At 53.5% G+C, this 522,388-nt stretch overlaps 22 protein-coding genes, 1 pseudogene and 1 gene segment (V, D, J or C); 12 read left to right on the top strand and 12 right to left on the bottom strand.

The window, feature by feature from the left end:
• Nucleotides 1-10,006: 10,006 nt before the first annotated feature.
• PPM1F (protein phosphatase, Mg2+/Mn2+ dependent 1F) lies at nucleotides 10,007-35,844 on the bottom strand. Of its 2 annotated transcripts, none has more exons than XM_070399369.1 (8): nucleotides 35,813-35,844; nucleotides 29,863-30,110; nucleotides 25,546-25,691; nucleotides 20,664-20,866; nucleotides 20,016-20,204; nucleotides 17,754-17,897; nucleotides 15,394-15,487; nucleotides 10,007-14,118 (listed from the first exon to the last, which is right to left on the bottom strand). In XM_070399369.1, exons 2-8 carry the CDS (start codon nucleotides 30,057-30,059, stop codon nucleotides 13,739-13,741), a joined length of 1,353 nt encoding a protein of 450 aa, XP_070255470.1. In that variant the 5' UTR covers nucleotides 30,060-30,110; nucleotides 35,813-35,844; the 3' UTR covers nucleotides 10,007-13,738. The 2 variants fall into 2 exon arrangements, with proteins under 2 accessions (XP_070255470.1, XP_070255469.1); XM_070399368.1 differs by lacking the exon at nucleotides 35,813-35,844 and adding an exon at nucleotides 31,402-31,674.
• Nucleotides 35,845-61,051: 25,207 nt separating this feature from the next.
• TOP3B (DNA topoisomerase III beta) lies at nucleotides 61,052-82,338 on the bottom strand. 4 transcript variants are annotated; one of them, XM_070400214.1, is made up of 19 exons: nucleotides 82,277-82,328; nucleotides 81,379-81,548; nucleotides 78,058-78,209; nucleotides 76,769-76,900; nucleotides 75,428-75,534; nucleotides 73,028-73,102; nucleotides 71,567-71,763; nucleotides 70,965-71,121; nucleotides 69,434-69,547; nucleotides 67,872-67,962; nucleotides 66,643-66,797; nucleotides 66,364-66,469; nucleotides 65,532-65,678; nucleotides 65,250-65,423; nucleotides 64,896-65,024; nucleotides 64,321-64,470; nucleotides 63,423-63,523; nucleotides 62,607-62,808; nucleotides 61,052-61,613 (listed from the first exon to the last, which is right to left on the bottom strand). In XM_070400214.1, exons 3-19 carry the CDS (start codon nucleotides 78,125-78,127, stop codon nucleotides 61,132-61,134), a joined length of 2,589 nt encoding a protein of 862 aa, XP_070256315.1. In that variant the 5' UTR covers nucleotides 78,128-78,209; nucleotides 81,379-81,548; nucleotides 82,277-82,328; the 3' UTR covers nucleotides 61,052-61,131. The 4 variants fall into 4 exon arrangements, with proteins under 4 accessions (XP_070256315.1, XP_070256316.1, XP_070256317.1 ...); XM_070400215.1 differs by lacking the exon at nucleotides 81,379-81,548 and having other exon boundaries at nucleotides 82,277-82,338; XM_070400216.1 differs by lacking the exons at nucleotides 81,379-81,548; nucleotides 82,277-82,328 and having other exon boundaries at nucleotides 78,020-78,093.
• Nucleotides 82,339-84,136: 1,798 nt separating this feature from the next.
• On the top strand, nucleotides 84,137-84,872 carry LOC138997830 (immunoglobulin iota chain-like). The gene is made up of 2 exons (XM_070399727.1): nucleotides 84,137-84,237; nucleotides 84,328-84,872. The coding sequence occupies exons 1-2, from the start codon at nucleotides 84,192-84,194 to the stop codon at nucleotides 84,732-84,734; spliced, it is 453 nt and encodes a 150-aa protein (XP_070255828.1). The 5' UTR covers nucleotides 84,137-84,191; the 3' UTR covers nucleotides 84,735-84,872.
• A 5,614-nt stretch (nucleotides 84,873-90,486) lies between these two features.
• LOC138997831 (immunoglobulin lambda constant 6-like) lies at nucleotides 90,487-98,191 on the top strand. The segment is given in 2 exon segments: nucleotides 90,487-90,577; nucleotides 97,872-98,191. Coding segments are annotated over 2 exon segments (411 nt in total).
• Nucleotides 98,192-99,517: 1,326 nt separating this feature from the next.
• On the bottom strand, nucleotides 99,518-109,781 carry ZNF70 (zinc finger protein 70). Its single transcript, XM_070399630.1, has 2 exons — nucleotides 109,690-109,781; nucleotides 99,518-105,676 (listed from the first exon to the last, which is right to left on the bottom strand). Exon 2 carries the CDS (start codon nucleotides 105,595-105,597, stop codon nucleotides 104,251-104,253), a length of 1,347 nt encoding a protein of 448 aa, XP_070255731.1. The 5' UTR covers nucleotides 105,598-105,676; nucleotides 109,690-109,781; the 3' UTR covers nucleotides 99,518-104,250.
• Nucleotides 109,782-110,981: 1,200 nt separating this feature from the next.
• VPREB3 (V-set pre-B cell surrogate light chain 3) lies at nucleotides 110,982-112,526 on the bottom strand. The gene is made up of 2 exons (XM_070399808.1): nucleotides 112,444-112,526; nucleotides 110,982-111,516 (listed from the first exon to the last, which is right to left on the bottom strand). The coding sequence occupies exons 1-2, from the start codon at nucleotides 112,490-112,492 to the stop codon at nucleotides 111,200-111,202; spliced, it is 366 nt and encodes a 121-aa protein (XP_070255909.1). The 5' UTR covers nucleotides 112,493-112,526; the 3' UTR covers nucleotides 110,982-111,199.
• A 2,938-nt stretch (nucleotides 112,527-115,464) lies between these two features.
• On the top strand, nucleotides 115,465-117,758 carry CUNH22orf15 (chromosome unknown C22orf15 homolog). The gene is made up of 5 exons (XM_070399978.1): nucleotides 115,465-115,594; nucleotides 116,910-116,996; nucleotides 117,086-117,223; nucleotides 117,438-117,512; nucleotides 117,595-117,758. The coding sequence occupies exons 1-5, from the start codon at nucleotides 115,570-115,572 to the stop codon at nucleotides 117,756-117,758; spliced, it is 489 nt and encodes a 162-aa protein (XP_070256079.1). The 5' UTR covers nucleotides 115,465-115,569.
• Nucleotides 117,759-118,597: 839 nt separating this feature from the next.
• Nucleotides 118,598-120,499, bottom strand: CHCHD10 (coiled-coil-helix-coiled-coil-helix domain containing 10). The gene is made up of 4 exons (XM_070400270.1): nucleotides 120,353-120,499; nucleotides 119,856-120,075; nucleotides 118,906-119,053; nucleotides 118,598-118,804 (listed from the first exon to the last, which is right to left on the bottom strand). The coding sequence occupies exons 1-4, from the start codon at nucleotides 120,391-120,393 to the stop codon at nucleotides 118,785-118,787; spliced, it is 429 nt and encodes a 142-aa protein (XP_070256371.1). The 5' UTR covers nucleotides 120,394-120,499; the 3' UTR covers nucleotides 118,598-118,784.
• Nucleotides 120,500-123,745: 3,246 nt separating this feature from the next.
• MMP11 (matrix metallopeptidase 11) lies at nucleotides 123,746-133,856 on the top strand. Its single transcript, XM_070399723.1, has 8 exons — nucleotides 123,746-123,853; nucleotides 129,096-129,325; nucleotides 130,219-130,362; nucleotides 130,451-130,584; nucleotides 130,698-130,939; nucleotides 131,056-131,272; nucleotides 131,955-132,212; nucleotides 133,036-133,856. The coding sequence occupies exons 1-8, from the start codon at nucleotides 123,746-123,748 to the stop codon at nucleotides 133,167-133,169; spliced, it is 1,467 nt and encodes a 488-aa protein (XP_070255824.1). The 3' UTR covers nucleotides 133,170-133,856.
• Nucleotides 133,857-134,779: 923 nt separating this feature from the next.
• SMARCB1 (SWI/SNF related BAF chromatin remodeling complex subunit B1) lies at nucleotides 134,780-162,146 on the top strand. 2 transcript variants are annotated; one of them, XM_070399151.1, is made up of 9 exons: nucleotides 134,780-135,033; nucleotides 138,753-138,864; nucleotides 140,556-140,685; nucleotides 145,556-145,693; nucleotides 146,860-146,987; nucleotides 148,605-148,771; nucleotides 154,290-154,480; nucleotides 161,251-161,382; nucleotides 161,815-162,146. In XM_070399151.1, the coding sequence occupies exons 1-9, from the start codon at nucleotides 134,941-134,943 to the stop codon at nucleotides 161,852-161,854; spliced, it is 1,131 nt and encodes a 376-aa protein (XP_070255252.1). In that variant the 5' UTR covers nucleotides 134,780-134,940; the 3' UTR covers nucleotides 161,855-162,146. The 2 variants fall into 2 exon arrangements, with proteins under 2 accessions (XP_070255252.1, XP_070255251.1); XM_070399150.1 differs by having other exon boundaries at nucleotides 138,753-138,891.
• Nucleotides 162,147-164,335: 2,189 nt separating this feature from the next.
• On the bottom strand, nucleotides 164,336-166,807 carry DERL3 (derlin 3). The gene is made up of 7 exons (XM_070399152.1): nucleotides 166,691-166,807; nucleotides 166,516-166,581; nucleotides 166,369-166,442; nucleotides 166,157-166,250; nucleotides 165,468-165,663; nucleotides 164,672-164,762; nucleotides 164,336-164,566 (listed from the first exon to the last, which is right to left on the bottom strand). Exons 1-7 carry the CDS (start codon nucleotides 166,781-166,783, stop codon nucleotides 164,485-164,487), a joined length of 696 nt encoding a protein of 231 aa, XP_070255253.1. The 5' UTR covers nucleotides 166,784-166,807; the 3' UTR covers nucleotides 164,336-164,484.
• Nucleotides 166,808-178,788: 11,981 nt separating this feature from the next.
• On the top strand, nucleotides 178,789-194,345 carry SLC2A11 (solute carrier family 2 member 11). 3 transcript variants are annotated; one of them, XM_070400103.1, is made up of 13 exons: nucleotides 178,789-179,063; nucleotides 179,376-179,490; nucleotides 182,273-182,371; nucleotides 185,430-185,590; nucleotides 186,355-186,479; nucleotides 189,453-189,582; nucleotides 190,459-190,607; nucleotides 192,467-192,654; nucleotides 192,770-192,880; nucleotides 193,254-193,355; nucleotides 193,427-193,502; nucleotides 193,712-193,839; nucleotides 194,045-194,345. In XM_070400103.1, exons 2-13 carry the CDS (start codon nucleotides 179,449-179,451, stop codon nucleotides 194,243-194,245), a joined length of 1,512 nt encoding a protein of 503 aa, XP_070256204.1. In that variant the 5' UTR covers nucleotides 178,789-179,063; nucleotides 179,376-179,448; the 3' UTR covers nucleotides 194,246-194,345. The 3 variants fall into 3 exon arrangements, with proteins under 3 accessions (XP_070256204.1, XP_070256205.1, XP_070256203.1); XM_070400104.1 differs by lacking the exon at nucleotides 178,789-179,063 and having other exon boundaries at nucleotides 179,228-179,490; XM_070400102.1 differs by lacking the exons at nucleotides 178,789-179,063; nucleotides 179,376-179,490 and adding an exon at nucleotides 179,765-180,070.
• A 454-nt stretch (nucleotides 194,346-194,799) lies between these two features.
• On the bottom strand, nucleotides 194,800-202,155 carry SNRNP35 (small nuclear ribonucleoprotein U11/U12 subunit 35). Its single transcript, XM_070400105.1, has 2 exons — nucleotides 202,050-202,155; nucleotides 194,800-199,043 (listed from the first exon to the last, which is right to left on the bottom strand). Exon 2 carries the CDS (start codon nucleotides 199,038-199,040, stop codon nucleotides 198,300-198,302), a length of 741 nt encoding a protein of 246 aa, XP_070256206.1. The 5' UTR covers nucleotides 199,041-199,043; nucleotides 202,050-202,155; the 3' UTR covers nucleotides 194,800-198,299.
• Nucleotides 202,156-210,052: 7,897 nt separating this feature from the next.
• Nucleotides 210,053-227,384, top strand: RILPL2 (Rab interacting lysosomal protein like 2). Its single transcript, XM_070400126.1, has 4 exons — nucleotides 210,053-210,675; nucleotides 214,012-214,163; nucleotides 221,041-221,154; nucleotides 223,527-227,384. Exons 1-4 carry the CDS (start codon nucleotides 210,349-210,351, stop codon nucleotides 223,555-223,557), a joined length of 624 nt encoding a protein of 207 aa, XP_070256227.1. The 5' UTR covers nucleotides 210,053-210,348; the 3' UTR covers nucleotides 223,558-227,384.
• KMT5A (lysine methyltransferase 5A) lies at nucleotides 225,716-239,575 on the bottom strand. 2 transcript variants are annotated; one of them, XM_070400125.1, is made up of 8 exons: nucleotides 239,488-239,575; nucleotides 239,105-239,232; nucleotides 237,854-238,010; nucleotides 234,559-234,778; nucleotides 234,023-234,110; nucleotides 229,916-229,975; nucleotides 228,628-228,818; nucleotides 225,716-227,639 (listed from the first exon to the last, which is right to left on the bottom strand). In XM_070400125.1, exons 2-8 carry the CDS (start codon nucleotides 239,222-239,224, stop codon nucleotides 227,429-227,431), a joined length of 1,047 nt encoding a protein of 348 aa, XP_070256226.1. In that variant the 5' UTR covers nucleotides 239,225-239,232; nucleotides 239,488-239,575; the 3' UTR covers nucleotides 225,716-227,428. The 2 variants fall into 2 exon arrangements, with proteins under 2 accessions (XP_070256226.1, XP_070256225.1); XM_070400124.1 differs by lacking the exon at nucleotides 239,105-239,232 and having other exon boundaries at nucleotides 239,488-239,574.
• Nucleotides 239,576-250,178: 10,603 nt separating this feature from the next.
• On the top strand, nucleotides 250,179-303,272 carry SBNO1 (strawberry notch homolog 1). Of its 5 annotated transcripts, none has more exons than XM_070399929.1 (32): nucleotides 250,179-250,322; nucleotides 259,976-260,107; nucleotides 260,624-260,728; nucleotides 261,906-262,215; nucleotides 265,688-265,788; nucleotides 268,404-268,500; nucleotides 270,906-271,066; nucleotides 271,656-271,789; nucleotides 271,974-272,064; nucleotides 273,108-273,269; nucleotides 274,122-274,257; nucleotides 274,331-274,436; nucleotides 274,570-274,723; nucleotides 276,644-276,826; nucleotides 277,628-277,725; nucleotides 279,038-279,189; nucleotides 281,172-281,369; nucleotides 281,732-281,899; nucleotides 281,999-282,174; nucleotides 282,630-282,761; nucleotides 283,861-283,996; nucleotides 284,645-284,757; nucleotides 284,837-284,908; nucleotides 285,354-285,453; nucleotides 288,094-288,168; nucleotides 289,417-289,563; nucleotides 289,858-289,952; nucleotides 290,049-290,141; nucleotides 292,719-292,856; nucleotides 294,412-294,488; nucleotides 295,781-295,974; nucleotides 297,097-303,272. In XM_070399929.1, the coding sequence occupies exons 2-32, from the start codon at nucleotides 259,976-259,978 to the stop codon at nucleotides 297,237-297,239; spliced, it is 4,179 nt and encodes a 1,392-aa protein (XP_070256030.1). In that variant the 5' UTR covers nucleotides 250,179-250,322; the 3' UTR covers nucleotides 297,240-303,272. The 5 variants fall into 5 exon arrangements, with proteins under 5 accessions (XP_070256030.1, XP_070256031.1, XP_070256029.1 ...); XM_070399930.1 differs by having other exon boundaries at nucleotides 261,903-262,215; nucleotides 268,407-268,500; XM_070399928.1 differs by having other exon boundaries at nucleotides 261,903-262,215.
• Nucleotides 303,273-310,565: 7,293 nt separating this feature from the next.
• Nucleotides 310,566-322,872, top strand: CDK2AP1 (cyclin dependent kinase 2 associated protein 1). 3 transcript variants are annotated; one of them, XM_070399419.1, is made up of 4 exons: nucleotides 310,566-310,583; nucleotides 315,658-315,755; nucleotides 318,024-318,150; nucleotides 322,076-322,872. In XM_070399419.1, the coding sequence occupies exons 2-4, from the start codon at nucleotides 315,687-315,689 to the stop codon at nucleotides 322,141-322,143; spliced, it is 264 nt and encodes an 87-aa protein (XP_070255520.1). In that variant the 5' UTR covers nucleotides 310,566-310,583; nucleotides 315,658-315,686; the 3' UTR covers nucleotides 322,144-322,872. The 3 variants fall into 3 exon arrangements, with proteins under 3 accessions (XP_070255520.1, XP_070255518.1, XP_070255519.1); XM_070399417.1 differs by lacking the exon at nucleotides 310,566-310,583 and adding an exon at nucleotides 310,874-311,180; XM_070399418.1 differs by lacking the exon at nucleotides 310,566-310,583 and adding an exon at nucleotides 312,337-312,415.
• Nucleotides 321,102-334,706, bottom strand: MTRFR (mitochondrial translation release factor in rescue). Of its 3 annotated transcripts, XM_070399415.1 has the most exons (4): nucleotides 334,602-334,706; nucleotides 332,344-332,526; nucleotides 326,716-327,020; nucleotides 321,102-325,448 (listed from the first exon to the last, which is right to left on the bottom strand). In XM_070399415.1, exons 3-4 carry the CDS (start codon nucleotides 326,992-326,994, stop codon nucleotides 325,209-325,211), a joined length of 519 nt encoding a protein of 172 aa, XP_070255516.1. In that variant the 5' UTR covers nucleotides 326,995-327,020; nucleotides 332,344-332,526; nucleotides 334,602-334,706; the 3' UTR covers nucleotides 321,102-325,208. The 3 variants fall into 3 exon arrangements, with proteins under 3 accessions (XP_070255516.1, XP_070255515.1, XP_070255514.1); XM_070399414.1 differs by lacking the exons at nucleotides 332,344-332,526; nucleotides 334,602-334,706 and adding an exon at nucleotides 328,858-329,029; XM_070399413.1 differs by lacking the exon at nucleotides 332,344-332,526 and having other exon boundaries at nucleotides 321,103-325,448.
• A 269-nt stretch (nucleotides 334,707-334,975) lies between these two features.
• On the top strand, nucleotides 334,976-376,582 carry MPHOSPH9 (M-phase phosphoprotein 9). 6 transcript variants are annotated; one of them, XM_070399408.1, is made up of 24 exons: nucleotides 334,976-335,029; nucleotides 337,222-337,484; nucleotides 339,531-339,684; nucleotides 340,650-340,739; nucleotides 340,936-341,459; nucleotides 342,691-342,814; nucleotides 343,636-343,726; nucleotides 345,176-345,282; nucleotides 348,286-348,408; nucleotides 348,552-349,012; nucleotides 349,341-349,496; nucleotides 351,487-351,574; nucleotides 353,674-353,889; nucleotides 358,250-358,297; nucleotides 359,186-359,250; nucleotides 361,784-361,885; nucleotides 365,038-365,172; nucleotides 365,552-365,727; nucleotides 367,109-367,252; nucleotides 368,014-368,134; nucleotides 368,855-368,958; nucleotides 369,590-369,813; nucleotides 370,096-370,164; nucleotides 373,786-376,582. In XM_070399408.1, exons 2-24 carry the CDS (start codon nucleotides 337,378-337,380, stop codon nucleotides 373,894-373,896), a joined length of 3,540 nt encoding a protein of 1,179 aa, XP_070255509.1. In that variant the 5' UTR covers nucleotides 334,976-335,029; nucleotides 337,222-337,377; the 3' UTR covers nucleotides 373,897-376,582. The 6 variants fall into 6 exon arrangements, with proteins under 6 accessions (XP_070255509.1, XP_070255508.1, XP_070255511.1 ...); XM_070399407.1 differs by having other exon boundaries at nucleotides 342,688-342,814; XM_070399410.1 differs by lacking the exon at nucleotides 337,222-337,484 and having other exon boundaries at nucleotides 342,688-342,814.
• Nucleotides 350,467-351,102, bottom strand: LOC138997966 (mediator of RNA polymerase II transcription subunit 20-like; annotated as a pseudogene).
• Nucleotides 376,583-423,433: 46,851 nt separating the features above from the next.
• Nucleotides 423,434-477,383, top strand: PITPNM2 (phosphatidylinositol transfer protein membrane associated 2). The gene is given in 28 exon segments (XM_070399405.1): nucleotides 423,434-423,626; nucleotides 445,380-445,555; nucleotides 450,485-450,699; nucleotides 451,942-452,063; nucleotides 454,701-454,928; nucleotides 455,721-456,026; nucleotides 457,018-457,113; nucleotides 459,854-459,958; nucleotides 460,194-460,264; nucleotides 462,380-462,627; nucleotides 463,053-463,242; nucleotides 463,377-463,496; nucleotides 463,684-463,922; nucleotides 464,395-464,573; nucleotides 467,382-467,552; nucleotides 468,037-468,080; nucleotides 468,082-468,190; nucleotides 469,254-469,418; nucleotides 470,135-470,242; nucleotides 470,245-470,280; nucleotides 471,119-471,267; nucleotides 472,476-472,592; nucleotides 472,933-473,049; nucleotides 473,163-473,311; nucleotides 473,409-473,558; nucleotides 474,153-474,336; nucleotides 474,419-474,547; nucleotides 474,640-477,383. Coding segments are annotated over 27 exon segments (4,149 nt in total). The 5' UTR covers nucleotides 423,434-423,626; nucleotides 445,380-445,477; the 3' UTR covers nucleotides 474,964-477,383.
• Nucleotides 477,384-477,793: 410 nt separating this feature from the next.
• On the bottom strand, nucleotides 477,794-479,972 carry ARL6IP4 (ARF like GTPase 6 interacting protein 4). Of its 4 annotated transcripts, none has more exons than XM_070399466.1 (6): nucleotides 479,811-479,972; nucleotides 479,381-479,551; nucleotides 478,734-479,021; nucleotides 478,533-478,650; nucleotides 478,133-478,202; nucleotides 477,794-478,053 (listed from the first exon to the last, which is right to left on the bottom strand). In XM_070399466.1, the coding sequence occupies exons 2-6, from the start codon at nucleotides 479,538-479,540 to the stop codon at nucleotides 477,997-477,999; spliced, it is 693 nt and encodes a 230-aa protein (XP_070255567.1). In that variant the 5' UTR covers nucleotides 479,541-479,551; nucleotides 479,811-479,972; the 3' UTR covers nucleotides 477,794-477,996. The 4 variants fall into 4 exon arrangements, with proteins under 4 accessions (XP_070255567.1, XP_070255568.1, XP_070255569.1 ...); XM_070399467.1 differs by having other exon boundaries at nucleotides 479,857-479,970; XM_070399468.1 differs by lacking the exon at nucleotides 479,811-479,972 and adding an exon at nucleotides 479,672-479,721.
• A 625-nt stretch (nucleotides 479,973-480,597) lies between these two features.
• OGFOD2 (2-oxoglutarate and iron dependent oxygenase domain containing 2) lies at nucleotides 480,598-485,331 on the bottom strand. Its single transcript, XM_070399465.1, has 7 exons — nucleotides 485,162-485,331; nucleotides 484,714-484,770; nucleotides 483,881-483,994; nucleotides 483,693-483,792; nucleotides 482,138-482,265; nucleotides 481,643-481,900; nucleotides 480,598-481,568 (listed from the first exon to the last, which is right to left on the bottom strand). The coding sequence occupies exons 1-7, from the start codon at nucleotides 485,291-485,293 to the stop codon at nucleotides 481,305-481,307; spliced, it is 1,053 nt and encodes a 350-aa protein (XP_070255566.1). The 5' UTR covers nucleotides 485,294-485,331; the 3' UTR covers nucleotides 480,598-481,304.
• Nucleotides 485,332-491,816: 6,485 nt separating this feature from the next.
• On the top strand, nucleotides 491,817-518,870 carry ABCB9 (ATP binding cassette subfamily B member 9). Of its 3 annotated transcripts, none has more exons than XM_070399519.1 (12): nucleotides 491,817-491,954; nucleotides 496,626-497,334; nucleotides 501,993-502,107; nucleotides 502,551-502,681; nucleotides 503,574-503,779; nucleotides 506,400-506,597; nucleotides 507,846-507,974; nucleotides 508,578-508,766; nucleotides 509,215-509,388; nucleotides 512,677-512,836; nucleotides 515,292-515,428; nucleotides 517,770-518,870. In XM_070399519.1, the coding sequence occupies exons 2-12, from the start codon at nucleotides 496,725-496,727 to the stop codon at nucleotides 518,025-518,027; spliced, it is 2,307 nt and encodes a 768-aa protein (XP_070255620.1). In that variant the 5' UTR covers nucleotides 491,817-491,954; nucleotides 496,626-496,724; the 3' UTR covers nucleotides 518,028-518,870. The 3 variants fall into 3 exon arrangements, with proteins under 3 accessions (XP_070255620.1, XP_070255621.1, XP_070255619.1); XM_070399520.1 differs by having other exon boundaries at nucleotides 496,529-497,334; nucleotides 502,602-502,681; XM_070399518.1 differs by having other exon boundaries at nucleotides 496,529-497,334.
• Nucleotides 518,871-522,388: the final 3,518 nt, after the last annotated feature.

The following is a 522,388-nucleotide window of genomic DNA, read 5'->3' as shown; positions in this document are numbered from 1 at the left end:
AAGAGGACACTGCACCTTTTAAAAACAGGCCAAGATAAATGAAGAGTACTGTGAAATTAACACCACAATAATCAAAGTAAAATTCATTGGTCAAAGCAGTAAAAAACAGATTTGACAATGTGGAAGAGCAAATCAGCAATATGGAAGATAAACAATTAAGTGATGGAATTCTTTTTTTAAAAAAAATATTTTATTGATTTTTTACAGAGAGGAAGGGAGAGGGATAGAGAGTTAGAAACATCGATGAGAGAGAAACATCGATCAGCCGCCTCCTGCACACCCCCTAACTGGGGATGTGCCCACAACCAAGGTACATGCCCTTGACCGGAATCGAACCTGCAACCCTTAAGTCCGCAGGCCGACGCTCCATCCACTGAGCCAAACCCGTCAGGGCGATGGAATTCTTTAAGAGAGAAGAAAATAGATAGAACATCATGGAGATTTAAACTATAGGCATCTCCCAAAAGGAGACAACAAATCAATTAGAGGCGATAATTAAAATTATAATAAAAGAAAACTATAATAATAGGTCTACAAATATCTGAGGTGGAGGTGGAAAATGGAGTGAGTTAATTGGGATCGAGAAACATTAATAAGCACAAACCAACTTTAAGACATAAGCGGGGAAAATTCTTAAAGTTCAGGGATAAAGAACTAACAGTATCCAATCAGAAAAAAATTATTTACAAAAAAAGCTAAAAACTTTTTTCCAGATTCCTCCTCTGTAATAATTAAATGCCCAAAGGAATATGGGACAAGATAGACAGAACTCTGAGGGGTCAAGTTGTAATCCATAGATGGCTTCATTCCCTCCAGTGCCTTAATTTCTCCCTCATCTGAGAGCATGCTTAGAGAGATGGAGAGAGAGAGAGAGAGAGAGAGAGAGAGGGGAGAAACATCGACGTGAGAAACATCAATCCATTGCCTTCTGTATGTGCCCAGCTCGACATATCCAGACTGTACATATTCTGCAGTCACACTGCCAGAGGGTTTGAATCTTGACTGCTCCTGTATGATCTTGTTCCTCAGTTTCCTCCTCTTCAAATCATAAGTTTCTTGTACAGAAAAATAAGAGAACTTATGTAAAGAGCCTGGCACATAGTAAGTACCCAATACATGTTATCTGCTGTTATTATCTACCCCACCCAGACCTGTTCTTCATCTTGTATCTGTGGATAGCATCACCTTCACTCAGATACTCAAAATGGAAGTTTGGGGATGATCCTCAACAACTTATTTTACCTCCCTACCAACCCCTTCCCTGCCCAACCAATCACAAACTCTTGTAAATTCTATTTCTTTACTTTCTGAAATCATTGCTACTGAAAACATGGTCTCCAGACCAGCAGCAGCAGCAGCATTATGTGGGAGTTTGTTAGGAATACAGCACCTCAGGCCCCACCTCAGACCTACCGAATCAAGATCTGCATTGTAACAAAATCTAAATGGTTCTTATTAAACTTTGAAAGCACTATTTTAAGTGTATTCACTTGATTTCCACTACCATTCTGTTGCTTCAAGTCTGCTGCATCAACTCTTTTACCTAGACTGTCACAGTAGCCTTAACTGTTCCATCTTCATGTTGCCCATCTCCATTGGCTTCTCTTTATTTATACCCAGTCTTTCCATAATAAAATTTACCGCATCATTCCCCTTCTTAAAACAAGTCAGTGGCTCCCAATGCTCTCAGAGTGAGGCCATGACTGATCATCCCTCCACTCTAATTCCTTTTACTCTGCCTTTCCGTGGTCCAGCCAGACTAACCTACTCTCAGTTTCCTCTTGTCTTTCAGTCGTAGCGCATACCAGTATTTGTGGCCATTTTAGAGCTACCACACTATAGTGCACCTGACAGCTGATTTTTTCCAGAGAACTTCTCTTGCCTGGTTCCATCGGCAGTCAGCAACCTTATACTTAGAGATTGGCTTCACTTGTGGTTTCCTGACAGAGAAAGTACACTTACCAGAAGACAACCTTCTTCAGGTCCTGTGGCAATTATTATTCATTCAAACATAGGTTTTAGTTATACATCAGTCTCTACTGAGTCAGGTTAGCATGAGCCAGTCCAGAGGGAAAAATTATCTAGCCACAGTGACAACAACACATTTCTGGAAGCACAAAGGTGAGAACTAGGCTCTGGACCACTGAAACCAAACTAAGCACCATCAAAGCATAAGACCCTACTTGGATGACTAGCTGGCCACCTGAATGTCTTCCTTATTGTCTTTCTAGGGTGGTGACAATTCACAGATCTATAGAAACTTGGAAAACAATGGACATCTGTGATTTTTACCTGCACAGCATCGACTCTTGCTCTCCCTAGTAGCACAACCCAATTTCCCATTGGTGAATGGGTTCTTCTGCACTCTCAAGAATAAGCATACATGCCCTAACTGGTTTGGCTCAGTGGATAGAGCGTCGGCCTGCGGACTCAAGGGTCCCAGGTTCGATTCCGGTCAAGGGCATGTACCTTGGTTGCGGGCACATCCCCAGTGGGGAGTGTGCAGGAGGCAGCTGATCGATGTTTCTCTCTCATCGATGTTTCTAACTCTCTATCCCTCTCCTTTCCCTCTCCCTTCATAAAAAAATAAAAAATAAAAAAGAATAAGCATATGATCAGGGCTCCCCAATCAGAGTCACAGACATTCCTTCAAAGGATGGGCATGTGACCTGATCCAGGACAATGACACTCAGCCCAGACTTTGAAAGAAACAATTAGGGGAGCAAGTGTTCTCTTTCTGCTGGGGTGCTAAGGCAGTGAGTATGAGACTGGGGCCAAATATGCCATGTTGTGAGATATGCTCTCTTAGAATGACAGTGATACAGGAAAAGCAGAGTCCATTTTCTGATGACATAGTTTGATACCATATTCAGCTGAGCCTGGACTTTACAGGCTCAGCTGAATAAATTCTCTTTTTTTACTGAAGTCACCTTGACTTAGATTTCTGACCAATTAACACCCTTTTCTGCAAAAACTGTTCAGAATTGTACAATAAATCACCAAGACATGAATCAGAACCTCATGAATGATGAAATGAGAGAAAAGAACTGGCTATGAGCCGTGAAACGAGCTAAAGATAGAGAGATAATTGAATAAAAACACCACTCGGTATACACTGTTTGATGCTGGTAGGTTGAAATGATTGTTGCTATGGTAACAAACAAAACACAAAAGAAAAAAAGAGGATTTTTTAAAATAGCAGGGTTTTTAACCTCGGATTAATGCAATGAAAACCAGAGAGGGAGAAAGGTGGTAGAAAAGCAAGGCACACTAGGTCTTGTTTTACATAAAATAAAGATAAAATTTATTTTTAAAGTACAATTTTATATGTTTTTTTTTTCAGTGTAAAAAGCTTTTTTTGTGGCATAGTTTTATGTCTACCTTATAAATTATGACAAAAGATAAAGGGGGAAATGTAATTCATATAGCAAATCAAGATATGTACTGGTCACTTTCCTCACATTATAAGTGGAAAAGAAATGGTGCCCTGGACAGTTGCTCAGTGGTTAGAGTGTCAGACCTTGGACTGAAGGGTTGCAGGTGTGATTCCGGACAGGGGCAAGTACCTCGGTTGCAGGCTCGATCCCTGGCCCTAATCAGGGCGCATGCGAGAGGTAACCAATCAATGTGTCTCTCTCACATTGATGTTTCTCTCTTTCTGTCTCTCCCCCTCCCTTCCACTCTCTCTGAAAATCAATGGAAAAAAAATAACGTTGGGTGAGGATTAACAAAGAAAAAAGAAAAGGAAAAAAGGAAATGACAAAGAATCATTAAAACAGTATCAAAACACCAGAAAATTAGATGGTGGAAAGTTAGACTAGGTGTAACAAACAAGTGTAAATAACTAAAATTCCTATATAAAAATATGAAAATCTCAGATCGGACCAACGGGCAAACTCTGAAGATGTACTGTTGTTTAAAAAAAAAAAAAAAAGGTGAGCCCAAAACACATATAATAAAAAGGCATTGTGAAATCAAATGCATCAAATGACATAACAACATAAAACAGAAAACAAAAATCTTTAGAAATAAAATAAAACTAATAAAAACACAGTTATAGTAAATTATTTTACCACTATCAGACTGTGATATATAAAGTAAGCAAAAATATAAGTTAAGCAACAGGATTAATAAGAGAAAAATACATGCTGAGTTTTACACCTATACAAAATACAAAAAGTCTCCACAAGTTTTAACAAAATAAGCAAGTATTATTCAAGTCAAATCCTCTAATCACAGCTCAATTTAACAAATAATCACACAAACTTAAATTTTAAAATCCCCAGCCACTGGGAAATTAACAAACATTTTAACTAATCCTTTAGACAGGGAGGAAATATGAATGCAGTAACACCCTAGAAAATCAAGAAAGCTTAGAAGGCAGTTTCTTTAGTATTAGGTTGAAAGCTGGGCTGGTTGCTGGCACCAGCTGTTTTTCATCTCCTTTTCTAGATTCCTTTTATCTGTCCATTCCTTGAATTTCAGTGTCTTCTACTTGCCAGTTAGAAGTTTTCAAACAGGGCCAGGACTATGATAAGGCAAGTAAGGGAGGCGCCTAGGGTGCAACATCTAAGGAAACATTCGCCCTCAGGGTTGTGTAAGCACAGTATTAACATCGAGAGCAAGTGCCTCCTTAAATATTGCATTCTAGGCTCCTCAATTGCCTCACCCTAATCCTGTCCTTGCCAAACCAAGCCTTGTGCATTAGCTCCAAACTCAAGTGCACAACGCTTCATTCCAAATCTCCACTGAACTCCTCAGCTGACCACTGTTTATCTTACCCAGGAGCCCCTCCATCTTCCCTGCTCCCCAAGCCAAAAAGTAAACATATTCCTCAACCTCATTCTTTACTGACCCCAAAATCTAATTCATGCCCAAATCCTGCTCACTGAACTGCATAAATATTTTTTATTTATTTGAAATATATTTTTATTGATTTCAGATAGAGAGAGGGAGAGAGTGATAGAAACATCAATGATGAGAGAGGATCATGAATCGGCTCGGCTGCCTCCTGCACGCCCCCTACAGGGGATTGAGCCCACAACCCGAGCATGTGTCCTTGATTGGAATCAAACCTGGGGCCCTTCAGTCCCCAGGCTGAAGCTCTATTCACCTAGCCAAACTAGCTTGGGCTGCATAAATATTTTTTAGATTTACAGAAAAATTGCAAAGATAGTACAGAGTCCGAAATACCCAACATTAGGTTTCCCCTATTATTAATATCTCACATTAGTATGTTACATTTGTGGGTTTTTTAAAAAATTTTTAAAAAATACATATATTTTATTGATTTTTTTAAATAGTGATTCTTTTTTTTAAAATATATTTTATTGATTTTTTACAGAGAGGAAGGGAGAGAGATAGAGAGTTAGAAACATCGATGAGAGAGAGACATCGATCAGCTGCCTCCTACACATCTCCTACTGGGGATGTGCCCACAACCCAGGTACATGCCCTTGACCGGAATCGAACCTGGGACCTTTCAGTCTGCAGGCCGACGCTCTATCCACTGAGCCAAACTGGTTTTGGCTATTTTATTGATTTTTTTACAGAGAGGAAGAGAGAGGGATAGAGAGTTAGAAACATCGATGAGAGAGAGACATCGATCAGCTGCCTCCTGCACATCTCCTACTGGGGATGTGCCCGCAACCAAGGTACATGCCCTTGACCGGAATCGAACCTGGGACCTTTCAGTCCACAGGCCGACGCTCTATCCACTGAGCCAAACCAGTTAGGGCACATTTGTATTTTTAACCAGTAGTGATACATTATAATTAACTAAAGTTCATATTTTAGTCAAATTTCCTTAGTATTTTTTAATTCATATTTATTGAAGAGAGGGGGTGGGGGAGAGAGAGAGATAGAGAGAGAGAGAGATCAATCCATTGCTCCACTTAATGCATCCATTGGTTGCTTCTTGTATGTGCCCGGACCAGGGATGGCATTTCCGGACGATATGCCATCTGAGCTACGGGGCCAGGGCCAGATTTCCTTAGTTTTCACCTCGGGTCCTTTTTCTGTTCCAGGATTCCACATTGCATTTAGTCATCCCTAGGCTCCGCTTAGTTTTGCCAGTTTCTCAGACGTTCTGTTTTTGGTGACCTTGACAGTTTTGGGGGATACTGGACAAATATTTTGTAGAATGTCCCTCATTTGGGATTTGTCTAATGATTTTCTCATAATACATCTGGGTATGTGGGTTTGGGGGAGGAAGACCATAGAGTTAAAGTACTATTTTTATCACAATATATCAAGGCTACTATTTTTTTTTAATATATATTTTTTATTGATTTTTTACAGAGAGGAAGGGAGAGGGATAGAAAGTTAGAAACATCGATGAGAGAGAAACATCAATCAACTGCCTCCTGCACACTCCCTATTGGGGATGTGCCCACAACCAAGGTACATGACCTTGACCGGAATCGAACCTGGGACCCTTGAGTCTGCAGGCCGACGCTCTATCCACTGAGCCAAACGGGTTAGGGCTGGCTACTATTTTTTTAAAATATATTTTTATTGATTTCAGAGAGGAAGGGAGAAAGATAGAAACATCAATGATGGAAATCATTGATAGGCTGCCTCCTGCACGCCCCCTACTGGGGATTGAGCCCACAGCCCGGGCATGTGCCCTTAACTGGTATTGAACCCAGGCCCCTTCAGACCGCAGGCCGACGCTCTATCCACTGAGCCAAACTGGCTAGGACAAGGCTACTTACTATTAATGTGACATCGCTGTTGATGTTGATCTTGATCATCTGGCTGAGGTAGTGTCTGTCAGATTTCTCCCCTGTAGGGTTACTCTTTTCCCCCCTTTCCATACTGTACTCTTTGGGAGGAAGTCACTATGCAATCCTCATTCTTAAGCAGTGGGGAGTTATGCTTCACCTCCTTGAGAGTATTTCTATAGAAATTATTGGGAATTTTTCTGCATGGGAGATTTAGGTCTAATATATATTTTTTTAAATATGTTTTTATTGGTTGCAGAGAGAGGAAGGGAGAGGGAGAGAGGGTAGAAACATCAATGATGAGAGAATCATTGATCGGCTGCCTCCTGCATGCCCCCTACTAGAGGTTGAGCTTGCAACCCGGGCATGTGCCCTTACTGGGAATTGAACCCTGACCTCCTGGTTCATAGGTCGATGCTCAACCACTGAGCCACGGTGGCCGGGCAAGGGGCCCATGTTTTGATTTGCACTTGGCCTTGTAAATTCCATGGCCAGTCTGTCCCAGCAGTTTCACTCCTTGGTATGCCCAAGAAATTCTTGTATATGGGTGTTGGGAGACCTGTTGAAAATGTTCATAGCAGCTCTGTTTCTGCAAAAAGCCAGAAACCCACACAGCACAGATGAATCCGAGAAACAGAACACTGAGTGATGAAAAACATGATATAGAACACATACAGCAAAAAAATTTTTTAAAGTCTTTTCATGTTTTTTATTTTCATTATTTTCCTATTTTTCATAAAAAGATAAGCAAAATGAGCGTTATTTACAATAGCCAAGATACAGAAGCAACCCAGTGCCTATCAATAGACAAGTGGATAAAAAAAAGTGGTGGTACATATATACAATGGAATATTAGTTGGCCATAAAAAAAGGATGAAATCTTACCATTTGTAACAGCGTGATGGGCCTAGAGGGTATTATGCTAAGTGAAATAAGTCAGTCAGAGAAAGAAAAATACCATATGATTTCACTTATATTGTGGAATGTAAACAACAAAACGAACAAAATTGCAATAGACTCATAGAGAGCAAACTGGTGGTTGCCAGAGGGGAGGAGGGTTTGGAGGACGGGGTGAAAGAGTGAAGGGATTAAGAAGTACAAATTGGTAGTTACAGAATAGTCATGGGGATTAGGTAAAGCACAGGGAATATAGTCAATAATACTGCAATAACTATGTATGGCATCAGTTCGGATCCTGGGAATACCAAGATATATGATTGTCTAACCACTATGCATACACCTGAAACCAATACAAAATAAAATTTTAAAAAAAGACAAGCAAAATGTATAGGGAGATATACGTATGTGGTAAATCTATAAAGAAGTCATCTCTAAAGATGATGCAGATGGTGGGCTCTCAAAGGCGAACACTGTTGGCAAGATGATGTTTTGAGTTGGCTGGTGGGTCTGTAATTATTATGCTTCATATCTGATCTCTGACACTGATGCTCAATGTATTTCTGTCAAATACTTCATATTTTAAAAACGGAAGGCCCAGCCCAGGTGTGCTATACTGTGGGGATCAGAAATGGAGAAATGGATGGCATAAGGCAGGAGTGGGCAGCCTGCGCCGGTCAGCTTGGCTGAGCCTGAAGGCCAGGAGAGGCCGCTGAGAACCAGCTTCGTGAAGTGAGGCTTCGATTCTCAAACATGATGCCACAGACATTAAATGTACCAAATTGCAGCCAATGAAACACATCCATACAGTCCTGACTCTAAAATACATAGCTCTTATATTTAATCTGTCTCATCTCCACCGACTATACATTGTTTTAGTTGCTCTGGGCAAAAGGTGCCTTTCATTTCAAGAAGTTTTCTTTTTTAACTATATTGCTAAACACTTACCTTGCTTATTTTGTTCCATACTCAAAACCAAATCTTCATTTTCTCTCTTTCCCAAGTTTTGTCATGTTGTCGTATAGCTTTTATAATTTAAGGAAGGAGGTAGGGGGCAGGGAAGAGAAGAGGAAGGAGGTAAAAGAGGAGGAGGAGGTCTCCCCTGCCGTAGCCAGGGTGACTAAGACAGTGGCCTAAGGAGGGGCCTGCCTGTGGTGGGCAGTGGCACCCCTAGGGGCCCCTGTGCTGTGCCTGGCAGACCCTAGTCCAGTCTTGACCTCTGGTGCAGACTTGCCTCCTTGCTGGCAGAGAACCCGGCTGATGTTCTGGCTCCCAGAACTCAGTCCCTGCTTGTACAATGTGCCCAGCCCTTTAGGCTTCCCCCTGCCCCCAACCAGTGGCTTCAGAGAGAATGCTCTTCTGGGCTCCAAGCTCTGTGGCGGTGGTGGAGGGGGGGGGTGTGTGGAACCACCATCTGGCTCTAGTGATGAGGTTCAGACACATGAGGCGACTCATTAGGGAACAATCAAGACAGCATATACTTAAGACCAAGGATCTGCCTGGCAGATTCTGCGGGAGCTTTGAAGGAGGCAGAGGGGGCGAGGGAGGCAGAAGGCAGATGGGTGAGTAGGTGGGGTTGGGGGAGGAGCACGTCTAGTTGGAAGCCCCAGCCTCCCCCCCCCACCCCAAATGATAGGATGGAGAGATCATGCTGCCTCCCTCGCAGTGTGGCCTGGAGGGTGGGAGACTGATCCAGGCTGCCTGGAGCAGGAGGGGGTGCTAAAAGCCCTCAGGAGTGATTGGGAAGGACTATGAGAAATGAGGCCAACCAGACCTGAAAGTGGGCAAGAGGGTCCCACGGGCAAGGAGAGGGAGGGAGCGACACAGCAACCCCCCCGCTAGCTGGCCCCAACCAACCTGAAAGCCCAAGCCACCCCACCCTATGTTTGGGGGAGAAGTTCAGGCAGCATCCGGGGCCCTGGCCGGCAGCTTCTGTGTGGAGTATTTTGGATGCTGTCCAAGTTCCCTGGGGGTCTGAATTCAGCCAGGGGCTCAAGGAAGAACTTCCCACTGGGCCACGGACCTGCTCTCTCCCGGGTGAGTGTTGTGCAGGCAGGGTCTCCATCCTCAGTGCCCAGGGACACCAAGGACTCCTGCGGGCTCCCCAGAGGCCTTGCCTCTCTCCTGCCACCCCCTGCCCATGCCCACAGTGAATGTGACTTCCTGCTGCTGGCGAGGGTGGGCTGGGGGCCCAGGGATGTGAACTGGGCTGGGCAGGATAGCTGGCTGGAGAGGCAGGGCTCCCTCCAGAATTCAACTGCCCCCCTTCCAAGGAGATTTGTAGATGGTCCCCATTCACCCCAGGAGCTTCCAAACACCCTGGACACCCAGGGGAACCAGGAATCCAGAGGTGAGAGAAGGCAGAATTCAGGACTCGACACAGGTTTCAGACTCAGGGTTTATTGACACTTGAGCACAACAGCCCTGGGAGGAGACTGCCTTTCTGGCCTCCCACCTGGCACTTGTCCCTATAGTCAGGTCAGGGCAAACAGACATCCTGTCTTTAAACCGCCCCTCCCAATCCCCCACCCCCACCCCAGAACCTCACTGAAATGTGCACAGGTAAATCCTTGGCAAGGCTGGCACAGTACGTGAATGGCAAAGCTCAGCGAATTTGGCAAAGTTGTGGAGCCTTGGAAAAGGCCCCCAGGCAGCTGCCCCTTTGGGCTACAGGCAGAATCGAACCAAATGGCTCATTTTGCACAAACCCACCTTGTTTCCGTTTAGCTGGCATGGGAGTCAGGCCTAGGAGCTGTCAGAACTGTGCCCCTGGCCCCGGGAATACTGCTGAGGTAGCTGGGGAAGGGGCAAGGCCAGGGACTGCACGTGGGCCAGGGAGGACAGGACGGGAGACAGGGCTATGGCCAAAGGCAGGGGGCGGCCAAAAGCTGACCCAGGACCTCAGTGAGCGCCCTGTTGCTCTCTCCCTGAAACACACCCACTTCCTGGCCTGGATGCTGAGCACAGGCTGGGCCAGGGAGGCTATGCAATCACCTCAGGGTTGGGAGTTTGACCAGCCGCCCTGGGGAGCGTAGGGCCCAGCTGTGCTGCCTCTCTCCCAGGCCCTCCCCCTCAGCTGCCTGCCTCTCCCACCCCTGCTGGCTCCGGATCAGCTCTACCTGTAAAAGCAAGGCTGCAATTCTCCAGCTTTTGTATTCCTTATAAGGCGCTGGCATCAGTAGCTCAATTCTTTTCCAACCCACTTAATTTTAAGAATAGACACTAGTAAAACTTATTCACCCCCTCCCTGCTGGCGGTGGGGGAAGGGCCCTCAGCACTGGCAGCATCTCCCCAGGATGTGCTGGGTTCCCCCAAGTACCCCCTGCACCTCCAGAATTCCAGGAGCTGCTGCAGACTCAGTGCAACCCTGTGCCCTACAAAGGGGAAACTGAGTCCCGGGGAAATGCAACGACTTACTCAGCTTGCACAATAAGCTAGTGGCAAAGCTGGGACTTGAGAAGGGGACCAAGGTTTTCAGACCAGTGTCTCAGCCAGGGGCCCTCAGGGACTGTGTCCTGAAGAGGAAGTGGGCCAGGATGCCCGGTGGTTGAAGATGCCCAGTGGCTCCCAGTGTAGCCCAGTCCAGATGGGAAAGACCTGATCTGTGCCTAGGCGCTTGCACAGGCCAGTCCCCGAGCAGCGGGATAACGAGGACTCCCTGGGCTGACAGCCACCCCGACAGCAATGCCTTGCTCAGAGCCTGCTGGGGGTGAGGGGCTGACTCCAGCAGCCCGGCTCGGGGTTGGAGAGGTGTCAGGACGAGCCTGGAGAAATGTCCTGGTGGAGCCTCAGATCAGGGCACAGACCAGGCCACCAAGTGGTAGAATCCAGACTCCACGCTCTGAAGCTCCTCTCTTGGCAGCAATCAAGCCCATTGCTCCCTCCCTCCCTCCCTCCATTAAGGTCATGCCCTCAGGATGCCAGGCTGGTAGTGGAGGGTGGGGCCACATCCAGCCTGCTGCCAGCCTTGTGCTGGGAGGGGCTGACAAGGAGGCTTCTGGCCCCCAGAAGGCAGCGGGCCTTCAAGTTAAATGGGGTAACACATGGTCATGTTGGCTGCCAAACATTCTCCAAATTGCAGTGACCATGTTTAAGATGCTTTTTACCATGAGGCCCTGAGCAAGGCATTCACTGCATGGCCTCAGCGTCCTCATCCTGCTGTGGGGGTGGGATAAACTCAGAGCCTGCGGGTGGCCCCCATGGCTTCTTCCCTTCCTGTTGGATGGACCAACAGCCTCTCCCTAAAACATCCTCTCATCATCCCCGCCATTTCCCCGGGACTCCATCAATGCCCCTGGGGTCAGGGGGCTCCCCAGGCAGATCTTCCTGGGGCTCTGCAGCTGTGGGTGGACTCAGAAGGCCTCTACAGGACTCCTGGCTTTGGGGACCAAGCTTCCTCCCACTACCCCAGCCGCAGGACAACCTTCTGTTGAAGCCTCAGTTAAGCAACTCACTGCCCCTCCCAGACTTGTCAGTCTCTGCCTGCAGCAGCCCTGCCCACCCCTGCAAGCCCAAGTCCTCCCACCGGACACCCATCTCCCTCTTGCCTGACCTCTGCCTGGAGCCCTCACCCAGCCCTGCCACCTTCAATCCACACAGCAGTTGTAGTGCCCACTTGAAGTCCCCTAAGCATCACCTTCCCAGGGCAGTCGGGGACCCGGACGAGCTCTCTCACAGGCAGTCAAGGCAGCAGAGGCTGCCAGCTATTGGCAGGAAGAGGGGCATCCGTCGGGCGGGTGGGACAGACTCCCAGCCACATCCCTGCTGCCTCCAAACAGACCCACAGACTTGCCAGAGCCTCCAAGAATGTGTTACCGAATGAAACCCATCCAACTACCAACACAAGACATTCTGGAACATTCCAAACAGCAGCAAGGGTGTGCCTGCTCACGGAGCTCGGGCCCTCAGCTTAGGGTCCAGCCAGATACCAAGTGGCAGGGCCAAGGAAGGTGGGGATCAGTTCCCGGGGCCCTGAGTCTGGCCCGGGCCCCAGGGAACAGCCCATGCTCTTAGGAACCACCTTGCTGACTGTCAGTGGCACATCTCAGAGAGGCAGAAAGAACTCTGCAGGGAGAATTCTAGCCTAAACCACCCCGTGTAACAAAATAAATCTGCTCTTGTGGAAACGTAACCATGCCTATTGGAACTCCTCATAGGCCCGGCAGATCTAGCCTTCCCTAAAACCGTTTAAGGCACTTGAATGGCTTATTAACACTACCTGGAATGGTTTTTAGTTCAATCTTGATTTAAGAAAAAAATTCAGTAATACTGCAAAAGAAGTTTCCCCTAAAAAACCAACAACAACCAATACGTAAGTTTCTAAGGATTAAAATAAATGCTAAGCTCTGCTTAAGTTATTTGACACAACAGGTCACTTTGGCACTGACAGAACAAAGACAAAACCAGAAATACTGCTTCTGAACTAGACTTTTCCCTGGAAAACAACAACAACACAAAAGACGAGTGCAGCATCTCTGAGCTTCCCCTGCCCCTTCGGGGGACGAGAGGGACCAGTGAGGCCAGGGCCACACATGTCCCGGCTGCCTGGACGCAGGCGGGCGACCACTGCAGATGCAATCCTAGATCCTCTCCCGTTTGGCGAGCGAGCTCGGCCAGCTGAGCCCAGCCAGGTGCGTCTGCCAACGCGAGCCCTCCCAGCTGTGGCCTATGAGGAATGGAGAAAAAAAACCTGCGCTGGGCGCCCAGGATGCGTTTGCAAAGACCCACGGCTCTGGGAGTGCCCAAGAGCCCCCCGCAGCGCGCCACTGCCCCGCACACATGCCGGTGTCTTTGGTCTGGCTGCAGCCAGTGACTGTGGCCTCTGGTTCCACCCCCACCTCGTGGGGATCAAGAGCCAGTCCAGTTCCCAGGTCATCTTCTCTCTGGCAAGATTCCTCTGTCCCACTGCCTGTCACGAGCAAGGTGTGATACCCACGCCCCATGCAGTGCCACAGCCACCAGGAGGGACTGATGCAAGCAGCACAGGGGCTCAGGGATCCCAGGGAAAAGCACTGCTTGGGTGGTGCCGCCTGCCCACCCCTGCCTATTGGGTCCTTAGGCATCTGAGGGGAAGGGTCATAGGGTCATAGGGTGGGGACCCCGGAGCCCTGGGCCTCCTAGCTTCTCCATGGCGTGTTGTTCTCTGGCTCTGAGAGGGCAGAGGGCAAGTCCTGGCTTCTCCTGTCAGCCTGGGAATCCCCGGCCCCCTGGGCCCACCCCTCCAGCAGGTCTCGGGGGTCCCTGAGGAAGACCACCATGACCGTGATGTTGTCACGGGAGCCCCGCTCCCTGGCTGCAGCCACCAGCTCCTCGGCAACATGCAGCCCGCTGCCCTGCTGCCTGGCCAGGTGGCTTTGCACAAGGCCGGCCACCTCCTGGTGGGAGACGACGTCAAAGAAGCCATCACAGGCCAGCAGCAGGTAGTCCTCAGAGCCGGTCAGCTCCCGGGAGGCCACGTCTGCCTCTCCAGACACGTAGGGCTTCTGGAAGACATCCCCTGGGCATGGGAGAGAAGTGCCTGGAGTCAGAGGATTGGCTGTCCATCTTGCCAGGCCTGGCCGCCATGGCTACCCCACGCTCACAGGCAAGGACACGGGGTGAAAAGACCACGTCCCACGGAGGGGATGTAACAGGTTTCTTCTGGTGTTCCTCGGGGAAGAATCAGAACCCAGCAAGGCCAGAGTTCAGCTCCAACACCCAGCTTTCTCACTCTCCCTCCCCGGGCAGCGGGGCCCAGAGGGGGCGGCCCAGGACATCGCCTGGGCTATGGCCCTGGCCCTCCTGAGCTCCCGACAGCTCCCCTCAGACACCGGACAGGCACTCAACTGAGCTCGCTCCTCCTCCCCCACACCGGCTCCTCCAGTCTCCTCAGCTTGGAAAACAGCACCAGAATCTGAGGGTTCCCTCTGATTCTCACACCCCACATCTAAGCTGTTAGCAGGTCCTACTGGCTTTACCTTCAAAATGCAGCTCCAACTCCACTCCCCTCCCCTCCCGTCCCCTTTCCTCCTAGTTTGGACAGCTCACACCTCACCCAGCCCCCTCAGAGCTTCCTGCCGCCCCCTCCTTCTGCTCTTGGCCTGACAGTCACTTGCCCAAGGAGCGTGAACTAGACCCCGTCGTCGTCCCTTATGCCCAGCTTCCCAGAGCTCCCCTCTCCTTGGAAGGGAGGCCTGCCCCACCTCCCTGCCCTGGTACGTCCAGAGACGCAAGGGCAGAGGCCACAAGGAGAAGGGCGATAAAGAAGGCAACACGTTTGGCAAGAGGGGGACGTTTCAGGAGGCTGGAGGGACAGAGGTCCCGTCACAGGGCTTAGCAGGAAGGAGATGACTCCTAAGTATCTGAAGAAAAGACATGGCCGTCGAGCCCCAGCGTGAGGCCTGGCAGCGACAGGCTGCTGAGAAAATAGAACGAGGTGGGTGGGGGAAGCTTATACTTCTGATTTTAAAAGAATCATCAGCATGAATAGGGTGGGGGTGGGGGGGTAAATCTCACTGATGGAATATTTAAAACTTATCTCCCAGCTAACCAAGGGGAGCAGGGCCAAGATTTTTCTGAGGAAGTGTTTTAACAAAGAGATAATGACACATAACTCGAACCGCAGTTCTCTGTGCGAGATGTCTACAGTGACTTTCCCATCTCCCTTCAATCTGATTGACAGCACAGCCTTATCAACGGCAGGCACCTTCCCAGCACATGACGCTGCCGCCCCAGCAGCTGGGTCCCGAGGCCTAGCCCTGGGCGGCCTTTCTCTCGCCCCTCGCCTCCTTACCGATGGCTCTGGAGACGGCCAGGGTCCCGTTGACTCTCCAGCAGTCCATGTAAGACACGAAGCCACCCAGCGCTTCGATGCGCTCCTTCTCGTCCTGCGGGAGACAGCCAGAGTGGGGGCCTCGGCGCTCCCACGGGCCGGGCACCCGGCACTGCCAGCCGGGAGGAGGTGAGCTGGTTTCTAAGACAGCGCTGGGAGCCACAGCTCTTGAAAGATGCCCAAATGAGGCATTAGTAACACAGTGAGAAATTATAAAGAACCTCATCGTCCTCCAGTTGCAGGAATGGCTAACTAGGTTATGGTGCGAATACCGACAGGCCACTCACAGCCACCGACCGACAGCCTGTCCCTGAGCAGCGTTTCGGGGCCAGGGAGATGCTCACGAGGCAACAGAAAGAGCGCGAGCCCAGGGTCAGACAGCAGGCCCCGCGGCTATCTCACTTTTCAGGCAGGACACTGTCCCTTCTCTGTAAGCTGCTGGGAGGACATGCGGCCATTTGGCAGGGCTGGATGAAACCTGAACCAGGCGCTGGAAAGCCCTGTGGCCCTGGGTCCTCGTCTCGTCCTTCTCCTCCACCCACAGACCCTGTCCGGCTCCCCAAAGGACCGTGGTGCTCCAGGCCAAAGAGGACAGGACAGAGGCCCAGTCCAGCCATGAGTCCTAAAACTTCTTTGGTTCCATAAATTCCCCTGGAAGGAGGTTTCCAGCTCTGAGCCTATTGCCTGGAGGTGGTAACAACAGTGTCTGCTGTTGGATGAGCCTGAGGCTTGGAAGGGGTGGAGCCAGGCCCAAGCATGGACATCTGTCCTTGCTCTTCGCCATGCTCCACTCTGCTGAGCTCAGGCAGTGTCTGGGAAATGCCGCCTGCAGAAAGCGCCCAGCGGGCCTCAGAGGAGGTGCTCGACTCCGAGCTTACGTGGGTGCAGCCGGCGGGTGCAGAACCAGGACCTCAAGCATAGGTTTGTATCTAGACCTAACTTGGGCCACATGTCACCGGGCTGCTTGTCTTGGGGTGGGAGGGTCCACCGGAGAGCAGGCACCGGAGGCCCTGGAGGGACAGAGAATACCTGCTCTTTCCTGGCTGTGTGCTTTGGGCAAGTTACTTAACCTCTCTGAGCTTCAGTTCCCTCTATACAATGGGGAGAGCATATGCGGGATGCTGAGCACAGGCTGTGAGGCTAAGGAACGCTGTCATTCCTGGCTGATACGCAGTGCTTTCTACAAGGCGCAAAAGAAAAGACAGTTCCACACAATTACATAAAACCAACACTTCCACACGGAAAAGCCCATAAAGAAAGACAAAGGCATTTGCCAATCGCTGCACAGATAGGGGCCAACCTCCCTAAAGTACATAAGATGCCTACAGATCGATAAGAAAAGAGCAACAGTTCAGGACAAAAATGGGCAAAGACAGGAAAGGTGACGGAAATGATCTTCAGCCTTGAAAAGACGCTTAAGCTGGTTCCCGTAACACAAATGCAAAGTAAAGGAAGGCCTCTCACCTCTCAGACCACAGGACCCCGCACAGCCCGAGGGGGCAGTTTGCAAATCTGTACACTCTGACCCAGCTATTGCACTTCTGGGGACGTGCCCTTTAGACATCCCTGGCCCTGAACACGGAAATGCTGTCCTAAGCTATCGATGGCTGCCTTGCTTCTAGTACCAAAAGACTGAAAAAAAACCATGTCCATCGAAGAGGGATGGAAATGAATGGGACTCCACCCGCCCTGGGAGAGGGTGGGAGCACTTCATGTGTATGTACTGACGCGGAACACCCACTAGGTGCATGAGTAGGTGAAAAAGCCAGAGGAGAGCAGCATGTGGGGCCTAGAGGCACCCCGAGATGTGCAAACTCGCGCTCTCCCGCCTCAGGAGACAGAACGGACACTTCGGTGAGATATGATCTGAGTAGGAATAGTCATCCTTGCTTCCAGGTGAAAACCCTGAAGCTCAGGTGGGTGAGTGACCTCAGGGTCTCAGCGTAGCTTCTGCCTAAGGAAGCCCAGCTTCACCTCCTCCTGCCCTCATTCCCAGAGCCCAGGTGGGCTGCTCCTTGTCTGCATGCATGACAAGACCCTGCACATGGACCCCACTTCTGGCTGCCTGCTGGGCACATAGCCCAGCTCTCCCCTGCAGCTCTGGGCTCCGTGTCGCTGTGACACTGGCTGCCCATGTGCCGAGCTTTAGGGGCCCCTGGCCACTGGAGTCAGACAGGGGAGCTCTCCCTGTGGAGGGGTGCCAAGGGTTTCCTGGGAAGACGGCCCAAGGTCCCGTTTACTTCCTACTCTGTCCCAGCAATGCCTGGCCAGGGCTCCCTGACCATCTGCTTCCCAGGGTGTGGGTGGAGTGAGCCCCTCACCTGTCGCTCGGGTTTATGCGGCTCCATCATCTTCACCACCTGTCCCTGCTGCACCAGGATGACCTGGGAGTCCCCCAGCCAGGCGATGTGCAGGGTCTTTCCCGTGATGAGTGCACACACGCCTGTGGTTCCACTTTGCAGCCGCTGTGGGAAGAGAAGGCCGAGCGGGTGAGGGTGGGCCAGGCACCTGCCCCCCAGGCACACGCAGTCCGACGGAAGAACTGGTGGGGGAGTGCTCAGAGAGGGGGAAGGGCTACCAATGCATGACGGCACCGTGATCATTTCCATTCTGTGCGCAGAGCGTCTGATGATGGTGCAGCCCCCACCCCAAATCTCCTCACCAGCTGTGTCAACTGGGGCAGGTCAACCGGGCCTCCGCTTCCCCAAGTCTAAAATGGACATATCTTTGTATCGACCCCACAGGCTGCGGGAGAACCCACTGAAGAGAACACAGGTAAGGCGCAGCGTTGGGTTGAGGGGAGGACGGGTTCTTCCTTCTTTCGGACACAGATGCCTCATCCCTGTGTGGTTCTAACTCCCGAGGAAAGAGCACTCCCAGCGGACACTGGCTCCTGCTGAGACCCTGCCCCGGAGAGCAAGGGCACGTGTGGCTGCATATTAATCATGAGTTTTGTTTTCTGTATTTTATTTTTCTTAAATATATTTTTATTGATTTCAGAGAGGAAGGGAGAGGGAGAGATAGAAGCATCAATGATGAGAATCACTGATTGGCTGCCTCCTGCACGCCCCACACTGGGGATCAAGCCCACAACCCAGGCACGTGCCCTGACCGGGAATCGAACCCTGACCTTCTGGTTCAGAGGTCAATGCTCAACCCGAGCCACGCTGGCTGGGTTGTTTTCTGTATTTTATGATGATTTATACTTTATGATGATTTTGTTTTCTGTATTTTATGATCATTTGTATTGGCCTTGCTAATCCTGGAGAGAATGCCCCACTCCCTACCCCCTGGGCCAGCTAATTCCAAATATATCAAACGTCTCCCCAAGAGACCCTTTCATGCACAAGCCAGTGGGTCAGGAGCCCACGTCTTCAACCACTTGCTCTGCCTCTCACGCCGGGCCAGTGTTTCGCTGGCTCCGATAGCTGGAGACTGCCCCTGCGGCCCAGGGCCTGTAGAGATGATTCCAACTATCCAGTCCTAGGCTTGCTGTGACTTGCTGGCCCTGCCTCACCCATGCTTCCTGCAGAGGCCACAGTGGAGACCCTGGCCAGGCTCTCCTCTCTCCCTCTGCTTCCTGACCCACGTGGTGCTTCCCCTGTGGCACTGTGTGGCATGGTGCATCCTCGTGGGAACTGTAAGTAACAAACTCCTCTAAGTAATAAACTCTTCTTTCAGGATAACTGTCCGTCATTCCACCATGCTTGAGTAAAACCAAATCCTGGGCCCTAGCCGGTTTGGTTCAGTGATTAGAGCATTGGCCCACGGACTGAAGGGTCCCAGGTTAGATTCCGATCAAGGGCACAGTCAAGGGCAAGTACCTCAGGTGAAGGTTCAACCCCTGGTCCCGGTTGCTTGGGGCGTGTGTGGGAGGCAACCAATCAAAGTGTCTCTCTCACATCGATGTTTCTCTCTCCCCCTTCCTTTCACTCTCTCTAAAAAAATCTTTGGCCCTAACCAGTTTGGCTCAGTGGATAGAGCGTCGGCCTGTGGACTGAAGGGTCCCAGGTTCGATCCTGGCCAAGGGCATGTACCTTGGTTGCAGGCGCATCCCCAGTCGGAGGTGTGCAGGAGGCAGCTGATCGATGTTTCTAACTCTCTATCCCTCTCCCTCCCTCTCTGTAAAAAATCAATAAAATACATATTAAAAAAATATATGTGTGTATATATATATATATATATATATATATGTATATATATATTTTAAATATTTGGGAAAAATATCCTCAGGTGAGGATTATTAAAAATAATAATAATAAATAAAATAAATAAATAAAACAAATCAAAACCCCGAGCACATCTTAACACTGCCGGCCTGTCTTCCCCACGAGGCTGCACACCCTCCGCAGTGGGGCAGGTACGGCAGCAGGGCCAGGCTGCACCAGCGGCAAGCTTCATGTTGCTTCTATTCAAATTAAAAACAAGCCCCGTTGGCTGTAAGAAGAAAATGAGTGACTGCCTGCAGCATTTAGTGAGGACTTTCCAGCACCACTAAACTTCTATCCCTCCGCAGGGCTGGGCCTCTCCTAAGCTAATGGCTACTGGCCCCCCACCGCACAGGACTGGTCACCTGTCCTCACCTCTCGCTTGGCTTTCCAGAGGAACATCTCGTCAGTGCGCCGGAAAGCCTCTCTGAGGGCTCCCTCGGGGTGTGTGGGCAGCTGCGGCTGGCGAGCAGCATTGGCGTGTACGTGCACAGCGGCGTACCTCGCGGCATCCACTCCTCCGTGACCGTCAAACACTGCAAAGTAGGCGCGATCCACGGGGTCCTGGTTGGGAAAGCAGCGGGAGTTACCGCCCTGCTGGCCTCGTGCCTGGCCGAGGCGGTGACCCAGCCAAAGGTGCTGGCTGGAGGGGTCAGGCGCTGGCTGGAGGGGTCAGGCGCTGACTGGAAGGGTCAGGCGCTGGCTGGAGGGGTCAGGCGCTGACTGGAGAGGTCAGGTGCTGACTGGAAGGGTCAGATGCTGACTGGAGGGGTCAGGCGCTGGCTGGAGGGGTCAGGCGCTGGCTGAAGGGCTTTGAGAGATGCCCAGCACCTTGGCCTTCAGACGGAAGCTGTAGGCATCACTCCTGCCTCGGCTCTGGTGGGAAGCTCTGCTCGGCACCCAGAGTGGTTTCCCACCCCCACGCCCCTGCGCAAGCCCTCCTAGGCTGTCCTGATTGGGGACACTGGCCTCATGAGCCGCCCTGGGGCCCGGGAGGTGGAGCCCAGGCGGTGGAGCACTCACGGACAGGCCAAAGAGCTGGTTGAAGGCAGGAAGGCACACATGCCGGTCCTCCATCCTGCGGCGAGTGTTCCGGATGGCATGAATGGAGACCAGCCACTGCCGCTGCGGAGCCCGGGCAGTCGAGGGCACCTGCTTCTGCCACTGGCTGCATACGTCCCAGAGCCGGTTGAAGAAGCTCAGCGCCAGGCCCTTGGCATCCAGCACTGATGGGTAAGATGGAGGGCTGTTAGGAAGCACCATCGCAGGCCAGCCGACGCTCTGCTCGCTCTCCCTGCCCCCCTTCCTGTGGCCTCTGCAGCTCTCCAGACAGCCCCATCACAGGCCTGCACAGGCCTGTCCAGCCCCTCACCTCCGGGCACACAGCCTAACAAACAATGTGTGATAGCCTGTGTCATCAGCAGCAAGAAGTGTCTGAGTTGGCCCCATGGAGGAACACTTCCACTCATGGAGCCCCCCACCCAAGGAAATAGCCAGAAATGCAGGTGATTTAAGGACAAAGTACAGAATCACTTATAATTGTGCACTAATTAGAAACAATATATATTCATGACGGAGTAAATTATGGTCTATTCTCTTGGTGAGTTAAGCTGCTATTAAAAATGATTTTTGCAAATTAACATGTCATTGCCATTGACCCAGCGACTGCACCCCCGGGCATTGGTCCCAGAGACAGTAAGACTATGTTCACACACAACTTGTGCCTGACTGCTCACTGCTCACAGCAGCTTTACACGTGACAGGTGAAAACCGATTCGGCCCCGGTGTCCTTCCAGCGTGGACAGCTGAACAAACCTGGGTACCTCATGCCACGGAACCCCGCTCGGCAGGAGGAAGGAGCTACCGACACACACACACAAGCCTGGATGAACCGCCAGGGAGTTACGCTGAATGAGAAGAGCCAATCCTCAAAAGGTACACACTGTGTGATTCCATTTATGTGCATTCTTGAAATGATAAAATTATAGAAATAGAGAAGATTAGTGGTTGTCAGTGGTTGTGCGGGGGGAGGGGGTGTTAGGGTGGCATACATGGGAACACGAGGGAGTCTGGTGGGATGACATTTCAGTCGTTTTGTAAAGACGTTACCATTGGGAGGAACTGGGTAAAGGATGCCTGGGATCCTGATGTGTTATTTCTTATAACTGCATGTGAGGCTATGGTTCTCTCAAATAAAATTTAATTAAAAAAACAACACACACACCAAAAAACTAAAGGGTAAAACAAAAATGGACTTTCACAGAGTTTGTAAAGCATGTAAAATGCTTATGTCATGATACTCAGAAAAAAACACGGATATTAAGGAAAATGTTGTGAAAAAAGGAGGATAGAAAATTCCATATCGTGAGTACGTGAAAAAGTCTTCGACCACCTGAACCCAGAAATAAAAGGCAGGGAAGGCACACAGCCAATGCCAGCAGAGGTCAACTATGGGGGGTGGTTTATGGGTGATGCGTTTTCTTAAGTACATCTTTTTTTTAAAAAATATATTTTATTGCCCTAACCGGTTTGGCTCAGTGGATGAAGCGTCGGCCTGCGGACTGAAGGGTCCCGGGTTCGATTCCAGTCAGGGGCATGTGCCTTGGTTGCGCGCACATCCCCAGTAGGGAGTGTGCAGGAGGCGGCTGGTCGATGTTTCTCTCTCATCGATGTTTCTAACTCTCTATCCTCTCCCTTCCTCTCTGTAAAAAATCAATAAAAATATATTAAAAATAAATAAATAAATAAAATAAAATATATTTTATTGATTTTTTTACAGAGAGGAAGGGAGAGGGATAGAGAGTTAGAAACATCGATCAGCTGCCTCCTGCACACCCCCTACTGGGGATGTGCCCGCAACCAAGGTACATGTCCTTGACCGGAATCGAACCTGGGACCCTTCAGTCCGCAGGCCGACGCTCTATCCACTGAGCCAAACCGGTGAGGGCTTAAGTACATCTTTTTAGTGCTTTCCCAATTATCATTGCAAGTGTTAGTCCCAGGTGATGGCTTTCAAATACATCTATAAATGCTTCGAAACTGCTCCCTTCCAGAGTGGGCAGAGCTCAGTTCCCTCTCCCTGAGTGTGTAACTTAGTGACCTGCTTCTGATGGAGATGATAAAACCAGTGACCATGGTGGCTTCAGACCCTAGGTCCTCAGAGGCACTGCAGCTTCCACCCTGTGTGCCCTGTCTTCCTCACTGTCACTCTCTCTGTCTCCCTTGTGAATCACTGGCTCGGAGGGAAGCCAGCTGCCAGGACACGAGGATGCTCAAGCAGCCCTGTGGCGAGTCCACATGGCGTGGAACTGAGACCTCCTGCCTACAGCCGTGAGGCTGAACCACCCTGGAAGCAGAGCCTCTGCCCGCACTGGCCTTCGTCCGACCTCGTGAGAGACCCTGGGCAAGAACCACCAGCTCAGTTGTTCCCAAATTCCAGACCCACAGAAACTATGGGATAATAACTGTCTATTGTTCGAAGTCACTAGTTTTGGAGCAATGTTATGCAGCCACAGGTAACAGCAACTCCAATATAGATTTTAAAACAAAAATTCTAATCCTACCTAAGCCTGGCTCTAAAGAAAAAATGAACAAGGAGCAGGTCCAAAGAGAACCTGAGGTGCTTCACCTCCGAGACTCAGTTCATTCTGCTACACAAATCCCTCCTGACACCCCTGCTGGCCCAGGGGCTGGGGGCAGGCACAGCTAAGAGGGTGGCCCCAGGGCCAGTAACTGGAAACAGGGCAGCCTCAGGAGTGTCACAGGCCACACTCCAAGGATGTGGGGAGCTGGGGCAGAAACAGCTCGTGCCTGAAGGCAGTGGCTACAGAAGAAAAGAAGGGCTGAGGCCAGGGGACGACATGGCCGAGGAAATCCACACATTGGGTGCCTAGAATGGGCCACTGCCGCCCCCCTCGCCCCCCAGAACGTGGTGGCCATTCAGGCGTTTGTCAAGAACAGGGTTGTATCAGGTCTGAAACACCCAGGGAGACACAGAGCACCGTTTACCCTCTGGCCTTAGGTCACGCTAGTGTTTTCATCAACGTGTTTAAACTCGAATCTTGGCTCCAGCAAAGGGCAATCACTGATAAGAATGATACGCTGTGGGGAGGTCGCCTGGCCCCCACACTCAGGCTGCTCACAGGGACTGCCTGCTTTCCTGGCACCCACGGGGACTGCTCACTGCGGAGGCGCAGCGGGTGCTCCCCCTGACCCTGTTGCACTGAGGTCTTGGTCACATCTCTGCCCTTGGTGATGATTCTCATCACACCCACAGAGAGACCCTAACTAAGCCCCACTCCCATGACGGGGACGGCCGATTCAGGCAGGGACACCCCGCCTGCATGGGGGCAGGAGCCCCCAAGTGGAGGTCTCTGGCGCTGCCAGCCACTGTACTGCTCCTTCCCCGCCAACAGGTGGCGCTGACTTCCTGCCAGAACTCGGGCAAGGCGGGGCCCGCAGGCTTTGCAGAGGACAATGGCTGCCTGTCTCCTGCCTCTGGTGGGGACCAGCGGCGGTTGCGCTGGGATGGCTGAGGGCAGGGAACCTGGGAGAAGAGCAGGGGACCGGGACAGAAGGGCCTGGCGCCGACTGCAGGGACAGGCTGTCTGTTTTCCTCTCTTTTCCTGGCCTGTTCCTGGCTCTGCCCTCAGTGCTCCCACTAATGCCGAGACGGTCGGATACTACAGGCATACCTTGTTTTATTATGCTTCGCTTTATTGTGCGCTTGACAGATGTTGCATTGTTTATAAACTGAAGGCAAGATCGCTCCCCAACCCCAGAAAAAGATTATGACTTGCTTTATAGCGGTGGCCTGGAACCGAATCCCCAATATCTCGGAGATATGCCGGTAATTAAGTGACGTGAGGGAGGTGCTAGTGAAAACACTAAATAAATGAACCAAACCAACACACTGTGCACCTCAAACTTACACCGTGTGACATGTCAATTATATCTCAATTAAAAATGAAATAACACAGTCGGATAGGAAATGGCAAAGGAAGAAGAATCTGCTGAGGCTCTTGCTACGCCGACGGCCAGGCCCGGCCCCAGAACCCACTCTGTCTTCTGCATCCCGACTGGCCTTCAGCTCTGCCTGCGGCCGGAGCTGCACCTTTCACCAGAAAGCGTGGAGCCACCGAGAGCTGGCACCCAGCCTGGCCCACCGCACAGCCCGCCACAGGCCATGGCCCGGCAACCCTTGCTTGCTGTAGTTCTGGTCTGACGCGAACGGATACTTTGGTGAAATGTGATAGGAAGGAATGATGGGAAAATGAAAGGAAGACATGCAAAACTAGAGCCCGCCTCTGCAGGAGAAGGCTCGCTCTGTTTCTGGGTCCCTCTTACTGCATGGCTTGGGCCGCCCCGCTGACCGCTGTCCAGGAGCAGGCTGCCTCCCCAAGCTCTCACGGGAACCCACTGCGTCTCCACCTGACGGGGTCCAGTCAGCCCAGGCCAGGGCCAAGCTCTGGCATTTTCTCTCCGCCGGACATCCAGGCTGCCCCTGGGAACCACTCCCACGTCACCGCAGGGCGACTGACGTTGGTGAGGCAGAACAGAAGCGGGACCTTGGTGTCCTCCCCTGTAACACGGCCACACGTCATCCACCCCTGGCTGTTCCGAGGCCCAGCGATGGCCGCTGTGCTCCCTGTGCTGCCCTCAGGCTGCGAGTGCTTTCTCTGCATCCTGATGCCCCTGCCCCGTCCGAGCACACCCACACGGCTGCCCCTTCGAGGCTCTCAGCCACGTGCTGCCACACCGCCTTCCCACCAGCAAACGGGAAGGGCTGGAGGCCAGATGAGCCCTGCCTTCTCCCAGTCTGGTGCTCGCCGGCAGCCTGTCCCTTGTCTGGCTGGCAAGCCAGCTGCCTGCTAAGCCTGGGGTCCCGATAAAGAAGAGAACTCACAGGTCACAGGGGCCTTCTCCTCCTCCACTTCCTCGCTGTCCTCCTCCTCCTGCCTGGGCAGCTTCCTGAATTCGGAAAGGTCTGTCTGCAGCAGCTGAGAAACGGCTTCATGGGCCAGAGATGCAGCAAGTGGTGGCGGAGCGTTCCTGGGACGGGAAAGAAGTGAACTGGGCTGGCTCCTCAGCGGAAGCCAACATCAGAGGGAGCCCTCAGGCCCCTTCCACCCAGGGAGGCCCCTCTGGAGGTAGCAATGACTACTTGCACCCCAACCTGGGGCCACACGAGCAGGTGAAGCTCTTGTCCTTGGGGAGCCGACGTCCACATGACGCCATTTCCTGGGGCCTGTGCTGCTCCAGACATGGGCTGGGGCTGGTGGGGCGGGGGTGTCACAGACTTGTGGGCAGTGTCCACTGGCCTCCATGGCCAGGCCAGACAAACTGTCCAACGTCCAGCCTGATGACAGGTGCCTGGTCACCAATACCAGCTGGGGACCTCTGGGAGTTGGGGAGCTTATGGGTTGAACTGTGCCCTTCAAATTCATATATCGAGTTCTAATCCCCAGTGCCTCAGGATGTGATCTTGTTTGGAAATAAGCTGGTTGCAGATATAATTAGTTAAGATGAGGTCACCCTGGAGTAGGATGGGCCCCTAATCCCATAACATTGGTGTCCTTATCGAAAGGGGAAATTCGGACACAGACACACACACACAGACACACACACACACACGCACGCGCACACACACAGACACACGCACACACACACAGAATGCTGTGAGGATGAAGGCAGGGACTGGAGTGATGAACCTACAAGCCAAGGGCGGCCAACAACCACCAGAAGGAACCAGCTTTGCTGGCACCTTGATCCTGGACTTCCAGCCTCCAGAACTGAGACAATACATTTCTGTTGGAGAAGGCGCCACGCCTGTGGTCCTTCATCACGGCCACCCCAGAACACAGATCTAGGGAGCGCGGGACCCTTGGGCTGTGCTCGGAAGGCTGGGCTGTGCGTGGCCCAAGGGGTCCCTGGACCATCAGAGCAGCTGGTACCAGGGGAGGCTGGGGGTAGGGAGGCAGGTGTCAGAACATGGGGAGCCATGACATTGGTGGGCTTTGAAGAGGACGTGACAGGATGGGACAGGCTTCTCTCTGGCCTCCCCCTTCAGGGTCAACTGAAGGGTAAATGCTGCAAGGAGGCCAAGGCCCTCACCAAACAGCACCTGGCGGTGGACGGGAGGGGACAGAGCAGGCACTGAACAGGTGACTGGGCAGGTTCCTTGTCCACAGTGAGTCTCCGGTTTGGCTGAGGTCAAGAGGCCTGGGGCCGGTGGGCATGAGGTCTGAACTGGAGATGGGGCCTCTAACTGAATGGGGGGAGGGCTCGAGCCTGAAGGAGCGCGCCTGGGCAGACAGCCGCTGGAGGGCCGGGATAGCTGGAGAAGTGGCTGCCAGGGCCGTGGAGGAACAATTCTGGGAAGCAAGACTTGTTGAGTGCTCCGAAGATCCCAGCCAGGCCACCCAGAACAGAACAGCGGGGTCGGCGTGGGCAGGAGTGGGGAAGCAGATGGAGGGAGGAGATGGGACTTGGAGCTCAGGAGAAGAGGGACGAGTAAGTGGCAGCTCCTAGGAAGCCGTGGGGATAAAGAGACGAGGCCACAAGTACACTCTCCCATGCCTCGCTTGCCTGCCCGCCCAGCCTCCAGCCTTGGGGCCAGCTCCCACACCATGTTCCTGGGAAGCCCTTCCTGGCTCCCCCAGGCGCAGGGGTCACTACCCCTCGTACCCCACAGCCTTAAGAATACATCTTGTCTTAGCCAGTGCTCAGTGGTTAGAGCATCAGCCCAGGGACTGAAGGGTCCTGTGTTCGATTCCAGTCAAGGGCACGTACCTTGGTTGCAGGTTCGATCCCCTGGCCCCATTTGGGGCACATGCAGGAGGCAACCAATAGATGTTTCTCATATAGGTCTCTCTTTCTCTCTCTCTTTCTCTCTCTCTCTCTCCCCCAGCCTTCCACTCTCTCTAAAAATCAATGGGAAAAACAATCCTCGGGTGAGGATTAACAAAACAAAGTAAAGAATACATCCTGACCCCAGAATCTGCCTCCTCACCAGTGGGAGCCCCTTGCAGGCTGGAGGACATGTGTTCACCCCCCCCCCCCACTCCCACCCCCGTGCCTTTCCCTGAGGACTGGGGACCCCGGTGCAGGGTGGGCGGCCTGTGGTTCTCTGCTGGGCTGACAACACTGGGCTTCACCAGAGGGCAAGGACCTCCCACAGCCTGGGGGACGGGTCATGTCCCTTTGGGGCTAGGCATCTGTGGTGTCTACAGATGACCTTAGGAATCTACTGGGATGAATGAGAAGGTGGCTCAGGGGGAGAAGCCTCCGGCACTGCCTTTGAAAAACAACCAGTCAAGACATGAGAAATGAGTTCCTCTGCTATTTGGGGATTTCCTGCCCACCACCGGGTTTTCCTTTTTCACATCAGGGAGAGGGGCGGCTGTTCTCCCGTAGGTCGAGCTGTGTCTTCCTGCAGGCCCTCTGAAGTCATACTGCTGAGGCCACCGAGCTTCCGGCCGTGGGGACCCAGACAATGCCTGGCTTCGGGCCACAGGCCTGCTTCCTGGATGCCCCTCCCGCCTCATCCAAGGGTCCCCGCCCACCACACTCTCGAGGCACTCAGCCTCCACGTCAGGTCAGTCGGGGCTGCTGAAGTGGCCACAAGATGCAGTGAAGGGACCGGTGTGTGTGCAAGGCCCAGGAACCTGACCAACGCTCTAGTCCCGCCCACCTCGGGATTTTCAGGGAGTTTCTAGTTTTGCAGCAGAGACAAAAAGGCACATAAATAACACAGTGTAAGGTACACGCTGCTTGGGGACCTGAGATGTAACATGGAACTGCTAACAACAGGGGAAAGACAGGATATAAATTGTCACACCCTTGAACTCAGTCATCTGACTTCCAGTCAGTGTCACGAAAGATACCATTTACCATCTGAACAAACTCCATGGACCAATATGCTCGGGGCCGCTTTGACCCAAGAGCCCGCACGCTCGAGCTCCAGGAACGGGAGCCCCGGTGGGATGCTCCTGACAGTCACACGCAGGGTAGACAACATGTAAACATCTGCATCTACACAGGAAAGAACAACTAGGAAAAGACAGATATAACTAAAAATAAACCCACTAAGATGGCTGGAAATATAAGCTCTGTGGCACCGTGGGGGATGCTGGGAGGGACGGGGCCCAGAAGCCGGCCCACAACGGGGGCCTTTGTGCTCAGCGACCCAGGCTCCCACACAGCAGAGCGGGTCGTTCTGCTGGGGGGCCGGGAGGGCGCGTGGGAATGGAGCTGACCTGTCACAGAGGATGCACATGGAGGCCAGGGCCGGGTCCTGGTTCTAGGAGTGATGCAGTGACTAGGGACGCTAGGTGTGGTCCCTCAAGGAAGGATGAGGGTCACAGGCCATAAGCCTCCCCCTCTTTCCCCCTGAGATCTGCTGACCTGGTTGTGCTCCCTTCCTGTGGCTCAGCTTCCTCGTCTGTGAAACGGGGGAAGCACCACCACACTGCTCCGTGGGGCAGCGTGGCCCGCACGCTGGGCACATGGCCAGGCCCTGCCTCAACATGGAGGCCCTGGCCAGTCTCCTAGCCTATCCGGCCTCCGTCTCCCCATCTGTAAAACAGGACAGAAACAGGGCCTACTGCCTAGCACCGCTATGAGCTGAGTCGTGCCCTCCAAAGCGATATGCTGAAGTCCCAGCCTGCAGTAGTTCACCATGTGACCTTATTTGGAATCAGGGTCTTTGCCGGTCAGATCGGAGCAGGGTGGGCCCCGCATCCAGTAGGACCGGCATCCTTACAAGAAGAGGATGCCCAGAAAGACAGGGAGAGACGCCATGTGAAGACCAACACATGGGAAGACGTCACGTGACAACAAAAACCAGATTGGAGCGGTGTGTCTCCAGGCCAAGGCACACGAAGGACTGGATGACACCAGGAGCCAAGAGGAGGGCCTGGAGCAGATTCTTCCAGACGGCCTTTGCCTGAGAACATTCCCTGCTGACACACTCATCTCTGACGTCCAGCCTCCAGAGCTGAGACAATGCATTTGTGCTGCTCTAAGCCACGCAGCCTGTGGTGCTGTGTCATGGCTGCCCTGGGAAACAGCCCCGCGCTGTCGCCGGGATTCGCACAGGGAACGTAATCTGCACGGGGAAGGAGGTGTGGGGTAAATGCCAGGCTCCAGGCTGGCCTGTGGCACACGCCATGCCCCTTCCTCCTGTCCCGTGCTGTCCCCTCCTGGTGGGTGCACAGCCTACCTGCTGCTCAGGAAGCCCACTGCCAACTCGGCCAGCTCGCCCTCCACCTCCTCCTGGCTCAGCACCGTCCCTGGAATCTTCCATGGCAAAGGGTTCTCTGCGCTCAGTGGGGCTGGGAAGTCGCGGAGAAACTCGTCCAGGAAGCTGGGGGTCTCCTCTGCCATCTGGCTGCTCTGCTCTGGGGCTCCAGAGGCCATACCCAGATCATCCCGGGGGGCCTGCCGCCAGGGTTCCAGGCAGGCTTCACTCTAGGGAGAGACATGAGGGTCAGCAAAGACAGGACGCATTTGGTGCCCTGCTGTGGGGTCTTCAGGCCCTGCAGTGCTGACTGCCAGGTCTCGGGCACCTCCGAGCATCATACAGCAGGTGCTGCATGCCCTGCCCGGGGCTCATGGCAGAAGGGCAGGGCCACCCATTTTCACACACAGCTCAGGGGGCCCAAGTTAAGTGGGAGGCACAACCCTGGCTGGTCTGATCTGAGAGGGATACGGGAAGCGGCTTCAGGGGACGGAGCCAGGAGCATCAGCTGCATGGATGTCGGGGAGGAGGCTGTGTTACTGGCAGAGATGGCCAGCATGGCCAGTGGTTGGCAGGAGAGGGCACTAGGGCCAGGCCACTGAGGCAGGTGAATGTGGCAGGTGAGGGGGTTCAACTTGACCCAGGACCTGGGCATCCAGGAGGTGAGGGAGTGATGGCAGCAGGTCTGTGAGCCTAAAAGTGGTACCCAGAGGGGTGGGTGAAGGGTCACCTGTAGGGGAAGGAAGAAAAGGGCCTGGACAGGATGGTGGCAGAGCCCACATGCAGGGGAGAGCTGGCCCTGGGCTATTTCAGAAGGCACCAGGCTGTGGGGTGCCGGAGAGTGTGGGCAGGGGGGAAGCAGAGGGTTAACCCAGGACAGTCAGGGGAGTTTGGAATGCGGTCAAGCCATCAGGAGGAGTCCAGGCGTCCTGAGGCCCAGCTGGAAGACGGGCACAGGCCACGGATCCGACTGTCCCGGGCACAGCTCCAGCCTCAAGGGCTCTTCCTCCCGGCAACTTAGGAAGGCAGAGGGCTTACTAGCTGCCGGCCCCTGTGCATTACCTGAAACTCTCCTGGGAGCCAGGATGAGCCCCCATTTCACAGATGGGGACACTGAAGCTTGGGGAGGGGCAGACCTTTGCCCAAGAATAGATGATGGGGTCATGGGGGGATTCTGGAGCCCAAGCTCATCATCCCTCCCGTTTCTCACCCCACTTCTCTCACATCTGGAAGGTGTCACTCACCCCCATGTTTCACCCCAATGAGGGACTCCAGCCCCTCTCCCCCAGCTGAGAACCACCCTCTCCACCTCAAACCCGGCCCCTCTCTCCCCAGCCTGTCTGGCTCAGTTTGTATGCCAGCAAAGGCCCTGTCTGTCAGACAACCCAGGGCCCCAAGGGTCCACTGGACTCCCGCCTCCTACTCACAGCCCCCCAGAACCAAACAACCCCATAGTCTTCCATCCACTGCCCCTCAGAGTGAGCCTCGCCCCCCCCCCCCCCCCCCCCATAACACACACACCTGGGTAGTCACCTCCCATGGCCACCTGCTCCTGACAGGCTCCGCACTCTTGCCCCTTCCTCTCTTCCTCTCCATAGCATCCAGGCTGGGAAACTTTCTTTGGGAGTGAATTCCACAAATTTATCCCCCAGAAAAATAGTGTTTCTTTTTTTTTTTTTATGTATTAATTTTGAGAGAGAAAAAAAGAGAGACATTGATGTGAGGGAGAAACACCGATTGGTTGCCTCTTGCACACGCCCAACCAGGGATTGAACACACACCTGGTATGTGCCCTGACCGGTATTTGAACCTGCTATCCTTCAGTGCACGGGGCGACACTCACACCAACTGAGTCGCACCAGCCTGGGCAAAAGTTAATTTTTAAAAGCAGGCACACAGAAATAACGTAGGAATGGGGCCACGTGTGATAGGACACGGGGATGGACTCAAGTTCATTGTTATCCTTCCATTTACTCATAAGTAGACGTGAATACAATGCAACCCCAGACTACAAAGGCAAAGGGTTAAAAGCTCAAGAATGTAAAATAGAGAAGGGAGACCACTGCATTACAACCACCAGGGTAAGAAAGTCTGGGAGCCCTGTGGCCTGGTGAGGGTCAGCTTGGGAGGACGGCCAGCCAGGTCCCACCAGGGCCACAGACACAAGAATCAAGCCAATGACAACAACAAGACGACAGCCAGAATTTCCCAGCAGGCCTGGACACCCTTGGGCAGAAAAAGAGACCTCCTCTGCATCCGAAGTTCTGGCCTCCTGCCGCTTAGAGAAGAGAACTGTAATGCAAAGCTGCCCTAAGCAACACGGAGTGCCCCAGGTCGGGCTGGGAAAGGCTGAGCCCAGAAACAAATACTCCACAGGCACTGAAATCTCAGGGTTTAAACAAAAAGGCAGCGTCCTCACTGACCTCCCCAGAAGGCACGGGAGGGCCCCAGTTTGAGAACCCTGGCCCACGGGGTTCAAGGACAGAGTTCAAGGCCCTTCGCCTTCGACCTCACTGGCTGGTGGCGGCGCAGCTGGGCATTTTGTAATGCGGGAGCCTCCTGGCCTTGGGATACTGTTTCCTATGCCAGGAACCCCCTCCCCTCCCAAGAGAGCCAGTTTCCCTTGGGGTTGGGGGGCCCTTCTCTCTGCACTGCAGCCCTGGTCTCTGCCATGGCCCTGCTCACCATGCAGGGGGCTGTGGTCGTGTGCCCTGTGCCCAGTGCCCCACTTCCAGGGTCCAGTGTGGGCCTGAGCAGCAGCCTGAGTGGGACAAGTGCACCTTGGGGCGTCCAGGGAGCGAGGCAGCACAGGTATGACAGGGTTGACCTGCAGCCTGGGGTGCGGGCTGGCTCACTCTCAAGGCTTCTTCGCTACACAGGTGGGTGGCGCAGAGCCACCCTGCCTGCTGCTTCTGCATCACCTGGAGGAGGTGAGATGCAAGGAGAGGAACCAGGACACGGTTTCCGTTCTCTGGGGCCCAGCTGGTTTGTGACATACGAGTGATTTCCTTCCCTGCCCTTCCTTTTTTCAACAAACTCCCGACTCTGTGATGGAGTCACATGGATATGAGCAAAACAATCCCAGCCCTTGGGAGCCTGGGGCCTAGAGATAAAGGATGAAGAGGGGAGGGGAGAGGGAGGGGCTGGGTGTCAAGGAATTCCTAACCCAAAGGGGGACCCAGAGGTGGCCCTGGGAATGCCAGGAGGACAATGCTGTGGCCCTGGGCTCTCCCGGGACCAGCAGGGGAGACAGTCTCAGGAACCGTGCCGGCCCAGGCCCAGGCAGCGCAGGATGAGGCGGCGCTGAGCCCGGTGCAGGGATGTTCCAACGGGGGATGCTCAGGAGGGACTTGGGCATGGGTTTGTGCACGTCACCAAAGACCTGGGGTGAGTATGGGAGGACACTGAGCCTCCAGCCCCCAAAGCCACCTGCCTCCAACAGTCTGCCTGGCTCCCGGAATGACGCCCCTCTGCACCGTTCACCAGCGGGCAGCCAGAGTGGCCGGAATGACAGTGCTGCCAGCTAACATCTGCCAGGGGCCCACAGGTGCCGCACATCACTGCTTTGAGTACTCTTCCTGGATCACCTCTTTTCACCTCCCAACACCCTGTTGTCCCCGCTTTATACAGGTCGGGGCTGCAGCACAAGGGCCAACTAATTTGCCCAATGTCCCTCGAGGGGGCTCATGACTACTGGCCCCTGTGCAACGGAAACCCCACCCATCCTGCATCCGTCAGCGGCCGATTCAGCCTCTCTCGTGGCCCCGTTTTTCATTTCTGTGCCCCCTGCGCTGGCACAGCCCTCACCTCGGTGCTCCTGGGCCTTGCTGGAGGGTAGCATTCCACTTTGCCCCGAGACCCCTCTAACCCAAGCCCCACACCACCACCGAGGTCCAGCCCTCTGTCTTCTGTGGCTCCAGAACACTTTTGCTGGCACCTGGCTTGTAAACAGTCCATTTTTCCCCCCATTTAAAATACTGACTTTCCTCTAGTTTACTAGTTTTAACTCATAAGCTCAACTAATGCTTATTTGTACGATTGCATTTTTCTAGGTCTGGACAAAATACTTGTTGAGTCCTGCTTGACTTCAGAAACCTCGTGGAGAGAAAAAAAGACAGCAATACTCAGGAAAGGGAACGACATCACTGTTACAAAACTAAAGTGCATTACTGTTACAAAACTATTATATTCATTGTCTAAAAATTTTCTACAAAAGGAGAATCTGCTTTCTTTTCTTCTGAAAAAGAACTGGAGTTTGTAAATGCATCCAGATCTTTTCATATAGATTATACACACACGTATATATACATAAATATATATAATTTGTGTATATATACGTATGTAAATTTTATGGTAAAACATACACAACATACAATTGACCATTCTACCCATGTTTAAGGGCAGTTTTGTGGCATTGTTGAGCAACCACCACTTTCACAGGCTGGACTCTCTCACCAGATTGCAAGCTCCCTGAGGTCAGGAAGCCCACCCCTGCCCTCTCAGGCGTTGACACTGCCTCTGTGCACCCACCCGGGCAAGTGTGAGGGCAGAGGGAGGGGCTGGCCTCCTTCCGCCACCAGTGGGTGGTGCGGGCTGAGATGTGCGGCCCGAGGTCGGGAACCTTGGAAGAGGAAGCTAAAACACCCCGTGGAACACAGTGGGCAGCAGAGAAAGGCTTTAAAGACAGGGGTGGCCTCAGGCGATATCTCAAAGGAATTCTCCGAAAGAGCTCCTGTGGAGGTTGGTTGCTTTCAAAGTGGCATCTCTGTCTGTTTATCTCTTACAACTAAGCAGAAAGCACAGCTGTTAGGCCGCGTGGCCGAGGAAGAAACAGGCTCAGGGCTGGTGAGCAGCCCCCCTCAGGTCACGAAGGACCAGACAGGATCTGCCAATGCCGATGCCGTTGTTATTCCAGCTCCACCTCGGGCGCAGGAAGAAGAGTGAAATCTGACAACAGGCCGGACATAAGCGTAAAGGCCAGGAGTGAGCGGGCGATGACCTCAGAGTGCCCGCCGGCCCTCGGGGTCTCCCCCGCCAAGTGGGAGCACAGCTCCACCCAAAGACCTGGCCCCAGGGAAGGCCGTGAGGACGTGTGTCAATCAGGACGTGTGCCCGGCTGGGGGGGAGGGGGGGGCGCTGGGGGGAGGAGTCCATCACCAGCCCTGGGCCCCACCCTGCCAGGCCCTGCACTAAAGCCTCTCCCTACCGCACAGAGAGGCTGAGGGGCTCGCCTGAGGTCGCAGAGCTGCAGGGGTGGGTCCCCTGTCCCGCACGTGTCCCGCCAAAGCTGCTGCGGCCCCGGCACCGCTTTCAGCAAAACCCCCGAAATGCACCTGGGGGAGGGCCGAGGGCGGCAGCAGGCATGGGTGTGGGCACTCGGGCAGAGACGCAGTCCTGCAAAGGTGCAGGGGCCGGGGGTGGGGAGGGGTGGGGGGGTATGGGGGTGTTAGGGGTCTGGGCAGGGGCCGGGGGTGGGGGATGGGGGGGGTGTTAGGGGTCTGGGCAGGGGCCCGGCCCCGATGCTCCGGAGGGGAGCTGTCAGGTGGGGAGGGGCGCACTCCGGGCAAACGGGGCGGCTCACCCCTCAGCACCACAGTCTGCTTTGGCCCTCCGTCCCCACCTGGCCCTGGCTCGGCCACACCCCCGCCAGGCCGTCCTGCACCCTTGGCTCCCCAGCGCCCCCAGATCCCCCGCCTCAGGTTCCTCCGCAGCTCCTCCCGCTCTTCAGCCCCCCACTCGGCCCCCTGACCCTTCGAGTCTCTCTCTCTCGGCCTCCCCGCCTCCGCAGCACCCCGTCCCGCCCCTCCTGGTCCTCGGCCCCCCATTTCACCCCTGCGCCACGAGAGCCCCCACCGGAGCCTCGCCCCAGCGCCGCCAGCCCCGCGGCCCCGCGCCCCGGGCTCCCGCTCCCCCAGGTCCCCGCGGGCCTCACCTGCCACTCAGCCGCTCGGCGTCCCGCGAGCCGCTCCGGCCGGCCCCGCCCACTTCCCGTCCCCTGGCGCCGCGGGCGTCGCGCAGGCGCAGTCGGGCCGGGGCGGGCGGGCGAAGGGGGCGCTCTGCTGCCCCCTGGCGGTCTCCAGACTTGTGACCGCGGCCCTTTCATTTCAGGGGAAGAGCGGCCCCTCCTGGGTTCTGGCTGCACTTCTCTGGCCTCTGAATGGGGACAAGCAGCCCCTATTTCACACGCCCGGAGATTACGCAGGTTGTGCAGTCAACAGCCCTTCAGTGGCAGAGCGGGGACACGCGCCCAGACGGTCCGGGGCCCGCCATCCATCAGGGGAGGAGGCCCAGGCCACCATGCTTTTAGGGACTATGTAAGTCTCTGCTGCTGCGGCCACCACCACACACTTGCACAAATCTATTGACAGTTCTGGAGGTCAGAAGTACGCAAGGTCTCCATGGGCCGAGTTCAAGGTGTCAGCAGGTGCGTTCCTTTCTGGGGGCTCTAGTGGGCCTCTGTTGGCTCACCTTTCCAGCTTCTAAAGCCTGCCCCTTACTGGCACCGGGCCAAGGACATGCCTGTGAGATGACTTGTGCCCCGTGGCTTCTGTCAACCGCTCCCTGTCTGCATTCCATCACACCTCAGCCCCTGGCTCCCGACTTTCATGAAAGGAATCTCTCCATGGTGCCCACCCCACCCAGCCAGAGCCTCTTTGTTCTCACAAAGCTGTGCCCCTGGCCAGGTGGAGCAGCCCTGGGAGCCCCCAAAGAGCTCAGCTTGGGTTTTCCTCCTGTCTCTGCGCCCCCCCCCCCCGCCCCCCGCCCCCGCCTGAACTCTCTCCTGGTCTCCAAATGTCTCCTGTTCTGGAACCCCCACCTTGAGCCTTCTGCTCCCCGCTCCTCCATCCGCAGGTGGTTATAACACCTCCCTCCTCCGGCTCCTCCACTCCCTGTGCCTGCACACATTGCCAGACTCACTGTAGGGATGGGATCATACTGGTCCTGGGCTTTCAAACCAACACTGAGCTGTGACCTTGGGAAGGACGTGCAAACCCTCACCCCTATACTCCAGGCCACTTGCAGTGGGGTGTCCACCTGATGTCCTGTCTACGTGGCCTACACCCCCATGTAAAATGTATTACCCCACGGATCCCCTTTACCAACCAGATGAACCAGGATGCCCTGATGTAGCTGCATGTGTTTGTGCTACCAAAGGCCGAATTTACCAGAATGAGTGTTTCTTTGGTATTGCTCAGTGGGATCTTGGTCCTCATGTTAAATGTGATAAATGTTGTAAACGTGATTAATGGGTAACAGTATTACATGTGCTTATTCCTTTTTTTTTAAAGAGTCATTTAAAAAATATTTTTATTGATTTCAAGAGAGGAAGGGAGAGGGAGAGATAGAAACATCGATGATGAATCATTGATATGAGGATCGAGTGCTCAACCTGGGCATGTGCCCTTGCCTGGAATCGAACCCGAGACCCTTCAGTCCGCAGGCCGATGCTCTATCCACTGAGCCAAACCAGCTAGGGCCATTTGCTTATTCTTTTCCCTACTTAATTCTGAAAACCATTTATTTTGGAATTTAAGGATGTATAATAAACAGCATACCGCTCTATGCTGCACCCAAATTTGTAACAAAATTGGGGAAAAAAAACTAATGGAGAATCAAATATTGCATTTATTAGAAATAAGCATAATAATATAGTAAGTTTCTGTCCTTTGAGTAAGCTCAAGACTGGACGCAGCTTTCTTCCCTGGCACCCCAGATATAAAAAGCTCCTGTGATCCATGAGCCCAACTGAGCTTTTTTTTTTAAAATATATTTTTGTTGATTTCAGAGAGGAAGGGAGAGGGAGAGATAGACAGAAACAACAATGATGAGAGAGAATCACTGATCGGCTGCCTCCTGCATGCCCCTCACAGGGGATTGAACCCGCAATCCAGGCATGTGCCCTTGACGGGAACTAAACCCAGGACCCTTCAGTCCGCAGCCCAATGCTCTATCCACTGATCCAAACCAGCCAGGGCTCAACTGAGCTTTGTCTTGCCTAGATACATGATCAATTCTGATGCTGGTCAGGGACGGGTCTCCCTAATTTGCCTACCTTTAAACAGGAGTGTGTTCACAGCTCTGTGGGCTTCCTGGTGCCTGTGGAAAACAGGCTGGTGGGAGGTAACACGAGTTCAGCATTTCCGAGGGAGATCAGGAGGAAACCAATGAATCGGAACCAGTTCCAAGAGCAGATTCCAAGAAGGAAACCCTAGAATTTCAAGGAGGAAGGACCTTGAACTACTGACGCTCACCTCTCCGCTCCGTTCTGGATGTCATTTCCTTTTCTATCCCAGCCTAGACCCCATGGCCAAGCCGACCAGCCACTCACCAGTCAAGGTCTCCATCGTTCTTACCCATTTGTTTGCACAGCCCATTCAATCTTGGACCATCAAGGGCCCTTTTTGTTGCGAGTGACAGGGACCAGATTCAATCTAGTTTAACCCCAAACAAGAAGGACATGATGACCCAACAAGGGTCCGTGGGTACTCACGTCGGGCACAGCTGGTTCTAACAGTCCCCACGATGCCCACAGCGGTGTCGGCGTACCACCCCTCAAGAACCCCTCCGCTTGCTCCTGGTTCTGGGAACTGGCTGAGCAGTGTTTCTGGTCTGGACTGACTCACCTGAAACGGAAGGTCTGCAACATTTTCATTCGCATGCCTGGCAATTGGCTCAGCATCAGCTGGAAAATCAAATGCCTTAGCCATGTCTTTCTCGTGCTCCCACAGGCTAGTCCAGCCGTGGGCAAACTACGGCCCCCGGGCCGGATCCGGCCCGTTTGAAATGAATAAAACTAAAAAAAAAAAAGAAAAAAAAAAGACTGTGCCCTTTTATGTAATGATGTTTACTTTGAATTTATATTAGTTCACACAAACACTCCATCCATGCTTTTGTTCCGGCCCTCCGGTCCAGTTTAAGAACCCATTGTGGCCCTCGAGTCAAAAAGTTTGCCCAACCCTGGGCTAGTCTGAGCTTGTGCACATGGTTACTGGGCTCTAAAAGCAGCAAGAGAAAGGGCACGTCCCGGGAGGCACACCATCTTTACCTTTGCTCGCATCACGCTTGCTAATGGGAAAATAGGACCCTCCTCTCAATGGGAGGAACTGCAAAGCCAGCTTTGCGGGGGGTGTGGGGGGAGGCGGGGGGGTCTGCATACCGGGATGGGAAAAGCTCCAGAGCACTGTTTCAAGGTTTTATTGGGTAAGCTCTGCACACGGCAGGGAAAACAGCCCTGCTCTCCACCAGGGTGCTTTCTGCTGCCCCCTAGGAAACATCTGTGGGCCCCATTCGGCCATTACATACGTGGGCAAACAGGGATGTCCTACAGCCCACAGTTACCACCCCATGGAGCAACCCTTGACCAGTGGAAAGACAGGAACCAGTGAACGCGTTCTCCTCTCTCCCACCTCCCAACAGAGGCGCACTGCACACTGCTCCCCACGGGGGGGTCCCCAGTGGGATCAGGCCCAGGCGACGCACAGCAGCGATCAACTTGATATTCCTCGGAATGGTGGTTCCTCCTTGTCAATCGCAACTGCCCCTTGCGATCATTGGCCAAAGCATGCAAGCCCTTGTCTCACGCTCTGCTTTTAGGAAAACTCCAGCTAAGGCAACACCGGACTTTATGACGCGAGAGGGAAGCTGGGAACCGTAGGAACAAAGGAAGAGCAAGAAGATAAATGGTAGGGATCTGGATCAATGTGATGGCTTCTTTCTCCGTCACTTGGAGACTTGAAGGAAAAAAGAGCATACCGCGGCCCTAACCGGTTTGGCTCAGTGGACAGAGCGTCGGCCTGCGGACTCAAGGGTCCCAGGTTCGATTCCGGTCAGGGGCATGTACCTTGGTTGCGGGCACATCCCCAGTGGGGGGTGTGCAGGAGGCAGCTGATCGATGTTTCTCTCTCATCGATGTTTCTAACTCTCTATCTCTCTCCCTTCCTCTCTGTAAAAAAAAAATCAATATATTAAAAAAAAAAAAAAAAAAGAGCATACCACAGTCTCAAGTCCTGTGAAGGTAGCATACGACAACCACAGCAGGGGAAGGGAAGAGGATCTGTAGGGCGGCGAGGCTTCTACATTTTACTTAACCGGTAAAATATTAACTCTGATTAGAGTGTGGAACGATGCGCATACTTCGTGTTCTTCCCAGAACAACAGAAAAATAATCACACGTTCACTCAAGACGAGCTGGACCACTTCCCAACTGTCCTCTATCTAGTAGCTGTGGACAAAACAGCTAAAAGACTCACACACAGGTTTTCCTGAGAACATTAACTTTTATTTCTCTTGGCTAATTGCCGAGAATTGGACTTTTAGGGTCACATGTTAAGCACACCCCTCCCCGCCCGCCATCTTCCGGTGTCACCCAAGCGTGACCTGAGTGGCCTGGGCGCTTTTGATCTTAGTGGCTCTCCCCCTCCCTCCTCTCCAGTGCCCCCAGGGGCAAGGGCAGGAGGAATCCCAGGTGGGCGGCTGGGCCAGGACCCCTGACACAGCACCTCGCCCTTGGGTGCTGCACGGTCACCCCCTCTAGGGCTGAAGAGGGCGCCCGGACAGGGACCTCTGGCAATAGGCCCCTGGCCCTCAAGCCAGGGCCTCCGGCCCTCGGCAGACCAGGCACCCGGGGTCGGGTGGATCCGCACCCCTGCTGGCCCTGGTTCTCCCGTGTCCTCTGCCCTCGCCTCTCGCCCCAGAGCCCCCCGTGCCCGGCGCCTCTGCCACTGGCGCCCATTGTTTGCCCGGCGCATCCCCGCAGCGGGCCCAGCAGGGAGCTCTTGGCTTTCAGCAGTGTTGGCAGCTGAAAGAGCTCGCTGGGACAAGAAGTCAGACCTCACCCAAATGCCCAGTGGGCGGTGGCCGGGCAGGCTCTGACCCTGCCTTCAGCCCTGCGAGGGTGGGGGGCCAGCATCGCGTTCACTGGGCCCCCCGCCCCACCTTTTCCCGTGGTCCATCCTGCAAGTCTCTGCTGAGTTGATTTCCAAGCTGTGTCACAGTGTCTCTCAGACGGCGTCACAGGATTCCGCAGGCCCTGTGCTCTTTGCTGGGGATCCTCATGGCCTCCACCTGCAGGAGTGGCCGCCACAGGACAGAGAGGCTGTCCGCTCCCAACTCAAAGAAGCCCTGCAGCTCAGTGTCTGCGGGGGGCAAAGTCCCTCTCCGTGCCGCTCACAACACCCAGGTGTGTCCGAGATGCCTGCACAGAGCAGGTCGTCCTGAGAGCCCTCGGGGAGAGAGAGAGGGAAAGAGACGGCCAAGCAGGAGGAAGACCCCACTGTGAGAACAGTCGGGAGCTGAAAACCAGGACTACAGGCTTTATTAGGGGAGGGAGACCTGCCGGGCTGTCTCGCCAGGGGAGAACAGCAACCCGTGCAGAGGTGGGCACGCCTTTTGAGGGGCGGGATGGGAAGGAATGGGGGCTTAGTGTACTCGGCGTGCGCTGATTGGTGGTTTAATGTATGTTCCATATGGGAGCAAGGGCGTAGGGTATTTGGCAGGTGTGGATTGGTGGTTCAGTGTATAAGTCCATATAAGGTACCTGGTTAGTCACTCAGGTATTTCCGGGCTGCAGGTTACCTTACGTCATACTCTGCCCACCAGTTGGGGGAAGGGAGGATCTATCACCCACAGTCCGAGAGAGGCCGGCCCCACAGGGAAGGGAAGACCCCACAGCCCTAGAGAGGGGTCTTCCACAGAGAAGGGAAAACGCCCACAGTCCTAGAGAGGCAGCCGCACCGGGAAGAGACCCTGGTTGCTCTGGGAAACACAATCTGCATTTAGGCTTTTGGGGGCTCAGCGGGGGGGCCTCTCTTCCTTTGTGCCCGGGCCTGGGCCTCTGCAGAGAATCCTCCAATCTTAGAACCCAGGAGATGCCTGGAACAAGAAGTCAGACCTCACCCAAATGCCCAGTGGGCTGTGGCCGGGCAGGCTCTGACCCTGCCTTCAGCCCTGCGAGGGTGGGGGGCCAGCATCGCGTTCACAGGGCCCCGCTCCCCACCTTTTCCCTTGGTTCATCTTGAAGCCTCTGTTGAGCTCCCGCGGTGAGCTCCTGTCCCTAAAGAAACGCCATCGCCAGCTCCTGCAGCTTCTTTCGAGGTTCCCCTCCAGTGCAGAGGAGGGGGTGGTCCAGGCTGGCTCAGAGGTCCTCAAAGACAGTGAGACAGGAGGGCCCTCAGGCTGCCGCCCAAGCTACCCGTGTTTTCCCAGAGGAAGAGCCAGCGCGAAAAGGACGAAGATGCAGTGGGGGGTGGGGTGGGGTGGGGTGGAGGTGGGGGGCTGAACAACCCCCAAAGAAGAGCTCCACGGCCTCTGACAGTTCCAGGCCTCAAAAACCCAAGGTTCCCTGCTGCCGAGCAGGTCGGGCGAGGGGAGCCTCCGAGGCCGCCGCCTCCGAGGCCGGGCTTCTGAGCCATCGCTGAGGAGCTGGATGCAGAGAAGGAAGCAGTGTCCTGGGCACCAGCGGCACTTTTCAGGGTGAGACCGAGGCCACCTCGGGCTGCAAGGCCTGATCCGGCACCAGCTGCCCCTCGGGCCCCCAGCGTGAGCCCACAGCTGGTGGGAGGCGAGAGGGAGCAGGACTCCCAGGCCCAGCGGCCGTCCTGGAATCTGCTCCCTTTGGATCCCGGGAGGCACAGCTCAGCGCCCCCTCTTCTCCCTGTCAGAGCCCCTGCCAGGCCCTCTTCACACTCACTGCCCCAGCCCTGGTGCCCGGGTGCCCCCTGCTTCCTCCCGGGTCTCAGCAGGGCTGACGTGTGTGTGTGTGTGTGTGTGTGTGTGTGTGTGTGTGTGTGTGTGTTGGGAGGCGGGGGACAGGGGGAGGGCAGGAGGTGGGGTGCGCAGGCCTTCCACCCACGCTCCCTCCCCGCACCAGGCATGGGCAGTGCAAACCCAGCTCAACTGCTGCCTGGCCCACTCCTGCAGCTACTGGGCGTCCGCTCCTCACATCATGTTGAAGCCCCCACTGGATGGGGGGGAGGAGGTCAATCTCAGCTGCCTGATACACAGGTTCTATTCCCCCTTCCTTTCCCCTTCCCCCTTCCTCACCCCCCCCCCCCCCCCCCCGCTGCTCCCGGCACCTCCACAATGGAGTCCCCCACCCCCATGTCTGAAGATACTCCTGTTTCCTCACAAAGCCACGCTCCCATCGCTGCTCCCAGTGCCCCTCCCTCCGCCAGCTGGCCGATGCCTTCTTCCTCAGGGCCGCAGGTCAACCAGCACGCCGCAGGACGGGCCTCTCTGACGCTGAGTTCACCACCATGGACACCACCCACCTGCCCAGGCTCTCCTCTCGGGGGGGGCTCCCCCCGGGTTTCTTCCCGCCTGAAGGGACTTCCAGTGACAGTCCAGCGTGCAGGCCACGGGGCCTCCAGCCCGCCTGCACTGTTTCTGCAGCCCCACCTCCGCTCTGAAACTGCCCTTGAACCCTGGAGCCACCGCACAGACTGTGTCGGGGGTCCCTGACGGGCAGCGGCTCAGAGCCAGCACCTTTGACAGCTCTGCCCAGACTGGAAAGCAGGGAGCTCCAGCCCCAGCCCAGGCTCCAGCCTCTGCCCACGGCGGCACCCAGGCCACTCTTGCAGTTTCGTTACCCACAACTCTTCCCTTGGGCACCCGCGCCAGCATCCGGCCAGTTTTTGCTGCCAACCCAGGTGTAGTCCCCTGTGGCCTAGCCACCGCCTCTGGCTTTGCAGCTGCCACCCCCAGGCCCAGTGCTGCCCCTGATGCAGGACCCCAGGCAGCCAGCGCACTGCCCACAGTTGGGCTGCACAAGCTCCGCCCACTTTTGGTTGGGGGGTTTGGGCAGCACCTGCGGGCCCTGGGGGCGCTTGGGCAAGAACTCTCCGGGGGCGACCCCTCCCCAGAGCACCCCCTGGCGGCCGTGAGCCCCAGCACGAAGAACCGCCCAGTGTTTGGAGGCGCTACAGCTTCCACCTTGAGTCCCATCCTCGGAGCTGCCCCGAAGAAGAGCCCCCTTCCTTCCAGCCCAGGCCCAGCACCACTGCCAGCAAGGCTGCCTCTGGGGTGGTGGGGGGGGGGTGTCCGCCTCGGCCTCCACACGCAGCAGCCCTTCCTCCGTGGTGGGCACAGTAAGGAAGATCCTCGCTGTTAGGTAGGGCCCTCTCATCGCCTGTCCAGGGGTTAGTTGGACACAAAACCGTTTCGCCACCAACCAAGTCGTTTTCCTCTACGTCCAAGCAGCAAATGCTGGCCTGAAAAAACAGCTTTCTCCAGAAGCAGCCCTGCCCGCCCCCGCCTCCCCTCCCCACCACCACCTCCCAGGCCTGGCTGTGTATAGACGGACAGCGCGCGTCTAGCTTTGCCGTCTGCGATCCAGGAGCAAGCCGGGCGCCCAGAGATAAAGCATCCCATTGCCAGCCCTGCCCGGCCCTGTGCTTTCCCCCAGAGCCCGGGGTGTGAGGCTGGTGTCCCATCACAGCGGTCCCAGCGTCAGGACAGCAGATAGAACCCCCTCCCCCCATCCTGCCTGCAGCTGACTGTGCCCCTCTCCCCATTTACTGCCCAGAACTCTTTTGTCTTCTCCGTAAGTTGTAATGAAGTCTGTCCTTGTTTCTTTGCATAAATCTGCGTGTCTGTGTCCGCAGCACTGACTCGCCCACAAGTGGCCGCGCGGGAAAGCCGGGCCGGTCTGCAGGGCCCGGTGGCCCAGCCGGTGGAGAACGGGCAGTAGCAGGACTCGGTGGCTAAGAGGACCAACCCCGGAAGACGAAGAGTGAGTTTTGAGCTTAAACGCTGCAGCCCAGGATCAAAGGGGCCCCGGGGAGGGGAAACCAGGAAGGATCACCCTTGCGTGTTGCTGCTGCTGCTTCTCACCCACATCTCTGACCTGGAATGAGCTGGGCCAGCCTCCACACAATTCAGTCTTCTCTAATGTAACAATTTCATTGGCTTTTTTTTTTTTTAAAGCCTTAGGTAAATCACCTACATACACATCTCACCTAATTTGTAAATAAATCAAATATAATTTACTTCATGTCATTTTAAACAGCAGCGTCTTCTGTAATCTTTCCACATTGGAATACATTAACGTTTAATGATTAAACCCTAAAACTTATTTTTTTCAATGACCAGAGTGTAACGGTTTTTAAATTGAAAGGCACGGGCAAAGGGTGAGGATATTTGGGGTGTGTGTGTGTGTGTGTGGTGGGGGGATTATTAGGGGGAAATACAAATGCTCCAAGTCTCTGCTCACTTTTACTGTGAAGGTCTCATGACTGGTCATACTGCGTGTGGGGTGGAGGGGCCGTGTCACCAGACCTGCTCCTGGCAGGGCTCAGGGGAGAGGGATCAGCCTTTTCCCCCCCGCCCGGAGTCTTAGAGCCCCTCCCCCCGCTTTCTCTGCATCAACTTTACTGCCCAGGAGACCAGCCACCTGAAGGCTGCCCAGCCACATGCTCAGGTTCAATCACTCCTGTAGAACATTTATAGACACTCAGCAGACAGACAACACTGGCAGCAGCGGAAAGCAGCAAGAGAAGGCTCCAGGGCCCTGTGGCTCGGACCCCCGGGGACGTCAGGGCCTGAGGTCTCTCCTGGGACCTAAGGAAGGTCCCCACTCCAGGGAGGCCCTTCTTCCCCTGTCTCTGTGCCTCCCCAGGGGTTCCACGCCTGCACTTGTGGTGCCGGTTCTGCTTGATCCCCGGGAATGCTGGGACCTGGGGGAGGCCTCAGCCTGGGCCTCCGGGCATGGAGCTCACACATGGTCGGGAAGTTTAAACGAGGAGGGAGCCCAAGAATCAAGAGCCTCCTCCAGGCTGCTCCTCTCCCAAGTCAGGTAACTTGCTGCCAGTTATGTTGTTGCCGGGGTTGCGTACTGTTCACGGTTTATGGCCTCTGCGAAAGGTGAGCATCTAGCTAACAGGTCTTGCAAGACCAGATTATGGAGACAGGGGCAGTGACTTCATTATAGGTTATCAAGAATGTGCATTAGGTTCCTGGCACAGATTCAGATTGCTAGCGCCACCCCCCCCCCACACCCCCCCTCCCCAAACATCAGGGTTACACTGGAATTAGCCTCTTAGCCTTCTCAGTTTCATTGTGTGCATTGTACAGATGTAGGTTCAGAGAGAGGTTTTACATTAAACATTTATCTCCTCCTAGTTTTGTGTTTTAAACATTTTTGATGTCAAATAAAACACAGTTACTAGAACGCACCCTTCACAGAGGGGGCCGTCAGGGGACGAACACGGGCACCACATTTTGTGCAGCTGTAACCGTTTCCCACGGTCAAAGCCCAAATGCTTCTGGAACCTGGGGTCTTCCTGGCCCTGCCTCCGCTTCCCTAGCCAGTCCCTAAGGGCGTCCTCGTCCTCGGAGGGGTTTCCCAGCTCTCTTAGCTTTGAGGGGTGCTGCCACACTAACATGGCGCGAATGAGGGGCAATCACTGTGCTTGGAACAGACATGGAGTAACTGATTTCATGCTTGTCACCTAGGAAGTCAGGTGTTTTCTTATTTCCCTCCGCAGGAAGCTGCCAGGGTCCTGCAGACCTCTTGCGGGTTGAGCTGGGTATTGACAACAAATGTGCTTGTATTTATAAGAAACCATAAAGCTTTACACTTAAGATTTGGGTACTTTACACTAAGTAAAGTAAATATCAATTTTTAAAAAAAACCCACAAGAAATGCGGCCCCGGCCAGTGTTGCTCAGTGTGTTAGAGCGTTGGCCCGAGCACTCAAAGGGTTGGGTCTCGGTTCTGCAGTGAGAACAACAATAAAAATGCCAAAGGAGAATCCCTCCCTCACCCCCCAAAGTCAACTTCAGGCCCAGGTAGCTTTCTCTGATCTCTACCGAGTATTTCAGAAATAATGCCAGGCCCCTGCACAGTCTTCCAGAGAACAGCTGCAGGGGGACGCCTGGCGCTGTTTTCCCCACCCGCTGCTGTGAACGTCAAAACCAGAAACCAAGCATCACCGTCTAAACCCAGAGATCTTTGGGACTTCACGGCAGGGCTTCTGTGGGTGGACGTGCACAGGATCGCTGGGTGTTGGGGTGCTGCCCGGGAGCGGGGTGAGAAGGGACAGTGCCAGCGGGAAGGCGGGGATACACATTTGGTAAGAGGCTGGGTGATTGTCAGAGGGGGTCCTGCGCTGAGGCCACCGGCTGTGGGTGAGGAGGGTCCCTCTATGAGAACACGGGTCTCTGTCCCCGGCCAGGCCACGGCAGGGCCCCGGGAGGGATGAGCCATTTGTACACAATGGATTGAGCGGGGGAGGTGCCCGCTCTCAGCCAGGCTGCTGGGCCCAGGCTGCTCGGGCGGGCGGCTGCGCGCATCAGTGGCCAGCAGAGCCTGGAGGGTGCCGACTTCACCCGTTAAACCACCACAGCGCCGGCCCAGCAGCTCCCCTCCTGGTGAATTAGCACAAACTGCTCCTCAAGGCTGGTCGCTGAAGGCCAAGCTCATTCCTTAGAGAGCTGCCGTGGGGACAGTTGGCGGGAAAGGCCTGGGCTCGCAGCCCCGGGGAGCTAAGCAAACACCGGTCACCCCCAGGAGGCGCGCCTTCAGGTGCTGACGCTGGGGGAGGAGGGACACAGGCTGGATCCGCCTGGTCCTTCAAGGGGCTTCAAGAAAGCGTCCTAGCTTGTGGGTCTGGAACTGAAACGTACGGGTGGGAGCTGGGCGAGGCGTGTGCCCTTCCCTTGGCTCAGGCACCACCTGTCTCCCCCTTGTAAATTGGGGGCGGGAGGATGTGGGGGACGGAGGGAGGGTGGCCCTTTTTTTTTGAGGAGCCCAGGACGTGATGTAGAAAACTTGGGGGAGTCAGGGGTCTCTGCCCCCCAGGCATCCCACTACATTCTTGTCCTAGATCCACCTGTCATCAGCGTTGTGACTCTAGGTTAGAACCTCCAAGTTTCAGTGCCAGGACCCTTGAGATACGGGTCACAGGCCCTCCTCTCCCCACTGCACAGGGTTAACTGGGAACTCACAGGAAATGACAGGTGCTCTCCTCGAGCTGTGACACAGCGTCACACCCCCCGTGTGGTGTGGACTTCAAAGTAACCGTCCACCCGCCCTGCCCTGGGGCCACCCGCGTGCCCTCTCTGGAGGCAGCCACTGCCACGCGTCATGCTTGTTCTTCCAGACATGTCGGATGGGAAATGCATATGGCACCCATGAAGAGCCAGTCATTTTACTCCAGTCATTTTTCCACCTGAATTTACTTCTATTGAGTCTCATAATTACTAAGTAGGCCCCATGTCACAGAACAGAGAGCTGAGGACAGAGGGGGGTTAAGCCACTTTCCCCGAGGCTTCATCAGACACCAGCTCTTATGCTCAGTCACTGTGCTGAGCTGGCTTTCTCTATTGTCTCATCCAATACAGTCCCGTCCCGCCCTCAAGATCAGTGAGCTGGTGTTTTAAATCCACACCACACTGCAGCATCCCTCTCCTAAGCCCAGCTCAGAATCCGCTGGCTGCCCCGGGCAGCTGGTGAACAGGGAGAAAGGAGGTGCCATCTGGAAATGAGTTAGCTCTTCAACATGGCCTTCTGCAAGCAACGGGCCGAGAGCCATTCATTCATTTCGAATGAAGTTTCCAGGATCGTGACTCAGGTTACAGAAAGAAAAGGATGAGCAGAAGGGATGCATACAGAGGATTCGACAGGAATCCTCTGCCGTCAAGAGACTCTACTGGCCTCCCCAGCCGCAGTCCAGCGGCATGGAAACGGGCACCAATGTCCCCCCACTGCCCGCTCCGTCGAAGGTGCTGTGGAAATAACAGCAGTAGAGTCCAGGCTCGGGACTGGAGTTTGCACAGCAGAGACTAGGTTTTGATGAGAAAGGACTCTGCACACTCAGAGCCAGTGTCGCCCCTGCCCACGCGCAGCCAGGCCCAAGTGCAGGCCGCTCGGTGCGGTAGCCAGCGAGACCCCAGGGACAGGGAGACGTCACCCTCCGAGCCACTAAAGCCTCGGCCCAGCGGAGTCCTTTCCCAGGTATTAAATGTTAACTGCTCATTGTCCACGTTTGACCGGTTGGAAATGAAGCTAGTTCTTTGTGCAAGACAGTTCTCTGGGCAGTCGGTTTGGGATGCCCTGAGTTCTGAGCCAGTTGGGAGTCACACAGATGACTGGGTCGGTCACGCAGGGGAGTCATCTGAGCACCTTAAAGGCTTTGGAAGTGTGAGGATGCTGAGGGAGGAGGGGAACAGGCTGGATTTAGATGGCCTTTGATTGGGGCAAGGGCGCAGTTTTGGAGGCAGGGATTTAAACATAGCGGCAGGAGGTGGGTCGGGCCATGTACCCTTCTCTTGGGTCTGGTACCCCCTCTTCTGGGCGCTAGCCATTTCCCCAGAGCAATGGGGCAGGAGGATGAGGGAAAGGCAGTGAACTACTGGATCTGTGGTTCAAGGCACAATCTCTCGGTCTTAGGTGTCCAGGGATCTCTGTCCCCAAGGAACCAACGACATTCCTGTCTCAGAGCCATCACTCATCAGTGTTGTGACAACGGTCAAGTCAATGAATCCCTCTCAATCCCAGTGCCCTGAACCGTAAAATAGAGGTCACAGCCCCCTCTGCCCACCCCGCAGGGCTCATGCGGAGTCCACAGATTATGAGATACTGCATCACACCCACATGTAGATTGAAAAGTAACTCTCCACCTTCCCCTGTCCTGCAGCCACCCAGGTGCCCTCTCTGGAGGAAGTTGCCATCGCATGTCATGCTTCTTCTTCAGACATTTAATATCTGAACACTCATGTAGCAACTGGGAAGCACCAATCATTTTTTTTTTTTTTTTCAGATTCTATCTGAATTTTCTTATAATCGGCCTCTTACTGCTGGAGGAGGCCCCATGTTACAGAACAGGGACCTGAACAAAGCGGGGTTCAGTCGCTTTCCCAGGTTCATGTGGTTTCCAGGGTGATTTGATACAAGTCATCAGACACCAGCTCCTCAGTTCAATAGTGAGCCCCTGGGGGCAGGAACGTGAGGGATTCATACAAAGGATTCAATAGGAAATCATCTGCCGTCACGAAAATCTACTGGCGTCCCCAGCACTGGTTCAGCAGCATGAAAATTGGCATCGATCCAAACGGGGGCAGGGGCACAAATGCCTTGCCTGCACCCCCTGCACTGAAGGTGCTATGGCCATCGCAGCAGTAGAGTCCAGTCTTTGGACCGTAGTTTGTAGAGCAGAGGCTGGGTTTTAATGAAAAAGGACGCTGCAGCCCAGCCCACGTGTCTCAGTGGTTGAGCATCCACCCATGAACCAAGAGGGCACCGGTTCGATTCCCGGTCAGGGCACATGCCCGGGTTGTGGGCTCGGTCCCCACTAGGGGCTTGCAGGATGCAGCCCCATCGATGATGTTTCTCTCTCATCGATGTTTCTCTCTATTCCTCTCCCTTCCCCTCTTTCTATAAGAAATCAATAAAAACATATTTTTTAAAAAGATTTTTTTTAAAAAAAGGAAAGAAAGAAAGGAAAAGGACTCTGCACGCTCAGAACCACCACCCATGCTCAGCCAGGCCTGTTAACTGCTCATGGTCCAGGTTTGGTCAGTTGAAGAAGCTAATTATGCAACTGTCATGTGGGCAGTTGGTTTGGAATGTCCTACGGGTTCTGAGCCAGTTGGGGGGTCAAACTGATTACTGGTCATTCAGGAAGGCCACCTGACCACCAGGAAGTCTCACTGCACGGCAGCTGATAGAATTAAGTGCTGGGGGGTGGAGACAAGTGAGGGGACATGGACACATGCTTGGCCCCCCCTCCCCCCCAGTCCATCGAGGGGGGATGGTCTTCATTTGGAGGAAAGGCATGCTATTTCCAATCAAGGATTGAAACAGGCAGGAGCTGTGCCCGAATTTGAGCCATTCTCTTGAGCGAGGCACTTGCTCCAGGCACCAGCTGTCTCCCTCAGCAACTTGGGAGCAGGAGGATGTAGGGAGTAAGGAGAGCTCTTGGTGTGGGTGCCCGAGACATGATCTCCTGTCCTGGTGTTCAGGGGTCTCTGTCCCCAGGGAGCCATCTATAGCCCCCGCCTCAGACCCATCACTCATCAGTGTTGTGACCGATACGGAGCAAGGGCTTCACGCACATCGCATACGGAAGCCGATACTCTAGCACTGGCTCTTGAAAAAAGAAGAGGCTTTTATTGCTAAATCGAACAGCAAGGAGACAGGAGGCAGGGCTGACATCTGTCTCCCGAGGGAGGGTTTTGGGGCTACATTTAAAGAAGGAAGTGGGGGAGGCGGTGCGTATGCTATGGAGTTACATCGCTTCAATGAGAGCTTAGTGCACAGAGGCTTGGGGACCAAGGCTTTCCTTAGGTGGCATGTTTGAATTTGGGGGGAGGGTGTCAGGATGGAGTCCTGGTCGATTGTGTCTCAGTGAGTTGAAAGGTTATTCTAGAGAGAATTCCTCTCCAGTAGCATGTCCTAACGGTCCCACTTCTTGATTCACTGGCTTCGAAAAACAATTTAGTATCTCCTTAGAAACAGGACAAGGCCGTTTTAGATCCGTTCTGGAGTTACAACTCTGGGCAAGTCACTGAATCTAAGTTTCAGGGCCCTGAGCCATGAAATGTGGGTCTCAGCCCCCGCTCTGCCCACCTCACAGGGCTGACGTGAGCATCACAAGAATAACATTCTCTCCACAAATGAAAATTGAGTCGTAAAGCATCCCTATTATTGTCAAGGGGTCTGTTTCTCTTTTCTGTTCTGTCGGTTGCTTTGCATATTTTGGAGGTCTCTTGTTAATTGGAAAGTGTATGTAATGATCTCCTTGAAGGATGGACCCTTTTGTCACTATAACATGTCCTTATAGGTCTCTGGGGGACATGGTCAAAGTTTGCCTTATATTAAAAATACCAGCCTAGTTCTCTTTGGGTTAATACTTGTGTGGCATATATTTTCCCACCCTGTTGCTTTTGGCCTCTTCGTGTCTTGAATTTAAAGGGTGGCTCTTGCCCCGGCAGGTAGCTGAGTTGGTTAGAGCATCATCCTGATACGCCAAGGTTGTGGGTTTGACCTCCAGTCAGGGCACATAGGAGAGGCCATCAATGGGTGTGTGAACAGGTGGAACAACAAACTGATGTCTCTCTCTCTCTAACCCTTCCTCTCTCTCTCAAATCAATTTAAAAAATTAAATTGTGACTCTAATAGATAGCATATAGATCATAGTTGGTTTTTTTTTAAATCCATTCTGCCAATATCTGCCTCTTAATTGCAGGGTATAATCCACGTGCATTTAATCAGTAATTGGGTAGCACTGACATTTTTGCCCAGCCGATGTGGCTCAGTGGTTGAGTGTCGACCTATGAACTAGGAGGTCAGGGCACATGCCTGGGTTGTGGGCTCGATCCCCAGTGGGGTCGTGCAGGAGGCAGCCTATCAGTGATTCTCTCTTATCATTGATGTTTCTCTCTTTCTCTCCCTTCCTCTCTCTGACATCAATAAAAATATATTTTAAGAAAGAAGCCTGTCATTTTGTCATTTGTTTTCTATATGTGTTATAGCTTTTATTCTAATACTAGGGGTCCAATGCATGAAATTCGTGCAAGAGTAGGCCTTTCCCCCGGCTGCCGGCACCGGCTTCCCTCCAGCACCCGGGACCTGGACTTCCCTCCGGCCACCAGCAGGCACTCGGGACCCAGGCTTCCCTCGAAGTCCCGGCTTCACCCAGAAGAAGGGAAGGACGTCCGGAAGGATGTCCAGTATAATTAGCATATTATGCTTTTATTATTATAGATTTCTCCATTACTGTTTTTCATTCTTAGCTATTTTCTAGTGAACCAACTTAATTCCCATGTTGTTTTTTAGTATATATTCTGGATTATATTCTTACTACTTTCCCTGGAGACTACAATTAACAATTTATAACATTCTAATTTGGATTAATACCAGATTAATTAATTTCAATTCCATATGGAAACGTTATTTTCAGGTAGATCTGTTCCGTGTCCCCTCCCTTTTGTCATTATTGTCTTACAAAGTACATTTTTATACATTGTGTGCTCAGCAAAAAAGATTTATATGTCATGGAGAGATCAACCAAAGGACTTGTAAGCATGCATATAAGCCTAACCAATGGACACAGACACCAGGGGGGTGAGGGCATGAGTGGGGGAGTGGGGGGGAATGGGGGGAATAAGGACACATATGTAGTACCTTAATCAATAAAGAAAAAAGATTTATATTTCATGTAGTGTTCTTTTAAAGTCAGGAGAAAATAGTATATATTTATACATCTTTATTATACACTTTATGTACTTAAGCATTTATACTCTTTCTAGAGGCCCAGTGCATGAAATTCGTGCACTCGAGGGGGTCCCTCAGCCTGGCCTGCACCCTCTTGCAGTCTGGGAGCCCTCAGATTCAAGTTATCCGGTGTCTTATTTCAACATGGACTCCACTTAGTATTTCTTCTAAGGCTGCTGAGAGCAACGGATTTTCTCAGATTTTGTTTATCTGGGAATGTGTTAATGTTTCCATTATTGAAGGACATTTTTGATAGATATAGCACTTTTAATATGTCATCCCACTGCCTTCTGGCCTCCATGGTTTCTGATGAAAAGCAGCCATTAATCTTATTGGGTACATGATTATTCACTTCTCTCTTGTTGCTTTCATGATTCTCTCTGTCTTTGGCCTTGAGCCATTTTATTATGATGTCAGTTTATTCTACTTGGTGTTCATTTAACTTCTTGAATATTTCAATTAAGGTTCTTTTCACCAAATTTGGTGAGATTTTGGCTATTATTTCACATATCCTACTGTCTCTTCCCCTCTCGTATGTCTTTCTGAAACTCTTTATGCATATGTTGGTATGTTAGATAGTATTACTCAGATCTCTGAGGCTCTATTTTTCTCCCCAACCCTTTTATGTAAACTTACTGTTCATCAGACTGCATTGACTTAGCTTCAAATTTGCTGTTTTCTCCTGCTCAAGTCTGCTCTTCTGCCCTGTTGCAGGTTAAATTTTGTCCCCCCCAAATATACATTAGAGCTCTAACTCCACATTATCTTATTTGAAAATGAGGTCTTTGCAGGTACACTCAAGCTAAGATCAGGTCATACCGGGCTAGGGTGGGCCCTCGTCCAATGACAGTTGTCCTTATAAGAGCACAAAGTTTGGACACAGAGACACAGAGGGAGAAGGCCATGTGATGATGGAGGCATAGACTGGAGTGATGGCAGCTGCAAGCCAAGGAACACCGAGGGTTTCCAGAAAATACTAAAAGCGAGAAAGAAGCCAGGAAGTCTAATGCGCTAGATCTTTCATAGGGAGCACGCCCCGCCTGCAGCCTGACTTCAGACTCCCAGCCTTCAGAAGCGTGAAACAATGAAGTGCTGTTATTTTCAGCTCTATGTGTGTGGTGCTTTGTTACAGCAGCCCTGGGAAATGAAGAAAAGCCCCGGTGTCGAATTTCTCAGTTGTTACTGTATTTTTCACCTTCAGAAATTCTCTTTGGTTCTCTTTTATATTTATTTTGTTATTTTCTACTTGGCGAAACATAATTCTCATACTATCATTTAGTTCTTTAAATATGATTTCCTTGCCTGGCGGCGTGGCTCAGTGGCTGAGCGTCGAGCTATGAACCAGGAGGTCAGGTTTGTTCCCAGTCGGGGCACATGCTCAGGTTGCAGGCTTGATCCCCAGTGTGAGGTGTTCAGGAGGCAGCTGATCAATGATTTTCATCATTGATGTTTCTCTCTCTCTCTCCCTCTCCCTTCCTCTCTGAAATCAATAAAAATATATTTTAAAAAAGTAATTTCTTTAACATATTTAAATTAGCTGCTAATAAGTCCAGTGTCTGGACTTTACTCTCAGGAACAGTGTGTATTGGTTATTTTTTTCTTGTGTACCAGCCTGTGTTGGGGGCTAAAGGCCCCCAGGTTCTGTGATTATTTAGGAGGAATCACTGAACTCAGTAAATAGTCATATTCATTGCCATGATTTATTACAGTAAAAGCACACTGAGCAAAGTAAGCAAAGGGAAAGGAAGATGCATGAAGGGAGGTCCAGAGAGAACCAGCGGCAGCTTTCTAGAATTCTGTTCCCATGGAGTCACACAGGTACATTCAATTCCTCTAGCAACAACTTGTGAAACGTGTGAGATGTTGTCTGCCAGGGAAGCTCATCAGAGACTGTGCCCAGAGGTTTTTGTCTGGCACTGGTCCTTCAGGCACCCTCTGCCTAGCACATACCTAAATTCCCGAATTCCAGGAGAAAAGAGGCATCCCCCAGACCAAGTGTTTACAAAAAGTCTGGGCACAGTAGGTCAGCCACTCTGGTCAGAGAATAGTAGCGCCCCTTCCGATGCCAAGTTCCCAGATTTCAGCCAAGGACCAACCTAGCAGGCAGACCCTCCTGAGGAAAGCTGTCTGTCCCGCTGTGTCAGCTCTCTTCTGCACAGAGCTATACTTTCTTTACTCCTCACAGGTCTCTTTTGTTTTTGTTGTAAACTGGACATTTATAATATAACTAGAGGCCCGGTGCACAAAAATTTGTGCACTCGGGGGGTGGGGGTTCCCTCAGCCTGGCCTGTGCCCTCTCGCAGTCTGGGATCCCTCGGGGGATGTCCACCTGCTGACTTAGGCTCACTCCCCGGTGGATCGGGCCTAAGCTGGCAGTCAGACATCCCTCTGGCAGCCCAAGAGCCCTTGGGAAATGTCCACTTGCCAGTGGGGAGCAGGCTTAAGCTGCAGTCTGACATCCTTAGCGTTGCTGAGGAGGTGGGAGAGGCTCCTGCCATCACTGCTGTGCTGGCAGCCATCAGCCTGGCTTGTGGCTGAGCAGAGCTCCCCTTGTGGGTGCGCACTGACCACCAGGGGGCAGCTCCTGCATTGAGCGTCTGCCCCCTGGTGGTCAGTGTGTGTCATAGTGACCAGTCATTCCCAGTCGTTCTGTTGTTAGGGTCAATTTGCATATTACCCTTTTATTATATGCCTGGTGCATGGGTGGGGGCTGGCTGGTTTGCCCTGAAGGGTGTCCCGGATCAGGGTGGGGGTCCCGCTGGGGTGCCTGGCCAGCCTGGGTGAGTGGCTGATGGCTGTTTGCAGGCTGCCAAGCCCCCCAGCGGGGACCCTCACCCCATGAGGGTGTGGCCAGCCTGGGCAAGGGGCTGATGGCTGTTTGCAGGCTGGCCACAGCCCCTTCAGGTTGGAGGTCCCCGCTGGGATGCCTGGCCAGCCTCGGTGAGGGGCTGATGGCTGTTTGCAGGCTGGCCACGGCCCCCAGCCACCTAAGCTCCCAGTGGAGGCTGGCTGGAAGCAGGTATCTGGGATTTATTTATCTTCTATAATTGAAACTTTGTTGCCTTTAGCAGAGGCCACAGCCATCCAGGGCAGGCAGGAAGTTTGGCTTCCTCCATCGCCGGGGCAACCAAGGCTCCTGCTTGCTCCAGCTCCATGGCTGCCAGCCGCCATCTTGGTTGGGTTAATTTGCATATAGTCACTCTGATTGGCTGGTGGGCATGGCTTGGGGTGTAGCAAAGGTACGGTCAATTTGCATGTTTCTCTTTTATTAGATATGGCAACTCTGAGAGTCAGATTCTCTCCCCACCCCACGATTTGTTGTTTCTGCTATTTTCTGTAGTTATTTCATTGTTAGTGGCTTTTCTAAACTAATTTTCTATTGTATTGTATGTGACCACATAGTCCCTTCTCAGTTACTTGGTGACCAACTACTGATAGAGATTTCTTTAACAACCTGGAATCAAGAATTCACCAGTGTTTGCTGAGGGGTTCTGTGAGCATGTTGCATCAAGTCTTCAGCGCTCAGCCAGGCAGCGGGAAACTCTGGCATAGCCTTCACTTCCTACTGTTGGAGAACATCAGCTCAGCCAGCAGTGAGAACTTCGGGCCTTCTCAGACCTTTCCTGAGCACGTGCACAGCCCTGAGTATGCCCACAGCCCTGCAATTCTGCGTGTTCTTTTAGATTCCCAGGACTAAGATAGAGCTTTGCAAAGACCCCGTGGACATCTTATTTTTAGAAATACGTTTATATTGATTTTCTTTAGAGAGAGGAAGGGAGAGAAAGAGAGAAGCATCAATGTGAGAAAGATTGATCGTTTGCCTCCTGTACACAACTAGACTGGGGACCGAACCTGAACCTGGGCATGTGCCATAACCAGGAATCATATTGGTGACCTTTATTGCACAGGACAACGCTCTGAGCCAAACTGGCCAGAGCTCCCAGCTCGCTCTCTCTTTTTGTTAATCCTCACTGAGGATACTTTTTCCATTGATTTTTTAGAGAACATAAGGGAAGAAGGAAGGGAGAGAGAGAGAGAGAGAGAGAGGAACATTGACTGGTTGCCTCCCACACACAAACCTGCAACCCAGGACATGCCCTTGACCAGGAAACGAACCAATGAACCTTTGACCTTTTAGTGCTTGGGCTGACTCTCCAACCACTGAGCCACACCAGCCAGGGCCCAGCTCCCCTTAAGTTTTTGTTAGTCTATTGTTTACTCCAACAGTCATTGACCACTTCAAGCAACCACAAGTAAAACAACGCCCGTAATTTTTTTTTACAATTATGCCAGAAGGAAAGCTGTTTGTCTGGGCAAGGCTAAAGTCAGATTAAATACTGTAGAAGTGGGGTCTTAGAGATCTACCAGGTAAGTCAATTAATGATCCTGAACTCTAAATAGTTGACAGATTTACATGTGCCTCCTGATATGATGAAAAGAACATAGTATCACTTCTGTGCTGTTCCAGGCAAAATACAAAACATAAATTCAACTGAGAATCTGTCAGCTCTGTGACAGCTTTAAAAATATATGGTTTTCTAGCAAAAGGCTTGTCCAAAATGTTGATCGAAACTTTATTAATAAAGAAAAATTTGAAATAACCCAATTGCCCATATATCAATTGGAGAATAAATTATGGTCTTCACACAAAATGAAATACTACATAGCAATAAAAAATAACTATAGGCAAACACATCATAGAGGATTTCATGGAAATAATAAGTGAAAGAAACCAGCCACAAAGATTGTATGCCCTATTAATCCATTAGTAACAGGCAAAATAATGTGTTGATAAAAGTAAAAATGGTAATTACTGCTCCAGCCAGTTTGGCTCAGTGGTTAGAGGTTGGCCCACAGACCAAAGGGTCACGGGTTCAATTCTCAGTCAAGGGCACGTACCTTGGTTCCAGGCTTGATCCCTCGCCTGGGTCAGGGCGTGTGCAGGAGGCAATCAATGTTTCTCACATCGATGTTTCTCTCTCTGTCTCTCTCTCCCTCCCTCCTTTCTACTTTATCTAAAAATCAATGGAAATATATATTTGGGTGAAGATTTAAAAAAAAAGAAGTTACTTCAAGGAATAGGTATTGAATGGAAATGTGCCTTCTGCAATGTTGGAAGTATTCTACAACTGATCTGTAAGTTTCTAAACAGGTATTATATAAACTTTGTATACTTGTATATTGAAAGTTTGTGCATATGGTTTCGTTGCCTAACCCATATATTCTCTTTGTTACAGTGGAAGCAAGAGTCTCCAGCAACTTTTTAGAAACTAACCAATATGCCGAAACCGGTTTGGCTCAGAGGATAGAGCATCGGCCTGCGGGCTGAAAGGTCCCAGGTTCGATTCCGGTCAAGGGCATGTACCTGGGTTGCGGGCACATCCCCGGTGGGGGGTGTGCAGGAGGCAGCTGATCGATGTTTCTAACTCTCTGTCTCTCTCCCTTCCTCTCTGTAAAAAGTCAATAAAATATATTTAAAAAAAAAAAAAAAAAGAAACTAACCAGTATAAGAGAGTCCCGTCCAGCCAGTATTGCTTAGTGGTGAGTGTCGACCTATGAACCAGGAAGTCACAGTTCAATTCCTCCTGATCAGGACACATGCCCAGGTTGCGGGCTCAATGCCCACAGAGCATGCAGTGTGGGCATGCAGGAGGCAGCCAATCAATGATTCACATCATTGATGTTTCTCTCTCTCTCTCTCCTTCTCCATTCTTCTCTGAAATAAATAAAAATATATTAAAAAAATTTTTTTAAAAAATTTTTTAAAAATTAGTAAAACACTTTTTAAAAAGTCTCCCCATCTCTCTTTTTAAAAAATCCTTACGCAAAGATTTTTCCCATTGATTTTGAGAGGTAGAAACATCAATTGACTGTCTCCCACATGTGCTCTGACCAGGGTCGGGATTGAGCCTGAAACTGAGGTACGTGCCCTCAAACCCGGACCCTTTAATCTGTGGGCCAGTGCTCTATCCACTGAGCCAAACCATCTAGGGCTACAGGTTAATTGTTGAAACTTAATTGTTAATTGGTGATGGTATATAGAGGTTATTTATTTTTATTGATTTTAGAGAGAGAAGACGAGAGAAACATCAATTTGTTGTTCCACCTATTTATGCATTCATCGGTTGATTCTTGTGTGTGCCCAGACAGGGGACTGAACCTGCAACCTTGGCGTATCAGGACGGTGCTCTAACCAAGTGAGTTAACGGGCTGGGACCTGGAAGTTCATTTTACCATTCCACTTTTTTTATGTTTGAAATTTTCCACAATAAAAACATAATAAATCATCCTTCATACCTTCACAACTACCACCTTGATCCAAGCTGCCACATCTCGTCTGGACTCTGCAGGAGCTCCTTAACTGAACTGCCAGCCTCCCAGGCAGGAGGTACAGTCCCAAGGAGCACAGTGGGCGGTTCTGGCCTAAAGCAGACCTCGTTTCTTCCTGTTCTTCTTGCTTCTGAAGCTTCACCGCAAGTAACAGGGGGTTTGGATGCTGTTGAGTGGGTGCGGTGAATGGTTCCTGAAGGCAGAGTCCAGCTTTGAAAGCCAAGGCTCTCAAAGGTTCATCAACAAAGGACAAGTGCAGAGAAAAAGAAATGAACCCTTGCCCTAACCGGTTTGGCTCAGTGGATAGAGTGTCGGCCTGCGGACTCAAGGGTCCCAGGTTCGATTCCGGTCAAGGGCATGTACCTTGGTTGCAGGCACATACCCAGAAGGGAGTGTGCAGGAGGCAGCTGATGAATGTTTCTCTCTCATCGATGTTTCTAACTCTCTATCCTTCTCCCTTCCTCTCTGTAAAAAATCAATAATAATAATAAATAAGAAACGAACCCTTGTGATGAGCCCTGCTTGAGGTGAAACCTCCGTGCAGAGTCCTGGTAAGGAAGGGTGCTCTGGGTTTGAGGCCTCTCCCCCGGCTCTCACTGGAGGGGTTCTAGAACATAGGGCGAAGGCCCTGACTGCTCACTGTGACGGGCCTACGTGGTGGCCAAGCAGTCACAGCCCTGTGCCAGGGACCCACCCACTCGCAGATGTGGCCTTGTTGGTGCTCCAGAATCGGGCCACCTCAGCACAGCTTCCCAGGGAGCCAGCCTTTCAAAAGCTTCTAGAGTGGTTTCCCAAACTGTGTTCCACGGAACACCACCTTGGCTCATTGGAGCCTCCAGGAAGAGGGAGCCTGGGGCGCAGCTCCTCTGTGGAATGCCAGGTGAAGCCACAGGTTCCTTTACGAAGGCTTTTCTAGGGGCCTCGTATGTTCTAGTGTGAACTGCAAACCTACCAAATACAGGGCCCCTTGTGAAACATTGACCTGCTCCTTGTACAAATGTCCCACTGACAGCCTGGAGCTCCTGCCGCCACATGGCCAGGGGAGTACCGAGAGCTCTGAGGACTGGCTGCCTACGGGCTGGAGTGGGGGTACAGGGACAGCAGGAGGGCAAGCAGCCTACTGCTTGCATCCAGCCACCATGGCTTATGGGCTATTTTCTACGCCTGGGATGTGAATGGCTCACCATGGCACCCCTGCCCCCCTTCCGCCCAAGTTACTGGCTGCCTCTGAGACCATCAGGGCTTGTTTGAGAACTGGAATCAGAACAAGCCAGAGACTGTCAGGTGCCTGAGGCCTCACACAGGTCTGCTCAGAGCCGCTGAGCCTGAGGGCTGAGCCCTCACAGAGGGCTGGTCCAGAGAGCACCTCTCCCAGCCTCATCTCCCCGGCTCCCTCCTACACCTGCCTCTCCCACAGGAATCAGGGACACCTCCTGCCGTGCACAGAGCTGCCATTTCCACACGAGGTATCCTCCCTGAGGCACCGAGGGGCGTGGGAAGAGCAGGCACTTAGAAGGTGTTTGCAGAGTGAAGGGAGAGGCAAGGGGACAGGGATGGGAGGGGGATGAGGAGGTGGGTGGGGAGGACACAGCAACCCTGACACCAGCAAAAGGTCCCCAGCTGCTTGCTCTGGAGAAGACAAAATCCATTTTAATGATTTCTGTGGCCCCAGGACAACCGCCTGGAGCCGGGTGAGGAAGAACGGGGCCATCACACAAAGTAGGCGGCCAGGGCTGACATCTTGTCCTTCGGTCGCCTGGCTCCGGGCTTCCCGGCAGGCCGGCGGCCCCGGGCCCGCCCTCGGCCCTGCCTCCTCCCTGGCCCGCCCCGGTGCATGGGGTGGCAGGAGGCCGCGTGCCGCAGCTCCACGAGCTCCTGGAAGACGGGGTCGCAGAAGACACAGCCCGTGTGCTGCGTCTCGTCGCCCAGGAGTGGGGACTTGGCCTTGTTGAAGTCCACGTCGAGCAGGGCAGCCTCACAGGAGCTGCAGGTCTCGGGGGACACCCGCACGCGGTGGGCGTTCTCGAAGCAGTGTGCCACCACGTTGCACTTGTTGCAGGCCACCTTCCACTTGGGGCCCGAGGTGGGGTCCAGCACCAGCACCCCACTCTCGCACTCCACGCACTGGCCGATGCCCAGCATGCTCAGGGAGTGCTGGCAGGTGGGGTGCGTGCACTCATTGCAGCCCATGCCTGGTGGGGAGAGGGCAGCCTGTGAGGCACACCTGATGGTCACCGTGCTGCCCACCCCCTCCCGGCCCTCTCAGTGCTTCGCAGTCTCGCATCCCATGTCCCAGCAAAAAGTGCTCCTCTCGGCTTTGCTCAATGGCCGGGGCCCGGAGCGCTCCTGTGCTCTGCTTATCGGGAACTCCTCACCCCGTGAGGCCCCCTCTCCCCGGGCTCACACCATTTCCAGCAGGCCTTCCTGGTGGCTGCCAGCCAGTCCCTGCCCTTCACTTTGCTTCCGCAGCCTGTTACAGGCAGCTCTGTGCGGCCCTCATTCTAGTGGCCACGTGGGGCCGTCGGCTGCCCTGGAAGCTGCTGGACGGCAGGGATGAGCCTGTGTCTGCCCCATAGGCCAGGCCTGAGTCAGGAGGGGTAAACTAAGACCCTGTGGGCCCCCGAACCCCTAGGATGTGGGCAGACACCTCACTCTCGCTGTGTCTCGTTCCTGTCTGTGGTATGGGGTGATGACACCCCGGGGCCTGTGCGAGGTGGTAAGGAGACAGCACAGCTGAGGGTGAGCACTGAGTCCCAGGCCCTCCTCAGACTCCTGGCTCGGTCTCAGCCCCACCTGGATACATGCTCTCCTTTCTCCAGGAATAAGCATGAGGATGGAGGACTCTGATGGTGCTGACCGAGGGCACCCCCACCTGCTGCATCCTCCCACTCACCCAGCCCAGGAGAGGGCACAACCACCCACTGCCAGGTCCTGAGTGAGCTTACCATAGTCACCGGCACAATTACGACCAGAGTGGCAGGTGGTCTGGCTGACGCCTGAGCACCGCCCAGGCACACCGGGGTCTCCTATCTTAGCACCAGTAGCATGGGGCGGCCCAGGGTAGGGATACCCACAAAGAGCAGCGTGATGCCAGCAGGGAGTGGTGCTAACAGAGACCACAGAAACCCGGGGGGACGAGGGCAGCCAGCTGGAGGGAGCCGTAGCCCAGGGAGAGGTGCGCTCACCTTTCTTCATGTCCCGGAAGGGCGGGTGGTTGTAGCAATAGGGGCACAGGGGGTAGCTCTTGCCCCGAGAGCCCGATGACCACAGGACCAGCTCAAAGTCGTCCAGCGGGCACCGGAGCTCCTTGTAGAGCTTGATGGTGCCATTCTGGGGGAGGGTGTAGGTCTCGTCGCAGTGGGAGCAGTGCAGGCGACTCGGCTTGGCCTGCAGCAATGCCAGGGGAGAGGCACAGGGGGCTGGGCCAGCTGACTCTCCAGCCCCCCCTCACTCTCCCCGTAATGGAGAATCATAAATGTAGCATGTAACATATAACACAGCAAGTCCTACGTAATACATAATGTGCAACACATAAAATAGAAAACACACAACACTAATACATATGCACACACACGTACATACTATGTAACATGTAACACAATATGTACATCACACTCAACACACATACAGAATAAGTAATGTGTAATACATAATACGTGACATATAATACATAATATGTAATATGTTGCTAGGCAAGGACCCAGGCCATGATCTCGGGACACTTGCTCTACGCATGAAGAAAGGCAGTTCTAAAAACAGGAAACACAGACATGTGTTTAAGCGGCCTAACAGCTGATGTGCTCCTGGGGTCCTAGGGACACGGGGTGTTTGCTGGCGAGGCTGCTTTAGGCCTCTTAGCCACCCTTGGGTGGCAACTGGAACAAACACGTTGTATGACTGAGGATAAGGCGAGGCCTTCAGAGGTGACAAGACTTGCCCGAGTCTGTGCACAGGGCACTGAAGGCCAGCAGGAGTGGGCACCGCCCTCAGCCACCACCTACCTGGATGTACTTCATGAACCGGTGGCACTTCCCGCAGCGTGAGAGGGGTTTGCCTGTGGCTGCCAGAGGGGAAAAGGACACCTCCATCAGCTCATCCATGCCTGAAAGGAAGCGGAGCAGGAGGGTCACCTCCCCGCAGGTGCCACCGGGCAGGCTGCAGGGGAGGCACCACGAGCAGAGGATCTGTGCGCGAGCACACCCCTCCCTGCGGGTGGTGGGTTCCATGTCTGCAACGGGAACGGCAGAGCTGCAGCCCCGTTTGTCACCCGAGGATATTTGTTTCCAGTGCTTTTCAGAGAGAATGGGAGGGAGGGCAGGAAGGGGAGAGAGGTGCATCGAGGTGAGAGAGACTATCAACTGGAACGCACGCCGACTGGAGGCGGGGAATGAACCTGCAACTGAGGTATGTGCCCTTGACCAGGAATCGAACCCGAGACCCTTTGGTGCACAGGCTGACACTCTAACCATTGAGCACACCAGGCAGGGCTGCATGTGGTATTAATACACTGGCCTTTAATTTTTTTTTTTAAATATATTTTATTGATTTTTTTACAGAGAGGAAGGGAGAGAGATAGAGAGTCAGAAACATCGATGAGAGAGAAACATCGATCAGCTGCCTCCTGCACATCTCCCACTGGGGATGTGCCCGCAACCCAGGTACATGCCCTTCACCGGAATCGAACCCGGGACCTTTCAGTCCGTAGGCTGACGCTCTATCCACTGAGCCAAACCGGTTTCGGCTGGCCTTTAATTCTGACAAGGGCCCAGTGATGACCCATCATCACCCCATCCTCCAACAGAGGCCTGAGCCCAGTTCTGGGGGCTGGTCTCACATGGCAGCACTTGGCACCCGAGAGGTGGCGGCCTGACCCAGGGGTAGAGAAGGGGCAGCCATTACCTGCGATGGAGTCCACGAAGTAGTGGAACTTCCTCTTGAAGATGTCCAGCGTGTGGCCCAGGACCTGGCGGAAGTCGGCCTTGCCCTGGGCAATGAGGTTCAGCTGCTTCTCCACGGCGCTGCGGATGGTGGGGAGCACCAGCTCCGCATCTGGGGAAGGCGGCCGCTGTGAGCACCCTCACCTGAGGCTCAGTCCCTGCGGCAGCTCCGGCACTTGGTTGAGCCCTGCACCCAAGACCTTTCCTGATCTCCCCCCACAAAACCCTGTGTGGAGCCACCAGGGACCCGTCCCTAGAACTGCATCAGAGGTGCTCCGGGCAGCCCATGGGCCACATCTATGTCCCTCGGGCCCCGATGTGGGGAAGAGCCCTCGCCTCCGCTTTTGGGTCCTTCGCACGTGTCTGTTCATCACCCACCATGCCGAGCCCCTGCTGGGGCAGGTCCTGGGGTGGGAGTGCAGCACCTTGCTGTGGGAGCGGGGGGCTCACCGCAGGGTTTTGCAGAGGAGGCTCTGGGCTGACAAAGGCGGAGCTGCAGCCCAGGGAGCAGCCAGGGAGCACCAGGGCCGCACTCACCGATCTTGTAGTAGCCGTGCACCAGGACGATGCCCAGGTTGGTGGGCTTGAGCCGCCGCCCACTCTCCACGACCACATAGTTGCGCTGGCAGATGTTGTTGATGTGCACGGGGATGCTGGCGTCTGTCCCTGCAACGCACAGCAAGGCCCTAGTGTCCCTCGGCCTGCGACACTCCCATCGGACTGTGGGCTCCCCTGCACCCCTACCTGTCACGGGCCCTGATTCTCAGCCAGCACTGTGCCAGGCACCGCACCACTTGCCATTCACGCATGGAAGGGGCACCGGGCAGCTCTGGAAGCATGGCTTCCTGGACTGGGAACCCTCGGGCCGGGGTCCCGGGCGGGTGCACCCACCGATGCCATGCTTCTCCATGAGCGTGATGAGCTCGGCCTCCGTCAGGTAGTCAGGGGGGCTCGTCTGCTTCTCCAGGAGCTTCACCTCGCCCACGGGGAAGGTGTCGCCCCTCTGGCAGGTGGGCAGGCTCTCCTCCAGGGGCACGCTCTGCCAGGGCATGATCTCCGTAAAGCCTGGAGGGACAGGGAGCTGCCTCAGACCCGGGGCCTCCATCCCAGGCCCGACGGAGGATGTTGCATCAACCTGTGGAGGTGAGGAGCACGGCTGGGCCTGCAGGTTACCTGGTGAGATGACGGTCTTCACGGTGCAGGTGAAGTGCTCGGGCCCGATCCGGAAGGAAATGGTGTTCTGGAGGTACTTGCAGTCATAGCTCACCGTGGCGATGAAGTGCCTAGTGATGTACTCATAGAGCCGCCACGCCTCGCTCCCTGCGTAAGCACAGACGCTGGTCACCAGCCAGGACTCTGGCTCTTGGGACCCCCTGGCTCCTGCTCAGGCAGCAGAGCCACAGGATGCCGAGGGACGAGATAGCAAGGAAAGAGTCTCTCGCTCCTGGTGGTTCCTTCACAGCCGTGGCTCCCATCTCCCGCCCTGCCTCCAGGCACGTGGCCTGTCCCTAGCTAGTGATATGCCACCATCACATCACACAAGCAGCTTCTGCCTCCACCCACATGGCTCCCCCTCCCTCTGCCCTCTCCTGGCACATGGCCATCAGCACTGCATGGGCCGGATGACGGAGCCTGTTGCTCTGTCTCAGGGTCACCCTGTTCTGTCCACAGCCACCCGCCCACTCACCTCCCCTGCCACCTCCTGCCTGGCCCTCTCTGTCCTAGGGTCTCCCACAACAGTGCCTGCACCCTGCACGGGACACACTGCTGCCACCACTCGCTCCTGTCCGGTCCCACGGGGAGGGAGCACACTGTCAGGTGACCTCCTGGGCCACGGCCAGGGGCAGGCGGGGCAGGAGGGAGTCCCCACATTGCCACCGGGGCCCGGCACCATGCAAAAGTACCAGAAGCCCTCCCCTCCCCAGAAGCTTGGAGTGTGTGTGTGTGTGTGTGCGTGAATGTGAGTGTGAATGTGAGAATGGTGGGGGAGGGAATCACCTGATACCTAATTCGGCCTCTGTGGCAGACCGCATGGGGGTGATGGGGGGATGGTCGCCAGCATCGTGACCTTTCCGTGGCCGGTTGATACCTTCTGCTAGCAACTGCTTCACCTGAGGGAGAGAAGACAAAGCAGAGCGTGAGTCTGGGCATGGCTGCCCTCCCACCTGCAGGGAGCTGCTGCCAGGCCTGGATGTGGCCAGTCCTGAGCTGGTCCCAAGGCCTTGGCAACAGGGTGTACAGGGGGGAGGGGGGAGGGGGGAGTGCAGGGCCTGGCTCTGCTCACCGTGTCGGCCCAGTAGGGGTGGTTGGCCTGCTGCCGTAGAGGGCCCTTGAGGTCGAAGTTCTCGGGGTAGTGGGTGGTCTCGGTGCGCGGGTAGCTGATGTAGCCTTGGGTGTAGAGCCGCTCAGCGGTCTGCATGGCATGCTGTGGCCCCATGCCTGCGAGAGACAGGAGGCTCAGCTGGCCCGGAATGCCAGGGTCAGCCAGGTGCCTGCCCACGGGCCTGGGTACTCAGGCTCCCCCAAAAGCAAACAGGGCGACTGGGAGGGTTCGTCTTCCTGCTCCTCCCTGACCAGCAGAGGCTGGCACTTGGCTACTGGTCACCCAATGTCACCGTTGGCCCCTGAGGACCCCTGAAAATGCTCGAGAGCACACTGCTCATGGTTTCCAGAGGCCGCCGATGCGTCACCAATGCCTTGAGGCCACCAACTTTCCAGCCCAACCCCCTTCTTGCTGCTATGGAAACAAGGCTCAGACAGACGGCACACACCTGTCCCAGGCAGGAGAGATGGGTCTTGACCGCTCCCTGCAGCAGGGACGCTGATGTCAGCATGTCCCTCTCGGGTAGTGACAACCATTACCACTGCCACTGTTAGGATGAGCTATTTCAATCACTTAATCCTTACAACAACCCAGACGGGTGCTAACTATGGTCACCCTCTTTTCCCATGAGGAAACTGAGGCTCTGGGACAAGGAAGGATGTGATGAGCTCGGATTTGGACCGGAGTTTGTACCTGGAGCTTGAACTCCGTGGTTTAATGCCTCTGAGGGGCATGAGGGCCTGCTTTGTGGGTGGCCCTGCTGATGGCCTTCCACGTGTTCAATCCCAGCAGGGGCTCCTCAGACATTTAGTAAAATGACATGGTCTGTGTTTTCCCCACATAAATTCAGAGAAGCTGCTGAGTACTAACCAACAATCCTGTGAAATGGAATCCTCAGATTCCCTCTAAGCCTCGGGTAACACTGAATGGAAAGAGGGCGCCGGCACAGGTGAGCATGTGGAGGGGGGGGTGCTGGCACAGGTGAGCATGTGGAGGGGGTGGTGCCGGCACAGGTGAGCACATGGGGGGGGGTGTGCATACTGACACAGGTGAACATAGAGGGGAAAATGCTGGCAAAGGTAGGAACGATGGCACTGTCCTACACCCGCAGGTACTACCCTGGGTTGAACGGGGCAGCTGCATGCCTGCTCCAAGAAGTCTTTGGGGGCTTCAGAGAAATCCCCTCATACCCAGAGAAGAGCTGGCCACACGAAGCATCTCCACAGTGTTCAGGGCCAGGGGCCTCTGCTTGGCCTTCTCCTTTTTGCTTGTGGCTTCCACCTAGAAAACAGAACGGATTCAGTGATGTGGGGGTAGGGGAAGGAGAAAGACAACAAAACAGAGTCAGGATAGGTGGGCAAAGGGTCTGGTTTCATACATTTGGTCTCAAGTTCACTCCTCATAGTGCACTTAAGACTTGAATATTTATTCAGGCCCAAGAAGGAAAAAAGAGAGATGATGATTTTCTAAAGAATTTTCTAGGGAGAGAGAAAAACGGGAGGAATGGGGAAGAGGCAAGAGAAGGGGCCGCAAATTCAAAATCAGACGAGAGCCAGCGTTAGCACGGCCCTGGGGTGGCAGTGGGAGGAGGCCCGGGGTGCAGGTAGTCTCGGGGCAGCTGCTTGCCCCTCAGTGAGCCTGAGTGCTCCATCAGGGCCTGCTCGTATTGCTATATCTTCTGGTTTGCCAAGAAAAGCTGGAAATCAGGCTTTTAATATAAAAACCTCATAATTTTTCAATGTTGGTAACTTTTGTAAACACCATGCAGTTTAAATAAAATTCTGGTGAATTTCAACCTCTAAACTGAACAGTTGTCAGAAGCGATGGCTCTGCTTTGCCTGTGGCAGAAACAACCCAAACAACGCAACCCCAAAGCTCATCCCTGAATTCCATGTAGACCTGGCCAGGGCAGGGCCCTCTGGTTCCAGACAGACAAGGCGGGGTGAACGCTGAGGCTAGATTGTGCATGTGGAGCCAGGAAAGCTGGACCACTAGGCTGAGAGCCTGCGACAGCAGCAATGGTGCCTGTAGGAACGTGATCGAGGATAAAGGCACAGAGCAGCTGTAGAAGTTCTGGGAGCCGGAGTCAACTGCATGGGTGGGTAAGGGCACCTAAGGAAGGCTCGGGAAGGACAAGAGAAGGCCCCTCAGTGGCTCTGGTAGCTGTCACAGCTGCAGGGCACTTGCTGCAATGCCTTGGGCCTGCCCCCACCCCCACTGAAGCCAGCCCCTTTCCACATGGCATCACCCCCTTCCTAACGGCCAAGCAGCAAGTCCTTCTAGTCAGAAAACCCTGAGTGAGAAACACAGCCCCACAAAGGCTATGGAAGCTGACATTGGGATCTCAGGCCCGTCTGTGCTGGACCTTGGGCAGATTCATGGCCATGCACACAGAGCTCTCTGGAGTTGTCAGCTTTAGACGTCACAGAAAAGGGACATCTGTGTGAAATTAAGTCCTGCCAAAAGGAGATGATGCCACAGGGTCACGTGGAAAGGGAAGTGTGGAAGGGGCCTGGCGGGTCATGGGAGTGGGGCAGTGCACAGTACAGAGCAGATATGCAGCACGCTGCAGTTACTGCCGTGGGCAGAACGATTCCAGTGGGAGTGTATGCGTAACTGCTCTTTCCAAATGTCTGTTTCAGAAAGGGGGAGAAAGACGTGATCTAGGTCACAAGCTATTTCTCCAGCCAGAGGTGTCCCGCTCCTACCCCGACCCAGGCAAAGGTGGCAGCTGTGGGTGCAGCAGGCCCACCTGGGCTTCCTTCTCCAGCTTGGTCATGTTTAAAAACATCTGCGCGATCTCCCGGTCAAACACTCGCACTCGGTCCCAGTCCAAAAGGAGAGATCTGTCTTTATCAGCGTTAACCTGCAGGAAGGACAGAACACAGCAAAGTATCCAGGTGAATCTGCTGCCGGAGAAGAGACCTGGGGCAGATGAAGCTGGTCCTTGCCTGGCTCTACAGTCCCACAGCCATGCCCTGGCCCGCACTGCTCAGCTGGTTGGGCTCACCACAGGCACCGAGAGGTTGCCAGTTCAATTCCAGTCAGAGCTGGATCCCTGGTAGGGGGCGTGCAAGAGGCCGTGGACTGATGTTTTGCTCTCACATTGATGTTTCTCTTTCTCCCTCTTTTCCTCCCTCTCTCTAAAAGTCAATAAAAAAAAATAAAGTCTCACAGCCGTACCTGTGCAGGTGTGCAGATAGGCAGCCCCTCCCCGGTGAAAGCTGCTCTGACAGCTGGCCTCCCTGAAATCAGGCAGATGGTCTCACGAGGAGAGCACAAAGCCGAGGCTGATGTGTCCTTAAGGAGTGTCCGAGCCTCCACCTCTCACACCCTCCCTGCCCATGTCCTAATGCCTGGCCAGCACTAGGTGTGGCCTCACCCTGGGCCCCTGCCCCCATGTCAACAGGAGCAGCTCTGCATTATGTTCTAAATCTTACAAGAAGCAACCAGCCGGGTATGGCTCAGCGGTTGAGCATCCACCCAGGAACCAAGAGGTCACTGGTTCGTTTCCTGGTCAGAGCATATGCCCGGGTTGCGAGCTCAATCCCCAGTGTGGGGAGGGTAGGAGGCTGCCAATCAATGATTCTCTCTCATCATGGATGTTTCTATCTCTCTCTTCCTCTCCCTTCCTCTCTGAAATCAATTAAAAACATTTTAAATCTTACAAGAAGCTTCAGTGGAGTCTTTATTTGGAGAAGGGGTTCCAAAACCTTAAAAGTCTGAAAGTCAATCCTTGGATACGACTGTGGCAGCTGATGGCCCCAAGGGATGACCTCGCCCCGCACCACCAAAGCCGAGTTCATTCCAATCACTGAAATTCAGTGCATCCAGGCCGAGCCTTACCCTGCCTCTCCATGGAAGCTGAGGCCCCTTCCCTCGGCACCCGCAGACCCCTCTCTGGCCTCCCTCCCTCGTACTGCTATCCACAGGGTAAAAGGGCAGTGCCCTCAACCTCAGGGGCCTGTGGGACTATGAAAGGGGTGGGCAAACTTTTTGACTCGAGGGCCACAATGGGTTCTTAAACTGGGCCGGAGGGCCGGAACAAAAGCATGGATGGAGTGTTTGTGTGAACTAATATAAATTCAAAGTAAACATCATTACATAAAAGGGTACGGTCTTTTTTTTTTTAGTTTTATTCATTTCAAACGGGCCGGATCCGGCTGCGGGCCGTAGTTTGCCTGCGGCTGGACTATGGTGATGACAGTGATGATGAAGGGGACCCTCAGAATCCACACCCAAACCTGAAAAGACCCAGCGGGAACAGAGAAGGGAAAGAGAACCTTGGCCTGCAGCACCCAGTAGGTCTCTGGTTTGAAGGACTGGATTTTGTCATGTCTCTCTACGCAGAATCCCAGGGTAGGGGTCTGACATGGCCCGAAGGAGATGAGAGAGCTGTCCAAATCGCCATATTTCCCCTGGAAGTACTTAGTCTGAAACCTACAAGGAGGGGTGGGGAGAGAAAGATATTTCAGTCATGCATTTACTCAAGAAACCATCATTAAACCCCTGGTGGGAGTCTGGGATGGGCTAGTTGGTGGTGCAGGGAGGAGGCCAAGGTGGCTGGCTGCTCCCGGCTCAGGAGACAGGGTCAGAGACATGCTCAGCAGGGGGCCAGGAGGTATGTGGGAAAGAAGAGCAGACATTAGCGGCCTCCTACACGCCCCACACTGGGGATTGAGCTCGCCAGGCCAGGAAGCCCTTCTATCACATTCCACCCCCTTCCCCCTCTCCCCAAGACACTGCTTTTCACGCGGTGGTCTATTTAGACAGTTGTCTTTAGGGTTTTTAAAATGTTGACCATTGGGGTGGCTGATCAGGCCCAGGAACCAAGGAGGGGGACCAGCAAGGGTGAGGCTCTGGCCAACGGGAGGGCAGCCGGCACCTGGTGAAGGCACAGCCAATGCGCAGGTCTAGCTCCTGCCGGGCATCCACTGAGAGCGCCTCGTTGTGGTCAGGCTCGCCCAGGCGGGCCATGGCATTGCAGATGTCTGTGTCCGTGATGGAGCTGAACCTGGCCCGGAACACTGTCTTCTCACCACCACGGGCCGGATTCATGACGGGCAGCACGGCATCCAAGACCTGGGGGAAGGGGCTGGCTGTGACCCCGTACACCTCCTGCTCTACACCCCACCTGTGGGCCCAACTCCTCTCCAGGACTGAGCCTCCCAGCCATGCGTGCGATCCCCTCTTCACTCTAGCCAGACCCTCCTCTGTCTCTCTCCCCTTCCAGAAGCCTCCGTCTCTCCATACTCCTGCCACATGGCTTCCTTCCTTTTGTCCACAAATTTATTCAAACAGCCCCTTCTTATTACCATCCTGCAAGCTGCCACCCTCTCTCTCATCTCCTGCTTCCATCCTCACCAAACCAAGAGATGCTATTGCCAAGGACACAGGGAACGAGAGTTGCCAGATCACCCCACGCGACCATTTCCCCTCCTTCTAGAGGAGGGGGTGCGAGGAGGGGAGGGTGGGACTTCGAAGAGACTGGAGGAAAGACAGGGAGGGAAAACGGATGAAGAGGAAAAGACAACGGGCAGGAGTGGGGAGCCCTGATGACCCCCCCTGTGGGGGGGTTGGGGGGCTCGGGGAGCAGGCACAGCAGGGGTCCTGGAGTCGAGACTCACTAAGAAGGCCGTGCAGTGGGAGGGGAGTCATGCTGGAGCCTGGCATGCAGCTTCTTTACAGGGAAGAGGTGGCTTCGATTCTGAAGGGAGAAAGCCCCATGAGCTGCCACCATTCTTTACCCCCAAGCTGCAAAGATCCCCCGGGAGGAGCAAGCCAGCAGGGGAGGAGCAGGAGGGGGGTATCGGCAGGGATACCCCTTCTGTGCTGGAATGCGGGGTGTCCCGAGAGCCCCTGTTGTGCTGGAAGCACTTCCTGAGCCCTGAGGCATGCCAGGCCCTGGGTGCAGAGGCAGAAGGGCAACCTATAGAGTCACAGCCTGAGGGGCACCAGGTGACACCTGTAGGCACACCCAGTGTGAGGGCACCATGGCCAAGGCAGGGCATTCTGCCTGAGGTGGGCGAGGAGAAGAACGGGCCCCGGGAAAGGAGGAGGATCGCCAGGTGGCAACCAGCACTGATCTGAGGTCCCCGAAAGGTGCCGAGGGGCCCGAAATGCTAACTCTCTCCTTGAGACAGCCCCATTCTGAAACTCAGATCCACCTAGGAAAGCTGCCCTTTTACTGCTGCTCACACAATGTGTGTCTAGATAATTTCCAAAATAAAGGAGCACAACAGGCATTTTTAAGCCAATGTAGTTGATCCCCTACTCTGGGCTCAGGAGTGGATGGGGGCAGATGGCAGGAAGGCCAAAAGTGAGGCCACAGTGGGGTCACCCTCACCTCGAAGCAGATGTTCTCCCCTTCCTTGTCGCAGTCCAGCCATAGCACGATGTAGTCGCAGCCTTTGCCCTCCACCTGCCACAAAGCACAGGGTGACTAGGACCTTCCACAGCCCAGCCCTGCAGTGCCCATGGCACCCCCACCCGGCTCAGGGAGCAGAGCAATTGTCACCCCCCCTCCCCACCCCCACCCCCAGCTATTTAGGAGGCCTGGTGCCCAGAGCAGGGGCCCAGGCTAGGCAGAACTAGTGAGACTGGCTTAGCCAGTCAGAAAAGAATTTAGGCCGAAACCGGTTTGGCTCAGTGGATACAGCGTCGGCCTTCGGACTGAAAGGTCCCAGGTTTGATTCCAGTCAAGGGCATGTACATGGGTTGCGGGCACATCCCCGGTGGGGGATGTGCAGGAGGCAGCTGATCGATGTTCCTCTCTGATCGATGTTTCTAACTCTCTATTCCTCTCCCTTCCTCTCTGTAAAAAATCAATAAAATATACTTAAAAAAAAAAAAAGAAAAGAAAAGAATTTAGCTCAGAACTACTGTTTTGTGGACAAAAAAATGTTAAAAATGCAATAAGATCTTAACCCGAAAATTGCACAGAAAAAGGACAATAGTAGTTGTCTTGGGTAGTGTGATTATAAATAATTTTCCTTCTTTATACTTATTTATATATTCTAATTCCATAACATATATGCATTTGTTTTAAAATTAGAAAAACCACCACCACCACCAAACTATTTTTTTTTAAATTCCAGTGGCTGACAGTGTAGTGGGGGAAGGAGCAAGACTGAAAGGTGCCTCCTGGGTCAGCTGGGGCCGTGAGGCCTGTCCCAGAGCTGGTCAAATACCATCTTGTTGGGGAGAGGGTGGGGCAGGGAGCCAGAGAAGGGCCGCCCTGCCTGCCTGTGCCCACCCTGCCTGCCCTGCCTGCCTGCGCCCGCCTGCCTGCCTGCGCCTTCCCTGCCTGCGCCCGCCTGCCTGCCTGCGCCCGTCTGCCTGCCTGCGCCCGCCTGCCTGCCTGTGCCCGCCTGCCTGCCTGCGCCCGCCTGCCTGCCTGTGCCTGCCTGCCTGCCTGCGCCCGCCTGCTTGCCTGCGCCTTCCCTGCCTGTGCCCGCCTGCCTGCCTATGCCCGCCCTGCCTGTGCCCTCCCTGCCTGCTCCCGCCCTGCCTGCACCCTCCCTGCCTGTGCCCTCCCTGCCTGTGCCCGCCTGCCTGCCTGTGCCCGCCCTGCCTGCCTGTGCCCGCCTGCCTGCCTGTGCCCGCCCTGCCTGCCTGTGCCCTCCCTGCCTGCGCCCGCCTGCCTGCCTGTGCCCGCCTGCCTGCCTGTGCCCTCCCTGCCTGTGCCCGCCTGCCTGCCTGTGCCCTCCCTGCCTGCCTGTGCCCGCCCTGCCTGCCTGTGCCCTCCCTGCCTGTGCCCGCCTGCCTGCCTGTGCCCGCCCTGCCTGCCTGTGCCCGCCCTGCCTGCCTGTGCCCTCCCTGCCTGTGCCCGCCCTGCCTGCCTGTGCCCTCCCTGCCTGTGCCCGCCTGCCTGCCTGTGCCCACCCTGCCTGCCTGTGCCCGCCCTCCCTGCCTGTGCCCTCCCTGCCTGCCTGTGCCCGCCCTGCCTGCCTGTGCCCTCCCTGCCTGTGCCCGCCTGCCTGCCTGTGCCCTCCCTGCCTGTGCCCGCCCTGCCTGCCTGTGCCCGCCCTGCCTGCCTGTGCCCTCCCTGCCTGTGCCCGCCTGCCTGCCTGTGCCCGCCTTGCCTGCCTGTGCCCTCCCTGCCTGCCTGTGCCCTCCCTGCCTGCCTGTGCCCGCCCTGCCTGCCTGTGCCCTCCCTGCCTGTGCCCGCCTGCCTGCCTGTGCCCACCCTGCCTGCCTGTGCCCTCCCTGCCTGTGCCCGCCTGCCTGCCTGTGCCCTCCCTGCCTGTGCCCGCCTGCCTGCCTGTGCCCTCCCTGCCTGTGCCCGCCTGCCTGCCTGTGCCCGCCCTGCCTGCCTGTGCCCTCCCTGCCTGCCTGTACCCTCCCTGCCTGCCTGTGCTCTCCCTGCCTGTGCCCACCCTGCCTGTGCCCTCCCTGCCTGCCTGTGCCCGCCCTGCCTGCCTGTGCCCTCCCTGCCTGTGCCCTCCCTGCCTGCCTGTGCCCGCCTGCCTGCCTGTGCCCACCCTGCCTGTGCCCGCCTGCCTGTGCCCACCCTGCCTGCCTGTGCCCTCCCTGCCTGTGCCCGCCTGCCTGCCTGTGCCCTCCCTGCCTGTGCCCGCCTGCCTGCCTGTGCCCACCCTGCCTGCCTGTGCCCGCCTGCCTGCCTGTGCCCTCCCTGCCTGCCTGTGCCTGCCCTGCCTGTGCCCGCCCTGCCTGTGCCCGCCCTGCCTGTGCCCGCCTGCCTGCCTGTGCCCGCCCTGCCTGCCTGTGCCCGCTGCCCACACACCTGCAGGAACTTCACCATGTTCAGCTTGGGGTTGGCTTCCTTCTTCTCCGTCGGGGCTTGGCTGAACAGCTCTGCGGGGTCCACCTTGTCCCATTTGTTGTACTTTCCTATCAACCACAGACACAACGACATCTGAACCACGTTGCAGAGCTTGGCCTCCATGATCGCCATAATGGGACTTGTCTCACACACAGGGAGGGGAAGGCGAGAAAGGATCTGCCCGGGCCTTCCTCCTTCCGGCTGCTGAGCTGACACCACACTTCGGCCACCACGGGAGCCCCACAGGGCAGAGCCGCTGCTCTAGCCTTGCTTCCAGGACGGTCCCTATGCTAGAGGCACCACTCCTGGGCCGGCTCGCTGCCAGAGCCCTGAACCACCACACATGGCCTCGTCTTCTCTCCCAGCCTGGATTCTGTGACCACCCCACGCTCAGCATTGACCAGGCACACGATGGGCTCAGCGGACGCCAGGGGAGAATCAATCTCTTTGGGCCTCACGTGGGACACATCCACCTACTTCACTGTGCAGGGCTTGGCGCTCACACGTTCAGCACTCGGGCTTTCTTTTAGGCCCCATTCCCTGCAGCCTGGGAGACTGGGGTCAGACAGCCAAGTTCAAATCCCAGCTCCCCACCTGCAGGCTGGTGGTCAAACTCAGGGTCTGAGTGCTCAGCCACAGGAGTGAATCGATGTCACTGTTGTCACTAAGCAGCGAGAAGTACTGAGGCTTTGCTATGTGCCTGGCCCTGCGCTAAGCACTCTACCTTCACTGTCACATTCAGTCCACGGACAGTCCTGGGCGTGGATGGCCCTGTCGTAAGACTCATTTCACACACGAGGGGCAGAAACTCCTGGAGGCCCGGTCACTGCCCCAGTCCCAGCCTGTGAGCCGGCAGAGTGTGGTTAAGAGCACGGCCCGGCACCTCGCCCCAGGGTGACACTAATGCTGGCCATTCCAAGATGACGGATAATAACAAGGAGGAAGATGACAGCCACCCAGTGGCCGCTGACGGCAGCGACACTCACCAGGAACAGCAGCCCTCTCCCAAGGACTGTTCAGGCCAGGCCCCCCTGAGTGGGCACCGGCTCCAGTCTGCTGCACAGGAGGGTGCACAGCGCAGGCAGTGACTAAGGGCCACTGGAATGGGAATCCACGGGTGTTGAGCTCCAAAACCCGAGTCCTGGGTGCCTCACCCAGGGACCCCAGGTCACTTCACGACCTGCTGATGTCAGGACTCATGGGTTCTGGACTCTGTGCCGGAAGCCCTCCCCTGGTTCCAACTGGACCCTGGGAAGCACCATGCAGGGCTTCCCTCAGTAGGGTGGAGGGTGGGGGACTCACCCAGGAAATCCAGGGTCATCACATGACCACAGACGGACGTCATCTTGAAGCGGACTGGCTGGCCGGCAAAGGTCCCTGTGTACTCGTGCACTGAGCACGTGCCATTCAGCCCTTTGTGTGAGGACACGTTCCCTGCAGAGAAGCACAGTGATGGCTGTTCCATGAGCTGCCTCTCGTAGGACCACCCCCTCCCCCAGAGCAGTCAGTGACGAGAGTCCTCGGGCCGCTGCGGGGAACTAGGTGCTGAGCTCTCACGGGTCATGGGAAACCACCACTGGTAACCAACCAGCACAGACCGCCCACCACACAGAGCCCGGGGGGCTGGGGGCCGGGAGCACCCTCTGAACTCTCAAGAGCAGACCCTCGTAGCTCTTTCTCTGCATTTCTGTGTTCACTCTTGATTTGATTTCTGCCTCACTTCTCTCAACTGTACTCAAGTCCCCAGGAACCTCCTAGTTAGTGAATCCTACAGTGTCGTCTCACGCTCCCCCTGATGGCCCCTCGACCACACTTTCTCAGCCTCTGGGACCAAGCACTACTCTGGGGTCCACCCTCCTCTTCAGACCAGGACTTCTTGGCCCAGTGTCTCAGGGTCTCTTCCTCCTTCAGCCTTGGGAGCAAGCGGAGGTCAGGGTGGATGTATGCCATTTCTGGGTCCCCAGCATCCAAATACCCTTCCTCTTTGGAGGGAATTCAGAGACAGGAGGGGAAGCAGCACCGATCACCTCAGTGGCCAGAGTGGGGGTGAGGGCAGATGCTCCGTTTCCCAGTGCTCTGCTGTCCTGGGAGGGCCGTGGCCAAGGCTCAGCTAGTGGCTGCTCTGGAATGGCATGAGCGTCTGGGCTGAAGCTGCAGCAGTCAGGGGTCAAGGGGAGTAGCAAGGGTCTTTGGTGATGATGCCTGTGGCAGGGCCTTATCAGACTTAGACCGGGGTGCGGTTCTGGCTACGTCTTCCTCCTTCCAGTAAATTCCCTTTCGGTGTAAGTTACCAGGGCTGGTTCCTGCTGCTTGTGACCAACAACCCTTGCCAGCACAGCGCTCTCCCAGCGGCCTGTCTGCACCTGCTGCCACGCTGTGAACAGTGCCTGTGCCTCTGGGAGCCCCAGCCCTGGCTCATGCTGGCTGCGGCAGTAAATGCATCCCACAGTGACCAACACCGAGGCACTTCGTGAATGCCTGCTGTCCTGACCCGAGTCTACTCCAGTGGGCTGGAGTCACACTTTGGAAAAAGAAAGAAGTGACCATGCTTACAGAGCTAAGCCAGAGACACCAGGGCTGGCCTTCCCTACCTCGAGAGAGGATTTTGGCAATGGACTGGGCCAAAGATGGCTTTTCTGCAACCATGAGCACGGTCTTCATCTTGTCTTCAAGCTGGCGCCAGTTTCAGGGAAATGGCGATGAAGAAGTTTCAGCAGCCCAACACTACTATCGATGCTGACTCCTGAAGAGAAAAAAAGACATGCAGAAAATAGCAATGCTTCCAATGGGACCTATACCACTTGCTAACAAGGAAACTCACTTTAAAATAAACAAAAAAAGCACCCAGCTGGTGTGGCTCAGTGGTTGAGCGTCGACCTATGAACCAGGAGGTCACAGTTCGATTCCTGGTCAAGGCACATGGCCAGGTTTTGGGCTGGATCCCCAGTAGGAAGTGTGCAGGAGGCAGCTGATCAATGATTCTCTCTCATCATTCTCTCTCATCATTGATATTTATCTCTCTCTCTTCCTCTCTGAAATCAATATATAAAAGTCTAATATGCTAAGTGTCCTTCCCTCTGTCTGGGTAATGACGTCGTCACATAGCAACGCCCAGCTTCCTCTCCCTAGCAACGACTAGCCTCCTTGCAGTTTCTTAGCCCAGGAACACGACTTGCTTTATACCCAGGTAGAAACAATTTACACTGTAATCAAATGTCTGTGAAGCATTTCCCGTGCCTCCTCTCATTTGATCCTCACAGAAGTCCTGGAGTAGGTAGAGAGGAGACTCGGTGGAATCCTATTTTTTTTCCATTAGCCAGAAAACAGAGATTTAGAAAGCTTAGAAACTTGACCCGACTGAAAAGAATTAAGAAATGGTGGACCTTGAAAATGACTTCAGGTTTTCTCACTGCACAGAATATAGTCAAACACGGCTGCAGTTAAATGTTTTACCCTTTGTTCTCCCTGCGTGATCTACAATAATAATCTGGTTTGTGTTGATATTTACTGCTGTGTTGCTGACAATTACCTGAAAGAGAAGTTGGGGTGCCTCACTGGGCTGGGAAAAGTTTAGCTACATCAGAAAGTAGGTCTAATTAAGCAAGTTTGTTCTATAAAAGGCCAAGTTGACTCAAGCATGTGCGAAACATATAAAGTTCTCACTGGCACCAATCGCACGGGTGTGTTTTGATCTGTCACTGTCAATCGTGAATTTGGTTGACACTTCTATTATAGAGAAAGGGTGAATAGCGATATTAAAATATTTCTTCTAATTAATTTCCTTTCAATGTGAACGAATTCGTGCACTGGGCCACAAGTAAAAATATATTTGAAAAAAGCAAAGCCCAGCCCTAGCTGATTTGGCCCAGTGGCTAAAGCGTGGGCCTGCTGACCAAAGCATCCCGGGTTTGATTCAGGTCAAGGGCATGTACCTTGGTTGCAGGCTCCTCCCCAGCCCAGGCCCTGGTCAGGGCACATGCAGGAGGCAACCAATTGATGTGTTTCTCTCACACTGATGCTTCTCTGTCTTTCCCTCTCTCTTCCACTTTCTCTCAAATCAATGGAAAAATATCCTCGGGTGAGGATTTAAAAAAAAAAAAGCAAACTCAAGACTGCAATTGCTAATCCACTTTTGACATGTGCCAATCTTCAGCAGCTCTGGCTCCCAAGCAGGGGAGGGGAACGTCCAGCCCATGGGCCGTATAAAGCCCTCGAAATCATTTGGTCCGGCCCTGCTAAGGCATTAGGGGTGAGTTAATTAAATGTTTGACCAAATATAGCAGGCTAGTTTTTAAGTTGATCATTTGTATGGCCCACAAATGATGTTATAAATATCCAAATGGCCCTTGGCAGAAAAAAGGTTCCCCACTCCTGCTCTAAAGAAACACATATTCTAATTCAACAGTTTATACCTCAGTACTGCATAAGCACTTTGTAATGATCTGAGTATCACTGTTTTATTAGGAAAAAGAATATCACTTCCTTTAAGGATGTGAAGTCCTGGGGAAAGGGCATTGGTGATGATCTGGTAAAGTCATCTCAAGTAGGAAGAACAAACTAAGACTCAGAGAAAGGATTTTCTAAAGATAACCAAGGAAGTTGGTTGAGATGGGGTGAAACTCATGCTTCCTTACTTCCAGCTGGGAACATTTTTTATTTTCATTTTTTTAAAAATATTTTTTATTGATTTTTTTACAGAGAGGAAGGGAGAAGGATCGTTAGAAACATCCATGAGAGAGAAACATCGACTAGCTGCCTCCTGCACACCCTCTACTGGGGATGTGCCCGCAACCAAGGTACATGCCCTTGACCGGAATCGAATCTGGGACCCTTCAGTTCGCAGGCCGACGCTCTATTCACTGAGCCAAACTGGTTAGGGCATGGGAACATTTTTTAAAAACTACATCAGGTTCCTTCCAACTCTTAAAAGATTTCAGCAGTCGCAACTGTGATTAATTTTCTGTGATTAATCGTAGGGCTTCCCTATTTTTCCATTAAGGCACATCTCCAATTTCAAAACGGAAGCCAATTAGAACAAAAGCTCAAAGCAATGGTTTGCAAACTTCATTTATATACCATTCTAATGCTTTAAAACAAAATTTTTTTTTAATTTAATTCAGAGAGGAAGGGATAGGGAGAGAGATAGAAACATCAATGATGAGAGAGAATCATTGATTGGCTGCCTCCTGCACGCCCCTTACCAGGGATCGTTCAAGCCCACAACCCCGGCATGTGCCCTTGACTGGAATCGAACCCAGGACCCTCCAGTCCACAGGCCGATGCTCTACCCACTGAGCCCAACCAGCTAGGGCTACCGTCCTAAGGCTTTTGCCTTACTGGTAAAACATTATTATTCACTTAAGTTTTGCTTTTTAAAAAAGTTCAAATATATACAAAAAAGGGAAATTTTATAGCCCCATAGGAACTAACGGTCGTAATCAATGGCCAGAACTAGGTTTTTCCCAGTAACCTACGGCGGTATATCAAGTTTAATTTTGTTGCCTGCCAGAGCTCTGAGCCTGATGCTTGTCCTTTTATTTTTAAAAGGGGAGATTAGCGCCAAAACCGGTTTGGCTCAGTGGATAGAGCGTCGGCCTGCGGACTGAAAGGTCCCAGGTTCGATTCCGGTCGAGGGCATGTACCTGGGTTGCGGGCACATCCCCAGTAGGAGATGTGCAGGAGGCGGCTGATCGATATTTCTCTCTCATCGATGTTTCTGGCTTTCTATCTCTCTCCCTTCCTCTCTGTAAAAAATCAATAAAATATATTTAAAAAAAAAAAAAAAAAAGGGGGAGATTAGCAAGTGCTCAGGGGGTGTTGACAGCAAACCCTCCAACTTGCAGCTGCAATTAGAAGGGCTGACAGTGCAAAGGAGTAGCAGGCTGGCCTGTTATTACCCCGCCAGCTCTCACCAGCAATCCCACAATGGCATGCGTCCTCTGGGAGACACCGTTTTAGAGAAAGTCTTTTCCTATCAGCGTCTTACAGACACGTGGACGTAGCTTGGGAGCGAAGGCCTAGCAGCGGTCTGAACAGCAGTCAGAGCCCTAGGACTTCCCACCTTGGCAACCTCACCAAACACCTATGGAGTCAGAAACAGAGGGAAAGAAACAACCATTTCTTACGCTCCTCTCTGCACCAGGCACACGATTGCTACACACACTTTATTTACTCTTGCCAACGACTCTACGAGGCTGACGGTGTAATTTCTTTAAACGACGAGGACACTGAGGTTGAGACTGCTGTCAGCTGACCTTTGCAAAGGCTGTCGGAAGCCCAGGGCTCGCTGGCCATGCGTCCACATCGGCCTGACCTCCCACGCGCTGTCCCCAAAGGCTGAGCGATAAAAAGGGAAGACGAGGCCACTGCCTCCCTTCGCACCGGATTCTAGCCAATGTGTTCGAGTTCAAGGGCTCTCCTGCATCCAGTGAGCGACACCGGGGACTCCCGGGCGCCCTCAAGACTGAGGCGGGGACCCAGGTGGTCCCGGGTAGAACCTGCCTTTGAGTGGAGCCCAGCCGACCCGGGCCCGACCGCTGCACGGCAGACCCAACCTAAGGAACCGCACCTGGCTAAACGCTGGCCCATCGCCACCTCCCCGGACCCCCACGGCAAGCCCTGGGGTAGGGGGTCCACCCCTCCAGGGAAGCGGCGGGGAGAACCCCAAGAGTCCGGCCCGGGACGCTACCCCCAGCCGCGGTGCCGGGGCCCCTCGGTGCCCGGCCAGCATCCGCGGAACGTGCTCAACAAAGGCCCGCGCCTCCCACGTCCCTGAGCCGCCGAGCGCAGCGGCCGCCGCCCGCCTCTCACCCGCAGCCCCGAGCGGCTCCCGCTTCAGTCCCGCTCCCCCGGCGGCCACTTGCAACCCCTACTTCCGGGTCCGGCGGCTGCTGGCGCCCTTGCGTCTGCCCTCCGGCACCCGCACGTCTCCTTCCCTGGGTTCCGTGCTCTGTGCGTTCCGGCCCCGGGGTGGTCTGGACAACGCAAATCTCCTGGCGGTCCGCATTCTTTCCTGCCGCGGGGAAGCAAGAATGACAATAATCATTACAATAATTATGAAAAAACTGGATGATAAGCATGAAAACATACATGCTGTTAATAATTACAATAATGAAAACTACACGTGTGTATAGCAGGCTTCCTTCAGTACTATAAACATTTGTGGAATGAATGAATGAATGAACTGTGTAAACTATATCTGGAAGATGAATTGGAAAAGGAAAGTAATTTTTTGTGTAAGAGCACTAGGGTTATGTAAAAATTAAAATAACTTGCAAGACCATATTTTAATATATTTTGAACAGTAGCATATACACATTTCCTTTGGGCCCTGTAGACACTTTTCCCAACTTGCTTTTATTGGATTACTAGCCCTGAAAGAGTATTTAGAACAGTGGTTCTCAACCTGTGGGTCGCGACCCCTTTGGCGATCGAACGACCCTTTCACAGGGGTCACCTAAGACCATCCTGCATATCAGATATTTACATTACGATTCATAACAGTAGCAACATTACAGTTATGAAATAGCAGCGAAAATAATTTTATGGTTGGGTCACACTGATCTAGAAGGAAAAAAAAGTTCAATAGTCAAACTAAGGTTGAGAAATGCCAAAAATTAAGAGTCACATGAGATTTCCCTTTCAAAACAGAACTTCTGATTCTGAACCCCCTCCTTGGCAGGCTCTCTATCTCCAAAACTGCAACTCCATCTTCCCTGTTGCTCAAAACCTGTGCCTTGAAAGCATTCTGGATTCCCCCTTCTCTCACTCGTTATCCATCACTGTCTAAAAAACATATCTGAGATCCAATCAATTCCCTCTGCCTCGGCTGCCACCACACTGATCCCCTAGCCTCCACCCTGCCACCCTAGGGTCTGTTCTCCACGAAGCCCCAGGTGTATCTAGCGGCCATGGCTTAGGTTGGATCTAAGTGGTGCAACCCGTTGGCAGAGAAGCAAAACCAGAACCCCACCGCTCATTTAATCCAGTTCAGGAGTTCGTTCTGCATAGCAGGAGGAAGCCTGAGGGTCTCAAGAGTGTTCTCAGCGCTGCCGGTGCTCTCTGCCCCGAGACTTCCACACAGTATCACCTCCAAACAGGCCTCCCAGGGAACGGCGGGTCAGCCCTCCTGTGGACCCGTAGGTTGACTGTGGTGGAGAGGAGCGGTCAGCAGGGCTGGGGCAGGGCCTGGGTTGGACCGTGGTGAGGGGGAGAGTTGCTCTAGGTTTGTGGGCAGCGAGTGCTAGGAGTGTGGAAGGGAACAGTGTCTCACTCACCATCAGGGCCCAACATTTTCTGTTGCTCAGAGCAGGTGTTTCACCACCTTCAGGATGCGTCCTCTTCCCAGTTCACCAGGCATGTAAATTTGGACACGAATCTTGTTTCTGTGGGGCTCCGCTTTCTCAAGGGGACGTGGAGGCCGCTCTCCCTCAGGGACGCAAGCTTGCGGGCTGGCCTCCTGGGCACTGGGGTGTGAGCTTCCAGCAGGTGTTTCCTCTCTGAATGCTTCTATGAGGACAAGGCCAGAGCCACAAAGGCCACCATGGGACCATTCCCCTAACTGATGCTGCAAACCCAAGAAAGTTTGGGATGACCGTGGCTGGAACTGGGTGTGCAATGGCCCCACCCCTGGGAGGGTGGAGGAGGAGGAGGCTGCCCAGACCCCAGAGAGCCCCCGGAGCGGTGGCTGCACAGTTCAGGAGGCAGAGCTCGGCACGTCTGCAACATGTCCTGGGCTCCTGTCCTGCTGGTGCTCCTCGCCTACCTCACAGGTGAGAACTCCCCAGAGCTCGCAGCCGCTGGCCCCTTCCCTTGCCCTGCCCTGCCCTGCCCCAGGTGTCCATGTTTTTCTGTGTCCCCAGGTTGTGGCCCTCAGCCAATGCTGGATCAGCCACCTTCTGTGTCCTCGCCTCTCGGAACCACAGTCCGTCTGGCCTGCACGTTGAGCAGGGACCACGATGTCAGCATTTATAGCATCTACTGGTACCAGCAGAGGCCCGGACACCCTCCCAGGTTCTTGCTGAGATATTTCTCCCATTCAGACAAGAGACAGGGCCCCAAGGTCCCTCCACGCTTCTCCGGATTCAAAGATGTGGCCGAGAACACAGGGTATTTGAGCATCTCTGGGCTGCAGCCTGAGGATGAGGCTATGTACTACTGTGCTGTGGGCACCCAGAGCTTGGAGAAGGATAAGATGGAGATGGAGAACGAGGAAGAAAGGGAGCCTGCTGCTTCAGTGTCCCAGGCACCCCAGACACGCTTACCCTGAACTGAGGACAGAAGGGCGCGCATTGCCACAGAGAGGGCGAGGAGGAGGGTGGGCCGTGGGTTGTGCAGAGGGAAGGAGTCGCTCCTTGTCCAGCTGGGCCCCCGTTGGAGGCTGGATTGGGGGATTAAAGCTGCTTGTGTCTTGGGAACTTGTTTGGTGTGACCTGTGTGCTGAATTATACTAAGGTGGCCCCAGTGGTTCTGTTTAAGGTCAAAATGGGTGGGACACATCCAAGAACCAACGAAGGTACCAAGAGACGGACTCCTGTGGGTTATGGGGGCAGGGGGCTGACATAGCACCTTTGAGGGGACACTCTGGCCAAGGACAGGACGCTCTGCTGTCACCTGGTTATTTGCAGAAGTTACAGAGTGAGCCAGCTTAGAGAGGCCTTTATTGGTCCTCTGAGGAGAGTGGATGCTGAGAGATAGGTCTAGAGCAGTGCTATTGACACTGGGGCCAGGCCGTCCTGTGCACTGTGGGAAGTTGAGCAGCATCCCTGGCCTCTGCCCACTATGCACAGAGAGGTGCCAGGCAAACCATGTTCCCTGTGCCCCTAAACTTGGCTGAGAACGCCCACTTATCATGGCTAAAATGACCCGGGTGCAGGGGGTGCCACAGAAAGGCAGGCACAGGTGCCTGAGTCTCTTTTGTAAAACAATGGCCTCAGCTCACAGCCTATTTCAGGTGCCCTTTGAACTCTCACTTCCTCAAATGCACAGAGTTCTTTCGGCATCAGACTTTTGTTCCTGAAGAGGAGACTTCAGGCTCATGTTTTTGGTTTCGGGGGGCGGGGGGGGGGGTGTTTTTATACAAGAGAAAGTTTATTTAGAAAGTCACAGAGGTAGAAGTGAGTTGTAGAAGCAATGGGCTCAGAAACAAGTTACAGCAAAAGAAGGGCCCTTGGACTTCAGGAGAGAGAGAGAGAGAGAGAGAGAGAGAGCGCGCATGCTCTAGGGGAAAGGGGTGTGAAAAAGGGGTTGGGGAAAGGTGTGGGCATGCTACATAGAGAGAGATGCTAGACTATGTTTTTATTGATTTTCAGAGAGGAAGGAAGGGAGACAGAGAGAGAGAAACATGGATCAGTTGGCTCCCATACGCGTCCTGACCAGGGATCACACCCTCAACCTAGGTAACCCACACCCTAGGTATGTGCTCTGACCTGAATCCAACCCACAACCTTTTGGTGTATGGGACCACCTCCAACCACTGAGCCAACCAACCAGGGCAGACTCATGTTTTTAAAGGCCAGGCAGGTGGTCCCAAAGGACCCGTCTCTGCCTGTAACCTGCCCTTCTGCGTTCATCCTTCGTCATTCCGGGATTCCGTGCTATGACAACAGACCCAGAGAACCAGCGTTGTACTGGGCTCCTCCATCATCTTAATGCCCCGCCCCACCAGATTCCTGCGGGGCCAGACCCTGGCCTCAGGCCTCGGGCCAGGCAGAGTGTGCATCTTAGCTCCGGTCAGCCTTGGCAGGGTCAGTTGAATTCTAGGCCAGCATTTCCAATGTTGTATATAAAGAGTATAATAATAGCACCCATAAATTTATATAAAGCGCTTACCTGGGCTTAACTATAATGAGTGCTCGACGAAATAGTAGTATCATTACTTCTTCATCAGTCACCAGGCCTGGCCTTCTCCCTGGTCCAATCCCCTCGTTATTCCCAGATCCAGCCTGACCTGCACTCCTCTCTAACCTTGGATTGTCCCCCGCTCTCAAAAGCACGTACGCAAGCCATTTCTGTCATTTTCAATTTCCTGCTGGCTACATTTTTTTAAAGGAAACAGGTGAAATTAGTTTTACCCCAATATATCCCAGATACTGTCATTTCAACATGCAATGAATATAAAATTAGTTATAAGAAAAAAATAATAAAATTAGTTATAAGATGGTTTAAACTCTTTCTTTTTAATCTTCAAAATCCAGTGTGTATTTTACACTGTGGTTCATCTCCGTTTGGACCAGCCACTTTGCCAGGGAGCAGCAGCTGCCTATGGCTCGGGACAGGACAGGACAGATTGAAGGACAAAAATTCAGACTCCTTATCCTGACACAGCCTTGGGAGGTGGCCCAGCCCTGAACCAAGTCCCATGTCTTGTGCGCCCCCCCTCCTTCTGCCCCCCCACTGTCTGTGTCATATTAAATCACCTGCAATTGACCCGACACTTGCTTCTCTTGGTTGCCTCCAAACCTTTGCTCAGGGTGTTTCCTTGCTGCCCCTTGTCAGTGACCTCCAGCTGGCTGCACGGACTCAGGGTCCCACCATGACCTCAAATCTCACTCCTTGGGCAAGATTCCCCTGACCTGTTTATTCAGTTACTGACTTCCTGCGATCTGCAGACATGTGTTTTCCTAACTGTATTTAGCACCTGCCACACAGCTCTACGTTTATTTTGCAAGTCTCTCTCCTCCACGAAACTGCACGTTCTCAGTGGGCAAGATCCGTTCATCTCATTGTGTGTGTGATGGACGCTAGGTGATAACAGAGTTGGGTGAAGAGATGAAGGAGTAAATGAATGCATAACTGAATGAAGACGTGGGTTCCAAAGACCCTGCCATTCCAGGATCCCATTAGATGGTTGGGATCATTGTGATTCCCTAAGAAGGGAAAGCTCTGTCACCATTCTCTCTCTCTCTCTCTCTCTCTCTCTCTCTCACACACACACACACACACACACACACACACACCTTCTGATGCCTGGTATGTGACACCGGTGATTAGAGTCAGCAACCAGAAGTGGTGAGGAAAGGAAAGTTTTGAAATAGACTAATGCAGGGACAGGAACACTTGGGACACGTTCTGTATTGGTAATGGAGACAGGAGATATTGGAGAAGGTGGGATTCCCAGACTGTTGGGATCTGCTGCCTGGCATAGCAAAGTGTCAACGGTGCTCCTGACTGTGATACGGAACAAGAGTGTGGGGTGCTAAGAGCTGTGGTTTGTGCATATACATGCTTGATGGAGCTCCCAAGTTTTACACAGAAACACAGAACCCAATGGGCTCGGACACGTCAGCAGTGGTGCTAAAGACGAGGGACCCAAACATTCTGACCTGAGTTGGACTCTGAGACCCCTGGGAGGGTATCTGAGGAAGAACCAGGGGCCTGCGGAGGACGGAGCACGCCGATCAGATGGAGGGAAAGGCCAGGGCTCCCTGTGCCTACCCAAGGCCAGTGTGTTTGTGACATGATTTGGCAAGATGAGCTACGGGAGGTGGCCCCCCGGAAAGAGGGAGGGTGGAATTAACACGTGGAGGCCCGTTAGGACACAAAGAGCTCTGGCATTTCATCCTAAGTCGCATTTTTGTGACGTATGCACAACACTCAAATCCATTGGTTCATTATGGGATGCAAATGGGGATATTTTCCTTCTAGCATTTCTGCCTCACTTATTAACTAGAAAACTTCTACAAAGAACACTTCCACTCACCAATGATTTAGTCGCCTGAGGGACTGCTTTTACTAGTATAGTAAAGGCAAGATCAGTGTTTGATATTTTTCTTCTTTATTTACCATCAAAATAACAAGTCAGTGTGCCAGCATCACACAACTTGAGTTTGTTAGTATCACTTGACGTGCATGGGTATAAGCATATCTGAGGTATTTAAATCCATGGCAATTATTATAAGTATTCTATCTTTGGCCAGTACAAGCCCAGTAAAATTGGTCTCCAACCAAAAACATGTTGATGTGTCAAAAATAGTATATCCCGACCGGCGTGGCTCAGTGGTTGGTCACGGTTCGATTCCCCTTCAGGGCACATGCCTGGCTGTGGGCTTGATCCCCATTAGGGTGTGTGCAGGAGGCAACCAATCAATGATTCTCTCTCATCATTGATATGTCTATCTTTCTCTCTCAAATCAATAAAAACATATGTTTTTTTTTCATTTTTAAAAATAAAAGTAGCAGAATTTATATATAAACTTGGGTTAGCAAGAAGCCAACTTGGGCAGCCAAGTTGACACATAAAATTAACCATCACATTGGCCTGAAATAAACAACAGCAGCTACATCATCACCCTCATGTTGAATGAAATCTCTCGGCTTTATAGATGTTTTGAACCTTCCAAAATAGCAGCCACCACCCCAAAGATGGCTCGGGAGCCATCCCTCAGGTCCAGTGACCCTGAGAACCTGGGATTTTCTAGAAAATTTGCACCTGGGACCTCGGGAAGGTGGTCCACATGCCTGCTCCCGTGATGGCCTGGAAGAGAAGAGTCCATGGTGGCTGCAGCGAAGACTCAGGCCTGTGAGGTGGAGAGTGAGCAGCTGGCGGCCGGGGGAGGGAGGGTGGCCTTTGACACAGAGCAGGGCAGAAGTGACTGGACAGGGACACACCCCCTGCTCCCGGAGAGAAGGCAGGACAGGGCACAGAGGAGCCAGGGGCAGCTGGACCCAGACCTTTCCCGCCCGGCCTGAGTCCAGGCCTAGGCTCGTCCCTGTGCGGGGCTGGAGGAAGCAGGCCTGGGCGGCCGGGCTGCAGCTGCACCACCTGGGCAGGCCCAGCCAGCCCGGCCCTCAGCGTCCAGCCAGGTCTGGATTCCTGACCGTGGCCACCACAAAAGGATGTGGTTTCCAGCAGCCACTGCCCAGAGGCTGAGGCAGGTAGAGGGACCGAGGTGGAGGGAGCAGCTGGGATCGCTGACAGTCCTTAGAGACAGTCCTTTCTCCTCTCCGAGACCTGGGGCTGTCCCCGGAGGAACCCCTACTTCTGGGTCCTGGGCACTGGTAAGTGTCACACCCACACGGGGGTTCTGGGATGGAGCGGCTTCAGCTTGGACCCCTGGGATAGCTCCCCAGGGAGCCCAGGTTAGAGGCACAAAGGACTAAGCACCTCAAAAGGGAGAAGCTGGACTGGATGAGGGGCGTCCCAGGGGTTCCTCCATACCCCGAGACATCAGCCGGTCAGTCTGTCACAGCGCCGTGACCATGGCTAGACAGACTCCAGCAGGGGGTCTGGGTGGCCCAACTCCCCCAGGGCATGTGGCATCCATGAAATCCACTCTGGGGCCCTCGGAAGAGCCTCACGGAGATGGACAAGCCATGGGCGTGGCGCTGCCCAGGACACACTGGGTCTGCGGGGACTGGGACACAGGCTCTGAAGCAAAGGGTGGTTGCAAACATGAGCTGGATGTGGCGCGCGGCTTTTATAATTTTTATAATTACATCACAATCCCCCACTTGAACATTGGCTTCCTGCTAACCCAATACCTGTTTCCTCCCCTGTCACCACTACCGCCCAGGTCTGGTCAGAAGAGGAGCCCCAGGCCCAGGCCACAGCTGAACTCAGGTGACCCCTGGCCCACCGGCCGCTGGGCAGGAGCAGGTGTGCTCCATCCACACAAGGCCCCAGGGGCCCAGCCAGGCTGGCAGCTGTGGTTGGGGGGCAGTTGAACCCTGGATCCTGACCACAGCATGGCAGTTGGCAGATGCCCCGCTGGGAGAGACCCTCAGGAGTAACGGCCATGGCCCTGGAGGGGGCGGGCCACTGGGGGCAGGGACCAGAAAAAGCCCAGGCAGATGACAGGGCGCACTGGGACAGTCACTGTCAGCGAGAGGGACAGAGGCACCTGCCAGCCTAACCGTCCCCACTGGACGCGTACACCAGCAGGTCAGCCAGGGGTGCCTTTGACCCTGAGCGCAGATGAGGCCCAGAATAGGGCCGGTGGGCTATGAGGCCCGCGGGGGGCAGAGCCCTGGCTTCAGGCAGCACTGGCCCCTGATGCTGCTGGGCCTGGCCGTGGGCGCCCATGGCCTGCTGTCCTCGACCACCGCACCTCACAGCCGGGCTCCGAGCTCTGGAGCCCCGACAAGGAGCAGCCCCAGGAGCCTGTGGGGAAGGTAAGGGGCGGAGTGAGTCTTGTGGGGGATCTGAGGGTCCCTGAGCCCAAACCGGGAGTGGGGGCCAGAGCGTGGCAATGAGGGGCAAAGGGAGAGAAGGGAGGGTCGGCTGGAGAGCAGGGGCCTGGGCAGACGCTGGCTTTATTTAGAGAGCTCTCCTTTTGTTCGGTGTGGATTTGTTTGCATTGATTTTTACTTTTTCATATTGTATTGAAATGTATTTATCTTCTTTCCTGGGGTTTTTTGGCACCCTTAAATTTTGCATCCAAGACTAGTGCCTCACCTGGTCTTCTGGGTGGGGCAGAAACCGAGGCAGGGGCAGGATGTCCCCGTGGGTGTGGGTGCTGTTGTCCCAGGGAGCCGGGCCTCTTTCTCTTAGCCCGTGGTCAGCAAACTGCGGCTCACGAGCCACATGCGGCTCTTTGGCCCCTTGAGTGTGGCTCTTCCACAAAATACCACGTGCAGGCGCGCACGTACAGTGCGATTGAAACTTCGTGGCCCATGCACAGAAGTTGGTATTTTGTGGGAAAGCTGGTATTTTGTGGAAGAGCCACACTCAAGGGGCCAAAGAGCCACATGTGGCTTGAGAGCCGCAGTTTGCCGACCACTGTCTTAGCCGATGAGCCACGTCCTCACTCTCCCCCTCTGAGTGGGCACCACTCCCTGGAGCAGGGGGCACAGACCCTGACTGATGCCTTGAGGTGGGGGTATATCTTCCCTGGTGTCCTCGGGTCACCAGGCCCTAAGCCAAGGATCCTCAGCCTGGGCTGCCTCTTGGGACTGTCCTCCCAGGGGCCCAAGCCCACCCAGGACACAGACACCTCTGTGGGAAAGGCCTAGGGTAAGGGCTTTTGAGGGCTTTGGTCTGTCCCACCTTGACGTGTGGCCCCAGCCCCTCCTCTCTGTGTGGTGGGAAGTCCTGGACCAAGGGCTGAGCATCTGGAACCACTTAAGAGAATCAGTGGCACAATGACACCCTCATCCTGGGCAGCAATCACTTTAGGGGCAGAACCTCCCTCTCCATGGCCCCACAGGATAATCCCACTGCCATCCAATTCACAGATGGGGCTAGAAGCTCAGAGAGGTGCGGGGACCTGCCCAAAGTCACACAGCTGGTGCAGACTCCAGGGCCCACGCTCAGTGACCTCCAGGCATCCCCATCTCCAGCCCCTAAACTGGGCTGACAAGTCCACCTCTCAGGCCTCAGTTTCCCCCTCTGCAAAGTGCGGGGTCCTACCAGGATGAGGGCCTTGCGGCCTGGAACCCACACCAGGGATGCTGGGGCCGCCGGGATGAAGGGCTGGGATGGAGAGAGCTGATCCGCTGCTACTCCAGCAGGGCAGCAGGGAGGTGGGTCAGCACCTGTGGGTGTCAGGCCAGGACTGGCGTCTCGTGTCCTGCAGGGACCGCTGAGCAAGGGCAGCACCCAGGAAAGCATGAGGTAAGATGGAGCCCCCATCAGGGTCAAAGGCTGAGGCCGGGATCCCAGGGGAACAAGAGTCAGCCCCACTCAGGTCCACCCAGAGAGGGGGGCGGGGTGAAGCGACACCACACGCAGGAGGATGCCTGCAGGACAGAGGCACCCACAGGGGAGGGCGGAGGAGGCCCCACTGCGGAGGGAGTACAGATAGTGCTACCCACCTCCGAAAGCTGCCAGTGGTCCCCCGAGCTGGAGCGGTGGGTCCTGGGACCAAGGGGGTCTGAGGGGAGGCCGGGCGGGTGGCCAGGCCCAGACCTGGAGGACCCATCCTTGGAGGTCAGACTTCATCTGGGAGTTCTGAGGGATGTTGCAAGAAAACGACATGACCAGACTAGGGTGGGTGGGAGGGGATGGAAATCGGGACGAGAGAGACCTCGGGAGGGCGTGGCGGTGGCCCAGGCAGAGTGGACAGGTATGTGGGCAGATTCAGAAGGTGGGAGGAACGAGAAGGGAAGAGCCAGGGTGCCCCCTGCCTTTTTTGTTGTTGTTGTTAATCCTCACCGGAGGATATTTTCTTTCATCGATTTTTTGGTTTTTTGTTGTTGTTTGTTTGTTTTTTTCTTCCATGGATTTTTAGAGTGGAAGGAAGGGAGGAAGAGGAAGAGAGAGAGAGAGAAACATCGATGTGAGAGAGACACATTGATTGGTTGCTTCCCACATGCACACCATGGGGTGGGGATCCTGCAACCCAGGTACTCGTGACCTTGACTGTGTGCCCTTGACTGAGAATCGAACCCAAAACCCCTTGGTCCATGGGCTGACGCTCTAACCACTGAGCAGAATCAGCCAGGGCACCCCCTGCCTTTTTTGATAGACAGTTAAGAGAACACGGTGACTGCATCAGTGTGTCCTGTATCTCAACAAAATGGTCCGAGAGAAGGGGTGGTCTGCAAAGAGCTGCTCTTCCCCAAGAACATCCGCTCACTGAGGGGCCACTTGGGGCTGGGGGATACAGAGAGGGTCAGTGTGAACCCAGAAGTTCATGTGCAGTCCTGGGGACAGACCCCTGGACACTTCAGGAGCAGTAAAGTGGCCGGGGCCTGCCCAAGATGGTCGTACAGACAGAGGGGCGCTGACCCATATGGGAATGCTCCAGGCAGAGAGCAGCGTTGGCCAAGAGGAAAGGGGGGTGTGCAGAGGAGGCAGGGAGCTGGGGGAAGGGATGGGAGAGGCAGACCCAGGAAAAGGGGAGGCGTTGTTTTTAATTTCAAATTCTACTGTCGTTGCTGGCGTAAGTGAAAGTATTTGACTTGTACATTAGTCTCGTATCTTGAAACCTTGCTGTAATTGCTTATTAGCTCCAAGAGGGTGTGCGTGTTTTTCTAATCCTCACCTGAGGATATTTTTTTCTTTTGATGTTAGAGAAAGTGGAAAGGAGGGAGGAGTGGGGAGGGGGGAGGAGAAAGAGAGAGAGAGAGAAACATAGATGTGAGAGAGACACATTGCTTGGTTGCCTCCCACATGTGCCCCAAACTGTGCCAGGGATCAAACCTGCAACAGAGGTACGAGGTACGTGCTCTTGACCAGAATCCATTCGCAGGCCAACAATCTAACCACTGAGCGAAACTGGATGTGTGTGTGTGTGTGTGTGTGTGTGTGTGTCAATTCTTTTGGATTTTCTACACAATCACATTATCCATTTATTTCTTCTCTCGAAATCTGTATACCTTTTATTTCACTATTTTATTGCATTAGCCACTGCTTTTCAATTTTCAGTACAATATTGAAAAGCAGCGGTGAGAAGAAACATCTTTACCTTGCTACTGACCTTAGCAGGAAAGCTTCAAGTTTCTCCCATTAATTATGATGTTAGCTACAGGTTGTTGTTGTTTTTTTCATTGATTTTTAGGGAGGGAGAGAGAGTGAGAGAGAAAGAGAGAGAGAGAGAAACATTGACTTGTTCCACTTGCATTCATTGGTTGTCTTGTATGTGCCCTCACTGGGGATCGAACCTACACCTTGGTGTATTGTGATGATGCTCTAACCAGCTGACCTACTCAGCCAGGGCTAGCTATAGGTTTTTTTAGATACCTTTTTGCAAGTTAAGTAAGTTCTCCTGTGAGAGTTTTTATCGTGAATGGGTGTTGAATTTTGTCAACTGCTTTTTCTGCATCTAGTAACATAGTCATGTGATTTTTTCTTCTTTAGCCTGTCGATGTGATAGATTACATTAATTGATTTTCAAATGTTGAACCAGTCTTGCATGCCTGAGATAAATCCCACTTGATCATGGTGCATAATTCTTTTTATACATTGTTGGATTTGATTTGTAAATATTTTTTGAGGATCTTTGCATCTTTATTCATGAGAGATATGTCTTTAGTTTTCTTTTCTTATAATGCCTTGCTCTGCTTTCGGTATTAGGGTAATGCCAGCCTCATAGAATAAGTTAAAGTGGGAAATTTTATGCTATGGTTATTTTACCACAATAAAGAAAGAAAATGACACTATATAGAGAGATAAATATTAGGTGTACTTTTTAAAGTGCACTTCTTTTTTGCTTAATTGTGTTATATATGCAATTTTAAAACAATAAAAATTTAATGCAAAAAAATCTTATATTTGCATCACAAAACCAACCACTGCTGACTGGACCAGCTTCTAAGGTGAAAATGCAGAAATGCTTACAACCAATAAGGCCCAACTCAATGCCACATTTTGTATGAGTGGGAAGTTAAAATCAGCAAAACAAAATCTAGGGCTTCTAGCTTTAACTTTAAAAGGGAATATTTAGATGCTGAATTTAAGAACACAGACTTCCGGCCTGGGGGTGAACAGGGATGAGAACACTCATGATCACGCGTGACCAGGTGAAGACAGAAAAGAACTGGGTTGGGAGAAGGGTAGCCAGCCTCAGTTGGATGTGGTGAGTTGCGATTCCTGTGAGCCATCCAGCTGAAGACGCTCACTGGGCAATTTAGGCAGAGCCGTGAAGAGAGAAGGCTTGGAGCTGGATAGACTAGAGCAGCGGTTCTCAACCTGTGGGTCGTGACCCCTTTGGCGGTCGAACGTTCCTTTCACAGGGGTTGCCTAAGACCATCCTGCATATCAGATATTTACATGACGATTCATAACAGTAGCAACATTCCAGTTATGAAGTAGCAACGAAAATAATTTTATGGTTGGGTCACAACATGAGGAACTGTACTTAAAGGGCCAGAAGGTTGAGAACCACTGGACTAGAGCCTCACTATACAGGCGGTGGTGGGAATCCACAGTGTGAGATGGCAAAGAATGGGTCAGTGGCCATGTATGGGCCATAAAGAAAGGGAAGCCAGAGGAGGAAAAGGTACCCAGGGGAAGAGAGTCACTGGGAAGAGGATCCACCTGTGTTGCATCCTGCAAAAACGTAAGGTACAACAGGAACTGGGGAGGGGATCTCAGACTTGACAGGAAGAGGGGTTTTAGGGAGAGATGGAGATGAGAACCGGGGGCCCTGCCACGTCTCAGCACAGGAGACCGTTACTGGCAGACAAGTGCTTGGGGGCCATTATCAAATGGATGGTTGGATGACGGATGGGTGGTGGATGGAGAAATTAATGGATGGATGGACAGAACGACATTGGTCTAAGACAGTGGCCGGCAAACTGCGGCTCGTGAGCCACATGCGACTCTTTGGCCCCTTGAGTGGCTCTTCCACAAAATACCACGTGTGGGCGCACACGTACAGTGCGATTGAAACTTCATGGCCCATGCGCAGAAGTCGGTATTTTGTGGAAGAGCCACACTCAAGGGGCCAAAGAGCCGCATGTGGCTCGCGAGCCGCAGTTTGCCGGCCACTGGAAGAGATCGGAGAAGGCTTCATAAAGAACTGAATCGTGTCTTGACGTGTGGAGACACAGGGAAAGGGTTCTCTCCGTGGGAACACTGTGAGTCAGGAACGACCCGGTGTCCTGGGCCCAGGGAAGAAGCCCACCTGGCTAGACCGTGGGGAATTGTGGGGAAGGAGCCCTCAGAGTCCCTAGGATGAGGCCAGGAGAGGTCAAGCAGATCAAGCAAGTTCAGGATCCTCCGGCCGCACCACACAGCTGCCTGGAGGGACACGTCGGCACTAAGGATTCCGTGGTGACCAGACGAGGGGGGTCACACGCTAGGTGACTCCAAAGCGCAGGTGGTACCTGCCTCGGGAAGGGAGCCGGGCCGCCCACCTGCCCCGCCCCCTGCTGCAGCCCTGTGCCCATCATACCCAGCAGGTTCCTGCTCAGGACCGGCCCCCAGGGGACAGGCCCCAGGTGCTGGCCCGGCGGGTTTTGGTCCGATCTTCAGTCGCCGTGGTATGTCTTCAGCAGCGGGACCCAGCTCATTGTCCTAGGTAAGCGGCTCTCGTCACCTTTTCCCTGGTGTCCCACCCTCTGCTGTCTTGGGAAACACTCCTCTCTGTAGGCTGCTTCCCCTCCGCCCTCCCGGCTGTCAGAACCGTCCCCAGGCCCTGGCCTGTGTGGCTCAGTTGTTTGGCCGTCGGCGTCCTGGGCACCAAAAGGTTGCTGGCTTGATTCCTGGTCAGGGGGCATTTTGATGTTTCTCTTTCTCTCCCTCTTCCTTCCTCCCCCTGCCCCCACCTAAATATATTAAAAATATAGGGGAAAAATAACCGATCCCCGCCTCTCTCTATAAGGTCTGGGGGAGATGGGTTGGTCTCAGGGTAACCAGCAGGGAGGGCCCAAGAGCAGGAGTAGCCAAGTCCAGAGTCTGACAGCTTGAAGCAGCTGGGTCCCAGGGGCTGAGGCTGGGGTTTGGCCTAGGAATGGGGCTCCTGTCTCTCTTGCAGGACAGACACCCACAAGGGGCCTAGGCAGTCCGGAGGCCCTGGGGTCTGGGCCGAGGGCTCGATGCCCATCCACGTGGGGAGAGCCATACAGTCGCCTGGGGACAGGGCTGAGGCTGTAACCACAACCTCCAGGGGCACAGGGTCAGCCCGAGGGAGGCCTACGGAAGGCGGAGCTAAAGCTCTCTGGGCTGTGAGGATATGGGGAGGCAGACACAGGTGCGGCAGGTAAGGTGGCCAGCGGCTCAGCCTCCCAGGACAGCGGTCAGAGAGGAGCAGGTTCTGTGAGGCACAGACTCACCTGTCCCTGGAGCCATAATCTCTGTCCACAGGTCGGCCACCCACCTTCCTCTAGGGAGCATTAGCCTCAGAGATGACAGCGTGAGGAGTGGACGGGGGGCTCAGAGCTGCAAACTGCCCCATGAAGTCAGTTGTCAGAGGTCCTGGGGTGGCGTGGGGCCACAGTGCCCGTCATCAGGGGGAGCAGCGCCAAGATGCAGCCGAGGTGCAGGGTGCTGGGTCAGGGCCCCTGGGCTTCGGCCTCAGCCCTCATTGGAGAGCTGAGGCCGGGCTGCGGCCACGCCGGGTGCCCAAGGGCGACGGGGGCGCCAGGCCCCTCTGTGTGCGGGGCTCAGGCTTGGGCCTCCCCACACACCATCAGGCCCGTTGGGGGAGCCCAGATCGCAGAGGCCTGGGGCTCCAGAAGGATGAAGTGAGGTGGGGCCTGACGCTGGGCCGAGGGCTCGGGAGTTCGGAGCCAGACCCCACACTCAGACTCCGAGACTGGGAGGAGGGAGGTCAGCCTGCCCCGCTTACACTCGGGGAAACTGAGGCTACAGGTGGAGGGGCTTGACCAGATCACCGGGAGGTGACTTGGAAGGGCTTCTGGACGGGTGGGGGCGGCCTGCTGTCCAGGGGCTGAGAGAAAGGAAGAGACAAAGAAGGAGTGAACAAACATGGCCACAATGGACGGGTCACACAGGATGCAGATTAGCAGGGAGGCTGCACCAACACCCGCTCCCCCTCACACCCCTTCTCTGTCCACATAGGTCAGCCCGCGTCCGCACCCTCGGTCACTCTGTTCCCACCCTCCCCTGAGGAGCTCCACACCAACAAGGCCACGCTGGTGTGTCTCATCAGCGACTTCTACCCGGGCAGCGTGACGGTGGCCTGGAAGGCAAACGGCAACCCCGTCAGCCAGGGCGTGGAGACCACCAAGCCCTGGAGACAGAGCAACAACAAGTACGCGGCCAGCAGCTACCTGAGCCTGACGCCCGACAAGTGGAAATCTGGCGGCAGCTACAGCTGCCAGGTCACGCACGAGGGGGGCACCGTGGAGAAGACCGTGGTCCCCGCAGAGTGTTCCTAGGGCCCTGAGCGACCCCCCTCGGGGGCGGAGCCTTGGGACCTCTGGGAGGTCTCCCCTTCCACCTGAGTCATCCCCAGCCCCAGCCCGGCTCCCTGAACCCAATCAATTCTCAAAACGTTCTTGTCAATCAGAACCCATGCTCTCTGCTCATTCTTTTCTAGTCTCGTATTTAACCTGTGGCTTCCCCTGGTTCTCGGGGTGGGTGGGAGAATCCTTTGTGCCCAGCAGGAGTTTCCTGGGGCACCTCCCAGGAACCTGACCAGGACACAAGGAGTCCGGTCACCATTCAGTCCCTCTGCCTTCTCCTTCCCCAGTTCCTCCTCCAGCCCATTATGTCCCTCCCTCCTGGTCGGACAGAACTGGCCATGGCCGGTGACCGCCAGATAAGCTCTCACTACTGCCCTGGTGCAGATGCCCTCTGTTCCGGCTCTCGCGCCCTGGGATGCCCTGCTCCCTCCATGCCCAGCTCAGCTCCTGCCCACCCTCGCCTCTTCCCTTTCACCCCAAGGGGTCCAGGACACTAAAGCAGAATCAGTCTTTGTATTTTGGTAATCCTCACCTCAGGATATTTTTCCTATTGATTTTTAGAGAGAGAGAGGGAAGGAAAGATCAATGTGAGAGAGACACACCAATTTCACACCCACCTTGGTTTCCGGGTTATCAGATACTGAAGATGGGGTTCTCCCATAAGAAAAGGGGTTCTCTTTCCCCACCCCAGTAAATCGAGGCATCGGCATTCTAGTAAATATATCCATTTTGTGTGATGTTTGCGAATGTCCAATTATCCCCAAGATGACTCAGGTGGAAGGGGAGACTTGCACCCAGATCTCTGATTGCAGCCCAGAGAACAGTATAAAATGGGGGTTTATGTGCAGTAAAAACTGATAATATATTCAGACTTGGGCAACTCTGAACAGATTGAGGCAATTTGGTTTTCACCTTGGCCCTCTGATAAACCCCGGCAGCAACTGGCTGGGGCTCCAGCGTAGCATCCAGACATGTTCTTCCCCACGACTGCCGGGGCGGGGGGGGGGGGGGGGGGGTCTGACACTACATCGCACTTTTGGTAAATCACTGGCCTCAGTTTCCCCACTGTAACAGGAGTGGCCATAAGGGGCCATCTTCTGAGCCTTTGCAGTTGTGCCCTCCCCTCTCCCCACAGGAGGGGGTTAAGGGAGGAAGGGGAAGGTTAAGGAGGAGCCAACCTGGGACAGTCAGGTGGTGGGGATGCGGGTAATGAGACCAGGGTCCCCACCTCTCTTCAAATGACTGTGGGTTCACTCTGGGAGGGCGGGATGCATCTGTGATGTCTACTTAATTCTTTGCTACATCTGGTAGGATTCTCTAAAACGTAAAGCACAATGTAATGTTTTATGTTCAAAGAACTTGAGGAGCAAGAACAGAAAATCCAATATTCGAAATACTAATAGTGGAGTCATCATCTGTGCCCGCTGTTTGCCATGCAGGTTTGTTTTCCTTAGTCCTCTGGGCTCCACGAGGCTACGAGGTGGCATCACTCCCCCACATTGCAGCCAAGGACACTGGAAATAGAGCCCGTGACCTGAAGAGTGGGCTTCAGACAGAGTCTGGCACTGATGAAGGCAAGGAGCAGGTACGCCCAATGGCAGACTTCTCGTCTACCCCAAAATGCTACTCCACGCATGAGTGAGCATGGCCTTTGTGGGTTAAAGGAATGAACAGATACTAAAATGTTAAAATGCAAATTTCTACCTTACTCTAAACAATAATGTTAATGACAGAACTTCTTACACAAGAAGGAAAAGAATTACAGAAAGAATCAGAAAATCAAATCCAAGAATTTGGTGTTTATAAGTTACAGATATATAGCAAAATATATACACACATTTAAAAATTAAAATGCTGAGCTAAATAAACTCCCATGCAAATGCAAATGCAAGAAAAGCAAAGGAATTATAATATTTGGAAAAGAGAAGTTTAAGCTAGAAGCATGAAGAGGCAAATAGAGCACTAAAAGGCACAGTTTTTCAATATATCACTATTAAGTGTATATATATATATATATATATATATATATATATATATATACATATATATCCCAAACACCATGGTATTATTGACAACTTATACCCTGTCTATTTCTCCAAAAAGAGTTGAGATAATTGCATTACTAACATAGCAACACACATAAAAAAGGAACAGAAACTACACAAAGAAAAAAACACAAAATCAGACTACAATTAGATCAGGTAAATGAGTGTTCTTAACTATTTTGGGGCCACAGAGCCCTTCCAAAATAAGGAGAATGCTACAGACCCAGAACAATTCACTCATACACATGTCCACACAGCTTTGTTCAGTCCCTAGGGGTCCACACCTTTTAAAACCCCTGTGTGCCAAAAGACCCCTAGGCAGTCCATGGACCCCAGGTTCAGAACTCTGAAGTAAACAAAATTAGAGAGAATATTAATTTGTATAAAATAGTTTAAAAACTGAGCTAACAAATAGAACTGATAGAGTAAAAACACATTTCTTAAGAGTACACAAATGCTTTATAAAAACTGATAATATATTCAGGCCCAAAGAAATTCTATGGACACTTTGAAATGTTGAAACCACAATAAAGTAAGAAATAACAATAATGGCTTAAGCATTCATCATTTGGAAATATAAAAAAGTAATAACAACACTTGGGCCAAAAGGAAAGTAATAATATAATAACAAGAAATATCACATGTTAAACTTATGGAGTATAGAAAAAGCTCGAACTATTTTAAAAAATCAGGCTAAATTACCTACATTTACTAGAAATAGTAAAAATATGATTAACTAATGCCCTGGCCTGTGTGGCTCAGTTGGTTGGAGCATCATCCCATGCACCAAAAGGCTGCAGGTTCGATTCTGACTCCCAGTCAGGGCACAGAGTCAGGTTGAGGGTTCGATCCCTGGTCAGGGCATGTGCAGAAGGCAGCCGATCGATGTTTCTCTCTGTCCCTTCCTCTCTAAAATCAATAAAAATATAGATATATATGCTTAACTAATAATTAATCTTAGAAACATAAAGTATTTAGCTAAAAACAAACAACCCACCAGAATACATATACTTTGACACAACAATTCAACTAGTAAACAAAATCACGAGTGGGAGCTATACAACATTCAACCTCTGCCGTGAGGGAAAAAACACAAGACAACAAAAACAACTAAATTCAAGGACGATTAAACCGTTACCAGGGCAATCCCTTATAACCTTACACTGAGACCCAAAATAAAATGGAAGGAATTTAAATACACAAACCATGAAATACATTGAACAGAGAGCTAGTTTTAGTTACACTTCCAAAAATGAAAAGTACCTGGTCTTCACCATGGTTATTTGAGAATCTGTCAACCCTTCACAGAGGGGTTTTAATCCTGTTACATAAATTGTCAAAAGGAAGAAAGGAGACGGGCTGCAGAGGGTACAGGGGGAGAAAGTGCATATTTCAAAACGAGAGAACAGTATAAAATGGGTTGAGAGAAGCTGGGGGTGAGCTGAGGACAGAGGCTGGCATGAGCTCCATGTGGCTTGTTTAGAGGGGGTGAAGCAGCTTGGCTGAAATGGGGGTTTATGTGCAGAAATACCCCCAAAGGTTGATTTTAAGGAGAGTGGTGACATGTGCAAAGTGATGCTTTAAAAAAATCAATTTGGTTGGGGTGCACAGGGTGTGGAGGGAGACACTGAAGGTGGGAAGGAAATTGATGACTGAATGAGGGGGTGCAGGAGGTAGACCTGGTGGGAGTTGGTGGCTGCTGTCACCCGCACCGAGCAGGTGTCAGCATTCTCTCCTCACTCCTGGTCCTGACAACGATGCCCAGCACCACCTGACCAGTCCAGCTGTGGAACAGCAGGTGCTGGGGAAGCCTGGGGTGCCGGTTAAATGTTTCATATAGCAAAGAGCGGGACTTGACAGAAGTGATCTTGCCAGACCACCAGACCAATCCTTTTAAAATCTCTGGCTACCAAGCCCCACTTACTCAGTAACAACTATGGCTCTCCCATTTTTTTTTGTTAATCTTCACCCGAGAATATTTTTTTCCCATTGATTTTTAGAGAGTGTGGTAGGGAGGGTGAGAGACACAGAGAGAGAGAAACATTGATGTGAGAGAGACACATGTATCGATTGGCTCCCACAGGCACCCTGACTGGGGCCAGGGATTGAGCCTACAATGGAGATATGTGCCCTTGACCAGAACTGAACCTGTGACCCGTTAGTCCAAGGACTGACTCTCTAACCACTGAGAAAACTAGCCAGGGCGGCTCTCCCATTTTTTTCATCAAAACTGCACATATCTGCCAAGCTGAACTTCTGATTGGCTGAAATAACCAGCTTTACCATGATAGGTTCATGGGATTCCAGCCATAAACGTTTGGAAAACTTCAAAATAGCTCAGACCGCCTCCTCCCACACTAGCTGAGAATCCTGCGGGGAAAGCCAGTACTAGATCCCCATGGGCACACGAAGGCCCGAGGGCCTGGGACAAACAATGACCAACTAGCCAGACCTGTCAGTGTGTGGTTCCTGGGCCACCTTCAAGCTCTGCTCAGTCAGGGCAAGCAGGCCTGTCATTTGGGAGATGTGGGGTGGCATGGGTGCCCAGCACAGGGCTCACGGCCTGGATGCATGCTGGGACATTGTAACCACCTGGAGCTTTAAAAACACGCCACCGAGCCCCACCTCTAGGGAAGCCCACTGAGCTGGTCCCAGATGAACACCAGTTGGCAGGGGGAGAACAGAGAGAAGTACAGGGACATGGACTGAACACCACAGGGAGGCTCAGGATGGCTTCCAGGGAAATATCTGTAAGTTAAACACAGGGCCCCCCAGTCCAGGGTACAAGCCTGAGGGAGTATGGGGAAGCCTGGTTTAGTGAGGGCCTGCTGTAAGCTCTGCCATTTCAGGAAGCAGATGGGGACGCTTCTCCAGGTTTCAGGGACAGTGTTCCCGGGGTGGGGGGGGTGGGGGGCAGGGCAGAGGTCACTCTGGGTATCCACGCTCAATCCCTAGTTGTCAAAGCACTTTCATATGTGCTCTCATTCTGAATGGGATGCTTGCACCAATCCTCAAAGTGTGGGGCCAGATCCCACTATCTCCATTTCACGGGTAGGAGGGATGGACCTGAGACTTGCACCCAGATCTCTGATTGAATCACCCTGCTTCCAACATCCCCTCGCCCCGCCCGAGCCTGCACTGGAAGGTGGAGAGGCTGCACAGCTGCCAGACCAGAAAGGGGCCCTGCTGATGTCCAAGGCACGCTGTGGTTTTAGGAGCCCCGGGTCTGGTGGAGGGCCTGCTCCTGGAGGGCACTGGTGCCGTGGGCCTGGGCTGAGTCAGAGCTGGGCATCAAATGCCCTCTGGCCTGCAGGACCAAACCTCTACTCTCCTTGAAAGAGACCCCCCCTCACTCTAACACAGAATAGGATTAAGGGACCACACCAGGGACTCGCACCCTCACTCCCAGTCCCAAACCTAATCCTTCCAGACACTCCCTTTGTTCTATAACCTGTTTGGGTTGTACCTACAAGTACCCAAACCAGGCAGAAGATTCCATTTTGTGGCTGAGGTATCTACTTTTTGGATTCATTTTTCTTCAGCTAATTTGGACTGTGAGAATGGTTCCTTCTACTGAAAGTGCCAAACTGTAGCCTGATGTTAGAGTTCTCACCTGACATTCTCGTGGGTTTAACTCAACTTTCTCCCTCTTACAGTCATTTCTCTTCTGGATTCTGGAATAGAGGGCAGAACTGAACCTCACAGGCTTGGAAGTCAAATGTGAGAATGAGAAATCGAAGGCCCACTCTCTTTTCAGGTGCTCAGCCACTCTGGCAGCCTTTCTACCCCACCATCCTCCCTTGTGCTCAGAAAACCTGCTGATCACCTGGCCAAGAGGGGCCCTTTGCTGCTGGTGTGGGTGCTCAGGAGCACCTAGGACCAACTCTGTTATGGGGCAGGTGGATGGAGCTTTGCAGATAAAGTGACTGGGTGTGGGCTCCATCTGGGAAAGGCTTTCAAGCTTTGGTGTGAGCGCCTCCTTCTAACCTAGAGCTTCTCCCCAGCATGGATTTTCTGATGCCGAATAAGGTGTGAGCTCCCCCGGAAGGACTTGCCGCATTTGTTACACTCGTAGGGTTTCTCTCTGGTGTGGGTTTTATAATGTTCGATAAGGGCCGACCTGTGCCGGAAGGCTTTGCCACACTCATTGCACGCGTAGGGTTTCTTCCCGGTGTGGATTCTCTGGTGCTGAATCAGTGCGGAGCTGTGGCAGAAGGCCTTCCCGCACTGGCCGCACTCATAAGGCTTCTCCCCAGTGTGAATCCGCTGGTGCTCAATGAGGGAGGAACTCTGGCTGAAGGCTTTCCCACACTTATGGCATTTGTAGGGTTTCTCGCCGGTGTGGGTCTTCCGATGCTCAATGAGGTTGGAGCTCTGGCTGAAGGCCTTCCCACACTCCTCGCATTTGTACGGTTTCTTCCCAGTGTGAATCCTCTGGTGCCGAATGAGGTGGGACCTGTGACAGAAGGCCTTTCCGCAGAGATCGCATTGGTGAGGTTTCTTTAGGGTGTGGATTTTCCGATGCTGGCTCAGGCCTGAACTCTGGTTGAAGGATTTCCCACATTCCTTACACTGATAAGGTTTTTCTCCAGTATGAATTCTCTCATGTTTTCTCAGACTTGAGCTCCGACTGAAATCTTTCCCGCATTCCCCACATTCATAGGGTCTTTTCCCAGTGTGGGTTTTCTGATGCTGTGTGAGGGCTGAGCTCTGGCGAAAGGCTTTTCCACATTCTGGGCATTCGTAGGGCTTCTCCCCGGTGTGGATTATCTGATGTCTGAGAAGGTGCGAGCTCTGGCTGAAGGCCTTCCCACACTCACAGCACTCGTAGGGCTTCTCCCCAGTGTGGATCACCAGGTGCCTAAGAAGGTGTGAGCTCTGGCTGAAGGCCTTCCCACATTCCCGACACGCATAGGGTTTTGGTGGTTGTGCAGTTCTGTGAGGCTCATTAGGTCCCGAGTCCCCCCTGCCCACGAGCCCATAGTCGTGTTTGCTGGGTTCTTCTCCACCATGGATTAACTGACACATACTAAGATCTGATTTCTGGAGGAAGGTTTGGCCAAATATGTCATCATCCTGGGGTTTGTTGACTTGGGAGATACTCTGGTGCTGAACAGGGCTTGAGCACAGACTGAAATTCCCCTCGTAATCATCATGTTCCTCGTTTGGCTCCCCAAGAGGGATCTCCTTATAGATAACGGCCATTTGCTCTAAACCTCTTTCCTGAAGAAATGCGTCCCCTAGGTCCTCCTCTGGGAAAAGTTCTTGCTGCATCTCTAACCCATCTTCAAACACAAAGGTCTCACCAAGCTTGGATGCCGGGGGAACCTCCATTGTGGACCTAGTATCAGTCCCAGTGACTGTATTTCTTGAAAGATGTTCTTCTTTGGGACACACTTACTGTTCTTACAATCTATAAAGAAAAGGGACATTGTCAAGCAGACAAGTCAAGCACTTAGTATGTGCCTTCTTCCTGTGCCAGAATCAATGGTAGAGATAACAAAATAAGTATAAGATACAATCTTGGCCCTGGCCGGTGTGCTCAGTGGTTAGAGTGACAGTGCATACATTGAAGGATCTTGGGTTGGATTCCAGGTCAAGGGCATATACCGGGGTTGCAGGTTTGATCCCCAACCCAATTGGGGCACTTGCAGGAGGTAACCAACCAATGTGTCTCTCTCACATCTCTGTCTCTGTCTCTGTCTCTCTCTCTCTCTCTCTCTCTCACTCTCTCTCCCCTCCCCCCCAAAAAATCAATGAAAAAATATCCTCAGGTGAGTATTAACAAAACAAAACAAAACAAAACGTCACAATCTTGCCCTTTGCTTTGATCCCCACTGGGTTAGACAGAAGTTTGATTTGTCAGAAACAACTAAAAACAAGACAGAGAAATTAGAGAACCAAACACCACACCACAGTGTCTAGACCAGTGATGGTGAACCTTTTGAACTCGGCGTGTCAGCATTTTGAAAAACACTAACTTAACTCTGATGCCGTGTCACATATAGAAATTTTTTGATATTTGCAACCATAGTAAAACAAAGATTTATATTTCTGATATCTATTTTATATATTTAAATGCCATTTAACAAAGAAAAATCAACCAAAAAAATGAGTTTGCCTGTCATAGGTTCGCCATCACTGGTCTAGACTCTCTGCGGACGTTCAGAAAGGTGGGTTAGATCCAGAAGTGGAGCTACAGGGAAAAGGCACAATACTCCACCTGCTGGAGGGTGTTGGGAATTGGATTTTGTTGGGCAAGAGCGTGCACTTTCTTCCTTGTGGGGCCCCAGCCACAACTCCGGGAGTCAGCCTCCACCTTCTTCCTCTCTCACCTGCATGGCCTGTCCTTCCCTTTCCTGAGGCTTTATTGAAGGGGTCTGCCTCTGCCTCTCTGTCTTTGCTGTGATTCCGGAGCTCAGGCCTCAGTGCAAATCCCCGAGATCATTTCAACACTCACCTCCCAAATGGCTGCCTATCTCCACCTTCTGTTCCTCCCTCGGGCCCATTCCCTGCATTGACACCAGTGTGAGATACCCCAATACAGGCCCGATCGTGTTATTTCTCTTCTCAGGAGCCTGTGACAGCTCAACTCACTCAAGGCCCTCGTGCATGGCCCTTCCAGCCCACCTCCTGCCCCTCCTTCCACACACCCCTAACCTTCCATTTCATTTGTACTGCTGCTACTTCTGCCTGCCAGGTCCCTCCTCTTTCTCAGACTGTCACTGGCTCATCCTTCCAGGCTCAGTCCAAACGTTCCCTCTTCTTTCACCCTCAGATTGACTATCTCAGGCACACCCCTCCGTGACCCACGGAGCTTGGTGCACTCACCACCCTGGATGGCACACATGGGTTGACAGGACTCTCCCCACCACTACCTGTGAGCTCCTTCAAGGCAAGTCGTGGGCTCCTTCATTTTGGAACCCCGAGCCCCAGGACAATCTCTACACCTACATTTGTTGAATCATACATTACCGAATGGAGGAAAAGCCATCTGGTTTTGTGCTAGAACTGATTGTCACACTTGAACTCTTTTTTTTAAAAATATATTTTATTGATTTTTTACAGAGAGGAAGGGAGAGGGATAGAGAGTTAGAAACATCGATGAGAGAGAAACATCAATCAGCTGCCTCCTGCACACTCCCTACTGGGGATGTGCCCGCAACCAAGGTACATGCCCTTGACCGGAATCGAACCTGGGACCCTTGAGTCCGCAGGTCGACACTCTATCCACTGAGCCAAACCAGTTAGGGCTCACTTGAACTCTTTATCAAAAAAAAAAATCAATTCTCTGGGAGATATAAACAAATAAACAGACAAAAGCATGACTGCTCCAGTTGGAGGAGGGTGTTTCTGCAGGAACAAAGAAGGAAACTGGAACACACACACACACACACCCTTAGCCCCTCAGCCCCTGTGGTGGCCCGGGGGAGCCTCTCAGGACCCCATTCAGAAACTTCTGTGCAGCTAAAGGGAAACTCCCAGCTACCATAAGGATAACAGCTCATGTTTACTGAGTGTCTGCTCTGTGCTAGGCACTACTAGACCTTTACAAGTGTTTCTCACTTAATCTCCACAACTCTATACAAAGGTACTACTATTATTATCCTTACCTTGAAGCTTAGAGAGTAACTGAATCAAAATATACATATTAGTCAGAATAGCCACGATGGAGCCCATTTCTATTTGGAAATATCTTCTTAATGAATTTCAGCCACTTTAATGAATTGTCTTTGCTCATTTTACCCCCTCCTACCCTCCTCTTCAGATACCATAATCTCCAATCCTTCCAGTTCTCCCACTCAACCTCACCGAGTCTAATAGTTCCCTATCTTTTATTTTTTAATTTTTATTGATTTCAGAGAGGAATGGAGAGAGAGAAACATCAATGATGAGAATCACTGATTGGCTGCCTCTTGCATGCCCCCTACTGGAGATCGAGACTGCAACCCAGACATGTGCCCTTGACCAGAATCAAACTCAGGACCCTTCGGTCTGCAGGCCAATGCTCTATCCACTGAGTCAAACCGGCCAGGGCTAATATTTCCCCATTTTCACTTCGTTCTCCTCTTCTGGTTCTACCCACTCCCTTCTAGCTTAGATCCCCTCCTTCTATAGTGGGTCTCACTATAGACATCACTTCAGCTAACTCTCTGACCAGCACCACATTCCTCAATTCCTTGCCCGGCTGCAACCGGCCACTAACTCCTCCTCTGCCAATTCCTCATAACATGTTAAATGCTGCCAAGGAAAATCATACGACTGCATATGGCAGCGAGACAGATTTCTCGTTTCCAATTTCAGCTGGGACTTCAGCATGCGGCTCCAGCACCCAATGACCTCCTTGCTGCCAGTCCTCTCTTCTCCGTCCCCTTCCCCACCCCTTCTGGCACTGCTCACCAATACCTCCTTCTCAAAACCCTTCATTTTAGAGGATGCAAATTGGCAGCCTGGGGATCCTGCCACAGACACGTTTTGTCTGGCTCTCGAAAGAGCTGGGCTTTTCCTTCTTGTGTGACTTAGCCGCCAACATGGAAAACTCAGTGGGTCTCTGGCCTTCTCTTGAAAAACGAAAGATGTGACAATATGGGCTCATCCCTTCACTAAGCCCACCTTGCCTACCCGGACGCCTCAAGGCTTTGAGCAGGCTGGACAAACCACCCCACTCCCACATCCTGCCTTATTCCCTTGGTTTCTGAAAGATCCCCCCCACCCCAATTTTCATAGCCTGGGATGCCTCCTTCTGCGTATTGCAACTCCTCTTCCACCCACCTGCTAAATCCTGGTGTTCCCAAGGTTTCCTCCTTAGCAATTTTCCATTCCCGCTCTGTCCCACCTACACCTGAAGCAGTGGTTCTCAACCTTCTGGCCCTTTAAATACTGTTCCTCATGTTGTGACCCAACCATAAAATTATTTTCGTTGCTACTTCATAACTGCAATGTTGCTACTGTTATGAATCGTCATGTAAATATCTGATATGCAGGATGGTCTTAGGCGACCCCTGTGAACGGGTCATTCGACCGCCAAAGGGGTCGCGACCCACAGGTTGAGAACCGCTCTCCACTCTGTTTCAAAAGTTGGCAATCCTTGATCTGTCCCCAACAACACAACATTTTAAACATTTTTGGACCAAAAAAAGCCAAAGGTATGGAACCCCATGCTTCCCACTTCTCTCAGGGCCTTCCCCAGCTGCTCCTGCATCCGTCACCCCATCCTCCAGGGAGCCCACGCGGCCCGGCGCCCGGCAGACCCTCGGTCCGGTCGGGGCTTTCTGGCTGGAGGCCAGCGAGCGGCCGCGGACAGGCACACGCCGGCCGGCCGGGCGGCGACGCCCGCGCCCCGACATGCTTCCCACCAATGGAGACGCTCGCACCCTGACCACCGGAGGGACAGGTGGGCACACAGGCTGCCGCGGAGCCACTCACCTGGGCAGGGGCGGGGCCGCTCACCTGGGCCGGGGCGGGGCCGCCGGAGGCCGGGGCGGGGCCGCACCTGAGCTGCTCCAACCCGCGGCCGACCCGGCCTGGCTCCCGGGCTGCTGCTGACGCGGAGCCCCCGGTGCCCCGAGAGCCGGAGCCCCGCCCCCCCGCCCGCGGGCACTTCCGGGACTGCTCTAGGCCGCGAGGAGGTCCTCGCGTCTCGGTGGTCCCGCCGCGCCTGGTGTCGGGGCGCGCAGCCGCGGGGCTCCGGGCTCCGGGCTCCGGGACAGGGATCGAGAGAGACTCTCCTGTCGGACGACGCAGTGGCTCTGGGCTGCCCCCAGAGTGAGTCCGGCTGGGAGGAGAACAGAGCTGGGCAGTCGCTGGCAGGAGTGCAGGGGAGGAAACTGAGGCCGGGAGGGGCAGGCCGGCTGCACTTGCCCTGGGGGTGGGGGCCGCCAGGGGCCGCCAGGCGTGTGGGGTCTTCAAGAGGAGGAGGGGATTCCGGAGGGGAGCCCATCAGCTCTCATGGGCCCAGGAGCCCTGCAGATTCATCATCCCTTGCTGGTTCTGCCTGCCCACCCAGCCCCCACAGAGGCGGGAATGAGAGGAAGGGCCCGCGGAGGGACCCGCCGCCGATGGCCGCGCGTGTTGGCTGGACCCTCTCTGGACTCAGTACATTTGAGGGATGACCTCCAGGCATGAGCCGCCTCCTGGGGGAACCGGGAGGGAAGAGGGATGTGTTCTTGAACCCCCCACCCCACTCCCAGACTCTCAGCTCTGCTTCTGATGGCAAGACTTGCCCCTCCCCCTGTGCTTCCCCCTGGGCCCACCTGCCTGTGGGAGAGCCTCCCTGGGGAGAGTGGGGCACAGCCCTCTCATGGGAGACCAATAGAACACGTGTTCCTGAGGGAGGGGATGTTGCCCACTCAGCCAGCCCCTACCATCTGCCCACCCGCCTTCACGCTGGCCCTCAGGTGCCTCTGAGTGCCCTACACACACACACACACACACACACACACACACACACACCACACACACTCACAGCTGCCTCCCTGCTCCATCAAGGAGTAGGCAGGGACTGCCCCTACCCTCCCTAGCAGCCTGGGTTCCTTGGGAACCCAGTTGTCACCCCGTGAGCATTGGACCACAGCCAGCCATGCGAAGCTGGGAGTGGCAGGGCTGGTTCCTTTTTTTTCTCCAGCTCCTGGGGTCACAGGAAGGCCAAGCGACCAGTCTGAACCCCCCTGGGGGCCAGGGGAGAGGCCGGGCCCTGTCCCAAGGGTCTCAGGTGCTTCCTCTTACGAACCAATCCCCAGAATCCCTGGCCCCCTTCACCCTCCCCAACCAACCACAGTCACTTTTTCAGCAGAGATCTCATGGCCAGTATTGACATGTTGGATATTATTAGCCCATTTTACAGAGGAGGAAAATCAAGGCGCAGAGAAAGTTAGAGAGAGGCCTCAGGTCAGAGACAGAAGTGGGAGACAGGAGGCATTCACCCCACACCCCACCCCTAGGATATGTAACTAACAGAGCAGTAATAATCTGCATCGTCCTCGGGCTGCACGGGGCTGATGATCAAGATGCCGGCATTTTGGGCTGCGTCTGTGGCCGCTGAGAAGCGGTCTGGGATGTCTGGGGACCGGTGGTGATCCTCCTTGGAGCGGTAGTAGAGGAGGTAGCGGGGGGCGCTTCCTGCCCGCTGCTGGTACCAGGACACGCCGTAGTCCCTGATGTTGGCGTGGCGGGGGTTGAGCATGCAGGAGATTTGGACCACTTGGCCTGGGAACACCAGCAGTGCATCTGGCTGGGTCAGTACTGGCTGGGAGACTGAAAGAGACAGACCTGCTCAGGCCTGGCCTGGGCCCCTGTTCTCCCACCTCTGCCTTATGAAGACGTGGTCAGACTCCCAAACCAGACAACTCCTGTTCCTAGAGCGCTCGTGGCCTGGTGCCGTGGGATGGGCACAGGATGGGGTGCTGAGTTGGTGACTCCCAAAGCCCCACCAGTGCCGTGTTCCCGAGGATCTGTGTTCAGTTGCAGGCCTAAAGTTTAAACGGTGGGACCGGTGGCCTCTTGCTCACTCCCACCCCTTGCCCTGAAGACCCCTAGCCCCTCAGTCACACTGGCTCTTCCAAACCCTGGCTGCAGACTAGCCACCGCCAGGAAGCTCTGGGCTGTACCACCCACCAGCTCAGCCTCAGGCAACTGGGTGCTGAGGACCTTCTGGGAATTAGGTTGTTCCCGAGGCCCTGTGAGGTAGGGATCAGCCCACACCAGCTTCTCCTGTGAAAAACTCAAAAGGTCACCAGCTCCAGCCCCTTCTCAGACCCTAAAGCAGTGATCGGCAAACTGCGCATGGGCCACAAAGTTTCAATCGCACTGTATGTGCGTGCCCGCACGTGGTATTTTGTGGTATTTTGTGGAAGAGCCACACTCAAGGGGCCAAAGAGCGCATGTGGCTCGCAAGCCGCAGTTTGCTGACCAGGGCCCTAAAGAATCAACGTTCAAAGGGACTCTAGTGGTGTGGTCAATCAGAAATGGAGAAACTGAGGCCCACCCAGAGAAGTGACTTGTCCCAGGTCTAGGGCACAGCCATCCCCTCTGCAGCCAGTTCTCCCCTTCACCTCAGTGCCCCTTCCAGAACCTCCCGCTGCTCATCTCAATTTGCTTCTTTGCAGGGAGGGGCCTTCTGGAGCCAGTGCTGTCCCCCACCCCACCCCACCCCCAGGTGAGCCAGGCCCAGGGAGAGCTTACCTGCCAGGAGGGCTCCAAGCAGAAGGAGGGCCAGGCGCCACCAGGCCATGGCCAGCAGCAGTGAGGCAGGCAGGAGCCGTTCTGTTGGGTGTGCCCCAGGTGCTTCAGGGCACAGGCCGGGAGGCTACTGGACCACAACAGGGCATGCAAATCAGCCCAGTGATTGGTGGGGGAGGCAGGGGCTGGGGCCCACTGCCAGGCCCCATCTCCCCAAACGTGAGAGTCCTGACCGCCCCCTCTGTCCCCGCCCGCCAAGCCTTCTGAGAATAGGAGCCAAAATCCACACATGCACTGAAGACACACCCCTCGGCACGTAGGCCATTTCTTCAGAACCTGGCTGCAGCCACCCCTGAGCTGTGTTCTGCAGGACTCGGGTCCCCAGACACAGCGGTGTCCCCGGAATAAAGTGCCCTGCACTTTAAATAAGTTTGGGAAACGCTGTCCGTTTCCACGGTATTGATCCTGAGCACCGGCTACTGCTGAGCACTGTAATGAGGCATCGGATTTAATCCTCACAGCTGTCCTGTTCTCACTCCCTGAGGATCATGCTTATTCCGAGGCCCACTGGCCAGGCAAGCTGGGAGGATAGGAGGATCCGTCCTCCTCCTGCCTGGCCCCTGGCCACCCAGAGCTCTGACTGCCTAATCATGGGGCGGAGGAGGGTGCAAGACATTTCTAAAACCTTGGGGAAAAGGGAGCTGGTGAAGGCTGGGCACCCTGGCTGGGGGGGTCTGCTGGGGCTCATGGAGAAGGGGCAGGAGACAGAACTGCAAAGAAGAGAAAGGGGAGGTGATAAGGGAGAAGGACAGAGGCAGAATGATGACGTGAGAGGAAGAGGGAGAGAGAGAAAAAGTCAGAGAAAGGCAGATGGAGAGGCAGAGAAACTGTTCATGTGAGAACACAGAGAAAGAAAGAGAACCAGAGAGAGGCAGAAAGCAGGGGGAGAGAAGGAAAGACAAATCTCAATTTGTCCAGGTGAGACAGGAGGAGGAGGAGAGAGAGAGAGCTGCGGGACCAGCCGTGAATCTGAGAGGCCTGGCCACAAACAGAAAGAGGGACGATGAGAAATGGTGCGGCCGGCCTGGAACACATTGGCATTTTCTTGTCAAGTTAAGCATACTCTCATCATCTGACCCAGAACTTCCTCTCATGGCATTTATCCTAGAGAAATGAAAACTTCTAGTCACACTAAAACCTGTAGGTGAATGTCTATACTGGCTTTATTCATTATTGCCAAAAACTGAAAACAACCCCAAACAACAGCAGGTGAATGGATCAACAAACATGGTACATAGTGGAGGTCAAGTTTCGATTCCTGGTCAGGGCACATGCCCGGGTTGCAGGCTCCATCCCCAGTGCGGGGTGTGCAGGAGGCAGCCCATCAATGATTCTCTCTCATCGTGGATGTTTCTATCTCTCTCTCCCTTTCCCTTCTGCTCTGAAAGCAATAAAATATATTAAAAACAGCCCTAGCCGGTTTGGCTCAGTGGATAGAGCGTCAGCCTGCGAACTGAAGGGTCCCAGGTTCGATTTTGGTCAAGGGCACATGCCTGGGTTGTGGGCTTGATCCCCAGTGGGGGACTTGCAGAAGGCAGCCAATCCATAATTCTCTCTCATCGTGGATGTTTCTATCTCTCCCTCTTCCTTCCTCTCTGAAATCAATAAAAATATATTTAAAAAACAAATATGGTACGCCCAGACAATGGGACCCCCTTCAGTGATAAAAAGCAACAAACTGTGTATATAATATATATTATATATCATATATTTTTTCGAAGGAACTATTTTTAACTTTATTTTTATTGTTGACGCTATTACAGATATCCCCATTCCCCTCCCCCATTGCCCACCTCTACCCAGCCCCCAGCCCCCACTGTTATCTGTGTCTCTGGGTTCCGCATTTGTTCTTTGGCTAATCCCTTCACCTTCTTTCATCCAGTCCCCACCTCCTAGAACAAACTCTTGATACATGGGCATGGGCCAATCTGGGGGAATCTCATATACATCATGCTGAGTGGAAGAAGCCAGGCTCAGAAGGTCCCATACTGTATGATTCCCTTTATAGGACTTTCTGGAAAAGGCAGTGGTTGCCAGAGACTGGAGTCAACTACAAAGGGGTGTAAAGAAATTGTGGGAAGTGATGGAGATGTTCTGTATCCTGACTGTGGTGGTGGCTAGATGAGATTTGTCAAAACTCAAAACACTAAAAAGGGTGCATTTTACTGTATGTAAATTTTACCTCAATAAACTTTTTTTTAAAAAGGAACCTGGCGAGTGTGGCTCAGTGGTTGAGTGTCGACCCGTGAACCAGGTCACAGTTCGATTCCCGGTCAGGCACATGCCCAGGTTGCGTACAGGAGGCAACTGATCGATGACTCTCTCTCATCATTGATGTTTCTGTTTCTCTCTCCCTCTCCTTCCTCTCTGAAATCAATAAAAAGATACTTTAAAAAAAAAAAGAAAAGAAAACAGGACAGAAGAAAAGGAGAGACTGGGAATGAGGAGGAAGACAGAGGGAGAGGAAAGAACGTGAGCCCAGGGAAGGGGGCTTTGAGTTGGAGGGGAGTCTGCAAGGTCGGTGAGGACCCCATGCTTTGCCAGGGCCCCTGGCCAGCTGCCAGCTGCCAGCTGCCAGCTCATAGGGCCAGTGCCCCACCCCCAGGAACCTCCCCCACTTTCAATCTGGGAGCTGTTTCTACTTGTAGGAGAATGTGGTCTCTGGACATCCCTGGAAACCGAGGCTCCAGGCCCCGCTACAGCCCTGCCTCAGCTCCCGTTACCAGGAAACTGGGGGGAAGGCATTTCCTGCCTGGAGGTCTTGGCAGCTCCCACTGCCATGGAGACCAGCGTGGAAGCTGGGAGGGCCTCCGTCTCCTCCCACTGCTCTGCCCCAGCCAGCAGGAGGAAGAGGAGGCCAAGGGCCTGGACAACTGCAGGGGCCCAGCCTCAAGGATGGCCAAGTAGGGGCCTCAGCCTGGGCCCACCTCCCCATCACCCACGGATCCACCCCCACACACTACACCTCCCAGCAGGGCCTGAACCCTGAATAGATCTCAGCCCCAGGCCCTTCCTTAGCTGGAAGTCGGAGTACCAAAGCCCCACATCTGTCTCCTCTCCCCCGCAGCCATGTTTATCACGGTGATGTTTGGAGGTAAGTGGGGTCCCCTGTCCCTGCAGATGGGTTAGGGGATGGTACACTCAGCTTGCTTCCCTCTGCCCTGGGGATGGGGGAGGCAGTGTGGGGAAGGGGATGGGGGGCTTGGGGAAGAAGCTCTGTGAGGAAGCAGAACTAGTGCCTGGAGTGAGTGCCTGGAGGGGAAAACCCTGGCTGGGTACCTGGAAACTCACACCGCCCCTCTCCTAGAACACCTGCCCGGCTACCACGGAGGATGTTTTTAAACTGATGATTCCTTGGCTACTGATTCAGTCAGCGGTCCTCTAGATCAGGGTGCACCAGGCACCCGAAGCTCCAGCCACAGTTGCAGATTCCCAGCTCTCTGGTGGGAGGGAGACCGTGGTGGGAGGGGGGCTGGTGCAGGAGGCATGAGTTGTGCACCCATCACTGACATCTCCGGAGATGGGTGAGGGTGGGGTACAGTCCTGGTCCCGGCTCTGGTTAAGAGATGGGAGAGCCACTATGCTGTACACCTGAAACTAACCCAAAATAATATTGAATGTAAACTATAATTGAAAAAAGAAAAAAAGTTACTGCTTAGTGGGCATGTTGTTTATTTTGGGGGTGAAAATATTTTAGAAATAGCTATGCCATTGCTGGCATAGCTCAGGTGGTGGGAGCGTTGTCCCATGCACCAAATGATTGACAGTTCAATTCCCAGTCAGGGCACACACACACACCTAGGCTTCGTTAGGGTTTGATCTCCAGTCAGAGCGCAGGCGGGAGGCAGCCCATCAATGTTTCTCTCATATATCGATGTTTCTCTCTTTTTCTTTCTCCCTTCCCCTCTCTCTAAAATCAATAAGGCATGCCCTGACCGGTTTGGCTCAGTGGATAGAGCATCGGCCTGCGGACTCAAGGGTCACGGGTTCGATTCCGGTCAAGGGCATGTACCTTGGTTGTGGGCACATCCCCAGTGGGGAGTGTGCAGGAGGCGGCTGACGATGTTTCTCTCTCATCGATGTTTCTAACTCTCTATCCCTCTCCCTTCCTCTCTGTAAAATATCAATAAAATATATTTTTTTTAAAATAAAATAAAATCAATAAGACATATTCTCAGGTGAGGTTTAAAAAAACACACACACAACAGCAGTGGTGGTCGTACAACTCTCTGAATGTACTAAATGCCACTGAATCGTAGTCTGGTTAAAATGGTGGATTTAATATTATGTAAATGTTATCTCAATAAAACAAATCACTTAAAAAAGAGAGAGGAATGGGAGAGGCAGAGGGTCCCAGAGTGGGGGAACGTAGAGGGCCCCGTTCACTCACCCCTGCCCCTCCCCCACAGCTGGCTGCCGGGAGCTGGTGAACCCGTGGTGCAGCCTGGTGACTCTCACTGCCCACCTACGGCAGAGGGGGCGGGTGCCTCCAGATGGTGAGGGGCCAGGAAGGGTGATGAGGTGGGGGCCCAGGGCTGCAGACATGAGTACCAGCCCTGCCCTGCCTCCCTCCCTCCCCTCCCAGCAACCATCGCCCTCCTGGCTGAGGATGGGCACCTGGTGAGTCTGGGCAGTGACCTGGAGGAGGGGACTTCCCAGGCCCCCTCCTCCGGCAGCCCCCTGCTGCAGGAGCGTGGGAGCTATGTCCTCGTGCAGATCATCAGTAAGTGGGGCCTACGACTTGCTCCCCTCCCCCTGCAGTTTTGTTGGAATATAAGAGGGGGGCCAGCCGTCCAGAGACCACCCAAGGCCCGACCCAGCTCCCCACTTTGGCCAAAACCTAGCCCTGACCCTTTTATCCAATAAGCTGTCCTGACCCCAGCCTGAGCCAGTGAGAAGTAAGGGCCAGTCAGGAGTCATTCCTCCTCCGCCCACAGACGGGGAGGGCGGAGCCCCCACTCGCTATGAGTCCCTCCTGGAGAACCTGGATGACCGGTGTCCAGAGCTGGCAGGTGAGTGTCATGGCAGAGCCCTGGGGTGGGGAGGTAGCATCTTCTTCCAGCCCCGACAGGCAGGGCTTCCTGGGCCTTGCAGAGGTGCTGCGCCGGCTGTCGGGCCTACCCGCCCTGGGCAACAGCCGGAGGAGACGTACCGGCACTCGTACCGGCACTCGTACCGGCACTCGGCGTGGCCACCAGGACCAAGCCCCTCCTTCGAGGTCCCAAAGGCTGGGCTCCCTGCTGTCCAGGCCCCGCTAGCGGGGGCCAGAAGCCAGGTAAGGAAGAGACATGGATACCTGGGGGGACATTCACACCCAGAAGTGGGACCCTTTCCCATGAGACAGACACCCATGCACTGAGAGAGTGAACAGGCCCCCAATCTCAACCCCCATCACTACACACATTTGCCTGAAAGACTGAACACACTGTACCCAGAAGCGGGCACCCACCACCCCACTGGAGTGTAAGTACCCAAGGGCAAGAACATCCTCCGTGCCCAGGAGACGTGGCATCGGGCCTGGCATTCCGTAATGCCCGAGGCAGAGCTGCCAAATGAATTCCCGGAAGACAACAGCACAGCACGTGTGACAGGGCTTGTGCTAGGCTTGTGCTCCTCTGTTCCAGCAGCCCCGTGACGAGGCACCCCACAACCCAGTGGCCCAGCTAGACTCAGATCCAAAGGGGCTGGCCGTGACCTCTGCCTTGTGTGATCAGGCCCAAACAGACAGCAGCCCGGCAGCATTCCTCTTATGAAACCTGGAATTACTGAGTTGTATCAGCAAGAGGAGCAAGGTCACAGACAGGCTGTGAGGCTGCTGGGGGGTCGACCCCTCCAATGTGGGTGCAGAGGCAAGAAAGGTGGAGGGGCAGGCATCCCTGGGAGAGTAGACAACTGGGAATTCCAGCTCCCAGAGCCGGACGCCTTTTCGGTCACCTGCTAATGCCTCACTGCCCGCTCTGCCGGCTCAAGGCTGTGGGATTACCACAGGGCTCCTCCCTTCCCCGCCAGGAGGCAGCTTGGTGAGTCATCCACCCCACCTCTTCAACCACCTCTTCAACCACCGTGAGACAGGCCAGTGAGACGGCACACAGCAGGCTCTGGTCTAAGATAAACTTTTAATTGCACATTTGTGTCTCTGGTCATCTATGGGGTGAGGAACCCACAAAAATCCTAACTACATGGGTACATTCTGGCGTTTTGGTCTGGCTGTCGGTGAAGGGGTGGAGTTGAGTGCAGAGCTGGACCCAAAACTGCTCCAATCCGCACCACAGTGCCCGGTCTCTTCAGGGCAGGGAGCTCAGACCTGTGGAGGGAGGGGTGATACCGGCCGGTGGTCAGCCCCACGGTATAGGGAGAGGGGATGTCCCTCCCAGCCCCCGCCTGGGGTGGGGGCCACTCGCTCACCGTGGTTGTATTTGCACTGCTTCAGGGCCTCGCTGAAGCCCTCACACAGGGTCAGGTCTCTCTGAGTGGTGGAGCAGTCCAGGAACTGCTTGATCTCATAGGCGCAGGGCCCCATCTGCAGGGGCTGGGAGGCGGCTCGGGCAGGGGCCTGCAGTGGGTGGCGCAGGAGGCAGCGAGGTCAGCTCAAACTTGGTAATGAGAAGTGGGTGCCAGAGCTGGGTGCCCCCTCCCGCTCCCCACAACCCCAGCCTGAGAGCCCCAAAGCTCCAGGCAGGCTGACCGACCCAGGACCAGCAGACTCAGCTGCTCCATCTGCTACACAGGGTGAGCCCCAAGCCCTCTCAGAGCCACTCAGTTGATGCCAGACAGCAGCTCCCTGCTGCCTCACAATGGGCACGTGGGGCAGGTGGCAGGGGCAGGAGAAGAATCTGGAAAAGCCCAATGAGGATGAGCCCCACCCCCACAAGTTCTAGCAATTTCCTGGCTCAGCCACACTGATCCCCATGACCCCTGACCCTGCCACGAAATCTGCATTTGGCTCAGGACTGGTGGGGTGCCCAGTGGGTGACGGGTCAGCAGGGAGCAGGCCCCAGAGTCACCCGCTACAGTGCCTGACGCAGGATGGGGAGCGAGGAGACTCGGGAATTTCCACATCCCTCCTTTCTCCTGGCGTCAGGTGACCTTGGGCCCTAAGGTCACGAGTTTCCCCATCTCTAAAGGGCTGGTTGGCCTCTGTCCCGGGGAGCCCAGGGACCTTGGCCTGAGGGGAGGGCCGGGGAGGGCCAGCCTGTGACCCATAGGAGGGCAACAGTGGAGTGAGAAAGAGGACCCTGGTGGGGGCAAAGTCCTAGGCCTGAGGCAGCTCAGGAAATGCCTGGACACAACTCGGTGGCCATTCCAGCTGGACTCCCTGCTCTGTGGCCTCGGTTTCTCGGGGCCCCGTTGCTCACCTGCTGAGCGGCAGGCTGGGCGGGCTCTGAGCTCCCCCCGCTGAAGGCTCCAGTCAGGGCGCTGCCCATGACATGCCCTACAGCCGAGCCCACGGCGACCCCTGCGGCCGTGGACGCCATCTGCGCCATCAAGCCCGGCTGGCCCGACGGGGCGGGAGCCGGCGCGGCGGCCGAGGGCGGAGGGTGGGCGGGCGGGTGGGCAGCAGGTGCGGCAGGGCGGCTGCGGGGTGGAGGAGTCGCAGGGTTAATCCTGGCCGGACCCCAGACCAGCGGCCCGAGGGGCCAGCAGCCCCTGGACCTGCCCCCCTTTCCTCCTCCGGAGGGTGGGTGACCACCGTCTTAGACACGTGGTTGTGGCATTCCCTTACCGCCACCCCCACCCCCCACCCCGCACCCCCGCTAAGATGGCGCAGTCGTCCCCAAGGTCACGCATGGCGCCCTTGGAGAGCGCGCGCTTCCCCCGCCTCCTCCACGAGGGGCCCCTGTCCCGCTCCCACCTGGCCGGCCGGGCGGCCACGCTGCGGCTCCCTCGGGGCATGGTCGTGGCGGTGGGACTCGGCCGAGCAGACCAGAGACCGCAACGCTGGTGGCGATTCTGTTCCCGCGACCGACGCGACACCGCTTGTCACTGCGGCGCAAGGGGCGGGGCCTCGGGGACACGCCTCCAGCGGGCGGTGCGGGGCGCGCGGCGGCACCTCGCTCCCCCGGGGCCCGGACCCCCCTCTTCCAGCCGCCCCCCGCTCTCCGCGGCCGTTCCAGCTGGAAACCTGACTCTGCGCCCTCCCTGCGCCGGTCCCCAGCTGTGAGGGCCCCGGGGACAGGAGCCAATGTCGCCGAGCGCAGAGGGTTTCGCGGGGCGATCGCGGGGCGCAGGGGATGGAGTTGGGTGCTGTCCGGTGCTCCGAGCCTGAGGACGCAGAGAGGCGACCGGTGGAGGCTCGCCTGGGAGGGAGCACGGGGCGCCAGCCGGGCTGTGCTCCTCCCCCTCCTATTAGACAGGGTTTGCGGACTTCTGTGTGGTCTCAGGGGCGCGGGCGCGGGGGTGGGGGTCGGTCTTAAGCCAAGGAGAGGTGCCCGGGGGAAGGCCTGGCGGGACCCGAATCCAGAAACCCCGCCAGGGGGCGTCCGGAACCCGTCTTCGACTCCTTCCTGGCCAAAATGCGCTGCAGGCACTGGGCAGCCTAGGACAGCACCGCCCGGGGTGCGATGAGGCCCCCCGCGTGGCCCTCCACCCCACCTGACACCCTGCCCCCACGAATGCAGCGCGGGACACTGACAGCGACATTCAAACAGCGTGCCCATCCCAAAGGCTGTGCTGAGTGTCTAGAGGCGGTTGCACCTGTTTGGATCCTGAGCCTCAGGATTTTACCACCTTGGTCCCAGGCCGGGAGGGGGGGAGGGGGTGCGCGCCAGGGCTGGGAGTGGGTCTTTTCTGAGTGACTTTGCAGTGGTCATATTATTGCCCTGGGGAGAGGAGCTGACTTTTTCTTTTAATATATTTTTATTGATTTCAGAGAGGAGGGGAGAGGGAGAGAGAGACAGAAACATCAATGATGAGAGAGAATCATGGATCAGCTGCCTCCTGCTCGTCCCCTACTGGGGATCCAGCCTGAAACCATGTGCCCTTGCCTGGAATTGAACCTGGGATGCTCTATCCACTGAGCCAAACCAGCCAAGTCAGCAGAGCTGACTTCTTTACTGCACACATACACACCCATCACTCTTCCTTGTGGCCTGGGAGAGGAAACTGAGGCCTGGTGACCCAAGGATTGTGAGGAGGATGAACTCACCCAGAGCCAAAGCTTTGGGGGGTGGGAGAGGAAGGTTGATCCAAGTGGGGAAAGGAGACCCCTCTGTGAGGAGGAGGGAGGGAAGATGCCTGGCATTTTCTGTTACTTCTAGACCACATATACCTGCAAGTCACGTGCACTACTGTGTTCTTACCTCTCAGCCAGCCTGGGGAGCAGGGCCCTCCCCGGACCCCTGTCTGGGCCTGGGCCTCAGTTTTCTCCTCTCTTAAGTGGGGTTGACCACCCACTTCACGGTGAGCATGTGAGGGGCGGGCCATTTAATCCTCACAGACATGCCAGTCCTGGTCCAGCCTCTACTCCTTTGCTCATGCAGTCCCTGCCCACCTGTTCGAATATGTCAAATTGGCCCATCCTTCTAGGCTTATCAGGGTCCTCCTCTGGCAGGAAGCCCTCAGCGACCAGCCCACCTTACTGAGTGCATGGTTAGCTTGTAACCATGGCCCTCCTCCCTGGGCCTGCCCTGCAGGTGGCTGCTACTTCCGCTCTCATGAATGGTGGACTCCAGGGTCCCCAAAGGACGGCCATGCTGCCCTGGAGACCACTTAATAAACGTTTTTATTGAAACAGTTATCTTTTTATGTATATCAGGGAAATGTATAATGATCTCCCCAAATCCATGATTTCTTGACCCATATTGCTAAGAAGGAGGCTGAAGCAGGTATTTCAATTTTTAAAAGTGAGTCACTTTAAACAAAAAGTTGCTAACAGTTCAGGTAGTAAAACTCACTGCTGTCAGCCATCTCCTCGCCCTCTAGGCGTCGCTGTGGAGCCTTCCTGGGGAAGCTGGGAAGGCTCCCGGGAGACTGGGACCAGAACCTAGGGTTGAATCAACCCGACTGTCTGTCCTCTGCTCCCTCCCAGCCTCCTTCCCTTCGCAGGCCTAGGCTGGGTGCCCACAGCCTCACCTTGTGACACTCAGGACCCTGCCCACCAGGACAAAAGCCACTGCCTGCTTTTTGGCTGGGCAGTGTTGCCCGTGATGGAGCAGATTGCCTGGTGAGATGGTAAGGCCCTCCCTGGTCACCACAGGGAGCGTAAGGCTGGCCAACCCCTTCCAGCGTGTGGACACCGCCCCCTGCTTTAGGTCTCAGGAGCCCCAAGAGCCTGTTGGTCCACCCCCAGGGCCCCACTCTCCTCGACCAGCACCCTCCCTCCCGCTGACCAGCTAGAGCAGTGGTTCTCAACCTTCCTAAGGCCGCGACCCTTTAATACAGTTCCTCCTGTTGTGGTGACCCCCAACCATAAAATTATTTTCGTTGCTACTTCATCACTGTAATGTTGCTACTGTTATGAATCGTCATGTAAATATCTGATATGCAGGATGTATTTTCATTGTTACAAATTGAACATAATTAAAGCATAGTGATGAATCACAAAAACAATACGTAATCACATGTTTCCCGATGGTCTTAGGCGACCCCTGTGAAAGGGTCGCGACCCACAGGTTGAGAACCGCTGGGCTAGAGGCATAGACTCCATTGCCTGCTGGTATGAAGAAGCCAGGGTGGCCCCTCCCTCTTGGGACCTTCGTTTCCCCATCGATATAAATTGTCTGGGTCCCAAGCTGGGGGGCCGGCCGGTCTCCATATGCCTCAGTTTCCCCTGGGACACATTTTCCTAGTCCTTTTCCCAGCAAGGCTCTGGGGAGTGACTTGCCCATGGGCACAACCACCTGTTGAAGGCTCACAGATCAGAGGCCAAGCCCGACCAGGGGGACCAGCTGCGGATGCGCCTTCCGAAGATGGGGGTAGGGACCAGGAGGAGGGGGCCGCGACTTCTCTCGGACTCCCCACCGCACATGGGGGAAACTGAGGCCCAGAGCAGGACCACCGGGCCGGGGTCGCCCAGCACCAGGCCTCGGACCACAGGCTCGGCCCGCCCCTGGTGAGTCCGGGGTCTCCGGGGCCCCAGGCCCCCACCCGGCCAGCTGTTCCCTTTCCACCTCCCCCAACCCGGCGGCCGCCGTCCCGGCGGGGAGAGTTTAGAACAAAAGGCGCGGGGGGCGGGGCGGGGGCGGGGCGGAGGCTATAAGGGGCGGCGGCCCGGAGCGGCCCAGCAGGCCCAGCAGCCCCGGGGCGGATGGCTCGGGCCACTCGGCTCCGCGGCGCGGCCCCGCGCGCCCTCCTGCTTCCTTTGCTCCTGCTGCTCTGGCCGCCGCCGCTGCTAGCGTGGGCCCCGCGGCCGCCGGTGAGTGCCCGCCGCCGGCCGGCCGGCCGCTCCTGGCCAGGGGGTTGCCGGGCACGCGGGCTGGGCCCCCGAGACGGAGCTGGATCCACGGGGCGCCCAGGTGACCCTGGAGCCGCCCGTTATCCAAAACCCCCCCTTGGTCCCTGTGGGCGTGATAGATAGTGAGCTGCCTGTCCCCGGAGGTGTGCAAGGGGAGCCTGCATGGGGATCGCCCGGGCTGGTGAGGCGGGACTCGGCGCTGGACACACGCCCCCTATCAGCGTGGGAACCCGCTCCGCTGCGCCCCAGCCGCGGATGTTGGGGTGTGCCGAGGGCAGGAGCAGAGGGAGTGGTGACAGGGCCCTCTATCAGGGACAAAGCAGAGCAGGTCTCAGGCTGGTGTCAGCCGCTAGGCGTGTGGCCTTCGTGAGCACACCACCAGGGGTGCAGTGGGCTGGAGGGTTCCGGAAGAGCTGGGCAGGCCAGCAGCTGGGCTGGGGGAAATGGTGTCTGAGCCCAGGCACCTGCCAGTGGCAAGTTTGGGAGGCTTGGAGCCAGGACAGCAGGAGCGTGAGAGCTAGAGTGTGTGTGTGTGTGTGTGTGTGTGTGTGTGTGTGTGTGTGTGACTGTGAGAAAGTGAGAAAGGTGGGGGGCCAAGGGTGGAGCAATGAGAACCTCAGAGAGCAAAGGGGTGGGAGAGCCAGGGAAGGGGGAAGAATGTGTGAGCTAAAGAAAAAGCAAGTTCCTGTGAGAGAGGAGAAGAGGAGGGCCAGTCGTGGGGGGGCGGGGGGGGCGCGGGGGGATGACAGCCTGCATGTGCCCCGAAAGCTGCATTCTCCCCTCGAGCTGGGGCTTTGAGGGACCAGTAACAGGGGTGGCCAGGCAGATCCTGGAGTCGGAGCCTGGGCAACTGCAGGTCCGTGGGCCCCTGGGAGCCCACCCCACCCCTACTGGCAGCTGAGCCATCCAGTGAGCTCAGGCAGGTATGAAACCCTTGGGAGGTGTGATAAGCAGGAGTGTGGTCTGGTGAGGAGGGAGGTCTGACCGGGCTGGGCCCCTCTGTCCAGCCACCCCAGCTCTGCCCTGGCCAGCCTTGCCCTCACCGGCTGTGGGAGCAAGAGGAGATAGGATGGGTGGGGTAGGGTGAGTGGGAGCTCTGCCTCTTCCCCAGCCCCTCCCAGTCCCCTCGATTTTGGGGCAGTCCAACCGGCGGGTTCAGAAATGGGAGAGATCTGGGTTTGAACCAGGTGACCTTAGGTGAGCCCTCTGGTGCCTCTGAGCCTCACCCTCTCGGTCTTGTCGGAAGTGGGTGGGAGGTAACAGTGCCCACTGCTGGACGTCGAGGGTTATTGAATGAGGTAATTTGGGGAGTGGGACAGCCAGGCACGCTGGAGAGAGACATTCTGTCACCTGTAGCTGCCCCGTTGATATGGGTGCAGGGTCAGTTGGGGCCAGGTCTGAGCTGGGCTGTTGTCTGTCACTGCAGATATGCAGAGAGCATCTGGGCTCGCCCTGACGTGTTTATCCCCCGGCTGCTGCTGGCAGGGCCAGGAAAGCTATGTAAATATTTATCTATCGCAGTTCAGCTGCTTTCAGGGTTGATGAAAGCCCCGAAGCCCCTGGGACCAGCTGGGGAGGGGTGAGAAGGGGCAGATTAGGCTGCAGCATCGGGGAGAAGACGGACTGACTGCCGACTTGGCTGTGTGGCTTGGCCAGGTTGCTTGGCCTCTCTGAGCCTCAGAGGGGCTTAATGCTAAATAGAATGGCATGACGATGCTCCCCTGTCTTCCTCACAGCCTCCTGTCAGGGTCACCTCCTGCCAACAGCAGAAGGCATCGCTGTGATCAATGATCTCTATTGGACCAAGAGCCAACTGAGGCCCACAGAGGGGCACAGCTAGTCTGGCTTTCCCCAGCAGGCTCCTAGTCTGGGGTCCTCCTTTATCTCCCCTCTACCGGATGCCTCCCATTTTCCTGATTGGAAGTTGTCCCAGAGGCTGACCTTGAGCCTCTAGCTCAGCCAAGAGATTGAGTCAGCCCAGAAATTCCTCGAGGTTGTTTGAGGCTGTGATTTAGTGCCCGCCAGAGGACGGGGTGAGCGAGCTGGACTCCCAGCACACAGGCTGGCCTTGGGAGGATACTGGCCCAGGAGGAGGGAGCGCACCAGAAGAAGAAACACTTCTCAGCAACGTGGGTTTTGGAGACAGACCGAGAGCTAAGGGAGTGCGAGGAGAGCTCTGGGGGGGGGGGGGGGGGGGGGCGCGGAGCATGAGCGTAGATCTAGGACCAGCTCTTGCCCCACATGCTGTGTGACCCTGGGTAAAGTCCTTGACCTCTATGGGCTCTGGAAAATGCTTGCTCCCTGACCCCCAGGGCCCACCACCCAGCTCACTGAATCCCAGCAGCCTTGGGAGGACCAGCATACCCATCTGAGGAGTCAGTGGGCTGCCTGGTGCCAGGCCTTCCAGCTAAGCCAGGTGGCCCCAGGCCAGGAAGGACTCAGAAAGACGGAGTGTGGGAGGTCAGCGGGGCAGGGAGCATGTGTCCCATCCCAGGAATGGGGAAAAAGAAGCCAAGAGCTATTAAGTGATGGGCTTCCCCCGAAAGATCCTACTGGCTGGAGGCCTTCTCTCTAGTGTCTTCTGCTCACTCTCTTCCCAAGACCCATGAGGGTGGCACAGAGAGGGAGCAAGAGGCCTTTGCTTATGGGGAGAGCCTGCAGGAGTCACTCTTCTTCTCTGGGTTTGCAAGCTCCCATCTGACTGCAACTCTTGTTCTACGATTTAAAGTCTGGAGACTTTGGGGGAGCTGATGCCAGGTGGGTGGTGGGAGCGCTAGGGAATTGGGTGACAGCAGAGTCCCAGGTGTTGGACAGGAGGGCTCACAGGGGCAAGGAGCAGGGCCAGGGAAGAGGCTCTGCCAGATGCTGAAGCAGGCATTACAGAAGGAGAGCATGCAGCCCGTTGCCATGGCACTATTCCCATTTGATAGCTGGGGAAATCAAGGCTAAGAAAGGACAGTGACTTGCCCAGGGTCACTCCGTCCAGGGGTGCGGTGGCATAGAACTGGGTCTTCTGAATCTCAGTCTGTGGCTCTTTCTACTGCACGGAGAGTACCATGATCCAGGTCTCTGGGGGTGGACTTGGTGCCTTGTGTAGGCAGAAGAAAAAGGGCTCCCCCCCCCCCTCCCTCCATGGCTGGCTGCTCCAGGCCACACTGGGAGCTGAAAGAGAGGAGGAGAGATTTCTGCCCAGGGGCATAAACAGAGCTGGCCTCGCCCTTCCCAGGGAGGGTCCTGTACCCCTGCCCCGGGGTGGGGGAGGAAACTGTACCCTGATGATGGGGGGGGTGTAGGGAGGGGAAGGGGCAGCCCTCATGGCTGGTCACACAAGCCTGGGCTCCACATCCTCCGTGTGAGACCTGGCACATGTGTCACCCCCACCTTATGGGAGGAGGGGGGCGTCCAGTGAGCCCGCCTGCAAAGTGCCTGGGAAGTCGCAGGTGCTTAATATGTTCCCATCCCTTCTCTTCTTCACCAAGGTGAGGCCAGCTGGGGTCCCTCCTCCAGGAGAAGGGGGACTCCAGCCCAAAGAGCAGAGCAGAGGTAGCAGGTAGGGCGGGCTGCGGCACCGACAGCCTGCCGCCTGCCAGCTGTTACCTGGGCAAATTGCTTAATTGCTTTGGGCTCCATTTCCTCGTCTGAGAAATGGGCATGATGAAGGTGGAGTTGGTGAGAGGTTCCATCAGGGCCTAAGAGCATGTCCGTGGAGCGATGGGCAGGGTCCTGGCCTCGATGCAGGGGAACTGCAACAGTGATGAGTACTTAACAGCACAGCCCAGTACCCAACTGTTCAATAAGCAAGCTCAGACCGAGGGAAAACCGGTTCTGGGCCCCACATACCAAGTAGCTCCATAGCCGCCTCGGGGTTCAGAAGACCCCTTCATAGCAGGGTATTCTGGGGGGTTGAGTCGGGTGGCTCTGGAGGGTTGAGTTGTTGGTGGCTCCATAATTGGGAGCTTGAGGGAGGGGGGTGAGGATGCTGATCAGGAGCCTGGGGCCTGGGAGAGCTGCCAGAGGCTGAGGCCGAGGCCAAGGCTGAGGGTGGGGCCTGGGTGGCCCAGCTCCCACCCCAAATATGGCTTTGGGAGGCCACCGCTGCTCAGACCAGGCAGGCGCTGAGTCTCTCAGCAAACTGCGCCACATGCCTCTCCTCCAGCTTTGCACGGTGTCCGCAGCCAGCCTTGGCCTCGGCCGGGTCATCAGTCCTCACCTGGTCCCGCCACGCCCTGGCTGGAGGATTTCGCAGGGTCTCCCAACCTTTCTGAGTTTCTGCTTTTTTCATGAACTAGAACTCTTTTAGGAACCCTGGGACTTTCAGAGGGTGGCAGCTCCAGTCAGAATCACCTGGCACCTGGGGCTCTGGCTGGGGCTGGGCAGCAGGTAACTGCTCCCTACCCCCCCCCCCCCTGCCTCCACACACACACACACACTCACTCACTCACTCAGGCATGTAGGGGGCTGGCAGACCACATCTAGCCCTGACACGCACCCAGCCCTGGTAAAGTGTGAGCAGAACTGCCCTCAGAAATCAGACCCATTTTCCAGACTGGATGCCCTTACTGGGTACCTGGCCCCAGGCTATGTGCTTTAAATGCATTACCATGGCTCATCCTCAGATCAACACTATGGGGAGGAATTAGCCCCATTTGTCAGGTAAGCAAATCGAGGCAGACTGCAGCCCCTCCACACTGAAGAGTGTCTGCGGTGGGAGTCCTGGGCAGGAGAGGCTTACGTGATGTAGGAGCTGGGACTGGAAGGGAGGGGACTCAGGAAGAAAGGGAGGTAGATGGTATTTGCTGGGGTGCGGGGGGGAGTGATGGGGGAAGCAGGAGGCGCTGCCTGGCCTCCCCTCAGAAGCTCTGTGGGGTCCATTCCTGGGTGTGTGTGGAGAGTATGGTCTCTGTGCCCCCACTCAGACCTCATCAGCCCAAATGGCCAGAGCGGGTGACAGGCAGCCCTGGGCCCTTCCAGGCCGAGTGGCAGGCAGGAGGAGGCCTTGCAACAAGTCATCAGGAAACCAGTCAGCTCATGCCAAAGGCCGGCAGTGTGACAGGAGCGCGCCTTCTCTTGCCCTCGGCTTGCCCAGAGACGCAGCGGGCTGGGGCTGAGCTTGGCTGCTGACAGCCCGCAGCCCTAACAGTGAGCCATGAGGAGTAGAGGCCTGAGCTGCCCCCCCCCCCCCCCGATCCTCTCTCCTGCCCAGGACACCCACCGCCGCCACCTGGTGAGGAGGGGGCCTCAGGCCTGGCATGAAGCTCCTCCAAGCAGCCTGGCACCTGCCCCTGCTGCACAGGAGGCTCCTCGTCCTGCCGGGGGCCCCAGACCGCCCCGCTGCGGCGTACCTGACCCACCTGATGGGCTGAATGCCCGCAACAGACAAAAGCGGTTCGTGCTGTCGGGTGGGCGCTGGGAGAAGACGGACCTCACCTACAGGTAGGGCCCTCCGCCATGAGCAAACTCTAGAACACTGTGTATCCGTGTGTGTGTGCCCCGCCACCCTTACACCTGCTTCTTGAGGCACGCCAGATCTCCATGGTTCACAAACCTGTGTGTCTACTGGCCCCTGAGCCATCCATGGGCAACATTCCTGAACCCCAACTTAGATTGTACACACAGACAGCACTCCTCCACACACATGCCCTCCCATGGCAGAGGGACAGTGCCTCTGTCAGGCCATGCCTGGCCGCCCCGCAGACCTGCTGGCGCACAGCTCTTGGTCATGCAGGCAGCTTCTATGAGCACCTACTAAAGACCAGGCCCTAGGACTCCATGGGGAATGAGGCAGCCACAACCTGTCCTCTTGGGGAGCTGGACATTGACCTTGTCCTTGTTCCAATCCAGCATCCTAATTCAGGATCCATGCATGTGGGGAACAGGGGTGAGGGGACAGGTAATAGCTCAGGTGACCTGGGGCCCCTGATGCAGAAGCTGAAACTTCTACCTCATGCAGATGGGGACTTGTTTGGGGAGAGAAGGCACATGAAGACTACTGTGGTATCAGATGGCCCGGGAGCTGAGACTGCCGGGGGCTGCAGAAATGTCTTGGGTGGGAACTGGGAACTCAGAGGGGGCAGGTCAAAGGGTCAAGTTCTCCCCACAGTGAGCGGTCCAGTCAGGTCTATAAGGTGGGTCTTGGGGCTCCTGGTCCGGTGTTCTTCCCACTGAATGCGGACACCTGTGTGCACCCACATCAGTGCACCACACCTGAGGCTCACCTGGCCTGTGTCCTGCGCGCCTGCCACCCCCCACTGAGCGACCCTGGCCCAGTAGCCATCAGAGGCTGACCCTGCCCTGAGTGAGGCCCAGGTTCCTCCTTCTGCCCCCAGGATCCTTCGGTACCCATGGCAGCTGGTGCGGGAGCAGGTGCAGCGGACGATGGCGGAGGCCCTGAAGTTGTGGAGCGAGGTGACACCACTCACTTTTACTGAAGTGCATGAGGGCCGTGCTGACATCATGATTGACTTCACCAGGTAAACCGGTGGCCTGGAACCCCTCTGGGGAGCCCCAGCTGTCAGCAGCTGCTGACTCTGCACCCCCCCCCCCCCCACCCCTCCGCAGGTACTGGCATGGGGACGACCTGCCATTTGATGGCCCTGGGGGTGTCCTGGCCCATGCCTTCTTCCCAAAGACCAACCGAGAAGGGGATGTCCACTTCGACTACGATGAGACCTGGACTATTGGGGACGACCAGGGTATGGCCTGGGGACCGTTTTCCAGAATGGGCAGCTGAAGATCAGAGAGGACGGGAACTTTCCGAGTCCCTGCGCCGGGGTGTCTGCTGCAGGAAGCCATTTCCCTTTTCTAGGCACAGACCTCCTGCTTGTGGCAGCCCATGAATTTGGCCATATCCTCGGGTTACAGCACACAACGGCTGCCAAGGCCCTTATGGCCCCTTTCTACACCTTCGGCTACCCACCGAGCCTCAGCCCAGATGACCGCAGGGGCATCCAGCACCTGTATGGCCGGCCCCGGCCGGCCCCCAGCTCCAGGCCTCCAACTCTGGGCCCCCAGGCTGGGGTGGACACCAACGAGATTGCACCACTGGAGGTGAGGTGCCGGAGGGTGGGAAGACAGGAGGTGAGGCCCTGCACCAGCTCTTCCACCCCCTGGTCTCTATGGCTCCAATGTGGACTCTTTCCTGGCCCTCTCCCCCCAACCGCCAGCCGGAAGCTCCACCAGACGCCTGCGAGGTCTCCTTTGACGCGGTGGCCACCATCCGTGGCGAGCTCTTCTTCTTCAAGGCAGGCTTTGTGTGGCGGCTGCGCGGGGGCCAGCTACAGCCTGGCTACCCTGCGCTGGCCTCGCGCCACTGGCGGGGACTGCCCAACCCCGTGGACGCAGCCTTTGAGGATGCCCAGGGCCACATCTGGTTCTTCCAGGGTGAGTGGGGGCTATGCTCAGATTCCCAAGAGCCAGGAGTGCCATAGCCAAGGCTTGGGACAGACGGACAAATATGATGGGCAGGTGCTCTGAATCCTCAGGGTCAGGGGAGAGCAAGGCTCACTGCTCTGGACACAGCTGGGAGCCTCCCGGAGGCGGTGGCTCTCAAGGTGGGCGTAGAATAGAAGGCATTGCACAGTGGGCCACGCATTGGCCTCCAGCTCAGAAGTAGGGAAAGGATTCACCTCAAGACACAGCTTGGAAAAGGTAAAGCAGGGATTTGATCTAGGTCTGGCGACCCCGGAGCCTGTGCTGTTAACTCTCAACTGGCAGGGAGCCCGGAGCATTCCAGGTGGCAGGGACTTCATAAACCAAGGCCCAGCCAGGACCTGCCGTGACAGAGCTAAGGCCCAGGGGGTGGTGAGCAGTCAGATGCCAGGGGAAGGAACGGGAGCCCGGGCACCTCTCTGCTACTTAGAATAACCTTTCTCACGTGGTGCGTCCCAGCGCCTGCCCCACCCCAGCTTACTCCTGCCGACTCCAACTCCCCCTGCACTGAGGGTGCCAAGCAGGACAACAAAACAGGCTGGGGAAGTCTGTGGCGGTGGTGGCCGCTGGGCAGGCCCATGATGGCTGCAGTGTGGCAGCTTCGCAGCCCCATTGCAGCCTCCTTTCTCCGCAGGGGCTCAGTACTGGATGTACGATGGTGAGAAGCCAGTTGTAGGCCCTGCACCCCTCTCTGAGCTGGGCCTGCTGTGGTCCCCGGTCCAGGCAGCCTTGGTCTGGGGCTCTGGGAAGAACAAGATCTACTTCTTCCGAAACGGATACTACTGGCGCTTCCACTCCGGCACCCGCCGTGTGAACAACCAAGTGCCCCGCCGGGCCACGGACTGGCGAGGAGTGCCCTCTGAGGTCGATGCCGCCTTCCAGGATGCGGACGGTGCGTTGGCGACGGGGTGGCTGGGGGAAGCGGTGCAGCAGCTGCATCCGTTTTTCATCACAGGTCCTTTGTCCAGCACTCTCCCCAGCAAGCCCCCTTCTCGTGCCTGGGCAGGGCTACACCACGAGGTTGCAGATTAGACTGAGAGTCAGAGAGGTGCAAGGACTTGCCCGGGTCCCTTGGTCACAGCTGATAATAATGACCATTGCACACTGATGACGCTCCGGACACCTCAGCTCCCTAAATGTCTCGTGCAATTCTCGGGAGCTGTACCTGTTAGGAACCCAGTTGCCAGAGGAGCAAACAGAGGTTCGGGTGATGCGGTTCCCTGAGTACACCCAGGTGGACGGTGGGTAGCTAGGACCACCACCCAGGCAGGCCCTGCTCCCAACCATTGAGCCATCTGGCCTCTTGCCATCTCCAAGGACTAGGTTGGGGACTCATGGTACAGTGCTCTCTCTCGTGCTCTCCCACACTGGGACCTGTTGGGAGAACTCTCTCTCGGTGGCCTCGGACTCTAGGTTGCCTATAGCACCCACAGGACTCAAGATACCCATATGTATCCGGCTGGTGGGTGCAGTGATGTGGAGGGTCAGTGAGGGGAGTGGGCCTTGCTTTCCTGGCAGATAGGAACTGGGCCTCCAAAGCACCCCCATCTGTCAGGCTGAAGGGCTCCCCCAAGGGAAAAGAGGTTCTGGAGCCCTGCAAGGTTTCAAGGGAGTCAGCCGTGGCCAAGGCCTGCCCACCGGGACCTCCCCCTGTGCCCATCCCGTGGCACAGCCTGATGTCCACTCGCCCAGGCCTGACCCTCCTTTCTCCCCAGGTTACGCCTACTTCCTGCGCGGCCGCCTCTACTGGAAGTTTGACCCCGTGAAGGTGAAGGTGCTGGAGGGGTTTCCCCGTCGCGTGGGCCCCGATTTCTTCGGCTGTGCAGAACCTGCCAACACTTTCCACTAACCCTGGCTTGGATGCCCCCAGGGCCCCTGACCCTTGCCCAGCCGCGGACTTCACCTAGAGACCTGTGGCCGTCTTTGTGACTGTGGGCATCAGGCATGAGACAGAGCCTGTGTCTCGTCAGACATGACAACTGCAGACAAGGCCACGCGGGTCGTGGTCACCTGCCAGCAACGGTCTCAGACTGGGCAGGGAGGCTTGGGGTGGCATTGGGCCTGCCCTACCCAACCTGTGCAGGTCACCGTCGAACCTCAGGGAGCTGTCCTCGCTCTCTATCCCTGTCCCTCAGGAAAGGACCTCCCCTAGGTTTGCGGGAGCTGGAGCCCTTGCTCTGTCCCTGCTTCGAGGTTCCTGCAGGGGTGCTAGCACATGGATCCTGGGGCCCCATGGCCTTCTGCCCTTTCCTGAGACATCGGCTTGGAACTGGCTGCCTTCCAATTGGTGATCCTGGAGATCTGTTCCCCCGAGATCCGGGCCAGAAGGTCCAGAGTCAGCCGGGGAGCGGGGTGCTTCCTGCTGGAGACCCAGGGCTCTGAAGGCCCCAACATACCTCAATCCTCTCCTGGGCCAGACCCTCCCCATCCCCCTCATCCTAGCACTGAGACCTTTCAAAGCCATGTAAATATGTGTACAAAGCCTTTTTTTTTTTTTAAATTGAGGTTTCTCATTAAACATGGTCATGATAATTTCCTACCTGCTTGCCTGGGGTTTCTCTGTGATGGGGAGGCTAGGATGGGGGCAGAGCTGGGCTCGGGAGGTGGGAGGGCTGTCTAGTTTCACCACAGGGTTCAGCTTACTGTCAGGCACAAATCGCAAAGTTAAGGAAGGAATGGAGAAGGATTCTTCCCCTCCAACACTCATCTGATGCACCTGCCAAACCAAATAACCACCTGGACCCTGGAATCCTGCCAAGCCTGGGAGCCTTGGCTCATGCCAACACCACTCAGTGTTGTCATCCTGCCCATTCCCGCGGCAGGAACGGCGGTGGGCCCAGAACTGTTCCTAGGCGCCCTCTTATGTGTTTCCTGGGCGGGGAAACTGAGGCACAGGCACCTCGGGCCTCCTCCCAGCCTCCAGGCCTCACTTCCTTTCTCCTCCGCTGGATAGAGTGCCAGTCCCAGCTGTGAGACTGGGAAAGCCACTGCCTGAGTCAGGGCCTCTGTTGCTATTTCCATCTGTGAGAATTTCCCTCGGTATCTCCACTTGGGAGGCAGCCTGGAAAAGAAGCTTTTGCCGAAACCGGTTTGGCTCAGTGGATGGAGCGTCAGCCTGCGGACTGAAGGGTCCCAGGTTCGGTTCCGGTCGGGGGCATGTGCCTGGGTGGCGGGCACATTCCCAGTGGGAGGTGTGCGGGAGGCGGCTGGTCGATGTTTCTCTCTCATCGATGTTTCTAGCTCTCTATCTCTCTCTCCCTTCCTCTCTGTAAAAAATCAATAAAATATAAAAAAAAAAAAAAAAAAAAAAAAAAAAAAAAAAAAAAAAAAAAGAAAAGAAGCTTTTGGGTCTGGGTTCCTTTAAGAGACTCGCGGGCACGCGCCCGGGCCTTTTGTTTGGGCGGCGGCAGCGCGCGCGTCAGCGTCAACGCCGGCGCATGCGCACCGAGGGCGGCCTGGTAGTCGTCGGCTTGCGGTAGCTGAGGATCCCGGCGGCGCGAGCGCCCGGCCCGCCCTTCGCCTCCCGGCTTCGACTTCCCTCCACTGGGCGCGCCCCGGACACGCCTCGGCCTTCCCGATCTCTCGCATCCCGGCCTTTGCCGCCCGCCTCCACCGCCGCAATGATGATGATGGCGCTGAGCAAGACCTTCGGGCAAAAGCCCGTCAAGTTTCAGCTAGAGGACGACGGCGAGTTCTACATGATCGGCTCCGAGGTACCGTGCGGCCCGCCCTCCTTCCAGGCCGTCGCCCGCGGGAGCCTCAGGGCGGGTCTGCGCGCTGGGAACGCGCGTCTCCATTCATCGCGGCGGGGGCGCGCGCGAGCACGCGCGGTGGGCGGGGCCTGGAGGGCGGGGTCGACGAGGCCCCGCCCCCGGTGCCCCTGAGAGTCTGGGTGTGCTTACCTACCCTTTTCCTGGTGGTCGGGGACGCACCTTGCTGCCAGGGCCAGGGCTGCCCCAGGAACCCCTGTTTTCGCGCTAAGCTGGTGCAACACCGGGCAAACGGAAAGAAACCGGGTGTCTTGGTTAGCCCGTGCGACGCTTGGAGGGAGATGTTGGAAATCTCACGTGCACTCCTCCCCCATTGGTGTATCTGGGACCCCGAAATGACAGGTTGTAGAGGGGAGGCCCTGTGAGGGCTCATCCGCTGTGTCCGTAGCCTTTGGACCTTTGTTTACCAGTTTTCCAGGGAGGAAATAGGTTGGGAGGCGGATGCTTGCTTTTGGGTGGATGAGGACATCCTATTTCCTTTGGGTGGATAAGGCCCCAGCCCCTGAGCTAGGTCTATCAGCAATTCAGAAGCAATCGCCGCTTTGTGTATCTTGAACTGATTGAATTATTATTACGGGGGAAAGATCCTAAAGATTTTTTTAAAAAAAAATCCTCACCCAAGAATATGTTTCTGTTGATCTTAGAGAGAGAGGAAGGGAGAGAGAAAAAGAGAGAGAGAAACATCGATGTGAAAGATGGATCGGTTGCCTCCTGTACGTTCTGGACCAGGGATCGAATCCGAAACCTAGGTATGTACCCTGACCGGGAATCGAACCCCCAACCTTTTGGTGTACTGGACTTCGCTCCAGTCAACTGAGCCACTCGGCCAGGGCAATCCTAAAGCTCTTTAACCCTTATTAGAAGTGACAGCACTTTGTTGAATCAGCTGGACCACTGACTTTAGGAAAACCCTACAACTGGTCCTTCAAGGGTAGTTTGTACTAAGTTCATTGTTTTTCCAGATTACCTCAAACTAGCCTTTTTTGGTCCAAAGGAAGTCCCCCGATAGTGTATATTCCTTTTGAAAAAGAAAAAACCATGGCTGTGCAATTCAGACGTGCATACCCCAAGCAGTAGAGTCTCTCTCTCGTGTAACAAGGTAAGTGCGAACCTTGGAGAGCAAAAGCAGTTACAAAATGCCAAGGGTTACTCCCTCTTGCAGCAGATGTTAGTATCCGACGCCAACATTTCATTCCTGTCTTTACAATTTCTGTTGCTTTTCTTTACACTTGAACATGAAGCAAGCCTCATGATGGCCACACTGAGGCTCTCAGGACACCCTATGGTTCCTGGCTTATCTAAGTTGTATTGAATTATGACACCAATGTTGTCAGCATCAGAACATTTTCCACCAATTTTTATAAGACGAAAAGGGCAGGGTGCAATAAATTTTTCACATTCTCACATAAATGCTGCTCTTCAAAGATAGCGGTGCTGGGGAAATTGAGCCAGTAAGTGCAGGATACAAAAGGCAGTTGAAGAGTTTCCGTATGTGGTAATGGGCAGGTTGTTTAAAGAAACCTTTACCCGATCTCCTAGGCAGGAAAAGCAGTCAGTTGGGTGGTACTTTTGAAAAGCAAGCTTTCATTTATTAGGTGGAGCAGATTGAGAAGAAGTTTCAGCCAGGTGGGAGGAACGGCAGGTCCCAGCTCTGCTCTGCCTCCCTGTCACTCTTCTCGTGTATAATTAGATGCTTAGACTAGACCAGTGATGGCGAACCTTTTGAGCTCAGCGTGTCAGCATTTTGAAAAACCCTGACTTAACTCTGGTGCCGTGTCACCTATAGAAATTTTTTGATATTTGCAACCATAGTAAAACAAAGACTTATATTTTTGATATTTATTTGATATATTTAAATGCCATTTAACAAAGAAAAATCAACCAAAAAAATGAGTTCGCGTGTCACCTCTGACACGCGTGTCATAGGTTCGCCATCACTGGACTAGATGACCTCTGAGATCTTTTCTGTAATACATTTTAGTTTCTGGAAAGTTAACGGCAGTCTTCTCTTTCAGCCCTGTCGCGTGAGAACATTGTCCTGAGACCGAGTCAGTAGACACCCAGAAGGAAGAAGGGAGAGGCAGTTGGCTTTCTGGGGCCTGGCTGCACAATCGTTGGACCTTTGGGGTCTGGGGAAGGTTCAAGATCAGAATGCTGTTCTTTGATATTCTGTAGCTCCTGCGACGGCATTGGGTGGATGGCCCCCAGACCCCTTTCCCTTGGGAAACAGGCACCGTATTCAGAGAGGTGGGCTGGCCACGCCTCATTTGTGAAGGGGCCTGGGAGCAGCATCTGCAGTTGTGGTGAGAAGGTGCCACTGTTCTGCCCTCTGCCGGCAGCTGTACCCACCAAGTTAGAGTCACAGACCTGAGAGGCCGCTAGGAAATTCCCAAGTCTATGTTTTCTTTTTACATTTGGGAAATCAGGTCCAGAGCAGACAAAAATTGGTTCAGGAAAAACCCAGAAAGGCAGGCCCTGCCCTCTGTTCTGAAGGGGCCTTGGGGCGGGTCTAGGAGTCCTGGAACTCTGCAGGACCTGCCAGGTGGTAGTGGGGGCTGTTACCATCAATGTCTTTTCAAAGCCTAACGGCAACTACGTTTACTCTGGGATGGTAAGACACTCAAGCCAGATAATGTGTAGGGGTCCGTGCCTACTGTGTGGCACACGAGTGACGTGTGGTTACCGACTCTCACGCTGTTCAGCTCTGGTTGTCAATCATAGAAATACTTGATTCATGAAAAATGGAGAAACATTTTTATTTAATAACTGTACTGTGATGGGTAGGTAAATGGGAAAATAATAGATGTGGTCCTTTGTGGGGTACAGAGTTGCTGAGCATTTGACAGATAAGTAAGTTGTCCCAGAAAGGGAATGTGACTCCTAGTCAGGTGGAGCCAGCACCTGGCGCTCACTCCACTGGCCATCTCTTGCCCTGTGATTCAAGTGATCATTTTGGAAAAGTCAGTGACACATTGAGGTTTCTTTATAAAAACTTTAGGCCTAGATTTTTTCCTTTATCCAGGAAGTCATACTTTGAGTATTTGGTACAAGCCATCTGAAGCTATTGTTTGGGAAAGTAATGATTTATATAGCACTCTGGTGATTGCCGATAAGTGCTTTTTAAACTCTTCGGAAAATTCCTTTGGTATCCCTGGTTTGAGTTTTGTTTCTAAACAAAGCAACAGGGGTCATGGGGGAAATTATCCTGCATCTGTCTAAAATTAAGAGACCTTTTTGGTTTTATTACATCATAAAAATATCAAAGTCTGGTTTTAAAGATAAAAGAAAGTCAAAGAGGCCTTACATTTCTGGAAAGTGCCAGAGCGCCTGAGTCCAAAATCAAAATCATTGCAAGCTTCTCCGTGAGCTCTGGGGGCTTCTTGGTGAGCACTGGGGGCCTGCCTCACGAGCTTCGGTCCTGTCGTCAGGATGCAGATGTTACGGTCCCCGCCTGGAGGGGGCCAGATGTGGGCCAGATGTGCACTGCTGTTGAACCCTTGTTGTCAGCAGGATGTGTGTTTATTGCTGCCGAAAGCCTGGTGCCTGGTGGCCAACTCAGGCCTGTTTGTCCATCACTTGACCCAGCGGAGCCGCTGCGCCAGGATCCTCCCCTCTGTGTGGAGATGTGACCCTCATAATGAGCCTTCTTGCTTTACTCATAGGTGGGAAACTACCTCCGTATGTTCCGAGGTTCTCTGTACAAGAGATATCCCTCACTCTGGAGGCGACTAGCCACTGTGGAAGAGAGGAAGAAAATAGTTGCATCGTCACATGGTAAAAAAACAAAACCTAACACTAAGGGTGCGTCTTCACGAGGGTTTGTAAACCTGTTTCAAAACCACTCGCTTATGTCATGAAGATAAAACGTTTTCACTCCAGAGTGTCTTCACTGCAGCCCTGACCTTAGCGTGGCAAGGAGCATCCTAGGGGCAGGGCACACGTGCAGCTCAGGCAAGAAAGTGGCTCCAGGGAGCCGGTGGCGGTCCTTTACCAGGTATTCTTAACCGGACCAGAGGGTGTCTTAGGGGGGTCGGGCGGAACAATAGCGGGTGCTGTGAAGACATGTTGGTCTCAAAACGTTTTAGGAATGCTGTGATGCTATGCCATCTGCCGTGGCGTCTCGCCATCGCCATCCTTCATGCAGCCCGAGCGGCGGGTGGCGGCCCCAGCTCCCACTCCCCTCTGGGGCTTTCACCGCTTCGCTTCTTAGAGCACATCCATCCCATAGCATTTCATTCTGGCAGCCAGTGTGCCGGAGCTCATGTGCATGTCCCTGCTCGTTGTGCCTGAGGTGTGCCTGGGGCTGGCGAGGTGAGCCGCCCGACTCTAGTGACGGTAGAGGCACTAGCATGCTTCAGCGTGGCAGCTCTGTGCAGGGCGAAAGGATGCTCTTCAGATCTTCCAGGAAAGTCTCACGGTCCGTTTGTTCAGCACAGTGTTCAGCAGATGGGGAAAGTGCTTCCCACTTGGCAATGGCCCCTTGTAGAGAGCTGCGTGTGCGTGTGCATGTGCGTGTGTGCGTGCGTGTGTATGTGTGTGTGTGTGAGAGAGAGAGCAAGAGCACGCTTTGCAGTCTGTCCTGTTTGGTTGTGTCTATAGGTGCTGCTGTGGTCTTGTCCACTGTGGACAAAGTAGTGGTTCTTTTAATGCAGGAGCCGGAGCTTTTTTTTAATCTGCTGCTATAACATTTCCACTCACTTTAAAAAGCCTCCTTTTTGTCCTCCCTCCGCCCCGGGTGGAGTACCAGTCACTAACGCAGTGAGTCCCAGCTTGCTTTCCCCTCCGCAAATCTCAAAGGAAGTCTCGGCGACCCTCCCGCCTTGTGCTTTGGGAACACTCCCCCATAACTGCTTCGTTTCTCCCGGAGAAGCCAGGCTGGACCCGCAGGCAGGTAGTAGCTCTTAACCCTGGTTTCCCAGAAGAGCTATGAGTCCAGGTGCCTAGAATCTGTCCCGCTTCCCAGACTATTGACTGGCCCAGGGCCAGGAGTTCCTGTTCGGTGTGAAGCAGCTCTTTCCAACTCTCTGGGCTCTTGTTTTAAAAGAAAAGTCTTTTTCATCTTTCATTCCATCTCTCCACTTTGCTTCGTGTTGTGACTGCAGTGGTGTCAGACCTCTTCCCACTGGTGTTATACTCTGGAGCCTTCTTCTCTCCTGAGAGCCCCTGCTGGCTGTGCTGTGCTGCACCTGCCGCCGCTGCCCTGTGCACTTCCTCTGTGCCCGGAGCGAGTGCTCCTGGGACCAATACGTCCAAAGAAATCCTCAGAGTGTGTATCCAGTAGGACCTCTAAGTAAAGCGCTCAGTCCAGACTGCCCTTTTGGAAGAGGCCCGCATTCACTAGTAGTGAGGTTGACACCTGCTTTTCTCACCTCCTGCATGTGAGGATCTTGATGTGCTGCATCTACTGGCTACTGCTGGTCGCTGCCCCCACAGCAGGGTGACCACAGCTGTGTCTCTGGTTACAGATCATGGATACACAACCCTGGCCACCAGCGTGACTCTGTTAAAAGCCTCAGAGGTAGAAGAGATTCTGGACGGCAATGACGAGAAGTACAAGGCCGTGTCCATCAGCACGGAGCCCCCTACCTACCTCAGGTAACAACCCCCTGGCCAGGCATGCTCGGGCGACACCTGCGGGTATTTTTCTCATACTCCAGAACTGGTTGGCGTTAAGTCAAACCAAAATTCTTTCTTTCTTTCTTCTTTCTTTCTTTCTTTCTAAATATATTTTTATTGATTTTAGAGAGGAAGGGAGAGGGAGAAAGAGAGATAGAAACATCAATGATGGGAGAGAATCATTAATGGGCTGCCTCCTGCACGCCCCACACTGGGGATCGAGACTGCAACCCGGGCATGTGCCCTGACCAGGAATCAAACTGTGACCTCCTGGTTCATAGGTCGATGCTCAACCACTGAGCCACGCCACCCAGGTACTGAAATACTTTTCAACACTTTACCCACCGTGCTTACAAATCATCCTGGCCAGTTTTTAAGTTTCTTCTTTGTCTTTGGAATTTCTAAAAACCCAAGCCAAGCCTTGTATTCTGGAGAGTGGCTAAGAATGCTTTAAAAGTGGGACTCATCTCTCATCTCTTAGTGACCCAGACAAAGTCACAAAACAAACAAACAATAGACTTGAATGTATAAATTTAGAACCTTTAAAAGAGTGTTTATAGTAACATTTAAACAGGAAAGTAATCGGAAAGTTGTTATGTTGTAGAAACAGTCTATTCATTTAGATTTATAAGGAAACTTGAATACCCCAATAGATAAATAGGCAAAGGGTGGTCCACACTGGAAGTATGAAGAATAAACAAACACAGGTAACGATGTTTGTCTTTGTGTGTAATTTTAAAAATTCAAAGTAAAAAAATAAAATCGCACCCTGCCGGTGTGGCTCAGTTGGTTGAGTGTTGTCCCATGCACCAGGAGGTTGCTGGTTCGATTTCTGGTCAGGACACATGCCTGGGTTTCGGGTTCAATGCCTTGTGAGGGGCGTGTGGGAGGCGGTCAATCGATGTGCTCTCGCATTGATGTTTCCCTCCCTTCCTCTCTCTAAATTTAAAAATCTTTTTGTTGTTAGTGTTTTTTTGTGTGTTGTTTTTTTTTTGTTAAGCCTCACCGAGGCTAATTTTTCATTGATTTTTTAGAGAGAGTGGAAGGGAGGGGAAGACAGAGAGAAACATTGATGTGAGACAGACACATTGATTGGTTGCTTCCGCACTTGCCTCGATCAGGGCTAGGGATTGAGCCTGCAACCAAGGTACGGGCCCTTGACTGGAATCAAACCCGGGACCCTTCAGTACGCAGGCTGACGCTCTATCCACTGAGCCAAACCAGCTAGGGCAATAAAGAAATCTTTTAAAAAATAGCAACATAAATAATTGGGGAAGGAGTGACAGAGGTACACTCACGGATGCTGTGACGGCTTCTATGTGGGCATGATCTTTTTAAAAAATATGTATTTTTTTATTGATTTATGGGAGGAAGGGAGAGGGAGAGAGAGATAGAAACATAAATGATGAGAGAGAATCATCGATCAGCTGCCTCTTGGCCCCCCTGCCCCCCCGGGGGATCTAGCCTGCAGCCCAGGCATATGCCCTTGACTGGAATTGAACCCGGGACTCTTCAGTCCACAGGCCAATGCTCTGTCCACTGAGCCAAACCAGATAGGGCTGAGCATGATCTTTTTGTAAAGCATTGTGACATCAAACGTTTTTTTTTTAATCTCTGGCCCGTTAATTTCACCCCTGGGAATTTGTCCCAGAGCAATAATTTAAAAGAACAACTACCAACAAAAACCATTATATATACAGAGATTCCCTTGGAAGCAATAGTGGGAAATATGGAGCCACGAGAGTGTCCAGCCTTAGGGAGAGGCTGTGAGTGAAGGTGCTCACTGGAATGAAGTAGGATGTAACTACCGTAATTAACTAGACTGCAGCACCAAAGACGGGGTTCACATGCCTGAGCCCCGCGATGCCTGCCCTGTGCTTTCAGTTCTCAAGCAAACGTGCATTCATATGCACCAAACCCCAGAAGCACTAAGGGAGTTGGAGAGTGCTATTGTTTTATTTGTTTTTTAAATATATTTTTATTGATTTTAGAGAGGAAGGGAGAGGGAGAGAGAGATAGAAACATCAATGATGAGAATTATTGATTGGCTGCCTCCTGCACACCCCACACTGGGGATCAAGCCCGCAACCCAGGCGTGTGCCCTGACCCAGAATCTAACCCTGACCTGGTTCATAGGACGATGCTCAACCACTGAGCCACACTGGCAGGGCTGGAGAGTGTTATTGTTTCACTTGATATGGTTTTCTTTTCCAATTTGCTCTCAACTTTCCTATTGGATTGTTTATATAATCCTCCCTCCCCACTGCCCCTGGGAAATGGTGGCACACATCCAACCTGGCCAGCGTTATAGATGTGTGCTCTACAGATTTCTCGTCCCGTCCCCCCCCCCCCCGCCCCCCTCCCACCCCCCGGGATGTGGTAAAACATAAGGATGGCTAGACTTTCCCAGGGAAGTGGCAGAAGGAAATTAATTGCACATGGATGGGACTTTCAAGTCTGCACACATCAGCTGGGAAACTTTTATGGGGCGATAAACACTTTCTTAATGATCGTGTCATTTGAGGAACAGCTGAGGGAGGAAGAATTGGGGGGAGGGGGGAGGAGGTAAAGGTTTGAAGGAGGCTGCTTTGCGCTTTGTCAGGCTTTATGCTCAGGAAGCGCCTTCTCACTATCTAGTCAGCCCCACGGGAGGACTGGCAGTTCCCCCCTCACTGGGCAGGTCAGGCAGAGGCTGGCTGCCCCCTCTCAGGCAGACCCCCCGGCAGAGGAAGAAGCTTGAATTACATGACTCGGAGCCTCAGATTCTGTGCATGGCTGTGGATTCATGCTCACTGTGTCTGTGACATAACTTGGCAGAGCAGCCCAGACTGGAAATGAGTGAGATTGCTACTGAGTTAGGGTAGGATTTGGCTCTAGGAGGCTCAGAAAAGAGGTGGTGTGCTAGACCCAAGGCTCCCAAATACAGGCCCAGTAGCACCAGCATTGCATGGAAGTTGTTAAGAATTCATATTTCCAGGCCCGCCCCAGAGATGGGGATTGCTTGACCTGGGTGGGATTCAGGAATCTGTTACTTAAATATTTGTGCTCTAAGCGGGTCTGGGTGGCCAGTGGGCCCAGATGGGCTGTGGTGGGGATCCTGGTCTTGTTGCCCCAGCTCTGAGCCCTGCCCAGATTAGTTTCATGTTTCCCATTTCCCCAGGTCTCTCATATAAGGTGAAGGCTGATCATGAGATCTAAGCAAGACCTGGGCACGGGGGACGGTGGCGTCCTGGCCAAGGTGCTGTGAATCCCTCTCTGACCCTGCCCTCAATCAGGGATGTTCCTGGACCTCAGCATCTGAGTGTGAGTGGCCACAGGTTTAGGAGATAAAAGAGTTAAAGGGCCTGGGCCCAGGCAGGTCATGGCCACCACCTCTGCCCTCCACAACCCATGAGGAGGAGAAGGGCTGCCAGCTGTGTCTCTGGCGCTCCTGAGAGGGCACTGGCAAAGCAGCAGGAAATCCAGCGGTTGCCATATTCTCTGAGTGGTAGCCGTTGTTGAAGAAGATTAGTGCAGGTGTTCATGTAGGTGAATTACACACAGCCGCTGCCCTCACCTTGCTCGTCATCTCATTGGGGAAGGCTGCCCCGAGGATGAGCAGGGGACTCAGCACTCAGCCTTCTATAAGACATGGGCTCCTGAAGTTATTTTGAGTGTCTACTGGTCTGGAAGCCCAGAGGCCTGCAGGTTAGGCCATCTCGGGCTGGCCTGCATGTTGAAATAATAGTCTGATCATGTCTCTTCCTGCTGCAAACCCCTGGGGACTCCCAGCCATCTGCTGAGTATAGACTCTCACAGAACACGTCGGCCCCTGTCATTGGGACCCTGTCTGTGTCCCATGTTTCCTGCCCCCGCCAGGCCCGCAACCTGCTGCTGTCTGCTCCTCCTGAAATGCTTTCTCCCCTCCTGTCATCCCCACCCCAGTGAACCCCGACTCAGTGTTTAAGGCTCCACTCCTCTGGGAAGCCTCCTCCTCACAGTGCTTCCCTGGAGCCACATCCAGCACAGCATGCTAATTACAGCTCGTGCCCTGGGCGGGGGCTGCTCTGACATGTTGGGGCTCCTTTGCACCCTTCTTCTAGCTTGGTTACCTCCCAGCAGGTGCTGGTGGGAGCCTAGGTGCTGGGGTCCAATCCCAGCGGGTCCAGGGGTCCCCAAAGGTGTGGACGGAGTCAGTGAAGAAGGAATGACACAAAGACAGCCTTCAGTTGATCAGCAGCCTAGTCAGGACCTCTAGCCAGGATCTCCAGCCAAAGTTCTGGTCGGAGTTCTGGTTAGGAACTGATGAGGAACTGATGAGGATCTGATGTTTATTGTCTTGTTACATCCGTATTTATACCAGCTTATTTTAATCCTGTCAGTTTCTATTACAAAGGTTAGGGCGTTTCTTATCTCCATTCCAGGGAGTAAAGATTATGTAGCTTAAGGGTGATTGTTTGTAGTTAAAGTGATTAACTACCCGCCTGGCACTTAGTTAAGGGGTTGTATCCCCTCCCTAACCTCAGGGAAAAATCCCCACCTGGGGAAACAACCTTTCTCAGAGAGGTGACCTTGGTTAAAACACATGGCACTAAGGAGAGCAAACATATTAAGAACAATATGCTATATATGCCAGGTCGCTTGAAACATATGCTGTGCAGATGTTTCTTTCCTGCAGCGACTGTGTCAAGCAGCAAGGATGGACCGGCTTCCGGCACCTAGGGAATAGACACCTGCAGAGTCCGGGGTGCACAGAAGCTCCCACTGGGGCCTGGAGCCCAGCAGGGGTGCAGAGGGCATCCGCTGACTTGCTGCCTGGTGGTGGTCTTGGATTCATAGACTGAGTGGAAGATTTCCCATGTCTTTCCAGGGAACAGAAAGCAAAGAGGAACAGTCAGTGGGTGCCCACCCTGCCCAACAGCTCCCACCATCTAGACGCTGTACCGTGCTCCACGACCATCAACAGGAACCGCATGGGCCGGGACAAGAAGAGAACCTTCCCTCTCTGGTGAGCGCACTTCACCCTTTCCACTGAGTCCACCTTAGTGCCCGGATGCATTTTAATCTCCTCCTCCCCTGAAACACACTCTTACTTTGTGTTCCCCAAAGTGCCATGCTGCCTTCTCCATGAAACCCTTTTCCCTCAGCTTGCAGGGTGCTGGTCTCCAGCTTGCTCCAGCCAGAATCAAGGTGTTGGCTGGGTTGCGATTCTGGGGCCTCTGGGAGAGAATCTGTTTCTGTCTCTTCCAGCTTCTGGTGGCTGCTGGCATTCCTTGGCTTACAGCCCCAGTACCAGTCTCTGCTTCCGTGGTCACATGGCCTTCTGTGTGTGTGTGAAATCTCTCCTGATATCATTTAGGCCCACTAGGATAATTAATCTCCTCTCAAGAGCCTTAACTTAATCACTCTGCAAAGCACATGGTCAGGGTTCCAAGGATTAGGACATAGCTACCTTTTGGGGGTTATTTTTCAAGCCTGAGCTTTTGTGTCTGGCATAGGGTGTGCTTTTCTTGTTTGCTTGTGGTCCTGCCCCAAGCTCTGAGAGCAGGTCTCAGCCCTCTGTGTTCCGCAGATGCCCTTAGGCTTCCCAGTCCTCCAACATGCCCACATCTCTTCCCTCTTTGTCTTCCTAAAGCCCTTGCTCAGTCCTCCTGAAACTCCCTTAGGTAGAGATTCCGTAGCTGAGATGGAGAACTGTTGGCACCTTGACCCCGTAGTCTCCCAGTGCCTCCCAAGCTGCTCCCCCATCTAACCTCTACCTCACTGTCAGTGTTCTGGCTGCTGCTACCCCAGCAGCTCCCTGCTTCTTGTTCCTTGGCCTTTGCTCAGGTATTTCCTCCTTTGGAAATACCTTGCCTTTCCCACAGCTTTCTGTGGAAGTCCTGCCTGCTTTGGGGCTTAAATCTCTCTTCTTTCAGAGCATGCCCAGGTCGTGTCCACTGCCCAAGCCAGCAGCTCTCCCTCTCTTTCCCGTGTGTTCATGAAGTGTGGAGCTCTGCCCCTGTGGCTCGGGACCCCTGCTGCCCTGGTCTCTGCTGACTCAGCCCTTAGTTGACAAGTCCCCTAAGAAGTGGGCTTCCCCCTTGGCCAGGTTTGCAGTGATCCATGGTGCAGAGAGGGAGACCTGGGGGGACTCATAGCACCCCTTGTGACTTTGCTGCCGTTTACTTCCAGCTTTGATGACCATGACCCAGCAGTGATCCACGAGAATGCGTCCCAGCCTGAGGTGCTGGTCCCCATCCGGCTGGACATGGAGATTGATGGGCAGAAGCTAAGGGATGCCTTTACCTGGAATATGAATGGTATATGGGGCTCTGTGCAGCCCAGACAAGTCACTGTACAAACACTCCCCTTTCATTCCTGATGCCCTTTGGGCGGGTTGTGAGTTCTCAACCCAACAATCAAAGCATTGTGGCTTTTAGAGGGTGTGGACTTTGGGTTCAAATTATTCTTCTGCCACAATTTATTTTATTTTATTGATTGCAAAGAAGAAGGGAGAGGGAGAGAGAGATAGAAACATCAATGATGAGAGAGAATCATCGATCAGCTGCCTCCTGCACGGTGCCTACTGGGGATTGAGCCTGCAACCCAAGCATATGCCCTGACCAGGAATCAAACTGTGACCTCCTGGTTCATAGATTGATGCTCAACCACTGAGCCACACTGGTCAGGCAAAAGGTTAATTTTTTTAATGCTATGGACAATGTACTCATCGATTACTTAGCCTGAGCACTTTAGCTGCCTGCTGCAATCTTCAAAATAAACTACATTTGCTTGCTTTTTGTTATTGAACATAGGTTGGCTCAGTGTTACAGGTTTGTCCTGATGCTGTTAGGACACTTGGTCTCTAGCTCTTCTTCTGGGCTAGTGAGGAAATAGTGGGGTTGAGTATCTGTTAAGCAGAGCTGGTTCTTGATAATGGAATCATGCTATTTGCTCATGTGGGAATTCATTCTTGGCTTTTTTTGTCTGTGGCTTATCCCAGAATGTTGGTGATCATTAAGGTTTGGGTTATGAGAATAGGGCAGAATGGGCAAAAAAACTGATTGCACGGTACCTTGCTATAGCCTGACCAGTCACAGATGGTCCCTGTGAGCTCATGCCTGGTACAGTTACGTTTCCAGGATCCACACACCTCCGTGCTTGTCAGCTTGTGGAGTGCATATGCTACCCATAGAGTTAGAAACTGAGGGAAGGTCTGTAAAAAGCCACAAGCAGCCGAAAACTATCTCTGAGGGATATTCCTACTGGTGAGGAAGAGGTAGATGGACGAGCATCTGCTCCATCCTCCAGTGGGACCTGGCCTCAAAGTGCCTTGTGCAGAAGGAAGCTGTGTTCGTTGGCTAGGGCTGCCGCCACGTCCCACACATGAGGGGCTTACACAACAGAAATGCATTTTCTCCCAGATCTGGAAGCTAGAAGTTTAAGATCAAGGTGTTGGCAGCATAGGTTTCCTCTGAGGCCTCTCCTGGTGTGTAGATCTCTGTCTTCTCTCTGAGTCTTCACATGGGGCTTCCCTGCTTGCCTGGGTCAAGAGGAGAGAGTGTGGACATGACACATCGGCTCTGAAGCGCCTTTGCTTCCCCTCTTCCCAAACATCTCATTGGTTAGAACTAATTGAGTGTGTAGCGGTCTAGTGGTGCCTTGGAGCGGGGAGAACCTGGTATGGGGGACACCTAGGGCCTTGACCACCCGGGGGTGTGAAGGAGGTGGTGTATGTAGAACGATGGGCAGAAGGGAGTGTTCATCCTTTGCTTCCTTTCCCTGACATGTCAGGGAGGGCCACCCGTCCTCATCTTCATCCTTATCTTCATCCGAGGTTTGGCAGAGGAGGAAGGAGTAGGGGAGGTCAGGGCTGAGAATGCTGAGATTAGGACTTGCAATTTGTTGACAACCTCTGCCCTCTTACCTGATTACAGAGAAGCTGATGACTCCTGAGATGTTTTCAGAAATCCTCTGTGATGATCTAGATTTGAACCCACTGACGTTCGTGCCAGCTATCGCCTCCGCCATCAGACAGCAGATTGAGTCCTACCCCACGGACAGCATCCTGGAGGACCAGTCAGACCAGCGTGTAATCATCAAGGTAGGCAGCTCCTCTCCGTGTGCCAGAGCCGGCCTTACCCCGTGTGCGGGGGGCATGGGACACTGAAGGTACATGGAGCCGTCAGTAAAGCCTGTGCGACAGAGCTCCCGGAAAGCTGTCTTTGAGAGCACGTGGCTCTGCTTCCTACCCTAGGAAGGGTGGGCCTGCCTTCTCTGAGTCAGGTACACATTCCAGGCGTATTCAAAGGAGATGAAGCCAGCTGCTGGGCGAGGGGGGAAGCCCACAGATGCGCACACTGCCATACCTTCCCAGAGGCTGGTGGGGTCGAGCACACCCCTTTCTGTCTCAGTAACCCGCCACAGTCCTGGCGTAGATGCTGCCTTATCCTCTGTGTTAAAGGTGAAGTGGGCACATAGCCCTGGCCGGTTTGGCTCAGTGGATAGAACATCGGCCTGTGGACTGAAGGGTCCCAGGTTCAATTCCAGTCAAGGGCACATGCCTGGGTTGCAGACTTGATCCTTAGTGGGGAGCATGCAGGAGGCAGCTGATCAATGATTCTCTCTCATCGTTGATGTTTCTATCTCTCCCTCTCCCTTCCTCTCTGAAATCAATAAAAATATATTTAAAAAGCCCTGGCCGGTTTGGCTCACTGGATAGGGCATCAGCCTGGGGACTGAGGGGTCCCGGGTTCGGTTCCGGTCGGGGGCATGTGCCTTGGTTGCGGGCACATCCCTGGTCGGGGGTGTGCAGGAGGCGGCTGATCGATGCTTCTCTCTCATTGATGTTTCTGGCTCTCTATTCCTCTCCCTTCCTCTCTGTAAAAAATCAATAAAATATATTTTTTTAAAAAAAAAAAATATATATATATATAAAGAAAAAAGAAAAAAAGAAGTGGGCACATGGAAAGGTGAGCCCATCTGCCCCAAACTGCCCGGTTGAGAAGTGGTAGACTTGGGATTTGGGGCCAGGCCTGCCTGCTACACAGCTTGCTTAGTGTGAAGTGGTATCTCGTTGTGGTTTTGATTTGCATTTCCCTGTTGGTTAGTGATGCTGAATATTTTTTCATGTGCTTATTGGCCATTTGTATATCTTCTTTAGAGAAATGTCTATTCAAGACCTTTGCCCAACTTTTAATCAGGTTTGTTCTTTTGTTGCGTTTTACAAGTTCTCTATATCTTCTACATATCAATCCCTTATCAGATACGTGATTTGCAAGTATTTACTCACATTCTGTGAGTTACCTTTTTATTTTTTCGGTGACGTCCAATTTTTCTATTTTTCTCATTTGTTGCCTGTTTCATCTATTTTTTCTAAGAGTTTTATAGTTTTAGCTCTTATATTTATGTCTTTCATCAATTTTGGGTTAAATTTTATATATGGTGTAAGGCAAGCATGTCAAACTCACAGCCGTGGGCCGCATGTGGCCCATAATGAATATTTTTGTGGCCCAGCCAATGTTTTAATAAAAATTTCATAACTTAATTTTTACAATATCCTGTTATACATAATTCTATGTAATAAAAGTATAGCATGCAAATTGTCCCCTCGACCGGGGTTCGTCCAGGAGTGGGACCAGGGGGCAGAGTCAGCCAGGGGAAGAGAGGGAATACCCAGCTGGCAGCCGCTAGGGACCCTACCAGTGCACGGATTTCGTGTACTGGGCCTCTAGTTATTAATAACAAACTACAATGTTTGCTAATGGCTGATTACTATATTGTGTTGCATTCGTTTCCCTTATGCACCTTACACGCAGGCGCACCATTTCTCTCCACTAATACTAGCAGCGAATATTTTAGCAGCCGATTGCCATGTCATTATTCTTGTACTGACTTGTTTGGTGTGCGTAACAGGAAATATTTCACTTTCGGAGAACAAGAAAAATAGGTTTATTTGCATTACGCTTATTAATTTGTGCAGTTATTCAGTGTCTGATAAGTTAATGTTCAAGAAAAAATATTAATTTTTATTAAAGTGTTCTATTATTTTATATTAACAATGACTCATTTATTTCAGCCCTTTGTGTTCAGCATGTCTCTATTGAAATAAACCTGTTTCTATGGAAATTGAAGCTTTTGTGTTTTTTGTGGCCCACAGAAACTTAAACCCGTGTATTTGGCCCGTGCCAGCCTTTGAGTTTGACGCGCTTGGTGTAAGGTTAGGACCCAGCTTCATTCTTGTGCATGTGGATATCCTGCTTTCCTAGGATTGTTTGTTGAAGACTGTTTTTTCTCCCGTTCAATGGTCTTGGTGCTCTTGTTGAAAATCATTTGACCATCTATGCAAGGGTTTATTTTTGGGTCCTCTGTTCCTTTGGTTTACAAGTCTGTCTCTGTGTCAGTATCACACTGTTTTGATTACTGTAGCTTTACAATCAGGAAGTGTGAGTCTTTGTTGTTCTTTTTCAAGATTGTTTTGTGGCTGTTCAGGGCTTAGATTTCATATGAATTCTAGGATGGATTTTTTCCTACTTCTACAAAAATAAATTGTTGGGATGTCTTTTATTTATGACTTCTTTAATTGCTTTCAGCATTGTTTTGTAGTTTTTATTGTACAAGTCTTTTATCTCCTTTGTTAAGTTAATTCCTAAGTATTTTGTTCTTTTTAATGCTATTTTAAATGGATTTGTTTTCTTAATTTTCTTTCCAGATTGTTCATTGTTAGTGTAGAAATGTAGCTGATTTTTGTTTTTTGACTATATTCTGCTACTTTGGTGAATTTTTTTTTTTTTTTTTTTAATATACTTCACTGATTTTCCACAGAGAGGAAGGGAGAGAGATAGAGAGTCAGATACATCGATGAGAGAGAAACATCGATCAGCCGCCTCCTGCACATCCCCCACCGGGGACGTGCCCGCAACCCAGGTACATGCCCTCGACCGGAATCGAACCAGGGACCCCTCAGTCCGCAGGCCGACGCTCTATCCACTGAGCCAAACCGGCTTCAGCTTTGCTGAATTTTTAAAAAAATATATTTTATTGATTTTTCCACAGAGAGGCAGGGAGAGAGGGATAGAGAGTTAGAAACATCGATGAGACAGAAACATCGATCAACTGCCTCCTGCACACCCCCTACTGAGGATGTGCCTGCAACCGAGGTACATGCCCCTGACCGGAATCGAACCTGGGACCCTTCAGTCCGCAGGCCGACACTCTATCCACTGAGCCAAACCGGCTAGGGCTACTTTGCTGAATTTATTTATTAGCTCTAACTTCTTTTATGTAATCTAAGATTTTGTACATATGAGCTCATATCATGTGAACAGAGATAACTCCTTCTTTTACAGTTTGGGTGCTTTTTTAAAAAATATATTTTTATTGATTTCAGAGAGGAAGGAAGAGGGAGAGAGCTATAGAAACATTCATGATGAGAGAGAATCATTGATTGGCTGCCTCCTGCACAGCCCCCACTGGGGATCGAGCCCACAACCCCGGCATGTGCCCTTGACCGGAATCTAACCTGGGACCCCTCAGTTTGCAGACCGACACTATCCATTGAGCCAAACTGGCTAGGGCAGTGGTCGGCAAACGGCGGCTCGCGAGCCACATTCAGCTCTTTGGCCCCTGGAGTGTGGCTCTTCCACAAAATACCACCTGCAGGCGCGCAAGTACAGTGCAATTGAAACTTCGTGACCCATGCGCAGAAGTCGGTTTTCGGCCTGGGCGAGTCTATTTTGAAGAAGTGGCGTTAGAAGAAGTGGCGGGTGTCGGTGGGTCGGACACGGCGCAGGCGGGCCACGGGATACGCAGCGTGGGGGAGGCGCCAAATATCAACAGTACTTAAACTATATAGGTAGGTTAATAACAATGTACCTACCTATATAGTTTAAGTTTAAAAAATTTGGCTCTCAAAAGAAATTTCATTCGTTGTACTGTTGATAGTTGGCTCTGTTGACTAATGAGTTTGCCAACCACTGGGCTAGGGCATTGGGTGCCTTTTTTTCTTTTTCTTGCCTACTTGCTCTGTGTAGAAATTGTAAGAGCAGTCATCTTGTCTAGTTCCTGGTCTTAGAGGAAAAGCTTTTAGTCTTTCACTGTTTTAACGTATTCACTGTGGATTTTTCATGTATGGATTTTATTATGTTAAAGTAGTTTCCGTCTGCCCTAGCTGGTTTGCTTAGTGATTAGAGCATCAGCCCAAGGATTGAAGGGTCCTAGGTTGGATTCTGGTCAAGGGCACGTACTTTGGTTGAAGGCTCGACCTCTGGCCCCCGATTGGGGCGTGTGCAGGAGGCAACCAATTATGTGTCTCTCTCACATAGATATTCTTCTCTTTCTGTCACTACCCCTCTCCTCTACTCTCTCTGAAAAACTGAAAAAAAATATATATATATCCTCTGGTGAGGATTAACAACAACAAAAAAGTGGTTTCCTTCTATTTCTAGTTTCTTGAGTGTTTTTATCCTGAAAGGGTGTTGAATTTTGCCAAATGTTTTTTCTGTGTCCATTGAGATGATCATGTGGTTTTAGTCTTCATCTGTTAATGTGGTATATTCTCATTGATCGGTTATCGTATTGCAGCATCTTTGTACTGCAGGATAAATCCCATGTGGTGGTGGTGTATAATCCTTCTAATATGCTGCTGAATTCAGTTGGCTAGGATTTTGTTGAGGATTATTGTATCAGTGTTCATAAGGAATATTGCTCTATAGTTTTCCTTTCTTGCAATGTCTGGCTTTGGCATTCGGGCAATGAATTATAAAGTGTTGCCTGCTCTTCACTTTTTTGGGGGCAGAATTTGAGGAGGCTTGATGGTAGTTATTTAAGTTTTTGGTAGAATTCACCAGGGAAGCCATTAGGGCCAGGGCTTTTCTTTGTCAGGGTTTTGATGACTAATTCAGTCTCCTTGCTAGTTAGTTACTTTGGAGAGAATTGGTTGTTCTTCGCCTGTTTCAGTTTCACATTGTGGATAACTACCAGAAAAGGGGCACAGTTGGGAAAAGGGGGGTGTCATGGGAGAGAAGTAGGGGATTGTTGGGTTAGTAGCAGGAGCCTCACCCAGGTTCCTGTGTGTAGCCTGTTACCTCTGGCATGGCCCTGAGGACCCTGCTCTTTGTCCTATAATGACAGTGAGGACATGGCCGTATGGAGTGAGCCACAGCCAACCACATGCTCCAAGTGGCCAGGGTCAGCCACACAGGGTCCTCCTGCGCCTGACCAGCTGGCTTCCCTGGTATATTTCTCAGAATTGAGTGCCGTGTTGTTGTCCTGATGGGGCTTGTAGGCAGCCATACGGAAAGTTGTCAGGCAGTTCAAACTCCGCTGGGGCTGCCACCTGCTCCCCTGACTGGAGGCTTTCTTGGTGACTGGACAGTTGTCAGCTGTGGGACCCCTTCAGGTGCTCCAACCCACTAGAATCCCTACCCCTGGGATGCCATCATCTGGTGGGCTATTGGGAGTCTGTCCCCAGGCTGGGTTTCCGGCCTGGCTTGGTGGTGTGAGGGCTTGTCTGCTCTGGGGTCAGACACAGTTGGCTCAGAGCGAGCTGTCCCCCTTCTCACAGTGCCTCTGTGGGGTGGATTCTGACTGTTCTAACTTGGGTGCTTTGGTTCTGGCCCCAGCTGAACATCCATGTGGGGAACATCTCCCTGGTGGACCAGTTTGAGTGGGACATGTCAGAGAAGGAGAACTCGCCCGAGAAGTTCGCCCTGAAGCTGTGCTCGGAACTGGGACTAGGCGGGGAGTTTGTCACCACCATCGCCTACAGCATTCGAGGACAGCTGAGTTGGCATCAGAAGACCTACGCCTTCAGGTAGGATCACGATGAGTCTCTCTGTCATTCCTCTGCAAACTGTATTTGGGAAAAGACTTCTCCCTGTGCATGGTGATGTCTCTGGGATTTTCTGGAGCTTTGCAGTATGGTTTGGCCTTGGGCAGCCTCACTCCTTCTGCCACCTCTTATATCCCAGAAGCCGGGCCCCCCCGGGCCCCCCCACCCCTGCCCATCATGGAGGGGGTGGGTCTAAGGAGATGGGGTATCTGCCCCCTTTGTCCTCCCGCCCCCCCCCCCCCCCCCCCCCCCGCACTGCCCTGGGCCGCACTCTGGGCCAGCAGCCCCTCTACGGCCCTCATACCCCTCCGTCCTCCTCTCTGCACTCTTGCCCACACTGCCTGTCAGGGCTGCACCCAGAATTCTTCATCTGATGGACTTGCGTTCTGTCTCAAACACGGGCTCCTCCATACGGCCCTCCGGGCCCACGGAGCCAGGGAATCCGCCAGCTGCTGCTTTCACTGTTGCCTCGCGCCATCGTGCAGTCAGCGGCCAGTTGGTGAGCACCCACGCTGGCCGGACCCCGTACCGGTGCCATGGAAGATAAAGAGCCAAATTCAGGCTGCCTGCGAAGGTGGAAGTGTAAAGAGAACATTCCAGTCCAGTGTCCTCTGTGCTAGGGTGGGGGGCGGACAGACATGGCCTTCCTGTTGGTTTTGGCCTCACAGTGAGAAACAGGCCTGGCAGGAGGCAGGACTTGGGGAGCGTTAACTGAGTGGTGATGCTTGCTGGCCTCAGGACTGTCCCTGAGCTCCTCTTTCCCATTTGGATGGTGTGTGGGTGGGGGTGGGGGGTCTGAGTATCCCTGCATCAAAACAGGATGTTAGGATTTATTCTGCTCATGAAGCTGTCATCATCCACATGTGGTGGTCATTACTTAGAGACTGAGCTTCAAATGCTGCATGAGGAGCAAGTATGAAGGTCTTTTTGCAAAGACATAGCAATTAATGGGGCTCGTGAGTATGTTTGTGTCTCAGCTGGTTCTCCCAGAATTCCCAAGAGGCAGCTTTCTTACGGCTTCCTGTAAATCTGAGCAAGAGAGAAGGAATGATCGCACACCACAGGACTTGAGGTTCCGGGCCTTGGAGACTCCGAGCCCCATGGGGGTCTGTGCTCCCAGCATCCAGGCTGACCCGGCACATCCGTCACCTCCCGTAACCCTCCAGCAGCCCTGCCAACCAGGTGGTCCTGGCCCAGAGAGGAGAGGGGAGGTGGTGTCTGCCCACATCGCCCGCTTCCTGTGGGAGGCCTGCTCGAGGTGTGTCAGTGCGTGTCTCTTTACTCTTCGCTGGAACCAAGGCCACTGGGTCTAAGACCAGTTTGGCACGGCCTTGCTTCCCAGAGCTGACCCTGAGGTCCTGGGAGGGAGTGACATTTTGCAGGTCTTAGGATTGACATCAACACCGAGTACCTCATTCCCCACATGCTGATTGAGTCAGAACACACGTTAAGACTGGCAGGTGCAGGCGTGGGGGTGTCATGCTCTCAGCAACAGGACCCTGAGGGTGTTGACACATGTTGCGCCATCCTCCTCTGACCGCCAGGTGAACCGAGCTCTCTACCTAAAGCCCTTGAGCCTCAGGACGTCAGCAGGGTGCCAAGTAGCTCCAGAGCAGGTGCCCCTCGGGAGCCCGTGGTGGTGGCAGGTCAGGACTTAGACAGATCCCTCCCGTATCTCAGCAGCCAGTTAATGGATTCCGATTTTGTGGATGGGGACCCTCACAGACCTCCGTCCCACCTCAGTCTCTAGTGCTTAGTGTGCAGATTTCACATCTTCCGGATTGAAGGCAGGGCCACCCCTTGGGGGCCAGGGGGAGCACATTTCCTCTGCAGCAGCCTGGGCCAGCCAGGCAGGAGAGGTATGGCCTGGTTGTGTTTTCCCAGCTGACCAGGCCTGTGAGCTCTTCATCTTGGGCCCAACCTATTGGTTAGTGTTGGTTAGTGTGCAGAGAGCTGTCAGAGACAGGAAGGGTTGCCTTTGGTCAGGGCTGGCTTGTCACAGGCTTCATCACTCGGGACAGAGCTGCAATGAGCCAGGAGAGTCTGTCCTCCTGCCAGTGCCTGGCTGTGGTGCCCTTCTCAGGGATGGCATTGAGTCGTGTCCGGTGGAGCAGGGGCAAGATGCCCACAGTCGGGCACCAAGGCAGAGAACAGGCTGCTTCCCTTCAGCAAGTGGAATGGGCTGGCCGATGCGGGGGAACGTGGAGTGGGGAACACGGGTGTGTGGCAGGTGCGTGGGGGCCTCTGAGCTCCTAGAGGACACAGCTAAACTAGGTTGTCATAGATGTTTGGAAGCCAGCAGAATGGGGACGAAGAGACCGTGAGTAACAGGAAAGGGACAGGGCTTCATTGAGAGGGGACTGGGTGGAGCAGAGCGTGTGAGGGTGTCAGACATTCACTGAGACATGTGAGGAGAGTTGCATCCAGCAGAGCACCTGGCACCTCCAGGCCAGCCCGGGGCCCCAGGCTGGACACCGAGGAAAGGTGCCCTAAAGAGGAGACCTGTGTGCGTGGTCATGAGGCACCAGCGACTGCATGCACAGGGAGGGGGGAGTTGGAGGGAGGTGTAGAACTAGGTGAGGTGCTGGTAAGAGGAAGTCGGGACAGGTAAATAGGTGGGACCTGGCAGCTAGGCCTGATGGGAGACAGAGAGGTAGTTACTGGAACAGCATCAGGGTTGGAGACACCAGAGTCACTTGGGATTGGTTGACTACGAGCCACTGGGGTTACTCCTAGAGCTCTGCTCACCTGCCCTGGCAGCGGGGTATGTGTGTGAGCGTGGAATTACTGGGTCACGTGACTGTGTTAGCATTTTGAGGAACTGTTGGACTGCTTTCCAAAGTAGTTGCACCATTTCCCTTTCCCATCAGCAGTATGAGAGTCTCAGTTTCCCTACATCTTCACCAACATTTCTCTGACTTTAAAAAAAAAAACTTTTTATTGATTTTACTGATTTTCGAGAGAGAGGAAGGGAGAAGAAGAGAGAAAGAGAAATATTAACTAAAGAAAGATCAATGAAAGATCAATCATTTGCCTCCTGCACACCCCCTACTGGGGATTGAGTCACACCCGGTCATGTGCCCTGATTGGGAATCAACTGGCAACCTCAGTGCATGGGAGAACTCTCAACCAACGGAGCTATACCGGCCAGGGTTATCTGACTTTTTTTATATATATATATTTCTTTATTGATTTCAGAGAGGAAGGGAGAGGGAGAGAGAGATAGAAACATCAATGATGAGAATCAATGACCGGCTGCCTCCTCCATGTCCTCTACTGGGGATTGAGCCCACAAGCCGGGCATGTACCCTTGGCCAGAATCGAACCAGGACCCTTCAGTGCGTAGGCTGACACTCTATCCACTGAGCCACACCGGCCAGGGTTACCAGACTTTTATTCTAGCCACCCTATAGTGTGGGGGTGCAGTGGTTTTGATTTGCATGGCCCTAATGACTGATGATATTGAGCATCTTTTCACACGATTGGCCATTTGTGCATCTTCTTTGGGAAAACGGCTGTTCCAGCCATTTGCTTCCTTTTCAGTTGTTTGTTGTTGTTGTTATAATTGAGCTTTAAGAGTTCTTTATGTCGCCTAGATACACGTCCCTCATCAGAGACATGATTTACAAATATTTTCTCCCATTTTGTAGCTTTTCTTTTCACTTGTATTGTGCTCTGAAGTACACAAGTTGTACATTTTGTTATCTATTTTTCCTTTTGTTGTGTTTTTGGTGTCACGTGTAAGAAACCATTGCTTAACCCAAGGTCTTGTGGTCTCAGCACCATTTGTGGGGAGACGGCTTTTCCCTCGCTGAGTGGCGTGGCACCCTTGTCAACAGTCAGTTGGTCTTGAACAGGAGGGTGACATCGAGCTCTGTGTCCTCCCCCCCCCCGGCCCCCCCCCAGTTGAGTGGCTGCGGGCAAGTCTTTCCCTCTGTCTCATTTACTCAGTGGGCACAGCAATGCCTCTCAGCTGGTCTTTTGTGTCACGTGAGGTCATAAAAGTGCGATCACACTGAAAATTAACCTCAAGATCCTGTATAATCATCAGTCCTGGTCCCTCTGTGGCCTCACACGTGGCCTTCCCCGCCTGGGCTCTGGGTCCCCACCTGGACACTGTGGGGTGTTAGGGGCCTTGAAGCCTATGAGTCACAATTCCCTGAGAGGGTGGGAGGCAGGGTGGGTCTGTGTCTGAGCGTCCTCCCCCAAACCGAGTCAGGCCTGCTGGCTCCAGGCCCTTTCTTGTTTTGAGCGGTTCTTATTTTAGAACAACCACTGGCGTGGAATCTTCCCAGAGCCCAGGGGGTAAACACAGGGACTCCAGGACCTACGCACCAGCTCTTGTTTAAATTAAGAGGAAAGCATGTTTTCTTCCCCTCGTGTGAGCTTGGCGCCTTTCATGTCTGCCCCCCTGAGAAAGGCAGTCGGTAGCCCTCGAGGTGAGGAATGATGTTTGGGTCTGTGGCTGGTGGTTCCTGGATTGTCCAACCACCAGCTCAGGCTGGAGAAAGGCTGTCAGGAGTAATTAGGAGATTGGCCCCAGGGTCTCGAGGGGTGGGGGCTGGCGCTGCTGTCACTGGCCTCAGAGTCACCAGCAGGAGCTCCGGCTTCTGGGCCTGATTCAAGAGGTGAGTCCCGCCCTAGCTGGTTTGGCTCAGTGGATAGAGCGTCGGCCTGGGGACTGAAGGGTCCCAGGTTCGATTCCGGTCAAGGGCACATGCCAGGGTTGTGGACTCAGTCCTGGGTGGGGGGCATGCGGGAGGCAGCCAGTCAATGATTCTCTCTCATCATTGATGTTTCTATCTCTCTTTCTCTTTCCCCCTTCCTCTCTCAAATCAATAAAAATATATTGAAAAAAAAAAAAAATGTGAGCCCCACTTCTGCAGAGGAGCCAGGGCCAGCTCTGGGCTGTGGTGCCAGCCTCAGCCGGCACCCTGCGCTGTGTCATGTGTGCGCCTGGTGTCTGAGACCCCAAGCAGGAGAGCAGCACAGGGAGGTCGAAACAGACCCTTGGCTGCCCCTCCGTGAGGCTGGGGTTCTGCAGTCAGGCCTTGGTGGACGCTCCTCTCTAGCCAACCACTCACATGGCCTTGGGCACAGGCTTCGGGGAGCTGTGTAAGAAGGCCCCTGACCCCTAGGAAGCTCCCTCAGGGGATGTATGCTGGCTGCTTTCATAAGCGTAATCCTCTGAAAATCCCTCCGGTGTCTTTCCTATCTTCCAGATGAAGTGTCAAAACCAAGGCTGCCCTCTCGGGCCTATCCTGTTTTATCCCATCACCACCCACAGGCACCTCCCTGGGCCTTGTCTGCCCTCGCTCCTCCCGGAGCTGGTGGTGCTCTGCAGGGCTCCAGGCTTTGATGAGCAGGCTCCTGGCAGGCTGCAGCAGAGCAGAGCAGGGCAGGCCTTCGCTGGGGCTGAGCCTCAGGGGAAAGGTGCAGCCGCCCGGCTAGAGGAGAGAGAAGGGCCTGGGGAGGCCCAAGTGGTGACAGGGGAAGGGGCGGGAGAGGATTACAATTAGGGCCACGCTCTGAAGCTTGTCTGCCAGTCCAGGGGTTTGGGTTGTCTGCCCTGAAGGTAGGAGACACAGCCCCTCCTGGCAGTTGTGGCCTCCATGCTCTTCAGGCTCCTGTCCCCACACCCTCCCTCCGCTGGTGCTCCTGCCCCTCCCCGCCTCCCCTCCTCCCCCCACTCCGTGCCTTCATAGCCTTTGCCTAGGCCAGTGATGGTGAACCTATGACACACGTGTCAGGTGACACGCGAACTCATTTTTTTGGTTGATTTTTCTTTGTTAAATGGCATTTAAATATATAAAATAAATATCAAAAATATAAGTCTGTTTTACTATGGTTGCAAATATCAAAAAATTTCTATATGACACGGCACCAGAGTTAAGTTAGGGTTTTTCAAAATGCTGACAACGCTGAGCTCAAAAGGTTCGCCATCACTGGCCTAGGCTGAACTCCCCACCCCCTGCTGTGTCCACTTGGAAAAGGATGCACAGGTGGCCCTTGGGGTGAGGGACCCCAGGGTAAAGTGGACGGGGACGTGGGTTTGGGGCCTCGCTCTCTACCCTCAGCAAGTAGTCCAGCCTCTCTGGAGTTGATTTCACCCGTGAAGTGGGCTGAGAGGCAAGTGTGTGGGACATTCAGGAGCAGGCTGGCCCAGCTGACGCTCAGTGAGGGGTGTCCAGGACTCTGGGGTAGCCCCTGCTTTTTCTCTCCTTTCACCCTCCATCTGTCCTCCTGATCGGTGGGTCCTGGCCCTGGACACTGAGCAGCGCAAACAGCCCTCCCTCCCCCAGCCCAGTGGTAGCAGCTGGCCTAGCCTCACTGTTCTGTAAGGGAACCTCCTCCACAGCGAATGCCCCTCCTCAGTCTCACAGACCCAGAGACACTAAGGCGGCAGCCAAGAGCCTGCTGCTTTGAAGAGAAGTCCAGAGTCATGGGGGCAGCACGCTGTGGTCATGGGGGGAGGCTCCTGGCGTCTCTGCCTTGAGGTGCGGGCAACAGGAGCATCCCCGCTGCTCCTATCAGGAGTGAGCATGGAAATGGGCCCAGCTGGGAGGAGTAGGAGGGGGAGGAGGGGGAGGAGGAGGAGGAGGAGGAGGAGGAGGCAGGAAAGGCCCAGCCTTACCACCGTGCCCTGGCCCCAGCGTTCATCTATTGGTGGGCAAGAGGTAGACAGTTGTTTTGGGGGCCTTTCCAACTGCTGTTCTGTGAACTAGCACTTTTCTCTCCCCTCCCCATCCCAGTGAGAACCCCCTGCCCACGGTGGAGATTGCTATCCGGAACACAGGGGATGCTGACCAGTGGTGCCCGCTGCTGGAGACCCTGACGGATGCCGAGATGGAAAAGAAGATCCGTGACCAGGACAGGAACACAAGGTACTCTCCCCTGCCCCCCAGAACCCCCACAGCTGGCTCTGCCCACAGGCACCGTCTTCCAGGCAGGTACAGAACCATCACTCCCCCCATGACCCAGTTTCTTTCTAGGAGGGCACCTGTGTGCCCCTAGGGTACAGGTTTCAAACCCTGCACGGAGCAAAAGCAAGCCCTGAGATTGGGTCTGACCACAGCCCAGACCCAGGTTTCAGGACCCCTGAGGAGGTGGGCAGGGCCTGAGCAGGCAGGTGAGAGGACAGTTTCAGGGCCCAAGCAGCACATGGTCAAGGCCACGGGAGGGGAGGGACTGGGAATTCCACCCGCCATGTCCTGTCTGTTCCCACTCCCCAGCTGCCCTAGAGAGCCCTGGGGGTAGGGGGGAATGGCCCAAGGCTGGGAGCTGGCCCTGGGTCACCACCCTTTCCGCCCCTGCAGGCGTATGAGGCGTCTCGCCAACACTGCCCCAGCCTGGTAACCAGCCCATCAGTGCTCGGCTCCCACACAGCGTTCAGAAGACCAACCTGCCTCTCCTTCTTCTGGCAAAGAGGGAGGCGAGGGGGCAGCCCAGGGCCGTCCTGAGGGGCATGGGCAGGCGGGGAGGCCTTCCAGGCCGCCCTCCCCCAGCACAGTTTCCATTTGCTGGGCCCTAGTCCCCACCCCCCATCCCTGATCAGGAAGAGGCTTCACTTTGGGTTGTGTTTTGTTTTTGCATAGGAGCCCCAGGAAGGGCTAGCAACACTTTTTAAATAAAAGGCAACAGGTCGTGTTCCGTTTCTTCAAAGTGGCTGCATAAAAGTAAGAATGGAGAGCAGGGAGCGGGGCCTGTGGGGGTGGTGTGGACAAAGCTGGCACGCCGGGCCTCACCCTGCTCCACCTCCGATCCCCAGGTGGCTGTTGATGGGGCTCCATGGCTCCACTCTCAGCCACCCCAGCCCCTGCAAGACCGAGGCAGAGTATAATCCTTGCTTTTCCTTGGGCCCTCCAGCTTCCCCACCTCCACCCGTGCTTGGATCTTTGTAGAGCAGGAGAAATGAAAGGTGTGGTCGTGAGGCTCAGTGGGCAGGGGGCCCACTTGTCTGTTGTTTGCAGCCCCTCCCCCACACCCTTCGCTCTGCTGGTCAAGGTGACCGGGCCATCCCAGCCAGGACATGCTTCTCTGGAGTCCCTTGCAGAGGCCCCATCCTCTGTAGACACTGCATCCCCAGCCTGGGAGCCTATGCTCAGCTACTCCGGCTCCAGCAGGTGTGCAGCACTCTAGCCACACCTCCCAGCAGTATGCATGTGACAGGTGGCCTGGGACCCATCTCCACCCGGGCTGGCACCTGGCCCAGGCCAGCTCCTCCCTCCCAGGCTGGCTGTGAGGATGACAGCATGTGGAGCAGCACACCTGGCTGGTGGTGGCCTGTGGGTGGGGTTATGTAGTGAGGAGGCACGCCCTGGGCCTCTGCCCAGCGCTACCTTCAGTAAGTCTGTCATCACCTCTGTATCCTCACCTCATCTGTTAATGTGGGTATGTTCCCACTCTACAGAAGGGACATGGGGCACGTGTGGGTCTCGCTAAGTCAAGCACTGCTTGGTGAACTGGCCACACAGCTGCACTTACTGAAGACAGTGGGCCAGACCCCCAGCCCTGGGCTGGTGCCACCTTTAGTTGCTGGCACATCCTTCCCCGCCAGGGCAGGGCTGAAGGTCAGGACTGCTCTGCTCCCCAGGAGCGTGACAGAGGCCCCGTGGCACTTGGTTCCTCGCCTAAGTAGGGGTTGGGGCTCTGGGTTGCCAGGATGTAGGGTAAGGTGGGCCTTGCTGTCTGGGCTGGGGTTCCTGTGAGCATGTCCCAGGACGTGACAGCTCCCAGGGGGTTGTCCACAAGCCCCTGCCCTTCCTCCAGGAGTGGAACTTGCTGGGCTTCATTGGAAGGCCCTGACCAAGAGGAGTCTAGGCCCAGTTGGCTTTAGAAACTAGTAGACTCCATTAACAAGGTGTTTGCTCGGCCTGTGGGCAAACAGCCCTGGGGCTCCACAGCTGGTGGGACAGAACAAACCCTGCCTGCCTCAGTCCCTCTGGGTAGGAGCCCACCTGCCTGGGAGAGGCCTGGGTCTGAGCCCACACTGCTCCAGGGTTGGCTGCTGCCCCATGAGGGTTCCCTACAAAATCAGGGTCTACTCTGTGGCGAATATTTGTCTTCCATGAACATGACCAGCCCTGTGCTTCTGAACATCCTGGAATAAACCGTATTGCAGGCTGGTCTAGAGCAACAAAGAAAGCTGGCCAGGCCATCTGGTGCCCACTTTACAGAAGAGAAAAGTGAGCTGTGGGTTGGATAAGGCTCCTGGGGTCCTCAGCTATAAAGGCAGGGCCCGGACACCCAGAGGCCTCAGCCTCAGCCAGTGCTAAGGTGGAAACTTCTCCAGGCTCTGGAGTCACAGGAAGCAGAGCCCAGCCTGGCTCCTCTGCACCTGACCTCCCTGTGGAGCCGTGGCTGCATCTGTCAGTCACTTGTCTGTTAGTTGCCAGCTGGGAAATGGGGCAAAGGTCCACTTGTTGGTTGTTCGTGAGGGCACCACAGGCAGGAGTCCCCATCCCCCCCAAACCAGGCTTGGCACAACCAGAGACAGCCCAGTACTGGTCCCTGCCACCAAGATCTGGCCAACCCCTCTGGCTGGCAGAGAACAGAGGCCCACCACAGGTGGCGTTTGTCCAAGTCTCCACTGAGGCACTGGAGAGGCTAGGATGAAAACCCCGTGTCTACCATCTGTGAGCTCAGAGCTCTGCTGGGCAGCTGTGGGCAGGTTTTTGACCCTCTGAGCCTCCCATCCTACCACCTACAGTTGGTCTGAGAGAGCAGTCCTGGGCAAAGGGTGGGCAGGGAAGTCCAGGCTTCGTGGCCCCAGGTCAGGGCCAGCAGCATCTGCCCAGCACGGAAGGGTGTGGCCAGGGAGGCAAGGGGAGCCAGTGCTGTGGTCCAAGAGGCTGCAGTTATTCTGTTTATTCGGATGGCCAGCCTCCAGGTCAGGTTGCTCTGCTGCAAGCAGGAGTTAGGGTGGGATGCAGGCTTGACAGATGTTGGGGAAACAGGCTCCTGGGGCTGGCCTGCCCTGAGTGGGGTCACTGCTGCAGGGGTCCTGGCTGTTCCTCGGGGAGGGGCAGGTAATTGGGGTCCTCTTCTGGGGCATCCAGTAGCAGCTTCCTGTGGGGAGCGGCCCAGGTTGAGCTGAGGCCAACGTGGGTCCACCAGGGAGTTAAGAGCTGTCTGAAGGAGGGTAGCCACAGGGTTGTCACCTCCAGTACTCACAGGAAGCCGGGGGTCAGTAGCAGCCTCTTGCCTCCAGGCTGGTTGGGAAAGACATCTTCCAGGAAGTAGTAGATGTGACCCACAGCAATCCCTGTAGGAGAGCAGAGGACTGCCAAGGCCACTGCCTCCATGGTCCAGAGCCCAGGGCCAGCACAGCCTTGTTCTGGGCTTCCATGTGCAGCTCTGGAGGCCTAGTCAGGCCCAGAGAAACCTCAGGCCTCAGAGCACGAGTGCCCAGTGTCCTGCACAGACTGCCAGCCCAGGATGGGGCTGGGGATGGCCCTGAAGGACAGTGTTCCAGGACCCAAGACCTGAGAACAGCGGAGTGGGAGCCATGGCTGGAACGCTGACCTACCCATCCCACCCCAATCAGGACTCACACAAGCATCAGCAGATGAGGCCTAAAGATGTCGCCGAAACCGGTTTGGCTCAGTGGATAGAGCGTCGGCCTGCGGACTGAAAGGTCCCAGGTTCGATTCCGGTCAAGGGCATGTACCTGGGTTGCGGGCACATCCCCAGTGGGAGGTGTGCAAGAGGCAGCTGATCGATGTTTCTCTCTCATCGATGTTTCTAACTCTCTATCTCTCTCCCTTCCTCTCTGTAAAAAATCAATAAAATATTAAAAAAAAAAAAAAAAAAAAAAGATGTGAAACCTGTAGCCCTGCTGGCTTGTTCAAGGGGCTATAAGAATAGAGATGCTGGAGGTATGGGGACAGATGAGAGGTCCAGGGGGGGGGGACGGGGGGCTGTGGCAGAACAGCCAGCTTTGATGGGCTGGATGGACAGGCAGGCTCACCCAGCAGGTCCACGAGGATCGAGTTGCCCAGTAGCATTGAGAAGCCCATGAGCGCCCAGGGCAGGAATGGCGCCTGGAAGGTGAGGAGGCCGAAGAAGTTGACCCTCACTTGAGGGCTGCGGCGGCTCCACACGTACACCAGCATGGCTGTGAGGGCCTGGCCCAGGAAGAACAGGCTGCCCAGGAGCCCCAGCAGCTGGGCCAGAGTCAAGGTGCTAGGAGGCCCTCCTCCCGTGCAGGCCTCAGCCCTGCCCGGGGCTCCTCTGATTTGCTAGATCCCCGAAATCCTACGGGTTTCCCCGCCTTCAAAGTGTGCCCTTCCCAATCTAAGGCCACATGTGGCCTTCAGGCCCCACGTGATCTGGCCCTGCCTCTCCACCTCACCCCGGCTTCCCACCACTGCCCATCCTCGCCTGTTTCTCCTGCTGCTGGCATTCAGGGCTCAGCCCCAAGCACCCCACCTGGCTGCCCTTCACATCATCCTGTGGTGTGGGGTTTTTTGTTCTTTTGTTGTTGTACAAACCGGAAGATCTAGCTTTGGCACCTGGGGCTGAGCACGCCATGCACGCTCATCCTAAGCCAGAGTAAACCTCTGTCCCTCCCGGCCTGGGCACTGACGTCGCGCCCAGGACCAACACAGGCTGGGCGCAGAAGTGCCTGGCCTGAGGTCCGGAGCCCGGGAAGGATACGATCATAAGGACGCCCCCAAAGAGAAACATGAAGACGAAGTCAGCGGTGCGGCCGCGGAAGGAGCCCTCCTCCAACATGCGGCAGTAGCGGAACCTGCGGCGTCCGTATAGGAAGTGCCACCGGGCAGGGCCTCAGTCTCCCCGCTCCCTCCCGGCCGCCTCGGCCCGCAGGCCCGCCCACTCCCCTCCTGGGTCCGGCAGGCACAGGATACACGAAGAGCATGTTGAAGAAGAAGCTGAATCCCAGGGGCCCGAAGAAGAGGAAGTTGGTGAGGAGCCTCCAGACCTGCGAGGGGCAGGCGGTCAGGCGCGGGGCGGACAGGGCTGGCCAACAGGGAGCAAGGGCGGGGCGACCTCACCTGGAACTTCCGGAACACGAGGTGCGGGTTGAAGTAGAGCTGGAAGGGGCTCAGGAGCTCCAGCTGCTGCGGAGCCAGGGGAGCGTCAGGTGCGGCTCGCGGGATCCAGCCCTAACCACCGCGCACCCCTCCCGGGGTGTAACCATGGCGACGCCCGCCCGCCTAGGAGGCTCACCACGGCAGCTGTGGTCAGGACGCAGGCCGCGGTGTAAGCTCGCGTCACCGCCGGCACCTGCAGGAACTCGGCCGCCAGCCCCCGCCACGCCATTGAACCTCCTCAGGTACACGTGGCCCCAACTTCGGCGCGCTCTTTAACCCGCCTCCAAGCCCCGCCTCCCCGCCTTCGACCAATCCGCGTGGGAGACGCTTTGTGCCCAGGCCTTTGGGGTGGGGCCTGAGGCTAGATAACCAGTAGGAGGAGGAAGCGGGAAGCCGGGGGCGGGACGGGAACGGGGCGGGTGGAGACTTTGGGCCAATGAGCAGGCCCCACAGTCGAGCACGTGGCGGTTGTTGTGATGGTTGCAGCGCGCGCGGGAGAAGGTGCCGCCAATGAGGAGCTGGTGGCCTCTCAGCAAGCGGCGGGGAAGACCAATAGCGAAGGCCCACGGGGCACTCTAGGGCGGGGCTAAGATTACTTGTTAGTGGATTAAAGACGGGATCCAGGCACTACCGCACTGGAAGGGGCGGGATATGGGGTGTGGGCGGGGCGGGAACCAAGAGGCCGGCCGTGCGCTCTGGGGCCCACATTGGCCCGTCCCGCGGTCCCGACAGCCAGAGATGGTGCCACTTCACCCACAGCAAGGCAGGCGCTGGCAGCATGTCCACATTTCTTTTTTAAAATATATATATATATTATTGATTTTTTACAGAGAGGAAGGGAGAGGGACAGAGAGTTAGAAACATCCATGAGAGAGAAACATTGATCAGCTGCCTCCTGCACACCCCCCACTGGGGATGTGCCCACAACCAAGGCACATGCCCTTGACCGGAATCGAACCCGGGACCCTTCAGCAGCCATGTCTCGGTGGTTGAGCGTGGACCTGTGAACCAGGAGGTCATGGTTAGATTCCCAATCAGGCCATATGCCCTGGTCGTGGGCTCGATCCCCAGTGGGGGGCTTGCAGAAGGCAGCTGATCAATGATTCTCATCATTAATGTTTCTATCTCTCCCTTTCCCTTCCTCTCTGAAATCAATAAAAATACATTTTTAAACTGTTTTTTTTTTTAAAGAAAGTCAACTGTTTATCGAGCACCAAATGGGGTCCACCAGCAGGTAAATGGAGATCTGTTCTGGCCTCACTGCGTTTGTGTGACATCCACCTGGAAAAACCCAAGTGTGGTGTTGGGGAAGAGGTCGGGCAAGGGGTCTACACGTGGGTATGATTCATCAGGAAATCAACGGCATTGGTAGCCCTGGGCCTGTGAGGAATGTCCAAGGGGCATGGCTAGACTGAGAGAAGAGAGGCCAGGCTGGGCAGAGAGAGAGGCAGGCCCAGCTGGGAGGCTCGGGGAGGCTGGGAGTGTCGGGTGGGCAAGAACCCAGCCAGGAAAGGGCTTCGGAAGCAAAGCAGTGAGAAGGCCCCCGAGCCTGGGGAGGGCCTAGGGGTGCAGCCGTGCCAAGCTTCCTGGTGGCCAGGATACTCGCAGGCTGGAGGGAAGGAAGGTGGACAGACCAGTGTGCCCTCATCACCGTGGGGACCCCAGCCTGAGATGTGCGTGTGGAAGGCGAGGGATGCTCTGGATGGGACCCGAGGTCCCTGAGGAAAGTAGGTTGGGGAGTACCAGCCGAGAAGGTTCTCTCAGGTGGATCCCAAGCGGAGGGACTCACGAGGGCAATAAGAGAGGTCCCCTGGAGTGTGGCTCAAGGAGCCCCCCACTCCGGAGGAGACGCTGGGAGCACTGGAGGGAGATGTTCATTTGGTTCAGGAGTGAAGAGAGAACTGGCTGAGACAGCAGGAATGGGACCAAGGAAGGGGCTGAGATCCCCTCCCCCTCCCCCCCCCCCCCCCCCCCGCAGTCAGCCTCCCTTGTCCAGCGAAGCAGGCCAAGGTCATGTTCAAGGTGGGCTGGACAGAGTAGATGCCATCAAGGTGGAGGCATGGCAGCAGGGCGGGGATCCAGGGCCTCTGACGCCAGGGCGGGCACCTCCCTGTCACGAAGGAGCCAGCGAGGGAGGGAGCCAGCGAGGGAGGTCGGATTTCTTGTCTGCATGGGGAAGGGGAGGTTTTCCTGCCTCCAGGCACTTAGCAGGCGCTGGCTGGCCCTCCACTCAGGGTCAGGCTGGGGTAACAGAAGGGGCTGTCATAATCAGCAGGGGGGTCTGTCTCTCCTGAGACGGGGCTGATAAGGCAGGCGCCCCGTTTGGGGGTGGAGAAACACATTCCTGGAGCTCAGGGTGGGGGCAGCCAGCTGGGCCAGACATCTAGGGAGCAGCTGCTGGGTTCTACTGCAGACTCTCCCTTCTCAGAGCTTTGGGAGATCCTCAGATAGGGAAACTGAGGCCCAGTAGGAGGCAGAGCAGGGCTGGGGTCCAATCCAGGCTTCTCTGGCCTAGGACAGGCAAGTCTGGAGACACCAGGTCTACTTCTTCTCTGACCCTCTGGCACCTTTAGACAGTTATTTATGGGAAGGAGCCCTGGGTACCACATGTTCCCAGGGGCCTAGAGATGAAGGCAGGCAGTGTGCTGGATGCTAATTTAGCTGTCTGTGCTAAGCCTGCCGGCTGGGCCACCTTCTCTCTCCTGTGCCGAGGGCTGTGGCAGGAGGAGGCCTGTGTTTCCTTGCCAAGGTGACAACGGGCCGGCTCCCAAGCTGCCTCTCTGGCCTCGTGAACCTGCCTGCTGCTGCAGAGCAAGGGGCCCCGGGATCCCCAGGTCTGGAGACACCCAGAGGATCCCTAAATCCCCTGCCCAGGTTGTCCAGTGCCTACAGGCAGTACAGCACCCCCGAGTGCCCACTAAGCCTGCCTTCCTCCTCACTGGCCTCACACACTAGGAGAGACCCTCGCCAGCCGGTGACTATCCAGGAACCTGGGCCACCGCTGCCCCACTCCCAGCCCACATCGAAGCTGATGCTCCCATGGAACTCTCCAGGCCTTCCCCTCCCCTCCAACACACCTCATGGCCACCACCACCTCGCATTCAGGTCTCAGCCTCTCACTTCTGGGACAGGCCCAGATCTCTGGCTCATTCATTCATTCATTTTCCTCCTATCAGCCTAGGTGTTCTGTTAAAAGAGGAGAGCAAGCCCAGCCAGCATAGCTCAGTGCTTGAGCATTGACTTATGAACCAGGAGGTCACGGTTCGATTCCTGGTCAGGGCACTTGCCTGGGTTGCGGGCTTGATCCCTAGTGGGGGAAGAGCAGGAGGCAGCTGATCAATGATTCTATCTCATCACTGATGTTTCTATCTCTCTCTCCCTTCCTCTCTGAAATCAATAAAAATATATTTTTTAAAAATAAAATCGCCCTAGCTGGTTTGGCTCAGTGGATAGAGCGTTGACCTGCAGTCTGAAGGGTCCTGGGTTCGATTCCGGTTAAGGGCACCTACCTCAGTTGAAGTAGGCTCAAGCCTCAGCCCTGATTGGGGCACGTGTGGAGGCAACCAATCAATGTGTCTCTCACACTGATGTTTCCCTCTCTGTGTGTCTCCTCCTCCCTTCCACTCTCTCTAGAAATCATTGGGAAAAATATACTCAGGTGAGGATTAACAAAAAATAAAACAAATAAATAAATAACGTGGTTTTTTTTAAAAAAAGAGAATAAACCTGATTTTTAAAAATAAAATAAATGAGAGGAGAGCAAGGGAGGGTGGTAGCAATGCCTCCTACTCCAGGAAGCCCTCCCTGAAGGGACCAGAGCCCATCTATCTTCTGTTAGGCCCACACACTTAATGTTTAAATGTCATGTATTCCAAAGGCAACACATGCGCGTGGTAACAAACCAGGAGAATCAGAAACCAGGTATTTTTGTGTGCATGTTGGAGGCAGCTGCATTTTCCTTTTGACGACACATGGTACTCCTTGCTGGCCCTGAACATCCAGCCATCCAGGGCCTTTCTTCAGGGGCTGTGAGCTCTGTGCCCACTCCCTTCCAGCACATGGACCCCCAAACCCACGGTGGGTGGGCCTCTACTGCAGCTTCAGCCAGCCCCTCCCGGGAGCAGCTGTGTGGCCGTTGGCCCTTCCTGTCTAGGTCATGGGATATTTTTAGCACCGAATCCGGAACCCGCTCGGCGGCAGCTGCTTGTGGCCGAGTGCAAGAATAACAAACGGTCCAGGTGGGCTGCGTCAGGCCTGCGCAGCCGAGTGGGCGACCTGGGCCTGGCCCTCAGCCTGGTAGCAAAATCTGGACTTGGCGGGAATCAGGGGGCCTCTGGGTGGTATGGGCAGGAAGGAGGCAGAGGCTGAGTAGGCGTTAGCCAGACCCACCAGGGGAACAGCATGTGCAAAGGTCCTGAGGTGGCATGGAAGGACGGGGAAGGCAGGGGTCATGAGAAGGAGCTGCTTGTGACGTGAGGCTGGAGAAGGCTGGGACCAGGCCGAACAGGGCCATGCAGGCTGTGGCCTCTTTCCCCAGGCACGTGACAGACAGGGAGTGAATGGGTCACGGAGATGAAGCCACAGACCTTAGCACTTGGCAGAGAGAGGGCCGACACATGGGAGAGGCCCGGTTTGGGAGGGAGACCACCCACTGGTTTGGGGCAGGCCGAGTCTGAGGTGCAGTGGGGACATGACCGCCTCAGGGGAGCGCTCCCTGGCCCCCCCAGCCCAGTCCCCCCAGCTCCTTGCCCCCCTGTGGCTCTTGCCATGCCCTCAGAGGCTCTGTGCCATATTCTCTCTGTGGGGAGCCGGCACGGCCATGGCATACTCAGCCCCAGGGTGCTTTATGTGCCATGCCAGCTCAGCCTGGTTCAGTGACCCTGAGTGGGGGGGATGAAAGGATTGAGAAAAGACAGACAAGAGAATGAAAGCTGGGTCTCGGTGGGACGCTGCTCCCTGATGGGGAGACAGCGCCAGCGCCCACAAGCCGTGTCTTTATTTTATAGCAGATGCCACGAGGCAAAGTAGGGGCGTGATCATGTTGTTTACAGCATTCTCGTGAGTTTCGACCTCACTTAACTACATGCACCCGAACTCTATCACAAAGCACGTGGGGCTACGTGTTCGGACCATAGGTTCAAGCTTACAACCACAGCCGTTGGCTATGATTGTGCTGGGAGGGCCCTGCCCTCCAGCTGGGACCTGCACGTGGTAATGAGAGGACCCTGTCCTTTCATTAGTCCGAGGCTTGAACCTGGCCAAAACACTGTAGCCGTGCCCCATATCTCTCTATCCCTGGCTGCTCAGTGCTGGGCCCAAGCAAGCCGCAGACCTGGACCCGCAGCCTCGGGCTGGTGGTGGGCCCGGGCACTCCCCACGCTCCTCCTCCAGTGCAAGGGGCCAGTTGGAAGAGTCCATAGACTTTCCTCCAGCTTAAAGGCTGTCCTCCACGGCGGGGACATTGGAGACTTCTGGGCAGGGGCCCTTCCTGTGACAGCCATGGCTGACCCGCCCCTCAAGGACAGTCCCTGCTGTGAATGGGCGAAGGCCTGTGAGGGAGAATGCACTCGGGAAGGACTTTCTCCTGAGCCTGTGTCCTCGCCTGCCTCCTCCCGAACCCGAGCTCTCACCTGCCTGTTGTCAGGGGCACCCATGGAAGCCCGAAGGGCAGGGAGGGAGGCGCTGGGGCTCCCCTGTCCTGCAGGAGCCCCTCCTCTGGCGGGGGGGGGGGGGGGGGGGGGCTCAGACTCTCACGCTAAGCAGGGAGGGGAGCTTGACTGGTGAGTGGTCCAAGGACAAAGACCCGCAGGCCCTCTGAGGGGCTGCCAGGCACGAGGCTCTTGACAAAGACAGTGGTGGAATGGGAAGAGGAGTGGGCATGCTGGGCAGGGAGAGTGGCATGAGCCAAGGTGTGGAGGCAGGAATGAACTCTGTCTCATGGGGGAGGAAGGGCCACTTCCAGGTCGGACGCATGCCCGGGTGGCGGGCTCGATCCCCAGTGTGGGGTATGCGGGAGGCAGCCTATCAATGATTCTCTCTCATTCTCTTATTATTGATGCTTCTCTCTCTCTCTCTCTCTCCCTCTCTCTCTCTCTCTCTCTCTCTCCCTTCCTCTCTGAAATCAATAAAAATACATATACTTTTTAAAAATATACTTTATTGATATTTTACAGAGAGGAAGGGAGAGAGATAGTTAGAAACATCGATGAGAGAGAAACATCCATCAGCTGCCTCCTGCACACGCCCTACTGGGGATGTGCCCACAACCAAGGTACATGCCCTTGACCGGAATCGAACCTGGGACCCTCCAGTCCGCAGGCCGACGCTCTATCCACTGAGCCACACCAGTTTCGGCACATATACTTTTTAAAAAGGCTCTGCTCCCTTGATGCTTCTCTGCTGAGCAGCGTGGGCACGCAGCTCCCGTGTGAGCTTCAGTCTCACTGTCTCTGGTCCTTGATGCCCGGACGGGATGGTCCGTTCCCAACCCCGGCTGCCAGGTGAGCCCGAGCCTGGGCCTCCCACCAGCCTCAGCCACTGCTCCTTATTCCCACTCCTGCTGTGGCCACGGCCAGAATGTCAAAACCACCGCAGCCTGGCCCCTGAGTCCCGTGTCCAGCGGGCCTCTCCCTCCCCCGCCTCAGCTATTTTGGGGCTCAGCACGCGGCTGTGTTTTGGGAGAAGCAGATGATCTGCTTGGCTGACTCAGCCCATGGCTGGGCCGGAATGCGAGATGGTGAGAGGCCTGCGAGTCTGCTGCACACGGGGCCTGGGCAGGGGGCCCTGGGTGGCCCCTGTGGAACTTGAGGCCACACTGTCCTCCGGTCTTCCTACTCGCCACCTGCTGGCCAGGTTAGCAGGCAGTTCTGACCTGAGGCCGGGCAGGGACCTGGAATGACCGGGGCCACTACTCTGGGAGTCCTTCCCTGCCCAGGACTAGTGACTTGGAGCTCTGGGCAGGTGGATGGAGCGGCTCAGCAAGGTCCACGGTTCACGCACCTCCCGCCTGGTGTTCATCGCCGACATATCCGCCAAGCAGCCCAGGCCCTGCTCACACTGCCGGCGGGGGCAGGTCCTCCCCATGCCAGGTGCTGGCCCACCCGCTGGGAGGGGAAGCTTACACGCGTGTGTGCACTGGGACAGAAACCCAGGCGTCCTGTCCTCCCTGATGACACCACGAGAACTCCTGCCTGCACGTTTCGTTCAAGAAATTCTACCCCTCGAATGCCTTTCACGTTCATGAGGGATTAGTGGCCTCTTTAAGAAAACAAATGCAAGATTAGGTACAAACGTGACTATATTCTTAGAATAAGAATAAAACAAACGTCAAGAACCTGGCTGGCATGGCTCAGTGACTGAGCATCAACCTATGAACGGTTCGATTCCTGGTCAGGGCACCTGCTCGGGTTATGGGCGCGGTCCCCAGTGTGGGGCGTGCAAGAGGCAGCCGATCAATGATTCTCTCATCATTGATGTTTCTATCTCTCTCTCTCCCTCTCCCTTCCTCTCTGAAATCAATATTAAAAAAAAAAGTTCATAAAAGCTGACAAATACTACCCCAAATCATAAAATCCAGAAGAAAATGACCTCCCTGGTCTAAAGCCTGTGGCGGGATGCCCACTGTGCCCAGGTCAGACAGGGGTTGGTAACAGAACCAGCACACATCCGCCAGGCCCCTGAGATCCCCTCTGTATAGTGGAGGAGACTGAGTGGTGGGGAGCACTCGGGGAAGGGGGGAAGGTGGACCCAAGAAGGAATGGGCTGCCTGCTCAACTCCATCCCAAAGGCTCACCAGGTGTCCCAGCCAGCAGGACCGACTGCTGGTGTCCTCCCCTCTCCCCCACCATGGAATGCAGGCATCAGCACTTCAGACTCCGGACTAACCGCCGCCCCCCCTTCCCTTCCAGATGTGGGTGCAGCTGTATTTTTAGAACAGCCAACCACAAGGACATTCTTTCCTTCTAATTAAGATGACTGCAAGTCTCCTATCCGCAATCAGCCCCACTATTCAGTCCTCAGATATCAAAGGGTGGTCAGGAGGGGCTGCCTCAGCTGGTTGTAGGTTGGGTTTCTTTCTTTCTTTTGAACCATTAAGTTGGAAATGTGACCCAGAACTGGAGTAAATGCCAGCGCTGGGGTGGGGGGAGGGCAAAGCAGGATTCTGGGTGGAGCCTGCAGGAGCTGCTCCAGGGCCTCCCACCCTGCACCCCTGCCTGGGCTGAGGATGCCCAACTAGGCTGTAGCCCCCCCATGTTCACCCACCCACGGGTAGGTTCTGAGAGAGCCTGTGCCTGCCCTCAGGATGCCCAGTGCTGGAGGGTCAACAGGGGGCTGTTGGCACAGACTCACAGGGAGCTGAGGGCACAGTGCCCACGAGGTTATGATGTCCTCATTTTACAGGTGAGCAACTGGAGGCTCAGAGAGAGGACGCCCCTGGTAGAACTGCAGGAGCCTCTTTGGTGTTGGCTGCAGCCGGGCCGCTGGGCTGGGTGGCAGCTCACCGCCCACTCTGGTGGCCTGGTGCCCAAGGTCAGAGGCCTCCCGACCTCCACCAAGGCGCGCCTGGGGAGGATCCAGGTGTGGGGCCAGGCTGCCCGTCAAGTGGGAGGAACAAGGCTGCAAGCAGGGCCTTTGAGCAGCTTGCCTATGGAGCCACAGCTGACAGATGAGGAAACCGAGGCTGACAGAGGCAGAGGCAGCCCCGAGCAACTCAGCCTACTGGTGTCAGGTGCTAGGGACCCCATTCTGTGGTAGGTCCTACCTGCCACTCACCCCAGTGATGGGCCAGCCTGCTGCGAGGCTGGGCCTGGAGGTGATGCCAGGGGCCTTGAGTCCAGCCTGAGCCCTGGATGCAGGGGGAAGGCACCTACCGAGACCGTGTCCCACACCGCATGGAGCAGAGGCATGGTGGGTCTGGACGCCAGGCCTCCCAGCCTACCTGGCGCCTAACCGGCTGGCTGCGCTGGACAGAGGAAGTGCAATCGCCTGCGGCGGGTGGAGCGGGGGCATTTGAGCCCAGGGCTGCGGGGACAGCCCGCCACTGCGCTGGGCAGCGCTGGCCCAGGCCCCTTTGTTCCCCGGGGAGGCGGCGGCGCCCGGCGGTCCAGACCCTTCAGCGCCTGGGCTTTGTCGCCCCCTCGTGGCCGGAGCCGGTCTCGGTGGCGTCGGATTAATTGCGGGAAACCGAGGGGTGCGCGTCGGGGGTGGAGTCTGGGGGGACCGAATGGGACACTCGAGGATCTGAAGACCGAATCTCTGGGACGCCCCTCGCTCGAGCCCGGGTCTCCAGGCCCGGGTAACAGCGGAGGCATTTTTAGGCCCCGGGTCGGGGAGGCGGACCCCCACTTCTGCAGGTGTAGGGAGCAGAAGAGCCGGCCGGCCTGGGGCCCCTCTTGGCGGTATTATTTTTTAGTGTGAGCCCTGCCTCCTGCTGAGTTCCAGGGGCAGATTCCTGCCGCTCCCGGGCCTCAGTTTCCCCATCTGCAGAGTGAGAGGCCCTCGCGTGCAGGAAGGAGCCTGGGGGCGTGGCCTCTCACGACGAGGGAGGGGTGTCAGCACCCAGGACTGGCCACAGGCCACGCAGTCCCTGAGCAGCTGGTGGCACGTCACCCCTCCTCCCCCGACCCGCCCGCCCGGGGCTGGAAGAGGCAGTGGCGGTCCTTTCAACACGTCCCCGACTCCTGTGTGGCCTGGCAGCGCCCCGGGGGTCAGGCAGGCTCAGGCCCTCAGTCCGCCGTGCATGCTGCTGGATTTGGAAATCCGAGAAAGACCAGCTCCGACTCGCAGCAGGGGGGTTGCAGGCAGGTGGACGCGGGCACATGCTTGACCTTGTGGAGTCTCATGCTTGACCTCTGCAAAGGAGGCTGAAGCCACCCACTTGTGTGTTGAAAGATTAACAGCCCTGGGTCCACAAATACAGCCATGACTTTCAGATACTCAGGTTAATATTTGCCGAAGAGAAACCTCACCTTCACAGCTTGAGGATACTTTAGGGAAAACCCACCTACCAGGGCACTGGGCCAGCAGGGTGCCCAGGTGGCATTTCGGGGAGAACCAAGGAGGACGGGAGGGCAGGCCTGGATGCCCATAGCAGTGATCCCGGGCGGGGCGCATACAGCGTGGCAGGGTCCTGGACGCAGAATGTTAAACCCAGTTCTGAATTTGGCGATTATCACCCCATGCACACCCTCTAGTTTTTACTACATGTGTATATATTCCCGCCCAATGTAAGACGTAAGCGTGGCTTGGAATATTTCCAAATTAATATGGAGGCTTTATCGTCTTTGAACTTTTCTACATCTTTATTGACACAGCTTTATGATCTACCTGTGTTAATATGGTTCCTCTACTTCATTTTTCTTCCCCAATGAGTGGACTTCGAATGAATAGTAACCATTTATTTCTCCTTTTTCCTGAATATTGACATTTGGGTTGTTAACAGTTTTCTGACAGAAACAATGTTGCCTTTGTGAACAGAAGTTCTTGAGCATGGGATTCAGAGTTTCTCTGAGGCAAACGGGGGAGTGGGACTTCAATTTACCAGAGACGCCCAAAGTGCTCTCCAATTCCAGCACCAATTTATAGTTTCATCAACCATACGAGCATTCCATTGAGCGTGAAACAATCCACTGTTGTGGATGCAATTTGCATTTCCTGATTGCTAATAACAAGTGCGCATCTTTTTATTGGTTGCTGTTGGTTGCCATTTCAGTTTCCTCTTCTGTCACTTCCCTGTTCATAGCCTTTGCCCATTTTCTTTTCTTTATTGATATGTAGGAATTCTTTAAGTATTTTGACGACAACTATACTTTGTTGGTTGTGAGCTTGTGGACACCTCCTAGGTGGTGGCTTTTATCTTGCTCTCTTTTTTAAAAAGTTATTTTAGAGAGAAAGGGAGAGGGAGAGAGAGAATCATAGGTGCACTGACCAGGGGGATCAAACTGAAACCAAATCCTCACCTGAAAATATTTTTTCCATTGATTCTCAGAGAGAGCGGAAAGGAGGGAGGCGAGGGGGAGAGAGAAACATCGATTGGTTGCATCCTGCATGCGCCCTGACTGGGCCAGGGATCGAACCTGCAACCAAGGTACATGCCCTTGACCGGGAACGAACCCGAGACCCTTTGGTCCTTGGGCGGACACTCTAATCAATAAGCCAAACCAGCCAGGGCAATAGTTTTAATTTTAATGATATTAAATCTTCATAAGGAATCCGTGTGGTTTATCCTTATTTATCCTGAAGTTATAAAATGTTTAAACTTTGCTTTTTTGCAGTAGATTTGTGTGTCCCTGGAATTATTTTTTTTTTATGGGGTGAGACAGAGATCCATTTTCATTCCCCCCCACACACACACAGATAATTAATTGTCCCACTACCAGTTGTTAGCCCACTGTTTCTCCACTAATTTTTTTTAAAATATATTTTATTGATTTTTTACAGAGAAGAAGGGAGACGGATAGAGAGTCAGAAACATCAATGAGAGAGATCGATCAGCTGCTTCCTGCACGCCCCCCACTGGGGACGCGCCCGCAACCAAGGCACATGCCCCCGACCGGAATCGAACCTGGGACCCTTGAGTCCGCAGGCTGATGCTCTATCCACCGAGCCAAACCGGTTCGGCTTCTCCACTAATTTTAAGGAAATACATTTTTATTGATTTTGGAGAGAAAAGGAGAGAGAGAGAGAGAGAGAGAGAGAGAGAGAGAAACATCAATAATGAGAGAGAATCATTGATCAGCTGCCTCCTGCACTCCCTCCTGGGAATCAAGCCTGAAACTCGGGCATGTGACCTCCTGGTTCATAGGTTGACACTCAACCACTGAGCCAGACCAGCCAGGCTCTTCACTAATTTTTGAGAGAGAAAAAACACACAATAGTTGTTTTGGAAAAAAAGAAAGAAATCTACCTAAATAAAATATTAGCAACTGAAACCAACGATGCGTTAACACAACATTATGAGCAAGTTGTGTTTACCCCAAGAATTCAAGGATGGTTTCCCATTAGAAACTCTACTGATGTCGCTGAGCTCATAAAGAAAATCCCCACGATAAAATCTTAGCAACTTGCTAACTGCATGCTTTAAAAAGATTCAGGGCAGCAAGAATCCAACAAAAACGAGGCATGAGCCATAGAGACGCTGCGGGGTCCATTTGGGTGTGTGTCCAGGCTTTGCTCGGATGACTTCCTAAGGTTACTGTAACGCCTGCGTTCCCATGACCACGAAGAATGTCTTTGGCAAGTCTGGCTTCCCGGAGGAGCCCTGAGAAATGAAAGATTAATCCAGCCCGGCGAACCCTGTGGTCCCGCACCTCGGAGCGCAGGGCGTCGGGACCGGGGCCGGATCGGCCTCTCACGTAATAAATCTCCTGGCGGCAACCGGAGACGGGCTCTCCGCCCTCAGAGCCGCCAGGACGGGCTGATGACCGTGCTCCCGAGGCCGGTGGGTCTGCCCTCGTCCCTCCCTCCTCCATCCTCCCTCCTCCGGGGAGAGGGGTGGACACCTGAACGGGGTGAGCGTGGGGATGTCTGTTTAGAATCCAGGGTTGGGCCCTCAGAGGGTGGCCCGGGGGCAGGGCCTGCCGGGGAGAGGGGACTCAGGGGCGCCCGATCGGGATACAGGAGAGCCGGGCCGAGGGGCTGGGAGGGACGGGGGCGGAGGTTCGAGACGGGGTGAGGCAGGAGCCTCCCCGGAGGCCGCGGCGGGGGAGGGGATTTCGGGCGAGTATGCAGCGCGGGGACCTGAGCCCTCGGCTGCGACCAGCGGGCCCGGATGCCGGGGCTCGGCCGGGGTGCCCTGGACCAGAACCCCTCCCGGTCTGCAGCGGGGGGCCCCAGGCTCGGCTGAGTAAGGAGGAGCGAGTGGCCTTTCCACCTCAGAGCGGCGCAAAGGGAGGGATGGAGGACGAACAGGAGCCACCCTTGCAGCCTCGGACGCAGGTGACCTGCTGGCGGGGCGCCCCCTCCCCGTAACACCCGGGGCCCCTGCGCGTGCACCGGGGCCGCGCGCTCCAGCCGAGGGCTGTGCTTTGCGCGAGCCTGCAACTCACCGGCCATTTCAGCACCCACTGCGCTTGCGCGTCCGCTTGGGCTCCGGTCATGATTTGCACTTCTCCGGGCCCCACTGCGCATGCGCCTGCGCGCGGCTCCGCGGCGCTCCCGGCTGCCGGCTGGGACGGCGGCACAGCCCTGGCTCCACGCGCGTGCGCATCCCCCGCGCCGCGACCGCGCTCGCTTCCCTCGCGGGGCCAAGCCCACCCCGCAGGCCTCTCTGCTCCTGAATGCTGGAGAAATGTGCACGTGCCCCATGCCCTCCTGCGATCCGGGAAGGTCGACATTCCAAAACCCGCCTGGCCCTGGCCTTTCAGAGGAGGAGTTGCAGCTCGGCGTGAACTGCACAGGCGTAGCCACGCTGCAAGGCTTAACGGAGACGTCAGATGTACAAAAACGGTCTCGTGCTTGCTTGTACAGTGGAGTTAGGTGTGTGGGCTCAGAAGAGCATGCAGGTGTTCGTGCGCAGGTATGGCCTGGGGGCTAGTGCAGGGTTGCATGTGGTCACACATCTGCAGGACCTGCGGACCCCAGCCTCCCAGGCTAGCATCCCTCCGGATGCCTGCGCGGTCTCGTGCCCTCAGGCAGGCCAGACACGCCCCGATTCTGGCTACCTCAGCCCCTTCTTTGACTGTGTGCCATCCTCACCTCTCTCCCCAACCTCCATCTCCTCCGTCTCCTATAAAACCCTGTCTTGTCCTGCCTCACAGAGAGACTGGGGGCAGCCCACACCGCTCATCTCTGGGTTTCCCCCAACCTGCACTGATTTCCATGAGCTGTCTGCCTGGGGCTTCCCCTTATCTCCTTTAAGTCTATGCAGACGTCACCTTCTCAGGGCATATCCTTCACCACCCTCTCCCAACACCCCCTCTCACCCTCTCTGCTTCCTGTCTCAGTCGCACCAGCTGACATACTATACACTTTCCTTGCTCATGTTGTTACTGCCTGTCTCCCACACTGGAAGAAAAGCTCCATGAGGTCACAGGTTTTGTCTCTTTTGTTCACTGCTATGTCCCCAGCAGCTAGAGCAGTAGGTTTATGGTCCATAATAGGGAGGCAAGAAATATTTGTTCACTGAATTAATCATCACCATCATAGTTAGTGTCTGGTTGCTTTTCATGACCAGCCATGGCTCTAGGCCAAGCACGTCAAACTCAAAGGTTAACACGGGCCAAATAAACAAGGTTTAAGTTTATGTGGGCCGCAAAAAAACAAAAGCTTCAATTTTTATAAAAATGTAGGTTTATTTCGATAGAGACATGCTGAATACAAAGAGCTGAAATAAATGAGTCATTGTTAACATAAAATAATAGAACATTTTAATAAAAATTAATATTTTTTCTTGAACATTAACTTACCAGACACTGAATAACCACACTAATTAATAAGCGTAACGCAAATAAACCTATTTTTCTTGTTCTCCGAAAGCGAAATATTTCCTGTTACGCACACCAAACAAGTCAGTACAAGACTAATGACGTGGCCATCGGCTGCTAAAATATTCGCTGCTAGTATTAGTGGAGAGAAATGGTGCGCCTGCGCGTAAGGTGCGTAAGGGAAACGAATGCAACACAAATCAGCCAATAGCAAACATTGTAGTTCGTTATTAATAATTATCTCTAACAGGATATTGTAAAAATGAAGTTACGACATTTTTATTAAAACGTTTCTTACATACCGTTATATTGGCTGGGCCGCAAAAATATTGGCTGTGGGCCACATGCGGCCCAGGGCTGCGAGTTTGACATGCTTGCTCTAGGCAGTCTCCACCAACAATCTCAGTGGACTAAACCATTTCCTGCTTCTTGGAGGCCTGCCAGCATCTCCTGCCACATGGGCTCACTTGTCATCATCAGGCATCGGGTCTCTTGCAGCCCGTCTGGGGCTGTGATGTGACTACAGTGAGACTAAACCCCTGGGTCCTCACCTGGCTTCCTCCCGTAGCTTCCAGCTTGGGAGGAAGTTCCGTAGGCCTTATGGGAGCTGTGGGCAGCCAGGTGCCTGTCATGGATCTGTCTGCAGACCTGTGGCAAGATCTCTGGCAGAATCCTGCCCTCTGGAGCCTCTCCCCGCCCCACCCCCCACTCCCGCACAGTATCTCCCCAAATGGTGAATGCATGCTTGTCTCTTCCTGGCTGTATCTGTCCTCAGCACAGTGCCGGTATGGGACAGGTACTCGGAATTGCACTGATGAATGAATAAATAGTCCTCGGGGAATTCTTCAGAAACTCTTTAGCCAAATATCCTTCTGCCATGAAACTTCTGTTTATTTAAAAAATAATAATAAATTTGATTTGTAGCACTTTAAATTTGCAGACGAATTTGCCAAAACAAGAAAGGCAGTCTGATTTACTGGGGAAAGATCAATGACTTGATTTTTATATCGTCAGCTACTTTGTGAATGCCTAGGAAGACAGCTGAGGGAAGTAGGTCACTGTTATACCTTTGGGGAGTAGAGAGCTTTCGGCATACGCTGAGTCTTCAGAGCAGGAGACTGGGTGGGGTCCTGCTCTCTGCCAGCCACGTGACCTACGTAACGCCTCATGCTGTGCTTGGGTTCCTCTCAGGGCCTGGTTCACACCCATCGCAGTGTTATAATTGGCAGATTCTGGTCCTGGGAGGGCGGTGAGGGCTGATATTACTCACTCCGTGTCCTCCCTTCTCTCCTTAGACTCAGGGCAGGGTTCTGCTCCAGACCATCTGTGCAGCTGGCATTGGTGGAACTTTTCAGTTTGGCTATAACCTGTCCATCATCAATGCCCCAACCGTGGTATGTACCTTCTGTGCCTACGATCACCAGCTGAGCTGACAGTTGTCCCCTGTGGTGTTCAGGCCAGCATCCGCTTGGCGGCACTTTCTCCCACACATCCGCCCCCACTGGGATGTCCCACAGGTACTTCGGGTTCAAATCCAGCTCTGCATCCTCCCCCTTCACCTGCACTCCTCCTGAATCCCCGATACTCCACCGTCTGCCCACTGCCTTTACTCTGACACCAAGTCCTTCTTCACTACCTCTAGCATCCAGCCGTTTCTCCCCATGTCTCTGCCAGGGCCCCCGTTCAGGCCCCATCTCTCCTGTCTGGATTGCTGGTCCAGCCTCCTCACTAGCCTCCCTACCTTCAGCTTCTCCCCTTCTAGGTCCTCTCACGTCTGATCAAGTCCAGAACATTCTGTGTCTTCCTAGTGCCTATAGGAATGAGGACAGACGCATCCACCCGAAATCCAAGGCCTCCTGGGGTCAGAGCCTGTTCATGGCTCCCGCCTTCATTCCCCAGCCCCAAGTCTTATACTGACTTGCAGCTCCCTGAATGCTCACAGCCCTTCCTCAGACCCTCCTTTTGCTGAGAAGCCCTCTCTGTCCACCCCTCCACAACCCCCCGCAGAAGCCCCTCAGGAACCACCCAAATGCCATCACCTTCCTGGTGCCTTCCCTCACCAACCCCCAGCCGGACACCACCCTCCCTCCCCGCCCTCGGTGTGTCTGTCAGCACTCGGGCTGTGCTGGTTGTCTGGGCCCCTCTCCCCCTCCTGCTGGCCTGGCCCCTGTCCATGTTCATTCTGGGCCTGTGGAAAGGATAGTCGGTGAGCCCCAGCGATAGAAGCCGCCTCTAACTTGCTTAAGGAAGAAGGGCAAGTGTCCTGTCACTTCGCTGGGAAAGATGTGGGGATATAAACCGTGTGGAGAGGAAGGGGGGGGAGAGCTGCAGGAACCAGGCCCTAGGACGGAACTGGGGCTCTCCTGTCCCTGCCTGGCCTCATCCTCTACCCAGTGACAAGACAGCAGCTGTCACCAGACTCACTTTTTAAATATATATATATTTTTTATTGATTTCAGAGGGGAAGGGAGAGGGAGAGAAACATCAATGATGAGAGAGAATCATTAATTGGCTGCCTCCTGCACTCCCCCTACTGGGGATCAAGCCTGCAATTCCTGCATGTGCCCTGATCAGGAATTGAACCCTGACCAGGAATTGAACCCTGACCTCCTAGTTCATAAGTTGATGCTCAACCATTGAGCTACATTGGCTGGGCCAGACTCACTTTTTATCAGCTGGGAATCCCCAAATAAAAGTCCTCCCTGGTAGCTCTCCACAGAGAGGCCTGGGAAGAGTGATTAAATGGCTTGGATCACATGCCCACCCCTAGACCAATCATGTGGTGGCTACGTCTGGGTCAGGTGACTACCAATCCTATATAATAAAAGGATAATATGCAAATAGACTGAACAGCAGAACAACCGAACAACCAATCAAAGTGTAACATGCTAATAATATGCTAAGGCTGCTGAACCTCTCGCTATGACGTGCACTGACCACCAGGGGCAGATGCTCCGACCAGTAGGTTAGCTTGCTGCTGGGGTCCCGCTGATCATCGGGACTGAGCAAGATGGGCCTGCATGCCCTGGAGCCTTCCCACGGTCTGTCCCTGGCCCCATCATGCACTGGTGGGGTCCCTCAGCCTGGCCTGCGCCCTCTCACAATCCAGGACCCCTCGGGGGATGTCGGAGAGCCAGTTTCAGCCCGATTCTGCAGGCCACGCCCCTTGAGAGGGTGCCAGACGCAGGGCTCATGGCTGGTGAGCCCTGTTGAGGCAGCGCAACCCTCTCTGGGACTGATTGGGCGCAAGCCTACGGCAGGCACAGTGGGGCCGGGATGAGCAGGAGCGGCAGGTAGGAGCTGCAGGCAGTATTGGACTGTGGGTTTCGGCCAATCCCTGCAGGCCACCCAGAGGGACCCCACCTGTGCACGATTTCATGCACCAGGCCTCTAGTAGGGGCTATAATTAACAATGGAAGAGAACTTCTCCAAAGGAGGAAGTGGGTAGCAGAAGCCCGGGTGGGAGTACATTCTGGGCAGAAACAATTCCAGCTGCCAGCCTCTTAGAGAAAGGAAGAACTGCTGGCTTGAGAAAGGGAGGTCTGAACCGGCTGCATTTGTTTATTTGCTCACTCAACAAGGCTGTGAGTGCCCACCAGGGCAGACTTACTTGCGGGGCACTCTCACGCCTTGTCTCCTGTGGGCCATCACTAGTCCCTCCCCAGCCCCCCGCCCCAATGGGACTCTCTTGGCCTCGGAGCCTCCCCTACCTCACTGAATGGTCACTCCTGAGGAGTTCCAGTCAAGGTTGGCTCTTCTGGGAAGATCCTCCCTCCAGGGGAACCTAGTGGGTACCAGGCTGACAGCCATTACCCTGAGCTGGCCCAACACCAAGTCCCCAGCCCTCCTGACACCCTCCCTCACGTCTGGTTGGGAGGCCTAAGACCCTCCAGACATCGACATTTCATCTCTAACCAAGGGAAGGGGGTGTGTGGGTCTTCCCCGAGCACAGTCATTCCTAACCTCGTGGCCTCTGTTCCGTTTCCTGAGTGGCAGCTCTGGGCGGGGGCGGGGGGGGGGGGGGGCGGTTGTGGGGTGTCTGAACTACCTGGCAGCAGCCCTGACCTGTGGCTCAGGCGGTGGGCAAGTCATCTCACCTCTTTGGGCCTAATTCCCAGTCTTACCAATGAACAGAGTCATGTGTTCTCCCAGACGAGGACTTGCCACAGTCGGGGTCCCACGGAGACACGCAGCACGCTCCGGAGAAGCCAGTGGGTTTCGATACCACAAAGGACTGAGTGGGGCGCTGAGAACACACAGGCCAGAGGGGGTGCAGTCATAGCCACGCAGACTCAGGAGCACAGGAGGGCGGCCACGTGGCCCAGACCCCCTTGAAAGTGACGGTGACCTTTGGCCTCCTGCTCTGTCTATAGTTTCATTCTCCCCGTGGGGAGAAGGCCTAGCATGTGTAGTCCTGCCCCCGGGGAGGCTGACTGGCATCTCTATTCACAGCACATTCAGGAATTCACCAATCAGACGTGGCAGGCGAGGACCGGCCAGCCACTGCCTGACCACCTGATCCTGATCATGTGGTCCCTCATCGTGTCTCTGTACCCGCTGGGGGGCCTCTTTGGAGCGCTGCTTGCCGGGCCCCTGGCCGTCATGCTGGGAAGGTAAGTGCTTCCTGTGTACCCCCAATGGCCTTTACTGAGGGTCACCCCAGTCTGCAGGCCGAGGAATGCCTGTAGTTTCACCATGAGAGTCACAGCTCAAGTGGATTTGGTAGAGGGAGGACTCCAGTGTCTAGTTCCACATCTGCCAACAAATGCTATTTGTAAACAATAGCCTCATTTCCCCCTTTGGGCCTCATTTCCCTCTTTGTAACCAATCTTTTCTTTCTTTTGTTTTAAATATATTTTTATTGATTTCAGAGAGGAAGGAACATCAATGATGAGAGAGAATCATTGATCGGCTGCCTCCTGTACACCCCACACTGGGGACCGAGCCCACAACCGAGACATGTGCCCTGACCAGGAATAGAACCGTGACCTCCTGGTTCATAGGTCGACACTCAACCACTGAGACACGCCAGGAGGGCTACCGGTCCCTTCCTTTTACAAGGGAGTTTGAGGAGAGTGGTGCTTGCTCTGAGGGATAAAGCCATACATATCAATCTGTCATTTCAAGCTGTGGGACAGGCAGGAAGAGAATGGTTTGAAGTGCGTTGAAACACACCACGTGTGACGCAGGTACAATGGCTAGTGGTCATTTCCACCTAGTCGCTTAGAGTCCTTAGCACAGTTCACACACACACACACACACACACACACACACACACGTCTGATTAGGGCTGGCTGGGGTTGCAAAGAGGGCTCCCCAGGGGCCGTCCCTCTGGACTGACCTGAGCCTCTCTTGCCTGTGCCCCACTCCCCCCAAGGAAGAAGTCCCTCCTGGTGAACAACGTCTTTGTGGTGGCTGCGGCGATCCTGTTTGGCTTCAGCCACAGAGCAGGCTCCTTCGAGATGATCATGCTGGGGCGGCTGCTCATGGGAGTCAGCGCAGGTATGGGGGGGGGGGGGAGGGCATCTCACCTGCCTCTCCGTTCCTGCTCATTCTTTTATTCTCTTCGTTCACTAATTTATTCTCTTTATCCATTGATTTACTTTTCACTCATGCCTACCTTAATTTTGCAAAAATGATTAAGTATGTTTTATCTAAAAAGACTCTTATAACTAGACATTGAAAGTGGATATAGGAAAATCAAAAAAGTTGTATAGGGATATGAGGACAAGCATTCCCAGACCCACACCAACGGGGGGGTCCTGCGTTTGAGTAATGCGCTAAGTAGGCATGAGCTTCCTGGCAGCCAAGGTGTAAAGGCATCTAAGATGAGTTCTCTGATCTTCCAGACCAGTGGTTCTCAACCTTCCTAATGCCGCGACCCTTTAATACAGTTCCTCATGTTGTGGTGACCCCCAATTTCATTGTTACAAATTGAACATAATTAAAGCATAGTGATTCATCACAAAAACAATATGTAGCCCTAGCTGGTTTGGCTCAGTGGATAGAGCGTCGGCCTGCGGACTGAAGGGTCCCAGGTTCGATTCCAGCCAAGGGCACATGCCTGGGTTTCGGGCTCAATCCCCAGTAGGGGACCTGCTGGAGGCAGCCAATCCATGATTCTCATCATTGATGTTTCTCTCTCTCTTCCCTTCTCCCTTTCTCTCTGAAATCAATAAAGAAATATATTTTTTAAAAAACCAATATGTAATTATATATGTGTTTTCCGATGGTCTTAGGCGACCCCTGTGAAAGGGTTGTTTGACCCCCAAAGGGGGTCGCGACCCACAGGTTGAGAACCGCTGTTCCAGAGAGGCAGAATAGCCTGTTAGGGGCTCCTCAGTTTTGGGGGGCCTGTCACGTGAGGGAGCAGAATTTTGAGCACATCCATCTGGGCTTTTAGGGGTTCCCATCAGCAAATCCCCTCTTGACTCCCTGCTGTGTAAACAGCCAGGTGTAAACTGTTATGCCCAGATTTCAAGATTCCCAAGAAGCCACCAGGGAGCCAGCCAGTCCGATGCAAAAGCGAAGAGTCTTTTATTTTAAGCCCGGGCTTAGCTCCTCTACCTTCCTTACTGACGCAGCAGCAGGTGGCAAAGAGAAAGCAGTCTGCTCGAACCAGGGGTTTCATAGAGGGTTGGAGTAGGGGCGGGAGAGGGGGCTGTGCCCCCCGCCGATTGGCCAGTTGCGAGCTGGTGACCCATTACACAGGATGTGGTCATAGCGATGGCGTGCACTTCCCTTGATTACCATTGGTTAGTCCAGAGAAATGGTGGGTGTGGCTAGCAGAGGCTCCTTCCGAGGGGGAAGGAGCCTTCGCTGAGCACATGGTTCCATACAAAATGGAGGTCCCTTAATGGATGGGAAGCCAGCCACTCGGCTCCCATGCAAGGCCTGCCGCCGTGGGCGTCACCGGGAGGCGGGCCGCCCACCACCCCGCCTGGCCCTTGGGTCGCCCGCTGCTCGGCCCGAAAGTGACTCGGAGGCCGAGGAGGGCGGCCCAGGTCCTTCTGGGCGTCCGCGGGCCTGCGCCTATCTGGCCACGTGCCCCGCCGGCCCTTTCATAAACATCTCTTTTAGGGATCTAGTCCAGTAAAACAAAGTATGTAAAAGTGTAGTGGCTTAAAGTAGCCAACATTCATTGTCTGATGGTTCCTGTGGGTAGGGACCTGGGAGTGTCTTAGCTGTGGCTCTGGCTGGGTTCTCTTGAGGCTGAGATCACGCTGTCAGGCAGGGCTGCAGTCACTCAGGGTTTGAGAGGCTGGAGGACCTGCTTCCAAGATGCCTGTTGGCAGGGGGCCCAGTCCTCAGCCTGTGGGTCTCACAGGCGATGGCTGGTTTCCTCCAGCGTAAGTGATTAAAGAGAAAGAAAAGTGTGTGTGTGTGTGTGTGTGTGTGTGTGCGCGCGCGCGCGTGCTCAAGGAGGGGGTCCCAATTTTTAAAAAAATATATTTTATTGACTTCAGAGAGGAAGGGAGAGAGAGAGAGAGAGAGAAACATCAATGATGAGAGAGAATCATTGATTGGCTGCCTCCTGCACGCCCTGACCGGGAATAGAACCATGACCTTCATAGGTCGATGCTCAACCACTGAGTCACGCCGGCTGGGCTGTTTTTTATGTCCTAATCTCAGAAGTCAGACACCGTTAGTTTGCCACAGTCTACTTGTGAGAAGTGAGTCACTAAGAACAGCCCACACTCCAGGGAACAGGAACTGGGTCAGACTTTGTCTTTGTGCCCCGAGGATGAGGACGAGGACGAGGTCCTAGCACAAAGGCTAGGCCCCCACCTGCTTGGAGGAAGAGCAGGGCACCTCTGAGGCTTTGGCCATCGACGCATCACCTTGTTCCCAGCTCCCTGCACCCAAATGAGACCCGGTTCCTGATCCCAGGCCAGGCAGGGAGGGACCGGCACTCCCAGCAGGTGGATGATGCTCAGATACTGACCTCCTAGCGTTTGGCGGCTGTTGCCATCTGGGGTGGGCAGGGGGAGTGCTGTCGGGTTCCGTTCTCCCGCTGGTTGCCTGGGTGCCAGGTGTCTCTGGAGAAGTCAGGGTGAGGTGAGCACTGCAGAGTAGTGGTCAGTGAGTGTCGCTGTGAGAGCCGGGACAGCGGGTGGGCATCGGATGCTGCCCTTCCCTTCTCCCACCGCCCGCTCAGCTCCCTCTGAGCCCTTTACATTCAGCCCAGTGACGGGGTCTAGAGAGACTCGATGACCAGAGTGGGACTGTGGTGAGGGGACAGGATGGGGCTGATCTGAGGAAGACTTCTATCTCAGAGGTCCTGGGGGCGGAGAGGGGGGACCTGGAGCCCTGCTGGCCCTACAGCAGGTGGGGGGTGCTCTCAGCCTATGGGGTGAGGGAGCAGCTCTGTGCCAGGATCCAGTAGACGAGGTGCCAGGAGGTGGGGAGGCAGGCCCGGGCATTGCGGGGAGGGCGTCCAGGCTGTGGTCTGACTGTCTGCATGCACACGGCCAGGTGTGGGCATGAGCATCCAGCCCATGTACCTGGGGGAGAGTGCCCCCAAGGAGTTCCGGGGAGCCGTGACCATGACCTCAGCCATCTTCACTGCCCTGGGGATCGTGATGGGACAAGTGGTGGGACTCAGGTAAGTGCCCCCATGTGCCAGTAAAAGCCCTTCTTTGCCTAGACTCCTCCCCACCTATGACGTAGATCAGTGATTCCCAAAGTGGGCGCTACCGCCCCCTGGTGGGCGCTGCAGTGATCCAGGGGGGCGGTGATGGCCACAGGTGCATTTGTTTTAACTTTTTTTGTATTACCTTTCTATTCTGACTTCAATAAATAGTTTCATAATTTCAAACTTCAATGTTTCTAATTTACACCTTTCTTTACTATATTTAACGAAAAAGGTAGAAACATTAATACATATATCTTTCTGTTTAATTGCTATTAAAATTTTTTTAAAAAATTAATTTCCAGGGGGCGCTGAGTAATATTTTTTCTGGAAAGGGGGCGGTAGGCCAAATAAGTTTGGGAACCACTGACGTAGATGAAGGCATGGCTTCTTTGTATTGCGGTATTGAGACCTGTCCCCTTCCATCTGCCGGCGCACAAAACGGTTCTCAGTGAGCCACACTTCAGTGTGAATCACCCTTCTCATCAATCCTCTCCAGAGAAGGAAGCAGAAAGCAGGTCTTGACAGACAAGAGGGGGAAGGTTTGGGCTTTTGAAGGGGAGCATGTCTCGGTCGTCCCAGAAAAGAGAGGAGAAGGCCAAGCCTAGAGCCCTGGAAAGGGGGTTGTCAGGGAGAAGGTGGGGCCACAGTCGGGCCCGGGCTGGGGTCCTTACCCGGTGGGAGGGGTCTTGGTGTCCAGGCCCAGAGCTGGTTAGGAAGAAGCACAGAGCCATGCAGACCCTCTGCCCTCAACAGGACAGGCAGGCAAGTTGGGGGTGGGGAGCAGGTGGATAGGGGGCAGGGCTCTGGTATGGAGGTGTCTGGCTGGCCTCTCCTCTGCCTCTACAGGGAGCTGCTGGGTGGCCGGCAGGCCTGGCCCCTGCTGCTGGCCAGCTGCCTGGTGCCTGGGGTGCTGCAGCTGGCCTCCCTGCCCCTGCTCCCCGAGAGCCCGCGCTACCTCCTCATTGACCGTGGAGACACTGAGGCCTGCCTGGCAGGTAAGTCCTGGACCTCAGGTCCCTAGACCACTCTCAACGAATGGGCACCTCTGCCCAGAGCATGGGGGTCCCCTTTTCTCAGGGAAAGGTGGTCCCTCTCTCTGAAGGTCCGTCAATCCCTTCAAAACCCCAGGGCGGTGCAGAGAAAGCTCCCACACACATGCAGGATGAAATACCATGTGCGACTTCCCTGGCCCAAGGCCAGCGGGGTGCTGACGGTCTTATTCATTAGCTATGGCCACAGTCATGATGCCCCAGAACAATCCCCAAATCTCTGGCTTAAAACAACAGTCACTTACCCCAACCAGGTGGTTGCAGCGTCGTCCCGCACACTGAAAAGGTTGCAGGTTCGTTTCAATTCTGGTCAGGGAGGCAACCGATCAATGCTTCTCTCTCTCTCTCTCTCTCTCTCTCCCTTTCTGTCCCCCTTCCTCTCTCCCTAAAAATTAATAAACATATCGTCGGGTAAGGATTGAAAACAACAACAATCATTTCCTTTACTTTCCATTCATTTACTCACTGGGCTGGCTGCACAGCTCTGCTGGTCTTAGCTGGGCTGGCTCTGCTGTCAGAGGCAGCTGAGGACTGGCCCGTCCAGGCTGGTCTGGGCTGGAGAGTTCAGCTCTACTGCACATGTCTCTCTCTCTCTCTCTCTCTCTCTCTCTCTCTCTCTCTTTCTCTCTTTAAAAATATGTGTTTATAGCCCTCGCGGTTTGGCTCAGTAGATAGTCAACCTGCGGACTGAAGGGTCCTGGGTTTGATTCCAGTCAAGGGCACATGCCCGGGTTGCCAGCTTGATCCCCAGTAGTGGGCGTGCAGGAGGCAGCCGATTAATAATTCTCTCTCATCATTGATGTTTCTATCTCTCTCTCCCTCTCCCTTCCTCTCTAAAATCAATAAAAATATATTTTTTTTAAAAAAAGAAAAGAAAAAGAAAGAAGTTTGTTTTTTATTAAACTAATCTCACAAGTTTGGAATAAATTAAATTTAATTACAATTTGTTCCCTCTGAAGGTCTTTTTGTGCTCATGTCTTTTTTTTTTTTTTTTTCAATCTTCACCCAAGGATATTTTTCCATTGATTTTTAGAGAGAGTGGAAGAGAGAGGGAACAACAGAGAGAAACATCGATGTGAGAGAAACACATCTATTGGTTGCCTCCTGCATGAGCCCCGACCAGGGCCTGGGCTGGGGAGGAGCCTGCAACCGAGGTAGGTACGCGCTTGCATTTGTCCGGCCTCCTCACCATTCTCTGTCTGGTCTTGGAACCGATACCATAAGTCACAGGTCTTAGTTATGGCGGCACCCACTCCTTGTACCAATTCATTGATCGGTTTTCCATTTCTGCCTAACAATTGCTGCATCTCCGTGGCCAACAACAGAAGCAGCTGCGGAGCTCACGCCTCTGTGAGTTCTCTGGGGCTGGCTGATGTAGGGCTGGGTCTGGCTGGTGGCTCTGCCCCTTCCGGCCACTCATGCAGGCCTACTGGGCATCGGCTGTCCTGTGCGCTACCAGCTGGGCAATCTCTGCTCCTTCTGGCACCATTGGGCTAGCCTGGCGAGATTTTATAATGATGGCCAAATAGAAATGAGCCAGGTCCCTGAAGGCGTGGGCCGGAACAGGGGCCTGCCCTGGCCACAGGCTCACCCAGTCACTGTGTTTTGTTGGATGGATCCACCGAATCCCCAGGTTCTAACGTCCTTTCTGGTCCATGAGGCTGCGACAAGGCCAGGGAGATCACCCATCTGACCACCCGGGGCCCAGAGAGAGTGGGGGCGGGGGATGTTGGGGATAGGAAGCTCATTGTGGGGCACCAAAGAGAGGCCAGGGAGAGAGAGCTCAGCACCCCCTCTCTGTCCAGCGCTGCGGCGGCTGCGGGGCACTGAGGACCTGGCGGCGGAGCTGGCGGAGCTGGAGGAGGAGCGCGCGGCCTGTCAGGGCCTGCGGGCCTGGCGCCCCTGGGAGCTGTTCCAGGACCGCACCCTGCGGAGGCAGGTGGTGAGCCTGGTCGTGCTGGGCAGCGCCATGGAGCTCTGCGGGAACGACTCGGTGAGATGCCCCGGCCCTGCCCCTCCCTCCGGACTGCGTGCTGCAGGCCCCTGGGAGCCGAGGGAGGCTGCAGGGAGCCCGTGCCCCAGAGCCGGCCCTGTGCCCGCCTCCCCAGATGTACGCCTACGCTTCCTCCGTGTTCGGGGAGGCGGGAGTGCCCCCGGAGAAGGTCCAGTATGCCATCATCGGGACCGGGTGCTGCGAGCTGCTCACGGCGTGTATCAGTGTGAGTCTGGCTCCGGGCTGGCCTCCCCCAGCCCCTGGAAGAGGGGGGATCTGGGGTGCTGACACCCTGAGGGCTTCAGGCCTCTTCTTTAAGCCGTTTCCCACTCCAGGTCACTGTTAAAATACGGGGAGCTCGCCAGCGTTTATGGAGCACCTACTATTTGCTGGGCACTCGAACCGAGATTTTGAGATGAGGGAACTCCATGAAGTTGGGTGGCCTGCGGGAAATTAATTTCTTAATCAACTGCAGCAATGAACTGCTCCCTACCCCACCCTCCGCTTCCTCATGAGGCCCCTCCCCGCTGCTCACCCCAAACCAAGGGGACCACGGCCCCGGGTCCCGGGCCAGTTGCTGAGGCCCCTTTCCTTTGCAGTGTATGGTCATTGAGAGGGTAGGCCGGCGGGTGTTGCTGATTGGGGGGTACTGCCTGATGACCTGCTGGGGGAGCATCTTCACCGCGGCCCTGTGCCTGCAGGTAGCTGGCGGGGATGAGGAGGGCGGCGGGGTGCCGGCTGACCCCCACCTCACCCCGGCCCTCTGCTGCAGAGCTCCTTCCCCTGGATGCCCTACCTGGCCATGTCCTGCATCTTTGCCTTCATCCTCAGCTTTGGCATCGGCCCCGGTGAGTGGGCTCGAGGGGCTCTGGGCTTTGGGACTTGCTGAAGGAACATGGGCACCTGGGTGAGAGACGGGTGGGTGTGAATGCAATGTCACCTGCATGCCCCACCCCCACCTGCACCGAAGCTTCCGGAAGAACACCAAGGGGTCCCCCACTGCCATCTCTGGGGACTTTCCCTGGCTGGCAGGCCCCTGTCCCTCCCCTCCTTTCAGCTGGAGTGACAGGGATCCTGGCCACGGAGCTGTTTGACCAGATGGCCCGGCCTGCTGCCTACATGGTCTGCGGGGCGCTCATGTGGATCATGCTCTTCCTGGTTGGGCTGGGGTTCCCCTTCATCATGGTAGGCCTGCCCCTCCCCCCAGGGGGAGCTGCCTTAGGTGTGGTCCCTGTCCGCATGAAAACCCCAGTGGGAGGCCTCCACCCGAGGAGACTGAGACTAAAGGGGATGGGGCTTATCTAAGCAAAGAAAGACACGTCCGTCTTGCAGACCTGTCATGGGGCCGAACAGAGCCACACTGGGTCTCAGGGTCTCTTTTAACCTATAGGAGGGATTGTCCTACTTCCTCTATGTGCCTTTCCTCGTTGTCTGTGTCTGTGGGGCCATCTACACTGGCTTCTTCCTTCCTGAGACCAAAGGCAAGACCTTCCTGGAGATCTCCGAAGAATTGCACAGACTCAACTTCCCCAAGCGGAGCCAGGGCCCCCCGTGGAGGGGCCCCAAGGTCATCCAGTCCACAGAGCTGTAGCCCCACAGTGGTGGCTGGGGCCCAGACAGAGCTTCCGCTCGTCCCTTTGCTTCCTCTCCATTTACTAGCTCCTGTGTTTGTTCCCTTAATGAGTGCTTATTCTATGAGCACCTACTGTGTGCAGGAATGGTGCCAGGTGCCTAGCAATAGTGGTGAGCCAGAGAGATGGGATCCTGGGCCTCTTGGTGTTCCCCACCTAGAGGCCGTTAACGAACAGGAAACCAATAAAAACATAACTACAAACTCAGGGAAATGCAGTGGAAGAAAAATACAGGTTGTGAAAGGCGTGCACAGCCCGGGGGTGGAGGTGCAGGTGGGGATGACCTAGTTTGAGGGGCATGCATGGTCAGAAAAGGATTTTCTGAAGAATTGATTTTTAAAAAATGAACTTTATTGTCTCTGGCTGGAAGCTCAGTTGGTTCAAGTGTCGTCCTGATAGGCCAAAGTTGTGGGTTCAATCCCCGGTCAGGGCACATACAAGAATCAACCAATGAATGCATAAATAAGTGGAACAACAAATGGATGTTTCTCTCTCTCTAAAAATCAATAAAAAATAAAATTAAAATCAACTTTATTGAGGTATAATTTGCGTACAATAAAATGTATCCACATTAAGTATACATGTGATGAGTTTTGACAGATTTATCCACTCACGAAACCACCAAACACTGCGATCAAGGGAGAACATTCACATCACCCCCAAATCTCCCTTTGCAATCAATAGCCCACCCCTTCCCAGCCCCAAGCAACCACTGACCTGTTTTCTGTCACTACAGCCCAGATTGGCCTCTTATATATCGAATTTGACATAAATCCACGCTGTATGTATGCATTTGTGCCTGGCTTTGCTCCAGATAAAGTTTTAAAAATTCATGCAGGTTGTTGCATGTATTAATATATATTCCTTTGTGTTTCTGAGTAGTATTCCACTGTATGGATATGACACAATTTGCTTATCCATTTACCTGCTGGTGGACATTTGAGCTGTTTCTGATTCTTGGCCATCATGAATAAAACTGCTGTGAACATTCCTGCACAGGCTGTTGTGTAGACAATGTTTTCATTTCTTGTGGGTAAATAAATTGCTGAGTCTAATAATGAAGGCTGCCCGGCCAGAGTGACTCAGCAGGTTGACTGCTGTCCTGTGCACTGAAAGGTTGCTGGTTCGATTCCCAGTCGGGGCACATACCTGGGTTTCAGGTTCAATCACTGGTTGGGGCACATAGATCGACGTTCTCTCTCTCTCACCACCCGCCCGCCCCCCCTTCCTTCCTTTCTATAAGCATGTCCTTGGGTGAGGATTAAAACACACACACACACACAAAATAATGAAGGTATGTTTAGCTGTAGAAAAAACGTTTTCAAAGTGATTATACTGTTTGACATTCCCACTAGCAATGTGTGAGAATTCCAAATCCTTATCAGCACTTGGTACTGGCAATCGTTTTAATTTACTGATTCCAGTGATTGCATAACGGTGTCTCATGGTGGTTTAATTGAGGTATTTCCCTGATGACTCACAATGTTGAGCATCTTTTCATCTGCTCAGTATGGCCATTTATCTATCTTCTCTTGTGAAGAATCTGTTCAAATATTTTGTCTATTATATGTTTTAAGATTTCATTTTTTAGAGCAGTTTTTTTTTTTTTTTTTTTTTTTTAAACATTTTTATTAATTTCAGAGAGGAAGGAAGAGGGAGAGACAGAAACATCAGTGATGAGAGAATCATTGATCGGCTGCCTCCTGCACACCCCCCACTGGGGATGGAGCCCGCAACCCAGGCATGTGCCCTTGACCGGAATCGAACCCGGGACCCTCCAGTCCGCAAGCCGAGGCTCTATCCACTGAGCCAAACCAGCTAGGGCTAGAGCAGTTTTAAGTGTTGGGGTCCAGCCCCAGCAGGTCCAGGGGTTTCCATCGGTGGGGACGGAGTCGGTGAAGAGGGAATGACACAGAGGCAGCATTCAGGTGATCATCATAGCTAGGTTCTCTTGCCTGGTTCTATAGCTAGGTTCTCCAGCCAGGTTCTGACTTTTATTGTCTTGTTACATCTGTATTTATACCAGTTGATTTTAATCCTATCAATTTCTACTCCAAAGGTTAGGGCGTTTCTTATCTCCATTCCAGGGAGTAAAGATTATGTTGCTTAAGCGTGATTGTCCGTAGTTAAAGTGATTTACTACCCGCCTGACACTCAATTAAGGGGTTTTATTCCCTCCCTAACTTCAGGGAAAAATCCCCACCTGGGGACACCTTTCTCGGAGAGGTTACCTTGGTTAAAACACATAGCGCTAAGAGGGGGAGCAAACATATTAAGAACAGTATGCCATATACGCCAGGTCCCTTGAAACATATGCTGTGCAGATGTTTCTTCCCTCTTCCCTGCAGCAACTGTGTCAAGCAGCAAGGATGGACCGGCTTCTGGCATTTAAGTTTACAGCAAATTTGAAAGGTACAGAGATTTCCCATATGCCTCCTACAAGCCCCCTCCCCCGCAACAGCGCCTCCCCCATTATTATCTCCCAGCAGAGTGGGACATTTGTTACAATCAGTGAACCTACATATCACTGTCACCCAAAGTCTATAATGCACATCGGGGTTCACATTTGGGGTTGTACAGTCTACGGGTTTGGACAAATGTCTAATTACTAGTATATGTACCCACTATAAGGTACCACACAGAGTAGTCTCACTGCCCTAAACACCCTCTGTGCTCTGCCTGTGGTGGGGCGTTGGAGGAAGGGTGCCAGCCTCAGAGCCTGGTTATTGCAAGACAGGGAGAGTCTGGACGAGGCCCCTGGGAAATGGTACGTCCACTGTGAGAGAGGAGGTGCTCCCTACCCCACTTGGCCCTCTTTTGGGTCTCCACCTGGGCAAACCTCCTGACCCAGAGCTGGTTAGGAAGAGGCCCAGGGCAATGCAGCGCCTCCGCCCTCAGGGGGACAGGGGGGCAGGGGCAGGGCTTTTGCAAGGAGGCGCCTGGCCCAGTCTCTCCTGCCTCCCCAGGTGGCTTCTGGGTGGCCCATAGGCCTGGCCCCTATTTCTGGCCGACGGCCTGTGCCTGGGTGCCCCCGCGGGCCTCTGACCTCCCTGCTCTTCTTCCTCAAGAGCCTAGGAGACCTCCTCATTGTCGGTGGAGACCCCAGGGCTTGCCTGGACGACACCTTCAGGTACGGCCGGGCGGGGGGTGATGACCCCTCAGGTCTTCTTCCACTCTGACTAGAGGGGGTGGGGAATCTTTGCTTGTCATTGTTGAGACTTTTACCACATTCAGTGAAAAGGACACAGGGCCAGGGGCCAGGGGCTGCTGGGTTGTTTTGGCAGGAAGGAGTGATGTGGTATTAAGTCTCTGGAAATTTTCCTCAGATTCACTTTTCTATCCCATTTTTATTTCAATTCAGCAATGCCTTGTACTATAGACATAAGGATGGAAAAGTTACAACATATTCTGACCAGATCCGGGTTCCCAGGAGTCACAGGTCAATACAAATGATTTTGGGCCATCGCCTCTTTTTGCCAGGCCCTCAAATGGTCATTTCTAATAGATGGGAGAAAATAAATTCTCAAAACCAATACCCTATTGCTGAACGAAAGACCGGTGGCTCCTTGCACACACCCTTCAGTACAAAGTTATTTCTCAGAGCTTATTAAATAACGTGCCCTCCGAACTCTAGGATGAAGAGACATTCATGACATCAGTGTGTTCAGCTTGAACCTGGGTTTCAGATTAGAAAGGAAACTTGCCCAAACTGCCTTATCATCAGTAAGTTTGTTTGTTCTTAAATATTTTTTAGAGAGGAAGGGAGGGAGAAAGAGAAACATTGATGTGAGAGCAAAACATCGATCACCCCGGCACGTGACCTGACCAGGATTCGAACCAGCACCTTTCAGTGCACGGACGACGCCCAACTGACTGCGCCACCTGAGCCAGAGCATCATCAGGGAGCTTCATTTGGCACTGGTTACCCTTTGTGTAAAGGCAATGCAGACCTCTCTGTGCTTTTACTTCTGTTCTACCTTCTTTTGGGGCTCTGCTGGCGGAGGTGCTGAGCCTCTACTTACTTCTGTCCCTCCTCTCCCTCCCCTTGGCCCTGTCGTCTCTGAAATCCCTCTCTCTCTCCCAGTCATTTCCGGGCCACGCCCTGGCCGGCTCTCTTTCCTGCCGCCTCCTCTCCCTGGCCCGGTCATGGTCCCGCTCCCTCGTCCTCGACTCCCAGTGTCTTTCTCGGGATCGGGATCGCTCCCTCTTCTCCCTTTTCCCCTCTCTATACTGATCGCTTTTAATAACGGGCAAATTAATGGGTTTTCGGAAAGGCCGGTCCCGCCCCCCAAACCTCAGCTGCCCAGATTCCTTTTTCCCCCCCAGGCCTCCTCCCAGCCGCCTAGGGATCCACCCTTTGAGAGTCCTTTCCAGTTCGTAGTCCACGAATATCTCATGCTGGTCGATGACCAGGCCGTCAGCGTCCCGGTAGGCTCTGAGCAGGGAGCGCTCCTCCTTGTACTCGATGAAAGCATAGCCCTTGGAGAAGCCCGTGACCAGGTCCCGCACCAGCCGAAGCCGCCGGATGTCCCCGTAGCGGGAAAACACCTCCTTTAACTTCTCCTCTTTGGTCTGCAAGTTTAGTCTGGCCACAAACAGGGTGAGGAGGGGGTCCCCCGTGACGCCTTTGTTGGGGGTGTACTGCGCCAGCATTGCCCTCCAGACGGCGCGGTCGTGGGGGTCCTCATCCGTGCCGTCGATGCTGCCAGCTTTAAGGGGGTCATACTCCTTGGCGATGGGCATCCAATCGTTCATGTTCTAGGAAGGACCACAGCAAGCATTTATGTCGCACCCACTGTGCGCTACTCGTTTCATCCTTACAACAGCCCCATGAAGCAGACACCATCATTCACCCCTTCTTTAATAGGGAAGGGAGTGGATTCCCAGAGGCTGAGGCCTCCCAGCGAGAAAGTGGGGGAGACCGCATCAGAGCCAGGCTGCGGGGCTCCGAGATGCTCTCCCCCATACTCCCCCACCGCCCCTCCCAGGAGGAGGCAGAGGGCAACCTCACCTGAGTTTGATATATGCATTATCCTCCAGCTTAACTACCATAGGGAACTTACTAACTCCAGGAACCAACTGTAATTTAGAGAATGAATCAAAACCGAGGATCAAAAGCCAGGCTCACCTTTTAGAGACTTTAAAATGGTCAGAAAAACCAGCCTGGGAACTGCTACAGAAATGTCATTTTAAAAAACTTTACTACCAAGGCCCTGGCCAGTGTGGCTCCGTTGGTTGAGCATCAGAACATGCACTGAGAGGTCACTTGGTTCAATTTACCCGTCAGGGGTGTGCAGGAGGCAGCTGCTAGATGTTTCTCTCTCACCTGATGTTTCTCCCTCTCTCTTCTTCTCTCTCTAAAATCAATAAAAACATCTAAAAAAATTTTTTTAACTCTACTACCAAGAATTCCAAACATACCAATGTAGAGCATGGCATAACTTTCCACGAATTCCTTGCCTGGCTGCTACTATGACCAACATGGGGCCGGTCTTGTTTGCTCTATGCTTCCACTCACATCACCACTCCCCGATGATTCTGAAGCAAATTCTAGACATTTACATCACTCATCTGCGTCACTACAAGATAAGGGCTTTTTCAAAAGCTGCCAAGGGAAACCGGTGCTTAGAACGCAGCATTTCGCATCTGTCAGTGCACAGATAGCAAAGCTAAAGCAGCAGTGACCCAGCAGTGGGCTCTTCGGTTCAAAGGAATAGGAGATTTCTTCCAGTTTCCTAGCTGATAACCTGCTTATGCCTTGGAGCATAAGAAGTGGCTGCAATGATCATTTTAGTCCAGCAAGCACACTGCAATTGTCATTCACCCCAATATGTGACCGTTGTTTTTGAAAGCGGGTGGGGAAATGCAAGTCTGACACCCGATCATTGATTCATGTGAACCTGCTGGAATAATATAGTGCTTGCCAACGTTTCAGACGCTGCTGATAACCATGTGCCCACCTCTGTAAGTCTTCAGAGCCAATGCTGAAATATGCTGCTTAAAACCCAGGGCTCTTGGCTAACAGCACCTTCCCATCATACTAGCTAAGACGATACCTATAATGTCCCCCCCCTTCTCACAGTTCCCTCCAGAATCTTTTTGCTTTTCTTCTTCTTCAGTTCATGGATTATGAAGGAAGAGTGATTGTTTTGGCAGGGACACTGTGGAATTTCCCCCCAATAAAAAGCAAACACCCTCAGAAGAAAATCCGAACTCAACAGACTCAAGCCCTCTGACCCTCGGGTAGCCTATCACCATATTCCACTGCAAAACCTATTCTATCCGGGATTGCGCCTCGTGCCTTGAATGTGCCCGAGTTCCCCAGCCCCTTGCCTCTCTCGGTGCAATGTCCTCTGCTGGGAATATTCTCTTCCTTTCCGCCTCCCACATCTCCACTGCGGACATTCTACTGGCCTTTCCAAGTCCAGCTCCCAGCCTCCACCCCTTGGAGCAAAATGTGTCTCTCCCACAGCTCACCTAGCTCCTCTGTCAGACTCATCACTTTTTTTGTCCCCAACCCAGAGTAAACGCTTTTCAGTCTAAGGTCTGTCTCACTTCATCCTGGTCTTAGGACCCTTCCCGGTATATGATGGGGAACGGAACCAACTGCAATCATAATTCACTGAACTTCTTTCGGTCCAGATCAGACGAACAGGACCACTTCATTGAGAACCGAGAGGCAGGACGTGACACTGTCACTACTTTGTGAAAATAGAGCTTGTATATCTGTCATCATTAACAAGCAACTTGGAGGAGGCTCCTCTGGAATCCTCAGCATAAAAGGCTGGTAAACAGCTGGAGCCACGGAAGGAGCACCGGACCCAGGTGAGACGATTTCATCTGGGCCCGGGCTCGGCCTCTAAGGCACTGGTGGCTGGAATTTCTCCACATGTTAAGAAGAAGAAGAAAAAAGATACCACTATGTTGTTTGAATCGCTGCTCTAATATTCTCTACATCAATTCTACTGGCCCTAAAATTCTTAGATTCTAACCTCCACCACAAGGTTGCAGGGGGGAAAACAAAGGCCATTATAACCATGGTTAACTTGTATTGAACCCTCAGGAGTTCTGGATTCGTCATTATTTCACAAATGGGGATGGGACGTGAGAGATGAATGGTGTCCTGTGGAGGTGGGTGGGCCAGTTAACCATTAGAGAGAAAAGCGTGGAAAGTGAAAAAAGAGCATGAGACTGGGAATCAGGAACACCCAGGTTTAAGACCTCATCCTATGTTGGGCAAAACGCAAATCACCCATAAAATGTAGCTAAACGTCACTTCACCAGCGAAGGTTAGATAAATGTCTCTGAAACTGCTTTACAATTATAAATTATTATGCAAATAAAGTTATTATTAAGCAATCAAAGCACTTCTGTCCTCACTGAGTCTAAAAGAACGACATTCCCGCGCTTCCCACCCAGGTGGGCTTAAGGCGGGACCCGCAGTCCTGCCGAGCATGCGCAGTGGCGCCGAGCATGCGCAGTGGCACGCAGACGCTAAGGCGGAAGTGTCCTTGGAAAGGCCTGTACCCCTCAAACCCCGAAGCGCCTCCGCCTTGGCCGTCGGCCCCTCACCTTCCGGGTGGACGTAGAGAGGAAAGGCCAATCTTTCCAACCCAGCTATCGCCTCAGCTCCCGTAAACACAATCCCGAAAGATCTGCCCCTTTGCCAGGTTCCAACATGGCGGCCCACAGGCCATCCAGGCGGAATTAACTAAGTCCTTCCCGCCAGGTGGGCGCCGCTCCCGCCACGCCGCTCCCACTCACCTCACCCAGGCTCGGGCTCCCTCTCCCGCGGACACCGGCGCCGGGTTCCTAAGGATGGAAGATTCTTGGTGCCGCCTCCGACCGGACCTTTATATCGGCAACAGCAGATTCGTCACGGGCGCCGTTTCCGCTTTTGCTTCTGTTAAAAAAAAAAATGTAATCCCTTGTGTTGAGCATCGAAGGGGTATGAAATTTCTAATATTTTTTTCCCACGAAGACAAGACCTGTTCAGTTGCACCGTTGAGTTGAAAGACTATCGAATCTGCAGGTAGGCGTCTGAGAGCCGCGGGCTTTCTACGCGCCGCTTAGGGCTCCGTCAGCGCCAGGCGAGTTTATTTTTAGACTCCCTTTGACCAGTAAATATGGTTTCAACTTTATATTATGGCTTCTTCGGGAAATGCCTGTGCTGGTTCGAGTGAAATTTGGTACATTTCCCCAGCGTTTCCCTAACCCCTAGGTGTGGTAAGTTCCCGTTTCACACAAGCCGAACCGGAGAGTCGCGTGGGAATTTGTTACCGTGAGGTTTCCCGATGGGCGCAAGGGGGCATCGCCTTGGAGGTTTGCTTTGCGTTTCTCCCAGGATGTGGAGCATCTTTTCTTATGCTTATTGGCCTCTCGAAGGGTCACCTGAACGGCATCCCCATGGCTGACGGCCACATCTATAGGGTGTCCCCCCCAAAATGTATACGCACGTTTTGAGTGACTGTAAAGGCCGTGTTTATTAAAGTAGATTTCACTTTCAAAATCCAGCCATCAGCTGTTGAAGTCTGTATACATTTTTGGAGACCCTCTGTTCCAAATAAAAATCATATACAAAATTATATAACAAATTACCGTATAAACCAAGCAGAAGGTCTGGAGGGCAACATGGCCTACTCTACCAGAGATTTCTCTAGGAGTTTCACATTACTCGTCTTTTTATTTTATTTTATTTTATTTTTTAAAATATATATATATATATATATTTTTTTTATTTTTATTGATTTTTTACAGAGAGGAAGGGAGAGGGATAGAGAGTTAGAAACATCGATGAGAGAGAAACATCGACCAGCTGTCTCCTGCACATCCCCCACCGGGGATGTGCCCGCAACCAACATACATGCCCTTGACTGGAATCGAACCCGGGACCCTTCAGTCCGCAGGCTGACGCTCTATCCACTGAGCCAAACCGGTTTCGGCTTTAAAATATATTTTTATTGATTTCAGAGAGGAAGAGGGAGAGAGAGACAGAAACATCAGTGATGAGAGAGAATCGTGGATTGGCTGCCTCCTGCAAGTCCCCACTGGGTAACGAGCCCACAACCCAACCGGGGCATGTGCCCCTGACGGGAATGGAACCTGGGACCCTTCAGTTCGCAGGCCAACGCTCTATCCACTGAACCAAACCGGCTAGGGGTCCTTTTTTTTTTTTTTTTTTTTAATGTGTTTTTATCATTGAAAGTATCACAGGTGTTCCTTTCCTTCCCATTGAACCCAGCCAACCCAACACCGCCCCCCAGACCTTCACCGCACTATTGTCTGTGTCTATGGGTTCTGAATATATGTATATAAGTTCATTGATTAATCTCTTCCCACCCCACCCCCCTTCCCTCTGAGATTTGACAGTCTGTTCCATGCTTCTATGCCTCTGAATCTATTTTGTTCATCAGTTTCTTTTGTTCATTAGATCCCACTAATATTAGTGAGATGGTATGGTATTTGTCTTTCTCTGACTGACATATTTCACTTACCATAATATTCTCCATCCCTCCATGCTGTCTCAAAGGGTAAGAGATCCTTTTTTACAGCTGCATGGTATTCCATTGTATAAATGTACCACAGCTTTTTTCAGAATATATTTTTATTGATCCCAGAGAGGAAGGGAGAGGGAGAGAGAGATAGAAACATCAATGGTGAGAGAATCATTGATCAGCTGCCTCCTGCACACTCCCAGCTGGGGATCCAGCAGGCAACACAGACATGTGCCCTTGACCAGAATTGAACCTGGAGCCCTTCAGTTCGCAGGCCGACGCTCTGTCCACTGAGCCAAACCGGCTGGGGCATCACCTAAGTTGTGTGTGTTTTTTGAGTGTGCTCTTATGCAAACAGGAACTCAAAAAAAGTGCCCTGGGCACCACCCTTCCTGCAACCAGATTCTTTTCTAAAGACCTTTCACTCCAAGACATGAAGTCACTGACCCAGGATTGCATGCATTTAACCCAAACTTGGAACATCTCCAAAATCCTTGCTGTGTCCCTGCGGGTTTGAAGGGTAACAAGACCAGAAAATAATTTAGAGAACAGGAAGGAGGCCATATTGAGTGAATGGGCCATTCAGGAAATAAATGGTGCCACAGAAGGGCATCAGACTTATTGTGCTTGCTGTACCAAAATAGGACCACCAGTTAGCAGCAAGTGGAACTTTCCTATTGATGGGCTAATCTAGTCCCCAAACATTCACGGTTCCATTTTTATTAAGTGTGACCCACCCACTTCTTTTTTGGTTCCCTGTTCACTTTTTCCTTAGTTTAACCATGAGTAAGGTATGACCTAACGTTGTACTTGCTTGTATAGTCACTTTGGTTTCTACAAAAAGAAAAAAAAAAAGCTGCCTATGGTTGCATGCCTGTCTTAAATCTCTGGGGAAGAGTTAGTTTTGAAATTATTTTTAAAACCTTGTTACCATGACGTATCATCCGGACTTTATATATATATATATATATATATATATATATATATATATATATATATATATATAAATTGATTTCAGAGAGGAAGAGAGAGATAGAAATACCAATGATAAAAATCATTGATTGGCTGCCTCCTGCACACCCCACATTGGGAATGCAGCCAAAACCCGGGCATGTGCCCTGACCAGGAATCCAACCGTGACCTCCTGGTTCATAGGTCAGCGTTCAAACACTGAACCACACAGGCAGGGTTCATTGGGACTTTTTATTTTATAAAATATATTTTTATTGGTTTCAGAGATGAAGGGAGAGGGTGAGAGAGATAGAAACATCAACGATAAGAGAGAATCATTGATCAGCTGCCTACTGCATGCTCCCTACTGGGGATCAAGCCTGCAACCCAGGCATGTGCTCTTGACCAGAATTGAATCTGGGACCCTTCAGTCCGAAGGCTGACGCTCTATCCACTGAGCCAAACCAGCTAGGGCTCATTGAGACTTTTAAAACATTCTATGTGTGTTACTGATCCAACTTTCCATATATTGTTCCCATGTAATGATATGAACTTGGGCAATTTCTTATATTTCTCATTTTAGCAAAAAAGTAGTTTATAATAGCTGCCGTCTACTGAGCCCTTACTCTGTGCCAGACGCTGTTGTAAAGCCCTTCACAACAATCTTAGGAAGTCTGTTCTGTCCTCAGCCCCATTTTACAGCTGGGAAAACAGCTTGGAGTAGAGAGAGGCCTAATTTACTCGTCTAATATAACACAGCTTGCAAGTGGCTGAGCCAGTCAAGGTTTGAGCACTTGTGGCCTGGTCTAGAACCTACCCTTTTGAACACTGTGCTACCACTCATTGCTTTTCAAACTTGAGCATGCATCAGAATTCCCCAGAGGGCTTGTCAAAACACAGAACGCTGGGGCCCACCCCCATTGTTTCTGATTCAGTGGGTCAAGCATTTGCATTTCTAAAAAGTTTCCAGGTGATGCCTCCGTGGCTGGTCTGGAGCCTTTTTATTTATCCATTCTTCGGCAGGTGAACATTTGGGTTACTTCCACCTTTTGGCTATTGTGAATGAATGGAGCACACTTGTAAGAACCTCTATAATAACCCGTAATTGTTTTCATAATTTCCCAACGGAGAAAGAAGGGTCATGATTACCTGCCAACAGATTGTGCAGTTAATTGTAGGAGGAATCTAAGAGTCATTAACACTTTGTGATAATAAGCAACATCCATTGGTTCTTATGATGTGCTAGACACTGGACAAGGCACTTTCTATGCCTTATCTCATCCAATCCTTACAACAGTCTTGGGGACTACCCCCCCCCCCCCCAGTTTACAGTGAGGGAATGGGAATTTGGAGAGATTAAGGAATTTGATCCGACTTATGTACCAGCAAGTAGGAATTTGTGAGGTCCAAGTCAAGACTACCTGAATTCCTGGCCGGGTTGGTTAGTTCGGTAGAGCATCATCCCAATACACCAAGGCTGTGGGTTTGATCCCCGGTCAGGGCACCTACAAGAATCAATAAATGAATGTATAAATAAGTGGGACAATAAATCGATGTTTCTCTGTCTTTCTCTCTCCCTTCCTCTTTTTAAGATTAAAAAAAAAAAAAGACTATGTAGCAAAGGGTATAAAGCACAAAGTAAGGAAGATACAATGCCTTAGAGGGTGAATTTCTAGGGAAATTTCAAGCAGACTTTTGACAACCACAATGGCGTGGAAGAGATTGACGCCAGCAGTGGTGGCTGGGGATACCGGAGGTAAAAAAAAGAAACTCAACAACATTAAATTCTTTCTGACAGTGTTGCCCTAGGAAGGCTACTTCCACTTAACAGCATTGGAACATAATTCACAAATCATAAAATTAACCCACTGAAAGTGCGCAATTCGGTGGTTTTTAGTGTATTCACAGAATTGTGCAACCATCACCACATCTAACTTTAGAACATTTTCATCACCCCAAAGAGAAACCTTGTCCACATTCGCAGACACTTGCCGTCCATTCTTCCCCAGCTCTAGACAACGACAGATCTACTTTCTGTCTCTACAGAATAGATTTGCTGTTCTACACATTTCGTGTAAATGGAATCGTACAATTCGTGGTCTTTTGTGACTGGCTTTTTTCACTTAGCAAAGTGTTGCCAGAGGTCATCCACATTGTAGTGAGTGTCTGCTTCATTCCTTCCCTCCCCACCCCAGCCCCAGCACTTTATCTAGGTATGCGTTACCTAAAGGAAATACACAAATACTGTGTACAGCTCCACAATGTTTTTTTAAAAATATTTTTTTATTGATTTCAGAGAAGAAGGGAGAGGGAGAGAGATAGAAACATCAATGATAAGAGAGAATGAGAATCATTGATCGGTTGCCTCCTACATGCCCCCTACTGGCATTTGAGTCTGCAGCCTGGGTATGTCTGGGAATGGAATGATGACCTCCTGGTTCATAGGTCGATGCTCAACCGCTGAACCACACCAGCTGAGCAGTTATTGACCAAAATTTTAAGAGAGCTCTCTGGAGTGCTGAAAATATGCTATATCTTGATCTCAGTGGAGGTCAAACAAGTATATGCACAGGTAAAACGTTGTGGAGCTGAGCCTGGCTGACGTGGCTCAGTGGTTGAGTGTTGACCTGTGAACCAGGAAGTAAGTCACAGTTGGATTCCCAGGATGTGGGCTCAGTCCCTTTTCGGGGCATGCAGGAGGCAGCCGATCAATGATTCTCTCTCATCATTGATGTTTCTCTCCCTCTCTCTTCCTCTCTGAACTCAATAAAAATAAGTATTTTTTAAAAAATATATTCTATTGATCTTTTACTGAGAGGAAGGGAGAGGGACAGAGTCAGAAACATCGATGAGAGAAACATCAACCAGCTACCTCCCGCACACCCCCCACCGGGGACGTGCCCGCAACCAAGGCACATGCCCTTGACCGGAATTGAACCTGGGACCCTTCAGTCCGCAGACCGACGCTCTATCCACTGAGCCAAACCGGTTAGGGCTAAAAATAAGTATTTTTAAAATTTTTTGGCCAAGAGCACATGAGATAAAATTTATCATTTTTTTCAAATTGATTTTGAGAGCGAGTTGCATCCTACAGGTGCCACGCTGGGGATTGAACCCACAACCAGGGTATGTGCCTTGACATCCACTTGTTGTTCCACGTATTTTGTGAATTCATTGGTTAATTCCTGTATTGCCCTGAGCAGGGATCACCCCTGCAACCTTGGCCTATCGGAAGATACTCTAACCAACTGAGCTATCTGGCCAAGGCTAGTCTGATTTTTTTGAACTAGTTTTGCATCCCTGGAATAAACTCCTCTTGGTAATCTATAATAATAAAAACATAATATGCTAATTAGACTGGACGTCCTTCCGGATGACCTTCCCGACGAAGCCGGGGCTTCAAGGGAAGCCCGGGTCCTGGGTGCCAGAGGGAAGCTGGTGCCAGCAGCCGGGGGAAGGAAGGCCTACTCTTTTTTTTTAAAAAAGATTGTTTTCTTTTTTTAAAAAAAATATATTTTATTGATTTTTTTTACAGAGAGGAAGGGAGAGGGATAGAGAGTCAGAAACATTGATGAGAGAGAAACATCGACCAACTGCCTCCTGCACACCCCCCACTGGGAATGTGCCCGCAACCAAGGTACATGCCCTTGACCGGAATCGAACCCGGGACCTTTCAGTCAGCAGGCCGACGCTCTATCCACTGAGCCAAACCAGTTACAGCAGGAAGGCCTACTCTTGCATGAATTTCATGCATCGGGCCTTTAGCAGTATATAACACTTTTTATGTTGTGTCAAAATCTGTTTGCTATATCTTGCTAAGGATTTTGCCTTGATTTTTACTTTGCCCATTACTTGGGTTTTTTCGTTGTTGATGATGCATTATAGGCATTCTACATATATTCTGGATATTAACCCCTTATCAAATATGATTTGCAACTATTTCCCCTTCTGTAGATTGCCTTTTCAGTCTGTTAATTGTGTTCTTGGATGCACAAGTTCTAAATGTTGGTGTAACCCAATGTATCTTCCTTTTGTTGCCTGTGCTTTTGAAGAAATTGCCAAGTCTAATGACATAAGCTTTATGTCATGTTTTCTTCTAAGAGCTTTTTAGGTTTAGGTCTTTGATCCACGTTGAGTTAATTTTTGTGTATGGTGTAAGGTATGGCTCCAACTTCATACTTTTGCATGTGGGTATCCGATTTTCCCAACACCATTTGTTGAAAACACTGTCCTTTTCCCAGTGAATGGCCTTGGCATCTTTGTTGAAAACCATTTGACTGTATATGTTAGGTTTTATTTCTGGGCTCCCTATTCCTTCATTGCTTTTATGGCTGAACACTATTCCATTGTGTGGCTATACCATTTTTATTTATATTGTATCTCGGTATTTAATCACTGAGCATTGTAACATCTGAGCCCTTGCCTAGGATCCTCCCTTTGGTCATCAGAACATCATGCCCTTTGAAAATAGTGTCTATTTTGCTTGCTTACAAAGAAAGCTGGCAGCGTATTCCGGGGAAAGGCAAGCTCGGTTGCTGAGCTTTCTCCCTGTTACAAACCTCTCAGCAAAACAGAAGTAATTCACTTTGCACTCCCCACTGCTGATCCGCGCAGTAACACCCTCTGTATCTGGAGAACGTGCCCACCCCAACCCATGTGCCAAGTGTCCGTCTGGCACACGAGCTTCATTTTTGTGTCTGGAGAGGAAGGAGAACCCCAGCTGACGTGTTTGAGCGCTTCCTGGGTGCTTTTTGCCACACGCATTATCTCATTATCTCATCTGGTATATTCCTCGAAGCAACCCCTCCACTTCGGTACTGCTATTCACTGGGGAGGAAACTGCGGCTCGGAGGAGTTAAGTTACGTGGCCAAGGCCACAAGGCTGGTACGTGGAGGAGCCCCGGAGTCGGCAAAGCGCACAGCGCAGGGATTCGCCGCTTCACTGAGGGTCAGAAGCCCCAGGCCCTGGCGACCACTGGCCTGGGAGCTTCTGGCAGCCCAGGCTCCTGCACCCACCTGTGCGCGGCCCCCAACGACTGCTTCCTGTCTGGTCGCAGACTTCAGGAAATATCACGGAGACCCAGAGCTCCCTCCAGGTGCAATGCCAGTTCTGAGGCTGGAAAGCTTGAGTGTAGAGAGGAAAAAGTTGGTGCTTTTTTTTACTCTCGCTCACCGCCTGACGTCGGAAATTCCGCCCCTGTCTCCGTGGAAACGCGGCGTCCGTAGCCGCAGTCACCAGGGGCGGAGCTCCGAGCCGCAGCTCCGCCCCGAGTTTGCAGCGGCTCCCAGGTGGGGAGCAATCACTGTCACCCCGTCTCCCCTCCGTTCCTCTTCCCGGCTGCCCTCCTTCTCATCGGCGTTCGTTCCCCAAACCACATCCTAGAGGCGCTCTTCTGCCTGGTCCGCAGCCCGGCGGGCGCACCGGGCGTCGGGGCCTGAGAGCCGCGCGCTGCCTCCCGATCCCCGCGGCCCCCCCCCGGCTGCGCTGATTGGCCGCTCCCGGGCCTTCCCCTGCGCGGGCTCCACGGCCCAGCGGAAAGTTTTCTGTGTCCGGAGGAAGTTGGACCTTTGAAGACTCGGAGACAGCAGCTCCCGAGGCTGCGGGGCTCTGCGCGGCCATGGAGGAGCCCCCTTTACGAGAGGAGGAGGAGGACGAGGAGGAGGAGGACGAGGCCGGCCCCGAGGGGGCTCTGCGCAAGAGCCCCTTCCAGCTGACCGCCGAGGACGTGTATGACATCTCCTACGTGGTGGGCCGCGAGCTGATGGCCCTGGGCAGCGACCCCCGGGTGACACAGCTGCAGTTCAAAATCGTCCGCGTGCTGGAGATGCTGGAGACGCTGGTGAGCGAGGGCAGCCTGGCGGCGGAGGAGCTGAGGATGGAGCGGGACAGCCTCCGCAAGGAGGTGGAGGGGCTGCGGAGAGAGGGCGCGGCGGCCAGCCCCGAGGTGAGTGCGGGAGGCAGGGACGCGTGGGGCAGTGCCCGCTGGCAGGGAGGCCCCTTTCCTCTCTCTTTCTCTTTTAAAATATACTTTTAAAATTCATTTTAGAGAGGGAGAGATAGAAACATCAATGATGAGAGCGAATCATTGATTGTCTGCCTCCGGCACACCCCACACAACCCGGGCCTATGCCCTGACCAGGAATAGTGATCTCCTGGGTCATAGGCTGCCGTCTAACCCTTTCCTCTCTTGAATATCCAAGCCCCGCCAAGCAGAGCACTGCGAGTATCCAGCCCTCAGATTGGAAACGCTGCGATTGTAAACATTTATGGAGCAGTTACTAGGTGCTGGGCCCTGTCCTGCATAGTTCTAAATCAGTGGCTGCTAGCATTTTTGACCATGACCTAGAGCACTGGTTCTCACGCTTAAGCGGGCATCACCATCACCGGGGTGTTCTTTAAAACACAGACTGCAAATTAAAAAAATAATTAATAAATAAAACACAGACTGCAGGGCCCCAGCCCCGGAGCTTCTGATTCAATAGGTCAGGACTGGGACCTGAGAATAGGCATCTCAAATGAGCTTCCAGATAATGCTGAGGCTATTGGTCCAGGCATCACACTTTGTCTTTGACCTCGATTAAGATGTAAAATTTGACTAAAGAGAAATTAGTGTTTATGACCACAAAAAAGACCCGTGTGAGAATATTCAGAGTAGCTTTGTTCGTACTTGTGCCAAACTGGAAAGAATACAGATGCACCAGAGGAGTGGGTGGGTTTTTAAAGGGTGGTATATCCATGCAATGGAATACTACACAGCTCTGAAAAAGAACAGAGTGCTGATACGCTCAACTGTGTGGATGACCCTCACAGGTGTTGCATTGAGAGACAGGAGCCAGGCACAAGAGACAGCCTACCATATGTGAGATTCAGGAACAGGAAGAATAATCTTTACTTACAGAAAACAGATTGGTGCTAACCTAACCCCAGGGAGGGGACAGCGAGAGGGAGCAGGAAGGAAATGCACTGTGGTTATGTGGGTATATGCATATGGCAAAGATCATCAAGCCATAAACTCAAGAGTAGTATGTTTTACTGTATGTATGTTGCACCTCCATTTTACAGGATTACATTTCAAGAAGCAGCATGATGCACGGTCATATTTCCTACTTTATGAGTTTTTAAATTCTTGTTGCAACTCACTAAATTAATATCATACTCAGGACAGAGTCTTCAGCCACAGTTTTAAAAATAAGATCTGCCCTAACTCTCAGTTAGTCTTTATACTATATTATACCCATTTTACAGAAATGGAGGCATAGAACAGGCAAATAATTTATTAAGGACTTAGAGCAAGTAGGAGGTGGAGGCAGGGTTTGAGCTCAGAGATGCTGGTTTTACCCATACCATACGAAGATGGTCCTCGGACCTTACGCTGTACCAACATTTGTTGAGTGACTGCACTGTGTGGGCTCTGGGGCCTTGGAAGTAAGTCAGACAAGGGCCCTGTGTTCTGGCGGCTCACAGCTAGCGGGAGGGGTAAGACGCACATTCCCCCAGAACTCGGATCCAAGATCACAGACTGAGGAGCGAGCCCTGGCAGCCCAATGGCCAAGGTCGCTGAAATTCCCAGGGAAAAGTGAAGGTTTCTGGTAGCTCCCCTGCTACACTCGAATTTCACCTACTCCTTAGTCACGGGGGAGGGGGGGGGGCAATGATATTTGCAGATAAGGCTCTACTATATATATATATATATATATATATATATATATATTTGTTTTTGTTAATCCTCACTTGAAGATATTTTTCCATTGATTTTTAGGGAGAGTAGAAGAGAGAGGAAAAGACAGAGAGAAACGTTAATGTGAGAGAAGCACATCGATTGGTTGCTTCCTGCACGAGCTCCGAACAGGGCCTGAGTGGGGAGGAGCCTGCAACCAAGGTACATGCCCTTGGCCGGAATCGAACCTGGGACCCTTTGGTCTGCAGGCCGATGCTCTATCCACTGAGCAAAACTGGCTAGGGCAGTGGTCGGCAAACTGCAGTTCGAGAGCCACATGTGGCTCTTTGGACCCTTGAGCGTGGCTCTTCCACAAAATACCACGTGTGGGCGCGCATGTACAGTGCGTTTGAAACTTCGTGGCCCATGCGCAGAAGTCGGTATTTTGTGGAAGAGCCACACTCAAGGGGCCAAAGAGCCGCATGTGGCTTGCGAGCCGCAGTTTGCCAACCACTGGGCTAGGGCAAGGCTCTACTTTTGTATCATCATAGGAGGTGGTTGACTATCATGATGAGCAGCCTGGCTTTTGAGACTCGAGAGCAGTTCAGTGACTCACCCAGCATCACAGCTCATGTCCTGTGCCCTCCTCCCGTCACCTTCAACTCCAGGCACAAGGACACGGAGGAGGCCCCACCAGGGACTGTGAACAGTGTGACTTCCCATAGGGGCACAGCGGACAGGCTTCATCAGCCAGCAGATGAGACGGCACATTTTCCTCCCAAACCACAGACTTCAGAACGGGGGGTGGGGAGAAGGCAGAGAGAATGAATGTTTAGTTCCATTAGTTCATACAAATAGGCCTTATTTTTTCATTTACTTTTCTAAAGTATTATTTTAATTGTGATCATGTACACATAAAATTCACCGCTTTAACCCTTTTAAAAATCAGTAGCATTAAGTGCATTCACATGGTTGTGCAACCATCACCACCATCCTCTCCAGATCTCTTCATCTTGCAAAAGTGAAACTCTGTGCTCATGAAACAACAACTCCCCATTTCTCCCTCCCCCCAGCTTTTGGTAACTACTGTCCTACTTTCTACATCTATGAATTTGCCTATTTTAGGTACTTCCTGTAAGTAGACTCATATAGTATTTGTCCTTTTGTGACTGGCTTCTTTCACTTAGCATAATGTCTTTAAGGTTCATCCATGTGTCACAATTTTCTTCCTGTTTTTTAAATCCTCACCGGATGACATGCCGAGAGAGAGAGAGAGAGAGAGAGAGAGAGAGAGAAACATGGATGTGAGATTGGTTGCCTCCCATATGTGCCCTGACCTGGGCCGGGGTGCAAGCCTGCAACCAAGGGACATGCCTTTGACCAGAATCAAACCCGGGACCCTTCAGTCCACGGGCCGACGCTCTAGCCGCTGAGCCAAAGGAGCCCTGGCACTTCTCTTGGAGAATGGTGCTTTCGCTTCTTTACCGCCAGCCAAACACTCCCAACAGCCAACACCTCCTCTCCTTAGGGCCCCGGGAGTAACCAAACCGGAGAACATTGCTTTCTGGGGTGGACAGCTCATCCTCTTGAGGGAAACTGCGTCAGTGACATCTTTTCTTCCAGGGAAGCCTGGGACCAGGCAAGATGATGGTTGACCTGACGGACCCCAACCGGCCGCGCTTCACTCTGCAGGAGCTGAGGGACGTGCTGCAGGAGCGCAACAAGCTCAAGGCGCAGCTGCTGCTGGCGCAGGAGGAGCTGCAGTGCTACAAGAGGTGGGCTCTGCCGCCCGCGAGGGCGCCCTCAAATGTCCATTCAACCAACTTATCCGAGCCCCATGATGCCCGGCGGTGGGGGTGTAGCCGTGACCCAAATGGAGCAAGTGCATGCTCATCTAGGGAGACAGGTAGGCAGCAAGGAAGCCTGAAGTAAGCACTCAGGATCATGGTATCAGTGCTCTAAAGAAGATAAAAGCAGGGGGTGTGACCCAGACCCAAGTGCTGAGGGAGTTGGGGGGGAGGGGCTTGTATTTATTTGTTTGTTTATTTATTTATTTATGAGTTTATGTGTTTATGTGTTTATTATTTTTAAAATATTTTTTTATTGATTTGAGAGGAAGGAAGAGGGAGAGAGAAACATTAATGATGAGAGAGAATCATTGACTGGCTGCCTCCTGCATGTCCCACACTGGGGATCAAGCCCACAACCCAGGCATGTGTGCCCTGACCTGGAAGAGAACCGTGGCCTCCTGGTTCATAGGTCAATACTCAACCACAGTGTCACACAGGCGGGGCAGGGAGGAACTTGTTTTAGATTGGGTAGTTAGAGACAACCCCTCTCAGGTGAAGGACAGGAAGCAGACAACCATGTATAGATTCGGTAGGACCAGAATGGAGCGAGAAGTTCAGAAAAGTTCAAAGACCGGAGGTGGGAACCAGCGTGGCCAGTTAAAGAGACCCAGCAGGGGGGAACCTGAAATGCAGGGGAGGGTGGTCTGGAAGAGACTGGGAGTGGTGCCTTGTCCACCACAGGCAAGAGCTCTGACTTTATTGTAAGCAGGGAAGATTTAATCGAGGGAGTGACAAGATCCATTTAAAGGATCAATGAGGTGATTTTGATAACTGAACTATTTGGTTATGAGAGGATATCATTGCCCTTTGGAAGTATACACTGAATTATTTTTTTTCTTTTAAACATATTTCATTGATTTTTTACAGAGAGGAAGGGAGAGGGATAGAGAGTTAGAAACATCGATGAGAGAGAAACATCGATCAGCTGCCGCCTGCACACCCCCTACTGGGGATGTGCCCACAACCAAGGTACATGCCCTAGACTGGAATCAAACCTGGGACCTTTCAGTCCACAGGCCGACGCTCTATCCACTGAGCCAAACCGGTTAGGGCTACACTGAATTCTTCAGGAATAAAGAAGTAAGATGTCTCCAACTTACTCTCAAGTGGTTCAGAAAGAAAGTAGATGCATGAAGGGTGGGGTAGGTAGGTGGATCGGTGGGTGGTTGGATGGAAAGATAAGATACAATAAGATTTAGAAAGGTAAGATGGGATAAACATAAATAATTGGGGGATCTGGGATAAAGTATTTAGAAAGTCTTTTTTACTAATCTTACAACTTTTCTCTAAGTTTTAAATTATCTAAAAATCCAAAGTTATAAAAGATCACAATAATATGTGAACGGAGGGACTATAGGACAGTGATGGCGAACCTATGACACGCATGTCAGAGGTGACACGTGAACTCATTTTTTTTATTGATTTTTCTTTGTTAAATGGTATTTAAATATATAAAATAAATATCAAAAATATAAGTCTTTGTTTTACTATGGTTGCAGATATCAAAAAATTTCTATATGTGACACGGCACCAGAGTTAAGTTAGGGTTTTTCAAAATGCTGACACGCCAAGCTCAAAAGGTTCGCCATCACTGCTGTAGGACAAGGGAAAGAGGAAATAAGGAAATTGTTGATGTATCAGGGTTGGACTTTGCTATATCCACCTGAGCCTCTGTCCCCCAAAATGTTGTCTTTCATGTTCGTGTTTCTTGAAAAGGGGGGCGGGGGCTGTGTGGTTGCACGGCTCTGGGAAACACTGAGTTACACAGGTGGGTTTCTTTAGAGGCAGAAGAGGGTAAGAGCAAGCGAATAAAAACGCAGAACCCGCTCATGGTTAGCAGTGCTTGCCAGGGTCAGCGCTCGGCTGAGTGTGTCCCAGGCATCATTTCATCCAGTGCTCACCACAGGCCTGTGCGGTCAAGTACCTGCTGGAAGTCCAAGGCTGCTGGTGGCAACAGTGAGGCGTGTCCTCAGGCAGCCCGAGCGCACAGCCTGCACGTTTCCTGTCAGGCCACCTTTGGACCCTGCACGTTTGGAAGGCAGGGCGGATCCTGATTCCAGACAAAGCCCTGAGTGATGTTATTCTTTCCGTTCTTTCCTTGAGCATCATGAAGACAGCAATGGCAAAGCAGAAACGTTCTAGGAAGCCAAATCCAAAAGGGCTGAGTTCTGTCAACAGACGTTTCATTGTCTGCCTTCTGCCGAGGTTGGAACCATGTTCATGGAAAGACCTGTCTTTGTCTCATTTGATAAGTATTTCAGACACAGGTAGTTAAAGCCAGGAGCCGCCAGACTGGCAACTTGTGAGGGAATAAAGCAACACCCTTTGTTTCCAGTGTTGAATTCCCAGCAAACAACAGATGTGCCCTTCCCATCTGGTGCAGGCCGAGACAGCAGGGTTCAGCTTGGTCTCTCGTGCTCTCTGTCCTGGAGAAACGAGCCTGTCAACTGAGGTGTTCTCTTTTTTTTTTTTTTTTTTTTTTAATTAAATCTTTATTGTTCAGATTATTACATTAGTTACTCTTTTTTCCCACCATAACTTCCCTCCACCCAGTTCCAACCCCACCCTCTGCCCTCACTCCCCACCCACTGTCCTCATCCATAGGTGCACGATTGTTGTCTAATCTCTTCACTCACCCCCACACCCCTTTCTCCCCCGCCCCCCAAGAATAGTCAGTCCATTCCCTTTCTATGTCCCTGATTCTATTACAATCACCAGTTCATCAGATTATTTATTCACTTGATTTTTAGATTCACTTGTTGATAGATGTGTATTTGTTGTTCATAATTTGTATCTTTACCTTTTTCTTCTTCTTCCTCTTCTTACAGGATACCTTTCAGCATTTCATATAATACTGGTTTGGTGGTGATGAACTCCTTTAGCTTTTTCTTATCTGTGAAGCTCTTTATCTGGCCTTCACTCCTGAATGATAGCTTTGCTGGATAAAGTAGTCTTGGTTGTAGGTTCTTGGTATTCATCACTTTGAATATTTCTTGCCATTCCCTTCTGGCCTGCAAAGTTTCTGTTGAGAAATCAGCTGACAGTTGTATGGGTACTCCCTTGTAGGTAACTGATTTTCTTTCTCTTGCTGCTTTTAGGATTCTCTCTTTGTCTTTTGCTCTTGGCATTTTAATTATGATGTGTCTTGGTGTGGTCCTCTTTGGATTCCTTTTGTTTGGGGTTCTCTGCACTTCCTGGACTTGGAAGTCTATTCCTTTCACCAGGTAGGGGAAGTTTTCTGCCATTATTTCTTCAAATAGGTTTTCAATATCTTGCTCTCTCTCATCTTCTGGCACCCCTATAATTCTGATGTTGGTACGCTTGAAGCTGTCCCAGAGGCTCCTTACACTATCTTCATATTTTCGGATTCTTTTTTCATTTTGCTTTTCCGGTTGGGTGTTTTTTGCTTCTTCGTATTTCAAATCTTTGACTTGATCCTTGCGACCCTCTGGTCTGCTGTTGGGAGTCTGTATAATATTCTTTATTTCAGTCAGTGTATGCTTAATTTCTAGTTGGTCCTTTATCACAACATCGAGGGTCTCATTAGATTTCTTGAGGATCTCACTACATTTATCGGCGGTCTTACCAGTCTTTTCGAGGGCTTCTAAACAGTTCTTTAAAGACCTTAAAAGTGTGGTTTTGAACTCTATATCCAACAGTTTGCTTTCCTCCAATTCTGTCGTTTGTGTCCTGTTTCTTTGTCTCGGCATTTTTTTATGTTTCGCTGTGTCGATAGAGTGCCTTTCTGTGCTAAGTGTCCCAATTACCTAAGGTAGACACTCTTGGTGCACCCCCTTGTGGGCTTTGTGCACAGTCTTGTTGTGGTTAAGCCTTGATTGTTGTAGTTATCACTGTGAGGAATTGACCTCCAGGTCAATTGGCTGTGAGAATCAGCTGTGTCTGCGGTGGGAGAACTTCTGTGCTGGAGACACCCCTCTGGGGCTAGACTTGCTTCGATGGGGCTTTGGTGCTCACTGAGTCTGCCTCCTGAGTGTGTCTTTTATGGTTCCACGGAGCTTAAAGCTGGATGGTCCCACTCTGACCTCTGGGCTTCCTGGCTCCTGGATCTCTAGGGAGGTGCTAATCTAGCCTTTGCCTGAGGCTATCCAGCAAAAGCCTCCCTGCAGGGCTTGGGCGGGGCGGGTCCCACGGGATCAACAGGGCGGGGTTAGCAATTATGGCTGCTCTCAGTCTTGCCCTCAGAGGCTTTGCTTCTCAGTGTCCCAGTAGTCGCTGCAAGCCCCACGGAGAGAAAGCTGCCCTAGGGTTCTGAGCGATGCCAGACAGTCCCGCTTCTCCCGTATGAGTCTGGGTCCTTAGAGACTCGCCCGGAACTGGAGCTCAGAGCCTGAGACTCCCTCCCGATTGAAAACAACCGCGCCCTCAGCCTCCAGCCTGCTCCACATGCACTCCGAACCTTAGTATTTTACTTCAGCACTGCGCCTCCTCTGAGCCTCGGTATGCTTTTCTCTTTCCTCCTAGTTGTAGAACATCCACTCAGCCAGCTTTCCTGTGGTTCTGGATGATGTCCGTTCCGTCTTTTAGTTGTATTTTTGAAGTGGTTGTTCAAGGCAGCAAACTCCTGTGTTTACCTATGCCGCCATCTTGGTTTCTCCTCAACTGAGGTGTTCTCTTAGCAGTGGCATCTGGAGGCCTAAGCTCATACTAACGATCATTATATTTTTTAAAATTTATTTTTATTGATTTCAGAGAGGAAGGGAGAGGGAGACAGAGATAGAAACATCAATAATGAGAGAGAATCATTGATCAGGTGCGTCCTGCATGCCCCCACTGGGGATGGAGCTCACAACCAGGGCATGTGCCCTGATCGGGAATCAAACCCTGACCTCCTAGTCCGTAGGGTGACGCTCAACCACTGAGCCACGCTGGCCAGCCTAAAGATCATTTTAGATTGAAGGCAGCTATGGTAGGCTCTTTCCATAGGTGGCCACAACTGCTGTCCCCATCCCGCATGCTTTTTGCCAGGAGACTTTCCCTCTCCTCTCACCAAGCGGTAGAGACTTCCCTCCCCTTGAATCAGGGCGGCCCTATGACTTGCTCTGGTCAATGGAACGTGCCATTTGGCTTAAGGATCTAAGAGACCTCCAGGCTTCCATGTTTTATGCTCTTGGAATGCTGCCTTGAGACCGCCATGCTGTGAAGAAGTCAAGGCAGTCACAAGGAGGGGTCACGTGACGGAGAACCAAGGTGCCCCAGCCGACAGCCCCAGCTGTGCCCAGCCCCCAGCTCATCCACCAGTTCATGCAGCTGCTTGAGAACCACCAGGCCAACCCTGAGCAGAACAGCCATCCTGAGACCCATAAGCCACCCTGTTGTAAATCTAAGTTTCAGGGCGTCAAATAACAATAGATAGTGGAAAGGGGAAATTTTTAGATGATGCCTCTTATGAAATATTAATATTATAATAAAAATATAATATTATTATAGTAGCTAATAAGAGTCCACTCTTTGCAATGGAGAGAGAAGGGTGGGTTCTGCTTTCCGAAGTTCTTATGGAAAGGGGCATCTCAGTCAGCTCAGGCTGCCGTAACAAAATATCCTAGACTGGGGGCTTCAGCAATAGAAGTGTCTTTTCTCACGGTTCCGGAAGCAACGAGTCCCAGATTCAGGTGACAGTATGGTTGGTGCTGACATTTCCTGATTCCTAGGCAACTTCCTTCCGGCTGTGTCCTCACAGGGCCTGAGAGAGAGAGAGAGATAGAGAGAGAGAGAGAGAGCGCACGCAGCCCTCTGGTGTCTCTTCTCACAATTGATTGGCCCACGTAGCTGGGAAGGATCCTGGAATTGCTCTCAGAAATAAAGAAAAAACTGCAACGAAGGCCTCGGGGTGAGCACCAGGGCCTCGGTGCCTCTTTCTCTCCTCTGCTTCTCTTTGTTTGTCCTCATTATCTTGCATACGGACAGCCCTTCTCTGAATCCTAGGAAGCATGGCTGCTGGCAGAACAGCCTTCTTCCAACTCTGCCCATCAAGTCCCTCCTGGGATCACCTGACCCCCATAGCTTCTCAGTCACTATCAACCTAGCTGTGTACCATCATCCGACTTACTATATATATTTTTTATTTTACTTATTTTTTTTACTGACCATTCCCTTCCCCACTGGAATGTAACTTGCATGAGAGAAGATATTTTCTGTTTTGTTCATTGCTGTTCATTGCACCATGGCACAGTACGTCGCTTAATAAATATTTGTTGAATGAGTGCCATGTATTATTGTCTCACTTAATCCCTCAATCCTAGGAGGTAGGCACTTCAGTTATCCTCATTTTACCATTTAGGAAATCAAGACCTAAGTTAAAGAATTTACACATGGTCATACTCCTACAAAGTGGAGACGCTTGAACTGGTAGCCAATGTAATCAGACAAGAGAAGGAAAGAAGAGGTTTCAGCATTGGAAACGTGGAGAGAAGAGTCTCATGTGGAGAGAAGAGTTTCTGACTCCGGAGCTTTCCGTGCTGAAATTATTAATGTTATAATAATGATTAAGATTCTTCACTTTCAGCCCTAACCGGTTTGGCTCAGTGGATAGAGCATCGGCCTGTGGACTGAAAGGTCCCAGGTTCGATTCCGGTCAAGGACATGTACACAGTAGGAGGTGTGCAGGAGGCAGCTGATGGATGTTTCTCTCTCCCATCGATGTTTCTAACTCTCTATCCCTCTCCCTTCCTCTCTGTGAAAGATCAATAACATATATTTTTTAAAAAAGATTCTTCACTTTCAGGACTGCACAAATAAGAGGTCTGCAATAAAACACCCCATTTGTCTGCCCCCCTTTCTCCAGTGGCCTGATTCCAGCAAGAGAAGGCCCCGAAGGGAGAAGAGGAAAGGACACTATGGTTGCCAGGGCCAGCAACACCAGCAGAGACAAGGAGGAGAAGACCATCATAAGGAAGCTGTGAGTCACCTTGCTGCCCGCTGCTGCCACCGAATGAGTGGCGGACGGAGTGGGGGCGAAGGGGCGAAGGGGCGAAGGGAGGCTGGCCGGCTGCCCCGGGGGGGGGAGGTGCTAGTCTCCCGGTGGTAGTGCTGTAGCCAATAAGAAAATCCAGTTCCAACCCTGGCCAGTGTTCTCAGTGGTTAGAGAGTCAGCCTGAGGCCCAGAGGAGCTCAGGTTCGATTCCTGGTCAAGGGCAGGTACCTGGGTGCATGCCTGACACTCCTCGGGGTGCGTGTGGGAGGCAACCAATTGATGCTTCTCTCTCTTTAAAATCAACAAATAAAATTTAAAAATATATATGAGCCCTCGAAACCTGATGGATATTTTACACTTGCAGCACATTTCAGTAAGACCAGCCATGCGTCAAGGGCTCTTGGGACGTGTAGCTAGTGGCCGCCATATCGGGTATCAGGGCTTTAGCCGGTACACGATAAGATCCTTTGTCTTTGACGAAGAACTGAGTCCACATGATTTAAATTTTTTTCAATCATGATAAAATATACATAACATAAAGTTGATGATTTTAACTGTTTGTAAGTGTACACTTTAGTCATAGTAAGTACATTTACATTGTTGTGCAACCATCACCATTATCCATTCCCAGAATTTTTTCATCATCCCATCCTGAAATTCTGGGCTCATTAAACACTAACGTCTCAATTCATCCTTCTTCCAGCCCCTGGCAACCACCATTCTACTTTCTTTTTCTTTTAAAAAATGTTTTTATTGATTTTGAGAGAGAGAGAGAGAGGACGGGAGAGGGATAGAGAAATAGAAACATCAATGAGAGAGGAACATCATTGATCGGCTGCCTCCTGCACAGCCTCTACTGGGGCTCGAGCCTCCAACCGGGCATGTGCCCTGACCGTGAATTAACCGGCTACCTCTTGGTTCCTGGGTCGACGCTCAACCACTGAGCCACACTGGCCGGCCATGCTACTTTCTGACCCTATGAATTTAACTAGCCTAGGCATCTCATCTAAGTGGAATCACACAGTATTTGGATTTTTGTCTTTGTTCGGTGGATAGAGCCGATGGGGAGCCATGGGAGGGCTGAAGCTGGGGAAAGACAGCTCTACATAGTGACAGGGACCTTTGGTTGCTACGCGTGGATTGTAGGGGCGACAGGGAGGCTGTTGAAGTCTGGACCGGGGGTGGCAAGCGGGGAGATGAACGTGGTGGGATTAGGGATATATTTGGGGCACAATGACTAAGATGTAGCAGATGGGGGTGGGGGGGAGGACTTGAGAACAACTCCCAGGTTCCTGGCTCGAATGACTGGGCAGGATTGATGTCACTTCCTGAGAGAGGGCACTGGGGTGGAGGAGGGGAGGATGGCAGAGCACTAGGGCCTGGATCCAAACCAGCTCAGGGCTCGCACCGGCCATTGCTGGCAGGGCTGCCAGCAGCACTCAGGGAGTTCTTCTGTGATCAGAAGCAAGAGCCTCGATCCCATCCTGACTTCTCAGCCTCCCACCCCGCTGCAACCCCCAACCCTGGCGATCTTTGCTTTGTTCTCATAGCTGGAAATAGCGCCGAGATTGTACTTTCCGATCAACCCCAGACATCATTGTTCCTTTTCCAAACTTTGCAGGAAAACACTGCAAGTTTGGTATTCAGATAGCTTTGTATGATTTATGTCTTATCTAAGAATTCACATGCTAATCTCTATTTTTTTTTTTTTTGCAAAGATCTGTTTTACAGTTGTAGGTAGCATTGAGAAGCTATTGCTTCCTCTGCAATAAAACCTCCTAAAAAAAAAAAAAGGTGGTAGAGTCCATCTATTAGTATGCACAGTGGTTAGTGGGCCCTGGGCTCGCAACTTTCTGTGTGACCTCGGGCCTGTGACTTGACCTCATAGAGCCTCGGTTTGCTCATCTATAAAATGGGGATGACCTAGCCGGTTTGGCTCAGTGGATAGAGCGTTGGCCTGTGGACTGAAGGGTCCCGGGTTCAATTCCAGTCAAGGGCATATGCCCAGGTTGCGGGCTCGATCCCTAGTAGGGAACATGCAGAGGCAGCCCATCAGTGATTCTCATCATTGATGTTTCTATTTCTGTTGTCTCCCTCTCCCTTCTTCTCTGAAATCAATAAAAAGATATTTTTAAATAAATAAATAAACATAACATGGGGATATTGGTTGTGCCCACCTCCTCAAATGGTTATGAGTGTGAAATGAGCTTTTGGATGAAAAGCCCCCAGTCAGAGCCTGTTCATCATGAGCCCTGAGGACATGTCTGAGTCCAAGGCCTGCTTCCAGGGGTTCAGCAGCGGGTCCTGTGCCCCTGCCTTGTCTGTCTGTTCCCTCTAACCTCTCTCTCTCCACCCAGGTTCTCCTTCCGATCTGGGAAGCAGACATAGATCGGAGGCGGCGGTTCTCAGATTCTAGAAGACAACCCACCAGGAAGACTTCCCAGACTGCTCAGTGCCACGCTGACCCACTGCACTCGCTCATGTGTTTCCCCTCAGCGCCGTCCGAGGGGCGAGGAGGTGAGGTTCTCTCTCGATCACTGTCTCCCCGGCTGCAGAACTGGACACCCCCGAAGGCTTGGCCAGGGCAGGGCAAGTGGCACCCAGAAATCAAGAAAGCAGAAGGAAAAGAAAAAAAAAAAGCAGAAGGAAAAGAAAAACCAACAGAAAATAAAAAAACGAAAGCAGAAGCAAAGCGCACGGGGGCCACCGCCTGCCCACGTCAGCCGTCGAGGGATCTCGGTGCTCTGCCTCTCTGGCCCCACACTTGTCCTTGCTCTTCACTGTGTGGCAGCCCTAGCAGCCAGGCACCAGCCCAAAGGGAGAGGGGAGAAAGCCGGAAAGCGTGGTATCGGCCTTCCGGGGCCTTCACTGATGCTTAGTGACTGTCTGACTTTGCTAACGTGACTCTCTTTACGAGGAGATTTTTGTATTAAAGTAAAGGACTTGCCTTCTTTATGTATTTTAGAGTTGTCTCTCAGCTCGTGCGACCTTTCAGGTCTCGGTTTCCACGTCTGTGAACTATGTGTGTACGGATAGCTGGCGTATCTTTGGTGCATTGAGTCCAAGTGATGTACCATTACTTTGTGTCAGTGTGAGAGAAAAAATGTTACAAATTATAACATTAAGACACTGTTGACTTTAAGAGGCTCATCCTGATTTCAGAGATGTTAAATGTGAACAAGATGTCCATTTAGGAATTGACGAAATACAGTAGATAGACAGTGGGTGCCTGCACTTTGCGAAGAAACTGACGAGCCGGGGAGCCTGTGTGCTCAGTAAAGGCCGCGGCGCTCTGCTGCAGGGACCTTCTCCTTCGTTCTGTAACAAGTCGGGGACACGGGGGCTGGTCCTCACCCCCCCACCCCATTTACAGAACTGGGAACTGAGACTCCGAAAGGCTAAAGTAAGCCACAGGTCACGTAGCTGGGAGGGGGCTGCCCAGGATGTAAATGCCTAAGGCCTGGTTCTTATCCGTGGAGCTGTGCAAGCCCCGTTCTCCAAAAATCACTAACATTAACCATGAACGCAATTCATGGCAGGCCTTGCCTGTGCCGTTTGAGTACCCATGTGGGCCGGGTAGTTATTCCCGTGGTACCCCTGGGTCCCAGCACTGTGGGGCTAAGGGATTTGTCCAAGATCCCAGCCCTAAAGTGGTGGAAAAGGGGCTTGAGCCCAGGTGCAGACTTCCCAGCCCAGGCCCCAACCCCTTGGCTTCCTGAGAAAAGTCGGCAACGTTTAAGAGTCTGGTCGAGAACGCCATCTCGGCACTGTCAGGTCAGGGCCCCAACTCTGTATGACACCGCCACCCTGACTGGGTGCTCCCCCCTTAGTGGTGGGGGGATCCCTGCACCTTGGGGTGAGGGCCAACTTGGGAAACAGATCTGAGTCCTGACGTCAGAACCACCTGGGCCAGACCAAGGGACAGTGAGAGCAGAGAGCGGGGAGGGGCGGCTCCTGGGGCTGAGCGTGGAGACCCATCCTCCACAAGCCCCCACTGCACAGCTGGCCTCCACGCCGAGGCTGTAACAATCCATGGAACGGACCCCGGGACACCCCGCAGAGCAGGCAGGCAGAGGCGGCTCCCCCTCAGACAAGCTTCCGAGAGCGTGCGGGATCGGTCCACGGGGACCGGCTGACCACCTCTCCAAGGCGGTGCTGGAAGCGGAATCTCTGCTTGTAAACCAAGGACACTACCCACAGCCCCACTCCGCGACTCGAACCAACGACCCATCGAGGGCTGGCAGGAGGGACTTCCAGCGCGAGGCAGGCGCGGCTGGTCCCTGACAAACCCAGGATCTCAGAAACGAGTGACAACCACAGGCTCAAGTTTGTGCTCACGGCGTGCCAGGCGCCGTCACTGTAGGGGCCCACCACGCACAAACTTATCTTCAGCCTCCGGTGACCCTTCTACAAACGAAGCAGCTGCCCCGCAGGGGGACAGGCACTGAAACCGACGACCGAGGGGGGTGTGACCCTCCCACAAAACCCCGAAAACCCACCCCTCCGCTCCTACCTCCCCTCGTAAGGAACAGACACACAGGTGGCCTCGCCTGGCAATAAATATTTTAATTTTTGTTTCATTTTTATGATGACAAATAATTTTCAAGTTTATTTCCTTTTGTTTTTTAAATACAAAGCTAAACCACAAACAGGTACAACCGAGACATTTTACTTCACATTGACACGCTCCGTCGGATCCTCCTCCAATTGGCTGACCACTGACCAGGCAAGTGTGGGGCGGGGGGGAAGACTTTCCTAGGTAGCACCGTCGTGAGGCTGGGGTGCGCGGGGTGGGGGCTGGGGGGCACCAAGGTTGAGGACAGGCTCTCACACCTGTCTCCATTCACATTTACCTGGGACCAGGGGGTCCAGAGACCCCAGGTGGTGGTTCCAGAGCCAGGCCCCCTGGACCGCAGGTGGAGAGAGTGAGAATCGGTCCCCCTTCGGGAGGGAGGGGGCAGCTACCTACACCTCCTGCCGTCACAATCATCACAGTCGAGGTGAAAACTGTACCCTTCGCCTTGGTCCCTGGGTGCTGCACCTGCCCCCGCCCCTTGGGGTGGGGCCTGCACTCCAGGGCTCGCGGGCTCACCCTTGGTTCGAGGCTGCACGGTCTGCGTGTCGCAGGAAGAACACCAGGTGGTCTGACAAACAGCATGACAGCAGGTCTGGACCTTTCAACCCAGCAGAATCGGGTCAGGGTGGGGGGTGAGGGTGGCTATTTGGTGGGGGGAGGATTGGATAAGTAATTTCTGGTCCCACTACAAAACTTTATTTTTTATTAGAATAGAGTACCATCTCAAATCTCTTCTATAAAAAAACAAACAAAAATACCAAACCCAAAGTAAAAGGAAAAAAAAAAAAGAAAAGAAAAAAACGCAGCCACTCCACTCACTTTATGACCTATGTACATGTAAGTTGTTTTCTGTGGTTTTTCTCTCTCTTTTTTTTTTGCCTTTTGTGTTTTTTTGATTTTTATTATTTTTTTAAAATAAATTCAGTGTTCACATTTCTATATAAAGAATTGCCCCAGTTTCGGGAAGCGCTGCCCTGGCGGGCCGGCTGAGCAATGCTTTTCCCTGCCCGCGTCTGCTGGTTCCCCGCCCTGGCGCTGCGAGGGGCCCGGACACGCAGCCCCCGTGGAAGAGGAAACCTCGGCCCGGCCCCTGCCCACGGGCCACCGGGCCAGCAAGCTTTCAAGAAAGCAGAGGGGAAGACGAACTTACTGCGAAACCCTTTAAAAAAGATTCATACACTTCCGTGCGCGCCTGTCCAGACGGCAGGAAAACAAGAGCTTGGGAACATCCCGTGGGGGCCGTCGGGAGGTGGCAGGCGTCGTCTTGGCCGCCCCGTGCTGCTCGTACATCGGGGTGCGCGCTCGGACGTCGGGGTGCGGGGAAGAGTCCGGGCTCCGCAGCCCCCCGCTTCCTGGTTCATGTTCGAAGACTCTCTCCTCTGAAACCTGCGCCGAGCCTGACTGCATGCACGCGAGCGAGCGCGGGAAGCACAAACGTTCGGCTTGTATGCAAAAAAGGTACAAAAACAACTAGAATATAAAAGTTTTGGTAATATAAGGCCATCTGTTCAAGTCCACTGTGGAAACCTGTAACAGATATTTAAATACTACAGTGAAAAGGCATCTTAATATACTTTTTAAAAACATCTGAAGTAATCTGCTAATATTAAGTGTGTGTAAAAAAAAAAAAAAAATCAATTCCCTTTGAGGGCACTTTGTCCACTGGAGGGGGGAGGCGGGCGGTTAATGCTTCAGCCAGGGGTAGGCCTCGATGGAGGCCCTGCTGCGGTCCCCGTAGTCGTACAGGAGCTCCTCCCCCGCCTCGATGTCGCGGGAGGCGATGAGGATGAGGTGAGGCACGCCGTCGATGTCGTGCAGTTTGGTTTGGCAGTTCCCACATTTACTGTGATTGATCAGTCTTCCCAGGCGATTTGTCTCCCTCGTTGCATCCACGCTGGCGGGGAGGGAGGGCAACAGAGGATGATTAGGTTGATAAAGAGGCTTTTGAACCCAGCCAGAGTCACACGCGCTCTCAACTCTGGTAGGATGTCAATTTATGGCCATGCCTTTTGGGAAAACAATTCAACTAAAAAAAAAAAAAATCTTAAGAGCCTAGAGAGGCACCGGGCGGGCGGGGTGTCCCAGGCAGGGGGTGGGAGGAGACAGGAACGCAAAGGGCTCTTTGTGGAGGCTCGGGAGGCAACTGTAGAGCTCGGCACAATCGAGAAATGAATACAAGTCAGTGGTGCTGGGGATGACGGAGGCCGTGCGTGTGCGTGTGTGTGTGGGGGCGTGGGGTGGGCAGGGAGTATCGGAACTCTCTGTACCTTCCACTCAGTTTTGCTGGTACCTAAACCTGCTCTAAAAAACAGTCTATTAAAAAACAACCCACAACAAAACGCAATCCAGTACACGGGCCATCTGGAGAACGGAGCAGACAGCAATTTCCAGAGCTGCCCTGGCCAAATGCCCTGAGAGGGGGAGGCAGGTGAGCCTCGGAGCAGTGTTCACGTGACCAGTCCACGTCTGCACCCAGAGTTGGAAGATGGGAAGGGGGTGGGGGAGAGCGGCTTCAGAGCTTTGAGAAAAGGCAGCAAGAACTCAACAGGAGCCCTAACCGGTTTGGCTCAGTGGATGGAGCGTCGGCCTGCGGACTCAAGGGTCCCAGGTTCGATTCCGGTCAGGGGCATGTACCTTGGTTGTGGGCACATCCCCAGTAGGGAGTGTGCAGGAGGCAGCTGATCAATGTTTCTCTCTCATCGATGTTTCTGTCTCTCTATCCCTCTCCCTTCCTCTCTGTAAAAAATCAATAAAATATATTTAAAAAAAAAAAAAAAAAAAAAAAAAGAACTCAACAGGAAGCCAGAGCCACAGAATCGGGTGTTCCTGGCCTTGGCCGCGCGGCCCATCCTCTCCGCCATGCGCAGCACTCGTGGACTTACCAGTAGGTTTTGCTCAAATACTGGAAATAGTACATGTAGCAGCCGGTGGAGGGGTCTTGCGCATACAGAGCCTCCCGCTTCTTGGCGTCGGTGATCTCGATGAGGTCCCCGTGGTATTCCACCACAAAATCGCCCCGGGAGAACTGCTTGGTGGCGATCACACCCCTGCCTTTGCCATCGATGAGGTCAATCTGTTGGGAGGTGATGAAAGAGAGGGTTAGTTCGCAATAGCCAGAGATGCCACGGTGCGAGGCCGGCTCAGGAGGCCTGGGGGTTGTACCTTCATTTGAACAGCTTTCTTGAGGTATGCCTCGGAGTTCAGTTCAATGTATATTAAAATGTACACCGGGGTGCAACCATCACCACGACCCATCACCCAGAAGGTTCCCTTGTGCCCAAAGCAGTGTCACATGTCTCCTGAGAAATTTGCTAGGTGGGTGTTGCCCCATTTTGCGGGTGAAAAAACTGAGGCTCAGAGGGGGCAGACCCACGTCCAAGGCCATGTGGCTAGGAAGTGGTGTAGCACGGACTCAAATCCACGCAGCTGGCCTCTTTGGGGGAGCAGGAGGACCCAGGATTCTGAGTCTCTCCTGCAGGGCCCCAGACTTCAGTCCAGATCTCCTTAGATGGTGGGTGGAGACTACAGCTTTCTGCCCCTGAATCCCAGCCCAGACCCGCCTGGCTACCAGAGTTCCTCTTCTCTCATCCACCCAAATGTGTGTGAAATTTACCAGGAGAAAAGCAAGTTTCTTGGGCATTGCCACTTTCCAGGAAAACAGAGTTAAGGAAAAATGTATTCGTTTCTCCTTTTAAAAGTTTCCCCAGACATGGTGCTAAATGGAGGAAGCCAGACACAGCAGCTCCCTATTCTACGATCCCGTCTGTAGGACTGTCAGCCACAGGCAGGTCCAGAGACAGAAAGCTGACTGGTGGGTGCCAGGGGCTGGGGCGCACCTGCTAATGGGGACGGGGTTTCCGGTTCCGTTTGAGACGATAAAAAGGTTCTGAAGTGGAGGGGTGATCAGTGCACTCAATGCCACTTCATGGTGCACTTTGAAATGGCTGAAGTCCTACATTCTATGTTATACGCGTTTCACCATAATTTTAAAAACGTCTCCTTGGGCTAACATTTCACTCAGAGTCTGCTATGTTTCCGCATGAGTTGCACCCTTGACAACGGTTTTGGCATTTGGCCCCTCGACCAATGAACAGCGCCACTATCAGTAACCACGAAAGGACTGAAGCAGTGAGGTGTCACTCTGACCTTAGCCCACAGCCGCCCCCTTACCTTCATGCCTTCTTCCTTCCCGCTTTCGATCAATTCGTCTAGTCTTCTCCTTTCTTCAAACTGGGAAGAAAACACGGGGCGCGTCAGCCTTCCTCCCAGGCCGCTCTGGACCCAGCGGGGCCACACCACAAGGTCACCCACAGTCGGCCTCCATGACATCGGTCCGGGAGATGCCCAAGCCCCCCAGCACCCCCATCCTTTCCTCACTGCCCATCTGGGGTGGACAGTTTGCCACCTGGGGCTCCACTGGACCAGGAGGGACACAGAAAAGGCCCAAGGCAGAATCGGGGTGTGGCTGTGTTCTGTTTGGGCCATGCAGTGTTTTGAAAAATATTTGGATCGCCGACATCCAAAATCAGGACTCTGACTTGATACAAAGTCAGCTGGGGTTGACGGGAGGCTGTGCCCATCGGACGGGGCGTGGGTGAGAAAGGCCTTCCACCCCAAAGCCCACGCCCTGAACGGAGGAGCTGGAGAGGAGAGGGTGTGCTCGGGCTCACCTGTCCCCAGGGCGGCCCCCTCCTGGTCCCACTGTCTGTCCCTGCGCAAGACGCTGCAGGGACCTGTCAGAGCCAGACCAGCAGCCCCAGCCCACCACACGGGACAGCACCCACCGAAGCTGTGCTGGCAGCGGAGCAGCCACCTGCAGCGGAGCTCAGCCCCTCCCTGCACACAGGGCCCACCCGGGACAGTGCCTCGGCCAGCGGAACCTGCCTGCAGCCCACGCGGGACCTTCCCAGTCACTCAGTCCACACGGATTTACTGATCGTCTGTTGTGTGCTGAGACACCGTGGTGCGCAAGACCAGGTGTCTGCACCTTAGGAGGGATTTCTGGGGGCTCAGAAGACCCCCTCCCCCACGTGCGCACCCAGGACAGCCCGGAACCCAGCTCCTCTCCATTTCCACCGCTGCCTAGCGGTCAAGCCACACGGCGCTCACCCAGGCCCCTCTGCAGTCACCTTGCTGGCCTCCCTGGTCTCCTGCTTCTGCCCTGGCCCCTGCCCCTCTCCACGGGGCATCCACAGGGGTGTGTTAGAAATGTTCACTGGGACGGCCTTAAAGCTTAAAGCCTTCAGGAAAAGTTTTAAATAGTAGTGTACCAAGTACAATACAGTTGTTCATATGAAAAATTACACAATAGGTAATGAATAACCGTAGACTGCTTTTAGCCACCCCTGTAGTAATGCGCCCACAGCAATGCCCCTGGTGTGACAAATGTACCGGGGGAAAGGGAGGAAGGGGTCTATGGAAGCCCTCTGTCCTATCTTTGTCACTCCTCTGTAAACCTCAAATGATCCCCAAACAAAGAAACAAAAGCCCTTCAGTAGCTTCCCACGGCTACCGGGATAAAACCCATTTTTCCGATGGCCTGTGAGGTTCTGCAGGTCCCGGCCTCTCGAGCCCACGGGCCGTCCTCGCCTGGCTCCACACTCTGGCCATGGCGGCTGGCTCTTCCAGAAGCTCGGGCTTGTTCCTGCCTCAGGACCTTTGCACTTGCTGATCCCCCCCTGCCTGGAGTACCCTCTTCCCAGTGCATTCACCTGGCTTGCTTCCTCCCTTCCTCCCGGGATCTGCTCACAAGGCACCTCCTTGGAGAAATTCCCCTGACTACTGTGGCCAACGGAGCCTTGCCCTGGCTGCACTATCAAACTACTCTGTTTATTCATGAACATGTGCTGGCCACAGTCATCTTGCTTTTTGGTTATGTTTTCATAAGCTCCGTGAGTACTGGGCTGGTTAACTGTGGGCTCTCCTGGCCCAGAACAGTGCCTGGCACACTGGTAAGCCCTCAGAGCGACAACACACACATGCACCCACACACACACACACACCGCCCCCCCACACACACACCCACACACACACACACGCGCACACACACACACACACACACTCTCTCCACGGAACCATTAATTAATAAGCATGCAGCCCAGGCAGGAGAGGTACAGCGGGAGGAGTCAGTGAGAGTGTTCGCAGGAACACGGGCAGGTGACTGGGGATTTTCCTGCCGTGGGGGAGCATGGCACCAGGGAGACGAGCTGAGGAAAACTGGGACCAGCTCGATGCCCCGAAGGCAGAGCCAAGGGGACTGAGTTTCATTCTGAAGGCTGCATGGTTTGGGGCGCACAAAAACCAGGTCGAGGCTTCCTGGGCCCACAGGGGTCCCAGGCAGACTGAATAGGAGGAGCCATCCCTGAACTGGAGTCAGCAAGCTGCGTGTGCACAGCAGGCCCAGGGCTGGGCTGGGCGTGAAGCCAGGGCACTGCCAACCAGCGCAGTCCCTGCCCCCGTGCTGGCCGCCACCCCACCCACAGCCAGGCCAACCAGCCACAGCGAAGCCATGAGCGGTTCGGGGCATGTCTCGAAGGCCCAGTTCCCACCCCCTGCCCTGGACCCTGGACTGGCCCTGCCCACGCTGTCTTCAGACTCAATGACGTGGCTGCCAGACTTTTAGTCTGTTTCACCCCTGGCTCCCCACACCCCTCTCCCATAGCTCACCCACCTGGGCCCCGGGTTCTGCTGCCCAGAAGGGCAGGCAGGGCGAGACACCACCCTGGCCCACCGCCCGGCCAGCCACCACCTGGCCTTGGTGTTCACTCAGCAGCGCCAATGCAAACAGGAGGGACACCGCGTGGCTCTTGGTCCGGTGACCGAGCGGATCTACCGGCTGCGGGCCAAGCTCCAGGGAAGCCAGCGTCCGTTCCCCTCCGCACGCCTGGTGCCCGGCTCGGCAGACAGGCATCGCAGCCCGGCCCATTGCAGCCTTCACTCCCCCAGATAGACAAGCCCGTTTTTATGAAGGCCAACTTGGCTGCCCCACCCCGCAGCCCGCGGCCTCCCTGTGTGGGCAGACTGCAGCTCCGACCGCACGGGGAGGCGGGGAGGCGTCTGCGTGCTGGGCCTGGCACCGCCTTGCCCTCTGCAATGCTGTCTTTCAGTGACCCAGCACGGCCTCTCGCCTTGGCTGAAAGACACTGCCTTTCTCGGGAAATCAAGCCAAAGCTTCTCTCCGGGGGCGGGAAATGGACCCCTTATTTTGTTTTTCTTTTAAATGAAGCCTCATCAATTCAAAGAAAAAAAGAGAGAGAGCAAAAATACTAATGACCTTCTCTGTACCTAGAGACTGAACATGAAGAATGCTGGAGGGACTTGGCAGCCAGGGGGCCCCCCCACCGCTCAGTGGGGTGGCAATCCTGGGCACAGGCCCTCTGCCCTCGGCTGCTTAGGGGTGAGAGAGCAGGGGGGCTGCCGGTCCCAGTTTTCCTCAGCTCAGGGGCTCCTGAGTGGAGGGTGAGGGAAGCAGGGCCAGAGCACGCCCGGCTTTCCTTCTCAGAAAGGCAGTGACCACACCCACTGCATCAAATATTGACCCACTAGACGGCCGCACAGCTCAGCATCTGCCAACTCAGCGGGCGGAGGCCCCGGCCCAGCTGGCCATCCTGCCGGTTTTCACAGGGGCTTAGGGGCCATGGCTGGGTGGCAAAGAGCAGAGAGGAGCCTTGGGAAGGGACAAGGCTGGGGAAGCACAGCGCCTACTGTGTGCCCGGCCTGGTTCTAACTGTCCTGTGTGTGTTAAGGTGATTAACCCTCCCAGCCACCCCCGAAGATGCTCCATTGCCCCATTTTACAGACAGGGCAGCCGAGGCACAGAACGGTTACGTTCCTGGCCGGAGGTGGTACGCCCAGTAAGTGGCTCCCAAGCCATCGCTGTTGACCACCTCGAGACACGACATGGGACCTTCTGGGCAGCAGACAGATCAGCCTCTGAATGCGTGCACGGCCTTCCCTAGGGTGCCAGGCTCCAATGGCCCTGCCAGCAAGCCCTGGAAAAGCCGTCGTCAGGGTCACGCCTGACTTTCCCTGCCCACGTGCCACAGGCTCTGAGGCCCCTTCCCAGAGGCATCTCAACCGAGCCCTATGGTGACCGAGCATTATGATGATCCCCACTAGGCGAAGAGACGCTGAGGAAACCGAGGCCACAGAGGCAGAGACTTGCCCCAGGAGACACACAGAAAGCTCGGGTCCACATGCTGAGCACTGCCCACTGGGCAGCCCTGCCCCCCCTCCCCCCACCACCCAAGAGCTGGAATTAAAACCACGGGACTCTACCTGCAGCTCGGCCTTGCTCTTCCTGGAGCTCCTTCGCACAGGGTAGAAATCTGTGAGTTTGCGATTCTGTTGCGTTTTTCCTTGAGCTCTGGGGGGAGGAGGGAGAAGAGAAAACCACGCTGGCACCCAGGGGGGCCACACAACTCCTGAGGGGCAGCTCCCTGGAAACCAGGTCGCTTAGACACCTGTGTGCACCGCAGCCTGTGGTTATAGGCTCACCTGCCCGTGGGGGCCTCAGAGAGAGTATCAGAAGCAGGCTGTTCTCTGCGGGGGGTTGGAGAGGTGAGGGGGGCGCCACGTGGGGGAGGGGAGGGCCCCTGAGCTCTGGACACATGGCAGACCGAGATGCTGGCCAAGGATGGGGTCCCTGGGGGGGTGACTCAAGGGGTGTGGCCTCAGCGTGAGAGAGGCTGATGTGAGCCTCAGTGTGAGTGAAGCTGGAAGGGAGGCCTGCTTACCCGTAACCAGCTCCCCGGGACCAGAGAAACCAAACTGCCCGCACGGAGGGGGCGGGGGTCGCTCTGGGAGGTGCTTACTTTTTCCGAGGCGCCTGCTTGCCCTTGACGGGCTTCTTCAGGGCTTGCTTGGCGATGGCTGCACCGGAGGAATCACAAGACGAGGTCGGAGTTTTTGGAGGTTCTGCTACTTCGGGTTTTTGGTTTGGAAAAGGTGCCAGGGGACCTCTCCTGGCGTCTTTGATCTTTAGTTCCTCGGACTTCATGGTGCTTCGTATTGCGTTCCCAGTGTTTCTTTTCTCTGCAGGCAGAGGGGAGAGAGAGAGGTTTACTCTGGACGCCCCGTTAGACCGTCAGCTGCATTCTAGGACAGGCTGTGAGAAAGCGGGGGTCATGGGTGTGTGCCCTTGCCCGTTAAGCCCGGTGTCCACGAATGGCTTTACTGTTTGACAGAAACACTGGGCAGAGCTTTTGGTCTTCTGCACTTTTCTCAGCTTTATTGAGCTATAATTGACTGCCCTGGCTGGGAAGCTCAGTTGGTTAGAGTGTCGTCCTGATATGTAAAGCGTGCAGGTTTGATTGCCAATCAGAACACACACAAGAATCAACCAATGAATGCATAAATAAGTGGAAGAACAAGTAGATATTTCTCTCTCTCTCCTCCTCTCTCTAAAATTAGTAAGTTATACCGGCCAGCATGGCTCAGAGGTTGAACATCGACATATGAACCAGGAAGTCACAGTTAGATTCCGGTCGGGCACATGCCTGGGTTGTGAGCTCGATCCCCAGTGTGGGGCATGCAGGAGGCAGCTGATCAATGATTCTCTCATCATTGATGTTTCTATCTCTCTCTTCCTCTCCCTTCCTCTCTGAAATCAATAAAAATATTTAAAAGTAAATAAATAAGTGAAAATATTTAAAAAATAAAGGGGGGTGCCAGGGCCGGTTTGGCTCAGTGGATAGAGCGTCGGCCTGCGGACTGAAAGGTCCCAGGTTCGATTCCGGTCAAGGGCATGTACCTGGGTTGCGGGCACATCCCCAGTGGGAGATGTGCGGGAGGCAGCTGATCGATGTTTCTCTCCCATCGATGTTTCTAACTATCTATCTCTCTCCCTTCCTCTCTGTAAAAAATCAATAAAATATATTAAAAATAAATAAATAAATAAAAAATAAAAAAAAAATAAAGGGGGACATCTGTAATACTCTCAACAATAAAATAAATAACTTCTTTTAAAGTAAATAATACATGGGTGGTAGGAATGTAAAATGGTGCAGAAGAGCATGGCAGTTCTTTAAAAAGTTAAACGTAGCGTTACCATCTGACCCAGCAATTCCACTCCTAGGCATCTATGAAGAGAATTAAAAACGTTTCTACATAGAAACCTGTATATGAATGTTCATGGCAGCTTATTCATAATAGCCAACAATGGAAACAACCCACACTTCCATCAACTGGTGGATGGTAAATAAAATGTGGTCGAGCCACATGAGGGAATATTATTTAGTCACATTAAAGAATAAAGTACTGATCCACTCGACAACATGGACGAATCTTAAAAATGCTGAGGCAAAGAGGCCAGGCACAAAAGGCTATGAGTCCATTTACAGGCAATGTCCAGAACAAGCAAATCCACAGAGACAGGAAGTCGACTGGCAGTTGCCTGGGGCTAGAGGAGGGAGGAATGGGGTGTGACTACTAATACTGGGTTTCTTTGGGGGTGATGAAAAAATACACACATCGAAACCCCTCCAGGCCGCTCTCGCTCCCTTATCGGCCTTTCTGAGTGGAACCAGAGGGAGATGAGACCAGGAGTGCAGGGAGCCCATGAACGCCAGCTGTCACATCAAGGCAGAAAAAAGGCTGAAAATCAAGAATAAGAGCCTGGCCTTGGGGGTCTCCTCCTAAGTATATCTGCCCCCAAATTCTGTTCGTTGCCATTTAGTGATACTATGAGCCAAACAAGCTTGCTTGTGTGCGTGTCACCACTGAGAACCATTTACTCGTGCCCCATTCCAGAAGGGACATGAGACAGGCTGACCGAATGTAGACAGAGCCCCTCCGCCCACCCCTCCGTGGCCGCTGCTACCCTAAGTGCTGGCTATCCAGGGAGGAGCAGGCTGCGACACTGAGGTCCAGCAGAGGAAGGGCTGTTGGAGGGAGCATTTCACAAGGCCCTTTGGCATCCATGCTTTAACTGATATTCAGAGTAGCCACTCTCCCACTTTACAGATGGGAGAACCGAGGCTCAGAAAAGGAGCCATCTGCCCAAGCCTCCTCCATATAAGTGGGAGATGAGGGTTAGAACCCAGGTCATTTGAAGAGCAACGACATAGCATGGCCCTGTGCACCGAGATGGATCAAGACCGGGCTGGCGCCCTAGCTGGCTTGGTTCAGTGGATAGAGCGTCGGCCTGTGGACTAAAAGGTACCAGGTTCGATTCCAGTCAAGGGTCACATGCCCTAGTTGTGGGCCCGACCCCCAGTGGGGGGCGTGCAGGAGGCAGCCCGTCAATGGTTCTTTCTCATCATTGTTGTTTCTATCTCTCTTTCCCTCTCCCTTCTTCTCTGAAATCAACAAAAATATATTTAAAAAAAAAAAAAAAGACGAGCTGGCTCCTGCCCCTGGTTCTCAGCTCTGGCACCAGAGGCTGGGCTCACCCATCACTTGTGGTAGTTTCTGTTAACCCGGAGCTGCTGGTGGTCAGAGTTCTGCTGTTTTAAGGCAACTGTGACTAGAAGGGAGCCTGGTGAACGGGGACATTCTCACACTGCCCAGTGCCCCGTGGAAAGTGGCTATTTGGATTAGAGCAGGATTTCGGCTTGTTTTGCGGGTCCAGACAGAACTTTCACTAACCGTATACTTTTCTCGTTCAGTATTTAAACTCACTGCAGACTATGCTGCGTGAGAGAGGAGCTCTGAACACTTGAGTGGAAAGAAACTTTAGAAATGAGGTCAAGGCCAGCTCATGAAAGGGAAGGAAGTCAGGGCCCGGTGCTCACACAACAGCCAGGCCTGCAAGCGGCTGCTCTGAACAAGCCAGACTCATAATTTCTGCACATTTGGCACCTGTGAGCCTCTTTCCTTGCAAATCGGGGGCTTATTTTTGCAATCCAGCAAGATAATCAAGCCCGAAGGACACACGCCAACTCTTGTGAAAGCAGCAGAACCTGTTAGGCCGACAGGGCACACGCCCTGGGATGGGCCGCCGGTTCCCCTGTGTCTGCGTTTCTTAGCAGCAAGACAGAATGGGCTCCTTTCCCACTTGGGTATGAAAAGGCTGGATAAAAACCTAATATAGATGCAATAATTACGGAGGAGAGAGGCTTCTGCGGCCCAGGCCGCTGTGGTCAGAGCAGGGCTGTTTCCCAGGCTTACCTTCCCGTTTCCTGTAGATTCCGGCTAATGGCTTCCCCTGGCATTTGACTTCGTGATGTGCAACTGAGTTCTCTTCCTGAAGGGGGGAACGCATTCCAGAGCATTTGTTCGGGCTCATGTAGGTGTAGATCTTGGACTGCCCGGTAAACACATTCTCCTAGAACGACAAATGCGTATTCTGAGAGGCTGTAAGAAGAAGACCCCACAGCATTTAGCGGAGAAGGAACGAGCAGACCGCCAAAGACAAAGAACCCAGCATCATCATCTCTCCAAAGCAGGGCTGCCGGGGTGCCAGCCCCCGGAGAGCAGCGTTAGGGTGCGAGTCCCCCAGGTCCGAGTTGGCCACATATGGTCTCTAACTCTGGTCTCTAAGGGGACACCTGGCCAGCCGGAGAACCAGCTGGGCCCAAAGGTCTACGTAAGCAGCAGTCCACCTACCGGCAGCAGGGAAGTTCGGGTGGGAATGGCCCGGAGGAAACCAAGGGGGACCCTGAAAGGCCTGCGGGTCGGGGGTAGGGGCTAACTCTGGCAGGAGCTGCAGGCCTCAGGGAACCTGATTAACCACTTCCAGGCCCCAAGGTCAGCTGGGAGGACTTGTCACTACTGTCCGAGCCTTGTGGGTGCCCAAGCCTGGCTCCTCTCCAATGAAAGCCGCCCAGCAGCCTCCCAGGACCTGGGGCCGCCTGCAGGTGGGAGGATTCTCCGGGTTAGCTGGGTGGGTGGGGGTGGAGAGCTAATAAAAGCAGGGCCCGCTGCCAGCACATTCAGGGCGGCCCCTCCATTGCAAATGGCATCGGGTGGGCAGGCGGGCAGGGCAGCCCAGGGCCCTGCTGGTGTTTCCGGGCGAGGGGCCTCTGGTGAGTAAGCAGACGGGAGGAGCTTCCCCAGGAGCCCTGAGGGCCCTTCCGCCTGATGAGCCATGAAACACCGACTCCGCGAGGCCTCAGGAGGCCCCGCACCCCTGGGGAGGCAGCCACCTCCGGGGCAGCTGGGTCTCGGGGTGGAAATGCCATAAAGACACAAACTTTTCCGAGGTCGGATACTGCCAGGGTCATGGCGGAGCGGGCGTGGACGCCACTCCCAGGCAGGCAACAGAGAAGGAAGCTGCCCGGCCGGGCGTCCCGCCCGCATCCCAGCCCCAGGGCGGCGGGCGGGGGCCGTGGGGCGAGCCCACGTGCTCACGGCGCGGGGCCGGCGGGGCGCCCGGCCCGCGGGGCGCGCTGAGTGAGTGCGGGGAGGGTGCCTGCTTACCCCGTTGGCGCGGGGCCTCCCCGGGCCCCTCCGCTCCACCATGTCCGGGCCCGGGGCCGTCGCTGCCACCGCCACCGCCGCCGCCGCCGCCGCCGCCTCCACCGCGCGGGGCTTGGACATCTTCCTGCCTGGAGAGGGGGACCCGGGGGAAGCGGGGGAGGGGGCGCTCAGGGCGCGGCGGGGCGGGGAGCGGGGCCGCCCGGGCCGGGCGCCGCGACGGCGCCTCCCGCCGCAGCCATGTTCCGAGGGCCCGGCGGCGATGGGCCGCCCGCACCGCCGGGAGGCAGGGGCCGGCCGGCCGAGCCTGGCCGGGGCCCGGGTCGCCCTCCCGCCGGGCCCCGCGCGCCGCCCGCCCCCCGCGCGGCCGGGCCCGACACACCCACCTGCAGCCCCGCCAGGCCCATGGCGGCGCGCCCCGCGCCCTCGCCGCCGCCGCGGCCCGGCCACCACCGCTGCCGCTGCCGCTGCTGCTGCTGCTGCCGCCGCCACCAGCGCCGCCGCGGCGCCCCGGGGAAGGGCCGGCGGCGCCCCACGGCGCCCCCTTCCCCCATGGCCTGCGAGGCAGGGCCCGGCACCCGCGCGCCCTCGGCCCGGGACCGAGGACGCAGGGAGGGAGGCGCTGGCGGCGCTTCCTCCGCGGCCCGCCCGCTCGCCGCCGCCCACCGTCCGGCTCCCGGCGCGGGGAGGGGCTGGCAGGGGCGGCGCTGCGAGGCTCCTCCGCAGGGAGGGAGGCAGGGCCGGCCGCGCGGCCGCGGCGAATCCCGGCTCGGGCGCGCCCCCTCGCGCGCGTCCTCAGCCACTCGCCGAGGACCGGGTGGGGGCCCGGCGATGACAGCCCGGCTCTCCGCCCGCCCGCCCGCCCGGCTCCCGCGCTCGCCGGCTCCCGGATATTTTGGGAGACCGGTCCGTGCCAGGCGCGATCAGCAGCGGTGCCCGCGCCCGGGCTCACGACGCGTTTAAAGGGGCACGTAATCCTTCTCGCGCGCCCGGGGCGCGGGTCCTGGGGCAAACCCGTCTAAGGTGAGGACACTGAGGCTCAAGGGAGGCGAGGGGCTTGCCCAGGGCCACAGGACTGGACGGTGAGAAACCCGGACAAGAGGGGGGGGGGGGGAGAGAGAGAGAGAGAGCGAGCGCCAGGATTATAACGGGAAGTTTGCTGGGTGCTTTTCTTGCATAGACACTATCTCATTCAAACCTCATCAACCCCAGGAAGGTAGATACTATTATCTCTTCTTCACAGATGGGAAAACTGGGGAGGTTGCCCAAGTTCTCAGAACTAGACATGATTCCCAGGCAGCTGATCCCCAAGTCTACACTCCCAGCCACGACCCCTCCGGGTTGCAGAGGAGGAAATTACAGCTGGGAGGAGCAAATGGCGTTGCAGAAGGGGTCCCTGAGCAAGTCACCAGGGGCTCCTGTCCCCACCCCCCTCCCCATGAGGAAAGGGGTTCCAGGAACTGTGGTGTCTGGTTCCGCAGAGCTCAGCGCCCTGTCTCCCTCTACTGTAGTCATCAGCGTTTGAGGGCCCGAGGCCAGAGTCCCTGTATTTGTGCAAAGTCAGATGTAAACAAGACACCTGGGGGCAGCTCACTCGGCTACTTGGGTCATGACCTGGGAGCCAGGATTGGGTTCCTCTCAGGGCATCAGGCCCGGGGTTTTGTGACCATGGTCGTCACCTCACTTTCCCAGTCCAGGCCTCAGTGTCCTCCTGGATGAAAAGCAAGACCCTTGAATCCCACAACCCACCCAGGGCACCTTCCTTCCAACATCCACAGATTCAACAACCAACTGTCACTTTAAGTAGCTGCCTCTCCTTAAGAGAAATAAGACTGAATAGGATTAAATGGCAGGACCCAGCTCAGGAAAAGCCTCTCAAACCAGCTCAGGCTTTAGCATCCTTCAGAGCAGGGCTGGGGAGCTCCACCTACTCCCCCATCCCATCCGGCCCCCACTCTCCCACCCTCCCAATCACTAACTCTGCCCACTTGAACACCAAGCGGCCATGCAGGGAGTGAAAGAGGATTGCAGAGGGACCCTCTGACACCCAGGTGGCGGAGTCATTCGAGGCAGTGCCCGTCACATCGGCAGGGCAGAGGTCTGCAGTTGCCAAGCTCTCTCGGGAAGCATGGTGTGAGAGCAGCTGCTCAGACCCCCTTACCCACTTCACACAGTATTGTAACCCCCACCCTACACACACATCCTCATGGCCACAGTGTTGTCTATTTTAGGCAAGTGCAGGGGATACATTACAGTACAATCTAGCATCCTGCTCCTCTCAGCTCTGCAGCTCTAGTACCTAGAAACTGTAACATAATACTTCTAACAAATACACCCATCAGCAGAAACTCCTAGCTCTCCTAGAAACAGTATTCAACAGCGGTGATGCGAAGAGCTAACCCTTCTTGACTGTTTACTATGAGTTGGGCCCTATAATGAGGCATTGTTACATTGAACCTTCCCAACCGTTTATGAGAAGGCACTATTCCCATTTTACAGATGGAGAAATTGAGGCTCGGGGAAGAGGACCCTCACTTGCCTAAGGTTTCTGAACCCGGTTCTGCTATAGGAGGGTACTTTGCAATGAAGAATATACACTGAGTGGCCAGATTATTATGACCACCCCCATCAGTACTTCATTGACACTTCTAAAAATACTGAATATTGAAAACTTCCTAAGCAAATGCTCTCAAGGTTGTATTATTATTACTATTTGCATAACTCATTCACTTCATTGTACTGATGGGGTGGTCATAATAATCTGGCCACTCAGATGGAACTCAGACACTAACATAGCAATGCATTCACTCCGCAAACATTTATTGAACACCTACTTGGTGTCAGGCCCTGTGGTAAGGACACAACAGTGAACATAGAGGCCGATGGAGCACAGTGAGGACAGGGGGGTTAGTAGGGCCCTAGAGGCCATGGTGAGGACTGAGGGTTTGATCCTAAGAGCAAAGGGGAAGTTGGGGGCAGCGGGGATAGTGAAGGTCATATGATCAAAACCTGTGTTCTTGGGGACCATTCTAGCAGTTGAGGGCTAATACACTGGACAGGGCAAAAGTTGAAAAGAGGGAGACCAATCAGGAGGCCATCTGACAGCGGCAGTAGAAATGGACTGATCCTCAGACGAACACACTCAAGGTGGGAAATATTCACATGATTGCAAAACTTCAAAACCAGGGAGGAGCTGCCTGGTGTCCGAACCCAGCAAGCCTGTCCACGTGAACTGCAAGTCTGAAACAGAGACCACTGTTCTAGAAGAAAAACAACAACGGACTCCTCATTGGAAGGGCTGTAAATAACTTGATATTTACAATACCAAATGCCCAATTTAATAGTTTGCAAGGAAATGTAGCCTACGAAATAAGTCACTACTAATGCGGGGGTCAGGTGGGACAGCGAGAATCACTAACCAATAAACTACAAGGTGACATGTGAGCCCGCCGTGGTAGGAGAGGTACAGTGGAACCAGCGGAGGCAGCATGGCCATAGACAGTGACTTTGGACTTTAGATTCCACCTCTGAGAAATGGAAACAACGGCCCAGTCGGTGTGGCTCAGTGGTTGGGCATCGACCTATGAACCAGGAGGTCAGGGTTAGATTCGTAGTCATGACTCATGCCCCAGTAAGGGGCATCATTGATGTTTCTAGCTCCCTCTCCCTCTCTGAAATCAATTAAAAAAACATTTTTTTAAAAAATGGAAATAACAATTTGTGAAGATTAACTGAGAGAATAAAGTGCTTGGCCCTTAATGATAATGATTAAGTATTTAAGTAATTCAATGGCAAAGTGCTTAGTTTTGCCCCACTTCCCCCCATAGATTAGTTAAAGCAAACTATTTTTTTTTTTTTTTTGATGCACTACTGTTGAAATAGGTAGTTTACATTATTTTGCTGTGATGGTAAAATGACTCAGGAAAGCATACCTTTAAGATTTGTCAGATAAATTAGTCAGATACTATTAATATACTTTTAGATGCTTAACACCTTTCTGAAGAAAAATATTCATCTTAATTTCCTCTGTGGATTGAGTTATTAAGCTCTTTAACTTGAAGTTCACCGTGCCTCATTTTTAAATCAGAATCTGGGTAAGTCTTGTCCCTAAAGACCCCAGAGGGATGCTGGGAGAGTAAATGATGCAATTGGGCGCAGGAGCTGAAAACAAAGGGGCCCAATAAATATTTGCTGAATGAATCCTTATTTTATTCATTATTATTGCTATTGGGAGCATATTGCATTAAGGCAAATTCCTACTAAAATGCAGTGCCTTGGGATATTGAGAAAAATGTAAAACCTCAGCTTACTTTTTAAAAATGACAAAGCTAGTCAAACGTCACGCTCAAGTTTTTGCATGAAGGAGACACAGCAGCTGGAAATGACCAGCAGGTTACTTTGCCGCATAGCATGGGCCTTACTGTCCTGACAGCGAACCAAGTGTGCGAAGGACTCCGGGCAGGGACATCGCCTCCCGTGGCCTCTCTGATGGGCAGGAGCCCTGACCAGCTGCGGGACGAAGAGCCGCCCCGGAAGGTGCCAGGGGACCCGTCTCACCCCAAAGTGGGCCAGCGGGGCCGGGTCCCTGCCCCCTGCCCCCTGCCCCGGCGGCGCAGAGCTGGCTCAGGGCGTGCGGAGGGAAGGAAGGGCACCTGCCGTGCGGTCCACGCCGACGCGCTCTGCACAATGTGGGTTACCCTCCTGCGTTCGCCTAGCCTCAGGGTCACCCCCTTTCCCAACGAGAGGGAGCCCCGAAATGGGCAAAGCCTCGCCCTCACCCGTCTTTATCATGAATAACAACCCTTCCCTGGAGGTGACCTGCGCTTTAATTTCCAAAGAGCTTTGACATCTGGATCCCTCGCCTCTGGAGAGGCAGGTCAGTTGGTGCCAACACTTAGAGAGAGGGGAAACCGAGGCACGGGAGCTGGAGGGGCTTCTGGATGCTTCGGGAGGGGGTAGGTTGCGGGGCATGGAAGGTTCCGCAGCGTCCCTCCCCCCCACCCCCATCCCCCACCCCCCACCCCGTCCCCGCGCCCCGTGGGAGCAGCCCGCAGGAGGGTGCCTCCCCGCCTCCGCTCCCGCCACCCAGGCCCTCCTCCAGCGCGACCTCCCACCCCAGCCGCCCAGGCTCTGGCCATCTGGGCACATACCTCTACCCATGGTCCCGGTCTGTCACCGCCTGGGATCTCCCGGGAAACGCAGCTTTCGAAAAAAGTTACAACAACTGTAGCCAACTGCTGCACAGAGCACCGGCTGCTGCCCTGATTGGCGCCGCCGCCCGCCTCTCCCCTGGCCGCGCGCCGTGATAGGCGGACGCGGGAGGGAAAGCCCGCCCTTCTCCCCGCCTCCCTGACTGGGGGCGGGGCGAGCGGCCGCACTTTCTACAATCGCTATCGGGACAGGTCCCCGCGGAGGAGGTGGAAGGATGGGTGTTTAAATTGTACCGTCTCCCTGCGCTGATTGGCTGCGGTGCAAGGGCATCCGCGTTCCCGTTGGAGGTCCCAAACTCCGCCCCCTCACGGCGCTGAAGCTCCGCCTCGGGAAGTTTAGTCACGTGATTGGAGGACCCAGCTCAGAGCGGACCATTTTTTTTCTCCAACTTGACTGGAACCCGACCTTTGACCCGAGACTTCCCCTTATGACCTGGGAAGCCTAACTCCCAGCAGTTTGGCATCTCCAATACTTTGCCCTCCTCCAGCAGGTTAATCCATTCATTCCTGGGTTCGAAAGGTTTATTGGAACAGTCTATGATTCCAGTAGTCAAAGCCGCGGGCATAGCTCCTACCAACTGGGTCAGTGGGTAAACTAAGAACCTCAGAGACCCTAGCCCACCATACCCACCCATTCCACAGAAGCAGAGGACCAGAGGGAACAGGTAGCTTGCCTGGCCCTCGGTCACCCAGCAGTTTAATGGCAGGGCCTGGATCAACCTTTGGACTGTGAGTCCACTAGATAATTACCTTAATCCCAGGGAAACAGCTCTACAGTGTCCCCCACCCAGGGGAGCCACTGTGGGTGTGGTCGCAGAGAAGCACGGGTGTCCTGGGTATTCTTTGCTTTGAAAGAAGGGACGGCATCCAGTTACAGCTCGTTCCTGGGGATGTAGGCAAATATAGCCACTCACTCATCCATTCTCCCTTTGGTCCCCAAGAAGATTTTTAGAGACCCCATCATTGTCCGAGGAGCCTACCAGTGCACCAGGAAAGTAGGAAAGCAAAATCAAGTGAGGTATATGAAAGCACTGGAAAACGTAGTTGCTAACTTGCTGTACGGCATTGGCATGTCATTTCAGCTCTTTGGCCCTCAACTTCCTCAAGCTGTCAAATGATTTTGGAGTTGGGCCAAGAGCGATCTCCAAGGTTTCTTCCAGCTTCCACAAATATACAGAGGTTTTTACTTTCTCTACAGTTTATAAATTCAACATTTCTTTTTTAAAAAAATATATTTTATTGTTTTTTTACAGAGAGGAAGGGAGAGGGATAGAGAGTTAGAAACATCCATAAGAGAGAAACATCGATCGGCTGCCTCCTGCACACCCCCTACTGGGGATGTGCCTCCAACCAAGGAACATGCCTTTGACCGGAATCGAACCTGGGACCTTTCAGTCCGCAGGCCAACACTCTATCCACTGAGCCAAACCGGTTAGGGCAATTCAACATTTCTTGAGCTGTATACCTGGCATTGTCTGATCCCTCAAGGATAATACAGTGGCAAATAAGACACACATCCATATCTTTTAGGAAAGAAACAAACAAAAGGCCACTTTTTTTAAAAAATATATTTTATTGATTTTTTACAGAGAGGAAGGGAGAGAGATAGAGAGTTAGAAACATCGATGAGAGAGAAACATCGATCAGCTGCCTTCTGCACATCTCCCACCGGGGATGTACCCGCAACTCAGGTACATGCCCTTGACCGGAATCGAACCTGGGACCTTTCAGTCCGCAGGCCGACGCTCTATCCACTGAGCCAAACCCGTTTCGGCAAAAGGCCACTTTTTAGAAGATAATATTACATAGTGAGTAATGCTATGAGTACAATGAAAGTGGGGTAAAATGTGGGGAGAGATTGGTGAAGTGAGAGAAATTCTTTTTGACTTGGTGGCTTTAAGTCAGTGATGGCGAACCTATGACACACGTGTCAGAGGTGACACGCGAACTCATTTTTTTTGGTTGATTTTTCTTTGTTAAATGGCATTTAAATATATAAAATAAATATTAAAAATGTCTTTGTTTTGCTATGGTTGCAAATATCAAAAAATTTCTATATGTGACACGGCACCAGAGTTAAGTTAGGGTTTTTCAAAATGCTGACACGCCGAGCTCAAAAGGTTCGCCATCACTGCTTTAAGTTATACCCTAGCCTTGGCTCAGTTGGTTGAGCGTTGTCCTGTGCACGGCAAGATTGGTGGCTGGTTCAATTTCGGGTCAGGGCACTTGCTTGGATTGAGGGCTCGATCCCCAGTAGGGGGCGTGCAGGAGACAGGCAATCAATGATGTTAGATATCTTAAATACTTCTAAGGGAGAGTTTACAAAAATGAATAGCAGGGTGTCCATAAAAATATAAAGTGTTTTGTTGTTGTTAATCCTCACCATTTTTAAAGTGAATACATACACAGGGTGAAAATGTCAGGCAGAAACTCTCCACCTCCTTACCTCAACCCCTCGCCTGCAGGACTATCCCATGCATATCACCTTAGGGAAGATAGAGGTAGGGTTGGTGTAATGCTCCAAACAGATAATGACTTCAAACAATTTGTGTGAATAGTTGCCAGAACATTCTGGAAATCCATATTAAAAAACAGGTGATTGTCGGGAGCTGGAGAAAAGGAAAAATGAGGACTCCCTAACCAATGAGTATAAAATTTCAGTTATGCAAGATGAATAAATTCCCGAGATCCACTGTACAAGACTGTGCCTATAGATGACAATACTACATTTGTACACATAAAAATATTAAGATCTCATATTAAGTGTTCTTATCATAATAAAAACTTTTTAAATGTTTAATTAAAAAAAACAAAAAGGAACAGGTGAGCCCAGCCGGTGTGACTCAGTGGTTGAGTGTCAACCATGCACCAAGCGGTTGCTGGTTTGATTCCCCAATGAGGGGCATATGGATGCACATGCTGGGTTTCAGGCTCCATCCCAGTAGGAGGCCTGCAGGAGACGGCCAATCGATGTTTCTCTTTCTCTCATCGATGTTCCTATCTCTCTCTCTAAAAATCAATTTTAAAAAAACCCATAAAAACAAAACAAAAACAACAACAAAAAACAGGTGATGCCCTGGCCAGGTGGCGCAGTCTCCCTGGAGCATTCCTTGTGGCAGTTACCACTGAGACAGCTGGCAGAGCAGAACGTAGCTTTGCTGTGATGGCAAATCAGGGAGGGAAGCTGAGGTTGGAGCTGAGAAACACTATCTCGGTAAGAGATGCACTTGCCTTGTTACTGTACCTCCTCCTTACTTGGCTCCAGCCCCTTTCAGGGAGAGCTGTTTCCTCTCCCAGAAATGCAGTTGCCTCTTCCCTTTGCCTAGATAATGCCTACTTTTCAGCTCAGTTATCACTGCCTCAAGGAAGCCTTCTTGGACTTCCCTGATGAGGTCAGATGCCTTTATAACAGGCTCTGTTAGCTTCTTTGTAATGTTGGCACTCTTCCAAGTTTACACCTTGTGGAATTTTTTTATTAGTGCCCACTAAACTGTAAGGGCATTTGTCTTTTTAAAATATATATTTTTCGTTGATTTTAGAAAGGAAGGGAGAGGGGGAGAGAGAGATAGAAACATCAATAAGGAGAGAGCATCATTGATCGGCTGCCTCTTCCATGCCCCACATTGGGAATCGAGTCTGCAACCCGGACATGTGCCCTGACAGGGAATCGAACTGTGATCTCCTGGTTCATAGGTCAACAGTGCTCAACCACTGAGCCAGGCCAGTTGGGCAAGGGCATTTATCTGAAGGGCAGGGGCCATCCAATACTCCTCCCTTGATTTCTTTTTCTTAAACATGTACCCCTAACTTCTAACATAGTAGCTGGCACAAAGTAGGGGCTCAGTAAATATTGGTTGAATCGAGTGAGAAGTATATGTGTAAATGGCCAAGGGCAAGTCAATACCATGCCTGAATAGGGATTTTTCTGAATCACCTGCTTCCAGTAGCATCTCAGTTCCCATCGAGACATAAGTGCTTCTAGTGTGGTCATTCTGAGATTCTCTGTATATACATGCAAGTAAAATACATTCTTATATATTCTCATAGGTAGAGGTGCTTCATTCTGTTTCATTGTAGAAAGTTCCATAGTTTAGTTAAGCAGTCCTTTCTCCAAAGACATGTAGGTTGTTTCCCATCTTTTGCTTCATTAAGCAATGCTGAGACTAATAACCTTGTGCATAACATTTGTGTACATATGTGCGGCAGCTATATTGTAAATGTCCATCGAAACACCATCTTTTGTATTGGTTCAAGGTAAAGAGCTTATGCAGAGATGGCAGCAAGGATCTGGCGTGGATGCTCAGAAAAAACCTCAAAGGGTGTGGGTTTCTAGGTCAAACCTGTTTTCAGACTCTGGTACTCCTCTAGCCCTTGTATACAGCCTGAGTGTAGGGGCCACTTTGAATTGTTCCAACCCAGCTCCAAAGATACTGATGTATTCACTACAATGTTTTAGATTTCTTTGCTGCATCTTTCCATATTTTTTTCCCCTTTCATGTGACAGAGTTGTAATTATTGGTAATTACCTTCTAGGCTATAAACTAGTCAAGTGGGTAGCAGTGAGCAAGACAGATATAGGCCTTGTTCTTATAGAACTATTTTTATAATTTTTACCTCTATAGTTTTTTTTAATTAAATGAAACAATGAAAGTTTTAACAAAGCAATTTCAAATGTTTATTTATGTGGATACACATATATAATACACGCTTATGTATATAAATGTTATGTTGGAAGATGCATAATTATTTTTGCCATGGCTACTCCCCGCCCTACACTTCCTCTTGAAAAGCTCACACCTTAACCTCCAAGCCTTTCAACGCCTAGGTTTTCTTTCAGCGCTAGACAAGTGCGATGCGCCGCCAGCAGGGGGCAAGAATCAACCAGGCGTGCCTATTACCTAAGCAACAGAGTCAAACAACATTCTCAGAATGACTTTACAAAAGGGTTACCAACAAATTAATTTATTCTGTGTTGGGTCACATAATATTATCATAAGGAAGTGAGAGGTGGTAGCGACAGACCTATTCTGCAGCAATCACTAACTGACAGCAATAGTTTGTTCGGGTTATTAGCTGTGTACGCGGAAAAAAAGTGGGGCTGATGGTGCTCACACTCCTAATGGTATAGGATCTGCCAAAGGGCTCCGAGTTATTTGCGGTTTCATATTGAATAAAGTGCTGTGAACGAGCAATGTCTATGCGAACATTTTCTTCTAGGATTCAATAGGTAATGAAGAGCTTTCCAAAGTACCAGAGAAGCCACAAGGTAACTTCCCGGGCCGAAGCCACAAGCCAAAAGGGATCTGAAAGCAGCTTCGGGCCCCTCCTAGCCCGACTTTGAAAGCAGGTACGGGACGCATGCGCCCGGCCCACCCGCTGACCTGCTCCTGGCACACGGAGCTCAGACCTTCTTCCCGGCAGCCAGCGGGATCAAAAGGGAGGGGCAACGGAATTCTCGCGAGGCCTCTCGAGCGCCGGCGGAAGCAGTAGACACGTGACTCTCCGAAGCGGCCTTCGGCTTCCCCCTCCCCCTTCTCGGAAACCTGGCCCCTCACCCCTCGCCCACCCCGGAGCCGCGGTAATGGACCGTTTGGGTTCCGGAATTCTCTTGGATCCAACCACTGGTACCGGGTCGGCGGGAGCCGGCGGAGCCCGTGCTTGGCGGCGAAGGCAGGGGGCGGTCAAGATGGGGGGGGCAGACCATCTTCCTTCACCTAGGAGGGAGGCGGGGCGGAGAGGGGCGCCGGGGAGCGCGGTGGGGGAGGGAGGAAGTCACGTGGGGCGCGCTGCGCGCGCTGCGCCTTCTCCGTCGCCCCGCCCCCGCCCCTCCCGGCGGGGCGGGGGGATAGGGGGGAGGGGCGTCAAGATGGCGGCGGGGAGGTAGGCAGAGCCAGACGCCGCTGCTGCCGCCGCCGCCGCCGCCACCGCCGCCTCCGCTCCCGTCGCCTGTGGTTCTCCAAACTCTCGCCGCCCGGGAGAAGGTGTACCGGCGTCGCATCCCGCAAGGAAAAGTAAGTCCTCCCCTGAACCCTCTCCAGCTTCCACACTCGCTCTGCCGGACAGCCTCCCACTCCCACCCTCCTCAGGGGGCCGGTGGGGCCGGGCTGTGGGGGGGGGGCGCCGCCACCTCACCCCGGTTCGGGGCCTCCCTCGCCGCCCCCTGAGCTGTTCGCCCCTGGGGCCCTCGGGGGCACGGTCCCGGCGGCGGCCCCGCCGCGCTCGCTTCTTCCGCCCGTCAGCGCCGGGCCCTGCGGTCGCCGCGCGTGGGGCTGTCGGGCCCGGGGGCCCCGCTGTCCCGGGCCAGGGGCACCCCTTTGGGCGGGGAAGCAGGGTGTGCGGACGCCGGCGCTGGCCCCGCTGGGGTCGCCTCCCTTGCTGCCCCCGCCGTACACCGGGGCTGCGGGGTCCCGGACCCGCCGGAAAGTGAGCTCCGCGATCCTTCAGAAGTCCTCCCGCCCGAGGGTTGCTCCCAGGATTCTAGGGCGAGTGCGGAAGGCTGCTGGGGCACCCCCAAACCGGACCCCGCACTTGCAGTGCCTCGTCCCCTCGCTGTCGGGGCGGTGGGGAGGGTCCGGGACACGTGGGGACCACCTCCCCGCCTCGCCCGGTCCGGAGGTTGATCGCACCCCCAGCCACCTCGCCCGCCTCCCGGAGCATCTGTCCGTGGAGGGGAAGGGCGGTTGAGGGATTTGCTTGTACTTTGGGAGTGTTTGGCGTAAGCAGCACCTAAAGTTCCCCAAACCCGTGTGCGCGGGTGGTTTCCCAGAAGCGGTTTGGGGTCTGTTTAACCGCCGAGGAGATCGGGATGTGCCTGCGCTGGTGATTGTTTCTTTCCTGACCCCGGCTCCCAGCTCCTCCCCTTTCCACCCCGGCTTTGTGCCTCTGTTTGGTTAATGTTTGCGGACCACTAACTTGATCCTCGCACAGAGAAGCTCTTTTTTTTTCTTCTTTCTTTTTTCCCCCGGGCGTGCTCCGTGTACTGTGGGAGGCTTTTGTTTTTTTGGGGGGGGAGTCGTCGGTAGAGAAACGTGGGAAAAGGACGGGGCGAGAAAAGCGAGAGTGGAATGAAGCTACGTTTTTTGTCCATTGAATTGCGCAGCCAATTGTAACTGCACCCGGAAGTTTGTGCTGAACACGTGTTGACGAGGGAAGGTTAAAAACGGGGTCCCCTTTGACCTTTGAAAGTGGATTATTAGCCTGTTTATGTTCAGTTCAATGCTTCATATTCTCTAGACAACCAGCGTTAGAGACGGAATGGGGCTTCTCACCCGCCGCCGGCAGGGTCGCAAACGCTGTCAAAGCCCCAGGTTGCACCAGCGCCAATAGAGGGAACGCGCTTGCAGACCAACCAGCTACCAGTGCGGACGGATCCCCCCCCCCCCCGCTGCTTAGGGCAGTCAGCACTGGTTTTCAGTCTGGGGGCGGGTGTGGGGGGGTCAACCTTATTGCACAAAACATAGTTTGTACAGTTTCTAGGGTGAAATGCAGGATTTGCTACTAGTGCCTTGAGTGGCACATTGATCTTGCAAAGCAAGGGAACATTTTATTTTCATGTTTAAAGAGGCTTTACCTTACCAGAGCAGTGACAACCCCCCCCTTCCTTTTATCTCCCAATCTAACTTTATGCCACATAGTCTCTTCAGAATTTTATTTTATTTATTTATTTTTAAATATATTTTATTGATTTTTTACAGAGAGGAAGGGAGAGAGATAGAGAGTTAGAAACATTGATCAGCTGTCTCCTGCACATCTCCCACTGGGGATGTGCCCGCAACCCAGGTACATGCCTTTGGCCGGAATTGAACCTGGGACCTTTCAGTCCGCAGGGCGACGCTCTATCCACTGAGCCCAACCGGTATCGGCATCTTCAGAATTTTAAATAAATTTTCATTAGTTGCTGGGTAAGCTTTAATAAGGGAGGCTTAGTGGCTTGCAGTTCATTCATTCATTGAATGCTGCTATGTCAGGCAATTTTACATGTTTTAAGGGCTTTGCTGAAATTGCTAATTAAAAACAGGTAGTATGGGCTCTGGCCGGAGAGCACAGTTAGTTAGAGCGTTGTCCAGTAATGCCAAAGTTTCGGGTTTGATCCCATCAGGGCACACAACAAGGATCAAACAATGAATGCCTAAGTAAGTGGAACAACAAATCACGATGTTCCTCCCTCCCTAGGCCCGCCCTCCCTCTCTCTCTACATTCAATCAATAAATAAAAATTAGAAAAAGAAATAGGCAGTATGGAGATTCTTTACATGCTTTTTTTTTAAGCTTTAAAAAATTTAGATTTGAGAGAAAGAAATACTGACTGTTCCACTTATTTATGCATTCATTGTGGCTCTTGTATGTGCCCCGACTGGGGATTGAACCCACAAATGTGGCGTATCTGTCAACGCTCTAACCTGAGCTGCCCGGCTAGAGCTTTACATGCTTTTTAAAATGATTCACCTCAAAGACTAGCTACAGCTACATTTTGGCATTTCTTAGTCTCTAAATTGAGCTTTGATTTCAGAGCTGCCACCTGTGAAGGACATGAACACTCAGATCCTAGTAATCTGACTTTTCATGAAGCTTTGTGGGTTCCCATGCTTTGTCTGTCTAAAGTAAAGATAATTTCTGGGAGGAATTGCTTTCACATTAAATAGCCAATAACCAAAATGGTGTCATCCTAAGGTTTTTGGAATGGTCTTTGTTTTTCAGTGCTAATTGACAGATCCACTTTGTGGTTGAATTTACTAAATATTAAAGACCACCTTGGGATAGCACTGAAATCCCCCCCCCTCCAACCTTTTTACTGCATACCACAGTAAGAAATACATTTTACATTGTGACCTAGTGCATATAGACACATAGGACTGAAAAACTCATCTTATGAAGTAATGTTTTCTAATTTTCTGTTCTATGCTGAGATGTTTAAAAAATACTGGTTATGGTGCACTGAGTTGATTGGACAACACACTGTGTTTTGGCCAGCAGATTGAAAAATACTGGAATAAGGTTAAGAGTACAGAATCTTGGAGGTATGTGGTGTGAGACCTCCTGGGTTTGTAATTCTCCACTCTGGTTTTGTTGTTACCTTGCTACACTTCCTCTCTAGGCCTCAGTTTCTCATCTGTGGCAAGGGGATAATGGGTAGCATTTACTCAGTGACTATCTTGAAAGTTAAAAGAAAAAAAATCCAACCATATACTAAAAATAAAGCTAGCCATGTGAATTTGATGGTGATCAAGAAAGTTATTTCATTTCTGCATTTGATCGCCCCCCCTTTTTCTTTTTAATCTTCACAGGATATTTTCCCATTGATTTTTTTTTTAAATATATTTTATTGATTTTTTACAGTGAGGAAGGGAGAGAGATAGAGAGTTAGAAACATCGATGAGAGAGAAACATCGATCAGCCGCCTCCTGCACATCTCCTACTGGGGATGTACCCGCAACCCAGGTACATGCCCTTGACCGGAATCGAACCTGGGACCTTTCAGTCCGCAGGCCGACGCTCTATCCACTGAGCCAAACCAGTTTTGGCTCCCATTGATTTTTTTAAAGAGAGAATGGAAGGGGGGGGGAGAGAAAGAAAGAAAGAAACATCAATATCAGACACTTCAATTAGTTGCCTCCTGAACGCACTTTCACCAGGGCTGAGGATCAAGCCTGCGACCAAGGTATATGTCCTTGACCAGAACCTAACCCAGGAGCAGATGCTCTAACCACTGAGCAGACAGGCTAGGGCCTCACCTGATTCTTGGGTTTCTTTTGTGAAGCATTTTTTTCTCTTGTGAATATTTTTTTTAATATATTTTATTGATTTTTTACAGAGAGAAAGGGAGAGGGATAGAGAGTTAGAAACATTGATGAGAGAGAAACATCAATCAACTGCCTCCTGCACACCCCCTACTGGGGATGTCCCCGCAACCAAGGTACATGCCCTTGACTAGAATTGAACCTGGGACCCTTCAATCCGCAGGCTGACGCTCTATCCACTGAGCCAAACGGTTAGGGCTCTTGTGAATATTTTTGAAACTTTGTTTTTCTTTCTTTTTTTCCAGAGAGAGAGGAAAGGGGGAGGAATGGAGAGAGAGAGAAACGTCAATTTGTTCCATTTATTGATTCATTCATTGGTGGTTTCTTATATGTGCCCTGACCAGGGATCAAACCCAAAACCTTGGCGTATCTAGATGAAGCTCTAACCAACTGAACTACCCAGCCAGGGCTCGAAACTTTGTTTATAATCTACAGGTTCCTTTGTGATCCTTTCTTCCCGTAGGTTTTGCAATGAGAATGGGGAGAAGGGCACTTCAACTGAGTAGTTGCTCCCTTGAGAATTAGGTGTTTAAAAAAATACAATTAATATCTTATTAGGTAAAGAAAACTCTCTTTATACTGACCATTTTTCTCCTCGGGTTATTTTTTTAAGATATATTTTTATTTATTTCGGAGAGGAAGAAAGAGGGGAGAAATAGAAACATTATTAATGAGAGAATCATTGATCGGCTGCCTCCTGCACACCCCTTACTGGGAACCGAGCCCGCCATCCGGGGGTGTGCCCTTGACAGGAATCGACCCGGGACCCTTCAGTCTGCAGGCCAATGCTCAATCCTTTGAGCCAAACCAGCTCGGGCTCTCCTTTTATTCTTTTATTTTTTAAAATATATTTTATTGATTTTTTACAGAGAGGAAGGGAGAGGGATAGAGAGTTAGGAACATTGATGAGAGAGAAGCATCGACCAGCTGCCTCCTGCACACTCTCTACTGGGGATGTGCCGGCAACCAAGGTACATGCCCTTGACTGGGATCGAACCCGGAACCCTTCAGTCCAAAGGCGGACACTCTATCCGCTGAGCCACACCGGTCGGGCTCCTTGTATTCTTAATGAACCACTCGGTAGACACTTAATAAATACTTGTTGTCCTAGCCAGCCAGTTTGACTCAGTGGATAGACAGTCCGCCTGTGGACTGAAGGGTCCTCAGTTCAATTCTCAGTCAGGGCACATGCCCGGGTGGTGGGCTCGGTCCCCAGTAGGGGGCGTGCAGGAGGCGGCTGATCAATGATTCTCATCGTTGATGTTTCTGTCTCTCCCTCTCCCTTCATCTCTGAAATCAATAAAAATATGTTAAAAAAGTAAATACTTGTTGATAGACTATATCTACTAAATTCTAAGTGGCTCATTATCCTTAAAAAAATTTTTTTTAATATCCGAGGATACTTTTCCCATTGATTTTCAGAGAGAGAGAGGAAGGGAAGGGAGAGGGACACATCAATTGGTTGCCTCCCACAGGTGCCCGACTGGGGTTGGGGATGGAACCTGCAACCCAGGTATGTGCCTTTGACCAGGAATTAAACCGGAGACCCTTCAATTCATGGGCTTATGCTCTAACCACTGAACACACCGGACAGGGCAAAATTCTTAAACTGTATGTTAGTCACACATCTGGGCTGCATGAAAGCAAAATTGAAGCTGAGTCAAAAATCAGACATGCTTAGTACTATTAAATAAGGAGAAATAAACCTTTTTGTTATTAGTTCTGGCAAAGATAACTTGCTAAGTGATATTTTCTGTGCACACTTAAAGATATCAGTGTCCTGAGACTCTGATTAACTGGATACATGACACTTTCGGTAAAAAGGGAACTGGTATTTTATAGAACTAATTTGGAAGTTAATTATTGGATAGGTTTCCAACAAATAGTTTGTATTCTGGGAAATAAAGTGTTGCATCAGTGATATAGGAAAAAAGTTTTTTGGACAAGATACTAATGTTTATCAAAATGATAGTAGCTAACTTTTGTTTCAGGTAGTACAGCAATTCCTATTAGACAAGTTCTATTTTATTCCTATTTGAAGATGAGGAAACTGAGTCATAGTATATTACTTGACCATATTATACTTACTAAGTGGGTGATGTAGCCAGTATTTGAACCCTGATATTCTGCTTGACTCCATGGTCTTTTCAACTTCTGTTGTGTGCCGCTGCAGACACATCCCTGGTAACTGGCATGAGCTGTAAGCTATAGAGATCTGTTTTAGGTCTCAACAAGAGAAACCTTGTCCTCCTTGATAGGTTTCAGTGTTGGTATTCTCTGTGGGAACTGTATCCTTTCATTCTTCCGATTGGCTATTGTTTCCTCAGGATTCTCTTCCTGCCAAGGCTGGCTCTTAGTTTCTCTCTACTACCGTGTCCTTGTTTCTTATTTATCATTGTCGCTTTTATAGTGTACTATTTTGAACTAGGTGATTACTTTCAAATGTATTTACGATAAAAATGGAGCCATTTTGTCGTCCATTGTCTGAGGGAGAATCACTGCTGTTAGTAACTTTGGGGTATGTTAGATTGCTACATGTTGCTTGTCATCTGAGGTCTATGTGATCCTTAGTAGACACAATGTAATACAGTTCTCTTACACCTAACAGTATTTGCATTTATATTGTATTTAGACCGTTCAAAGTGAAAATGTTTTCCCTCTCAGGAATAAATCCTACTTATTATAAATCGAGGAGGAGCAGATTGGATAATACAGCCTTTTAAGGGCTCTCTCAGCTGAGCACTGAAATTCCATGAGTCTGTAATAATTTCAGAATAGGACTATGATTAAATATTAAGGGGTTTGGCTAATGGAGTTAGAGAATGGCACAGATGTTCCCTCTCTATCCCTTTTCCTTCTCACTGCAAAAAAGTACAAGTAGAGAATTTGTATTCAATTGGCTAAGAGAAAAGTATCCCTAGATTTGTTTGTGTGTAAAATGTATATAAAATTAAAATGTCTTTTATTAATAGCTCCTAAGAAAAAATATATTTTACAGACATTGTCAATACTAGGTCACTACTCAAATCAGAGGTCTCAAATTGTGATTCCTATGAATGAATTTGGAGTAGGTCACTGAACTGCTGCCATCCTTTCTTGTCTAAATATCAAGTTTCTCCCCAAAATTCCTCCCTTCCATGATAATATTTTTGTACTTTTAAAATATTTTATTTTATTGATTTCAGAGAAGAAGGGAGCGAGAGAAACATCAATGATGAGAGAATCATTGGTCGCTGCCTCCTGTACGCCCCTACTGGGGATGCAACCAAAACCTGGGCATGTGCCCTGACCAGGAATCCAACTGTGACCTCCTGGTTCATAGGTTGACACTCAACCACTGAGCAACACCAGCTGGGCATAATTTTGTACTTTTAATGCTCATTGTTCAGAAACTATATTTCAAAAAGCTCTCGAATTCAGTAACACTTTTTGGTGATTTTGTTTTTGTTTCATGAGTTAATGACATTTCTGTACTCTTGAGTATAAGTAGACCAACCAGACTTGGTGCAAAACTGATGGATTAAAGGGCCCTGGGACCTCCAAGGGTTCTGTGGTCTGTAGTTTAGGAGTCAATGTCTTAAAACAGTGTGCTTTTGTTTCTAATGTACATAAACTATTTCCAGTAATTACTTTTAAAATATGGCATTTTGATAGTCTCAAGCTCTATTAATTTAGGTCAAGATTAGCCATAGTAAGTGGGCCAAGATCACCCCCTATTCCCACAGGTCCTAATGAGGTAATTTATGGATTGAAAATGTTTTTAAAGCACTTAAAGTACATATTTGTACCGTGCATCTTGCTGCCTAATACTCCATCCCCTTCCAATTTTAAGTTAAGTGCTGAAACTTTCAGGGTTACCAACATTGACTTTTTGATCTACTCATTGAAAAGAGAATAAATGGGCTTTGAAGATATAGATGTGAATGGGTGATCTTGACCAGGGAATTTAAGCTTTCTGAGCCAGCCTCAGTTTCATCTTGCTTAGGGTTGTGGGCTTGTGATGTATATGGAGAGCCTAACACTGTGTCAGGCTTGTAAAAGGTACTTAGTCACGGTCAGTTCCCTTCCCTTCCTTCTTCTACTCAAATTGTTTTCTTCCTTAGGCTTCTTTTCCTTTTTCTGAAGAGTTTTGGGAAGTCTCCTTTGGACTCTGTCCTTCCTCCCATCCTTTAAGCTGTGAGTCTGCCCTTAGTTTCAATTCTGGATGCCTGTGGTTTTCTACCTTAAATTCATTCATGGGTTCATTAGAGCTTCTTTCTAAGTGATAACATGCTTGTGTGGCATAGACCTACCTAGGAGAAGATTTCTTTTTTTAAAAAAATATGTTTTATTGATTTTTTACAGAGAGGAGGAAGGGAGAGGGATAGAGAGAAACATTGATGAGAGAGAAACATCAATCAGCTGCCTCCTGCACGCCCCCTACTGGGTATGTGCCCACAACCAAGGTACATGCCCTTGACTAGAATCAAATCCGGGACCCTTGAGTCCGCAGGCTGACGCTCTATCCACTGAGCCAAACCGGTTAGGGCGCTAGGAGAAGATTTCTATGTTAGTTATATTGCTTTCATCTAAAATAGAAGTTCTTAAATATTGGAAGTCATGTTTATTGCATTCATGGCTAACACCTTTTTGTAGGACATAACGAAACACTGAGATTTAATTCTATTGCATAGTCTGAGAACAAATGGACTAGCTGAAAATTAGTATGTTTATATAACATGAAATTAGCTTTCTGAGAAAAACAAGTATAGATTTCCCATAAGTATGTTTGTATATATAAATTGTTTCTTTCAGATAAATTAATGAGAAAAGTTAAAATTAAGAAAGTTCTGTTAAGCTTTTGTAGAATACTTTGCTCTCACTCCTAAGAGTGCAGTTGGGAAACCCCAATCTAAAATGTACCTGCTGCCCTAACCGGTTTGGCTCAGTGGATAGAGCATCGGTCTGCGGACTCAAGGGTCCAGGGTTTGATTCCGGTCAAGGGCATGTACCTGGGTTGCGGGCACATCCCCAGTAGGAGATGTGCAGGAGGCAGCTGCCCGATGTGTCTCTCTCATCGATGTTTCTAACTCTCTATCCCTCTCCCTTCCTCTCTGTAAAAAATCAATAAAATATATTTTAAAAAATAAAAATAAAATAAAATAAAATAAAATGTACCTGCTTGCTCCTAAATAGGAATTCCCCCTTTAAGACCCACATAACTCATCTTTCAGGTCTCCTGGGCTCAACTTTTGATTACTCTCTCTTGGCTTAACTCTAATTATCCATCAACTCCTGTGTTTTTTGTGTGTGTGGTTTTTTTTTTCTTCTTCTTCATATTCTCCCTTCCATTTTGAGCTTTTATTTAAACCTGGTCTTAGGAATTCTCTCTCCTAAATATATTGGAATCCATACCTGCTTCTTTACTTCTTGCTCTTGCGCACATCGGCTCTCCTGGTCTGCTGTAGCAGTTTTTGTCTCCCTGTTTCTGGTCTTAAGGAGTGCCAATGTCATTCATGTGTCCATGGGTTTGAATACACACACTGTCTAGGAGATCCTTGTCCACCAGGCGATTTTCTTTGACTCTTGGCTCCAGTGTCGTCATCGTAACCTCTCTCCCTCAGCAAAGTTCAGCATTTCCTTTGGTTTTCCCACAGCATTTTGTGGACATATTCTTGCTGTGTTTGACATACTTTGCTGTCCTTTATATCTTAATTTGAATTTTTGGGGATCAGAGACTATTCCTCCTTTTTGCCTGACACGCAGCCAGTTCCTCGTAAACATTGAATGGATGGATCTGGTAGAAAATGAAATGCTGGTTTATATTTAGAAGAGAGTTAATTATCATTTTAAGTTTTTTATGTTAACACTTAATATTTTGTTCTAAAGATGGTGGAGCCAGGACAAGACTTACTGCTTGCTGCTTTGAGTGAGAGTGGAATTAGTCCGAATGACCTCTTTGATATTGATGGTGGAGATGCAGGGCTTGCAACTCCAACACCTACCCCTTCAGTTCACCAGGTAAGAGTCCTCCAAAGCCTCTAAAAAGGAGATTTTTTCCCTTAATTTTAATTTCTACTTATGAAAGTAGGTAATATTAAGTCTTAACTTAAACATGTATGTGAAGGTTATTTTTATGTTGAATATTAGTCTTCATTCATGAGATGGAAAACATTTGCAATGAAAATAAAAACATTATTTTTTGCTTCGTTGTATATATAAAAGTAAGAGATGAATTGTTTATTTTTCTGGGAGGATGGTTAATCTCCTTACTAGTTGTCTCTATGTACTTTATAGGGCATTTTTCTGAGGTTTTACTATACACATTTTCTGAAAGCAAAAGTGAGATTCTGGTGTTAGTGAAATTTTGTGAAGCTGGTATCCTTGCAGAGATTGTTCCTTTTTACTTGGCACTAGTGATTTTACATTCCATTTGAATGTAAAGCTTAATATTTTTTGTTTTAATAAAATACATCTCTTGTTCTTGAAACGGAATTCACTGCGTCATTCTTTTTCTCGATGTTGTTTTCTCTCCAGTCAGTGCCACTTAGTACATTAGAACTAGGTTTGGAGACTGAAGCAGCAGTTCCTGTTAAACAAGAACCAGAGACGGTACCTACTCCAGCACTGTTAAATGTTAGGGTAAGAATTATTTAGATTTGGCATTACTACGGAAATAGTTTAGGACTATAGTAAGGAAGTAACCTTTCATACAAAACAGTTTTATCTCACTAGTTCTGATTTTTGCTACTTCTTTCCCAATATTTTGCTCTCACCTATTTTCTAAAATATTTGTTTCATTCTTATTTATTTATATTGGTCAAAAGATAATTTGGACAAAACAAATTTATTTTATTTATTGCAAATGATACAAAATTCATGAAGTAAAAGATAAACTTGCATTATCCCACTATTGTCTTCATTTTTACTTGTTTAAGTTTTTGTCCATTGGTATGTAATTTTTATGTGATTACAATTGTGCTTTAAACATAGCAGTTATTAACTTATACCTAGTGGTATAAAGTTATTGGACAAACTTTAAAATTTGGTAACATGATAAACTTGTTGAGTTTTATTTAAAAGCGATAAGTAGTATCTGGAAGATTCTTGTTACAGGGTTCATGGAGAAATAACATAGTTTGAGGTGAAAAGGAAGTAGAAATATACATACATTTATAAAAGTATCTCTGTTATACTTTAGTTGCTTGTAGTCACAGACATACTGTTATCCTCAAATCTTGACCTTTTTTTAATTGGTGAATTGGTGACATGATCACCAATTATTTGTAATGTACCTGTCTGGCCATTCGTGTGACATGAGAATTTAGAGCTCTGCTTGGTGGTTTTATCTTGTTAAGTTCTAAACATTAGTAGAATCTGTGTGATAGCAAACATTGGACAGGAGTCCTGGAATCTTAGAAACCGAAAATGGTCCTCAGAGAGCTCGGGCCTCCAGAGGTGAAGTGATGTACCCAATGTTCTCTGCCTAGCTGGGGCAGTGCTGAGATTATACACTCTTTCTGTTCTGTTCCTTGTGTTACAAGGTTACTGTACATCACAGCTTGCTTAGGAGAGTCCCATTTTATGTTTGCTCTCCCCAACAGTTATATAAAATGTCGCACCACTGTACCTTTTCCCCCTTAAAATGGTGTGTCCTAGTTGGAGTTTATTATAATCATACTTAATTAAAAACGAGGTGCCAGTGGTTAGGTAAGAATCACAGTCAATTTTAGGTTTTAAATGGCCGCCTGATAGTGGCTACATTAGAGGAGACAGCATTTTGCAGTGGTGTGATGTGTATGGTTTTCTTTTCTAGCAGCAGCCTCCGTCTACAACAACATTTGTGCTGAATCAAATAAATCAACTTCCGACCTTGGGATCTACAATTGTAATGACTAAAACACCACCTGTAACAACGAATAGACAAACCATCACTTTAGCAAAGTTTATCCAGACCTCTGCAAACACACGCCCTTCGGTCTCAGTACCAGCAGTACGAAATGCCGTGACCTCTGCACCTTCAAAAGACCAGGTTCAACTGAAGGACCTTCTGAAAAATAATAGTCTGAATGAACTCATGAAACTGAAGCCACCAGCTAATATCGCTCAGCCAGTTGCAACAGCAGCTAGTAAGTCTGCTTTCAGTGGTGTCAGTTGTCTGCCTTTGATAAGATATATCAGTGTGTTTTTAAGGGTTTCTTGGGTCTTAAAAGAACTGGACATGAAAGACGTAAAAACTTTATGTCTGTATACTTACAGTATTTATACAATTTAAGAGAAGCAAAAATTTAGAAAACTTAGCATAAAACCTTGAAATGAGGTGTGGAATTTCCAAGTAGTTTCATTGACATCATGAGACCTCAGTTTTATATATGGTGAATAACCAGTTAACATTTTTCTTAATCCTTTAAATCAGTGCTTCTCAAACTTAATGTGCCTGTGAATCACTGGGGATCTTGTTCAAAAACAGAATCAGATTCTGTAGGTCTTGTCTGGTGGGGTCCAAGATTCTGCATTTCTAAGAGTTTTGGAGGTGCTGTTGCTGGTGGTCCTTGGACCATGCTTGAGGTGAACATGCTTTAAACTGATAGTCTGATACTTTAACTCTGACCTTTACAGTTTTATGATTTTGCCTGTCATTGGCTTCATTACTTATGGACAGTTGTGTTTTTAGTAAATTTTCCTTTAAAGTACATATACTCATTATAAAATAATTCACTATGTTTTCTTTGAAGAGTCAACACCTATAATACTTTTTTATAGCAGCTTTATTGAGATACAATTTACATACCATAAAATTTTCCCATTTGAACTGTACAGTTCAGTGGGTTTTAATATATTCACAGAATTGTACAATCATTACCATCAGCTAATCCATAATACTTTAATGATAGGTTTAGATTTAAAGGGAAACAGCCCAATAATAGTTGGATCACACCTTTTTAGGAATTCATTTATGCATAAAGAATGTAGATTTTATAGTTAGTTTTTCTGCCTTGGAGTGGCTTTTTTTGTTGTTGCTCGCTCATTGAACAAATATTTATTGAGTGCCCATGTGTCAAGCACTGTTCTGGGATTTTTGAGGCTATGGCTGAGATGAAAACTGTTGATTTCACTTCCCACATGGAGCTTGCATTCTAGTGGTGTTTCACAGTATGTAAGTTACATAATATGTCAGGGATAAGTGTGAGGGAAAGAAACTGAAAATGTTGTGTAGGGCAGGAAGAGGTTATAATTTTAAGTGGAGTACTCAAGCTTAGTGTTTAGCATAGTACCTTTATTTTTAAAGGTAAAATAGAATTAATCTGACTTTTTAATTTTGGTTATATCAAGTTTTAGTAGTATATTTTTAGAAACTGAAAAATGTGAATTCTTAAGAGGGATATTTTTTCCTTGTCTTCTCCATTGAACTAAATAGTATTTGAGTCCCTGTCTTATATATAAACAATGTTGACTGATGGAGATGCTAACTCTGATTTCAGTTATATCCTGAGCTGACCACTATGTTATATAGTATTAGCCCTGATTGGGAATCGAACCATGACTTCCCAGTTCATAGGTCAATTCTCAACCACTGAGTCACACCAGCCAGATAAGTTTTAATACCTGATGTAGACTAATGTATAATTTTGTGGCAAAATTGACTGCGTGGAAGTTGTAATGTGCTTGTGTTTATAAAGTAGAGGGCTAGAGGCATTCCAAAGGAAGGAGCAACGTTTGTAAGATGATGTAGAACTGTGTCTCCAGGGACAGATGCAATTAGAGATACAAGATAATCTAATCTTTATGTTTGGGTCTATACTATTGTGCCCTTATCACTATAGTCTTACTCTCAGCATCATTCTCTTGAACTAACTTTAATCTGGCAGCTAGATACCCATTGTGAAATTATTTTCACTGTCTTAGGACTGATTTCTCTTTTCTGCTGTGGAGAGCAGGACTGTGGCACCTAGTTAAGGTGCAGGGAAATTTGGAGTGATCAGCAGTTAGTGGAAGCTGCTTTTCATTAAAGTTTTTGGGTTTAATGAGGAGAGATTGCTGCTTTTATGTGAGTGGCTCTCTAAGTATTCCACTCCACCCTTCAAGTCAGCATGTGCTTTTATAATTTAAAAGAGAGGATATATGCCATGGGAGGAAAAAGTTTAGAGAGAACAGAAAACAGGAGAGATGTGGAGCTGTACAGTAACACTCCCACATCCAATATAGTAATTTTAAAAGACAAAAGACTGCAAATCAAGGACATCCTTGTGTGGAAGCCTGAGAAAGTCAGACCAGGCCAGGGCTGAAAAAGAAACAGTAAGTGAATGCTGAAGATAAGCACATGTTTGTGTTGCAGGAGAGAGTCATGTTTATACTGAAAGGGAAGAACATTAAAAGTATGAAACGGCACAGAGCAAGGTGTTGCATGTTCTTCTTGTATTTCTTATCTCTGGCTGTTGCCCCGTTAGGAGCCCTTAGCCCTTCGGGGTTCTCATCTCTCACTTGAGCTCCAGTCCTGCCACTTGGAGAACTGTTCACTGGCTCTCCTACAGTTCACTCTCCTACAGTGAAACAAATTGGGACCCAAAGTAACTTTATTATCTTGTCCAGCATTGTTTTGTCAGCACTTTAATCCCAGTTGTTTTGGACTCCCCTGTGACAGGCTCCGAAATACTCCCCATCTTTTGGTAGAACAGACAAGACGCTAATCATTGCCCTTGGTGTGATTTTCACACTGAGCTCAAGAATCCCAGGTACCAGGATGCTTCCCGAATACTTAGAGATGTAGGCTAATTACAGGGGCTCTGGACTCTTTGACCAAGCAGTTCTACTTTGACACTCAGATTGAAGGCTTCTGTTGCTATATCTAAAAAATATGCAAAGCATTGGTATAAGAAAAGTAAAGGTTCGTTGTAGATTACTTGTTTTCTTTATTCTGAGAAAAAGAGGAAGATAGTCCCCAGATGTTGTTTTTTTTCCTTTCTGGAAATAATTCTTTTGCCTTGAAAGTTAGTAGGCACCTTCAGATCCAGTGAGATTGATTCTATCTTGGTGAGAATGCTAAGTTTTGTTGTTTGTTTTTAATGAACCAAGTGAAGTATCTTTTTAAAATATGGATTTTAGAGAGTAAAGGGGAGTGGGGAGAGGGGGACAGAGAAAGACATCAATTTGTTGTTCCACTTATTTATGCATTCATTCGTTGGTTCTTGTATGTGCTTTGACCAGGCATCGAATCCACAACCTTGGCATATCCAGATGACTTTGTAGCCTCTGAGTTCCCCAGCCAGGGCCCCAAGTGAAGTATCTTAAAGAAATGCTGGCTCTTGGCATTCGTATTGAAATGAACTATCAAATAGTTCTGGTTAAAGCTTTCTTTTTAATAAATAGCTTTCAAGTTTTTTTGTGCACATTTCCTTTTAAATTACTTGTTTTCTAAGGTTAATTCTTCCAAAATGGGACACAGCTTTGAATGTTTTCATCCTTATGCTGACTTTAAGTTAGTGATAAGCAGATCCGTGTATTTGGGTTTATGAAGTGGGTAAACTTTACTGAATTTTTAAAAAACTGTAGGAAAAGAAATGGAGATTTTGTTCTAAAATGTAAATTGACTCTCCCCTTCAGCTGATGTAAGCAACGGCACAGTAAAGAAGGAGTCTTCTAATAAAGAGGTAGCAAGAATATGGATAAATGACATGAAGATGAGGAGTTTTTCCCCGACCATGGTGAGTTTCAAAGCTGTATCTGTATTTTTGTGTCACGTAAAAGACTCTTGCCTAAAAGTGTTCTAGAACAATCCTTAGGAAACTTTTTTTTGGGTGAAGGTGGGCTACTCAGCTACATAAACTAATGAAACAGCATTAAACTTCACTGGAAAAAAACTACTATATACTGAACAAGGTGGTTAAAACTTGCATAGTTGATAAGATGGATGTAATGATATATGAAGTACTGACATATTTTTTTGTTCGTTTGTTTGGTTACTTGTCACCAGAGGATATTTTCTCCATTGAGTTTTCGAAGGAGGGGACGGGTGGGAGGGAGAGGGAAAGGGGAAGAATGAGAGAGAGAGAGAAACATCAATGTGAGAGCGATACATCGATTGGTTGCCTCCCGCACATACCCCAGCTGGGGCTAGGGATTGAACCTGCAACCCAGGTAGGTGCCCTTGACCAGAATCGAGCCCCTGATTCTTTGGCGCGTGGGGCAACCTCTAATCACTAAACAACACCAGCCAGGACAACATCTTTTTATTGTGAATCACATCTAATTGGGGGGGGGGGGGGGGAAACCAGGGAAGTATTTGGTAACTATTCATTTGGGATTGAATATGAATGTATAGCTGTTTATGAGTTGTCATCATATAATGGTCTAGGTATGAGTAATCAATATGCTAATCTTTTTCTTACATTTTGGAAATGCTGTATGCTTCCAATGTACGGAGTCCATCGATTCTGTACATTTATGTAAAAACTGCGCTACGGCCCTAACCGGTTTGGCTCAGTGGATAGAGCGTCAGCCGGCGGACTCAAGGGTCCCAGGTTCCATTCCGGTCAAGGGCATGTACCTTGGTTGCGGGCACATACCCAGTGGGGAGTTGTGCAGGAGGCAGCTGATCGATGTTTCTCTTTCATCAATGTTTCTAACTCTCTATCCCTCTCACTTCCTCTTTGTAAAAAGTCAATAAAATATATTAAGAAAAAAAAAAGCTGCGCTACGTATAATACTGAGTTTGTGTGGTAGGTTTCTACCAGGAGTGTACTTCATTGCATGGCTCCCCCTTGAATAAACAAGGAATGTGACAAACATTTTAACTAACAAGGCACAGCAAAAGGTACATTGTGATGCTGGCAACAAGGGTTATGAGTGTGGAGGAAAGTGCGATCTCATGGGCAAGCGAAGAATTCCTTTTATAGAGGAGGTATAACGGAGCTTGGGTGTTGTGTATGGAGGGAGGGCATTTTCAGAAGGGAGCAAAATTAAAGCATTAATAGGCACAGAGGAGGCGGGTGGCAGCCAAGTGCTTGGGTGACACTAAGCCAAGACACATGGCTTGCAGAAGATGGAGTGGTTGATTTGAGCTTTGTGGAGGGTCCTGACGTGAATTCGAAGGACCTTGGACTTGGTGCAGCAGCCTAGAACTGGAGGGACGTGCTAATGATTCAGGATGAGTTCGGGTAGGGAAAAGAGAGCTTGAAGGAGGTTGGTTAAGTAATTCAGAAAGGGTAATAAAGGTCTAAACTTGGCATTAGGAAGAATGAGGGGAACAGGAAAAAGGAAAACAGGACAAGACAACTACACATAACAGTAGGAGAGGATTGATGGGACTGGAGATGGAGTAGGAATTAGACGGCAGCGCAGCTGTGCCTGGGGCTGTGTGCGGGGAGCTGGAGAGCAGGTGCTGGCAGTCCCAGGACTTGATGCTCGTGCATCAACAGCTTACCTAAGTGGATTTCTGCAAAGTTAAGAGTTCATTTTTCTCCAAGAAATTTATGTAGTTAGTGCTCAGGCTCACAGTCAACCCATGTTTGCCTATAATATGCCAAAGTCTATATTGTGTTGTAGTTTGGGAACATCCAACAGATTGCATACTGATAGCCTATGGACCAAAACCAGTGGATACCTGTGTTTTGTTTGGCCTCTACAAGTTTTTGAAAATGTTTGAAGTTTTGCTAACACATAAAAAATCCTGATTTCTAGGTTCTCTTAAAAAAATAGGAGTACCTGAGAACCCTAGGCCCACATTCCTCACCCAGTAAAATGTGCCTGGAGTTGACTAGTGGACATTTACTTTGTGTGTTGGGCAGGCATTGCCCAGGTCCCACAGTCTCTGTGCCTCCTGTGTATCTCCTGTACCCTAAGCTTGGTGGCAGTTGCCATTTTATATCCTACTGGCTTAGAAATATTACCTGTGTAGTCCCTGGATTTTGTGACCCTTTGGTATTACCATCTTATCCTCTAAGTTTAGGTAGGGGAGCTAAGGTGGAGCGAGATGGAAGGAAGCTGGTCATTTAGCGGAGTATGCATTCCTGTTATAGTTGAGATAAAGTGGAGTGGGCGGACTTAGAATTTTAATTTGCCCAAGGCTACACAAATAAAAGACAGGTGAAGCCCTGTGGTGGCCCCTTTGTGTGTCAGGGATGAGAGCAAGTCATGGATGATCTGTGCTCATTGGAGAAGCAGGGAAGCCATGAGGAATCCTGATGTCAGGGAATGTAGCAGTGATATGTCATATTTCCAGGACTGAAGATGGTGGGCATTCCTGCAGAAGATTTTTTATGTGTTGGCCGGGCCTCTAGTCTCTCGGATTAGAATTGATTATGCTGTCTTTGTGTTACAGAAGGTTCCTGTTGTAAAAGAGGAAGATGAACCGGAGGAAGAAGATGAAGAAGAAATGGGCCATGCAGAAACCTACGCAGAGTATATGCCAATAAAATGTATGTCTTTGGGATTTGCCAAAATAATGAAAGACTTCCAAGTTCCTCTTGAACTTAAAAACTTTCCCACACACGTTATTATCTATTAGGATTTGTCAACATGGGCACTTAAGAATTTGACAAGCACCAGCTTTGTAATGTTTTAAACTAGAATATGTTTGAAAATATATACACATATACTGTGTTGTTTTTTTCTTCTATACAAAGTTAGAACTTTGTTTTAGGTTGAAGTCTTTTAAAACCAAGAATAAAAGCTTTCCCAGCCAGCGTGGCTCAATGGTTGAGTGTCAACCCATGAACCAGGAGGTCACGGTTCGATTCCCTATCTGGGCACATTCCCGGGTTGCGAGCTCAATCCCCTGTGTGCGGTGTGCAGGAGGCAGCCGATCAATAACTCTCTCTCAACATTGATGTTTCTATCTCTCTCCCTCTCCCTTCCTCTCTGAAATTAATAAAGATATATTTTTTAAAAAGAATAAAAGCTTGGGTTTATATTGTTTTGAGTTAGCAGTGAATATAAAATCAATAAATTGCAGAGATGTAAATATGTACTTTGTGTAATTTATAGAGCTTATTTAAAACAAAAAACAGCCCTGGCTGGTTTGGCTCAGTGGATAGAGCGTCAGCCTGCAGACTGAAGGGTCCCAGGTTCGATTCCGGTCAAGGACACATGCCAGGGTTTCGGGCTCAATCCCCAGTAGGAGGTGTGCGGGAGGCAGCCGATCAATGATTCTCTCTCATTATTGATGTTTCCATCTTTCTCTCCCTCTCCCTGCCTCTCTGAAATCAATACAAATATATTTAAAAAACAAAACAAAAACATGGGGATCTTAAAGATAAAATGTGCTATTTAAACGCATTGGCTTACATTAACATCATTTCTGTCTTTTTTCCATAATGACCATGAAAATTAATAATTACTTGTGTTTTATATATATAATACTCTGTTTTTCTATAAAAAGCCACTAATAATACCACTTAACCTAAAAATGTCTGTTTACCAACCATGTATGGGTTCTAAGATCTCATACTTTTCTGCTTATCTAAAATGAGCTTTGGGCCGTAACCGGTTTGGCTCAGTGGATAGAGCATCGGCCTGCGGACTGAAAGGTCCCTGGTTCAATTCCAGTCAAGAGCATGTGCCTTGGTTGTGGGCACATCTCCAGTGGGAAGTGTGCAGGAGGCAGCTGATGGATGTTTCTCTCTCATCGATGTTTCTAACTATCTCTCTCCCTTCCTCTCTGTAAAAAATCAATAAAAAATATATTTAAAAAAAAATAATAAAATGAGCTTTGGATTGTGGTATCGGAAATTTTCCAATAATAGTCTTCACAAAAGGATTGAAAGTTTACCGGTGGCCCTTTAAACCAGAGGTCTGCAAAGTAAATCTGGACCATTGTCCATATTTATAAATAAAGTTCTGACTTGGCTGGCGTGGTTTAGTGTCAACCTATGAACCAGGAGGTCATGGTTCAATTCCCGGTCAGGGCACCTGACCAGGTGGTGGGCTCGGTCCCCAGTAGGGGGCGCGCAGGAGGCAGCCGATCAGTGAATCTCATCATTGATGTTTCTCCCTCCTCCCCCCACCCGTCTCTCTCCCCCTCTCCCTTCCTCTCTGAAATCAATAAAAATATATAAAGTTTATTGAAACATAGCCAAGCCCATTGGTTATTTATTGGCTATAGCTGCTTTAGCCCTGCTACAACAGCAATGTTCAGTAGATGTAGAAAAGACCAGTTGCCTCACAAAGCCAAAAATATTTACTACTTGACCATTTATAGAAAAAGTTTGCCGACTCCCAATTTTTCTTTAATATATTTTTTTTGATTTCAGAGAGGAAGGGGGAGAGGGAGAGAGAGAGAGAAACATCAATGATGAGAGAGAATCATTGATCGGCTGCCTCCTGCTTGCCCCCTACTGGGGATTGAGCCTGCAACCCGGGTATGTTCCCTTGACGAGAATCAAACCCAGGACCCTTCAGCCCACAGGCCAATGCTCTATCCACTGAGCCAAACCAGCTCGGGCCTGACTCCTATTGGAAATTATACTCACTTTATACATTTTGGGAAACTAGTTATTGTTTAATTTTGTAGCCAGGATTTCTTTTGAAATATCTTTCAAGATAAAATTATATTGCAGACCTTTTCCACTGATTTTGAAGTGAATGATTCATTCATTTAAATCCCTGAATCTAGGATTATGTTCTGTTACTACTGGAGAACCTGGTGTGTACAGTAAGTTTATTTTTCTAAGTCTTTTTAATCACCAGGTCACTATTTAAAACATAGGTAGTTGATAAATTGGTCATTTCAGTCATAGGTAAAACACTGCAATATCTTGTAATATAAATGGAAGTATTATTACCTAGCATGATTAAAATGAAATATTTTTAAATTTTCATTTAGTAAAAATTGGGCTACGTCACCCGGATGCTGTGGTGGAAACTAGTTCTTTATCCAGTGTTACTCCTCCCGATGTTTGGTACAAAGCATCCATTTCTGAAGAAACCATTGACAATGGCTGGTTGTCAGCATTACAGCTTGAGGCAATTACATATGCAGCCCAGGTAAGCAATAATGTTTTATACAGTATTTATTCTTTAATCTTAATCTATATAATTGTTTCAGTCCAGAGGTAAGTTTTCCTTGCATGTAAAACTTGTGAATGCAGTATTTATAGAAATTTTATGTGTTAGGAAATTAAATGGCTAACACGGGTGTGCAGAGTGCATTGCTAGTGGAAATGACAAATGCTATACCTTGGAATTCAATGGGAATATGAATTAAAACTGAAAATGCATATATCCTTTGACCAAGCAGTTCCATTGCTGGGAGTCTATCCCATAGAACCACTGGGTAAGAACATCCACGTACGGCTGTATGTAGCAGCTTTTTCCTCCAGTAGCTGAAAGTTGTGTAAGTGTTGAAAGGGGCATGGAAGAATTCTCATTAAGTTGTTAATTTTAGTTAACCTGGTGCATGCGAGGGTAGCAAGATTGAATGTGTAGTAAATAAAAGGAAAGTATCCATGCCAAGCCAAGCTGTATGTCATTTATATAAACATAGGTCATGTTAATATAACCCTAAAAAATGTATGAAAAACAGATCACCAAAATATCAAAAGGAGTAATTAATCTGCTTTTTTTTTTCTCCCAGCAACATGAAACATTCCTACCTAATGGAGATCGTGCTGGCTTCTTAATAGGTGATGGTGCTGGTGTAGGGAAAGGAAGGACGATAGCAGGAATCATCTATGAAAATTATTTGTTGAGTAGAAAACGAGCATTGTGGTAAGTGCTAAAGACTGGCTATAGAAGCTTTCCTATGTGGATAGTTACTTCTGCATGTGGGCAAGGGGTTTAATGAGTAGGTATGTGGTTTTTGAAGGGTTAAGGCCTGGCTTTAATTTCTGAAAACTGGCAGAACGATGGAATTTGTATGTATTTACTTACTATTTATTTATTTTTGTGGCAGGTTCAGTGTTTCTAATGATTTGAAATATGATGCTGAAAGAGATTTGAGGGATATTGGAGCAAAAAACATTTTGGTCCATTCATTAAATAAGGTATGGACGTTTTCTGTTCAGTTGGTCATTCACTAAATATTCACTCACATGTGATATGGGAATAATAAGTTTCTTCTTCAGAGGGTGGTTGTAAGGATTCAGTGAGTTATTTCACAGGAAACCTAGTGAGTGCTGAATTTACTTCTGAAAGGGTGCAGTATAATAAAGCTGGACAGATGGTGTGCTCATCACAGCATTTAGGCAATTACTGCAGTTGGAGACTGGTTTAGACCCTTGTGCATCAGTGGACTGTGTACCAGACCTGTGCTCATATTAAGACAGTTCTCAAGTGGAAGAAAATGTGTCTCAGCGTCTAAAGCACAGTCCAGTGTGATTAGAATCTTAGGTTTTAGCAACTCTTCGTTGTCCTCCAGCTCTGCACCAATTGCTCAGTTACAGGGTGGAGTAGACAGACCTAATTCCTGCACGTCTCTCCCTGTAGCCCTTTGACAATATGTAAACATGAATCTACCTGCCACACGAGTCCCTGGTGGGCTCAGTGTTGTCCTACTCCCCGATGCTTTTCAGGGTGGGCCTTCCTGACTGGATTGATAGGTAAAGTGCTAGGGCTTGAGTGACTACTAACTGTTCAAAACAAAAACATGTAATTGGCACCTAAAATGTTTTTTTATTTCTGAGTCAGTGTAATTGAAGAAGGGCGCATTAACTATTAATCGCAATTCTTGTATTTTCCTCATTACTTAATTACAGTGATTTCTATATAGTAGTAAGTGCACATTAAATATTTGTAGAATGAATATTGTGACTTTTGTAGGAGAGTTTGATTTATAATCTTTTTTTGTGTGATAGACTTTTTTGACACTTTGAAAACTGTACCCTTGTAGCATAAAGCTGTGTATACATATATGTGTGGGTGTGTGTATGTATATTCATATGTGTAAGAAATTTCGTGTATGCTCTTAGGAAGTCCTTAACTCCCCTGAAGCCCACCGTGGACCACCAGATTCCTATCAACATGTGGATGGGATTCATGTTTCAGAGAGAAAAGTGTACTTATTAAATTCTTCTCTTCTCTTTTTCAGTTTAAGTATGGAAAAATTTCTTCCAAACATAATGGGAGTGTGAAAAAGGGTGTGATTTTTGCCACCTATTCTTCCCTTATTGGTGAGAGTCAGTCCGGCGGCAAATACAAAACAAGGCTAAAACAGCTTCTGCATTGGTGTGGCGATGACTTTGATGGCGTGGTATCCTTTGCAACAAGCGTTTTCATATTTTTTAATGGCACAAAAGTTAATGTAAGGAGGAACATTTGGAAAAGAGGAATCCCGAGATTAAATAAACAAATTGCTGGGACATCAGCTTTAATGATTACCCAGAGTCCAGCGGGTCAGAAAGTTGGCTCTGCTTTGTGGAGGAGGCCAGCATCGCAGTCCCTAGTTAGGAAAGTGATTGGAGGTGTGGGAAATGCTGAATACTGTTTCCCTTTGGGGATCCACATGGAATGTCCACATGGTAAAGTACCTGAGAAGACAGGTGACATGGTGCCTCCGTGCCTTCCTGACTGATTTGCTCACAGCTCACCCTCACTGTCTTAAATGGGGACATCAGTATTCCACATGCCGACTAAGTGGGTTACTATTAGAGCTTCCATGGACCGAATTTGACAAAATTATCTGTGTGGTGGACTTACTTGCCGTATGGATCTTTTCCTTCATTCTAATTAATAATTAAGTATCCGGTTAAATTGAATACCAAATTCAGTGGGTGCCTCTGAGACCTGAGGGAGGCGTTGAAGTCAAGGAGAGGCACATTGAGGGCTTCATTGATGTTTGTAATAATGAAAAAGAAAATCTGAACAGATAGGGCAACATGTTAAGATTGGACAAGGCTGGATGATAAGCACGTAGCTGTTATTTTAAAAGTTATTACCCAGGAGCTTGTTAACAACATCCTTTCCCCTAATAATCTTGAATTTTATGCCAGGGCCACCACCCTAGAAATCCTAGATGTTCCCAAAGGGAAATAAAAGGTAACTTCCTGGGAGATCAAAGGCACACGCTACTAATGTGATACATTCCTTAATTCATTCCTTACAGATAGTGTTTGATGAATGTCATAAAGCAAAAAACTTATGTCCTGTTGGTTCTTCAAAACCAACCAAGACAGGCTTAGCAGTCCTAGAGCTTCAGAACAAATTGCCAAAAGCCAGAGTTGTTTATGCTAGTGCCACTGGTGAGTAGCTGTTTATTTAAAAGATAGATGTGGTCTTTTTTCAGCTGTAATATGTTTTATTTTGCTTTTTCAGGTGCTTCTGAACCACGAAACATGGCTTATATGAACCGTCTTGGAATATGGGGTGAAGGAACTCCATTTAGAGAATTCAGTGATTTTATTCAAGCAGTGGAACGGAGGTAAATGCAACTGACTGTACACTATTTGCTCTCAGAAGCAGTCTAAAAGATGTGTATTGCTAAAACCTCTCTCCCATATGTTAAAGCCCTACTATATTTAATGATAGTTACTGTGTGTTTTAATTTTATTCAGAGGTGTTGGTGCCATGGAAATAGTTGCTATGGATATGAAGCTTAGAGGAATGTACATTGCTCGACAGCTGAGCTTTACTGGAGTGACCTTCAAAATTGAGGAAGTTCTTCTTTCTCAGAGCTATGTAAAAATGTACAACAAAGCAGTCAAGCTGGTAAGATCTTTTCCCTTAATTCCTAGTATTTTTAATGCACCTGCTAATGTTTCTGTTAGTTTTGTTCAGTGTAATGTGGGTGAGCCCATGAGAGTATATTTCTCCCAGAAAACACACAAATCATCAGGTTCTTATTTTCCTAATATTCCAAGCCTTCTCTTTCCTAATTTATTAAAAATAGCCATTTATTTAAGTTGCATGGTTTTAAAAATCACAATGTAACTATTTCCTAAAATACCTTTATCAGTTCATAAGAATTTTGGGACAGGTTTATGTAAGCATCCTAAAAATCCTTTTAAGAGATCCCAAAATTAATGAATATTCTTCATTAAATTAATGTTAAATGATCTTGCCCTTAGCATTATTTTGATTGAACCAGTTATCCTTCCTATCTAATAAAAGAGAAACATGGTAATTAGCCGTACATCCGCTACCCTTCCCATTGGCTAATCAGGGCAATATGCAAATTAACTGCCAGCCAAGATGGCGGCAGGCAGCCATGCACTGAAGTGAACAGGGAGGCTTGCTTGCTCCAGTGACTGCAGACTCCAACGTTCCCCGCTTGACTTGCCTGCCTCTCAGCTGCAACTCTAAGCAACTATGTTGCAAATATAGAAGCTAAACAAAACCCCAGAAACCTGCATTAGTCAGCCAGGCTTCAGCCAGTCGGACCGCAACATTGTATCAAATACATAAGGTAAAGGCCAGAAACCTGCTTTCAACAGTGAGGCCTCAGAGCTAAAGCTGGCCCAGAATAAAAAAGAAAAAGAAAAAAAGGAGAGGTTGGGAGCTTCAGTCACCCGCCAACCTGAAAACGGCCCTCAGCCCCTCAGCCAGACTGGCCAGGCACCCCAGTGGGGACCCCCACCCTGATCCAGGACACCCTTCAGGGCAAACCAGCCGGCCCCCACCCGTGCACCAGGCCTCTATTCTATATAGTAAAAGGGTAATATGCCTCCTGGCACCAGGATCAGCGTAACAGGGGGCAGCGCCCAAACCCCCTGATCGCCCTGCGGCTCTGTGTGTGACAGGGGGCGGGGCCACAACCTCCCTATCCTCCCTGCTCTGTTCGTGACAGGGGAAGGCGCCCCAACCCCCTGATCAGCCCTGCTCTGTGCCTGATAGGGGGGAGCTCCCCAAACCCCTGACCGCCCTGCAGCTCTGACAGGGTGCGGCGCCCCAACCCCCTGATCGGCCCTGCTCTGTGTGTGACAGGGTGTGGCGCCCCAACCCCCTAATCGGCTGGTCCTGCTCTGTGTGTGACAGGGTGCAGCGCCCCAACCCCTTCCCCCCCCACGGGCCCTGCTCTGTGTGTGACGGGGTAGAGCCATAACCTCCCCATCGGCCCTGCCCTGAGTGTGACAGTGGCAGCGCCCCAACCCCCTGATTGGCCCTGCTCTGTGGGTGATCGAGGGCGGCGCCCCAACCCCATCCCCCACGGGCCCTGCTCTGTGTGTGACAGGGGGCGGTGCCCCAACTCCCCTGATGGGCTCTGTTCTGTGCATGACAGGGGGCAGCGCCCCAACCCACTGATCCACCCTGCTCTGTGCGTGACAGGGGGCGGTGCCCCATCTCCCCAATCGGCTGTACCCTGAGCGTGACTAGGGGTGGCATCGCAACCTCCTGATCTGCCCTGCTCTGTGCATGACAGGGGGCAGCGCCCCAACTCCCCAATCGGCCCTGCTCTGAGTCCGACCAGGGGCTGCACCTAGGGATTGGGCCTGCCCTCTGCCACCCGGGAGCAGGCCTAAGCCAGCAGGTCATTATCTCCTGAAGGGCCCAGACTACGAGAGGGCACAGGATGGGCTGAGAGACCCCCTTCCCCCCCGAGTGCACAAATTTTTGTGCCCCGGGCCTCTAGTTTTAAAATAATTTGCACTCAAAGTTGAAATACTTAAAATGTCGGTTGTGCATCTTCAGTGGGTCATTGCAAGAGAGCGGTTTCAGCAAGCTGCGGATCTGATTGATGCTGAGCAGCGAATGAAGAAGTCCATGTGGGGTCAGTTCTGGTCTGCTCACCAGAGGTTTTTCAAATACTTGTGCATAGCATCCAAAGTTAAGAGAGTTGTGCAGCTGGCTCGAGAGGAAATTAAGAATGGAAAAGTAAGTTGGAAAACATATTAAGAGATTTCTTCTTTGGAAATGTTTCTTTTTCTTTTTTTTTTAACCTTCTTTGTTGAGGTTTCCTACTTGTAAAGCCTGCTCTTTTTAAAGGATAGTAGTAAAAGTATTAATACAGTTAAGACTGTGAAAAATACAGGTTTTAAAATAACAATAGCAACGTGTGGTTATAAAGAATTTAGATAGCTCAAAAAATGTAAAGAATAGCCATGACTATAATTTGGCCATTGTTGATATAACTGCTGATAACATGTGGATATATATTTATTAAGGGTTTTTTTCTTCGTGATGAATATATCTCTACTTAAAGCACAAAGAAATCTGGGGCGGGGCTTCCAGCGAGTCCACTGCTGTATGCTATTTCCTAGCTAAGTTCTTATACGTAGCATCTCTCAAATACATGTAGACTAAATAAATGAGCACATGTGTACAATAATGGTCATTCTTGCCGAAACCGGTTTGGCTCAGTGGATAGAGCGTCGGCCTGCGGACTGAAAGGTCCCGGGTTCGATTCCGGTCAAGGGCATGTACCTGGGTTGCAGGCACATCCCCAGTGGGGGATGCGCAGGAGGCGGCTGATCAATGTTTCTCTCTCATCGATGTTTCTGGCTCTCTATCTCTCTCCCTTCCTCTCTGTAAAAAATCAATAAAATATATTAAAAAAAAAAAAAATAATGGTCATTCTTGTTTGAAATCTTTTATTTTCCTAAGTATGTAAAATGCCTTTTAAAACCATGTGCTGCATGTTTTTCTTTATAATCACTATATTTTCTGTTTCTCCAGTGTGTTGTAATTGGCCTGCAGTCTACAGGAGAAGCCAGAACATTAGAAGCCTTGGAAGAGGGCGGGGGAGAGCTGAATGATTTTGTTTCAACGGCCAAGTAATGTTTTTAGTTTTGAGTTTTTACTTAGGTCAGCGATTTTCAACCTTTTTCATCTCATGGCACACATAAACTAATGAAAATTCTATGGCACGCCAAAAAATACATTTTTTGCCAATCTGACCAAAAAAAAGAAAAGGTATAATTTTGATAGATTCATACTGGAGGGCTATTGTTGTGTTGGCTGTTGTCATTTTTTTATTTGACAATCTAAAGGAAAAGGGGTCAGTGCCCCTAAGTTTTAAAACTTGGTATTGGATATTTTAAAAATTATTGCGGCACACTGGTTGAAAATCACTGACTTAGATGAACTTAAATGTTGGCATTTCCTGGAGCTAAAATTTTTGGTTCACCTATATCATCTTTTAAAGTTTTTCTGATCTTAGGTTTTGCAATTCTGTGTGGATCCATACACTATATCTTTTGGAAAACAACAGAAATGCTGAAATGTTAAGCATTTTGACAGTATTATTCCAAGTGTTTGGATGATTACTGAAAGGCTTGATTTTTGTTTTGCACCTCTTGGAAATGTGACAGCTGGGTCTAGTTTCTGTTTTACTTTCGCATTTGTGTATTTCGAATTGCAGTTTCAATAAGTATATAAGCAATAAGTATAGTTTGTCCCAATATAGGAAGCTCTAATAATTGCAAATAGTCATGAGATTGAAAAAGAGTTTTACGAAAATGTTTTGGCGTTGTATTTCAGTTTGTTTGCCTAACCTGCCAGTTCCTACTATGGTAGTAAAATTAGCAAAATGACTTGCCACCATACTATTTCTTGCTTTAGTGGATACATTCAAATGGCTCTTTTTAAAGTAGATATAAACAAAAACCACTTTTAAAAGCAAAACATGCCCCTGTTAATCTGTATTTTTCTGAACTTGGGTGCCTAGTACTGCCTTTTCTAAAATGATAATCATTAGTCATGTGTGGATATTGAGCAGGTGACTTGGCTAGTCCAAATTAAGTTGTGGTGTAAGTATAAAGTACACACCAAGTTTCAAAGACTTCAGATAAAATAACATAAAATAGTTAACTGATTACATGTTGAAGTGATATAATGAGTTAAGTAAAATATATTGTTAAAATTTTACATTTTCTTTTACTTTTTAATGTAGCTATTTGAAGGTAAAAATTAAGTATTTGGCTCTGCTTGCATTATATTGCAATTGGACAGCCTTGGCCTAGAATATTTAAATTCATTTGAGCTGGATTATCAGTATTTTGTAAGCTTGAACAAAGTATATTATCAATAAAAAAACAAAACAAAAAAAACGGAACCACTCATTGTCACTTTTTCTCTCTCCTACAGAGGAGTGTTGCAGTCACTCATCGAAAAGCACTTCCCTGCTCCAGACAGGAAAAAGCTTTATAGTTTGCTGGGAATCGATTTGACAGCTCCAAGTAACAACAGTTCACCAAGAGACAGTCCTTGTAAAGAAAATAAAATAAAGAAGCGGAAAGGTGTGTGTGTGTGTGTGTCTGGTTTTAATGTTGTTGAAAATAGTATAGATTTGAAGCAGATATACTTTGGGAATTAACTGCTTTCATTGAATCAGCAATTGGCTGCATATTTTCAGTGTTGCTCATGTAGTTTCCAGTGCACAAGAAACCCTTTTTAAATCATGGCTTGAACCATTTGAATAGTGCTGTCATGGCCCGGCTAGCGAGGCTCAGTGGTTGAACATTGATCTATGAACCAGGAGGTCACGGTTCGATTGCCGGTCAGGGCACACGCCCAGGTTGTGGGCTTGATCCTCGGTGTGGGGCATGGAGGAGGCAGCCGATCAGTGATTCTCTCTCGTCATTGATGTTTCTATCTCTTTAACTCCTTTCCTCTCTGAAATGAATAAAAGTATTTTTTTTAAAAAATAGTGCTAGCATGGTGTTAAGCACTGGCATCCATATGAAAGCAGGTCTTAGGTTTTCAGTTTTGTAGACAGGAAATTAAGGTCCAGGAAGACTAAGAGGTTAAGGAGTTTTCCCAGGTTCACAACAGCTAGTAGGTGATATATGGGAAGCAGAATCTAGGTCTTTATGTTGTCAAAACTGCACATTTGTGTATTTATAGTCTTATTTAAAGAGGCTTCTGTTAGTTTATTATTTCATTATTGAAATACATGAGCCAATGTTTGTTAGACATTTTCTAGTAATAGAAACATGGGTTTGTGTTCAGGTGCTAAGTTGTTTGAGAAGTTGCCTTCTCAGGCTCTTTCTCAAGGGTGATTGATGATAACTTACTGTGAAACCTGATGCTGTGAACTCTAAACACAATGCCTGACACTTTACCCTTGTTTCATTCATTCTAAGAAATACATTTTCTAATATGCCTGAAAGTGGCTTTGTTATTATAGTATAATTGGCAGTGTTTTTATTAACTTAGTGTCATGGCATGAAAAGTAATGCTGTTTCAGATATCTTTTCTGAATATTCAGTAACATAATTTAAATCAGCGCCTTCTGTGGCTTAAGTACAGTTTTATCAATTGTTTACAGTTGAACCTTGAACAACACGGGAGTTAGCAGCAACCCCCAAGTTTTGGGGGAGTGCAACTTTTGACTCCCCCAAAACTTAACTACTAACAGCCTGTTGTTGACTGTAAGCCTTACCGATAACATAGATTGTCAGTTAACATATTTTTTGTGTTATATTCTGTGCATTATATACTGTATCCTTCTACTAAACTAAGACAGAGAAAAGCAAATGTTATTAAAATCATAAGATTGTAAAAATGACACTTTTGTACTTATTGAAAAAAATCAGCACATAAGTGGACTTATGCAGTTCAAACCCATGCTGTCAATGGTCAGCTGTATTCCAGCAAGTCTTTTTTTTTATATATATATATCTTTATTGATTTCAGAAAAGAAGAGTGAGGGAGGGAGAGAGAGAAACATCAATCATAAGAGAAAATCAGCGATCGGCTGCCTCCCACACACCCCCCTACAAGGGATCGAACGCGCAACCCAGGCATGTGCCCTTGACTGGAATTGAACCTGTGATTCTTCAGTCCGCAGGCCAACACTCTATCCATTGAGCCAAACCGGCTAGGGCTTTAATATTTTTTTTTAAGTATTCTGTAAAACTATGATTATTTAGGCATCTTCTCTCAACCTGATAAACAAATTGTGACAGCGCCAGAGGTTCTGTTTTATCTCTGTTCTGATTTTATTTGAAACTTTTACCCTTGAAGGCAGTCTTGAGTTTTTAATTATGTATCTAATTTTTTCTTAAGAATAAATTAGATACATAATTGAACATAACCTAATTTCTGTGTTAGTCCAAAAGGTTAGCGCTTTTTTGTAAATTTTATTTGTTCTTACATATTTACGTAAATGCTCCCCTTCTACCGGTCTCATTCGAATTAACTCATGAACTAAATGTGATTTTCTGGATTTTGAGAACAGTGTGTTTGGCTGACTGTCTTTTCCACGGTTTGAGGGTAGGTGAAGAAATAACTCGAGAAGCCAAAAAAGCACGGAAAGTGGGTGGCCTCACCGGGAGCAGCTCTGACGACAGTGGGAGCGAATCCGATGCCTCTGATAACGAGGAGAGTGACTATGCGAGCTCCAAGAACCTGAGTTCTGGAGATGATGACGACTTCAACCCATTCAGAGATGAGTCCAGTGAGGACGATGAGGATGGTGAGTTCGTCAGTGTGTTAAATGGAAGCTGAGGGGTCGTTATTTTTGGTTATTTGACGTGGGATATTGTAGTAACACCTTTTATCCTCTGTGAAGTAAACACAAGACACAGATTCTAGTCTTTGCTTGGTGGAGAGCTCCTAGACTGTCTTCTGGAGGGTTAGCTTACTTTGTGAGATGATCTCAGTTTTGTGCAGTTATTTTAACCTCAAACCATGGACTTGGGTGTGGATGTACTGGACACTGTAGTTGGCAACCGTTTACAAGTTATCAGTTAATAGTACAAAAAAGCTCAATGGTTCTGTCCTTTGAAGATTCCCACTTGTTTTAACAAATGATTTGACACCTATCTTTTCTTTCAGATCCTTGGTTAATCAGAAAAGACCACAAGAAAAACAAAGATAAAAAAAGAAAGAAAAGTATAGATCCAGATTCTATTCAAAGTGCCTTATTAGCATCAGGTCTTGGATCAAAACGACCTAGTTTTTCATCCACACCAGTTATTTCACCTGTTCCTAACAGTGTACCAGGTATCCATGTGAAAGCTTGCTTTGTGAAATGTACTTTTAATTTAAACAAAACAAATATTTAAACTCTATACTGATTTTTAACAAATGTACTTTATCTAGCTAACAGCAACACCAACAGCAACAGCAGCCTTATAACAAGTCAGGATGCCGTGGAAAGGGCCCAGCAAATGAAGAAAGACCTACTTGATAAACTAGAAAAATTAGCTGAAGACCTCCCTCCTAATACCCTGGATGAGCTGATTGATGAACTTGGCGGCCCTGAGAATGTTGCTGAGGTATATAGGATTTGAGCAGGGCTGTGTCTCTCCTTGGTAATTTTTTGCCGCCTTTAAAACCCTGTAGAATGAGTGGTATTTTGGGTATCATCACATGATCTGTCTAGTTTCCTCTCAGATCTTAGGGCCCTTGTTCTTACTCTGTCCTCATCCCAAGCTCATAGTGTCTGCGTGTCTGCCCTGAGATACTCAACTCTGTCCCTGCGCTGAAGGCAGCCTCTGATCATTGCCACATGCCTGTTATCTCCACTGGAATCTGAACTTTTCAAAACCAGGGGCTCTGTTGCAATGTTTCTCCCACAGCGCCTGGTGCAGCACAGGCCGTGCAATACATGTTGGCTCATCATCCCTTTGCCTCGCACCAGGTTTCTCCAGTGAAGGAGTCCTGGGTCTGAATCAGGCACCTTAATTGTAAGTGGCAGTTTGTAAGTGGCACGGTTTGTTTGGCTTTGCAGATGACGGGCCGCAAGGGGAGGGTAGTAAGCAATGATGATGGAAGCATTTCTTATGAGTCAAGATCTGAACTTGATGTCCCTGTGGAAATATTAAATATCACAGAAAAACAAAGGTTTATGGATGGAGATAAGGTATGTTTTTCTGGGATGCTTTCTTCTTTTCCTTTCTTTTGGGGGATGCTTTTCAGTGATAAGAATACTGTCCATACGACCCTGGTGAGGCTGTAACGGCCCTGGTGGGGCTCAGACGGCCCTGGTGAGGTTGAGACTACTCCAGTGAGGTTGGGACAGACAAAGAGGACCAGTATAGACTGATGAACAGGAGTAGATACAGAGGCAGAGCAACATTGAACAGACTGTCAAACTACAGTGGGAAGTCTTGGGAGGGTTTGGGGGGGGGATTAAGAGATCAACCGAAGGACTTATATGCATGCATATAAGATTAACCAATGGACACAAGACACGGGGCGGGGGGGGGGGGGGGGGGGGGGTAGGGGCCGGGGGAATGTCAAGGGGGGGAAAAAAGGAGACATATGTAATACTCTTTGTAATAATTTAAGAAATAAAAATTATTTAAAAAATAAATAAATAAAAATAATCTTTTTACAACAACAACAACAAAAAAGAATACTGTCTATATAGTCAGACATTTAGATTAATCTTTAGAAGGTTTTTTTCTTTTAATATGAATTGTCCCTGTTTAATGTTGTTTTCCTATATTTTTTAGTAATTGCACACAATCAATGAACGTTCACATGTTTTATATATATTTTTAAAATATTTTTAAATTGATTTCAGAGAGGAAGGGAGAGGGAGAGAAATAGAAACATCAATGATAAGGAATCATCGAAGGGCTGCCTCCTATATGCCCCCTATTGGGGCTCAAGCCCACAACCTGGGCATGTGCCCTGACCGGGAATTGAACTATGACCTCCTGGTTCATAGGTCGTTGATCAACCACTGAGCCACACACTGGCATGTTCTCAACTTTAAGGATATTTTCTGGACCTTGTTCACATTACTACTACGTACCACACTTAGCTTCAAGAGAGACTGGGAAATGTAATCATTCTGGGCCTCCATGAACCCAGCTAAGATTGGGGGTTCTCTAATTTAGGAAGAGGAGAGTGGGTATTGATGGATCCCCAGTAATCTACCTAAGGACTTTATTTATACTTCACTGCTGGTCTTTGTGCAAAGATTACCTTTTTTTCTCTTACATTTGATACAGAATATTGCTATCATCTCGGAAGCTGCCAGCTCAGGTATTTCATTACAAGCAGATCGGAGAGCCAAGAATCAACGACGGCGAGTGCACATGACTTTGGAGTTGCCCTGGAGTGCAGACAGAGCCATTCAGCAGTTTGGTAAGGTCCTGCATGCATTTCACTCAGCAGACGGCAGATCCACTGGGGAAATGTGTACATGTCAGTCTGTATTTATTGTTAGACATCTTAAACTCCACATACATGTAGATTTTGGAGGTGTTGTGTGTAGCATGTACCTTAAAATAGGGAGTGCATCATGAATTCATACCTGTTTTACTTATTTAATATTTTTTCTTTCATGCCTGTTTTAAAAGATGTAAAAATCTGCAGTGGGACTTGATGGGGTTTGTGGCATTCTGTCCCAGAACAGGGCTTGTCAGGAGTGTCTTCATTACAGACCCTTGGGTTGATCAGGGCCTGTCAGAGCAGCTGCTGCTCACGTCCTTTTCGACCCTACAGCCTTCTCTCGGGGCACATCGCTCCTCCCCTCCTTCCATCTTCACGTCCCTGGGACCCGGTGATTATAAACAAGAATTTGGGCATAATCCATAGCAGCTGTTCATCAGCAACATTGTGGTTAACCAGATTGGGGTAGCAATAGTAATATATTTAGCATTTAACAGTTTTATGTTTTTCCTCTTGTTTCATGGTTTCTGGATCCCACCTTAGTGTTAAATGTTAGGAATAGATCTCAGAATTATCTGTTTCTAGTGAACACACTCTGATTTTTTTTTTTTAATGTTACAGGACGAACTCATAGATCAAACCAAGTTACAGCTCCTGAATATGTCTTTCTAATTTCTGAATTGGCGGGAGAACAAAGATTTGCATCTATTGTTGCTAAAAGACTTGAGAGTTTGGTAAGTTTTGGAGTTGTATAGATGTGTGTAAAGGCTGGTGTATGTTACCTGTCTGATTGGAAATTTTATGCTTTGATAGGGGGCACTTACACATGGTGACAGAAGAGCAACAGAATCCAGAGATTTGAGCAGGTTCAACTTTGACAATAAGGTACATTTCAGATTTCCATCTCTGATACTTGCAGTAGTGTGCTGGTTCGTGGAAGTGGGGGCTGTTGAAAACCTACCAATGCCACCTCTCCGGGTTTTGCTGTAAAATCATGGTTTCCCATAGACAGAAAGACAAGATTTCACACGTCGGTGAGATCTTCAGTGACCAGCTCTGCAATATAGTTATCTTTTTATTCCTATTGGAAGTAGGAATATAACACGTTTGTGAATGAATGAGGTGTGAGTTCCCAGAAGTTCTTGATTGACTGTCTGCTATGTGCAGAGGTGTGAAGTAGGCATTAGGCAGTACAGAATATGTACAAAAATAATTTGTTCCTGCTGTTTTTGATTCTGTGATACAATTATAATTTTTATAGTATTGACTTGGTCATGTGATTGAAGAGTACCCAAATGTTAAAACTGGTTTGTTTTTTGTTTTATTGCAGTATGGAAGAAATGCATTAGAAATTGTCATGAAGTCCATTGTAAACCTAGATTCTCCTATGGTATCACCGCCTCCAGATTACCCTGGAGAATTCTTTAAAGGTAACTTTAAAAAAATATATATTTTATTGATTTTTTTACAGAGAGGAAGGGAGAGGGATAGAGAGTTAGAAACATCGATGAGAGAGAAACACCGATCAGCTGCCTCCTGCACACTCCCTACTGGGTATGTGCCCGCAACCAAGGTACATGCCCTTGACTGGAATCGAACCTGGGACCCTTGAGTCCGCAGGCCGACGCTCAATCCATTGAGCCAAACCGGTTAGGGCTAAAGGTAACTTTTAAGAATAATCATAACAAAGGAAAATGAGTATTGATAAGGAGGTACTCAAACCTGTTCTAATGTGCAGTGTTTTTACTTTTTATAAAACTTAGAAATTGAAAGTTATTAGACACCTAAGTTGATCAATTGTAATAAGCAGTTGATTTATTAAATTTCATTCAAATGAAGATGCTTTTGCTCTTGATGGTGTACAGCGTGTTACTACTAGATTCATGGAGGAAAGTGGTTTGTTAGGTTCATTTAAAATTACTATGTCCAATAGCTTTTAAAATTAAATTTGAAAGTTAAAGTACCTTGGTTAATAATCTGTGGAGATTGGTGGGGGGCATAGATAAAATTGGCCATGTGCTAACAGTTGTTAAAATGGGGTAATGAGAATGTGTGTGGTTCACAGCATTTTCTTTACATTTGTATGTGTTTGGAAATTTCCATCCTATATAATAAAAGGCTAATATGCAAATCTACCGAACAGCGGAACGACCGGTCACCATGACATACACTGACCACCAGGGGGCAGATGCTTAATGCAGAAGCTGCCCCCTGGTGGTCAGTGCGCTCCCATAGGGGGAGATCTGCTCAGTCAGAAGCCGGGCTCACAGCTGGCGAGCGCAGTGGCCTCTCCCGTAAGGAGCAAGGGGTCCCAGGCTGTGAGAGGGTGCAGGCCGGGCTGAGGGACACACACACACACACACACACACACACACACCCTGCCCCAAGTGCACAAATGTTGTGCACCAGGCCTCTACTATTAAAAGAAAATTCTAGGTAGTGTTAAGGAAGTTCTTAGACCAATCCCGCAGATCTGTAGTATAGACTCTACCCCACAAATGTAAGTAGTTCAGTTGGTTTTAGTAACTCAGGAAACTGTGAACATATTTTGGAAAATAGATGTAAGAAGTAGGTATAAGATATTTCACGTATCATTGTAGAGTTAGCATTTTTCACTAGAAGGGCCTTTCCAGTTGAGCCAGTGTTTGGTGTTGGTAGCAGTCCATGTTGACATGTTAGGCAGGGTCTTTATGATCACCAACGGCATTTAACAGTTAAAGCCTTGGCCTTGTTGTTGTCTCTCTCCCTCTCCCCTTCTCTTTAAGATTACATGTTACTTAATCATCGTAAGTAATGAAAGAAACCTAAAGTGTATGGTGAAGAGTCAGTCTTGTCCTTACCTGCCACCTTCATTTCCACCTACCAAGGTTACAGATGTTGACAGTCTGAACAGTGACAGCCTTCCAGCATATTTTCCCTAAACACATCTTATCTTTTAAATGCAATTAACACTGTTTTTACAAAGTATTTTTCACTTAATACCTTACTGACATCTCTTACAAGCCAGTAGCTATAGCCCTAATACTTTTTTTTTTGTAACTGCATAGTGTTCTGCAGCTAGCTTATGTAAGTTTCTCCAGTTATTCCATTACTGGAATTCAGTGGGCTTTCCTGTTTTTTCCATTACAGACAGTGCTGGAAAATATATTATAAATATAGAGTTAGCATGCTCTAACCAACCTGGCCAAGGCCATAAGATATTTTAATGAAATATTAAACTAGAGTTATTTAATTATATCCTTGTGTGCAGGGTGCGGCAAAAGTAGGTTTATAGTTGTGAGTACTTAATTTTTGTATTGTTTAATATGATTTTCCATATGAAACCTACTTTTGTAAACCTACTTTTGCCCCACCCTATACAGGTAATTTATGGGGATTGGAGGGGTTCCCAAAGGAGGCGTTTTTTGCAGTAGAGATCTTTGTCTATACAGTTGTCATCCGCAGAATCTAGACAATTTTGAGCATGCAAATGAAAGTGTGTAAACCATGTCATCATGCTTCCTGTTGACCTTTTTCCCTCACTTCCTTATTCTGTAAGACACCAGTATTTTTTAAAGCTCCATAAACTGCTCTCTTAGTAACAAAATTCAGAACATGCTTACTATTATAGATGTTGTTTTGTTGCAAATTCTATGGGTGACAGCTGGTAGTCAAAGATCTCCACTGTCAAAGATTACTGTTGGAAAGATAAGAATTTTAAAAAATTTATTTTAGAGAGAAACATCGATTTGTTCCGCTTATTTATGCATTCATTGGTTGACTCTTGTATATATGTGCCCTGACCAGGGATTGAATCAGCATCCTTGGTGTATCAGTATGATGCTCTAACCAACCTGGCCAAGGCCATAAGATATTTTAATGAAATATTAAACTAGAGTGTGAGGCTTGAGTATTGTAGAAGTTCTGAGTTTCTAAAAACCTTTGGGGCCTGTCAATTCCATTTAATTTGGCTAATAGGAACTGTGGAAGAAACATAGGCTGTGTCTTAGTGCTAGAACTTGATCTACTTTGATTAGGTGACAGTTCATTTGGGTTTTGAGGTTTATTATTATTAATTTATTTTCTTACAGATGTTCGGCAAGGACTGATAGGGGTTGGCCTGATAAATGTAGAAGACCGCTCAGGAATTCTAACTCTAGATAAAGGTACTGCTATTAGTTTTGTATATACACATAGCTGTTGCTGTTTTAGTAAAGCCCATTTTGTTATTTATCCGTTTATCAACTTGAAGGGGAAGGTTCAAATTCGTAACTTTCAATCCCTCGTTACTGAGTGCTCACAAAGCACTCTGGGTGGTTTCTTTCTCCTCTGGTTATTCAAAAGAGGTTCAACCTCTGTTCTGTCTCAGTAGCAGCAGTTCTCATCCCAGGTTGCACGTATGATCAGCTGCCAAGCTCTTAAAAAATACTGAAGTCAGGGCTAGAGCTCAGGCATGGTTACCTTCCAAAGCTCTGAGACATTCTTTTTTACAAAAATGTGTGTTTTATTGACTTCAGAGAGGGAGGGAGGGAGGGAGGAGAAAGAAGGAAGGGAGAGAGGGAGGGAGGGAAAGAGAGAGAGAGAGAGAGAGATAGAGAGAGAGAGAGAGAGAGAAAGGAAGGAAGGAAGGAACGAACGAATGAACGAACGAACGAACATCAGTGATGAGAGATAATCATTGATCAGCTGCATGCCCCATGCCCCACACTAGGGATTAAGCCTGCAACCTGGGCATGTGCCCTGACTGGGAATTGAACTGTGACCTCTCCTGGTCCATAGGTCGATACTCAACCACTGAGCCATGCCACCTGGGCCAAAACTCTGAGACATCCTAGTTGTGCAGCCAAAGTTGAGCTTCACTGACTTCTAGTACTTAACACTTGGCTAGCTAAGACTTGATGTTGGAGAATGAACATTCTTGTGCTAAATGAACATTTTTGTGCTAAACTGTGTTCATACTATTTTTTTTAATATAGTTTATTGATTTTTTACAGAGAGGAAGGGAGAGGGATAGAGAGTTAGAAACATTGATGAGAGAGAAACATCGATCAGCTGCCTCCTGCATACTCCCCACTGGGGATGTGCCTACAACCAAGGTACATGCCCTTGACCAGAATTGAACCTGGGACCCTTCAGTCCGCAGGCCAATGCTCTATCCACTGAGCCAAACCGGTCAGGGCATTGTGTTCATACTTTTAACAAGTGAAGTTGAAGATGCAAAAATTCAGTTTGGCAAACATCCTTTGAGCATGGACTATGGTCATGCTAGTTGCTCGAGGTAGAAATTGTCTGATTATAGCTGTTTTGGGAACAGTGCAGGAGGTGTGACGAAAACTCCAGAGGAGAAAGCGAGACTTTGAACTAAGCTTAGATGAACAAAATTTAAATTGTTTCCTATAATCTTGTCATTGCAGATTATAACAACATCGGAAAATTCCTGAATAGAATTTTGGGCATGGAGGTGCACCAACAGAATGCGTTATTTCAGTATTTTGCAGACACACTCACTGCAGTTGTTCAAAATGCCAAAAAAAATGGAAGATATGATATGGGAATCTTAGGTAAGTGGGGAATTTTTTTAAAAAATTGATATTTCGAGAGGGTAAGGGGGAAGGAGAAGGAGAGGGAGAGAGGAACATCGTTGGCTGCCTTCTGCACATCACCTACTGGGGATCGAGCCCAAACCCAAGCATGTGTGTGTCCTGACTGGGAACCAAATCGGCAACCTTTTGGTGCATAGGACCGTGCCCAACCAACTAAGCCATACCAGCCAGAGCAGTGGGAAAATTTTTAAACGTGTATTCCTGATAAAATGTTCTTTTTACATTTATATACTGCTTTTTTTCTTATTTAAGATCTTGGTTCTGGAGATGAGAAAGTGAGGAAAAGTGATGTTAAGAAGTTTCTGACTCCGGGATATTCAACCTCTGGTCATGTAGAGTTATACACAGTAAGTCTAGCAGTCATGTGACACTTGTGTGCTGTCCTTCTGTGATAGGCACTCACAGAAGTGAATTGAATTTAACTGTTATTGTTTCTCTTATAGATTAGTGTAGAGAGAGGGATGTCTTGGGAGGAAGCTACCAAGATTTGGGCTGAGCTGACAGGACCAGATGATGGCTTTTACTTGTCACTGCAGGTAAGACTTGTTTGTTTATTTTGATTTCAGAAAGGAAAGGTGAGAGAGATTGAAACATCAGTGATGAGAATCATTGATTGCCTCCTGCACACCCCACACTGGGGATCAAGCCCACAAACTGGGCATGTGCCCCAACCAAGAATCAAACTTCCTGGTTCATGGATTGATGCTCAAACACTGAGCCACGCTGGCAGGGCAAGACTCGTTTCCTTTAGATGCGAACTATCCAGATATGTGTTTTCATTGCCAGCATTGTGATTCTCATCTTGGCTTTGAGCATATTTTCCAATTATATTTAGCTTTCTGTGGTTTGATAATTTATCACTGTAATTGTGGGGTTTTCCATTCGTGTACAACTTTATTTACTATATTGAAAAGATGTTATTAACAAATTAATAAATTTTAAAATTTATTTTATTTTATTGATTTTGAGAGTGAGAGAGACATCGACTTGCTGTTCCACTTGTTTATGCATTCATTGGTTGATTCTTGTATATGCCCTGAGTAGGGATCGAACTCCCAATGACACTAACCAACTGCGCTACCCTAGGCCAGGGCAGATTTTGCCTGTTTCTAATACTTACCTTCTCTTGAATTCTCTATCTTTCTTTCCTTTTTTTTCCCCCAACAGCTTTATTAAAACACTAGAGTTCCCCCCTCCCCCCAAAATAAATAAATAAAATAAAATACTAGAGGCCCAGTGCACGAATTCATGCATGGGTGGGGTTCCTTGGCAGCTCCTGTGTTGAGTGTCTGCCCCCTGGTGGTCAGTGTGTCATACTTATTGGTTGGTTGCTTAGCCTTTCAAATATATAGATGTTTATGGAGTGACTGACTGTCAGTGACAGCCTGGTTCAAGATGTAACTGTGTGCAGTGGAGTGTCTGTGATGCCCAGACACAGACGCTGTTTAAAGCAGGAGTCCTGCTTGCCTTTTGTAAAGGGGCAGGTAGTAAATATTGCAGGTTTTGTAGGCCATATATGGTCTCTGCTTTGTGCTTTTCCTCCTCCCTTCCTCCCCTCCTGCTACTGTTAAACTTGGGAGCTGCAGGCCAGACTTGGTCCACAGGCCTGGTTTACTGGTCCCTGATCCAAGAGCAAAACCTCTCAAATTGGATCTGGTTCCTTGTTTCTTTGCTTGCTTATTTGAAAACCTTACTTAGATCATTATAAATTCACATGAGGTTATAAGAAAGAATACAGAGAAATTTCTTGTACACCAGTTTCCCTAATGGGAACAGTTTTCAAAACTATAGTATAATATCACAACCAGGATATCGATACAGTTCACCAGATTTTATACATATTTCTCCCTTAGATGGATTTTGCTTGGTCCACAAAGGGTATTTATTGTTTTTCATTTTAAATTATTGCCAGAATTTAAAACACTGGGCTATAACACAGTGGACTTATTTGACTCTACCAAGTCAGATCACACTGTTATTTGCTTGAAACATTGTACTTTCATAAGTTTATCAAGTGTTTTACCTTAACTGGTAAAAAGATTGAAAATGTAATTTTCACTTTAACCATTGTTTTATTAACTTTGCAGAATTATATAAACAGTGTTTCAAATCATTTGAGCCAGTAAAAGACAAAGGATCTTTAATATCCATGAAAAGCAAAATGTTGTCTTTTTATCAGTGTAAGAATGACCTTAATATAAAAACGTAGCTGCTCAGCAAGACATTCATGTTGTAGAGCAGCTGGGGAAATGTCTTCCCTTTGAAACTGTTCTTTTTCTTTCAGTTTTCCTTCAGAGATTATTGCTTAGTCATCGTTAATCACTCTTGAAAGCAGCGGTCGCCAACCGGTGGTCTGCGGACCACTGGTGGTCTGTGAGGTCCGAAAGGTTGGCGACTGCTGGTAACTTCTTCTTCCTAGGATTTCTCTCCTAAGTCTGACTTAAAAAAATTTATGTAAGTTCCATCGTTTGTCAGATGCATTCTTTTCTTCCACTTCTGTATACATAGTTATGTGGTTCTTATTCAGCATTGGATCTCCCATCACAGCTGATATCTTTCCCCCTGGGGCAGCCTTAGGGGTAGGTGGCACCTAAGGATGAGATGAACTCAGAGGCCTGTGGGTGATCAAAATCATTATCTTTGAGGTTATATTTTATTGTAACTTGAAGGAGAGTGACATTTTTTACAGCATTCGATTATGAAAAATTTTAGCCATACAGCAGAGGTAACAGAATCTTCCTGTGAAGACCCTTCGTGCCCACTCCCTTGACTCCTCCCTCACTTGTCTCTAGGCTGTTTGGGCTCTGAGTCAGGTACATGGACTAGAACTTGCTAAGTGTCTCCACTGGACATTTATGCTTTTAACACTTATTCAAACCCATTTTCTAAAGAAAGTCTTCAGCCTCCTCAGAATTCGGGTCCCAGAGCCCTCTTTTTGGAGAGACCGTGTAAAACTGTCCGCAGCGTGTCCTCCTTCTCCATTTTGTGTTCATGCTTCTGTGTTTGCTTTGCTGTGGTCAAGGGATTCCACTTGCTGTTGTGATGGCACCAAACACCAGTGTGTCTTAGAGTGAGCAGTCACCAATCTTTGTGTTTTCCCACTTTTTTAATAGATAAGGAACAACAAGAAGACTGCCATCTTAGTTAAAGAAGTAAACCCAAAAAAGAAGCTTTTCTTAGTCTATAGACCAAATACTGGGAAACAGCTCAAATTAGAAATTTATGCTGATCTAAAGAAGAAATATAAGAAGGTATTTTTTTCATTTGTACACTATGCTATTTATAAATAATTTGTTTTGTAATAAGATTGAAAGTATGGTTATACCCAGTTTTTAATGTTACCTGCTATTAAGAAACCGGTAAGGTGATTATTTAAAATAGCTTGTGTTGTTAGAAAAAAAGCTTTCCGTGAAACTAGAAGTTTTTAAATAAAGGGAAGATGTGCAAGACTGAAATTCCTTCCCACCAACTCTGGCTTCATTAGGAGCTGCTGTTTATATTTTGCAATGATTTCTAGAAAAACAGTGAATGACTATGTTTTTCCTAACATTACTATTACTAGGGACCCAGTGCACAAATTTGTGCAACTTGAACTGTGGGCCGCGAGGCTGAGGTAGGCACAGGGGCGGGTCTCGGCCCATCCTCTGTGCCCCTCCCGCCATAGCCGCTCCCACACACAGATGCCACTGGCCCCGCTTGCACCCGCTGACAGCACAGAGCGATTGGGGCTAGCGCCATTAGTGGGTGCGAGTGGCGGCTGCTGTCGTGATCACCCCTCAGGAGCAGGGGGAGGTGGAGAAGCCCTCAGGGGTGATCGGGACCGGCACTGGGCACTGGCAATGGGTGCGAGCAGGGCTGGTGCCAGCAGCAGGTGCGAGCACTGGGTGGGACCATGGCACATGGGAGCAAAGAATTTTCAGTAACCACCAGAGGCTCACCCTGATGACAGTGACCGGTGCCCACCTTGGACTGGCGCACCTGCTCCACCATCACACCATGGCTGATGCCCGCCATGTTCTGTGCATGCCCTCTGGTGGCCAGCGCATATCATAGTGACTGGTTGTTCCATCCAGTTGTTCCTCTGTTTGATCTATTTGCATATTAGCCTTTTATTATATAGAATAGGATTATTAGTGTTACCTTAAACTTTTATTCTCTTGGCCATTGTCACTTGGAAACAATCTATAATAATAAAAGCATAATATGCTAATTAGATTGGACAGCTGAACGACCTTCCGGATGAAGCCGGGGCTGCGAGGGCCAAGCCCCTTGCACGAACTTTGTGCACCGGGCCCCTAGTTATAATTTTAACACTTGGAGTGCGGGAAACGAGTTAAGTCGGCTCGCGTGAATTGCGCGTACTCCGCGGGAGCCGTCTTAACTCGGTTCATATAGATTTGCGGTGGAGTGCGGGAAACGTGTAAACTCGGGCCGATTGTAACTGCGTATTACCAAATATTTGTTTGTTTGCCGTTCACAAAGATACCTACCTGCGTATGCGAACCGTTTCATACCCATTGGGGTAATAGGTATCATAAAAATCCCTGATTTTGCGCGGGAAACCTAAATAATTGCCCGCGCCATCTTATATTTTGGCGGGAAATTCACCCAACACCGTAGTGATAACTGAGCTATTTGAAAACTGTGTTACATAGGAAGGTCCTCATGGCAGAAGTTGATATATGTCCCTTAGATGCAGCCTGTAGCAAGGGCCAGGTATTCTGTATAAGTTAGCTTTACAGATCAGATTAGGCAACCATTTTGTGTAAAGCAATTCTTTCCAACAGAGATTTTGTCTTTCAACAGGTCGTCTCGGATGATGCCCTGGTTCACTGGTTAGATCAGTATAATTCATCTGCAGACACTTGTACTCATGCTTATTGGTCAGTATTTTATGTTTCTCACGACATTTTTTAGCGTCATCAAGATTTAATTAAACATGCCTTTATTTTAGTGCTCTCTATAAATATATGAGCACATTATTTGCTGTTTGATGTGGCTCTCTCAGTCAGCAATGCTTGTAGGATGTGTATGGTTGATTCTTTTTTTTCTTTTTTTAATTGTTTAAAGTATTACATATGTCTCCTTTTTCCGTGATTGACCATCCCCTGGTTAATTCTTTTTTTTTTTTTAATATATTTTATTGATTTTCTACAGAGAGGAAGGGAGAGAGATAGAGAGTTAGAAACATCGATGAGAGAGAAACATCGATCAGCTGCCTCCTGCACACTCCCTACTGGGTATGTGCCTGCAACCAAGGTACATGCCCTTGGCCGGAACCGAACCTGGGACCCTTAAGACCTTAGGCCGACACTCTATCCACTGAGCCAAACTGGCCAGGGCAGTGTTATTTTTTAAAATAAATATATTTTTATTGATTTCATAGAGGAAGGGAGAGAGCGAAACATCAGTGATGAGAATCATTGGCTGCCTCCTGCATGCCCCCTACAGGGGATCAAGCCTGCAACTTGGGCATGTGCCCTGACCGGGAATTGAACTGTGACTTCCTGGTTCATAGGTCGATGCTCAACCACTGAGCCACACCAACCGGGCAACGGTGTTTTTCTTTTGAGAGTAAATTAGTGGTGTTAGAAATTAACTTAGGAAAACTCTTTAAGATAAAATATATTAAAGATTAGCCTACAAAAATCCTAAAACATTTGCTTTGAGTTTTAGCAAGAAAAGTGCCCTACTACTGTATATTCATCTTGAATTAATACTGGAAAGATATTTTTATTGATGAATTGTGAAAGTAATTTTGGTATGTCTTTTTCTCATAGCTTTTAAAATAAATTTATATGCTTTTATTTTGTTTGCTGAGACCTTTTGCACTTACCCAAAGTACTATAGAAATAACTGGCAGGATTATTTTATAACCTTGCATTAATATAGTAATATCCAAAGTAAACTAATGGCTAGAAAATGACAAATGCTTAAGTGGATATAAACCCAGTAAATCAGCCATTGTATAGGGAGTTAGGTCCCAGAAATAACTAATTTTAAAAATCAGTAGTGGTAGCTCACATTGGAAAGACAATTCAGTATGTTGAAAGGACTATACTCTAAGGAACTGCCAGTAAAGGCAAATTATTTTCCACTTGAAATTTGGGTAGACCTTGCAAGCGTTTTGTTTGAATGTGTGTTGATAAATATCCCTCATCCCCTTCTCTCCTAGGCGTGGCAATTGTAAAAAAGCAAGCTTGGGATTAGTTTGTGAAATAGGTCTTCGTTGCCGCACTTATTATGTATTATGTGGCTCAGTACTGAGCGTCTGGACAAAAGTTGAGGGTGTTCTAGCATCTGTCAGTGGCACAAACGTGAAAATGCAGATAGTTCGGCTGAGAACAGAGGATGGACAGCGGATTGTAGGTGAGTTTTTTTATGTTTTGTTTGAGCTCTGGGGAAAAGATCTCATTTTTTTCTTATTTTGCTTCTTACGCCTTAGAATCTTACCATCTCTTCCTGTAGTGGGGTAGAACTTGCTTTATATCTTCCTAAAGAGTTGAACAGAACTTACACCTTTGAATGGACATTGCTGATTCTGGTTAAAGTTCTGGGATGGTCTTTTATTTTATGCTGCTCTTGCCCTCCTTCCTCCTCTTCCTCAATGGCCGTCTGTGCCGGCTCCCAGCAGGAAGCCTGCGCTCAGCCTCCTGCCCCAGGGTTGTCTGAAGTCCACCCTGTCACGTCTATCATCCAGGTTGAGGTGATAGCACTCAGAGCCACTGCCTAGAGGGTGGGCGGGGTCCTGCAGGGTTGGGTAGCTGTTGCCACCACTTGCTCTGTCCCGGGCTCTCCGGGGATTCCCCCAGTTCTTTCCCTTTCCCACTGCTTGGTCTCTGTGTTATTTGCAGGAACCTTCCTCTCCTCTGCAGATTGGTAGCCTGTGGCCAAAGGCAATCCGTGAACATTTTTTTCACAAAGTATTATTGTTTGCAAGTTTTCATTTATTTGAATTAGTTGTCAACGTGTAAAATCCAAAAGCCTGGATTTTCATCTTTTGAAAACACACAGCAGCTTCTCTGGAATATTGAGCCCTCCTGTTTCCACCAGGGAGAAATCTAGAGTTTCCTTACCCAGGGCATCTGCTGTCCAGTCTGCAAGCATCTGCCTGCTTCAGTCAGCGTTGAGTTTGTGACCACAACTCTGTAGTCTTTTTGTTACATTAGTACCTGCCAAAGAAGGCGGTGTTTGGGGAGCTGCGAAAGATAATAGATAGGAAGGTTCTGTACTTCACTGTCTGTTCTTCCACCCAAGACAGTGTGACATGAAGACACGTGTATATGCCCAGGTATTTGGGGGTAACACTGCTGAGGAATCAGGTTTCTTCTGAAAGAGCCATTTTGGTTGATAGGTATTTGTTTAGGTTTGGTGTGTAGTCTTGTTTGTTATACTTAATATTATGCCTCATTTGGAATTTGCTGTGCAGTGTAAAATACTGTGTGGTTGCTCCTCAATGCAACCTTTAAACATTCTTGTTTCTAATGGCAGGTCTGATCATCCCTGCAAATTGTGTGGCTCCTCTTGTAAATCTCCTGTCAACTTCAGACCAGTCTCAACAGCTTGCGGTCCAACAGAAACAGCTCTGGCAGCAGCGCCACCCCCAGAGCATTGCCAGCTTGAGCAACGCATAAGAACAGACAGGTTTCAACATGGATGTATCTGAAATGCTGTTGAAGCATATCATTTGCATAAAAATCAGGGACAGTTTCCAAAGAATTATAATTTTTTTCAGTTGTGCTCTCTCTAGTTAATTTTTTTGGGGAATAAGGACAAACCTGGAATAGATAGCAAAACTGAAAATCAACAGTGCCGATGGTGGTACATATGTCTTTCCTTTTGCTTTGCCCATGGTACTTCCCATATGCTCCTACTTTGGGGGAGCAGAGGGGTGTGTGCGCGTGCGTGTGTCCGTCTGTTTGTTTGTTTGTTTGTTTGTGAGTTTGTTAAAGGCTACGAACCACAATTGGTTTAAAAATGCTTGGAACTTCCCAACTGGCTTTACTTAATGTTCCACAGTGCTCAGGGTTAACGCAGGTCATCCGTGCCATTGCTGTGGGAGTTCTCCCCGGATGCATGTGTTTTGGGTCTATAAATAGAGAAAATATATATTGGTTTCTTTTTCCAACTTATTAAACACTAGGTCTATTAAAGCATGAAACGAAAGGTTGCACATCACACATTCAGGTTCTTTTCTAGTTTCTGTTCTGACGGTGCATGTCTTTGAAAGCATGCGTAAACAAGATTAACAGATGTCATGTGACGGAGAGAAACATTTGTAGGTGTATAGCATTGGTCACTGCATTTTTATAACGTTTATACCTGGGTATTGCTTCTAACCCCGTGACTCCTCTCCCCACCCCCATTCTCCCTGTCCCAGGTTTCTTGTTAAGGTGATAAGTACAAACATTTTTTTGTGTGTGTGATAAAACTCTTAAAAGTTAATTTTAATGTATTAATAGTATTCCTAATGAGTGCTGCAAAAACGGCTACAAGCCTGCTTTTTCTCAAAATTCCATTTTCCTTAACTTAAGATAGTTTTAGAAAGAAGGACAACTTGGCTTCCATTTTGCAAATCCTCTTTTCTTACTTTATTATCTTAGTATGTTGGTCGCTCATAAAAAAGGAAACCATACTTGAGCTGTAAAGTAGACAATGAGGAAACACTTGAGGCTTCTGCTGTATGTTTATTTCTTGTTATTATTGTTACCTAGTAACTTGAATATTGTTTAATGTGTTTGTAAGACATTGTAGAGTTTATCTCAAGCTGTTAAAAATGGTAATGTACAAATGTGAATAGACACTTATCTATAATATGGGTAAGTTTTGTTTCGCCTATAATAGATGTTTTATAAAAACAAGTGAGGGGACAATTAGTCTTTTTGTTCCTTTTTTTCCCTTTTTCTTTGCTTGCACAGGTTGCACTATTGAAAAACTGAGATTGTATAAACCTGGTCAAAAGCTGCAAGATACCACCATCTTGTAGATGTCAAATAAAAAGTTGTTATTCTAACCAGCAGTGGACTCTTGTTTAGGCCCCACCACCTCCAGAGGTAGTCTGATGGGGTTCTGCAGAACTCGGGCGCTGCTCAGTGTGTCTCGGGTTTGAGAATGAGAAGGTGTTGAGGGGTGAGATGCCAGTACCTGTGAATGCCTGTCCGGCTGAGTTGTTTTCCTTTGTGACCTTTCAGATGCCTCAGAGCCAGGTGAGGTAGTGATGGTGGTGGCAAGCTGGGCTTTTGTCCTCTTGTGTTTCTTCGCGCCTGAGTGGTTGTCAATTCAGTTGTGTCACCTTTACCACAGGTTTGCTTTCTTTGGATTCATTTATTCCTGATGCCTAAGAGACAAATGGAGAGTAATTTCTGTTCTTCGTCATATTTTGCCCAGTGGATGCAACTTTTATCTTCAGTCTAGTCCCAGTATCTCAGGCAGTGATCCACACGAATGTTGGCCAATCCCCTGTTAGGGCTACTAGATCAACCCCAGCCCGGAGCAGAATTGCTTCACCTGCAGCAGCCTTCCCAGGTGTCTGTTTTAAACTAGCCCCCATGCTAAGGTGAAACAGCTGGAACAGGAAGCCTAACAACCCGGCCCCTCCAGTACGACCGAACGGCTGGGTCGGGGAGGAAGAGAGACACAGGCTGTAGGCCAGGTTCCCTGTTCTGTGTATGGGTACCGAGCAGGTCACCGTGCTTCCCAGGCAGCGTCAGGATGAGGATTCTTTAGCCTGCAATAGTGGCCTCATGGTTCATGATGTAATGTTTGCTCTTGGAATAGCTACCTGATGCAAAGGGGCAGTCAGATGTTCTGTTCTCGGTAGAACAGCTTCGTTTTGCTTTTTATAACAAGGTCCAGAAGTAAGGCCTCTGAAAATTCAAATAGAGTAGACCTCAAAAAGGCAGTATTCAGCGTAAGTGGAAAGGGCCTGAGGTGCCGTTCATACCCCCTGCATGGGGTGGCGTGCCAGAGCCTGCTGCCCATCCCCCTTCCTGGAGGCACGCATATGACCTTTACACTGTGCCCTTAGCCAAGTCAGCAAGTTCAGGTTGGCCAACTATGGGAAAACCCTGCCTTCAAGTCCTCCTCCGCCAGAACATTGAGTTTGAAGCAGGCCCGTGTATGTCAGGATCTGAATGCCCCATCTGCACCCAGAGCCCGTGGATCTCTGTGAGTCCACGTGGCCTCCGCAATGCCTTTTCTCCCTTTTAGCAATACGACTCTGAGCACAAAGATTGGCCTTTCAACCACGGGAGTGTATTCAGAGTTTACAGTGTCCAGAGCTGCTCAGACAGGACCTCGGGGGAATTCGTGTTCCCTTAAGTTAGCCCCCTCCGTACTACAAGGTCTATCTTCGGTCTGGTGGGTTATCCAGATAGGTGTCAATGGTGTGAATTCCTAAAGGTATTAACCAAGTACTTTAAACACAACTTGATCAAAAAGTAAATATCCTAAGCAGTTTTCCCTTTTTGCTGCTAAATTGCAGATTCCCTCGTCAGTATCTTTACACCCGTATATAAGTTAGCAAGATCCTGCACCCAAAGCAATGTAGTGGTGCGTGTATGTATATATATTTATTGCAGTCCCATTACTTAGCACTTCAAAAACCTTTTTGAGTTGCAACAATGTACCTTTTCGTTTTATTTTGCCTCATCCGTAAAAGCAAAAGGTCTAGATTACCAAACTCCAGGGAAACAGCCTCTTTTAGAGACAGTTTCCTGGCTGGAGCCCCTGGGCATTCATTCGCTAATCGCTGTGATGCTATTAGACAACTTGTGGCAGGCTTGACAGGAGAGGGTACCCGCTCAGCTTTTACAGTTGTGTAACGGGAGCCCTTTCCCTCCCGCTGAGCAAGAGGGGGAAAAGCGATAGAACAGAAATGATGGATGCATCCCAGGTGATAAAAGTAGGAGCAGAGGCCACGTATTTTCCTGTCGGGGCCTTTTCTTGATATGAGATTTAAGAGGAAGGTCCCTAGCTGAACACTCTAGTTTTTAAAATGTACCTGAGGGATATTCAATAGTTTCTAAGAACGGTGCTGCCTGAGAGTCGCTGTTAGGCTGGGACTGTTACCACATGTTTGGTCAGTTCAGGCCTCGAGGATAACAGTGGTAGCCACTGGGATGATGGGCACTTGTTGACTCCGCTCCTTGTGTCAGGGGTCTCCCCGCTAACACCACACCCGTGCGCACACACTGTGCACACTTGGCTACTCCAAGTCTGCAGCTCACAGTCCATGCCTACCTAGCCGCAGCTGTGAGCAAAATCCATTTGCAGAAATTCCTCATTGGCTGCCAGTGTCTAATACAAAAGCAGTGTCTTGGAAGGGCATGGAGGTGGAGGAAGCACATCTAGACACCTGCCACTCAAGCTAGCTAGTCATGCTTTCCCGAGTCCTCGAGGTGAAATCGAGACCCACCTTCTCATTTCATGTTGTACTTATATATGTGTACATAAGTGTGTATATAGAAATGCTGAGCTCTTTCGAATTCTGAATGTAAATATTTCTTGTAAATTGAGACCCTTACCAACTGGTTTTCCCCTTTTACCTTCAATCCTATTTATTCTTTTCTTGACTTCCTATGCGGGGCATTGTATAAATTTTTTTTTAATGTAGAAAAGCATGAAAACTTCTTAGTTGAATTCATTCACATATTTTAGAATTCAGTTTTGCATCTTTGCTATGAATTCCAGTGTGTGTTTTGTGTTAATATTTTCCAATATGCGATTGTGTTTTGCATTTTTATTACAAATTTTTACTGTGTGCAATGCATTGTATTGGGGGAGGGGTGAACTTGAGTGCAATTTCTGATACTGTCATTATATGACTAGTTATGCTCATTTATGTTGCTCTTTGGAAGCTATAGTGAGCCTGATCTTTTCACATTAAAAGAAAAATTCTTCCTGAGACTTCCTTTAAGCTCCTCTAACTTCTTCAGTGCATTCGGATCACACATAGCTCCGCAGCAAACCCAGCCATTTGCAGCCTTGCGCTTTTTCAGGCCTGTGCCCTCCCGCGGGGGCGGGGGAAGAGCCTGCAGACCTGCACGCTGAGGTGTGTCCTGCTGCTGCTGCAAATGTCCCGTGTTTCTCCAAGAATCTGGGCCTGTTTACTAACCGACAGGGATCATCAGAGATGTACTTGCAGTGAGCACAGGTAACGTGCGTCTGCTCTCTCCTGATAAAGAGATTGGCAGCAGACAGGGAGACAAGCCCAGTGCAGCCCATGTATGTGGTGACAGGTGGCATTGGACAGGGCACATTAAGGAACGGTGTCCTCCTCCCACAGAGAGCAACGAAACTGCCGTGGAGGCTTCCAGGAGCCAGGCAGTTAACTGAGGAAGGGCTGGCTGTAGGGTCTCCTGCAGTCCTGTCACCCTCATTGTGCTGGTGAATTGCTCCTGGCTAAATGAGCCACACACCTGGGGGCTGAGCTGGATCAAGGCTTCCTTAAAGGTTGTTAGTGTTGGCAGCAGGGAGGCCGGGGTGACTTGTGAACCCATGTGTCAGGGTCCGTCACCCGGGAGGCAAGCAGTGGGTTTTTATGAGCATTTCATGGGCCTTTCATTCGTGAACACGTTTCATTCATTACTGTTGAACTTGGTAGACCTGTTGAAAATGTCAAAGTTCTCTGCATTTGGGAGACTTAGTGTGTCCTGGAGCAGGGCCTGTGGGCTATGCTCCAGCATGAATGCCCTTCAGCCACTCGCCAGCTGTCCTCCGGGGCCGAGTGGTTGAACCGAGCTTTGCAGCAGCAGCCATGTCCTCGGCAGCGACGTGGCAGGGCGCAGGCAGGCTGAGGCTGTCCCTTAGTGTAGTCCACCAAGGGGCCAGCCTGGGGAAGCCAAGGCCTGCAGGTCACCCCGGCTTCCCCAGCCCCGCCCTGGGCCTTTCTTGCTGCGGCAGCATTGTGGCACTGAAGAGGGTAAAGAAGCTTGACCCTCTTTCTGACTCCACCTTGGGGGGCAGAGAGCTTGTTTTCTACGTAGCACGTTGACGTCTCATCATCAGACACAAAAATCACCCTGTCCATGGTTTATACTGAATCTGCAAACTACTGATGTTACTTTTCAATAACCACTTGTATCTGCCATCAACCCCGGGAGGTGGGAAGAGGCCCACGGTATCTCTGCAATAAAACTTCCACCAGGTTCTACCTCCGCTGAGCAAAGGATACTTTTATACGTAAGTGTAGATCTTCCTCCTTCGCTAACCCGACATGGTGCGTCTTGAGACAACACGATGGAGTCCAAAGACAATTTGAAAATGAAGGTGGATGTAAACTCTTGGCGTTGTTTTTCTTTCCTTCTCTTTTTTTAAGACTCCCCTTTGATTCGGCTACTCCGTGTGAATGTCCGTCTGTACGTGAAGGTCCGCACTGTTCTGATACTGCACTGCTTTGCCCGGCCTTCGTGGTAACCAGGACCCACCCGGTGTCCGGAAACGACTGTTCCCACCGCTCTGACGTGTAACTCTCCAAACTGGGTCTCATGCAATAAAATGTATCGGGCGGCATTGAGCGAGGCTGACCTCGCCAGGAAAAACGATCAACCATGAAGCGTAACAAATTCTGTGTCTAGTTGTTGTGGGTTTTCTTGTTTTGTTTTGTTTTGTTTCCTTTGGTTTTCTTTCCTTGTAAGATTCCTAAATAAATTAAACCAGCTAATATACTTCCTCTCGCTCCGTGTGCTCCTTGTCTGGGTTCTGGGCTGTATCAGTGCCCACACGTTCACCTGGAGAGTGGCTTTTACGTGGCCGTGTCCCTAGAATGAATTGCAGGCGATGTCTGGGGCGTGGGTGAGATGGAGGCCAGGATGTGGTGGAGCCCTTAGGACTAGGCCTGGCCGAGGCCCTGCTCCCACCACTGCTGAGACAGGTCACCCGGCGTCTTCCCTGAAAGAGGCCACAGAACAAGGGCAGCCACGGGTGGCGGAGGACGTGGAACACGAGGCTCTCTGTTGAAAATCCATTCCTGCTGCTGAACAGCCAGCCATCCCGCCCGTGGCCCTAAGACTTAAGCTCTGCTCATGAGACGACAAAACAGAAACTAATGCAGACAAGCCGCAGGGAGTGGCGAGTGCTTGGTGTACGCCTGTCGCAGTCGACGGCTTTCTGGATTCATTTCCACAGCCCTCAGTCCCCTAGTTTTCAGGTGAAGTTACTCTGCTCGTAAACTATAACAGGGCTTTCAGTTTCTCATTTCTATGCACTTGGTATCTGAATTTAATACTCATTTATTTGGCAAGTGTTTAATAAGCAACTGCTGTGTGTCTAGCGTCAGGCCACATGCTGTCCCCCGGGGTGACTCCTCATGGGTAGTAATTCCAGTGTCACAGACGGTCAACAAGTGGTCCTAGGAGCGAGGTGGGAGACAGGAGAGCTGTGCGGGCGGCCCACGGGTGGAGGTCGGGGGCACCGGACGGCCCTGAGGAAGCGAGTGTGTGGAGAGGAGTCGAGCGATTTCATGCTAGTGCTGAGCTCTGGGCTCACTGGGGGAGAAATGAGTTTTGGCTAAGAAGTCCGGTCAGCTCCTTACAAGAGAAGTTGGGGATAAACGGGAGAGCAGACACCTCAAAAAGGAGAGGGGTTAGCTGCCCAGGAAGTGACTAGATCCCTTTGCCATATGTGGGCACCCTCACTGTCACTTTACAGACAAGGTGATGGGCTCCGAGGTCAGGGAGCCAGTAAGGGCGGGGCCCGTCCCCAAGGTGTTCATGGCCAGGAGTGACTGCTCCCTCTAGACCAGGGGTGGGGAACCTCTTTGCTGCCAAGGGCCATGTGGATATTTATAACATCATTCCCCGGGCACACAAAATTACCTACTTAAGAAGTAGCCTGCTGTATTTGGTCAGACATTTAATTAACTCACCACAGACGCCCTGGCAGGGCCAGACCAAATGGTTTCGAGGGCCTTACCCAGCCCGAGACCAGATGTTCCCCACCCTGCCCTCGGCCTGGAGAACGGAGGCGGAGGGAGGGAGGGAGGGTTTTCTGAAATGTTGGGAGTTTGGCTTGTTTGTGAGTCCGCTCTGCGGGGTTTGAAACGCTCCAGCGAATCCTTCTATTTGTAGCATGCAACACTTAAGGGAATGTAATCACATTTGTAAATGCTGTTAACGTTTAGGGGAATTTAATCTTGTCAGATACATAAGGTAATTGAGCATTAATTGAAGAGCGAGTGAAAAGGGAGTGTTTTGCATTTTGACTAAAATATTTGTACCTCGAGCTTGAAGACTGAAGGGAAACTTGCTTTTAAATGTGTAACTTGAACAAGCTGAGTAGTACTTTGAATAAGACACGAGAGACCAGACTTCCTGTAGACCCTCCACATCCTGAGTTGTTCTGTTCCTGTTTTTTGTGTATTCAAGTCTTGCCACGTGTGCCCCTGGGTCCCCGCACTGTCAACGATGACGTTGGGGCCCGGCCATTCTTTGGAAGATGGGGCTGTCCGTCTAGAGCCATTGGAGGGCATTTATCAGCACCCCTAGCCTGTACCCACTAGATGCCAGTAGGGCACACTACATGGCCCCCCCACCCCGAGCTGTGACCCCCCTACTGTCCAGGCATTGCCAACTGTCTCCTGAGGAGCAGTCTCGCCCCTGGTAGAGAACCACTGCCCTAGGCAAGTTAGCCATAAGGAGGCCAAAGAACGGGTCCCTGCACAGAGTGTGTGTGTGTGTAGCAGAGAACAGGGCCCGGGAACAAGGGGCACCACCCCTGAGATGCGGAAAGTACAAATGTTAATTGGCTGGGGGTTTGGAGTATGTGCAATTTCCATACGTATGAATATTTATCAGCTAGTCATTTGAGAGCAGGATGTAAAGAAGCCATCTGGGGAGGCCTTTAGGGAGAGAAAGGAGGCTTTAAAAATGTGCAAAAATGCTTATTTTTAGAGTCCAATTCTCGGGAAGTCGGCTTTGTCCTCTGAAAGCTGCCCACCCTGGGTGGCAAGTGCACCGTTGGGTTAGGAGACGCCCATGACACACGATTGCTCCCAAATCTCTGTTGTGAAGAATTACCAGCAAGGGTTAGGCAGAGTTGGCTGGATGCTAAAGGAGTTTGCAGTACTTAATTTTTACGTTTTTGATGGTTGTGGGTTTGATCCCTGGTCAGGGCACATACAAGAATCAACCAATGAATGCAAAAACAAGTGGAATAACAAATAGATGCTTCTCTCTCTCTCTCTCTCTCTCTCTCTCAAAAATCAATAAAAAAATTAAAATAATTTCATTTACAATAGCATTAAAGATAATGAAATGCTTAGGAATAAATTTAAAGAAGTACAAGACTTGCACACTGCAAATTAGAAAGCATTGTTGAAATTAAATAAGACCTAGCCTGGCCGGCGTGGCTCAGTGGTTGAGCGTCAACCTATGAACCAGGAGGTCAAGGTTCAATTCCTGGTCGGGGTATATGCCTGGGTTGCGGGCTCCACCCCAGTATGGGGGCTGTGTGGGGCATGCAGGAGGCAGCCGATCAACAATTTTCCCTCATCATTGATGTTTCTGCTTCTCTCTCTCCCTTCCTCTCTGAAATCAACAAAAATAACATATTTTTAAAAAGAAATAAGACCTAGCCCTAGCCAATTTGGTTGAGTGGATACAGCATCAGCCTGTGGACTGAAGGGTCCCAGGTTCGATTCCACTCAAGGCCACATACTTCGGTGGCAGGCTGGATCCCTGCCCCAGTCGGGGCACATGCCGGAGGCAACCAATCAGTGTGTCTCACTCACAGCGATATTTCTGTCTCCCCCCGTCCCTTCCACTCTTTCTAAAAATCAATAGAAAAATGTTCCCGGGTGAGGATTATAAAAAACAACAACAAAAACCTGTATAAATGGAAAGCTATCCTGGGTTCGTGCATTGGAGAGCAGTAACCCCCTAAATTGATACACACATATAATACAAGTCCTATCAAAATCCCAATGGTCTTTTCTTGTGTGGCCAAAAATAAATAAGTAAAATTTTTAAATGGACAAGCAGATTCTAAAACTCATATGGAAATTCATGGGACCCAGAAGAGCCAAAACAACCTTGAGAGGAAAAAACAAAATTGGAGCACTCACACTTCCTGCTTTCAAAGTTTATTACTACGAAGCCACAGTAATCAAAGCAGTGTGGTACTGGCAAAGGACCGACATATAGATCAGTGGAATAGAACTGAGTCCAGGAATACACCCTCATATTTATCCTCAATTGATTTTCAACAAGGGTATCAAGACCATTAAATGGAGAAAGAATAGTCTTCTCAACAAGTGGTGCCAGGACCACTGGACATGCATGTGCAAAGAATGAATTTGGGCCTACCTCACATCAGACACAAAAGTTAACGAAAGACCAATCAAAGGCTTAAACGTAAGAATAAAGAGTTTTCAACAAAAACCTGGGTGAAAATGATCATGTCCTTGGACTAGGTATGATACCAAAAGCACAGCAAATCAGAGAAAAAAGAGAAATATTGGACTTTGTGAAAATTAAAAACGTGTGTGTGTCAAAGTGCTCCATCATAAAAATGCAAAGATCATCCAAAGAATGGGAGACACTATTTGCAAAAAATAGGTTGTCCCCCCCCCCAAATGTATATACAATGTAACAGCTGATAACTCACTTAATTCTCACTCCTTTTCAGGTTTAACTGATTTGAAATAACGGGTGAAGTCAGACTAAGCTATGAACAAAGAAAATGTATCCTAAAGTGCCACTAGACTTTTTTTTTTTTATGCGGATACATAAAAGATAAAGTTTACGGTACAAAACCAGCAACAGTTGATGAATTGAGGGCACACAAATACTGAGCGAAATGATCCTTGATGTTTGCAATTCCATTGCTTCGAGTTCACAGCAGTGTGTGGACCAGAACAGTCATCAATCTGAAAACAGGCATTGACCAAAAAATGTATTCATTTCTGTAGATTCTTTTAAATTTTAAAATGAACTGTATGTTAATAAACACTGACTTTAGAATCATTCGAAGTCCATATACAATTTTTGGGGGACACCCTGTATATACCTGAGAAGGAACCAGTATCCTGAATATATAAAAAAACTTACAATTTAATATAAAAAGAAAATTCAGTTTAAAAATAGGCAAAGAATTATAATAGATATTTCTCTAAAGAATATATGCAAATGACCATTAAATACATAAAAAGATGCTCAACATCACTGCTCATTAGGAAAATGCAAATCAAAACCAGGAAATAAAATAAATAAATAAATAAAATAAATTAAAAAAAACAACAACCAGGAAATACTAATTCACACCCATTAGGAAAATTAAAAAAAAGTCAGATAATAACAAGTGTCGGTGAAGATATGGAGAAATTGGAAGCCTCATGCATTGCTAGTGGACATGTACAATGGTGAAGCAGTTTAGTGGTTCCCCAAAAAGTGAAACATAAGATTCAGCAATTCCATTCCTGGGTATATGCCCCAAAGAATTTGAAAGCTGTTGTCCATAGAAAAAATTGTAAACAAATGTTCATAGCAGCCATACTTATAACAGCCAAAAAGTGGAAACAATCCAACTATCCGTCAACTGGTGGTGTGTTCTCTCCCTCCAATGGAATAGTATTTGCCATGAATGAGAGAGTAGCAAAATACCGATACCTGTTACAATGTGGATGAACCTGGAAAATATGATACTAAATGGCCCTGGCCGGTGTGGCTCAGATGGTTGGGTGTCCTCCCGTGCACTGAAGGGTTGCTGGTTCCATTCCAGGTCAGAGCACATGCCTGGGTGGCGGGCTAGATCCCTGGTAGGGGCGTGCAGGAGGCAGCCAATTGATTGATGTTTCTCTTTCACATCCATGTTTCTCTCTTTCTCCCTCCTTCTTTCTCTAGAAATAAATAAATAAAGCCCTACCCGGTTTGGCTCAGTGGATAGAGCACTGGCCTGCAAACTGAAGGGTCCCGGGTTCGATTTCCGGTCAAGGGCACATACCTGGGTTGCAGGCTCCTCCCTGCTCCGGGCCCCGGTCAGGGCGCGTGCCGGATGGAGGCAACCAATCGATGGATGTGTTTCTCTCACATTGATATTTCTCTCTGTCTCTCCCTCTCTCTTCCACTCTCTCTAAAATAAAAAAATTTATAAAACATAATAAAATAAGTAAAAAGACTTAAAAACAAAACAAAACATGCTGCTAAATGAAAGAAGCCGCACAGAAGGTCACCTATTGCATCATTTCATTCATATGAAACGCCCAGAATGGGTACATCCATAGAGATAGAAAGTAGGTTAGAGGCGGCCTAAGGTAAGGGTAGTGGGAAAAGGACAGTGACTGTATTGGGTATGGAGTTTCTTTTTGGGGTGACCTGGAATTAGATGGTGGTGATGCTTGCACAACTCTGTGAATGCACTAAAAGCCATTAAGTTGTATACTTTAAACGGGTGGATTTTAATGCTAAGTGAACTGGATCTCAATGAAAAACAAAAGGAAAAAATATTTTTCAATGGCCATCGATCGGTCAGGACTTCAAGTGGGGGGGTGGGCATCACAGTAAAAAAAAAACAACACACACAACACTATGGAAAGCGAGGAGCCATGCCCTGAGATCCGGATTCTCGCCCCAGGACTTGGAGGCACAAACAGCTCAGAGGTAGTGGAGCCAGGATTCCTGCCCAGGTGTGTCCGCCCTATGAGCCCTCTGCTTGTAGCCTCTCACCCTGCACGGTCGTCCAATAGGAAAGCCGCCAGCCCTTGTGGTTAGTGTGAGCTGGGAATGGGGCCGGGTCTGAATTCTGACACCCTGTGAGTGTGAAATACACGCTGGGTTTGGAAGACTTTGTATGATAAAAATGATACAAAGTATCTTAATTTCTTTACATTCCTTACACACGGAAAACACACTGTTCTGGATATATTGTGTTCACATGTATTAAAGATTCAATCTCATCAGTTTCTTGTTACTTTCTAAAATGTGACTACTGAAACAACTGAAAATTACATTGTGGCTAGGAATGGACGGTGCTACTTTTGAGTATTGGGTCCCTGGGAGGGTGGGCGCTGGGGAGGGAGGGGGTGTAGGAGAAGGTGTCAGTCATTGGCTGGTGAAATAAAATTTCTCTGAGCGTCCTGGGCTGGACAAGCCTGAAGCTGATCACCAGGGGAGCCGGCTGAGCTGGGGAGGAAGGCGGGCTTGGGTGACAGCCCTTCCTCACTAGATCCAGAAGTCTGAAAGTCTGTGACCAACGTCAAGATTTGCAAACCAGACGCAGCTGGTTTGGCTCAATGGACAGAGCTTCGCCTGTGGACTGAAGGGTCCCGGGTTCAATTCCAGCTATTGGCGCATGCCTGGGTTGGGGGCTCGATCCCTAGTAGGGGGCGTGCAGGAGGCAGCCGATCAATGATTCTCTCTCATCATTGTTTCCATCTCTCTCTTCTCCCTTCCTCTCTCTGAAATCAATACAAGTATATTTAAAAAAAAGATTTGCAAACCACTGTTATCAAAAAGGATGGCAAAGGGTGGGCATCTTGTGTATTTTGATGAGTTTCCCTATTTAAGCACAACTCTAGGCGAGAGTACCTTCAAAAGCTTAATCATCTAATCTCAGCTACATGTGATGATTGCGTTGCAGTCAGACTTGAGGCTGGGCTGGGCTGGGGCCCAGGGGGGCCCCAAATTGTCAGGTCAACTCCAGGGGAGGAGAACCGTGGCCACATTCGTTCTTGTACCCTTGGCGCCTGGAACAGTGTCGGGCGCGTAGTAGGCGCTTCTTCACTATTTGGAGGAGTTAAGGTGGCACAATGCTGTAAATGCCAGCGCGGCTCTCCCGGGGGCACATTCCTGGCTTTTGTCAGTTGTCTCCAAGGAGTCGCCGGCGCCCCAAAGGGTTAACAGCCACTTACTACAGACAGGGACGTGGCATTTATTTGAAATCAATGTCAAGAATTGGCTGTTCTGATTCTGGGGCAGAGCCAGACCTCGGCGTCTGGAAGGATCTACGTGCTTAAAAATACCACTCGCCACCATTTTCTCCAGGTAATTTTCCATCCCTGCCCCCCACAGGCCAGGGGACGGAAAGTAATGCTGAAACCCCATCTTGCTATTTAAAATAAAAGGATTTTTTTATTTTTTATTTTAAGCGGTAAAATCAGAAACCTCCAGGCGCCGAAGAAGAAAGGGACCCACGCGGGCCGCCGGCGCCGCCCGGACCCCAGCCCCCCAAACTTTGCCAAGTTGCGGGCGCCGAGCGCGCGGGGCGGCGCGGGGCGCGGCCGCGGGCGGAGCCGCCCCCTGACGCCGGGCCGCCCCCTCCCGGCCCGGGCCGGCCCCGCTGGCTCGGCTCAAAGTTTGCGGCCGCCCCTGCGCCCGCCGATGTATGGGTGATATACTGCGGCGGCGGCGGGCGAGGGACGGCCATATTTGCCGGTGCGGCCCGACCGGCGACAACAAAAAGTGCGCGGGAGCTCGGCGGGCGCACGGACGGGCGCACGGACGCCGGGCCCGCCTCGCCGCCGCCCGGCCTCGCCGCCGCCGCCGCCTCGCGGGCCGGGCCCCGCCGCGCCCCGCCGCCCGGGGGGATGTCTTACAAACCGAACTTGACCGCGCACATGCCCGCCGCCTCCCTCAACGCCGGTGAGTGCGCCCCGCGGGCCGCGCGCGCCGCGCCCCAAGTGCCGCCAAGTTGGGGGCCCGCGCGCCCGGGCAGGGTCCCCGGGGGCCCCGCGAGGCCGGGGGCGACGGGCACCGGGTCCCGGCCCGGGGCAGCGCGGCCGCCGCCGCTGCCGCCATGATTCCGGCGCCCGCGCTGCCAAAGTTGGCGGGTGCGCCCCGCGCGGGGCCGGGCCTCGGGCCGGGGCCGGGCTGGGGCTCGGGGCGCGGGCGGCCGCCGCGGTCCCCCCCACGCCGGCGGCCGAGGGCTCGCGGGGAGCGTGGCGGGCGAGGGCGGGGGGAGCTTCCGCGGCTCCTTTTTCCTCCAGCTTTTGGGCGGCTCGGCGAGGGCCCCTGCCGGCGGGAGTCGGGAGCGGCCGGGCCGCTTCGGGCGCGGGGCGCGGGGCGCGGGCCGCCGGTGGGGAGCGGGGTGCAGGCCGGCGCTGGGGGGCCCGGGCTGCAGGGGCGCACGTGTGCGAGGCCAGACCAGCCTGGGCAGGGCGGGGGCGGCGGCGGGCCAGGGGCAGCCGCCCGGGAGGGCGCAGGGCAGCTGGGCAGGGACGGGGTGCCCCGCGGTGCAGGGGGCGCCGTGAGTGGGGGCCCAGCCCGGCGCGCGGGAGCCGGGTCCTCAGATCGGGCAGCGGGCGGTCCCCCCTGGCGTGCGCGGTGAGGAAGTTGGAGAGGAGCGGGGGTCCCTAGTGCTTGCAGGCGGGGTGTGTGTGTATGTGGGGGGTGGTCGGGGGGTGCACTGAGCCGGGCGGGCTCCGCATCTCGGGGCCCCCAAGTCTGGACCTGGGAGGCCTCCTCCAGCCCAAATCGGGAGGGGCCGCCCCCTCCCTCCCCCGGGGCTGCGGCCGGGAGGTCCCAGGAAACTCCTCCACAAGTTGTCAGGCCGCTGGAGGCTGCGCCCCGGGCCTCGCCCCAGGGGCCGGAGGAGCCCGGGAGGGGCTGTGACCTGGTGGAGTTTGGAGGGGCCGGCTTTGTCCCCTCCCCCCTTCTTCTTTAGACACTTGGTTGGACACAGACTTCCCCAAAAGCTAGGCGCCTTGGGGGGGGGGGGGGGAGGGCAGAGGCCGGGGAGGGGATTGGCCTCCCGGTCAGAAATGCCACGCTGGCGCTGGCAGTCGGCCAGGCTCGGCCTTGTCTCCAAACGGTGACTCCTTAACTCCACTCATCTGCAGAGGGACCCAAAAAATCAGCGTGCAGTCATATACACACAGGTGAATGCACAGGCATTTAACTTTTTGGATGCAGACTTGGGGATTAAAAAGGGTTAAGATTCAGGTATGGATTGGGGGGGGGGGTGTAGTTGAATGTGGGTTCTGAGCCCCAAGAGCAAACAGGACTATTTTCTCAAATGTTCTCACCTGCTCTGGGGTCTGCAAAGCTCAGAGAGATAGGCTTTGTGGGCAGGTAGGCTCCCTCCCTCCCTCCCTCCCTCCCTCCCTCGTCTGTCATCCTGGGGTGGGGAGGGGGAGTGAGGGTCCTGCGCCAGCCTCGCAGCCGGGCGGGAAATCGCGGGCCTGCCCCGGGGTAGTTGCGCTGGGCCCTGCCCTGGGACCTTTGGGATCTGGGGCATGAGTGACAGGCACCCGCTCAGGAGCCCTGAAGCCGGTCTGGGCTGCCCAGCGCCTGGGCGCGGGTCTTCTTCTCTGGCGAGATCCAGGAGGGGTGCCGAGGTCCCCGGCTCTCTGGGGTGCCGGTGGGGGCCGCCCCCTGCGCGTGGACCCCTTCCCAGCGCCCCATCTCCCCCTGCCATTTGCATCCAAGATGGACTCTCCATCCACGGCCGCTCCTCGGGCTTCCTTGTCATCATCCCTCATGCCCTCCAGCCCTGCCTCCTGCGCACGGGTTGCCAAGCCACGGCCTGGCCCGCGGTGGCAGTGGCGGAGTTAGACAAAGCCTCCGCCTCCCCGCCGGAGAGCCCCCCCCAGGCGCCCCAAGTGGCGGGAAGGCCGCCAGCTCCCCAGGCCCAGGCCGCTCTTTGTCTGGCGTGGGGGCGGGGAGGCGCGCCTGGCCCCAGGAGCTGCTGGCCTCGGAGTCCCTCCCCGGCTCGGCCTCCCTGGTCCCCGCACACTGCGCGCATTGTCTGCGGCTCCGAGACGCAGCGCGCACACCCAGCCGGCTTTTCTCCCTGGCCTCGTGCAGCCCGACCCTGGGGGTCTGCAGGAAGCAGTGGGCCTGAGTGGAACTCCAGGGCCACAGACAACCCCCCCCTCCCCTTCAACACAGAGTAAGGGATGCGCTGGCACCCAGTGGGGGTCACCTGCCCTGAGCTACTGCCTGACTCCCCTCCCCCCAACCCAAACGGGGCAATTTCTCCTCCCTCCTCCCTTAGCCCCCAACACCCAACCTAGAGCTCTTAGACCATTGCCTCAAACAGGTGGAGAAACCGAGGCCCGGAGGGGGAAGGGGCTTGTCTGCGGTCACACAGCCAGGTGTGGCACAGCTGGACTGGCTCCTCGGCCAGGCCCTGGCCTGTAGGAGAGAAGGCCAGGAGGATGCCTGGGGCTGCCGGCCCACCTCTGCCAGGGAGCTGGCATCTCCCAGATGCCGTGAAGTGCCCTGGGATGATCCACGCCAGCCCCAGCCTCACCCTGAGCATCCTGGGAGGTGTCACAACCTGTCTCGGTCGGGCCTAGGATCCAGTTCTGGGGCTGCAAAGCCTGAGCTCACCAGACCACACTCAGTGCCCACATCAGAAAGTGCAGGAAATCGGGGTTTGGCTGATAGGGTGAGGGGAGCTCAGGGCAGCCATCCTGCCCCAAACCCTGTGCCCGGGTGGAGGTCGCAGCCCCCATGCAGAGGAGCACGTTCCCCCAGTGCGTGTTCCTCCAGCTTTAGAGGCTCAGAGCTGCCCCGTGATGTGCCCAGATGCCCTCTTGGAGTGGCCGTATCCAAGTGTCCTGACTGGGCATCCCATGCTTTAAAAAAAAAACACCTTTTACTGATTTTAGAGAGAGGAAGGGAGAGCGACAGAGAGAAACATCAATGATGAGAGAGAATCATCGATCGGCTGCCTCCTGCACGCCCCACACTGGGGATCGAACCGTGACCTCCTGGTTCATGGGTCAACGCTCAACCCCTGAGCCATGCCGGCAGCCCAGTGTCCCATCCTTGAGCGTAATCCTAGGCTCCCAGTGGGTAAACCCAGGGCAGGCCTGAGCGTGAACTGATAGAGCTGTCCCTCGCTCCAGGACAGGGACAGGCGTTGGGGTCAGCCTTCCCTGTGCTGTGTGGCCTGGGGCAGCGCCCACCCTCTCTGGCCTGTTTCTCTCTCTCCAGCCAGGAGCTCCCGGGTTCTCGAGGCCCCTTCCATCCCCATCAGCCAGAGCTCCTGAACTTCCCCCTCCCTGCCCCTCCCCTTGCCCACACGAGATGAGCAGCTGGTCGCTTTGGCCAGCCTGGCACCAGCTGTCCCTCCCCGGGGCCAAGTCTGCAGAGCCCGCTGTGTTGCGTGTGAGAGAGCCGGTTTGGCTCTGCAGGCGGCAGGCCGGGGGGAGCTGTTCCTTGGCCGGGCGTGGAGGCGGGCGGGCAGCTGCCGAGGAGGGCTAGGTAAATTCTCCATGGTTACCGCTGTTTGTAATTCCACAGGACATCCTTTCCCCGCTAATGGCCACTCGGACGCCATTACAGGTCTGCATGCTTCCGGCTCCTGAGCGGGAGCCGGGGAATCCCCTGCCGCCGGTTCACCCCTATCAGGAGACGCCCTCCTGCGCCGGGCCCTGGCCCCACGTGGTCCCTGGCTGCCAGGGGACAGTGTCTCCGAGAATTGCAGTCCATGAGTGGGGCAACCCCTCCCTTCTTTGGGTGCAAGTCATCTGGGCATAGACTCGGACTCTCAAGAGTCCTGCCCCCTCTTTGGGGAGCAGGTGACGGGCTCAGAGGGTGAGGGCTTGTCTGAGGACACACAGGCCGTGGTTTACTCCAGATTCCTGATTTTGTGTCCCGTGCACCCAGGGAAGGGGCTCAGATGGTCCCGCCGAGGTTTGGGCCCACGGGATGTCGCAGCCCGGGGCGGCAGGGGGGGGGGGGGCGGTGGGGAGGACCAGCTCGGTTGCAGGGGCCGTTGTGGCAGTGGTGTGGCTCTCGGTGATCGGCCCCTGGGGAACAGGGAGACTGGCGAGGGTTAGGCTGAGCGGAGCAGCCCCTATCATCGTGGGTACCACAGCCGACTGCAGGGATGGGAAGGAGGTCTCGGACCACAGGAGTGTGTCTGCTGCTTCGGTGGGTGCGAAGCCCAGTGGCCTGCTAGTTACATTTTACGATCAGTCGTCGAGGCCAGGGGTCGGCCAAGGCCAAGCCAGAGGACAGGAGCCGGGTTCTCTGTCCTGCGGAGACGATAGGCCACTGTTGATGGCATGGGTCCCGGGCAGGGGGGCTGTGGCAGGCCCCGAATCCTCGCCTCGGGGACGGCTGGTCACCGCTACGGGATTCCTGATTGCTCTCTCCTCCCCCCTAGCTGGGAGCGTCCACCCGCCTTCCACCAGCATGGCGACGTCCTCCCAGTACCGCCAGCTGCTGAGCGACTACGGACCACCATCTCTAGGCTACACGCAGGTATGGCGGCGGGGTGATGCGCAGCGCGAGGGGCCGGGGACTTGGTGGGAGAGAGACGAAGGAGTAGAAATGATGGATGGAAGTGATCCGAGCTTCCTCAGGTCACAGACCCGGCTGGACTCACGTTCAGGGCCTGCGGCATCTCAGAGGGTGGCAGGGTGTGTCATGGGGACACTGAGCTGGGGTGGGCGATGGGGAGCTCAGGGAAAGATGGAAGCCCTGGGGGCTGTGGTTCTGTTGGGGGGGGCCACCAACCCTTGTATGTCCCTGGTGGGCCTTGTGCCTGATGCCTGGGGAAGAAGACCTGACCTGACTCTGGGTCTGACCCGGAACAGAGGGGCGGGGTCCGGTTCCCACTCCCCGCCCCCCCCAAGGTCGCAGCCCCAGCAAAGAGGAGTCCAGATGCATGTAGTGAGGAGCTGGTGGCCCCTGAGCGAGGCTACTTGGGTTTACACCTGGTTCTGCCACTTTTTAAAAAAAATATTTAATTTTATTGATTTCAGAGAGGAAGGGAGAAGGAAAGAAACATCAATGATGAGAGAGAATCATTGATTGGCTGCCTCCTGCACGCCCCATAACTGGGGATCCAGCCTGCAACCCGGGCATGTGCCCTGACCTGGAATTGAACCCAGACCTGGTTCATGGGTCAATGCTCAACCACTGAGCCATGCCGGCCGGGCTCTGGTTCTGCTATTTCTGAAAACAGGACCCCACCTGGCAATCTCGCCGAGACCTAGTTTTCTCACTGTCAAGTGGGGATTCCCGGGGTGGTCAGAGCATAGTGGAGGCAGCCACTTCAGCCTCCCTGGCACCTGCCAGGGAGACGTGGCCTGTGGAGGGACCCACGGTTGCCAGCTGCAAGGTTCTCTCTTGTGGCCGGAACTCCACATTCTGAGGTCGCCACGGACACTGTCCTTGGGGGTGAGGTGGTGGCTCCCCGGCCATGCCCCGCCAGGCCATCCTGTCCCAGGAGGAGAAGCGGGCCCGGGCCCGGGAAAGGGACCGCCTGAAGAAGCGGCGGCGGCGGGAGGATGGGCTGAAGCGCAGCCTGGAGAGGCAGCGCAACGCCCTGGCCATGAGGCGGTGGCGGGAGCAGCGGAAGGAGGAGTGCGGGGCCACAAGGAGGCGCTGGCAGGAGGCTGAGGACCTGGACCAGGAGAAGAGGAAGGACCTCGAGACTAAGCAGCAGAGGCAGCAGAGAAGGAGGGAGGAGCAGGCGAGGGCCTCCAGGAGGGAAGGCCGGTCCTGGTGCCACTGGGGAGGAGGAGGTGGAAGTGGAGGAGGATAGGAGATGGAGCAGGAGGAGGAGGAGGAGGAGGAGCAAGAGGAGATGGAGGAGGGTGAGATGGAGATGGAAGAGGAGGAGGAGATGGAAGATGGAGGAGGAGGAGGAGATGGAAGATGGAGGAGGAGGAGGTGGAGATGGAGGAGGAGATGGAGACGGAGGAGGAGATGGAGATGGAAGAGGAGGAGGAGATGGAGGAGATGGAGATGGAGGAGGGTGAGATGGAGATGGAGGAGGAGGAGGAGGAGATGGAAGATGGAGGAGGAGGAGGAGATGGAAGATGGAGGAGGAGGAGGTGGAGATGGAGGAGGAGATGGAGACGGAGGAGGAGATGGAGATGGAAGAGGAGGAGGAGATGGAGGAGATGGAGATGGAGGAGGGTGAGATGGAGATGGAGGAGGAGGAGGAGATGGAGATGGAGATGGAGGAGGAGGAGGAGATGGAGATGGAGATGGAGGAGGAGGAGGAGATGGAGATGGAGGAGGGAGAGGCCCATGGGGAACCTGGCCTCTGGTCTGTGGTCTGGGTGCTGCTTGGGGCTGTTGAGGTGTCTGGACAAAAGGGTTTCTGTGGGGGGAGCCCTGCCAGCGGGGGAAGGTGGGCTCCGTCCAGATGGCCTTGGGTGACTTTTCTAGTCCTGCCCACCCCAGGCGTGGCCTCCGTCTCCACTCGCTCTGCACCCTCAGCCCCTGGGTTGTACTTGCTCGTCCCCCTGGGCCCTAGGACATTCTTAGTGAAGCCTTTGCTGAGGAGACAGGCCATGGAGAAGCAGGGAGCTTTCTGGAAGCTGCTGGGTGGGTTCCTGGAGTGTGAGGCCAGTCGGGCCACCTCCCTGCTCTGTAGGTGTCCCTCCCTCAGCGGGGACAGCGCTCCGCCCGCCGCCCTCCCTCCGTCCTGTCCTTGCTGCCACAGGCACGTGGTGGCCCCTGACTGGCGTCGGAGTCAGGTGGGTTTGTCCATCTGAACCTTCTTTCTGATTCTAGGGAACAGGGAACAGCCAGGTGCCCCAGAGCAAATATGCTGAGCTGCTGGCCATCATCGAAGAGCTGGGGAAAGAGATCCGGCCCACGTACGCGGGCAGCAAGAGCGCGATGGAGAGACTGAAACGAGGTGCGTCCAGCAGGCGACCCCAAGGCCCCGGCCCATCACTGCTATGGAAGTTTTCTAGGGGTTCATGGGAGGGCGGGGGGTCGCCGAGCCACAGGGGCTCCCGGTTTGTTAGAGTTGCTGTGGGATGAGCGGCTCTGGGATGTGGGTTTGGGGGTCTGATGGGAAGGGGCTTCTAAGCGGGGCAGCTCAGCCGTGAGCTTTGCCCGCCCCGTGGCTGCCAGGAGGGTCCGTCTGTTTTGAAAAGGACTCTTGGGAGCTCTGCCTCCTCCCTGCTGCCCTCCTGTGGCCGCGGGGGGTGGGGGTCGTCTGTGCTAGTCCGGGGCAGGTGAGAGGGGTGCCTGAGTGCTTCTGTGATGGAGGGAATAGCACAGGGAAAAGGCGACCAGGCGACGACATGAGTGACCAGTGGCTCTCAGAGGACAGGAGGCCGTTGGCTGCCCTGTGAAGGGAGAGGAGGAGGGAGAACTTCTATTTTAGAAGGTGGCAGCTCAGAGCCCAGTGGCCTCTGTGTGAGGGTCATTTCAGGAGGGATTTGGGAATCTTCAGAGGGTTCGGGAAGCAACCTTGGAGGAAAGGCTGGTTATAAACAGAGGCATCCGTGGGGGCCACTGTCGGGGGTCGCGGCTCCATGGTGACAGGCAGGGCCGGCAGAGGACTGACTGGTGCGTAGGGAGCCTTGTGGGGACCGGTGGCTGGGCTGGGCTGGTGAGCACAGGCAGGCATTAGTGGGAAGGGGACCGGCCGTCAGAGGCTGGAACCGGAGAGGGCTTTGGGTGGGTGTGGAGCTGAACCCTGGCCAACCCGGGGCCAGGTGGGCGTTGTTCTGTCACCCGGGCCTCGGTTAGAGTCAGACAGATGTCCTGGTTACCTGAATGGAAGTCCCTGGGACCATGCTGAACCTCAGGGTCTAGCAGGGAATCGGGAGCTGTGGTGAAGTCAGCACGTGGCACACCCAGTGGCCATTCTGGGCACAGCCTGGGTGGGCAGCTGGTCCTGCCCAGCGGCCAGCTCATGTGGTAGCAGGTGAGAGGGCCACAGTGGGAGGGAGTGTGGCGCACTGTCCATAGGTCGGCAATCAACAGCCAGTGAGCCCAGAATGTTTTATGGAATTTTTAAAATCCTTACCTGAGGACATGTTTTCATTAATTTTCAGAGAAAGTGGAGGGAGGGAGGGAGGGAGAGGAAGAGAGAGAGAGAGAGAGAGAGAAACATTGATGTGAGAGAAACATCTATCGGTTGCTTCCCATACACGCCCCAACTGGGGACTGAACCCACAACCTAGGTATGTGCCCTGATCAGGATTCCAACCCAAAACCTTTTGATATACAGAAGACTCTCATCATTGTTGTTTCTCTCTCTCCCTCTCTCCCCACCACCCTCCCCCTTCCCCCGCGTCCTCTCTGAGATCAATATATTTAAAAAAAAACACACAACGAAAAGCAACTTTAAGGCGTGGGATCTTCAAAGTGAGTCAGGCTTAAAGATGGTACTCGTGCCACCTGATGGGAATACAGTTGGTGTGGAGGCCTGTCTTGAGGAAAGAGCTGGCTGGCGGCACCTTGAGTGCAGAAGGAAGGGGTTAGGGAGACCCCAGGAGGGAAGGGCTTTGAGAGGGGGAAGGAGCCCGGGCAGGTGTGGCTCAGTGGTTGAGCATCAACCTATGAATCAGGAGGTCACAGTTCAATTCCTGGTCAGGGCACATGCCCGGGGTGCAGGCTTGATCCCCAGTGTGGGGCATGTAGGAGGCAGCTGATTAATGATTCTTTCTCATCATTGATGTTTCTATCTCTCTCTCCCTCTCTGAAATTAATAAAAACATTTAAAGAAGAGAGAGGGGGTGGAGATGTTAGTGCCATATATAAAGGGTGTCCCAAAATTCACGCAAGAAGTAATTTTGATAGAAAACACAGGTTTATAATTAAATATTGTAAATTTTTTATTGATTAATAAAGTATACAGTATAGGGTTATGTATGGAATAGCATATTGGGTAAATGGATTATCATGTCGCAATAGCGAGCACCATTAACTGTTATTGGCTGAGCAGCCGCATTTTCGAAGAAGAATGGTCCGATGATGCCTCCAGCCCAAAATCTGCACCAAACAGTGACACGTTGTGGATGGCTTGGTTAATCGACAAAATTGTCGCATTTGGGGTTCAGAAAATCCACAAGTGATTGTTGAGAAACAAATGCATCCACAACGTGTCACTGTTTGGTGCGGATTTTGGGCTGGAGGCATCATCAGACCATTCTTCGATAATGCGGCTGCTCAGGCAATAACAGTTAATGGTGCTCGCTATTGCGACATGATAATCCATTTACCCAATATGCTATTCCATACATAACCCTATACTGTATAATTTATGAATCAATAAAAACTTTACAATTTTTAATTATAAACCTGTGTTTTCTATCAAAATTACTTCTTGTGTGAATTTTGGGATATGTGTATGTGTGTGTATGTATATATGTGTGTGTGTGTGTGTGTGTGTATATATATATATATATATATATATATATATATATATATATATATATATACACAAATACTAGTGGCCCGGTGCATGAAATTCGTACATGGGAGTGGGGGTGTCCCTCAGTACAGCCTGCATCCTCTCACAATCCAGGACCTCTGGCTTCTAACTGCTCACCTTCCTGATCACCCCTAACCACTCTGCCTGCTGGACTGTTTGCCCCCAACTGCCCCCCTTGCTGGCCTGCATGCCCCCAATTGTCCCCCTGTCAGCCTGCTCGCCCCCAACTGCCCCCCCCTGCTAGCCTGCTCACCCCCTACCTGCCCCCCCACTGGCCTGCTCGCCCTCAACTGCCACCCTCCGCCAGCCAGCTCACCCCCAACTGCCCCCCCCCCCACCAGCCTGCTTGCACCCACCTGCCCCCCCTCCACCGGGCTGCTTACCCCCAGTTGGCCTGACCGCCCCTAACTGCCTCTGCCTCAGCCCACCACCATGGCTTTGTCCGGAAGGTCTCCCGGTCTAATTAGCATATTACCCTTTTATTAGTATACATATATACACACTGAGTGGCCAGATTATTATGACCACCTGACGTTTGTAGGTAAATTAGCTATAATTTCCCGCTGAAGTTGCTAGAGGGCCAGATCATTATAAACGTCTGAATAGCACAACATACCTAAGTATCGTTGCTGATCAAGTTCATCCTATCATGTTGATGGTGTATCCCAATGGAGATGGCTTCTTCCAACAAGACAATGCGCCATGCCACGGTGCTTGTGTTGTGCAGGAGTGGCTTCAAGAACATGAGGGAGATTTTACCTTGCTTAGGTGGCCCCCACAATCACCAGATCTCAATCCAATTGAGCATTTGTGGGATGAAGTTAAAAGAGCCACCAGGCAGCTGGTTCCACAACCATCAAATCTCACAGAACTGGACAGTACTATTCATCAGGCATGGTGTCAGATTCCTCACATCACCTTTCAACATCCCGTGGAGTCAATGCCAAAAAGAATTGCTGCAGTATTGAAGGCCCAACGAAGTACTGATGGGGTGGTCATAATAATATGGCCACTCAGAGAGTGTGTGTGTGTGTGTGTGTGTGTGTGTAATATATCTTTTATTTTTTGTTAATCCTCACCCGAGCATATTTTCCTATTGATCTTTGTACGTGCCCTTGATCGGAATTGAACCCAGGTTTCCTTTGGTCTGCAGGCCAATGCTCTATCCACCGAGCCAAACTGGCTAGGCCTTTAGAGCCGTTTAAACCATGTGGAGGCCTGGGTGGTTGGATGGGGGTCCCAGTTCAGTGCGAGGGTTCTCTGGCTGGTCGTGAAAGGACCCTCTTCCTCCTTTGAAGTCCTCTCTTGGACTGGATTCCTCTCCCAGACCGGGTTCCTCTCCTGGACCGGGTCCGGAGGATGATCCCAGCCCCTGCCTCTTCTCTTCCAGGTATCATCCACGCGAGAGGGCTGGTTCGGGAGTGCTTGGCTGAGACGGAGCGGAACGCCAGGTCCTAGCCTCCGAGTCAGCGCGAAGGCTTTCCATCTTCTTCCCAGAAGTGACAGCTCATGCCCCCTATTCCGATGAAACTTGGTTTCAGAATGGTAACAGCTTGGTTTCTCCTCCCCGTGCCCCTCCCGTGGCTCGTCAGGCTCCGAACCTCCTGTCGCTGAGATGGAGATTTTCGCAGTTATTAGGTTTACATGTTAGTTAGGAACTACCCAGGGCGTTCTGTGTTTTTTTAAGCATTGATTTACATGATGCACGTCAGTTACCTATCACCGCAAACCGTAGTTGGCCTCCCAGATACTGGTGTTTCTCTTCTGGATGCATTTCTGTTACGTGGTTCTTTGTTTCTCTTCTGAGCTGATCCAGCTCTGAGGGTTTGTTTCAGCGAGTCCTGCGGCAGCGCTTTAGTAGCCAACGCGTTTGCCACACACTATAAATTCTGCTCAGTGTAACTTTTTTTTTTTTTGCTTAAGCATTTGCATGACTATTAGTACTTTGAAGTCCATCTTTAAAATGCACAAGTTATAAATACAGAAGAAAGAGCAACTTACCGAACCTCAACCTCCAACCTCGCCTGACAAGGACCCCTGAAATTTTCCCTAAGGATGTATGTAGATTTCAGTTCCGCCTTTCCCATCAGTGGATCCAAACATCTGGAAGAAAGTGACTAATACTGTTTGCATCTTTGTATGTATTTATTACTTGATGTAATAAAGCTTATTTTCATTAACAACTGGTATCAAGGTGTGGGTTCCTTGAATCGTGGCATTTAAAAAATGTGTTTTTTAATTTTTTCTTTTTATTGATTTCAGAGAAGGGATAGAGAAAGAAACATCAATGAGAGAGAATCATGGTTCAGCTGCCTTCTGCACGCCCCCTACTGGGGATCAAACTCACAACCCCCGGCATGTGCCCTGTGAGGGAATCGAACTGTGACTTCTGGGTTCCTAGGTCAAGGTTCAACCACTGAGCAACACCAGCCAGGCTCAAGTGGGATTTTAAAAACAGCTCCTCAAGGAGAGGTGAGAGAGACCTGTCAAAGGTGGCATTTTCCCAGCTGACCCAGAAGCGCCATGGGAAGATGTGATTAGCACAACGGGCTGGGGAAGCGTTTGCTGCAGTCACAAGGCAGGGATACAGTGAAGTTGCAAAGTTGTGTTGTGGTGCATTTTAATTGCAGTGAACTTCAGGGGGTGCCAGGAAAGAACGGGGTGAGAGCAGTTCCTCACTTTGCCCTGCACCCACACCATCCCCTGCAATTAGGACCTTCTTAGTTCTTAGGTGCTAATCCTGTGAGCGTTTCCTGGGTGCTACAGGAACCTTTTTTCCATGCACTGTGGCCACTCACATGCTGCTCTGGTGTCGGACAGCGCCAGGAGGTGCTGGGCGTGTGAGAATCCGAGTGGTGGAGGGAGCTTGTACTATGAATCCCCACGGGGTGAGCACTCACTTTGCCAGGGGTATGGGCAGTTTCGCAGGCTCGAGGCAGTCCCGCCCTTACAGGACTGGCCATAGGGAGGGTTCTAGGGAGTGAGCTGGTCTGCAGAGATGCCAACAGGTGCAGGAAAGGAGATGGGAATGGAAGCTCCTGTCTGCAGCTCTCCCGCCCTTCCCGGCTCCTGTGCGCTGTTCCAGGTACCTTACCTGGTGGCCTTGGGGTGGAAGTTGCAGTGGGGAAGGGTCCTGCCCACTGCACCCAGGGGTCTAGAGAGCCTTGTGGAGGACACTTGAGCTTCCGGACGAGGTCACTGCCTTAGGGGTCAGTTTCTTTGGCTGCAGAAATGAGGGAGGCGCTGTATCTGATGGACCTGCTCACCTCACGGGTCTTTCCCGTTAGTTTTCTGCGGGAACTTGTGAAGTGTTCCAACAAGCCAGGCTATGGACCTGCTTGGACAGCCCCAAACAACCGTCAGGGCAAAGGATGGTGATGGTGTCGAACAAACTCACAAGCAAATCGGGTTTCTGGAAGCTCATGCCTTCTAGATCTGCTTGTAAATCCACATACAGGGACAATGCGCCTACTTCCTCATGGGGGAGGCCACTTGGTCATGTGGTACAACCAGCTGGTGGGGCCAGTGCCTTACTAACCTGCATGTCTTTGCTGTCTTGTTTTTAAATATATTTTTATTGATTTCAGAGAGGAAGGAAGAGGGAGAGATAGAAACATCCATGATGAAAATCATTGATCAGCTGCTTCCTGCAAGTCCTCCACTGAGGATGGAGCCCACAACCCGGGCATGTGCCCTTGACCGGAATCGAACCTGGGACTTTTCAGTTCGCAGGTCGACACTCTGTCCACTGAGCCAAACTGGCTAGGGTGCCGTCTTGCTTTTATTCTCTCTTCTTAAAAAACAATATATTTTATTGGTTTTTTACAGAGAGGAAGGGAGAGGGATAGAGAGTTAGAAACATCGATCAGCTGCCTCCTGCACACCCCCTACTGGGTATGTGCCCACAACCAAGGTACATGCCCTTGACTGGAATCAAACTTGGGACCCTTCAGTCCACAGGCCGATGCTCCATCCACTGAGCCAAACCAGCCAGGGCTTGTTTTTATTCTCTTAATCTGACATTAAGCTGACCTCTAAGTATCACTGAGCAGTGACCTCCCAGCGGATGATGAGGTTACCCTACAGGTTTTTAATCTTTGTCTCAATTTCACAGGTCTCCATAGAAATGGACCTTTTTAACAGTTATACTTTTAAAAAATAGTCCTTTTTTTCCCCCTAACCTTTGATAATAAGGTACCCAAATGTACAGCGTAAAGACATAAGGCGACACCCTTCTTGATACAGCCCAGGTCCTGAAATCGAACTGCCTGCCACCTGCAGCCCCTCGGAGCTGCTTCTCACGAGGACGACCTGCCTCTGCCCCAACCCCCCCAAGAAGCCACTGTCCTTCAGCAGGGGCCGCCTGCGTTTCTCTCAGGTTTATTTTAAGTGCATCTCTACCCACAGTTTAATCCGCAATAAAACAATTTGACGCTTTTTAAACGGCTCAAATACTGCTTTTGAAGCCCTGTAGCCACGTGGGGGAGGGACCCCGCCTTCTTCCTCGAAAGCCTCGCGGCTCCTCACTCCGAACCTGCTGTTCCCGCCGGGGAGCTCTTACTCGACTCCCAGAACTCCTTCAGCAGCCTCTTCTTTTCCAGGGTCTGCTTTGCTCTCTTCTTCCGTTCCTGCTTTTTCTTCTCTGCTTCGCGTCTTTCTCTGTAAGCGACACTGTTTTCCTCGTTGTAGAAAATGTCCACTTTCTCTTGCAGGATTTTCCGAGCCAGCTTCCTGTTCTGATCGAGGGACCTCGTCTGATGGCACTGCGGGAGGGAGAGGAGGTTCGGAGCCGAGAACCGCGGGCTGGTTCTCGGGACCCCAGGACTCAGCACAGGCGACCTCGTCCCTGCAGAGGGGGCGGGGGCGGGAGGCAAGGACACTCGGCAAGAATCCCAGTGAAGGGGTGACAAAGCCAGGGCGTGTCCCTGGCCCACACCCATGTCGGATGTGGCTTTCACAGCAACTGTTTCTAGTTGGGAGTGTGGTTTTGTTTAGAAGCAACGATAACCTTTAAATAACTTACAATCCCAAAATAATTTTGAAAACATACACTGAAATGCCTAGCTGTGGGCAGGGCATGAGCACTTTGTGTGCAAAGGTCAGCTTCTGTCCGAGAGGGAAACGGGGCTCTCCCATCAGTCGCCACGGCATTCGCATGGGATGCCCAAGCGTGGGGGCCAGGCCCAGCGAAGCTGGCCGATGGGAATTCGGGGATGTCAGGGCGAGAGAATGGCACTGAGAGAGAATTTGGAGTAAGTTATATAAAACAGGTTAAACAAAAATGATGTCAGGTTTCAGGCTGTTCCCCGTGGCTCCTGAATGACAGGTCGTCCGGGGGAAGAGCAGTGGTGGAGACTGAGCGATGTGCTCTCGGTGGGGAGAGCTGGCAGGGCCTGGCGCGTGCCTTAGCCTCTGTGCCTCCCCTTCCTTACCTGTCCCGCCGGGAAGAAGGGGTGGAGGGGCCTGTGAGGACTAAGAGCTAAAGCACGCGAGGCCCTCAGCCGTGCTGTGTCGCTGGTACCGAGGCCAGCTTTGCTCTTGGTCGTATCTCAAGGCTCGGCTGCCTCTCGGGCCTCTGGCCACACAGAGTGGACGGGCAGTCCCCCTGCACCGAGGCACCATTTCCTAGGGGGGCAGGTGTGCTGGCAGCTGGGATGCGGGAGCTTGGTTTTATAGGGAAGGGAGACTCCCACAGGCAGCCATGCGGGCAGGCTTCTGAGCGCTGGGAATGGCTGGTCTGATCTCATGCTCACAAGGGTGGGTGTCACTGGCCTCCGAGGAGATGGAGGGCAGCAGCCAGGCCCCTCAGGGCAGAGGATGCTCCCAGACCTCCGGGCCTGCTGGCTGCTCAGGGAGGTAGCGCCCACGGCAGTGCTGCGGCCATCGGCAGCCATGCTTTTACGAGAACCCTGCTGCCTGCCAAGTTCAAGGGCAGCAAGCGCCTGGCTCCAGAGGGGCTGGGAGGGGGCTGCACAGGACGAGATGTGCCAGCCTCTAGTGAACTCAGAAAGCCCCGCCCGCTCCCCCTACCTTGACGACCAGGCCCGAGGGCACGTGCTTCAGCACCACGCAGTTGCTGGTTTTGTTGGTTGCCTGGCCCCCTGGACCATGTCCTTTCACAAACTGCTCTTCCAGATCACTCTCTTCCAGGGAGAGCAGGGCGGGGTGGTCCTTCTTGCCTGCCACCTGGACCAGAGGGACTCCTGCTCCCGGGGACAGCAATGCCGGCTTCTCCCTGTACCCGTGTGCCAGCACGGGGCACATTCTGGTCAGCGGGGCAGGAAAGCGAAATGAGCCCAAGGTGCCCATGGACAGGGGCTCTGCTTGCCGAAGACCTGGATCAGACAAAAGAGACAGCCCTTCAGGGAGAGGCCCTCTCCCATGTTCACGTCAGGTCCCAGTTCAGACGATGAGGACCATCTCGTAGGGGGGTGTTAGGAAGTGAGTGAAGACACATGACTCGACCGTATCCTGCCCACTGGTAAATATTTTCTTCTAACAGACCAGAAATATCTCTTTTTAAATGGACTTAAAAATATGTATGTGTATATATATACACACACACACACACATATATATATATGTGTATACATACATATATATTGATTTCAGAGAGGAAGGGAGAGGGAAAGATAGAAACATCAATGATGAGAGAGAATCATCGATCGGCTGCCTCCTGCACACCCGCCACTGGGGATGGAGCCCGCAACTCAGGCATGTGCCCTGCCTGGAAATAGAACTGTGACCTCCTAGTTCATAGGTAGATGCTCAACCATTGAGCCACGCCGGCCGGGCTGGACCAGAAATATCTCCAAGGCCCCAGAGGTGCTGTTTTCTCAGGAAGGAGAGCGTTTGAGTGTGAAGCTCAGAACAGGGCTGTGATTTGATGTGTTAAACAGCACATCAAGGCAGAAGTGGGAGCTGAGTCTGGGGACGTTATTTAAATGCTGGGGAGTCTCTGAAATCCACACGTCGGACGGAGTGCCGTCGCCTGTGGACGGCTGAGCCTAGACAGTGGGGCACAGTAACCATCACTGTCCATCAACGTCATGGCTGTTGTTTTTCAATGTTTCTGGTTTCTTGGGTCTGAATAGGAACACCCGTCCCTCAGATACGCGGCCAATGACGTGATCCAACTGGTCTGCGGCGTAGGCCCACCGAACCAGCCGACTTGCCTGAAGGCGCCGGGTAGGTTGAAAACACCACGCGCCCTGTTCTGTGAGCCACGGGAGGTGGAAAAGAGCTAGGCTGTCTTCATGGAGCTCGTCATCTAGCCAGAGAGGGACTCAGTCAAAAAGAAAGTGGTATTGACAGTAAGAGTAAAGAACTGCTCGGAGGCAGCGAGAGCGGAACGGCCTCAGCTGACAAGTGCAGAGGATAGCAGCTGTGAGGACACGGCGAGCCCACAGGCTCTGGTTTCTTTTTCTTTTGAGGGTTAGGGAGGCAGGAATCTGAAAGGTGTTACTTCTTCAAAGATGTGCATGTGGACAGGGGCGAGTCACAGCCTGGGCGGCTTCTCCTCTGGAGAATGGAGACCAAGCCTTCGCCACCCACCCAGGCAGGCGAAGAGCCAGAGGGAAGAGTGCTCGGGAGGGGCTTCTGTGGTGCCTTTGCAGGCAAGAGGCTGCTTTCTAGCAAAACCCCTGTTGCCCAGGGAGTATGAGAACTGACTGTGCCACCTGATTAGAGCCCGACCGGCATGGCTCAGGGTTTGAGCACTGACCTATGAGCTGGGAGGTCAAGGTTTGGTTCCCCATCGGGGCACATGCCTGGGTTTTGGGCTCGATCCCTGGTGGGGGCGTGTGGGGAGCAGCCGGTCGGTGGTTCTCATCATTAAGGTTTCTGTCTGTCTCTCCCTCTCCCTTCCTCTCTGAAATCAATAGAAATATATATTTTTAAAAAATTGATGAGTAGAAAAATAAAAAAAAAAACACATATAAAAAATTTGATGAGACACACACAGAGAGAAACATCCATTGTTGTTCACTTACTGATGCATTCACTGTTGATACCTCTACGTACTGACTGGGATTGAACCCGCAACCTTGGTGCATCGGGATGATGCTCTAACCAACTGAGCTACCCGCCAGTTTTGGATGAGTCTTCCTTCCTATCTCTACTATTTCTACAGACAACACACTTTGCAAGGCTTACGCCAGGGCTAGTTCTCACTTCCGTGACTGTGCGTGGTCCACCTCGTACCATCCGTGAGAAGCCTGCGTTCAGCGCGGTCAGCCGTGGGGGATAGGAAGGTGCAGTGGTGAGGGCTCCATAGCTGGGAGGAGTGTGCCACCAAACGCTACTTTACCAACTGCCGCTGTCTGTCGTGCAATATTTCAGGAGTCTCCTCAGGAGAGAAAATGATAGACCATAAACCGGGCACTCTGCCCGGCGTCGCGGCAACAAAGAACCCGCCTCCTAGAAACGATTCCCTGAACGAGACCAAGTCCCTGTCCAGATGGCCCTTCCTGCTTTCAACCCGCAGGACAGGACTCCTTTGTGCCTCAGACAGCGTCTGGTCCCTGGATTAGATTCCTTACGGACAGGAGCCCCGAGTGTCTCTTGGGGTTGCTCTTCCGTGAGTGAATATGACCGGGTGGGACAGCCCTGGGGCAGGGCCGGTGACAAAAGAAGGGAGCGAGTGGGAGACGAAGGGCGGGAGGAGGGAGCTTTGGCAGGCCAGTGTGGTTCACATCTCTCTTTCCGTCCCAGTTCAGAGCCACTCGCACACTGGAGCTCAGGAAGGTCCCCAGCACCCGGCGACGGCTGGTTTGTGTAACAGCCAATCCCAGCAGCCAACTGGGCGAGCCCGAAGACGTCTGGTATCTCCTGGGGCTTTGGCGCTCCTCCAAGGACAGCTGAAAATGACAACACACCCATGGTTCCACTTCCCCAAAGCTCAGCGAAGATTCCGGATTGGATTTCAGTTTTTGTGATACCCGCAGAGCAACTCCAAATCTTCGGGGAACGGTAAGAGCAGCTGAAATCAGAGCTCACCGTGACATTAAAAAAGAAAAACAAAGGTGACAGAAGTGCCGGTAAGGGGACACCAGCCGAGGGGAGAGCTGAGCTCTGATTCCTTCCTGGGAGTGGCAGCTCAGTTCGGGGCTGGCTCCCACCCTCACTTCCGGCAGCTTCAGCGCATCCCTGCTGAGTGCAGTTTAGGGTGAAGCCGCTCATTGTCCAGTCCCTTCTCACTTGGCCAAGTTAGAGATTAGAGGTGTCAGGCCTTTACAAAAGGGAATGGTAATTTGTTCAATAGTAGTTTCAATGTCAACCAGGAGCCAGGCCTGGGCATGGGGAGCCCCAGGGGCCTGGAGCATAAAAGATAAGGTAAGGTGTCCATCAGGATGGGCCGGAATGGATGACCTGCCACGGAGCTGTGGTTCTCACGCTTTTTCTATGGCCCAAGTCACCTGCAGGGCCTGCGACGGGCCTTGGAACCTGCTTCTATTAGGTGCCCCTCGTCCTGACCTCACAGAAGTGTCCTCAAATCGAACTGGAGGAGCAGATGTGGCGAGGACCCAAGATGGGGCTTTAGGAAAGACGGGGGTTAAGTCCTCACCACTCAACCTGTCGGGTGCACACCCCCCTTCCCCCCGGGACCTTGTTAGAGGAGATACTGGTCATCAGGGCCTGAGGCTCTGCATTTAAAAATTTTTTTTATTTGATTTCAGAGAGGAAAGGAGAGGGAGAGAGAGATAGAAACATCAATGATGAGAGAGAATCATCGATCCCACACTGGGGATTGAGCCCGCAGCCAGGACATGTGCCCTGACCGGGAATCAAACTGTGATCTCCTGGTTCACAGGTTGATGTTCAACTACTGAGCCACTCTGGCCGGGCGAGGCTCTGCATTTCTAACCAGCTCCCAGGGGAGGCTGTACTGCTGGCCCAGGAGACACACTTCAAGGGCCCAGGTAAGGGCTTTGAGCAAGGCTTGTCGGAGTGTCCCACCTGCAGGGTGAAAACCCCAAGATCAGGACGTTAAAGAGACGGAGGAGGTGGGAAGGAGAGAGCTGGGTGAAGCTACTTAGAGAAAAGAGTGAAACGATTATTGATTTGAGTTCACAGAGCAGGTGAAATGGGAACAAGGGGATGAAGAAGCTGGGTCACCTGAAGAATGAACCCCTGAAACGCTGGCGCCCATGCATTCATGTGCTAGAACAGCGCTGCCTGGTACACACAGAACACAAGCCACGTGTGGACTCTCAATGTGCTAGTAGTCCCATCAAAAACAGTAAAACAGCCCCTGCCTGGCGTGGCTCAGTGGTTGAGCGCTGACCTATGAGTTGGGAGGTTGCTGTTAGGTTTCCTGTTGGGGCACCTGCCTGGGTTGCAGGCTCGATCCCCAGTAGGCAGCCCATCAATGATTCTCTCTCATCATTATGTTTCTATCACTCTACCTCTCTCCCTTCCTCTTTGAAATCAATGGAAAAAATAAAAAAAGACAGGTCTCAGAACAATGGGCAAAGACCAAGTCCAGTGAGCTCGAAAAGGCTGATTGCAACCTTACAGCTTTATAGTCAAAATGGCCAGCTGATGGCACCAGAGGCTCCGTGAGAGGAGGATTCTGAGAAATGCTTAATGCTAATTCATGTTGCAAAGGTGAGTTTTGGTGCTCCCTGCAGAATGGGAGGTCAGATCGAGCACCCTCCCTCTGCCTTTCCCACCGGCTCACCCTCCTGTTCTAGTTGCCTGGAACCCTTCTGAGAGCGAGCCCCTCCCAAATGGAGCCACTGGGCCAGCTCAGGCCCAAAACAGACCCTGGCCTTTCCGTGGCTCAGTTTACCCTGAGGATGAAGCGCCTCTCCCACAGGAAGTGTCACAGAGACTTGGTTCTCCAAGAAGACAAGCATAACGGGTTGAGCAGGAAATGCAGTTATCATCTTGGATTTGGGGGGAAGAGGGAGAGGCTACTCTAGGTCTGGTCGAAGTTTAATAGGCTTCTTGCTGCGGTTCAAGAGGCAACAATGAAGCAGATCAAGAGAAAAGCTTTCCATTCATCCCATAAGATCCCGTTCAGCTTTTCTTTTAAACAGAAACCTCTGACCCCATGGAGAATGACACCCGTCCTATTCATGAGCATCACCATGATTGTCTTCTATTTATGGCATCTAACAGAACTTTATAACTTACACCCAGGCTGTTAAAATGAGACAGAAGCACATAAAAAACCAGCAATAACCATCCTCTACATTTTCTCCTAAAAAATTCTCACGCCTCTATTACCATAATGATGGCTTCTGTTTGTCTGGGACTTAAATGTCGTAAAGGCACTTTCAAGTAGGAGTGTATTTGATACAAATAAAGCGATGCCTACTACCTGGGTTCTTTCAGACTTATCTTGGAAGAACATTAGAACATTAGCTGGTCCCCCCCCCCCGCTTTTTTTTCAATCCTCACCTGAGGGTACTTTTTTCATTGATTTTGTTGAGAGTGGGAGGGAGGGAGGGGGAAGAAAGAGAAACATCAATGTGAGAGAAACACATTGATTGGTTGCCTACTGCAGGAACCCTGACCAGGGCTGGAGATCGAACCTGCAACCAGGTATGTGCCCTTGACCGGGAATCGAACTCTAACCACTGAGCACACCAGCCAGGGCAGCTGGTCCATTTTTTAAACTAAATAGGTCCTTTCTACAGCTTGTTTCTTTACCTTTTGTAACATCTCCAGACGCGTCCTTTCCCCAGCTCCTTAAAGTTAGCTCATTTCTTCAACTTTCTCTTCTTGACTCTTCCTCTCACTTTTTTGGCCCCTGAAAGGCTATCTTGCTTTGTAGTCAGTGCAACCTGTGTCAGTGTCTCGACTCTCTACGCAACTCTGGCCATGTTTGCTCATCTGTAAGACGGAGGTAGTAATACCAGCTGGGGTGAGAAAAATCACACGTTGCCACAAATGTGAAGCAGCGAGCACTTCGGATCCCTATACTACGGAGCTCAGGAACCCGTGACACACCACACACACTGTGGTCTCAGCGCACAGACCCACTCTGCAAACTCACGATTTCATGGACGTTTATTTGATTAGAGCTCAGAGCGAAAAGGCTTCTAGAACAGTGACCTGCTCATTATTTTACTGGGGATGGTCCCATTCAAGAAGTACTTGGAAACCTTGAAAGTACCAAAGACATACTGTTAGGTGAGGTCATAATTGTGGTCCAGGAAAGCAGGTGCCAAGGAACAAATTATGATGCCAGGAGCACAGCTGGACTTCCCGGCAGGTTCAAATGGAAAGATAAAAACCCACCTTCATCAAACAAGGCCTGGTTCAAACTTAGAGATCTTTAGGGATTACCTAATATGGTAAGAAAAGTCATGAAGCTCGGGAAAGATGAAAAAAATCCGTATTTAAATGTATACCTCATCACTTCCTTCCATATTTAATGAGTAAACTATAGATTTAAAGTTTTAGAGTTCCTCCTCTTTTGCTGTGGAGAACTGGTCCCCCGATGACAAACTTTGTATATAAAAACCAATGACACAAAATAACCCCCTGGTTAACAGGCACTACATTTTTCTAGCTACTAGCGGCCACTGTTGCCGAATAGCCTGATCTTATCCCAGTCAATGTAAAAGACGGAAAGATCTCCGCCATAGCTGTCAATTTAAAGACTCCGCCCTGCCAGTGTGGCTCAGCAGTGGAGCGTGGACCCACGAACCAGGAGGGTGCTGGTTCCATCCCTAGTCCGGGCACATACCTGGGTTTCGGAGCAGAGCCTCCAGTGGGGGGCGTGCAGGAGGCAGCTGATCCCTGTTACTCTCTGGATGTTTCTCTCTCTCCCCTTTCCCTTCCTCTGTCTCTCAAATCAATAAAAACACATTTAAAAGAATGAAATAAAAGCACCATTAAAAAATAATTTGGGCCCTAGCCGGTTTGGCTCAGTGGATAGAGCGTCAGCCTCCGGACTGAAGGTTCCCAAGTTCGATTCCGGTCAAGGGCATGTACCTTGGTTGCGGGTACATCCCCAGTAGGGGGTGTGCAGGAGGCAGCTGATCGGTGTTTCTCTCTCATCGATGTTTCTAACTCTCTCCCTTTCTCCCTGTAAAAAAATCAATAAAAAATATATTAAAAAAATAATAATAATTTGGACTTTGGTTAGGTATCAACACGAGCATAATATCGGCGGGTGGAATAACACAATGTGGGGTGGGTGGGGGTTCGATTCATTTAAGCTTGCTGTCCTCCAGGCCCGCATGAGGTCTGGGAGGGAGACGGGTGCTTTCCGGCTGAAACGTTATTGCTACGGATTCTTGGGGGACTGGGATGCGATGGGCGGCCTCGTCCCAAGGGCAGGCACAGCTCCGAGGTCCCGCCCGCTCAGGCAGCTCTAAGTGGCAGCCAAAGCCTCTGCGCCGTGGACTCGGGACGCCTGGAGGGAAATCTCAAAGCTGCAAGTACGGGAAAGGCTCACCAGCTTGAAGAATGTGGACGGAACCGAGCGAGTGAGGGGGGCTGGGGGCCCACGGCGAGGGACGCGGGATCTCTCTCGTCCTTTGAAAGCTCTGACAGGAGGGACGCTGACACCTACTATGTGCCAGGCCTGCAACAGTCCTGCTGCGTGCGTGCGTGCTACGGGCGCGATCAGGCTCTGCTGAACAAGTCCACGGGGACCGTTCCATTTCTCCTGTTTTTTGCAGGGCGTGGGCTTCCCTCTCCGGTCCTCCCTACCCCCGGTCCTTGAAGAGCGCCAAGGCCGACCCCCCGCAGCCTAGGCTACACCAGGTGCAGGGAAAGCAGCTCAGGTGTCTGCACCGGCTCCACCGCACCGCCAGCAGGGCCTCAGGTCAACAGGCTGCGCGACTCAGAGTCGCAAACCGGAAAACTCAAGGCGTCCGGGCTCCCAATCCCTTTTCCAGAGCCCTTGACAATCGTGGGTAACCGTGCGGGTGCCCGATTTCTCCGCGGACACTTACCCGACCCCACGATCGGCCTCCGCCCCCAAAGACCTGGTGGGGAACCAGAATCACCGCCGAATAGGGATCGCAACCACACTCTCGAGTCTGCGCATGCGCCGTGCTTCAGCCGCGGCTCCCAGCCGCCTTCTTACCAACTGCGCATGCGGAAAGTTGAGGCCTCTTCCCGGTAAAGCTGCCAGAGAACCAATCAGACGAGAGGGCTTGACAATGACCACGCCCCGCACCAGTTCCCAGGCCTTGGACCTGGGTCTCCCGCGCCAGCTGAGGGAAGGGAAGGGGGAGGTCGCGGCGCGCGCAGCTGCTCAGTGTCTCCGCCCCCTCCCGAGCGGCCAATCGCCGGCCAGGCGCCGGGCGCGCGCACGCTCCCTGAAGTTTAACGGTCGCGAGAGGCCGCTCGCCCGACGCTGAATTGAATCGGCGGCCAGGTAAGCGGCCGCCCGCCTGCAGGGAGCTGCCGGTCTCGGGGGACAGGGGGACGAGACTTAGAAGACACGGCCTTAGAGGAGCCCTGAGCGTGCTAACGGGCTAGAGGGCCAGGGAGACGACGGCCACACGCCGCAGCCCTCCCCCAGCCCTCGGGCGTGTAGGGGCTTTGCCTGCGGCCGGGCGCCCACTCTAACGTCGGTGCCCTTGAGTGACACCCGCACGGCCCAATGGCAGAGCGCCTCTCCCCGAGGGGCGGGGGGCTTGGAGAATTCCTCGTTTCCTTCGCTCACTTGGGGAATCGCGGCCGCAGTTGATGGGATGACGGCCTTGCGTTCGGCGACTGCGTGCGTCCTCCCTCGCCTTCTCACGTGGACCCGAGAGCCCGCACCAGCCTTTGGAGTCCGGCCTCCCGACCTCTGCAATCCCCCCTTTCTTCCCCCCTCGGGCTCCCAGCAAAGCAAAGCAAAGCTGCACGTTAACTTTTATAGCAGCATCAGACCCCATCAGCCTTTCGCTTCCCCCCCCAACGGGGCGGGGGGAGAAATCAAAAGCGTGATATTTTGTTGCTGTGAAATATAAAACGGTTTCTGTGCTATCTATTCCCCATGACGTTTTCTTAAAAAAATTTTGCATTGCATATCGGGGTACCCCTCCGCCCCCCTTTAACCTTCACCCCTCACCCCGCGGGTGGCGAAGCGTCGTCGCATTTAAAGTGGTTTTCCGTCTGGATCTCCTGCATCCGGATGATCTCGGCCGGGGAGGAAGCGATGGGCTGCGGGTCCTCGTCCCCAGGGAGCTTGTGGTTCTTTCTGGTGGAAGAGCGAGGTGATGTGCATCCAGGCGTTTTTCGTTGCCAGTTGGGAGGCGCAGCCCCCGGCGTTTTCAGTACCCCATTTGTCGCCGGCGATGGGCCGAAGCCACTGGGGAGAAATCCATTGGGTTCGGCCCGGTGACCCTTGGCCTCCACACCTGTCCCTGAAGGACGCGGTTCCTTCCGTGAGATGACGCGTTTGAGGTTGTGCTTTGTGAAAACCAGGCCCTGGGAAGTGGGAGCCTAGAGGAACGAGAACACTAGATCACTTTTCTCGGTCTCACTCCCTAAACTTCACATTTTGTGAGCAGCAAGGTTTTCTTTTTGTCTTGGGTGTGTTTTTCAAATACGTGAATTTCCTAAGAAGGAGGCATATTGTTTGACTGGGTATACCTAGTGCCAGTTCAGTTTTAGTTGATCTGGCAAATAGTTTATTTTTAAAGAAGTAATGCATGCACAGGGTACAAAAGGCCGTGGAGTGCAAAATGCATTCCTTCCACCCCACCTTCCAGCCGGTGGGAAACAACCATGGTGAACGGCTTAATCGGCTGTTTTTAAGACCAAGTTAAATACTGTATTCTTTGTCATCTACTCACTGTGTAAATCAATAAGCATGGATGCTTTGTAGAATTTATTAAACGAATGGACATGTAAGTTGTTACCTAGTAGCATTGTGTCTAGAACCTTGATTATTAGACACATACAATTCTGAAATCTTACCTGGAAAAGATGATGCTATTTTGCAGAACCACCCCTACTGTATATTTTTGTTGAGATATAATTCACATACCATAAAGTTCATTCTTCTAAAGTATACAATTCATTGGGTTTTAGTATATTCATAGAGTTGTGCAACTATCACCACTATGTAATTCCAGAACTGTTCGTTGCCCCCAAAAGACACCCATACCTGTTTTGGTCACTCCCATTCTCCCCTTTCCTCAGCTCCTGGCAAACATCCATCTACTTTCTGTCTCTGTAGATTTGACTATTCTAGATATTTTGTATAAATGGGATCATACAATATGTGGTCTTTTACTGAGCTTCCTATAATGTTTTCATGGTTCACATTGTAGAATGTTCATCCACATTGTAGCATATTTGTCCACATTGTAGCATATCTCAGTACTTCATTCCTTTTTTTAGTACTTCATTCCTTTTTATGGCTGAAAAGATTCCTTTCTATGGATACACCACATTCGTTTATGCATTCATCACTTGATGGGTATTTGGGTTGTTTCTGCATTTTGGCTATTGGAAATGATGTTGCTCTCCGAAATGTAGACCTGTATAAAAGGATCACAGTTGCCAAAGTTACGAAGAGATAGTTGCTAGGTTTAGTGGCTTTTTAGTAGTATTTTTCCCCCCATTCATTTTCAGAGTCTTGGGAACTTAGGATATTTCACAGTTCTGAATGTTAGCAACTGAAAATGCCTGTAGACGATGAAGCATCTGAAGATGACCCGGATTCAGTTTCTTCAGACAGTGAAAGAACCTACACTTTCCAATGAGAGAGCATAACAATTTCTGTCCACTATGGAAGATGCTGACCTGGTGAAACCCTTACAAAAAACCTCATCTTGTGTAGAATCTGATATAAAAAATTCTCCCTACTCTCTTGGACTGAACTTAAGTACTAATAGGTAAGAATGGGATAGATAGATTTTTAAAAAATGTATTAACAAATAAAAATAAATTTATTTGCATAGGTTACCAATTTATCCAAATAGTGTCATAGTTACTGATTTGCACTAAAAAATAAAAATTATGATTAGGAACTGTTCAGGGACAGATAAGAATAGTTTTAGCGCTTCTATATTTTTTATTTCTGCCAGAGGTATGTACTTTTGCATGGGGAACTGTGAGAAAGAACTTGTTTTTGCTAGTTGCAGTGGTCTTTATACCTTTTTTTGGTTTTCAGTAAATTACAAGAATGTCATTAAAATTTAGTTGCCTAAATATTATTTCAATTTAAAAAAAATTGATTTCAGAGAGGAAGGAAGAGGGAGAGAGAGATAGAAACATCAATGATGAGAGAGAATCATTGATCGACTGCCTTCTGCATGACCGGCACTGAATCAAGCCCTCAACCCAGGCATGTGCCCTGACCAGGAATCCAACCATGACCTCCTGGTTTATAGGTTAATGCTCAAACCATTGAGCCACGCCGGCTGGGCTATTTCTACATTTTTAAGATAACATGATCAATAATGTTTAATATTGCAGAAATAGCTTACCAATCTGGAAGAAGCAATTAAAGTTGAATACTAGGAAGTAAGGAAAAAACAAAAAACACCTCATACCAAGCCGACAAAATAGATTCCGTCAAACAATGCATTTTATTTTTAAAACGATCCCATGTTTGGTTTGTTTCTAATCAGAGCCTGTTCACTCTGATTGTGTACATAGTCTGACAAGCTTGATTACTTGGTTTCTAAATTTACAGTAGCTGAAAACCAGCAAAGAGGCAGGGACTGTTAGAGGAGGTCAGCTATAAAAAGCAGGCACAATGAAGTGTAAAAGGCAGTCTGGTGCCTGCTGTTAAAGGGGCAAATGCCTTTACACACAATAGGAGGAAGCATAAATGAAAGGACGGCGCAGGAAACAAACCAGGCGTGGGAGGTGGTCCAGAGAGATGTCTGCTGATAATCTAGACCCACTGCCAAAAGCTGGCCCTGCGCTAGTTTCCTGTGCCGGGGCCCCTGGGAAGCCCGCTTCCGGAACCTAGTGTTGGATTTGCTGCAGGAACCAACCCACATGTGCCTTTCTAGTGAAAATTACCCACCCAAGCTTGCCTCTCTTTTCACTGCGACTGCAGCTAAACTGGCCAAATTCAAATTGGGTTAATATAAATCTCTGATGGCCAACAGATTCTGTGCTTCTATCCTTCGAATTTTTATTAATATTTTCTCTGCTTCTAATTCTGTTTTGCTGTTATTTTCATTAGTGTCCTCTCTCTCACACATTCTTAGTGAAACAAAGCAGAGTGCCACTGAAGAAATGAAAACGGCCTTTCAGCGATTGGAATTTAAATAAATGTTAATGTCTTAATTATGCTTTTTGTGTTTGTATGAAACAAATCTGAAATGAACTCTTCTCCAGTTTGGAAAGGCAGTCCTCCTGGAGAGAATCACTGGTATTTTGCACACTGAATAGGCTAAATTCGTCCTGAATATTTGGTGCTAATTTGCTTGGCACAACTTTTATTCAAAGATGTGCAAAGATAAGCATCAGCTTATCACTCCAAATTAGAGGGATCCAATGAACAAGACTCCACTGTCATTCTGGACAATGGGGGGTGTAGGGGGGGGAGAATTTCATTACAATAAGGGGCTGTTCTTAAAGGGGGCAAACAGTCCTCTGCAATAATTTAGATCCGAGGGGCTGGAGGTGTTGCTTATTATTGTTTAGCAGAAACTTTTGTTTTCCGCTGGGACTTCCGAGTATCCTCTCACTTTTGAAACAGGCCTTTCTGTTGTGTTCTTTTAAAAAAATTAAATGCTGTCTGTCTTTTTACTGCTATTTTTCTTTCGTGGGCAAACTTCTGATCAGATTTGCAACAAATGAAGTGCCATTAAGAAGGATTAAATATCAGTGGTTTGTACTGCTCTGCTAAATCTTGAACTGCTGAATTATTCAACACTCTGGTAGAATGAGGAAAACCATTTGAATTATTTATGTTTCAACAGAAGTAGCCCCCACCTTAGTACAAATGGGGTATCCTCTTTCTCAGGGAAGACCAGACCGGCCGTAACTCAAGGCACAGGTGAAGCCCTCACCTCTTTCATGCAAGAGCTACAGCACAGCGGGAGGACTGACTCGGAGCTTTGGAAAAACTGCGAGGTATCTAGTTTTGTTTTGTTTTTTTGAATTTTAAAATAACTATAAATGTGCCTCTATGTAAGTCTGAATGGTTAGAAATGGATATCCTGTAGCGCATGACACTGAAGTTAGTGCTAAAGTAAAGTGACCGGATATATTAACGGGAATGATACTGAATGAATGTGAAAAAGACGGTGAGAAGTGTGTCTTAACAACATATTCGTGATTAGACAGAAAAGCCAGCGACTTTGGTGTGTATTGAGCAAGGGGCAGAGAGGATGAGAGGGGGTGCAGGTGTGGGGGTCAGATCGGGCAGGGCCGGGAAGGAATGGTAGGAAAGACCATGGGAGGCTTTACCCAGGGCAGTCGAGTTCATGGCCGCCCCTGTGACCTTGTAGGTTGTTGCGTGTCCATGACTGAGCACAGCGGCCGGCCAGTTACAGGAGCACTAACTGCTCTGGGGAGGCGGGTGGGTCAGGACCTAAACAGGCTGGGAAGGGTCGCAGGCCAGCTCGGGGGTTTTTAGTCCTTTTTCAGCTGTACAGCTTTAAACTCTTCAATACCCGACTTTAAAAAGGTGTTTTTACACAAATAAATTAGGGGCTAAAATTTCATAATACCAAACGATTTCTTGTTTTAAGATGTGGGATTCTTTTTGGGAGTGTAAGTCACTGTTAAGAAAATCCTTAGTTGTTATGAGACAAGTGTAAGGTGCCCCTACCCATTCTTATTCAATCCAAAATGATAACAGAGAACGTCAGATTAAGATGCCAGTTGGAAAATGAAGATTTACCCCATAAGAAAGGGGTCCCCAAGCCTATGAATTTGTATTTTTACATTAAATACGGTTTTACAACTATTTAATTCCACTTACAAATTTTACATTAAAAATACATTGTTAAAAAGACCCTTTCCTACTGAAGGAATTTTTCTGTGAAATATTAGGTTAAAAATGATCTTTAACTAAAATATTGTGTAATTATTAGGCCAGGTGGTTACAGCTATTCAACTTGGTGGAAAAACAGTGCCAAGAACAGATAGCGGCCCAGCAGGAACAGTTCCACAACCAAGTCCAAGTAAGTTGTTATTTACACGGGCGTCTTGTTAGATGTAAGATATGTACTTTATATCAACTTTGTTTATAAACTGAAGATAAAACATGTGAATTATCTTTAGAGTAATATCGTATTTTGAACACTATTTTCATACCATTTATAAAAGTGTGATGTTTAATATACTTTCTTACCTAAACCCGTCACTTTTTATTTTCAGCGGGTCCAGGAGGAAATAAAGAATTTTGTCAAGTTACAGAGCAGCAATGCTTCGCGGGCTTCCTATGACAGAAGTTCTCTGAGCGAACACCTCTCTTCAGAAAGGCAGATGGGGTTCTTTTCTGAAAACAGTGACAGAAATGAATCTGTCCTCAGTTACCCAAAGTCCAAAGAGCCTGAAATGCAGCAGGAAACTTCCCCATCACAGCCAGACTGCAACGTGGACAGCAGCTCGGTGAGCAGTGGCTATGGGACCTTTTGTGTCTCGGAGTTAAACACCTACACGTCTAAGGGCCCCCGGGAGTTCATGGAGCACACGGAGGCTTCGGCGGGGCAGTGCGGGGCGCCAGCCGTGCAGACCTCGTCTCCTGTGGATGGTGGAAAGCACAAGCGTTTCTACATCCATTCTCCCCAAGAGTTCAGTGACTCGTTGAAGGAAGACATTTCCATTTTTCCTGGTGATTTTGAACACAAGTTTCTCGGTGAAAGTAAGATTTTGGAAGTGTACAGTGGAAAAACAAGTAGGTAAGTAGAGTTTCTGCATCATTTGAGGGGCGTTTACTTGTTTAATACACTTAGAATCTAGCAGATAAAGCTCCTTTTCGTTGGACTGTAATAGAATGAGATGCGTTTGAACATTTATCTGTTTTACCAAAGTCTTTCAGTTAGTGCCTGTGGAAGTTGGAATAAACAAAGCACAGTATATACTAATGATTCCCTTTTTTTTTTTTTTCCTTAACATATTTTTATTGATTTTAGAGAGGAAGGGAGAGGGAGAGAGAGAGAGAGAGAGAAACATCAGTGATGAGAGAGAATCATTGATTGCTGCCTCCTGCATGCCCCACACTGGGGATTGAGCCCGCAACCCAGGCATGTGCCCTGACGGAACGGAACCGTGAACTCCTGGTTCATAGGTTCATGCTCAACTACTGAGCTACCCGGGCCGGGCTCTTACCATTTGCAATGTTATAAGACTACTAAACCCTTAAGGTGGGAGGGAGGCCTTGCCAGAAAAATGCCTTCACTATAAACTTGCTCAGAATGGTAGTATAGGACTATGTCAACAGTGGGATTTTGTTACACATGTTCATGTAATTGGAAATCAAAAATTATACACAAGCAAGAAGCATTTTTCTCAGACTGTTGAGATCTTGCTTCCAGGCATGATATAAAATATAAACTTTATATCTTATTAAAAAAATTATACACAAGCATACTTGATTTTGTGTGTCTTTTTATATATAAGAAGAGATTTGTAAGTTTAACAACATTTTGATTGACCCAGGGACATTTCAGTAAAGGAACTGTAGCTGAATGTTTGTAAAACAAAAAATCATTTAAAATTATGTAGATTCCCCTCAATTTCCAGTTTTGTATCTCTGAAATGTGCCACAAAGTAAGGTGTGCAGCCAGAGCAGCCAGTCTTGTGCACACACAGTGTAGTTATGAGTCCATGGGAATAAATGTGCTCACTGTAGAGGTAGATTTAGACCTTGAAGCGTCGCTGCGTGGTTTTGCTTTGGTTGGTGGCTATAGACTGTATGTACTGCTGATCGCGGTTGGTCTTTTAGTTCATTTTGCCTTTGGGAATGAGAAACTGGAAAAAGAAATGTAGGTGAATCCATAATGTCCATCGCCCTTTGCTCTTAGAAAACAACTCAGAGCCCTTTCCACTGATACGGTGTCGGCGTGTATTTAGTTTCTCATGGGAAGGACGACACCTAAAGAGTCATTTTGGTTTTCTCTTTTTAAGTAGTAAAGCGATAACATCATGGGCGCAGAAGCTGAAGCAGAACCACCCGAAGGGAGCCCATGCCGAAGAGGGGTGTCCCCAATCCATGCAAGGAACCGAGCAGCCCCAGAGAGTGCCGGTGGACAAGGTGGGTGACGCGGCACGTCTCTCCGGGTTTCCTGCCTGCTCATCTGCACAAATGTCATGGTCAGTTTGTTCCATTGACATCTCTGCCTTTTGGTGGCACAGAGGAGTGGACGCAGTGATTGGTCCTAAGTCTTGCTTCTTTCCCAGAAATCAAAACTAACGAGGGAGAAAATACTAGAAAAAATGAACTGTTTTGTAAAGGCCCTAATTCTTTTTCAACTGCAAATGTCACATTTAAACAGAGAGTAATTCATTTCATTGTTTTTTAAAAACCCTCAGGGAGGCCAGTGGTTGAGCGTGGACTGTTTGATTCCCCGATTCCCCGTCAGGGCACATGCCTAGGTTGCGGGCTCAATCCCCCCATAGGGGTGTTTCTATCTCTTTCCCTCTCCCTTCCTCTCTCTGAAATCAATAAAAATATATTTTTTAAAAAGATGTAGTCTACTATTTAAAGTTCATATTAATTATTGTGGTTTTCAGAGTTGATTTGATTTAATGTAGTTTGAATGATAAGGTGAATTATTATAGCTCTTACATTCATTTTTATACCAAAGGACTTTAATTCTAGGCACCTCACATTTCTTTTGCAAGTAGATGGCAAATTATTAACACATTTTCCTGCCAAACTCATTGAATAACACCTGCTCCCAGTTTTCTCCTCTCAGGTCCGCAGAAAACCCGAATTAACTTTTCTAACTTATGTAGGAAAAGAGAATTATTTGCTGTTAAATTCCCATTGTTTTGCATTCTTGCAACCAGAGGGCCAGCCAGGCCCTGGCAGGTGTTTAGCTGGCAGCTCACAGTTGTCCTCTTGAATTGCAGTTGGAGTTCGCTGCTGCTACACCACCTCATGCTTTTTACCTCAGTAAGCCAGACGAAAGCCCCAATTTTTGGATGTCTGATTCAGGAACAGGTATGAAACTTACATTTTTAAAGATTTTTTTTCCCCTTTTTTCTTTTTAATAACAACTGCATTTCCCAGCGGGGAGACTCACGTGCATTGGGTGAGAGTGGTCTCTGTAAGTGAACGCATGGTAGCTGTAGCTTCCTTACTTGGTGTCTGCCTACTGTCAGGATAGATGCGTTTCTGCAGGTATTTCTTTCTTTCTTTTTTGTTGTTGTTTTGTTGTTTTGTTGTTAATCCTAACAGGAGGATATTTTTCCATTGATTTTTAGAGAGAGTGGAAGGGAGGGGGAGAGACACACATGGATTGGTTGCTTCCCGCACACGCCACGCCTGCCTGGGGCTGAGGAAGAGCCTGCAGGTATTGCAAATAGCGTAGAAATGACCTCAGCATTTTCATGGTGCCTCAAAATGAATGAAATGCAAACTCCGGGAGCCATTCTCCACTCTCTACTTTAGTTCTAATGGTTTTACATAGTGACTCGTTCCCACACTCCTGCATCAGTTCATCGGGAGGAATTAGCTTTGCCTTCTGAAAACTGTGCTACCCCAACCACCCTCACGCTGTCACCCTAATGGAGCCCCATCACCTGTCACCTGGGCTCCTGCGACTTCTTCCCTGCCTCCCTGCGCTCACCTTTCCATCTGTGCTCAGTGCAGTAGCCAGCCACCTGCTCCTTGTTAGAGATGAGTCAGAGCACGTGACTCCTCGGCTCTAACCTCTGATAGGCCTTGGAGTGTCTGTGAGGCCTATGGAGGCCTGCGAGAGCCTGCTCTGCACGCTCTGACCTCATTTCACGCTCTGCCGCTCTCTGCCTTTCTCTGCTTGGGCAGGGAGGCTGTTGGTCCACAAAGTTCTCATTGGAGGGCTTTTGCTGGGCTGCTTTCTGAACTTGGAATGTTCTGCCCCCTCATATGTGGCTAAAATGGCCAACTCCTTCTTAATTGTTACTCTGCAGTGAGCCAACCCTGACAACCCTGTCCAAAACCAGCACCTGCCCCTCCCCCAATTACATATTCCCATCTCTGGACTTTTAAATTTTACCAACCGAGTGCTCACCACCCTCTAACTTCCTGTGGTTTTCCTGTTGTTTGGGTCTCAGTCTCCCTGCGCCCACCTGGCACAGTAGATGCTCAATAAATATTTAAATTATTGAATTCTTTACATTGCTTCCATATAAGTCTGTACTATTCACAAAGAAATTGTTGTCTTTAAATTTTTGAAATTATGTTAGTTAATCTTGTAACACATTTCAACTTTAAATACTTGGATCATGAAGGCAGGACTCTTACATGGTAAGGCATTCATGTGAACTGTTTTCCGTCCAGTGAAACTTTTCGTGTCCAGCTAGACAAAGGCTAGTTACTTCCCGCATTTTGTTTTCTTTAGGTAGAAATGTTACCCTAGAATCACTGTTGTTCTGTCTCTTCTCGCTTCTCTTCCGTGTGCCTGCGCAGGCCTGACACACTGGAGACTGGAGGAGAAGGACGCGTACCACTCTCTGCCCGCGGTCACAGACAAGCCCTTTGCCTCGTCCTCCTCCCCCCAAGGGTCAGCCAGCCCGGTAAGTCAAAACGTGTGTGTTTGCATTGTCACATGGTAGGTAAGTACTTGACTTCATTATACACTTTGTGTTTTTCACTTTCCGACGCAGAGAAGAAAGCATGGGCATTAAATCATAGTCATCTGCTCTCAGATTGTCTGTCATTGCCTGTGTGATCTTAGGAAAGTTACTTAAGAGTGGGATTAAAAATGCCCAGTGACCCTGGCTGGTGTGGCTCAGTTGGTTGGGCATCATCAGGTGCATCAAAGGGTCCCAGGTCCAATTCCCGATCAGGGCACATACCTAGGTTTTGGGTTTGATCCCTCCTAGTAGGGGCACACGTGAGAGGCAACCAATTGATGTTTCTCTCTCTTTCTCTTCTTCTCTCTCTAAAAATCAATAAAACATGTCCTCAGGTGAGGGTTTAAAAAAAAAAAAAGCCCATGAGTGCTTGTGAAAGTAAATGAGGTGGTTTTGTGCCTATTTAAATATAGTAGGCCCGCCCTAACTGGTTTGGCTCAGTGGATAGAGCGTCGGCCTGCGGACTGAAGGGTCCCAGGTTCGATTCTGGTCAAGGGCATGTACTTTGGTTGCGGGCATATCCCCAGTGGGGAGTGTGCAGGAGGCAGCTGGTTGATGTTTCTCTCTCATCGATGTTTCTAACTCTCTATCCTTCTCCCTTCCTCTCTGTAAAAAAATCAAATATATTAAAAAAATAAATAAATACAGTAGGCCCATAGATAAACTTCTGCTCTCAGGCCTGGTTTGACTTTGTACCCCATTACACCCTCCCACTAATCCATTTGTATTCTAATGCTGAACAATTTAATTGGTGTTAATTTTCTTTGAGCAAGAAATGTAAATACTTTGTTTATTTCAGAATAAAGAAATACAACTCTCCAATATGTGCACATCGAGGTACATACTTCACTTCTTGTCTTGATTAGGTGATGAGAGAAGAGTAGGTTGGGAAAAGGAGAGATACCATTAAAGTAACCAGGAGAGCTGTGAGCCTGAGTGACAGCCATAGACAGTTGTGGCAGACGGGGTCTTCAGAGGAAGGAGCAAAAAAGCCAGATAACCCCAGGGAGGAAGGAAGGGTGGGACGTGTGACTGTGAGGGGCTGGGAGGCCGAGTCGGCTCTGCTCACAGGGCTGCCTGTGTGTTCCTTGATCTGCAACCTCAGTAATTAACGCTGTATTTGTTGGCTCTAAGATGCCATCCATTTGAAGATTTTCTGTGTGATAGGCTACCAAGAAAAGAATTTACCAATTAGACTGATGCAATGCTTTCTTTTTTTTTTTTTAATAAACTTTTTAAAAATATACTTTTATTGATTTCAGAGAGGAAGGGAGAGTGGAGAGAGAGAGAGAGAAACATCGAAGATGAGAAAGGATCATTGACTGGCTGCCTCCTGCATGCCCCCTCCTGGGGATGGAGCCCGCAACCCGGGCATGTGCCCTTGACAGAATCAAACCCGGGAACCTTTAGTCTGCAGGCCAGCGCTCTATCCATTGAGCTAAACCAGCCAGGCCTGCAGTGCTTTCTTATCACTTAGAATTTCTATTGTTTTCCTACAAAAAGAGCTTGTGATTAAACATAGATTTTTATCATGTAAGCCTTATATATACTTAGAAAGGAAAATGTAAGGGAAATACATTGGTTCAAACTTTCTCACCTGCAGAGGCTCACCCTCCTTTTCCATCCCAGCGCGGGTATCTGTTTTCCCACCTACTGTTTCCTTCGTGACATGGCATTCCTTCCGTGATGCTGCGGGGACCTGACTCCCACATGGCACAGCTGCTGCGCATGCCTGCTCCTGTCCCTTCATTGCGGCTCCCGGGCTTCCTTGTCGTCTCGGCACAACTTTGTGGCCATGTTGATGGCTTTGGTATTTGCTTAAGAGCAGGCAATGACATATCACAGCTGCTGTTTGACTGGCAGTAGTTACAAGATGCCAGTTACAAGACCTCATTTCAGAGATGTTACAATATGAAGAGAAGAGAAATCATCAAAGTGGTGGCACATGGGAGCTTGTACCACCATGAGCTCTGAGTAGAATAGCTGCAGCCTGCGGGCAGGGCTGAGGCTGGAGCCAGAGAGCTGCTGCTTGTCATGGTCCGTAAGTCTTGAGGGCCTCTAGGTCGTTGGTATATAAACCGTCAAGTTTTAAAACGGGATTACAGAGAATTGTTAGGGTTTACGTTTATCAAATTAATACCTTCAACACACACACAACAATATAATGAATTCTTTTTCACAAGCTAGTAACAGGGTTGATTTAAAAATATAGTTCCTGGTGCCCTGCAGCCACTTTGGGCCTGGAAATGGGACGTGAGGTAAGGCTGTCAGATGAACTGCCTGGCAGTGTGTCCCTCCTGGAATTCAGTCTCATTTGACAGAATGGCCAAGGTCACACTTGACAAGGTTAAGTGGTACCCGGCACACCCCACACTAGCTCCCACCTCGAAATCATTTGAGCGCCCGGTTTTTCCACTTGGAGCTTAGACGGCGGTGCAGTATTTCCAGCGCAGCGGAGCCCCGATGTCAAGCTGTAGAAACACCCTTTTCTTGTCTGCCAGTTCCTAACGTGCCATAACCACATAGATGAGGAGCTGCACCTCTTGACAGCTGTCCCCATGAGTCTCAGGAAATCAATCTGGCGAGAAGTGTCCTTGTCCTGCTTCATTCCCTCTTTCTCAAGTCTTATCTCAGAACCTCCTTCTCATTTTGAGTAGGGGACGTCCAATGATTTTATTCTTTGGAAGTATTCTAGGCCATTAAGTAATTAGGTTGAGATGATTCCCTTTATATTTATTGTTGGGGGGATAGGAAAACTTTTTCATTGTAAGGGAGACTCATTGTAATCGGTTTTGACTTCCAAACCTTCATTATAAATCTGACAGCGCAAAGCTCAATTTATTGACAATCTTTAAAAAATCTCTTATGGTGCTGATCTTGATTTCAGAAAGCTTTTTCTTCCTTGCTAATAGCATTGAAATAATTTTGTTTTGTGTCTTTAAGGCTAACACTAGTAATGAGATGAAGCTTCCGTCACTGAAGGATATTTACCATAAAAAGCAAAGGGAAAACAAGCAGTTACCTGAGAGGAATCTCACTTCTTCCAGCCCAAACCATCCGCCCGAGGTAACGTGGTCCGCACTCGGCGGGGTGGAGCGAAGCTGCTTCCGACCCTCCCTGGGCTTTAGCGCGTTTCCCCGGGAGGCCTGGCTGCTCACCTCCACAGCAGCCCGTGCGGAGGGAGAACCACGCTGTCTGCCTATTTCCAGGTGCTGACTCTGGACCCAACGTTACACATGAAGCCAAGTGAGCAGACGGCGGGGACTCAGCCGCCGGGCTTTCTGAACGCCCTCCAGGACAGGATCTCCTTCTCGCCAGACTCTGTTCTGGAGCCCAGTGTGTCCAGTCGCTCTGACATGGACTCCTTCTCGCAAGCAAGCAATGCCACCTCTCAGTTGTCTGGGTTCCCCAAGTGCCCTTCACGTGCAAAAGCCTCAACAGCGGCCTCTTGGAAAAATCACGCATTCCCAAACGAAAGCAGGACCAGCTCCACGTTCCCCTCAGTCTATACTGTCACTAGTAACGACCTCTCGGTCAACACCGTGGAAGAAGAAAACACTGTCATGGTAACTGCAGCCTCAGTCAGTCAGTCCCAGCTTCCAGGTACAGCCAACAGTGTCCCAGAATGCATTTCATTGACTTCCCTGGAAGATCCTGTGCTATTGTCTAAGTATGTATTTCAGTGGATGGCCTGTAATACTAATCGATTTTCTGTGGTGTCTGCTTAAATGATGCAAGTGGTTTTTATTGAATTTCAGTAATGTATAAAACCTTAAGTTAAAAACAGAGATAGCATTTTTAAGGTAGACCATCTAAGAATTAAATAATCCATGTCTGTTTTCTTCTTTACTTTGTTGGTGGTTAACTTGCGTATTGTCTGTTTATATTTTCTGAGTGCAAAGGGAAAAGGCTGTGTTTTTGCTCATGAGAATGACTGTTCTTTTGGGGCAGAGAGTGAGGAGACACTCTCCTAACAAGCCTTTCCCTCCTGCCAACAGCGTCAGGCAGAACCTGAAGGAAAAGCAGGCCCGGCACATAGCGGATCTTCGAGCTTATTATGAGTCAGAAATAAGTAGCTTGAAACAGAAGCTGGAGGCAAAAGAAATTTCTGCAGTTGAAGATTGGAAGAAAACCAATCAAATTCTTGTAGACAGGTAAAACTTAAAGCTTAACTATAGTTTTAAAAATATAATTTAACTGTTAGTGCTTCTCCAAGTTGGATATATTATTTTCCTCAAAGTATAATATATTGTGACGATAAATCATTTCTAAATCATGTGCCTCAGATTTGAAATTTTTCTTTTTAATTTTTATTGATTTCAGAGAGAAAGTGAGAGGGAGAGAGAAATCGAAACTTCACTGATGAGAGAGAATCATCGATTGGCTGCCTCTTGCACACCCCCTACTGGGGATTGAGCCCGAAACTGGTCATGTGCCCTGACCTGGAATCAAACCAGTGACCTCTTGGCTCATGGGTCAATGTTCAACCACTGAACCACACTGGCCGGGCAGATTTGAAAATTTTAATACCAAAAACACGTTTTCCTAAGTAATTATTTTTACAGATTTGAACCAGCCTCTTAGAACACACTAATAACTGACATGCACGTAGGTACTTCCTGTGAGCTGAATGCTGAAACAGTTGAGCAGACCTTGTGTGTGTCAAGGAATGTCATTTATGGGAGATGAGTGCTACACATGGATCCCTGATGAGAAGGTGATGGCTAGTGCCCTCGGGCAGTGCGCCACCTTTTTTTGTACCCAGACAGTTATCCTGTTAAAACAGCTGTAGGAACACAGGGGAGAATGGCCCTGTACTAGGGATAGCTTTTTTATTTATTTTATTTTTATTTTTTTTATTTTCACTCTTCATAATCACCGTTCTGGAGGACAGGCCAAGTCCAGTAAGGCAGGGAGTGAAACAGCTGTCAGGGGACTGTGTGTGAGGGTCGGGGAGGGGGTCCGGAGCCCCAGAACAAAAGCCACAGCTGGGAACTGGAGAAGGAGAGAAGCCTCCATGTCCACCCTGGGTTTCTGGGGCCCAGAGCCCTGAGGGTGTAGCACCTGCGCCTCCTGTGGAGTCCCTTGGTGACGGAGCTCAACCATGCAGCTGCCAGTCAGTCATTAACGAATCCCAGCCACTGGCACCTGCTGCTGCTTGCGAATCTTGTTGAAGAGTTCCATGTACTGGACCATGATATCTGCTGGGCCATAGACTGTTGTGTCTGTTGCCAAACACTGCGGGAGCCCCGGGTGTGTGGCTGCCTAGAAAACTCTGTAGGAATTCGAGCAGCAGGCTCCAGCAGTCACTAGCTACCACACACGGCCATATTCCACCTCCACAGAGATGCCTCGGGCACTGGGCCCCATTGTGACCGTGCCCACCTTCACTAGGAAGTCACAGTCCTGGTAACGGGTGCCCTGGGTCTCAATCTTGCTGGCCTCGGCACTCTGGAAGAAGCCCTTGAGCTTCACTATGAGCACATCAAAGTTGGTGTCGGCAATAAGGCAAGGGCCATTCTCAAAGAGGGCGAAGCAGCTCAAAGGGTATTCTGAATTGTGCGTCGCATACATCAGCTTCCCAGTCTGACCTTGGCTGCCAAAGGTAGAAGCAGCCATGTGATAGGTCTCTCAGTCTACACAAAATGTTCCTTGCTTCTCTGCCCCAAGCACCTCCAACTTCAGGGTGAGGAGCTCCATGGTCTGCTGGACACTCTTGGCCTCAGCCACAGGCACCTGGGACACACAGGTCACTCCCATGCTGTCGGACCAGGAGGGTGGCAGGACCAAAGAGTCGGAAGGGGATAGCTTAGCATCCATCCCCTGATGGGCACGGCTTCGTCCACCTGTTGGTGCTGTGAATGATGCTGCTGTGAACATGGGTGTGCAAGGAGCTATCTGTTCATGTCTTGTGTTGTTGACTTAATCTTTCTTAGGGGTCTTTTTACATCCTTGTTTTCTCTGCCACTGTGCTGCCATCAGGTCACTGAGGTGCATTTTACTAAAGCGGCATCCTGAGTCTTGGCTGACGTGGAGAGTTGGTGTTTGTTACGTGCTGTACTAGGGAGTCGGTTAGGTTTATAGAACACTTGTCAGGGAGAGGGCTTGTCCTTCCAATTGTTTCATTTCAATTTATGGTCTTAGATGCGGTCAATTAGATGGTGCTCTGAATGAAGCCACTAGCCGTGTGAGGACACTTGAAAATAAGAATAACCTACTAGAAAGAGAAGTGGTAAGTAAGTATTCTATTTTTTGTTGTTCTAGCATCTTTTAAAAAAAATATTTTTATTGCTTTCAGAGAGGGAGGGAGAGGGAGAGAGATAGAAATATCAATGAAGAAAGAGAATCATTGATTGGCTGCCTCCTGCACGCCCCCTACTGGGGATCAAGTCCCAAAACCAGGGCATCCGCAGGCCGATGCTTTATCCACAGAGCCAAATCGGCTAGGTCTGCCTTATTTTTAAAAAAATCCTCATCTAAGGACATGCTTAGAGAGAGGAGGGGTGGGAGAGAGAGAGAGAGAGAGAGAGAGAGACAGACAGACAGATATCAATGTGAGAAGCATCAACTGGTTGTCTTCCATACTCTCCCAACCAGGGATCGAACCCGCAACCTGGGTATGTGCCCTGACCCGCTCCAGCCAACTGAGCCACCCGTCCAGGGTTCCATTTTCTTTTCTTTTCTTTTTCTTTTAAAAAAATATATTTTATTGGTTTTTTTTACAGAGAGGAAGGGAGAGGGATAGAGAGTTAGAAACATTGATGAGAGAGAAACATCAATCAGCTGCCTCCTGCACACTCCCTACTGGGATGTGCCCGCAATCAAGGTACATGCCCTTGACCGGAATCGAACCTGGGACCCTTGAGTCCACAGGCTGACGCTCTATCCACTGAGCCAAACCAGTTAGGGGAAGGGTTCCATTTTCTCATATAAATAACAAGAAGTGCGTAAACTTTTGCTTTTAACTATATAAATTTTTTTTATATAGTACTAAGTTCTGTTCTTCTACATATAGCCTTATAAACAATGTTTTGGTGGAAAGTGTCAGTTATGTTTTATACACTGTTTCTTTGTTTTTGATGTTTTTTAGTTATCTTTGTCTCCTCCTACACTCTAAACTTCATGAAGTCAGAACTTGTCTTTCATGTTAATCTTCATTTCTAGCCACCCTAGTGCGCAGCACCTACTGGATATTCAAGAAATGATTGAGTGAATATTAACATGCATATTGAATTTTATTTTCCTAGTAAGTGAGAGAATAGGGTAAGGAATGCATTTTTTTTAAGTTTTAAATGTGAATGTAGGACAACAAATTCCAGCTGTACTTTCAGAGTCATTTCTCTAATAGCCATGGTTATTTTCCTCACTAAAGCGATCCACAGGTGAGTCCTAAAATCCGAGTGCCTTGAACAGTGGTTTTCAGTTCACATTTTATGATCAACTCATGGTAGCGTAATTCTGGTCTCCACCCCAGGCTATAGCAAAATAGTACAGTTGCTGCCCAGCCAACATGGCTCAGTGGTTGAGCATCGACCTGTGTACCAGGAGGTCAGATTCCATTCCTGGTTGGGGCACATGCCCAGGTTGCTGGCTTGATCCCAGTGGTGGGCATGCAGGAGGCAGCCGATCAATGGTTCTGTCTCATTGATGTTTATATCTCTTCCCCTCTCCCTTTCTCTCTGAAATTAATAAAAATATATAAAAAATTAAGTTTGCTGCCGTGACCGGTTTGGCTCAGTGGATGGAGCGTCGGCCTGCGGACTGAGGGGTCCCGGGTTCGATTCCGGTCAAGGGCATGTGCCTTGGCTGCGGGCACATCTCCGGTGGGGGGTGTGCAGGAGGCAGCTGATCGATGTTTCTCGCTCATCGATGTTTCTAGCTCTCTGTCCCTCTCCCTTCCTCTCTGTGGAAAATCAATGAAATATATTTAAAAAAAAAAAAAAATTAAGTTTGCTGATTTCCATTTTATGTTTTGCTTTATTATTTTATATTTTAATGCTCACAGTTTATTAGCTGCTATTGAAACATCCATTTTTTTAGTGATGTATATATATATATATATATATATATATAATATATTTATAGATTTTAGAGAGAAAGGAAGAGGGAGAGAGAGATAGAAACATTAATGATGAAAGAGAATCATTGTTTGGCTGCCTCCCGTATACCTCACACTGGGGATTGAGCCCACAACCTGGGCATATGTGCCCTGACGAGGAATCAAACCGTGACCTCCTGGTTCATAGGTCGACGTTCAGTCACTGAGCTATGCTGGCGGGTGAGACATCTATTTCTTATTAAAGACAATTGATTGTCCTGTCTGTTTTGTAGAGTGATTTCAGAGAACGCCTCAGTGCAGCCAGCAGTGCCTCCAAAATTCTTCAAGAACGCATCGAGGAAATGAGAACAAGTAACAGAGAAAAAGACAACACCATTATTCGACTGAAGTGTAGGCTGCAGGATCTGGAGGAAGCGTTTGAGAATGCCTACAAACTCTCAGATGACAAAGACGCCAGGCTGAAACAGGAAAACAAAATGTTTCAAGATGTAAGTGACTTGGTGATGTGCTCAGCTAAAGTAACTTTAGATTCTGTACTTTTACAAGCTCTTAAGAGTTTTTCCATGTTTAGTTTATTTTACATAACTTTGCTGTAGCTGCAAATATATACCTTCCCACGGTGTAGGGCGGGTCTTTCTCGAAGCAGGAAGTGAGCCCGGAGACCAGGCTGTCGCTCCCTCCCACGCATGCCTTTGTCTCTGGCAGGCCCACTTGGAAGCGGTCTGAAACCAGCATCCGTGTGTCTGGCAGGGCAAAGATTGAGAACGGGTTTGCTTAAATTTCTTCACTCTGATTTAATTTCACTTAAAATTGGATTTGTGTGGCACTGACGTGGGAGTAGGTTTCAGGTTGTGTGTTTTTTCCCTCTTAAGTTTTTCTTTTTTTATAAAAATATATTTTATTGATTTTTTGCAGAGAGGAAGGGAGAGAGATAGAGAGTTAGAAACATCGATGAGAGAGAAACATCGATCAGCTGCCTCCTGCACATCTCCCACCGGGAATGTGCCCGCAACCAAGGTACATGCCCTTGACCGGAATCGAACCTGGGACCTTTCAGTCCGCAGGCTGATGCTCTATCCACTGAGCCAAACCGGTTTCGGCAAGTTTTTCTTAATATTCCTTGTCATGGTACCTAAAAAATCTAAAAGTATTTTGACTGTGGAAAGCTTCATCCTGATAGCTTTAGGTTTGATGCTTGTTACTTTTTAAATTTATTTTTTATTTTCTTTATTGATTAAGGTATTACATATGTGTCCTTATCCCCCCCCCCCCCCAGCTCATGCCCTCCCCCCCCCCACCCCCCCACCCCCCCGGTGTCTGTCCATTGGTAATGCTTATATGCATGCATACAAGTCCCCCTTACCCCCACCCTCCCCTGCCTTCCCTCTGAGGTTTGACAGCCTGATCAATGCTTCTCTGTCTTTGGATCTGTTTTTGTTCATCAGTTTATGTTGTTCATTATATTCCACAAATGAGTGAGATCATGTGATATTTATCTTTCTCCAACTGACTTATTTCGCTTAGCATAATGCTCTCCTGGTCCATCCATGCTGTTGCAAATTGGTTTTAAATTTTATTTTCACAAAACACACATAAATGGTTTAAGTAGTGAAATTGGAAATGAAAAACAAGTCCTTCCCCTCTCTGTACCTTGGAGTTCCCTACCCTGGAGGCCATTACCATCAGCTCTTCTAGCTGTTTCTTCCAGTATTTTCCTCCATGTTCCTAAATAGGAAACTTATATTATTCTTTCTTGTTCCAGTCAAATCAGATGGTGTATAACTTCCTCCTGTGCACCGTTACAGTTTAGCTTTCTTACACCATTTGCTCCCAATGCAAACCCCTCTCCCAATGTGGTTCACATGTTGAACTGATGCTCAGGCACCTTCTCTTTCCCGTTGTGACGGCTCTGGAATTGGGGCAGCTTTACATCAGTGTCCTTTTTCATCGGCAGCAGCGTTTTTCCTCTGGTAGTAAGTAAAGTAATGGTATGGCTTCTAGTCAGTGGTGTCTTCAATTGGAAATATGTGTGTTGTTGTTTATAGTTAGACTAGAGGCCCGTTGCATGAAGATTTGTGCAATAGGCCTTCCTCCCCTCCCTTCAGTCATTTTCTCTTCACCCTGCCCGTCGCCTCTCCTTCCCTGTCAGACGTGGGCTCCAGAGTTGCATTTTCTTCTGTTCTTGTCACTGTGTCCAGTGGCTGGGCTGGAGGTCGGCTGCTGTATGGGACGTGGAGGGTCCTGGACTCTGACCACTCTGCCCGAGGACTGTGGCCGGGTCCGTGTTCGGCCCTGTGCTTCCGCCCTGTCCACCACTGACCGGGGATTCAGTCTGTGCCCCCACGGTTGGGAACGGGTCACCTATTGCCATGTGCTCCCCTTGCTCAGGCCCGGCTGCGGCTTCGTTTGAACCTTCCGCCTGAGCTGTTACCTCCGGTTCTCTTTACTGGCTCCATGGTTAATAGTGGGACCAGGATAAAAAGGAAACTGACAAATCTGTCTTCTTTAACCAGGAGGCTCACATAGCTATTTTTAAATAAGTTACCTAATTATAATATACTTTCAGGATGGTATCTTACTCTGTGGAACTAATTTAGCAAGGAATCTTATGCAGCAATTCGAGACAGAACAAGGCAAATACACTTTAATCTTTTGATCAATGGGTATTGACTGATACTACTTTTTTTTTTTTACTTTTTATTTTAATATAAATTTAAGCTTACAGAAAACTTGCAAGAACTGTCATTCCTTTCACCTAGAATCCGATGTTAACATGTTGCCATATCTACTTGCCATGCACACATAATCTTTTTTCTCTCAGGGCATTGGAGAGTAGGTCATAGACATCGTGCCTTTTACCTCTAGCTTTCGGAGTGTATTTCCTGAGAACGAGGGCTTCTCATTCATAGCCACAGAGCAGCCATCACAACGCAGACATCCAGATGGTGCAGTCGCGTCCGACTGTTCCTTCATGGCCGTGTTCCCAGCCCAGGCCACGCCTTGTCTTCACTTCTGGATTTTCAATTCCTTTGATCTGAAACTGTGTGTCAACATTCCCCTGTTGTGACTTGGCTTTTTTTTTTTTTTTTTTAAATATATTTTATTGATTTCTTACAGAGAGGAAGGGAGAGAGGGATAGACAGTTAGAAACATCGATGAGAGAGAAACATCGATCAGCTGCCTCCTGCACACTCCCCACTGGGGATGTGCCCGCAACCAAGGTACATGCCCTTGACCGGAATCGAACCTGGGACTCTTGAGTCCGAAGGCCGACGCTCTATCCACTGAGCCAAACCGGTTAGGGCTACTTGGCATTTTTTAACCCTCATTCAAGGATATTTTCCCATTGATTTTTAGGGAGAGTGGAAGAGAGAGGGAAAGACAGAGAGAAATATCAATGTGAGGGAAATACATCGATTGGTTGCCTTCTGCATAATCCCCGACCAGGGCCCAGGCCGGGGAGGAGCCTGCAATCAAGGTACCAGCTCTTGACCAGAATCTAACCTGGGACCCTTCAGTCTGCAGGCCGACGTTCTATCTACTGAGCCAAACTGGCGAGAGTGTGACTTGGCATTTTTGAAGAGTATGGGCAGTTACTTTATAGAGCAGTGGTTCCCAACCTTTTTTTGGCTGTGCCCCACCTAAGCATCTCTAAAATCCTGGTGCCCCCTTGTGACATATAATTCTTATTATTCAAAAAGTGAACTCCCAGTCACGTGGAGGAAGCCTAAAAGGCCATTAACTCGGTCTAAACAAGAGCATGAAAGAGAGAAATAAAAGAACGAAAGGACAGTTGAAGTATTGAGGAAAAAATCACTAAGAAATTGTTAAGACAATAATAATATGGCCCTGGCTGGTTTGGCTTAGTGGATAGAGTGTCGGCCTGCAGACTAAAGGGTCCCGGGTTTCATTCTGGTCAAGGGCACATGGCTGGGTTGTGGGCTCGATCCCCAGGATGGGGCGTGTAGGAGGCAGCTGATCAATGATTCTCTCTCATCATTGAAGTTTCTGTCTCTCTCCCTCTCCCTTCCTCTCTCTGAAATTGATAAAAACAGTTTTGTTTCAACAATAATATGAAGTGCTATGAAAAAATAGCAAATAAAGTTTCAAGACATAATAAAGAACTGAAATGCATAAATATGTCACCATATATATTTACTAGTGCCCCAGTGCACGGATTTGTGCACATTGAAAGGAAATTAATTAGAAGGTGGCTGGCGGGGTGGGACTGGGAGAGATGGGCCCTAGAGCCAACCTCCCACAGTCCCTCCCTGGGCAGTGCTGCAGCTCAAGGGTGGTTTGCATAGTGAGTGGGGTTCCCTCCGGCAGATGGGGTCCCTTGGCCTGGCCTGTGGAAATTGGGCCAAAACCAGCTCTCTGACATCCTCCCAGGGGTCCCGGATTGCAAGAGGGCAGTTCTCGGGTGTTGCTCCCCGGAATCAGGCTCCCTCCTCTCTGGTCCCGGGGTGCGTCACCTGAGAACCACCACTGCCAAGGCACTGCAGCTCAGCAGCTTCTGTGTTGAGCGTCTGCCCCCTGGTGGTCATTGCACGTCAAAGGTACCGGTCGGATGGTTGCTTAGCCTTTTACTAGTGTGTGTGTGTGTGTGTGTGTGTGTGCGTGCGCACACACACACACACACACACACACACACTATATGAGGCCCCTGGAATCATAAGAAATGCAAAAAAAAATCACTGTTAATAACTCATTCTCGAATTGTCCCCCTTAAAAATGAAATTGCCCCCCTGTGGGGCGTGTGTCCTACATTGGGAGCCACTGTTATAGCATATCCTTTGGTGGATATTATGTTTAATTTTCTGGTGCAATTCTTTGTTTTTCCTGCAGCTTTTAGGAGAGTATGAGTCCCTGGGAAAAGAACACGAAAGAGTGAAGGTAATAGCGGTTCATTGCTCATGTTCTGGGCTGCGGTGGAGGCAGAGCACTGGACTGGAAGCCAAGGGCCCTGGCCTCCCCCCTGCTCCCCTGCTCCCCTGCCCTGTCCCCCGTAGCTGTTGGCACTGACTTACCCTCTCTGGGTCAGTAGGCTTGCTTTTAGATATCTACCCTGTAACTCACAGTCTGGTGGATTTGTTAATTTAACAAATACTTATTGAATGGCTGTTGCATTTGAGGTGAGATGAAATTTTTAGAAGTGTAAGATACCATGCAGATGCAAATAATTAATACTATTTAAATATAAAGTTTTGTTTCTCAAAGCATTGGCTTTTTGTGGGGTTGAACTTATTAAGTTTGAATTCTTGATTAAAGCTCTGTTGGGAAACTACCATTTGTATGCAGTGAAACCCACAATGATGCTGTAAGGGGACCCCAGTATTTCTGCTGCGTAAAATGCAGCTTGAGATTATTCAAGGTTAGTGAAAAGGCCTGCCCAGCCCGGCCACCAGGAATCCCGGGGGTCAGGGGCCAGGCCGTACTTTGAAAACATCATCACCACAGGGATTTTTTTTGCCATTTACTGAGACTTCAGTCAGGTTTGTGATTAAAATGTGTCCATTTAACACTGGACCATTTCCAGTCAAGCAGGGCACACGGCCCTCCCGGCCGCACAGCTGTCTGTGAACCAGCGTCCACTCACCCATCCTCTTCCGGGAGTTGTGTCTGTGGCTTGGTGGAGGCCGTATGTGCTGAGTATCTGCTTGATTTTCTTTGTAGCTCTCTGGTGTAGCCTTAGGTTAGTTTTGTATTTTTGCATTTTTAAATAAAAGGACTACATTTGAATACTTAACTTCAGTTTTCTGAACTTTTCCTTTATTTTCATAGGATACATTAAATACAACCGAGAACAAATTGCTTGATGCACAGACTCAGATTTCTGATTTGAAAAGGTAAATGCATTGTCTTACTAATCAAACACTGCTAATTGTTTTCTTAGCACTTAAATAAGTATCTATTTGAAAGTGATGAAAAGAAAGTTTTTCTTGAGGATTTGAAAGCATTTTTAGATCTTTTTTTTTTTTTCTTTTAATATATTTTATTAATTTTTTACAGAGAGGAAGGGAGAGAGAGATAGTTAGAAACATTGATGAGAGAGAAACATCGACCAGCCGCCTCCTGCACATCTCCTACTGGGGATGTGCCCGCAACCAAGGTACATGCCCTTGACCGGAATCGAACCTGGGACCTTTCAGTCCGCAGGTCGACGCTCTATCCACTGAGCCAAACCGGTTTCGGCAGCATTTTTAGATCTTATCCTAATCTTTCTGACATAGAAAACATTTGATATTAGCCAAAGATTTTTAAACTTTTTAAAAAAATTGATTTCAGAGAGGAAGAAAGATGGAGAGAGAGAGAGAGAGAGAAACATTAATCGGAGAGAGAATCATGGATTGGCTGCCTCCTACACGCCCCCTACCGGGGATCGAGCCCACATCCTGGGCATGTGCCCTGACTGGGAATGGAACCGTGACCTCCTGATTCATAGTTTGACACTCAACCACTAAGCCACACTGGCCGAGGTAGCTGAAGATATTTAAACGATTAGAAAATATCGGTGGTTGGTCTTAAGAGGTGCGCATTTCCCCAAACATTATGTATTTTCACAGGATAGATAACATCCAAATGATATTAAAACATTGAAAAGAATTTTAAGAAGCAGTCTAGTTCTCTGAATATTTTTATGCTCCCCCCAAAAACAGCATTCCCACCTATTTGTGGTCATCTGCTTTCTTAAAGACCTGTCTTGGGGACTATATTCATGATCTGATTTGCTTAATTAGGTAGGAGTAGAGTCAAATTGTCCCAGTGGCAAATGATTCCATATTTCTAATTGGCTTTTAAGCATGTTTCTATATTTGGGGATAGTAATGTCCCTTATTTGGAGATTTTTACTGCACTCTTTAGGACTTCCCGCAGGGAAGACTGGAACGTTGTCTGGCTTTCTCTGCTCATTCAGTTCCAGTGTTAGCGGCCTTATCTGAAGTTCTTTCAAACCTTCCTTGCAATGGGAAAGGTAAGAATGTGAGTTTAAAAGATGAGATGAGGCCTGGCTGGTGTGGCTCAGTGGTTGAGCTTTGATCCATGCACCAAGAGGTCGCTGGTTCGATTCCCAGTCAGGGCACATGCCCGGGTTTGGGGCTCGATCTCCAGTAGGGGGTGTGCAGGAGACAGGTGATTGATGTTTCTCTCTCATCATTGATGTTTCTATCTCTCTTCCTCTCATTCCTCTTTCTCTAAAAATCAATAAAAATTTTTTTAAAGAAGTAAGGAACTCTTACCTTAAAAAAGAAGACCAGCCCTAGCTGGTTTGGCTCAGTGGATAGAGTGTCGGCCTGCGGACTGAAGGGTCTGAGGTTCGATTCCAGTCAAGGACACATGCCTGGGTTGTGGGCTCGATCTCCAATAGGGGGCGTGCAGAAGGCAGCTGATCAATGATTCTCTCTCATCATTGATGTTTCTATCTCTCTTTCTGTCTCCCACTCTGAAATCAATAAAAATATATAAAAATAAATAAATAAATAAAAACTCTTGAGCAAAATATGTTATTTAAGGAAAAAGAAAAAAAAAAAATGAGCGTTGGCCTGTGGACTGAACGATCCCGGGTTCAAGTCCGGTCAAGGGCATGTACCTCCATTGCAGGCTCCTCCCTGGCCCAGGCCCTGCTCAGGGCATGTGCAGGAGGCAACCAATCAATGTGAGAGAAACATATTTCCCTCTGTCTTTCCCTCTCTCCCACTCTCTCTAAAAATCAATGGAAAAATATCCTTGGGTGAGGATTAAAAAAAGAAAAAAGATCAGATGAGGACATGTGCAAAGTTTAAAAGAACAAAGACTGCAAGACATGTTCAAGACAATTAATTGGCCACAGTACTCATTTTCTGCTGGTAACTTGAAAATAGGCTTTTATTCTGAACATGGCACAAATTCAATGAGGTGCATAGTTTAAAATTAGGAGTTCTTTTTAATGGCTCTGTTATTGGGAATTAAGCCTGCTTCCTCTTGTGTGGAAGTGTTACCTATATATATTTCATGTGCTTGGATGCATACATATTAAACATGTTAGAATTGCAGTTTATTTGAATTTATTTTATATTTAATTTATATGTTGTATGTTTTGATCTATAGTCAAATTTATAATTTTTTTTGACTTGCTAGATTAAGTCCATCTATTTTGTTCCTTTTCCTTCAGTTGTAGGATGAGTGCTCCTCTGTAGAGTTTAATGCACTTTCCTTTCTACTTACTCTCCCTTACTTTGTCAGCTTTGTAAAGTTAAACGGTAGAATTTTACTGGGAAAAGGTTTATGGACTTGCAGCTCCTTTGTCTCCCCTTTTCTAGAAGGATCTGTTAAACCAGTAATTTGTAGTTGAGCTGTTTAAATTTGTTGAAATGTACTTATATTTATTTTATTGCTTTGAATCAGAACGATCTCAAAACTTGAAGCTCAGGTCAAGCAAGTGGAGCATGAAAATATGTTAAGTCTTCGTCATAATTCTAGAGCTCCCACGGGACCCTCCCGTGCCAAGTAAGTTACTTTGTTTAATCTCTGCAAAGCTAGAAATAGGTGCGCCCTTCCATCTAGCTCAGAAGCTCCTCTGTCTGAACCATGAGAATGTCGGGGCTGATATCACGGAGGATGTAGATGTGTAAGAACATCTCCTTATCAGCCAGCACACAAGCTCCTGCAGAGGCATTTCCTGGAAGGAGGAAGGAGGAGAGTCGGGCTGGGAGCGAGGAGGGAAGGGTGTTCTTGTTTTTCACTCTGCCCAGCTGGGTAACTTTAGGCAAATCTCTGAAATTTTTTGGAGCCCAGTTTTATCATCTGTAGAAACAAGGGCATTGGCTGAAGTCTCTCAAACGGTCTTTCAGCCCTAAAAGACGAGGTATTTTCTCCCCACGTTAGTGGAGAGACCTGTGACTGTAGATTTTCATTAGCTGGTGTGCATTTTTCTTCTTAGTTTTTCAAAATTAGCTTTGCTGTCATCTCAGCATTGTCTTTTTTAAAAATATATTTTATTGATTTCAGAGAGGAAGGAAGAGGGAGAGAGAGATAGAAACATCAATGATGAGAGAGAATCATTGATTGGCTGCCTCGTGCATGCCCCACACTGGGGATTGAACCTGCAACCTGGGCATGTGCCCTTGCCCGGAATCGAACCTGGGACCCTTCAGTCTGCAGGCTGACGCTCTATCCACTGAGCCAAAGCGGATAGGGCAGCATTGTCTTGCTGATACATTTACAGAATACGTTTCCCATGTTAGAATTGGTTTTTATGATTTTGGCGTAAATAGTATTAATGAGTAGATCATAACTTTGTAACTATGGTACTTGAAAAAGATTGTTAAATTGTGAATTTTAACGTAAGTCATAATTGTCAAATGAGAAACTTTTCCTAGATCTTTGCTGGTAGAACATAGTTAATTATTAAAGAAAAAGTATGTAAATAACTGAAATTGAACATTGAGAGAGAACAAACAGTAGCTTTGGGGAGAGTGAGACGGGAGAGGCACCAGGGGACCCCACTTATATCTGGAGTGTCCACTCTGAAAATCTGAGCGAGATGAAGTGAAGAAGCAAGGCTTTCTAATGCGGATGGTTGGTGCCTGAGTGCTGTCTGCAGGCTGGAAATGGTTTATATTTTTAAAGAGAATAGGAACCAATAAAGAATTAGCATCCGGAATATAAAGAACTCCTACAAATCAATGAGAAAAAGACAACTTCCTCAGTAGAAAAGCAATCACAGGATATGAGCAAGCAGGTCACAGAAAAGAAACCTAAATGGCTAATAAAAATGAAAAGGTGCTCATTTCACTGGTAATCCGAAAAATGCCAATGAGAACAACAGTGGGAGGCCACTCACACCCTCAGACGAGCCAGCCTTCAGATCTAATCATGGTGAAGTTGGGCCAAGGTGTGAAGAAACAGGAGCCGCACTGCTGGCTGGGCTGACCATTGGTACAGCCAGGAGGGGGTGATTCGTCAGCATCCAGTGAGACTGCACACCCCGAACTCCACATTCCACTCATAGGTTTACCCGAGAGGAATTCTTACACCTGTTCACTGTAGCATTGTTGAAGGGCAATCCATTAGGAGGGAAGCACACCCACCACCAGGAGGAAGGGTGCGTGGCTTGTGGTATATTCGCACTGTGGGTAAGACGGTAGTGCCTTCTGTATCACATGGATAAACCTCCAAGGTGATGCTGAGTAGAAACAGCAGCACTGCAGGGATGTGTACATTGTAACTTGGATGTAACCTAAAAAATACAAGCATACCACGTGTCTATGGTTTACAACTACAGACAAGTACGGTAAGATGCTAGCATTTGTTAAAACTGAGTGTGGGCGGGTGATTGTTAATGGTATTCTTTGTAATCTTCTAAGATTGTTTGACATGTTTTTTAATTTAAAAGTTGATGCCCAGCTGGCATGGCTCAGTGGTTGAACATGGGCCTATGAACCAGGAGGTCACGGTTTGATTCCCGGTCAGGACAAATGCCTGGGTTGTGGGCTCAATCCCCAGTGTGGGGCGTGCAGGAGGCAGCTGATCAATGATTCTCTCTCATCATTGATGTTCCTGTCTCTCTCTTTCTTTCTGAAATCAATAAAAAAAAACCATATATATTAAAAAGTTGAGAAAAAGGAATGACCGGGGTTAAAATGAAAATAGGTAAAAGAGGCACCTCCTAATAAAAAGAGTTAACAGGGAAGGGAGCAAAGAGAGGAAGGCAGGCGTGGTCTCCTGGTCTCTGGGTTCTCTCTGGAGTGTCATGCGAGGTTATCTTTGACGGTCTGGGCTGGGCCGAGCAGTCAGAGGAGAGGGGAGAAGGCAGGAGACAGTCGCCCGTTACAGAGAGCTCTGTTGCCAGCCGAGTTGGGTGTCCAGCTGAGATGGTGAGAGTGATTTTGTAACGACACCCCATCTGCAAAGCTCAGCTGTCGGAGTGAAGACACTGAGAAGCGAGGTCAGTATCGTCCCCCAGGCCGAGGTGCTGGCTGCCGTCAGCTGTGACTGAAGGCGAGCTGGGAAGGGAGTCGGGGTGCACCCCAGGGTAGGTAGAGAGGGACTAGAGAATCTGGGAGGGGTTGAGATGCAGGAGAGAGGAGGCTGAGCTTGCTCAGGGCACGAGAGGAGTCTTTGAGGATCGGTTCCTGCTGAGACCAGGCTGCTGGTGCTGGAGGAGCAGAGCCGGTCCGCGGAGAGGCCAGGACGGCCTGTGCGTGTGGCCTTCCCAGTATGAGAACAGAGAGTGTGGAGAAAAGGAGACCAGTTAACTCATTAAAATGAAAACACATTTGAAAGTTGGTTCTTCCGTCGTCGTCGTAGTTCCGTGTCGAGTGTTCAGTAGCAGAGTGTGACTGGCAGAAAGTTCCGTCCCGGGGCTGGTGTGGGAGGCGAGGGCACTCTCCACGGGGGTGTGCGGAGCTGTGTGGGCGTACGAGCCCCTGAGGCTCAGTTGAGGCTCAGTTATGATCAGCAGGAACAGAAACGTGAAATAATGCAGCTCAATCTTAGAACCGAGATGTAGAATTCACACATCGAGAGACGCTGCATGTGGTTTTTAAATTTCCGTGGAAACGTGGAAGGAATCTTTTGAAGCCAGGTGTTTTCATTTGTGCTCAGTTTAAATGGAAGCACAGACCTTGTAATGCCCACAACACTCCTCACCCTCACAGCACACTGGCCACCTCTGACGTCAGCAGGCGGAAGTGGCTGATCCCGGGGGCGGAGTATTCGATCTTCACCGGCCAGCCACTGGATGTGCCCGACAGGACCTCAGCGAGCAAGCTGGAGGAAACAGGCGTTCCTGGGTGAGATGACTGTTGAAGGTCGTGTTTAGGGACTGCTGTGTTTTCCTAGAGCCATCTCCTTGTCTCCTTAATGTCTCAGTTTTACGCACCTGATTTTTATTTTACTTTGAGAGACTAGTGCTCTCTGGACAGTTCACTTTCGTAGGCTGTGCAGAGCTTCCCCTCTTGTGCTCCTGGCACATGGGAGAGAGAGATCTTGTCTCTTCCTCTTTTTATTGGGCACTAACCCCCTCTTGGTCTCATCTAAACTCACTCACCTCCCGAAGGCCCCACCTCCAAATAGCATCATGCCAAGGACTGAGGCTTCAATATGAATTTGGGGTGGGGAGGGCACCATATTCACTCCATAGCACTGTGTGTCTTACAATTGTTATTTAAGGTACCATTCTCCTCCGGAAAAGGATTCTTCGCCTGGAAGTTCACCAACGAACTTACTGATAAAAAAACAAAGAGAGACTTCAGACACACCAATCATGAGAGCTTTAAAAGAACTTGAGGAAGAAAAAATATTTAAAAATTGGGGCACACAGACAGAGAGAGAGGACACTTCAAATAGTAAGTATTTTATTTCTTATTTAATACTAGAGGCCTGGTGCACAAATTTATGCATGGGTGGGATCCCTTGGCCTGGCTGGTGATTGGGGCCAATCAGGGCCGTATCACCCAGTCCTGATTGGGGCCAGCTGGCAAGAGGAGGGACCACTGGAGGTTGGCCAGCTGCAGGAGGTTGGCTGGGGGCGTGCACTGACCACCAGCGAGCAGCTCCTGCATTGAGCGTCTGCTCCCTGGTGGTCAGTGCATCGTCATAGTGACCGGTTGAGCAATCAACTGGTCGTAATGATCGATTAGGCTTTTATATATATAAATAGATTATAGAGATACAAGTTTTTTTCTCTTTTCCTGTAACTATATTACTTTCTCTTTAAAATGGAATCCCCTGCCGAAACCGGTTTGGCTCAGTGGATAGAGCGTCAGCCTGCGGACTGAAAGGTCCCGGGTTCGATTCCGGTCAAGGGCATGTAACTGGGTTGCGGGCACATCCCCAGTAGGGGATGTGCAGAAGGCGGCTGATCGATGTTTCTCTCTCATCTATGTTTCTAACTCTCTATCTCTCTCCCTTCCTCTCTGTAAAAAATCAATAAAAAAATATATTTAAAAAAAAAAAGTAAAGACTATTTAAAAAAAATAAAATAAAATGGAATTCCCGTTCCATGTTTAAAAAATAAATAAATAAATAAATAAAATGGAATTCCCCCAATGATGAAATAAAAGGTTAGTTTAATTTATTGCTGCTTCAGCCCCATTTCATAGATAATCAAATCCCTAGTGAATAATTTATCACAGTCATGGCATAACATGTGCCTTTTATAAAAGCAGATTATGTGTTAATTCTGATTATTAAAGATTTCTGTGGCATTCTCAACGATATGTGGAAAATTTCTGCATCAGTTTGTCTTACTTGCACACGTCAGAAAGCTGTGACAGACGCCTGGTGTTCCCAGTGAGCGGGGCATCCTGCTCTGCCTTTCTAGCTCCCGAGCACCCAGCAGAGGGGCAGGAGCATCTTCATGCTGGTTTTCATGGGTCCAGGTACTTGCAGCTCCTCTCACACTTCCTCTCTGCTCACTTGGTCAGGCCTGGTAATCACATCATTGACATCTTCAGTGTAGCATCCAAAACTGTATCTCCTAGTAAATAAATTAGTGACCTGCTTTCTAAAAATAAACTCTTGAAAAATCACCTTGAATTGTAAACAGGGAACCGGAATGAAGGCATTATAAACGCCCACATTTTTTTTCATCAGGCATCTTTTTCTATAACGTGTGCTTTTGCAGATAATCATTGTAACCTACACAGTGAGAAGAATTGCTTGCTGGGGAACATCTGTTAATAAAGGCTGGGTGTGTCTTGCTGACTTTTTTTACGCTTGTCTCAGAATTAGCGAATCCTCGGCAAACTGAAGCGACTGTCGGTGCCAGTCGGTCCCCAGAGAAGTGTGCCCAGCAGAGACACAGGAGGCTGAACTGTGCGCAGAGGTCGTCCTCCCTGCCGCCTTCCAGCCGCAAGCCCAGCACTCCAAGTAAGAGCTGGGGTCACACCTCTGGGCTCGGGTGCCACTGACACACTCCCCGTCTCCTTTACACTGTCCCTTGCGCCGGAGATGCTCTGAATACAAGCCCCTAAATATAACCTATGACCTTTTCCAAGAATAACATATCTGACTGCACAGATGCTCGGACTGTAACTGAGAAAATAATAAGTTTATTGCATGAGATTGTTGGTGTGTCCAGCAAATTTTTGCAACTAATACCACTGCACAGTTTTTGAGAAAGTTGATAAATATCTAATTAAACATTAGCTCAAACATGAATGGAAGCCAGCCTGCAGAGCGATGCTTCTTTGCATGCATTTACCTAAGGTTACTCATACTAGTCACCTTTCTCTTCAGCCAATGGCAGGGATGGTTTTCAGATATGAACACTGGATTTCCGTGTCCTCAGTTTTCACTTTCATAACAGCTGAGGAGAGTCCTGTATGACTATGTGATAGGGAAGTCCACCGGGGCTCTGGCGTTTCCATCTTATTTCCAGTCCACTTCTAAAATCCTGAAAAACCAGTTCTGAGCCTGTGCCACAGCTGCCGCCTGCTGTATAAAATGTTGGCTGTGGTCCCCTCTTGGTGTCAGGGTTAGGAATTATTTTATTTTTATTCTTCGTACTCTTATTTGTCTTTCAAAAAGCTTTCAGTGAAATTGTATTTCTTTGAAGAATATGTTCTGCCAATATAACACATGTATTATAGAGAAGGAAAAGAATATTTCCTCTCCGTTTTCTTCTATAGCGAAAAGAGAGATTATGTTAACACCAGTGACTGTGGCTTATAGTCCAAAGCGGTCCCCTAAAGAAAATTTGTCCCCAGGATTTAGTCATCTGCTTAGCAAAACCGAAAGCAGTCCAATTCGGTAAGTTCTCTAAAATTGTAGCATAAAATATGTATATTATTAATTTTTTTAAAAAAATGTCAACTTATGCCTCTAGCTATCATTAATTTTTCAGTTAATGGGAACTCTCTGGCTTTAAATCATATCAATGAATGTCATACTAAAAGTTAAAAATACTATAATACATGAAAATAGTTTGTAACGGTGTGACAGGCTACTCCTAAGTCCAGCACCGTCTCAGAGCCCCTTCCTCCCGGCTTTGGCTGTAGGACGACACTTCTTTGTTTTCCTGAAAAGGCTTATGGTACAAGGTCGTGGGCTGTGCGGTGTGGCCGTGGCCCTGAGCGTCCGTTTACCTGGGCTCCTGAGAAGTGGCCTCACTGACGTGGTCAGCAGCGTGCGCTCTGGGGAGGCCCTGGCTCCTGCTGAGCCCGCCCCAGGGACTCCTGGGGAAACCCCTCGAGCGCAGGACGTTTCCTCTTCTGTAGAACAGGGATAACAGCTGCCCTGCTGGTCCCGTCAGGTGGTTAGGAAGACGGACAGGAGACCACGGGCAATGCTGCGAGTCTGGTTTGTATCAGAAAACAAACTAGATTTCAGTTTTGAAAAATTATATGACCAGTTTTCTTTCTAAAAATATGTCAGTGTGTGAGTTACCTGGATGCCAGCTCATCTCTCTAGTGGCGATAGGGAAAATCAGTTGACAGTGTTTTCTCACAAGTAACTTGCTTCATTCAATAGATTTGATATACTTTTGGATGATTTAGATACTGTTCCCGTGTCTACGTTACAACGTACCAATCCAAGAAAACAACTCCAGTTTCTTCCTCTAGATGACGCAGAAGGTATCTTTTCCTACAAAATTCTTAGCTTTGGTTTTAGTCATTCGTTTTGTGAGTTTATGGTATCTCTCCAAGGTTCTATATGTTATTATATCCTGCAGTGAAGTCCTTGGTAAATGAGCATTCCGGGCGCTCCCCTGGGTCAGTGTGGGTATCCTCTGAGAAGCTGGGAAACAGAGGGACGGGGCTCTCTTCACTGAATAGTCTCTGGTTTTAAGGCAGCCTTGGCTTTGGGGAATCTTTTTCTTTTTCTCATTTATATCTTAAGTTTGGAATAAAGGTATAAGATAGTGTAGATGAAGTCACGTGGGTAGGCCCCTGAGAGGTTAACCCTTTAGTGTTGCTATACATGTGCTGTTTAGTTTTAAACAACTTCTTAAGTACCCTGGAAGTTAGTTTAGGTTTACAGGGAGTCTCCGGAGTCTCGTTTAGGGAGGACTGTCCCACCGAGGCAGACTTTCTAGGTTCTGTGGAGCAGCAGCTCTGAGGACTGTGATGGAGGGCTTTGCCTTCATTGCTGTTTGGTCCAGTAGCAGCTCTTTCCAGAAAGTGAAGGGGGGAACTTATGTAGTGTGTATACGAGCTATTCGAAAACTTGATAAGAAATTAAAGGCATTTATTTTCTCTCTGACAGAAAAAAAATATTCAGAAAAAGCCACCGACACCCATGCAAGTCATAGCTCTGCCCCTGAACTGCCGCCGAGTGGAGCGAAGGGCGCCGCGGGGACGGGCGAGTCGGGCAGTGCACAGTGTCCGGCCGCCGGAGCTCGTGCCCACGACTTTGAGTACACCGCGAAAATTAGGACCCTGGCGGAAACGGAACGGTTTTTTGATGAACTTACAAAAGAAAAAGACCAGGTAAAAGCAACAAAAAATTGTTTTCCTCTTTTTCTGAACTTAATGCTTGTGGCTAAGGACTAGGCAGAGGAGTCAGTGAGTGACACCCACCCCAGGAAGTTGCTGTGAATGTCACACCAAAGCCACACATGTGAGCCGAGCTGGTGCTGCGCATCATGATGGGGACTTAGGGAAGAGACGGACAAGGAAATAGGAGGCTGAGGTCTTGCTTTTAGCTCTGTGATAAACCCCGCCAGCAATGCGAGTTCTCCTGTCGTTATTTAAGCCTTTTTGTGTTGACAGATTGAGGCTGCCCTCAGTCGGATGCCTTCGATGGGAGGACGAGTCACTTTGCAGACGAGATTAAATCAGGTGAGATGTCTCAGCTCCAGTCTGCGTCCGAGGCTGGCCGCCCTACTTACCAGGTGGTTTTAAATCTTGCTTTTAGGCACGTGGACACAGGCGGTCAGAACTCAGCCTCTGCAGGAAGCGTTTGGTGATCATAACATATTTCATAACTGCATGATTGCTTTCAGTATTAAAAACTGATTTTACCTTTGCTTTTCAAGAAAAACGCACACTTATGTTTTTGAGAAGCGAACGTGGGAGCACATGGCCTAGCTGTAGAGGAAGGTGTGGTTCCATCACTGAGCAGGAGGTGGGGCAGGCGCGAGGCCAGGAATGAAAGTGCATGAAGCCACAGGACAGTTAAACGATTCTTGTTGTAACATCTAAGCATACGGCCTGTGTGTCTTACGGAGCTGCCTGTCGGCTTCTCCGGGCCTTGGCTTCAGGGGAAGTTGATCGCCAGATTGCACTGTGACACCAGAAGGAAAATCGGACACAGTCAGTCTCGGGCTCTTTCCAGGGCCTGGAGCCCTAACTTCTCCTTTTATCTGACTTTTAAGTCTTTTTATTGGTTTTGCTTTTCTGAAAGTTCTTATTTAATAATTTGTAAGACACAACACACGAAACTCTTAATATAGTTTACTGGGAAGGCAGGAGAAATGTTGGTGCTCCGATCCTAAATCTGTCTGAAACATTTGCCTAATATATACATTTTCATGAGCTCTTAAAGTAAGACTCAAAGGGCTCTAGTTTCTGTTCACATACTGGGTGGTATGCGGAGCAGCTTATTCTTCTATTATTATTATTTTTATTTATTTATTTATTTATTTTTTATTTATTTATTTTTTTAAATCTTTATTGTTCAGATTATTACATTTGTTCCTCTTTTTTCCCCCCATAACTCCCCTCCTTCCAGCTCCCACCCCACCCTCCACCCTCACTCCCCACCCACTGTGTTCATCCATAGGTGCATGATTTTAGTCCAGTCACTTCCCGCATCTCCCACACCCCTTTTCCCCCCAAGAATAGTCAGTCTATTCCCTTTCTATGTCCCTGATTCTATTATAATCACCAGTTCATTCTGTACATCAGGTTATTTATTCACTTGATTCTTAGATTCATTTGTTGATAGATGCATGTTTGTTGTTCATAATTTGTATCTTTACCTTTTTCTTCTTCTTCCTCTTCTTAAAGGATACCTTTCAGCATTTCATATAATACTGGTTTGGCGGTGATGAACTCCTTTAGCTTTTCCTTATCTGTGAAGCTCTTTATCTGACCTTCAATTCTGAATGATAGCTTTGCTGGATAAAGTAATCTTGGTTGTAGGTTCTTGGTATTCAGCACTTTGAATATTTCTTGCCATTCCCTTCTGGCCTGCAAAGTTTCTGTTGAGAAATCAGCTGACAGTCGTATGGGTATTCCCTTGTAGGTAATTGAGCCTCTTTCTCTTGCTGCTTTTAAGATTTTCTCTTTGTCTTTTGCTCTTGGCATTTTAATGATGATGTGTCTTGGTGTGGTCCTCTTTGGATTCCTTTTGTTTGGGGTTCTCTGCGCTTCTTGGACCTGTAAGTCCATTTCTTTCTCCAGATGGGGGAAGTTTTCTGCCATTATTTCTTGAAATAGGTTTTCAATATCTTGCTGTCTCTCATCTTCTGGCACTCCAATAATTCTGATATTAGTCCGCTTAAAGCTGTCCCAGAGGCTCCTTACACTATCTTCACACTTTCGGATTCTTTTTTCATTTTGCTTTTCCAATTGGGTGTTTTTTATCGAATCTTTGGTTTGATTCTTGTGCTCCTCTGGTCTGCTATTGGGTATAATATTCTTTATTTCAGTCCGTGTATGCTTACTTTCTAATTTCTTTATCGTAGCATCGAGGGTCTCATTAGTTTTCGTGAGGCTCTGCACAAATTTATGGCAAGCCCTCAAAATTGCGATTCTTAGCTCCATATCCTCCATTTCTGTCATGTTTTTTTGTCTCCGCATCTTTTATGCTTTCTTGGTGTACCCCCTGTGGTCTCTGTGCGCAGTCTTGTTCTAGCCAAGCCTTAATTGTTGTAGTTAACACTAGAGGGATTTGACCACCAGGCCGACTGGCTGTAGGAATCAGCTGTTTGGAAAGCGTCTGTCTTCTGGGGAGGCGCTAGTCCAGCCCTTGCCTGAGGAGATCGGCAAATGGCTGTGCGCAGGGTTTGGGCGGGGCGGGCTCAACAGGGCGGGGGGAGGGAGCAGCTATGGCCGCTCTCAGTCCTGTCCCAGCAACCGCTGCAAACCTCGGAGGGGCCGTAGCCAGACAGTCCCGCTTCTCCCGTTTGAGTCTGGGTCCCTAGAGACTCGCCCGGATCTGTAGCCCAGAGTCTGAGACTCACTCCTGAGTGAAAACGACAACCGCGCCCTCAGCCACCAGCCCGCTTTGCGCGCGCACCACCTCACCACCGCACCACCGTACCTTTAAATTTTCCACACTGCGCCTCCTCTGTGCGTCGGAATGCTGTTGTTTTTGCTTCTAGTTGAAGAGTCTCTCCTCAGCCAGCCTTCCTGTGGTTCTGGTTGATGTCCGTTCCGACTTTTAGTTGTATTTTTGAAGTGGTTGTTTACGGCGGCAGTCTCCGGTGTTTACCTATGCCGCCATCTTCCTATTATTATTATTATTGTAATTTTCCATTTGCCCACCTGTATGTCAAAGCTCTTTCAGTTCCGTGAAGCCAAATGGCAGCAGAAAGGGCCTGAGGATGCTTGTATATGATTCATAAGTGAAAAAGTTAAATTGGGCAACAAAATAAAATATGGGAAAAGTAGTCAGCCTCAGCAATGAATAAAAGAAAACCACACATTTAACAAAAGCATCAACATTGGCAGGTATTTTTTAAAAACAGTAACTGGGTGGGGGCAAGCGCGTCAGCACACCCTGCAGGTGGAGTGGAAGGCGTCACGCTCCCCCGCGTGCGGCTGACAGCTGTCCCAAGTGGTCGGACCCTGCCTCCCTTTGGACCTGGCGCTTTTATGTCTGGGAATGGTTCCTCAGGCAATCCTCACAGATGGACGCAAGGAGATATATTTAAGAATATTTATTGCAGCCTTATATGTGAAAGCTAAAATTAGAAGCCACCTAAATTTCTACCAGAAGATCCTAGGTTAAATATGGTACATCTGATGGAATGTTGCACTTAATTTAAAAGTGTTGTAGAAAGATATAACAAGACAAGTTTGATTGAAAAACATTCGGAAGTAGAGAGATGAATTCTTTTTAAAATTTTCTTAAAGATGGGAGCACATCTGCAGGAAAACAGTAAAGAGAACAGTAGTCACTTAGTGCTTTTTGCTCATCTGTCTGTTACCTCTGGGGGAGGGCGGTGCTTTCTCAGGTCGGCATGGTTGGTGAGGGCTCCCTCCCGTCCCTGTGTCACCGTGGCTGGAACCCCCACATCTGACCATACTGAGGAGACACGGGGCAGAAGTGACTTAGATGGTTGAAAAGTTGACTCACATTGTGCAGTTTAAAAGAAGTGACAAAAACGTTAACAAAATAGTCGGTTTTATGTGTATATTGTTCTTTTGCCAAAAGGAAGGCTCATCTCATGGTGACTGGAGCCAGTGAACTTGGCGTAGATTCTAATGACGTTCTCCCGTCTTTCCGCCCAGGAAGCCCTGGAGGACCGCCTGGAGCGGGTTAACCGCGAGCTGGGCTCCGTGCGCATGACGCTGAAGAAGTTCCACGTCCTGCGCTCCTCCGCGCACCTCCGCCCCGTGTAGCCATTAAACCAGCCGCTTCGTTTGCACTGACGTGTGATTGGCAGTCTGGGAGGCGGAGCGTTTTCTACTGTTTGTAGCCCTTCACGCCGTAGTTCTACAATCATGACACTTGCTCTTTTATACTTCTAACGGCCACATACTTCCAAGATATTTTTGTTATGCTCAGGAATCTTGTATATTTTACTATTTAAAAAGTGTTATTTTTAAATAGTATATGTCTCCAGTTTATATCAAGAATAAGGAAGTGTGACTGTGGGAGGCAGCTGGTCTCTAAACAAATAGTGTTCATCCTTTTACAGGTACCTTCACACCCGTTTTGTAAATTTGTTCGACATCGTGAATATGATTTTTAAAAAATTTTTAAATGCTTCAGAACAGTTTTCATAATGGTAGGCTAATCCACGCTGAATGCAAAAAAGAATTACAGCACATCCTGGATTTAGTAGTTCTGAGCTTTTAAAAGCGCTAATGCGATTCCTGTCTGACACATTTGTCTTAGAGTGAATATTAGATTAGTCATAATGGCAATAATGGGACGCTGGAAAGCTTTCAAAACTGCATGGATAACTCACTCATTTTGTTTCCCTTAAACTCTATTATTTGTAAGGAAAGAAAATAGAAAGATGTAATTTTCTAATTTTATCATATATATGCTTTTCAGAGAAAGTTAAACAATTGGAGGGCTGTAGTCCCTGCCCATCATTCTGAATGTAACTTGTGTCCCACCCTTGACCGTCAGTGATAGATAAGCTTTGATGAAGTTCAGGGACCACCCAGTGAGGCTGTACAGGGAGCCCCCTTTCCTCCATGCCCAGGCGCAGCTGCCAGTCATCTTGCAGAGATTTGACCGCCCCCCCCATCCCCGCCCCAGAAAAAGGACGCCCCTAGTGGCTGCTGTGAGGGTGCCAGGCTAGGTCAGAGCAGCTTTGGTGGCCGAAGGGAGTTTGTGGATAGCTCTAGCTCCCCAGGAGCAGCTCGTGGGCAAGAGCTGGGGCTCTGACCAGCAGCTCTGGCAGCTGTGCCTCTTGACAGCCGGTCAAGTCCAGGCTGCTCAGCTGCCTGCTTTTCAGTGGCCAGTCAGAACCCCATGCCCACATGTTCACGCTTGGTTCCTGTCGATACACAGACTGACTCCAAGCTTTCACAGTCGAGTCCCCTTGAAAATGCTCAGGTATTAGACTTGGTTTACTTCTGGGCTGCTTCTCCGCCTCACGTGGCTCTTGGTAGCAATTAGTTATAAAGCACCAAGCCAGCCGTCCCTCCATTAGGGTGTGTGGCTGGCTCCGGGCAAGGATCTCAAGTTCCCTGAGCGCCCACTGCTGCACCAGGTAAAGACCAGCTACTCAGAATCACTCAGCAACAGAATCAAGTGCCTTTTGAAAAGCAAATCATTAGCTCTTACGTGGGCTCACCCCCTCCTATCCCTTCAGTAACTGTAGGACGGGGCAGTGGGGGCCCGAGCCTGGCAGACCTGGGCCACACCCGGTGCGCTCGCCTAGTGGTGGAATGAAACTTCCATTCCGGGAGATTTCTGTCAAGTGCCTGGTGCTTAGTGTGATTTCAGTAAATAGCACATTTCAGCTTCATCCGGAATGAAATAGGCCTTTCAAGTGGCTACTGGGTAATTTTTAAAATAGAAAAGTAGATTGTGTTCTAAGCATTTGACTTAAAAACTACCTTGGGTTGGTTGACATCTCCATGAGGTGGTCCAAGACGTTCTTTCCACCGCTTAGCCAAAAAAAAAGGTTCCATGGAGTTTGAATGAGCTTTCCTTTGGTATGTGGTTTTTTAAAATGACTTATAAAAAAACTTGATAAGCTGTTGAGTGTAAGAACAAAGAAGGCACTTTTTCTTTGGTGCCTTGGGGGTTATTTGATATAAATATAGGCTGTTCTAAAAAAAAAAAATAGCCAATGTAATGAAACTCCTGGTCCTTGGAGTGTTCCATAACTCGACATCTCAAGGTGATGGCCAGGAAGGCAGGGCCACTGCACGTCAGATGAATGAATGAAGATTCATTTATGCTCCCCTTTTTAAAGTAGAAAAGCCAGGTGCTTTGCTGAATGCTGTTTGAATTCTGAACTCTGCACTAATATACGTAGTAAAACTCAACATTTTAGATATTTCAAATCTTTTTCATTAAATTTTAACATGCTGTAAGTCTTTAAGAAGCTTTAAAAAATAAATGTATACCCAGAGCTCTTTAGGGGTCAGAGGTAAATCCCGCTAGGGGCTCTCACGGGGTCGTGGGATTCGCAGGGTCCGAAGGAACCGACTGTGATGCACAGATTTTGCAGGCGTTTGATAAAACATTAAACTTCACCAGTGTTCTTGGGCCCTGCGCTACCAAGCTCTTCCCTTCTGATTTGTGTTTTCATTTCAATAGACCCTCTCAGAGAGGAGGAATCAAGCCATAAGTTTGCACTGGCTGGACATCATGTACCGTGTCACCACTATGACTGCAGACTTCAACGATAATTATGTTTTACAATTTCACTGTAACAGTGATGAATAATGAGGAGGACTCTCTTCACAGAGTGCCACTGACAGTTAGGCAAAGCCAAGTGCTCACTGTAGCTGCTGCTAAATGTCCTCAAACATTGGAGGGATGAAATTGTAAGCTCCGCGAGAGCAGGGACCATCTCTTCATTCTTGCAAACAGGCACTCAATAAATATTTGTGGAAATGAACTGTCTGGAGACATTACTGTATTTATTCACATCAGCTAACTATGGGGTGTTTTTAAAATATTCATTGATTTCAGAGAGAAAGGGAGAGGAAGAGAAACATCAATGATGAGAGAATCATTGATTGGCTGCCTCCTGCAACCCGGGCATGTGCCCTGACTGGGAATCGAACCCCAGCCTCCTGACTCATAGGTCGATACTCAACCACTTAGCTACACCAGCTGAGCCCATGGTCTGGTTTTTGATGGTGTTAAGTTCTCTATGAGTTACTGCCAGTGAGAGCAGTCATGGCAGGGTCAGGGTGATACCTGTCCAGGTGCTCAGTTCCGACTGGCCTCACTCAGACCTGTGTGCACTCCGGAAACTCTTCACTGGGCCTTAGGCCCCTCCTGGTAGCCGGAGGGAGCTGAGGGTTTAGGGTTTGTTGGGACACCTTCATTTGTCTCAGGTCATCTTCACACCAGAGTTTGGGGCGTTCCTGGCCCGTTTAGTCCCAATTCCAGCTCAGTCACCGGGCGGATGAAGAGCCTTGGTGGTTTTGCCCTGCCCGCCTTCATCTGAACTCATCTGGGCCTGCTTGAACTCTGGCCTGACAGGGACAGACGTCATCGTCAGAAACATGCAAACCTGTGAAGGCTTTTTGTGAGTTTATTTGAGCCAAAACTGTCAACAACTGCTGAGAAGCAAACTCTCAGCGGGTTGAGATCATGCTCCGGAGAATGGCAGTTTGCACCTTGTTTTACACTTTATAATCAAAAGAGGAGGCATATGTGGGCTACGTGAAATCCATGGAGATCGATTAGGGAGGAGGGAGAAAGCAAAACGGGAAACCTCTGGGATTGGGTAAAAAGTAAAGTGACAGACCCTCCTTTTACTAGGTGGGTGCAGGATAGTTAACAGTCAACAATGAACTCAATGACAACCAGGGGCTTTGGCGTCTCCCCAGAGCGTTGCCTGTGTTTTGAGGGGTCCAGGAAAAGGAAAATTACTTTGACATTCCAACGTTACCGTAGATGCAAAAAGACAACAGACAGGCTCAGATAAGGTAAAGATTGACCATCAGGGAAGATACCGGCCTAGGACACGACTACCCACCATAAACTGCTTTTCGTTAAAAAAGTGGCTGTGTCAACCTATGAACCAGGAGGTCACTGTTCAATTCCCTGCCAGGGCACATGCCCGGGATGCGGGCCAATCCCCAGTGTGAGTCATGCAGGAGGCAGCCAATCCATGATTCTCATCATTGATGTTTCTATCTCTCCTCCCCTTCCTCTCGGAAATCAATAAAAATACATATATATTTTTTAAAAGTTTTAATCTCACATCATCCTTTGTAGTTACTTTAGGTCTCAGTTTGCAAGGCCTCCAGCAGTTGGACCTCAGCTCTTGGCCACCAGGCCCCTCCCTGCCACTCCCCACACCACGGTCTCTCTCCCATTTCACCCCGTCTCCTCGCCGGCGTTTTGTTACCCAATTGAGGGTCCAACCAGGAGGGAACCTGGCGATGAAGCTGTTTCTGACCTCTCCCAGTTCCTTCTGGAGCTGGGGCTGAGCCTCCGCCCGCCCCCCCCCCCCCCCGCCCCCATCCTGCATTTTCACGCTTTTGGTCTAGAACACACTCGATGCCGTGTCTAAGTCTGGTCTGTGGCTGACAGCTGCCCCCACATCCAGGTCCCGGCTTCAGGCGAGCTCGCCCGCAGCGTCCCTGCTGCCTATGGAGTCCAGGGCCGTCTGTTCCCCTAGGTTTGTCGTTTTACTCCTGCAGAACACGATTGTTTCAGCCATGGAGTGACCATACCCGCAAGCCCGCTGCTCCTCTCCCCGGCGCCCTTAGCCAGGCCGGGCAGACGGGGCTGACGGTGTGAGTCCTGCGCTCCCGGCGTCCCCGCCGGCCGGGCCCTGGGGACGGGGACCGCGGGCAGCGCCGGCTGAGCCCGCGCCGGAGCCCACGCGGCCGGGTCCTTCCGGCGGAGGCGGCCCTGCCCGGCCCGGCGCCGCTCCCCGCGCGGCCTGACGGAGGCGCAGCGCCGCCGAGTGAGGGAATGCGCGGCGGCCGGGCGCGCTCGGGCACAGCGGCCGCTGGGGCGCGCGGGGAGCGGCGCGCCGAGAGCTGTCCAGCCGCCCGCCCGGAGCGCGCAGACCCCGGCCGCCCGCCCGCACGTGCGCCGCCCCCGCCCCGCCGGCGGGAGATGCCCGCGGGGGCCCGGCCGCTCGCGCGGGGGCAGCTGGCGGCGGCGGCGAAGGCGCGCGGAGCCGCGGGGCGCAGGCGGCCCGGCCGGGGCCGCGGGGCCGGCGCCTCCCCGGCGGCGTGAGCGGCCCAGCGCGGCCGGAGAGGACGGAGCGACGCCGGCCGAGCGGGTGAGTGTCTCCGCGGCCCAGCAGGAGGGCGGCGCGGCCCCGGCCCCGAGGACCCCGAGCGCCGGCTGCGCGGGGAGAGGCCCGGCCCGGCCGCCCGCGCGGGAGGGTGTGGCGGGCGCGGGGGTCGCCGTCCCCCCGGATTCCGGCCCCAGGTGTTCTCGTGCCCCTTCCCGTCGGGGCCGCTGCGGGGCGAGCACTCCCCTCCCCCAGCGACCAGTGTCGCCGCGGTCGGGGCAGGTGCGTGCAGCGCGGGGCCTGCCTGGAGGAAGCGGCGGGCGGACCTCGGCCCAGCGCCACCGCTTCCCCTCCTGCCCGGGCCTCGCTGGTGGGTGTCGGGGCCTGGACTTAATGAGGGTCCCCCCCCCCAACCTGCCCCATTTCCATCCCTGCTGTCACCTGAGCTGCCCGGAGCCCCTGCTTCTCGCCCACCCACCCCTCGCCCTTTCTCACCGGGGACCGGGCCCAGGGGCACTGGGAGAGGGAAACTTTCGCGCCCCCTCCCAGGAGGCGCCCTAACCCCCCGGGGAAACCCGCAGGGACCCCCCTAAGTCAACACGGTGTGCTGGCAGCCGAAACCTCCTCCAGGCGAGTCCCCAGCTCTGTCCCTTCTCGGGGACTGGTGGTCCCTGCATAGAAATTCTGGGTCCCTCCTCCGCACCCCCGTCCCTCCGTCTGAAGGAGGGCGGGCGGCTCCCCAGTCTCCTGCCTGCTTCCTCTCCCCACCCCCGGCTTCTTCAGAGGCCTCCTTAGAGCATCTTTCTCTGCCCACTCCCAGCTCTCCCACCCGCACTGGGAGGCCCCTTTTCTGGGGGGGAAGGTGGGAAACGCCCCCCTTCTGGTCTGCGTCTTCCCCAGCGCCCTCTCTGCTCTCACTCCCTCTGGGCTGTGTCCCAGGCCATTGTTCCTCTTATCGGCACCTGGCACCCGCCCTCCTGGTTTTATGGCGACTTTGGTGGCTGGTTTATGTTCCTGCTGGACTGTGAGCTCCCGCGGGGCAGATGTTTCATTCATCGCCGGTCCCCACCCTGGGCCAGATGGAGTGGACGCTGTCCCCCTTACGTTCTTCTGTGAGGAGCCCTCTCTCTCTCCCTTTGCAGGGGGAAGGCCGTGAGCTGGGCAGGGCTGTTTGTCCTGTAGGGAGTGACTTGCCAAAGGACGGGGGACGGCAGGCACAGGCCCCGGGTCCCCAGGGCGGTGCGTGTGGAGTGGGCCTTCTCTCTGGCCGGCCCCACTGTCTGCCCCGGAGGCTGGAGGGGAGCGGCCGGGGCTGTGGGAGTCAGGGTTCCAGGCCTGGCTGTTCCATAGCGTCTGTACAAGCTGAACTAAGTCCCTTGCTTTCTCTCTCCTCCTTTTTATTTTTATTTTTGTTTTGTGAATCCTCACCCGAGGACATTTTTTCCCATTGATTTTTAGAGAGAGTGGAAGGGAGGGAGGGAGGGAGAGAGAGACATTGATGTGAGAGAGACATATGGATTGGCTACCTCCCACACGCACCCCTGGTACACGCCCTTGACCGGGAATTGAACCCATGACCCTTTGGTGCATGGGGCAGTGCTCTAACCACTGAGCCACCAGCCAAGGCCACTTGGCTTCTGGGTCTAGGTTGGCCCTTCAGGATCTGGGCCCCGCCTCCTCCCCATTATCAGCGCTTCCGTATCAAGACCCCGCTCGCCTTCCCAGGTGGAGTGTGTCCCTCCACCTTTGCCCCTCATTTGATTTCCAAGCAGAACGGCAGTTAGGAGCCAGCCCCTGAGGCTGGGATCCTGGGGGTCGATGCCGAGTCACGTTTTCCTGGACCCCCGTCCCAGGCCTGGCCCACGGTGGGCGCTCAGCTACATGGCAGGAGGGCGGACCCCGCTTCCCTTCCTCCCGGCCTGGGGGCCTGTGTTAACACCAGGCAGATGGTCTCGGAACCCGCGCATCCGGCGAAGCCCCTGACTTGGCCTCGAGGAGATTAGAAGAGGAAACTTCTGCTGCTTCAAGATCCTGCTTTCGGGGCCGCACGTCCTGTGAGGCAGGGGCAGCCCTCTCGCTCCCGCGGAGCCGTGGCAGGCGAGGCCGGCAGTGCGTCTCAGCCGAGCGTCCCCGCCATCAGCCCCTTTGCAGAAAACTGCTTATCAGACCCCCTGCCACGGGCACCGGTGCCCGAAGTGGTGTTTGCCCACCGGCTCCTTGGTGGTCCCGTGGGTGTTATTAAGTGTTTCCTGGGCACCTGGGGCTGTTATCAAAGAGAACCCGTCCTCGTGGGGTTTGCTCTAACACCTGGGCGTCGGGCCCCTGTGCACGAGGCTTCTTACAGAGTCTCCTATGAAAAACTTATTTTAGAATTTAGGGGAGCTAGTTGCTTCCTCCTGGGATGATGAAAGAAAACCGCGTATTGTCTGTGTCCTGCGCACAGAGCATGTGTGTGGCCTGCCCCACGGGTCCTGGGGGTAGGGAGGAGTCTTCCCCCATGCTCCCCGAGAGGGAAGCTGAGACACACAGGGAGGTGAACTGATCCCCCAAAAGCTGCCTGGGTTTGTACCCCTCCACCCCACCCCACCCCACCCCACCCCACCCCACCCCACGCTCTTTTCCGACCTCTCGGTCACCTCCTCCCCCTGGCGGGCAGGCTGCTCAGTGTCCAGCAAAATATTCCATCTAGCAACTGTATTCACTTACCGTCATGGTCAGCCTACCCATTTCTACTTCCCTGTACTGTCTGCCTATGTGGGGGCGTATGTTTATGTGTAAATCTGTCTGTCTGTATTCTTTACAAGTCCTCACAAAAGATTTCTGGAAAACTGGACAGACACGTGCGTTGAATCAATAAGTAACATTGCACCTACCAGTCAGGTCAGCTGGCCGCGTGGTCAGTGAGGTGTGTCCCCACAGGCGACACCTGGGCATTGGTGGTCTGTGTGTGTGTGTGTGTGTGTGTATGTGCGTGCGCCTAAGTGTTGCTCCAACAGCAGGCAGAGTTCAGAAGAGGAGGCGCCCTTTCTGGGAAAGGCAGTCAGGGTGGACTTCCTGGAAGAGGTGGGCTTTGAAGAGGCCTCGAAGAATGGGTGGACTTGTGACAGCCAGAGCACCTGGAAAGGGTGTAGGAGTTAGAGTCTAAAATATGTGTTTATGGCCCAGCACCCCCCCGCCCCACCTCAGAACAGGTCTTTTTGGTGGAAAAGGAGAGAACTGGTCCGGGGGGTAAAGTGGGGAACCTGGCGATGCCTTCTCAGATCCTCTGCTGTTGCGAGGGAGGGTCTGGAGTCAATGGAATGGGAGGGCTGTGCCCCGTTCAGGAGGATGAGAAGCGGAGGCCAGCAGAGGAGGAGGCCAGCCTAAGACCTGCCCTTCGGCCTGGAACCCGGGTCCCTAATTGCCGGCTCAGGCCGAGAGGGGCAGTAGCCCTGTCCATTGGCTCCCGCCCGCCCTCCAACCCCCTGTAAAATGGGTTTGGGGTCCTGACTTCCTCACGCTCAGCCCAGCAAACACCATGGTGAACCCCTGCAGAACCTTTAGGGCCAGAGTCACACAGAGCCTGTCGGGAGGAGAGCTGGTGTTGCTCACATTACTGATGTTAGCCATCACCAGAAGCCGGGAAGGAAATGAACCCGCAGGCAGGTTCCGGTAACAGACAGTCCAGGCGCAAGCCACAGCCTTGGACGAGAGGGTTCTGCCAGCGGTCTCACCCTCCTTGCCTGCATCCTGCACCCTTCCCTCCGCCTTTCTCCAGGCCTCCCCCTCCCCCGCCCCACACCTTACCGGTTCCCCATGGTGGGGGGGGCCGGGAGTCGGGGTGAGGGAGAGAGCGATCCAGGCAGCAAGCAGCAGGACGAGGGGGGCCCTGAGGCTGATGCCCATCTGGGATGCTGACATTCGGCGTGGACACCACAGCTGCAGCCGGCGGCCCCCAGAGCAGACCTCCAGGTAGAACAGCCCACAAACCCCGAATGAGTGAGCACTGAGCCCATGCTCATAGCGGGAACTCGGGGTGAGGGTCCCGTGAGCTTCGGCACCACGTGTTTGTCCGCCAGTCGCTACGTAACCTCGTGTGACGTGTTTCTGTTTAAAGGCGCCTTACTTAATAGATACTGTTGATTCATGAGCATTGACCTCGGCCAACAGCGCCAGCGCTCACGCAGCTGAACGGAGCGTGTCGAGCATGCATGTTTTCTCCAAAAGGCACGTCACAGCCATCCTGTGCTCAGGGGCACCGGATAGCACGCGGGGCCATTTTAAATATATTTCAGAGAGAGAGAGAGAGAGAGAGAGAGAGAGGCAATGATGAGAGAGAATCACTGATCGGCCGCCTCCCGCACGCCCTGGACTGAGGATCGAGCCCGCAACCCGGGCATGTGCCCTGACCGGGAATTGAACCCTGATCTCCTGGTTCATGGGTCAACGCTCAACCACTGAGCCACACCGGCCGCGCATGGGGGCCATTTTAAACTGTGAAATTACCAACAAAAAAAACCACAAAAGTGTGAAAATCGTGGCACTAGACAGTTTGAGCTGGAACAAGCAGGGTGTCCCCTGGTTCTGCCTCAGCTGGGAGCACGCACCTGAGGTGACTCAGCGTTCTTGCCTCTCTGCACGAGTCCACGGATGACCTCAAAAGCGCCAGGAGCCTTGACTTGGGGGTTACAGATCGGTTCAGTGAGTCAGCGAAGCGGTAACTATGGAATCTGAGTCATGAGGACTGACCATACAAAGAGCTTCCCCGCGCGCGCAGCCCTCCTGAGCCGGAGGCGAGCTGCGGCCCGCGTCGCACAGGCCAGGAGGCGGCTCAGAGAGGGTTAGTGACTTGCTGGCGTTTGCACAGGGACCCGGCCGAGCCAAGACTTCCACCCGCCGCTGGTGGGTTCCAGGTGTGGCTCCCACGCCTGAGCTCTCGTGGCAGCGCACTTGTGGTAGATTCTTCCCTCCTCCTGTCTCCCCCTGGGCCGGGGACTTGTCTGCCTCCTTTGTGTTCGGGCCTGTCCCTTCGGGTAACGCCAGCGTCTAGAACAGGGCACCTCGTTGATGCTCAGGAAGTCCTGGGGCTGCAGATTCTCGGGTTTGCTTGGCTGTAGGTTCCAGCAAAAGGAGAAGCAGCCAGGCCTGCTCTCCCTCCCTCGGGAAGGCGGCCACCTCTCCTCTCCGTGAGCCCGAAGGAGGCGTTTCAGGCCAACCTGCAGCTTCCTGGGGCCTCCGGTCCTGGCCGCCTTCCTCCTGGGAACCTTTCCAGCAACGCTGTGCTCCGGTGCCCTGGGAGGAGCCGCTGCGGGAGGATGGGGGGGGATGCACGGTACCGGTACCGCTCGCTCTCTCTCCCAGGCTCCGTTGCCCTCCTCAGCCACGGGTGGCGGGTGGCTGGTGAGTGGCGGGTGGCGTTTCCTCTTTTGACAGCCGGGGCTGCCCCCACCTCACCTTGCGTCTCCTGAGGGTCTGGCTGGCTGTGAGCCCTTCCCCATTGCTGCCCTGGGGAGAGGGAGTCAGGGCCTGCAGCCTGGGCCACAGAGGGATCCAGCCCCGGGGAGGCCCGCCAGGCCCCAGGGCCCTGGGTGAGGCCGGTGGGGGAAGGGCCAGCTCAGCGGGTACTGCTGGCTGTCCCTTCGCCCCTTTAAAAGCCGTCTGAAAGGGGGTGGGGGGTAAGGGGGTTAGGGACAGGGGTGTGTGTGTGAGGGTGGAAATAGATGACCGTTCCCATTTCAACTGGGGGCAGCTGCCGCCTGCCTGAGGCGGGCCTGGAGGCGAGGCGGGCCTGGCAGGCGTCAAGGCCAGCTCAGCCCAGCCCGTCCGGTCCCTGGGGCCCGGCTGAAGGGCCCGTTAATTGCTTTTCTCGGCACTTTGTGACAGTTAACTTTTCACTTGCGGTTTTGTGTGTGTGTGTTTTTTCATAAAGAGGGAGAAAAACCAAACACTTTGTGCAATTAGAATATTTCCCTCTTGGGCTCTCGCAACAGCTCGGCTCCGAAGCCCTTTGAAAACCACACACAAGCACAGGCGCGAGGCTCCGGGTGGGGGAGCATTCCGCCGGCTCGGCCGGTCAGGCCGCGGGGTGAGGCGACAGCGGTGTCACATTCATTCCGGGTTCGCTCCTGGGAGCACATTTCAGCGAGCCGATGGGTGCTGTGCGATGGGTGCTGTGCGTCTTGTGTGGCTGAGCATCTGGGAGCGGGGCGGCCTGCAGCCTTCCCCACGGCAGCCGTGGGTAACGACGGTTTACAGGGGGCTTGTGGGGTGTGTCTTAAGAACCCAACAGGGAGACCCCGTGGGTAACAAGAGGCTGGGGCGTCCGGAGCTCTCCCTGCTTCGCCATCCGTTGGACAGGCACCCCCGAGCCCCGTGTCCCCCTCCGCGTGGGACATTTCCCCCAGCGAGCCACCGTGTTTCCGCCAGGACCACGGTCTGTATGAACCCGGCTCGGGAAGGAGCTCATTAATCTGTCCTCGGGGGCAGCGCGGCCGGTGCGTGTGCAGCCGGGAGTGGCCAGGGCCTGGTTCCCAGATGCGGGCATTAGTATGCGGCTGGAGTGCCCGCCTGGCCGAGGGAGAGCGGCCGCTTCTATTCTGGTTCCCAGCCCCGGGTGACTCACTGCAGCCTCGGCAGTTCACGCGAATGGCTGCTTCCTGGCACAGTCTGTCCTGCCCTCCCGGGGGGCCGGGATGGAGAGCCCTGAGGACATCCATTTTTCTTTTCTTTTTTAATATGTTTTTATTGATTTTCTTTTTCTTCTTTTTTTTTAAGAGAAGAAGGGAGAGGGAGAGAGAGATAAAAACATTGATGAGAGAAACACAGATCGGCTGCCTCCTGCTCATCCCCCGCTGGAGATGGAGCCCCCAGCCCAGGCGTGTGCCCTGACCGGGAATCGAACCGGTGACCTCGTGGTGCATGGGATGACACTCCACCACTGAGCCACACCGGCTGGGCCCGTTTTTCTTTTCACCTCTGTTCGTCCTGAGGAATGTCCCACTGACTGTCCAGCTGGGGGGAGAGAAAGGGATTCAGAAGCTTAGGAGTGGGCCAGCCGGAAGGAGCATTGGAAAAAGCCAAGTCCAAGGGTGTGACCTTTCTTTCCACCCGAGGAATGGCTTCCCGTTTCCCTGAAGCTTAGCCTCCCAGGGCTGTGCGTTGAGGGCATGAGCCACAAGGACTTGGGCCCCGTGATGAGCTGGAGGCCGGCTCCTAGAATCTGGGTGTCCTGGTGGCCTGGTGGCTGCAGGGCTAGTGTCCAGAGGGTTTTAGGCTAATCGTGTCACCCCAGCAGGTGACCTTGACTATGGACGTTTCCGGCTGCTGAGATTCCTGCTCTAGGAGAAGGCAGCTCTTCCCACGTCAAACCTCAGGGGTCCGGGTCTGGCCCAGCGGCTCTGTAAGCTGAGGGGCCCTGGCTTGTTCGTCTTTGAGTCACCGGTGCCCAGCACAGTGGCCTGGGGACCACTGGGGGGAGGCAGTGGCAGTAGGTCCAGAGGTGGAGGGGTCTTGTCTATCCAGCTTTAAAAAAACATTTATTTACTTATGTTTTTTTACTTATTTGTTTATTTGTTTGTTTATTTTAAAACCCTGATGTCTGGGACTTACCCCCAGAGAGTTTTTAAAATATATATATTTTTATTGATTTCAGAGAGGAAGAGAGAGGGAGAGAGAGATAGAAACATCAATGATGAGAGAGAATCACTGGTCAGCTGCCTCCTGCATGCCCCATGCTGGGGATTGAGCCCACAACCTAGGCATGTGCCCTGACCAGGAATCGAGCCATGACCTCCTGGTTCATAGGTCAATGCTCAACCACTGAGCCACACTGGCGGGGCCCCAGTTTTTGTATAAACCCTCAGTGCACACATTGCTTCTGCTCGCTTTGGCTTACCTCTGACGGGGGACAGTGAAAGACAACTGGGCTGAGAGGGCATAGGGTCCGGAGGTGTGAGGAGACCCTGGACTCCCACGTCCCCCTGGGGCCCTGGTTTCTGTATCCTTCAGTGGGGGTAGCGGTGGTCCACGCCGAAAGGAGACGTTGTGAGAGTTTGAGAAATGTCATTTCATTCTCTCAGAGGGATGCAGTGTGTCGGTGTGAGCCCCGAGGGTGGTCAGGGTCCCTTACCTAGGGTAGAAGTGTGCAATATAGGGTCAGGGTGTGGGTGCGCAAGCCGGTCCAGCAGAGGAGAGTGGGTCAGGCAGAGGGGAGGTCTTCTTATCCTGCTTTTGCAGGCTCTGGCCGTCTGCCCCACGCTATGGGACCTTATAACAATACTAGAGGCCCGGTGCACAAAATCTGTGCACTGGTAGGGTACCTAGGCCTGGCCGGCACCAGGGCCTATCTGTGGGGCAACTGGCGGGGTGATGGGGGGTGGGGGTTCCTGATGGTACCTGCCTTGGCTGGCCTGGGGCCTGCGGGCTGGGGGCAGCTCCTGCATTGAGCGCCTGCCCCCTGGTGGTAAGTGCACATCATAGCGACTGGTTGTTCTGCCGTTTGGTTGATTTGCATATTAGGCTTTTGTTATATAGAAATATATTCCAGAAAACATGTCCAAGCAGCAGAGATTAGGGGTAGTTCATCCTACCTCCAGGGATGCTGTGCAGATGCAGCAAGAGGCCGGAGGGGAGGGTGGCTGTGGGAACTGCCCGTGCCTGCCCTGCACCCGTGGTCAGGGACGGCCTGGGTTCCATCACTCACAGGCAGGAGTCTGGGTGGCACCTGGCCTTCCACCGCCTGGGGCTCTGAGTGACTCCCACCTGCCAGAAGGTTCCCGCCCTCGCAGAGGCGCGGCTCCCGGAGAAGGTGGCAGGCGTGTGTCCTGCCTCTCGGTGGCCTTAGCACTCACTGGCTTCCAGCCCTGTAGCTGCAGGGGAGGGGCCCGGGGGGCACAGGGCCTCCTGCTGCGCAGACTCCGGTTGGTTGGCTCGATGCTCCAGGAACTGGAAGCCAGGAGGGTGGCTGAGTCAGAGCAGAAAGTCGTCTGCGATTCGCTAAGTCACACTTGCCTTCATTAGGCTAATTACCGTTCGCTGTGAAGTGGCTCCGGGAGCGGCCTGGGAGACGCGTTCTCGGGCAGGCGAGTGCCGCATGGGGCTGTCGGGCCGCTTCCTATCCACCAATGAAGGGGCCTGATTACGAACTTCGGTCTGGGTGGCGGATCCTGGGTTGCATGCTTCATGCCTTATTTGCAAAATTTAAGGCCGTTCAAAGTGAACCGTGATACCGTTCATACATGTATGTACCAGGAGCGTAAGTCGGTCGTAGGTTACTCAGAAGATAAGCGGAGACGGAGGGCAGATTTGTAGAAGGTCACGGGGATTGAGAGCGAGGGGCGTTTGGCGTGTGGAAAGTGCTGGTGGTTTTCGGTGGCATGGCCGTCCCCTCTAGGGCCTCAGGCTAGCCCACCACCCAGAGCACACCCACCAGGCGGCCGAATGAGTAGCTTTCAGGGCCCTCACTCTGTGCCAGGTCCTCCCCAGCCCTCTGCAGTAACCCCATTTCACAGAGGGTAAAACTGAGGCCCAGAGGAGAAAAGGGACGCCCAGTGGCTTCAAGCCCAGACTATCTGGCTCTGGAGCTGGAGGCTCAACTGCTGTTTTAGACAGATCACCTGACGCTGGGTGGGATTGTGAGTCCTCTAGGCCTGTGGTCGGCAAACCGCGGCTCGCGAGCCACCTGCGGCTCTTTGGCCCCTTGAGTGTGGCTCTTCCACAAAATACCACGTGCGGGCGCGCACATACAGTGCGATTGAAACTTCGTGGCCCATGCGCAGAAGTCGGTATTTTGTGGAAGAGCCGCATGTGGCTCGCGAGCCGAGGTTTGCCGAGCTGCAGTTTGCCGACCACTGCGTCTAGGCTTCCGAGAGCCCATTATGTAAAACTTCTGTCCGTGTGGAAAGCTGTCCCCGGGCAAAGCTGGAGAAGGGCCAGTTCCTCCTCTCCGGGCTGGGGAGCAGCCTCCTCTCGCCAGGAGCTCTGTGTGCAGGAACATCCGAGCCCGGAGGCCAGGGCGCCCACGCTGGCTGGTACTTACCCGCCGGGAGCCCATTGTGCAGGCTCCTGTGGTGACAATCTTCGCCAGCTCCCCTGCGGAGCACAGGTGGTGTCCTGGGCCTGTTTTCACCTTCTCGCTGCTTGGGGGTGGGGGCGGGGCTTTCTCTGCCGTCTGGGCCACCGAGTCCTTCGCTGAGTCCCTGCGAGCACAGCTGGAGCTGAACAGACGGTTTCGGGAGGTAGAGGTTTTATTTTTAGCTGCACGGCCTCTGTGATTCTGTCTCTATGGAGATACCAGGCTCCAGGCTTTTCCTGCCGGTGAGGGGAGTGGGTCCCCGGGCAGCCTGGGCTCTCAGTTAGTGACCAGGACCTCAGTCAGGGTGTGTGTGTGTGTGTGTGTGTGTGTGTAAGTGTAAGAGAGACAGAGATGCTGATTGAAGCTGTGCTGTGTGACCTTGGGCAGGTTGCTTGACCTCTCTGGGCCTGCCTTCATTTCCTCCCCACCTCGTCTCTGGATCAGTTGACTCGGGCAGTCTGCGTCTATGGCGAGGTTTGAGTGCTGTGTGTGCCCACGTGCGTTACTCTGATCCACGGGGTCCTCAGTAGATCGTCCAGGAACATTCCATTCCTTCTTTGTCTTGCTACTTTTCCCTGTATTTTGGCTTCTCCATTCGAAGGCAGAGAATGAGGAGCTTGGAGGGAAAAGTATTCGAGTCCTTTTCGTACATTATCACGAACGGTATTATCAAGGGAGGTGGAAAGGGCCTCCCCTCCCACCCTGTGGAGCTGATGGAAATACTCTCTCTTCCGTTCCCGGTGGGGTACAGAGCTTCTGTTTGGGATGATGAAAATGTTCTGGAGCCCTGACCGGTTTGGCTCAGTGGATAGAGCGTCAGCCTGGACTGAGGGGTCCCAGGTTCGATTCCGGTCAAGGGCATGTACCTCGGTTTCGGGCACATCTCCAGTAAGGGGTGTGCAGGAGGCAGCTGATCGATGTTTCTCTCTCATTGATGTTTCTAACTCTCTATCCCTCCTCCTTCCTCTCTGTAAAATATCAATAAAATATATTTAAAAAAGAAAAGAAAATGTTCTGGAAATAGTGGCACAGCATTGAGAGTACCCTTCATGCCACTGACTTGTACACTTAAAAATGGCAAGAAAAAAACTCTCAGGCCCTCACTGGCCAGTGCTGTTCATTGGTTAGAGCATCGGCCTGTACACTGGAGGGTCTCTGGTTCGATTCCCGGTCAAGGACACGTACCTGGGTTGCAGGTTCCATCTCCACCCCCAGTCAGGGCGCGTGCAGGAGGGAACAATCCATGTGTGTCTCTCTCACTGATGTTTCTCCCCCTCTCTCCCTCCCTCCCTCTCTCCCTTCCACTCTCTCAAAAAATAAATGAAAAACATACCCTCACTCCTTGGGTGAAGATTAAAAAAAATATCTCAGGCTCATCTTGGAACCTCCAGGGGGTCTTGGCCGTTGCCTGTGCATTTGCAGAGCCTCCGGCTGCCCCCGGCTTTGGGAGAGGCGCCCGCACCCGCGGGCCTGGCCGAGGCCACCTGCGTGCACCCCGCTGCTCTCGCTCACGGGGAGGGTGTTCCTGGCAGTTACGGACGGCGGGCGGTGGCGGAGTGTCGCTATGGAGCGCTGTGCACCTGACACGGGGCTTGTCCTTTTATGGCGCTCGCCTGCTCTGGGTGAGTGGAAAGATAAATACCTTTTCAAAGAGCAGATGCCAACTGCCCCGGGTCCCGAGTTCACAGCTGCGAGGCGCGTGGGAGACGGCTCTGCCAGGGCAGGTGCTGCGCCCGGGTTTGCAAGAGGATGGACCGCGCGGCGGGGCGGAGCCCACGCAGACAGCACAGGCTCGGAGCGGGGGTCCTGTCTCGGGAACCAGCAGGTCGCGGACCCTCTCGGAGCTCCTGCTCGCTCACCTGGCCCTGAGGTTTCACGGAGAACGAGTGTGAAGGCGCCTGGTGCCTCGAGGGTCTTCTGTCTTTGGCCCTGGGCGGTGGAGAGGTCCCTGCTCCCCGAGGGTCCTGGAAGCCTGGAAGGTATGGCTGGGGGTGGGGGTGGGGGTCCTGATGTGATCGGAGGGATTCCCACGGAACCAGCTCACAGAGGGCTTCCTGGGCCGGGGTGGTGTTTTCTCACGGTTCAGGAGGCCAGACGCCCGGATTCAGGTGTGGGCTCCTCCCCGAGGCTCGGAGGGAGAATGTGCCCTCTCCAGCTCTGGCGGCAGCCGCCTCTCGTGCATAGACCTGTGGGCGCAGCATCCTCCGTCCCTGCCTCTGTCTTCTCTGTGTGCGCGTGCGTCTGTCTCCCCTCTTCTGTAACGGACGCCAGTCCTTGGAGTCAGGCCCCACCCGGCTCCAGCGTGACCGCATCTTAGCTCATTACACCCGCAAAGACCCTGCTTCCAAATAAGGTCACATGTTGAGGTTCCAAGAAGGACCTGAATTTGGGGAGGGGCACACCCTTCAACCCAGTGAGTGTCCAGCTTGCTGCAGGAATGAGGGAGGGAGCGAAGACTGGGAAAAGCCATCCGTGTGTGGGTGTGGGAGGCCTGGGGTGGGGGCACTCGTGGGGGCTCCGGGGTCATTTCCTCTTCCCCGCCAGGCCACTGGCCTCTGCGCCTGCGCCCAGCGCTGGGCCACCTCCTGACCCTTTGGCCGGCGTTCGGTGGCACCGTGACCTTTATTACAGGGAAAGCCAGGACACGCGGGGGGTTCTCTGCTTCCTTTCTGCCCAGGATCTCTCAGCTCCCTTCCCCCGGAGCCAGGAAGGGAGATGGAGATGGCTCGGTGACCTTGGGCAAGTCAGCTCTCTGTCGAACCCTAGCCTCCGTCTGCAAGTGAAGGAGGCCCTGAAGGTCTCTGTCTGTCAGTGATTATTTCCATTTTACTGCTGAGAAAATGAGGGGCCAGGAAAGTGTGCCCTTGGGTCCCATTGGCGGCGGGACTCCAATCCAGGTGCCCACCTTCCCAGCCTGGCCCTCAGGCCTCTGCCACCTCCTGCAGGAAGTCCTCTGTGATTCACCTGAATCGTGTGGTTCCTTGGGTCTTTACTGCGCCTTGGGTGTGACATGAATTCACAAATCCTAGCCTGCTGTGCCGATGGTGCAGAGGGGCGACAGGGACGGGTGTGTGTGTGTGTGTGTGTGTGTGTGCTCTCTGCCTTCCTTTCCTCTCCCTTTCTGAACAGGCAGGAGCTATGTGGTTGGGGTGTCTCTCTGTGCTCCCCCAGCACAGCACCCAGCACAGGGCTCATGACACCGGGTGTGGACCAGCCTCCAAGACATAAGCAGAGGATTGAACACCAGGCGAACTACTAAAAGCCAAAAAAGAAAAACAAAAAGCTTTCTTCTTTCAACAGATGCCAGAAAAGCATTTGATAAAGTCCCACAACATCCACGACTCTTAAAAACCCAGAGACGAGGGCGAGGCTCAGATCTCACTGCGACAAAGGACAGCCCCGATCAGCAGGGCGCAATCCTGGTTTCACAGCGAAACCCTCCGGCAGTGTCTGCGGGGCCCAGGGCTCCCGGCTCGGCCAGAAAGGGATTACGGGATCCAGACAGCATCTGGAAGACACGGCGTTGGGAGGCCCTCCCTTTAATGCCGGCTGCAGGGCGATGATACCTCTTGTCGCTGGCGGATGAGGGCAGGAGCCGGGCTAGGCTGGAGCGCGGCTCTTGGAAAGGAGGCCGCACACTGATGTCTTCAAGTGGAATCACGTTCGTCTTAGGTTTCCAGAGAGATGCCCTGAGAAGTAATTAGAAGCAGTAAGACAGGGGTGGTCTCCACACGGCGTGCAGCCTGCAGGTGGAGATCTGTGGGCCCCGGCCACCGCACGGTGTTCAGGTCCTGTCAAGCCAAGTGTCGTGAAGAACCTGACGAGGAGGCGCGGTCCTGGCGAGGTCAGGCGGAGCAGCCCAGCCGGGAAGCCCTCGCCGTGCAGATCTCATTTAAATGCGTCGAGCTGAATGGACGCCAAGCAGGTTGGAGAAAGATCAAGAACGACAGAAAGCTTAGGGCGTCGGAGTCCAGCGAACACACCTCCTCTGGCCCCCTCTGCGAGGGAAGCCGCCGGAAGACACAGTCGTCCGGAAACTGCAAGAGGATGTGGACGTGGAAGTTGTTTCTGACGATCGTAACTGTTTAACCGTTTCTGCGAGCGCGTTGGAAAGTCTCCGTTAGAGATTAGAGCGCCTGCAGGGTTGGTTTATTTTTTCACCTGAGATGATTCAAATGAAAAGGTGATTAAAAATATACCTCTTGCCTTAGCCGGCCTGGGTCAGTGGATAGAGCGTCGGCCTGTGGACTGAAGGGTCCCGGGTTCGATTCCGGTCAAGGGCATGTACCTGGGTTGCGGGCACATCCCCAGTGGGGGGCGTGCAGGAGGCAGCTGATCAATGATTCTCTCTCATCATTGATGTTTCTATCTCTCTCTCCCTCTCCCATCCGCTCTCTGAAATCAATAGAAACATCTTTTTAAAAATGCACCTCTCTACATTACTATCTGCAAAATGTCAGACAATATGGATGGAGGATTGCATCTCAGTGTTAAACCTTTGCTGATAGACATGCTGTGTAAATCAGGAAAATGCTGCAGATACAGAGTGAACTGTGGACACAGAATGATCATGCCGCTGGGGTAACGGCACCAGCAGCGTTTATGTGATAACACACCTGGCACCGAGGGGCCCAGGGTCGGCGGGAAACACATACGCCTTCACACCCTTGTCTGCACGCTGCTCCCTGCAGACAGCCGCTGTTGCTGGTGTCTGTGTGTGTCTGTTCTTGCTCTGCACAGATCAGTATGTATTTTTGCAAAGAAAACCCGCTAATAGCTGCCACCTTGTGCACCTGCTTGCCTTGTTGTTGGCGTTAATCCTCACCCGGGGATATTTTCTCCCATTGATTTTCAGGGAAAGAGGAAGGGAGGGGAGGGGAGGGAGAGAAGGGAGAGAGAGAGAGAAGCATCGATGTGAGAGAGACATTCCCCTCAACCAGGACGGGGAACAAGCCTGCAGCCCAGGTACATGCCCTTGACTGGGAATCAAACCCGAGAGAGACCCTCAGTGCGAGGGCTGACGCTCCAGCCACTGAGCCACACGGGCCAGGCCTGCACCTGCTTTTTTTGACTTAAGAATTCCTAAGTCCCGGAGGCGGTCCTCCGTCGCTCCTCGTAGATCGCCTGGGCTCTTTAACAGTGGGCTTAGCGTTCGGCTGCCGGAAGCCCCATCATTTATTCCACGGCTCCCTTTTGCCTGGCGTTTTGGATTTTAACAGCAGAACATTGCGAGCAAACCGAGCCGTAGGAGAGCGCCCTGGGACATAGTTTCCGTGCAGATATACCCTCACATCTGTGGGATAATTCCCGGAACTAGAGTAGCTGGTCCCGGCTGCTTCCTTCCATTTCCGTGGCTGTGGCTACATCGATCTCCGTCCAGGTAGGGCCAGTTCACACGCCCGCGTAGGACGTGAGTGCCGGGCCGTGGTTTTTAACCTCAAAACCCCAGGCCAGGGAGAGCTTTTAAGTAAAATGAAAATCAGGAGAAAACCATGTGAGAGCCTTTTTTCTACCGCAAAGGCGGCTCCGGCCGGTTCCTGGCACAGCTGGGTGAGGACGCCAGGCTGCGATGCGGCCGGAAGATTCCTTGCCGGCCGGCTGGCGGGGGTGGGGGTGGCGGTGGCGGCTGCCTTGCCCTCCGCCGCCCGCCCGTCCACCACCCAGTATCTGAGAAGCTCCAGGAGCTTTACAATGACACCAGGACTTGTAAAGTTGCAAAATAACTTTGCAAGTAAGGACATTATTTTTAAAGCGTCGCCATTCACAGATGTTCCCAGGGCTGGTGGAGGAGCGGGCGGGGAGTTCGTGTTTAATGATGACAGCGTCGCAGTTTGGGAAGATGAAAAAGTCCTGCACGTGGATGGCGCTGGTGGTTGCACAACAGCGTGGGTGTGCTTAATGCCACCGAGCTGTGCACTTTTTTTTTTTTTTTTTTGAGGGGTGGAGGCCCAGAACGGGCTGGTCCGACACCCACGGTTTTTTCAATCAGGAGGGCTCTCTCCAAGGCCTCCCATGAGAAGCAGGGGGTCCCAGCCACACATCAGACCCCCAGCCCAGGACCCCAGAGCTGGGAAGAGAAATCCCTGAAGCTTCAGGCTGTAAAAACCAGCAGGGATGGTGGCTGAGTGTCAGGGAGGCTGCTGGAGTCCCAGGTGTTCCTCTTAAAGGGCCAGCCCATGAATTTACACAGCCCCACTTCCTCTGCGCTCCAGCGCCGGGCAGTGGCTTTGGGGGAATCCAGGGACATACGGGGAGGAACTGGATCGCCTGGCGTCTGGGCAGGAACTCGGGGGCCGCTTTCTCCCAGACAGGGGTGCTCGCAGGGGTCATTGTTCCTGTGCTGGGACCTCCCCCATCACGGAGACTGGCAGCCATATCTGAGTTTCCATCAACGTGCAAGCTGTGCTAATGGCCGGGAACGTTTATGTTACGTGTTACCTAACCACACACACAGAAAGGCTGCCGTTCAGGATGGCCATCCTCTCAGGAACAAAGCGACACTAAGAAGTAAGAATGGCCGAAACCGGTTTGGCTCAGTGGATAGAGCGTCGGCCTGCGGACTGAAAGGTCCCAGGTTCGATTCCGGTCAAGGGCATGTACCTTGGTTGCGGGCACATCCCCAGTGGGGGGTGTGCAGGAGGCAGCTGATCCATGTTCCTCTTTCATCGATGTTTCTAACTCTCTATCCTCTCCCTTCCTCTCTGTAAAAAATCAATAAAATATATTTTAAAAAAAAGAAGTAAGAATGAAAAAGAGTGAGTGTGGCCGTTGCACGCCTGGCCCTATCAGCCACGTGGTTGTCATTTCGCCTGGAACCCAGGAGGGCCTGGCGGTGACCTGCTCACTGGGGTGGGGGAGACATTGAGGGCTGGTGACGAGTGGTTCCCAGGAAGGAGCCGGGGCTGGGCCTTCAGGGCCTCGTGGTCCCAGAAAAGATCCCGTCTCTGTCCCCGGAGGCCGGGCTGACCCCCCTCCCAGCGGCCGGGCCGCCCTGGCTGTCTCACCTCTCTGTGTTGAAACAGGAGTCCCGTCTCCGGCCGGATGCTTCCTGAGCCCGGCACGTGTGAGACGAGCAGGTCGCCGTGTTCCTGTGACCTCGTGATCAGATAGCTCCTGCAGGCAGAGCCTTTGCCCGCCCTGGCCCGCTGCGGCTGCGGGGACTGACCTGCAAGAGAGAGCTGCCCGGAGGTGCCACCTGGGCCCTGCCGGTCGCCTGGCTTCCCAAACTCGAACCGTTGTCAGGAAACGCAGGCCGCAGTTGGTGCCTCTGGGGTGGCTGTGCACGCCCACGCTCACGCAGAGGGGTGGCCCCGGGGGTGTCTGCCTGGGTTCTGACTTTCTCGTGCTTCTCCCTCCCTCCATGTGCAGGGTCTGTGGTCCTCACGCCACTCGCAGAGAGAGAGAGAGAGACAGAGAGAGAGACTAAGGAAAGACGTTCCAAGGCCCCAGGGAGACCCCTGGCTTGGGCTGGTGCGTCCTGGGGGCTCCTGGCTGTGAGGAGCTGCTTCCAGCCACGTGGCCTCCTCCCTCTCATTTCATAGCCGAAACCCAGGCTCCGGGGCGAGGAGGCTGGCCCGCCCTGGCACCCGACCGTGTGCTGCCCGGGCGCTGGACGCTCCGTCAGGGCATTTAGTGATAAGAGGCCGCCAGCTGTGGTTCCCAGTTGAGGGGGCGCAGCCCACCTGGCCCCAGGTGTGCACTCTGCAGGCCCTGTCGTCACAGCGCCAGCCAGGCCGGCACCCGCGGAGAGTTTCCATTTGACTCACTGTTGTCGAGGTGACGGGACTCGCACATTCTCAGGGCACCACGGTCGCCGGGCCGACGCCGCTCCCTGCGTGGGCGGCGGGCGTGGGCTTCCCACGAAGAAAACCGCTGCTTTTGAACAGGCTCCGAACAGAACTTTTTTGCTTTCACTGAAGTTAAGAAAATAATAACTCACCCAACACCCCACTTAAACAAAACAAAACAAAACAAAACAACCAACAACAGAAAGGAGCCCTGGCCGGGTGGCGCCGTCGGTTAGAGCGCCGTCCCAGTGTGCACGGTGGTGGGTTCGATCCCCGGTCAGGGCACATGCAAGAAGCAACCAATGGATGCATCAATCAGTGGAACAATAGGTTGATGTTTCTCTCTTTCTCTCTTTCTCTCAAATCAATAAAATAAAATTAAAAAATATTGCTACTTAAAGAAAAAGAAAGGAAAAAAAAATCTAACATCAACCCACACAAAGTCTCTGTGTCCAGCCTGGGACCAGGACCCGGCAGCGCCAGGCGGATGGAAGGAAGCCGACCCCTCCCTTGGGCGAGGCCAGGCATCCTCCTTCATCTCCCAGGGGCTGCGGTCCCCGATCCTTGTCCCGCCTCCTCCGGACCCTGACAGAGCCTGGGCAGACGCGGCTTTGCACACAGGAGGACTGTGCTGAATGCGCCCCCAGGACTCCCCAGGGTGCCGCGAGCTCACGGGGACATCGTGCTCCGAGCTCCATCCCGAAGAGGTCCTTGGTCAGGGCGGGTGAGGCTGTTGGCAGGGGCCTGAGGCTGACGCTGCGCCCAGGCCGGCTGAGCCACGGGCAGCCCATGGCCTCTCGGGGGTCCCCGTGGTCCAGAGCGTGACAGGGACGGGCCGAGGGCGCTGCCCGCGTCCCCGAGCCCTGCCCCCATCGGCACCAAGGCACAGGGTTTGTGGACGGGCCATGTGTTTGACAGTCCTCCCCGCGTCTAGTCGCCAGATGGTCTAAACAACCCATCAGCGGTATGGTATGCAAATATTTCCCGTCATTATCTTGGTGCTGCCGTGTTGACATTAACGAGGATGAGGAATTACTCGGAGGATCTCGCCATCAAGAGCCGGTCAGGGCGCAGGCAGGGCTGCAGAGTTGGCCCTGCGTCGCGGAGGGGACAGCGTTCGGGGCACGGTTGGCCGCCTCCTGCCCAGACACGGCCTCCTGCCCAGACACGGCCTCCTGCCCACACACCGCCTCCCTCACATGGTGACCCCGGGGAGCATTTCCTTGGAGCTCTTGGCAAGGACAACATGTGCTTCTCGTGAACCAAGGTGATGTTTTCCACTGTTGGTGAGAGCTCAGTGCCCCCCCGCCCCCATATTTCCCTTTTTGCTTTGCCTACCAGGAAGCACACAGCTGAGATTTCTAAATTTAATTGTATTTTTTAACTCATTTGCCTGTAGATTGTCCTCAGGAGCATCGGTATAGGCTTTCATCTGCCTTTATGGGTTCTTTCTTTCTTTACTCGTCTAGTCTTTGGGGAGGTGAAGCTGTGTTGTCAGGTTTTTGGAAGCAGGTAGGATGAATAACACGAAGAAGCTCCTATCATGAGCTCAGTGTGTGGTTGCAAGTTGCAGGACTGGTCTCTAGCCGATGTCCTGGAATTATCAAGTAAACAGGGTGCTAGCAGGGCCAAGATTAGGTGTAGGCCTAATTCTCCCCTGTGTCCTTCCACGCCCGACGTGTAGTAACAGTTTGGTGAATGTGTTAGGACAGGCAATGCTAGCTGCTGTAACAAACAGTCCCCCATTCGCAGTGGCTTATGGCAATAAAGACTTGTCACTTTTGTCATTGGGTGCTCCGGCCGTGGCCTCCACAGTGACTCACGGATCCCGAATCCTTTCCTGCTGTGTATCTGCCCTCCCTCGGGGCTCCCACTGGATCTGGGCTGTGGAGGATTATATGGGGCGCTTAGGGAGGGGCCAGGCCTGGAGGGGGTGTGCATCCCTCTATCAGAGCACTGGTCACACAGCCCCTCCCGGAGCCCAGGGGCTCACGTGCAATGTAGGAAGAGGACCTGGGACCGAGCCAGACCGCCCCAGGGAAGGTGTGGAGTGAGTGGACACCTGTAGAAAGGGCATGGAGAGGAGAGGAGGGCTCCAGGGGACAGAGGTGAGGGGTCCCATGCGTGTGTCTGCCTCGTGGATCTACAGCACGGCATTCGGACTGTTTGTTATAGCAGCTGCATTGCCTGTCCTAATACAGTCGCCGTTGTTCAAAACCATAGGATTGCAGGGTGCGGCGTCCACTGCCGAGGCTCTCGGAAGATCACCCTCCTTGTACGGGTGGGGACACTGCGGCCCAGAGAGGCGAGCCTGCTCAGCGTCAGCTGCTAGAGCTCCGGCCTCGCCCCCCACACCTGGGATCGGTTCATCGCACACAGAGCCCCAGGGGCACCCGCGTCCACGGCATCCAGGCCCCACTCTGGACGGGACGATGGAAAGCCAAGTGATTGACAGCTCAGTTAGGTCCGTGGAGACACGCCCCCAGCCTTCACAGCAGCCCTCGAAACTGCCCACAAGGCTTGATGTCAGCATTTATTCCGCCGGGACTTGGGGTGCGGGAAACGATTCCTCAGACCCATTCGGGCACCGCCTTCTCTCAGTGACTCGCACGGGAGCGTGTGAAAGTGCTCGGTCAGTGTCACCTCAGGACAGTGGTTCTCAGCCTTCCTAACGCCGCGACCCTTTAATACAGTTCCTCATGTTGTGGTGACCCCCGATTTCATTGTTACAAATTGAACATAACGAAAGGATAGTGATGAATCCCAAAAACAATATGTAATTACATATGTGTTTTCCGATAGTCTTAGGCGACCCCTGTGAAAGGGTCGTTCGACCCCCAAAGGGGTCGCGACCCACAGGTTGAGAACCGCTGCCTTAGGAGGAGAAATTCCACAAAAGCCGGCCAGCCTGACCGCCGTGACCGGTCATCTGCTCCCAGGCCTCTCGGCTTAAACACAACCGGTTAATTGATTCTCGCACGATGTGGCGGCTTGGGCAGGGCTCGGGGACAGCTCGCTGCTCCCCTGCATTGCCAGGTGCCCCCCCTCCTGTGGCCGGCACGCCGGGGCGGGCTGGGCTGTGTCCGCTGGGGCTGTTGGTCCCCCTCCGCGTCCCCTCTCCCCACCGGCTTCTCGCCGCTGGCTGACCTCCTGGGGGTCGGACTTCTCACCTGGCAGCTGCTTCCCCCAGAGAAACACCACAGGAACATCCGTCTCCTCCTCCCCCCACTTTTTTTTTTTTTTTTGGCCCGGCCGGTGTGGCTCAGTGGTTGAGCACCGACCTTTTAAAATGAAATGTTTTATCGTCGCAAAATACACATACGTAACATGCACCCCTGTCGCCACTTTTAAAGGCACAGTTCAGCGGAGTTAGGTACCTTCCCCTGTGCAACCGCCGCCACCACCCGTCTCCAGAACTCTGTTTTCATCTTGTAAAACGGAACTCTGTCCCCACGAAACACGAGCGCCAGGCCCTCCCCACCCCGCACCCACCATCCACTCTCTGCCTCTGTCATGTGACTCCTCCGGGTCCCGCGTAAGTGGAGTCACACAGCGTCTGTGCTCTTGTGTCTCGTTCCTCTCCCTCCGTCTGGAGCCCTCAGGGTTCCCCCGTGAGATGGGCTGTCCCTTCTCTTCGGGGCTGCGTCGTCTTCCTTTGTGCAGCTGGAGATCACACCCCGTCGACCCGCTCGCCGCCGATGGACACACACCCGGGCCGTCTCCCCCGTGTCCTGCCGTGAACGTGGGCGCCCGCGTGCTGATGCCTGTCCGAGCCCCAGGCCCACGCCTGGCGCGGTGACTCCTCCGCTGTGTCCGGTTGGTCAGGACCGGCCGCAGGGCCAGACGGGATTCCCAGGGGCTCACCTGGGGCAGGTGGGTCACCACGTCACCGTCCGCCACAACCCCTCTGGGAGGTCTCCGCGGACAGCCCAGGCGGACCCTCATACCAGCCCACCCGAGGACCGGCTCCACCCTCGCACCCAGGGCGCCGGGGCCCCGTGGACAAGCCCCCCGGGGGAGGCGGCGCGATGGCGGGCTGTGCCTCCGGTTACATAACCTATTATTCTGCGCCGCACCAGGCCCGTTACTTGTCAGAAGTTTCTGGAAGCCAGCTGTAGGAGCTCCAGGCAACTGGAGTTGGGGGGACTGCCTCTCCCTCATAGTATTAGTCACTCTGTACTGAGCTAAATTTAACTTTTTATCATCCAAATGATATTTTTGTGTGCTTAGGGCTTTACATAATGCTACCAACTGCTGCTAACAGGGCTGAGACTTGCTCTGTTTTGTTAGGCGTGTGTGTGCATGTGGGGGGGGGGGTGTCTCCCCGTGAACTTCTGCACGCACAGGGGAGCGTGGCTCCGTGCGCCTTCCCCGTCCGGCCCTCCGAGGCCGAGCCGTTTGCTCCCTCGGGCTCTGCTGTGCCACTCGCCAGCCACCGCGGGGAGAAAAAATCGCTCTGACAGCTGCTAATGGCCCGGCTAATGCTTCCTTCCTCACTGGAGGCCTCTCGCTCTGGTCTCCAGGGTTTCCTGCTGCCTCCGCAGGCCTGAGAGAGAGAGAGAGAGAGGGAAGGTGGGAGTCCGTGTAGAGTGTCTGTCGAGAAAGCAGAGAGAAGGATCTGGAAGGGGGTATGGCGGGAAAGGAACAAGAAATAAGAAGTCCAGCCGCCGGCCCACGGCGTGGGGGTCCACGATGCTCGTGGGGGGCAGGTGCGGGGACTCCAGGCTGCGGGCGGGGTGCGGAGACCTGGCCTCCCCGTGGGGACACAGAGTCTCGGCTCCGCCATCCCCCTCCTCCCAGCCGCTCAGAAGCGGTCGCACTCGGGGTGTCACCCAGGGGTCTCCTGTGTTCTCCACTGTACCTGTGGGTGGCAGGCGCCCACCTCCATTTTCCAGGGGGGAAACCGAGGGCCGAGGCAGCCGCAACCATTGAGCGCTCACCGTGTGCCGGGCCTGGTGCCGGCGCCCACTCCCACCGGCTCGTGGGCTCTCCGTGGCCCTTCGTGGAGCAGGTATGCGTGGCGGGGCCCTGTGACAGGACAGGGAACTGAGTCCCAGAGGGACAGGCACACAGGACGTTGCTCGAGGCCACAGAGCCGAGAGGTGGCACAGCACATGTCAAACGCTGTCCACCTCCAGGCCCCGTGCTCTGGCCGCTCGGTTGCCAGGCCGCCTCCCCGCAGGCTGTCTCTAGTATAAAGCAGGGTGTGGACTGTCGCTGGGGGAGGAGCTGGGTGCCGGGGAACGGGGACGGGAGAGGCCCACGCTCACCCTGCACCCTTATATCTTTTAAAAAATATACAGGTGTATTATTCGTCTGTTATTTTATTTAGAAATTAAGAACGCCCAGGTCTACCCCCAAAATAATTGAAAACATACGTCCGCACAAAACACTTGTCCATAGCCCTGGCCGGTGGGCTCAGTGGTTAGAGCGCTGGCCGGTGCACCGAAGGGTCTTGGGTTCCATTCCTGGTCAAGGGCACTTACCTGGGTTGCAGGGTCGACCCCTGGCCCCCGTCCGGGTGCGTGTGGGAGGCAACCCATCGATGTGTCTCTATCACATCCATGTTCCTCTTTCTCTCTCCTCCTCCTTTCCACTCTCTGAAAATCAATGGGAAAAATATCCTTGGGTGAGGAGGAATAAAAACACACACGCCTCGCCCTAACCGGTTGGGCTCAGTGGATAGAGCATCGGCCTGCGGACTGAAGGGTCCCAGGTTCGATTCCGGTCAAGGGCATGTACCTTGGTTGCGGGCACATCCCCAGTGGGGGGTGTACAGGAGGCAGCCGATCGGTGTTTCTCTCTCACCGATGTTTCTAACTCTCTATTCCTCTCCCTTCCTCTCTGTAAAAAAATCAGTAAAATATATTTTTAAAAAAACGAACAAAAAAAACCCACACGCACGCCTTGCACACAAATGTTCTCGGCAGCACGATCCACCACAGCCACACCGTGGAAACGGCCCCGCCTCCCCACGGACGACCAGATGAGGTGGTCCATCCACACGGAGGACTATTACTCGGCCGTGAGCAGGAACGGAACCATGACACCTGCTTCAGGTGGATGAACCTTGAGAGCAGGATGCTGAGCGAGAGGAGCCGGACACAAGCGGTCGCATGTGTGATCTCATTGATAAGACGGGTCCAGGACAGGTAACCCTCAGAGACAGAAAGCAGGTCAGGGATTGCCAGGGGCGCGGGGGGAGAGGGTGTGGGAGGTGACTTCCTCGTGGTGCTAGTGGGGCTGGGGTTTCTTTTGGGGGTGAGGGACATGCTCCGGGACTAGGTAGCGGTGATGGTTGTACGACTTTATGAATGGACGAGAGGCCTCTGCACGGCGCCCATTGAAAACGGTGAATTTTATGACGTGAAATCTCTCCGTCAAACAAAGCGAGGAGCCGTGCCTTCCAGGGCGGTGCGGCCGGCCCGACCTGTCGACCGTCAGCCGCCCGGACAGTTGTTGGCGGGGCTGCCGCTGGCATGTGCCTCCGTCCCTCTCTGCCCGTCCTTTCGCCACCTGCCTCCCGGTCTCCATGCCAACGGAGAATGGAAACAAACGTCTAACTCCGGGGCACTACCCGTTCCGCCAGCCTGAGACACAGGCACGTCGGGGCACGCCGGCGAAATGGCGCCCCGCCAGGACGGCGTTTGTTATGTGTGCGTTTGATATTGATTCGGGGGGGCTGGGGAGAGGCCGGTAGCCTGTTCACAGAAACTGCGTAGAGAAACGGACTCACTAGCTCACATCTGCCCATCGGAACAGAGTCACGGGAAGACCCGCAGGGAAGCAGTTCGGACGTCCCGTCGCCAGAGGTCCGTTGGGTTTTTGTTGTCGTTGTTGGTTGGTTTGTTGGTTGGTTTGTTGACACCCCGCCGCTCCCCAAACCACATGGAAGATGTAGGTTGAGAACTCAAAGGGGAGGGTCTGGTGTGTAACAATTCCAGTGGGTGGTGCTGTGCTGGGGAAGGGAAATTTGCTGATAGAGAACTCGTCTCACCCGTCCCTGGCCCCCCAAACAAGGTGAATATGGAGGGTGATGGATGTGTTCACTGAAGTGGGGAGGAGTCTTTTCAGGACGTATATGGATAGCAGATCGTCACATTATGCACTTCCCACTGCAGGGTGTCCCCCCAAAATGCAGACACAGCTTCAGCAGCTGGTAGCTCAATTTTGACAATGAAATGCATTTTAATAAACATCGCCTTTAAAATTACTCAGAGTAGGGTAAGCATTTCCTGGGACACCCTATCTATTACAATTTTATTACAGTTCTAGAGGCCCGATGCATGAAATTCGTGCAGGAGTAGGCCTTCCTTCCCCCGGCCGCCGGCACCGGCTTCCCTCTGGCACCCGGGACCGGGGCTTCCCTCGCAGCCCGGCTTTCATCCGGAAGGACGTCCGGTCTAATTAGCATAGCATGCTTTTATTTCTATAGATAGTACAATATTACAATTACACCTCAATTCAAGGGGGGGGGGCGTGAAGGAATAAAATGAGTTTTTTTTCGGTTCCTGGTAAACAGGAAAACACGTGTGTTATGTAGTATCAGGACCCCCCACCCCACGACTCCCCAGCGAGCACCAACCTCAGGACAGACCTTGTTCGGCTTTGGCTCGTCCCCTGCAGGGAGCGGGCTAACTTGCTTCTGGCCCCTTGTGTGTGGGGTCACCTGGCCGTGTCTTTCTATTTTATTCGAGCTGCGTTCCGCCCGCCCCCAGGGAGCTGCTTCCTCCCTCAGCCGACTCCTCGCTCACTTTTTGTACCAGAAACGCTTTTGTCGGGAAAGTTCTCCTGCGCCTGCGGGCACCTCTACCTCTCAGTAGGGACCTGCCTTTTCCCTGGGCCCTGCCCACCTCATTCCACGGCTCTGAGTCAGCGAGTCAGCGAGTCCGCATGGACATTCTCACCCTGCAAGACCCCGCTGCCTCGGGTTGGTGTGTCACTGGGGCCAACCCTAACCTCTACATGGGGAGACTTGCAGGGACCTCGCAGAGGGTCGGAGGGGCTGTGGCGAAGCTAAGAAACAGCGGGAGAAGCGGTGCAGAGCAGGGTGTGTGTGTGGGGGAGGGGGCGAGCTGTGGGTTTTGGCGTGGAGGGAGAGACGCGGACGTTCTGTTCGTTTGAATTCGCGTGTGTCGGGGCTGTTGCGGCTGTGGACAGACGGGAGGGGCAGTGCAGGGCCCAGGTGGGGGCTGGGTTCCTGCAGGCCCGGCCTGTCCCGGGAGGAGTTTGCAGCATTGGCGGTGGCTCCCGGGAGTGGGCGTGTGGGCTGCGCTGGGTGGTGGGCGGCCTGTGAACGCCGTCCCTGTGCTCCGCACGCTCACAGCCACACCTCCCACGGCTGCGCCTCCCTCCTCTCACCTCCCCAATTAGACTCTCCCTCCCCTGGACCGCGCTGTCTGTCCTCGCTCGCAGTTCACCGCTGTTGCTGTCTGCAGCCACCGGACGGTCCTCCTTTCTCACCGGGTGGGGACTGCTGGCCCCAGGCGGGCACGGCCGGGTCCCCAGATCCCCGGTAGCTGGCCTCAGCCCTGGAGGAGGTTGCCGTGGAGTTGGGAGTTTCTGGAACCATCCCTGCTCCTGTAGCTCGAAGGCGGCTGCCTTCTGGTCCTGGTCCCAGGAAGGGCCTCCCAGGTGGCTACCTGCTCCCTGGGACAGGAACAGGGGCTGGCACAGGGTCAGACGTGGGCCCCGGCGTCTCTGCGGGAGCCCGGGCGGTGGGTCTCCTGCCGTCGGAGGCTGATCAACGGGGACTCCCTGGAGACCCGCATCTGGGCCTTTTCCTTGGCTGTGTGCTCCTCTGTTCCCGGCCTGCGGTCGCTCTGCCTGGTGCAGGAGGCTGATGGGAAGGCAGGAGGCCGTCATTGGCTTCACCCACGATGGAGACCGTGACCTGCCCTGGGCCCCCCAGCTGCTGACCCCAGCGCTGGACTGCTTCCCCCCCCTCTTCCACCTGCCGCCCCGTGGCAGCCTGAGCCCTGCAGCCTGAGGGGCGGTGGGGGAGCCTCAGGTTTGAGGCCGAGCGCTGGGAGCTGGGCCTCTGCAGTCAGACACCTCCCGCCTGTGTGTGTCGGGGGTGTGGGCCCGGGGTCCCCGAGCCACGCGCCCCAGCCCAGGAGCCCTGGGAAGTGTCGTGGGCTGCCGTCTCCAGGGACCCATCCTTGGCCAGATGAACTCTGTTCGTGGCGTCCCCTGCCCTATCCTCGGGGCACCCGCATCCCCAGGCCCTGGCGTTGCTCAGGACACGCCCGGCTTCGTCGGTTTCCCCGTGGGGTTGGTGCCGAGGGGTCCGAGCGACCAGGAGTCTCACTGCCTCCCCGCGGCCTCTCCCTGCAGGATGCTGGCTGCGTGTCCCGGTCCCCGACACCCTTCTGTGGGCCTAGTCAGCCGAGCCGTCCGGCGTGGGACGACGAGGGAGCCTTCTCAGGCAGACCTGCAGGTAAGGACCGCCCCCCGGCTGTGGAGTTGGGGGTGCACGGGCTCCGTTGCTGTGTGCTTCCTTCCCTCCTACATCTGACTTTATCTGGTTTCCACGGGGTGGAGCGGACCCATCCACCCGCCTCCTTGCAGATACTGACGGCTCCTCACGAAGTAGTGAAGCATAATAATCCCTCCTTTGTAAAACTGCTGTTTGAAATTCTCTGTTATTTTTAGATAGTCCCTCGTTCCATAGGTCAACTCTGTTGTTTTTAGACGGTCTCTTAAACAAAGTAACTTTGTTTTTTTTAGCTTAAATAATAGGAAAGATAAACCTAACTGTCTGACCTTGCAAGCTAGCCACCTAAAGGGGCTGATACGCCGATACTGATAATATTCTCATGCCAGGTGTTCGTTAGATATAACATGTACTCAAAGTTACAAGGTTGTCTGTATAGATATGACAGGTATTTGTTAGATATGACATGTACTCAAGGTTACAAGCTGTCTGCAAAAATAACTTACACAAAGACCTAGAAGGATATAAAAAAGGAATACTCTTTCCTTCGCTCAGAATTTGACAGAGACATTCTGCTCCGAACCCGCGCGTAATGAAGATGACTCCTAACGAACTGGCTCATTAAGGCGTCTCGTATCCAGTAGGAAGGTCTGGTCGCTTCCACATTCCACCAAACCCGTCTCTGCTCCGTCCAGGGCGCCTCGCTGCTCCCCTCGGCTCCCCTGGCTCAGCCTCGCCTCCCCACCCCAGCCAATGGGACAGGACAGGGGTGGGGGCTCCCCAACCTCCGCCGTGGGCGGGAGCTGGCTGTGACCGAGCGTGGCAGGCGTGGTAGGCGACACGGAAAGGCCGTGCGTGTTTTCACACGACCAGCTCCCTAGATGAGCTGAGGGGACGAGGTGGAGGTCCTCTGGGGGTCCCGGGGCCTCGGGACGAGAGATGGGATCTCGGGGGCTTATCTGCTCTTTCTCTCCCTCTGCCCCGAGGGAAGAGCAGGAGCCGCGGTCCCCTGGGCCCCTCGTCCATCCGGGTCCATCTCACCTCCCGTGTCTCATCACAGGCCTCGCCCTGGCCCCCGTCGTCACCCCAGGGCCGTGGGCGGGCAGAACAGCGAGGGCGATATTTTTCCTTCCTAAACTCTGAGGAACCTTCTCCCTGTGCGCTGACCGGCTAGATTGAGTTTTGGGGACCCCGAAGGGGGATCCACACTGGGAAACGAACCAGCAGGGCGCCGAGGTGGGGGTGGGGACACGCTGGCTGGGCCGAGCGCACAGCACCCCGGGCAGGAGCCCGTCGGCAGGAGCCATGACGGTCCCGTTTCACACGAGGAAGCTGAGGCTCAGAGATGCCAGGCACCTGGCTCGGGGTCACACAGGGGTCAGTGCTGGGCTCGTGACGCCCCCAGAACTAGACGCAGATGCGTGTGGCCTGGTTTGCTGACCCAGCCCGGACTCCCCTGTGTGTGCGGGGGGGGGGGGGGGGGGGGGGGAGGACCCAGCCTTCCTGCTGGTCAGGCGCCAGCTGGGTCCGGTTCCTGCTCCGGTTCCCCTCCCTCCCTCCCGGGGCCTCTCTCCGCATTTCCCGCTGGCACGGAAGGCTGTCTTCATCTCTAACTGCTCATTCTTTCCAGTTGCCGCAAAAAGGCCTCCGGATGCTAAGGAGGGAGGGGGCCGCCTTGTACTTTTGCGTTTTGTTTTAATTTACTCTCCAAGGTGGTGTCTCGGCTGAGAGGGGCGGTGTGGGGGCGGCGGGCTGGGCACCGAGCCTCAGCCCCTCCCGGGCACCTGCTGTACCTGGAGGGGCGGTGAGCACTTCTCTGCCCACGGCCTGAGCCCCGGGCTGTTGCTCCGAGGGCCTCCTCCTGCCAAGCCTTTGCTCCCGGCTCCCTCTTCTGTGTGTGTGTGGGGGTGTCCTTTCCTCCCCAGCAGCGGCCTCCCGGGATCTGGGGCCCGGGGCACAGAGGGCCGCCTCACCGCCCATCTTCCTGGGGGAGGGAGGGGTCCTCACCTCGAATCCTCAGCCTCACTCGCTTACGCAGCTGATGCTCATGGCTCCTCCGTGCCTGCCAGGGGGTTCCAGGTGCTGGGACGCAGCTGTGGACCAACCGACAGAAGTCCCTGCCTGCGATGCCTGGGGTGGGCCCAGCGCCCTCTCCGCTCTCACCTCTGCGCTTTGCCTAGGGCCCTAGGCTGTTCCAGAGTCCCAGCTTCCCTCTTCTCACCTCTACCCAGACCCGGAACACGGCTGGCCCCAGTGGGGGAGTCAGGGTCACCCCGAAATGCCTCTGAGCTCCTCCTAGGAGGTGGGGGCCATGCAGGGCCCCGATGGCGAGACTCACGCCGCGGAGAGAGGCTGAGAACAGAACTTCTCCCATCGCCTCTGCAGGGCTGAGGGGGGAGAGGCTGAGGGAGGGGAGGCCGAGGGAGGGGAGGCTGAGGGGGGAGAGGCTGAGGGGGTTCTTGCTCCGATGCAGCTCAGAGCCCTTCCTTCCCGAGGTGGGTGGGGGTGCAGGGCCGGACGCTGGGGTTCCTTTCTCAGCTCCGCTCGCTGCCCACAGTCACTCCGCCCACCGAGAGGGTCTACCTCAAAGTGGGGCTCCCCGGGCGAGCCTCTGCCCTCAGGCCGGCTCCCCCAGCCGCTCCCCCAGCCGAGGACGGTTGCTTTCTGAGCGGGCGGGTGAGCAGAGCGTCTGGCTTTGCCGTGGGGAGGGTCCGAGGCTCAGAGGGGTCACTTCCTTCCTGACTCCCCAGCCGGCGCAGGGAGGGGCATTTCCTGCCACTGCCTCCTCAAGGTCACTGTCTCAAGGTCGCTGTCTCCGGGGAGGAAGAGCCGGTGGCTCGGGCAGGACCTCAGCCCACAGCGGCCGCTGACACACACTTTCCATCCCAGCCCCTTGTCTGTGGGCGAGTCCTTCCCCTCCTCAGGCGCCGGGCCCAGGGAGAGCAGCCGCGGTCCCTTGGGTTCCGGGGGCTGTGATGAAGCGCAGGCTCCATCCTGCATCCAGCCCGGGGCCGCACGCGGAGGGTGGTCCTGCCTGGAGTTGGTCCCCTGCTCCCCCAGCCCCGCTGACCTCTCCCGGCCACAGTTCTTTTTCTGATGACGTGAGACTCGGAGTAGGAGGTGGGCTCCCCCTTCTTCACATGCTCAGGGCCTCCCTCCGCCTCTGAGGAACCCGGCCGTTCTGTGTCCCTTCTCAGGAGCCTCCGTGCCCGCTCCCTGGGCTGGCGTGTTGGCTTAGGTGGCGCACTCGTCCGAGAGCATCCCTCGTTTTCATCCGGGTGTGGGAGCTGTGTGTCTCTGCCCTTGTTTCTGGTCCCTGCCCTGGGCACTTGTTGGGGTTTGCACATCTTGCTCGAGGGTGCCCAGTCAGCACACTCGCACGCACTCCGGGCTTGGCAGGGTCCAGCCTTCGCAAGGCCACAAGGGGGCGGCACAGTCTCAGGGTGGCCGGATGGGGCTCCTCTGGAGCTCTGCCCACTGGCAGGTCCCCCCCTGCCCCTGCCCCCCACTGCCTTCCGCTCCCTCTGCCCCCATGTCTGCCTTTCCCCAGTTCTTTCCCCTGGATGAGCACTCACGGAGCCGCGTCTATAACCTCATCTCGCCTGGCGAGGCGGCACCGGGAAGCAAGGGCGATGAGCGGATGCCCCCACCTCCCTGGCCCGGGCCCATGAGTGTTCCCGGGGTCATTTCGTTGCTTGGTTCCTCCTCACACTTCCTGAGCCATGAGCCTGCCCAGAACAGTCCCTCTGATTCCTGGAGATAGTGTCCAGAGCTTTCCCCCCTTCGCTCCTGGTAAACTCCTACACATCCTTCAAAGCCCCACAGAAATGGCCCGTTTTCTGTGAAATCTGCCCCATGAGGCAGTCAGTTGCTGCCTTCTCTCGGCTCCAGCCGCACCCTGTGCCTCCCTCTACTAATGCACCAGCTGCTCTAATAAGTGTCTGCCCCTCCCAGATGGGGAGCTCCCATCCAGGCCACTGAGGAGCAGGAGCGGCACCCGGTCCCCTAAGGTCCCTGACCGGCCAGGTTACCTCCGGGTCGTCCGTCCTTCCAGGAGGTGGGAAGTGGCCAGGCAAGCGGAGACCCAGTGTGCATGCCCGCCGCGCCCTGCACCTCCTCCAGGGGCTCAGCCTTGGTGCCAGTGACCTGCTTTTGTGAGCGTGTGCCCGGGAATCGGGGCGCCCTCGTGCCAGCTCCCTTTGAGTCTCTGCTCTGTCTCCCAGCCGATGAGCAGGCCGGCGCCCTCAGGCGACCATGTTCCCTCCCGCGTCCCCGCAGCCGGCAGCTGGCACACATGTCTTGGACTTGTCAGCTGCGTCGTCACTACAGAGGTCGCGGCCAGTGGGGGGAGAGGGATTACATTGTTCCCATCTGGCTCCGGCGCCTTCCCAGCCCCATCCAGCTGTTCCCCGTTACCCAGTGCCAGGCGGCAGGTGCAGGGGCGAGGCCTGCCAGGCGCTGGGGACCTGTCCGTCATCTTCACGTGAAATGTCTCCAAGGCTATTTCTGGCCTCGCCGTGATCCCAAGGGCTTCGGGGATAAATATAGACACGATTGAGAAGCCCCACGGGCGGGCGGGCGGGCAGCACCGGGGAGGGCGCGGACAGGCGTGTGGCCTTAAAAAGTCTGCCCAGCCGTGCCGAGTGCAGAAGGACAGATTTCCTCGCCATGCACCGTGCCTGGGGGCGGCTGGCTGAGCAGCAGGGGCTGGCGAGAGAGGGGGACAGAGGAAGCTGAGCCGCCAGACCTTGCACGGAGCAGGATGCTGGGCGTGACTCCCCTGTCGCCCTGTTCGCAGCTTGTAAAGGGGACGCCCGTGGCCCCAGCAGGAGTCCTGGGGACAGCTGCTCAGAGGGACAGGCCAGCGTCCTCAGCTCCCAGCCTCCCCAGGCCGGGCTTCTGCTGCAGAGGGGGCCGCAGACGGGCTGGGCCGGGTGACTGTGGGTGCCCAGGCCTCGGCCTGCAGGCAGCTGTGTCCACGCCTCTTTGTTCTGCTCCTGCGCTGCCTGGACCCACCACCCCCGCCCCCTCGGTCAAAAGCGCAGCGGGTCCCTGGTCCTCACTGCTCAGCCAGGCCCGCTGCAGAGTGGCCCTTGTTTAGGCTGGAGCTGCAGGGAGGGAGCCCTGCCTTCCGGAACCTTCTCCTTGCCTGCCTTTACTTCTCCCCTTTCCTCTCACCCCTTCCCGCTCCTGACTGCCTCCTCCCAAGCGGGAGCCGACACTGGGGCTGGCGCTGAGCGAGGACCGTTTCGAGGAAAAGGATAGAAGTCAGTGAGCTGGCGAGAACCTCCCCGTGAATCATACTGTCGCTGTGCCGTCACCGTCGTGTCGCGGGAAGCGTGTTCCTGTGGTCCCTCCTGCGGCCTCATTAACAAAGGCCAGGAGCAGGAGCGTGCACGGCTGTGCAGGGAGAGAGACACTCACTCGCGTTGCCTGCACGGGGCGCCTGCTGTCTGGGCCGGGAGAGGCAGCTGTGCTGCGGGAACTCCGCCAGCCCCTCGGACTTAGGCTGCAGGGACAAAGGGGACCTCAGGCTCCTCGAGCAGGTGGCACGTGTGGGGTCTCACTCGGCCCCAGTGTGGGCTCTGAGCAGCCGGCCTCCCTCTCAGGATCTCATTGGTCCCGGAGGGGACGGAATCAGTAGGCAGTTCAGTGCCCAAGGCACTTGCCAAGCCCTGGGGGATGGGGTGGGGGACGGGCGTCTCCTGGGGCCTGGAGCCCGTGGAGGGAGGTCCAGGGGCCTGGCACTTGAGCTGGACCCTGTAGGCTGCCCAGCTCACTCAGATGAGAGGCGGGGATGGGACTAAAGGGGAGGGGCCTTCCGGGCGTGGGGAACAGCCTGAGCAAAGGCACAGAGGCAGGAGGATCCTGTCGGCCAGGCGAGGGGCTGAGCTGGGAGGGACAGGCTGAGCCCAGGCCAGGAGCCAGGTGGGGGGTGCCGTGTGCGCCCCTTAAGGAGCGTGGATGATGTCCTGAAAGCCGGGGCAGGGGGAGAGCATGAGGGGCCTTTAATCAGAGCAATGTCAGGGCTGGGATATGCGTCTTAGAAAAGGCTTCTTCGACTTCGTGTGGATGGCAGGGGCAGGCTGGTGGCAGCAGCGCGAGTCTCGCTGTGTGGAGTACCTGACGGTGTCTTTGTTTCTGACTGAGCCTGTGAAGTCAGGATGAGGAGCTGGGAGCTGCTGATGGCAGTGCCTGGCAGGGCTTCTGACTTGCTCGGTTCCCCTTGTCACCGGAGGGGTGACCTTGTCCAGCAAGCCTGGCCACGGGCGGTAGCGGGGTCTGCAGCGGAGATAACTGACTCCCCAGGGGCGCAGCCCATGACCCGGTGCTCCCTCTCCAAGCCCCCGAGTCAGCAGGCTGCGAAAGGGGCTTCCCCTCCTCACCCCAATGCTGGTGCTGTGAGCTCCGGCACCTGAAAACGACCTGACTGGGAAAGTGTCATGTGACGGAAAGATGAACACGTTTGCTCACGTGAACCACAGGCGCTAACCTGGCCAAGTGAGCATTGTCATGTGCTCACGCGTCCGTGGGTGTGCGCACGCGTCCGTGGGTGTGCGCACGCGTCTGTGGGTGTGTGCACGCGTCCGTGGGTGTGTGCACGCGTCTGTGGGTGTGTGCACGCGTCCGTGGGTGTGCATTGATAACTAGAACAAAGGAGGGAGTGTGTGGCCCTGATCACGCCTTTGGGGGAAAAATTGCCCGGCTTATGTGGCTCAGTGGTTGAGCATCAACCTCTGAGCATCCACCTATGAACCAGGAGGTCACGGTTCGATTCCCAGTCAGGGCACATGCCCGGGTTGTGGGCTCGATCCTCAGTGTGGGGAGTGCAGGAGGCACCTATCGATGATTCTCTCTCATCATTGATGTTTCTATCTCTCTCTCCCTCTCCCTTCCTCTCAGAAATCAATAAAAATATATATTTAAAAAATTGTATAAGTCACCCTCTAACCTGTGTATCTCAGGGTTAGAGTGTTGGCCACGGACTGAAGGGTCCAGGGTTCGATTCCTGGCAAGGGCACTGAACCTGGGTTGCAGGTTCAACCCCAGAGCCCCACCCAGTGGGGTGCATGGGGGAGGCAACTGATGTCTGTCTGTCTGTCTGTCTCTCTTCCTCTTTTTCTCCTTTCCACTCTAAAATCAATGGGAAAATATCCTTGGTGAGCATTAACAAAACAGAGAAAGAGAATTGTGTGAGTGAGAAGCCAACACTGCTCTCCAGTTCGGGCGCCTGCACAGACCGAGAGGTCAGAGCCAGGAGCCTCATGAAGGCCATTCCGGCCCAAGTCCTTCCGTTCTCGTTGGGGAATAAAGGAAACTGTTTCTCCACACCCTGACCCAATGCTGGGCTCCTTCCTCCCCCAGCAGGTCTCCAGGTCTCTGTGGACACCCACCAGCTATCTTTTAAAAATATATATATTTTTATTGATTTCAGAGAGGAAGGCGGGGGTGGCGGGGGGGAGAGAAACATCAATGATGAGAATCATTGATCGGCTGCCTCCTGCACACCCCACACTGGGGATCGTGTCCTGCCTGGGAATCGAACCGTGACCTCCTGGTTCGTAGGTCGATGCTCCACACTGAGCCACAGCTGCCGGCTGCATTTACATTTTAAAATGCTCCCTTGTTGGCCCGCGGAAGCAGACGGCTGGTTAGAAGTCGGTGGCAGTGGTCTCAGAGTCGTTAGTTAGGGGCTTGTAGATTTCTTCAGATGCTCGTGTAGAGAGAAATGGTCGTCCTTGAGAGAGAGTCTGTCGCTTACTTTTTTTTTAATCCTCACCCGAGGATATTTTTCCATTGATTTTTAGAGAGAGTGGAAGAGAAAGGGAAAGACAGAGAAATATCCATGTGAGAGAAAACATTGATTGGTTGCCTCCTGCATGAGCCCAACCCAGGGCCTGGGCCGGGGCAGAGCCTGCAACCGAGGTACCTGCCCTTGACCGGAATCGAACCCGGGACCCTTCGGTCTGCAGGCCGAGGCTCTATCCGCTGAGCCAGACCGGCCAGGGCGGGGTCACTGGCTCTTTAGCCGTCACACAGAGTCCTCGCCAGTGTGCAGGGCCCCCCAGGTCTGGCCCCGGCTGGGTGTGGCCTCCAGGTGCCCCCTGGGAAGGCTTTGTACCCCCTCCTGCGCCCCAGCCCGGGTCCGACTCTGAGGGAGTTAACTGCACACGGGGTGCTGACCAGCACAGCTGGGCTGAGCGGACTGAGATCTCGGGCCTGACCTCGAGGCTTCTGAGAGGAACCGGCCGATCCAACTCTGCCGTGGGCTTCCCCAGGGCCCTGCTCCGAGAGACCCCCCCCCCCCCCCCCCAGCTTCCAGAGTCTCACGTTATCCAGATGTTGGAGCTGCGGAAGCTGGGGACCTGCCCTTCCCCGTGCGTGCTCACGCCCTCTCCGCGCCTGACTTCCTTCCTTCCTTCCTTCCTTCCTTCCTTCCTTCCTTCCTTCCTTCTTCCCTCCCTCCCTCCCTCCCTTCCTTCCTTCCTTCCTTCCTTCCTTCCTTCCTTCCTTCCTTCTTTCCTTCCTCCCTCCCCTTCCTTCCTCCCCCCTCCCTCCCTCCCTTCCTCCCCTTCCTTCCTCCCCCCTCCCTCCCTCCCTCCCTTCCTTCCCTCCCTCCCTCCTTTCTTCCTCCCTCCCTCCCTCCCCCATTTCTGTTGAGACACTTTATGAAACGTGGAGGACTGGCTCAGACCCTGGAGCCGAGTGACCAGGTTTGAGTCCCCTCGGGGCTGTGTGACCTGGAGCAAGTCGCCCACCTCTCTGTGCCTCAGTTTCCTCCTGTGCAAATCGGGGACAAAAAGGATGAACTCAGTTCCCGCTCCGCAGGCCATGAGCCTACAGGCCCGATCCCCTGCCTCCTCCCGGGACCTCGGGGCCTGGACCGTGATTGGAGCTGCCTGTCCTTCTGGGAGGTGCCGGGGATCACTGACCGCGGATCCTCTTTGAAGGAATGTGCCCGCGTGTTTGGGAGACCATTTGGCCACTTGGACCATGTCCCAGCCACACGCTAACCCCCGTACGTTCGTCATCTCATACCATCCTCAGAAGAGCCTATTTCACCCCCGTTTTGTAGGAGAGAACTGGGGCTTGGAGGGGTGAGGGGACTTGCCCAGCCCCCTTCCCCCCCCCCCCCCCCAGCTGATGATGGAGCTGGGATCTGTCCGCCCTCCCATGAGCTGCCTCTCTGCAGCCCAGAATGGCAGGGGCGGGGGGGTGCTGGCTTACCATGAATGCATATGGCCATGGCTTTCCCATTCTTGCTCACGGCCTCCCTACTTGGCCCCCGGGACCTCCCCTGCATGTTTCTGACTGTCAGATGGTCAGAGAAGCTTAAACGGAGGAAGCAAGTCATGTGACACCCGGGGAAATGCATTCCAGGCCGAAGGCACAGCAGGTGCAAAGGCCCTGAGGCAGCTTCTTGGCCTCTGCCTGCTCTTTGGGGTCTGGTAAGCCATCTGGGACCCAGGGGATCCTCACTGGTGAGGCTGGCTGCCCCGAGGAGCCTTTCTCTGAAGGCCCCTGGCGTTCCTGCCTGCTGGGGGCCCGAGAGCTCCCGAGCTGTCCGTTAGGAACCAAAGTGCGTCTGGGATCAGACGGAAAGAGTTCCAAACGTCACGTGATGTTGTCAGCCCTTCAAATAGCGTTTCGGAGAGTGGACCCCCCCCAGTTTCCATTAGTAACAACTTCCCATCGCCCCTCCCCCCGTCTCTGTTCTTTCTGCCTCTGAGTTTGCCTGTTCTGGGGGCCTCATGTGAGTGGACTCATACAACATGGGTCCTTTTGTGCTTGCCTCCTCTCACTTGGCATCATGCTTTCAAGCTTCCTCCCTGCTCTTGGGGGTGGACATTAAAAATATGATTCCATTGATTTCAGAGAGGAAGGGAGAGGGAGAGAGAGAGAGAAACACCATTGATGAGAGACAAACATCGATTAGCTGCCTCCTGCACGCCCCCTACTGGGGATCCAGCTCGTGTCCCAGGCATGTGCCCTGACTTGGAATCGAACCGCCACCTCCTGGTTCATAGGCTGATGCTCAATCACTGAACCACAACCGCCGGGCAGGGGGGTGGACATTTTATTATTTTTCTTTTTAAAGTTTATTTTTATTTTATTGTTACTTTTAAAAATACAAGCACCTTGTCTTCTTCGAAGACTCTCACCTTGGCCACCTTTTAAAACGCAAGCTTCTGGGAGGTAATGCTTATTGAAAGGAAAAATACCTTAGTCATGTGAGAGGATCAGATTAACTCATTTCAGCTGTTAAACACTGATTGCTCGACAAGTCTCAAGTTCACCTACTGTTGGCCTTTTATTACAGAAAAGCTAGAAAATACGCTTGAAAGGGTTACACTTTTCGAAATATGTCTCTTTCAAGTGTGAATGTGTTTGCCAATGGCCGGGGGGTGGGTGGAAACTTTAGAAACACAGGGTGTTCACCCTGCATGCCTGTCCCTGTCCCCGGAGCTGAATGGGAACAAAAGAGGGAGAGAAGCCCAGGTCCTGGCGGAAGGGCCTCAGCCCTCCCTGTGCCCAGAGGCTGCATGTCTCCAGGTGGGCGCACCTGCCCATCAAGGCCCCCGTCCCATCCGGTCCTCTCCGACACCCCTCACCCGTGGGTCCTGGGCTGCGTGCTGAGGTGCGTCCCATCGCAGCCTCGGTTTTCCCATCTGTGGAATGGATCTCACACACTGACTCTCAGGCTCCCTCTGGCCCATCAGGCTGGCTTTCCATAGCCGACCTGGAGCTGACCCTCGAGTACCGTGTGCCAGACTCTCGGGGGCGGGGGTGGGGGGAGGGAGCGGCTCTTAGCCTGTGACTTTTTATTTATTCATTAACTAAGAGACGTTGATGTATCAGGACGCTGACAGGTCACATGGCCTCTGAAAGCACAGGGCTGGTAATCCATTTAAAAAAACATTTTCTTCTTCTTTTTAATTTAATGGAGGAAATCATTAGCTGGGAAATTGGTAGAACTGATTTATTCCTGTTTGGGGGAGGGGGAGGGGAAGCGAACGTCGGCTCTAATTGCCGCTCGTTCTAGAAATATGTCAGCCAGAGCGTCCCATTAGCCGGGGCCTGGCATGGGCGGAGGCAGCCCAGGGGGCCGGGTGGGGGCGGGGGGCTCTTTCTGGACCCAGGAGGGCGGCCACCGTGATGTCAGCAGCAGCTTAGAGAAGCCAGCAAACCTGCCTCGGCCCCTGGGGGCGCTCTCTGCGGGGGCGGGGGGGGGGGGGGCCTGCTGCCCACGAGCCCAGATCTCACGCACGAGCCCTCATTCCCAGGGACACGGGGACACGGGACCAGGCCCCGTCTGGGAAAACGGACTACGTGCCTCTTGGACTTCATCCGGTTCCAAGAGGAGGCAACTGGGTTCACCCTAAAAATAACCAAACTCGCAAACAGCTCGACAGGCAAATGGTCTTCATATCTATAGGCCACGGTACTTAAAGGTGCAGCTGCTCTCCCACTGCTCCAGCCTGTTACCCCGGAGCCGGGGGGGGGTGCCCTGAGTGATCTGGGCTCTTCTGGGGTCACCGTCTCCCGCACCCAGCGGAGGTCTGGCTGGCTTTCTGCCCTCCCGGGGACGCCTCCTGCCCTGGGCACCCGGTGTGGCAGGGGTGCAGCACCTGAGGCTCGCAGCGGCCCCCCGAGTGCCCCTGACTCGGGCGGGGTGGCCGGGCTGGGGTGCTGTCGCCCCTTCACGCTCGCTGTGTGTGCCGAGGGGCCCGCCTCACTTTGCTTTTCCAAGCGCATCTGGCCCAGAAACATGAGTAAATGAGCGTTCAGAGAGGAGGCGGCTATAAATAGCCAGGCAGGATGTGGAGAGGTGAAAGGCAGGGGCCGCCAAGGTTGTAGGCCCGCTCTGAGCAGGGGCCGCCCCGGGACCCACCCCGCCTCCCGGGTGCCGGAGCCCTGGCTCACCCCGGCTGCCCTCCCTGCCACACCCTGTGCCTGGCCACCCGGAGGCTCCAGGCACGCTGCTGCGTCACTGCCGGGGACTCTGTGTCCATGTGTGAACCCTTCCCTGGATGTGCCGCGTCTGGGGGGACGCCCACCACCAAGTGGGGGGGCTGAGTGAGGTCACCCTTCTGGGCGGTGGGCCTGGGGCTCCAGGGCAGGCTCCTAAAGCTTGGGGGACCATCACCACCATCTCTGGGCATTGTGGGAGGCGCAGGCCCAGACCCTGGGATACTAACCTCTACAGAGTCTTCGTTCATTCATTCATTCATTCATTCAAAAGATGGCTTGCAGTGCCTGCTGGGTGCCAGGAGCTCTCCTGGGCCTTGGGGAGACAGCCGTGAATACAACCAACCCAGACCCCTGCCCTCACAGAATCCCATTCCCGGGGAAGAGACACTTAACAAAAACAACCAAATAGAAACGTGCTGCACCAGGGATGAACCTAGGAGGCATCAGGCCGAGTGAATGAAGCCAAACACAAGAAGACAGACACTGTGTGACTCCACGTCAGCGAGGATCCTCGAGGTCAGATCGCAGAGGCAGGAAATAGAGCGGCCGGTGCGGGAGTGGGGGGGCGGGGAGGGCTGCGGGGCCCCTGTCTGACGCGGACAGAGCGGCCGTTGGGGAAGAGGAAGCCGTTGGACAGGACGGGGTGCCCGCGCCTGCGCTGGCCGGGGGTTGCACAACAGTGTGATGTACTCAACACCTCCACACTGTGCACCTACACATGGCGAAGGCGGCACGTTGGCCGTTGTGTGCCCTGGACCCCAGCTTTTAAAATAAAAAGTACAGAAGAAGAAAGAAAAGCACATAGCGTCTCGGGCTCAGTGCCATGAGAGGATGAGCCGGGTCCGGGAGGGCAGGGCTGGGGTTAAGCCTTAAGTCAGGGCGGGGAGGAAGGCTGTCCTGAGAAGGGGCCCGGCGGCTGTGGGAAGGGGAGGCGCCTCCGGGCAGAGGGGACACGGGACAGATGCCCAGGCAGGCGGGGCAGGCTTCCAGGCCTTCACCCTGAGAGGGTGCGACCAGGCCACTTCGGGGCTCTGAGCTGAGCAAGGCAGGACGCCTTGTGGGTTTGCGAGGGATCAGGCAGGGGGCACGGGAAACTGAGAAGAGCTTTGCAGGGTGGGGCGGCCTCGTGGGGGTGCCCCCGCCTGTCCTTCAGCTCAGAGCCCGAGGGCAGGGTCTCTGTGTCGGGGTCAGCTTTGCTGGCGTCCTCGGCTGCCACTCCCCAGAAGTCACAGATGTCACTTCTGCCTTTGCCCCGCGGGCGGGCGGTGGCGTGACTGGGCGGGGTGGCCGGGCCAGGATTCGGTTCCTGCCGATCGTGCTCAGAGGCCACACAGCTGCCTGGAAGCACGCAGCTGTCCCTGGGCCCCGGCCCGCCCTGCCCGCCCTGGCCGGGGGTTGGGTGCTGAGGCGCCCCCGCCTCCCTCTCCTGGGCCTGTCCCAGAGTCACGTCCGGAGGGGCCCCAGCAGGCCAGGTGGGGTCGGGCCGGCTTCAGCCCCACCTGTGTCTGCTGCCCTGTGCTCCACCCCGCCTCCCTGTGCACCTGCAGAGAGAGGGGGGACTAGCCCCTGGTCCCAGCTCCCGCGCAGACCCCCTGCCGGAGCCCGGGCAGCTTCGTGCATGTGTGTGTGTGTGCATGCGCATGCGTGCGTATGTGCGCGTGTGTGCATACACACATGTGTGTGCGCACGTGTGCATGAATGCATATGTGCACGTGTGTGTGTGTGTCAAGGTCTCCCTTAGCGCCTCCCACAACCCAGCCTGGGCCCGATGGCCCTCTGCACGTCCCCCCCCCCCCCCCCCGCCCCTGCTGCTGCTTTATTTATTTATTTAGCACATTTTATTGATTTCAGAGAGGACGGGAGAGGGAGAGAGAGAAAGAAACATCAATGATGAGAGAGAACCATCGATCGGCCGCCTCCTGCACGCCCCACACTGGGGATTGAGCCCGCAGCCGGGGCATGTGACCTGACAGGGAATCGAACTGTGACCTGATTCATAGGTCGACGCTCAACCACTGAGCCACGCCTGCCCGGCTGCCACTTTAGAAAGGTGGGGAGGGTCTGTTCCCACCCTATAGCTCCCGCCCAGACATTCCAGGGGTGACCTCAGGAGTTGCTGGGGGAAACGGCAAGAGGTGGGGTTCTAGAACGGGTGTCTGGGGCCGGTCGGGGCGGGAGGAGCGGCCAGTGGTTCGGGGTCCCCGGCATGATGGCGTCGGCGGGGCCCACTCCCCAGCTGGAGCTGGCTTTGTTCCCCCAGAGCCCGACCCCCCGCCCTCTGACCTTTTAGGAAGGGGCCTGGCGGCCAGGCTGCCCCACCACGCGGACACCGTGGGGTAAGTTGGGAGGGAAGGGGTGAGGGAAGAGGACCGAGGGGCTTGGTACGTGGCCGGGGCCCTGGGTCCTGCTTTCCCGTCTCATCCAGTCCTCAGAGCTGCTCTGTCCGGGTCGATCACCGCCAACCCCAGACGACTGTTTACTTTTAAATTAAAGTGAAATGAAATTAATAATTGGGTTTCCCAGTCACACCAGTCCCATTTCAGGTGCTCAGTGGCCACGTGGCGTGAGCGGTGGCCGCGCTGGACAGAGCAGGCATAGAAACGTCCGTCGTCACAAAACGTTCTATTGGGTAGCGTTGGTCCTATCTCTAGAGCAGCCCCACAAGGTTGAGACTGTTGCCCCATTTTATGGATGAACAAACTGAGGCTCAGAGAGTTGGAAATGACTGGCTTGTCATGCAGCCAGCGAGTGTCAGAAGGCACGAGGACACAGATCGGGTGGGTCTCAGAGTGTGGACGTGGGGCAGCGGCCAGCTGGCTGCTTCTGAGGACCGAGGGGACCGAGGCCCAGTAGTTGGCCACACACACAGTCTGGGACCTCTGCCTCCTTCAGGAGCCCTCCTGTGCTCGGGTACCCAGTGGGGAGTGACGCTTTAGGCAGAACTGGGGTTCACATTCAGTTTGGGGCCTCCGGGATCTGCACCTTTGGGACCAAATCCCTTCGGAGGGAGGGGCTCTGGGAAAAGTCACTGTGCTCTGAGACACCCATTTTATTTTATTACTAGAGGCACGGTGCACGGATTCGTGCACCAGTGGGATCCCTCGGTCTGGCCTTCGGGGATCAGGTGAAACGGGCTCTCTGACCTCCCTCGAGGGGTCCTGGATTGTGAGAAGGTGCAGGCCAGGCCAAGGGACCCCACCGGTGCACAATGGGGGCCAGGGAGGGAGTGCAGGAGGGCTCCAGGGCGGTCCATCCCATCTCACCCAGTTCCGATCAGCCAGACCTCCAGCAGCAGGCTAACCTACCGGTCAGAGCATCTGCCCCCTGGTGGTCAGTGCACATCATAGCGAACGGTCAATGAATGGTCGAACACTTAGCATATAAGGCTTTTATTATATAGGATTATCTTTAAAAATATATTTTTATTGATTTCAGAGAGGAAGGGAAAGGGAGTTAGAAACATCAATGATGAGAGAGAATCATTGCTCAGAGCCTGCAATCCAGGCTTATGCCCTGACCGGGAATCGAACTGTGACCTCCCTCCTGGTTCACAGGTCGGCCCTCAGCCACTGAGCCACACTGGCCACTGAGCCACGCCAGCCGGGCTGAGACACGTATTTTAAAGGTGAGAGAGTGAGAGCTAAAAGGGAACAACCCACATGCCCATGAGGGTGAACGCGTGTGGTCCGTCCGCACGATGGACCGTTATTCAGCCACGAGAAGGAAGGAAGCGCTCACACCTGCCTCCGTGTGAATGAGCCTCAGGTGCAGGACGCTGAGTGCGAGGCCAGACAGAGGCCACACAGTGTCAGGTCCCATTGGCAGGAGGTGTCCAGAGAGGCAAGTCCATGGAGATGGAGCAGATGGGTGGCTGTCGGAGGGGGCGGGGGTGTGGCTGCTCACGGGGACGGGGTTCCTGGGGTGATGAACACGTTCTGGAACCAGGTAGAGGTGCCACCGAATTGTGCACCTCAGATGGTTGAAGTGGCAGGTCTCCTGTCCGGAGTTTGCCGCACCGAGAACGCAAGAGGAAGTGCGCCGTCCAGGTGAGCGCGGACGGGTGTTCATTACAGAGTTTTCAAGTTGGCCGTCTGCCTGGGCGTTTTCACCGTAAAGTGTCGAGGGGAGCGTGGGGTGACGGTTTTCCAAGACTGTGTGAGACGGGATTCGGCCAGGGCTCAGAGCCTCTGCCCTGGTGCTGGGTGAGCAGCAAGGAGGGGCGGGAGCTGGGAAGTGCTGCCCGCTGTGCTCCGTCCCGAGGGACACAGCGCATCCACAGCCACGCCCGTCTCGGTCACCGTCCCTTCCTGTGCCCATCCCTTCCTGTGCCCGGTGAGCCGGCTGAGAGACAGTGGGTTTACCCCGATGAGCAATGGGGGTGCAGAGATGTGATCCTACCTGCCCCTCCAAGAGGAGAAACAGAGGCCCCAACCTAGGCCACTGGCTCTCTTTCTAGCCTCCCCACTTCCCCTGCCCTAATCTGCTGCTTGGCATGTGGGCTGGGCCTCGTGGCACCACCCAGTCCTGCTGCTGGGGCTGGGATAGAAGCAGCTGCAGGCAGGTGGGACTCCCCGGAGTCCTGGCCCACAGCAGCCTGGGGGCGCCGTCCACCTGGGGGAACGGGTGCGGCCGGGAGAGCTCACCCCATCCTCCTCCACACCCCGCGTGGGCGGCCCTGGGCATGAAGCCCTCGTGTGGGTGGACAGCCCGCACTCCCGAGGGGGCAGGTGTGGCTGGACCTCATGGGGAATTCGGGCTCGGGGTCTGGCCTCGCTGATGGTCAGAGTGGGGGCAGGTGGAGGCCCGAGATGCCTGCCTCCCGGACACGGACACCACGGGGCCGCAGCTGCTTCCCGGCCTCCGGGAGGGGCTCTGGTCTCAGGCCGCCTCTGGGAGGCGATGGAGAGAGCATCCCAGCCGGGTGCACAGCCCTGAGGTTCCTGCCCGCTCCCCTCCCAGGCAGGGAGCTGCTCTTTGCTCCCCTGGGTCAGGCCGGCCCCCCTCCCAGCCGGCCCATAGCCCAGAGGCCTGGTCTGGGGGAAGCTGCACTGAGGGTGGGGACCGGCTCTTCTGCCGCCTTCCCCCTGGCATATGGCTCCTCCACCCGCCTCAGGCGGTGCCAGCGGCTCCCCCTTCTCCATGGCAACTTAGCGCAGTGGTCCCAGTGGAGGAGAGAGAATCAATTCTCCCTCTTCCCTCCCTCCCTCCTTCTCCCCACCCCTTCCTCCGGGACCTTCCTCCTCATCCCTGCTCCAGGCTCTCCCATCCTCCGCTGGCTGTCCGTCAGTCCATCCCAGGGACCTCTGGGCTTCGAGGCGCCCTCCCGCTCTAGGCATGGGCGGCGCCCTGAGGCCGTGGGCATGGGGAGCTCTGCGGAGGACCTCCAGGGGCCTGGGGGGCAGCCTGGCTCCCGCGGCACGGGGCTCCCAGCGGCTCTAACACAGCGTCCACCTCGCCCCCTGCTTGCATTTTCTGCCTGAAAGGTAATATTCTGCTCTGACGGTCACCTCTCACTGCTGATCAGGCAGGCAGCTCTGTCCTGGTCACGTGGCTGCTGGTCTCCTCTGAGGAGCGGGATGCAGGGAGAGGCAGGCGGGGGGAGGCCGAGTTTGGGGGCCCAGGGACCCCTCCAGGGCAGTTGTGAGTAGCGGGGCTCTGGCCTCCTGGAGCTTGGGTACAGCTGTCTGTGCCTGTGCAGCTTCCCATGTCATTGGTACTCTGTGAGGACAGTCTGCCGACGCGGGGGGGGGGGGGGGGGCGGGCGCGTTAGAGGCAGGCATGTGCACCCCACCTGGGGCCGCTGGGGCGCAGGGCTCCCTGCCTCATCCTCCCTCACCTGACGGTGCAGTTCAGGGGGGGAATGTTTAGTCTCGTAACCAGGACTTTCCGAGCAGATGGCGCAGGAGAGGCTTGGGCGGGCTGATTGGGGGGGGGGGGGGTCCTGCCAGCAGGGTCTGCTGGGGACAGTCCCTCCTCGGAGTCTGTTCAGACGGGACTTGAAGGCATTTTCCATCGCCTCCTCCCTGTCTCCCAACAGGAGGGAACTGGTGAAGTTAACTGTGGGCGCCCCTCCCAGGGGGAGGGGGCGCAGTCTCTCCCAGTACCTCTGCCCCGTGTGCAGCGCGGATGGAAAAAGCACCCCCTTGTCAACAGGGCACCTCCCGTGTTGACGGAAAGTGAGGCCCGAAGCGAACGGCTTCGCATCCAGTTCTTAGAAGCCGAGGCTTTGCTGGGTGTCTGAGAGGAAGCCCCGTGTGATCTTTAAATAGAAAGAGGGTGCCGAGCGGCCCCTCTGACTCACAGGTTATCAGAAATGGCTCTCAACTCCGAACTCGGACCCAGCCTGGGGCACAGAAATGACGGGGGGGCGGGGGGGGGCGGTCTAGACACTCAGGTGTGTGTCCCCGAGTCAGGCTGCTGGGGGGATCGCTCTAACAACAGAATCCCCGGACCGTGGCCCGAGGGGGCTCCCCGCGGCTGCTGCGGTGGCGCCTCTTTAAACTGGGTTTGTTCCCGTCCCTGAAGCCGCCCCCTCGGACCCGGACCCGGCTTCTCGGCTTCTCGGTGCTTCCCTCTGATAAGCGGTCAGTTCCTGTTGGGCGGGGTGAGAGGGATGCGCCGGCTGAGCCGGGCTTGTTTTCCCTCTGCCGGGAGCCTGGAGTCTGTCACCCAGACCCTCCCGGCATCTGGACGCTGTGCAGGCTTCTTAATGACATTACCCGCGTCTGGACTCCCGGCCGGTCGGCCGTAAATTCTGACGGTTTACGCGCCCTGGAGGGTGGGGAAGGCGGTGTGCCGGTTTTGTTTGGTTTGCTGGCAAACGGAAAATCTGATGTGACACGGAAAAGGTCAGTCGTGTGAGTGGCGGCGCTCTGAGCTCGGGGCTCACAGCCTCGGTGGGGGGCTAGCCCAGTGCGCCCCCCCCAACTGCTGGGGTTCCTCTGCTCTGGGGTCTCTCCTGGGCGGCCGGGTCGGGTGGCTTTGATGACATCCGTGTGCGTTCCGGCAGCAAACCTGAAGTCGGAAGGAAGGCGAGCGAGGCTGGCCTTGGGCGGGGGCCTGGGGGGCGGGGGGGCTCGCGCCACAACCTTCCTGCTTTCATCCCGGGACTGCGGGGCGCTCCGTGCCAGCCCCGCCCTCCCCGTCCTTCCTCGGGGTGAGCCCACATAGCGGGACTAACTTGGAAGCCTCGCCAGCAGCCAAGAGGGTGCGAGAGCAGGTCGGAGGTGGGACCAGCTGCTCCTGGCTCCACGGGCGCAAGTGTGGGCAGCTCATTCCAGGAAAAGTGGGGTAATGGCCGTGCTGGCCGGCTCTCAGGTGGTGAGTGGTTTCGTGCTTTCATTCGGAGGAGCTCTGGGGTCCAGGGAAGGTGCGGCGGGCAGCCCGAGGTTCACAGACCTCACGGAGCTCAGGAAGCTCCGAGGGGAAGTGGCTTGTTCCCCCTGCGCTGGCGGGCCATGCGTGGAGCCCACCTCCCAGGCTGTGCCGGGCGGGACAGGGACTGTAGGGCCCGGAACCACCTCCCCCGGGAGGCCTAGCCAGTTCCCTGTGCCGCCCCCCCCCCCCCCCCCACCCCATGCCCGGCTTTGAGAAAGCCTGTGGAGGTGGTCCTTCACGTCATACGTGAACGGCTTAGGAGACTGTGCAGGAGGGGGAAGCTCATGAGTATCACTCTCCCCAGTCTGTCCTGGGATGTCCCTGAACACACACATGCACGCAGCCACACGCATGTGCACGCTCTCTCTCACACACACACACACACACACACACACGCTCATGCACACTCACACCCCATGCACCTGTGCACACAGCCACACACACACGTTTCCCTCCTGCCATGAGGCCACGCTCACCAGTTGCATTTGGCCCCTGACAGCTCCGTCTCCCGTACGCCTGCCCTTTCTGTTGGTTGCTTTCAGCTCCGTGTCTTACTTGAGTAACACAGACCGTCCCGTCCGCTCTGGAAAGAGCTGTCTCTGTGTGTGTGTGTGTCTCTCTCTCTTCCTCTTTTCCATGTCCCCCGGGCATGCTGAGCTCTCAGGTGTGTCACCGAGATCAGCACGCCTTGTCCGCAGGGGACGAATGCCAGCTCTGCAGCCTGGGCTCCCGAGGGCCTCGGGGCAAAAGGAAGGGGCGTTGTCCGATCCGAGAGAGGCTGAGCTTAAGATGTGCTGACGCCCTGGCCGGTTTGGCTCAGTGGATAGAGCATCAGCCTGCGGACTGAAGGGTCCCAGGTTCGATTCTGGTCAAGGGCACATGCCCAGGTGTGGGCTCAATCCCCAGTGTGGGGTGTGCAGGAGGCAGCCCATCAATGATTCTCTCTCATCATTAATGTTTCTCTCTCTCTCTCCCTCTCCCTTCCTCTCTGAAATCGATAAAAAAAATAAAAAAAAAAGATGTGCTGAGCTACAAGGCCATGTGTATGTGAGTGTGTGTGTATGTGAGTGTGTGTGTGTGTGTGTATGTGAGTGTGTGTGTGCCCACCTCCCCACATTGTGCATAGTTTGGCATCTTTAGCTTAGCTCTCCATTTCTCCCCATTTTTTGGTTTATTTCCCAGGGCAAGGCTTAGCAAACACTGATACAGAATCATCTTCTTCTTCTTTTTTTTTTTTTTTTTGTTAATCCTCACCCGAGGACATTTTTCCATTGACTTTTAGGGAGAGTGGAAAAGAGAGGGAAAGGCAGAGAGAAACATCAATGTGAGAGAAACACATCAATTGGTTGCCTCCTGCACGAGCCCCAGCCAGGGCCCGGGCTGGGGAGGAGCCTGCAACTGTGGTACGTGCCCTTGACTGGAATCGAACCCGGGACCCTTTGGTCCACAGGCTGACACTCTATCCCCTGAGCCAAACCGGCCAGGGCTAAATATGTTTGTATTGATTTCAGAGAGGAAGGGATTGATTTCCGGGAGGATCGGCTGTGTCCTGCACGGCCCCCACTGGGCACTGAGCCTGCAACCCGGGCCTGTGCCCCGACCGGGTTCATAGGTCGACACTCAACCACTGAGCCTCTGTGTCCGGGCCCGAGAGCCCTTCCGCTGCGTGGCCAGCCCCGGTCCCTGAGCGGTCGTTGGAGGGAGGGCTAGCCCCAGCCAGCCCCTCGCCGTGCGGACCTCCCCAAGCAGAGCCGAGCAGAGGAAGGGAGAGGGAGAGAGAGATAGAAACATCCATGATGAGAGAGAATCATGGATCGGCTGTCTCTTGCAAGTCCCCCATCGGGGATCGAACCCACAACCCAGGCATGTGCCCTTGACCGGAATCGAACCTGGGACCTTTCAGTTCACAGGCCAACACTCTATGTACTGAGCCAAACCGGCTGAACCAGGATCTTAATACTCACCTCATAGGCACCTTTGCAAATATCACCTCCTTTATCAATCTGCAGCCACCCTGGAAGTGCTTGCTGTTGTCCCACTTTGCATATGAGCAAACGGAGTCTCTGAATGGTTGAGTGGCCGCCCTGGGAAGGCAGAGCCAGAACTCAGATCGCTGACTCATTCCCTCACTCATTCATTCATTCATTCATTCACTATCTGTCAGACATGCAGCCTGCTCTGCACTGGGCCCCGGGCGGAGTCCATCCATCCAGTTGTCTGAGGAGAGAAAAGGAAAGCAGGCCCGAGACGAGGGGGCAGCCCGGGGCCTGAGTGGGGAGCCCCTCGCGGCACCTCCCCCCGCCCACTGCTCCCGCCGGAGTGTGTGAGTCAGCGCTGCTCTGTAGAATCTCCATCGCCTGGGTCCTGGTCCTCTCGGCTGGGGGTGGGGGCAGCCTGGCTCACTTTGCTTTAAAATCTGTTACGACATCGTCCTGTCACAGAGCGGGCTGTCTGTTCTGTGCTGAGGACTTCGGGGTGGTGCTGGGAGCAGCGGGAGGTACCGTAGCTGGCAGTGCCTCAGTTTCCTCGTCTGTAACCCGCCGATAGCACCGCCTGCTTCACACACCTCAGTGTGAAGGAAGCAGGTGTGAGGGCGCTTGGCAGTGAACCCCATGATTGGCACGGGGATGGGAGGCGCGTGATAGGATTGTCGTCACACGAGCACTTAGCATTCCGGTACCCGTCTCTCTGACGGCTCAGAAAAGGCTGTATTCATGTGACGGCAAGTTACGTCCCCATAAACCCTTCCTAAGTTCGGTATCGTAAGTGGAAGTGCATTTGCTACCCCAAACCTACCGACGTCACAGCTTAGGCCAACCCCCTTCCCACCGGCTCAGACACTCAGCTTGGCCTACAGTTGGGCAAAATAATTTTTTCTTTCTTTATTTAAATGTTTTTTTAAAAAAATATATTTTTATTGATTTTAGAGAGGAAGGAAGAGGGGAGAGAGAGAAACATCCATGATGAGAGAGAATCATGGATCAGCTGTCTCCTGCAAGTCCCCCACTGGGGATCGAACCCACAACCCAGGCATGTGCCCTTGACCGGAATCGAACCTGGGGCCTTTCAGTTCGCAGGCCGACGCTCTATCCACTGAGCCAAACCGGCTAGGGCTACATATGTTTGTATTGATTTCAGGGAGGATCGGCTGCGTCCTACACGGCCCCCACTGGGCATTGAGCCTGCAACCCAGGCCTGTGCCCTGACCGGGTTCATAGGTCGACACTCAACCACTGAGCCTCTGTGTCCGGGCCCGAGGGCCCTTCCGCTGCGTGGCCAGCCCGGTCCCTGAGCGGTCGTTGGAGGGAGGGCTAGACCCAGCCGGCCCCGGCGCCGTGCGGACCTCCCCAGGCAGAGCCGAGCTTGGTGGGAAGGAGCGGACCGAACAGCCAAACGTGCTCTGTTCCGTCCGACCTTGTGGCCGCTGCCTGCTCTGTGCCTCCGGGTCCTCGCCTTGTTGCTACGGTGAGAGGCACGTTCCTCACCAGGTCCCATCGCGCCCTGAAGCAGCTCAGGGGGCGGCAGGGAGGACAGAAGGCGTCTCACACCCTCAGGCACCCACCTGCTTGGGAGGGCAGAGGGCGAAAGCTGGTCGGGACCTTGTCCTCGCCCCCCTCTGCTGTCAGCCGCGGCGTGAGCCCTCGGAGAATTCCCGGGCCTCTCCGAGCCTCAGGCTCCTGGTTTGCACCACAGGGTTAAGGGGGGTGCCCCCGGGGACAGAGGGGACGGTGCGTGCAGCACATTTGTTCGCCCGGCGCCCTCACCTCGCCTGGCGCCTGGTGAAGCACTTCACAGCTTTCCAGGCGTGGGCACAGCGTGAGCACAGCCTGCGACTGCCAGCGGCTGTCAGGCTGTGGGGACGGGGACCAGAGCTCCATGCTAAAGCCTTGCCGGGTGACCTGCTGGGCCTGCTGGGCCCTGGATGGTTGGCTGGGTCCTTCTCCAGGACTCTGGGCTCCTGGGATGGGAGACAGGTGTGTGTGTGTGTGTGTGTGAGGGGGTTACGGGGGGGGGGGCGGCGGGGGGCGCCTCTGGGGTGGCAGGAAAAGCAGACCTTGTCAGCCCAGGACCCGGGTTTGAGTCCCAGCCACGGGACCTGCAGAAGTCGCTTAATCCAGGAGCCCGCGTTTCCTGGCGTGGAATGGGGGCCGTCCTCTGCTCAGGGCGCTGGCTGACAGTCGTGAGCCCGGGTCCCTCGCCTGGCCCCAGAAAGAGCAAGATGCCAGGGCGGTCGCTTCACACGGCTTTCGTCCAGTGTAGGACTTTAAACAAAGGACTGGTTTCGAGTGGCCACCGCGTACCCTGCTGTTCCAGCCTCAGGGCCAGGCCGGCTGCGGCTCCTCATCCCCAGGTGCTGGGGAGCCGGTGCCGTGTTGGGCCAGCGGGACCTCTGGTTAGGAGGCAGGGTCTCTAAGCTGCCTGCGGTTCCTCCAGCCGCTGAGGGCACGCGGCAGGGGTGCTGGTGGGAAAGTGAGGCTCAGGGCGTGTCTCGCTGTCAGAGTGGGGTGTGGCTGAGGCGCCAAGGAGGGGCCTCCCCTGGACCCAGAAAGAGAGCAGGGGCCAAGACTTATATGTGGGTCTCCCTGCCCCCTCCCCCCCATTTACTGCTGTGGAGGGGCCCTGCTGGCACAGGTGACGTCCCGCCCTGCAGCGTTGGCACGGTCTCGGCATTCCCGGGGCTGGCTCTCGCCCCACAATCCGTCCGGGTTGGGCCGACACATGAAGGGGCATATCGGCCTTTAGGGGCGTCCGCGTCCCCCACAACCAGCCGGCTTCCTCCTCTGCTCCCCCACGCGGGCGGGTGTGCCCTGAGGGCGTGAGACGGACAGAGACGGCCCAGACGCTCCCAGCGCGCCTCTGGGGTGTCAGCTTGGCACTGGGGCAGGATTTATTACACCCCCTCCCCCCCAGCCGTGCCCTGTGCAGGGGAGGAGGTGGGTGGAGCCTTTGGGACCTGCCTGCCTCACCAAGGGGCCTCCCTGGCCCCGTCCAGTCCACGGATGGTCTCCCGGCTGGGTCCTGCCCTGGACCCTCGGCTCACTGCCAGCCCACAGTGCAAACGTGGGGTCGTGTTAGCACCGGGCTCAGAGCTCACGCCTGGGGGTCCGGCTGCTTGGCCGCGTCTCCCTGTGGCCCCGTGAAATGTCAGCGAGAGGCCCGGGATCTTTCCACACAGAGAACTTGAGTGAACTGTCCAAGGTCAGACGGCTGCTCTGGGCCGGAGCGTGGACGTCCATCACTGAAAACAAATATTGGCCAGGAGCCTGTCTTTACGGAGCAACCGCTCCGGCCGGCCCTGGGGAGCCACCGGGCACAGGACGCCCAAGGCGAGCCTGCGGTGACATTGCGGTCTGGGAGAGGCCGGGAGGAGGTGTAACGGGAAGAGGTGTCCCTGGGAGGAGGTGTACCCGGAGGAGGTGTGCCCGGGAGCAGGTGTGCCCGGGAGGAGGTGTACCCGGAGGAGGTGTACCCGGGAGGAGGTGTACCCGGAGGAGGTGTACCCGGGAGGAGGTGTACCCGGAGGAGGTGTGCCCGGGAGCAGGTGTGCCCGGGAGGAGGTGTACCCGGAGGAGGTGTACCCGGGAGGAGGTGTACCCGGGAGGAGGTGTACCCGGAGGAGGTGTAACTGGGAGGAGGTGTACCCGGAGGAGGTGTACCCGGGAGGAGGTATAGCCGGGAGGAGGTGTACCCGGGAGGAGGTGTACCCGGGAGGAGGTGTAGCCGGGAGCAGGTGTAGCCGGGAGCAGGTGTACCCGGGAGGAGGTGTAGCCGGGAGGAGGTGTACCCGGGAGGAGGTGTACCCGGGAGCAGGTGTACCCGGGAGGAGGTGTAGCCGGGAGGAGGTGTAGCCGGGAGGAGGTGTGCCCGGGAGCAGGTGTGCCCGGGAGGAGGTGTAACCGGGAGGAGGTGTACCCGGGAGGAGGTGTGCCCGGGAGCAGGTGTGCCCGGGAGGAGGTGTGCCCGGGAGGAGGTGTGCCCGGAGGAGGTGTACCCGGGAGGAGGTGTAGCCGGGAGGAGGTGTACCCGGGAGGAGGTGTACCCGGGAGGAGGTGTAGCCGGGAGGAGGTGTACCCGGGAGGAGGTGTACCCGGGAGGAGGTGTAGCCGGGAGCAGGTGTAGCCGGGAGGAGGTGTAGCCGGGAGGAGGTGTACCCGGGAGGAGGTGTACCCGGGAGGAGGTGTAGCCGGGAGCAGGTGTAGCCGGGAGCAGGTGTACCCGGGAGCAGGTGTAGCCGGGAGGAGGTGTGCCCGGGAGGAGGTGTAGCCGGGAGGAGGTGTGCCCGGGAGGAGGTGTAACCGGGAGGAGGTGTACCCGGGAGCAGGTGTGCCCGGGAGCAGGTGTGCCCGGGAGGAGGTGTACCCGGGAGGAGGTGTACCCGGGAGGAGGTGTGCCCGGGAGCAGGTGTTCCCGGGAGGAGGTGTAACCGGGAGGAGGTGTACCGGGAGGAGGTGTACCAGGGAGGAGGTGTACCGGGAGGAGGTGTACCGGGGAGGAGGTGTACCCGGAAGGAGGTGTAACGGGAGGAGGTGTACCGGGGAGGAGGTGTACCCGGGAGGAGGTGTTCCCGGGAGGAGGTGTACCCGGGAGGAGGTGTGCCCGGGAGGAGGTGTACCCGGGAGGAGGTGTACCTGGGAGCAGGGCTCTTGGAGCCAAGGGGTCTCAGTCACCTGACCAGGCGCCCCCACCAGCAGGGGCAGGACATGGAGATTCCAGTCTTGGCCACCGTGTGGCCTCAGCGAGCCTTCCTTGTCCTCCACCTGCAGGGAGAGGTTGATCCAGGCCATTGTTCTTCCCCTCTGGGGGGCTTCCCAGTGCCTGGGGGAGGGGAGCACGTGTGAAACATGGGGACCTGGGCCTCCTCTTCCGGATGCCGGGGAGGCATGGCCAGGAGCCTGCCCGAGAATAAGCTCACTGGACGATTGAAGCAGCTCATTTCTGTGCCTCTGAGATCTCGGCGCTCCAGCGTCACCGTCCCCCGACCCCTAGCCTTGTCCCTGGTACAGCCGAGCTGGGGAGCCAGGCTGGGGAGCAGGGCAGGGGAGCAGGGCAGGGGAGCGCCAGGGTTTGTAGATCTGAGCTGTCTGAGCTGCAGGGACCCGGGAGTCCTGCCGTTTCCAGGTGCCTTGGTCAGCTCTCCTTCCCCAGGGAAAGGTACTCCGACGTGGAGGGGGGCGGGGGGCAGAGGATGCTGAGGCAGAGATGGGGTGGGGTCAGACATTTCTCTTCAGGGAGACCTGAAGTCCCTGGGTTAGGACCTCACCCAGGGAGTGTTTCCACCCAGTGGCTGCGTCCCAAGGATCTGCAGGGCTGGGCTGGCCGCCCGGGCGTGGGGAGGGCGTGGAGGGGGCAGGGAGGCCGGGCGGCTCCACGCCCAGTGGCCACCTCCCCTCGAGTGTCTTCATAGCGGACTTCCCTGAGCTAACTGGGCTGCGGCCCTGGTGACAGGCTTGCTCCGTCCTCCCCGGGTGCCGGTGTCCCCCTCCCGGCCAGCGGGCTGTTCTCCCGTAGGCGCCCCTGCAGGGGACACTGGGTAAGGCCCAGGTGGTCAGCTCGGGGTATGTCCTGGTTTCTCGGGGCTGCGTCACTCCAATCTCTGCCTCCGTCTCCACGTGGCCGTCCCTCTGCGTGTCTCTCTGTGTGGCTCCTCTTCTAAGGACGCCGTCACTGGGCTTGCTCTATCCTAAATCCAGGATGATCGCCTCTAGAGCCTGAGCTAATTACACCTGCACAGACCCTGTTTCAGTGAAGGTCACATTCTGAGGTTCCTGGTGGAGGGAATTTGGGGGGACGCTCTTCCACCTTCTACACCCAGCACTCACAAGGCCCCCAGGTGAAGGAAGGGCAGGCCGGGGTGCAGCGGGCTGGCAGCGGGTCCCAGGAGGCAGATCTGGGGCTGGTGCAGCCTCAGGCTCTGTCGTCAGCGAGGGCAGCTTCGCCTCTGTTAACAGGCTGCGAGCGCCCAGAGCAGAGGAGGTGGCGGGTGCCGGGGCAGCCACCCTAGAGGAGGGTGTCACTTGGACTCCCACCTTAAGGGGACCCGGAGAAGAGCCACCAAGACCCCAGGTTGAGCCCTGGGAGGCAGACCACTCATGGAAGGACTTTCTAGCACAGCGGTTCTCAACCTTCCTAATGCCACGACCCTTTAATACAGTTCCTCATGTTGTGGTGACCCCCAACCATAAAATTATTTTCATTGCTACTTCATAACTGTAATTTTGCTACTGTTATGAATCGTCATGTAAATATCTGATATGCAGGATGTATTTTCATTGTTACAAATTGAATATAATTAAAGCATAGTGATGAATCACAAAAACAATATGTAATTATATATGTGTTTTCCGATGGTCTTAGGCAACCCCTGTGAAAGGTCGTTCGACCCCCAAAGGGGTTGCGACCCACAGGTTGAGAACCGCTGTTCTAGCAGGACCTTGTAGGTAGTGAGCCTCCCGTCCTGGGAGGTAGTCCAGTGGCCCTTGCAGGGTCAGTGTTGCAGGCAGCATTGCCCGAGAGCTCTGAGCCTCTGCTTGTCTCAGGGCTGGACGGTCCCATCGGACAGCCGTCGAGGACCTCGGGGACCCTCCTCCCAGGACAGGCTAGGGGATACGGCAAGGCCAGCCCCAGACGCTAGCTCCACCCTCCGGCTGGGTCCTGAGGTTGCAGTCAGCAAACCCGACCCCTTTCTCTGCCCCTCTGCCCTGTCGGATTCCGAAGCTGGGTCTCCTCCCCTCGCCTGTCTTACAGCTCGGCATCCTGCCCACCTCGCCCAGGAACCCTCCCGCGGGGCCGGGCACCCCACCCCTGCTCTGCACTTCACCCCGGGGCACGTGGTAGAGTTGTCACCTCGACACTTGGCTCCTGCCCGAGCCTTTGTCTCTGTGTGTCCGTCCCTGAACACACCTCCGTGTGACGCTGACCTCGGTCTCCGCACAATCTCACCGACACCAGACTGGAGCCCGGCCCAGTGTGACCTGCTGGGCACCTCGGGCGAGTCTCTGACCCTCCAGGGCCCTGTGTCCCCACAGGGCACCCCCAGGACGGGGGCTGCAGGGGGCTGCCCAGCAGAGGAGGCTGTGAGGCCGAGGACAGGCCTCCCCCTTCGTACGGGAGCCCAGGGCCTCGGGGTTATCTCACTGAACCCCTCCGCAGCCTGGGAGACGGGTCGCGCCCCTCCCTACCCACAGGTAAACCGAGGCAGGCCCGGGGCGGGTCGGTGACTCGCTCCAGAAAAGCGTGAATTCGAACGTAGGTCTGTCTGGTTCTAAAGCGGGTCTTTCCCAGGGCGCCTCTCGGCCTCCGCTGGTTCTGTTTGTTTCACGGCCTCTCTGTGTTTTGTGCAGGTGGGGGATTGCGCTTGCCCCTGCCGCCCCCCGGCTGCCCCCGTCCTGCTGTTCAGCGGGCTGCTCAGCGCCTGCTCGCTTCCCACCCTGCCTGCTCGGGGCTGTTGCTGGGCTGGTTTTGTTTTTGACCGTCAGCCGGCAGGGAAGTGGCAGGCTGTGTGCAGCGCCTCCCAAAATAGCCCCAGGCTCCCCGCCAGAGAGAGGAGAGCCAGGCTGCGTGCGGTGGGCTGGGGCCTCGAGCATGACTCAGTTCCCCGCACCCCAGCCACCCCCTCCCCATGCCCTCCCCTCGAGTTCTTCTGCCGGAGCTGCTCCAGCCTGGCCCACCTGACACCCCGGCGAGTGCCAAGAGGGTGCCTGGGGCTGCCGGCTTCGGGGTGCCGGCTGGGATGGGTTTGGCGTAGCCCTGGCCCCAGAATCAAGGGTTCTCGGTCCCTCCTTGTGACTGACTTACCAGACGACCTTGACCAAGGCCCCAATGACTTTGACCAAGGCCCTGTTGTTCTCTAGGCTTCCGTAGTTTTCCAATTGGAGATGGGGACAGCGAGTCTGCCCACCTGCCTTGTGTGATTGTGGGAAGGTTGGTGACAGGAACCCAGGTTACTTCTCCGAACCCTGGCTGGTTTGAGTGTGAGGATGCAGCTCAAAGGGACGCCCGTGGGCGGGGCTGTGCCACCATCCCCATCGTCATCGTCACGATGGTAATGGCAGCGCTGCCATTTCTTGGGTCTTGTTTGTGGGCACGTTACACACTCACTGCCTCTTCGTTTATCCCCCCGGATACCCTGTGGGGTGCACATGTGGCATTGGACCTACTTTTAAAAAATACCTTTTTAAAACTTTTTTCAGAGAGGGAGGGAGAGGGAGAGAGAGAGAGAAACATCCGATGATGAGAGAGAATCATCGATCAGTGTTGATCGGCTGCCTCCTGCACGCCCCACGCTGGGGATGGAGCCCGAAACCGGGGCCTGTGCCCTGACCGGGAATGGAACCGTGACCTCCTGGTTCATAGGTCGACGCTCAACCCCGGAGCCTCGCCAGCCGGGCGGGGCCTACTGTTATACACACAGAACTGAGGCTCTGAGAGTTTAACTCGCCCAGACCGCGGGGAGGGTGGAACCCGTTCCTGCTTCGAAGCTTGCGTCCTCCTTCGCCGTCCTGCCGCCTCCTCCAGGGCGAGCCCCTCTCCGCTCTGCTCTCAGCTCTTCCCTCCAGACCCCGAACCCGTTCTCCTGGGAGCTGCTGGTGGCGGCCAGAGGGGCGGGAGGTTCTGTCCGAGTCCTGTCTGCGTTCTCACAGGGGACCCGGCTCAGGACCCAGGAAGGTCCTGCCTCAGGAGGGAGTCCTGGGGGCAGGAGGGCATTTCTGGGACGGAAGGGGCTGCCCCTTTCCACCCCCCCCCCCCCCCCATTTTATATCGTGCATTGAAACAACGCCTCAGACGCCAGCATTTCCCACGCTGCAGCCTGGGGCCAGGGGCCTCACGCTCCTCACGGTTACTCAGACGCAGGGAAGGGACGAAGCTGCGTGAGGCGGTCAGGCCTCGCACCCACGGCCCCAGCTCCTAAGGGCAGCGCCAGCCGCTGTCCCTACCTGCCTGGCATTCTCCTTGCCCCTCCAGGCCCCTCACTCCTGTCCCGTCCTCCTCGTCCGGGGGCAGCCTGGGCAGGCGTGAGGGCGGGTGGACCTGCGCAGGTGACCGTGGCCCCGGGGCTGCACAGCGCTGGGCTCCGTCCCCAGAGCTGGGCTTCCGCCGTGTCGGCTGTGGGGTGAAGCGGGGCCGCCGCACGGCTGTTTCCCGGTCCGTGGTGAAAACCGCTGACGTGCCGAGCCACGGCCGGTCCCCGGTCCTCGCTTCCAAAACCCAGCAAGCTAAGGACAGAAAACCAAACGCTTTTTCATAACTCATTTGGCAGCCAAATCGCATCTGAACCGAGGTGAGGCTATTTATAGCCGGGGAGGCTATCTATAGCCTTTCTGTGTTCTCCGTTCACACATTTCACCGCAGAAACGTCCAATTTGGTCACTGATGCTGCTGGAAAATGCGCTGTTACCATCGAACGAACGTGTGGGGAGAGTTCCGAATCCTTAAACGCCTCTGGCCCCGGGGGAAGGCCTCTCCTTTGTACAAATAGCACCTGCCCCCCACCCGCCACAGCGTCCCTCCCCAGCGGCTCCCGGAGCTGAAGGGGCGATGCCACCCACAGCGCCTCCAGCCCCCAGCCCCTGGCAGGACCCAGCGGTTGGCTATTTTTAATATCCCTGTAGGCGCAGGAACACATCTCCGCTGCCAGGCACGGCGTGGGGTGCTCTGCACACTCACGCCTGACCCCCTCCTTGGATGTATCCACATCCCCCCTGAACAGATGAGCAAACGGAGGCTCACGCTGGAATTGGCAGGGAGCAAGCATGTGGCACCAGGTGCACAGGGAGGGCGGCCTGGCGGGGAGGAGGGGAAGCAGGAGCCTGCATGTTGCAGGGCCTCCCGGGGGCCCACCTCCCGAGGTGGCTCCTGCCTCTCACTTAGTCCCTTCTGCATGAGCGCCTGTGTCATCCCCGACCCCGTCTGTGCCCAGCAGCTGGTGCTGAGAGCGCCCGACTCGCCCCAGGCGGGCAGTGACTTCAGTGCACGCCTGCCCGGTCCCCGGCAAGGCCAGAGCCGGAGCTCAGTGGACAGGGCAACTTTAGGGCAGGTTCCCCTCTCTGGTCATTGGCCTCCTTCTTTCTTCTTTTTCTCTAATATGTACTTTTATTGATCTCAGAGAGGAAGGGAGAGATAGAAACATCAATGATGAGAGAGAATCATCGATCGGTATTGATCGGCTGCCTCCTGCACATCCCCTACTGACGATGAAGCCCACAACCCAGGCATGTGCCCCAACCGGGAATCGAACCGTGACCTCCTGGTTCATAGGTCGACGCTCAACCACTGAGCCGCCCCGGCCGGGCCTCATGGGCCTCATTCTTAATGAAATCCTGGGGAAGTGCCAAGTGCAGGGGACCCCCTAATTGGGCTGAATGTGTAGAGACCCAGATGCCCAGGCCTAGGCCTAGGGCGGGGAGGGCAGTGTCCATCACACAGGGCTGGAGAGAGCAGAAAGACTGCGAGCCTTTCTCTGTCAACCCCGGGGGGCTTCCTGGAAGAGGAGGCAGAGCGGTGCAATTAGATCTGACCCAGGCCCGCCAAGGCACCCTCTGGGGTGGTGGCCAGGGGGGGCACCGTCCCCACGTCTGTCTGCTCAGGTGAAGCCTTTGGGGCGGGAGGAGGGGGGGAAGCTGGCACAGAGCTCTGGGGGGCGGCCCTAAATAGAAGAGGAGTTTGTCTCCCAGGCAACGTGAGCGTGAGCTCTCAGCCCCCGCGCCTCCACGTGGGCCCAGCGCCGCCTGAGAGCTCCCGCCGAGTCCAGGTGTCAGCCCTCCCTCCCGGTCGGTCAGCGGAGGCCAGAGTTAGGAGACAGGCAAGTGGCCCAGCTCAGCCTGATGCTTTCCCCACTGACCCTCCACCACCGCCCCGACCTCAGGGCCGGGATCGGGGACTCAGTCCTGGGACCCTCAGGGCTGACACAGGAAGCTGGACGGGGCTGGGGACCAGGAGTGTCGCAGGAGCCAGGTGGACCTGGGAGCACAGGTGGGAGAGGTGAATGTCTCCGGGAAGAGCCCCAGAGAGGCGGGGGCTGCGACGGCGGCTGGTGGGGTGTGACCCTGTAGTTAAACGGTGTCGCTCTCGACCTCCTCTCCATTCCTTTCCGTTTTGCTTTCGCATAGTTTCCGCTGACATATTACACATGTGTGCATGTCTGTCTTAAAACCATTGTGCTATTGCCCGGCCGGCGTGGCTCAGTGGTTGAGCGTCGACCTATGAACCGGGAGAACACTACTTCGATTCCCGGTCGGAGCACATGCCCGGGTTGCGGGCTCGATCCCCAGTGTGGGGCGTGCAGGAGGCAGCCGACCAATGATTCTCTCTCATCGTTGATGTTTCTCTCTCCCTCTCCCTCTCCCTTCCTCTCTGAAATCAATAAAATATATATATATTTAAAACCAACAAAAAACCCCCCATCATGTTACTAGTATATTGGGGACACTTGTAGACAAGGCAACTGGGGAGCCCCTGGCACCATCCCCTCCCCCCCGCCTGAGTGTTTCTGTGGGGGAGGGCAGCAAGATGGGGGGCTTAGGAGTCTGGCAAGAAGGGGGGGAGTCCCCGCCCGGGGCCTGCGGGAGGTGATCAGAGGACCCCGTCGCCTGAGCTCCCCTCGGAGCAGTCGGCTGGTGTGTGTGACGAATTTGCAAACAGGCGCGCGGCGCGGGACAGTGTGTACACAGGAGCCTGCTGTTCCTGCAAAGCTGCGGCAAGATGTCACCGAGCCGGCTTTTATTTTCGTCCCAGGGATTGTGTCTGTTTAGCACCCGCCTGCCTGGCGCTGTGCAGGCAGGTGGGCCCGGCGGGGCGGCGAGTCCCAGCCTCCTGCCGGGAGAAGCCTTCGAGGTCGGCGGACTCCGGGCCCCAGCAGGCGGACTCAGGTTGGCGAGAAGCCCCGGGCAGCCCCCAGATTCGTAGAAAGTGCCCGTGTGTCGCGGTAAAGTCTCGGCGTGGGAGTGGGTGGCATGTGTCCAGGACACTGGGCTTCGCGCCACCCGCGTCTGCCCCCCACAGCCGCGTCCTTCCCCGGCCGGATCGCCTCCCCACGGCGCCCGTGGTCTCAGAAGGTAGACGGTGAGGTGTCAGGACGATGACGAGCGAAAGGAGCATCACCTCCTGGATTTGGAACCTTTCAGCACCGTGTGATCTTGGGGTCGAGTGACATTGGTCTTCGTGCCCTTGAGGAGCAAAACGCTAGGGAATGACATGCAGAGGCCGAAGGAAGGGACGTCGTCCTACAAGTAGTCAGGGCGTCCTGGGTTGTGAGTAACCAAGCCCTGTCTGTGCTCCCGGGAGAAGGGGACCCGCCCGGGGAGCTCGTATCACCGTGGGAGGAGGGACGGGCAGCAGGCTCAGCAGCAGCCGGAGCTGCAGATCCAAATGCCACCAGGACTTGCCTCCGCGCCCCCCCCCCCCACCCCCCCGCCCCCGTCAGAGCCATGGCACGAGGCACCAACCTCACCAAGGCACCGCACTGGGACTCCCGGCTCCCAGAACTTTGAGAGGATCCGTGTGTGTTGCGTAAAGCCACCCAGGGGTGGGGCTTAGTGAGGGCAGCCCCAGGGAGCAAGTGCAAGCGCACGCTCCCCGATTGGGAAGAAGAACAGGCCCGAGAAAGGTGGCCGGAGGACCGAGAGCTGGGACCCGAGGGTTCTCAGAGGGGTGGGAACCAGGCTCGCGGGGAAGCAAATCGAGATCTTCCCGGGAACAGCAGACCCTGTGCTGCGTCTCCCAGGATTTCTGCAATTAACCTCCGCAGAACACGAGCAGTCCGGAGTCAAAAATAACTCACCGGGCGGCGACGCAGATCAGCAGCCCGAGCCCGAGGGCCGGCCGCACGCGAGGGCAGAGGCAGCCCAGGCCGCCGGCCTTCAAGCGCGTAGGCGCCCTGGATCCCACGGCCATGCTCGCTGCATTGGGACAAACGAAAGGCAAGGCTGCAAATACGTGCAGGGGACAAAGAAAGGCATGAAAAGCGATGAAGCAGATTTGAAAAAACAACCACAGAGAATGTTCACAGAATAGTCAGAGCTGGAGAGAGGACAGTAACTGGAAGCCAGAGAAGAGGCCGCCTGGAACACAGCCCTGGTGGGGAGGGGCGGGGGGGCAGCGGCAGAGAGGATGGGACACACCGAGGAGTGCGACAAGCCTCCGTCTAAGGAGATTTCCAGAAAGGAAAGAGACAGAGGAGCCAGAGGCCGAGTGTGGAGAGATCATCGCTGGGAGTTCCGGACCTGGCCACAGACAGAGGCAGGGCCCGGCCAGGTAGCTCAATTGGTTAGAGCGTCGTCCCCATACACTAAGGTGGTGGGTTCGATCCCCAGTCAGGACACATACAAGAAGCAACCAATGAATGCATGGATAAGTGGAACAACAAATTGATCTCTCTCTCTCTTTCTCCAATCAATCAATCGATCAGCCAATCAAGAGGCAGGAGTGGAGAGTGGTTTGGAGAAGGGGAGAGAGTGCTGGAGACATCATTGAGATTCAGCTCACGAGAGATGCCTGATTCTCTGGGGTCCCCAGGCTGAGCGCTAGATTTCTGCCCGCCCCTCCCCCCGCCCCCAGAATGCCCCGGGAGATGCCCAGCCCTTCCCCGTGACTCCTGTCCAGCCTTGGTCAGGTCCTCCTGCCCACGAGTTGCCGATGGGCAGTTCCTGAGCAGGGAGGGGTCCTCACGCTAGGATAAGGTGACCCTGAGGGGCGGGCCTTGAGACTATTGAAAACATTGTCCCAAAGCGGGCGGGGCCCTCTGCCCGCACTGCCCAGCTCCGGGAGTGCCAGCCCTAGTGTTGTCCGTGAGAACGTCACCGCTGGGCGCCGGGCAGTGCCCAGTCTGTGCAGCTGGACAGGCAGCCCAGCTCCCTCTGGTGCCTCCTCCTCCCACATTATGCCCACGGGGCTTTCCGAGCCTGACCAGTGTTTATTTTTCCTCTGTGCTTTTTCCCTCCCTTCCTCCCGCCCTGGACAAGGCTGGCATCCATCCGCAGCGGGAGGGTTTTTATGGGGCACAGAAGGGAAGCTAATAATTCTGAGAACAAGGGCCAGTTCCCTGGGAAACTTTCCAGGCATGCGGTGTTCTCTGGCCACCCTGGGAGGCCTGGCCACACCGCTTGCTCGCTGGCTCACTCGCTCGCTGAGGTTGAGCAAGACCCGGGCAGAGCTGTGCAGACACGATTTTGCTTGGGCACACGCGTGTGCGCACCGCCCCTGGGGACCCTGGCCCGGCCTTTTGGCCCCGGATGCAGCTTGGCCTGCTGGCTGCCTTCTGAGTAGAACATTTGGCCCTAATGTGGGTGGCCTGAGGCACCTGCACCCGCTCACCCCAGGGCTCCGTAGACCAGGCCTGGGTCGCAGGCCAGAAAACGCAGACTGTCATGCCTTCTGCCCGTGACTCGGTGTGGCTTTGTCAAGTCACTCGGCCCCTCCGGCTTTCTCTTCCCGCCTGGCCCCGCTGCTTCCCAGCGCTGCCTCTCCGAGTGCGATAAACGGTAAATCGCGAGCGGCCACTCCGAGGTCACGCCCCTATCTCATCAGGGCCCCGAGCCGCCGTGGGTGACAGGGCACAGCCTCTGTCTGTCTGTCTGTCTGTCTGGGCTTGTGCCCCTGCACACACTCTCGGGGGGTGGGGGGGCTCCTCTGGCTCTGCGAACAGTTTGAGTCACAGATGCTGTCAAGGAGCCGGCGGTTGTTCCCGGGACGCGTCAGGGAGGGTGCGCTGTTCTTGGCGGCGCCTCTGCTCCAAGGAGCAGCTAATGGAGCAGTTTGCCGTCAGCACGTTGGCTGCTTGGTGGCGTCGTTTGCCTGGAGATGGGCTTGGGGACCATTTGCCCTGGGGCAGGATGCTTTGCTCTCTGCACCTGAGCGATAAAAGCCCCCCACCCTCCTCCCTGGTGCTGTTGGGTTGGGGTGTTCCCAGCAGGAGGGGCGGGGCACGAAGCCCTCCGGCTCATCACACCTGCGAAATCCAGGCGTCATCTCCTTTATAAACGGATGTTTGGACTGAAGTGGGGGTCCTCGGGGCCCCCGCCAGGTGGAAGTCCACTGTCTTAAAGAGAAAGGTGAGCCCGGCCGGCGTGGCTCAGTGGTTGAGCGTCGCTCTATGAACCAGGAGGTCACGGTTTGATTCCAGGTCAGGGCACATGCCCGGGTTGCAGGCTCGCTCCCCAGTGGGTGGCCTGCAGGAGGCAGCTGATCAATGATTCTTTCTCATCATTGATGTTTCTCTCTCTCTCTCTCTCTCTCTCTCTCTCCCTCTCCCTTCCTCTCTGAAATCAATAAACAATAGATGTTTTTAAAGAAGATGAAGGTGAAGCTACTCTGAGGGCAGGGATCCCTAGCTCCTTCCAGCTCAGACTTTCTCTGGGGGTAAGCCTGGTTCTGCCTTTACCCTCAGGGGACAGAGAGGCAGCCGATGGGTGAACTTCATACACACACTCTCCTGCCCCACCCAGGCCTGGCGGCTGGGCCCTGGGGTACAAAAAACGGCCCCTTTCCTCTCCCACGGACCTGCGGCCCCTCGTTCACCTGGAGCCCGTCCTCCTAGATGGATGGGGGCAGATGAAGTTCTTCTCCTATGACCCACGCTGGCCCCTGATTGGGGACCGGCAGGTTTGGGAAGCAGGGGGTGGAGGAAGCCGAGGAGAGACCACAGAAAGGCAGTAGAGGTGTTCCAGATGCCCCAGGGTCCCAGGAGCTGCGTGTGGCCCCGGCTTCCCTCCCCCCCACCCCCACCCCCTACTGCCAAGCCAGGGCAGGCTCCGCTGGCCCGCCTGGGAGCCGCTCCAGACCTATTGGGCAGAAGGCAGCCGAGTTGCGTTTGGACGCGTTCCGTCCGCGTGGCCCCTGCACGGCCTCCCTCCTGAAGTCCATCTGTGGCGTCAGGCCCCCGCCGATCCTGGAAACACGGGTTTGGTTCTGTGCCCCTGATTCTCGTGCTTCCCTCCCAGGTAGGGCGTCTTGCTGTGGCCTCTGCTGGAAAGACTTGTCCGCCCTTCCTGCCTGCTCCGCGCGCCCCCCCCCCTTCCAGCCACACCCTGTAGCCCACCCCAGGGTCTTCTCTGCAGCCCCTCCAGCCTGGCCACCTGCCCCTTTGAGCCAGAAGCTGTTTCTGCTGCCGGACGTTGCCTTTTCCTTTTTAAAATATTTTTTTTATTAAATATGTTTTTTTATTGACTTCAGAGAAGAAGGGAAAGGGAGAAAGAGATAGAAACATCAATGATGAGAGAGAACATAGATGGGCTGCCTCCTGCACGCCCCGCACTGGGGATCGAGCCCACAGCCCTGGGCTGTGGGAGCAGGAATGGAACCGTGGCCTCCTGGTTCACAGGTCATGCCTAGCCACGGAGCCACACCAGCTGAGCCGGACGCTGCCTTTTCCCTACGAGGCCCGGAGGGTCCCTGACGACCCTGGGCTCCTGCCCTTGATCCCGTGAATGGCACCACGCCTTATCGGTCAGCTGCAGGCCTGTGCCCTCTCCTCCCTTTGTGGCTCTGGCTGGACAGGCTGCCTGCCTGAGGCCCAGGAGGGTGACCCCCACCCCAAATCCAGGCCCGGGCTCCAGACACACCTTGCCCAGGGCGGATCCCTCCCCTAGGACGGCCCTGGTGGCCACGCCCACTGGCCTCCGCTCTGACGTTGTCTGGGCTGCTGTTTCCTCAAAGACACTGGTGAACGGGGGTCCTTCGTAGGGTCGTGAACACAGGGCTTCGGGAGCCCAAGGCTTTCCTAGAGACCTGGGCCGGGTGCCGTAATTGAGGCTCCATGGGGGGTCCATCCCTGTCCTCCCAGGGAGGGGCCAGGGCTGTGCTCCTGGGGCGGGGTGCACACTGGTCACCCAGAGTCCTTGCCTGGCTTCCCTCATAGCAAGGCCTCTCAAGACTTCCTTTTTCTTTCCCCCTCACCCTGTGCCAGGCCCCCAAGGCTGCCCTGTGCAGAGCAGGGAAAGATCATTCTGTCTAGTCCCCCGCCCCGCCCCGCCCCCCGACTCCAGCGGGGACGATGAAATGTGTGTCTGCCTCGCGCGCCCGGGCCGCTGGAATGAGCGTAATGAGATTGTCTGAGGGTTCAGCTGCCGGGCAGACAAGGAGGGCTCGGGGGACAGGCAGACACACAGTCACGCCGCCTTCTTTCGTGAGGGTTGAGCCTGCCCGGGGCCCCTTGCTTCGGGCTCAACTAGGAAGAAAGCAAGGGGGCCCCATCGTGCCCACCAGGGCCTGGCAAGGGGCCGTGTGTCCTTCGGACGGACGTGCGTGCCCTGGGTGCTCGGCCATGTTTCCCTGATGGGGTTTGGGGTCTGCAGTGCAGGCGGGAAGCTGGGCCACACACAGGCCTGGACGCCTGCCTTCCAGCCCCTGCTCAGACCCTGACTGCCAGCTGGGTGCTGGTTGGAACTGGGCTGAGTTGGATGGGAGAATTTTGTGGGAGGTGAAATGAAAGATCCAAGCGATTAGGGAATTTGCTCACGGCCACAGCTTGGGAGGAGGTGAAGGATCTGGCTGACTCAAAGGCTATGATTTCTTTCTTATGTTTTTTTGTTTTTATTGATTTGAAAAGAGAGAGAGAAACATCGATGAAAGAGGAACATCAGTTGGCTGCCTCCTGCACGCCCCCTACTGGGGATCAAGCCTGCAACCCGGGCATGTGCCCTGACCAGGAATCAAACCAGCGACCTCCTGGTGCACGGAATGACACCCCACCAACTGAGCCACACTGGAGGCTGGGGCAGGGGACTTGTTCAAAGTCACGCGGTGGGCTCGCGGCAGAACGGGGACCAGAACTCCAGCCTCAGGTGCAGGCCCCGCCCTTCCTCCGTGTTCTTGTTCCCATCAGTCTTTGCAGAAGGCGACTCACCTGTCCTCTCTCTCCCCCTCAGGGGTCCTCGGTGAGCCCTGTCATGGTTCTTTAAGGAACCTCGTCGCCTAGAAGTCCCAACACGCAGTTCCCCGTCGCCGGGAAGGCGTGGACTCCAAGATGATCATAAAGGAGTATCGGATTCCTCTGCCGATGACCGTGGAGGAGTACCGCATCGCCCAGCTCTACATGATACAGGTGGGTCGGGGGCGGGGCTGGCCACGCCGGGCGCACACGCAGCCCTCCGCACCGTGCACTGGGTGGCGGCGTGGCCTTCTCGCACCGTGTCTGCCGGCTGGGCTCCTGGTTAGTGTCTGGCCGCCAAGCACGGTGCCGGATAGACCACGGCGCGCCGTGGGATGCCTGTGGCATGGGTGGTCTTGCCAGCGCTGTATTCACGACATAGAACACCCGTCATCTCACTGATCCCAGATGTTATTCTCATGTTTAGTCAGCTCGGCTGCTGGAACAAAGTACCCCAGACTCGGGGGCTGGAACAAGCGACTTGACTTGTCACCATTCTGGAGGCTGGCAAGTCCAAGGTCAAGGTGCTGACAGGCTGGGTGTCTGGGGAGGGCTCTCTTCTTGGCTTGCAGACAGCCACCTTCCTACTGTGTCTTACATGGCAGAGAGGGGAGGGGCTCTCTGAGGTCTTTTTTGTTAAACTTAATCTTTATTGTTGAAAGTATTACAGATGTCCCCTTTGTTGTGGTGGTGGTTGTTTTTTTCCCATTGATGCACCCCACCCCACACCCACCCCTCCCAGGCCTTTGCCATTATCGTCTCTGTCCACGGGCTATGCATATCTGCATATAAATTCCCCGGTTAATCCCCCCCCCCCCCATGGGGTCTCTTTTTATATGAACGCTAATCCCTGGTGGGGACGCCACCCTGATGATCTAATCATCTCCCAAAGGCCTGGCCCCTTCACACCATCACATTGGAGGACCAGCTTCAGCACATGCATTCGGAGGGGGCGGGGCACAGACATTCAGTCCAAAGCAACCCATCCGACAGACAGGGAGGTGCAAGGCCCAGAGATGTTAACTGACTGGCTTGGGCGCCCACAGCCCACCTCCCACCTCCCAGGTCCACCTCTTCTTACTCCCCTGGGCTGCCTGCGAGACAGTGGTGACTGCCACCTGGCTGATTTACAGTCGCACATGAGTGTGAGGATGACAGCTCCCTGTGAGGAGCCAGAGAAGGCCACCCCACCCCAGAGGGCTCCGGCCTCCCTCCACGGCGCCTGAGCATCCTGGAACACGGGACCCGCTGCTCATGGCCCAGATGGGACCACAGCTCCCATTTTCACGGGTCCTGCTCTGTGCAGTCCCCATCCCAGCACCCCTGGCAGCCTCTTGCTGCCCCAGCCCTTGGCCCAGCTGCACAGCTTCCCTCCCAGTTCAGGGTCTGATGATAAACCTGCTCTGGGCTCCTCTGGGCGTGTGGATGCCTCGGTCCAGCCTCTGGCCATGCTGCCCCCCACTACCCTTCCTCCCCCGCCAGTCGCAGAATCATCACACAGGAGCCGGGGGGAGCCCAGGCCGGCAGGGCCACCACACCCCTGGGTTTGCTTGGCGGCTCCCACCCTTCAGCCCAGGTCTGGGGCGTTAGGAGCTCCCTGCAGAGCCGGCTCCCAGCTCCCTCCTGGGAGGAGCTCGATGGAACTGCTGGAGTGTGAGCGGCTCCCGGCACGGGAAGCTCCACTGGAAAGAGGACAGAGGCAAACTCGGCCTCTCTGGGGGCAGTTTGCTCCAAACTGCTTCAGGAGCACCACTCAATTCCCTCTCGAGCCACCTACCCTGCAGTTATTCCTCGAGAGCAGGGGGGGAGGGAGAGGCTCTCAGCCCCCAGCCCCAAGCACCCCGGAAATCGCTCAGCCTGTGCGAGGCCTCGGCTGTTCCGCCACAGCCGCTGTTTGTCCTGCGGCTCTGTGATGCCCACCCACACCAGGGGAGCCCCCCCGACTACAGCCGCCCCCACCCCGGGCTCTGTGGTCTGTGCCTCCAGACCCCTGGGGACTGACTTTCAGCTTCTAGAATATCCAAAGCTCTTTCAAACATTGAACCACCTCGGCCTCTGGGCCCCTCAAAAACACCTGCCATCTTCACCCCTCTTTTGATATTTTAAAAAAATTAATCTATTCATATATATATAATTGATTTCAGAGGAAGGGAGAGGGAGAGAGAGAGAAAAACATCAACAATGAGAGAGAATCATTGATCAGCTGCCTCCTGCAGGCCCCCCACTGGGGATCGAGCTCACAAACTGGGCATGTGCCCTGACTGGGAATCGAACTGTGACCTCCCGGTTCATAGGTCAGTGCTCAACCACTGAGCCACACTGGCCTGACAGAAACTTCTATTCTTATGCCTCCCGTGTGATGTCTCCTACGGCCCGGGGGCTGCTCACACCCTCCCCCTCTTCCGAGCCCCACTCCTCCTGCTCCCACATTCGTCTCACCTGCACCTGGGCCTGAGTTCCCAGCGTCTCCATCCGCCATGGGGGAGACAGACAAGCCCCTTATCTCTGTTGTGTGCAGGTTTCACAGATGTGAACATAATCAGTCAGACCTCAGTAAAGCTGTTGACAAGATAAGTTAAACTCACCAGACTTCCGTGCCCGGCCTGGGCCGGAGGCTGGGTTACACAGATGTGCTGGGGATCGAGACCACAACCCAGGCTTGTGCCTTGACCGGGAATCGAACCGTGACCTCCTGGTTCATAGATCCACTGAGCCACACCGGCCGGGCACGTGTTCAAGATTTTAAAAACAAACGAAAAGTTGGCCTGTCTGGGAGAGAGCCTGCTCTCCTGTAAGAGGCAGGGCAAATGCTTAGCTCCCAGCGAGCCCTGGGCAGAGCTCGGCCAGGACCCTGGACAGCGCTGGGAGCGCTGGTTGAGGAGGGTGGGGGGCTGCTTGCTCTTTGCTGCTTCCCACCCCCTTCATTAGCCACCCACCCGGGGAGCCTCCTGTTTCTGAAGGATCCTGCCTCCTGGGGTCTGTGCTTTGCCCGCACCAGGCCCAAGGTGGCTCAGCCCCTCCTGTGCGGCCTCAGGCCCCTGGGAGGGAGAGGGCAGGGTTCTCCACCCAGCCTGCGCCCGCAAAGCTGGCAGGGGTCACAGGTGTGTGCGTGTGAGCATGCGCACACCTGCTATTCGGGAAGCTGACCGAAGGTAGCCTTGGCGGTGCCATCACGTCACCATGGAAACAGATGCTGGGCTTAAAGTCACCAGCATCTCAACCTCGAGGTTTTCTGCATAAGCAGAAACCTGAGCTTTTGAACACCGGCCAGGATGTTGGTGCCGAGAGACGCCCAGAGGTGACCCAGGCATCCTACCCAGCCCAGGCAGGGGCTCCGAGGCCCCTCCCTACTCCCCACTCCCCACAGGTGATCTGTCTGAAGTCTGAGAGAGAGCAGGAGACAGGATCGGTTTTGGCGTGTGTGTGTTTTGTCGTATACCAGCTTCATTGAGATGTAAGTCACGCACCAACCAATTCACATGTTTACCGGGTACAGTGTAGTGGTTTTCATTATGTTATGAAACCACAATCAATTTAGAGCATTTTCAGCTCCTCAAAGAAAAGTCATTTTCCGTTCCCAGCCCCCTGTCCCTGGGCACCCAATAATCTGCTTTCTGACTGTGGATTTGCCTATTCCGGATGTTTCGTAGAAATAGGATCACACAGTATGTGGCCTTTTGTGTCCGGCTTTTCTCACTCAGCATCATGTTTTCAAGGTTCATCCACATTGTAGCAGGTGGCAGTATTTCTTTTTTATGGATGAATCATAGTCCATTGTATGGATATAATTTGTTTATCCTTTGTTGTTGTTGTTAATCCTCACCCGAGGATATTTTTCCCATTGATTTTTAGAAAGAGTGAGTGGAAGGAAGGGAGGGAGGGGGAGAGAAAGAGAAACATCGATGTGAGAGAGACACATCGATTGGTTGCCTCCAGCACATGCCCTGACCGGGACCGGGGATCAAACCTGCAACCCAGGTACATGCCCTTGACTGGGAATCGAACCCATGACCCTTTGGTGCACCACACTGACCAGAGCTGCTTACCCATTTTTCAGTTCGTGGAGATCTGGGTTGGTTCCGCCTCCTGGCTGTTGTGACTGGTGCTGCTATGCACACGGGTGTCCAAGTTCGAGTGCTGACCTATGCTTTCGTTTCCTCGGATGTATACCTGGGAGTGGAACTGCTGAGCGTGTGGGAACTCTGTGTCCACCTTTTTGAGGAGCCGCCACACGATTTTCCACGACGACTCTACCATTTCGCATTCCCACCAGCAGTGCATGATGGTTCCAATGTCTCCACATCCTCACCAACACTTGCTAATCGTTTGACTTCTTAGCCATCCTAATGGGCGTGAAGGGGTATCTCGTAGATTTGATTGCCATTTTCCTGATGACTAGAGGGGCTGAAGCATCTTCTCATGGACTTGTTGGCCATTTGTGTATCTTTTTTGGAGAAATGACTATTCAAGCCCTTTGTGCATTTTTGAATTGGGTTATTTCCTTCTTTGTTGTTGAGTCATTAGAGTTTTTAATATATTTTGTATACACAGCCCTTATCAGATATATTATTTACAAAAATGTTCTCCCATTCGGTGGGTTGCCTTCCTCTTTCTTCTTAGTGTCCTGTGAGGCACAAAAGTTTTACATTTTTTATGGAATCCATTTTATCTATTTTACCTTTGGTTGCTTGTGCTTAAGAAACCATTGCCAGATCCAAGATGATGAAGACTTGCCCCCTCTATCTTCTTCTAAAACTTTTATAATTTTAGGTCTTTGATCCATTTGAGTTCATCTTTATGTGTGGTGTGAGGTAGGGGTCCAGCTTCATTCTTTTCCATGTGGAGAGCCAATTGTCCCAGCACCATTTGAAAAGACTATTCTTTCCCCATTGAGTGGTCTTGGCATCCTTGTTGAAAATGAATATATATAGTTTGCAGATACAGGTACATGGGTTTCCTTCTAGACTCCTGCCTCTCCTACATAGATCTGCCTATCGTAGGCTCCTCCTCCCACTCAGCTCTCCGGGGCTTGGTCACCTGAGCCCCTTCCCTTCTGCAGAGCACTGTGGCCCCCACACATGGACGGTGCCTTTGTCCCCACAGAAGAAGAGCCGCAACGAGACATATGGCGAAGGCAGCGGCGTGGAGATCCTGGAGAACAGGCCATACACGGACGGCCCAGGCGGCTCCGGACAGTACACACACAAGGTGTACCACGTGGGCAGGCACATTCCCAGCTGGTTCCGCTCCATCCTGCCCAAGGCGGCCCTGCGGGTGGTGGAGGAGTCCTGGAACGCCTACCCCTACACGCGAACCAGGTGAGCAGGGAGCTGAGCCTCTATTCCAGGTAGGGGCGCCCTGAAGGTCCGCTAGGGTTCCCTGCAGGAAACAGGCAGAAGAGGGGTGTCAGGGAGGGAGGCCTGGAAGGCATGAGTTCAGCAAGGTCCGGCCGAGACCCCCTTGCCATCTGGGAGCTCAGGGAATACAAACTAAACCTTCATGTTCACCTGAGAATTGGGGACCGTCAGCAGCTGGAAGAAGCACGACCTGAGGGTAGACCAGATGGCCCAGATTCCCTCCAACCCCGAGACCCTCAGCTACGTACCATGTTGAACTGGGGTCTCCTTCAGATCCCCCAGTGGGAGGTTCTTCACTCTGTGCCCCCACCTCACCCAGTGTAGCCGAGCACCACTGGGTTCGACCAGACGGGGTGCGCCCAGCTGGCTGCCCACCTGCTATGCAGATAGGGTCCCCACGAGTCTCCTGTCCTCCCTTCCCCGTCCTGGGTGAGGGCCCGGAGCTTGCCCGAGGATCCATGGAGGCCATTCCTCCTCCCAACACACTTTCCTCCTCTGAGCTCAACCCCAGCCAAGAGAGAAGGGCTTGCCCGGCCTGTATGGCTCAGTGGTTGAGCATCGACCCATGAACTAGGAGGTCAGGGTTCGATTCCCAGTCAGGGCACATGCCTGGGATGCAGGCTTGGTCCCCAGTAGGGGGCGTGCAGGAGGCAGCCGATCAATGATTCTCTGTCATCATTGATGTTTCTCTCTCCCTCTCCCTCTCCCTTCCTCTTTCTGAAATCAATACAAACATTTTTAAAAAGAGAGAGCGGAGGGCTGTTCCCTTGTTACCAGACCTGACTCCTTGTGGGACAGCGTGCAGGGGTGGCCTGTGGCTCAGAGTGCTTGTCCCTTTCCGCCCACTCGGCAGTAGGCTGCGGTAGTTGTACCTGCGTCTGCACCATGCCTCACACACGGGGACCTGGACACAGGGCTTCCAGCAGCTTCCTGCCACATCTCCCTCTTCCCCTAAACCCACCCCTGCCCCCTCCTGGCCTGGCCTGGGCTGTCCTTGGGACGAGGGGAAGGTCCAGGAGGTGGACAAGACAGATGAGTCCCGTCCACCACTCCAGCCTCCTTCCACCTGTGTCTCCTGCCCCGCGGGTCCGGCAGGCCCTGGCCCAGCCACCCCATGCCCACACCCTCCACCCCCGGGTTAGGGTTCGGGTTCGGGTTCGGGTTAGGGTTAGGGTCCTGATGGATGGTTTTCTTCCCCCACAGGTTCACTTGCCCTTTCGTGGAGAAATTCTCCATCGACATTGAAACCTTTTATAAAACCGATGCCGGAGAAAACCCCAACGTGTTCAGCCTGTCGCCCGTGGAAAGGAGCCAGCTGGTGATCGGTAACGTCCACCACAACGCTCCCACGCTGGGGAGGGCAGGGGCCCTTCTGGGCCGTGTTGGGGTTCCCTGCCTGTGGGCCCCTCGTCTCCAGGCCGGGCAGGCTCCTGACCTGCTCCTGTCCTGGGTCTTGAGCAAGCATGGGAGGGGGCACCAGGGGAGACAGGGTAGCCTTCCTGGCCCCATTTTTCTGACATGTACACTGAGGCTTAGTGCCTTTTACACCCTGAGCCCCGCCCCTCCTTCCCTTTGAGGGGTCCCCACCCGTGTGTGCTCAGTGGGCGGGGCGGGGCCGTGTCCCCTTCATGGCAGGCGGCCTCTACCCCTCTCCCCTCCAGGTGACTGGGCCACGTAGCGAAGGGCCTCATTGGTTAAATCTATTTTTCCAAGAGAGGCCAGAAATCAGAATTTTCATGTGTCATCTCCCAATTCCTCAATGTTGGCAACTAATGAAAAATCTCTGTAAATAAACTCACGCTGGCCAAAAACATACGTCTGTGGGGCCAACGCAGCTCAGCAGCCACCACTCGGGAACCCCGGGTTCCAGGCCCAGGAGCAAGTCACGTGGAGGTGGGTCGGGCAGGTGCTCGGCCGGAGGTGGCCGCTCGCGCCCCGGGAGCGAACTCCCAGGCCGCCTCTCTCGTGGGCGTGAAGGGCTTTGTCCCTGAGAACAGCCCTCCATGGGCCCCACTGGGGCCTGGAAGCTGTTACTTTGCTGGGGCTCCAGGAACACAGTGCCACAGACGCGGGGTGTGGGGCGGGGGTTGAGGGGGGGCGCGGCTTACACCAGAAGTTGACTGCCTCAGAGCCCTGGAGGCCAGAAGCCCAAGGTCGAGGTGTGCCCGGGCTTGGTGCCTCCGGGGTCAGCGAGGAAGGCTCTGTGCCAGGCCTCCCTCCTGCTGGCGGACCTCGGTGTTCCTGGCTTGTAAACGCATCGCCCCAATCTCCGTCGTCATTTCTGCATGGCGTTCTCCCCGTGGCAGCGCGTCAGGGCCAAATGTCCCCTTTTTTGTAAGGACACTAGTCATGTTGGATCAGGGCCACCCTAATGACCTCATTTTCATTTGATTACATCTTTGGAGGCCCTGTGTCCAAATAAGGCCATATTCTGAGCTCCTGGGGGTCAGGACTCTAGCATATGAACTTGGGGGGGTGGGGGAGCGTGCTTTCTACCCAGAAATACCCATAACAGGAGGGAAGGCCCCAGCACGACGCAGGCCCTCTGGCAGCTCCGTGGGCTCCCTCCACAGGCCCCTGCATGGCCCCTGCTCCCAGCATCCCCTTGTGGCCTTTCTGCCCAAGCCGGCTGGGCATACGGTCTGATCCAGGCAGGAGTTTTTTGTTTTTTAAAAAATATTTTATATATATATATAATTTTTAAAATTTATTTCAGAGAGGAGGGAGAGGGAGAGAGAGATAGAAACATCAGTGATGAGAGAGAATCATTGATTGGCTGCCTCCTGCATGCCCCCTACTGGGGATTGAGCCCGAAACCCAGGCATGAGCCCTGACTGGGAATCGAACCGTGACCTCCTGGTTCATAGGTCAACACTCGGCCACTGAGCCACGCTGGCCAGACCGGACTTTCGTTCCCTTCCCCCGGCCCCTATGCTGTAGCACTTGGTGCTCTGGCCCCTCACTGCTTCTGGTGGAACTCATGTCAACCCACAGCCGAGACCCGGTGCCCACGTGCCAGGGAGATGAGACAGCCTGGGTCTGGCTGGGGCAGAGCCCCCCCCACGCCATCCTCCCCACACGGCTCTGAGCCACACACCGGTCCTGGCTCCTTCTCAGCACCTGTGTCCCGGCCCTGCTAACCCACGAGCCCTAGGAGCCAGCAAGTCGGTGGTTCTGAGGCAGGTGACAGGCGGTGGCATGGCTCATGTCCTTCCCAGAGTCACTGCCATTCCTCTAGTCACCCTCCAGCCCCCAGTCCCATTACCCCGATGCCCAGCCTGTGGCATCTGCTACCTCCTGTCAGGACTGTCCTGGGCTCTTGAATTGGCTCGTCCTGTCTCCTCCCTTCGGTCTGGGAGGGTTTCTACGGGCCAGCCTGCCTTCAGACTGTATGTAGTGCCACCTGTGCCCCAGGCACCACCCACACACTTGCCTGGCCAGTAATGCTGCAGATCCAGCCGCGCCCTCATCACCTCTCCCCACAGGGACCCCCTAGTGTCCCCCATCCCCCACTCGGTCAATCAGTGCTGCTGGGCCTCACAGGGCTCCTGTGGCTGAAAGGCCCCTTTCTGGGAAGCTTTACCTGGCCTCCTCTCTACCCACCCGCACCCCCTCCCACACCCGCTCCCACACCCCCTCCCACACCCGCTCCCACACCCACTCCCACACCCCCTGTGCGTCTCTGGTAATTGGTAGAATGCACACAATGCGGGGGGGGGGGGTGGGGGGGTGGGGGGGGTGGGGGGGTGCTGAAATGACTTGAAAAGGCCACAAGGGGAGCCATAGGCCCACCGTCAGGAGAGCCGAGGCCGGAGTGGCCCTGAGCAGCATCCTCACTGGCCCTCCGAGGCCCAGCGCCCGCAAGGATTCAGGGGCGGCAGGGACAGGGCGAGGAGACGGGACAGGGGAGAGGGGGGAGGTCAGGGTGGAAGTGACCGCTCACTCTCAGGGTCTCCCCGCAGACTTCATCGACATCGTCAAGGACCCCGTGCCGCCCAACGAGTATAGGACGGAAGAGGACCCCAAGCTGTTCCACTCCGTCAAGACCCAGCGGGGGCCCCTGTCGGACAACTGGATCCAGGAGTACAAGCAGCAGGTGTTCCCCATCATGTGCGCCTACAAGCTGTGCAAGGTGGAGTTCCGCTACTGGGGCATGCAGTCCAAGATCGAGAGGTTCATCCACGACACCGGTGAGCCTGGCACCAGCCGCCCTCCTCCCCGCCTGCAGCCCCGCCTGTGTCCCCGCCTGCATCCCCACCTGTGTCCCACCTGTGTCCGCGCCTGCAACCCCACCTGTGTCCCCGCCTGCAGCCCCACCTGTGTCCCCGCCTGCAACCCCACCTGTGTCCCACCTGTGTCCCCGCCTGCATCCGCGCCTGGAACCCCACCTGTGTCCCCACCTGTGTCTCCGCCTGCAGCCCCACCTGTGTCCCCACCTGTGTCTCCGCCTGCAGCCCCACCTGTGTCCCACCTGTTGATGTTTCTCTCTCTCCCTCTCCCTTCCTCTCTGAAATCAATAAAAAAAAAAAAAGACATTTTTTTTAAGAAGAGAAAAGGGAGGACCAAGCTGCTTTGACCTTTGACCTTGAACTTGATTTTCCCTGGGAAAGTCGACGGGAAAGGATGCCAGGCCCTGAGACTGGACTCTCGGGAAGTCCTCCTCCAGCGTCCCCACCCCTCCAGGGCAGAAATCCCCCCAGATTCAGAGTGGCTTCTGAGCAGACGCATTACTGTGGGAGGCCATCTGTGAGCCAAACCCCACACTCACAGGGGGGGAAACTGAGGCACAGGGACAGTGATTTGCTGGAGGCTACACTGTGACCTGCTACATGGGGCACCCCCCAGCCCTGAGCCCGGCCCGTGGGGCCTCTGTGGCCCAGCTGACGCCCCCTCTGTCTCTGCCCCCTCCCACCTCCGTCTCTGCCCCCTCCCACCTCCGTCTCTGCCCCCCTCCCGCCTCCGTCTCTGCCCCGCCCGCCCAGCCCTGCGGAAGGTGATGGTCCGGGCGCACCGGCAGGCCTGGTGCTGGCAGGACGAGTGGTACGGGCTGAGCATGGAGAACATCCGGGAGCTGGAGAAGGAGGCGCAGCTCATGCTGTCCCGGAAGATGGCCCAGTTCAAGGAGCACGAGGAGGAGGCCGACGAGCTGTCCAAGGGCGAAGCCAGCCAGGACCACACCCCCGGGGAGCCCCCCCAGCCCTGCAGCAGCGGCGAGCCCCTGGCCGGCCGCGGCCTGAAGAAGCAGTGGTCCACGTCCTCCAAGTCATCACGGTCATCCAAGCGGGGAGGTGAGCCGCCCCAGCCCCGGTGCGGGTCCCTGCCCTCGGCTGCCCCCCAAGGCAGCCCTCAGCCCCCCGAGGCAGCCCCAGGCCACTGCCAGGTAATGCCAGCCCTGGGAAGGGACTCTTGCTTTCGGACCTTGTGGGCCACAGCTGCCCGGAGTTAGAACCAATTGCCTGCTGGTAGGAGAAGGCCAGGGCGCCCCACACCCCTCTAGCAGGTTCCCCCAGACTCACCTCCACAGCCCGGGCAAGACAGGCTGGTTATGTGGGAACCCCCTCCCAGCCTCTCCCAGGACCCAGCGGCTGCAGCTCTGAGGAGCCAGGGTCCCAGGAAGAGAGGGGGCCTGGGTGGGCCCCACACAGCACAAGGAGGGGGGACTCTGCTCCTGAGGGACCAGACCCCACATTCTGGGCCAGGCCGAGGGGCGAGAAGAAGGCTTCGGACCCGAGAAAGGCCTTTCTCAAGGGAACTGTTGTGGGCATACTGTGGCGATTTTGAAAAACAAGGCACCTCATATAAAGTCAGGAGTCCCCTCTGCAGAGCGGCTCTTCCCACGCCAGGCGTGTCCATCCCTGTGCAGAGGGTCCGTGGAAATGTACACGTGGACACGTTTATGTCCTCCCCTCCCGCCACGGCCCTGGCAGCTCTGCCTCCAGAGAATTTAAGGAGCAGCACCGGGGCTGGCCCAGAGCAGAGGCCCAGGAGGGCCCAGGCCGTGTGACTGCCCGCCCGGCCGTACCCCGCATCCCCTCCCACCGCCGTGTCCTCCCCCAGGCGGGGACGGGGCTGCATTGTGGCTGGTGGGCTGGGAGGGGGCGGTTTTCAAAGTCCCAGGAGCTTCCACCACGAGGAGTCAGGGCCACCGGCCCCTCCTCTCTCACACCCATCTCCTCCGAGCCCTCCTGCCCTCGCTCCGGCACCTCACACCCGCCTGCCTCTGTCCCCAGCCCCATCCGTCCGCTGGGCGGTCGGTCAGTGGGCGGTTTTGCCTTCCAGCCAGCCCTTCCCGCCACAGCATCTCAGAGTGGAGGATGCAGAGTATCGCCCGGGACTCGGACGAGAGCTCGGAGGATGAGTTCTTCGATGCGCACGGTAGGCGGGCTCCTGGGTAGCTCTGGGGGGACACCTCCCACGAGAGATCTGGGGGTCTGGTCTGAAAGTTGGGGTGTGTGGGTCCGAGTGGCGCTTACCTGTGCACAGTCCTGGTGAGCAGCATGGGACCGAGGATGAGAGGCTGAGTGAAGTCACCCCAACCGGAGGTCAGGATGTGCCCGGCCTGGCAGAGGGGACCGTGTTCTCCGACCCCCCCGAAATGGACCGAGGATCAGAAGGAGGCTTTTTTCCTTGTGTGAATTTGTTTCCATAAGAAGTTTCATAAAAGCCTACCTTCTTATAATTTCCTGATTTTTTTTTTTTGCAATGATCTTTTTTTTTTTTTCCATCTGATGTAAAAACTTTAGAAAATGCAGACAAGCAGAAAATACGGGAAGTGCCCATGTTCCCACGAATCCTAAAATAAGCACAGTGCGCACGCAGCCACCCGAGCCGGGAGAAGCCGACACAAAACCCTCGCTTGCTTCAGCCCCCGGGCCCTCCTCCCGAGGAGATAAGAGGGGCCTGCGGACAGGTGTGGGAGGCGGGTTTCCAGTTCGCAGGTGACAAGCAGGACACAGGCTCAGAGAGGGACAGGGACTTGCCTCCAGACACACAGCAGGGCAGAGGCAGGACCAGAGCCTTGTCCGGGCCGCCTCCACAGCTTGACGCGGGCTGAGGAGCCACCTAATTATGGCATCTTTTAAAAAAAATACTTTTTATTGATTTCAGAGAGAAAGGGAGAGGGAGAGAGAGAGAAACATCAATGATGAGAATCATTGATTGCTGCCTCCTGCACGCCCCCTACTGGGGATCAAGCCTGCAGCCCCAGGATGTGACCTTCTGGTTCATAGGGTGACGCCCAACCACTGAGCCACACTGGCTGGGCTAATTATGGTATTTTAGTTAACTGGCCTCAAGGGGAAGAACTTGGGGGTGGGGGGTGGGTGTCCAGGCAAAAGGCAGGTGCCTGGTTTGGCCTTGGGGGAGGGGCTTAGAAGAGATGACCAGCCTCTGCCCTGGGGTCTCCTGAGGGTGGGGGAGGGTGTTTGCGAGTCTCACCCCTGAGCCTGGCCTGGCTGTGTCCCTGACGTGAGGAGAGAACCCAGCTCCTGTAGAAACTTTAGAAAAAGCCCGAAAAGAGAGGAGGCAGTCAGGCTGGGAGATGCCAGAGCGGCAGTGCCCGGGGGCAGCCAGCCCCACGTGACCCTCGCGGGGTGGGGGAGGGTCACGGGCGGGAGCTCTCGGGCGGAATCGCTCACAGCTGCGCTTCTCACTGAGCTGTATTGTGTGGACGTGGGAAACAGTCAGGAACGCAGCTGATGGGCAGAGAAACAAAGGGTGGCCCTTCCAGATCCTTCCAGGGTCCAGGCATGAAACACACGAACTTTGAAAGCCAGGTGCTGAGTGAAAGACCAGACTCTAAAGGCTGCGTGCTCTATGGCCCGTCTGTAGGAACTGTCCAGAGCAGGCGCGTCCAGTCCATAGAGACAGAGAGCAGGGTGGTGTGGCCAGGGCTGGAGGAGGGAGGAAGGGGGAATGACTATTAAAGGAACAGGGTTGCCGAAACCAGTTTGGCTCAGTGGATAGAGCATCGGCCTGCGGACTGAAAGGTCCCAGGTTCGATTCCGGTCAAGGGCATGTACCTGGGTTGCGAGCACATCCCCAGTAGGAGATGTTCGGGAGGCAGCTGGTCGATGTTTCTCTCTCATAGATGTTTCTAACTCTCTCTCTCTCTCTCCCTTCCTCTCTGTGAAAAATCAATAAAATATATTTAAAAATAAATAAATAAAGGGAACAGGGTTTCCTTTCGGTGATGAAAGTGTTCTGGTGCCCGGCTGGTGTGGCTCAGTGGTTGAGTGTCAACTACGAACCAGGAGGTCGCTGGTTTGATTCCTGGACAGAGCACATGCCCGACTTCAGGCTCAATCCCCAGTGTGGGGCCTGCAGGAGGCAGCAGATCAATGTTTCTATCTCTTTATCCCTCTCCCTTCCTCTCTCTAAAATCAATAAAAACATTAATAATTAAATAGAAGGTCTCACCTTAAAAAAGAGAAAATGTTCTGGAACTAGATCGAGATGATGGTTGCACAGCACTGTGAATGCACTAAGTGCTACTTTTTTTTTTAATGCTGCTTTTAAAATGGTTTAAATGGCGACTTTTATGATATGTGAATGTTACAATTTTTGTGGGGTTTTTTGTATTCTTTTTAAATTCTTTATTGTTGAAAGTATTACATATGTCTCCTTTTCCCCCCATTGACCTCTCCCAGTCTGCTCCCGCCTACCACAATTTTTTAAAAAGGTCAGGCAGCCCTAGCCGGTTTGGCTCAGGGGATAGAGCGTCAGCCTGCAGACTGAACGGTCCTGGGTTCGATTCCGGTCAAGGGCACATGCCTGGGTTGCAGGCTCGGGATCCCCAGTGTGGGGCCTGCTGGAGGCAACTGATCAATGATTCTCTCTCATCATTGATGTTTCTATCTCTCTCTCCTTCTCCCTTCCTCTCTGAAATCAATAAAAATATATTAAAAAATAAATCAAAGGTCAAGCAGCAGCCCTGTGGGCATGCGGCCGTGGGTCCGTCTGTTAAGGGACGGGGAGAGCAAAACCCGGCACAGAGCAGCACACGGGCCGGAGCCACCACTCCCAGGCCCCCCACCTGCGGGAACAGGCCTCCCAGCGCCCCGCCCCCCAGTCCCTGCTCCCCAACAGCATGCTGAGGCCCCTCTCTCCTCCCCAGAGGACCTGTCCGACTCGGAGGAAACCTTCCCCAAGGACATCACCAAATGGAACTCCAATGACCTCATGGACAAGATCGAAAGCCCCGAGCTGGAGGACACCCAAGGTAACTGGCCGCGTGCTGAGGGCCTGGGAGGACGGGGTGGCGGGGGGGGGGGGGGCAGGGGGGCACGTGCAAGGCCCTCCTCTGACCCAGCTCCTGAGCGTGGGGACAAGGTGGGGTGAAGGAAACCCTGGGCCCCGCCCGTTACCCTCACAGCCTCTGTCTGGTGGGCTGGCCAGCTGCCCCTCTGCTCAGAGGACCCCCCCGCCCCCCCCCCCCCCCCGCTTCTGTGTTGCAGACGGGCTATACCGTCAGACCACTCCCGAGTTCAGGGTGGCCTCCAGCGTGGAGCAGCTGAACACCATCGAGGTGGGTGCCCAGGTGGCAGAGGGCGGGGGCTGTGCTGCTGGTGGTCCCCAGAGCTGCCAGGGGGAGCGGGCAGGGCTCAAAGGAGTGGAGGCAGGACTTGGCGCCCACAGCCTCACTCACGTCCCCACTGTCCTGGGCCCCCGCCCCCTCTGACGCCCCAAGAACGGGCAGGGATGGTAGGCAGCCTCTGAGGAAGGACCGGACCCAGCTCCTCCCCTGGAAAGTAAAATGAGAAACTTGTAAATTCCAGACCAAACATAAGACCACCCTGTGCTCTGCCTGCCTGCATTTCCTGAAGAAAAAAAGATGGAAGGGGAGGAAGCAAAAGCCGTCTAGGCAGAAGTGATGTGGCCGGCAGCCACCACCCCGCTGGGGACGGGCGGCCCTCTCATGCCCAATAAAGCTGTGCCCGCGGAGTGCCTGTGTCTGCTTTGGGGGTTCTTTGCACGGAGCTCAGGCCCCTCCTGCTCCACCCGTGGGTGGTCAGAGCTGTTTGCACTTGGGGCAGGAGCCCGGCCCAGCGGGGCTGTCACTCGCTGCGGCCACCACCCTGCTCTGGCCTCAAGCTGCCCAAGGTGCAGACGGCCCCTGGGGACGGGGACCCCTGGGGAGTTTGGATGGGTTTGCGGGGGAAGGAACTTCCATGCTACCCTCCCCAGCTTTGGGGGTTTTCTGCTCTGAGGTTTTAAGTCCAATGGGTTTTTCTAGAAAAGTTACTGGGGTGTCGATTTCCAATTTCTGGTTCATGGCGATGAAGCAGACGGAGCCCCCTCCCCAGCCACGTGGCTCACAGCTCTGACGCCCCGGGAGGGGCAGAAGGGGCCGTGCTCGAGATCGGCCGAGGGTGTGCCTTGCGTCCCAGCACGGTTCTGGGCACCACCACCCAAAGCCAGATCCCCTTGCCGGCAAAAGCCCCCAAACCAGAGCCTCCTCTCCCGGTGATGCGGAAGGAGGTGGCTTTACGGGGACACTGACGGGGTCCCCTGGCTTTTCAGGGCCTGTCGCCCCCGTACTGTGGGCTCTGTTCCCACTGGGTTCACGGCTCCGGCAGGGTGTGCCCCACAGACAGCAGGCTCACGTGGAAGAAGCTGTGTCTCAGACTGACCTTCAGGGGTCCGCGGACAGTTCCATCAGAGGGGACACAGGCAGGGTTCCCTCTGCTCCCCGCTGCCCAGCCCTGCCCAACCCCGTGGCCGAGCGTGGCTGTGCCGTCCTGGCCCGTGGTCTGGGCGGCTGGTGGTCCCACCCTGCCCTGGGCCATGAATTCATTCCTGCCCCACCGGCGGGCAGCAGCGGGCAGTCCTTCTATGGGACAGGTGTCGCCCCCAAACTGCGTCCAGGCCCCGTGGCCCACAACTGGCCCATGACCAGTCCCCTCTTGGGGGTGAGGCAGCCCAGCCCTCCTTCCTCACTTACCCGGAGCCCTGTGCTGGCCGGTGGCACCCCCCTCCCTTCCTGGCAGCCTCCCCAGCCCCAGGCCCAGGGCCCAACCCTCCTCCGGCTCCGTGCTGACACGGATCCTGCTGCCGCCCCGCCTCCTGCCGTCGGGGCCCAGCTCACGCGCCCCCTCATGGGCTTCCAGGCGGCTTCAGCCCCTGGCTTTTTGGGGACAAGCTGCCCTGTTCATTCAGCTCCTCCCCCACCCCCAAGCCTCCTGACATCATAGGACACACAAGTGCTCACCAGTGGCCCCTCTTGGGCCACCCCCTACCCCACTCCACCCCCGTCACACTGGGAGCTGGGGCCGGGCGAGGCCTGGGGATGGCGTCCCAGCCTGGGTGGCACAGCTCTGGTTCCAGTCCAGACATCTCTGCTCCTGGGCCCTTGGTCTCATTGAAAGTCAAGAAATGGCAGGGTTTGGGGGCTGTGGGGCCAGGGGCGGGGAGGAGCCCCATGTAGATGGAGGGAGAGCTCATAGCTGCTGGCAACCCTTAACCCTGTGACTTGGAGCGGCTGTGGCCCTGCCTGCGGGGCCTGGACACGGACGCACCGAGGGCAGCACCACCAGCTGAAGACCTGGAGCCGGGGTTCTTAGAGGGAGCAAGGGGGGAGTCAGGGGCCTCGGCAAGGAGCTCCGTTCCCGGGGGAGTTGACACCCGCCCCTCGCCCACGCAGGACGAGGTCAGCCCGCCGCTGGCCATGCCGCCCTCCAAGATCCACGTGCTGCTGCTGGTGCTGCACGGGGGCACCATCCTGGACACGGGCGCCGGGGACCCCAGCTCCAAGCAGGGCGACACCAACACCATCACCACCGTGTTCGACACCGTCATGCGCGTGCACTACCCCAGCGCCCTGGGCCGCCTCGCCATCCGCCTGGTGCCCTGCCCGCCCGTCTGCTCCGACGCCTTCGCCCTGGTCTCCAAGTGAGTGCACAGGTCTGCGGCCGCCCGCCCCCCTCCTGAGGGCTATGTGACTCCCCTCCCGCCCCCGCCCCCCGCCCCCTGTGAGGACACCTGTCTAGATGCCCAGACAGGCCATCCAGTCCGTTCTGCCCAGAGGCGGCAAAATCTATGCGGATGGCTGGGCCCAGAGTCAGGAGGGCCGGGGCCGAGCCTTCGTGTCCCCGTGTAAGGGTGCCCACCTGGCTCCGAGACTCGGGCCTTCCTCCCCAGCCCTGTCCCACGCCTGCCTGGGACGGACCTGGAAGCGTCCCCACCAGGTCTGCGGAGTCACGGCTGAGGCTCTCCGGGTGGCAGGCGCCCCGGGCGGGCTGCTCAGGGCAGGGGAGAGGGGCTCCGGGGGCTGACCTGAGGCCACGGCTCTGTCCTGACTGGGCCCCCTCCCTTAGCCTCAGCCCCTACAGCCACGATGAAGGCTGTCTGTCCAGCAGCCAGGACCACATCCCGCTGGCCGCCCTGCCCCTGCTGGCCACCTCCTCACCCCAGTACCAGGAGGCTGTTGCCACGGTGATCCAGCGGGCCAACCTCGCCTACGGGGACTTCATCAAGTCCCAGGAGGGCGTGACCTTCAATGGGCAGGTGAGTCACGGGGTCCGGGAAGGAAAGGCCGAAGACCCTGGTGGGGGCGCCTGCCTGGACCTCTGGCCCGGCCGTGCCAGGCGCTTCCGTTCTCCCCAGCCTGGCGCTCAGCCCCGAGGCCCCTCTCCCTCCAGGTCTGCCTGATCGGGGACAGTGTGGGGGGCATCCTGGCGTTTGACGCCTTGTGCTACAGCAGCCAGCCGGTGTCTGAGAGCCAGAGCAGCAGCCGCCGGGGCAGCGTGGCCAGCGTGCAGGTACCAGGGGTAAAAGCTGTCAGTCCCTGGCCGGTGGGCTGGGGGAACAGTGGAGCCTGGGGGCAGGGTTTCCCCACTCTGGCTTGGGTGAGAGCTGGGCTGGCAGTGGGCCTGCCGTCAGGAGGGACGACATGGAGGAGGGGCAGCCAGTCGCCACCTGGCAGTGAGCTTGCGGGGGCTGTTCCAGGACACTGACCTGCTGTCCCCGGGCATCCTGGTGAATTCGCCGCACGGTGGCGGTGGCGGTGGCGGTGGCGGAGGTGGCAGCGGCAACCTGGAGAGCAGTAGGCACCTGAGCCGCAGCAACATCGACATCCCCCGTAGCAATGGCACCGAGGACCCCAAAAGGCAGCTGCCCCGGAAGAGGAGTGACTCGTCCACCTACGAGCTGGACACCATCCAGCAGCACCAGGCCTTCCTGTCCAGGTGGGCGGGGCTGGCGGGGGCTGGGGGTCAGAGCAGGAGGCCCACTGCCAGGCGGGGACGGGGCCTCCCAGAGGGAGGGACGGCCAATGTCAGGGTCCCAGGGGGCCCCCAGCCTGACTGGGCCCCCAGCTCTTCAGCAGGAGAAAGTGGGTTGGAGGGTACAGTTGTCCTGGACAGTGTCCTGTCCATGCTGAGGGCCATCCTGACCCAGAGGGAGCAGATTGTCTGGGGGAAGCCGGGGCAGAACTGACCAGGGCAGCATGGCCCCTCTCAGGGCTGTCCCAAAGGCATTGGAGACCCTCTGACCTCAGAGGTGTCCCAGCAGCCCCGGGGCAGCTGCACCTGGAAGGCAGCACAGGGGTGCAGCCTCTTTGGGCCTGATGACCCCTCAGGGGCCTCCTTCGGGAGCCGAGGAGGGCGGGCCAGCCCCGAGAAGGGCCTCGGTGTGACCTGGCGCGCGCCCCCCCTGCAGCCTCCATGCTAGCGTGCTGAGGAACGAGCCCGGCTCCCGCCGCTCGAGCAGCTCCACCATGCTGGACGGCACAGGGGCCCTGGGCAGGTTCGACTTCGAGGTCGCCGACCTCTTCCTCTTCGGGTGCCCGCTGGGGCTGGTCCTGGCCTTGAGGAAGACGGTCATCCCCAGCCTGGAAGGTGAGAGCCCTGCGGGGGAGGGTGGGGTGGGTGCTACATGATCAGAGCGTAGGGTCTCAAGTGGACCCCTGTCTCGAGGCCATGGTCACGTCCCAGGCCCCTTCCCGTATCGGCCTCTTTTTTGTCCTCCGTCCAGGGGCCCATTCCTCTCCCGTGCTCCTGCGTCAGCAGCTCAGTCCCTGGCCCTGTTTCCCAGCACCTGCTGTTTCATTTCTTCTCCAAGGCACCCCCGGGAGCTGAGGTCCGGATAGGAAAGAGCCTCCCAGGGTCAGATGGGGATAGACGCCTCTCCCAGGCACTAGGTCTTCCCGAAAGGAAGGAGGATGCAGCCAGGCACCCCCAAAGCCTTCCTGGTTCCGTGGCCTTGCAGCCCCGGAGCTGCCACAGCCACGCTGCTCCAAGGACCCTCCTCCCGTCTACACAGACAGAGAGGCGAGACGTACGGGCTGAGCAGCCTGTCAGCAGCGGTCGCTGCCCGGTGCCCCCCAGGATCAACCAGTGTGGCCCTCCCATCCTCACTGCAAGGCCCATGGCACAGTCCCCAGGTGACTGAGGGGAGACAGGCTCAGAGAGGTTTAGACACTTGCCCAACGGCAAGTGGACAGGGGCTGACAAAGGGACAGTGATGCTATGTTGAGGGTAATATGGCAGCACTACACGTGCTGACGTGAAAGACTCCAAAATTCTGTGTGTTAAATGAAAAAAAAAAAAAAAAAGCAAAGTTCAAGAAGCATAGCATATGTTCCTGTCCGTGTGGGTGATTTAAAAGTGAGACACACACTACCGACAGTTTATACAGGGTTCCCCCGCTCTCCGACAGTGGAGCAACCCTCTGAAACGTTTCGTACGCCAACGTGGCATAAATCAGAGAGGCAATTACCATTAATTTATGTGGGAAATTTTTTGAGCGCTCCCAGGCCCCAAAAATAACCTTCCAAATGATACCAAATACACTTAATTACATCCAGTTTTACAATAAGCATAACACCCTTATGAGGTCTCTTAGTCTTTTCCGACAGCTTAGGACACGTCTTGCTAACAGCTGCACAAAATAAACCGAGATAAAGTGCAGATGCTCACAGACAGCTCAGAGCTCTGGCGGCTGGATGCTGCGATGCCGGGTGTGGTTGGTTCCAGGGAGGGGGCTTGGCAGGGCCACTCTGCTGCCTCTACAGCAGCTCATGCAAAACCAATGCTAAAACCTGTCCAGGTAGTTCAGTTGGTTGGAGCGTCGTCCCATACACCCGAAGGTTGCGGGTTCGATCCCTGGTCAGGGCACATACCTCGGTTGCGGGTTTGATCCCTGGTCAGGGTACATGCAGGAGGCAGCCAGTCGATGTTTCTCTCTCCCCCTTCCTCTTTCTCTAAAATAATAAAAACCTATTCTCAGGTGAGGATTTACAAACACATGCTGAACCCTGTTTTCGCTTTTCTTTGCAAAAGTGAAAGTGCTCTTCGCAGTTCTTCTGGTTGGCGAAAGTGGGTACAGATGATCCCCAACTTATGATGGTGTGACTTTCGATTTTTCAACTTTGCAGTGGTGCAAAAGCCATACCCAGTCAGTAGAAACTGAACTCAAATTTTGAATTCTGATATCTTCCCAGGCTAGTGGTCCGATACTCTCTCGGGATGCCGGGCATTATAAAACAGGCTTTGTGGAGATGATTTTGCCCAACTGTACACCAAACTAAGTGTTCTGAGCATGTTTAAGGGGGGCTGGGCTAAACGATGATGTGAAGCAGGTTAGGTGTAGCAAATGCATTTTCGACTGATGATGTTTTCAACTTACAGTGCATTTGTTGGGACCTAACCTCATCGTAAATCAAGGAGCGTCTGTATGAACATAGGTCTTCCTAAAAGCAGAGGCTGGAGACCTGTACTTACATTCTGTGTGTGTGCGTGTGTGTGTGTGTGTGTGTGCGTGTGTGTGTGTGTACTTACATTCTTACATCCACATGAAGTGGTTGGACTTGCAGCCCATTCTGACAACCTAGGAGACATTTCCAACCCCGGCAGGCAGGTGCCCCTGCTCCACTAGGCGGCGTGAGAGGCTCCCTAAAGATACCGGTGGGGCTCCAGCCACGTGGCTTCGAGGTGGAAGGCAGCCTTCCATTTAAGTCTTTTATCATATACTCTTGCATTGGAAAAACGTTTTCTACCGTGGTTATTATAACTTTTCAATTTTGTTGTTGTTGTTAATCCTCACCAGAGGGGTTTTTTTTCTTTGCTTTTTTTTTTTTTTAGAGTGTGAAAGGGAGGGAGGAAGGGAGGGGGAGAGAAAGAGAGAGAGAGAGAGAGAGAGAGAGAGAGAGAGAGCAACATCAATGTGAAAGACACATGGACTGGTTGCCTCCCGTACACGTCCCTACGCAGGAGAGTGGAGGTGGGTGGAGGGGGCAGAGAGCAAACCCGCAACACAGGTAAGTGCCCTTGACCGGGAATGGAACCCGCCATCCTTATGTCCAAGAGCCAACGCTCTAATCACTGAGAAAAAACTGCCAGGACTAACTTTTCAATTAAAAAAAAAAGGTTAATATAAGGAAAATGGTCCAAACAGATCCCAAATTCATAGACACACTTTCAGGACCACCACCGCACCCGCCCTGCCCCAGGCCCCGCCCAGTTCTAAGCCCCGCCCTGCTCCAGACCCCGCCCGGTTCCAGGCCCCGCCCTGCCCAGACCCCCTTCCAGTTATAAGCCCCGCCTGACTCCAGGCCCCGCCCAGTTCTAAGCCCCGCCCTGCCCCAGGCCCCGCCTCCCTGGGGCGGGGCTGGCTGTCAGGCGACTCCACCCCCTCCCCGCCCCCAGTTTTCCAGCTGCGGCCGGCCTGCCAGCAAGTCTACAACCTGTTCCACCCCGCGGACCCGTCCGCCTCGCGCCTGGAGCCCCTGCTGGAGCGGCGGTTCTTCGCGCTGCCGCCCTTCAGCATCCCCCGCTACCAGCGCTACCCGCTGGGCGACGGCTGCTCCACGCTGCTGGGTGAGAACCCCGCGGGCGGCCGGGTGCTGGGGGAGGGTGGGTGGGGGGTGGGTGCCGCTCCTGGGTGCTCCAGGCCGGGGTGGGCCTGCTGTGCGGGGAAGGGCAGCCTGCACTGAGCACCTGAGAACCTGGGCACCTGTCTGGGTGAGGGCGCACTGGCCCCACCGATCCCAGAGTTAGGAATGAGGACAGGGTCTCAGCCCCATACCCGGGGCCCAGACTACGTCCCAACTGCCCACGGAGGCAGAGCTGAGGACTCCAGGGGCGCAGGATGGGAGGAGGGGGGGCTGTAGAGTAGGTCTGGGCCGGGAGTGAGTGTGCGAGCTGCCCTCCCAGGGAACGGCCCTGTCCCACCCGCCCCGGCGTGTGTCCCAGTTGTCTTGTCACTGGTCCTCGAGCCCCGTGTGTCTTGTGTCGGAGCCTGTCCGGACGGTCCACATGAGTGTCTGTTCTTGTCCTCTGTTCTCTCCCCGTCTGCCTCCAGTCGAGACCGTGCAGAGAAACCCTGAGCTGGTCCTGGAGGGCGGCCCCCCTGACCCCCCTCCCCGGGGATGGCTTCCTGGAAACCAGTATCCCAGTTCCCGAGCTCACCTGGCAAGACGGGCCCCGCCCGAGCCCGGGCCCGGGCTGTGCTGAGTGTGTGTAACCCCCGTTCGTGATGCTGTCTGCTTCACTGGCTGACGCTGGCCGCAGTGACCACCCCCCCCCCCCATGCTCCTGGCCACTCGGAGTTTGTGGGACTGAGGCCAGGCAGGGCAGGTCCAGCAGAGCAGGTCCCAGTTCCCGCCCTCTGCACACCAGGGCAGAGCCAGGAGGGGGCCCAAAGCCAAGGGGGCCCAGGAGCCCCGAGGGGGGAGCAGCTGTCCGGGGTCACCGAGCATGGGTGCTGGTCCAGGTTCTCTTTCCCCCACTGTGAGGCTGGCAGGGCAGCCAGGAGATGGGGTGAGGCCTCAAGCCCCCAGGACTCACCTGTTCCCCCAGGAGAAGCCTTCAGTCCCGGTGAGGGGCTGGATTCTCAGGCCTCACTCCTTCCCTCCCTGAGAAGGTCCAGGCACCTCCTGCACCCCAATCCAGACATGGGTCCTTTAGCTGAGCCCCTGTCCCAGCTCTGCCCTGCCCTCAGCCCGGGCCCGGGTGAGCCTGGTTCAAGCCCTCCCTCCGCACCTGCCTCGGTCAGTGTGACCCTTGTGTGAGGGATGCACGCGAGGCCTCAGCAGAGGGCATCCCTGGAAAGCCACCCCAGGCCCCCCGTTGTTAGGGCCCCTCAAACCCAGCTGCCATGGGCTGTGGGTGAGGCCGGGCTGGGCCCTGAAGGCCAAGAGGCTAGACTAGACCACATCAGGGGCAGTGGGGGGAGGGGGGTGGTAAGAACGATGCCCCGGGGGGCCGTGGGCCTGGCTGCATTGACTCCCTGTCCACTGTGTCTGTGTCGGTCCCCTGTCCATCCTGCCCCAGCCCTCCCTTCCTGCCTCAGCTCCGTGCCCTGCCCCCTCACCCTCTCAGCCCTGAGCAGGCAGGCCCTGGCACACTTGGGCCCATCCTCGCTGCCAGTTCTGCTCGTCTCCCGCTGGAGGTGTCAGCCTTGCCTGGCATAGCCTGGCCCCCAAGCCCATGCGGGACCCTCCCTCCCACTGCTCAGGGGCTGTGGGCGGGGGGCGGGCCTCTCTTACTCCCGGGTCTCTGGTCCCTGTCCACCTGCAGCGGAGGCGCTCCAGACCCACAACACGCTTTTCCAAGAGCACACGGCCCCCTCCTCGCCCGGCGCGGCCTCCGGCACCCGAGGTTTCCGCCGCGCCAGTGAGATCAGCATCGCCAGCCAGGTGTCGGGCATGGCGGAGAGCTACACCGCATCCAGCATTGCCCAGAGTGAGTTCCCTCCCTGCACTCTCCCCTCTGTCCTGCAGGGGGCGGCGTGCGCCCCAGGGAGTAGGTGGCAATATCTGAACACAGCTGGGGAGGGGGCGCCTCTGGCACCTGGTGAGTAGAGACCAGGGATGCTGCTCGACACCCTGTAATGCTCAGGACACCCCACCGTGGAGCGGTCCAGCCCCAGGTGTCCACGGAGGACTCTGGCGGGAAGGAGTGGTAGAAGGGGCGGCCCAGGGGGGCCAATTCCCGGTGGTGGAGTTTGGCAGCACTGGCTCAGAAAGCTGGGAGTCAGTGGGCCTGGTCCTAGCCTTGGGGGGAGGGTGGGGGCGCGGAGGGAGTGTGGGGTGCTCCCTGAGGGAGAAAGCTGAGGGGGTGTTTCTGGGCAAGTAAGGGGAGCTGGACAAGCTGGAGGGTGGCTGAGGGAGCCAGGGGGCAGAGGTCATGGCGGCCTTGGCTCGGTGGCTCCTGCCCATCTCAGAAGAGTCTCTGCAGCTGGGCGGAGTGCGGGTCACCCCTTCTCAGTGCCCCCAGCCGCTGCCCCCGCCATCCCCCCTGCCCACGTGACGGTTCCCAGACTGCCTGTCAGAGCCGTGGCACCGGGCAGAGGCGGGTGCGGTGCTCTCTGTGAGGAGGGCCGGGGGCCTGGCCCTCTCCCAGCATCCTCCCTGGCCCGCGGTGGCAGCGCTGAGGCCTCTCCCTGTTCTTGTTCTCAGAGGCCCCAGTGCCGCTCAGCCACACCCCCAGCGTCAGGCGCCTGTCCCTGCTCGCCCTGCCCCCCCCCACCCCCCTCCACCCCGGGTCCCCGCCCGCAGGCCAGGCGGGTGAACCCCCCACCTCCCCGACTTGGACATCAGCGAAGGTACCGGGCCTCACCTGCCCTCCACGCACACGGGCCGCCTCCTCTCACTGGGGCACTGCTGTTTCCAGGCACATGTCACTGCCGGGCTCTGCTCACCTGCCCCGCTGAGGCCTAACCGGGGAGCCAGAGGCTGGGCTGGGAGCCCTCGGACATCCAGGGAGGAGGCAGGAGCAGCTGGAGTTGTGGGGGGGACCCATGGAGCTGGCATGAGGGGGTGGGGGGCCAGGATTGTGGGTCAGGCAGGCTGCCGGCAGAGGGCAGGGGGCCGCCCTTTACTGAGTTTCCTGGGCATTTTCCTGCACGTGTGGCCACCGGGAGGCACTTTCCAAGCCTCATCTCTAGCCGGGGTAGTCGCCAGCCCTGAGTGGGAGTGGAGGGTCACTCACCTGTCTGACCTCACCAGCTCCCACGTGCTGAGTGGGCACAGGCCCTGCCTGGGGCCAGGGATTAGAATAACCACTGATGGGAAGCCTTTCACAGCCTTGAGGCCTGGGTGTGGACGGGCCCAGGAGACCACAGCAGGGGGGCCCGGGGCAGGGTCGCCAGGATCGGCAACAGGACCAGGGATAGGAGTCCTGCCTCCCAAGGGCTCTTCCCCTCCCCCTCTGAGTCGCACCCCCACCTGCCCCTGGTGCCCCCGCCTGCTCGCCCCTGTCCTGCCTCCTGGCCCCTTCCCCGCTCCCCTCTGTTACCCAGCCTGGCAGGGGGACTCTCGCTTCAGCTGCTGCCCTTTCCCTGGTTGGAGGAGGGTCTCTGTCTTGGGGCTGAGCCGGGCCTGAGAGGCCAGGGGACCCTCTGGGGTCCCAGCCCAGTCACCGCCCCTGCCTCCTCCTGGCAGTTGCTGCGAAGTGGTGGGGCCAGAAGCGCATCGACTACGCCCTGTACTGCCCGGACGCCCTGACGGCCTTCCCCACCGTGGCCCTGCCACACCTCTTCCACGCCAGCTACTGGGAGTCCACCGACGTGGTCTCCTTCCTGCTGAGACAGGTACGGGGCGCCTCCGCCAGGCACCCAGAAGGGCTGCTGCTGAAGAGGACGGTGGGGACCCTGCCCTCTGACCCCTGGGACAAGAGCCAGCGGATGGGAGAACCTGTGGGGAAGATGAGACGGGGTGAATGCATCTGCAGTCGGGACACATGTAAAATTGGGGGGCCCAGAGGGTGGGCTCTAGTGGGTTGAATAGTGCCCCCCCAAACCCTCACAGCTTCCTATTTTTTTAAAAAAATATATTTTATTGATTTTTTACAGAGAGGAAGGGAGAGAGATAGTCAGAAACATCGATGAGAGAGAAAGATCGATCAGCTGCCTCCTGCACATCTCCTACTGGGGATGTGCCCGCAACCCAGGTACATGCCCTTGACGGGAATCGAACCTGGGACCCTTCAGTCCGCAGGCCGACGCTCTATCCACTGAGCCAAACCGGTTTCGGCCCTATTTTTTTAATGTTTTGTTTTTTTTTATAATCCTCACCCGAGGATATTTTTCCATTGATTTTTAGAGAGAGTGGAAGGGAGAGGGAGAGACAGAGAGAAACACCGATGTGAGAAAGACACATCGATTGGTTGCCTCCCACACACCCCCGACCAGGGCTGGGAGCCTGCAACCGAGGTACGTGCCCTTGACCGATATCGAACTCGGGACCCTTCAGTCCACAGGCCGATGCTCTATCCACTGAGCCAAACTGGCTAGGGCAGTGATGGCGAACCTATGACACGCGAACTCATTTTTTTGGTTGATTTTTCTTTATTCAATGGCATTTAAATATATAAAATAAATATCAAAAATATAAGTCTTTGTTTTACTATGGTTGCAGATATCAAAAAATTTCTATATGTGACACGGCACCAGAGTTAAGTTAGGGTTTTTCAAAATGCTGACACGCCGAGCTCAAAAGGTTCGCTATCGCTGGGCTAGGGCAATGTTGTTTTTTAATTGATTTAAGAGGGAGGAAGGGAGAGGGAGAGAGAGAAGCATCCATGAGAGAGAATCATTGATCAGCTGCCTCCTGCACACCCCCTACTGGGGATCGAGCCCACAACCCAGGCATGTGCCCTTGACCAGGAATCGAACCGTGACCTCCTGGTTCATGGGTCACTGAGCCACGCCGGCTGGGCAACAGCTTCCTCTTTTCGGATCCTAGAACAGGAGGCCCAGGCTCGAGCCTGCTCCAGGTGCCTTCTCCCCCTCCCTCCCAGGTCATGAGGCATGACAACGCCAGCATCTTGGAGCTGGACGGCAAGGAGGTCTCGGTGTTCACCCCCTCGAAGCCCAGAGAGAAGTGGCAGCGCAAGAGAACCCACGTGAAGCTGCGGGTGAGGGTCCTCTGGGTGCCTGGGCCCCAGGCGTGTTGTCCTGGGGAATCCTCACAGGGAGACCCACCTCACAGATGCGGTGACTGAGTCACAGGAAGTGTGCTCTCTCTACCCTCGGTCTGTGAGACGGAAGCCATTGCCCCATGTACAGACAGGGAGGTGCAGCAGGCTTCCTCGTTTCCCCAGGCCACGTGGCTCCGTGGTCTAGCCGGACTCGAACCTGGGCTTTCTGGCCTTCAGCCCAGCTCCCCCCACAGGCCCACAGGAGGCCTGAGCTGAGCCCAGGAGACCCCTACCGCCCCTCCATCCCCCACCCTGACCTTGCCCCTCCCCTTCCCAGAACGTGACAGCCAACCACCGGATCAATGACGCGGTGGCCAACGAGGATGGCCCCCAGGTTCTGACAGGCCGGTTCATGTATGGGCCCCTGGACATGGTCACCCTGACCGGGGAGAAGGTGAGGACACGGGGAGACGGCGGGAGCCCCTGCCTGCCTGCCTCCCTGTGGCCGGGTGTGGGGGTGGGAGGCCAGGGGCACGGCCCACTCGTGACCAGCCTGCCCGGCTCCAGGTGGACGTGCACATCATGACGCAGCCGCCCTCGGGTGAGTGGCTGTACCTGGACACGCTGGTGACCAACAGCAGCGGGCGCGTGTCCTACACCATCCCCGAGACCCACCGCCTGGGCGTGGGCGTCTACCCCGTGAAGATGGTAGTCAGGTACGCGCCTCGTGGGACGGGCAGGCGGGCGGGCGGCCTCCTCCGGGACAGAGGAGGGGGCTCTGGTGAGTGCTGATGAGCGCCCCCCCCCCACCAGGGGAGACCACACGTTTGCCGACAGCTACATCACCGTGCTGCCCCGGGGCACGGAGTTTGTGGTCTTCAGTATTGACGGCTCCTTTGCCGCCAGCGTGTCCATCATGGGCAGTGACCCCAAAGTGCGGGCCGGGGCCGTGGACGTGGTGCGGTGAGTGGTCCCGAGGGGCGTGGAGGGTGGGTCTGGGTGCCAGAGGAGGGGACATTAGGCAGGGAACTGAAGTTAGCACCGCCGCTTATTAGCTGTGTGACCTTCACTTGACCTCTTTTTTAAAAATATATTTTTATTGATTTCAGAGAGGAAGGGAGAGAGAAATAGAAACATCAATGATGAGAGAATCAGTGATTGGCTGCCTCCTACACGCCCCTCTACTAGGGATCGAGCCTGCAACCTGGGCACGTGCCCTTGACTGGAATCAAACATGGGACCCTTCAGTCCGCAGGCTGATGCTCTATCTACTGAGCCACACCAGCTAGGGCTCATTTGACCTCTTGATGTTGGTGCTTCAGTCCCCTCCCCTGGAAAGTCGTCCTCACAAGACCTGGCGCACTGTGGGATGGTGTGGCTTAGGCTGTGGGTGCTACACAAGGGCCGCCACCGTGTTGTTGCTCCTGTTATTGTTGGAGCCGGGCCAGAGATGCCCTCTTCTGTGGCCCAAGTAGGGGCTGGCTGGGCAAGGTGACGGCGGCCCAGGAAGGGGGTCGGGGTGGCTGTGGGACAACCAGGCCTGCCCCTTCCCCCCAGGCACTGGCAGGACCTGGGCTACCTCATCATCTATGTGACGGGCCGGCCCGACATGCAGAAGCAGCGGGTGGTGGCGTGGCTGGCCCAGCACAACTTCCCCCACGGCGTGGTGTCCTTCTGTGACGGCCTGGTGCACGACCCGCTGCGGCACAAGGCCAACTTCCTGAAGCTGCTCATCTCCGAGGTAGGTCCTGGGCAGAAGGGGTGGGGTGGGGTGGGGTGGGAGGTCGTGCCCCGGCCCGGGCCCACACCGGTCTCGCCCACAGCTGCACCTGCGCGCGCATGCGGCCTACGGCTCCACCAAGGACGTGGTGGTCTACAGCTCCATCAGCCTGTCCCCCATGCAGATCTACATCGTGGGCCGGCCCACCAAGAAGCTGCAGCAGCAGTGCCAGGTGAGTGGGCAGCACATGGTGGGCAGCACGGGCGGGCGGCTAGGAGAGCCCTGCCCGGTGACAGCCGCCGCCTCACTGCCCCTCCCCTGCAGTTCATCACAGACGGCTACGCGGCCCACCTGGCCCAGCTCAAGTATAACCACCGGGCGCGGCCGGCCCGCAACACGGCCACCCGCATGGCGCTGCGCAAGGGCAGCTTCGGCCTGCCCGGCCAGGGCGACTTCCTGCGCTCCCGGAACCACCTGCTCCGCACCATCTCAGCCCAGCCCAGCGGGCCCGGCCTCAGGCACGAGCGGACGCAGAGCCAGCCGGACGGCGAGCAGCGGGGCCAGCGCAGCATGAGCGTGGCGGCTGGCTGCTGGGGCCGAACCATGGCCGGCCGGCTCGAGCCAGGGGCCGCCGCGGGCCCCAAGTAGGGCGCCCTGAGTGAGGTGCTGTGGTCTCCATGGTGCTAGGCCAGGCGGCCAGCCCACCAGGAGGCCTGGCCTGGGCACAGGCGTCGGCTGGGGACAGACTTGTCCCAGGGCCCAGCAGAGGACACCGGCCGTGCCACCCAGCCCTCCCAGCCCTGCCTCGCGTCCTGGGGTCTCCAGGGGTTCCCGTTGGAAGCTGGCAGGACGGCCAGCCCCAAGACGACGGAGGGACCAGGACCCCCCACGTGGCCCAGCCTGGAAGGTTCTCCGGGACAACTGCCTGGGCCCCGCCTGCCACCTCCCCGGCCACTAGCTTGCCCTGACCCCACGTCCCCTCCCGCCGGGTCGCAGCTGCTGCTTGTTGATGCGAGTTCACTCTCCAACCTCACTGGTTTTGCACTGATTTCTGAGAGCAGAGACCCATCATCCCCTCCTGTGGCTACAGACGCATTCACCCGCATGAAAAGTCAACTTTTGCGGATCCAGGACCTCGTGCCACACGGAAGGCCCCAGGGCAGCAAATCCCTGTGCAAGCAGCAGAGAAAGGCCATATCTTAATTTCTGCAGCTCCGCCTGGAGCCCAGGGAGGCCGTGGGCCTGGCGTCATCGCCGGTTCTGGGCACAGCCCAGGCGGTGAGGCCCGTGAAGCCCTGGCCGGGCCTGGCCGCCTCTCCCACTCCTCGCCTGGGCCCGGGCCGCCCACGTTTCTACACCTTTCTACTTCTCCGATCTGATTTCTACGAGGTTTTTTTAAATGAGCAATCCTGGGCTGCTTCCTTTTCTTAACTCTTTCAGTACCAAGCGCAGCCCCTCCACGTGGGAACACCCAGCACTGTGAGGGAGTCCAGCCTGGCTCTGGGTCCCAGGCCCAGCCTCCTGCCCCTGCAGAGGGCTGTGGGCTCCTGCCCCACCTGACCCGTTGACCCCACTGAATTTCTACTCGGGTGGGTGGGGCACACACTTAGGTTTTTCTTAATGCCAGTTCCGCTCCGATGCCGAGTCTGAGAAGCCACAACTCCTGTCGTTCGCTTGAGGGCAGGCAGCTACGGCTTCCCGTCCTGCCTGGCGCCAGCCCTCCCGCCCCAGGCCCGACTGTGATCTCAGCTGTGGCGCTCGGCTCCGGGGCCCCTCTGCGGCTCCTCCACCTCCTTCAAGGCCGGGGAGCCTGCCTGGCCTCCCCGCTGTCCAGCCCGAGGCTCCATGTCTGAGAAGCTGCTGCCAACCTGGATATGGCCTCGGGGCCTCACGGGCTGGGGTGCGGAGGTGCCCCGCCCGCCGTTCACATCTCCCCGTGTGTAGATATGTACAGCTAAAGGGTCGTGTAAATGTTCCGCGAGGGGGGGCTGCTCTGCGAGGGGGGGGCCACACAGAGGGAAAGCTATTTATTTTGTGTAGAGAAAAGTGTCTGGAGGGATGGGACCTTCAGTTTATTCGTATTTAAGATGTAGCTTTTTTGTTGTTGTTTTGGGCGTTATGTATAAAGCAACGATTATTTTATAGACCGAGTCCTAATGTAACTGTTGCAGTGGAAGTGCAATATCTGACGCCCCTGCTCCCCAGCGGGGAACTGCTCGGCCGACAATCACAGCCCCGCGAGGGGCCCTGTGGCCAGTGCCGCCGCCTCTACTGGCCCCACCTGGCCCGTCGGGCCCACGCCTGGATGACTAGCCATCGGAGAAGCACCTGGAAGAGCTCGGCCCGCCTGCAATAAAGGCTGAGGCTCCTGGCCAGGGGAGGCCGTGTGGGCAGGGGCTGGCCTCTCCCAGCGGGCAGCCCCCCCAGCTCTGCGTTCCCCACCTTCCTGCCCAGCCGCCAGCCATGCCAAGGACAACAGCAATAGCCCCGGGCCTCTCCTTAGCCATAGATGGCGAGACGGGCAGCCCGGCCTCCCCGCTGCCCCCTCTTCTGTGCCCAGGTGTGCTTCCTGCCTCCTCACCATTCTTTCAGGCACAGTATCCTTGAGGAAGCACCAGTTTTTCAGAAACTAAGTGGGAGGACAGAGTCCTTTAAAAAATACCAAAAATGTTTACAGCGTCGGGTGCTGAGCTGCAGGGCTCAGGCCTGACCAGTCATTACCAAAGGGTGAGGCGGGCCTTGCTGACTGCCCCCCACCCGGGCCTGTTAGGGTAGCCGCCTTAGGCCCCCCCCAGCCCCCCCCCCCCCCCCGCCTTCTTCTGGATCTTCAGAGAGGGAGTCAGCACAGACCCACACACCCTTCCCAGCTCTGTCCGAGCTGCCCGCCCGCCAGCCACGTTGGTCTCTACGTCTCAGTCCCTCCCGTCTGTCTGTCTGTCTGTCTGTCCAGGCCATGTGTGAGCAGTGTCCTGACTCCCCCGCACCCCCCATCCTTGCTGTCCCTGCACCATCGGGCCTGAGTGTGCTCTGTATACAGTGCCATTGTCTGTCACACAAATTAAAAAGCTCAAAGGCTTCCTTCTGAGTCTCGTTACTGCACCAGCCACCAGAGCAGCGTGGTTGAGGGGGGTGGGGGGGGGCGGCACAGGGGCACGGCCTGTCCCGCACACAGTGCCAGCTGCACCCATGGGAGCACTGGACCGCCCGGCCCGGCACAGGGACTCCTGGCTGTTGTCACCTTCGGACTGAATTCACAAGGGCAGCAGTCTCCCTCCCAGCCTGAGGGAACCGGGTCAAAGAACCAAGTCTCTGGGTTTGGGATGCGGCTGGGGCGGGGCGGGGCGGGTCCAGGCGGGCTCACCGAGGAGGAGCACACGACCACAGGGCACACCCCGCTTTCCCTGCAGCCCTGTTGTCCCCTGCAGTCGGCGGCACCCTTCCCGCCCTCTCAACACAAGAAGCAACTGCCCACGAGAAGTCTCAGCCAGGGGGCGTTTAATACCGGGGAGCTGCGCTCTTTCAGGAGGGAGCTGAGGACAGTGACCGGTCCTCCATCCCTGCATCTGAGAGGCGGCTGCCAGAGGCCGGTCCACAGGAGAAGACAGACAGCACCCATGTGGCCTCCTGCTGCCCACCCCGTCATGCCACCAACACGCCCACAGACCTGGGTCAGCTGGGCCCTCAGGGCAACAGCCCCGCTCGCATCTGGAAGGCCAGGCCGTCCCCTCGGGTGGCTTGCTAGGTAAGAGAGCACACAGGAGGGGGCGTGTCACAAACAGAGCAGAGGCTGAGCCCTGGGCGAAGGGGCGACACCCACCTTGTTGATCTCCCGGTGCCGTTCCTTGGTGACGATTTCCTCTAAGACCTCGCCATCTCCCTTAATGAGCCTGGGGGAGGAGGGGAGCGGGCTGAGCCTCTAACCCAGAGCAACAGAACAAGCCCCAGCCCTCCGTCTCTTCCACCCTCGGGACAGGGATAAAGGTGGCCGGCTGGGCTCTGCCATCAGAGCAGCCAAGAATGGCTCTCCGATGACCCTCGCCAAGGCCCTTCCAGCCCCTGCAGCTGCTTGAGGCGGGGGGGGGGGGGGGGGGGGGGGGGATGGCCTCAGGAGTCCAGCAACACGTGACTTTCCCATCCTTGGCCTTTTCATAGCAGCAGCCACCACCCCTCCTCCTGCAAGTGCGGGCCAGGGGCTGGGCCTCGTGCCCACTCCCCACCTGGTGCGGCCGGTCTCCGGGTCCACCACCTTGCGGATGACGCTCTGCCGCGCGTCCCACTCCTCCTTGGTCATGGGCTTCATGGCCTGGATGCGCGATTTCTGCTCATCCGTCAGCACTGGAAGGGGAGACGGCAGAGAGGTGGTGGACGGCCCGCAGGGCGGGGACCCTCCTGGTCCCGCACACCCCGCGGCACGGTACCTGGGCCGTCCTCCTCCTCCCCGGCAGGTCGGTGCCACTGGTCCAGCGAGGGGCCTGGCAGAGCCTCAGGCGGCTGCGCCTCCGCCTTCTCCTTGCCTTTCTTCTTCAGCTTCTTCTTCCTTTTCTTCTTCTTCTTCTTCCTCTTCTTGTCCTTGTGCTTCCCCCACTTCTTCCGGCCGTGGCTGGAGGAAGAGGAGGAGGACGAGGAGGACGAAGAGCTGGAAGAACTGGAAGAGGAGGAGGAGGAGCTGGAACGCCGTCTCCTCCGGGCCTGGTGTTTGCTTCTCTCTGTGATGCGGGGAGAAGGTGAGGCTGGAAGGCTGGGAGGGGAGTCAACCTCCCCCCTTGCTCTGGACAGAAGAGCGAGGCCTCCTGCAGGGACCAGCACTCTCCCGCGAGGCACCGGCTGACCAGGTGCAGGGCGGCCAAACCCCCGAGCTCAGGCCCCGCTGCACAGACAGCAGGACTCCGCGATCGCGAAGCGATGCACGCTCAAGGGGCCGGCCCTGCCCCTGGGCCCGGAGCGTCTATCAGTCCCGACGCCCACGCTGTGCTCTGCACCCCTCTGACCACCGCCCCCGGCGATTGCCCTGCAGCCGTCCGCAGGAAGCCCGCCCAGCTGACCTTCCCACTCCCCGCGGCCTCACCCTCTGCCCCCGAGGAGGTGGTGCTGGCCTTGCGGCCGTGGGACCTAGAAGCCGAACAGCTCCCCCGGGCGTCCTTGCTGCTCTTCCTTCTCTTTTCCGACCCTCGCCCCCGCGAGCGGCTGCGACTCCTGGAGCGCTGGCGAGAGCCGACGGGAGCCATAGCGCCGCGCTCTGCAGACGGGGAGGCGCGGTCAATCGGAGGCTCTCAGCCCGCAGACTGGGCGCCCAGGTCCTCGGGCCCCCTCCCCGATTCCCACCCCGGGGCAGGGATGGGAGCCACCCCGCAGCCACCTCACGATCCTCAACCACCCACTACCCGCTGGGGACGCCGGGTCCGCCGCCGCGGCCCCTTTAAGGGCCCGCCCCCGCCGGGAGGCTCCACGCCTGCGCAGGCGGCTCCGGCGTCCCTGGGAACGGCCGCGTCCCTCACCCGCCAGGTGCGTTCTGAACCCCTCTCTAAGCGCGCCGGCCCGCACCCTCGCGCCCTCCGCCTTAAGGAAGGTCCCCGGGGTGGCCCGTTTCCTCCTCAATTGACCACCAGGCCCGGCCCCCGCACCACGCGCTCCTGTAAGAAAGCGGTGGCGGCGAGGTGACTTCCGGCCGTGTCGGTGCCCGGAGAGGCCGTCCGGCTGCGAAGCGGGGCTGTGCCGCCTTTAGTTCCGTCTCTGGGGCGTCTTGGGAAACGGGAGTCTGGCGCGCCCACCTCCGTTTCAGAGGCGAGCCGGGGTCCAGGTTTCACCCCCAGGCCGGTGCGAGGCCGTGTCTGCTCCCGCAGCTCCCGGCCGAGAGACGTGCTCTGCGGCCTGGCGCCACTCCCCGAGCTCGCAGGCCCTGTGCAGATTGCCCTTGCAGGGCCCCCCCGCAGAGGTAGAGACCCCCCTGCGCTCGCTTCCCAGCCTGGGTTGTCTGCCCGCCTGTCCACGCCATCAGGCCGTGAGCTGAGCTCCGGGGCTGAGACGCCCTGGTCTTTCTCCGACGTCCCCATGTGGAGAGGGTCAACTCAAATGTCTACATGGGGCCAGAGATCATGGCAGTGAATGAGGAAGGGACCTTCTGACCTCCCCACCTTCCCGGGGAAGCCAGAACTCAGGATTTCCATATGGAGATGCCTGGTTTCCAGATGTGCCGCCCCTGTGCACAGCTGCACTCCTCACCCAATGCGGGGGCCACCAAGTTGCAAACCCTTCAGTAACGACACCAGCGAACGCAGGGGGCTGTTATAAAGCACTTATAAAGTTTATGTATCATTTGACTCTCACAACAGCTCTAAGACATAGGCACTTTCCATATGAGGAAATGGAGGCACAAAGAGGTCAAGGGGCTTACCCAGTCACAGCGCTGGAAGTGGCAGAATCAAAATTTGAACCCAGACAGTCTGGCCCGGCTCTTAACCCCTCCACACCATCTACAAGATGCTACTGGTGACCCACCCAAATCCCCTTTATAGACGGCACTCACCCCAGCTGTCGAGCCAGATGCTGACAGCTACACCGGGACGTTCCACTGGGAGCCACTTGTGCTGGAGTCACACATCTGGGAACTTATTCACACACATCCCCTCCCCCCCACCATGCCCTCTCCCAACACACCCTGCAGCCAGTCACCGATGCTGGGGCAAACTGGTGGATTCATGCTCCAGAGCTCCCAGGGGACTGGCCTGAGTGAGTTTAGATGCATCTGAACCTGCCCCTCGGCCCAGCTCCTTCCTGCCTTGTCCTGCTTCGTGGACTCCCTCCTCCCCGAGGGTGCTCCATCGATAAGCAGGAACTCCCATCTGCAGAAAGGAGGACCCAGAGCCTGCTTGTCCTTTTGAACCAAGAAGTGCCAAGGTCTACAGGGACTTTATTTCTGCCCTGCCCAACCCAAGCCGAGGTGGCAGAGCCCTCTGCCGTCACGCCACCCCCGACACAGGTCCCAACCAGGCTCAAGTCATCACACACACGTCCACTGTGGTGGGCTCCTCCCGGGTGAAGCCGTCACCGAAGCCCTCATCGTCCACCAGGTCGGGCTTGCAGCAGCACATGGGACAGAGGCGGTTGCGCACAGCGGAGGCCCGGAGCCAGACGATGAGGTTCCATCGCTCGCCCGTGCCCAGGGGCCGGGCCCCGTGCAGCTGGCCGCCCCGATGCAGCACACCCTGGCCCACCACATGCTCCACCTCCAGGGGGTTGGCCAGGGCTGAAGGCGCCTGCAGACAGCGGGGGTCAGGTCTGGGCACTCGCAACTACCCCAGGCCCTGCCCCGGGGGTCACACACACTAACCTGGAAGAGGCCCCCGAAGTATAGGGCGCCCCCAGTGAAGGCCTTGCCCAGGGACACGTTGATGGTCAGCTCGGCGTTGTCATAGTGACAGCCCAACTCTCGGTCCTGGCCTGGTGCATACTTGACCACGAAGGCTCGGTGGCTGTCGAGCCAGCCTCCGCCACAGTCTGGGTAAAGGAGGGCCATCAGTGGCTGGAGGAAGCGCTCCCGCAGCGGCGTCACCAGCGGCTCATCCAGGCCCAGCTCATGGAGCAGCACCTGGAAGGAGGGTTCCAATGAGGCCCCGAGATGGGGAGGGATCAGCTGGGAAGCTGGTGGGGCCCCACCCTGGGTCCCTGGGGTGTCCCTTGACTTGTTGAACTTCATAATCCTGCGATTTCATTTTACAGACGGAGAGACCCAGGAACAGAGAGGGCTACACAGCTGGTCCGTAGCACTGCAGGTCAGTCTCCCCAGACCCATGTGTCCCTGCCCGCCTGGCAGAGCCGCACCCACCCCATAGTTGTTCATGGTGTTGGGTCTTCCCTTGGGCATGTCCGACTGCTCGAAGTGCTCCAGCTCCTCCAGCAGCGCCTGGCAGAACGGCGCCGTGAACACCGGCAGCCGGTAGATCCGCTTCTCCTCTGCAGGGAGGACAGTCTGTCGGCCGGGAGCTTCGGGATGCGTTTCAATCTCCCCGAGTTGTGTAAGCCTGGGCATGCCTTTTCACTTCCCCAGCCTCAGTTTCCTCATCTGTATAATGGGGATAGCTCGGGTACTCTACACCCGTCTCGGGGCCATTATGAGGATTAATGATGCATGGTATGCACAGTACTGGGGGGGGGGGGTTTCTATTCTCCAATTCACACCCCCCCTCCCCCCGCCACACACACCCTCATCCCTGGAGCCCCTCATCTTGCTTCCAAGGGTGCCATGGTCTAGCCTTCAGACTCAGATGTGAGTTCTGATGAGGCTCTGAGATGGGGAGCGATTAGCCCAAGGACACCCAGCAGGCCAGCCACAGAGCCAAGCCAGGACACAGAGCCTGCTCGGGCTCTCTCTGCACCCCTCCTCCCAGCGAACCGCCAAAGTCTGCACCCCAACTCAGAGGTTTCTTGGAGTTTCTGTTCCCCATAAGGAAGGCTGAGAGGGGCTGCTTTTTTGGAGGGCGCTGGTGGGGAGAGGCCCGGCTCAGAATGGAAATGGGGACATTCTTGGCAGACACACACGTTTGGGCCAACTCACAAGCAGCCCCGGCCCCACCCAAACAGCCTCCTTACAATTTCAGCTGCTCTGGAGTGGAGGGCAATGAGTCCCCTCCCAGCCTGGAAGGGGAGTCTCATTCTACCCTGTGCCCCCACAGGATGCAGGTGCCCGGAGGGGAGTGGCTTTTACCTCTGTCCCCCCACCGGATCCCCCAGACCCAGGATAACAGTAACCGTAAGACCCGGAGAATTCTGTGCACATACCACGCTCAAGCCTCTAAGCGCATTACCTCTCACCCGATCATCACGGCACCTTTCGAGATGGGTGGTATTATCGTTCCCATTTCACAAGTGAGGAAACCAAGACAGGCAGGTTAAGGAATGTGCTAGGCTCCCTGGCCTAGGACTTCTGCTGGGTTTAGCCAGGGGGAGGCCTCAGCAGGAGGTGGAGGGCAGAAAGAGCGATGGGGCATTTTGGAGTCTGGCAGGGCTGTGTGCTCCTGCCGGTTGTCTGGCAGCCCCTCCCACAGCTCCAGGGCCCTGCAGCTTCAAGACACTTCATCTTGCCCACTCCTTCAGGTCCAGAGACAGAAACGCTCCCCTCTATTGCTGGCCCTGCTGGGGTCCTTCACCTCCCTTGCTGATCCTTTTAGCTCAGCCCACACTGTCTCAACTATCCCTTCCTTAAGCCTGACAAGACACTGAACAGCTGTGTCTCTTGGGTGAGTGCATGGATGGATATAGATGCCCTGCTCCTGTGCCTTCCAGCCCCTGCTGGTTTGGTTTTTGGAGGCACACATAATGGACAGAGGGGACCCCAGCCTCCCACCCCCTAGTCCTGCCAGGTCATGGGGCCAAGACCTCACCCGACACCGTCTCCAGCCGCTGGAGGAGGCCCTTGAGGTCTGCACCTGGCAGTGCGCTGTACTCAGCTGCGGCCAGAAACTCGGGGGCCAGAGCCACATCCTGGGGGAGAACACACACCCACTGTGGGGCAGGCAGCCTCCCCAGCCTGGATGCCGCCTCCTCTCAGTAACCTGCCCCTGCTGGGTACCTGCAGTGAGTTGTAGATTTCAGGCCGAGCCGGGTGGTAGGAGCTGGCGATGAGGGCTTTCCTGGCAGCCGACTCCTGCCCTAGGCGCTTCCTCCGCTCCACCTCCTGCTCCAGCTGGGGTGGCACAGGGCCTGGTTAACAGGACAGGGCCTCTCATCCCCTCGAGGCCATTGTACAGATGAGGAAACTGAGGCCCAGGATGGCCAGAGCAGGGCCCAGACCGGGAGCCAAGTCTGCCTATGCTCCCGACTCTGACAGGGTTGATTGCAGGTGCCACGCTGTTAGCTGAAGGGGACTCCTTCCAGAAGGGGGCCCAGCCCACTCTGGGCTATGACAGCCCTGAGACACCCCTCAGCCAGCTGGGGCCATGCAGGGAGGGGAACGAAGTCCCAGCAGAGGGCTCTCCCGGGAAGCTTCCCACCATTAACCCCCAGGTGAGGGAGGAGAGGCGAGATGGGGAGCAGCCCTGGTGGCCAGGGAAGCAGGGTCAGAGGAGAAATAGCAAGGAGCCTGGCAGCCCTGGCAAGACCTCAACCCCAGGGGCTGTGAAACCTTGAGCAAGGGACTCCCCTTGTTGAGCCCATTTTTTTCATCTCAAAAGAGCACGAAGTAAGGCAACTTGGCATCCCTTCCTCTTTCTCCTTTTCTGGTGCCAGGCCCCGGCTGCTGCAGTGAGTGGGCACAGGAAGGGGGAAAGGAGGCTTTAAGGAGCCCTTCGGTGATCTGGGACTGGCAGGCCTGAGGCTGGGACACCCCTTCAAGCCGCCGACACAAATCTAAAATGGAAGGTCTAGGCCGGGTGTGTAGGGGCGTTGGAGGGTGGTGAGTGTTACCTCTTCTAACAGCTGCTGGAAGTCCTTGGGAGTGACACAGCCTCGGCTGCGCAGGATCTAGGAGCAGAAATGTCAATGAACCCGACTACATGACCCTGGGCAAGTCACTTAACATCTCTTGAGTCTATTTCCCCTCCTAAAATGGAGATGAGAGCCCGGACCGCAGGGGACTACCGTGAGGATGAAATACGATGAGCGCTAAGCCAGAGCGGGGTTCCCTGAGCCAGGCCCTGCCCTAAGCACATATGTGTTAGTTCACCCACACGACAGCCTCACTAGGGAGTTACGCTTTTACCCAGTTAAGGGGAGAAAACTGGGGCACCGAGAGGCCAAGCCACTGCTGCGGTCAGATCTGAGCACGCGGGCCACCAGCGACCGCGGGGACAAGGGTCCCTCCTCCGCCAGCCCTCCCGCGCCTTCCTCTGCGGAGCCAATGGAGGCCACTCACGGGGCCGTAGTCCGCGCGCAGCTGCTGCTCGCCCCGGAAACGCACGTGCAGCCCGTAGCGCGCCACGTACAAGTTCTCGGAGCAGAAGCAGGCGCAGCGGCAGAAGCGCTGCGGGACGCCCGCCGTCGCCATGGTGAGGGGGCGCGCGCGGCCCCGCCGGCTTCCGTAGGAGCACTTCCGGGCACGCCCACTTCCGGCAGCCAAGGAACCGGTCTAAATTCCCGAGCGCAGAGAAGAACGAAGACTCCGCCCCGCCCCCCGAAAACGGTCTGCGGTGTACAAAGATGTTCCCGGGCCTTCTCGCGCCGCCGCCTCACAGTGTCCCCATCCACGAGGCGGGGACTCGGACCCCCAAGACCTTTTGCCACCTCCCTTTTCTGCTCGGAGCTTCTGAAGAACCAGCCAACTCCACGGGGACAGTTAAAGGCGCCCTGAGGTTCTGTCGCGTTTCCTCCAAATGCTATGAACCATCCAGTTCTGTGCGTTTGAGCTTGGGGTTTAGCATTTTTTCCCGGGTCCCTATCCCCGCTCTCCCGTTGTCTCCTAGGAGTCACCGCTGGTTGCCACAGTGTCTCCACAAAAAACGTTCCGTCCGGCGTGACTTCCGGTGGCGCTCCCTTGGCAGTCAGGTGTCGGGCGGGGGAGTAGGGCGTGGTCTGTCCGCGGCCACACCCCGCACAAACCGGTTCCAGTTCTGCACAGCCGCTGTGCGAGATGAGTGCTATTTCTCTTCGCGTGCAAACCCAACCTGAGGGAGTCCCGTCATGGTCCGCCGTGCACCCCCCCAGGCCCAGGTCTGCAGAACTGGAGCAAGTGGCTTGGATCGGATAGCAAACCTATCTCCGAGACGGGAGAACTGAGGCGCGGAGCAGGGGAGGAAGTCCCTCCCCCTGGAATTGGTCCCTGACCCCCGCCCTAGCGTTTCCCCGTGACCGCTTTATGCGGGATGCGGGTGGGGAGGAAGACTCTGGGCCGCAGGACTTCCGCCCAGACCCCAGATACACCGGTGACTGCAAGTGACGGCGCCTGCTGTCCCCGCTCCCTCCCCCCTGGACTTCTGGATCTCTCACCCGCCTTTCACCCCTGCAGCAAACCCTTGAGCTGGGTACTGTTACGTCTTCATGTGATACAGATGGGGAAACAGGCTCCGAAGTGCAGGGACCGGCCCCAGGTCACTCACCAGTAAGGGACACGCAGGGGGTTTGAGCCCCGCAGTCTGCTCTCTGACGCCCCTGTTCACCGCCACAGGGGGTCAGTGGTGAGGGTGAGATGCGGAGGGAATTTGAGTTTTCTCTTTGTGCTTTTGGCATTTTCTTAGCGAGTCTGCTTTCCTTTCCCCTGTTCTTACACATGTCTGCGAGCCACCGTAAACACATGTCCGTGGTAACACATTTACACGCAACCACACATGCCATCAGCACACTCACCCCCGCGTACACACCCTCATGAACACATTCCACATACAGTGATGGTTACACACTCGTGCACACACACCCCCACACCCACTCACCCACATTCACATCCCACACACACCTGCTCACACGCACACAGGCAGCACAGCCCGGTTCCTCTCTTCTCTCTGCAACTTACGCTCCAAGACCCAAAAGGGAGAGGGAAACCCTCACGTTCTGTGATTCGGTGTCTCCGTCAGCACATTTGGGGATCCAAGGCTCCAGCCAGCAGTCCCCGCCTTTCCCCAGTGCCTTCGGGGACCAGGAGAGGGCGCCTGCTCTCTGGGCAAAGCCTATCCCAACAGCCCGAGTGGTTTTCACAACTGGCTGGGCAGGGGCTTTCAGACCTTCCTGAGTGCGTATGTCTACGGGTGTGTGAGTGTGTGTCTGCGCGTGTGTGAGCTGTGCACGTGGAAGTGTGTTTTGAGTGACAGACAAGGTCCTTGCCCTTCTGAAGGTCTCAGTCAAGTGAGGGGAGACAGGGGCAAGCGAGGAAACCATCACATGATCGAGTTATTCTCACTTGGTTGCGAGTGCCAGGAGACGCAGTGGGAGGGGCCTGGAAGTGGCTTCTCTGGACAGGTGGCCAGGGAGGCCCCCCCAAAGGGACATTTCAGCTGAGCCCTAACTGCTGCAGCAAGATCTGGCAGGAAGGGTCGTAGGCAGGGGAACAGAGCGCAGGTCACTAACATCTGCTGTGGGCTGACCGTGACCAGCAAGGACCATGAGAGTGCTAGCCGGAGGCAGCGGGACCAGGGTGGTATTGGGGCCGAATCACTGGGCATAGGAGGCCACGGTTAACATTTTGAATGTTACCCTCCAGGCAAAGGGCAGCTGTTCAATCCTCACAGGAACTATCCTCATTTTACAGATGTAGAAGGGGAGGCTCAGAGAGGTCCAGTGACCCACCCAAAGTCGCACAGCTCCTAAGTGGTGGAGTCCGGAGTGGAACTCACACCTGACTGCTGGGTTGTTTATAAAGGTCTGCATGGGCGCCCCCCCCCCCTGCCCCAGGCATAAAATCAAGGTCACTGGGCCACGGGGACCTCAGTTCCAGCCCCAGCCTGCTGGAGCTACCAGTCTTCCTTAAGGAGAGCGGCCGCCGGGGGCCAGCTTCCTTTTCAAGGACCCAGCTCCCCAGCCCAGAGCTGTGTGGCCTGAGAAGGTGTTTAAAGTTTCACAGGCATCTTGATTGCCCAGCGATAGCGAAGGGCCCTACTCGCCAGCAAAGGATCTATTTCCCCAGCTCGGTGCTCGGCACCCCCCTCACTGCCTTCCCCCCAGCAGGCCCCGGGCAGGCCAGCTCCCCAGCCTGCCACCGCCCTGGCCTGGCGCGAGCAGCCTCCCCCACCCGGTCAGGTTTCTCCCTTTCGCAGCAGTTTGCAAGATGAGCCTGCTCTGCCTGTCAGCTTAGACTGGCCCTCCTCGGAGACAGCGCCCCAGCCCCCAGCCCGCCCCAGCCTGGGCTCAGTCGCGAAAGAGAACCCCAGCGAGAAGAATAACAGTGAGCACCCAATCAGTGTGACTCCCAGCCAGCGACGACGCATTTTATTAACCGCAGCAGGTGTCCCCATTACCTCCATTTCACAGATGAGGAAACTGAGGCTCGGGGAAGTGCAGGGGCCTGTCCTGGGTCATAAACCCAGTGTGGTTCCAGAGTGGCATGGGTGGTGTGTGCGCGTGTATACACGTGGGTATGTCTGTGTGTGTATGCATATGCAGAGGTGTGTGTACATATAGCACATGCTTTTGCATTAACATGGAATACCCACACAAAAAGGGTACAAATCAAAACTGTACAGTTTGGTGAATTTTCACAAACTAGACACCCATGTGAGCAGCACCCAGGTCCAAAACAGAACATTGTAGCTTCCCAGAAAGCCCCTCCCCACGTCCCCTCATCTCACTCACTACCCATCTCCCAAGGGTCTTAAGAGCATTATGTTGTTGAGATTCTTCTGTGGGGTGTATAGCAGCAGTTCATTCTTTTTCATGGTTGCATAGTATTCCACAGGGGTTGCACATTCTTCCATTCACTGAGCCATTCTGTAGCTAATGGGCATTTGCATTGTTTCCCGTTTGGAAACATTCTTTTTTTTTTTTTTTTTTTTTTTTTGCAGTAAAATAGACATGATGAAAATTTATCATTTTAACCATTTTTAATAGACTTTTTTTTAGAGCAGTTTTAGGTTCACAGCAAAATTGAGCAGAAAGATTTCCCATATACTCTCTGCTCCCCCCCACACGCACACCCCCCGCCGCATACATACACATCCAGAGCCTCCCCCACTATCAACTCCCTGAACCAGAGTGGACATTGGTTACAGTAATGAAAGCCCATTGACACATCCTCACCCAAAGTCCATAGTATACATTAGGGTTCCCTCTTGGAGTTTTATAGTCTCAGGTTTGTGACCCTGTATAATGACGTGTGGCCACCATTGCAGGATCATACAGCATTGTTTCACTGCCCTAAAAATCCTCTCTCCTAAATAATAAATTTAATTTTAAAAATTCCTCTGTGCTCTGTCTATTCACCACTCCCTCCTCCTAACCCCTCGTAACACTGGCCTTTTTACTGTCTCCATAGTTTGTAGTCCTTTCAGGCTGGCTTCTTTCACTTGGGAAATAAGCATTTGAGGTTCATTCATGTATTTTCCTGGCTTGACAGCTCATTTCTTTTTAGCGGTGAATAACGTTCCACTATCTGGATGGACCCCAGTTTGTCTGTTCGCCTGCTTTCTTCACCATTTGTTGAAAAAAAAACAAAAACCTTTGCTCCATTGTATTGCCTTTGGTTCTTTGTCAAAGATCAGTTGACTATTTTTATGTGGGTCTATTTCTGGGCTCTCTGTTCTGTTCCATTGATCTGTCTATTTTTTGCTCAAGACCACATTGTGTTCACTTCTGTAGCTTTACAGTAAGTCTTGACGTTGGTTGGGTAGTGTCAGTCCTATGGCTTTGTTTTTCTCCTTCGATATGGCGTTGGCTGTTTTCACACAGCAAAAATGGCAGAGCCTAGATTTGGACCCAGATCTGAGTCATTCTAACTTTTAGATAATCCATCCAAGATAGGCTCTTCAGGTGCAATCATATATTTGCTTTTGTTTTTGCACAAACAGTAACTCACTTCAACTGTATTCTATCCTTTTTAAAATAGTTTTTGAGAGAGAGGAAAGGAGAGAGAGAAAAAACACACACATTGATTTCTAGTTCCACTTATGCATTCATTGGTTGATTCTTGTATGTGCCCTGACCAGGAATCGAACCTGCAACCTTGGTGTATCAGTCGGTGATGCTCTAACCAACTGAGCTACCCAGCCAGGGCTCTGTCCCTTGTTTTGACTCAGTACATTTAGGTCATTCCATACCTTTACGTAACTATATATAGGGAGGCTCATAGATTTGTCTCCACTGCTGTGCGGTATTCCGTTGAGCGATGCTGTGTAATTATTCGGCCAGTTCCCTATGGAATGGGAGGATATTTAGGTTACTTCCAGACTTTGCTACTCCAGTAACTGTCCACAAGCCAGTATCTTTGCTCCCCTCTCCAAGTCTATCTATAGAAGAAATTCCTACTGGGTTAAAAAAAAAAAAAGTGCGTTTTAAATTCTGAATTTCTCCAAATTCCCCTTGAAAGAGGCTCTCCCATGTGATGAGCAGAGGCTGTTTTATTTCTTTTTAAATATATTTTTATAGATTTCAGAGAGGAAGGGAGAGTGAGATAGAAACATCAATAATCCTTAACCTCCTGGGTCACAGGTCGATGCTCAACCTCTGAGCCATGCCAGCCCAGCTAGCGGAGGCTGTTTTAAATCAGAGGGCGCTTGCCCAGCCGGGATGGCTCAGTGGTTGAATGTCGACCTGTGAACCAGGAGGTCACAGTTTTATTCTCCGTCAGGGCACATACCCAGGTTGCAGGCTCAATCCCAGTGTGGGGTGTGCAGGAGGCAACTGATCCATGATTCTCTCTCATCACTGATGTTTCTATCTCTCTCCCCCTCTCCCTTCCTCTCTGAAATCAATAAAAATATATTTAAAATACAAATAAATAAATCAGAGGGCGTTGTAAGCCTCTGACTGAGGGAGGAGGGTGGTGGAGGTATCTTGCCCCACCTGCTGCCCCTCTGGGCCTTGACCTTGGTTCAGGCCACAGTGATCCCTTTCTGTTCCTCAAGTGGCCAGGCAGAAGTTCGGACATGAGAGCCTCTCAGCTCCGCCTGGGATGCGCTTCCTCCAGACCCCTCCCAGGCTCACCCCTTCTCACCTTTCACCTTTCTCCGGGAGCCCTTCCCACTTACAGTAGCCCTTGCTGCACCCCGTTTTATTTCCTTTACAGCCTTTACCAGTATCCGAAATCATCCTATGTATTTATATGATTTCCTGTCCCCCCGCTTCCCAAAGGAGGGGGGAGAGGGAGGTTGCCTCTTTTTCACGCTCAGCTGGATTCCAAACACCCAGCACCCAGCACTCACTCAGCACATTAGTGCTGCCTCCCCTCTCCCAATCCCCTGCTACTCTGCCCTATTTTTCTTTTCTTTTTAATTTTTTAAAAATATATTTGTATTTATTTAGAGAGGAAGGGGATATATTTATATATATCAATGATGACATAGAATCAGTGACGGGCTCCCACCTGCACGCTCCACGCTGGGGATCGAGCCCACAACCCGCATCAGGTGCCCTCCGAACCGTGACCACCTGGTTCATAGATCGAGGCTTAACCACTGAGCCACGCAGGCCGGGCTCTGCCCTATTTTTCTCCATAAAGTGTCTCCCCTTCCAACACCTATAATTGGCTTATTCATTACATGTGTCACCGGAGTCCCGCACTAGAATGTCTAGCTCCAGAAGGGCAGGCATCTTGTTTCTTCACTGTTGTATCTCAAAGGCTTAGGATGGTGCAAGGCACAGAGTAGGTGCTGGACGTGTGTTTGTTGAATGAATGAGGACCATGGCCCCACCCTCCAGAGAAAAAGGCCGGTTCAAGAGCAGATGAGGCCCTTTCCCTGTGTGGAGGGCCGGGCTGCGCGGATGGGGCGGGGCCCGCCGCAGGTGGGCGGACGGCCAGCAGTGGCCCCGCCCCTAGGCCCCGCCCCCTGAGGCCCCGCCCCTCCCCGCCGGAGGCCCCGCCCCACCTGTCAGCCGGCCCGGGCCCGCCCCGCTGGGCTCCGACCTTGCTGCCGCGCACCCGGGCGGGAGGCGGGAGGAGCGGAGCCAGCTCGGCGGAGCCAGCGCTGCGCGGGGTGCAGTCTCCAATGCGCGGCGCGGGGGCGCCCCCGACGACCCGAGCCCGCTGCGCCCCCTCCTCACGGCTTACCTGGTGCCCGTGAAGGTAACAGGTAAGGGCGCAGCGCCCGGGACCCCGGCCTGGGTCCTTTCCAGGCCGAGCTGCCAAGCGGGGCGCAGGCTGGGGGCGCCTGGGTCCCCCTTCCCCGGGGGTGGGGTAGGCATCTCCGTTGAAGGCGGGAGCCTCCTGAGGGTCTTCCTGGCCCCCGCCCCGGTGCCCTGCGCCCGCGGCCGCCGGTCCAAGCCCCCCACGCCTGCAGCATCCCTTCCACGCCCCGTGGGGTAAATGTTGCATTTTTTTAACCCCTCGGGCGCCGCCGCCTCTTGGAAAATGGTGGGAATGCCTTTGGGAAGGATCCTGGGATGTCTGTCCTCCCCCCAGGATGGGGCTGACCTGTCTTCTGAGGGCTCCCTGCCCCCCACTGCGGGGCCTGCCCACACATCTTAAGCGCCTGGGGTCTCCTGAGTCTGCCCACCTTAGCAAACCCCCTTCCTCCGTCTCCCCAGCTTGCCGATGGCCTCATGCATTCACCCTGGCAGTTAGGCCTGTAGTCCCCCCATCCCCCCCCCCCCCCCCGGCCCTCCCTATTCCTGGGCCTCTGTTAGAACAGGGTACCCCCTCCGAGGCCGATCTTCATCAGGACAGCTTTAAGCTGGTCCGACAGGATTCCCTGCCCTGTGCCCACTGCCCCACCCCCTGGAGATAGGCTGGCATCCATCCCCCTCTTCAGGTGGGACCAATGCCAGGTGGCAAGAGGAGGGTTGTAGGAGGGCCACAGGCAGCTCCTGTGTGCCGAGAGAGAGAGAGAGAGAGAGAGAGAGAGAGCCGTGGGAGCATGGGAGGTGGGGGCTCAGCGATGCTGGGAGCCAGGATGGGACCAGGATGGTGGACCAGCTCCGTTCGTCCCGGCCATGCGTCCGGAGACCCCACGGTGACCCCATCCCACAGACCTGGCCTCGCTCAGCCAGGGTCCCCTCCCCAGCACTGGGTGGTGCCTGGCCACTGGGGTGAGAAGTTCACCAGGTTAGGGATGAACCTGGCCTTGGGCCACCAGGTCCTTCAGGATCCTGTTCTTTTGGTCCCTGGGCAAATCTCACCTGCCCCCCCCCCCCCCCCTTCCCTCAGAGAGGGAAGTGTTGAGTTTCAGTCCTGCCTTTGCCTGCTCTCTGCCTGTCACTTAACTTCCGCAGGCCTCTGTGCCCATCTGTAAAATGGGATGATAACTGAGGACTGGTGGCCCGCCCGCCCGCCCGCCCCCCCTGGGGTGGTGGTGAGGATTAACTGAGATGCAAGGTGCCAGGCACTCAGCACTTAGTAGCGCCCCATAAAGGGCAGCTGTTGTGAGTGTAATTATTACTATTATTATTAATGATCTCCTGGCTGGCTGTTCCAGACTTTCCTTTTGTGCTGTGCTGACAGCTGGAGGTGCCCTGACCTCTATTTCTTCTGGGAAGAAAAGCTTTTGACTGGCAGAACCCCATGGGGCAGGGTCCCTGGCTAATCCAATATTTGGGGTCGAGGCCAGTTGCCCCCGTCTTCCTGGGCCAGGTCAGGCCCTGGGCGGTGTCTGTTCTGGCCTCTGGCCACTGCCGTGTGCTTGTCCCTCGGGCCACACGCACGATTTGCCCTCCAGCCTCCCCTGGCCGAGTCCTCCAGCTCAGGCAGCAGGAGGCGGAACATGCCTCCAGGCGGTCCCTGTGGCCCTCATCCTCCCCTCCTCACAGCCACCTCACGGCTGGTGGTCTGGTCCCCTCCACCCTGCTGCTCGGTAGCTTGAAAAATAGCAGAGTAACCTGTCCGGAACGAGGGCTGTAACCCGGCCCAACTTGGACCCGGCCCCATCTGAGCCGGGACTAGGAGGACCGGGCACTGGGGAACCGGGGACCACGGTGCTGTCGCTGCTCCGCCTCCCGCTTGCTGGGTGACCCTAGACAAGCCTCGCTGCCTCCCTGTCTGGACCTCGGTCTCTCCATCTGTAACCACGGCTTGGATAGTGTGTGATGCTGGAATGCAAAATGTTGTTTGTTCCGGTATCAACAACCGGGCCTCCCCAGTGGCTGTCCAATGGGGTTGACATTACCCGAGGCAGAGAGGTGTCAGGAAGGAAGTTCCCCAGTGACTGAGGGGGGGGGGGGGGGGAGGAGGCCGCGGGGGGGGGGGGGAGGGAGGAGGGGGCGGTGGGGGAGGGACACCAGGAAGAGCTCACAAGCCCACGGGCTGGTCTCTGGCAGATCTCCTCCGGTCCCACTTCTGAACCCCAGAATCTTTCTGGGGGCTGAGGGACTCCCTGTGCCACCAGGAGGGGAGCAGCAGCAACGCGGCTGCAGGGCCCGGGCGGCCAGCAAGGGCTTGGCCAGGAGGCCTGCCGCCGCCGCCGCACCAGGCCAACAGCACCCCTCCCTGGGCTCCGACTCGCGCTCACCCACTCACAGGCTCCAGCTCCAGGGCCTCTGCATTGCAGCAGGCAGGAGCTGAACTGGCAGCCCCGCTAGGGCTGGGGGCGGAGCAAGGGCCTGGCAGGGGGTGTCTCCCCTGCCCCCACACCTTTGATCTCGCTCTGCCCTGGCTTCCTTGGGAGTGGCAGCTGCTGACAAGGCAACCGCCTTCCCTGGGACAGACTTGAGTCTGGCTGGTGTTCTGGTGTGTAGGCAGGGCCCAGGCTTGGGAACCAGCATGCCCCTGGGTCCTCTCTGCATCCCAGACCCGTCCTGAGTGTCACTGGGAGAGGGTGTTTTGAAGGATTAGGGCTTTGGAGTTGAGGGCACAGACTTTGGACGTCTACAGCCTGGGTTCGCATCCAGCTCTGCCACTTCTTAGCTGTGTGACCTGAGGCAGGTCGCTTAACCTCTCTGTGTCTCAGTTTTCTATGAAATGGGGATAATAGGACCAACCTCTGAGGATTCTCGTGAGCATTAATGCGCGTGCCTCACTTAGAACAGTGCCAGGCACACGCTCACGTCGGCGAGTGCCGTCCGTCGTTCCCGTTCCCGTTGCCGTCACTGTGGTTGTCATTATTGTCACCAGCTCCGCTCGGCAGAACCCCCGCTCACGTAGACGCCCTTTTCCCTGGAGGAACACTCCCTGCAAGCACTTGCTGTATCGACGAGCGTTCTCGCTTAGCGGTTTGGAGCCCACGTAGGGAGCCAGACAGGTCTGGGTTCAAATCCCAGCTCTGCTGCTCCCCAGCTGTGTGAACTCCGGCACGTTAGTAACTTCCCTGGGCCTGTTTCTCCACCTGCTCATGGGGGTGATGTCAGCCCACATCTCCCAAAGTCGTTGGGAGGATTAAATAAACGGACGCATGTAAAGCGCAGGGTGACACGGGGCCGGGCTCATGGGAGCCGCTGGCTGGGCTCCACGCCCGTGTTCGCGGTGACTGAGCACAGAGGTCCAACCAGCCGCTGGGATCCTCACGCACAGGCGCAGGTCCTGGCTTGGGCCTCTGTCGGCCGAGCGATACGGGGCATATGCTTTTGCCATTCTGTGCCTCAGTTTACCCAACTGTAAGTGGGGATGTGGAAACACCGGGCTGGTGTTTCTGTCACTCTGGTCACCCCTCCTGTTGCCCCGTGCCTCACCCCTCAATTACCCCATTTTGCAGATGGGATCATAAAAACCCAAGAGAGGGACAGACCCAGGTCAAGAGGCAGCCTTCAGAGGCACTGCCCAGCCCAGCCCCACTCCCACACTCACGCCACCAGGCCCCCGTCCCACAGGGTCCCTGCAGCTCCGGGGCCTCCCAGGGTCTGGCTGAGTCCGGTAGGGCTCACTGTTGGAGGTGCTCTAGACAAAGCAGACATCAAGCTCTAGAAAACCAGAAGAGCCTAGGGCTGGGGCCGAGGGCCAAGATTCTGGAACCTTCCGGGCAGATGTCAAAGTCCCTGGGTTGCTCTGGGGCCTACAGCCACCCCCTCTTGGTCTAAGAAGATAAAAGTTTATTTGGGGAGGAGAGACGTGAACAAACACTTATTAAGCACCCACTGTATACGGTGATAACAACCAGCAGCGGTTATCACGTTCCAGGCACTGTGCCCCGATGTCCATGCTAACATTTTTCAAATGAGGAGTCAGGTTCAGAGAAATGAACAGCGATGATATTGAAGTCAAACAGCAGCCATTTACTGTACTCTCTGCTTATCTCAGCTTCATCTGCAAAGTCCTCCAGACCCCTGGCCCCTCACCTCTCTGACCTCGTGGGGCCTCCTCGCCTCCCTCAAGCACATCTGCACAGTCCGACCTCAGGCCTCCGACCCTGTCTGTTCCACCCGCCCCAAATGCTTTTCCCAGATATCCACATGGTGGACTCCCTCACCTCTTTCAATCTTGCTCAAGTATTACCTTCACAGCTCAGCCCCCCTGGCGCCCCTCAGCCCCATGGCCCTCCATCCTCTACCCCACTTCCTCCCCGCCCCCCGGCCCTATCCCTAACATACTAAATCATCTACTGACTCCGTTTCTAGCATGAATGTGTCCTCGCTACAAGAGCAGGGGTCTTTGTTATTTTTGTTCATTGTTAAATCCCCAACACAAAGAACAGAGTCTGCCCCACAGGGTGTGCTCAGTAACTAGTCCTTGGACGAACGGAATCTTCACAGCGCCCCCTCTCTTGTCATTGTCATTTTACAGATGAGGAAACTGAGGCTCAGAGAGGCCGAGTGACTTGCTCAAGGTCACACAGCCAGGAGGCAGCAAACCCGAACCCCTCGCCCTTTTGCCCCAACAGGTCTGGCCTCACCCCACAGACAATGGCTTTGCCCCCCATGAGCTAGAGCCTGCTCCCCTCCCCCCGGTGCCGGCCACCCCCTGCCAGCCAGCCAGCAGGATGCAGCTGTGGAAGGCGGTGGTGGTGACCCTGGCCTTCATGACCACGGACGTCGGCATGACCACGGCCATCTACATCTTCAGCCACCTGGACCGCAGCCTGCTGGAGGACATCCGCCACTTCAACATCTTCGACTCGGTGCTGGACCTGTGGGCGGCCTGCCTGTACCGCAGCTGCCTGCTGCTGGGGGCCACCATCGGCGTGGCCAAGAACAGCGCCCTGGGGCCCCGGCGGCTGCGGGCCTCGTGGATGGTCATCGCCCTGGTGTGCCTCCTGGTGGGCATCTACGCCATGGTGAAGCTGCTGCTCTTCTCCGAGGTCCGCAAGCCGGTCCGGGACCCGTGGTTCTGGGCTCTCTTCGTGTGGACCTACATCTCGCTCGCAGCCTCCTTCCTGCTCTGGCGGCTGCTGTCCACGGTGCGGCCGAGCGCCAAGGCCCTGGAGCCGGGGGCAGGCGCCGAGGCCGAGGCTGAGGGCTTCCCTGCGGAGGACCAGCCGGCGGCGTCCGAGCAGGCGTCGGGGGCCACGCTGCAGAAGCTGCTGTCCTACACCAAGCCGGACCTGGCCTTCCTGGTGGCGGCCTCCTTCTTCCTCATCATCGCGGCTCTGGGTAAGTGCGCACCCTCGGGCCCGGCGGGCACCCAGGAAATGGGCTTCTTAGGCCTGTGACGCCTCCTCTTTCCTCTCAAATTTTAGCATTTACTTATGTGGTTCAAACACCAAACTGACGTGAAAAGGTAAACACAGAGTTTCATTCCCAATGCTGCCTCTGACTGCCCTGAGCCCCAGAGCTAGCTAGAGGAAAAGGTTCCGGAATCTTCCAAGTGGGCAGGAAAACACTTAACTCGTAGATTCATTACCCGTATATGCTCCCAGTGCTTCCTTACGCAGCTACAGACAGATAAGAACACCAACACGTTACTCGCTCCACCTCTTAACAACGTTTTGTGTCTTGCTTTTTTCACTTAGCAATATATTCTGGAATTTTCCAATCACTATCTCATTCTTTTATTTGGCTGCATAATAGTCCACTGTGTGGTCACACCATCATTATTTAGTTGGGTCTCCTGCGGTTGGACTCTTGGGTGGTTTTGAGTCTTTTTCTCTTACAAGCAGTAGCCCTGTTCATGCACATTTCCTATAAATGTGGGTATAAATAGGATAAATTCCTGGAAGTGGGAGCTCTGAGTCCAAGCATTTTTTATCACGAAGCAGAATAGAAAAAAGGCCGTTCGAGGAGGTTGTCTGCGGTGAGGTTAAGTATTGTTTCGTGGAACTTCTGTTTCAGTTACGTGTGCCCGTGTGATGTGAAATGTATTTGCTACTGTTGGTCCAAACAGCTCGAAAGCCACACTCCAGCAAGGCCTGGGTACAAGCCCCGTCTTTTTATTTTTATTTATTTATTTATGTGTGTTTGTTTATTTGAGAGAGAGAAAGGAAGGGGGGAGAGAGAGAAGCTTTGATGTCTTGATCCACTTATTTATCATTCATTGGTTGATTGGTGTATGTACCCTGACCGGGGATTGAACCCACAGCTGTGGTGTATTGGGAGGAGGCTCTAGCCAGCTGAGCTACCCAGTCTTGCTCCTTCCCTGGCTTTGTGATGGTGGGCAAGTCATCGAACGCGTCAGAGCCCCCTCCTTCTTCTTGTTTGGAGGAGGGATTGTTAGTGTCCCTGTTTCACGATGTTGTAAAGCTGGAATAAAAACAGGAAAAGGTCAAGTTCAAAGCCCAGGATGGCACGGTAGGTGCTCAGGAATGTTGGCTGTGATGAGTCATTACCCGTTCAACTCACAGGGACAAAGTCTGGGAGTGGCCACAAGCCAGAGTATTCTCAGAGAGGACAGGCAAAGCCCAGAGGTGGCGCGGTCCTGCAGCCCCTCTCTCTTACTGTCCACCCTCCGTCCTCTCAGTCCCAGTCCCTTAACCGCTGTGTGATTTAGGCAAGTTACTTAACCTCTCTGTCTCAGACTCGTCATCTGTAAAATGGGATAACAGTACCCATCACACTGGGGCGTGTGAGGGTCAGCGAGTTAATAGATTGAGACACCTCGGACAGCTCCTGCACAGGGAAAGCTCCCAGTAAATATTAACACCTGTGAGTATGGGGACCACCCTTTTTTCTTTAAAATATATTTTTATTGATATCAGAGAGGAAGGGAGAGGGAGAGATAAAACATCAGTGATGAGAGAGGATCATTGATCGGCTGCCTCTTGCACTCCCCACAACTGGGGATCAAGCCCACAACCCAGGCACGTGCCCTTGACGGGGAACTGAACCGTGACTTGCTGGTTCATAGGTCAACGCTCCACTACTGAGGCCAGCCGGCCGGGTGGGATGACCTTTTTTTTTTTTTTTTTTTTAAATATATTTTATTGATTTTTTTACAGAGGAAGGGAGAGGGATAGAGAGTTAGAAACATCAACGAGAGAGAAACATCGATTAGCTGCCTCCCGCACACCCCCTACTGGGGATGTGCCCGCAACCAAGGAATATGCCCCAGACCGGAATCGAACCTGGGACCCTTCAGTCCGCAGGCCGACGCTCCATCCACTGAGTCAAACCGGTTACGGCTGGAATGACCTTTTTCGTGTATCCAGATAATTTCTCCTACTCACGCTCCGAGGCCCAGCTGTCCCCTCCTCTGAGACGCCCTTTGCGCCTTAGTAACAGCATTGGTGGCGCGAGAATCAGGAGTCCACCCTGCTGCCTCCCCTCAAGACTCTGAGCCCCTCGGGGACAGGCACCGGGCCTGACTCGCCCCGGACGCCCCGATGCCCGGCCAGAGGCAGGCTCCCTGAGTGAATGAACAAGTGACCATCCTGCCCGTGTGGGCAGCGGCCGCCCCAGGACCCCATTTCCCACACCTGCCGGGGCCCTGTTGTCAGCTGGCGTGTCCTCGGGGTCACCGACGTCCTGGTACAGCTGAGCAGGTGTGGGCACCTGCAGGACTGGGCCGAGGGGAAGGCTCGCACTTGACCCGGCCCCCGACGCCCCTCCTAACTTCAGGCAAGCTTGCGTGACCTGGCCAAGCCTCGGTACCTCATCCGGAAATGGGGGTTCACCCAGTTATTGAGAGAATCCAGGCAGATGAAGCATGGTGCCTGGGAAAAGTGGGTGCTCATAGAAGTTAGGTGCTGTGATTATTATTAATTCAATTATTATTAATTTAATCAACAAGCACCCAGGAGGGCCCAGCTTTTTCTGATGCCTCATATTCTAAAAGAAACACTGCCCATTGGGGGGGAAAGTTCGTTTGAGTATCTCCTATTAAATTGAGATTCTTTTAAAAAAATTATATTTTTGTTGATTTCAGACAGGAAGGGAGAGGGAGAAAGAGATAGAAACATCAGTGATGAGAGAGAATCGTTGATCGGCTGCCTCCTGCATGCCCCACACTGGGGATTGAGCCCGCAACCCAGGCATGTGTCCTTGACCAGAATCAAACCTGGGACCCTTCAGTCCACAGGCCGACTCTCTATCCACTGAGCCAGACCAGCCAGGACTAAATTGAGATTCTTGAAGATGAATTTCATGGCAACGCAACTACATAAACTTGGACAAGTGACAGCCTCTCTGAGCCTCAGTTTCCTCATCTGTAAAATGGGAAGAAGAAGACCACACCTGTAGGACTATTGGGAGGTGTTTGGGACTTTTAAGAGATGAGGGAGCAGATATGTGGGGTGACAGTGCTCCCGGCAGGAAAAGCCTGTACAAGGTCCCGAGCAGGAAGGTCCCAGTTGTTAAAGGGACAGCAAAGAGGCCGGCGTAGCTGGAGCAGGGAGTGGGGAGGAGAGTGGAAGATGAGGTCAGGTCAGGGCGCCGTGGCCCCAGTAAGGACTTTGACTGTTACCCTGGATGTGATGGGAGCCGTCGGACTGTTTTGAGCTGAGAGACGACAAGTTTTTATTTCGGCTTCACCGGCTCCCGCTGTCCACGGGGGGAGAGGCTGATGGGCGCGAGGGCGGAGCAGGGGGAGCCAGGAGCTGCTGCTGGGGTGGCCCAGACAAGGCCGGCAGCATGGACATGGTGGGGGGGGAGGCAGGAGGGGCAGTAAGAGTGGTCGGGTTCTGGAGATGTTCTGGAGGCGGAGCCGCGGGGTTGCCGGCTGGAGAGCTCCGTGTGGCTCTGTGCAGATGGACAAGGGAGTGTGCTTAGCCCGGCGCCCGCACCCGTAAGGGCTCCGTGAACACGTGTGTGATCACTGGCCTTCGCTGGTGCTGGCTGCGGTCAGTGCTGCTGGAGCTCGCCGACGCCTCTTCTCCCCCGGGGTAAGCTGAGGCGGCTGGAGACTCCGTGGCGGCTGCCACCTTATGGTCCCCGTCCCACCACCAGCAGAGGGCGCCAGAACCCCACAGAAGGCCTCCCTGTCCCGCCGGAGCCAGTCCCGTAGAGCTGCCCAGGATTCATTCACTGACCTTTATTGAGCGCCGGCTGTATGCCCAGCCCCGAGCCAGGCTGTGGCCTCGGGAAAGACCGGCCTTGAAGACAGGGGACCCAGCCTGGTCTGACCACGCTCCACTCCCTGTCCATCATTCCCGTGGAATGCGAGTGGGCACCCGGATTTGGGGGCGGGAAGGGACAAGGAAAGACGTCACCCCAGACTGGAAGCTGGTTTGGATGTGTGTCCTGGCCCTTCCTCTTAATTGCCGCGTGACTTCTGGCAAATTGCTCAGCTCCTCGGAGTCTCCCATTCCCCCTCTGTACATCCCCTCCCCACCTCTGCCCAGGTTGTTGTGAGGATACAAGACAAACGGGTAGGACATAATCGGCAAACTAAAGTGCCCACCAGGGGGGCGGGGCCGTTCCCAGCCAGGATACCAGCATCGCCGAGGCTCTAGAATGCAGACTCGAACCCCCCGCCAGCAAGAAAGCAGTGAGCTTTGACATCCCGGAGCCTGGGCAAGCGCCATCTCAGCTCCTCAGCGTCACTTTCCTCAGCTGTGAGGTGGGGTGACAACGGCCAACCTCAGAGTCTGCGTGGAGGGAATGCAATGCCGCCTGGGCTCCGTGGCTCTGTGGCCCCGTGACTCCGTGGCCCCGTGGCCCCGTGCGAGGGTGCCTGGTAGCTGTGATTAATTCCCACACACTTGGTTTAGATCCAAGTCCCCGCGCCTCCTGTGGCTCTTCTCTGAAAAGTGGGGGCATTCAGCATGTACAGCCCCTCCAGCCCCCGCCATGGGGAGAGGAGAGTTTGTGGGGGGGGCCTCGGGGGGATGGGTGCGGGCTCCCCGCTGCAGACGCCCCCTGAGCCCCGTCTCCCGCAGGAGAGACGTTCCTGCCCTACTACACTGGCCGCGCCATCGACGGCATCGTCATCCAGAAGAGCATGGAGCAGTTCAGCACGGCCGTCGTGGTCATGTGCCTGCTGGCCCTTGGCAGGTAGCCCTCCCGCCACGCCCGCCCCCCAGGCCACAGCAGGGGCAGAGGTCGGGCAGCTCCTGGGGGAGGGAAACGAGCCAGAGGGGCCCCAGAAATGCCGCTGGTGGGCCTGTCCCTCAGCTGGTTCCCATAGTAACCAACAACTGAGCTAGCTCAGCACCCATGTCCACTTGGTTGAGCCACACCCTCCTCCAGGGCTCCTGTCTGGTTTTCCAGGGCCAGCCTTGTGCGCCCTTGAGGGGTCCGGCTGGCGAAGTCAGGTCCTGGCCCCCAGTAAACACAGCCCCCTCTTCGCTCTCACCATGGGGGCTCCAGTGGGGGACGGAGCCCTGGGAGTGGGTCAGGGGTGGGCCCGGGCCTGCCAGCAGCGGGAGGGCGGCGGGCGGGTCGTCGGTTGCCGGAAGGACGCCGTGCCATGTATAACATCTCTTATCTGCAATTAGCTCATTTGCCGCAGGTATTCGGGGCGGCATTTTTACCCTCATATTTGCCAGACTGAACATTCGCCTCCGGAACTGCCTCTTCCGCTCGCTGGTGTCTCAGGAGACGAGCTTCTTTGACGAGAACCGCACAGGTGGGCTCGCCTCGCTGGGCCTCGGGGACCTGGGCTGGCTCAGGCGGGTGGGCTCGCCTCCCGCTGAGAAAACAGCCAGGCACGCTTGTGGTTTCAGCGATGCTGGCTTTTCTGCCTCCCAGTTCGGGGTGGACTCGTCCCAGGAGGCGGGCTCAGGCCCCGGGGAGCTGGGCTGCTGGCTGAGGCTTTGGTGTGAGCTGTGGCCACTGTAGGACCCTGGCCAGGCCACCCGAGGTCCCTGCAGCAGCCAAGGCCCTGCTTCCACTGCCCTCTGGGCACCCAGGGGCCAGGACCACCCACGCCTGCTGCCTAAAGGGTCCAGATCCTCTGGGTGAGTGGGGGGGGGGGCGGGGCATGCAGGGCAGAGCAGTGCAGCATCCGGCCGAGATCACCGTCTCTGGCCCACGTCCAAGACCTGGTTCCACCGCTCGCTAACAACCCCTGGGCCTCCGTGTTCCCATCTCTAAAATGGGAACAGCAGGAGTAGCCACCCCATGGGGTTGTGAAGCCCTTAGCCCAGCAGCTGGTAGGAGGCCCCAGCTCCTTCCTCTGCAGCCCGGCTTGTTATTTCTCCATGTGAGGGAAGCGGGGAGTCGCCCCCTCTCCAGGGCGGGGCGAGGCACGGGTTTGGCTCCAGCTCAGTGACGGGCAATGTGTGTGGTGCTGAGCAAGCGTCCTCCCCCCTGAGTCTCGGTCCCTCCTCTGTGCTATGGCTCTGACGGCACAAAATGCCTGTGGCAAGGGCCGGGCTCAGAGCAGCCCTGGGCGGGGGGCATCGACTCGTCTTCCAGCCCCCTCCCCCAGACCCCCTCAGTGTCCCTTCCCCTGCCCCCCCCCCCCCCCCCACAGTGGCCCCATGGCCGCAGCGGGTGCTGAGCTGCCTGTGTTGCAGGCGACCTCATCTCCCGCCTCACGTCGGACACCACCATGGTCAGCGACTTGGTCTCGCAGAACATCAACGTGTTCCTGCGGAACGCGGTCAAGATCACGGGCGTGGTGGTCTTCATGTTCAGCCTTTCCTGGCAGCTCTCCCTGGTCACCTTCATGGGCTTCCCCATCATCATGATGGTGTCCGACATCTACGGCAAGTACTACAAGGTAGGCGGCGGGTGGTGGCTCCGGAGCCGCCCTCAGGGCTCCCGGCCCCATGGGGATAGCGAAGCACTTGTCAGCCAATAAATACGCAGTTTGCACCCACGATGACCCAGGCACCAAGACGCATCGATGAGCAGATAAGGCCCCCCCCCTCAGGGAGCTTATAGTCTAGTGCAGTGGTCGGCAAACGGCGGCTCATGAGCCACGTGCGGCTCTTTGGCTCCTTGAGTGTGGCTCTTCCTAAGCCTTAGGAGCACTCTAATTAAGTTAAGAACAATGTACCTACCTATATAGTTTAAGTTTACAAAATTTGGCTCTCAAAAGAAATTTCAATCGTCGTACTGTTGATATTTGGCTCTGCTGACTAATGAGTTTGCCGACCGCTGGTCTAGTGCAGTGGTTCTCAACCTTGGCCGCGCATTAGAATCACCTGGGAATCTTTTTAAAATCCTGGTTTCTGGGCCTCATCCTCTGGAAATTCTGTTTCTTTGTTATGGGGTGGGGCCACAACATGAGTAACAAAGAAACAGAATTTCTGAAGGATGAGGCCCAGAAACCAGGATTTTAAAAAGATTCCCAGGTGATTCTAATGTGCAGCCAAGGTTGAGAACTGCTGATCTAGTGGGAAACACGAGGGTAATGACAGCAATCTTAATAACACATAATGTGGTGAAAGATGGTGAACAGTGAGGTGAGGAGAGAGAGGCTGGGGGCCGCTGCAGCTTTAACTAGACCTTTCTGAGAAGGTGACATTTGAGTCAAGAGTCAGCCATCTCGCCCGGCCGCACGGCTCCGTGGTTGAGCATCGACCTGTGAACCGGGAGGTCACAGTTCGATTCCCGGTCGGGGCACATGCCCGGGTTGCGGGCTCCATGCCCAGTGTGGGGCGTGCAGGAGGCAGCCGATCAGTGATTCTCTCTCATCATTGATGCTTCTGTCTCTCTCTCCCTCTCCTTTACTCTTAGAAATCAATAAAAATATATATTAACAAGAGAGAGAGTCGGCCATCTGAGGGCAGGGCCCGTGCAAAGGCCCTGGGGTGGGAGCCGCCGGGAGCTGGGGCTTGAGTGAGGGAGAGGGAGGGAAACGGGGCCTCTGTGAGGACTCTGGTTTTCGCTCTGAGTGCAAAGATCGTGCTCTCTATGGAGCGTCTGTGCCTCTGGGGGTGGCTTGGTTCCCGTGAGTGAGGCCCTTGCCCACGATGCAGGTACGGGCAGGCTGCTGTCCCTTCCCTCCGGCCCGTGGCACTGCCTCTGCCAGGAGGGTGGGCTTGAGGGCCAGGCCCCTGGCTCCCCCTCCTCTGCTTCCCACGTTGCTGGGTGCCCCGAGCCCTCAGGGACCCAGGCTGGGTTCAGACAGCAGCAGAGGGCCCTGGCCCAGGGACCCAGGCCTGAGCGGGCGGGGTTCTCCTGAGCAGAGGGCCCTGCCCCAGGCCTGGATCAGCTCGCAGGAACCCCCGGCGTCTGTGACCCGAGGCCAGCTCCACCATGAATCCGTTCCCCGGAACCCACGTGCCCCAGGAGGGCCCTCGCGCCCGCAGCTCCGGGTCACGGGCCTCCCTGTTTCCCTCGCTGAGTAGAAAAAGTAAATGCACTCACTGGCTGGAGTTGGGGCCAGCTGGCTTCCTGCGCTCCCCACCCCGCCCTTCCTGCCTCCCCGCCGGTCCCAGCCCCTCGGACAGGGCCGGAACCCCCGCCGCACCCAGCCCGCCACCTCTGTGCACACCTCAGGCCTCACCCAGTTCAGTCCCTGGAGCCTCAAGGACGCTCTTTGTCTGTGGCCCTCTCCCCGCACCTGAATGTGCTGAATATAGCCTCCGAGTCACCGAGTCACCGCCACAAGCCACACACCCCGCCCACAGCCAGACCAGACTGGGGCTCAGCCGGCCGGCGCTGACACACTGCAGGGTTCCGACCTCTGGGCATGACGCAGAGGTCAGGCGACAGGGGTCCGGCTGGCCTCCCGGGAGGGGCTGGGTGGAGAAGCCCAGCGCGGTGACTCTTGCAAAGCCCGAGCAGCCCTGCCCCGGTCCCGTTCCAGAACCCCCGCGGGCAGCAGCCTGGGGGTGGCGCACCTGGGACCGCGTCTCAGCCATCTGTCCCCTCCGCACACGACACGGGCAGATGTTCCAGCCCGTGCCCTCCGCCGCCACCTGGAACTCGGCTGGCAGTTCCGGAGCCGCTGTGCCCGACCCTCCGGCTCTCACATGATTCCATGTATGTTGATGATGTAAATGGCGCCTCCCATATTTAAAAAAAAATATATGTATTTTTATTGATTTCAGAGAGGAAGGGAGAGGGAGAGAGAGATAGAAACATAGAAACAGCCCCCTACTGGGGATCGAACCCACAACCCCGATATGTGCCCTGACCTTGACCTCCTGGTTCATGGGTAGATAAATGCTCAGCCACTGAGCCCGCTGGCCGGGCTGCAGTCTGTTCTGTAGGTCCATCCAATCAGGCTGGAAGGAGAGGGGGAGAGGGAGCTCGGTCTCACCCTTCTGCCCCGGGACTCCCTGCAGAGCGCTCGTGCCAACGAAGGGCAGAGAAGCCCAGAGGCCTGGGGCGCAGGTCGCGAGTGACACTGCCCGTGGGGTCTCCTCCCCGCCCCTCCCTGTCCACAGAGGCTCTCCAAGGAGGTCCAGAACGCCCTGGCCAGAGCCAGCAACACGGCCGAGGAGACCATCAGTGCCATGAAGACCGTCCGCAGCTTCGCCAACGAGGAGCAGGAGGCGGAGGTGTACTCGCAGAAGCTGCAGCAGGTGTACAAGCTGAACAGGAAGGAGGCAGCCGCCTACACGTACTATGTCTGGGGCAGCGGGGTACGTGCCCCTGGCCCCGGGCAGGTCCGACCACGGGGATGGACGCGAAGGTGGGGGCCCCTTGCTCGGGACATTAGCTGGGTCCCTGCAGGGTGGCAGGCCATTTGCCCATGACTTTCCCCCGTCCCTGCTTGCTGCCTGTGCACGGGGACGCTTTCTAGGAAGGAACGCAGCCTCCGGGTGAGTGTCCCCACAGGGATCTCGCTGCCCCTGCGTGTGGGGTCCTGGGTCGAGCTCTCTTCTCAGCTGGGGGAACTCCCTGCCAAGGCCGGAGTCACCCCAAGGCCAGCCGGGGCCCAGCCGGGGCCCAGCCTAAGCCCCTTTCTGGCAGGACCGAGGCCACCACTTACAGGCTGGTAGAGGGTCTGGCTCACTCCCAGGGATGGAGGTCACAGCCCCTCCCTGGGCGCTGGGGGCATGTGGACCCTGTCCTGTCTGCGGCCACTTCTGGACGGCGGGCTCATCAGGAACCGGCTGGGCTAGGGAAGATGAGGGTTTGGTGTTCAGGGGAAGGAGGAGCTGGTGTCTCCAGGGGACCCAGGGGACAGGGACCGTCGGGGTCCCCCCCAGGGAAGGCCACCCCTCAGAAGTGCCCAGCCAGGAAGGGAAGGGCCTGAAACTCAGCTCAGCCAAGCCTCCCCGAGGTCTGTCCACCAGCAGGGTGCCCCTGGGGCTTGAATGGGTGGTCAGGGCTGCTGTCTCCACTCCTCCCCCAGAAACTGCCCGAGGCGCTGGGCCGGGGGTGGGGGTGGGGAGGGTGCTGGGACTCAGCTCCTTCTTGGTGGAACCTGGTGGGGGTGGGGGGTGAGGAAACACAGACCTCACTGCCCTGCGCGGCCTGGCTGGCTGCGTGACCCTGGCCAGTGGACTCAACCTCTCGGATCCATGCTCGTCCCCGTGAGGACGAGGGCGGACGGCTCCCGCTTGGCCGAGCCGAGGGTTTGGGGTCTGGTGCGTGTGCCAGGAACTCACAAAGACAGCCCTGTTCTCCGCCGGGCCTACGGCCAGCCCCAGCTGAGGACCTTTGCAGGGAAAACTCCACAGGGGAGGCGGGTGGGGAGGGCGTGAGTGACAGGCGGGCACCAGCCTGTGGGAGGGCGCTGCTGCTGGGGTTCAGTGTGGGGCCGGAGTGCAGGGCCCACGGCACCCCTCACCTCCCCCTGCAGGCCGGGGCGGGGGAAGGGGGCCGTGGGAAGGTGTGAGCCAAGCCTCCCGTGACCAACGCACCCCCCCCCCCCCCGCCCCCAGCTTACGCTGCTGGTGGTCCAGGTCAGCATCCTCTACTACGGGGGCCACCTCGTCATCTCCGGGCAGATGACCAGCGGCAACCTCATCTCCTTCATCATCTACGAGTTTGTCCTGGGAGACTGTATGGAGGTGAGGGGCCGGCTCGAGGCCGGGGTGGGGGTGGGGGGGCAGGAGGGAGAGAGGGCTGTGTGACCTGGGGGAAGTTCCTTGAGGTCTCTGTGCCTCAGTTTCCTCCTCAGCACAAAGGAGGTCATGGTAGCATACCCACAGCACCCCACAAACGGTGTCATTAATACTCACATTTATATTTCACCCACGGAGATGTATAGTATAAATTAAGACCCCCCCCCCCCCTTATTTTAATTGAAATTTTTCCGACGCTGCGGCAGCTGAAGGAGGAAGGGAAGTTCCGTTCCCCATCCGCCACATTCTGGCGGTTTGGTTCCTTTAACTGCTCTGCTTCCCTTTCCTCGTCTGGGGGTGGTCACACACCCACCCTGCGGGCGGCGCTGGGGTTTAGCGTAAATCTGGCTCCTCTCGGATCAGTATTTGTCACTCCTGTCCTCACTGGTCCTTGTCATGAACTAGCAGGCGGGGCCTCCGTCAGCCCCTCCGGAGTGGGTGCTGCGTCCTCGCTCTTCTCGAGCCCCTTCATCTCCTGGCACCATGGGTGGAGCGGGGGTGTCCCCGGAGCGGGGTCAGTGGGACAGGACGTGTCTCCTCCCCCCGCAGTCCGTGGGCTCTGTCTATAGCGGCCTGATGCAAGGAGTGGGGGCCGCCGAGAAGGTCTTTGAGTTCATTGACCGGCAGCCAACCATGGTGCACGATGGGAACTTGGCCCCTGACCACGTGGAGGGCCGCGTGGACTTCGAGAACGTGACCTTCACCTACCGCACTCGGCCCCACACCAAAGTCCTGCAGGTGAGAGGGGGGCGCAGGCCTGCCCCAGTCATCCTTTCCCGCACCCCGTCTCTCACGCCTCCCCCACACCAGGCCTCCGGGCCTCGGCAGTGCAGCCAGCAGTTGGAGAGGCAGAGGCCCTGCGCCCGTGCAGTTTGGGCGCTAGTCAGGAAGGACTGAGCATTCGCAGAAGGGTGGTGTGATAGGAGTCATGCAGGGATGAGGTAACATAGCAGTCAAGGAGGGCTTCTTGGAGGAGGTGACATTTGAGCTGCAACCTGAGCAAGACGCAGGAGCCAATCCAGGTTGCTCTCTGCAGAAAGAACATTCCAGGCAGAGGAGACAGCTATGAAAGTGCTGCCAGGTCCTGGGAAGGAGAGCATCCCGGGAGCCAGCGGTGCCCAACCATGGCAAAGGGGCACGAGCACCTGAGCCAGGGCCCCACACCGTGTCTGCGTGTTCCTTGCAGGACGTCTCCTTCAGCCTGTCCCCAGGAAAGGTGACCGCGCTTGTGGGGCCCTCGGGCAGCGGGAAGAGCTCCTGCGTCCACATCCTGGAGAACTTCTACCCCCTGGAGGGGGGCCGCGTGCTGCTGGACGGCAAGCCCATCAGCGCCTATGACCACAAGTTCCTGCACCGCGTGGTAGGTGGTGGGCCTTGCTGCCCCCTCGGCCCTCTCTGTGTCCCAGCCGCTTTCTCGTGAGCAGAGCCAATCGGTGCCGTTCAGGGACGAATCACCAACGTAACACCGCCCAGGTCACGAACAGAACACCCTGCCCCCCCAGAGGCCCCCTTGGGGCGACATCTCACCACCGTTAGGATCATAATTGTCTTTCTTTTTTTCAAACACGAGCGAAAGTTTATTTAGAAAGTCACAGAGGCCCTGGCCAGCGTGGCGCAGGGGTTGAGCGTCGACCTATGAACCAGGAGGTCAGGGTTTGATTCCCAGTCAGGGCACATGTCCAGGTTATGGGCTCGAGCCCCAGTGTGTGTCGGTGTGTGTCGGTGTGTGTGTGTGTGTGTGTGTGTGCAAAAGGCAGCTGATCTATATTGAAGCTTCATTAATGTTTCTATCTATCCTGCTCCTTTCCTCTCTAAAAATCAATAAAAACGTATTTATTTTTGAAAAAAGAAGAAAGCCACCAGATAGGAGAAGTGAGCCAGCTGGGCGGCGTGGGCTCAGGAAACAAGTTATGGCGGCAGCAGAAGGGCCCTTGGAGCTGAGAGAGAGAGGAGCCGGGATCACAGCGTGTGCATTCATCCGTGTCTTGCTTCTGGGAATCATCAGGTTGAGGCTCTGGTTGTAGTTCATTCGTTTTCGTGGCTGGATGATAATCCACGGTAAACATGTCACAATCGATTTCTTTGTTCTGCCTTTAGAGGATATTGGGGTTATTTCCTGGTTTGGCTGATACCAGCAGCACTGACGTGGACAGCGGTGTCGCGTCCTGGTGCACGCAGGCGTGCCGTCCCTCGTTCCTGCCACTGGGCTGGTCGAACCCCTTCACAGCCACCAGCAGTGACGAGGGTCCCGGGGTCCCCGCTGACCTCGCCTCCAGTCCTTAACGGAGGCTATTGGTGACCCCTCTGTACCTGACGCTGTGCTGACAGGGAGCAGGCACGCCCTGCACGAGAAACACCAGCTGCTCAGGACGCACCGTTCGCATCACCGACATACACTGGGTCACGGGAGGGCCTGCGGTGGGCACAGAGGTCCTGGGTGGTGGCAGAGGCCATAGGTGGTGGAGTCTGCCCACCCGTGTGCACAGACCGCGGGGTGGGTGGCTGAGAAGTGGTCTCAGGCGTGCGGCCACCAGCTGCTGCCCCCCGGCGTTCTGGAAGGGTCCCTGGGCAGAGCTGCTCAGGTTTGCAGGGGCGGCTACGCCCAGACACGCGACATCCTGGTCCATCCTCGACTGTTGCCCTTCGGTGGGTGGGTAGAGGGGGCTCATGGCGGTCTTTTGCATTTTTCTAATGACATAAGGGTATTCACCACTTGGATTTCCTCTTTTGTGAATACCTTTTCTTTCCTTTAAATTTAACATTTTTAAAAAAATATTTTTTTATTGATTTCTTACAGAGAGGAAGGGAGAGGGAGAGAGAGTTAGTAACATCGATGAGAGAGAAACATCGATCGGCTGCCTCGTACACGCCCCCTACTGGGGATGTGCCCGCAACCGAGGTACATGCCCTTGACCGGAATCAAACCTGGGACCCTTGAGTCCGCAGGCCGACGCTCTATCCACTGAGCCAAACCGGTCAGGGCTAAATCTAACATTTTAATTCTCATAAATCCAAAACAAGAAAGTACAACATTCTAACCACAGTCCCGATTACTGGGGAAAATTTTATAACTCAGTCATGGGCGTCCCTTCCACCTCACCTTCCCCATTCCACCCCGTGGGCGTAGCCAGTGCTAGCAGCTTAGTCACTGTCCCTTCCTGCCTGTTTCCCATCTGTATACGAATGTGTCCATGTGTAAAGGCCCATGTGTCGTTTTTTAAAGGAAAATAGGCTCTGCTGTGTGTGGGTATGACGATTTGATTTTATGGGTACACTGTAAGTATCTAATCCCCAATTTACAGACAACTAAATTTTTAATTTTTTTTTATTTTGCTATTTACAATGTTGCAATGCTATCCTGAGTCCATACTATCATTTTAAAAATATTTATTTATTTATTTATTTATTTTTATTTATTTTTTAAAATATATTTTATTGATTTTTTACAGAGAGGAAGGGAGAGAGATAGAGAGTTAGAAACATCGATGAGAGAGAAACATCGATCAGCTGCCTCCCGCACATCTCCTACTGGGAATGTGCCTGCAACCCAGGTACATGCCCTTGACCGGAATCGAACCCGGGACCCTTCAGTCCGCAGGCCAACACTCTATCCACCGAGCCAAACCGGTTTCGGCAAATATTTTTTTTTTTATTGATTTCAGAGAGGAAGGGAGAAGGAGAGAAAGAGAGAAACATCAATGATGAGAGCGAATCATTGATCGGCTGCCTCCTGCACGCCCCACACTGGGTATCGAGCCCACAACCCAGGCATGTGCCCTGACCAGGAATCACAGGTCGACGCTCAACCACGGAGCCATGCCAGCCGGGCCATACTATGGTTTTTGTGGACCAAATTCCTAAACGAGGACCATGAGGCAGGAGGGAGGTCAGCGGCCGGGGCGTGCTGCACCTTCCTACCTCCCGGCAGGAGCAGACTCACTCAGAGCTGCCCTCTGCCTCCTTTCTCTCCTTTTCCCAGGGCAGGGCAGACCGCGAGCTCGGCCGGAGGTCAGGGAGCTTGGCTTAGCCCCGAGCGGCAAGCTGCGCGGGCCCCAGTCTGTGGGTCTGGGGAGGCCCAGGGTTGTGCAGACTCCATGGTTGGGAAGGAAGAGAGGCAGCTCAGTGCAGAGCCGCGAGGGCCGATCAGATTTCAGACCCGAGACCCTGGTGTCAGCCAGCCGGCCGGGGTTGGCGAGGCTGGCGAGGCTCCTGGTGACAGCTGGCTGCACAGTCCCAGCTTCTCAGGTCGCCTCCCTCCTCTTCTTTCCTTCTTCCTCCTCCTCCTCCTCCTCTCCTTCCTCCTCCTCCTCCTCCTCCTCCTCCTTCTCCTCCTCCTCCTCTCCTCTTCCTCCTCCTCCTTCTCCTCCTCCTCCTCTCCTCTTCCTCCTCCTCCTCCTCCTCCTCCTCCTCCTCTTCCTCTCCTTCCTCCTCCTCCTCTTCCTCCTCCTCCTCCTTCCTCCTCCTCCTCTTCCTCTCCTTCCTCCTCCTCTCCTCTTCCTCCTCCTCCTTCTCCTCCTCCTCCTCTTCCTCCTCCTTCTCCTCCTCCTCCTCTCCTCTTCCTCTCCTTCCTCCTCCTCCTCTTCCTCCTCCTCCTCCTCTCCTTCCTCCTCCTCCCCTTCCTCCTCCTCCTCCTCCTCCTCCTCTGCAGATCTCCCTGGTGAGCCAGGAGCCGGTGCTGTTTGCCCGCTCTATCACGGAGAACATCTCCTACGGCCTGCCCACCGTGCCCTTCGAGATGGTGGTGGAGGCTGCGCAGAAGGCGAACGCCCACGGCTTCATCATGGAGCTCCAGGACGGCTACAATACAGGTGCCTCCACTGGGCGGGGCTCCCCGGGTGTGACCCCTAAGCTACCCAGGTACCTCCACTGTGGGGGGCTCCCCAGGTACCTCCACTGGGCGGGGCTCCCCCGGGTGTGACCCCTGAGCTACCCAGGCACCTCCACTGGGCGGGGCTCCCCCGGGTGTGACCCCTGAGCTACCCAGGTACCTCCACTGTGGGGGGCTCCCCCGGGTGTGACCCCTGAGCTACCCAGGTACCTCCACTGTGGGGGGCTCCCCCGGGTGTGACCCCTGAGCTACCCAGGTACCTCCACTGTGGGGGGCTCCCCCGGGTGTGACCCCTGAGCTACCCAGGTACCTCCACTGGGCGGGCTCCCCCGGGTGTGACCCCTGAGCTACCCAGGTACCTCCACTGGGCGGGCTCCCCTGGGGATGTGACCCCTGAGCTACCCAGGTACCTCCACTGGGCGGGCTCCCCCGGGGGTGACCCCTGAGCTACCCAGGGCCCCTGCCAGCTGTTTTTATTATTGCAGGTGAGATTCACATCATTTAAGTGCAACCACTTTCTTTTTTAAAAAACGTGTTTGTATTTATTTCAGAGAGGAAGGGAGAGGGAGAGAGAGAGCAAAACATCAGTGATGAGAGAGAATCGGCTGCCTCCTGCACTGGGGATCAAGCCTGCAACCCAGGCATGTGCCCTGAGTGGGAATCGGACTCTGATCTCCTGGTTCATAGGTCAACCCTCAACCACTGAGATACGCCAGCCGGGCATAGTACTTTTTCTTTCTTTTTTTAAAATATTTTTTTATTGATTTTAGAGAGGAAGGGAAAGGGATAGAGAGATAGAAACATCAGTGATGAGAGAGAATCATTGATCAGCTGCCTTCCGCACACCCGCTACTGGGGATCGAGTTCGCAACCCAGGCATGTGCCCTTGGCCAGAATCGAACCCAGGACCCTTCAGTCCGCAGGCCGATGCTCTGTCCACTGAGCCAAACTGGCTAAGGCACTTTTTCTTTATTCTGTATTGGTTTCGGGTTGTTCCTGGTATTCTTTCATGATCCTTTGCATTCTTCTGTGATGCCAGCTGTAACTTCTCTTTCATTTCTGATTTTATTCATTTGGGCTCACTCTCTTTTTTTCTTTATGAGTCTGGCTAAAGGGTTATCAATTTTATGTATCTTTTCCAAGAACTACGTCTTAATTTTATTGACCTCGTCTGTTGTTGTTTTTTAAGTCTCCTTTTCGTTTATTTCCACTCCGATCTTTATTATTTCCTTTTTTCTACTTCCTTTGAATTTTGTGTTCTTTTTTAATTTTTAAAACTATAGTTTTTTTAAAATATATATTTTTATTTACTTTTTTACAGAGATTAAGAGAGAGGGATAAAGAGTTAGAAACATCGATGAGAGAGAAACATCGATCAGCTGCCTCCTGCACACTCCCCACTGGGGATGTGCCCGCAACCCAGGTACATGCCCTTGACCGGAATCGAACCTGGGACCCTTCAGTCCGCAGGCCGACGCTCTATCCGCTGAGCCAAACCTGTTAGGGCTTGTGTTCTTTTTTAAAACAGCCGCATAGTATTCCAGCGTATGAGTTTTATAATATTTTACTTAGTAAGTAATTTATTCCGTTTCCTGCTGATGGGCACCTGAGTAGGTTTTTTGGTCCTTGTGGGCTTTTTGCAGTAACGCACTGTGGATCACGCACAACCTGTGCCTGGGCCCTGGGCCTGGGCACGCTGCTCGGTAGGGAAACTCCCCTGGGGGGTTCGCTGGCAGGAGGGTTGTGCACTGTAGTTGGGACTCACAGACCTGCTCAGTACCAACTGAGAGAGAGAGACGTGTGCCCTACAGCCTCATTCCTGGAGCGATAGGGGTCCCCCAGGGAGATGGGGGTGCCTGTTTCCCCACGGCCACACCACACAGTGGACTAGCAAACATTTGGATTCTTGCCAAATTAATGGGCGAACATTATTATCTTGGTGCCATTTGCACGTCATCGTAATTTGCATGCCTCTCCCGGACCAGAGGGAGAGCACCCTTTTGTGAGTTTGTCTGTTTATTTTGTTTTTTTTTGTTAATCCTCACCCGAGGATATATTTTCATTGATTTTTAGAGAGAGTGGGAGAGAGAGAGAGAGAGAGAGAGAGAGAGAGAAACATTGATGTGAGAGAAACACGTTGATTGGTTGCCTCCTGCAGGAGCCCTGACCAGGGCCCGGGCCAGGGAGGAGCCTGTAACTGAGGTAGTGCCCCTGACTGGAATCGAACCCAGGACCGTATGGTCCACAGGCCGATGCTCTAGCCACTGAGCCAAACTGGCGAGGGCCCTTGTGTGAGTTTGAACCGCTGGTGGTCCCGGCCGGTGGCCCTGGTAACCACACTCTTCCTGGAGAGGGTAGCCCCGCGGCAGCAGGGGAAGCGGAGGACAGGCCTTCTCGCTCACCCGCCCGCTTGTCCCTGTGCCTCTGCCACACAGAGACGGGGGAGAAGGGCGCCCAGCTGTCGGGGGGCCAGAAGCAGCGGGTGGCCATGGCCCGGGCTCTGGTGCGGAACCCGCCCGTGCTCATCCTGGACGAAGCCACCAGCGCTCTGGACGCCGAGAGCGAGTTCCTGGTGAGTTGGGGGAGTGGTGGGGGCGGCCGATGCTGGGAAGGGCTTGGGGGTGCCCAGGGGGCTCCCCCAGACCATCAGCTTCATAGACTGGGGCATTTCGTTTTTTGTTTTTAATGTTTATATTTCTTTTCAGAAAGAGAGGAATGGAGAGGGAGAGAGAGAGAAACATTGATGTGAGAGAGAAACCGGTCGGCTGCCTCCTGCACGCCCCCTCCAGGGATGGAGTCCACAGCTCAGGCGTGTGCTCCGACCCAGATCAAACCGGCAGCCTATCCGTGCGGGGACAGCGCCCAGCCACCTGGGCCCCACCAGCCAGGGCCGTTTCGGGTTTGAGAGCCCCCATGTACTTGACTCTCATCTCCCCATGGGTCGGTTAATTTGTTAGGCCAGTATTTATTTATTTTTTTAATCCTCACCTGAGGATGTTTTTCCATTGATTTTTAGAGAGACTGGAAAGGAGGAGAGACACAGAGAGAGAAACGTTGATGTGAGAGAAACACATCAGTTGGTTGCCTCCTGCATGCGCCCCAACCACGGCCAGGGATCGAGTCTGCAACTGGAGTACGTGCCCTTGACCAGGATCGAACCTGGGACCCTTCAGTCCACGGGCCGACGCTCTATCCACTGAGCCAAACCGGCGGAAGCTAGTTCGGTATTTACTGTGTCCTCCCGGGCGCCAGGCACCGATCCAGGCACTGGGGGTGCAGTGGCGGACTGACCGGCTGGACACACACTCGTGCCCCCACGGTGTTCCCATTCCTGGGGGCGAGACAGATACTAAGCAAGGACCCAAGCCTGAGTTCAACCTGTGGCCTATGCTCCGTAGAAAATGAAGCAGTCGTGTGACCCAGAGATCGGGAGGGGTCACCGTTGTCGAAGAGAAACCGCCAGGCATTAGTTGAGGCGGGAGACACAGATCTCATTCAGCGACTCCTGTCCGCAGGGAAGAGCCGGGCTCAGGGGGAAGCCACAAAGGGTTGGTCCGTGTGGATGCGACCAGGCCAGCGGGGTCTGCCGCCGGCCGCTGTTGAAATTGGGATTCTGTCCTCCCACGGAGACGGGGACCGAGGCCCTGGCCACCCTGGTGATTGCGCTGCCAGAGCATGGCCTCCGGTCCTTGAGAAAGACGCCCCGAGGTTAGGGGGCTCACAGACGCTTCTCAGAGGCTCAGAGGACGTGTGCGAGTACAGCCCTTCGTAGTGAAGGCTCTGAGAGTGCAGCTTCGGATGGAGCAGACGTGCCCGAGTCTGCCGTGCCCACAGCCAGAACCGGGGTCCTCAGCTACCACTGGAGCCGGGACCCGAAAGGGAAGGAGGGAGCCAGGGGAGTTCTGGGGTGAGAGCATCCCAGGAAGAGGGGCAGCAGGTGCAAAGGCCGGAGCAGGTTCACAGCCGAGTCCAAAGGCCAGTGTGCCACCCTCGCCGGTTTGGTGCAGTGGATAGAGCATCGGTCTGTGGACTGAAGGGTCCCGGGTTCGATTCCGACCAAGGGCACATGCCCGTGTTGTTGGCTTGGTCCCTACTAGGGGGCGTGAGGGAGGCAGCCGATCAATGATTCTCTCTCATCATTGATATTTTTATCTCCCCCCCTCCCTCCCTCTCTCTGCTATCAATTTTTTTAAAAACATATTTTAAAAAAATTAATAGATTTGAAATTTTAGAACAGTTTTAGGTCTCAAGAAAATGGAGCAGAAAATGTAGAGAATTCCCATATGATTGTGGCACATTGTACAATTGACAAGCCAATATGAATGCATTCTTAGTAACTAGGGTCAATGGTTTAAACTGGAGATCACCGTTGTGTTGCGCATTCTGTGGGTTTGACAAATGGAGAATGTTGTGTGTCTGCCATCATAGACGGAGTTGGGGTTTTATCCTAAGTGGGACAAGGAGCCAGTGGAGGGCGTGGAGCCGGAGTTCAACAAGAACGGATTGGACACGTTAAACCAGTGTGGGGGATGGAACAGGGGGCGGGACGCGGGGGAGCAGAGCGAGAAAACTGGGGAGGCAGCGTCCACAGGACTCGCTCTGAGTTGGATTCGGGCCACGAGGGAGGTTGAGGAACGGAGGGTGATGGTTTCGTTTCATTGGCATGGGCTCTGGAGCAGATGGGGAGACCACCCACCCAGGCCGTGGTCGGCCAGGTGGGGCCCACCTGTCACTCACCGGGCTGGGGGACAAGGGCCCAGAAGCAGGTCTTGCACAAGTCCTGGCTTTTCAGATGAACCCAGCTCGCGAGAAGGTGGTAGAGCTGGGATCCAGGCGGGTGGGGTGGTCGGGGTCCGGGGAGAAGGAGGGAGGAGGCGGGTGGTGGGTGGCCAGCCGGCCTCCTGTCTCCCCAGATCCAGCGCGCCATCCACGGCAACCTGCAGAAGCACACGGTGCTCATCATCGCGCACCGGCTGAGCACGGTGGAGCGGGCGCACCTCATCGTGGTGCTGGACAAGGGCCGCGTGGTGCAGCAGGGCACCCACCAGCAGCTGCTGGCCCAGGGCGGCCTCTACGCCAAGCTGGTGCAGCGGCAGATGCTGGGGCTCGAGCCCGCCCTGGACTGCACGGCCGGCCACAGCGAGCCGGGCAGCGGCGGCCACAAGGCCTGACCGTCCGCCCTGCCTGTCCCGTGGGGCAGAGGCCCCGCGCCCACTTGGCGGATGTGCCCACGGAGGGCAGCGCTCTGAGCCCAGGCCCACGGCCCTGGCAGGCGGCCTGCCACGCCCCCGGGCCACTGCTTCCTGCATCTTGTCCCGGTTCCCGCGGTTCCCGGCCGCCGCCAGCCCCAGGCCATGAGCCACTCCCTCCAGTCTGGGCAGCGGGGGCGCCGCGGTCTCCCCACCTGATCTCCGAGGCGAAGGCCGAGTCACCTTTTCACACCAGAATCTCACCAGGGATTTTTACTGTTTGGTTGGATGGGCCCTGGCCAACTCCCAGATTTCAAAAATATTTTCTCGTTGGGAATAATGGCGGGCAAGGTCACTGAGACGTTCTAGAAACTTCTGAGCCAGGAATGAATGACCTTTCCCAACAGCCTGGGGGAGGTCAGGGGGGAACTAGGCCTCTACCCTCTGCCCCTCTCTCCCTCTTCCCAGCTTCGTGAGTCAGGCCCAGGGCGGGTGGGAGGTTGTCCGCCGCCCCCGCCGCCTGCCCAACCCGAGCCAGTCTCACTGTGAACCACTACGAACCTTAACTGGGGGAGTGAGGGGCTGGCCAGGCCTGGCGAAGCCTCGGGGTGACCCCGGCCCAGCACCCAGCTTTAGCCCCTCCCCTGCTCCCCACCGCTGGCCGCCCCCACCCGCCCCCACCTGCCACCCTGCTGCTCCCAGGCCTTTGATGTTTGGGAGGCCCGTTCTCTCCCCTGACCAGTGGAGGGGACGGTGGCAAAGTCCAGGGTCTGGCTTTGCAGGGAGGTTGCAAGATGTTGGGAGAACCCAGTCAATAAAGTGTACTACCTCTGACCCCTGACCTCTGACCTCTTCCTGGGGCATCTGCCCCATGACCTGGTTCGGTCTGTCCATCAGACCCAGCTCTCCTCCGGGCCCTGCCTGGGGTAGTTGTGGAGAGACTTTGGGGTTCTTGGGCCTCCCCCCCAGCCCCCCCGTGTCTGGGTGCCCCCAGGACCTCCAGTGCTGACATTCACGTCCCTGTCTGTCTCCACGGGGCTGTGCTGGGTAATAGAGACCTGTCCCCTCTGAGACCCAGCTGATACCGCCTGCTCTTTTCCATCGGGACCAGGCCCCCACCCTCGCCAGCCCCTGGAGCTGCAGGACGGTCCCGCGCAGGACAGCGGTCAGTTCCTTTGCTCCCTTGTCCATCAGTCTTCCTCTGGCTGCTGAAAACCCTCCCACAGCCTCTCAGCCCATCCGATGCAAACACCTTCCGGTGGCCCCGGGGCCCCGGCTACCTCTCGGCCTCAGCGTTGGTCCCCGTTGCTCTGCCCCAGCCACACTGGCCTTCTCCCTTCTGGTCCTTGAGAAAGCGTAGCTCGTTCTCGCCTCTGAGCCTCCACACTGGCTGTTTCTTCTGCCCAACACACTGTTCCTTCCACTCGGTTCCCAGCGGGTTCCTTCTCACTCCTCTCTCAGCTCACGCGTCCCACCCCCCCAACAAGTCCCGAAGGTGGAGTTTCCCGTCACCCTGGTCTGTCGTCGTCACAGCCCCTGTCACCCCCTGACATTTTCTCGGTCTTGTTTGCTCTGTTCCAGGCACAGGTCTACACGGTTTGCATGAACTCTATCACGTAACCCTCACAAAACCCCTACAAGGTACATAAATATCACGCCCACTTTACAAAGGAGGAAACTGAGGCACAGAGAGGTTTCGCGGCCTCCCAGCTGGTAAGGGCTGAAACCAGGCCTCACACCCCATAAGCGAGTGTGTGTGTGACCCCAACCACAGGGAGAGGGCGTGTCGGCTTTGCAGCCAAGGCCAAGCCTCAAATACTAGACCCAAGTTCTCAACACACGTCCCCAGGAAGCCCGCAGCTGCCCCGAGGGCCGCCGGCCGGCTGTGTGGAGCCGCGGACCGCGCCTGGGTGGCCTTGCTTTTCAGCGTCTGCCGTGGTTACCGAGAGAGCTCCCTGCTCCACTAAAAACAGAATCTGGCGCAAGCTTGAAGCTAAATGGCAACCAGAGCTCCGCGTCAGTGATGGGTGAGGAGAGGGGGAGGTGGGGACCGTGGCTAAGGGAGCTCGGACCCAAGGGGACGGCTGGGCCCGGGCTCCAGCCTCCAGCCTCGCAGGAAGGCCGGTTAGCAGATCTCAAGCTGTTTCCAGAGAAGTCGGAAGTTTCCATTTCAATATGAGATCAACTGCTTTTTATAGATGGGCTCAAGTTATTTTTACAAAACCAGGGGTCGATAAACCACGTGGGGTCGCGTCACCAGCTGCAGCCCGCACGTTGGTCCCGTCCTGCGGTCGCCCCGCCCGCCCCCCTCCCCCCAGGCTGGGAATTCCAGGTTCTCCTCCCTGTCCCATGCCAGCGTCAGCTCCAGGCCCCCAATGTGCAAACCCAAACCCCGAGGGGTTCCAGAGACCACGCCAGCCCCTCCCCCAGTAGAAGGCAGGTAGGGCTTTTTCATACTGGGGTGGCCAAGCAGGCTCACAGTTGGGTGTGGCATTCTTTTGAATGAACAAAGCTACTGTCTCACCGTAATTTGCGTGTTTTTCCATAAGGAACAACTTTTCCAGGCTCCCCCCACCCCACACGTGTGTTATTCTGGAGAAATTCCAGATTCACGGGACAGGCCCAGCTAAGCTGGCGGCTTCCTGCCCTGTGCCTTCCCCCGGTCGCCCCTGACGTTAGCGTCTCACGTGGCCCAGGTACATTCGTCACAGCCACTGGCAACGAAACCCCAAGCTCCTGTTGTATTTCTCCAGCCTTTCTTCCTTTTTTTGTTAATTAAAAAAAAAAAAAATACTTTTATTGACTTCAGAGAGGAAGGGAGAGGGAGAGAGATAGAAACATCAATGATGAGAATCATTGATCAGCTGCCCCACACTGGGGATTGAGCCTGCAACCGGGCATGTGCCCTGACTGGGAATCAAACCGTGACCTCCTGGTTCATAGGTCGATGCTGAACCACTGAGCCACACTGGCTGGGCTTGACTTTCTCTGTTAGGATTAATGTAGCCGATATGGCTGTCTTCCTTAGTCCTAGGCGCCATGCCAGGCAGTCACTATAGTGGGAGCACAGGGCGGGGGGATGGGGGGGCTGTGGGGACCCCGAGCCCTGGCGTGAGGACCCAGGGACAGGGAGGGACAGAACAGAACCAGCTTCATGGGGTGCAAGGCCCCACGCTCAGAAGGGCCCCACGCTCAGAAGGGCCCCACGCTTTGCTAAATGCCGTGCAGCTGCCGCCTTCAAGTTCTTCCGAATGTTTGCGCAAGGCCTGCGGTTTCATTTTGCACCGGGCCCTGCAGATGGTGTAGCCAGTCCTGGGTAGTGGTCTCAGCTGGGGGCAGGGGCCTGGGGAAGCCTGGCCCCACAGCTGTGTCTTTGGCATCTGGGGAGGGGGCTTAGAGAGTTCTAGAACCAGCACTCTGGCCCCCACCCCCAGGCCCTCACCCTGGGCCTTCCTCAGGCCATGCCCTCCCCTTCCCCTCCCGCTCCCTCTTCCCACCCGGTCCCTGAAGCTGAATTAGTGCCTTAAGCGGCAGCAGGTGAATTTTCCCAAACGGTTGGTCGAGGCAGACTCTGACCCAGAGCGTGTGTGTTGGGAGGAGGCTGTGCATCTGATTTGGGGTCACAGTCAGAGCTGACAGCCCCAGGGACAGAAACCCAGGGCCTTGAGTGCCGCTCCCCAGCTGCAGAGCCGGGGAGGACGCTGCAGGTGGGCGCCTGGGGCCGAGCACCGCACCTGGGCGGCAGGAATGCTGGTGCCTCCGCGGCGGTTCCCGTATCCATCGCATGGAAGCCATGCCAGGGCTCGGACCCCACCTCCCCCCGCAAAGCCTCCAGGTCTGCTTCTCTCTCCGAGTCTGGCTGAGACCTTCCCTGCCTCCGGGAGCATCCGGAGCTAATGGGCTCAGATTCCATCCGTCCGCCGCCTCTTCACCAGGCTGCCTGGTACAGCTGAACAGGTAGGTGGGCTGCACAGGGTGCTCAGCTGTGAAGCGGAGCCCCCACCCGCACCCCTTTACACCAGGGGCAGGTGTACCCAGAGGAGTACACAGGCCAGAGGGGGGCACAAGTGCGTACATGGAACCAGCTGCCAGACATTAGGGAGCGGTGGGGACTGTGGTGAAATGGAGACCTCGTTCCCCCTTTGAAGGGGCCGCCGGCTGCTCAGCGGTGCCCACTTTCACCACAAGGAGATGTGTCTACACGGGGCCTGGTTCCCCAGTTTTTCAAGGGAAGTTGGCCAACCACATGTGGAAATCTCCCAGTGTTAACTGGAGGCATCTAGTTCCAACTTTTAAAAATTCAAGTTGGCCAAACCAAGCAAGTCCTTGGGCCCCTGGATGGT

This window comes from Myotis yumanensis, unplaced genomic scaffold, assembly GCF_028538775.1.
Source record: "Myotis yumanensis isolate MYYU_CA2020_CCGP unplaced genomic scaffold, mMyoYum1.0.hap1 SCAF_19, whole genome shotgun sequence".
In the NCBI taxonomy this organism is placed as follows: domain Eukaryota; kingdom Metazoa; phylum Chordata; class Mammalia; order Chiroptera; family Vespertilionidae; genus Myotis; species Myotis yumanensis.
This window is presented reverse-complemented; position numbering and strand designations above follow the sequence as displayed.

Coding starts and splice junctions, on each gene's coding strand:
- KMT5A (XM_070400125.1), bottom strand. CDS start 239,224: ATGTCCAAGCCCCGCGCGGTGGAGGCGGCGGCGGCGGCGGCGGCGGTG. Junction 229,976..234,022: donor AGAGCAAGGCCGAGCTGCAG/GTAGAGTCCCGT, acceptor TTTTCTTCCCAG/TTTGAAGAAAGGAGAAGACT. Junction 227,640..228,627: donor TATTTGAGCAAAACCTACTG/GTAAGTCCACGA, acceptor CCTCCCCGCCAG/CGTGGATGCAACGAGGGAGA.
- ZNF70 (XM_070399630.1), bottom strand. CDS start 105,597: ATGGAGGTTCCCCCGGCATCCAAGCTTGGTGAGACCTTTGTGTTTGAA.
- LOC138997830 (XM_070399727.1), top strand. CDS start 84,192: ATGTCCTGGGCTCCTGTCCTGCTGGTGCTCCTCGCCTACCTCACAG. Junction 84,238..84,327: donor GCTCCTCGCCTACCTCACAG/GTGAGAACTCCC, acceptor CTGTGTCCCCAG/GTTGTGGCCCTCAGCCAATG.
- RILPL2 (XM_070400126.1), top strand. CDS start 210,349: ATGGAGGAGCCCCCTTTACGAGAGGAGGAGGAGGACGAGGAGGAGGAG. Junction 210,676..214,011: donor GCGCGGCGGCCAGCCCCGAG/GTGAGTGCGGGA, acceptor CTTTTCTTCCAG/GGAAGCCTGGGACCAGGCAA. Junction 221,155..223,526: donor AAGACCATCATAAGGAAGCT/GTGAGTCACCTT, acceptor CTCTCCACCCAG/GTTCTCCTTCCGATCTGGGA.
- ABCB9 (XM_070399519.1), top strand. CDS start 496,725: ATGCAGCTGTGGAAGGCGGTGGTGGTGACCCTGGCCTTCATGACCACG. Junction 508,767..509,214: donor CCCACACCAAAGTCCTGCAG/GTGAGAGGGGGG, acceptor TGTTCCTTGCAG/GACGTCTCCTTCAGCCTGTC. Junction 509,389..512,676: donor ACAAGTTCCTGCACCGCGTG/GTAGGTGGTGGG, acceptor CCTCCTCTGCAG/ATCTCCCTGGTGAGCCAGGA.
- CUNH22orf15 (XM_070399978.1), top strand. CDS start 115,570: ATGTTTATCACGGTGATGTTTGGAG. Junction 116,997..117,085: donor GGGGCGGGTGCCTCCAGATG/GTGAGGGGCCAG, acceptor CTCCCCTCCCAG/CAACCATCGCCCTCCTGGCT. Junction 117,513..117,594: donor CCGGTGTCCAGAGCTGGCAG/GTGAGTGTCATG, acceptor TGGGCCTTGCAG/AGGTGCTGCGCCGGCTGTCG.
- CDK2AP1 (XM_070399417.1), top strand. CDS start 311,126: ATGTCTTACAAACCGAACTTGACCGCGCACATGCCCGCCGCCTCCCTC. Junction 315,756..318,023: donor CATCTCTAGGCTACACGCAG/GTATGGCGGCGG, acceptor TTCTGATTCTAG/GGAACAGGGAACAGCCAGGT. Junction 318,151..322,075: donor GATGGAGAGACTGAAACGAG/GTGCGTCCAGCA, acceptor CTTCTCTTCCAG/GTATCATCCACGCGAGAGGG.
- MPHOSPH9 (XM_070399407.1), top strand. CDS start 337,378: ATGGAAGATGCTGACCTGGTGAAACCCTTACAAAAAACCTCATCTTGT. Junction 349,013..349,340: donor GATCCTGTGCTATTGTCTAA/GTATGTATTTCA, acceptor TCCTGCCAACAG/CGTCAGGCAGAACCTGAAGG. Junction 368,135..368,854: donor ACCGAAAGCAGTCCAATTCG/GTAAGTTCTCTA, acceptor TTCATTCAATAG/ATTTGATATACTTTTGGATG.
- MTRFR (XM_070399415.1), bottom strand. CDS start 326,994: ATGGGCACCTTGGGCTCATTTCGCTTTCCTGCCCCGCTGACCAGAATG. Junction 325,449..326,715: donor CCTCGGGCCTGGTCGTCAAG/GTAGGGGGAGCG, acceptor TCCCTCCCGCAG/TGCCATCAGACGAGGTCCCT.
- VPREB3 (XM_070399808.1), bottom strand. CDS start 112,492: ATGGCCTGGTGGCGCCTGGCCCTCCTTCTGCTTGGAGCCCTCCTGGCA. Junction 111,517..112,443: donor GCTTGGAGCCCTCCTGGCAG/GTAAGCTCTCCC, acceptor TGTCTCTTTCAG/TCTCCCAGCCAGTACTGACC.
- MMP11 (XM_070399723.1), top strand. CDS start 123,746: ATGGCTCGGGCCACTCGGCTCCGCGGCGCGGCCCCGCGCGCCCTCCTG. Junction 130,940..131,055: donor ACGAGATTGCACCACTGGAG/GTGAGGTGCCGG, acceptor CCCAACCGCCAG/CCGGAAGCTCCACCAGACGC. Junction 132,213..133,035: donor CGCCTTCCAGGATGCGGACG/GTGCGTTGGCGA, acceptor CTTTCTCCCCAG/GTTACGCCTACTTCCTGCGC.
- TOP3B (XM_070400215.1), bottom strand. CDS start 78,127: ATGAAGACCGTGCTCATGGTTGCAGAAAAGCCATCTTTGGCCCAGTCC. Junction 64,471..64,895: donor GCACGGCTACTACAAGATCG/GTGAGTGCGGCC, acceptor CGCCTTCCCCAG/ATGCGGAGCTGGTGCTCCCC. Junction 61,614..62,606: donor CTTCCGGGACATGAAGAAAG/GTGAGCGCACCT, acceptor TCTCCCCACCAG/GCATGGGCTGCAATGAGTGC.
- ARL6IP4 (XM_070399466.1), bottom strand. CDS start 479,540: ATGGCTCCCGTCGGCTCTCGCCAGCGCTCCAGGAGTCGCAGCCGCTCG. Junction 479,022..479,380: donor CACCTCCTCGGGGGCAGAGG/GTGAGGCCGCGG, acceptor CCCGCATCACAG/AGAGAAGCAAACACCAGGCC. Junction 478,054..478,132: donor GGCACCGGGAGATCAACAAG/GTGGGTGTCGCC, acceptor TCTCTTACCTAG/CAAGCCACCCGAGGGGACGG.
- DERL3 (XM_070399152.1), bottom strand. CDS start 166,783: ATGGCGTGGCGGGGGCTGGCGGCCGAGTTCCTGCAGGTGCCGGCGGTG. Junction 166,443..166,515: donor TCGTGTTCCGGAAGTTCCAG/GTGAGGTCGCCC, acceptor TGCCCCTCGCAG/GTCTGGAGGCTCCTCACCAA. Junction 165,664..166,156: donor TTGGGGGCGTCCTTATGATC/GTATCCTTCCCG, acceptor ACTCTGGCCCAG/CTGCTGGGGCTCCTGGGCAG.
- SNRNP35 (XM_070400105.1), bottom strand. CDS start 199,040: ATGAACGATTGGATGCCCATCGCCAAGGAGTATGACCCCCTTAAAGCT.
- SLC2A11 (XM_070400102.1), top strand. CDS start 179,843: ATGTGCACGTGCCCCATGCCCTCCTGCGATCCGGGAAGGTCGACATTC. Junction 180,071..182,272: donor ATGCAGGTGTTCGTGCGCAG/GTATGGCCTGGG, acceptor TTCTCTCCTTAG/ACTCAGGGCAGGGTTCTGCT. Junction 182,372..185,429: donor TCATCAATGCCCCAACCGTG/GTATGTACCTTC, acceptor CTCTATTCACAG/CACATTCAGGAATTCACCAA.
- SBNO1 (XM_070399928.1), top strand. CDS start 259,976: ATGGTGGAGCCAGGACAAGACTTACTGCTTGCTGCTTTGAGTGAGAGT. Junction 284,909..285,353: donor GGTTCAACTTTGACAATAAG/GTACATTTCAGA, acceptor GTTTTATTGCAG/TATGGAAGAAATGCATTAGA. Junction 290,142..292,718: donor GCTTTTACTTGTCACTGCAG/GTAAGACTTGTT, acceptor CTTTTTTAATAG/ATAAGGAACAACAAGAAGAC.
- PPM1F (XM_070399368.1), bottom strand. CDS start 31,476: ATGGAGAGGAAGAGAGGAAGGGGCAAGAGTGCGGAGCCTGTCAGGAGC. Junction 30,111..31,401: donor CATGGGAGGTGACTACCCAG/GTGTGTGTGTTA, acceptor GTCTCTCCCTAG/AGTGAAGCCTGCCTGGAACC. Junction 17,898..20,015: donor TCTGGAAAGCCAAGCGAGAG/GTGAGGACAGGT, acceptor CTCTTCCCACAG/CGGCTGCAAAGTGGAACCAC.
- OGFOD2 (XM_070399465.1), bottom strand. CDS start 485,293: ATGGCGACGGCGGGCGTCCCGCAGCGCTTCTGCCGCTGCGCCTGCTTC. Junction 484,771..485,161: donor TGCGCGCGGACTACGGCCCC/GTGAGTGGCCTC, acceptor TTCTGCTCCTAG/ATCCTGCGCAGCCGAGGCTG. Junction 483,793..483,880: donor AAATCTACAACTCACTGCAG/GTACCCAGCAGG, acceptor GTTCTCCCCCAG/GATGTGGCTCTGGCCCCCGA.
- SMARCB1 (XM_070399150.1), top strand. CDS start 134,941: ATGATGATGATGGCGCTGAGCAAGACCTTCGGGCAAAAGCCCGTCAAG. Junction 135,034..138,752: donor TCTACATGATCGGCTCCGAG/GTACCGTGCGGC, acceptor CTTTACTCATAG/GTGGGAAACTACCTCCGTAT. Junction 145,694..146,859: donor AAGAGAACCTTCCCTCTCTG/GTGAGCGCACTT, acceptor GTTTACTTCCAG/CTTTGATGACCATGACCCAG.
- CHCHD10 (XM_070400270.1), bottom strand. CDS start 120,393: ATGCCCCGAGGGAGCCGCAGCGTGGCCGCCCGGCCGGCCAG. Junction 120,076..120,352: donor GTGGCCGCCCGGCCGGCCAG/GTGGGAGCGGGA, acceptor TCCACCCCGCAG/CCGCCCTGCCGCACCTGCTG. Junction 118,805..118,905: donor GCAGTGCAAATACAACCACG/GTGAGCGAGTGG, acceptor CTCCCTCCACAG/GTCTGAGCTCCCTGCCCTGA.